At 40.3% G+C, this 547,629-nt stretch overlaps 1 protein-coding gene and 1 long non-coding RNA gene across 2 annotated transcripts; one reads left to right on the forward strand and one right to left on the reverse strand.

Annotated features, from left to right (window-relative positions):
* Positions 1-3,944: 3,944 nt before the first annotated feature.
* LOC142827648 (uncharacterized) lies at positions 3,945-5,378 on the reverse strand. The gene is made up of 2 exons (XR_012902350.2): positions 4,873-5,378; positions 3,945-4,243 (listed from the first exon to the last, which is right to left on the reverse strand). It is a non-coding gene; the product is annotated as an uncharacterized LOC142827648 (long non-coding RNA).
* A 9,341-nt stretch (positions 5,379-14,719) lies between these two features.
* On the forward strand, positions 14,720-483,264 carry CHRM3 (cholinergic receptor muscarinic 3). The gene is made up of 5 exons (XM_014570646.4): positions 14,720-15,170; positions 148,795-149,019; positions 165,796-165,914; positions 299,254-299,358; positions 480,848-483,264. Exon 5 carries the CDS (start codon positions 480,867-480,869, stop codon positions 482,673-482,675), a length of 1,809 nt encoding a protein of 602 aa, XP_014426132.2. The 5' UTR covers positions 14,720-15,170; positions 148,795-149,019; positions 165,796-165,914; positions 299,254-299,358; positions 480,848-480,866; the 3' UTR covers positions 482,676-483,264.
* Positions 483,265-547,629: the final 64,365 nt, after the last annotated feature.

The following is a 547,629-nucleotide window of genomic DNA, read 5'->3' on the forward strand; positions in this document are numbered from 1 at the left end:
TTTCCCATGGTAAGGATATTCCAAAAAATGTATTTCAAACATACAGAATTTATTTTTTTCAAAAAGATAGGGAGCAGCGAGTTATCTTCCACCCCTAGATTTAAAAGAGATCTGTGCTATGGAATGGGAAACTTAAGGCTATTGTCTGAGTATGGATTCTGCTTCACGCTTAAACACAAGTCCCCCTCTTCTGTCCACTCATGCATCTGTCTAACTGGGTTTCCTGCCTAACTCTAATCTCAATCAAACATCTAGCCCTCTCAATGGTAGCCCTTTCTCAAGTTAAGGAAATTACATTTTAAAAAGTAGTATTGATTCTTTGCCCTAGTAACATCGCATGAGTTATATTGCCATATTTCTTCCAATGAATGCCAAAATATTAATCACTAACTGGCGTGGGAAACTATAGTCTTCAAATTCTCAGAAATCATAACTGGTAGACGAAACAGAAGTGCCTCAGCTGCCATTGCAGAGCACTGTGGTAAAATTAATACAATTTAATGATAAAGAACCCTCGAGCAGTAATCCAAGTGGTTCCAAGTATACACTGTGCCTCCTTTCAACGTGATCATTTACACTCAGTTAATATTTACAATGAGTTGCATTCTTCCATAACAGTGCTAACATAAGGAAGTTTGTTTTACTGTGCTCAGATTTCATGAAATAACTCCTGCAAAGATGGCTTCATTATTCTCACTGAAACAAACAGGTTTATGTGTTCCTGTGCTAATGCAGCAATTTGCAGATTCTGAAGAACAACTGATTTTGTTTGTGCTCTAGAAATAAATGACCGCATATATATATATATTTTTACTTTGTATATTATTTAGTACAGTGTACAACAAGTATGCAGCATTTCCTGGAATTTCCTCAGCTAAGACTGAGGGCCCATTACAAATAGATATTGAGGAAAGTATACTGTAAGCTTTGGCAAACGGTCAAGATAAATTATGTCTGTTAACACAGAATTCAGGGCAGAGGAGAGTATGTCTGATGGTTACAGAATGGGAGTGGGTGTCCGATACAACACAAAAGTTTAAAGAAATAATTCAAGGCATGAGAGAACAAAATCTAATGGTTAAAGCAACAGATTGGTGGCTAGTTTCAATTCCAGTTGTGCCCTTGACTAGCTACATGACTTTGAGCAAATCAATTGATTTTTTCCCCCCTGTAAAGATGGTCAAAATTGTGTGGTTTTTTCCTGCAGAAAATATTGGTTTTTTAATTGAAAACCACATAATTTCAGCCAGAAACTTTTGAAAACAATATCTTCCATTTTTTCCAGCAAAAAACAAGTCCCTTTCTGTGAAAATTTTCATTTAGTCAGGAATCGAGTTTTCCATCAAAATTAAATTTCAATTGGATTTTTTGGACCAAATCTGCTTCCGTTTGTTTTCCCATCAATCTCACAGGCTTCTTACTTAAATGTTGTAGGATTTGCATGGTTGGGATTCCTGAGCACTGCAGATAAAAATGATAGTATGTGTATTTCCATACTAAATCCCCATTTAAGCATGCGATTACACTAACCGGAATGAATATTTCATCATTATGCAGGCCTTTGTGCGCCATTGTGGCATATTCATGGATGCCGATATAGGATGCATTGACAGAATGCACGATGCAAGGCTGTTCTGGAGGTCTGGTCTGTCTCAGCATGGGAACACTGGTACTTTATTCCCTCCTAGAAACACAGTTTTCAGTGGGGGACTGTGTTCGCTGAGATCTTAGCCAATCCAGCCTGCCCTTTACTGCCTTTTACTTATCCTGATTTCTGCCATCTGGCGGGTGGCAGTATGCTAATGGCACTGCTTACAAACTTATTTTGGATTGACTGCTTCCTGGAGTGGTCCTTATACACCATCAGCAGTACAGCCCTGGTTTGCCATCATTTGACCCTCAGAATCTGCAGCCTTTGGCTCAGACACAATAGTCTCTTGGACATCCTCACCGAGTCTGTAGTTGGATCAGAAGTGCCTAACAATGAGAAAAATAGTTTATGAACGTTCTTGATTTCCCAAATGAGTTTGTAATGTTTCTACATAAATAAAAATGTGACTTTTAATTCAAATGCCACTCCTTTTGTTATCTTGCTGTGTTTTCTACTGCTGAGTTCTAAGCTTGGTTCAAGTCAGATTCCTTAGAAAAGAATTGAACAGTAACCAGAAAGATTTTCTTTTAAGCAGGGGCAATCCAGTGAAATAGAGTAACATTAATGATTATTTCAAATTTATTTTCACCACAGTTCTCCTGGGTGTTGTGGTTGTTTTGCAAATCCCAGATTGGGAAAGAATAATTATTCCAGGCTTTAGGGCATCAAATTATGGAACTGAAGTCTTTGTGTCTTGTACCTGATGAAATTATAAATTACTCGAGGCGTTTGTGAGTTACAGGGGAGATACTGCGTAAAAATTTGATGATAACATTCCAAGTCAAACCACTAATTGCCTAGCTTCATATTCCCTTCTCTTTTCATTTATAGGGAAAGTAATTTACTCTTACTTATTAAAAGGAATTATCCCACCCATTAAAGAGAAAAGTTACATAATGTAATAGTTTTGCAGATGTCAATGAATACCTTTGCCTTTCTGACACTCTGTACCTCTTACTGATTAAAAGGTAAATTGGGGGGGGGGGGGCAATCCTATCCCCATGGACTCTGGATACTCACCCAAGCTTGTGAAACATCTTTTAATGTGTGGTCACAGCACCACTCTGGTTTGCCAGGTCACCCCTATGATGGAGGGGCAGCCAGGACAAATTCCAGTCACTGGTATTAGATCTGACCTGAGAGTTGCAGCACCTCTCAGGTTTGGCCTTGCAAAGTGGTTGGGTGTTTGTGACCCCCCACAAGGAAATTAACTATGTGATCCCAGTAGCTAATGCTCAGTGAAAATTGTGGCCCTGATTTTGCTCCTCCTTGGTTGTTTCTTTCTCTGGCGGAGGCACTCCATTGGTGTGTAGGGGATTCCCATGAAGCTATTTCTGCAGAAGCACAAGAAATAGAAACATGATTGCTAGTGCACACATAGCATTGACATGCACTCTTTTGACATACAAAACATTTTTTTGCTGTCCCATGGCAAGCAGACACCTCCATGAACACCCCAGGCATGGTGAATTCAGCCTGGGGAGGTGCTCACGGTGGGACAAAGGATCGGTAGTTGTTTTCATTTCTACAGGCAACTAGGGACAATATTGTAAATTCTGCCACCATTTCCAGAGGCAGGGGTCATCGAAGCTGATCTCACTCCTGATGGTAAGCAAGGGCACCTGTCCTGCATTCACAAGATTTCAGACTTGGTCCCTATGCTGCTCACCTGTATGCTGCTTTGGTCCCTGCACAAATGATCACCGATTAGTGCAGGAAAGTTTTCTAATGGGGGGGGAGGATGGGAGCAGTAACAAAGCAGCTCTGCTAAGGAGCAGATAATTGGTGAGTACCCTCAGGAAAATTTCCTAGCGATCTTGTTGGAGAATTTCTGTGAAACCTATGTGCATTAACACTGCTTAGTTGCACAGGGGAATGTGAAGCACATGTAAACACAACTAATCTTGTACATTTCTATTCTGTGCCCACTTCTAGATGAGACAAAGGGAAATATAAATCTGCCATAAAACTGAGTAGCATCAACTCAAAAAGGTCACTTATCAGAGCTCTCTTCTTCCTGATCGTACACTCTGGAGGCTGTTGGGACCAGCTAGACCCTTCTATAGTGCAAAAGTATTGCCGACTCACTGCATCACAGGATGATCCTGCACGTCTTCCACACCACTTCCAACTCAACTTCCTTTTCAACAGCTTTGGCCTCAGGGCTGAGTCATCTGTTCACTGTCTACAGCCCTGCTGAAACATCCATGGGGCTGGCTCTTGGTGGTAGAAGGATGGTATCCATCTCTTTACAGAATCAGCAGATCATCAGCCCAGCACCAGAATGACGGTTTGAATCCCTTGCCTTTTGGTATCCCTGTCTCAACACTTTTATCTTTTTTATGGCACTGAGGAGTGTCTCACTCATAGTCCTTATGCAACATGCCACGAGAAATCTGTCCCCAGGTATCAAAGTTCCTATGACAGGAGTGGAGCTGGGACTGCACAGACTCCTCTTCTCATAGTGCCGGCCGATCCAACAACTGAGGTGCGTTCCGAAAAGGAGAGCATTTGCTGCATGGAGCCAGGAAGATGTGATGTAAGCTCTCTACTCCATGCAAACAGGATATGGAATTTTAAAAATTCCAAGGCCTTTAAAGGGGGAAAGGCAGAAGTCAGTGTACCTGGTTGCAGTCACATTCAAACCTCTGACTAGAGTGATCAGGATGGGAATGGAAGGAAAACCTCCCGCAGGCCATTTACAGTGACCTAACCTAGTGCTGTGTCTACAATGACACTTTGCCTCAAAAAGCTCTGCACCTCTCGTTGAGATGATTTTATTTTGTCAGCAAAGTAGGAGATTTTTGCAGAAGCAGCACTGTAATGTGTACACCTCCACTGTTTTGTGGATAAAAGCTGAATTTTATCGACAAACATCTGTAGTAGAGAAAAGGCCTAAGGCTGTTTCAGACCAACCGAAGTGTCCAAAACCCCTTTTGCAGCAGTTTAACTAAAGCTGATTTTATTCACATCTCTAGTTAAATTGGTACAATTGACTCACATAAACCAAGCCTCAGCTAGTGGGCCAGATTCCCCACTGCATCCTATAGTCATTTACAATGCACAAATGGATGTAAAATGCTACCATTCTGATTTGTTAATGTTTTGTGCACACTTTGCTAAGGCATAAATTACAACACAAAGTAGAATCAGGTACAATGCTTTTAGATAATACAAGAAAAAAACAGCCATTTGATTTGTCAAATCAGATAAATTATCACCTCTTGCAGCTGTGCTTTTTGATTAAAAACAGCATGTTTGCTCAGATAGTTTCCTTAATCATTTCCCCTTCCCTTCTCATCAAAAATGTCCTTTGAGTGTTGGATTAAGGACCTTTAGAGCAATTTATTACAGAAAGCAAGACCAAAAAGAGTTGTCTGAAGAACCTGTGGTTCAGCCAATGGCATCACTACCAATCTAATGCTATTATGTATCTTCATCAGGTGGCTGATAGATTTTTAAAAGCAATCTGGCGAAGAGACCATCAGCACTCTATAATACACAGGTGAACTTAGTCTTGCTGTCTTTGTTAATCTGCTTGTATTATCAAGACCACAAGCATTGCTCATGGTCAGTCTGTTTTCTTCTTAAACCATATATTGAAGGGTTTATTTTTTTGATATTTCTATTCATTCTCACGTTGCAGCTTGGTGCAATCAGAATTGTTTCTGTTACTGTTGTAGTGGACGATGTTTCATAACATTTTACTTGCAGGTCATTATTTAGAGACTGGCAAAAGGAAATAAATGACTTTTTCTGGAGGCAGGTTTATTTATTAAAAAACCCATGTTGTATAAATGAAATTGTACAAGCTGACAATTGGATAACATGAGAACTTTTCATTGTGAAGAGTTTACCCCTGCTAACTGGATATTATCTAATTTTGAGAAGCAGCTCTTGAATATATATTAACTAATTAGCATAGCAGACTACCTGAATGCAGTGATCCATGCTTTTACAATGTCCAATTATATTAGGGTGGAGATTTTTATGTGGAGCTTTCCTTAAAACCTGCTCACAAACTGCTGCTCTTGTAGAATATAATGCATGCTTGCTCCGTGGCCTCCTAGCATGACCAAGACTACTGACAGCAATTACAGGGCAGAATGGACAATGACCATAGGGACAATTGGTTTCTCCCGGTACTCAGATCACTTAAGGAAATTCTTCAAAAGAAAAAATAGTCATTATCTCTCCTATAGAGTGAATGTTAGAATGAAGCGCTTGCACAGCCTGTACCTGGTTTCTGCTGTATCCCTCCCCCCACAGGAGTTCCATATTAAGGGAGCTGATATAATTAGGGTAATCTTCTCCACTCATCCTTAATTAACTGGTCTCTTGCGGGTGTTTCTTTCACACTGACACAGGTATGAATACATGATGATTTACTAAAAGGGATTTTCTAATCAATTGCATTAAACAGTATATATAGTACTATATATTGATATTCTCCAAAATCATATTGATTTTGGCAGCTAGCATGTTAAAATTCACACTACAAGGAGTTGTTTAGAGCTGTCATGAAATCTGCTTCTTTCTGTCATTCCACATAGAAACACAATGCCCAACAGTCTTACTGTGCAAAAGGTCTGTAGAAACAGCAAAACTAGACAAGGAAGTAAACCATAAGGGACTAAATTCTAATATTTATATCTTCAAGAGTGGACATAAAATGACAGGTGTAAAAAGTTAAAGGCTTCTAGGTTGAAACTCCTTTAAAAATCAAGGGATGTATTTATTTAATCCTTGCAATCCTGTAAAACTTAATTTTATAAACAATATCTTTCTTTGAACTTTTGCTATCTATAATCCCTTTCCGAATACTAAAAGACCTACATTTCTGGGTTGGTTTAGCTGGGTTTGGTTGTTTTTCTACAAACCCAAATCACATTAGGAAAGATAATTTCAGGCAAGGTTCTTTTTTTAAGTCTTTCATATATTTGTCAATTCTACTAATTTGTATGCTAAATCACTAAATATGTTTATTTAACTGCATACTGGTACATCACAATCAGCATACATTTTTAAGTACTAGCTTCACATACATATGAAATCAAACACTTCCAAATACAAGCAGTGGAATCCTCTGTTATTGTCATTCATGTCTAACCTTGGTGGATAATATATTCACATCAGTATCAGTATAATCATCTGCTTGCACTCTTAAAACACTAAGGATTCAGAGGAAAAAAAGGACTTGCATATATCTTCGCTCTCTCCTCTCTCAAATGATACAGCTAAGGTAATTCCCCTGCTAATAACTTCTGTCTAGATAATGTTACGTGCACAGCGTTTTGAGAGAAAAGCGCCATGAGCAGATGTGAGAGACGCTAAATAGCAAAATGTAAGGTTATGTTGAGGTTAGGTTAAACTGCAGTTAGAATGCTCTGAGGAACAATAATTGGGTCAAATTTCTGGTTTCCCTTGGCACGTGTGTAAGGTTTGGTGGAAGGATTTATGAATGTTGACCTCCCCCCCCCCCACCACTACCTTCACCCCAACATGTTCACAAAGTACCACAGACCTAAAAATGTCCCTTACTGCATGGATCTTTTCCGAGGTAGAAGCATTATGATAATTTTCCAGGTGGTGAAGAAAAGACATTTATAGGTATACCACAGAACCATGTGCAAGTCTTTCTTACGACATTTAGTGTGTGTAGGTAGCATTGTGAACATAATACTTGGGCACACATGCATAGGGAATCCATTATCTGTTCCATTGTTGTGAATCTGCTTGATGTTAGAGCATATAACAAAGAATCTTGATTTCTGAGTTATTGGAGTACAGGATTCTCATAAAATGCATTGTGCTGACAATGGAAAAATGCAACCTCTGAACTCATAAATAGCACATACTGGGGAGCAGCTTTTTTTCAAGGACCTCAAAGTGCTTCACAAATATTTGTTGATTGTACACCAGGATGATTTTTTATGTATTTCCCCTGCCCATAGCAAGTATTAGAAATAGATGTTCTCCAGACATACAGAACCAACCTCCCCTTGGGGTAATCCCTCCTTAATGTGAAAATCTTGGCAAAGCTGCAAAATCTCTTCTGAGACTGCTAACCAACAGTGATATAGCACCTTCTGTATCTTAAATGAGAATTGTGAGAATTAGTTAAGTGCTTATTATCCTGAAAATAAGGGCTAAGTGTTGTCTTCAACATTAATCTAGTAGTGTTCCAAATTAGGCGTGTCTTTTCTTCTGTTTTCCTGTCTACAGTATTACAATCCCTGTTAACACGGGAGTGGAATATCTGTGTTTTTCCTCTGCACTTGAGAATTGGAAAACAATTTTTGTGAGTTTGTTATAAAAGGATACTATCACCAATTGACATTAGAACATTCTAGCTTTGAATGTTCAGATGCAACTGCTTCCCCCACCCCATGATGAGTTTTAGAAGGCATGATGTGGGCTGGTGAAGGCGTGGGATTTCAATTGTCTGTGTTTAAACCCAATCACTTCCCATTTCCCTTTCCTACTGTTAGGTGGTTGCTAATTAACTCTTGCTGTATTGCTCGTTTCAGGCTTATTACTTAAATTGTTTCAGAGAGGTAGCTGTGTTACTCTGTAACTGAAAAAAAAACCTTTTAAAACAGTGAATAGTCCTGCTTTTTTAAAAGTTTGCTGTTTTTTTAAAGTTTATACTTAAATTGCATTAGTGATAGGTTCCCTGAGATATCTCAGAACACTTGTGGGATAGCAGACAGCTGGAATGCAATCAAAATTCACTCTTCAGGATCTATTCCAATTTATACCGGCCTGGATAATCCAGTCAGCTGTGAGGAGGAGAAAAAAATGTAGAAAACTTACCCAGAAAGCTGTATGTGAGGTGGGAGATGGAAATATCAGAAGACTATTCACCTGCCTCTCTCTATCTCCATGAAATAGTCTGCATAGATATAAAAGGAGCATAGGTTTTCAACGGGGAAGGGAAAGACAAAAGACCTACTTTTCTCTCTCTTATTTAAACTTTGTGATTAGAAATAAGGCATAATTATGATTATAAATACTGACTGAAGCAGTAGTAAATCATCTAAGCTATGTCTACACTGCTTCCCTTTTCCACAAGAGGAAATGCAAATGGAGCACTCATTTGCATAAGTTACGCTCTCATTTGCATTTCCTCCTCAGATCCGTAGAGGTTTTTGCACAAAAAAGCGCTGCATAGACAGCGCCTTTTTGTGCAAAAACCTTCCTCAAAAAGGAAGAATGGCTCTTGCGCAAAAGGGGTTATTTGTTCAAAAAGGCACCATCTACACAGCATTTTTTTGTGAAAAAACCTCTTGCACAAAAGTGATCCGATGAGGAAATGCAAGAGTTCAGCTGCCGTGAATTTCTGTTCAATAATAGTTGTGAATTTACTTTAGAAGGAAAGTGTGATAAGTGCTAAATTGCTAATATTTTTTATTACTCCAAAATTAAACTGTGTATATTTTAGTTGTATAAATACCCAAAGTCTTTAGATAGTGGAAAGTAGTCATGGAGCCTTAAAAATCTGGTTTCAGTATTCAGTTCTGCCATAGACTTTCTGTGTGACCTTAGACACATCACTTAGGCCCAGATCCTCAAAGGTATTTCAATACATAAATACCACTATGTTTTAGTCTTCATATGCAATGCATGTGCATTGAAGCCCTATAATGAAAGTTACCAAATATTTATTATTGCAGCCAGTGGCTGATCACTTTGAAAATAAATTAAAATGTCATCTATTTTAAACACTGCTCTTTACCAGATCTGAATAATTGTGGAAGTTGTGGAGTTAAAATGCTTTGGCCCTCTTAAATGTTTGAGCTTTATGACGAACAATATATTTTCCCTCTCACATTTACTTGGATGATATTGTGAGAGTTACTTCATCTCTGTAACATCATTTATAGCTGGTTGATTGCTTTGCATTTTTTTTCAAACTCTGAGACTGGTGATCAGACTAGAAAATTATCGCCAGTATTTTTGGACAAGGGCTCTCTATTCTTGGTTACCTGGTTTTAAAAAGAGGACTGAGATTTATATTATGGAAGATGAAAGGGGAAAATGTTTTCCAGGAATGTTTGTGGCGATCATTGAAAAGCAATTCTGGAGCATGATAGGTGATTAAAAATGCTTTACTATGAGCTACTGATTCATATGAGAGCCATTGATCTGTCTTTCACTACAGTAATATTCTATTTTTTTGCACTTGTCATAAGGCTTCTTTCTTCAGTATGATAAATTGCACTGAGCATCCATTCCATAGTTTGCAGAAATCTTAGGACATGTTGGAGTTGCATAATGGTGCATTAAATATGTACCCTTTACAGTGTGACTAATGCAGAAGTGTCCTGATGGGAATGAGTCTCTTTCAAACCATGTCAACATTACATGCTAAAAAGAGATGTACCCTACAGCTGAATAGTATGTTGGGTATCTTATTGAATATAACGTTTGTTACCTGAATAGAATATGTATTCACTATAACACTTGTCTTCTTTCTTGGACTTCTAGACTGGCACTTGGAATCCATATAACTCATTAAATTTATTTTGTTCATTTTGTATGCCTCATTGCATTTTTGTACCATATTTGGGTTTAGAATATTCACTTTATAGCCTCTTCCTGGAACTCTTAATGTTGGCCTAGTATTTAGAAGATAAAAAGTCTTTTCTCTGCTTATAGAAACCTCCAAACATCTTTCTGTCTTATGGAGATGGTCCCAGTTTTCCAAGACAAGAAAAAGTATGAACACTTCTGTCCTACAATCATTATACAGCTGAAAAATGTCTGTATTCTATTCTTTGCTCAACAGCAAAATATTTTACTTATGATCTCGTGACAAAAGGGGGAAAAAAACAGCTCCAGCTTCCATAATTAAGTTTCTAGATGTTTAGCAGCTAAAAGTCTTTCACCAACTTTTCAGAAGCATATAATTGCTGTGCCATGCAGCTGATCCACCTTCCTCCACTTTTTTCCCCAATGTGTTTTCAAAATTCCATTTCATTTTCATAGCATCTGGACAATGTTTTTTGACACCAGTTAACGGATTCCACTTATTATCTGAAGAAGGATGACTTGGTAGCAATTTTGTAGTTCAAATTACAGGCATTTTTTTAAAGAAGTTCACAAAGGGAAGGAAAGTGGAAAAACAAAACAAATAGGAAATATGCAACACTCTAAGAAAAGTTGCAGTGAAAGTTGTAGAAAATGCAGAATAAAATATAGGGGCAAGGGAAACATTAGAGAAGATGAGTTAGAAAAGAAATTAAGCTAGAAAGGAAATAATAGCTATTAGAAATATTGAACATTAATTTATGGGATTCCAATATAGGGAAGAACAGTCCGATAACTAGAAGTCAGTAGCTGTAGGCTCTCTGTGTCTCCTACTTGAGTTTGAGCAATGTAACTTCACCTTGCATTACCTCACTGCCCTCATTCATAAAAATGGAAATAATACTTATCTTACAGACATGTTGAAAGGATTGATTAATTAATTGTTTATAAAGGATGCTGAGATCCTTAATTACAATTTTAATACAGAAATAAAAATTATGCATGTTCCCAATCAGCAAGTTCTGTCATTGCAGCACTTATTTCCCAGCCTCATGCTTCCCTAAAAGCTTCTTGACATTTACTTTTTATACAGGACCTGATACAAAAAGTAGTTTCTGCTATTTTTAATTTTTATGTGCATACATTTGCTTTAAAGGCTTAGTTTGCATGGCTAAAGGATAAATATATTTATTTTATGGACTGTATATTAAGTAACATAGCCCTGATATAGAAACTGTACATATCTGATTAAAAGCAGGATCAATATACTGTTGATGTCAAACTAACCTCAGCTTGCTTGAGATGTTAACATTGTTTCATATGATATATGCTACATCATCTACTCTATGCAGAGAGCCATATCTGCACTGCAATTCAGAAATCAGGGTAATATTTCGCCTGATGGCCTAACATTATGCTCTGATCATGTTTAGGGATCCTAAAAATTATTTTGTTTGTGATAGGTTGAAATCCCCATTATATACCATCATGATGCCACCAAGAGATGATGTTAGCTACATCATCATGTGTGTCCAGAGTTATGTAGTCATTATGGAATAACAATGGATGAAATGAAGAACAGTGGTGAAAAGACAGTCAAGTCATCGGGCACTCATTTGATATTTTAAATTAAAGCTGTAGTGGCATCAAAATAAATAGTTATTTTAAATGTAGTCTTAAAAACAGTAATTATCTGTATTAATTACCTCATCCCATTTCACCTAGGGTATGTGTATACAGAAGCATTATTTCAGAATAACTGACATTACCCGAAATAACATAGTGCATGTACACACAGCACGCCATAATTTTGAAATACTGTTGAGCTGGAGGATTTCTGACTCATGGTAACCCTCATTTTACGAAGAATAAGGAAAGTCAAAGGAAGAATCTTTTTCCTTTGATTTCCTGGTGTGCAGACAGTGCCAAAAGCCAAAATAAGCTATTTTGACTTAAGCTACCTAATTGACGTAACTCAAATTGTGTAGCTTATTCCAACTTTAGCCTTGCTGTGTAGACATACCTCCTAGTAAACATGGCTGAGCCATCACAGGGCTTGGATAGTGGAATTTAAAAAGCTACTCCAGGATAGATGGCTCAGTAGGTATTACTGTGAACATGGTCTCACCCCCACTGCTATTTCTGATCCTGTCTTTAGATGGGAGGCAAAAAACAAAGATAAGAGTTTGTCAAAATACAGAATTTGGGGTTTTTAATCAACATTTGTCACTAATTTTAAAAAATGCCAGCCATTCTGTAAACTGTACAACAATAACAAACCCTACAATTTCTTTGAAAATCCATTTTCAAACATTTGTTTTGAAACTTCAAAAATGTTTAACTGTTCTAACTATGATCATCCATCATTAAAGAGTCAATGGTACTTTTTACAAGACTATAAGGATTATTAATCCTGGAATCCTCAACATCTTCCACCTTGAGTAATTAAATACAAACAAGTAATCCTTAATTATTGAGTAGTCCCATTAAAGTTAATGTGTCTGCTTTTGTGAATGAGAATTTCATAAGTGAATCCCATATTAGGAACTTTGGGAATAGGTACTAAATAAATGTTAGTTATTAATAAAGCATTGTCACCCCGTGCTATATTTTTATTTGCTCATTAATACATGTCTCCAGCAGCTGAAGATACTTGGCTTGTGGCGTTGAGCGTTGCATGTACTAATGGAGACATATGTATTAATGAACAAATAAGACACACCCTGTTATATCTTTTGCCATAGCAACTTCAGATTAGGTAATGTATAGAGTCCAGTTAGAGAGTATTTTAATTCTGAGCATCCTGCTTACTGAAACAATTTTAGCATGTAATTTATTTGTCTTTCATGGAAGGGTCAATCAATTACTGGTATCAAAATTGTGAGGCTGAAATATATTACAAAATGTTGGCATGTGTATTTCTAAGGTTTTTTTTTAATGATTTTGTATCTAATGTACTGTATTGGTTCTTTTCAATTTGTTATAACTAGTAATAACTATATGTAAATCCCTATTTGATCCCTCATGACACTATAAGCCATGGTGTTCATCTGAAAGATGATGGAGACTGTTTAAAACACCTTTGACCAAAATAATAAATATTGGATCATTCCACAGTAAGGTATATATAATATATGTAATATGTGAGCAGCTGTTTGTTAAGCATATATGATATAAGATGTGTATTAATTTGCAATAAAAGAATCTACTGTATTTAGAAAGAAAGAAAGAAATTCCCTATGTAATTTAACTTTCCAAAGTGTCTACAACTTAAAATTACTGTAGTAATCAGGATGAAGGTTTCAAAAATTATTCAGATTTCACACTTCAGTAAATGTTCTGACTGATGTTGATGTTTAATTTGTTTTATATGGTGAAAAACCTCAAATCAAATTGTTGGTTTTATTTTTGGGTATTTTTCTACTCTTAAAATGTAAAGATTGAGTGACCATTTGGTAAATGTACTTAATATCCCCTGGAACCAGTGTGGGTGGAGGATGGGTATTGGTGTGAGTGTGCGTTTGTGAATGTTGTACACATACAGAAGAAACCTTCCTCCGGGAACGTTCATTAGAGGAAAACGTTTGTAACGGGGCAGAACCTAATTTTCCCACGAGCATTTTTCATGCTAACTTTTAGGTAGGTCACCCGGTGTAAAGCGAAAGAGCTTTCTAAATGCCCTCAAAATTGTCTTTAAAGCTCACCTCTGTTTACTCCCCTCCCTTATGAACACTTGATTATCAGATAGGGGCTGGCCAGTCGGAAGGCAATAATCACTATGTGCCCTTGCCGCTTCCATCCTTTCTGTTGTATTCGGCTTTGGTCAGTCGTAATACTTGCATTGTAAACTGGGCGGGGGGAGAGAGAGTGTTTTTTTTTACTTAGCCCATTGGGTCGGATCCATTAGTTGGGGCCCCGACTAGCTACTTTGCTAGATACTCAGTAATAGAACTGGAGTGGGTATGGAATCAGCGGACTTGGAATTGAGAGACTTGAAAGGGACAATAGCAAACCAGAGAAGAGAGGAAATGAAACGGCCTGGAAGAAAGGAATATTGCCGCTAGAATGGAGTGCACATGGCATGTAGAATGGCACCGGAAAGTCGGAGTAATTGGAGCAGGTGGCATGCCGTGAATTTGGAATAAATTAGAAGGGGTTGGAACAAGCATTTGGTTAAAACAATGGGGATGCATTCCTGGAAGGAAGACCACGGCCCGGAATGGGGACGAAGGGAATTCGAGGGGGAAAGCAGCCGCGCTGGACATGATTGGAGAGGAGCTGCGCGGGGACGGGGCCCAGCAACTCAGGGGCCTGGCGTGGAGCGCAGCAGGTGAGCGGAAAGGGGAACAAGAGCTGGAGCGCACCGGCTTGGGCTACATTGGAGCCCAAGCGGGAGGCGTGAAGCTGGAACGGCCCCTGCGGGGCTGGGCAGGAGCGCGGGACCCCGCAGCTGTGGCCGCGCGGCGCTAGCGGGCGCCCCTATAATAAAGAATCCCTAGGCGAGGCCGGCGGTGGGCGGGAGCGGCTCCAGTGAGGTCAGCGGCGGGCGGGCCAATGAGCGGCGAGCCTGGGAGCCGGCGGAGCGCTGGGTCCCGGCGCGGCTCGGCGGCGGGGAGGGGGGCAGCTGCTGAAGCGGCAGCCCAAGACATTCCGGCACTAGGCAGAGCGCCGGCGGCGGGCAGGGGCTGCGGCGGGCGCCCGGCTCGCAGAAGAAAGTGCGGGGCGGGAGGCGGCGCTGCCGGGCACAGGTGCTGCTGCGGCTGGCGGCGGGGGACGCAGCTGCCTTGCTCCGGACGGCGGGGTGCGAAGTGCCCCCCGGGCTGCGGGATGGACCTGCCGCTTGGGCTCCCTTCCCCGCGGGGAGCCGGCTCCTAGGGCGCGCCGGATTCAGCCGGGACCAGCAGGAGCGGGGAGCCCCGGCGCTGCGCGGGGACCGCGGGGCAGGAAGAGGAAGGAGGTCGCGCACCGGGGGCACCTGGGCAGCCAGGTAAGGACGGGAGGAGCCCACGCTGTGTGCAGAAGCGGCGGTGGGAGGAAGCCGGGCGCGCCGCGTGGGTTGCCTCCATTCCCCCCTCCCTCCCGGCGAAAGTTTTGGGCGAAGTGACTGGGGGAGGGGAGAGCAGGGAGTAGGGGGCAGGGCAGGTCGAGGTCGCTTTGCCAAGCCCCCTGGCGTTGGGCACGAGGGGGAAAGTGGTGCCGACGGGAGCACTAGAAGGGAGCTCCTGGCTATTCCATCACAGCGCTGACTGCCGGGTGCTTTCTGGGGGGTTGCGGTGGGGGTTGGCTGTTGCGGTCGCTGTTCTTTGCCTTAGAGCTTATCTCCCCCATCGCTTACTCCTGTTGCCCACCCCGTCTGATCCCAGCGGGCAGAGAGTGGGCGCGCCTAGCTCCAGGCACTCGCACGCCTAGGTCAAGGCGCTGGGTCCGTGGGCACTCGGCGCGGGGAGTCAAGTGCGGCGCGGGCGCTTTTCTCTCTCTCCGCTTGGCTCCTGGAGCCCAAAGGTCCGCGGGGTCTGACCTGCATCCCAATCGGACCAGGCACATCTGGCTAGTTGTGCATTCAGAACCGGAACGCTCATGTGGGTGCTTCCCTCTCCCCCCCCCCTCCCGCCTACGCTCAGAGGTGTCTTTCTTTCTCCCCGAAACAATCACGGCAGAGATCTGGCTTGCAGGTTACTCTGATCCTCCCCGGCACGTTTCTGTCGCTTTCCCCTTTTGCAATAGTGCCCGGTCACCAGTGGAATGACCCGCGAATGATGCTCCCTCGCGGGAGAGGTGCCTGTGTGGGGCTGCAAAAGGGCAGCCGCACCCCACTTTCAGATGCCCCCTATGACAGAATACCCTAGCTGCAAAGCGCAACCTGTGCTTACCCTGGCAGTGCCTGGGGGTTAGTGTATAAATCTTTCAGGGATTTATGAAGGGCTCGGACGCACGGATTACTCATGCCGTCTGACACTGTCAGTGGGGAACGGATCTTTAAATCTTGTGCTCTTCGGTAGCGAGGCTTGTTCGACGAACTTACCCACATTCTGCTTTTTATGCCTGTCTTTTTAAGTTTAGGTATTCCGGAAAATTAAGTTCGGGAAGACTAGCGGGCAGCGTGTGTCGTGCTTAATGTAACATCAACACTGCAAGTGTTTTAATATAGAGCCCAAGTATTTACTTCTTAGAAGTGTAGCTCACCCTGAGAGCTGAATAGTGTTTAAATCTGTGAGCACAGAAACCAAAATATGTGAATATACACTGGGTTATATATATCACCTGGCTAGTTTCTTTAATGACCTAAAGAGTTCTAGCTGTCCAAGAACAGTTTCTCATTTTCTGTCTCTCTTTTGTAAAGCACAAATCCAAATCCTTGTCTATATTCTCCATATATAGAGAGGAAGCCATGAACACAGAAAATGCAACCTTAACAATGACAAACTAGGATGACTGTTTGTGGGTGTGTTATGGGGATGTGTTCATTTTAATGGTTTCTATTTTTACATCTTTGCAATCTCATCAAATATCTACCACAATGCTCATGGCTTCTTTAGACATCAAAGACAGTGAATAATGTGCTGGGGTCTGATTTTGTTTGCATCGGTATGTTTAATCTGGCATAATGTTTAGTTTGCTTAAATTGTGTTGGAACTGAACTACGGTATGAAATTCTGATATTTCCATAATGGAAGCCAACACTGTAGCTTTCAAAAATATGCCTCAGAATTCATGCATAATGGTTACTCATACAGTAGCAATTCTTAATGATATGGAAGTGGTGTTTGAGCACAGTACATCAGAAAATCCTGAAACATCTGTTTTTCCTTTTCAAAAGGAATATATAAATATCAATATGATCGGTTACTTAAGTGTTTTTGATTATGGGTGGTTTTGTTGAACAACTTAAAATATAGTTTTTACAGATCTTGATGTCATTCAGTAAAAACGTGTTTGACTTCAGTGTTGTACCATTGTTAAATGAGTAATTTGGATTTTCTTTGAAGAATTTAAGTTGAGTTGAAATACTGAAACTCATCCTCCTAACCTGTTTGAATATTAAAATCTTACTGGATGATATCAGCAAACTAATAGCATAATCCCAATGAATGCAAATTTAACATATTTGGTTTTCTTCCAGTGACTGAGATTTTATCAATGCAGGTGGCAACTTTTATGATTCCCATTTTGGTTATGCTTTTTAAACAAATGCCTTTTGGCACCACACCACATGCTGAAATTAAATGTTATGTTCTTTTATATTGGATCAGGTTTGGGCAATATTTGGCTGGTACCTAGGCAAGTTGGTTTGATTTTTTTTGAAGTAATGTACCCTAATTTATGATAAAATGTGTTGTAATGTACATTTAGAAACATGAATATATTTTCAGACAGATGAATATTAACTCAGATATTTCTAAATGTTAGTTCCTTTCTGTAACAGATAATCCAAATGGAGTCTCTAATACTTCATGAAAGAGAAATTCTGTATTTTTCTATTCTATAAACAGTGTTAGAGGAAGAATATTATATTCCACAGTATTATTCCCAGAACCAATCATGATCATAAAGACTGGAAATGAAATGTAAACATATCTGAAACTGTAGTTCTAAGTATTAATATTAAAGATTTGTTCACAATTTCCAAGCAGATAAACTTTTAATCTATGAACAATAATAACTTTAGAAACATTCTGGCTCCCATTCATTACAATTTAGTATTTTACTGTAGCCAGATATATTATAAGCATTGATGGAACCAATCTTGGGGCCTAATCCTGAAATGCTTATTCAGACAGAATTTTCAGTGATGAAAATCGGAGTTTTACCTAGATAAAAATTATATGGCTGAGACCTTTATACTCAGTGGTTCTCAAGATATGGCATGTGAATATTTGGTGGCTAGTGCACACTTGTTGAATAGAGCTGGCTTGTCATGTGGTGCTTCCCCTACTTCTTTTCCAGCGGATACATTTCAATGCAGTTTGTCTTATTATGCTATATTAAGATGTAGTTGATGCTATAAAAAGAGCTTCAGAAACTCCTTCACTAGCCAAAGTGACCTGATTGTCTTTAAGACCATGACTACTAAGAAATAATGACCCATTTTAAGTAAAGATACCTTGTGCCCTGGGTAGATTATGTAAGGATGAGATAAGTGATCTATGAGGCATACAACCACGATAGAAGCCCTAATCTTTGTATGTACATAAACTGATGCTAGCTTTAATTATATAATCTAATTAAAGTAGTAGCTTACTATTTGTTGTTCTGTTACCAGTGATACTAGTAATCATCTTTTACCCAGTGAATTGTTTGCTGTAAAATATGTAATAATTAGAATAAGAAAAACTGTTCTTGAAGGGAATACTTATACTACCACCACAGGTGTCCCAAAATATAGCCAGCCATGTTTGCATGAATTTCAGCCAGAATAAGACTTTTGAGTATATTATACCTATATACAGCTGTCTTCTAAACATTGTATTCATTATTTGAAATATTAATAGCACTGCCTGTAGTCTATAGCTGTGCAACTTTTCCTAAACATCTCTGCTGATTTTATTCCTGACTTGATCTATCTTTGACAATACTGTTCTGTTCAGTAGTGTTAATTGTGCCACAGTGTATGGTTGCTCTGTGTGCCAGTGTCCAGAGAAGAGTTTAATGACCTTAAAAAGAGGGTTTCAGCACAAGCACAAGAAGGGAGAGGCTAGTCCTACCTCTCTATATGCTGAGTAATTATACTATATAATCAACTCTACATGTTCTTGCTATGTCTAGACTGCAGGTTTCTTGAGCAAGAAACTTTTATCGGAAGAGCTCTTCCACAAAAACTTCTTGTGCAAGATCGCGTCCACACTACAAAAGTGCATCAAAAAAGTTTTGCGAAAGAGAGCGTCCAGAATGCATGGACTTATTGCTATGCACAGAATGGCCACCAGGGCACCTGTGCTTTTTCCTCTTTTTGCACAAAAAACCTTATTTCCCTATCCCCACACACACCTTTTTGCAAAAAAGCTCTTTTGCAAAAAGGCGTTCTTTCTCATAGAATGAGGAATACCTACACCAGAAAAAAAAAACCCGTTTTTGCACAAAAACGCTCTTCAGGTGTGGATGGTTTGCAAGTTTTTTCGGAAAAATGGCAATTTTTAAAAAAAAATCTGTGGCGTAGACATACCTGAGTATTATAGAACGTAAACTGAAATACATAAATTCTAGTAAAAAGGAATAACTTATGCCACACTCACAGAAGCATAGACTCAAGGGTGATTTTTTTTTTATAGGATGAAAAAATAAATGTCAATTTTAATTATTTTTATGAACACAATTGTAGATTCTGTAAGGGGAGTGTGAGACCATTCCCTGAAATTTAAAATCAGTACAACTATTCTCCCAAAGTAGTCAGTGTGCATGAAAATAAGCAGGGGTAAAGATGTCACCCGCCTGTTCTGAGTTTAGAGATGCATGCTGTCAGGGGTCTGGTGCAGATGTGAACAACTACCTTGCTTGTCTTCTGTTTTTGAAAAATTTGAAAAAAAGTAGCTATAGCACTATCAAATATGTGAAACTAGAATAATATATAGTAGAACACTTAAATATTTAATCACAAAGGAACTAAAGGGAGGTTAGTTTTTCTTTAAGTAAAAAATCTCAATGCAATCTTAACTAGAGTCACTATTCTTATTTCCATAACATAGCTGTTTTACATAGGCAACATTTTAATGATAAAAGGAAATTGTCACTAATTTATTATTAAATCAATTTAGCACTCTCTGTCTATTTGATTAATCAAAGGCTCGAGCTTGAGGTGCCAGGAGTAGTTCTAGCAAGCAGGTATAGTTTCACTGAATAGATTAAAGAGATTATGCCTGGGAGCAAGTGTTTCCTGGACTGTGCCCTGATTTTTAAAGGTATTTAGGGTCTGAAAGAGGTAGATAAGCACCTAGTGGGATTTTCAAAAGCACCTCTGTATCTAATTCCTTTTACTTGATCACCTTTACAAATTAGCACCTAAATACTTTACTTAACTAAATGCCTTGCAGATGATTAGCATTACCAAAGGGATTTTCTCCATCTTTAAAAGCAGAAGGAGAGGGAACAAGGTCTTGGGGGAATAATATCATTAAAGAGTCTCTGCTAGTAGTGTTTCTGCCACTTAATTCTTAGGAGGAGGCCAGGTTCCCCAACCTGTCTTCAGAAAACAGTCTAATCTCAGGATCTCTATTAAGATGGGATATTCCCTGCAGAGCCCTGTGTCTATGCTGTCTCTGGCTCCTTGTATAGGCTTCCCACTACTCTGGTACCGGGCATCATAGCTGCACAAGCTAGATAAGGCCTGGAAAACCAGAGAATGGACAATGTGCTATCTCCTCTTCTTGCAATCTTCCTATGTGTATCTCCTGGCTTGTCAAGTCATCACTGCAAACCACGTGGAGGGGGGCTCTCTAAGGTTCTGGTTATGACAGGGAAAGGTACAACAGAAGTGGCAGAATCTTTCCTTAGAATCATAGAGCTGGAAGAGACCTCAGGAGGTCATCAAGTCCAGCCCCCTGCCCAAGGCAGGACCAATCCCAACTAAATCAAACCTCCTTCCATGTGAAAAGCTCAGGAAGGAGAGATCTGTCAGTGCAGACCCTTCCTTTTTTCCCCACATGGACATCTAAGGGAGTGATTCTTATCCAGGATTCTGAGGCTCCTTGAGGAATGATAAGCAGGTTTCGGGGAGTACACAGGGCCAAAGTTAGACTTGCTGAGGGCACAGAATAGAAAGATGAAGCCCCACCATATGGGGTTAAAGCCAGTGGCCCCTGCTATTTATTCAGACCTCAATATTAGTCCCAACTTAGCTTTGGGGGCTCCCTCTGGTGTGGGGTCCTGGGCAATTGCCCTGCATGATACTACCTACTGTTGGCCCTGGCTCTGATGTGCAAAAAAACCCCAACCTCAAAACAAAACACCCAGTTGTGGTATAGGTGGCCTGTGGAGTTATTCCAAGCTTCAGCCTCAGATTCTGAAAGCAATCATGATTAACGTTTTGAAAATCTTACCAACTCCTCTGGGCTTCTTTATTATGTGTTTAAAATACAGGGTTTTACATAAGTGTATGGAGAAATAAACAATTTGGAATCCTTTTATTGTTTATTGAATTACAGGCTTTGAAACATCAGAACAAGCTGTTTGTGGCGGGAGCCTAAAATTCTAAATACTTCAGAGAACTTTTAAAAGAGCTACAACAATAATGATCTTTGTAGTAGTACATGATAGCATGGTACTCACAGTTTTGGTGCATTTAAATACACTAATTCCATGTGCTGCATGTGTTTTTACATTTCATGTGTGTATATAATTTTTTGTAAAACAAAAAGGACCCTATTAGGATTTTGTTTTATCTGACCTTTCAAGAGAGGTATGTGGGTTGAGGTACAATCTTATGTGCAGGGGTGCTAGCTTTTGATTATGTGCTACTGCTTGTTAAAAGGAGTGATCAGAATGTATTGTATTTTGCCTTTGCAATTTTAATTGAATCACAGGGCATTAGAGCTTGTCCATGGGTGCTTATTTTTTATTCTCATTTGTAAGTAAATAACAAGTCACTGCCATCCAATGTTACATCTGAGACATTATGTTTTGAGTTTACAGGTTCTGCAACTTATGTGACCTTGGTTTATAGATGCAAGGACACTTGCTGGACCTTTAATCACTTATATTTGCTCTCTGAGTATTTCTCTTATAATGCACATAGATGGGGTGGATTTTTTTAGCTTGCTAATGGTGTGAGAGTAATAGCTTAAAACTGCAGCCTTGCACACAGTTAAATACGTGCATGAGTGTGTGTAAGATTCCATGGGTAGAACCATTGTGACTATTGGCAAAGTGAACAATCCTTATAGCTATTTCCCAGTTACAACAAAGAGAGGGATGTGAGGATAACCTGAAGTCACATATTATGTATTCTTTAAAAAATATAAAAGCCTATTAGAAACTACAGTGCCCATGTTTCTATACATTTCAAAAATCACCCCCACCCCCCACCTCCAAAAAAAAAAAACAACAACCAGTCAGCAGGATGCTATTATTCTTCTGATAAAGATTAAAGCTTATCCTAAAATATTATGAGACAGCATACAGTTTCTCTGTTCACAGAACATGACAGAGTAGAAGACATGTTTTACATTGCAATCATAATTTTTATCTTTGGCATTAAGGCATCAACAATTTTTTTCCAGCCTGTTGATTAATTGTATCTGATTTTTTTTTTCAATGACACAACCTTGATCCTGCAAATAGATGCCCAAGCATGGACCCACTTCACCTGAGTGCAGTTTCATTGTCATTTTGAGTAAATGCCTTTATCTACTTTTCAATCTACTTCTCATGCTTCTGCATTAAAAAATTCGTTGTTCTGAAACAGTTCTTTTCACATTAACCCTTTATTTGTGTTTTCTATGGGTGAAGTTTTTTAATTTTGTTTTTTTTTTCATCAATATAAACTATTGAAACAGCATAAAAACCAACACTCAGTGGGCAAATCACTTAGGATACAATAAAATATTAAAAATTATTCAAAGGAATATGAAACTTACTATTTTAAACTAAGAGAACTGAGGCAGATACTCAGATTGAAGCCTATAACTTTTTAAGCATTCTCAATCACTATCCCTTCTTGTTAAATGCAGAGCTGTAGCCAAAGGATTAATGTATATTCTTTCCTTGACACAGTTGGGAGGCAGATACTTTCCTGAACCTGTGACATAGATTATGAAGTTTGCCTGCAATCCAGTAGGTTAGTTTGTATTATCACCTTTCTGGGAATCTTGTGCAAGGTTGCCTTGGATGAGCTGTTTCCTTACTTTGCCTTTTCCTCAAGCATTGACTTTGGAGCTGTGCAGTAAAAGTTGGCAGTAACTGAATCTGACATATGGAGTCTGCTGCAGACTCTTTTTATCTCTGTGGCTGGCTGAGGGCCAGCTCCTCACTCTGCTCTTCCCATCTTACTAAACAGCAGAAGGAGGTACTAAGGAACAACATCTTTACACTGCTTCAGTCATGACAGCATCCTTTAGTGTCAGTCAGATGTGTGGGTCACATGCACAAGGAGCGTGAAAGGCAGAATGGCAGGAAGAGGAGTGAATGACTATGGGAATATTGAAAAATTGGGAGATTGTGGTGGACTGAAGATACTTAGATGCTAATTGATTGTGGGGGTGAATTACTATAGGATGCTAGTGAGAGTGGGGAGGTAGAGAGGGATGTGGGCAGAGAGTATAAAGTGCCAAGCAAGACATCCCATGACTAAAAGTGAGATGCCTGTCCAAAGGGTAAGGGGAAGCCCCAAAGGGCATTTGGTAGGGATAGGAGGAGGACAGTACTTCAGGAGAGAGTGATCTCTGTAGATATGGTGTCGGGGAGGAGGAGGGATGGGGAGAGCCGTGAAAGGAGGATGCTTCTGCTGAGGGAGGAAGAAATGGAAAGCTCTAGGTGAGGAAGTGAGAGAAGATGATGATACCGGGGAATGAAAGCTACCACCCTCCCACACAAAGTGATACTTCATCTAATGTAATCTGTATGTTGCACTGGATTCTCTAGCAGTATTGGAGGGGGGGGGGGAATGGCTTCTCCTGGAAGGCCCCCAAGCTTGTGACTGATAATTAGTAGAGACAAACATTTAAAACAGAGAAAATATATTGAGTAATATTTACATAAAAAGTGACACAAACACTTTTGAATGCTTCCTCTCCAATAGTCTACTATTGCCAACTCTGTAACTGCAAGGTTATTGTGTCCCAGCCCTCAAATCTCGGCTATTAGTCAAGATTACCCTCCCTCCTAATAAAGGTGCAGGTTAAGTCTCTCAGGTCTTAAAGAAATAACCTAACCAACTGATTTTATACATAGAGGCCTTCATGGTTAGGAAATTTGTGTCCACATCTGATCTGAGGTTCACAGACCATATTTGTGGATATTTGCAGAGCTCTATCTCTACATTCAGAACACATCACTAAAGGCTGCACTGAAGCTAACCACTGACATCAGGAAGTATAAAATTTCATAATTAGCTTCAGTGATATACCTACTGACAAACTTTTCCAGAAACACTGCAAATGAAAAGAGAGGAGACCAAGTATAATTAACAGTCATCGTATAGTATAGCCTTACTAGTCAGCACCTACCTGGCTTTCATTATAATTTACTTCGGCCTATAAGATTGCAAAGCCATGTATCCATTTTATTGCAAAGGATTACTTCATGGTACAATGTTCACACAATACTTGTACAAGGAAATATCTAATACTTTTGCTTTCAGAATATACTGAGAAGAATTCCTGTGCATTTGAAAGCATGCTGCTAGGGACAAACTCAGCTCTAAGTATGATCATGCTTTTGGATATGCCATATTTTTACTGGCTTGAAAATCATACAACAATGTGAGATCCCTCTTTGTGACATTAGGAAGCATACCTTCATTGAATTTAGCTTATTGTCATGGAATCAAGAAATATCATCTCTTATGATTTGAGAGTTGCAGATAAAGTAATAGCAGCAACCATGTGTTATTTCACAGACTCGCAATGGTCACCTGAGCAGTGCATTTCTTTGCTTCACTTATACTGGTTTAGCAAATAGTAATTCTCCATTAGCCTGATATGATGTGTGCATATTTAGTATGTCACTAAATTTTTACGCATTGTTGCAAGTTTTAATTAGCTATCTGAGAAGCCACAAATAATACTGTGGAACAGCCCAAGACGATCCAAATTTCATTCAGATTTTTTGGGCATATGATCATCATGACAGGGAATATGATCTGCTTAGAAATATTTTACCTTGTTTGGAATTCTTGATAAATGAGAATCATGGAATACATATGGTAACTATATCTCTAAAACTATCACTGAAAGTGGTATGATTTGTTCTGACACCCAAAGGGAAAAGTATCCGAGGGGTAGCTGTGTTAGTCTGAATCTGGAAAAGCGGCAAGGAGTCCTGTGGCACCTTATAGACTAACCACAGTGTTGGAACATAAGCTTTCATGGGCAAAGACCCACTGCGTCAGATGCATGTCTGGGAAAAGACAGCTATTGACTTTAGAAGGGTGAACACTATAACTGTGCAAAGCTTTTATTTGAACAATATGTCAGGTATTGGTAAGGTATATATTTGACACTTTAGGATTCTTGAAATGATCATAAGAGGGGTCAGAAAAGGAGATCCCACCTCTTTATTCATTTAAAAAAATCCTTTTCATACCATGTGAAATAGACTTGACTATATTAGTAAATAGGTACAGGAGGTCCCAGGATTCTCTGCATAAATACCTTTACTAAAATGCTAAGTGTACTGGACGTCTCCCAGCAAAGTCAAGTTTAAAAAAAAAACTCTTAAGGGTATAAAAAAGAGAGGGGGACCTGAGGAAAGAATCCTTGCCTGTCAATCCTCTCCTATTAGAGAGAGGGAGAAAGAACTCTTCCAATCCCTTTTCTGCAGTGTCAAGGGTTTAGCACTATCTAGGAAAAATGTGGGAGTATTATATCTATCTAGTTTTGTACTGTTTAATTTTGGGTTTCTCCATCTTTTTTGTTTGTGATTATTTTATTTAAAATTATCCTGTCTTTTAGACTCTTTCTGGAATCACACACCATAGTCCAGTCTCAGAGATTATGATAATTTCGGTCCTTTGTTGAACAGGAAACTTAAGATACCTGAGCTGGGACACACAGTCCCATAGGTGTTACCAACAGTCTGGCAGACTCTACAAGATACGGAAAGACTGGGACCCCAAGGAGTGAGAAGACTAAGGAAATGGACGAAACAAACATACTGTGTTAAGGAAGAGATCTGCTCCCACTCCACCAAAAAATCCCACGCTTGAAAGCTCTCTTTTCTCATTCAGAAGCACAGCTTTAAAGCAACAGGCATGTCTCTGAGCAATGGCTGGTGAAGAATGGTGGTGGCTGGTGGAAAGGGAATGAGCATGACTAGAGAAAACAAGTTGGGAATTATTTGTAGATACAGTAATGGAGGTTGAAGCTCTGAAGTCAATGGCTGGTAATGGACTTATTCTCTATTCTCCTGTTCTTTCAATGCAATTTTCATTATGTTAGCAGTTGGCAATAGGAGTAAAAAAAGATAAATATTTGACTTGAGTGTTGATGTTGTAGTGGAATCTTTGTGGGTGGGGTTCTCTATCATCTTTTTCTCCTTCAGTGCATCTGCAGTTTTCACTGAATTTACATAGCATAACACAGACTTTAGATTAAAAATTACTACTGCTTCTTAAAAATCTCACAAACTCAATTCAGCAGTTGATGTTAAGTGCTATTTGGAGACAACATTTTTATTAGAAATACATGGAAGATATAGAAGAATCTTTTGGAGATCAACAGGAGTAAGAAGTGATGCTTACTTTGAGAACAAACAGAATGTGCTTTATTGTTCATTGAGTGAGTTACGTTTTGTTCTTTTGATTCCCATCAACACGATAGTGATGGTGCTTATTTGCTTTGATAGGTAAATTGGAGAGAATTTAGAGAAGAGGAAAAAATGTATAAACCGGTTTGGGAACTAAAGCCTATGGGGGAGGGAGAGTGAGAATTAGGCCTATTCAGTCTTGAGGAAAAATTACATATAAGAAACCATAAGACCAGATATAAAAATCTTTCAGTCTGAAGCTCTTAAGGGATGAGTCTCTGTCAGAGAAAGTATTTAGGACTTGAAGCTTTTCTTTGCAAACATTTCAAACCTGAAGACTCCCAGACCAAGCAACACATATTGTTTTCCTTGCCCTCAACCTTCCCAATATCTTACCTTTGTTTCATCTGTAGATAGTCGGTTACATTGAAGCCTGATTAAAAAAAAAAACAAGGTTACTGATCCAGATGGCATAAAGCTATTTCCTAAGGTTCCTTGAGGATCCAATCCAAAATCCACCATGGTTAACTAATCTTGCAATTATGTTAACAGGCTTTGGATAACACCCAAAGGACTAATACTTCCAAGACCTTAAATTAGTTTGACTACTTTTAAATTTGTTCAGATCTATATTTCCAGTACTGTGTGTGTTACAGTAATGAACATCACATAAACTGCATTTATTCAAAACACAACCTACACCATCCATCTATGGGTGTGTCTAGACTACAGGGTTTTGTCAACAAAAGTGGACTTTTGTGGACAAAACTATACCTGCGTCTACACTGCATAACATCACCAGAACTCAGCCACTCGACGGTTGTAAAACTCATTCTATGAGGAATAACACCTTTTGTCGACAGAGTTCTGTTGACAGAAGGCGTTATTGCATCTACACTGTCCTTTGTGTCTTCACTGTCATGTTGACAAAGCGCCTTGCTTTGCCAACAGAACTGGATGTAGTCTAGACGCTTTTTGTGACAAAAGCTTGTAGTCTAGACGTACCCTATTGTCATTCCTGAAGCCGGGGCTGGAAAGAAATAGCTTGTCCTGTATTCAGTACTGGAGGTACGTCTACATTGTGGGCTAAAGTCGAATTATGATATGTGACTTCAGCTATGTTAATTGTGTAGCTGAAGTCAAAGTAGCTTAACTCGGCTTTTGGCGTGCTCTACGCAGCAGGCAGTCAAAGAAAAAACACTCTTCTTTTGACTTCCCTTACTCCTTGTGAAATGAGGGTTACAGAAGTTTGAGTAATAAGCCCATTATTTCAAAATTATTTAATAATAACATAGGTTATTTCAAAATAAGTGTGCAGTGTAGATGTAGCCTCAGAGAGGCAGGCTTTGCAGGGAGGATAGCCCAGGCTGGGCAAAAGCACTATCATTATTTTTAATATCTTGACTAAATTGTAAGTTTGAAGAATAAAATTATGTCCACAAAAAGTCTTGGTATGGCAGTGAATTGTTACCGCGAGTCCTGTCTGCAGGATGGAAAACATAGCCAGCAGCTAGCCTAAAGCCAGACAATGTAAGGCAGCCCTGTTACAAAGTGTTTTCCTGAATCAGGGTCAAAATTGATACACAGTTCAGTGTGGACACTCAATGGTGTTCACTTTGTATATAAATTAAAACTCAAGACATGGGGCAATTAGGGATACATTCAACATGTTTTATATTAAATCTGCCATAAGGAAAAGTGAGAACAAAATTTAACAAAACATCAGAAAAAAAGGTATTTTGTCACATCAAATCTCTGTGCAAAAAGTGACTCATCTGGGGAGACGTTCAGTGGCTGATCATCAGCTGGTGTAAATTTTCATAGTTGCATTGTCTTCAGTGGAGCTGTTACCATTTATATTAGCAGAGAATGTGTTCCTCTAAACTGTGAGCATTTCTGTATCATTGGAATTGATAGTCTATCTGAAAACAAGCCTGGACTTAAACCACTCTTGAATCCTGGACACAGTTGGGTCCACTTTTTATAGCACCTCTGAGAGAAATGAGAGATTCAGGGCTACTAAGGTCCCAGTCCTCAAACTAGATCCATGCTTGCTGACTGGTTTGGTAACTTAAATATTATTTAAAAAAAACCCACCTCTTTTTGCCTTTCCCCAAACATCTTTCCTCCACTCCCAGCTTTTTCATCATAGCTCCAAAATAAGATAAACCAGTTTCAGGTATGAGTTGACTGTGTTTATAAGTTGTGTCCAAGAAGAAAACTTCTTTGAAATGATACAGGTAGCTGAAACAGCCCCATTACACTCATACCTAATGACAAAGCAATATTGGCACACACAAATGTTGAGCTTGTTGTCACGTCAGTGTTTGAAACTTTTATGTGATATATGGTGAGTCATACAGTGACCACTGTGTCTCTTTTTGTCACATTTTATCAGTTCGTCTCGTTCAATACGCTTTGTCATGCTGATGATGATAATAATGGATACCAATGGCGAATCAGTGACATTTATTGCTGCATACATTATTACCTGTCCACCTTTTCTGCCAATAGTATAAATATTTACTACTTGTTCTCCTTCCCCCTCTTCCTTGGGAACAGCATTTATTATTTACAATTAATATTGGACTTAGAAAAAATTCAAATTATTTATTTCTGTACCAGAGTAGTAAAGTCCTTCTTTTTGATAAACATACTCAGGTGGGTCAAATGTTTGTAAAGTGTATGGAATTATATTCTGAAAATGTTTTGTGTGGTTTGCATGACTGAGACTGAATAATCTCTTTCAGTTAAAATGATATGATAAAATTTTGGGTATGCTGAAACACTTAACTTCATAGTTATGTAATTGTGGTGTTCGGAATCTTGATAAGAGACTCCAATTGAAACCTTTCATTCCTTCTCATCTGTTAGTAAATACATTTGTATAAACATTATATATATAGCGTAAAATTCCACTGAGATATTAAGATTTTTAGCATCAGATTCTACTTTCACTAAAGTCCAATGCAAAACTTGTTGTTTTTAGGTGACAGATTGAGCCCATTGAATTAGTGTTATCTCATTCTGCAATTCACTTTGAAACTGCATTGAGGGCTCAAGGTCCAAACTTGTGTTACTGACTCATTACTGGGAACAACTAAAGTACTATACCATTTCTTTTATTGCTTCTGCAATATTCTTTGAACAAAATATCCATAGAAACACTTTCATAAGAAGTTTACAAAATCCATTATTGTTGCTTGAGTTATTTTCTTTATATCTGAATTGGAATATTAGAGATATTAAAATGACTTTTTAAGTGTGTGTGGGGTGGGGGGAGACTAAAATTCTAGATGAAGACGGTATCAGTTTGAAGGTTTTAGGGAAAAATAACTAGATACAAACTTGCATTACTTACAGTTTTCTGGAAATTGACACTCTAAAGGTAAACACAAAGAGAGGCTCTATCCAAATAACATGTGAGTTCTTAAAAAATCTGCCTGTCTTCCATTTTTAAGATAGAAATGATTTTAAAAATCTAAGGTGAAGTCCTGGTCACCATTTAAGTTGATAATGGTAGAACTTTTAACTTTAGCAGTATCAGAATGTCAGCCTTTCTGCTCTTTGCTTTACTTTTAAAATTTCACTTACGCTTGGACCTACAAACCATACTTGTCAAGATCTTTGCATAATATTGCTATGCTTGGGGTTTGCTAATATTGCTCAGGAGAGTTTTTTTTTTTTTTTTTAAACCTGTCAAATCTTTATATGCACACCTATTAAAACACGAATTCAGACTAAGTTTAAGTGAAGTGTTTGGCTTTTATTAATTTTAATGAAACATGAATTAGAGGTTGGCTAAGTGTTTCTAAGTGTTCCTATACAGTATTTTTAAATGTATCGGGGGGTACACATGTACATGCCTACTGAGACTTTTACAAATAGGTCTGTTTAAGATCATAGAACCATAGAGCTGGAAGAGACCTCAGAAGGTCACCAAGTCCAGTCCCCTGCTCTACGCAGGACCAATCCCAACTAAATCAACCCGGCCAGGGCTTTGTCAAGCCGAGACTTAAACACCTCTAGGGATGGAGACTCCACTACTTCCCTAGGTAACCCATTCCAGTGCTTCACTACCCTCCTAGTGAAATAGTTTTTCCTAATATCCAACCTGGACCTTTCCCACCACAACTTGAAACCATAGCTCCCTGTTCTGCCATCTGTTTCTACTGAGAACAGCCTTTCTCCATCCTCTTTGGAACCTCCCTTCAGGAAGTTGAAGGCTGCTATCAAATCCCCCCTCACTCTTCGCCTATGCAGACTAAACAGACCTAACTCCCTCAGCCTCTCCTCATAAGTCATATGCTCCATCCCCCTAATAATTTTGGTTGCCCTCCGCTGGACCATCTCCAATGCGTCCACATCCTTTTTGTAGTGGGGGGCCCAGAGCTGGACACAATACTCCAGATGAGGCCTCACCAAAGCAGAATAAAGGGGAATGATGACATCTCTAGATCTGTTGGCAATGCTCTTCTTAATGCAACCTAATATACCATTAGCCTTCTTGGCTACAAGGGCACACTGTTGACTCATATCCAGCTTCTCATCCACTGTAACCCCCAGGTCCTTTTCTGCAGAACTACTACTTAACTGGTTGGTCCTCAGCTTGTAACTATGCTTGCGATTCTTCCATCCCAAGTGCAGGACTCTGCACTTGTCCTTGTTGAACCTCATCAGATTTCTTGTGGCCCAATCCTCCAATTTGTCTAAGTCACTCTGGACCCTATCTCTGCCCTCAAGCGTATCTACCTCTCCCCCTAGCTTAGTGTCATCTGCAGACTTGCTGAGGTGCAATCCATCCCCTCATTCAGGTCATTAATAAAGATATTGAACAAAACCGGTCCTAGAACCGAACCTTGGGGCACTCTGCTAGAAACCAACCGCCATCCTGACATCAAGCCATTGATCACTACCCACTGGGCCCGACCTTCTAGCCATCTTTCTAGCCATCTTACCGTCCATTTATCCAATCCACATTCCCTTAACTTGCTGGCAAGAATATTGTGGGAGACCGTATCAAAAGCCTTGCTAAAGTCCAGGTATATCACATCCACTGACTTTCCCATGTCCACAGAGCCAGTTACCTCATCATAGAAGCTAATCAGATTCATCAGGCACAACTTGACCTTTGTGAATCCATGCTGACTGTTCCTAATCACTTTCCTATCTTCCAAGTGCCTCAAAATGGATTCCTTAATAATCCTTTCCATGATTTTTCCAGGAACCGAGGTAAGACTGACTAGCCTATAGTTCCCTGGATCGTTCTTCATCCCTTTTTTGAAGATGGGCACTATATTTGCCCTTTTCCAATCATCTGGGATTTCTCCCAATCTCCACGACTCTTCAAAGATAATGGCCAAAGGCTCCTCAATGACATTTGCCAACTCCCTCAGTACCCTCGGATGCATTAAGCCGGACCCATGGATTTGTGTATGTTTAGCTTTTCTAAATAGTTCCTAACCTGTTCTTTACCCACCAAGGGCTGTCCATCTTCATCCCATCTTGCATCACTTAGCGCATTACAGGCAGTCCCCGACTTACTTTGGATCCGCACTTACGAACGGGGCTTTTCTCACCCCGGAGCTCACGGGCGGCGGGTCACTGCCCGTGTCCTCCGGGGCGAGAAAAGCTTCTCCCAGTCTCCCTGGTCTGCTGGGGGGTTCAGCAAAACCGCTAGACTCCCCCAGCAGACCAGGGACACCCGAGCAAAGCTGCCGCCTGGGCAGCTTTGCTCCTGTCCCCCTGGTCTGCTGGGGGGGGGGGGGTCCAGCGGCTTTGCTGGACTCCCCCAGCAGACCAGGGGGACAGGAGCAAAGCCACACGGGCGGCGGGGTCCCTCCGCCTGTGCGGCTTTGTTCGGGTCTCCCTGGGGTGCTGGGGGGGACAGGAGCAAAGCCGCACAGGCGGAGGGACCCCGCCACCCGTGCGGCTTTGCTCGGGTCTCCTTGATCTGCTGGAGGGGAGGGGGCGCAGCTAGTGCGCCCCCTCTTCCCCCAGCAGACCAGGCTTTTGTTGCGGGATGCCTCGGTTAGAGCAGCTGGGTCGCTGCCGGGTTGGTCCTGTGGGAACCTACCGGGCAGTGCCCCAGCTGTTCTGTGCCAGGCTCCAGATTCAGCAGCTGTTGAAACTGATTAGGCTGATTCCAGGAAGCTGGGGGCAGAGCAACTCTGCCTCCGGCTTCCTGTAGTCAGCCCCTGGTCAGTTTCAGTGGCAGCAGCTGATTCTGGAGCCAGTTCCGACTTACATACAAATTCAACTTAAGACTAAACCTATAGTCCCTATCTTGTACGTAACCCGGGGACTGCCTGTAGTCCGGGAGCCCACCTTGTCTTTGAGTACAGAGGCAAAGAAAGCATTGAGTACTTCAGCTTTCCCCACATCATCTGTCACTAGGTTACCTCCTTCGTTCTGTAGGGGCTGCACACCCTCTTTGATCACCTTCTTCTTGTTAACATGCCTGTAGAAGCCTTCCTTGTTATCCTTCACATCATTAACCAGTCGCAATTCCATTTGCGCTTTCGCTTTCCTGATAACCCTCCGGCATTCTCGAGCTATACAATTAAACCCCTCCCTGGTCATTTGTCCAAGTTTCCACTTTTTGTAAGCTTCCTTTTTGTGCTTAAGTTCACCAAGGATTTCCCCTGTAAGCCAATACAGTCTCCTACCATGTTTGCCTCTCTTGCTACTCATCGGCATGGTTTCTTTCTGTGCCTACAATAAGGATTCTTTAAAATACTGCCAGCTGTCCTGGACTCCTTTCCCCTTCATGTTAGCATCCCAGGGGATTCTGCCCATCAGGTCTCTGAGGGAGTCAAAATCTGCTTTTTTTTTGAAGTCCAAGGAGTGTGTTTTACTGCTCTTTTTTTCTTCCTTTGGTCAGGATCCTGAAATCTACCATCTCATGATCACTGCTTCCCAGGTTGTCACCCACCTCTACTTCCCCTATTAGTTCCTCTCTGTTTGTGAGCAGAAGGTCAAGCTGCACACGGCCCCAGGTCGAATCCTTCAGCACTTGTGTCAATAAGTTATCCCCAACATTCTCCATAAACTTCCTGGATTGCCTGTGTACTGCCATATTGGTTTCCCAACAGATGTCAGGGTGATTAAAGTCCCTCACAAGGGGGTTGTAGGAGTTTGCTTTGTTTCTTCTATCTTAGTACTCTTAAAACCATAGAAGTGCTTGCCCGTGGTGGTCTAGGCATGACTTGACTATATGCTTACTTCGGTGCAAAAGGTTGTGTGGATGCTTTGTTCTTTCACTGTAAGGCCTGTTCTTAACTAACTTTTGTACTAGCTTAAATATGTTTTAAACATGAAATAGGTTGATTTCAGTGCAACTTTATTATATAGATAAGCCTAAGTGATAGTTCTCTGTGATCCTAGTTAAGATGAGTGACCAGTCTAGAATTTTCTGAAGATTCACCCAGACCTTCATTTGGAGAATCATGAAATCTCCCTTCTGAATTTCAATTCCCACTTTGATCCTGCATCCCCTTCCTTCTAAAGGTCTATGTGCTGTGATTCTTATTCTGTGAATTTAGGGTATTTCTTTCTAAACTTTCTTGTACCAAGGTTGTTTACACGTCTGGATCAATCAGATTCTAAATGAGCCATGTAGGTCCTAAGCCAAAAGCATGCTGAAGTCAAGGAAGACTTTCATTGACTTCTGAGAGCTTTGGATCAAGGCCAAAGAGGAGTTGAATTTATCCAGGCTGTAGAATGTATTTGTTGTGTTTTGAGCTTTTAACATATAAATAGTTTATCCATGCTTAGGAGATATGCACCTCTTTCATGTCACTGGCAAGATACTTAAATGTATAAAGGCTCATGAAAGCCAAGTTTCTGTTTCCTAAGTGACACTAAATGTATCTAGACTAAGTCTGATCATAGATAATTGTGATAAGATTGATTATTTTTTTACTTATCCCGGGAATAAAACATATAATTAGTCCATTGAAGTTTTTATATGAATAACACTAATGAGACTGAGCTGCATCTTTGTCATTCTGGAAAAAATAAATGTTAACAATTACGAAATTTCAGTTACTACTGGTCTAGCAGAACACATACTGAGTTAGACCTGCCAGTTGAATCCTACAGGCAGTGGCTGCAGAAATTTCTCACCAGGACATCACAACCTCTGTTCTTTACTTTTAGTTCTGCTTAGCATCAGGGGACATCAATCTTGCCTTACCACCATGAAATCCCTCCTCTTCTCTAAAAAAAGGGGCAGTTGAAAGAACTCTGTCACTACCAGCACAGTCTACATGGAGCTATACACAACACTGCTCAGGAATTAGAACATGTCTGCCCCTTCCCTGGTCCTGTACTATCAGCATGGGGGTGACCCGCTCTCTCTTGCATAGCCCTCAGAAGAGCGAATTCTAATAGTTATCTTTGTCAGTATAGGCAGATCTTTCTCTTTCTTTCCCTTCTTGTGCAAAGTACATAAAAGGGGTAGGGTCAGGGTGGCATCCTGGCTCCCCTTCTCCGGCATTAGCCTGTGGAGTGGAGTTGACACCCTAGAGACGCAAGCTGCACTATTGTAGTGGATGATGCAGAACAGAATGTTCTTCCTGTGGCATTCTCATGCCTGTTGTTTCCCAAGGGCAGGACCTTGCTCTACACAGGGCTTCTTACAAATGGCACAACTTAGTAATATACCAGGCAGGACATTTATTACTCCGGTGTTACAGACTAGTGTAATTTACCGTTCTCTTCCGGGGCGAAATGTTAAACTGATGGCAGATTGTTGTAGTTTTGGTTTTTGGATATTTTAGAGCCTGCATCTGTCTTCAAACTTGAGGCCTCTGAGATTTAAACATTGCTGTTGATCTCAATGGAGCTCAGCTTTGATATTTTTGTTTTCTTTCTTCCTTTGCCCAACATAACATGAGGCTGACTTTCTTTCACAAGGTCAGACCTACTAAGTGTCCATGTGCTAAAGGAAATGAGGATAAAACTGGAAAAAGAGCAGTGTTTAAAACTAGGGGGCAGTGTCCTCTGCTTGCTATGCTTACCAACCACCATCTCTGGGAGTAGGCAGCCCCAGCTCCCTTGCCCCCCAGGCCATTGAGGAGGACCAGGCTGAGGTGTGGCAGCTCTGGCCTGCCCAGATTCTCTCCTTTCCCCGTCCAGCCACTGGGCCCCCCGAGGCCAGGACAGCTCTGGCTTTCCCCTCTGGCCACCCGGGGGAGGGGGGAGAAGGGGGTTGGGCTGGGCCCTGAGGCCCCCAGGGTCCCAAGACCACCCCCGCTCTTGCGCACTCCTCCCGTCCTTGTGCTCCCCCGCCCCCCCCACACACCAGCCCCGGCTCTTTTCTTTCCCCAGCTGCCAGGGAGGGGGGTTAGGGCAAGGCTGGCCCACCTCTCCCCCGACCTAGGAGGTGTATGAGGGTATGGGGTGCAGGCAGTGGGTGTGGCTCCCACCTCTCTTGATCACCAGAGAGGAGGAGACCTGGCAGAGGGGCATCCTCCTGGAGCACCAAGGAGCAGAGAGACCGGGTGGCTTATAACTTACAATCCTTTGAGCACTGGAGAGAGTGGAGGAGAAAGGCCACACAGCTCCTGGGACTGCATGGCTCATGGTTTTGGACCCCACTCCCACCTTAAGCACAAGCAAGGGGGACAGGGAAAATGCTGCCTGGATTTGCTCCCCAAAAGCACTGGGAAGGGGGACTGTACTGGGGCCTCCCCAGGCTCCACATGGCAGTCAAGCATTGGAGAAAAAGGAGGGAGGGAGGCTGGAGGCAGGTGGGACAGAGTGATGTGATGATGTCACTCTTGTCCTACAAGAAACTTTTTTTAAAATAAATAAATAAATATACATACATACATACATACATACATACATACATACATACATACATACATACATACAGGCAGTCCCCGACTTACGTGGATCCGACTTACGTCGGATCCCTAGATACGAACGGGTGAGGCAACTCCCGCACATGCGCAGCAGCATTCCCGGGGCTCGCTCACCTGGGTCCTAGGATCCTCCTCCTCCTCGGGCCGGCTCCGACTGGGGTCCCGCAGAGCTGCCGGGCAGAGGAAAAGTGCCTCCCCACGCCCGCTGCCCCCCCACCCCCCTGCCAGCAACAGGCTGCCCCCTCCCCTGAGCAACAGGCTGCCGAACAGACAAAAGCAGCCTCTCTGCCCCTCCTCCCCTCTATACATGCTGGGCTCCCGGCCGGCTCCAACTGGCCTCTGCCTGCAGCAGCTGGCCACAGGGACAGGGATCCCGCAGAGCTGCCGGGCAGAGGAAAAGTGCCTCCCCACGCTCGCTGCCCCCCCCCCCACGGCCTCGCATCCTGCACGCCTCCCCCCTCCCCCCCTGCCAGCAACAGGCTGCCCCCTCCCCTGAGCAACAGGCTGCCGAACAGCAGACAAAAGCAGCCTCTCCGCCCCTCCTCCCCCTATACATGCTGGGCTCCCTGGGCAAACAAAGACTCCACCAAAACAAACAAAGTGCTGGCCTCATTGTGTTAGCAAAAAAAGGACCCTCCTCCTAGAACCCTGGGTGGTGTGTGGAAATAAAGCTATTAGCTCAAAGCATGGTGCAGAGCTGTTTGGTATTTGATGAGTTACTCCTTTAGTCCTGAGTTTGTCACAGGGACAGAAATAGATGTGAAATCTTCTGAACAGGGGAACAGACAGCAAAACAAACATTAGAGGGGAGTTAACCTTTCCCTATGCTATCCAAAACTAAAAAAAATGTTTGGCTAGAGTTTCCTCTACAATATGTACCAGCTCCGACTTACATACAAATTCAACTTAAGAACAAACCTACAGTCCCTATCTTGTACGTAACCCGGGGACTGCCTGTATGTGTGTGTGTGTATATATATATATATATATATATATATATATATATATATATATAAAACTGTGAAGAAAATAAAAAGTATAGGCCAAAAAGGAAAACAAATACATAATGTGCAGTTACCTAATATAGATAAAACCCCACATAATGATGGCAGAAATGTGTATGACTCTCTCCATTTTATTTACAATCGGACGGTTAAGGATCCTGGGCCAAAAAGTTAGGCAAATCTATTTCATACTTCAGAAGGTGAATTCTGCTTACTGGAGATAATGCCAAGGGAGCTTGTGTGGTTTGTGGGTTTGTTTAAAAAAAAAAATCAAGCACTGACCATGCGTGATTGAAAATTCTCCTTCTGTTAAGTCTACAGTGACTTTATACACGTCACACGATATAATATAATATTTTAAAAACTGTCTGGATTTTAATGGTAAAAGAAGTTAAACTTGTCATGGTGTGTAATCTGTTTTATGAAATGTTACCTGTTCCAGTTCAGTATGCTTGTGCTCAAAATTATTGATTGATTTGCAATTGTGGTTTCAAATAAACTAAACATTGCATGTTACGGGTGACCTGCAGAGAGTAAATATTATTTGTGCCCTTTCTTATAATGGAGAAAACTTTCTTTTCTTGTTCTACAAAGAAATCTCCCATTTAGTTGAGGCATTGTGTGTCTGGATTTTCAAGAGCTCTGTTGCCATTTAGGATGCTAATTGAAGTGGTCAGATTTTCTTACTGAGAATAATGGAGGGCTGTTGGGCATTCAAAATATATCTCTATACTTAGTTTCTGAAAGTGCTTGCATTGGAAATTCTGAGATGTTACATTTCTGGAGAATTCCATTAAGAAAGAGGCTTTTCCCTGGTTTGGGCTAGGATTATGATTAGGTGATATTATAAATTGCAAAACTGGAGTTAAATTTAGTATAGTATAACCTTTACTGTTATTTTTTGTTTTTTTTTTTGTTTTGGGTGAAAGCAGAATGATAAAGCGTGTGTGTGTGTGTGTGTGTGTGTGTGTGTGTGTGTGTGTGTGTGTGTGTGTGTTTCTAAGAAGATATGCTCTAAATTGGCCAGAATGAGCAAAAGATCCTTGTTTATAACAGCTTTATAATAGGATTAATTGTCATTGATATGTTGCATCTTTTCACTTGGGTCTCATACCTGGGTTCAGAAGTTCTTTGGCGGTCCTCAGACTATAGCCCCCATCCTGCTGCTCACTGGTACCAACAGGGAGTGTGGCTTGGTGGACACAAGGTCACTAGAAGTGCTGGCCATAAAGCTCCTGACTTAAGATGTCCAACCTTTCCGCATAGATAGCTCCCCAGCCCCTGAATTGAGGATTCATGTGCAGGAACTGACAGAAGTCTATTTCAAGCCAGAAAGAGACACCAGAAGTTATTTCAGGCCACAAGTGAATCCATGACTGGAAGCTACCTTAGGCCCTGCTTTCTCACCTAATTCCTAAGCCCTTCTTATCCACCCTGCCCCTGGTTTCTGCCTTAATATCTTGTTCTAGGTATCTGCTTCTGTGCTCCACCTCTTGCTATTGATTCTGGCTCTGACCTTTGGCATAATTCCGAATCCCGCTCCAACTCTTGGTGTTATGATAGAAAAGATGGAGTAAGAATCAGTTACCCTGCATTCTGCTGTATGGAGTAGAATAGGGGATCATGTAGAGAGCCTTATCAGTGGAAGCATATGGCTTGTAGTTAGAGCCAGGCATAACAACTCTCTGTATAGTTCTCTGCAAAAACTACAGTTTTTTATTGTTACATAAGAAGTCTCCAATACTTTTATGGTATAATAGCAAGTTGGCAATGGTGTCAGAACAAAACTAAAATTAAGAAAAGAGTAAAACAAATCTAAAAAATAACTTAAGAGTAATTAAAGGTTCTGGGAAGCTTAATACTTGGAGGAAATGCCCCAGAAAATGTGACAAAGTGGAAGCAGGAATTTGAGCCTTACGATGAATGGCTGCAAATAGTGTTACTGCCTCTCTTGCTTCTTCACTTGCAAAATGAAGTATTTTAACACATTCCAAATTTATGATGAAGCAGATACAGGGGAAAAAATAAAGGTTTTACAGAATACATTTGAGGCACATAATACACCATTAAGAAACGTGCCTCTTGTGTGACAATTTTTTTCATTGACGTCAGACAGAAAGGGAATGTAGGTAACAATATGGAACTGTAATAAAACTGACAACACAATCTCATGAATTTGGAAAACTGTGTGAGTCCTTCACGAAAGGCCTTCTCCTGAATGCTACTGCATCAGACCTAGAATCATAGGGTTGGAAGGGACCTCAAGAGGTCATCAAGTCCAACCGCTGCCCAAAGCAGGACCAATCCAAAATAAATCATCCCAACCAGGGCTTTGTCAAGCCAGGACTTAAAAACCTCTAGCGATGGAGATTTCACCACCTCCCTAGATAACCCCTTCCAGTGCTTCATCACCCTTCTAATGAAATGGATATTAGGAAAAACTAACTTAGACCTCCCCCACTGCAACTTGAGACCATTGCTCCTCCTTCTGTCATCGGTCACCATTGAGAACAGCCCCTCTCCATCCTCATTGGAACCACCCCTTCAGGTAGCTGAAGGCTGCTGTCAAATCCCCCCTCACTCTTCTCTTCCCTACACTAAATAAGCCCAAACCCACAGCCTCTCCTCATATGCCATATGCTCCAGCCCCCTAATCACTTGTGTTGCCCTCTGCTGGATCTTCCCCAATGAGTCCACATGCTTTCTGTAATGGGAGGGGGGGAGAATTCTTTTGAGTTAGATTGCTGAGGGGAGGGTGATTAATTTCACCCTTTGATATTCTGGAGAAATGGGTCATACAGATGAAATGACTGCAACACAGATGCAACTAAGGACTGGGCGAACTGTAAAAACACAATGCAGTGTAAGCTGGCTTTAGCAAGTACCCAGTCATGTACTGGAGGGTGTTCTGCTGCTAATTAAAGACTTTGGGTATGTCTACACTTGCACCCTAGTTCAAACTAGGGATGCAAATGTAGGTATTTGAAATAGTCAATGAAGCGGGGATTTAAATATCCCGCGCTTCATTAGCATGATCTCACCAGCGTGTTACTCCGATCAACAGCTGTTTCGAAAGTTGGAGTAACATTAGTTTGAACCAAGGGGCTTGGTTCTAACTAATGCGTCCTGGCGAGCACTTTCACTTTCAAATTGATAAAGAGGAGAGAAAAAAGATCAATTGAAAGCAACTAAGAGTTGTTCTTGTTTAGAAATCTTGATGTAACCATGCTGTAAAGAACCATCCAATGTACGAGTAAGAACTCCTTTCCAAAGTTGTACATTTAAGCAATGTCAGTGCAAATAGATGTTTACACTCAAAGTAATAGATGAGCAATCATCATATCTGTTCTTGGGTATTCTGAGAACTGAGCCTTCCAAGGATGAATGCAATATGGATTTGCTCATGAACAATCACAAAACTGTCCATTTTAAAACTGATACCAGGGCATGGGACAATGTTTGTTACTTTTTTTTCCTTACTATACCTATAAAAAAGTTTCTCTTGCAGAATGACAGAGTGACATCATCACGTCACTCTGTCCCACAGCCCTTCCCCCCTCGGCCACCCTGTCTCCTCCCAGCTGCTAACGCCACAATGGGCTCATGAGACATAGGCTTGTGAGAGATCTAAATATGACTCTTTGACTTAACAGCAGCACTCACCTTCCTTGCACCTTGAAGGTAAGATGCTGCTGGGCTTGTGGGAGAAAAACAGGGCAGGGCAGGACCATGGGGCAGGTGGATGGGTGGCAATGAGGCCCATGGGGAGGGGGTCGAAACTGGGGTACACCCCAGCCCCTGAGCTGCCGCGCAGTAGCTGGCTGAAGCTCTGGCAGTCACCACGTAGAGGGTGGCTGCTCGTGCTTTAAAAATGGCTTTTCCATTATGCTGGTGGCAGGACCTGTGCGGTGGGGAGTGCAAAGGGAGAGAAACTACCAGGCTGATGGAGGAGGGGAAGGTCCTAGGCTGGAGGAGGTAAGGGGGGAGGAGAAAGGGGCCCAGGCTGTGCGGGGGGAGAGGAGGAAGGGACCTTGGCTAGCCTGGCTGCAACCTGCCCCTCCCCAGTGGCCGGGGATCAGAGCCAGGGTTGCCTACCCGCTGCGACGGGGGTTGGCGAGTGCAGCGAGCAGGGGGTGCAGCCCCCTAGTAATATTTCAATGGTTGAACCAATTTGCAGATTGATTATTTGGCTGCTAACCTATTCAGAAGACAAACTGCCAGTATGTGAAGAATGTAATTTAAACTATAACAGGCTAAGAAAGCATGGCTCATGTTTGAGAAAATGGAATTTGACTGTCAAGACATATGGGTATTACAGGTTATAGTTAAGAGTCAGGGTATTTTTTAAAAAAAAAAGCTGGAGGTGACTGGTACATATTTAAAGGATACAAGGATGTATTATATAGGTCTAGGGTTCTTGCCAGGTAAATATACCATAAAGATGAACTCACAATTACCATCTGTAATTCTTGCACTTTGTAAAGTTCTAGGGGTGTTTACAGGACAAAATAAAAAAGATAATTGCAGCACACAGAACAACGAGCATAATAACAAGTGCAAACATTTATAAAATGGTTCAAATACACAGTAATTGTAGACCAATAAAAAGTTCAAGAGGAAATGAAAATGTGTGTGTCTGAGACATACAAGAATAAAGCAATATGAAGGAAATGCTTTCAGCTGCCTTGAGTAGAAGAAATAACTGCCAGGTAGCAAAAGTTAGTGGATTTTTTAGATGACGGTACCTGTAGTAGATTTTGGCAATACTGCCAAATGACACAAATTCTATACTCGTAATTCAACACACCCTCTGGCAAACTTCCGTTTGACATTTGTTCAGCTCCAGGAGTATATCAGAGTAACTCCCATCCTGTGGTGGGGAATTTCTGGAAAAGAACATAATCAAAGTCTTGAGAGTTCTACACAGCTATTGTGAAAGGAAATGGTGACTAAAGAGGAACAATTGCAAACTGTCTATGACCAATGAAATATTCAGGCCATCATTAGACAAAGTCTAAAACCATCCAACTTAAAAATTGCAGCAATAACTGGAATTGCCACATTGACCTCTGAGGCTGAATGACAAAGATTTCTTGAAATGGCTATTTATCTTGGGGAAAATTATCCTGAAATATGTCAACAATAGCATCTCTCATGAGACAGCTTTTGGAAAAAAGATGCTGATTTTTTTCTGGATGCCAAGGCATGAGGTGGCATATGAACATTTGCTTATAAGGGAACCCACGCTGAAGTACTTTACTGTCAAAGAACCAAGTGGTGTGTCAGTGGATGCAGGTTCTACTTGACTAGAGTCTGAACTGCTGCAAAATGGGCCTCTTGTTCCTTATACCAGAAATGTTGGAAATAATATTTGATTGTATTCATTTTCATCTGTTTATCTATGGACAAAAAAATAAAGAGCTGTGGAAAAAAGACCAAGAAGTCTGGTGAGGCCATTTTCAGAAAACTTTTGTGCAGTGGTCCACCAAGGATTCAAATATAATTTAGTGCTCCAGCAATATCAACAGGAAGTTGGATACAGACTAGAGAAAGAGGTAGCAAATGCTGATGCCTTATCCTGCGAATACATGTTGCATGATGGAAGAAGCTGATGTTGCTCATTGTGTGTGGTCGTTAGAACACCACAGCCATATTGTATCAGACAAAAGGTCCATTTAGCTCAGCACCCTGTCTTCTGACAGTGGCAAAATGCCAGTTGCCCAAAGAGAGAGAACATAACAGGTAATTATCAAGTGATCCCTCCGTCATCACCCATTTCCAGTTTCTGACAAACGGGCTATGGGCACCATCCCATCCTGCTTAATTCAGAACAGAATTTGAAGGAATTTTCACACTGATACCACAAATCTATATTTGCCAAGGCATGGCATACTTGAACACATAGGTGACAGTAAACCCAAATTTTTCCAGATCCTTAAAGTTACTAAAGTAACAACACTTTATGCACAAAACATCAAGTCCATTCACACAATTGAGTGAAATGGCTGAAAGAGAAGTATAAAGTGTAAAGAAAGGATTCTTACAAGACATCTAACTTGGATAACACATCCTCATTTTTAGCATGATAAGCTGTTGGAATACACTTCCTGGAGATTTAGACTCTCCTACTGCTCAACTCCTCATGGGAAGATATTTAAGGACCAGATTGTATCAGCCTGGACTGCAATACTGATGAAATCAACAGACACAAAAATTAGCCTAAAACTGAGACCAGCAAAGCAAAAGTATTTTTTTTTAACAAGGTGCAAACCTTTTTCTATTGTCAACAAATTAGCATGGAAACGGGCACAAGTGACTAACACATTGTGTCAAGATCTGATCCTCTTCAGACAGAGGAATGTGTACACTACAGCATGTATGGGTATGTCTACACTATAGAGTTTTGTCAGAAAAACAGCTGTTTTTCTGACAAAACTTGAGTTACATCCACATTGCAGCTGTGTTCTTTTGAAAGTAAATCAAAAGAAAGGTTTTTTTTTTTCCCAAAAACGGTGGTACTCTTTCTCGAGGGAAGAAGCCTTTTTATGAAAGAGATCTTTCAAAAAACGGTATGTGTGAATGGGGAGCAGGGTTTTCTTTCTAAGGAAGGGGCCAGCAGGTGGAGGAGGAAGAGATAGACACCATCACCCTGTCCCTAGAGCCAGTGCCTGTCAGCCAGAATGTCTCCCAGGCCTCATATGATACCACGGAGGGATCTTCAGGTGAGTGCTTTCAGTTTCACACACACTGGGTGGGGGAGGTGGGTGCACAGAGGGCAGGGCGCGAGTGTTGCTCGAGTTGGACGTTGTGCTGCAGTTCGTGCATGTGGAACCACATGCAGCATTAGTGTGTGGCACACAGACTCAGCAAACAGCCCCTGAGCCTGGCAGCAGGATGCCACCTGCGCTATGGGGAGGCTACACATGTCTGGCCTTGGGGCCCTCCTAGCAACTGCCACGGCTGGAAGCAGGCTAGCTACAAGGGCGCAGGCATGACCCCAGATACCCTGAGGAGTGCTGCACATATATGCCTGCACGTTTGAGGACCCCCCCACTCCCACGGGCAGCACTGTGAGCTGTGGGTGTGTGTGCAGACCCCAGGGATCCCACTGTGGCCAGACACTTCGCTTGTCTGCTTGTCTGTGGGCTGCGGTAGGTGGGGGAAGTGGGCAGTATGGGCCACTGTGAGGCAGGGCCTGCTGTGCAGGTCGCACATGTCCTTGCTCCCAGGACATCCCCCTCCTCTGGTCAGAGGACTGTTGGTCACTGATCACAGAAGAGGGCAAGACCTTAGGGATAGTGTCTGCATGGATGATTGACCTCCTCTTCCTCTTTGTATTCTCCGCAGTCGGGACTGAGGGGCGAGCCATGCCACCTGTGCCAGCTGCCACTACAATCCTCCTGCCCCCTCCTACTATGCCCATTCCTCCTCCTCCTGCTCCCCATGCAATGCCTCTGCTCCTTCCCCAAGCAATCCCCATACCCCTTCTGCAAGTGATGACAATGCCATTTTCCCACATGCCTGTGCCCCCTTCCCCACTGCCATCACTCTCCAGCACCCCCTCCTGTTCACTCCTCTGTGGTCCCCGGACCCAGCCAACCCCAACTCTGACGAGGTTCCCCGCATCCAAGGTGGCACATCTAGCCTCCCCCTCCAGGTTATGAGCCCTTCTCTCCCTGCCCACCTTTTTTTTTAATGAAAGATAAATACAGACTTTATTTTGTTGGAAACCAAACAGGGGTGTGTTTGTTTTTTGAGAGAGGTCAGGGAAGAGGTAAAGGGAGGGGTTGTGGTGTGAGAGGGATGGGGCAAAATCCAGAAGCCCCTGTTGGGGAGGCCCTGAGGAGACTTACTGGGGTCCTTGAGAGAACCTTTCCATCAGGGCATCCCAGATGTGCTCCCTGGCCTGATGGGCCTGGTGGATGGCAGCTGTCCGTGACCAGCATCTGCCCTTCACCCCAAGAAGAAGGTCTCCCCCTTCCTCTCCACAATGTTGTGGAGAACACAACATTCTGTGACCACCTCGGGGATGTTGTGCTCCCCCATATCCAAGGGGGTCAGCAAGCACCTGAACCACGCTTTGAGGATGCTGAATGCGTACTTGACCTACATCCTGGCCCGGTTCAGGCAGGCATTAAATTGGTCCCTGCTGGGGTCCAGGTGTCCCATATAAGCTTCATAAGCCATGAAATCAGGAGGTAAGCCACATCCCCCATGATGCACAACAGCATCTGCACATCTCCAACTGCTAGTTCACAGCGGGGGAAGAATATGCCTGCCTCGAGCTTTCCGTATAGGCTAAAGTTCTGAAACACACCAGCATGGTGTGCCCTACCCCACCGCCTGACAAAAATGTTCTTCAGGTGTCCACGGTGGCCAACCAGGGCCTGTAGCACCATTGAAAAGTAGCCCTTCCGATTAATATACTGGGCCACTCGATGCTGCAGTGCACAGATAGGGATCTGGGTCCAATCTATGGCTCCAGCACAATTTGGGAACCCCAGGGCAGCAAATCCAGCCATGATCTGGTCCAGGTCTCCCAGATGGATGACCCTCTGCAGCCCTAACAACCTGCAGAAGGAGACAAACAAACACACAAAACAGAGAATGAGAGAGGGAGTGCACGAGCCTTTGGGAGGTGGCCACCCTCTTCTTCTCCCCTCCCCCAAACACCCCAGGAGCCAACCCCTATGAGGCTGCCCCCCAGCAACAGGGTTGTATGAGGGCATGATGGCACTCACTGCTCCATGACCAGCCGATCCCACCAGTCCAAATTGGACTGGAGCCTCCAGAAACGCCTCTCCACAGTGGGGTACGGTTGCCAGAATATAGCTCCCGCACCCAGGGAGAAGGTCCCAAGAATGAGCTCAGGGTCAAGATCCTGCAGGAACAGGAAGGAAGCTGGCACAAAGTGCTCTGGCTCCATGGTATCGAGAGATAAGCTGTGGCTTCCAAAAAAGCAGGGCAACCACAGCAGGCAATGCAAGAGGTAGCAAGCACGCAGGAGAAGTGGAAAAACGGCTGTCATGGGGCATGTCCCTTTAAGTGCATGTTTCTGCAAGTCTCCATCACCAGCACTCGGAAGCAACTGGTGACCTAAAGCCCTGGCTGAAGTGGTTCTGGGTGGCCTTTTAGGCGAAAGAGTGTCCAATCAGTCTGGACGCTCGCTTTCGAAAAAGCAGATCGCTTTTTTGATGCACTTTTGTGTGTGGACGTGCTCTTTTGAAAGAAGTTCTTTCAAACTTGTTTTGAAAGAAGCTTGCCATCTAGACGTAGCCTATAAGAGAGAACGGCGGAATTGGGAGGAAGGATTTGATGAGCACTAAACAAATTGTGCATGTGTTAAGTAAAAACATGGAACTAACAGCATCAACATCCAGAGAAGATATATAAGCAATGCTGGATAGGACTACTCAATCTTAGTATCAAGCGATCAGTTTGATACAAGGGAGGAAAAAATCATGATTATGATACTCTTGTTACCACAACTAAAGACAAAGAGCTAAGAGAATCTGCTAGATATAGAAACCATATTTTAGATTATTTAGGCAATCAGTTTAGTTATGGACACTACGATCTTCTGACACTGTTGAGAAGCTGAAACTTTGTTTAAAATTGCATTCATCTAGACTTTTATTTTTTAAAAATGTAATGATGGGAACTTTGGAGAAGGGTCTAGTTACCTGTAGTGTGGGGTGGGGACAGTTATGCCTTATCAGCAAACGTACATTGCTTGCATTTCGAGCCAGGCAGGCAATCCAGGAACGCCTGTCTGTACCTTTCACAGCATGTTTTGTGCATAAAGTGCCATTACTGTTACTTAATATATTCAGTTTCTTAAATTATAATAGCAACTTGGCAACTGGTATTACCCTTGACTTGACTCTAGCTCTAACCCTTGGCTCGACTCTAACTCTTTGACTCTCAGCTCTGGTTCCCAACCACAGCTGATCTCGCTGCTTATGTTCTGGACTCAGTGACAGCTGGCTTTCATCAGCAGAGACTCTGCAAGTATTGTCTGATCCATGTTTCATTGAAATAGCTGATAATATAATAGGTACATTCTACCTGGATGTAGCTGGAATGTTTTCAATAGTACATTTTATTTAATGATGCAAATGTCACTGACATATTCAGTCTTGTGTACGATGTAGAAAGAAATAGTTTAATCAGTAATCTAGGTTAAACTATGTTTTAAAATGAGTAACAGGTTTAGTCTAACAAGGCTTTAAACAAACGATGCAAAATTGTGTATTATGTAGTATACTAATTTAACGAGTGGGTTTAACAACAATTTATAACATTTATTCCTAAAATTTGTAATTCAGACATTTAAAGTGCAAACTCTTTAAACAGTAGTTGCTCATGAGTCACCAATGTAGTTAATGGAAATATGTATAGCATAGCATGCTTGACTGAAAATCTAAACTGTTTCCTTTGCATGTGGTTGCAAATATCTTGGTATATGACTGTAATTTATCTTTTTTTTATAAACTCTTTAATGTTTAAGAGGGTAATACAAAAATCTTTGGGCCAGATCCTCCATTTATTGATATGTAAATTCACAAAGCTCCACTGGATTCTATGTAGCTATGTGATTTTTGTGACATCTGAGGGTGTGGGCTTTAGCGTTAGTGGTAATCCTGTTCAATATATATCAACTAACTTCTATTGGGTAGTTCTTAGCGATTCAGATACCTTTTTAATTAAATTTTGGTATAGTTGCATTGTTTGAGAGTAATTCCATGATATAAATAACTTTATAAACACATGAATTTAGGTCTCTTGAAAGTGTAGGCAGATGGTATACCAGCTGCTCAGCACGGTTCTGCAGAGATGAAATAGGATACTATATTCCTGCTATTCTAGTTCTGCCCTAAAGAGGTGCAGAGGGTACCCAAAGTGCTAACTGCTGTTGCAGTTTCATGGTGGATTCACATAAGCACTAGGTTGAGACTCTCAGACTAACAGTTTTTTCTTGCAGTTTGGCCAGTGCATTTCTTTACCTAGCTTTGTATTGATACATCTTAGTCCAACTTTTGATGTTGCAGAGTTTCTAAACTCTGTAGTTTAGCCAGTCGCTTTTACAATTTCCTTGACCTACAGTCATTGATCTTTCTACAATGATATAGTCAGATTCAGTGTGTAATACTGCAAATACTCCAGTGTGACTTTACTGTATAAAGACTTCAGTGCAGAAACCTGAGAGGAAGCCTGGATTAAGGAATTTGTGAACTCTTGCTGGTAAAGCCTATAAATAGGCTTGCAAGGATTAGATTTTTATCAGTAAATGCTGGTAAACAATGATTTCCCAGTACACATGCAAACCAGTGGCAAAATAATTCTACTGAAAATAACAAAATGTATAGATAGGCAAAGTAACAAAAAATGCTGTACGTAGAGTTTGATTTAAGGACATTTGCTTTGTCTTTTGATGTATGATGTTGACAATTTGTGTTTTTAATGTTTACGAAGCTTTGATTTCGTGAAATTCAACTTCTGTTGTCATTTAAATAAATAGTGCCTAACACACTTCCTGCCCCACCTGCTTTGCATAACTGGGACAATTTAAAGAGTTAAAACAGGGAAAAAATGCTTAAATTGATATGGTAAAATTATTTTTAAATAGAATTCTGCCAAGTAGGAAAAGGTCAATACATTTACCAATTCTTGAGACCTACACCGTGGATCTCTTCAGTTCATTTACACACTAGACTTCATTGGCTAAATATGCTTTTGGGTATAGGGCCATGGGCTTTGTTCACCCCATGCCATTTGAGGTAGTTGCATCCCACGGGAGATTTATTACCACAGCAGGTGATGATGCTATCTTTCCAGTGGACTCTGCCAGAGGAAGCCTATTGTAAATAGGGGTTATGAGATCACAGGATCAGGAGAGCTGATAGACTTTCTAGGCCCCTGGGCAAGGTGGGGGAGTGGGCATCTCCATGCTCCTGGAAGGGGCAGGGCTAGGGGCAGCCAGCCTTCAGTGCTGCCCAGTACACACTGTACAGGCCTTCTGTCTGCCAGGTAGCCCTCAGAGCTGCCTGCAGCATGCCATGTGGCACTCCAGCAGTGGGGCTCTGGCTGCTACAGGTCCCTACAGTGGGGCTCCTGGTTCCTTTTGAATCACCAAGCCCCGGGGCAACTGTCCTCTTTGCCCCTCCTTGTCAGCAGGCTGCACAGGATATAGCACTCCAGGCACTGTGCTTCCTGGCCATGCTCCTTTTCTTTGAGGCTCGAAACAAATCTCCTTTCCCACCTTTGTGTCACCACAGTCCCCTTCCTGTCTGACTTGTCTCTCACTAGGCTATCACTAGAAGCTGCAATAATCCCAGGCTAAATCCAGGATATTATGCAGAGTGGCTGGGGCACAACTGATCAATATCTTGAGGTGTATGGTCTATGATGTACATGACCATAAAAATAAACTGTACCATTTCCAGTCTTTGTGGGCTAGGCAGATGCAGTAGATTGGGCTTGGTTTGTTTTAAAAGGCATTGGTGGATAATAGAGCACTGTTGTCTGTCACCTGCATGAGTAAAAGATGTAGGATAATCTCAGTCCCTGTGGAGAGCTTTGATGGGGGAGGGGGATAAATCACTCTCTCTCTTTTAGGAATGGAATGTAGAAGGTGAGAGAAGTAACTCTAGCTCAAAAGGATAAGTTCAGTGGAAGAAGGCCTGTGGCTTAGCTTAATGTACAAGGTGAGCTCTCCTATGAAAGTAGGAAAATAAGGGTGGTAGGTTTGGGTGGTATAATGGGTTTTCTATCTAGCTTCTACCGATAGCCAAAAGTTTTGGAGAAGAGGTTGAGGTTGACGTGGGAAGCTTAAAGAATTTCCTCCCTAACAAGCCGTCTCTTAACTCTGTATTAACTGATTATTCTTAGTGAGGAAACACTACCCTGTTGAATAAGAATGTGGACCTGTTGATCTCAAGGAGAAGATAGACTGTCTTTTCATTGCATGGAACTTCCCTTTTAACTTCCAAGTAGCAGCACAGACATCTTCCATTGTTCTCTCTGCAGACTAGAGTAATTTCTTTCCAAACTCTTCCAAAAAATTGAATCCTTTTTTTCTTGGGAAAATCACCTAGTTTTTTAAAATAACCTATCTTCCTTCAGGGAGGATTCTTCTGTGCTACTCCTTCATTAAAGCCCCTCTGCCAAAGAAGCACAATGATTGGCAACATAGCTAAAAAAAAAAGTGGTCGGGAAGTGCTAAATCTTCTCAGTCCATTTACTATACCTGAATTACATTGCTTTTTGTCTGAGGTTAATAATGGTCATGTCTGTCTGACCACATTGTAGATCATATTGGAATATGGCGCAGAGACAAGTTTAACTCTTGAGTCATTGTGCCTTTGTGGTTGAACAATCACCTAGTTAATGAGCATACATTAATCTGTGATTTAGTTTCCAATAGATCCAAAAATATTTTTGGATGGTGATGCAGCAGGAAAGTTTCCCAGTAATCTTTTGCAAAGAATCAGTTTATCTGAACCCCAGAAAAGAGTGCACAAGAGATACAGCAGAAGTATTCTATTTTGTTTGTTCAAGAGGAGGTTAAGAGATGAATTGCTACATGGGGAGAAGATTTGAGTCAAGAGCTCTTAAGACATGATTATTCTTTTCTGTTAAACTAATGGATGAAAGCTGAATATAGACAAATTCCATTCAAAAATAAGGTACAAACAATTATTAGAAATGGTTGACTTGGTCATTTCAGATCTTTAAGTCTGGATGTAGAACTGATGAAAACTAGGGTTTCTTCCCCTAAAGAAAATTTGATGAAAATGGGAGTTGTTGGGAAGGAGGAGGGAATCAAATAATTGTCTTCCAGATTTTCCATGGGAGTTTATTTTGTTCCGGCAGGAATCTGAATACCAAAAAATCTTTGGCCAAAAAGTTGCAAATTTTGCTGTCGGGTCTAATGGGAGTGGTAATTTAGTCTATTTCATGCTGCTTTTCTTGTCTCTTCCTCTTTCTTAGTAGAGCTCCATTTCCCATGGTGCACTGTGGTCTTTCCTTGTAAAAAGAGGGGCATTATATCCTGGGAGTTGACAGCTATGGTGAATCATGAGAGGCGTAGTTTACATGAGAAGCCTGGCAGCAGAGAAACAGAACATAAGGCAACTTAACTATGACTCCATCAGAATCCTGGCAGCCTTTTCAAATGAAATCTGTATATATAATATATATAAAGGCATTTGAGATTTAGATCGAGGAGGGAAGCAGGAAATCCATGAGAAAAAAACCAAGGATTTTGTGCAAACTTGTTTAGTAGAATACGCAATTTTTTCAGCAAAGCTTCAATGGAAAAATTTCAGCCGGCCCTAATTAGATGTCTTTCCGAAAGGTTGTGAACCTGGATGCTGGTGTCACTAAAGTCTGTGGCTTGTGTTACACAGAAAGTCAGACTTGATGGTCACAATGATTCTTTCTAACTCTAAGTTTTGTGATTATAGTAAAATCTTAAGAAGAATTGTGTCTAAATATAATTCTTCTTCACTGTATTAAAATTTGAATATTTCATCACAAATTTACACTTACAAACCTTTGTTTTTAAAGGAATATTATTAATGTATCAGATTTTTGTAAAACGCACAAGACTAATCCTTCCAAGTTTCTCTTATATGTTTATATAAGAAACAATGCAGAGAGGATTTAAAGTTGAGTCACTCCAGGACATACAAAAGCAAATTAAATTCTTTGCTCATGAAATCACAACAGAAAGGAATATAGAAGATAGTCATAATCCTGCCAGTATTTTAATCACAAAGATTGTTTGTATTTGTGGTATTTAAAATGTATGTGTATTTTTTTTTCAAGAGATTATATATTTCTAAATATGCAAACTGTTAGGAAATTTCTGAAATACTAAAAAAAAATTGAAGTAGAAACCTAAATAGTGGTTGTGCTTTTCTTCTGCATTAGATAAGATATAGTGTGTTTCAAAACTTTAAATTCCCTGCTTCCCTTTATAATAATCCTCCTGTAATCCTTGAATCAGCATTAGTGCGCATAGTACCAGAGTGCGCATAGTACCAGATTGTAGCTGAGCCCTGCCAGAATGGACAAGTGGCTTGGAGCCGCCTTTCCTGTTTTTCCCACCATGTGAGAGCTGGTCAAAATTGCAGAAGAGACCTAAAAATGGTGACTTGCACATGTATGCATGTATTCACTTGAACTCCTGTACCATCAGTTTTTCATATATGCCTGGTTAGGAAATAATGCTTGCAAATCTGTATAAGAATACATGTTTTTACCGTCATGTGTTGACTTATTTTATTTTCTGCCAATGGCAAAAAACAATCCCTAACCACATATGAAGGGCTTGAATAATTAGACCATGAAGGCTTTCTAATTTGTCATGCACAAATTATTCCCTGTTTTCATGTGGTAAGGAATTTGCTCTTATTGGAAAGAAAATGGAAAATGTTCCTTGTTTTTGTCTTTTTTTTTTAAAGTAGTGTTTCTGTAAATAAATATGCTGAATGGTACCTAAGCCACAACTAAAATGATATTAAACTTTTGGTCTTTCCTCAGCTTTTGTATAAAACAGCAGTATATCTTCCCTCCCCCCTGCCCCTCTGTCTTATGCTGAATTGCTAGATGAGAGCATTTGTTTCAAAGCAATTTGATATTTAAATTAGGTCAAGAATGGATAGCTGTATCAAGTGGGAAGGGGTGTAAATTGGATGTAGGTATGCTGTGGCTGGGTTTGGAGACTGAGGATACAACCTAAGTAGCTAGAATTTGTGGGTTCCTTCTGCTGAATTTCCAGGTACTCTAATCTTAGTTAAACAATAATGGCTAGACTAGAAGAAAGTTGCAGTTACTACACTGATTGGCTAAGTCTTGTGCATGTTCTACTTCTTTTGACTCTGTTTTCCCCTGCTTTCACTGTGACCCACTTGTTGGTCTCTGCTAGCTGGTACATCTTGGGGCAGTGACTCATTTTTTCTGATATGAATGGCCGTAGGTAGTACATATGATAAACTGGGAGATATATGACTTCACTTTTTATGAATATTTTGTGTGTGTATTGAAAGTTGAGAGACATTGTTTATCATCAGAGAGGTAGTGGTATTAGTCTGAATCTACAAAAGTGGCGAGGCGTCCTGTGGCACCTTATAGACTAACTGAATAGTTAGTCTATAAGGTGCCACAGGACGCCTCGCCACTATTGTTTATCATGTTCTGCAATGCTGCTTTCCAGACTGGATTGCTTGAATAATCTTTAGCTTGGGCTTTCCAAGACTGTAAGACAACAGTAAAGCATTTTAGGTCTTTTTTGCAAGCATCTTGAAACCTAAGTTTTGGATGTCTTGTCTGTCCTTTTTAAGTCTCCATACAAGATGTGTTTAGGAAGTCTTCCATCTTGAATCCTATGCACATGATCTAACCAACAATGATGGTTTTGTTTAGTAATAGCTGTCAGGATGGAGATTTAGTCCCACATTAGCACTTCTTTCTTAGTAATTTTATCTTGCCAAGTGATGTCTATTATGGTGCCTGAGATCCATTTATGGACGCTATTGAGTCTTTCTTGCCTGCTATATGAAGTCTATGTCTTGCTGCTGTAAAGGAATATGTTGACTATGTAGGCTTTATAAATCATGATCTCAGTCTTCGTTGCAAGCTTTTTGTTTTCACACTGGTTTTGTGAGGTGACCAAATTTGATGGCTGCCTTCCCGTATGTACATCTAATTCTTATTCAAAGACAAGTTCTTGTTAATAGTAGCTCTCAGGTAATGAAATGAGTCCACAGTTTGAAGGTTGGTATCACTGACTAATGGAAGGTTGGCATTCTGTGTCTTGCCCCATGATTACTGTCTTTCATGCTAATGGTGAGTGGAAATGTTCAATATACATCTTGGAGGTGATATATGAGCTATTGCAGTTGAAATTCATGATGAGAGACGAGCAAATTTTCACACCTTAATCTTTGCTTTTATTGTAGCAAGATTGAACAGTGTAAATTAGACCCATATGTATAGTCCTCCATATAGTTTTTACTCCATAAGATATGTGCCCTTTACCTTTGGGGGCAGATTTTTTTTTCGGGGGACAAAGAAAAAGAAAATAGAGACACATGTGAGGGTCAAAGGGCTAAAACAAGGGAACTGGATGGGGACACCAAGCAGAGAATCCCTGACAATATCCACTGCCCCTCGAAGGTCTCGAGCCAGCAGATGCAGCCCAGTGGAACTCTGTCTGGATGCATGAATGGATGCAGGAGCAGAAATAGGACCCACACTCACAGGCCCCTCCCTCAGCCAACCTCTGCTCCCTGGTTTTATAAATTGCCCTTTTGGCCATAGCCAGGAGGAGGTTGATAAGGAGGTCCCGCAACTTTGTGGGGCCACAGATGGGGTGTGCATAAATTAACTGGTGAGGAGAGAAGTGCAGCCAGGAAAAGAGGTTCTGGAAGAGCCAAAAGAGGAGCTGTTACCTGGAACGCTCAAGGTAAACATGAGCCAGGGTCTCCTTCTCGCCATAGAAGGGGTAAGTGTCGGGATAGGAGTGAACCACACTAAGTACTCGCCCGTGCTCACAGCCCTATGGAGGATTCTCCAGCTGATGTCTCCACCGGGCTGCGGAACCAAGGTGGAATAGGGACTGGCCTATCAGTGGCAGTTGTTAACAGGTATCAGAGACTTTTTATAAAATGTGAGATTGGATGAGGGAATGGGCAAAGGATTGAAAATTATGACCAGTTATTTGATCTTTTTGCTGCTACTTGGGATAAATCCCCAAAGTGTGCTCGAAGCAAGCAATCTGTCTTGCTAGGTATATGAGTGAGGTAGCCCCTCATTTTCAACTGTCAGAGGGCATACCATAGTTCATATCAGGTCTGACATACTCATTGCCTCAACTCAGTATTGTCATAATCTGTATTCATAAGATGCTAAATAAGGCATGATGCATGTACTGGTGGTAGGTAAGGAATTACAGAATACTGAATAATGTTCTGGAAATAAGGTCCTTAACTATATTTTGGCAGACCGTGCCCAAGCACAGCCAGTCCTAGACAAGGGGATGTTGTTTTGCCGGTTTGACAGTGTGTCCATGGTACATTAGGCAAGATGTGACTTGGATAATGAAAAATACATTTTACATAGAAAGGAAACTGAACCATTGGGCAAGCAGGTGATCACTTAACCATCTTGGCAAGGAAATGAAAATTGCATCTGTGTAAGACTTCTTGCCTCTTGAAACAGGGACAATATATTTGGGAAAACATAAACAGAGGCAAAAAGCCATTTTGTTGTCATTTGCCTGAGGAGACAAAGAAACCAAGCACTTTGATTTTGAAGCTTGGCCAAAGACTGGCCAGCCTTCCTGGAACTTCAGAAGAGTGACTGAGAACTGCATTGAACAAAAGACTATTTGCTCAGTTAGATTTTTAGTCTTAAAAAGCATATTTTGAATTGTTTTCAGCCACTTCTATCCCTAATCCTGGTACTTGGTATCACTTAAATGCAGGTTCTAAATTGTCTGTCTCTTACAAAACCATTTCACTGCTATATATTAAACAAACTAAAAGGTAAAATCTTCAGTTTAACTAGCAGATTGGTGTGTCTTCTGGAGGCAGTGCACTTGGTAATTTTTTTTTTAATTTTAGGATTGGGTGAGAGGGATTAGATGCTATGCAGGAGACCATTTTGGGGAGACTCAGGGCTGGAATGTTGATGCCACCCTTAGGAGTACCAGGCTGGTGCAAACCAGGGGGGAGGCCACAGTGTTTTAAGCAGGCTACCATAGCAGGGCTCAGAGCCAGAGCTGCACACAAGCACTCAGCATTACAAGGCCAGGTGATGACACAACTCCTTACTAGGCTGGATGACTCTCTCCCCCAAAGCATCACAGAAGGAATCAGGGTTTCGGGTTTTTTTAAGACTTTGGTTTTGAATCATTTTTAACCAACTTGTTGGATAGTCACAGGCTTTCGGAGTAAAGAGGCTTACAGGTGCCCAATGAAATTAGGCTTGCTGCATTCATAGCAGGCCTGCTGACAAGGGTCCAGGAAAGGAGGAAATTGCTCCAGAGTCCAGCAATTTTTTTTAAGGGCCTGAGGCTCTCAGCAGTGGCTTCTGCTACTGCAGCAGTGGTGGTGGCCAGAACTCCAGGCCCTTTTAAATCACCACTGGAGATCTGCACAGTGGACTGTGGGCGGCACAGAAGGGCTGGCAGGGGGCTGAAGGGTGGCTGGGAAAAGCCCCGCCTATTCTGCCTGAGGCCGCAGTCCTTCTGGGAGCATTGATCCGGCCCCCTCCCCACCTTCCTCAATCTCCTAGCAATTCCAGTTGTCCCCCTTCCTCTGATTAACAGTGTTGGGAAATATGGAAGTCTGGGCTGTAGGTCCCATCTAAATGACTGGACTATGTGACTCTGCCTTAACTATGGTTTGGGAGGCAAGGGTTATTATCTAAGAGATGGTCATGACTGTTCTGTAATATAAATGTTTCATACCCCTCTTAGAAGTAAAATTGCAAGGTGCTGGCATATTGTGAGTGTTCCTTTGCTCTGTGTAGTCTTGAGACTCTCTTCTTGACTGGAGATGTGGAAGTCAAAATATACAATGTTACGTTCCCCATAATATTATGCCACAAAATTAGCATCTTAGTATAGGTGAGAAGCAGGGCCTTTTTGAATTAATGGCTAATAGACAAGCCACGAAACAGGCAGGTTAGTACATAGTGCATACAGCATTTAGTGATGTTACTGACTTGCCACTTTGGACATTAAACAGCCTGCTATTTCAGCATGGGTATGTGAGAAATAAGATGAGAACTTTTGGTCTTCGAATGCTGAACTGAATGAATGAATCTGAAATGGAATAGAATGCCGTGCCTCCTTTTTGCTCCTAATGCTGACAAAGAGGAGAAACTATGCATGAGAAACTGCTCCCATCAAAGGGAGCAACTAATTATCTTGAGAAGGAAGAGGGTCAATTAAAGCTGCTTTTTCCTGCTGGGATATCCTCCTGTTTATTACCAAAAAGACTACATACAGCAAGTGGTCTCATTGCTGTTAATTATAAATATAGTTAAAACACTGCAACATTTATCCTTGGTATAAGTACATTATGTGTTCTTTCTTAACATGGGTGAATTTTGGGCACTTCTAAATTGATTGGGTATGTTGGGTGATTTTTTTTTATTGCCCTACAGTTTGGCTTTTGTTTCAGTAAGTAAAGTCAGTATAAAAATATTTGGTTGTGCAGCATCTTTTGTCTGAGGATCTGGGCAGAGTGCAAATACCACACCTTTGAAATATGTATGGGTTTGTCTAATCTAAAAGGTGTGGGGGTTTTTTTCGTTGTGCTGCAACTCCGGTTAACTGACTACTAATTAAAGTTACAATATCACTCAACCAGTCGTCATATTTTTTGTTTGTTTGGCTAGGTAGCAATGACTAGATTGTGTAGCCAGCATGTTATCACAGAAAAGCTGATGAATGTCTTTCAGGCTCCTAATGAAAGATGGATGGGAACACTTAGATATGAAGTACTCTATTGTTTGTGCTGGTGACTAGGAATGTAAAATCCCATCAAATCAGTTAAACATCAGGTTTAACTGGCTAACCAATTAAGTGGGAACCCTGGGTGAGAAAAGGTGGGGTGCGGGTGGGCCCACCAAGACTTCAGCAGACCTCTGCCTGGGGTAGGCTATGGACAGGGGGTTGCTCCCAAGCAACGATTAATCATTAAGGGTGATCTTATCACCTTATAAGAGTGATGCTTACTGGGTGACCAGTTACCTGTTCATATCCCTACTGGTGACCACAGTCACATACAGGGATTTGCCTAATTTTCTATTTAAAGAGGGTTTATACAGATCTCCAATGAGATGTCCTGATGTACTTCAATCTGCACCAAATTTTCTGATATAAATCAAAACCAGATGGCTCCTTGGCAGGGACAATGACAAGCTGTTTGTTTTGAGCAGTTGAAAGCCTTCATGAGAATCTCCAATAAGCCTGAGCAACAAAATTGGGTGTAAGGTCTTGATGTGGCTCCATAGAAGGTAGCGGGATTTTAATCATCTTATTGGTGGGTTCTGCAGGTCATCTTGCAGCGGGATCCTTGCATTTGCACAGACAAGAAAGTATGCTAACAGAAGGCTGCACTAGAAAGGCTCTACAGCACGGGTGAGCCATCATTTTTTTGCAGGCAGGGAGCACTCCACAAATTTTGGGAGGTCATCAGGGCCTCCAAAAAGAGCAGGGCTTCAGATGGAAGGGACAGAGCTGGGGGAGAGGTGCCATTTCAGATTTTGGTAGGGGTATGCTATGATAGTGGGGGGAGGGGAAGTGAGGACAGTTGCTTCAGTAGTGTTACTGAGCAGGCTCAGCACAAGCCAAGCAGCAAATAGGGGAGAGGGTGCGCATACCCACACACCCCAGGAGTTACTAAGGCAGTTAAACTGCTAAATTGTCAGCCAAAACATTTTAGATAGCTGATAGGAGCACTATTGCTAATTCCTATATAAAATAAATACAATTTAAATAATGTTTAGATCAGTTCTGCTCTAATACTAACACATTCTGACATCTTGTGTCAGAATGCAAAAAAAATTGCATTTTGAGGTAGTACAGTTGCAGGCAACCATTCATAGAAAACTAGAAATTGACTTCAGGCTTAATGAAGAACCTAAAACACAGTCACCTTCATTAGACTTGGAGTTCTAGATGCTCAGTACAACAAACTTTTTAGTATGTACAGGATATATCAAGCTGCAATTTCATATCTTGAGAGAAAGAGGTGTAAGAAATTACACACACACAAACGAAGTCTACTCCAACATTCTTTCTCATCACAGCAGTTTGGGGTAAGGTGAGAAGTGTCTATTCGTGGCCACTGTAGCTCCAGTGGGCACAGCCAGGAGAAGGGTGCATACATCCAGGATGGGGCAGGACCAAGTTCATCAGCCCCCTGTACTCCTCAGTCAGCGTGAGGAATTCAGTAAACTCTGTACTTTCTCCTGGCTCCCTGATGAAGAGAAAAAGCCGGCAGTGTGTTCATCTGAATTGGGGCTGGAGGGAAGTTTCAGCCCCACACTCTCCCTAAGGTGTGCTTGTGTGGTGAGAGGCTCAAGTGAGGGTGATCCCAGCCAGCCCCTTTCACCTGCCTGGTGATTCTGTCTTTTCCTTTTCTGTATGGTTTTGAGAGGAAATCCCATTCCAGGCACATCTCATTTTCCTGGCACAATCAAACCCTTACCTTGGTTTAAATGAGGGATGGGGAAACTTTTTTGGATCGACGGGCCACTGAGCCACAGAAGAATCAGTTGGGGACTGCACACAAGTGAGAAGTGGGGGGGGGGGGGGGGAGAACACTCACTAATGTGGCCCTCGACTGAGAAGGAGAAAGACACTCCCCACATTCCCCTCCCACACCAGATCCTAGAGGGGCAGCCCAGCCTAGTAGATTTTGTGTGCTTCAGCCAGGTGGTGGGAAGGCTGGAGCACCAATGTGGGCTCCCCAATGCTGGTGGAGCCCTGAGCCTTGGAGGCTGAATCCAGGCAAGCGGGCAGCTACATTTGGCCCCCGGGCCTGAGGTTTCCTATCCCTGGTTTAAGTTATGAGAGGAAGCTGCATACTGAATTTGGCAGTCCTTACTCTTACTGGTTAGAACACACAAACAAACTCTCTCAAATATATAGTAGATATATATGAAAGTGCAAATGAATTCAGGATATTTGTATAGGTGACAGGATACTTTCTTTCATCTAGGTACATAATTCTCATAATGCAGATGGGAGTTAGGTCTATTTGGAAGGGAGAGTGTACATCTAAAAAGTATTAGTATTTCACAACTTTCTTAAATTCTATAAATCTAGTTGTGTGCCTCTTCTGTTTCCTTTTTTCTGACACAATTGTTCTGGGTCTATGACAACAATGCCATATAATGAGTAACTGGCCTGAATTCTGTGGAGTTTTTTGTTTTCCATTCCTGAAGCAATTGCTACTTCAGCTCTCATGTTCTGGTTCAGCTGCATTTTTAAGAACATGAATACAAGTACTGCAGTGCCTTGCCGTTTTGGATTCTTTAAAGCTCCATTTATGTGAATAAATGTGAAATAAAAAGTGGTGTACTAGAGGGGACCAAAATAGTTGGAAAGTATAGGATTATTTCTTTGTCTCCGATGTAGCTGCCTCCTGCCAGAGAGGATTTATCACTGTGACTCATTTAAACGAGCAAACAAACTAAAAAGGCTGAAAAGCAAATGTTCTCCCTGTCTGAAATAGCCAATATCCTCAATCTCATCTATCTGAAAACAATAAATACATGAAGAAGATGATTCCTGGATCTTCCAGCCAAGTCTTTTCACTATGCTACCTAAACTGTTGTGTGTTATATCATTAAAATATAGCCAGCATAATTTTTAGTAACAAAATATAAACACTTCTAGTAATAAGCAAGTGTTTTTACCTCCTCCTTGGGTTGTGAAAGAACACTTATAATAAGAACAAAATAGGAGAGAACCCAAATTAATCTTCCAGTCCTTTATCTTTCTTCTTTGTGAACTCATACAGAATTACTCATTACTCACAAAATTATATGTCTTAAACCATGGACTAGCATTAAAAAGAGGTTATGTTGTTTAGAAAGTGTCTGGAAAAGTTCTTCAGGTGATCTCTGAATCAGAAAGTAATTTTAACTGGCTTGAAAGCTGATGCAGCTTACCTTGAATAATTTTTTAAAAATTGTAACTATTTTCTGGAGTCCATAGATAGAAGAATTGAAATTGTAAGAGTTAGAAGGCATCTAGCGTTATCCCCAACTGCCAGAGATAAGAGGCCACTTTTTTGCTTCGTATGGAAATGATCAGGTTAAACATCTGTGTTTAAAATCTATGAATGATTCTCTGAGCAAGGGATTTGAATTTTGGAAGACTTCAAAGCTGTTTTATTTCCCACATAATTTTCCTCCCTCCCCTCCCACTAATTTTTTTTTTCTCCTTCAGCACTTTCTTTTCTCTTTTTTTTTTAAAGAGGCTGTTGGTAGGAAATATACTATTTACTAAAATGCATCTTACAATGTCCTTGATCTAGAATAGAGCTGGTCAAAAAAAATGGAACAAAACACTTTCCTCTCTGAACATGGACTCTTGTGGAAAATTTTCATAGGAAGAAAATGATTTTAATGAAATTTTCCATCAGTGAAATTGAAATGAAACAGGTCAGTTGGGTTTAAGTTGGCAATCTCTGAATCTGAGTCACCACAGTGCTTTATGAAAGTTGTCATTCTGGGTCCCTCATGCTCCCATCCTCCTGCATGGGCCATGCACCCAGAACAGATTACATTTTCTATAATGCATTATGGTACTGACAGAGTGATATCTGGGGGCTCTCACAGAAATTAACGTTGACCTTAAAGGACATGATTTGACATCTCATTGAAACTTTTCAGAACTTCTTTTTCTACAAAAAATTCAATATATTGATATTTTGTCCTGATTTTTTGGTACGAAAACAATCCTCAAAATGTAATCTGAGACAGAGCATCATTTTTTATCTCTATCCTACTCCAACTGTATAGTATTTCTGTAGTTTAAAATCTACTACAAAATGAAAGGATAATTTTTCATCCATGAAAACATTTTAAAATTTAGTTAGGTATTTTTTTCTTTTTAAGGCAATTGTAATGGTTCTGAAAGAGAGTGACTGAAGGAAGACTAATACGTAAACTATGTCTCCTCCAGAAAACAAGACCGCTGCAAAATTATTCTAGGAGTACATGAACCCAGATCTTGGTATCAATTAGGGCCAATGTAATTGGTCAGAGGAGGATCCTCTCTGTTTTGAGGCTATTGCAGAGGATATGTTTGGGGAAAAGTGTCATAGCTATATTGTCCAGATGATCTGATTGTTCCTATCTGTTGTAGTGGTCCTTGAGCCATTGCTTAAGCTGACTCATGCATACCATGTTACAGACTGCACCAAGCATTTATCATGCACAGCTTAGAATTTAGGCCTTTTAAGTAAGTGCAATCAAATTGTACTCAGTTTTCTCTCTCCAGATGCTCCAATCAATCAAATTTACAGCTGAATTTAAAATTTAAAATATCCCAACATGTGTGGGTATATGGGGAGGGGGAGTTAGCACACCTTTAAAGGCATACAGTGTTGCTTTGTCAACAAAAAATAAGTCAAATGAATAAGATTTCTAATATTTATGGTAGTAATTAAATTAGAGGTTTACTATTGACTGAGTACTAGTTGATACTAAAATCGATGGCTCGCCATTCTGATTTGGTGTGACATCTTATGTTAATTGTGTTTTGGTTGATAAAGGAAACTACATAGAAACAATAGACTTTTCTATGACATTTCACTTAAATAGTGCATGATGATTAAAAACTTATTAACAGACCACACATTAAATAGATTAAGAATCAGCTAACCAATGGATCTCAGAGTAGTTATCCATGGGAAATCATCTAATGGAGAGTGGGGGTTCCAGTGAGGTATTCTCATGGTCATGTTACAAAGCATCAGGACTATCAAAGATCTGCAAGTAAATATTAAATCACTGCTGCTTATAATGTGTAAAGATTGGTGGAATGGTAAATGATGACGATGGCAGAAACAAAGGGGGATGGTTTCTACCTTTCTAGATTACATAGTCACACCAGAACAAACCTTAAAATCCTGTTCACCTTTAATTGACTCTAACAATATGCTGGAGGATTTCTGGTTTTAGTGATTCTGAGTTAGTGCCACCTGTGGCTATCTTCCAAGGTATTGGACATTCCTATTTCAAGATATCTTCATTGCCATCAATTGTTTTGTTCTCCTCAGTTCACTCACTCTTTTTTCTGAATGAACAGCCATCAACAATTATTTTAAAAGGTTAATGTTCATTTTTTTTCTTGATTTTTAAAAGGTGGCACCCATCCAAATGCTTTAGTGGACTATAATTCAAAAGGTCTCTGGAAAGACAGAGCTCTATCATGAGAACCGATCAATATCAGGTGGTTCCCTACTGAAATAATATATTTGAGAGTTTTAACTTGATACAGCCACTTGAGGTCATCCAGGGCTTGCATTCCTGTCTCCAGAGCCTGAATGCTATGCAGCAGGCTGGAATGTAAACTCTGCATAATATAGCATTCTGATCTAATCTTATTCCTGTGCCAGTCCAGACAGGTGGAAAAGCAGGTGGAAAAATGGAGAAGCTAATTGAAGCAGAGCTCTTCGTTCCTAAATATGGAATGTTTTTTTTTTCCACTGCCAAATTCTGTTTTTTCTGCTTTCTCCAGGAGGTTGGTGTTCAGATTACTGGTTTAAAATTTCCTTTCACAAAAATTCTTGTAATGTTCTACTGCTCGCCTCCTTTGGTTCCTTCTATTTAATACCATAGGATATCTATGTCTGGGAATGCTGTCTGATTACACGGTCACTGACAAACATATGTGCATCTTCAAATGGCTGGCTTAGTGTAACTCTTCATAACCAATTTCCACTTCAGTTTGTCTGCATTCGCTGTACTTAATGTTTATATGAGCAAAAGGTAAGTAACAACTCTAGCTTGTCACTAAGACATGTCAGGTGTTTCCCACGATCCATTCAGAAGAAGGAAATACTTACTAACCTACAGAATACTGTTTAACACAATGGAACATTCAGTGGGGACAAAAGGAGAGCCAGAAGACCATGGTCTAGTTTAGCTCCATCCTCTGCTTGGTGTCAATAATTCTAAGCAGTTCACAGTTCCTATTGACTAAAGCCTGGAGCATCCACTATAGTTCTTTACCTATAAGGCAACTGGTTGTCTTAAGTCAGGTAAGTGAGAGCTGGAAATAGGACCCAAATCTTAGCCACTCTTCAATGTGGCCTTCTGTAATAGAATAATAAAACTCTAGAACTGGAAGGGACCTCGAGAGGTAATTAATTCCAGTCCACTGCCCTCACAGCAGGACCAAGCACTGTCAAGATCATCCCTGATAGATGTCTATCCAACTTGCTCTTAAATATCTTCAGCAATGGAGATTCCACTACCTCCCTAGGCAATTGATTCCAGTGTTTAACCACCCTAACAGTTGGGAAGCTTTTCCCAATGTCCAGCCTAAACCCTCTTTTGCTGGAATTTAAGCCCATTGCTTCTTGTCCTATCCAGAAAGGCCAAGGAGAACAATTTTTCTCCCTCCTCTTTGTAACACCCTTTTAGATACTTGAAAACTGCGATCATATCCCTTCTGTCTTCTCTTAAACTAAAAAAGCCCGATTCTTTCAGTCTTCCGTCATAACTCATGTTTTCTAGAACTTTAATCATGTTTGTTTCTCTACTCTGGGCCTTCTCCAATTTCCTCCACATCTTTTTTAGAAAGGTGGTGCCCAGAACTGGACTCAATATTCATAATCAGCACAGAGTAGAGCACAAGAATGACTTCTCATATCACTCCTGTTAATGCATCCCAGAATCATGTTTGTTTTTGGTTTTTTTTCAAGTGTCCCACTGTTGACTCATGTTTAACATATGATCCACTATGACTCCCAAAATCCCTTTCAACAGTACTCCTTCCAAGACCATTACTTCCCATTCTGTATGTGTGAAACTGATTGTTCCTTCCTAAGTGGAATATTTTGCATTTGTCCCATTCATCACCTATCTCATGCACTCAGTCTTGCACATCCTGCTCGTTAAAGGATAGTTCTGATTAATCAGAATAAAAGCAGTAATAATGCAACAGTAAAACAAATATTAACACACTATTCAAATTCACTTTTAAATAGTGTTTTTATTATAACATTTTTACTCCATATTATTATACTAATTAATATGCATGGGTTATTAATAGGAATCAAGTTTAGATGCATAGCCTAGACCTCTTCTAGCTCAGCTATGAGAGCAGCTGACGAAGAAAAGTGTGCTATTCTCCTCTGTGTGAGACAGTCTCTACATGGGTTTGCAACACATGTTGCAAGCAGGTTTACACAAGTATTTGTCAGCAGTGGAATGCTAGGCATCAGGGTCTTGGTTTCTATTTCTAGCTTTGTGAGAAGAGTAAGGACTACTGGTTACACAACATGGTCAGCTGTACCCACCCTGCTTAGACCCCTGGATGTAAAAAGATGAGCCTCTATAGGTTGAAATTACTTAGTATGCATTAGTAACAGAGTCAAAACTATTTTTGTAAGTGATTTAGCAGCTATAGTGTGAATAACAGAAGCACCTAATTCACCACCAGACAAGTTGATGAGATTTTTGGTTTACTTGAGAAGCATGGGTTCTACTTCCAGCCCTGCACAAACTCTCTATTTTGTATGTGAAATAGGTAACTGACTGATTGCAACCACTGGAGGTATCAGCATAATACCATGGATTGCAGTGAGGGTTGTGACATGAATGGAAATATTGATTGCAGTCAGTAGAAGAGCAAGGATTAGAACTGGTCCCTGGCCTTGCAGTTTCATGCACCTTCCCACAGACTATACTGTGTGAGGTGGAGGTGGTTTGCACTGTCTTGTTTTGTGTCTCCTCTCCTCCCCTTTCCCCCCCCCAAAAAAAAATCTTGACAATGGTAGAACTTTCTATGTCCTTCTGAGCCTGTCTGCAGAAGGGCTCAAAATTGCTTTGTTCACAAATTAACCAGACACAGCATCTCCGTCTCAGATTACAATCAGATCCTAACCAATGTTTAGGACCTATAGACACTATTGCAATAATAATTAGTAAAAGAAGAGTGATTTTTTTCTTCTTCTTGGTCTTGCCTTATTCATCATCATAAATGGTTCCTGAACTGCATTCACTTTGAGTAATAACCAATATTGCCAGGTTCTGCCCTTGCATGGAATGACCTGCAAATAAAAAATGTGACTTTGCAAAGTCTGAGTATGAATTAGCGTACCCAGCTCTGGTTCATAGTCATGTCTGAAAAATTTCCCTACTTTCTGTAGAGTGGGCAATAAAAGCCTTAGAATCTGCTATATTTCAAATCATCTTAAAAAGAAAGGAGACCTTTTAAAAAATTGGTATTACATTAGTTATCTTTCAGTCATTTGGTATCAAAGCTGATTTAAATGGTAGGATGCAGACCATAGTAGTTCCGCAATATTGCATGTGTACCCCAAATTAAAAATCAAAAAAGATTTTTTAAAAAGTATCTCCATTGCTAAACAAAGGAAAAGAAGCAATGAGAGACAAGTAGGCAACATTTAAAAAGTGGAAGTTAAATCCTAGTGAGGAAACTCTGGCAAATGAAGTGTGAAAAATATAATTAGGAAGGACATACAAATTTGAAGAACAGCTCACCAAAAAGTCAAAAAAATTATAGCAAAAGAAATTTTTCTAAGTATATCGGAAGCAGGAAGCCTGCTAAACAACTACTGGGATTTGCCACTTAAAAACAATGGCTTAGGTTTGAAATCTCCCTCACATCCTCAGCTGTGAAGACCAATGCAAAGAATTTCATTTAGTTTCTCCATAATTACCTTATCATTCTGAATTGCTCCTTTGGCATCTCAGTAATCGAGTGATCCCGTTAGTTGTTTAGCAGGCTTCCTGCTTCTGATATACTTACACAAATTTCTTTTGCTATAATTTTTTTGAGTTTTTGGTGAGCTGTTCTTCAAATTTGTATGTCCTTCCTAATTATATTTTTCACACTTTATTTGCCAGTTTCCTCACTAGGATTTAACTTCCACTTTTTAAATGTTGCCTACTTGTCTCTCATTGCTTCTTTTCCTTTGTTTAGCAATGGAGATACTTTTAAAAAAAACCATTTTTTTTATTTTTAATTTGGGGTATGCATTTCAGTTGAGCTTCTATCATGCTGTCTTTTAAAAAAGTTTCCATTCACCTTGCAGGAATTTCACTTTTGGCACTGTACCTTTTTTAATTTCTGTTTTAACTAACCTAATTTTTTAATGTAGTTACCCTTTCTAAAATTAAATGCTAGTATTGCGCTGCTGTTGTGTTTTTCCATCCGTACGGGTGTTAAATCTAATACTATTATGGTTACTATTACTAAGTGGTCAAGCTACATTCACCTCTTGGACTAGATCCTGTCCTTCACTTAGGAGTAAATCAAGAATTGCCTCTCTTATGGGTTCTAGAATCAGATGCTCCAAAAGCAGCACTTTAAGTTGTCAAGAAAATTGATCTCTGACACATACCCAGTCCATATGGGGATAATGGAAATCTCTTATTGAGGTTTTAAAAAAAAATTAGCTTTTCTAATCTCCCTGAGCATATCACAATAGCAAATACTATCCTGGTCAGGTGGTCAGTAATAAATACCTACTGCCATATTTTTATTAAAACATAGACTTATTGTTCATAGAGATTTGATGATACAATTTTGTTAATTTAAAATTTTTACCTACTTTGATTCTACACTTTCTTTCACATATAGTACCACTCCCTCACCAGCGCCACCTGTTCTGTCCTTCCAATATATTTTCTACCCTGGTGTTACTGTGTCCCATTGATTATCCTCATTCCACCAAGTTTCTGTGATGCTGTCTAGGCTGCTCCCTACTCTGGCAGTCAATGAAGAAGGTGGGGGTTCTTAAGAAATGTGTAAAATACCTGGCTACTAAAGGTTTCCGTAATTAAAAAATAAAACAAAAACACTCCACAAGGTCACCAATTCCCTGGCCTTAGCTTAGTATTGCTGTCACCACCAAATAGAACCCAAGAAGGCACATATGGGAATTCCACCCTGTGAGGATCCTATAAGTTCTTTAACCCTCCCTTTGAAAAGAGCTTGAAAAAAACTAATTTTTCTTAATAGTTGGCCTCTCAGTGTTAGGCACATACATACACACACAACCTCCTGCCTTCTAAGTCACAGGAATCAGATCATGGTCCTAAAACATATATGTTGAAACATTACCTGGTTGCTAGGTGTTACAAAGCAACTGAAAAAAAGATTAAAACATAGAATTGCTTCCCTGGCATTCAGGTTGGAGAGTTGCAATGTAAGAGGGTAGTCACATGTGCTCAGCACAGATAGGTCCAATAAATCCCAAAATAAAGAAAATAACCTGATTGAATCTGGCTAAATATTCCCTATTCTACTCTCATATCTGTCCTTTCAAGATTTAGTACTTCCCTGGGCATGGATGTTGCTGGATGCTTCATACCCTGCTCCCTAGTTCAATTCCTGCCTTTCCAGCTCTCTGGTCACACAAAGGAACAGGAAGGTCACTGCTACAAATTCAAAGCCCCACACTCTGTTTCCATTGGCTCTCCTGGGTTCCTGCCAACTTCCTTCTTGCTTCCCTAGCATTCTCAGAGACTCTCTAGGACCCATTGTCTATGTTTTAAACCCTTACAGGCAATTTAACTGAATGGCTAGAATGTCCAGAAAAATGTATTACCCATTATCAGAGATGCCTATTTTATTAATATGCTCCTCCATTATGAGACACTCTAGTTCACCCATCTTATTATTTAGACTTCTAGCACTGGTATAGAAGCACTTTAAATAATTGTCACTTTTTATCTGTCTGCCATTATATGATATAATTGAATGGACTCTTTTTTTTTATTTGACTGTTTCTGATCAAATCATATCTGCATTTTATCATTTTCCATCCTCTCCCCTGTGCAAGAACATGGAATCTGTTAATGAAGATTCTTTTCCCTAAGAGAGATCTCTCTAAGCCATGTGTTCTTGTGCACCTGTCGGCTTTTTCCCGGATCTTTCTTTAAAAATCTCTCTGCCTCAGTCTCTCTGTATAAAATTAGGGTAATACATCCGTACCTCAGAGGATAAGTGGCTTAATTCATTAATGTTCATCTGCATAAATACAACTGGCCAGTCAGATCTTTTGACCAGAATCACTGATTGACCTTTTTTTCTGTTGTTCTTCTGATCCAGTTAGTGATGACAAAATAATCAAGCACAGTGAAAGATGTCATAGAATCAGAGCTAATTTCAGTTCCACTACAGTTTGAGGACTTGTCTACTCTTTAAAAACTATAGTGGCACGGCTATAACACTTCAGTATAGACCCATGGTGTCCAACATCCTAGCCGTATGTGGCTATTTGGCCAGTTGAGTGTGGCAACTGCTCTATAGTGGCTACTGCTTCAGAACTAGTTGGACACAACATGTACAGACATTACCTTTGTCAACAGGAGGGGTTCCCTCATAGGTTTGTAATCTACCTCCCTGAGGGTGTGTCTAGACTACAGGGTTTTGTCGACAAGAGTGGAGTTTTGTCGACAAAACTATACCTGCGTCCACACTACCGCTGAGTTCTGTCGACGCTGGTAAACCTCATTTTACGAGGCATAACGCCTTCTGTCGACAGAGTTTCTGTCGACAGAAGGTGTTATTGCATGTAAACTGTCCTTTGCGTCTACACTACCATGTCGACAAAGCAGCTTGCTTTGTCGACAGAACTCAATGTAGTCTAGATGCTCTTTGTCGACAGAAGCCTGTAGTCTAGACGTACCCTGAGAGTCTACACTGGGGGATAGGCTGTTGTGGCTACATCTGTCATGTGGATTTTGTATACTGATTTAAATTCATAATCCAGACAATCAGGTCTCAGATTCCATCTCCAAACAGCTCATGTTGCAATCAACAAGCCTTTTCAACTCTGCCACCCAGACTTTTAAAGATATATTAACAGCTCTCACCTCGTGGATCTTAAAGCCATTACATCTCAGTGTAAGATCTTGTACTGAATAGTCAACATATTCTATGTTTTATACATCAACATCAATAAGGGTTGCTTGCCCTGTCACTAAAAGTGAGTGTATGTGAAAACTGTAGGCACTTTAGCTGACAAAATACTTCCACCCCCTATGAGTGACTTTCACTTTGTTGGCAGGAGAGCACTTCTACCTACAAATCAACATTCACATTTATGCTTGCCAAAGCAAAGCTTTATTGCCTTTTGGGAAGGGGGTGGGAGGATTAAGCACCTGCAAATGCCAAACGTTTTGTTAAACAAGTGCAAGTGTAGACATAGCCCAAATGACAATGTCTCAACATATTGCAGTGTTAGGGCATTGCTTTACAAGGGAAGACCTTTTTTTACACAAGAAACTTTCCATGGTATAAATTACATGGGTTTTAAAAAAAATTAAATGACTGGACCCTTTTGTATTTAGATTGAAGAGTAGCTTGTTTTCTTAAATTGATTTCTAATCTAAAATGAAGTGAGCCTGATTTTTAAATCAAAAGAAGTGTCCACACAGGGGCTTGTGCCAGTTTAATTCAATTAATCCATTGCAATTATATCCTATGCACAATCCCTGTATGATGTGTGTGAATAGCCGTGTTTACCTCTGCGTCTACACAACAAAAGACAGATCATTGCACATTTGAAATGTCAGTGAAGACTTAAAGTAAGACTTAATCCAGGGGTGGCCGACCAGTTAGAGACTAAGAGCCAAAATAGCTGTGGATAGTAGTGCAAAGAGCTATGTATTACATATTTATTTTTATATATCTATAACCCTAATGCACCCCCAGCCTCCTTGCTCTAACCTAATGCCCTCCCTTTACCTCAGAGCCAGGCAGCCGCAGCCCCGCCCCACCACTCTAACCCAATGTACCCACCCCTCCCCCAGAGCAAGGCAGCCCCAGATTCTTTTAACAACACCCTGGTCACCGGAGCCAGCACGACCATGTGCTTTTTTCCTCCATGGCCTGGGCTGTGTGTGCAGTGCAACCGTGAACAATCCAGGCACCTGGCTCTGAAAGAAAATTGAACGTTCCTTTGAAGTCAGGTGCTGTCATCTCCTCCCTGAATCCCGGACATTTTTTGCATGTTAAAAAAGCCGGACAGACATCAGTTTAATATGGGCAAATGAGGACATGTCTGGGAAAAACCAGATGTTTGGTAATCCTAAAGAGCCACATTTCTATGAGCAAAGAGTCGCATGCGGCTCGAGAGCTGCCGGTTGGCCACCCCTGACCTAATCTGTTCTCAGTGAAGTATGGAGATTTTTTGCAATGCATTTACTCCAATGGGGCAGTCTCAGACCTAGTGTATAAATTCCTTGATATGTGAAGAACCTTCTTTTTCCAAAACCAAGATTACTTGTAATTGTGTATGAAAATATTGGTCATTTTAGTATCTTTAACAACTGAGTTTTGATCTCTACCTAGGCTAGAAAAAATACTAGAATCCCCAAAGTGTGTTTCTATAACTGGATGCATCCTGGCAGAGCTATATACAAATTAATGCCCCAGTTCTTCAAACCTAAACCTTCATGCCCAATCCTGTGAGTTCTGAGCACCATCTGATGGATGCTGGTTGCTCTCCGTTCTCATTCAAGACAAGCAGTAAGTGAGGGCACTTAGTACCTCTCAGAATTGGACACCCAAAGCTGGCCTTAAACCATACAGAAAAAATCAGTTTAATCACCCTGCCATCCTCTTAAAAATATTATGGTCCAAAGCATTATTGCATGACACTTTTATGACTGTGCTTTGGGATGAGATAACCATGCTTATTTTATTAAATTTTATGGTAGGTTGCAGAAGTCTGAGGTAATCCTCTATTTAGCTTGTTAAATACACTTTGCAGTACTAGGGTGTTTATGGCTTCTGGTAAAGTCAAACTAAGGAGAGAACGCAGGCAGAAATGCCTTCAAAATTATCTCTTGGTGGCAATAATGTAAATATCCATTATTATATATTAACTGTGAGCAAAAAATACTAAATCTTTTTAAGTTCAAAAATAACAATTGTCTTAAAAAAAATCTATAAAATAGTAGGACCAAATATTTAGTTTTAGAACCCAAAACAAAAGGGGATGAACTATTAAATAGAGATTTGTTTAGCAAATTGCTGACCTACAAAATAAGACTTAATACAACAAGCAGTTTTGGTGTTTGCTTCAGACAAGTCTACAATACAAATTTGTATCAACACACCTCCATTGAAACAGCTGCACTGCTTAGAGACTTTAAGACCAGGTGGGACCATCAATGATCATCTAGTTTGACCTCCTGCATGCTGCAGAACTTCATCCACCCACGTCTGTAATAGACCCCCTAACCTCCGGCAAAGTTACCGAAGTCCTCAAATAATGGTTTAAAGCAGGAGTGGGAAAATCCCAGTCCGCAAGCTGGATCTGGTTCCTCAGGGTTAGCTCCTGGTGGCCTACTGCTGCTATATTTACCTGCACCTTCACAGGTATAGGTGATTGCAGCTCCCGTTGGCTGCAGATCGTCATTCCCGGACAGTGGGAGTAGTGGGAAGTGGAATCCCAGTTCTTGTCACTTCCCACAGCTCCCATTGGTCGAGAACGGTGTTCCATGACCAACAGGATTTGCAATCACCTGCACTTATGGAGGTGCAGGTAAATATAGAGGTGGTGGCCCACCAGGAGCTAACCCTGCTGCTGTTTTATTGCCCAGCCTGCTTTAAAGACTTGAAGGTACAGAGAATCCATCATTTACATTAGTATAAAGTGACCCATGTCCCGTGCTACAGAGGAAGGCTAGCCCCTCCTTCAGGATCTCTGCTAATCTGACCTGAGGGATTTTTTTTTTACCCCAAATATGATGGTCCGTTAGATCCTGAGCATGTGGGCAAGACCCAACTGCCAGACACTTCAGAGAATATTTTTCCAAGGTAACTCAGAGCCCCCTCCATCTAGTATCCCATCATCAGTTGTTGGAGATATTTAATACTAGCGGTCGCAGATCGGCAGAATGCCATTGTACACAGTCTCATTGTAACAGCCTCTCCATAAATGTATCCTGCTCAGCCTTGAAGCCAGTAAAGTTTTTTTTTCTCCCCATTGCTCCACTTGGCAGGCTGTTCCAGAACTTTCACTGTTCTGATGATTAGAAACCTTCATCTGATTTCAAGCCTAAATTTGTTGGTGGCCAGTTTTATATCCACTTGTTCTTGTGTCCATATTGATGCTTAATTTAAATAACTTCTCTCCCTCCCTGATATTTATACCTCTGATTATATTTTAAGAGAGAAATCCTATCTCCTTAAGTTAAACAAGACAGCCTCATTCACTGCCCTAATCAACTGTGGAAAAGGAGTACCTTGTTTTCTTCTATTTTGACCATAGATGGATGAAAAATAATCTTTCTAGTTAAGGCAACATTACTTCTAGTACCCTGATTATTTCCATAAATAATTTGGAAGTATCCCTAAAGTGGTGGCAGGTAACATAGGCACTGAAGTTGTATGATGTCCCTATTGATGTCAGTAGGAGTTTTACCATTTGGTAACAGGAGAAGGGAGGATTTCACCCTGAGAATATTACTTAGTAGCAGAATGGCAACATCTTGTAAGGCAAATACTTTTTAAGAGCCTTCAGAAGATGTTATCCATAAACTAGACATCTTAAAAGTGGTCTGTCTTATTTAACAGTCTGAAAGTGGTCCTCTGTAGAGTTATCCTTGATAATCTGCGACAAGGAGTCGTGTGGCACCTTATATACTAAGGGTATGTCTAGACTACATCCCCCGCTTCATTAGAATAAAAATGGCTGCCGCGTTGTGCCGCCTCAGCTGTTTGTCGGCACAAAGCAGCAGTCAAGACGGGGATCGGTCAGCAAGGAAAGCCTTTGCTGACTGATCCCTTATGCATTGTGCAACGAGGTTTACAGGATCGGTTGGCAAAGGCTTTCCTTGTCAACTGATCCCTGTCTTGACTGCTGCTTTGTGCCGGCAAACAGCTGAGCCGGCACAACGCAGGGACCATTTTTATTCTACTTAAGTGGAGGATATTTAAATCCCCGCTTCATTGACTCTGTCGATACGTTTAATTTGCATTCCTCTGTTAGCAGAGGCACGTAGTCTAGACATACCCTAACAGATGTATTAGAGCACAAGCTTTCATGGGCAAAGACCCCGTTTGTCAGATGCATGTATTGGAAATTTCCAGAGGCAGGCATAAATATGCAGGCCAGAATAAGGCTAGAGATAACAAGGTTAATTCAGTCAGGGAGGGTGAGGCCCACTTCTAGCAGCTGATGTGGGGGTGTGAACACCAAGAGAGGAGAAACTGCTTTTGTAGTTGGCTAGCCATACACAGTCTTTGTTTAATCCTAAACTGATGGTGTCAAATTTGCAGATGAACTGTAGTTCAGCAGTTTCTCTTTAAAGTCTGGTCTTGAGTGGTGTTGAGGTTGTTAAGTACCTGTCTCTTAGGGTATGTCTACACTACCACCCTAGTTCGAACTAGGGTGGTTAATGTAGGCAACCGGAGTTGCAAATGAAGCCCAGGATTTGAATTTCCTGAGATTCATTTGCATATTGCCAGGTGCCACCATTTTTAAATGTCTGCTAGTTCGGACTCCGTGCCCGCAGCTACACGCGGCACAAACTAGGTAATTCGGATTAGGCTTCCTATTCCGAACTACCGTTACTCCTCCTGTTAGTCTATAAGGGTACGTCTAGACTACAGGGTTTTGTCGACAGAAGTTTTGTCGACAGATACTGTTGACAAAACTTCTGTCGACAAAGAGCGTCTAGACTACATCCGGTTCTGTCGACAAAGCATGCCGCTTTGTCGACATAACAGTGTGGATGCAAAGGACAGTGTAGATGCAATAATGCCTTCTATCGACAGAACTCTGTCAACAAAAGGTGTTATTCCTTGTAGAATGAGGTTTACATACGTCGACATAACTCAAAGGCAGTGTGGACGCAGGTATAGTTTTGTCGACAAAAGTCCACTTTTGTCGACAAAACCCTGTAGTCTAGACACACCCTAAGGTGCCACAGGACTCCTGTTGCTTTTGCAGATCCAGACTAACACGGCTACCCCTCTGATACTTGATAATCTGATAACCAATATATCTGGGTATTTATGGATCATTAAGTAAAAGAAGTTAAGATAATCATTCCAATAATAAAATATAAACCTGGCACTGACACTCAGAGCAGCCAGAGATGTGAGCTCTGAAATTACAGTGATATAAAAATGTAGTATAATTGGAATTATTTTTCTGAGGTTAAGTTTTTATTTTCATATTCCTTTGCATTTCCTGCATCTTGACAGGAGAAACCGTAAATGGTGAAATATTGTGAAAGGACAACTGTTTGAAACAATTTGGGTTCTTATTCAAATGGGCTTTCCTCGTTGTGTGAGATTCTCTAATTTTGGGACAGATTAATCTGTATGGCTGTGTCTACATTGGTACCCCTTTCCGGAAAAGGGATGCTAATGAGACCAGTCGGAATTGCAAATTCCGCTGGGGATTTAAATATCCCCCGCGGCATTTGCATGAACATGGCTGCCGCTTTTTTCCGGCTCGGGGCTTTGCCGGAGAAAAGCGCTAGTCTAGATGGGATCTTGCAGAAAATAAGACCTTTTCCGGAAGATCCCTTATCCCTTGAAAGGGCTTATTTTCCGCACGATCCCGTCTAGTCTGACGCTTTTCTCCGGCAAAGCCCCGAACCGGAAAGAAGCGGCAGCCATGTTCATGCAAATGCCGCGGGGGATATTTAAATCCCCCGCGGAATTTGCAATTCCGACTGGTCTCATTAGCATCCCTTTTCCGGAAAGGGGTGCCAGTGTAGACACAGCCTATATGTGTGTGGAGATGGATCACACACAGCCTGTGTAAGGAGTGATGGCTCCTCTACTCTCAGTGCCTGTGGGCAAATGAGGAGGCATGATCAGGGACTGCATCCTTTCTGTGCCAAGGCCCCAACACCATCCCTTGAGAGAGTTTCCTCAAATTTGGGGATTATACAATACATGTAATGTCCTGAACAATTTGCCCTCTGGGATGAAACTTTCTATGCTTTGAGCCCAAAGCTCAATGTTTATGGAAAATTTGAGAATTTTATTTGGGTGTTAGAGGTGGAGAAAGTGTTTTAATGATAAACATTTATTTTGTCAAACTGAATGCCTTGCTCTTTTATTTCTTTTCAGGGAACGCTTTTAGATTAGCATAGCTTGAATTTTAAACTGAATGTCAAATATGATTTAACACAGTGTATGTGCAGTGTGCTGGAGACCTTCGCAAATACCTGACAGTTTGTCTATGTCCAATAATCAGGTCCGACACCAAAATATTTGGTACAATAAGTAAAAATAGTTGACAGGCAATCATGCAATTGTTTGCTTTGTATGATGTAAACACAAATTAATTTGAGTATAAAGATTTTCATTCCTTAAAGATTGTAATTTTAGCAGATTTCTTTTATGGAAGAAGTTGTCAGACCTCTTGCAGAGAGAGGTTATATGGGGTGATATATTTCATTGAGGAATAGGATTGTTCACTTCCTTTTTCTTGGCCAAATCTGGCAAAAATTGAATAAAGTCCCAAAAAGATGGCCTTTCAGAAAAAAATTAAACAGGGCTGAGGGAAGGACTCCTGAGTCCTGAGATGTGGTTCCAGAGCTGATCTCCTTAGCATCTGTCTCACTTTTGAAAATTGAACTTCTTTGTGCTCAAGTTCATGGATCCATTTCAATGGATACTTCTGCTGCTTGGGAGCAGAACCAGACCTATCAGATGCTAGTAACAGGGAACGGCATGTCTCCTGAAGTTCCCTGCAGTTTTTTTAAGGGGGGGAGGAGAGGTTGGGGGGAGGGAATTGTTTGGCTTCCCCATTGCCTAGCAGCATAGTCAGGCTTTCATGCCAAAGATGTTCAATAGTTTATTTGAAATTTTAGATTAAAATGCAGTTTGGTGTGTCTGATTCCCTCCTATTATCTGCATTTTGTGTTTTTGTGTGGAGATTGTCTCCTTAGCTTTTCTCCCCCCCCCCCCCTTGAAGCATTTGAAGAAGCTGGTGCCCCTTTAGACCTTCAGTAGCAAGCAGGGATGAGAGAACCTGAAGGCAGGAAATACTGGAATAGAACTGGCTCCTTATAGAACTACCCTTATAAGGGTAACGAAGCTAGAAGGCAGTGAATCAGATGGAAGAGCACACCAGATAACAGCTGAGTCCCTGTAGCCTGCAGCTATCCCTCTGAATAAAGATCTGAGCTGTTGTCTTCTACCCCTCTGGAATAAGGAGAAAATGACTCCCTTGGTAAACTTTGTATTTTGGAGCCCCTGGCACCACTGCCTCTCCTGGCTATCCATTCATTTCCCCCATTGCTCCAGACTCCCCTCCTTCCATTATGATCTACTAAATGGGTGGAAATGAATACTAACTACTGTCTTCTATCGCTGCTTCTCACTGTCACAGAATGTTGTATGGGGGATAGTTCCATTGCTCACCTTTGTGGAGTAAGAACAATGCCTAAAAACCCATGCAACAGATCTATGTAAATTCCTCTACAAAGGGTTTTTTTTTTTCTTCAGGGGGGAATTCTAGCAGTCAAAACTAGAGTTACAGTGTCAAAACTGTAAACTATATTTATAAAATAAAAAAGAGAGGGTTTTGTTTTCAGGCCAGAGAACACAGAGTATAGTGAAATTAAGCATAGGAGGTCTACAGCTGCCCTAGACAGTCAATAGTTATATGTCCTTCCTTTGCACCCTGTGCACATGTAATGCAGGGAGAGGGTTTTTCTGCCACATCTGAAAGACTGCGAAAGTATCGAGTTGTCATTCCCAGCTGCTACTGTGGGTTGCCATGCTCTAATGTCCAGATTATTGTTCCCAGCTTCTGTTGCAGGTTGCCATGCCTTGCCAACACCTCACCCTTCTCCCTGCAGCAGATGGAGTGAGGAGAGGGACAGCAGCCCAGATATGGCAGGATCAGCAGGCAGTAATGGGTCTCTAGTCCCACTATTTATCTATTTCTGCTCTGACATCTATTTGATAAGACCAGAAGTCACCTCAATGTGCACCAGTCAAAATGTAATCTGGTTTCTCTAACAAAGATAAATGTGCCTATTTTCCCTGGCCTGAGGAACTCAGAATTTGTAACCAGAAGAGTGTTTTCCTCACTGTCCAGGCAGGCACAGCCTCTGCTCCTTCCCCTGGGCATGAACTCAAATGGCAACAGGCCAGTTAAATAAATAAATGTGCTACATGACAGTTCACCCAAAGTGTCCCTTTATGCCTTATCAAACAATAATAGCATGGGTGGACAGTATTGTAAGTAAACTCCCTCAGCCTAAAAATTACATTGCCTAAGGCAATACTACTCAGACTGAGACTTGCGAGCAGCAAGTGGTTCTTTAATATGTTTCCTTTGCACATTGTGTGATATATTTATTAACCAGTCAGGATTTTTTTACTATGTTAGTAAAATTGATAAAATCAAACTACTGTACTTGGTTAGTCATTTTGCTGAGAGAAAACATATATAAAAGCCTAAATGCTTCCCCTGTTGTATTTGTTTAAATATGAATATATAATACTGTAATAAATGAAACAGTGAATTTACTTGACTGTTGCTTTTGTAACATTAGTCACTAATTTGGCTCCTGCACCACTGAGCTCTGACTATCACTGGCCTCTGGGCTTCTCCCGGAAAAGAAGAAAGTGGGATTCCAATCTGTTTCATTTTTGGGAGGTCTGGAATTAGATGCTCACACAAATCTAGTCCGAGATAGTGATATCTTGGGAAACTTCATGGAAAGCTGAAGCTATTTAGATTCATTAGAAAAAAATCAATGTATCATTCTGACTCCTGTATACCTTTATTTATAGTGTCTGGCATGTCATATGGAAAATCGAAGCAATCATGTAATGCAACAGGTAAAAATACCTATTTGCGAGTCATAGCTAGAACAGGTGCATGATCAGTAGTTTCCAACTACAGGTTTTCCAAACATCCCTGTTTGGCATTTGACCTCAGGATGATGCCAGGACTTGTAAATTCAGGAGTAAAAGAGCTACTTGCAGTTAGGCTTTGCAAGAGTGTTCTTACACGTATTTTGTTTTGTTTTTGTAATTTCACTGGATAATATCTGTTTAAAAATAAACATTTTAATCTTTTATTTGAATTTTCACAATTGCTTGCTTGATTTTTTTTTAAAGCTTTTTTTCAATTTTTGATTTAAATTTTCACATTTGAGGGACATTTTTATATATGTGTGTCAGACACTACTGTAATGACATATGTTCAGAGTAAAAAAGTGAACTTTTAAACATTAAAACACATTGTCCGCATCCTATGCCAAAATATACAGAATAAATATCCATAAATCACACTCTCAAGCACCATTTTTCTTTCTTTGTCTATCTGTAAATTCTGATCGCTATGGGTGAAAATATTTTGTCAAGAATGTGGTGAAATCAATCTTTACTGACAGAAGATTGGTGTGTGTGTCGGTGTGTGTGTGTGTGTGTGTGTGTGTTGTGATCCTGCTTATAGATTGACTCATATAACATCACTTTTCAAAGGGGGTCTTATGGAGCTCTGGGAGAATTATAGACAGTTTTGTCCTATTCCCAGTCTCAGAAACCCATGGATATAACACAATATGAATGTGATTCACTGTGTGTTTTCAGATCAGCATTACAACTCCCCCCCCCCCCCCCCCCACACACACTTTGGGGGAAAAAAAGTTAATTTTGTAAAGTAAAGCACTCAAATGTATAGATGCCTCTACAACCTTATAGATGTCCCATTGCCCCTTACTCTGTGCCTTGGTGATAGAGTTGACAAGTAACAAATCACTTACACCAGACTCTTCATAGCAGGCCATTAATGGAACTCATTTTCCAGCTAGAGAAACTTAGTGCTACATTTGTAGAAGTGCTGAGCATTCACAGCTGCAGAGGAAATCAGTGGGGATTGGGCTAAAAAACCAGTCTTGCCTGGGAAATTCAATTTGGGCATCCAAAATGAGTCAACATGTGACAATCTGAGCTTCATGCTGTTTCTCCATTCCTTATCTATAAATTTAGGCCAGGCCTGCACAACTCAGAAAGTGGCGAGGCCAATGTTACTCCAAAGAAAACAGCTGCGGGCTGCAAGTAGGGTTGCCAGATGCTCTCCCAAAAAAATACCAAACATGCGGGCTAAAAAACCCCCATACATGTCAGGAATACAAAAAAAAACCTTCACCGCCCGGCTTCAGGATGCAACCACAGGAGGCACTACCAGGCTTCCGTTCAGTGCCCAGCTGGGCAAAGAGCGCAAATACCAGACTGTCTAGTAGAAAACCAGACACCTGGCAACCCTAGCTGCAAGGGTAGGTTTGGGGAGGCGGGGTTATACTTTATTAAGAATTTTTCAATTAAATCAGGCCTGCACAACATACGGCTCCCAATGCCCTTACCCTCTCCTCTCCCAGCATCATCCTGTCCCCCTCCCACTGACACCTCTCCTCCTGCCCTTTTCCTCATTGTCTCCACTTGGCTCCCTGCCATTTGTCTTTTCTGCACCCTGTCCCCTGGTGCCTTGCTCCTGACCTGCTCCCCTCCTCTCAACACAAGCCCCTTCCCCTCCCCTACCTGGCTACTGCCTTCCAGTTTGCGGAGCTGCTGGAGCCTTTTTTTAATCCAGCGGTTGCCGGCCATGATGTCACGACACCACGTCACGCCAGTGTCCTGGTATCTGCCAGCATCCCGCCCTCTGGCTCTCACCCCGCCTCCTCACACCGGAGCTGCATGCAGGCAGCCCGGCGGTGAGAATCGCCGCACTTCCCCCTCCCCAGTGGCGCTCCACTCCTCTGCCCGGCTGGCAGCTTGGATGGGGCCGCACCGCCCGCAGTTGTCACGGGCCGCAGAGTGAGCCCCTGCGGGCCACATGTTGTGCAGGCCTGATTTAGGCTAATGGTGTCCTCTTACCTTACAAGGGTGTTGTAAAGATAGTTATTTAATGTTTATAAAGCACTCCTATTAAGATGATGAGCCTCACACTAAGGGGGCCACACACATATTAATAATTGTGTATTTGTTGCAGGGCTTGGGAGGCAGTAAATAAGACAGGGGCCACACAGGAAGTGTTGAGTGTAAAAGGACGTATTAGCTCGTGCTCACAGATATTTACTCAATGAGCACTTGCTACTATGTCGTTTCATGAGCTGACTGCGGCAGAGTTCTTGTGAAAAAAATAGCATGTGCACAATTTTAGATTGTATTGCAATGTATAAACATATTAATAAGCCACAGTCATAATTGATTCTAGCATTTTGCATATTCTGATGCAGCTTTAACACAATTTTAAAAATTTTTTGGCTGTGATTATATTTTGTTTTTGCTGTCATTTTTGGGGGGAAGAAGGAGACCTGTATTGTTACTTACAGCTTCAAGCCAGTCAAATTTCACAAATAATCTACTCTCAAATTGGAAGTATTCCATTAGAAAATCTGACACTTGAAATGACGCACATGTTATTGAATTGTTTTTCATTACTTTCAGAAAAGGTAGTATAAATTTTGGGGAAAAAATACCTAAACTCTAGTATCAGGGTTTTCTTTCACTAGTAAAGGGATCAGTATGTGCTAGTTCATATTGGATTTTTACACAAGAGTTCTGTTTATTATAACAGTTTGTTACCATAGAAGTATAAACTGAAAGGTAGCAATGATGAGTTAGTGTAATATATTACATTAAATAAACTTGTCCTGTTAGCGCTGCATGCAAGGATTTGTTTACATTACAGTAAGCTGTTTTCTGCTGCATTTACAATTCTGCTGTACAAATAAATTAAAGGAGCGTATGACAGCATGATTTACTTTCTTCATACAACTGAAAGGCGTTAATTTTTTTTCAGCATATTTGCTTGTAGGTGGCTGTTCTTTAAAGCTGCTGTATGGGCATCATCATCAATCCTATCATCTAAAAAAGAAAACAGATGAAAAGCTGTCTTATCAGCTTGTTCCCATACGTAGAAGAAGGGCAAATATTAAATGTTATATTTAGAATTCAAAGACCTAGCAAACAATATTTGAATAACCTTTTATAAATATATTCCTCTCCTTTTAAAAGGAGGTAACTTTCCATTAAATGAAACAAACTAAAAGATCCAGTTTAATTATATGTAAAGATTTGATTGCACATAGGGAGCAACCAAATTGTGCTGTCACACTGGAGTTAAATATTTTTACAATGCAGCTCCTAATCTGCAATAAATCTTTCATCTAAATAGAGGAGAATAAACCAGGATAATTCCATATTATGTATATTCACAGGTTTGTTTATATGTAGAATCAAAATAAAAACTGAACTTCTACTCTAACAGTCAACTATACATTGTCACACTAGAGTTTACTTCCACAAATTGTATTTTCATGTCCATCCCCTTTGTAAATTCCCTGGTAAACTAGAGATTTCCTATTTATAAAAACTCTATCTTCTGGAAGTCTGAGGCACAGTGTCTTAATTTTGATGAGCAAACACCTTCTTAAATTGAGAAGGCGGACACATTTAAACAGTGGCTTAAAACCTTAGGGTATAAACACAAACATCAAAGGTGTGGCAAGAGGATGAGTGTGGAGACCAAATGAGATCTGCAGACACGGACTTATGTAAAAAAAAACCCCAAACCATCAAATGTCTGTATTCTAATGTATTTGAAATAAACAAACAACTTTTAGTTCATGATTGAAATTCTCTCTGAAAATTTTTTAACTTTCTTTGCCGCCTTCTAAATCTTTATCTATAATTTTTGCCATTATCTTTCCGGGAAAAAAATTCATAACATTTGTACAGTTCTTTTCAATTACATTCAGCTCATAACACTTAAACATTTACGTTTAACTGCCATTTCTATAGTACAAGCCTTCTACTACATACAAACAGGAACAAATTGCTGAAAATGATGATGAATAAAAAGAAGCAGGCCCATTAGGAGGAATCAGAAACTCCCTGAAACTGATTGCTTGTTTTTATGACCTGCTTTATCTGTTAATGTTCAAAATGGGTTTATACTATGTTCCAATATTTCAATGGGAGAGAGGCAGTGGGAACCTGCGCCAGCGGGGACCAAAGTAGTCCCTGCTGGTGCGGGTTCCCATATGCGCCTCTTCCTTTGAAATGTATAAGAGATGTCTGTGGCTCTTGTACATTTCAAAGGGAGAGGAGCAGCAGTCAGGACTGGTGGGAGTGGGACTGTTTTCAATCCACTCTTGTGCTATTTCTCTACTGCCCTGTGCCTCCCCTGCCACCTGCAGAGATAGTGCTGGGGGGAACTGACTTTTATGTCGGCTCCCTCCAGCACCGGCTCCTGTTCCCTCTCCCCTTGCTGCATCTCGCTGATAGAGAGAGCAAGGCTGTTAGAGGCAGCAAGTGGGGGAAACAACTAGTCAAGTTCCTACTCAACTATCTGATAAGATTTGCTTATTAGGTAGTCAACTAGTCACTTACTTCCCTATTCCAGACAGAAATTACTAAGAATGTAGGCACCATGAAGAGCAGATGCTGGCAGAAGAACTCGGTGTGAGTGCCAGAAGAGCCTGAGATGAGTGTAAACTTTTGCTTGCAATGATGAACTTTATTTTTGGGACTTTAAGAACCATGTGGAATTGTTTGTGATCATTAACGCAGCTCCAAATAGCAGGTGGTATTATTCATAAGGGAAACTCTGTAGATCTTGTAAGGATGCTTCAAAAATGAGAACAGAAGGTGGGAACTGCAAGGGAATCTTGTGACCATGAGGATGTGCTCAGTAGGAGTATGTCTACACAACAGGGCTAAAGCCAAAATAAGCTACACAACTTGAGCTATGTCAGTTGTGTAGCTTAAGTCAAAATAGCTTATTTCAGCTTTTGGCTCTGTCCGTGCAGCAGGAACTTCCTCCAACCTCCCTTATTCCTCGTAAAATGAGGGGTACAGGAAACAAGAGTAAGAAGTCCTCCAGCTCAATATTATTTTGACATAATGTCGAAATAACTGCTTGTAGTGTAGACACAGACTATGATATTTCGGAATAATGTCAGTTATTCCAAAATAATACTGTAGTGTAGGGCTACCTACTTAGGGTGTGTCTATCTTAATTGATGAAACATTGACCTAGTCCATTTGCCTTCCGGTACAGGATAGTTTCCTACTGTCTGGTTTTAAATGTGCCAAGTGCTGTGGCTTCCATCACTTACCATGGTCTATATTTATCTAGGTTAAAGATCTTGCTGTTGGGAAGCTTTTCCCTAGTCTCAACCCCCGTTCCCTCCCCTCCCCCATTTCATCACATTATTTCTACTTAGGGCCAGTTGTATAAGTTTACACAAATCTCTGATGGTTGTCAGTTAGTTGTATTTTGTGGGGGTTTTTTTTAAACATTCTTATGTCTTCCCTTAGCCTTCACTGATCCAAACAAGCATATTCAACTTCTTAAAAATCTTTTCTCATCTAAGTAAATCCCCCAAACTCCTCATTCAGGCTTATTCCTTCTCTCTGATTTATTTGCTATTCTCCAGCAACATTCTGATTTTATGGTGCTCAAAACAAAATTTGCTTTTTTGGGTGGAGTCAAAAGATAACCAAATAGAGAGCATATACTATTATGTCTGGGCTTCATGATGTCACCTAAACTTATGGGCTGTGTCTACACTGGGCCACTTATTTTGGAAAAACAGCCGCTTTTCCGGAATAAGCTGCGAGCTGTCTACACTGGCCGCTTGCTTTTCTGGAAAAGCAATGACGATCTACTGTAAAATTGTCAGTGTTTTTCCGGAAAAACTATGCTGCTCCCGTTCGGGCAAAAGTCCTTTTCCGGAAAAACTGTTCCGGGAAAGGGCCAGTGTAGACAGCACAGTAGTCTTTTCCACAAAAAAGCCCCGATCGCGAAAATGACGATCGGGGCTTCTTTCCGGAAAAGCGCGTCTACATTGGCCACAGATGCTTTTCCGGGAAAAGTGCTTTTCCGGAAAAGCATCCTGCCAATGTAGATGCACTTTTTCCGGAAATACTTATAATGGAAAACTGTTCCGTTTTAAGCATTTCTGGAAAAGGGTGCCAGTGTAGACGTAGCCCTGTTGCCTGCTTATATTGTCCTACTGCATAGCAAGCAAATTAGACAGAAATTTTCAGTCATCATCTCTTCTAGTACTAATGCTTCACAGGCTTCTTCAAGGAGAATATTTAGGGCATCAAGAGTAAGGTGTCAGGTAAGACAGTGAAATGGTGGGAGATGAAAGAAAGCAAGGAAGTCAGTCAGATTCCCAATTGGAGGGAGAGAGAGAAAAATAGTTTCATTTCCAAGTTTCCTGCAAGAAATATAGGAATGGAGAGCAAGTCATCGTGTGTGGGGTGGGGGATTTTTTTTTTTTTGCTTTTTTTGTCACCTTACACATTCAAATCATATTTAAAAATAGGGATTCTGAAGTAGTTTAAATATAAATCCATTTCAGTATTTTCTATTAAATGGCTTTTGACAATAAAATACTTGCATCACTTGTTTAATAAGAAATGTATTACATAAGCAAACACTAAGGTATTCAAATTTTTCAGTGTCAAGTAAATAAATATCTATTAAAGCTGTATAATCTTCCAGTGTAAGACATGAAGTGTTAGTATAAGGCCGACACTTGTCACTATTGTGTAACATCTAGAGAAATTGTTCAGTCTTCATAAGATGTTTAGGAATTCCCCTGGTTGCAGCAGCCACCTCTTTGAGTGAAGATTTCATAATCTGATAGAGCTGTGATTATTTAATTAAAATACTTTTTTGCTCTTAAAAATTCTATGATCTCATCTATGCTTACCTGAAGATCGACGCTCTGGAGGTAAATTTTCTGGAGTTTGATTTAGTGGGTCTAGTAAGGATCCACTTAATCAACTGCTGATGTTACCCCCCACAGATTCTGGTACTCCATGGGGTTGTGAGGAGTAAGGGAAATCAACAGGAACGCGTCTTCTGTCAACCACTTGGAGGGGGGGAAGCTGCAGTAAGTCAAACTAAGGTACATGAAATCTAGCTATTTTGTTCATGTAGATGGGGTTGTGTAGCTTGATTCGACTTTCTCCCCCAGAGTGGACCTGGACTACATAATTCTCATAGTTTGCCTGCATTCTTTTCACTTTTTTCAACTTTTGGCTAATTGCTAAGTTTTCAAAATGTCTATTGGTATGAAATGGGAGAAATAGAACATGATTATTGAAATGGTATAATTTTTGCATTTACCCACACTGCTCCCTTGCAGAAAAGAAGGTATTTTATGTTGAATGCTCTAACTAGAATACTGGTAGGCCTAATAAGTTTACTGGTGTATTCTCAGTCACTTGCATAAATTTAGCTAAGCTTTTCCTCCAAGGTTCTCATTTTGATTCCAGACATTTTATAAAATTCTAATTTTAAAAGAGGTACATCTTAATGTAACAATCCTTCTGTTTGAACTGAAGTTAATTTTGCAAATCTTTTGTCATGTTTTGGTTTTCAAGTGCAAAATATGCTTAGAATCTTGGATTCAGAACCTGAAAGATACAGTGAGGAACACCAACCTTTCCTTTCCTAGGCAGGTGCTACAGAGAAGGAAAAGTAGATGTTAGATGTGATTTAAGGCATGAATTAAGCAGAGCGAGGAAACTAAATAACTACAAATATATCAAATACCTGTTAGGTTACTACAGAATTCAAATTAGGGTTTGGTCTTCATTAGCCATCTGGGAGAGGTAGCATATTTACAAGGCATTGCACATACCAGTGAAAAAAGAGACCTCAATATTTATTAATTTTTTTTTTATTGATGACTTTGTGGTACTTCTCTTTCAGTTACATTTGATTATTTAGCTTTTTTGTCATACCATATGACTTGAGTGATGCAAGGCAGTTTTTGTTCATTAAAAGCAGGAGTTCTGGAATGGCCTTGATGTCAGTAACATTGAGAACTTTTTGTAAAATTTCCCCAGAGGAATCAAGACATGAGAGCTTGCCTTGTGTGAATATAATTTTAGCAGCTGCTGACCAGAGCGCTCTGTTGAATTACAGTTGCACTCTCTAATACAATGGGATTTACAGTGCTGTTGAGTTCAGTGGGGGATGAGAGATTTCAGCTCATCACAAGGGTGCTCAATGCTTTTGAGATTTATATACTAAATCAATCCCAAACTTGGACTGTAAATTTGTTTATACATATGGCTTGCTTCAGAATGATCCTGGGATGTTTTTGGTAGCTCAGTAGAAATAAGCTCTGGGTTTATGGAACACTTCTATCCGGAGCTACTGTAATGAGAAGATGAAATTGTGCTTGTATGTCTGAGGGTGATATTGTACCCTATGGACCAAATCCAGTACTCAGACACAATGAGGGGAAGGACGTACAAACCCTCTTGAAGTACTCTTGTGTTGCTGCGTGGTTGTTGACAGGTAAATTTGCATAGGAGTGGAAGTCCTGCCTGTGCTCTGACTCTTATGTTCAGGACCTACCTTCCTCTCAAGCAACATAACCACACTTATTTTGCTTACAGAGAGCTCTGCATCTGCAGAGAAGATCAGGTTTGACCTTTTTTTTTCTTCTAGTTTTTAAAGAAAGGATATTAAAAGGTGCCTCCATTTGTAGGGGTCTGAGCACTTTTGTTTGCTATAAATTGGACTTGAAAGTAAAAATAGACACACATGTATAAAATTAGTAATACTAAGGTTTGAATTTGACCTAAACTACGTCAGTTTCAAACTTTTAAAAATTTCTTTATAGGCTTCTCAGACTACTTCTTGTGTTACACATCAGGATTAAATGTAGTTGTTGGATTTTTCAGTTTTATACATGTTATAGATGATTTAGTGTTATAGAATTTTTTTCAATTTCAGTTTTATAGATATTTAGATATTGGATTTTTCAGTTTTTAGATCTAAATTTCTTGATGGAAACAATCAGTTGTAAATGTATGATAATTTTGTAACAAAGACTATTCTTAATTCAGTTAAGAGCACAAAGCCAATCCTGTGCCATTACTGTAAGCAAATATCCTTATTGAAAAATCAGTGGCACAATGACATTATGATTGCTTTCTACCTCTATTTACAAAAATTGTGGCTTTAGTAGACTGAATGAAAACTGAATTTACCATGCTATTAAAAATTGGGAAGCTTTTTTATCAAACAATTGTTTATACGATCTTTTATTTTAAGAGGGGAGGGGGAGCGAGTGGTGTTAGCTTTCATTTATATAAAATGGTATTTTCACTCTCTTAAATGTATTAATTAAGGGTACGTCTAGACTACAGGTTTCTGTCGACAGAAGTTTTGTCGACAGATACTGTCGACAAAACTTCTGTCGACAAAGCGCGTCCAGACTACACTGAGTTCTGTCGACAAAGCAAGCTGCTTTTGTCGACATGGTAGTCTGGACGCAAAGGACAGTTTCCATTCAATAACACCTTCTGTCGACAGAAACTCTGTCGACAGAAGGTGTTATTCCTCGTAAAATGAGGTTTACATACGTCGACAAAATTGCTGAGTTCTGTCGACGTTATGTCGACAGAACTCAGCGGTAGTGTGGACGCAGGTATAGTTTTGTCTGTAGTCTAGACACACCCTTAGTTACATGATAATCATGGCAGCCTGAAATGTTTAATTGCTGTTAGGGATGTAAATACCCATTACAAAAGTTAACCAGTTAAATGATTAAAATTATATTATTTAACTGAGGGCTGGTACAAAGTCACTGTGGTCCTCAGTCAGGGGCCCAGTGGTTGGAGTCCTGTCAGCCAGCCTGCTGCAGGTTGGGGACTGCTCTAGTCCAGCCAGATCCACCATGTCATGAGTGGGTAGGGAGCTGCTCCCACCGGCCTACTGAGGCTGGGAGGTCCTGCCATCCGGGTCCTCTGCAAATGGGCTGGGGATTGTTTCCTGCACCCGGTTCTCCACTTACCTGGTAAGCATGCTGGTTAACTGGTTAACCTTTTACATCCCTAATTGCTGCTGCTTGTATTTCCTCCATTACCTGGATTGTGCTAAGTACATTGTTAACATACAGCAGTCTATACAGTTATGAAGATTGAGTTCAAAATGAATATGCAACTTAATCCAATTTTTTTCCAGACAACTATATGTGTTAACAAAAGCATACCTTTAAAATATACATAACCAAGTATGAAGCACTCAGAAACAAAGAGTGTAAAACAGTAGTAGAAAGCAAATAAATCAGCTTCAGGAGGAGCTGGTCCCTATTCCGTGAGTATTTGGACAAAGGCTACTCCAGGCTAATACTGGCATTTGATTCCAATTAGCCTGCAAGGAGTCAGTTGAGGATGTTTGGTTGAATGTGCCCGTATTAGCCTATTAGAGCCCTGCCCATACTGTTTAAAAGTACTTTCTTCAGTCAGTCTCCCCCAAAGGAGCTAGAGAGATGAAATGCTACTGAAGGAGTGAGTAATAAAAGACCAAGAAGCCACAAAAGAAGCTCTGGGGTAAGAGTAAAGAAGGGGGATTGAGAGAAGGGAGGGACTGAGTTGCATCCCGCCTTTTCCCTTGACAGGCAGCAGGGGTGCATCTGAGTGTAGAGGAGATCAAATTGTCTGCACCGTGCCTGGAGAGGCAACAGAAACTGTGGCGTATTCCCCTTTCCACCTTCCATCATGGCCTCTGATGAATGTGGCAGGGTAGACTGTGACCCTTGCCTCTAAGCCAAGAAAGGGAGGCCACACTGAGGGTTGTAGGGAGTCTGAGGCTAAAGACCCACCAATACAGAGCTGGAGACCTGTCATACAAAATTTTTTTTTAAATCCTATACATCTTTTAACTTGCCAGGGTGGAAGTTTGGCTATGTGTTTTAACTAAATGCTTTTTATTGGTATCTGTTTTCAGAAAGTCACCCACCACTTCTTTCCTCGAAGCTGATCATGTGAAGCAGTGTGCGAAAGTGCTTTGTGCATGAACTGCTATCACCTATAAAGCTTTTAAGTGGAACCTTAGTAGTGTGCACTAGAAGGATATTGCCTGCCTGTTATTTCCAAGTGGATGCTTTAACTCTGAGAACTGGGACTGAGATTTTTTTGAATGAGACTTGTAGTTAAGTGCTGTGTTAAATACCTATTGAATTTCATTAGGATTCGGTTATAAAAATTGCTTAGGGTTCTTTGAAGTACTAGGCCATGTTTGATTGTTTTATTACTGTGGACTTGGCCCAAATTATAATTTGTTAGCTGATGAAGAAATGTGGACTTCTTGGTGTCCTGACATTTACTATTATGTAAATGTTGACAAAAGGGATTTTTCTAAGTGTATGAGGTATAAATATTTGATGTTTTTAATCTTCTCAAACTAATTACATGAAGTACACGAATCATAAAATATTGTAATACGGAATAAGAATTGTAGTGTGTAAGCAAAGGAAGAAGAAAAGTTATGAGTTTACATGAGTACATATTCTTGTGCCAGATCAGAAGATTTTTTTTTAAAAGTTGCATTTGCTAGAGAGCAATCTTAAAAATATAGGTTCTCACTGACCTATCCCCATAACCTACATCCTTCTCAGAAACTGACAGATAAACATATGTAGCCCTGCACCAAACTATCAGTTGAGACTCCTCTCCTCTTGTCACATTTGGTTGGATCATGGTTTCTTTCTGTGATGTGTCTAAGATGACTCCTCCTTGTGCCCTGAACACAAGGTTGCTATCCTTTAGGAAATTGCTACCACTGCTGGCAAGGAGAATAAAACCCAGTAAAAGAAACAATAAGGTTTGTCATCACAAATGTTGTTCGTCCATCGTATTCGAAGAGGACCTTGACATCTAACGGGTTATGGACTGTCCATGGTGTGTCCGCAAATGGCTGATAAGGCCGATACGGGCACGGAATGTTCTGCCACATGTCGGGCAGACATGTGTGGGCACCACTGTTGCAGCTTTTGCAACTCTGGCTTTACGGAGTGCTCGCTTCTCTTGTGCTATGGTTGTCCTTCTGGCTTCAGATGTTTGACAGCCTTGGTAGATCAACGTGTGCCATGTTGATCCGTCTTGTGCCAGGGTCTCCCAGGAGGTGGTGTCAATATTCAGGGACTTGAGAGAGGCTTTAAGCGTATCTTTGTATCGCTTCTTTTGTCCCCCGTGCAATCGCTTCCCTTGAAACAGCTCACCATAGAAGAGCTGTTTAGGGATGCGATGATCTGGCATCCTTGCAACATGGCCTGCCCAGCGTGTCTGAGCTTTCATCAGCAGGATGTAAACTGACGGCAGACCTGCTCTAGAAAGGACTTCTGTGTCTGGCACCTTATCCTGCCACCGGATCCTCAGAAGTCTGCGGAGGCAAATCGTGTGGAAGTGGTTCAGCTGCCTAGCGTGCCTCCTGTATACAGTCCAAGTCTCACTGGCGTACATCAGGGTAGTTAACACTACTGCTCGATAGACTTTAAGCTTTGTAGCAAGGCTTATTCCACGGCGGTCCCACACTTTGGTCAACAGTCTGCCGAATGCAGAGCTTGCCTTGGCGACTCTGCAGTTGACCTCGATGTCAATTGTCACTGAGCGGGAGAGGGTGCTGCCAAGATATGTAAATTGGTCCACTGCTTGCAGCTTTTGTCCCTTCACTGTGATGGTGGGCACTTGATGTTGAGCTTTCGGAGCTGGCTGGTGCATCACTTCGGTTTTCTTTGTGTTGATGAGAAGGCCGAAGTTGTCGCATGCTGCTGCAAATTTGTCCATGCTGGCTTGCATTTCCTGCTCTGATCCAGCATTCAGGGCGCAGTCATCAGCAAAAAGGAGATCTCGTAGCACAGTCTCCTTTATCTTGGTGACAGCCTGGAGTCTTCGCAGGTTAAACAGTTTCCCATCGGTCCTGTATCTCAGTCTGATTCCCAAGGAACTGTTCTGAAAGGCGTCTGACAGCATGGCTGAAAACATTATGCTGAACAGGGTCGGTGCCAGCACTTGCTTGACGCCGTTTGTGACGGGAAAGGCCTCTGAAGCTTCTCCATCATCCAGAACACGAGCCGTCATGCCGTCGTGGAACTGACGTACCATCAAGATGAATCTGTCAGGGCACCCAAACTTTGACATGATGCGCCACAGACCTTCGCGACTGACAGTGTCAAAAGCCTTGGTGAGATCCACGAAGGTGGTGTACAGTTCACGATTCTGCTCTTGACACTTCTCTTGAAGCTGTCGGGCTGCGAAGATCATATCCACCGTGCCACGCTCTTTGCGGAAGCCGCACTGTGTCTCGGGTAATAAACCCTGTTCCAGGTGGTCAATCAGACGATTCAGCAACACTCGTGCAAGGATCTTACCTGCGATGGAAAGCAGTGATATTCCTCTATGATTATCGCAAACTTGTCGATTTCCTTTCCTCTTGTAGAGGTGTACGACGGACGCGTCTTTCAGTTCCTGAGGAATAGATCCTTGATTCCAGAAGGACTGGAACAGCTGAGTGAGTTTGTCGACAAGCACTGCACCACCACCCTTATAGACTTCCGCTGGAATCGCATCAGATCCTGGGGCCTTGCCACTGGATAGCTGGCTGATGGCCTGTAAGGTTTCAGTCTCTGATGGTGAGACATCCAGGCTGTGGTTGATATCCGCCTGGGGCATTCTATCAATCGCCTCATTATTGATGGAAGATGGGCGGTTCAGTACGGATTGGAAGTGCTCAGCCCAACGCTGTAAAATCAGAGCCTTCTCAGTAATGAGAGTTGCACCATCTGAGTCCAGTAGAGGGGAACTCCCTGAGGGCTGAGGTCCATACAAGGATCTAAGGGCTTCGTAGAACCGTTTGGCATCGTTTCTATCAGAAAACTTCTGGATTTCATCTGCTTTGGCACTCAACCAGGAGTCCTGCATCTTGCGAAGCTTGCTCTGTACGATCCTGTGAATGTTGTTGAAGGCATTTTTCTTAGCTGTTGACGATGGGTCATTCTGGTGAGCACGGTGAAGGCGATGCTTTTCAGCAAGTATGGCCTTGATCTCTTCATCGTTTTCATCAAACCAGTCCTGCTGTTTCCTGTGTGAGGGTCCAAGAACCTGTAGTACAGAAGAGTGCACAATATCCCGGAAGCGTTCCCAGTCCTTCTCAGCATTTTCCTCTAATTGCAGCTCTAAAAGTTGGTTGCCAAGATCTTCTGCTAGTAAAGTTGCTGTGTTGGGGTTCCTCAGTCTACTGACATTGATCTTTTTCATCACAGCTTTGTTTCCCTGCGGACGTCTCTTTGGCTTGATGTGAAAGCTTAATTTGTAGATAAGTCTGTGGTCAGTCCAACAGTCAGCACTCGGCATGGCCTTGGTCACCCTTACATCCTTTCTGTCTTTCCTCCGCACAATGACATAATCAATGAGATGCCAGTGCTTAGAGCGTGGGTGCATCCAGGACGTCTTTTTGCGAGTGGGGAGGCGGAAGATGGTATTGGTGATGATCAAATCATGAGCCGCACATGTCTTCAGTAATAGTAGGCCATTGCTGTTACATTTACCGATTCCATTTTTTCCAATGACGCCATCCCAGGCAGTGTGATCAGATCCTACTCTCGCGTTGAAATCGCCAAGTAGAATCAGCCTGTCAGTGCGCTTCACGGATGAGAGTAGGGCATCGAGATCTTCATAAAACTTGTCCTTTACTTCATCCGGATTCGTCATTGTGGGTGCGTAAGCGCTGATCAGTGTGGCTTGCTTTCCTCTCGGTAGTGGAGGATGCAGTGTCATGAGTCGGTCATTCACGCCCTTGGGAAGACTGGCAAGTTTGCGGACAAGATGATTCTTAACCGCAAAGCCAACTCCAGATTCACGACGTTCGTCACTGCTGCGTCCACGCCAGAAGAATGTGTAACCACCTCCTGTTTCCATGAGCTGACCTTCATTTGCTAGACGAGTTTCACACAGTGCCGCAATATCGATGTTAAATCTTGTGAGCTCTCTGGCGACCAGGGCTGTTCTTCTTTCTGGTCGGTCTGCTGAAGGGTTGTCTTGAAGCGTGCGTACATTCCATGTGCCAATAGTGAGTGGTGTCACCTTGCATTTTGTTCGAAATTTTATTGTTCGACCGCATGAGATGGGATCCCCTCCAGCCGCGGTAAGCTGGCCAGGGTTCTATGAAGCAAACAATGTTTAGGGCACCTTTTCTAGCCCCTTCCTCTTACTACGGAGGTGAGCAGTGCAATCCTAAAGAGGGCTGCTCAGTCACTCAGGTAGACGCCGAATCCAGCTGTTGCTTCAGCCAGCAAGAAGACGACCATTAGACCTGAGCCACCTGTGTGCAGGTCCGCAGCTACAGCTCCCAGTGTATCCACACCTGCTGCTTCGTTGCTCACCCGTCGCCACAGGACTTTAAGGGTTACGGGAATTAGGGGATGTCGAGATGTCAAGACTTGCACGTGAATTGGATTAAAGTGAGGGAGAGGTGTGCATAGTCAGCCTCACTCTCTCTTCCCAGATTCCATCTTGCTCCAATGGCAGGACTTGTGACGAGACGGTTGGAGATGGGCTGGGCGCAGTGGTTGACCAGGGCATCTTTCATGTCTTGCCGTGCTCTTAGCGTACCACATCGCTTGCAGAAAACACCTTCATGACCGTTGGTCCTATTCTAGTAGGTCTCATCCGCTCGATCCGCTGGAGTCTGTCTTCACATGCTCGGGATAGACAAGTCCCTATCTCACCAAAGGTCGATGACCCGACGGCTACTCTCAACCTGGTTTAGCCAGCCTGTCGAAGCTGTTGCCCGGGGTGTGGCCGCTGCACATGCTACAGCTACTAGGAGCCACAGGTGAGAGTTGAGTGACAAGTGGGGACCAAAGGTGGACGAGCTGCCCTAAAAGGACACGACATGCCCGTACATCAGAGGTGCTACCCCTCCCTGAACACCCCATACACCCCACAAATACTAGCAAAATAAATGACAAATCCCAAAATAACAATGTAACAGGGAAGACTTTACTGGGATCTGACAGAGACCCTGTTTCTGGAGCACTCATGGAGGAAAAACTGGTTGGTTAGGGCCAGGAGTGTAGCTTCCAGGAGCAGAAGGGCTGGCATTGATCTTCCCTGGTCCAGCAAATTCCCTGGTTTGGGGTCGATCAGATCCTGAAGGTGCCAGACCAGAGAAGTTCAACCTGTAATAAGTGCTTTCATTTCAACAAATTGCCCAAATTCCCAGCCCTGACAATTTATCTCAGTCCCAGCTCCTGCCTTCCCAGGAAGATGGCACACATAGGGTGAGCCTGTAGGAGATGAGTGCTGCAGTGCAGTGAACTTAAGTGCAAAATGGCACACAGACCAAGACCCCACAGAATTTTGATCCTAGCATTTGATAGGGGAAAGGGGCCCATTACTGGAGAAGAATGGATTTGTGCTCTAGACATGTTCCTGCTTGGATTAGACAGGAAGTATTGGAATTCCTGGGATTATACTGAGAAGAAGCAGTGCCATTTGCACCTTGCATTGCTTTTCATTCTGTCCCCAAGCAATCTGTCCTTGAAGAAACTGTTACATCCCTATTTTTTTGGTACTTTCTGTGCCACTCCAAATACTGGAGGATTGTCCTATGTTTACATCTCTTGTGACAGTCTTGCATAGTTGTATGGGCTCCAGGCTTGTCAGAGGGTTTGGATACTGAGCAGTAGTGTGTGGGTTTGTCAGAATTTTTAAAAAAGGCAGGCACATTATGGGATGAATAAAGTTACATAATGGGAACTTGACCCTTGCTTCCTAGAGTTCCTTGTGTGACTGATTTCTACCACATAGAGTAGGTCAAAATTCCATAAAAGTCTCTGGATATGAGGATTGTTTTGTGGAGTATTAGTATACCTACTTGTGGTGCTCCTTGCTAGCCTTCCCCAGGAGTACACAGTGTGTGGATGAAATTACCAAATATGCACATGCATGAATAATATCCTAACTGTGACAGTTTTATGTCACCCGAAGTTTGTAGTCAGGGCCGGCCCACAACATTTTGGCACCTGAGGCGGGGAGCTCAAATGACGCCCCCATGTTCCCTCGCTGGGCCAAAACTTTGAAAGGTCTCAAATCTGCATTCTTCCGGTTCTACTCCTTTCATGGCACTCCACTGTCTCTGTGCATGTAGAGCAGAGAAAATACATATGCACCAGCAGCAGACACAGTTTTCTACACTCTGGGTCCTAGTGGAGCCTTCCTCCACAGTCTGGCACCTGAGGCGGCCACCTCAGTTGGCCTCATGGTAAGGCCAGCCCTGTTTGTAGTGCAGCATGGGCTGGCTTATTCTGTGTCTAGTTTCAGCAGTCTGTTAATAGAAACAAAATAATATTCACAGCACCTGCAATATGTGAGAAGTTCAGTCCTTAAAAGTACAGTCTCCATTACCACAATTCTTGCCTTTCTGGAGACACTTGTGTACAGAGTCTGATGATGCAGGACTATAAGTAAGCATCTTTTTATTTCTGTACATCTACTCTGTACATCTACTCTAAGAGAGTAAAAGTAACATGGCTAAAAGTTGTCTTGTTTTGGTAGTTTGAGATCAAGATGGATGATAAATACTAAATTATTCAGCAATGTTCATAGGAAGATAAAACATGTTTTATTTGTGGGTCACAGGAGCCACTTAGAGTAATGATATTGGATTAGTTAATATACACAAGAAGTGTTTAGAACTCCTAGTAGCTCTGAGATTGTTTGAAATTAAATTCTTAGTGCTAAGGATTTTTTTTTGTCTTTGCTTGCTGAATATATTTGGGTCACGGGCGTGAGTTTTTTTTGGTGGAGGGTGGGGGGCTCTACAAAATATTCATCCCTAATATGGGCATAGTATTTGAAAAGTTGCCATTGTATAAAACATGCTTCCCTGGCCATATTCTGTCTTCACATATGTTCATGCAATTCTAAGGCTATTCCCCCTGTCAGAATGAAATTTTGTTAATATATACAAATAGATAGATATATAAATTAGCAGTAATGGGCACAAATAGAACAACTTTTTTCAAATCTAGGGTTTGCACCATGGCTGACTTGGCCCACTTAAATGCTGTTAAGTTCTAAGATGCGACTATAATGCACAGAGTTGATAATTTGATTCTTATACCCTTTGAACATAGAACATAGTCCAATGGGAGCATTTGAACAGTGCATTTTGTCAAGAGACATAACCATTTTTAAAAAATATTTTCTTGACATACTTGTTTCCTTAACAGTCAACATTAGTAAAACTTGATTATAAACAATATATCCACAGAACCTAATTCAATTAAACTCCCTGCTATACAAATTAGATCTTTTTATAGATCCTTCCTTGAATCAATTAATATTACCATCAGAGTTATGCCTTCATGAATTATTTCAGAATTTTGACTGTAGGTTTCTTATTGGAAGTTTGAGTACATTTTGTATTACACGTTTCAGGAAATACAGTATGGCTGTGTCTAGACTGGCAAGTTTTTCTGCAAAATCATCTGCTTTTGCGGAAAAACTTGCCAGCTGTCTACACTGGCCGCTTGAATTTCCGGAAAAGCACTGACGATCTCATGTAAAATCATCAGTGCTTTTCCAGAAAAACTATGCTGCTCCCGTTCGGGCAAACGTCTTTTTCCGAAAGACTTTTGCGCAAAAGGGCCAGTGTAGATAGCATAGCACTGTTTTCTGCAAAAAAGCCCTGATCGTGAAAAAGGCGATTGGGGCTTTTTTGCGGAAAAGCATCCTGCCAATCTAGACGCGCTTTTCCGAAAATGCTTTTAACAGAAAACTTTTCCATTAAAAGCATTTTCGAAAATTCATGCCAGTGTAGACGTAGCCTATATGTGCTTTTCAGAGACATTGATACGTTGTGCTGTGGGCAGGTTCCAGTCACAATATACCCAATGCAACTACTACAGAAGTTGGAAATATTCTGCTTGATTTCAAAAAGAGTTTTTGCCTCGAATTTCACCTAATAGAATCTAAAGTTTATACAGGCTTGATAAATGTTGTTAAATTGTTTGTGAGTCTGTTACTGGTGCTTTCTGAGTTCTAGTTGATAAACCAGCTAGAGAGAAGGTTTTTATATAGTTGGTAAACATGGTTATTTTGAGCCTACAATGCCTATTTGATTTGTTCATATTATCATTGTAGTATAAAGGGCAAAGGACACAATGCAACTGCCTGGGACTGAATTTAGCCTGAAAATGATAGCATACAATTATTATACCTCTAGTCTCTGAGATTTTGGGAGTTATTTCCCACTAAACATACAGAAATATTGGTACAATGTGATAGCTGTTTGTAAATGTTAACTTTTTGTAATAAAAAAAGACTATTTCAGAAAGATTTGGTTTAGATATCAGTTTCAATAAGTCACATTGCTGAAGGTTAGGTTTCCTGTCATGCACAAATGCTTTACCACCTTTATCCTGGCATTTAAGCATATGTATATAGAGTCTAAATTATCACACTCACTATGCATAATTCTGCTTGCATAATGTGCTGTACTAGCAATGTCTCCATAGCTAATAGATTCCTTAGAGTATCTTGACTGCATGTTTTTATATGGCGTCTTCCATCCAGTGATCTGAAAATGTGTTATCAGAATTAAGGGTCATATTTGTTCCTAGCATAGAGTAATATGTGGCTAGCACAAAAAGATTCACATTCAAATGTGAATTTCTATAATAAATTTACATTTTAAGGCTGCATGATATAGCACAGCTACAAAGCAGAGTCACAGTGAGCTCCTGCTATGGTCCTTTCAAGTTAATTTTAATTGCTAATGTTTGTCTCCTCAACCAATTAAACTACAGTAAAATCATTTTTGAACATTAAGGCAGATATCCTGGCTAAATTTGGTATCAAACCATGATCCTTTAAAAGGATCAGAAAAACAGTCAAGTGAGTCTTTCAGTTTGTAAATCCCAATAATTTGGCTGCCCAACAATTTGGCTAAGATGATGCAAGAAATCATTTTACCTAAATGTACAATAATAGACATTCAAAGTCACTCACCCAACATATTTAATAATATGGTTTTGATCGTAGTATTTATGTTGATTTATTTGTGACGAACAGCAGAGGAACATGAAAAATTTACTTTACAGATTTTAACTACTATGTTAATTTGTCAAAAGAGACTATTAAGCATTGATATGAACTGAGTATGTTATATGATGCATTACACTTTTCCTTTTAGTTCTTACCTGATTGGCTCTCTCTTACTTCTTGTATCTATTTCTTCTTGTTTATCTTGACTGTGGTAAAGAATACATTTAAACCACTTAAATAATTGTCAGTGAGTATATTGTGGCAGTAGCTTTGATGTTATTGGAATATGTTGATTTAATTTTAATCCATTGTATTGCCTGTTTTAGAAAAAGTCATTGATATAAGCCAACTGAAAAACTGATTCTTTAAAAATGGCCCACTAAGAGGAAAAATGGATTTTATGGCCTTTAGAAGATCTTAGATCAAGAAGTTTGAAAGGGTTAAGTGGGTGGGCTATTTTCTAGGAAAAGAAGGGTTGGACTAAAGTGGTTTTCTACTCTTTGAAATATTGGTGGAATAGTTTGAAAATTTCCAAAACATATTTCGGAATTGTCCAAATCCTTCATGGCTAAGGAGCAAGATGTATTTCTTCCAACAGTGTCAGTGTTAAGAGGAGAAAAATAATTGTACACTGTTTAAATGATATAAATTATTTTCTTCAATTACATTTCACATCCTTGGTTTTGACATCTCTGCTTACTTTCAGTAGCCTATGAGAGGCTATGTCTATATCAGGCTATGTCTAGACTTCAGGCTTCTTTCGGAAGAAGCTTTTCCGGAAGAGATCTTCCAAAAAAAACTTCTTCTGAAAGAGAGCGTCCACATTGCCAAAGCACATCGAAAAAACGATCTGCTTTTTTCGAAAGATAGCGTTCATTCAGTGTGGACACTATCTCGCATGTAAGCTGTGATTACTATGGGTGGAATGGCAGCCAGGGCACCTGTGCTTTTTCCTCTTGTGAAAGAATTCCCTCTTCCCCGTCCCCACACGCCTTTTTTTCCCGAAAGAGCTCTTTCGAAAAAAGGCTTCTTCCTTGTAGAAAGAGGTTTACCAATGTCGGAAAAACCCCTCTGTTCTTTTGATTTTCTTTCGAAAGAAGGCGATTGCAGTGTGGACATAAGTGAAGTGTAGTGTAGACATACCCTCACATATGTAAGCTAACAAACATTTTGGCCTTCTCTATTTATCTTAAAAGGTATAAAAGAAAGAAAAGGCATCCTGTGGATCTGACTCTATATAAGTTGACCTGTCAAGTTTAAAATATAGTGTACCTAAAACTAAGGGAAATAGTAGATTTGTAGATTGAAAGGAGTTGTAAAATGATAGTCTTGCATCTGGGAGCACTGTCATTTAGGAAACAGCTTGGGTGGGTAGGTATGTGGGTAGGAAAAAAGGGAAGAGATGAAGAATGCTGGAGAAATTTGTTTAAATTGAGAGACAAACATGTATAATAAGAACTTAGTAAAATATCTCATTCTGCAAACATTTTATTTAAAATTTAGAATTTTGGTAGAACAGCTGAATACCATGTTTTCATAAAGCAACTACAAATGAGTACCCTATTCAAAATGTTTATTTCCTGCATCATGATACTGATGTTTGTTGGAATGCATTTTGTTATATTTCCAGGTAGTCTTAGGTTGCCTCCTCTACTCACCCCAATTTTGAAATTTAACTTTTGATTCCAGCCAGTTTCATTTCAATGGTCAAAAAAATTTCCAGACAGCTGATGTTCTTTGTGATGAGATATGTTTATTGTTCTCAATTATGCTAAATATATATTTCTTAGAACTGATTTGCCATAGAAAATATTCAGTTTTACAATTGGAATAACTTTACAGTGGAAATAGAGTTGTGCAAAATCAATTTGGTTAATTTTGGATTTTTTTAATTGGGGGAAAATCAATGAAATATTTCATTTGGGGGTTGGTTTGACCTAATTTGGAAAAAAAAATTTAAATGAGCCAAAACATTAAGCTACTTTTTCCTATTGTGTCATATCACCATATGGAACTGTAAGCATCCAGAGAAGATGGCCCATTGGAGAGAATGGGGGTTAGAAAAGTATCACCCATAACAAAAAGCAATGTGAAAACAACAAAGAGTCCAGTGGCACATTAAAGACTAACAATTTTATGATGGCATAAGCTTTTGTGAGTGGCAACTCACTTCATCAGATGCATGAAGCGAAAGAAAAGGGAACAGATAGTAGGGGTGATGTAAAATTTACATATGAATTCCAGCTCAGCAGTTTTACATTGCAGCATGTTTTTGAAGTTTTTAGCCAACTCTGTCCGCACATTTATCCTAATAACACATCATAGGTCTTAACCACATCAGTGATACCATTAAAGTCTCATTCACCTGTATAACTACTAACGTGAGGCATACCATCGTGTGACATCAATGCTCCCCTGCCTTGTATATTGGACAAAACAGACTGTCTCTGCACAACAGAATAAATGGACACAAATCAGACATCAAGAACAGTAGCCTATAAAAACCAGTTGGAGAATATTTTAACCTCTTTTGGCACATAGTTGCAGATTAAAAGTTGCCATCCTCAAGTAAAAAAACTTCAAAAAATAGGCTGCAATGTGAAACTGCTGAACTAGAATTCATACATAAATTTGACACCATCAGAGTGAGTCTGAATTGGGAATGACTCTCATTACAATAAGTAATTTTTCACGTTAGCTATTCTCACTTTTTTTCTACATCCATCCTGATTGAATTAGTGCTGATGTAACACTCCTATCTCTGTATCCGTAATATCCATTTTTTTCTTTCATCTGATTAAGTGAGTTACCGCTCACAAAAGCTTATCCCATAACAAAATTGTTAGTCTTTAAGGTGCCTCTGGAATTTTTGTTGTTGTTGCTGAAACCGACTAACATGACTACCTCTGAAATGTCGTCTAAAGCAATATGCTATGTAATGGGAGTCCCATGGCTCTGGTTGTATTATGGAAGACAGTCTGCCAAGGAGCCTGGCTCATAAGGGAGATTGTGAGGACATCAGGCTGTTCAACTACAACTATCCTAAGATGATGAAACCCCAAAAGAAAATGCAGTTTATGGTGAATATGACTTGAAACAAAGACTTTTGGGGTCATTTTAACAAATCAAATTATACACTTTAGTTTTGGAATTGTTGTAATATTCATTTTGATCAAAATGAAACAAAACATTTCAGAGTTGAGATGAATTTTCTTGAATTTCCATGCCACAGAAAAGTTGGAAATTTCAACCTTTTTAAAAAGTTATTTTATCCTCCAGGATGGAAGTTCCAAATTCCCTAAACTGTACTGCTCCTCCACCACATTAGATTATGGAACAATGAGAATAAGCATTTGGAAATCTTCACTAGATACTTAAATAATTTTGTGATAGAAACCTCTAGAAAATTCATTTTCTTGATGAGCTTTTTATACATGGTTTCTTCAGTGATTTTAACCGCCCTATGCAAGAGAAAATATCTAAACTTTTCTTGAAGTTCTTCACAGTTTTGTATACAAACTCTTTTCTCAACATTAAATCAAAGTACCCATTGCTTGAACTCCACTCTTGTTCTTGTTAATACATAGAATCATAGAATCATAGGACTGGAAGGGACCTCGAGAGGTCATCGAGTCCAGCCCCCCCTTCAAGGCAGGACCAAGCTCCGTCTACACCATCCCTGACAGATGTCTATCTAACCTGTTCTTAAATATCTCCAGAGAGGGAGATTCCACCACCTCCCTTGGCAATTTATTCCAATATTTGACCACCCTGACAGTTAGGAATTTTTTCCTAATGTCCAATCTAAACCTCCCTTGCTGCACTTTAAGACCATTACTCCTTGTCCTGTCCTCAGAAACCAAGAGGAACAAATTTTCTCCTTCCTCCTTGTGACACCTTTTTAGATATTTGAAAACCTCTATCATGTCCCCCCTTAATCTTCTTTTTTCCAAACTAAACAAGCCCAGTTCATGAAGCCTGGCTTCATAGGTCATGTTCTCTAGATCTTTAATCATTCTTGTCGCTCTTCTCTGTACCCTTTCCAATTTCTCCACATCTTTCTTGAAATGTGGCGCCCAGAACTGGACACAGTACTCCAGCTGAGGCCTAACTAGTGCAGAGTAGAGCGGCAGAATGACTTCACGAGTTTTGCTTACAACATACCTGTTGATACAACCTAGAATCATATTTGCTTTTTTTGCAACAGCATCACACTGTTGACTCATATTCAACTTGTGGTCCACTATGACCCCTAAATCCCTTTCCGCCATGCTCCTTCCTAGACAGTCGCTTTCCATCTTGTATGTATGGAACTGATTGTTCCTTCCTAAGTGGAGCACTTTGCATTTCTCTTTATTAAACCTCATCCTGTTTACCTCTGACCATTTCTCTAACTTGCTAAGGTCATTTTGAATTATGTCCCTATCCTCCAAAGAAGTTGCACCCCCACCCAGTTTGGTATCATCTGCAAACTTAATAAGCGTACTCTCTATCCCAATATCTACATCATTGATGAAGATATTGAACAGTACGGGTCCCAAAACAGACCCTTGCGGAACTCCCCTTGTTATCCCTTTCCAGCAGGATTTAGCACCGTTAACAACAACTCTCTGACTACGGTTATCCAGCCAATTATGCACCCACCTTATCGTGGCCCTATCTAAGTTATATTTGCCTAGTTTATCAATAAGAATATCATGCGAGACCGTATCAAATGCCTTACTAAAGTCTAGGTATATGACATCCACCGCTTCTCCCTTATCCACAAGGCTCGTTATCCTATCAAAGAAAGCTATCAGATTAGTTTGGCATGACTTGTTCTTCACAAACCCGTGCTGGCTATTCCCTATCACTTTATTACCTTCCAAGTGTTTGCGTATGATTTCCTTAATTACCTGCTCCATTATCTTCCCTGGGACAGACGTTAAACTGACCGGTCTGTAGTTTCCTGGGTTGTTCTTATTCCCCTTTTTATAGATGGGCACAATATTTGCCCTTTTCCAGTCTTCTGGAATCTCCCCTGTCTTCCATGATTTTTCAAAGATCATAGCTAAAGGTGCAGATACCTCCTCTATCAGCTCCTTGAGTATGCTGGGATGCATTTCATCAGGACCTGGTGACTTGCTGACATCTAACTTTCCTAAGTGATCTTTAACTTGTTCTTTGTGTATCCTATCTTCTAAACTTACCCTCTCTCTGCTTGTATTCACTACGTTAGGCACAGCTCCAGACTTCTCGGTGAAGACCGAAACAAAGAAGTCATTGAGCATCTCCGCCATTTCCAAGTTTCCTGTTACTGCTTCTCCCTCCTCAAAGCCATGGGCCTACCCTGTCCTTGGTCTTCCTCTTGCTTTTAATGTATTTATAAAAGGTCTTCTTGTTTCCCTTTATTCCTGTAGCTAGTTTGATCTCATTTTGTGCCTTTTCCTTTCTAATCTTGCCCCTGCATTCCCGTGTTGCTTGCCTATATTCATCCTTTTTTATTTGTCCTAGTTTCCATTTTTTATATGACTCCTTTTTTATTTTGAGATCATGCAAGATCTCTTTGTTAAGCCAAGCTGGTCTTTTGCCATATTTTCTATCTTTCCTACACAGCGGAATTGTTTGCTTTTGGGCCCTTAACAATGTCCCTTTGAAATACTTCCAACTCTCCTCAGTTGTTTTTCCCTTCAGTCTTGCTTCCCATGGGACCTTACCTACAAGTTCTCTGAGCTTATCAAAATCTGCCTTCCTGAAATCCATTACCTCAATTGTGCTGGTCTCCCTTCTACCTTTCCTTAAGATCATGAACTCTATTATTTCATGATCACTGTCCCCCATACTGTCTTCCACTTTCAAGTTCTCAACTAGTTCCTCCCTATTTGTTAAAATCAAATCCAGAACAGCTTCTCCTCTGGTAGCTTTTTCAACCTTCTGAAACAGAAAGTTGTCTCCAATGCAGTCCAGAAACTTATTGGATAGCATGTGCTCCGCTGTGTTAGTTTCCCAACATATATCTGGATAGTTGAAGTCCCCCATCACCACCAATCTTGGGCTTTGGATAGTTTTGTTAATTGTTTAAAAAAGGCCTCATCCACCTCTTCCACTTGGCTAGGTGGCCTGTAGTAGACTCCTAGCATGACATCACCCTCATTTTTTATCCCTTTTAGATTAACCCAGAGACTCTCTACACAGCTATCTCCTACGTTCATCTCCACTTCAGTCCAAGTGTGTACATTTTTAATATACAAGGCAACCCCTCCTCCCTTTTTTCCCTGTCTGTCCTTCCTGAGCAAGCCGTACCCTTCCATACCAACATTCCAATCGTGCGTCCCATCCCACTAGGTTTCTGTAATACCAATGATATCATAGTTGTATTTATTTGTTAGCAATTCCAGTTCTTCCTGCTTATTACCCATACTTCTTGCATTTGTATATAGGCATCTAAGATACTGATTTGATCTTGCCTCCCTGTTGTGCCCTGACCCTCCTTTCTCCTTGCCATTATAGGCCATAGTCCCCCCCATTTCCAACCCATCTCCCAGTCCCGCACATTCAGCACTTACCTGTGGACTTTGCTCACCTGTCCCCGTCGAACCTAGTTTAAAGCCCTCCTCACAAGGTTAGCCAGTCTGTTTCCAAACAAGGCCTTCCCGCTCCTGGAAAGGTGAACTCCATCTCTGCCAAGCAGTCCTTCCTGGAAGAGCACCCCGTGGTCAAGGAAGCTGAAGCCCTCCTGGTGACACCATCTTCGCAGCCAGGCATTCACCTCCAGGATGCACTTCTCTCTGCCCGGGCCCCTACCTTTGACAGGAAGGATCGAAGAGAATACCACCTGCGCCCCAAACTCCCTCACCTGTACTCCCAAAGCCCTGTAGTCACGCTTGATCCGCTCAGTGTCACACCTGGCAGTATCATTTGTGCCCACATGGATGAGTAGCATGGGGTAGTAGTCAGAGGGCCGGATAATCCTCGACAATGCTTCCGTAACATCTCGGATACGGGCCCCTGGCAGACAGCATACCTCTCGAGATGAACTGTCAGGGCAACAGATGGGCGCCTCCGTTCCCCTCAGAAGAGAGTCTCCAACCACCACTACCCTACGTTTCTTCCTCGCAGTGGTGGCAGGAGACTGCTCAACCTTGGTGGTGCAAGGCTTGGTCTCCTCCACTGTGGGGGGTGACTCCTTGTCTCCTGCAGAAAGTAAAGTGTAACATGCTGAGTAGGTTAGGGTACGTCTACACTACAGCGCTAGTTCGAACTAACTTAGTTCGAATTAGTTAATTCGAACTAAGCTAGTTCGAACTAACGCATCTAGAACTAAAAACTAGTTCGAACTAGCGTTTTGCTAGTTCGAACTAGTAAGTCCACATTGAGTGGACTCTGAACAGGGCTTAAGGATGGCTGGAAGCAGTGCCGGCAAGGCCTAAAAGGAGGACTTAGAGCATGGAGATGCTGTCTCAGGCTAGCCGAGGGCTGCGCTTAAAGGGTCCCGACCCCCACCCCGGACACACAGTTCTAAGGGGTGCCCCGCTTGCAAAGAAGTTCTGGCTTGGAGTGCCCTGAGTGCCCACACTGGGCACATCACACCACTCGGCCATCAGCCCGGCTGCACTTGCCGCAGGCTGCCATCTGGGGAGAGGGAGTAATTGGGGGGCTGCAGGAGAGCTTCCACCCCCAGAAGCCTGCAGAGCCAGCCCAGTCCTCCCCATCGGGGGCTCGTACCCCATTCCTCCCTCATCTCCTTCCACTTACCCTTCCCTAGCCCCCCTTCTTATTGATGTACAAAATAAAGATAACGTTTCTTCCAACATTGACTCTGTCTTTATTGAAAAAAACTGGGGGAGACTGGGAAAAGGAGGTGGGAGAGGGGAAGAGAAAGGCTGGGAGAGGGGAGGGCAACTAACATGATCAGGGGTTGGGAACAGGTCCCAGATGAAGAAAGGCTACAGAGACTGGGACTGTTCAGCTTAGAAAAGAGGAGACGGAGGGGGGACAGGATAGAGGTCTCTAAAAGCAGGGGTTGGGTGGAGAGGGTGCATTCAGAAAAGTTCTTCCTGAGTTCCCATAAAGAAGGACTAGAGGACACCAAAGGAAAGGAATGGGTAGCAGGCTTCAAACTAGTAAGAGAAAGTTGTTCTTGACAAAGCAAATAGTCAACCTGTGGAACTCCTTGCTGCAGGAGGCTGTGAAGGCTACAACTGGAACAGAGTTTAAAGGGAAGTGAGATAAAGTGATGGAGGTTGGGTCCATGGAGTCCTATTAGCCAGAGGGTAGGAGTGGTGTCCCTGCCCAAAGTTTGCGGAAGGCTGGAGAGGGATGGCACGAGACAAATGGCTTGGTCATTGTCTTCGGTCCATCCCCTCCAGGGTCCCTAGGGTTGGCCGCTGTTGGCAGACAGGCTACTGGGCTAGATGGACCTTTGGTCTGACCCAGTACGGCCATTGTAAGCTCAGGGCTCAGTGTCGGGGGTCTCAGTGGACCCCCTTGATTTTCATGCACACCTGCTCCTGGGTGGCCAGGCTGGCAGCTCTCCTGCCCTAGACGGCCACTTTCCTGTGCCTAGTGCGGAGATCGTGGACCAGGTCCACGATGTCCGCACTAGCCCAGGAAGGTGCCCGCCTCTTGCGGTCCAGGGCAAGCTCCCGGGAGCCGCCAGCCTGGTCCCGGCAAGAGGGGGTGGGCTGGGGGGCATCGGGTGGGTGGCTCTGTGCCGTGCCAGGTGCAGGGTCTGCTAGCTGGGTGCTGGCAGGCTTGCACCTGGCACGGGCACCGTAGCCAGCCCGTGCCCCTTTAAGGGGTCCGGGGCCGGGAGGGGGGCATAGAGTTTCCCTGGTGTTGGCCAGAGTGGCCACCAGGGAAACCTGGGGAGGGCTAGCCTCCCACTAGTTCGAACTAAAGGGCTACACAGCCCTTAGTTCGAACTAGCTAGTTCGAACTAGGCGTTAGTCCTCGTAAAATGAGGTTTACCTAGTTCGAACTAAGCGCTCCGCTAGTTCGATTCAAATTCGAACTAGCGGAGCGCTAGTGTAGCACCTATTAAAGTTAGTTCGAACTAACGTCCGTTAGTTCGAACTAACTTTGTAGTGTAGACATACCCTTACTGAATATCCACAGCTGCAGTGTCTCTCTCTCTCTCTTTCTGTGCTCTACTATTTTCCATGTCACTTTCTTTCAGGGCCTGATTCAACAAAGTACTGAAGTATGTGATTAATATTTAGCATGTGAGTAGTTGCATTGAGGCATATCCATTAAGAACTTGCACTTTCATCAGCTTCTTTTTGGTTTTAATCCCAAGGTGTGTCTAAACTACAACGCTCTGCCAACAGAGGGATGTAGATTAGGCACTTTGAAAGTGCAAATGAGCCCGGGATTTAAATATCCCGGGCTTCATCTGCATACGCATGTAAGTGCCTAATCTACATCCCTCTGTCGGAAGAGGGGTGTAGTTTAGACACACCGCCAGTGAACTGCCAGTAAATATTTCTTTTTATTCCACAATTAGCACACTCCACAGCTCGTAATCAGGCTACATGTAGATTTTTGTCATACAGCATTTCACAAATATATTTTCCTTTACATGGGAAAATGTGAGGATATCTCTTCAACAGCTTGTTAAAGGTTGTAAACAATAGAAATGTTAACTGAAGGAACAAAGATTTCACTCATAGGTTATCTAGGTTGTCATTCCTTGAAAGGATCTAATGTTTAAGATGGGTATAATAAGAGTCCCCTCCGTAGGCACTATTCATCACAAGAGCAACAGCAGTCTTGAACAATTCTGCTGGGCTGGTGTAAGCCCAATGGAGTGTCCTCAAGGTTATCTTTTAGCCTAAAAGGGAGATGTTCTTCTGTGCTACGTCAGTTGGGTGTTTGGCTCCAAAGTTTAACCTGAATTCCTTACTCTGTATTATTTTTAGGTCCTATTTTAAAGAAAAAAATCCTTGACTGTGACTACAAAAAAAATTCTATCTAAATATTTTCTTGTTAGCATGTATTAATTGACTCCAGCTACATTTTTTGTGTACTGGCAGGGCCTAGTCATCTTTTTTTCAAAGACTGAATTTGATTAAAATGCAAATAATGTTTGATAGGATACGTTGATATCCATGTTTTTCCTTGAGATACTTTTCTCAGCTAGTTTCAGAGTATTTTATTGAACTGTATTAACACTTTATGAAAACAAAAATCAGGTACAATATTGAATATTAACTCACTGATTTGCTTGAATTTCTTCAGTTTATCCAGTGTTAATATCCAAATCTAATCTATTTAATTAAAATTAATATGTTCAATGTTGTGTATTAGAAAAGGTTGGTTGGAGGCTATTAGCAAGAATAATGTAATCATTTATTAATGATTAGATTCCATTAATTCTGTTATAGTAGATTAATTAGCTAATGCTACATAGCCATGGCATTTGCTATTGGAAAATCTACTCTAGTGTTTTTCTTAGTGAAAACAAAAATATTTGTTTATTCCTTTTATTCATCTAAGATATTTATGTATGCCCCAACAATAAAGCATCTGAGCCTCTGCCAGTCTTTAATATCCTTATTCCGGGAGTCCTACAATTCTATGATTCTGTGAAAGAAAAGAAAGGGCCAGATATTTAAAGGCATTTAGGTACCTAAAGATGCGGATAGCACTCTAGTCAGATATTTAAAATGGGAGTGAGGCAGATGCACCTACTTACATCTGAAAATTCCACAAAGGAAGTATTTGTATCATTAGATATGTAAACACATTTAAAAACTGGCTCCCAATAACTTGCCAAAGTTTGTGGTAGCATAAGAAATTGAAATTGGATCTTCTGAGGGACAGGCTATTATCTTAACTAAAGGATCATCCTTTTTGTACTTTAATTTATGCTTCACCAAAGCTAATGTATTCACCGCAACAAAATAATAATACTATATGGCTACATCAAGACTGGCATGATTTTCCGGAAATGCTTTTAATGGAAAAGTTTTCCGTTAAAAGCATTTTCGGAAAAGCGCGTCTAGATTGGCAGGACGCTTTTCCGCAAAAGCACTTTTTGCGGAAAAGTGTCCATGGCCAATCTAGATGCGCTTTTTCGCAAAAAAGCCCTGATCGCCATTTTCGCAATCGGGGCTTTTTTGCGGAAAAGAAATCTCTGCTGTCTACACTGGCCCTTTTGCAAAAGTCTTTTTCCGAAAGACGGGAGCAGCATAGTATTTCCGCAAAAAGCACTGATTTCTTACAGTAGGAAGTCAGTGCTTTTGTGGAAATTCAAGCGGCCAGTATAGACAGCTGGCGAGTTTTTCCGGAAAAGCGGCTGATTTTCCGGAAAAGCTGGCCAGTCTAGACACAGAGTAATTGTTAGCATTTGGTTTGTCAGTTGGGCCCAGATCTGCACAAACTTATGCATAAAACTTTAAGCCTAAAAATGCTCCCACTGGCTTAAATAAAACTGCTCACTGTTTTAAAGATAAGCATGTGCATACATGTTTGCTGGACCAGGCTTTAGTTTAGGTGCAGTTCCAGTATGCGCTGCCATGTTGTGGGCTGATATGGGACACGTAGGGGTGAACTTAACCCTTGTAAGAAAATTGTTTCTGGGTCATTGAATGGTTAGATGATAGTAATTATTGTGAAGGGAGATTTTAAAAGCCTGATTTCTTCTTATAAAACTTCTGTGGTGGGAGAGATCCAGGTTCTCCTTACAGTTCATTGCAATCTGATTAAGCCTGGTGATTTAGCCTAGCAAATTTGTTAACATCAGAGAACTGGCATCTTTTTTGCTATCAGGTCAGAAATCAATTAATTAATGTACTATGCTCTGCCAGGGACGGATGAGAGTTTTGCGGGGCCCAGGACAGCACAATTTTGTGCCCCCCCCCCCCTTTGGAGACAAAATAGAAAAAAGGTGTCAAATGCGCAAATTGAAGGCTATTTTTTATATTAAATGTGAATTGGGTAAATTTGATAGAAACTTAATTTAGTTGGATAATTTTTATTTTAATTATATTGTAATTCATTCTTAAACACAATTCTGCATTAATAATTAAACATTTTAATTTGTATTTAAGTCTACTATAGCTGTCTAGCTCTTTTGGCAGCACATTCTTCAATTATGTCAGTAAAGTCCATTTCTTTACACAGGTCATTTTCAATCAATATAATCTAAAGACCTACAAAATGCTCCTGGCTCACAGTAGATTCTCTTTGGCTGCCCATGGCTGGTATTTGCCAGGCAGCGTTGGGTGTTCCGCAGCCAGGCAGCATTGGGACTTGAGGGGGCCAGGTGGAGTATGGGTGTTGAGATGGGGGGGGGGCAGGGGACATGTGGGTGTTGAGGCTTGGGGGGGGCAGGCAGTGTTGGGTGTTGGGGCTTGGAGGGCCAGGCAGCATTAGGTGTTGGGATTTGTGGGGGACAGGCAGCGTGTGGGTGCTGGGATTTGGGGGGCAGGCAGCGTGTGGGTGCTGGGATTTGGGGGGCAGGCAGCGTGTGGGTGCTGGGATTTGGGGGGCAGGCAGCATGTGGGTGTTGGGACTTGGGGGGGCAGGCAGCGTGTGGTTACATGAAAGATGGCGCATAGATGGGCCATAGGGAGGACCAGCGGGCAGGGGTATCTGACTCATCAGACAAGCCAAAATAACCATTTCAGCCTCTTGAACAGCTCCTGGCTGGGCGGGGGCAGCTGGCAACTCCCCCTGCTCCCAGGGACGTGTGTGTGTGTGTGTGGGGGGGTGCTGTCTGTGGAGCTGGATCGCACTATGCCCACGAGTGGGGGGAGGTGGGGATTGGCAGGAGGAGATGGGGTCTCCCTGGGAGGCTGGTCGCTCGGAGCCACCCCCAGCCTCTCTCTGGGCGGGGCAGGAGGGTGGAGCAGCAGGATACTTGGGCGCCATGGCCAGGTGTCGCCCTTCACCTCCATGGCAATGAGCCGCCAGCGCGCGCACCGCTAGCTAACAGAGCCGCTTGTGGACTCGCAGCGAAAGGCAGCAGCAGAGGCGGCTCCAGCAGGTAAGGGCAGCAGCGGCAGGTATACGGCAGGGCGAGCGAGGCTGGTGTGGGGCCTATTGAAGCGCGGGGCCTGGGGCAGCCGCCCCGCTCACCCTGCCCTATATCCACCTCTGTGCTCTGCCATTATAGTTTTAATGCAGTGGGCTATAACCATAACTAAATTGGAATCTATGTGCTCATCCAGTATAGGGGATGTTCCATAATTTTCTTGCAGTGCGGATGATGGTCATTTGAAGGGTGTTTTCAGCCTAATCCAGAAAAAAAACATCTATTTTGCCTTCGCATTCTAATAAAGAAAAGATAACAGGGAAAATATTTGGTCAGAAAAGCAGGACAAGAGAAGTCTATAGACCTGAATTTGGGAAAGAGCCATTTAATCTAGGTCACTTGCTCAGATATTGGAGCCATGTTTAAGGGGGAAACACTTTTTAAAACTTACTTTACAAAACCAGAGTTTTATCAAAACTTCCTCAATAGCCTAGCTGCACTTAAACAGCTTGGTTTATGAAGGAAAAATGTGCTTTTGCATTGCCTTTTATTAAGAACATTGGACTGTGTTCCCATTTCATGGTCTTACAATAATTTTATCAGTAGATTGTTATTTTCAGAAGACTCTGGTATATCATTCAGAAGATTTATGAATAGCCCGGCTCATTGGAAGGGGAAAAAAGAAACATCCCACTTCTACTCTGTCTAAACCCCAAGAAGCATGAAAAATCCATTCTGGAGTCCTTGTTGTGCTGGCTGGCTAAGAAACTGAATGTCATGCTAGTGGTTGCAATTACTCACTTTTGTTCTGCAACTCTGGTGTTTTCAGAAAGAAATATTGCCATGTTAATCTACTGAAAGTGGTTTTGTCATGACAACCTCAGTTAAATGCCATCATCATGGGTTATTATGAAACAGTTACCATGTGGTAGCAATTCATTTACTGTTATAGCTTAATTACACAGTACTGTATAAGGAACTAGTTAAAGTTTACAGTCTCTGTGAGCTATGATAAAACAGGTCAGACTGATTTGTATTTGTTAGATAGCAGTCCCTACACTTATAGAGCTAATTTTTAAAGTAGCACTGCATGATTTTTATTAAATATAATCTGCATTTCTCATGTCTGGGGATCTCAAAGCCCTGTGCAAATATTAATCATTATAACCCTCTAACATTTGTAAGGAGGAAGTAAATATCACTACCTTTTTATGGTAGGAGAAAATAAAGAACAGAGGTTCACTGATTATACAAGAATAACTGTGACACCCACTTCTGCATCTTCATTGCTAGAGTTTGTTCTCTTAGTAATCTGCTTTTTTCTGTTGCAAAAAATGTAGTAGTTATAATTTGCATTGAAAGCTTTCCCATTTAAATTACACTGAACAAAACTGACACCTACACAGATGTAAGTGTACTCTGTTTACCTCAAGTTGATGGCACCTAAGGATAGAGCAAGGATAGTCTCTCTTGCATGACTGTGCTCTGTCTCAATGATGGATAGCTGCAAACATTGGGTGCTTAGAGCTGGTCAGAATCTCTTGATTAAATGGTTTTCCACTGTAAAATGCCACTTTGAAACTGAAACTTTGTGGAAAATCTATCTGTTTTGACAACATTTTTGAAGATTTCTTAAGTTTGGGATGAAATTTCAAGAGAGATACAATAATAATCCAGTGGTGAGTGCATTAATCTCCCAATCAAATCAGGGAAAGCAGAAACTTGAACCTGAGTCTGTTATATGAGTAGCCATATTGGCTATTCAGGGGAGAGGGGAATCCTGTGTGTGTTCCTGAAAAAAATCAAAAAGGTTAATATATGCCTACTTTGGAATGAAAACAATTTTAGAAACCCCAGCTTTGTGAAACTGAATTCTTATTTTCTGGACACTCGATTAGTACCTTCCTTAACTCCTTATTCTCAATTTAACATTTATAATTTCAAATTATCTTCTTTGCCATTTATGACAAATGATTGTGTACCCAAATGGAGAAAAATGATCAGAGTATTAATTGCAATGTATTAGCTTTATGTTTATTGCTCTAAAATGTATGTTGGTTTTGTTAGGCAGAGAAAATCAATAATTTTGGGTGCTACAAAATGAGTGAAACCAAATTTTGATGAGGACTGCTCAGATTAAACACTTGTGGTTCCAAGAAAAGCTTGTATAGAGCTTCCTGGAATGTATGAGAATTTGTCATGAATTTGTCCATCCTTAATTGTTTTGGTTTACCAGCATTCTGAGGCTGAGCTGAGAATTCTGTCTGAAAAAGTCTAGATTTTTTTTTCCTATTGAAAAGGTGACTTTGAATTCATAGCCAGATCTCATACAGTTAGTCTTTTCAGATCATCTCTACTGCCAACAGTTGCAAATATTTCTTTACTACTGAAAAGTAAAAAAAAGTATCTGATTTGTTTCACTAATAAGGCTTCAGAGCTTCTGATCACAATTTTGCTCCCAGACATCCTTATGGTGTTCCAAGAGGATTACACACATGCTATTAAACTATATTAAAATCCAGCCTATCAAGAAGCCCCAAAGCCATTTGAACATTTCTATTTTGTCATGGTTCACTATTCAGTGCAGACTTGAGAGTGCAACCCCTCTTTTTAATTCCTTTTTTTAACTTTGAAAATAGTAAACAAATCTGTTTTCTACACATATTGATAGTTACATCTTCTTCCCTCAGTGACTAAGAAAGGATATACAGTCCAGTGTTCAGACAGCTAGTTTGGAGCAAGGATCAGTTCATTGCTTTTTTGCAGACTTCCTGTGGGATCGTGACTAAGTCAGTTACGGTTGGATATTTAAAGGTATTTGAATCTTTTGGTGCTAGATAGCATTTTTTTTGTTAGGTAAGCACCTAGATGCTTATTATCATTAATATTATTAATGAGATTTAAGTTCCAGTGTCTCACTTCCACATCTATAAAACAGGAATAATAACACTTTCTGAGCTCAATGGCATTGTGAGATGTTGACATACAGGTACATAAGGTACATTGTTAGTCTTTAAAGTGCTACATTGTCCTGCATTTTGCTTCAGCTACCCCAGACTAACATGGCTACATTTCTATCACTAGGTACATAAGGTTTATCCTTGCATTGCAAGCAGAGTTCAGGGGATGTCCATCTTAGAGTTCAGGGGATGCCTCTTTTTAAAAAACTAATGTTTTAAGCTAGCAATGATATGTACAAAGCAACTTGATCACATAACACATGTTAAATTACACTTTGAAGTCAAATGTTTTACAGGACTGCCTTTCTGAAGATCTCAAAGCCTGTTATAAAAATTGAGTTGTTATAATTGAGGTTGCCTTATGTTTTGTGTTTAAAACAGGAATTAAACGTCTTAGTTTTCAGGAATTGCATTTATATACACCTTATGCCTCAAACACACATATGAGGTAGCTAAAGTACAATTTACTTTGTCTCCACTACAATTTTAGAATACTGTATGTTCTAGATTTTTACAGACTGAAAATTGCTGAGGGTCTTGAAGGACTACTTAATGGTCTTTCCAAATGTTGTTGCTTGTACTATTAGCTTACCGTTGTAAAGAGCTCTGGATAAAAGTGCCATATTATAAAACAAAAAAGGAACAAATGAAACAAAAAACCCTTGTCTTGATAACTACCTGAACAAAGTATGCAGACATCTGAATGGCACTTGCAGATCATTGGGGATCCATGGACCACAGTTTGAGAACCCCTGTTTTAAAGTGTTAGCTAGAACATTTTATCCTAGCTTAGAGGTACCATGAAAGGGAGTGAACAAGGGTCCTGTATATTCAAAAATAGTTTCTGAATGTCCAATAGGATAAAACATTAACTTTAACAATTTTTCATAGAAGTACTTGGAGGAAGTCTTAAACACCATTTAATATAGAAAATAGGGCTGTCAAGCAACTAAAAATTATTATTTTTATAATATACCATTTGTATAAATATTTTGATTTCATGTTTTCAAATTGATTTCACTTACAACAGAGACCTCAAAGTGTACAGAGCTTACTTTATGTTTATTACAAATACTTGTATTGTAAAAATTCACCTAACAAAAATACTATAGTGACATCTCTTTACTGTGAAAGTTGAACTTACAAATGTAAAAATTACGTTTAACCTCCACCCCTGCATCCCCGCATTAAAAACAAAACAGTATAAAACTTTGGAGCTTACAAGTCCACTCTGTCCTACTTCTTGTTCAGCCAATTACTCAGACAAACAAGTTTGGTTACAATTTGCAGGAAATTGTGCTGCCTGTTTCTTTTTTACAATGTCATTTGAAAGTGAGAATAGACATTTGCCTGGCACTGTTGTATTTGTCACAATCTGAGCCAGATGTAATAAAGAGTCATATTTCCCTTCATGCTTCAACTGCCATTCCAGTGGACATTGATCCATGCTGATGACAGATTCTCTTCATTAATGATCCAAAGCAGAGCAGACTGATGCACGTTCATTTTCATCATCTAAGTCAGTTGCCACCAGGAGAAGAGTGATTTTTCTTTATTGATGGTTCAGAGTCTATAGTTTCTACATCCATGTTGTCCTTTTAAGACATCTGAAAAAAATGCTCCATGCCTCATCCGTCTCATATTTTGGATAGCACTTCATATTCTTAAACCTTGGGTCAGTACAGCTTCTATTTTTAAAAATCTCACATTAATACCTCTTGCGTTTAGTGAAATCTTCAGTGGTAATGTTCATTTTAAGAACATATTCTGAGTCATCATTCAAGGCTGCTATATTTTTACCATATAGGTGAAAATATTGTGTATCCTTTATAAAATGAACCTGTTGATACTTATCTAGAGTAAGTAGTAAAATACCTCCAAATAAATATATCATCACAAAAAAGTAAATACGAAAAAACAGATGACTGTTGATAAAAGAGAACAGGAGACATACAATTCTCCCTCAAAGAGTTCAGTCATATATTTATTTAACAGATTTTTTTTTTTTAACAATCACTATTGGTGTGGAAGTATGCTCTGTGGAATGGTGGTCAAAGTTTGAAGTGGTATATGAATGTTTTGCATATCTGATACACCTTGCAACACTGCCAACAAAAGCACCGTGTGATTGCCTGTTCCCACTTTCAGGTAACATTGTAAACAAGAAGGCAATGTTATCTCTCCTAAGTGTAAACAAACTTGTTTGTCTCAGCAATTAGTTGAATGTGAAATAGGACTGAGTAGCCTTGTAGGCTCTACATTTTGACATTGTTTTGTTTTGAGTGCAATTGTGTAAGAGAAAAAGAAATCTACATTTGTTAGTTATGCTTTCATGATAGTAATTGCATTATAGTATTTGTATCATTTTTACAATGCAAATATTTATAATAATAAAATATAAAGTGAGCACTGTACATTTTTGTATTTTGTGTTGTAACTGAAATCAATATATTTGAAAACATAAGGAAAATATTCAAAATATTTTATACATTTCAATTGGTATTCTATTGTTTAACAGTGCAATTAATCATGATTAATATTTTGAATTAATTGCATGAGTTAACTGCAAAAAATTGAAAGCCATAATGGAAATCCCTTAGAAGCAATGAGATCAGGAATGAGTCACAACTGACAACTTGTACTAGAAAGTAAATGATTTGAGTTAAGGACCTGATCAATACTAGCAAATCTTATAGGTTTTTTTCATATTTGACTTTTTCCACGACTAGTTTATTTGGGGCTATTTTATTGCTCACTGTAGATAAGTACTAGCAGGTTCATTTTAAAAGGAGACACCATATTTACTCCTATTTGGTAGAAATATTGCATTTGGAGAATATTCTTATTCTTTCAAAATTACTCTTGTAATTGACTTTACTCCATTAGCTCTTATTTCTGATTTACACCATGTAATAAACATGAAATCTTTAAGAGTACCAACTTTAACTCATAAACTAATTCAAGTCCAAAAAACTGAAGATCACAAAATAGTAATGAACAGGGCTTCCATTAATAACAAGTGAAAGTATCATGTATGTTGGGATAGTTCTAAGATCTACAAATTCTTACCTACAGAGAGTAGCCTCAAGCAAAAAGCTTACTAGAATTGTGCATTATTCTGCCTTTGATGCTACATTAAAATTCAGAATCCAGTAATACTTGTGCATCATTATCCATTAAACTAGAGAATTCAGCTGTACAGCTTCTATCAGAATCATGAAAATTGCATATAGTGCATTCAATATATTATACACAACTGGCATATTTTTCTTCTGATGAAAAATGCTGCATATATTTATGTATTATTGTTACCAAAAATTATACTGCCATTACAGAAGTAATAGCATCTCTAAAACATGGCATTGGTTTGTTAGAAATGATTAAATCAACATAAGTGCAATTTCTGTCACTTAAAATGATCATACTTTTCCCATTCAAGGAAGATGTTTTATCACTTGTATCTGACATGCGAGAAATTGCACAAACCTCGCAAGGTGACCTAATTCATATAATATAATGTTCTAATAGAAGATCTGTGGACTGTGCTGCCGGTGTCCAAGGGTAAACTTTTAGCATAAGTAAATGAGTATTCTAAGTGGTAACAAAGTCTGCATTCACCATTTTTGCTTGAATTGGGTAATATATGCTGTGTAGAAATGAGTGTAGTTTTGCCATCCTACTTCAGTTTTTAGCCATTCTATGTAATCTCTTTATTTAAAATACATCGACCTCTGTAATACAATATTAATAGATCTCCATCCTGGCACCTGACCACCATGCCACAGAGTTTATCAACCAAAAGGGGCACCTCTCCATGGTGCTGCTGGCCCTCGTGGATTACAAGGGATGCTTCCCCAACATCAATGGGGGATGGTTGAGAAAAGTGCATGATGTCCACATCTTCTGGAACTCCTGCCTCTTCCGAAAGTTGCACACCTGCACGTTTTTCCCCAGCTGCACCATCAGAGATGGAGAGCTGGTCATACCCATAGTGATCCTAGGAAACTCAGCTTATCCCAGGCTCTCCTAGCTCATGAAGCCCTATGAGGACAGCCTAGACCCCAGCATGGAGGAGTCCAATACCAGGCAGGGCAGGAATGTGCATTTGGCCATTTAAAGGGGAGGTTCAGCAGTCTCCTCGCCCATCTAGACCTCAGTGAGTGCAACATCCCCTTTGTGGTGGCGGTGTTTTGTGTACTCCACAACCTGTATGAAAGCAAAGGGGAGACTTTTCTGCCAGGATGGGGAGGGAGGGGGGCTGAGTCTGAACATCTGGCCAGGGAGATCAAGCAGATGGACATCAGTACCCTCAGAAGAGCACAGCAAGGGGCTGTGCTCATCAAAGAGGCCTTGAAGGAGAGTTTAATGCAAGGTCAGTTCTTAGACTCTTCCCCCATGGCTCTCCACAAGGGGCCCCTGCATTCTCTGTGTGTGTCTTTTATCTCCCCACCCCTTGCTTCCCCTGCCTCCCTTCTCCCATCCCTCCCGTTGCTGCCGAGAAAGCAATAAAGACATATTTTTTTGATGGGGGAAATAGGACTCTTTATTCGGGGGACATACAACAGGGGAGGGAATAGGAAAAGAACTTGCAATGGGGGAGGGGACCTCAAGGACAGGGCTGGGACTGGTACCTGCTTCCGGGTATTCTGGAGGCTCTGGTTGCCCTAGAGGTCCCACCACCCTCTGTTCTGGGGCCCCGGCAGCCCCTGAAGAGCCTTAGAGATGAAGCCAGTGCATGGGTAGGGAGATGACTGGTGGCCTGCTCCATGTACAACTCCATCACCAAGATGAGAGTGGAGAACATGGCATCGTGCTGGCATGTCAGCTCTTCCCAGGCAGTGTTTCTCTGCTCCCAGTTGATCTGGCACTCCTCCTAGTTGGTGGCCCACTCGTGGTACTCCTCTCTGGAGGTGCGGGATGTTGGAGGGTGTTATTTTGAAATAATGTCCTAGTCTAAACCAGGGCTAAGGGAACTTCTCCCTCCCTTTACAGACCTATTTTCTTTTAAAGAACAAATGATTTTTTTGTTTCTGGGGCTATTTAAGTTAACATGTCATTTGGAGACAAATGCATTTAAAGGGGTAAGACTGACTGAAGTTATAGTTCTGGCTAAATTTATTATTTACCATTTTGCTAATTGTGCCATAATTTTTATAATTGAACTATATTAGAAGAAAATTTTCTTAATTTTGTCTTGTCAATTGGGTGTATATTCATTTTTCTTCTATATTTACCCACCCCCACTGGTGGGAAATTACAGAACAAACTTTCTAAAAATAAAGGATATGATTGTGAAACTATTAATATCGGCAAGGGAATTTAGAGACAGGTGATGTACCTTTTTAATTTTATTAAAATAGATGTCATTTTGGTGCACAATTCAATTAACCCTAATTATTTTAAAACCCTATGACTATTAGAAGGGGAACGTTTCTGATAGCTGAGCCTTAGTTTAAGATTAGTTTACTTCCTTTTTTTATGAAGAGAGGCACAAATAAAATAGCAGAAAGATGATAGCTGAGAGTTAGAACTAATATTGTGGACAAAAGACAGTACACATGCATGTATGCAGTGTTGTATCCATGCCTGTTCCAGAATATTAGAGGGGCAAGGTGGGAAAGGTAATATCTTTTATTGGACCATCTTATGTTAGTGAAACAGAGAAGCTTTTGAGCTTACAAAGTGTTACAGTTAAATACAAGGTAGACCTAAAGAAGAACCCCGTGTATGTTTGAAAGCTCGCATTCACATTGTGAACATTCATGTTTTAAGAGCTTGTGACCACCAGACATTTAGGATATATTGCTGTTTTGTTAAGAGTAGAAATCTTGCAGTGCTAGAGGATAAACTTAAAGCAAGTCATTATAATCTGTATACTTCTGTTCACCCATTTCACAAAGCTCTAGTACATTTTGTGCAAAATATGCCTTGTAAGGTATCATTTGAAAACTCATAATTTGCTGAACATTATTGTCCTGGTAAAATGTGTGTGTCAACATTGTGTGTAAATTTATGATTCTACGGTATGACTTCACTGACACATGCTCCAATTTTCAAAAAGCTGGCACAAACCAGTTCCTCAGACAAAAGACAGAGACAAATGGCTGCCTTAGCTAGGTGTCAGCATAATAATATGAACTATCACTTGGTTAAGCTTTACTTGACAGGAAGAAGGGTGTTGAGCAAGAAATGTATGTCTTGGCAATGGAATAGCTGGAGGTTCCCATATACAGACTTTGTATCCTGAACTTCAGCTGGCAATCAATATCTGAAGGACAAGGATATTAATATTTAATTGAGGGAGAGATTATTTCTGAAAGGAGGTCAGTCAGTAATACTGTTGACATTAGTTTGCAATTTACCTTTTATTTCTTTGTAACTAGTTCAAATTATGCGTGGACTACATTTATGCATACAGGCAGTCCCCGGGTTACGTACAAGATAGGGACTGTAGGTTTGTTCTTAAGTTGAATTTGTATGTAAGTCGGAACTGATACATATTGTAGGGGAAACTCTAGCCAAACATTTCTCCAGAGTTCAGTTTTATTCTCCCACACCTCACTTCCCTCAGTCCTTTATTCTCAAGCTGAGGTGTCTGCTGAGAAAAGCCGCTCCGCGTCTCCCTGGTCTTCTGGGGGGGGCGCTAGCTTCACGTCTCCCTGGTCTGCTGGGGGGAAGCAGCTAGTGCGGGGTTGCCTCACCCCGTTTGTAAGTAGGGATCCGATGTAAGTCGGATCCATGTAACCCGGGGACTGCCTGTAATTACTTGACATCTATTTTCTGTAGTTAATAAGCTTCCTTTATTTTATCTAAAGCAGTGTGTTTGTTTTGGAGTGTTTCGGACACTGCAGTTGAGATAAGGTTTTTGCTTATCGGTTTCTATTAAAGAAATGACAGACTTTATATGAGCTTTTATTGTCAAGGAGGGTGCTGCGCGATAAAAGCTACATATGTTGGGGACAAGGCTTAGACTGGGAATTTGTTGGTTTTACTCTGTAATATAATTCAGTAGCAGACAGCTAGAGCACTCATAATACTGAGGAGGAAGGGAGGGGTAATTTACATGCTATGGGCTGTGTGTGAGCAGGCCAAAAGTGGATACTGTCTTGGGCCACATCTACACTATGCAGAAGATCGATGCTCCAGAGGTTGATATTTTGGTGTTCAATTTAGCAGGTGAAGTATGGACCCATAAATTGAATGTCGATGGCAGCTCCAGCTGGCGTCCAGTACTCCTCCTTTTGTGAGGAATAAGAGAGGCCAACAGGAGCATTTGTTCCTGTTAGCCTTCAGCTGTGTGGACAGCATGGAAAAGTGATTTAAGATACACTAATTATATCGCTGGAATTGATGTAACTGGAGTTGTATATCTTATTTGACCTTCTGCTGTAGTGTAGACCAGGCCTTAGTGAAGCAGTATAAAAGGCACCCCAACTAGGAGACAGTTGTTCAACAGTCCAAATTATACAGTGGGGAATATCATACAAGTGTGTGTTGGATATACCATATATTATTCTTCAGGACTTGCAGATACTAGTGAATGAACCCAGTGTAGAGTGTGCCCTGACCCAATACATTAACTGTTCGGTATTCACTTGAAGGAGACTAAGTACCAATCATGCTTATGGAGCTATTCACAATGAGCATACAACAGGTAGTGCTTGTAGAAAACTATGTTGTTGTTCATAGTTATTGAGGGTTATTTTTAAGTCTGAAGGAACCATTAGAGTAGAGTATGCTATGAGCCATTAACTTTCACTCAGTTACTTCTGTGCTGAGCTCCATAACTTGTGTTTGGGTGTTTTTTCTGGAAGATTGGCTTTATCCAATCATGTTTTAAAGATATGAAGGAGGAAATTCTTCAACTCCCCTTAGTAGTTTGTTCTACTTTATAATTTGAATTTAAACTGGCTTCACCTTCCAGCCATTATTTCTTTGTGTACCTGTCTCTACTAGATGAAAGAGCTTTTTAGTGCCTGATGTTTTCTCTTGGTTGAGGTCACTATATAATCAAATCCTCTCTCAATCTTCTTTTTGATAAATTAAACAGAGTGAGCTTTATAAGACTCTCATTGTGAGGCACTTTTTCCTGTTCTTGCATCATTTAACAGCCTTTAAAATCTAGCTATCAGAACTGCCCGCAGTGTCCCAGTATCAGTCTTATAAATGCCATAAATGGAGATAAAATCACCTCCCTATTCCTCCTCCACAGCCAAGTATTTCATTCGCTTTTTTTGCCAAAGCAGTGGGCTGGTGGTTCATGTTGAATTGCTTTTTTATCAAGTTCTTTCCAAAGTCACTACATTCTAGGATAAAATCATCAACGTTGTAGCGATGGCCTGCATTCCTTGTTCTTAGATATGTAATCTTATGTTTGGCAGTATTAAAATACATTTCATTTGAATGGGCCCAGCTTATTGAGCCATATTTCTCAGTATGACTGGCTTGTTCTCATCATTCCACCAAAGTGTCATCCACAAGTTTTATCAGAGGTGATTTTTTAAAATTTATTTCCGGATCTCTGATGAAAAAAACTAGTTTTGAGTCAAATATTAGTCCCTGCAGAGTCGCAATAGAAACACTGACACTTGAGACTGATTCCTTATTGACAACTAGATTTGAAGATTTTGATTAGCCAGTTGCTAATTCATTCAATATTTGTATTCTGTGATGTCATCAAGATTTCAAATAATAAGAAAATAGCCATCATTTTACTTGGGTACTAGATTTACCTGGAGTTTGAAATAGAATTGTGATTATATAATAATTTATCTCACAATTACAAACTTAGGGTGGCAGTTTAATTCCATGCAAAGACAAAACTAACCATTTAAGACTAAATGAAGGCCAGGCACTTTTAGAAACAAGAGAATAAATGTGAGAAAAATTAGCACAAAAGTATATAATTGGACAAGCATCGTGTCTTTTAAACAGTCAAAGCAGCAAAAATATTTCATTTTAATTTTGCTGTGAAAATGAGACCACAGGTCTAGAATTGGAATAACCAGGTTTTCTTCTGAGGTTGGGACAAATTCTATTTTTAGTCATCCCAATATTTTTGGTGATATGACAACAGATGAAAGGAAGTACGACTTCACATAATAATCAGTCAACTCATGGATCTCATTGTTAAGGGATGTTGTTGTGAAAGCCAAAACTATAACAGGAGTCAAAAAAAGACCTGGAGAAATTAATGGAGGTCCATCAATAGTTTTAAGATAGGATGAGGAGGACTACAACACCATACTCCCAGTGGCCCTCATCTCTATTTGCTAGAAGACAGGATACTGGGGCAGATGATCTTTGGTCTGACCCAATATGATCGTTCCTATGTTCTTAGGTCATTTTTAAATCCAATTTAAATGTTGATATGGATACAGGAATGTGTTTGGGGAGGATTTGGGTCACAGTTATTGTAACTCATATACCTGAATAAGTTTAGACGAAGTGAAGTAATTGGTTAATTATTTTACTACCCATACATACTATGGACAAGAATGCCATTAATATTTTGTATCAGAAGGCAAAATTGCACTCAGAGAAAATTGATAGAACATATAGGAGTACTTGAGCTGTTGCCTGCTACAGAAATACAAGCTTTACCGGAACCCGACAGAGACTTTGGCTCTGTGTAAGAGGATGTGAGAAGTCAAGCACAAGGAAGTTATGCTTCACCTACAATGATTTAAATGACGTAATCTACAACCTGTTTATCAGCTGGCTCACTTCAGATCATGCTAATTTAAGGATGCTTTTCCAAGATAAATAGTCATTTTATTTGTTTTCTTTTGGCTATATGAGTGGGGTGGCAAGCCATGCATGTTAATTTCCCCTGTTATAATAGATATGTTTTAGCTACTGAGACACCTGCCTAACCTTAATATAAAATAATCAACTATAAGATAATAAAAATCATTCAAGAAAATAAAACCATTTGTCTCTGTAAATATAAAAATAAAGCATCTGCTTCTTGTCACACAAACTGTCCTTTCTTATGTTAATAAAGAGTACTTTCAGTCATAGTCTAAGTTATTAGATGTCAGAGTGTGGATGCTCTCACAAAGACTCTTAGAAACCATGAACATACTGTAGACTACAGGCACCTATTTTGCCTTTCACCAAATACTTTCCATCAGCCCCTGTTGAAGATGCTGGGCAGGAGAATATGTGAGGTTTAACTTGCATTATGCACTTGGCCTCTCTTCTATCTTTTGCAGGATTTGATCTGCTTTAAGGACCTTAATGCAGTAAGTCTACAACACAAACCACTAGAATGGAGGAATATTTACATGCAATGAATACATGTCTTAATTTAGATAGAGGATTTGCAATATTACCCTTTAAAAAACTCATTATTGTTTGTGTTCAAAGGTGCATTGATGTTTGCTGAATAGTATGAAAATATCTTCAAAGCCTGCTGTGTCATGAATACAGCTATTAAAATGCACATTTTCTTTACATAGTACAAACAACAGAATAATGATATAGCAGGTAAACAAACAGCAGTAACTGCTGTAGTATTATATGAATACAGAATCGTGAATATATTTTAGGATATTCCACTATGCGTTAGCAAATTAATAAATGGCTTAAAAGTCTCAGAGGGGCTAGATAGGTACATTTGTTACTTTCACATAATTTTAGTACAGGAGGAAACTATACACACCTTTGGGTAGCACAAAGAATGCTCCATTGTTACAAATTACCCATGGCACATGGTGTTACGTTCTTGATGCCTTTAACACAATTGAGTTTCTCTCTTAAAGCTCATCTAGACTGCGGGGAAGATTCGAAAGAGGATATGCAAATTCTGTGGGAATTTGCATATCTTCTTCCGATCTCACTTTCTAGAGCGGAGCTTTCGGAAGTGAAAGTAATCTAGACATATTTTATTCGGCACCCCCCCCCCCTTTTAAAAAGCCACCTAAACCTCATTTTTTGAGGAAAAGTGGCTTCTCGAAAAAGGTGGGGGTTGCTAAAAAGGTGTCTAGATTACTTTCAGTTTCAAAAGATCTGCTTTTGAAAGCGAGATTGGAAGAAGATATGCAAATTGCTGCACAATTTGCATATACTCTTTAGAATCTTCCCCGTAGTCTAGACATAGTCTCAGAGAAGGTTTGGTGGAGCTGTTAACTGTAATGTGTCCTATTTCATCCCTTCTGAGATTGCCATCTTCTGTTTAGAAAGAAGGTGCAGAGATGACAGAACATCACAGAATCCATGACTATGACCGCCACAACAGACATGGAGCTCTATCTATAGTTTTCCTTCCCCCGAGCTTTTGAATAACACCAGTAGCTCCACTGACTACCAGGGCTGCTAGAACCATTACTATATTGAGGGTGCTGAGATCCATTTAACCAAATTCTAAGACCTGTATACGATGGAAACCATTTCAGAACAGGGGGTACAGCAGCACTCCCTCACCCTAGTTCCAACACCTATGCTTAGTACTGCTGCTGCCTCAAAACATCCTATCATGGAGAATTAAGATGGAGGTGAAGAGGACCTGAATAAATGGGCCTGTGCCAGAACTGTGTGGTAGTTCACTTGGATTTACCTACATGGGTTTTCTTATTTTTTTTTTTTGGATGGGAGAATCCAGGAGAAAACAGACACCTCCACCCCTTTTTTCTGTATGTCTGGAACCTTGGGATCAAGCAGGGCTAAAAGGCTGGAGAAGTATGCCATATAGCTGAATTTCTTCCTCCTAGTCACATGTTTCCTGTCCCAATGTGGACCTGGCACCTCTTCACTTGCAGAAGTGAAGAGCAATGTGTTTACCTGTCTAAGATTTGGTGCCATGTGACACACATGGCATCATCTGTGGCACTTGGACCAAGGCTTAAGATATATAGATCCCTCATGTTGATCCATGCTTATTTTCATCCCTAGCTATGATTTAATTCTACCTTTTTCTTCCTGGCAATCTTTATCTTGATTTTTTATTTGTTAGCAATTTTACTCCAATGACACTCAACTGTATATAATCTCTGATAACTTTTAATGACTTCTGTCTTTTCCAGATAAACTTGTTGCTGCATCTAAAATCTGTATAAAAATGTTTCAGAGACAAAATTCCTTTCTCTGAGCAAGAAAACAGTCTGCAAACTCAGCTGATTATCTAACCTCTCCCTTATGAAATCAGAAGACTTCTTGTTTCTAAGTATGTGATTATCTTTGACTTGGGACACTCACTACTTTTATCTCCGCTAATCCTTCTGCTGCAACTGTGACAACATTTTTGTTCACAGTGCTGCCACAAGTTTACACTCTGCTAAAACACTAATCTGTGCTCTCATCTACTTTCACCTTCTCTTTTTTCATTTCTCAGAAGCCTCTGTAGGTTCTGGTCTTCATTTATAAAGTGTGGCTACCAACCTTCTTCTGAGAAATGTAACAGAAATCCTATTGGTTTTTCATTCATTTCAGGATCAGTTAAAATAACTATAGCTCAAAGCTATTTCAAGTAATTTTTCTCTCCCCTTTCCTTCCTGCAGTTGCCACTACTAAAGCATTGGTTTCATCTACATTCACATAATTTTGCTGCTGTTTGTAGAAGAGTCTTCTGCTCTGCCATTCTTGTTTCCTGGAAAAGGCTTCCCAATATACATCTGTCTTGTGAAATTTCTTTGTTTTCAGCTTAGGTTGGAAACACATTTTTTCCTTGCCTTTCATCATAATTTTTCTCTTTGCTCATTTCTTATTTAATTCTGTTGTAATATTATTTAACACTTTAAATCATACTGGAATACAATTATATATGATAGCCATTACAAAATTGTACTGTATTAGGAGATAATGAGATCTGAAGACAAATTACCATTTCTAGCTCATTGTTCAGTATCCCTCAAAAATAAGGCTAAACTAATCATGGAGGAGAGTGAGACTTCTCATGAAAGCCCATTACACAATAAATAATCACATTATGATTGCACGCCATGGACACTTTACAAGAGAGAGATCAAATAACTGAAAAAATCCAACTTTGTTTCCTGCACAGAATCTGGAACATCAAACAGCAGAACAAAGTGTGTAGTGTTAAAGAAGAATTAGTACTTGGCAGAAAACCCAGTCTCCTGAAAGCAATATTTGTCTGGTCACAGCGGGGATGAATGATAATCACCATCCTAAAGCAGTGGTAAAATATCAACTAATGCATACTCAGGGTAATGTTAACCCCCCATGTAAGCACTTCATGAAGAATTGCATCAGCTTGTGCCATTACTACATTTTGCTCCGTAAGATTTCCTATACCAGGGTAGATCTCTATTCACTAAAGTCAGGTATTGCCCTTCTGATAGGGATTGATAGAAGATGCTTTCAGAAAATGATGAAAAAACATATTGTACCCAGACAATAATACACTCATGTTCAGATGGGAAACCAACTGTCTTGACCTCTTTGGCAAACACAAAGGTAAAAAGAAGGGAAGTGTAAAGTCTCATAACACTATTTACAGAATACAAACAATGTCTGAAAGAGACACCTACCTGTTCTGTTTAAAGGTAGATTAAAACAAGGTTTTTGTTCTTTGCGGCTTCTGCATCAGAAGGAATTTTGTGCAGAACTCTGAGAGCTGCAGGTACCATGTTACAGAACTGATTATTGCCAGTCAGTTACCTGCTCTAATACAGAACACAGGGGAGATGAAATGAGCCTACATCCACAGTAGTACACTCAAACCATTAAGTCAGGAAGGAGAGGAAGGTCAGGTGCTGAGAGTCAAGAGCTAAGTCCTGAAATGCTTATTGTACAAATTACCTTTGTGTAGGACTGTCTCTACAAGTGCTGGTTCCCTCACATTTGGAGGGAGTAGTTGCTCCTTAGGTATTGTGGGGGCAAAAGGTGTTGGGGCCACGAAGTTGCCAGCTTTCCTGAACCGGACAGATTGGTTGCAGTGCAAAGGTTGTGTGTGTGTGTGTGTGTGTGTGTGTGTGTGTGTGTGTGTGTGTATCTATAGCTATATCTAAATCTAAAACTGTGAAGTTGATGAATGAGTGAGCCCTTGTAACTTGGTCTGCAACTTCCAAGAGTTTCGGTGAATATTGGCTCAGTACAGTGTTACTCCAATCCTGGATCTTTGTATAGTTTAAAGTACTTTCTCTGATAGATAATTAATAACTGAAGCAGCAATAAAACACTCTGGTATCAGAAAATCTGGTAATAAATATGTGCAAAATCATATTAGAGGATTTATCAATTGTGGAATAATGCACGCTTGAAATTAGAGTATGGCCCATTAGAATATGCCCAGTTTGCTGCTGCGCTTTTTTTTTTTTTTTTTTTTTTTTTTTTTTTTTTTTTTTTTTTTTTTTTTTTTTTGAGCTTTGGTTTTACTAGCTGTCTCAGGGCCCGCATTGATAAGGGTTATACAGCCAGATACACAGCTATATGTATACTTAAAAATCAGATTACATTCTTTGGCAGTAATGGACTATGATTATTTAAAATAGATATTTTTATTTCTGTTACCTTATTTATACCAAAATAATTAAATCTGTTTCTGTAAACTTGAGTCTCACTTTTATTCTCATATGATCTTTGAAGAACAATTACACCAGGATTACATATCAAATTCCCCTGGGTCATTTCTTTCATATAGCAAATATGTTTAAGCATATATTTTTCATGTTATAGGATGACTTAATGGGTTTTGGGATGTTTCATAGTCTGTTATGTAGCATGTATATGAAAATACAAAGGTTTTTCTTTACAATATAATTGTATGTTACAACATCATTTTATTGTGCTGGTAACACTAGATTTCATAATCTAAGAATTAAAGATTAAGGTACAAAGTTAAAATCTCAAACCCTTGGCTCTGCAAGGGAGCACAAAATCTAGGAAAGATGACTCATTTTATAGTGCTTTGGACTTATTGATAGTTGTCTTTTTAGTATCTAAGTCACATGAAGAAAAGAAATATGCTTGTTTCATTTTTTTTTTTTTTTTTAGTTTCACATTGTTCTTTTAAATGTATATAGATCTTATGAATGGCTCTGAATTTGAAGATTTTACAGAATGTTTTCCGGTTTTTAAGCACTAAGGCCCAGACTCAGCAAAACACTTAATCGGCTTTTTACCTTTAAGCCTGTATTAAATTCCATCCCTATGAGGTAAAGCGCTTAAGTATATGCTTGAGTGCTTTGCTGAGGCAGTGCTCAAAGTTGTAGCACAAGCTACCCTATGTTGTCATTCCAAAGTTCCTCAGCAAGCCATCACATTGTGTGACCAGCTCTAGAAGTTAGGGGCAGCTGTGCTATTGACATCATCAGGAAAACTCAGTCTTTGTTGTTCTGCAGTGATGGCTGTACTGTAGTGTTTTCCCCTGCCATATACAGGAATAAATGACCATTATTTTGGATACATAAAGTGGTACGTACTGTTTTTTACTGTGAGCGCTTTTCAATCAAGAACTATACTGAGACTTCACTTCATGCAGGCCATTGAGGTATATTAGATAGTGATAACTTTAAATCACTATTCACTTGGCTGAGTTTAAACTGATAAGTCAGTGGTAGAAGGCTGTAATCGAAGTCTTAAGCTATCTGATACCTGCAGAATATTTTTATTTATACAGTTATCAAAAGAATAAAAGCTGAAAGAGGAGTTTCAGTGAGGGTCTGAGGTTCATATTAGCTATGATGTATCAGATAATGGGGATCCATATTACACAATTACAAAAAATCAAAGCCTCACAGAATATCAAATTATGCTAGACTCATCATAATGAGTGATAATATGTTAATATTTCCATCAGTTAATTGAGTGGCAAAGTTCATTGGTAATACTCTGTAATTTCTGCACATTTATTTTTGAAAGCTCTTTATGTTAAAATGGAATTTCTTTCTAAAAGAATGTATAATATTAGACTTTCAGAAAGTGCATGGTATGGCTTATGTATTTTAGCGTTGTAAATTCCTTAAGTAATATTATTGTTCTGCTGTTTAAGTCTACTGCTTCTTGAATTATTGTATTTACTCAAGTGATATATGCTATCTTGTGCCAGCAGTGCCCCTGTGTCATGTATATTAGCCAAACTGGACAATCTCTATACCAAAGGATAAATGGACACAAATCAGACGTTGAGAGAAGCAACAGGCAACATACAAAAAAACAGTGGGAGAACACTTTAACCTCTGTGGACACTCAATGATGGATTTTAAAATAGCCATCCTTGTGCAAAAAGACTTTCAAAGTTACACTATAAAGAGAAACAGAAGAGCTGCAATTCATTTGCAATTTTAACACAATCAAATTAGGACTGAATAAGGATTTAGATTTATTATCTCACTACAGTGACATTTCCCTCTCTCTTGGTATTCACACTTCCCCATCAGCTACTGGGAATGAGTCACATCCACCGTGACAGAAATGGCCTTGATAACACTGGTCTGTACACTTGCTAAGTTGCTTACTTCTTTTGAAATACTAGTACATATATAAAACATACCCTACCCCTGTAATTTCTACTCCAGTGCACTTGACTAAGTGGTTTTTACCCAGGAAAGCTTATGCCCAAATAAATCTGTCAGTCTTTAAGGTGCCACAGGACTCCTTGTTTGTGTAATCACTTTGGAAAATAAGATAACCAGGCAATTAGTTGTTTCTATTAAATTACAGTTTGGACAATAATGGATCATACATTTTAATATGGTTGGAGGAACAGTAGAGGAAATTCAGTTGATGGTGATGGAGAAAAATTCTGAAAAGATTTTAACCAATAAATCATCTCATTCTCTATTAAACTTAAGCCATATGATTTCTAAAGAAACTTACACTGAAAGAACATAACTCTTTCATAAGCTATGTAGTTCTTTTCTGTTAATGAATCACAAATAACAGCTTTTTGATAAATGAAAAAGTGAGTTTATCTGACTGATTACAAAATAGTGCTTGGATTGATAATTTATTTGTTTTTATTGAAGTGCTGATCACTATGTGTATTTCACTTCGGGTACAGCCAGAACCTTAAGAATTGTTGCTAGTACTGTCTGCTGGTACGTACCTGCTACCTTTTGCTTCCTCATGCTCAAAACCAATGGTATAGGGGACTCTGTGAATAAGCTGCCTCTTACCTCCTGTGATGGTTTCAGGAATTATCTCACTTATTTATTAAAGTGCTTTTCCCCCCACACTTGTAAATAGCTGCAAATAATGATTTGACTCCCATCTAAGCCATCACATGGGGAGAGAACTATGTACTTCAGCTTCGGTACAAAGTACACCACCAGATGTATCTTCGGCTCCATGGTCCTTATCCCTGTTACCAAAGAACATAAGCATGGCAGACCCAAGAGCCATGTAGCCCAGTATCCTGTCTTCTGACAGTGGTCAATGTCAGGAACCTCAGAAGGAATGAACAGGACAGTCAGTCATCAAGTGATCCATCCCCTCTTGTCCTTTCCCAGCTTCCAACAAACAGACTAAGGACAGCATCCCTGCCCATCCTGGCTAATTCCCAAGACAGAAAACCCTGAAGCAGGAGGGTGAGTGGTAGGGGAGCTCAGGGTGAGATGGTGGGAAGCTCTGAGCTGGGAGATGAGCAGCATGAGCTCAGTCTGAGGGAGGGGGATGAACAGCAAAGGGCTCGGGGTGGGGGGAAGTGCTGAGGTGGGGGAGGGCTGAGGCTACGGCAGGAAATGCTGAGGCAGGAGTGAATTGCAAGGGGCTTGGTTGGGGAAGGGATGACAAGCTGGGGTATCAAGTTGAGGTGGTGGAAACATTAGAATGGCCATACTGCATAACAGAAAAGGTCCATCTACCCTGTATTTTGTCTTCCAAGATTGGCCAATGCCAAGTGCCCCAAGTGTAAGGAACAGAACAGGTAGTCATCAGGGTTCCATTCCCTGTTGCCCATCCCCAGCTTCCTGAAAACAGAGACTAGGGGTATGATCTCTGCCCTTTCTGGGCCTCAAATTCTCATTCTTCCACCTTCCATTCTTCCTGAGGTGAGAGAGGGGCAAGACCAAACAGTGTGACAGAGAGCCACCACAGGATCTTCACTGGTTAAAAGGATTCATTGCCTCTGGAGCTCATGAGAGCTCTGTTGAAGTTTCACCTTAACGGACATGTGTATCTACCCTAGATACTCATGCAGGCTCTAGAGACTTGCTTAGCTTTTCAGTACTGGTTTCACCATAATTGGAAACTGTCTAATCATTTCTTGCCCCTGGGGTTAAATCCTAACCACATTGAGACCCCACCTCCTTCCCCAAATACCACTGCCTAGACCTCTTCTTAAACCAATTTGTTTGAGAGAGAAATCTCCCAACTATCAAATGTCTCTGATACCACCATCCCTGGGTTCAGGTAACATTTCTCGGGTACAACCTGTTTCAGTGCCTCTGCTGTCTTAAACTTCTGACTCCTCATCCTTGGACTCAGAAGTGCTGTCTTCTGTATCCTGGCTGGCCCATAGCACTCTCCTTCAATTCTTCAGGGCCATGGACAATGAATGTAACATTCCTAACATTGGTATTTTCATCAGGGGCAATGATCTGGACAAAAATGGGTTTCAGATCCATGCTAGAGATCACAGTGTGGTGAAGGCAGGATTCTGAGGTAAATTCCTTTCAGCATCATTTGTTCTTTTTCGAAGGACTAGTTTTTTAGAGCCATAATGGTAGTCCTGCTACATCTCGTGGGTTTCTTTGCTTCCATTTGTGTAACCATTTGAACTAGGATAAAACTGATATTTTGGCCAAATAACAGGGAGGGTTGAGCAAGGAAAACCTTGGCTGCTAGACCAATCCCTAAATGTTCAGAATTTCACCAGATTTCACTTTAATTGGAATTGTGTGGCTGAATTTCATGCTACTCTTTGGAAAACACTGTGATTTGTATGTTTGGGTTGCTATTAACGTCTTTTACTCATCAAGTGTGGCATTTTCAGAGACATGCAGTATTGCTGTAACTCAGTCCTCATCAAAGTCGATTGTAAAATTCTCAATGATTTCAGTGGAGACAGAGGTAGGTCCATGCTGAGTAATTTTGAAAATCCTCCCAGAAGTTGTAAGAGTTGTGACTCTCTTAGACCTAATTATGGACCCTTTTTGTTTATAACTCAGAGGAAAGGTTCTTTCATGCAGAAAAGGACCTACTTGGATATGATTTAACTCATATTAGACCTGTGTTTGTTTGAATTTGGAGGTGACATTACCAGCTCACATAGACATATCTGTGAGAGCTGTGCTTAAGTTAGCAAGCTTAAAAATACTATAGTGCAGAGCAATGTAGATAGCAGCTTGAGCTAACCACCCCTTTATGTACCAATCTGATCCCCTAAATATTATTTCTAGCTTAAATATAGACATAACAAAACTATCATGCTGGAATAATTTAGGGTGGGTGTGCTGAGCTCCATCCCTTCCAGCTTACCCCATCCACATCCCTCATCACCATAGGTTGGGACCACAGCAGGGGTTGGCAGTGGAGTTCCAGGTGTGGGGCCTATGGTTGGGACCGCAGGTCCCGCAGCTGAGCTGATGGGACCCTTGGTGGCAGTGTAGCCCCTGGCAACCAGGATGTTGGGACCAAGAGTGGAATCTGTGGGGACAGTAGCTGGGACTCCAAATTGCAGTGGGTCCCCAGGGTGCTAGCTGGTGGTTGGGACCCTGGCACAGGGTGCAAAATCTGGTGATACTGCAGCATCCCCCTACACTCTTAAGCTCCCACATCTATGTAGCCAAAGGCTTCCAAAAACTGCCAAAGACCATTGTCATTGTAAAGCGGAGCCATGTTTGTGAAGTTTCCTTTATACTGTGTTGACTGGTGTGGAAAAAATAACATAGTAGTATGTCAACAATGATTTTGGAATGGTCACTAATGAAGCTGTTTCTAAAGAAATTAAATGTTAACAAACCAAGAGATGAATTTATAACTGCAGGATATTTATATTAATAACTGCTTAATAATGTAAATACTTTTTAAACAATTGAAAAATTTCACTTTTTAAGGATTCTTAAACTACGTGTCTGCACTCCAGGCACACATCTATTTTTTTGAGTCCAGAGAATAGAAGTTCATAAGTTTCTCAGAGATCTACTTGCCCTTTGTTTTTATTATGGTTTGACTTTTTAAATTCTTATTCACATGTCAGTGTGAATGGCTTGGCTCACTTCCAAATGAGACACTGATGGAAAAAATCGGTTATGTTTGTGAAGTGACCTCCAGTGTACTGGTTAATAGGTGTGCTCACAAAAGTGAATTTGCTAATGGAGTTTTTGGGAATAAAGTGATTATTTCAGAGGATGTGCTGAATCGTGGGGAAACCTTGAAGGCTATGAATGTAATAATAGGTAATTTAAACACTTAATGCTAATGTAAATGAAGAATGTTTCTCTTTAATCTGTATAATATTGTTTATTGAGTGGAATAAAAGATTGGCATACTTGGACCTTTTAAATATTTGAATTAAATATAGATAACCAATTATTAGCCTTCTCATGCCTTAAGAAGGCTCACTTACAGCCAAGTAAGATTGGTGATAGGTATAAGAGTGACTTACAGAGGGACAGAGATGCAGCCGTGTTAGTCTGGTGTAGCTGAAACAAAAGACAGAACTATGTAGCACTTTAAAGACTAACAAGATGGTTTATTAGGTGATGAGCTTTCGTGGGCCAGATCTGAGGAAGTGGGTCTGGCCTACAAAAGCTCATCACCTAATAAACCATCTTGTTAGTCTTTAAAGTGCTACATAGTTCTGTCTTTTACAGAGGGACATACTTCTTCCCACCATGAAAAAAATAGCTACAGCTCATTTCTTCACTATTATTCATCAGTTTTTGCATTTTGTTTTGTTAGTTCTTCTTCATTGCAGTTCTTCTTCATAGGCCAGATTTGGCCTTCAGGATGATTTAGTCCAGCCCCTGTCTGTGTCTGGTGCTGGACCATTTTGCTCTATAAAATAGTATCCTCTGCACAATGTGACTTTCATGCACTCTATATTCAAGGCTGTGCCATATGGAAGAGGATGTCAGTTTATTTCTATGTTGCCTGTGTAGGTGCCAAACTACATATATGACCCACACCACAAAAGCTTCAACCTCCTTGAAGGTAATATTTCTACCATGGTGCAATTTCTATTTTAGCACATCTTAGTATAGTTTCAAATCTCTCTTAGTCCTTACATTGGATGGATTTTTTTTTATCCTTGAGACTTGCAAAGCAAATTTAGAACTGCTTGCACATTCAAGTTCTTGTACAATTGTGTTGCATTTTTATTACAGCCTAGATTTTGAAAAGTGCTAAGTGCACACTATTGGGGTCAGATTTTAAGATGAACCCAATTCCTGTTTAGGGGAGCTGACAAATTTTCAAAAATATCTAGTGCCCCTAGTTCCCACCTGATATCCATTGGAACGCCTAGGTACTAAACTTTATGAAGAATCTGGCTCTGTATTTGAGTAACTAAATAGCTATTATTGGCTCCTGTGTTTTGTTTTAATTTGTTTTAATGTATTTTTTTTTTTTGCTAGCCAGAATATGGATTCTTTGATTTTAATTTAACAAATGTTTAATAAAATTCAAAATCTAGAGATGGGCTCAAACTAGAACCTTTTATCTGAGCTTTGATGAGCTTTGGTTTTGGATAAAATAGAACTTTAAATTCGCAGGATTTCTGCATTTGATTTTGCAAGGACAGAACTTCGCCATTGGCAAATCTTCTTACAGTTTTGCCTTCATGTACAAGAGAACATTCAGCTTTGTTTTTTAATATCTTCAGACCTGCAGCATGCAAAAGGAAATGGTTGAGGGCTGGGTGCTCTCAAACCCTGTTTCCAGCTTGGGGGTTGAGACAGCTAATCTGAAGCACTGGTTCTTGATTCTGTATTCTTTTATTCAAGTACTTAAAAAACAAAAGCTATATCCTGTGGGGGGAGGAGGGGAAGGACACACAGATAGAGCATATTCCTTCCTAAAATCTTTCTAGCATATCTAGGTTCTGAAACCCAGATGGTATGTTCACTATGCATTTAAAGGGACGTGGAAAACTCTTCTTTAAAGGCAAACAGAAAAAGGTTGGGTTTTTTGTAGTATAATACTTTTAAACTTAAATAATTTTGTTCTTGAAATCAGTAGGACATAGGGTGAAACTAAGGGAATGTCCATCTGTACAGCGCTGTGTTAGTGCAGCTGCCCTTGTGCAGCTGTGTTGCGGTAGCCCTGACAGGAGAGCTTCTGCTATTGGTGTAGTTAATCCATCTCCAAGGCTGTGTCTATACTAGAATCCTCTTCTGCAAGAGGAAATGCAAATGGAGCACTCATTTGCATATGTTACGCTCTCATTTGCATTTCCTCCTCAGATCCCTTTTGCACAAGAACCATTCTTCCTCATTTTTTTGAGGAAGAACGCCTCTTGCACTAAAGAGGGTTTTTGCACAAAAAGGAGCCATCTGCACTGCTCTTTTTTGTGCAAAAACCTCTTGTGCAAAAGGGGTCTGAAGAGGAAATGCAAATGAGTGTGACATATGCAAATGAGGACTCCATTTGCATTTCCTCTTGCGGAAGACAATCGTAGTATAGTCGTAGTCCAAGAGAGGTTGTAGTGATGTTGATGGGAGAAGCTCTCCCTTTGACTGTTTACATGAGGCAATAGGTCAATATAACTAGGTGGATTTTCCACCCCCTTGAGTGACGCAGTTATGCCAATATAGGTTTGCCTATCCTAAGAGACAATATAACATGAGGAGGCCTTAGAAAAATAGCTTTAAGCAGGGTTAATTAATGGGTTTAATTAATTACAAAAGGAAACACTGAAAAACACAAAGGTGAATGGATTCATGAAATGGAAAAAACTCAGTTCATACATATATAAATATTGTAGTTCACTGGTGGGCAACCTGCAGTCCATGAGCGTCATGCTTCCCATTGGGGTTCTAAGTGTGGTCTGCAAGACATTTTGTTTACCATTGCCCACGTGGAAAGTTGCCAGATTCTGCTTGTTGCCATTTGTGGTGTTTCCGCCCTCCCACCCCCCACTCTACTGGTATTACTAAAGAGACACACACACATAAAACACTGTTATGGTTCAATTGGCACACCCTCCCCTCCACATTTTAGGTATGCAAGCACATTTAGCAAAACTACCATATCCCAGAAGACTCTCTTGGTTATGGCAATCTTATGGCCCACTGAAATGGGTCCACTCATTATCTTAGTTTGCCCATTACAGTTGTAGTGGATGAGTCCTCTTGCCATTTCCTGATTAAAAATATTACTATTACTAATTTTGCATTGTTCCACCTGTGCGATTGACATTGACCTGAAAGGGCGTTGTATCCATGTAGCTGAAAATGGAATTGGGGCTAATTTCTGATTTCCCATGCTTGTCCTGTGCTTTTCTTGTACAGACAGAAGCATTAAAGGGGCAAAGAACATACCAATAACATTGTTCAAAGACTACTTTACTGTCACATATGGTATACTACTTTGAACAATAGGCACTTGATACTTCAAAGGAAGATTCTTAATCGCTCTTTCTCTTTTCTCAGACAGTATGTTAAATGTAATACGTGGAATGCTGTATGTGGAAAAGACAGAGGTGTGTCTATGAATTGTTCCTGTCTCCTGTAACAGATTCTACTGTAAAGCATGAGATTTAGCTAATCTCCTTTCAGTATCTCAGAAGTTAAACAATTAGAGTAAAAAATAAACTTTGAAATTGTAATTTAAAATCTATTTGAAAAAAAAAGCTAAAGCAGTGTTCATGGAAACACCTATCGTTTCATCTCTTTCATCTTTGGAAAATAACATGTTAGAAATTGATCACTTTGGCATGTTTGGCAGTTTTATCTTTTGGAATTTGTTTCCTAACAAAGAGGGCAGAATTCAAAAGACTGCATCCATGCGAAAGTTTTGGCCAGTTTGTGTGGTTATTCCCTACAAATATAATGAGAATCTATAGCAACTTTTACTTTTTAACTAATAAAGTTTTCAGTTACACTCATTGTTATCAGTCACTGTAATAACGTATATAATACTTTTTTTTCCAGAGCAGTTGTAATGGAAAATGTATTTTTTGCTTGTTTATGCAGAGGATAGGAGACCAGCTTTTGCTTTTCATTTAGGTTGGTCCAGATATAACAAATGAAATAGCTTTTATTTAGTATTTGATTAGATGTAAAAGTTAAATGAAAATTAATTGGTGGGTTAATATTCTAAGATCCATAATGCTGCCATAACACAAATCCTTTCATTAAAGAGATCCAGCATCCTTAGTCTTGTTTCCATTTTATTTCAGAAAGTAATTGAAGTGATAATGAAGTGGTTGTCCCAAACATTTATTGTAGCTAAAGGTTCAGTTCATTTTTGCTTATTTAAGGAAGAGGGTGAGGGGACATGAAGAGGGAACTTGAATGCCAAGAATGATTGAGTGAGGATGAATCATCAGCTTGCCGTTTAAAGGGCAAACATCTGTTTTGATCTACAGTGTTCAAATACTTTTACTCGGTTAATGTTCAGGATACATGTTAACAGTGATGTAATGGATTATTACGATGCTTTCATTCTCCTCCAGGATGCAATTTTGAATCCAGTTAAAGCTGGTAATGATTGAAGCCTCTTCATGACTCATCAGTAGAACCCTGCAAATCTGTAGATATCCACTTCATATCCAAGGATGCCCGCAAGTTGTGATTGTGGATCGCATACTAGATGTAAACAGTCCTTTTATCTGTGCAGGACTGTACTCATCGGTGGATTATGTTAAATATTGAGTTGATGTCTGTCTCTTCTAGACTACTAGTAGGCAGATGTCCACACTGCCCCCTGCTCCCCCCCCCCCCCAAAGGATGAAAACATTATCACATGATATGCATACGTATTGGCAGCCTCCAAAGATTGTCAAAGGGCATGAATGGGCATGGAATCTGAGCTCCTCTCATCCTAGAGGCCATCTGTTCAGAACTGAGTTTAGATCAAGCAACACAGTATGGGAATCTGCATTACAACTGTCCAAGCTCCACAGCTGGCTCTCAGATGTTAAAGCACTTAGGGTGGATGGTCCAGTTACTAGACCATTAGCTGGGGGTCTTGAGAGACCTCAGATCAAGTCCCTGTTTCATCACAGGATTCCTGTATCATTTTGACCAAGTCCTGTATGATTTTTGGCTTAATGTCTCCAGGACTCAGTTTCCCATATGATAATAGCACTTCCCCATCACACAGGAGTGTGTAGGGATCAATACATTATATTGTGAGGTAGTCAGATACTGCAGTGTTAGTGGACATATAAGTACCATGGAGAGACAGATAAAACTTGGTGATACCAGTAGGAGGCATGGAAGTGTGTTATAGGGGGAACGGAAACACAGAGATTTAAGATCAGGTTAGAACTCCTGACTTTCTCTCTAGCCCAATGCAGTTTGAGCAACTAAGATGTGTTCTTGTAAGACTATGTTTGAGGTGGGAATTGCTGTGGCCCTCCATACTCCCATCACAGTCTTCTGATGCTTCTCCATCCTCTGTGCTGAGCCATGAACACTTCTTCCCATGACCTGATTGCTCACTGAAACAGTGGTTTTAAAATGTGTAATCACAGACAGAATAAGGAGGATATAGTACATCATTATCAGCTGAATTCTGGGTCTGAATGATCCCACTTAAGTGAATTTTGTGGATGGATGCAAATTTAATATATATACTCAGCAGCTAGGCTGTGTAATGTGATGGTGAATAGCCTTATTGTTTTTTTGGAAGGCAGACTCCACTTCAGTTAAATTCCACTTTTCCATCAGTGCTCTATAGCCTCTCTGCAACAATACTGTCTTCACACTTTGTTTCATTTACCATATGCTGATAGCTGAAATGGTCTCTCTTGGGAGATCATTCTGATTCCTATCCTTCAGGTACCTGTTGGGACAGTAGCATTTGCTGCTTTATGTAGGAACAACATCCCCTTAATGTCTTACACATTAGCTAGCAACAAGGTATCTGTTCTGGCACAAACATACGTGTTGGGGACTTGTACGTGTGAATGGCTTGCACTGGAGGGAAAGAACCGCCTACAGTTTGGTGCATGCTGCATGCTTGTCTATTTCCCAGTCCTTTTGTTAATTTTAAATCAATTCTTGCCAACATAATTGTAGACATACTGTTAACATTTACCTCCAATTGGCTAGCTCAAATGTCATTACCTGTGTGAAATCACACTGGCCTTTCCTATGTCACAGATGTTATGGATACTGCAGTCCTGAATGCAGGCTTTGGTCAGACCCTACTTTTTATTTTGCACAGTTCTTACAACTGTTTCAAGGAAAAGACACATTAAGTCCACAGTGAGTATTCCTTAGTAACAGCAGGAGACTGTATGGCTTGGTGTGATGTTTATAAACCCAGGGATATTTTGTTGGGTTTAGGCACTCTTTAAAGGAAAAAGCTGCTTTACTTCGCACTGTCCACTAATTCAATGCACTATTAATTCTTTAAACATTGTTTGCTGTCTGCAGTATGGGAGTATTTTGTGTCTTGGATTAACAGGCTTTTCCTGGACCTCACTTTGCACCAGGAAAAGCCAATGTAAACAAGAAATAAACTTCAACCGGAAGTTCTAAATTCTTTGGTATTAAAATATTTTTTTTTTTTTTTTTTTTTGCTGCTAGTAACTGAAGAGTCAGGGGTCCTAGTCTCCTATGCACACTTCTGATAAAACTGGTTCTTGTTACAGCAACCAGTGCAAGGAGGTTTTAAAAAACAAATAATAAATAGAACTAAGCATATAAACAAACATAATCTCAGCACATATTCATGGTTTACATCTTTTTATATTCAGGCTACACAGTATGTCATGGCAATGTTTTTCTTTAACAGTGACTGTATGCTTCAGCCTATGCCGGGGGAAAGGAGTATTAGTGTAGGAACATCTTCCTTTGTTAAGAAATGATGCAATATGGTCCAATGGACTGGGCACTAGATTGGGAGGATGGAAAGTTGAGTTCTCTTTGGCTACGTCTAGACTGGCCCCTTCTTCGGAAGAGGCATGCTAATTTCTAACTTTGGAATAGGGAAATCCGAGGGGGATTTAAATATCCCCCACGGGATTTAAATAAACATGGCCGCCGCTTTTTTTCCGGCTTGGGGAAAATCCGGAAAAGAGCGTCCAGACTGGCGTGATCCTCCGGAATAAAGCCCTTTTCCGGAGGCTCTCTTATTCCTACTTCAGGAAAAAAAGCGGCGGCCATGTTTATTTAAATCCCGCGGGGGATATTTAAATCCCCTGCGGATTTCCCTATTCCAAAGTTAGAAATTAGCATGCCTCTTCCGAAGAAGGGGCCAGTCTAGACACAGCCTTTATGTCTTAACAATCAGTGGCAATGTGACCTTAAGTTACTTTACAAGATACTTTATACCTGGATCTTTTCCTATCTGTGAGGCAGGGATAATAAGTCCTAGTCACCTTTGTAAGCTGCACTTATATCTATGAATAAAAAAAAAAAGCATTTTCAGTATTAGGTATTATGGGTTCGTTTACCTTTCAGTGGAGGACTCACTTCTGAGCCCTGAATGTTTAACAGTGTCACATTGTTGATTAGTTAAATATTCAAATAGCATGTTTTGGTAATTGTACCAAAATGGAATAGTACCTGATGAGAGTGCCCGCCAATAGAGTAATTAGAAATTTTCTGGTGGTTTTAAGAAAAATTATCAGAGGAAACTGAATATTTGGCAGCCTTTTCAAAATCTTCCTTCTGCTTATTTACAAAGAGCAATATTTTGTAAGTAAAAACTAAACTATGATCAGAGGAAAAAAGAGTAACTGGAAATACAAGTTTTACTGGCATAGTCCTACACAATCCAGTAATTACAAAAAAAAAAAAAATTCCACCACTATCAATCTTCCTCAAGAAAGCAGAGGATTTAATATATAAAGTAAATCTGAATCATAACATTAAAAAGTAGGAATAAGGAAAGCTCCAACTGTTACCCTCAAGTTCTGAGGCCAAAGCCTCACCCTCATGTGCTGGAGATCACTGTTTTTGATTTTCAAACCATATTGTTAGTCCTGGCTGCTTCCAAGTGCAGAAGGAAACTGATTTGCTCTCTGTCTGAATTTTCAAGAATAATATAATACAATAAATACATGCAAAATGATAATACAGGTAACAAGAGGGGGCAAGATGAAGGATCATTTTCAGCCATCAGAAGAACATTCTTTATTTTATTAGTAGCCAGAAAAGCAGCTTACCTGATCCTGATCATGCTGATGTTAGTCAGGAGGGACCCTACTGAAGTTACCCTGACTTTACACTAGCAGGCGACAACTCAACCAAACTGTTTTTTCAGTTGCAGATTACTTTTGATTGTAAAATAAATTCATTTCCCTAAGTTGCATTTTATAAATTCTTGGGATGTCTATCACCCGGTATGCATTAGTTTTGAGACATGGTTCTACAGAGGCAACATAAGAACTGAAGAGGAAGCACAGAGAATAGCTACTTTCATTCTTGGCTCTCTGTTTCCTAGCAGTGAGTGTTATTCTCTGTAGGCTTCTGGGAAAGTCTGGGAACCACAAAGATGGTTCACTGGTTCATCCTTGGCTTTATAATGGGATAGAAAGAAAAGTATTTCCTCCTTCCTGGCCATCCCTACAGTACTCTGCCCTTCCCCTGCTGCCCCTTCTACTCCCAGCTTCAAAGTAAGGGTGGAAGGCCTTTTACTTCCACAATCCTGGCTTTTTTTTATGGTTGGAAATTAGGAGTAATAAAATGGGGATGAATCATCTGTGCATTTGATAAGATAAAGGCAGTCTTTACACAACTTTTTTATAATTGCCTTTTAGGGAACATGGAACAATTTGAAACAGTCAAATGAGTCTCTCACAGCCCACTGTGATCAGCAAATAGAATAATTCTCATGCAGTGAGAGAGAGGAGAAAATTCACAGTGAAATGTTTTGCCAGATGGAAAAGGAAAACATAGTTTTTTGTATGGTCTCTGGCCCATATGTGCCCAACAACCTCAAATTGTGCAGGATATGTAGAGATGAAGCAATAAAAATATGTAAAAATAACTGACTTTTTAAAGTTTCAGATTTTGTGCAATCTCCTATGGCACAAGCCAGGTATTTTCTTTTAATTACAAGTCCAGTTTGAATAAAACTGCATTTTTCTTTTTAAAAATTATTATAAAAAGTATTTCTGGCTCTTCTGGGATCAGTCTGATCTACTTCGGCACCAAAGTATTTAAGCTTGTTTTAGATATTGCTGTAAAGCTTGCATCTTCAGAAACATCTAGCCCATTTTACAGGTAGGAAATTCAGGTCCAGAGAGGTTCGGTGACTTGCCTAAAGTTACACAAGAAGCAGGTGTGGTTGGTCAATGAATACAACTGAGCACTCCAGAATGACCGTCTAGTGCCAGCATAATAAGACATTTTTTGTGTAAACGCGTTATTTTGAAATATCTTATTTCAAATTAACTATTTTGAAAAATAAGATATTTCGAAATAACGCTGTAGTGTAGACGTACTCTTAGAAAGCTTGGGGATATGCTCATCAGCATATTTTATTTTATCCATTCTGGAATGGATTTTTTGCCATAGGCGAATTGGCAAAGACTGTGTTTTTCCACCTCCCATCAGTTTCCTTCAAGTCAGGTTTAAGGATTTACTCTGCATTTGTTGCAAGTCTGATGGCTTTCAGTGTGGTTGGTGAGTTAAGAATGGGTCTAATGTTAAGTCCCTCTTACCCAAGAAGCTGCTTGGGCATGGGATCTAAGTACACAACAACACAATCAGGAGATACGGCTCCTTGCATGCTATGGAGCTCTTCTCTGTTTAGCTTTCCTACTTCCCAGCTTTGAGGAGGAGAATAGGTTGGGACTCTGGCTTCTGGCCAAGGTCCCTGATCAGGCTTGAGGATATTGAGGGGGCATTATTCTCATTCTCAGGTATGGAGAACTCAAGGTCATAAGTCCTGAGTTAAATTCTGGACTTTGATGGCCTAGCTGGGTGCTTTGGGAAGGGGTTCCTCATTGGCCAATATTTTATAAATTGTGTCTTTCTGTCTTTAACTGTGGCATTGCTCCATTTCCACATCCATGCTCCTTTCCCTGGGAGACTCTCTTGATTTAAAAAAAAATGCCTATTTGCCATTGATCTAAATGTTTATTAAAATAAATTAATGAATAAAAGAATCCAAAGTCACAGTGGATTTGCCAGGTTTTTTTCGAGATGTATGGCAGCAGTGTTTGTGGAATGGCTGTCTATGTCTATTGTGATTTTTGTCAAGGGATATATGCAAGGTGCAGAATTCTTAACCTAATGTGCACCAACACTGTCCTAAAGATTTGTAAGGGTGAGAAATTAAGTGTTCGTGTCTGTTCAGGCTTTGCCCTTTCTGCTGAGACTACCAACCAGAGGGGCACTTAGGACCCAATTCTGAAAGCAGGAATACACATAATGCATATTAACAGTCTTCTGAAGTGAGCTTGACTGCTCATCTGCATACATGTTTTCAGAACAGGCTTCTTCATGTGTTTGTGTTTGGGCCAGTGATTTATGAAATATATTATTCCTCTTTGTAGTTTTTGCTGACAGGTCTGTTATACATTCTCCCCCCCCTCCTCCATTAACCATTAAATTTGATATTTAGTATCCATAGTGCTCAGAACTAACTATTTAAAATTACTGTCTGTCCATGTAAATTAACTTATCTGCTCATTTTAACAGTAATTTGAATACATTTTCTCTGAGGCATATAATGCTATGGATTTTAGCATATAACAAGCATTGGTGCAAATTCATCCCTGCTTTAGTTTCACAACAATCTGATTGAATCTGTCCCATTATCTGGATAATGGGAAATGTAGCAGATATTATTTTTTGCCTATTGGAAGCACAAGGTTTAATATAAATTTTACTGAAACTGGCAACATTGCTTTACTGGCCTATAAGAAACCTATGTACTAACCTGTATGAATTACCTGCTTTCACTATTGTAATAGATTTGAGCTCCTGCATAGATGAAGTCTCAAATGTGATATTTGGAAGTTTTCCTAGAAAGTACAAGTTCTATTTGGGGCCAAATCTTTGTTCTGTTTAAGTCCAATGGTGTCAGGATGGGGATCATTCAGCATCTTGATAACAATACTTCTCAATTCTACTAACACGTTTATCACATTTTGCAATTGTGTATGCCTGATAAAGAGCACATATAAAGGATGTGATGAAATAATGCTTGAAAGTCTGGAGATTTAGCTTTCTTGAATACAGTGTGCACGAGAGTCCCATACTGTCAGTGGCATAATAATGTCTCCATTGGGGCAAGATGGCCCCCACAGTCTAGATACTCAGGTCTGTAATTTAGCATGAGAATAATTCTAAGTTAGAAGTGATGGGTCTGACTGTGCTACCCTTAATCAGAGGAAGGGTTGCATGATTGGGCCATGTGTTTTCAATTGGATTTCTGTTAAAATTCATGATTAGCTAGTATTCATTATTTGAAATTTCAGATTTTTGGAATTTTAAAAAAACTATTTTTACTATTTCAGGTTTATGTACTGGCAGATATAAATAGAGAACACTATAGAAACCCTTTTCTATATGCAATGTCAACCACATTCAACTAAAGAGTTGCCATTCAGAGAGAAGTTCATGGACTGTTTTGTTCATTCATTCAGTCCTCTCCTGCTACTTCCTTAGGTTGTTTTTCCCCAAAAGGAGCAGGAATCTATTTGTGACTGGTGACTCACTGTGAAATTTTATGAGGGATTACACTGAACATGATTGATTCACTTTCTTCCAGCTTTGTCAGTGGTCAATGACCTAGAAGAATTCCTTTGTAAATATTTTACAAGAACTGAGCCATTGAAATCACAAGTTTTCAGCCTTTCATGTCGTGGTTTGTCTCATTCCAGGCTAATACCAATACAGAGAAGGAAGAGTTGACAAATTCCATACCTTCATTAAATGAGGAAATTATCTGGCATTTAGCTATTACAAGGATGTCAACGACCGATCTCCCATCCTTCACTCCAACACTGTATGCAAACTCAAATATAGTATTGCAGTTCATTAAAAATTCAAAGAAATGTCAAGATACATATACAAAGCACCCATTAAACACTTGAGCACCATAGGAGTTCCAGGGTCCTTGTACCTCTTGCCATGAAGCGGAGTTTCTTAACTGGCATCCACTCTGCAGAAGAATTCCACTAAAAAGTACAGGTTCTTTAATACCATTTAGTTGAGTTTCTGCTGTGTACCATATTGGAATGGAATGAAGAGTGACCTCCTGACTTGCCCATCTTGCCCTACATGTAAGGTCTCTGTGGAGTCCGATGGGAGGATATGTGTTCATAGTACCATGGAAACAGCTACACTTACCTCTAAGGAGATGCAACATAGATTCATAGAAAATGTTCTTTCTTTAGTTGAACTTAGGAGGACCAGTCCTTCCTCCATTTTCCTCTTCCCCACAATTGTGTCTTACATTTGCATCTGATATCTTTTCCTAATAAAGGGTCAGAACTCTCCACAAACGATCACACTGTATGTATGTATCTACAGAAAAATAATTTCATCCAGTATTGAAATAGAGTTGTTTATCAACTGTTGACTAAAGCCACATGATGGTATGATTTTATGATCATTTCCTGCATCTGGATGTTCAACTGAGTGAGATTTTCAAAGGGATTCAGCACTCAACATACCGAGTTAGATTGAGACTCAGCCATTTATTTTAGTGCTTAGGTGGAAGCTGGACTCTTCTGAAAATCAAACCCCTGGTTCTGAGTGAGCCCTTATAAAAATGTTGACCACAGTCCGTTAAGTTTAATCATCCAGGAATTAGTAGAAAATGAGAGGGAAATAATAATCAGTTCTTGGAATCTGCACCTTGAAATCCAATTATATTCAGCAATTTTCTGGATAATACACCCACACATAATTGCCTTACTAGTACATGTATCTCCTGATTAGTTGTCCTTGTAAATTAGAAATAAAATGCATTTCTCAGTTCTCTTGTGAAATTAAGCACTTTTCTCTTTCTGTATAGGCATTACTTATTTATAACTCATATTCCAGACTCTCTACCTCCCTATTGCTCCCCGCAAAAAAACTGGGCAAGAAGGTTGCATGAACATTTAAGTGTATATTTCCTTTCCAAAAGCTAAAAAATCTAAAGCTACATCTCCCCAAAATCTGCTAAAATATCAGATAGAGGGAAGTTTGAGAACAGTAACAGGAAAGATATATTGTCAGGAGAAAAGTCTTTGAGTACAAATTAGACCTGGGAAAAAATAAGATAAATGTAATATGAAGAAAGTCTAGCAACTAGGGAAATAACGCACTAAGAATTGTTATGGGTAATCTTTGTATTTATGATAGTTTTCAGATATCTGACCTCAATGAGCCATACTCAGGTTTATTAAGGAAAACTAGTATCTTCTGGGGAATCAAATACTTTCAGGTTATTGGGGAGGAAAATCCTCAGTTTAGATGGATGTACAAAAGTGAACTTCAGCAAAAATGCTTGAATATACTATTAAAGTCGCAAATATTACAGCTGCATCCACAAGAAAGTTTTGGAGAAACAAAATCCATAATATAATCTTTTTTCACTAGGAAAAGGATAATAGAAACATAGCTCACATTTGCCCTGATGTCTGAGGAGTCATTGAATCATCTTCTGCGTAGACTAGTGAAATACTATAGTGTCTCAGATACATGGTAACTGTGAGATAATATTTATATTTTAATTGTTCTCGTAGCAGTTACAGAGGTTGATCTTAATTAGTGTATGTTGATTTTATTGAAAAACCTTGGAACTAAGCTAAAGATAGATAATCAAATTTAAATGTTTCTTTTTACATTCTAGATCATCCACCTGCAGAAGCCAGGCTTCAAAGGAGACAGCTGCCTCTACAATCCCAGTGATTTTGCCTTTTTTTTCCTTCATCCTCCGTTTTTAAGATTGTTGAGCTTCTTTTCCAACATCTACATTTTGTTTTATGCTGTCTATTAGTACATTTTCACCACGGCAATGGCTTCTTCAAAAAGGAATGTGTGCTCTTCAACGCCTTTGTCTCTTCCCTGATGATTGGTAAGTTTCGGTAACCGGGTTTGGTTCTTTAAAGGATTTGAAACCACAGATAGAGGAATACTTCTTTTTAGGGTCAAACAAAGATTTTTTATTTTTTCTATTTACTTTATAATTAATTTTCCATTTGAATCAATTTACTATTTTTGATTCTTTTAAGACAATATAATATACAAAGAAAAAGTAGAAAAACAGTACAGTAAAAAACCAAGAAATAATAACTTCTCCTACAGATATACCCTCCTAATTTACCTTTAAACAATTTATGGAGTTAACAATTATATAATACGTTAAGAAAGATAGAAGCATTGCTTAGATTCAGGAGATATTCTTTTCTTTATGTTTTTCCTTTCTTTGGATTTTTCGTTGCAACTTACGACCGGTGTTCGTTCCCCTTTCGGAGCTTATTCCCCTTTCGGAGCTTACGTGCGGCAGCGAGATTCAGCGCCAGGGAGGGAGCCGTGGTTGATCAGACCTGGCTTTTTGGATTCGCAACCCGTCCGCTCTTGGTCTGTTTCAGCCAACCTTATATACTCTTTTTCGGTATTTTGGTACTCCTCCACTCGCCTGACAATTGCTGACGTTAGATATTTGTTGTCTCATTCTGCCCTTACAAAAAACTTTCGTCTGCTCCATTTTGGGGTAATCAGCACTTCTGTTGCATACTGCTGTCTGAGTTACTTACTTCCCTAAAAGCAGGGTTATTGGTCAGCCAATCAAATTTTGTTTTTATTTTTATCTCCTGTATCTGACAATGCTGCCTTTCCTTTCCACTTACAATTAAACTGGTGCTCATTTGACATATTCTGGGTAGGCCTCAAGACATCCCTTTCACAGTAAGTTGCTTGACTTGCTTGTCAGTGTAGGCAACACACTTGTCAACATCACCTTCAATTAAGAGTAGTTAGAGGAAATTTCCCAAGTGTTTCGTCAGCCAAAAACAAAGTGATGATATTTTCTCCAGTGAAGACAAAAATCATAGTATTATCAGTTTCATTGTGCCTCTCTTTCTCTCCCCTATTCTCATTCACATTCCTCCAGATAAAATTGCTTGAGTTGACATTAAAAACAAAAAGAAAAACCTTCCTAGAAAAAGTGAGAATTACCATGAGGTAAAATTATTTTACCTACTGTTAAACCTAAATAAACAGAATCTAAATTATATGCCTACAAAAGGAGGGAATGGAGTACTTTCTAACTAAATCAGTGCAGTAGTTTATTTACTACTTTGCATTTGTTTTAGTTCAGAATTTTCAATTTTATGCTGATATTTTCATTCTTTGCATGATCCTGGTGTTTATCTGGATTGATAAACTTCTGTATTCAGTAATGAGATGGCATTTAGACACTTGTAGTAATAGACACAATAGAAATGCCTAAGGCAGATCCTTATTTATATTTACATTTCTTAGTTATTGTTCACAGTAGAAAATTCATCTTAATGTAGGGCTAACTTTCTGTGCTTTATTATTATAAAAGGTGTTTTGGGTATATTGTATTTCAGATCTTGCTTTCTGTGATTTTCGCATTGACTTACTTAATTTTCCAGTTTAAAAAATACAATTAGTAGTGACTATGCACGAATGAAAAACAAATAGCCCTTGAGAGAGAAAAACAAATTCTAATAAAAAAGGAAATGCCATTTAATAAAACATGTAAGGCATTTCTTTTTATGAGCTTAGTTTTGGAGAGAGGTGTTCTATTTCTAATACAACACAGTCTTCCTTTCAGCTAAAAACCTCATCTTGTCCTTAAAAACTGACCCCCTCTTTGGAAAACAAACAACTTATTTTAAGATTTCAAATACAATTGTTCATGAATTAAACTAGTTTTGCAAAACTCCAAAATAGTTCAAGAAGTTTGTAAAATGGCAGTGTTTGACTGCTCTTGTTTAAGAGAAAACTCTCAAGTAAAACAGTCTCTTGCCCCTTGAAGTTTGGAGTGTATGAAAATATGTACATTTAGAAGAGATATGCTAAGAACTCACTACCAAACTGTGTCTGAACAACAAAGATGTAAATCTCTTTACTTCCTATTTAATAGTAATAAAATGTATGCTATTTTATACAGTAAGGCTGTGTCTACACTGCACCCCTTTTCCGGAAAAGATGAGACAAGTTGGAATTGCAAATGAAGCGGGGATTTACATTTCCCCCACTCCATTTGCATGAACATGGCTGCTGCTTTTTTCCGGCAAAGTCCCGAGCCAGAAAAAAGCGGCAGCCATGTCCATGCAAATGGAGCAGGGGAGATGTAAATCCCCGCTTCATTTGCAATTCCGACTTGTCTCATCTGCATCCCTTTTCCGGAAAAGGGGTGCAGTGTAGACACAGCCTAACTGTTTTTTTACCAGGAAAAAAAATCATGGCTATTTTTTCGTGCCCTGATTTAAACACTTGAAGATAAAATGTTGCAATTTTGTGTTTTGTTTAGGATGTAGTAGGAACACCGTTTATTATTATTATGTACAAAACACAGTTATGAAGTTACATTGTTTTGTGCATAGTACAACATAACTATCCTGAATAATAATTATAGAGAGATAAAGTTTTGACCTCACGCAGTATTATATTTAAATCAAATTATATTTCTTTGGTTAAGGTTTTATTGAATTATGCTGATTGTTTTGTTAAGAGATTTTTAAATTGATAAGACATAGAGAAAAGAGTGAGGAACTATGTTTTGCATTTTAATGTCACCAGCCTTAAAACTGTTCTCTACCCACATGTTTTTGGATGTGTCAATTCATAGGTGGAATCTGGCATGGAATATTTTTACCCTCAGCAACGGCCATATTTTAAAGGAGGGGAAAGGTGGTCTAGTTATATACAGGCAGTCCCCGGGTTACATGGATCCGACTTACATCAGATCCCTACTTACAAATGGGGTGAGGCAACCCCGCACTAGCTGCTTCCCCCAGCAGACCAGGGAGACGCGAAGCTAGCGCCCCCCCCCCCCCCCCAGCAGACCTGGGAGACACAGAGTGGTTTTTCTCAGCAGACACCTCAGCTTAAAATAAAGGACTGAGGGAAGTGAGGCATGGGAGAATAAAACTGAGCTCTGAAGAAATGTTTGGCTAGAGTTTCCCCTAAAATATGTACCAGTTCCGACTTACATACAAATTCAACTTAAGAACAAACCTACAGTCCCTATCTTGTACGTAACCCGGGGACTGCCTGTAGATTATCCTACAAACAGTGCTTTGGAGGGTCAATTAAAAACTGTTTATTTGCAAGCTGACTAGCAGCCAATATTGAAAACTGGAGCCGGGGGTGCTGAAAATCTCTGAGGGCCTCTGGGCTCTTGTGTTGGGGCTGGCTATGCACTGCCAGAAGTAGTGAGGACCTGAGGAGGAGGAAGCAAGGGCCCCCCAGCCCTTAACACTGCCAGAGTACATGACAAGGTGCTCCAGTGTTGATTTAACCTTTGAATCTCTAGGTTCTTTGAATCTCTAGGTTCTGTGGCAGATGCCTCCTTTGCCTCCCTCCCCTCTACTCCCTCCCCAGTTGGCAGGCCAGACTGGAGCCATTTAACCAGACTGGTAGTTCAGCCCCAGAGCCATGCAGCTGAGTAGATATGACTGTCATGTGGGGGTAAGGTTGGGGCAGAAAGGAATTTCTAATCATGTATCCTCATGCAGCAAAAATTGTATTTGGCATTTGTTTTAGTTCAGAATTTCAGCAAGAAAATATGTTTGCTTTCAGTATTGTTGCCACTGTGCTTGTCTGAAAGCACTTCCCTGCATTTTTTTGTTTTTGGCATTATCATGTCAATGGTCCCCATGATTTTCCTGTTTAGTGTATCTGACTTTCAGATTGCCCTCTGCTTGGCTCCTCTGGGATTCACCACTGGCTAGTGCAGCCAGCAATGCAACAGTGAGTGACAAGTGCCATCAGTAAACCTTTCTCCTCTAGGGAAAACCCCCGTGGTGCCATAGGGTTGGATATTGGAATCCACTGGAAGAAGGAAATGATAAGCCAGAAAGAATCCTGTTGGTTGATGGTACCCACACTACTGGGACCACACCCATTTAGAAAAGGTGCGTTTGCAGACACGATAAGGCAGGTGCTTCCTTCAGCTCAGAATGGTGTTCTGGCTAGGAGCTGCAAGAAACCTATACCAGTCATCTTAGCCTTTGTGTTGCCGTTGCAGTTCTACAGTCCCTGGTGAGACTGGAGGGTCTATGGCAACTCTTTGCTTTTTTGTTTTGCCTAGGCAAATGCATCAAAGGTGTGTGCTTTTGGATAGCTTGGCCATATGGGGGATGACCCAGGCATTCGCCCTAAGTAGGAGTGGCCTGTTTACCCCAATTCATGGAAAGCCATAGAAAAAGTGGGATAAAAACACTTCCTTCAAACTTCCTCTGTCCTGGATCTAAATTAATCATTGCTGGTTGGAATGTTTGCACTGTGTTAACCAGATTTGAACTAATAGACCAAAAACTTTGGAAAACAGCCACGATTTACAGAAAACTACTGCCTGTCCTCCATAAGATGAGTCTTTAGAAAACTGGATCACTAGATGAGGTAAACTGCCACTTCTGCTGGGCTGCCAAACCTGAAAATGAACCAAAGATACACTATGCCAGTTTTTTTTAATCAAGAAGTTTGTCCTCTATGAATGTCCCCCACTGGAATTTATCTATGAGAGGATTATGTGACTGGATATGAATATGAACTCTGAAACCCTGACTTTTCTGTCTGGCTACAGACCGACACTTAACTACTTCAAATAGCAGAAAGATTAGTTCTATTCTCATCTGGAATAAATCATCAAGAATTTCCCCATAAGGAACAGATTTACTGTCCTTGGTGATTTCAGAGTCCATTTGGGAAAGGACTGGGAGCACTGAGGATATATTATTGTCTAATAAAACACAGGTAGCCTCAACGAAAATGGACAATGTGTCCTTGAGCTTTGTCCTCCTGGTGAGCTGATAGTCTCAAATATCCATTTTTCTGGCTGCAACAGGAAGGTCACGGAGGGGCAGCCTTGCTCAGGACACTGACATCAGCTTAACATCATTTTCATCAGTCACAGAAACATTTGCAACATACTGTATGCTTGATGAACGCATAGCACTGATGGCAACACTGATAATGCCCTTGCTGGGGCCAAGCTCCAAATAGTTCATCAAAAGATCTATCAGGTGAAGTCAAATGGCAAATCTCACCTCAACATTACTCGCATGAAGGACTCTGATGCATGTGCAAAGTTTTAGTGTGTGCTTGTCTGTGTTTCTGAAAATGATCAACTTGGTTCCCCTGAGTCTGACAACTTGTGGGAAATAAGAATAAGACTCTGGCAACTGCTAACGATTTCTTTGGAACAACAACGGGAAAAACAACCTGGCTGGTTTGCAGCAAATGAACATCTGCTGCTCCCACTGGTAAAAAAAGGGAAAGCAAGCTTGCCTCACTTTGCTTCGTCAACCAAGGAGATACAGAAGTCTTAATTTCAACTGTATTTGGGACATTCACTCATATCTCCTAAAAGTCTGAGCACTTTGTGGAAACTGTGTAGTGTCAGTGCCTTTTTCTACAAAGCAATAGATCCTGAAACGCTAGTGCCTGCTGCTTAAAAGCTTTGTTAGAAATATCCCCATTAGCACCGGACGTTGCGGCTATGAAGCATCTGCACCATGCAAATGGACTGCACAGGGTGGCTACGTCTAGACTGGCATGATTTTCCGGAAATGCTTTTAACGGAAAAGTTTTCTGTTAAAAGCATTTTTGGAACAGAGTGTCTAGATTGGCACAGACGCTTTTCCGCAAAAGCACTTTTTGCGGAAAAGCGTCTGTGCCAATCTAGACGTGCTTTTCCGCAAAAAAGCCCCGATCGCCATTTTCGCGATCGGGGCTTTTTTGCGGAAAACAAATCTGAGCTGTCTGCACTGGCCCTTTTGCGCAAAAGTTTTGTGCAAAAGGACTTTTGCCTGAACAGGAGCAGCATAGTATTTCCGCAAGAACACTGACAATCTTACATGAGATCATCAGGGCTTTTGCGGAAATTCAAACGGCCAGTGTAGACAGCTGGCAAGTTTTTCCGGAAAAACTGGCCAGTCTAGACACAGCCGGTATGTAATCCTTATGCACATTAAACACTATCAAGAGAGAGTCCACTGCCTTGTGCACAGTATCCTCCGGTGCTTCTGTAGGAGATGTTTTCCCCATGCAAATCATTACACGTGCCTTTGTTCACATTGCACATTCTAACCTTTAACTGGAATTACTCCTGTTTCAATGTGAGATAGGAATCTGTTCCAAAGCATATTGGCAAAGACTACTGCTTTGCTAAGAATCTTAGTGCAGTTGTCTTTCAAAGTCACTAAAAATAAATTTCCAAACTGCTTCAGAAAGGGCATGTTTCAGAGCACAGGGTTTTTTTTGAGTAAGAAATCAATCATATAATATTTTAACATCCATCTCCATGGCCTATATACTCCATCTATAACTCATTCTTTTGTGCCTGGGTATTGCAGATGTCTAAGGAAAGCCCCAAGTAAGTAATGCTACATACTCTTCCACAAGAAGCTTGCCCCATTGTCAAGATAAGGATATCATGGGAATCCCATTTCAGAATTTTTGTTTGTAGTTGTTTCACAAATATGTTGAGAAGGGTGGCTGAGCTTGTTCAGTGATGTGCAAATGATAGGTAAGAAAAGGTTCTGGGAGATAAGAGAACGTTTGGGCCTGTAGGAGATGGAATGTGTTTGACATAGGTAGGAAGCTATCAGGTGTGTGAGTGTGCACATGCGTGTGTGCATGCGCGCATACATTGCATTACCAACTTGCCCTCATCCATCTTCCTCAAGGCCCCTGATTGAACCCTTCCGCATATGTTTTGATTTGTTGCTGCCCCATGAATAGCTTCAGTGAAACCTCCTCTGGCTCTGGACAGCAGTGTTAGTGAGCTGACATGCAGGTCTAATCTACCAGCAAATACCCATCTGTGCTGATGTGGCCACATTTCTCCTTACTTACCTAGCACAAGTAGTAAGAATTGGGTCATAGTAAGACACAAAGGCTGTGTCTAGACTGCAGGGTTTTTTCGAAAAAAGTAGCCTTCTTTCAAAAAAAAAACTTCACCTGCATCTAGACTACAGCCACGTTCTTTCGAAATTGAATCGAAAGAACGTGGCTTTTCTTTCGACGGCGGTACTCCTCATTTCACGAGGAAGAACGCCTTTTTTCGAAAGTGCTCATTCGAAAAAAGGTGTTCTTGAATGCACTTACGAACGGGGCTTTCTCGCCCCGGAGGTCGAGGTGGCGGATTGCTACCTGCGAGCTCCGGGGCAAGAAAGCCCGGTTCGTAAGCTACTCTGGTGCCCCTGGTCTGCTGGAGACCATCTCCAGCAGACCAGGGGCACAGGGCGGGTTCCCGCGCCTCTGAGGCTTTGCCAGAGCAAAGCCTTAGAAGCGCGGGGAACCGCCGCTGCTGCCGCTTCAGTCCTGGTGCCTGTGGTCTGCTGGGGACCGTCCCCAGCAGACCACAGGCACCGGGACTGAAGCGGCAGCAGCGGCGGTTCCCCGCGCCTCTGAGGCTTTGCTCTGGCAAAGCCTCAGAGGCGCGGGAACCCGCCCTGTGCCCCTGGTCTGCTGGAGACGGTCTCCAGCAGACCAGGGGCACCAGAGCAGCTTACGAACAGGGCTTTCTCGCCCCGGAGCTCGCAGGTAGCAATCCGCCACCTCGACCTCCGGGGCGAGAAAGCCCCGTTCATAAGTGCGGATCCGACATAAGTCGGATCCGCGTAAGTCGGGGACTGCCTATACTAACTGAGTGATGTGCCATTGGATATTCAGTCATCAATTGTAAGATTTCAGGTCCTGATTCAGCCACTGCTGGTCAGTTTCAGCAGCGGCTGAATCAGGACGCCTGGGGAAGAGCAGATGGGGTGCTGCTGGGTTGGTCCAGTAGCACCGAGGAGCGGCGCTACTGGAGCAACCCAGCAGCACCCCAGCTGCTCTGCCCCAGGTGTCCCCAAGTCAGCTTCTGCTGAAACTGACCAGCGCTGACTACAGGAAGCCCGAGGCAGAGTTGCTCTGCCCCAGGAAGCCCGAGGCAGAGTTGCTCTGCCCCGGGCTTCCTGGAATCAGCTGCTGATCAGTTTCAGCAGCAGCTGACTTGGGGACACCTGGGGTTCTTAAGTTGATTCTGTATGTAAGTCAGAACTGGCGGTCAGTTTCAGCAGCGGCTGAATCTGGACGCCAGTTCCGACTTACATACAGATTCAACTTAAGAACAAACCTACAGTCCCTATCTTGTATGTAACCCGGGGACTGCCTGAATAAGGTTGTTTTTTTCTGTTGGATTTCCCCCCAGACCTCAGTTTGGGAGGCCTGGTTATAAGGGAACATTGAAAGACTGAGGGAGGCAATACCAGAAAAGTGTTTCATCCTGTCTACTAGCTGAGGCAGGGCTCCTCTGGGAAAAATGAAGTATGTGGTCATGTAACTAAAAATTGCATTATAATGCATACCTGGAGAGAGGTTCTGTTAATACTGCACAGTGCTTTTGAGGGCTTGACTTCACATCTTTCACATTCTCTTTACATAATTTTGAGAGATTTAATGCCTCATTTCCTTTTTTTTCTTTTAAAGCAAATTGTGGAGGGGAAAAAAACAACTCGAAGAAATAGAAATTCAGTCACATAGAACTATATTGACCCGCAGCTTGATTCATCAATAGGGTTTGGATTTTTAGCTGTAAGCACAGAGCTCTCGCCTTTGAGCTGCCAGATAAACTGGTAACAGTGAATAGGCTGAGTATGTGGATGAGGCACTAGACTGTGATCAGATAGTTTGCCAGCAGATTTCACAGTTACTTACTGACAGCAGAGGAATAGCTGAGTCTTAAGGCTCGAATTCCAAGTTCTAGAGGAGGCTATGCTGTTGTGATTATCCTTCTCCCAACCTATTCAAGCACACATAAACTCCCCCCTGCCCATTTCTTTCCCCCTCTTCTCCCTCTGCTGGTATCTGAATCCCCAGAGCTCCTACCCACCAGCACTGTTTCCATCAGCTTCTCCTCTGTTACTCCACTTCTGGACTAATGCTCTTTCCCCTTCTGCTTCTCACCACCTTCTGGCTCCTGCAGTCAATTTCTCAGACATCCCTCTCTCCCAATTCCTGACATCTCAGTGTTTTCAGGCTGCTTTTCCCTCCTTCTAGCTTCAAAGTGGCCAGGAGCAGGAATTGAAGGGAAAAATCCTGCTCACCCATTTCCCCTAGGGTATGTCTAGACTACAGGGTTTTTTCAAAAAAAGTGTCCTCACTCCTCCCCCGATCTCCCCCAGACAGCCCCGCTCCCCTCTCGGCCAGTTCCTCACCCCCACCATTAAGTGTGGCCATTTTGGGGGGGGTTTAGACTACATGGTAACTGTAGCCATGGGGGGCAGGGCGGATGCCCTAGCCATTGTGCATGTGGGGGTGGGGCGAGTCCCGGATGGTGCTTTGGGGCTGCAGGCAGTGGGCACGTGACCTAGGGTTGGTGGGGCTGCCCATGCAGCGCAGCACGGTGGGTTATTTTTTATTTTTACAGGTTGAGATTGGACCCAATCAGGTCCAAAAGTACCTTAAAATCTTTTCCTGAAGGAAAGGTTATTCCATGGAAAGTTTGGTTGCGGTAGGTCTTATAGTGTCCAAGTTATTAGATAACAAACATACAAACAATATCCTTTATTATTAAAAATGTATACTGTTGGATGGAGGTTGAGATGGACCAAGTACACAGACTGTTCAGACTCTCTGGGTAATGTTAAAGGGGATGAAAGACAAGGCTGATGTCATGGCAGGGGTCTACTTCAGACCAACTAACAAGGAAGATGATGTGGGAGAGGTTTTTATAAATAATTAACAAAATTATCCAAAGCACAGGACTTGATGGTGATAAGGGACTTCAACTCTCCAGAGTTCAGTTGGAAAATAACACATCAAGGCAAAGATTATCCAACAAGTTCCTGGTATGCATTGGAGGAATTTTTTAAATTATTCTTTCAGAAGGTGGAGAAGGCTCCAAGGGGGGAGACTATTCTAGATTTGATTTTAAGAAACTGGCTGAGAATTTGAAAAGGGAAGACAGCTCAAGTGAAAGTGATCATGAAATGATCGTTTTCACAATTCTAAGGAAAAATTGGAGGGAGGACAGCAAAACAGTGATTTGCAGATGGCAGACTTTAGTAAATACAGGGAGCCTGGAGGCAAGATCCCATGGCGAGCAAGACTAAGAGGGAAAAATAATTGAAGACTGTTGGCAGTTTTTCAAAGGGACATTGTTAAAGGCACATGAGCAAACTATTGCACTTCTTTCTGATTTTTAGAACCTGGTCTCAAGAATAAAGATTGTTTGTAATTCCAAATAAAACATTAAAGTTATTTCAAAAGATTATAACTGAATGTTGACCTAATACAGCTTTGAAACTTTATTATATAGAAGAAAAATGCTGCTTTTTCTTTTTTTTAAAAATAGTTTCATTTAACAGTGCTACTGCCTGATTATGTACTCCAGTTCCAAATGAAGTGTGTGGTTAACTGGACAGTTCATAACTGTAGTGTTTGTAACTCTGAGGTTCTACTGTAATTGAAATTGTTTCATGCTTAGAAGTATTGGGCAAAACTAATTTTTGAGCTTCTCCATCTTTAGCACCTGTAATACAGACATATGGGATAATGAAAATTTAAAGAAAATTTTCCTACTTCATGGACCATATAGTCACATTTTCTCGTAATACTTATATTATAAGTATAATCTCATATGGAGTATCCTCTTGTTTTTGGAAACTTTCTCAATATTTAGGGCTAATGTGGTTGTTTAAGTATTAGCCTTTGATAGGTTTAGGATAAATCTTTAATCTTACTTTCATTGTTTTACATATAATTTATTTTCATTACTGCGAATATCCTGCTGCATCAGAATCCCTTATCTTATTTATTTTTATCAAATTAACAGGAAAAATTGTTCCAATATCTTGTTATTCCCTGAAGCAGAGCATTATTCGGCCCTATGATAACTAAGTATTTTTGCTGCCAGTAGCTTGGTCAGTGAAGCATTGTGTTAATTTTGTGGGGAGGGAATACTGATTTTTTCTCATTGCCTGTGGTTAAGTTGCAGTGATACCTGCGTTAAAATGTAATAAAATATGTTCTTAAAAATCTAGTTTTACTGGTTCTATAAAATCAGTAATGTGATTTGAGTCTTTTTGTAGGTATGACTTCAGTTTTAATAATTGAGAACATCTGTTAGGTTAATATTTTAGCGATTTTGAAGACTTGCATTTATTGTTAATTAAAAAAAGTTTACTTTCAAATTATTTTAAACTTTAAAGCCACTATTTGCATCTTAATCTTCCTACCAAAATTGCTCTTTTGGCTAGCTAGTTTTCCTAGAAAGAGAAATGTGTTTACATTCAGTGAATAATCCCTTTTTGTTCTCATTCCCTCTGATTTCCATCCTACCTCCAGGATGCCTCTTCCAGATTATTCTTTTGGCAAATAAGTTGCTGACTCTGCCACCAATATTTCCATTGCTCTTTGGGCCATTGGAAAGCATATTCTTATAAATGGGCTAGATGGCTCCCTTTCCCAAGAAACAGAGACATTTTTTTATATTCTCTATCCCCTGTCTTAAATTTGTAATTTCCCCCTCCTCCTCAAAGCTATCTTTCAAAGCTGGCAGATTGTTAGTGCATCACCAACCTAGCTTTAACATTAGAAGAGTTGCACTAAACCATCCCTTATAATGTAGAAGATAAGGATCACTGTATGTTTTAAAGTCAGCGTTGGTCTGAGCTGTGATTTTTTTAAAAAAATGCCTCTACTTTTTTTTTAAATCCTTATCCTTTGTCCAAAACTGTCATCTTTAGTGCTGAGAGAATCCAAATGTTTCTTTTGTTTGTCTGGATATGGATAACAGGAGAGGGATCACATGATGATTACCTGTTATGTTCACTCCCTCTGGGGCATCTGGCATTCGCCATCGTTGGCAGACAGGATACTGGGATAGATGAACCTTTGGTCTGACCCAGTATGGGCATTCTTATGTTCTTATCTTTAACCTCCTCCTTCAAGTCCCCTTAATCTTTTCACTTCTTCCTAGCTAAGGAAGTCCAACAGTGCTGTTCATTCATCAGCTGGTAGAGTTATTTAATGAAGTGAGACATTCAATACCCATAGCAGTTGAGTACATTCCATTCCCTACAGGCCAGACTAGGAAGATAGCTATGTGAGAAGCAGATGTGACTCTTCCGTGTGGCACTGGTCGATGAGCATGAAGGAAGCTGATGTTGCCAGAATGTGTTATGCACTTGTTTTAGTGTTACGTCAGACTTGTGCACCTGGCACACATTTTATAGTTTTTCAACATCCCATTTGCTCTCAGAAGTACAGATTTTTTTAATATTTTTTTTTATTTAGAAGGTACATATGAGATTTAACCTTCTGCTGTCCCGTTGTTGCCATCCAGCAGTATCACTTGCTAATAGATCATGTTTGTATCTGTCAGAATAAAATGATACTAAAGAACAAAGTGGAGGCCCTTTATAAGCTATTATGAGCATAAGGAAAATTATTATTAGGAGACAGTGAACAAACACAGTTTAAGCTACCTCTTAGAATGTCATCTGAGCTCCATGAGCAGAAAAAAAGATAAGATCCAACTATTTATAAGACCATGAGTAATGTCAGTCAACTGCCAGCTTACCTACACTTATATGATAAGATTTTATCTAGTAACTCAAATAGACTGTGAAACTTTTATTTTTGTTGTTGGTGTTCCTGAGAATTCCAGCACCTTTACAAATTTCATCATTCTAATTAGTGTGTGTATTGGGTATTTGCTGCACCAACTTGGGCATCCTACATAGCAGTGAAGAGGAGAATGTATGACCCTAGTGGAAAAAATTAAAAATACAATCTGACTCATCCCTGCACTTCTCAATCCAAGTGCACATAGCTGAAGTTGACAAGTATTAACAAGAATCTGCGAGGATGAAGCTGGCTGTTTTAGCTTTATTTCCCCAGGCAGATATTACAATATAATATAAAAATAATATTTTAAACTCCTTCCTTTTTTTCCAGGAGAGCTGATATTTTCAGATATTTAGACATTTATTATCAAATAACCACAATCCAATAACAATTTACTAGTTGTTCTCTAAGCACATGCTGAGATACTTGTATTGCACTTTGTTCTTGGACCTTTGTAATGAACAGCCTTGGAAGACTAAATGCATCATTTACTAGTTCTCTTCCTTCTTTCACTTTAATAACATAAGTTTATCTGTAATATTAACCTGCTATAGTACAAATTCTGCTTGAGCATTTCACTATTTCCTTCTCTTCTTCGACACTGTGACCCTGCAAATCCATATAGATGTAGGGTGGAAGCACACTTGGAGGGATATTGATTTCGGGTATGTTGCATATTTATTTAAAAAAATTAATTTCAGTAGTTTAGGATATTCTTAAATATCATTCCACCGTAATCAACAGCATGTAGGACGGATGACATATATAGCAGCTGATTTTTTTTTTTGCATACAATAAGTAGAAATGCATGCAACTGCTATTCAACATATGACTGTGTAGTTTGCTAAGCAATAGTAATCATCAGGTTTTTATTATTATTAGTTATTATTATTATTATTTGTTTATTTTTATATTAATATAATATTTGTCTATATTTGTCATATGATATGTGTCTGCTTTCTGTGATCATGTGGTGCAAAGTAGCTATACTCAGCTGGGACATGGCCATCAAAGAATTTCCCTTCCACAGGGAAAATTTGGAATAAACAGCCTCTGGCATGGAGAGGAAATGGAGCATGTTATAAATGAGGAAGAGTGGAATGACAGCTAAATTCAGGTTTCTTGTACTAGGTGTGTCAGTTAGAGCTTGTGCACTGAATAGAACTTGTGCACTGAATAGAAGACAGTGCAGTGCTATAGAACCACTACTCCCTACCTGACATGACTCCCTTATTCATGACAGAAAATGGAGCTTTGGCCCGGTGAAAAAATTACTCCTTTGACTTCACAAAATATCTTTGTAATGGAAAATAACTGGCCTGTTAAGACAAAGTAGAGACATTGACTTATATTGATTCAAGGAGGGAAAAAGATAGTATCCCATCTCAGTGGCAGCCTCTTCCTATATTGTTAGATAAAAGAAAACGGTGACTTGGAGAGCATTGATAGCTATTTCACTGTGGTTAAATATATCTATTGTTTCAAATACATGCTCAGGTACTGGAAATAGCACTGGATGAATGAACGACTGGTTGAACGGATCACATATCTTATTCCCCATGTCTTTTGGATGTGCTTAGAATATAGTTATCGGGTTCTATAACTGAGAGTGAGAGAGCGCAAAGGACTTACCAGTCTGTCTGCATGACCGCTGAATGCTTGAAATGAACTGACCAAATGTCATTTCATTGATTGTGAAATGCATACAAAATGTCCATGGGTTTCTACTTAATTGTCAGTGCAAGATACATATTATCTGTTGTGACATATTGTACCAGATCAAATTGTTGTATAGATTTTTACAGACCTCATTTGCAGGCTACTTTTGTCATTAATGATCCTTTTGCCAGGAAATAACTTCTCTTATTAAAGGAAATAAATCAGCTGCTCTGTCACATTCTATCTACTATACTTGCATTTGGATACCTCAGTTCTTGTTTTGTTTTGTTTTTAATTTTGTATGCGGTTTGCATTAGTGGTGTTATAAGCAGGGTCTGAAATGCGTTTCCCCATTTAAACAAAACCATAAATCGTCCCAACTCTGTCCAAGCCACAGGCGCACCTTTTGGCTTGGAGGTTAACTGAATCACTCTGGATTTCGTTGCTCATGGGGAAACCTGTTGAGCTTGCTGGAGCTCCCCAGAGGTACTAAACTCTACCCATGCAGATCTGATGATGGGATCAGAGACATCATTTTGGTACAGGAATCTCTGCCCTGAGTATCACTTTGGTTTTATACATGTAACATCTGCTGGCAATTTTACATAATAAATTCTGTATTCTTATTTCACCTCTGTGTAGAATAACTATCAGGCTGAACAATGACTATACGTGAGTTTTTGATGAATTAAAATATAGCACTTTTTTAAATTGAATAGTAAGAATTCAATAAAAATATTTTGGGGGGGTTTTAATTGCTTTTCTAGCAGTTACCAGGCTGATGTTGAATAAATTGCCTATTATAAGATAAACAAATTTCCCCCTTAAAGGTTTTTTGTTGGGTGTTTAATACATCCTTCCCTATATTGACATTTATGTTTACATGATTCAGTTTTCATTTCATTTTGTTTGCTTAATGCATCCAGGAGCGGTGAGGTCTTCTCATGGTATTTCAGCTTCTGAACAGTGCAAATACCATGCAAAGACCAGATCTCATATGATTTTTGACCCTGTAAAGATGTCTTTGAGAAATTAAGTAGTATAAAACATTAGCACAAATACTCTTGAATCAGGTTACTGTGACACTCAGATGTAGAAATTGAGAGTCCTGGTCCTAAAAACTTTCATTCTTGTGAGTGACTACTCCTTATTCACATGAGTTATCCTGTTAGCTACTGAGTCATAGTTCACATGGTTGTTTACTTTGTACATATTTCTATTTCTACTGCTGTAAACCAGAAGATGCTTTTGAATGTTTAATATTTAGTGAAAACTATGGCTAAGTTATTTATTACTGCACAGAAGTACATAAGAAAAAGGCAAATCCAAAAATCCTTTAATAGAGTTCATATGAGCTTTTCCTTGTGAAAGACAACATGTACAACATCTGCATATGGTAAAAGCAAATAATTATTATTTTTTATTTTTATTTTTTTGCCACTTGACATTTATTTAATGGACCTTAAATGAGTGTAACCATTTATGGTTCTTTTGTGAAGTCTGTGACATGACCTTGCTTTGTAAACTTAATCGAGTTTCTAATGGATAAGAGTTCAGATTGTAGTGAGTACTTGTTGACACTAACCGTCTCATCCCTTTTCTCAAAATGCCCGAAACATTTTGAAGTATAAAGCCAAATCCTGCTTTCCTTGGGTCTGTTTGTGCAAGGAATTCAGGTTGGTCTGTGATGAATCTTCAGTCTGGCACCTTTCACAAGGCCTGAATTTACTTTAAAATAATGAAAAGCAAATAATATAATGAAACAAAGAACTTTTAAGATGCAAAAGTATGTAATACATGTGTTTGGAGATTAAAGGAAGGGTGGTTACAGAAAGTTCACATACCATTGCTTTTGTGCATATTCTCAGTATTTGAGTTGTTTTGGAACTGGATCCTTGGGTGAGTTGTAGCAATTGTGTACTGCTCTCCCTGTTTCTGTGTACTTGAGGATTCCCCTGGCATGCAACTGTTGACTCTTTTGTTTGGGAATGCTATTCCTCAGCATTAAGTTCTGCTGTTTGTTTCTGAGGAAAAGAACAGAAAGAGCAGGATAAATTTAGTTTAACCTGAAATATATTGTGTATAAAATACTGATTCATTATCAATTATTTTAAAACAAACAAAAAAAGAGGGATTTCAATCCTGAAAGGTCATCTTAAAAGAAAAATTGGAAAGAAGAACTGTAAGTATTTAAGCCTAACACTGGTTGTAAGAGTTTCTTGCCAGACGATGGTAATAATCAAATAGGTTATAGTGTAATTGTTTTGAAAGGTATTTTAAACAACTTGGAGGCTTAGTAGAATACATTGGTTAAGAAACATTTTCTATTGTCTCAATGTCTAAATGTTTTTTGTTTTTTTTGTTTTTGTGTTTGAAGATTTTGGTGATTATGGCAAATTTTACAGCAGTGAGTAGTATAATGGACTACAGGTTTGATGAATTACAGTCTTCTGCAACATGACGCACCATACCTACCTAATTTCTTCCTTGTCAATAGTAAGTTTTTCATTGATTATCATATATTTATTAGATGCTTCTTATTGATTTCATAGAATGAAATTCTTTCTTGGAGAACAAGTATGTTTCTTGAGATGTGAAAGCATGATAACATTTGAAAAAAATTCCCCTTTGAAATATACCTTTACAAAAGTGTAGCCATTTTCAGATGTCTCTACATTAAGCATCTTGGACCTGCGTCTTACACTAAAGGCCCCTTTATGCTTCCAGAGTTTTATATGGAGATCATAAAATGGGATAACTGATTTCTGGTTTAAGGCCCTTTCTACTTGTGTGAAGAGGTCTTAAGGTAAATGAGAAGATTCAAACAGATGCAGTATTTATTATGTATTGTATCAGAGAGATCAGAAAATTTAAAAACCAAGAAGTCAAAACATAAAATACTTAAATGGAAGAAAATATCTGAGGGTAAAAGCTTCCCTGTAAAAATTTTATGGCCTCCATAATCTGTTTACAATATTCAGAAGCAGCATTACATACTGGATGAACAATAATCTCTCTCTCTCTATCTCTAAAAGTTTTTCCTGCCAGGTGACAGAATGATGTCATCCCATTCTCACGCTCTCTGGCTGTGAAAGCAGCCAGAGGAAGGGGGGTTGGAGAGCCTAGCAAACACGGGGTACAGCCCGCTAGTATACATTTTTAAAAATAGGCTCCATGTATAACTCAGACGACATTTCAGTAAGCAGAACTTATTGCTGAGGCTCAACATTCAAACTAAATAGTCAATAGTTGCATGCCCGGGGAATGCACAGGATCTAGATCCACAGCAATAAGATCAAAAGTACTGGTGGTTCATTTGACTTAGCTTCAGATTAAACACTGACAAACCAAAATATGGTACCAAAAAGGTCAGCAGATCTGCATCTAACTCACCTGAAATAGGACAGTCTCATACCCATACTCCAATTTAAATATAAAAAGTCAAGAGTTCCACTGTTTTGTTCTTCCCCTTTTTAGGGATCATAATGTGGGTTCTGTACCAAAAGTTGGAAGTCTCGTTATAAGAATGTGTACACAATAACAATAATTGCTTTTAAGATTTAAGATTTGCCTACTAATGCTTGTTATAATGCTAAGTCTGTGCACTGTCCATGTGGGCTCAGATTAGAAAATAGATTCATTCCTGTGTGAAAAGTACCTTTTCTTTCCTCTTGCTTATCTAGATTTCATGAGCCTAGCTGTAGGAAATATAGCCAGATATATCAACAAAGGAAGGAGACTAACAGTCTCAGAAATGCTTATATCCAGCCTAGAAAGGACAAAACATAATGGCATTAATCACATTTATACTTAAGTTGCGCTCATTTGCAGTAATTAATTATGATTATAACTGAGTTTTCAATATTCTCATCTACACTTGCCATTTCTGATGTGTGGTAACACTCTGTTGAATACAAAGAGATGTAAATTTTTGTCTGGGAACTTTTTTGCTAGAAGTGTGTTCTTTGTGATAGTGAAATATAATGTTTTGTTGTAAAATTACCAGATATGTAAACTGTGCCAATTTTACAATGTATTCGGTCTATTTCATAGCATATAAACAGAATGTGTATTGTGCTAAAATTATATGTATATATTTAATTGTTATGCATAGCTACATAATTTATACATACTAGATGGAAATGGAATGGAAAGGTGAATTTTGGCATTCTGGATCATGCAGGACTTTAATTTATGAATATGTTTAATTAGAAAATATTCTTACAGTAAGGATATAGTTTCGAAATATTTTCTTCCTGTAGGATAGGAGGGTTTTTTTTCTGGAACATTTCACTGTTAAGTGGTAGGACTTATATAATTCATTGTACAACAAACTAACATACAGCTCTCTTTAAATTCCTTTTAATACTAAAATATTCTTTACAAAGTCATATTTCACTAGCTATATTTCTTTGTTGCTGTAGCTTTCAGTAAGGATATTCAAATCAAATCTTGTACCTGTATGTGGATGAGCTAATTTTACTTTTTGTAATCACAAAACCAACTATTTTATATAGATAGGATTTCTGAACAGAGCTTTAAATCCAGTATATTGGCAGAAATTTTGTAGTTGCCTCAATAATCTTTAATTTTATATAAAGTACTCAAAAGTACTTAAACGAATAAAACCACTTCAAAAATTCCTGGAAAGAAAAATGTCACATTAAAATAAATAAACCCTCCGAGGTCCTTTTAGGAGAACTACCACTGGTATTGTTCTTCCATCCCGATAGGCCTGTTCTTCAATAGCACCTGCCTGTTTCTCTTTTTCTAATGATGCAAATGCAGTGTTGTCTCCCACATGTACTGAATGTACTATGAATGAACCAGGGAACTAGTTAAACAGCATTGACAGCCTCACCTCATTTGTCTCCTTTTGGCATATTATTAAGCAAAGTGATATTGTTTGATAAGTTATCTGACACCTGTTGATTCTGTGATGCAGTCCCTTGGACATTCATTGATTTCTGTATTTTTTCCTGACCAGGCTTTTTATTTGCTGCATTAGTAAACTGCTCTAGAGACTTGACCTCATTCTTTCCTTTTTTCCTTATCAGCTAGCGTAACACATATTTTAGTTTCTGGTTTTTGCCTTTCTGATTTATCATGTAATGGAAAGTCTTATGACATCATGGGTAGAAGAATCAACTTCCTGCAATATAGAAACTCCTGTGCATCTTTCTAGTCATTTACACCATGGGACTTGATTATAATCTCTTTTATAGAGGTATGCTGCTTTACTGAGCTGAACTTGACTGAAGTTACTTGTTCTTTACATGCGCATGAGATTAAAATTGAGCCCACGGTGTTTTGTACATGGCCAGACCGAGAGAATCGAGAAATTCTCATCAATTAAAAATATTTTCTCCTACTGATAAACACTCTACAGTTTCTCCAAACACACAGTTTCTGTAAGAGTACGCTTAGGTTGCTATGTTAAATTTGTGACTCTCTTGAATCAAATTTCTCAAGCAGGGAAGCATTTTGTGATGTGTAGAAACGGGTGAAGGTTCTCAATCCCCTAAAACTGATTATCACTTGTGGCCTAAAATATGAAATCAGGGCTACAGTAGTAAAAGCCCAGATCTAATCCACTGCACCAGCCACACTGTAGCCAGATAAAATCTGAAAACAGTTTACAGGAGATTAAATTTGTTGTAGTAGTATATTTGGTTTTTATAGATTTTCCTCTCTTCATTATTGGAAATTGGGATGCCTTTGTTACCAAATCCTAGAGGATGCGAAAGGACACCTCCAATATTTGTTTAAAGATCCCTCACTTGGTCACAGTTCCACCATTCTTAATTCACGAATCATGTCACTGAACTCAATTTGACTCCCAGTGGAGTTTGGGCACATGAAGGTGGTAGAATTATGCTCTTATACTATGTCCACATCATGAGGTAGGAGTGTGATTCCCAGTTTGTGTGTACAGATAGTCATGGTAGTTTGATGACAGCTAGTGAAAGTATAAATAGAAGTACAACCAATTAACCCTGTGGGTACACCCTTGGTACAGCTAAGCCGTTCTGCGGCTGTGTGTGCTACCTTGGCAGCACTACTGTTTATACTGTTGCTAGCTCTCCTTGCGCTAGTACAAGTATTTGTGTGCAAACTATGAACTACACCCTTACTTTGTAGGATAGACAAAGCCTTACTGGCTGTGCTGAGCTTGTAAGGGGGAGGAAAAGATCCTGAGTGAAGGGGGGCAAGGAATGAGAAAATCTAAGGTGCATGCACTGCACCTTAAACCTAGTGCATTTGATACCTAGCTGGGCTCAGCCCTCATCACACTTAACTGTAATTTTGTTTGAAAACTGCATTTAAATTTAGGTCTTCAACTTATTGAGTAACTTCATAAGAATTTTTAAAAGTGGAACACATTTTTTTTAAATAGTAAATGTGTGGAAACATAAGGATGAAACAAAAGCCATAAAGAGAGAATGCCCATGTTTATGAGAATTAAGAGAAAAAGGGAATACTTAGACTTTCCAGAAAGGTAAATTGTTCAGGTCATATGTTAAGTATTAAGATCAAAGAATGAATAAGGAATCTTTATTGTATTTTTATTTTGAAGGTACAGTGACAACAGATATAAAAAGACAGGGGAAAGGTGCTTTACTAGCAAAGTAAGAAAAAAACTATTAAGAAAACATTACACCTTTTTGAAGGGGCGAGAGGTGGAAATAATACAAATGAGTTAACATTTTTTATGCCTAACAAACAGTTTATCCAAAAGTGGAATACTTGCTACTTGTGTTTCTTTAGTACCAACTAAGGTAGCCAGCATCAACAATTATAGGCAAACACTATAGACTCATCCCCAAACCCCATCGCAATGTTGAGGAAGTAGAAATCTGGATTCACATTTGAACTTAACAGTTCATGTCTGTCTCTATAAAGATTCTTTATTAAACCTACCAAACCTAACAACTCTAGGGGTGTGTCTAGACTACAGAGTTTTGTCGACAAAAGTGGACTTTTGTCGACAAAACTATACCTGCGTCTACACTACCACTGAGTTCTGTCGACGTAACGTCGACAGAACTCAGCAGTTTTGTCAACGCTGGTAAACCTCATTTTACAAGGCATAACGCCTTCTGTCAACAGAGTTCTGTCGACAGAAGGTGTTATTGCATCTAGGGTTGTGTCTAGACTACAGGGTTTTGTCGACAAAGCAGCTTACTTTGTCAACAGAACTGAATGTAGTCTAGATGTTCTTTGTCGACAGAAGCTTTGTCGACAGGATCTGTCGACAAAACTTCTGTCGACAAAAGCCTGTAGTCTAGTCATACCCTAAGTTAGAGATTTGGACTTGGCTTTGAACTCTGGCTTGAACCTGTCTACTTTGACACCACGGTGTCTGATTTAAGTGGAATATTTCAATTTTGAAATAAAACACTGGCTGTGTCTACACTGAGTCACTTATTCCGGAAAAGCAGCTGCTTTTCCGGAATAACTTGCCAGCTGTCTACACTGGCCACTTGCTTTTCCGGAAAAGCAATGATGATCAACTGTAAAATTGTCAGTGTTTTTCTGGAAAAACTATGCTGCTCCCGTTCGGGCAAAAGTCCTTTTCCGGAAAAACTGCTCCAGAAAAGGGCCAGTGTAGACAGCACAGTAGTCTTTTCTGCAAAAAAGCCCCGATCACGAAAATGACGATCGGAGCTTTTTTCCGGAAAAGCGCGTCTACATTGGCCACGGACGCTTTTCCGGAAAAAGTGCTTTTCCGGAAAAGCATCCTGCCAATGTAGACGCGCTTTTTCCGGAAATACTTATAATGGAAAACTGTTCCGTTTTAAGCCTTTCTGGAAAAGGGTGCCAGTGTAGACGTAGCCCCAGTGTCAAACAGTAAAATCCTCCATTGTGTTTCCTGCTTTAATGTTTTCAGTGTGAAAGTTCAAAAGTCCTTATCGTGTTCTGTTTAGTCCTTTTCCCACTAGAGCTAGCACTGGGTTTGGCTCATGAATGATACTCGTAGGCAGATTTAATTTGCTGAGCTACTAGGAGGACTATCATGACACATACCTGTCATTGGCAAGTTAGCAGAATAGTAATAGCAGAGAAGGTGAATTGAATGAATGGCAGTAAAACAGATGAATCGATTAGTGCATTATTTATGGAAATAGTGGTAATGCTACTGCCACATGCTGGGTTAATAAGCGCAACAGGATAAATAATTGCTAGTGTTTATCCTTAAATTTCCTGTGTTTGGCTTTAAATTAGGTCTTTAATATTGCCTTAAGCATAAAAATGAGCACAAAAAGCGGGTAATCTAAAAATTGACCAGAAAATTTCCTTTATTTTTACGAGCATCTCTGCACTTCCCGTTCCATACCCTTTTACACTGATCCATTAAAGATTAATGGCTTGCAAAGCTTTACTAGAGAAAAGAAAGCTAGTTGTGAATTACAGGAAGGATACAGAAAAAAAAATATTTTCTCAATCAAAATTGTTAGTTCTTATGGGGGTCTTCTGTCTTTAGAAAAGATGGGTTGTATTATTCAGCAGCTATTTAAGGACCTGCTTGAGCTAGTAACCAATGGCATAGTATCCTGATCAAGTATTTTGGCAAGAGGGTTGAAGATATTTACTGTTATACTATAGTGCTGGCATTTCTGCACATTTCAGTTAGCATATAGAACTCTTCACATGTTTCCTGAGTTGCTAGTATGTTAGTGTAAGAATTCCTGCAAGCTAAAAATTTAAGTGAGTAAAATACATCTTTTATTGCTGCCTATAGAATTGCACTGAACTTGCAAATGTGGATCTGGATCCAAAGCCCACTCAAGTCGGTGGAGTCTTTAGATTGATTTTAGTGGGCAATGGATTAAGAACATAAGAATAGCCTTATTGGGTCAGCCTAATGGCTCATCTAGCCTAGTGTCCTATCTTCCAATACTGGCCAATGTCAGGGAATGTGCTGAACAGGCAATCATTTATTAAAGTGATCTATTCTTTGTCATCTATTTCCAGCTTCTAACATATAGAGGCTAGGGACTCTCAGAGCATGGTGTTACATCCCTGCCCGTTCTGGCTAATAGCCATTGCTGAGCCTGCCCTCCATGAATTTATCTAACTGTTTTTGGAATCCTGTTTATACTTTTGGCTTTCACAACATTCCCTGGCAAGGAATTCCACAAGTTGACTGTGCATTGTGTGAAGAAGTGCTTTCTCCTGTTTGTTTTAAACCTGCTACCTATTCATTTAATTGGGTGACCCCTTGTCCTTGTGTTATGTGAAGGAGTAAATAATATGTCCTCATTAACTTTCTCTGCAACAATCAAGATTTTTATACAGCTTTATCATTTTCCCCCTTATTTAGGCTCTTGATTTGTCCATGCCAGCAAACAAGTAAAAATGGGCAAAGGAACTGTTAACTCAGTTAAGTCAGGATGCATGGAATTATAGATATCTACTGCTGAAACTCAGAGTAAATCCATTACTCTTTAATTTAAAAAAAAGGATTTAGAATTAGACAAGTCCTTGCTGTAAAAATCTCAGTGGAAATGCAAGAAACCTAAGATGAGCCATTATAAATTCAAAACAAAGAAAAACCTCAACCTTAAAGCTGTCCAAGATCTCTTCCAGACTTCACAGAATTGTTTTTTAGCATCTTGGGATGTAGGAAAATACAAACAGGATCACTCGAAGTAATTGCAACAGCGAAATGTGAATGAAAGCACTACCGTTTCACCTCTGGGGAGCTAGGTTCAAATCCCTTAGTAAGTCACAAATGAAAAAGTATTGCTGTTTTTGTCCCTGTCTTTGGTAGGTATTGATTCACATTTCAAAACAACTCCATAACTTGATACAATTTGCAGTCCTGTCATGGAGAAGATTGATGATTTGGTTTCAGATGATTTTTGTGCAAGAGCATGACTGAAGTATATTGGCAGCTTTATAAAGAAATTTGCATGGTCACTTGTCTGTACAAAAGTTAGAGACTAAATTCCAATTTCATACTTAATGATACTCTCTAACATAGGTTGGTTTGGCTTGAGGGGGAGGAGAAGGGCCTTTAGGCTTCTGTAACTTATGATAGCTAGCCGGAAGGGGGGACCATATGTCAAATTTTAATTGGTGAAGCAGAAGAATACCTCTATTGCTTGTCTCCTCCACTACTTTGTGTTACATCCCTTAGACTACAGGGCAGTTGGCATAAGAAACACCAGCTGAGAATTTCTCTCTGGTGGGAATTTTTTTTAAACTGGCCAGCTGCAGCCAGATTCCTTAAGTGGGGTAGCAGAACAGGCAGAGAAACGAGCCCTTGCTTTTTATTAGAATGTCAAAGACAATTTTGAGGTAATAATATGAGCATGTAAAAGTAATAAATATGGGGAAATAAGATGATCCAAAGACTGCAACACTGCATTGTTGATGTCACAGGATGTGAAAGACTATTTTAAAGCTTTTAAGGCAGTTCCAGTAGGTGGAACTAGCAATTGGAGAAAATCATTTAAATGTGTTGTATGGTATTCAGAAATAAAAGTAGCAATTATTTCATGTGCACAGTTTAGTGACTGTTGGCCTAAGGCTTCAGAAGAAGAATAACGAAGAATAACCAAGCCATTTTAGCTTGACTCCACTTTTTTGTGAAACCAGATTCCTATCTTGTACTGTAATATTATAACCAAGAATGCTCTGTAGATCCATTAGATCCATGTAGAACCACTCTGACAGAAGATTAAATTATTCTGTTTCTAGCCAGTGCCCATTTTCAGCTTTTTAAACCATTGCTTTCCTTCTTTTTTTTTTTTTTTTTTTTAAAGCTGGGCCTATATAAAAGGAGGTTTATTATGTATGCTGTGCTCTGTCTTCAATAATATGCATGTTTCATTCTCTGCCCTTGCAGTTTGAAAGCCTGTATATCTTTTTCTTCCTCATATTGGGTATAGAGACAGAGTGCTGAGCATCCACCCACTGAAAATCAGGTTCCTGAAAGAGGTCTCAATTTGATCACTAAAAAAAATGGTGGCACCTCAAATCATAGGTATCTTCTGAAAAAATAGCCCTTTGATCTCTCCAGTATTCTATCCCTTGAATTTTTAATGTGCATGGCAGTTTGATGGAGCATCACTATTTAACTATTTTTTTTTGTCCAAAATAGCCTGGATATGGTTTTTGTGAGGGAACTTATGGTGTGTGTCTCAACAATGATTGCATCCCAGCAAGTTTTGTGGATAAGGGAGAAGCGGTGGACATGGTTTATCTAGACTTTAGTAAGGCATTTGATAGAGTCTCGCATGACCTTCTTATCAATAAACTAGGGAAATGCAACCTAGATGGGGCTATTATAAGGTGGGTGCATAACTGGCTGGATATCTGTTCTCAGAGAGTGGTTATTAATGGTTTACAGTCATGCTGGAAGGGCATAACAAGTGGGGTCTACAGGGGTCTGTTCTGGGATTGGTTCTGTTCACTATCTTCATCAACTATTTAGATATTGGCATAGAGAATACACTTCTTAAGTATGCGGATGAAACCAAGCTGGGAGGGGTTGCAAGTGCTTTGGAAGATAGGGCCATAAATCAAAATGATCTGGACAAACTAGAGAAATGGTCTGAGGTAAATAGGATGAAGCTTAATAAGAACAAATGCAAAGTACAGTACTCCACTTAGGAAGGAACAATCAGCTTCACAGGTACAAAATGGAAAGTGACTGTCTAGGAAGGAGTACTGCAGAAGGGGATCTAGGTATAAAAGTGGACCACAAGCTAAATATAAATTAACAGGGTGATGCTATTGCAAAAAAAAAAAAAAAAAGCAAACATGATTCTCGGATTCATTAACAATAGTGTTGTAAGCAAGACATGAATTAATTCTTCCGCTCTACTCTGCACTGATTAGGCCTCAATGGGAGTATTGTATTCAGTTCTGGGTACCACATTTCAAGAAAGACGTGCAGAAATTGGAGAAGGTCCAGAGAAGAGCAACAAAAATAATTAAAGATCTAGAAAATATGACCTATGAGGGAAGACTGAAAGAAGTGGGTTTGTTCAATTTGGAAAAGAGAAGACTGAGAGGGGACATGATAGCAGTTTTCAAGTACCTAAAAGGGTGTTACAAGCAGGAGGGAGAAAAAGCAATGGGCTTAAATTGCAGCAAGGGAGGTTTAGGTTGGACATCAGGAAAAAAATTTCTAACTGTCAGAGTGGTTAAATACTTGAATAAATATCTAGGAAGGTTGTAGAATCTCCATCATTGGAGACATTTAAGAGCAGTTCAGATAAACATCTATCATGGATGATCTAGATGGTGCTTGTTCTAGCCATGAACACAGGGACTGGACTTGATGACCTCTTGAGGTCCCTTCCAGTTCTAGCATTCTATGATTCTTTGGATGATAAAAGGCTGGAAAGGAGCTTCCTTGTAGGTGGCTGGTGGAAGAGTTCCTAAGTACATGACAGTTTTTATAAATTTGGGGTAATATTACAATATTAATAAAGTGTTAGACCGCTGAGGCTGGGGCTATTCAACATGCAGCCTGCGGGCTGCGTGCCACCTGCAACACATTTGTTTGTGACCCCCCATGTGATTTGGGTTGATATATGTTTTAGTAGTTAAATTCCTTGACTGTTATTGCTCATTAAAAGTGCTGTCATATGGTTGGAAATTGGGTAAATATTGCATTTTAATTAATATCAGCAGAACTGACTTAAATAGGGCCTGCATGTTGTATAGTTTTTCCTTGTTTTGTATTCATGCCTGTCAGTGTGAAAGAAGCTATTTGCATATATTTGCATATATATTTGCACATATGTGCAACCACACATAAGTTGTGTCTCTCGGCATGTGCTGTGAGTATCATTGTGGCCCCCCAGGCTTCCAAAGCTGCGTAGCCCAGACCTAGACCTTTGTATAGGCATCTTTATTGTTGTTTATATTTATATAAAATAATCTTACAGTGAATAGATTCAAAAATATGCAGCCGTGACTGGGAATGAAAGAGGGAGGTGGAACATAGTTCCTGAATAATACAAGTATATAACATCATCTCTGTAGAGTGAATTTTTTTAACTAAACCAGAATAAGCCAAACCTATATTCAACTAAAGTTTAAAACAGTCCTAAAAACCATCAGAAAAGGGGGAGTTCTTTAGAATGTGAGAGATTTTGTACAGAGTGTCAGCACATACATTTTGAAATTGCTGATCATCATGCTTTAGTAAACTAAGGGTACGTCTAAACTACATGGCTCCATCGACGGAGCCATGTAGATTTGTTTGTTTGGCAAAGGGAAATGAAGCCGCAATTTAAATAATCGCGGCTTCATTTAAATTTACATGGCTGCCGCGCTGAGCCGACAAACAGCTGATTAGCTGTTTGTCGGCTCAGCGCGCTAGTCTGGATGCTCCCCTGCCGACATGAAAGCCCTTTATCGACCTCCCTGGTAAACCTCATCCTAGGAGGCATAACGGGGAGGTTGATAAAGGGCTTTCTGATCAGCTGTTTATCGGCTCAACGCGGCAGCCATGTAAATTTAAATGAAGCCGCGATTATTTAAATCGCGGTTTCATTTCCCTTTGCCTACAGCCCTTATCTACATGGCTCCATTGTTGGAGCCATGTAGTTTAGACACAGCCTAAGAAGAAAGGCCATATTGTTTTTGGTATGACCAAGACACTGTCCATGTGAGAAGTCTGAATTATCAACTTTAAGGAAAGGAACAATTTTAGTAAGAAATCTTGTAATTAAATGACACATTTTAAGACCAGTTCACAAAAGGGCTTGTCGAAATAACCTTCCTATAGAATTCAGGAAAACACTAAATTAAATAAATAGATACAGAAATACAGAAATAAAATTGTGATGTAACTACTTTGTAGTTAATCGGCTGGATCTACATCATTTATATCTCCTACTTTGCTTTGCTACTCAAGGAGCACAGTCAGTGAATGTGGAGAAAGCAGTGATGGATGTAAAGAGAAAGATTCTAAAAAGCAATTTACATCTTTTAGCTAAGGAACGCAACATATATAATGTTAAAAGGATTATAAAATATTTTTCAAGGGGAGGAATGAGATTCATAATTCTAATTCACACCATGAAAGCACTCAAGCAAAGCTAAATACTCTTTTATAAATAGGATATAGATTAATAGGATAGCTTATAAGTAGGCTAGGATATAAATTAAAGCTGAGTAAATATTCAAGATTATAGATAAGATATGGTTATTTTTATTGCTTTCAGTAAAGGTGTCTAGATATGGAAAATTTACTTTGATGGAAACCTTTGATAGGAGATTTGTAAGAAAGCTAAGCAAGATTTCTTTGACTCCCCCCCCCCCCCCCTCCCATATCATTTTAGAAGGAAGAGGCTTTTTGAGACTATTTCCTATTTTGGTTCACTGTAACCACCAACATTTTGTTCGGTACCCAAATTTTATTGAACTTGCCAGGTGTTCTTAAAATCTAGCATTATAACAGGCTTGAAAGCAGTGTTAGTGCCTCAAGCCTCTGTGTAAACTAGCTTTTCTTGGGTTCTCATAACAAATGGAAAAGCAAATTTTTCTTAGGTAAAACTTTATATTTTTTGGAGATTAGGTGAACTAAACCATTTTTTCTACAACTGAAAAAGATTTAGTTTGAATTCTGGACAGAGGATACATTTATCTGTGCATGTCTTTACTCAATTGAAAATAATAAGTCTCTCACTTCTCTGTCTATTTGATCTAAATAATACTTGCATTATTAAAATACCATGTAGATTGTTGTGTGCCTTCGTATATTTATTTACTGGAGAGAAGGAATTGCAGGCACAAAATAAACCTTGAGTTTAAGGAGGCAAATTATTTGGATTCTTCTAAATTCTACTTCTTGAAATGCTGAAGAAGCATCTGCAGTTGAGTGCATAATGTAAAATAAGCATAACTATCAAACAACAAGAAGCCACATTAACTGGAAACAGAAGTTTGTAATGCCTCAAGATTCTAATAATTTCTAATGCTACAGAAAGAATATTATGTACCAGTTTGTGTCCTTTGATTCTAATTTCTGTGGGTCAGGAACATTTATTATTTATTCAGCACATTTTACTTAATTTGCTCTTTGTGTATTACATTCAGCACATTCTAATTGAAAATCTAACCCAGAGTAGTTCTGTTCCTGTGATAAAGTCCATGAATTTATTTTTATAGTTTTCATCATTAAGCTTATGCTATGTATATCTAAACTTTTTTTTGCCAGTGTCATGCAAATACTACATAGTTTGAATAACCTGGTAACATTTGGTTCAAGTAATGACAAGCCATATACTAGTTATTCAGACCAATACATTACTAACCCAAAGTATATATAAATTGCTCTGACATTAACTAAGCCAATAGGGCCATGTTTATCTCTCTGTGTCTGTACGTCATGTATATTTGTATACATAATATAGAGAGAGGTGTTGGACTAAATTCACGAAGGGCATTAAGCATGGAATCCTAGAAAATCACTAAGATTTACAAAGTCTGAATTCAGTACCTAAGGCTTCCTATACAATGAAAGGGAAGAGAAAGGTGCCTCAGAATGGGATTTACAAAAGCCAGCAAAGGAGGGAGGCCATCACTAAATCTAGCCAATGGGAGGTGTCAGGGCAGTGGGTGTATCCTAACACCTGCTCCCCCCGAAAGAGATTAGTGCTTAAGTAGAGGCTGGATGGAAACACGTGTGTTACGTGACCATGTTGTTTTGCAAATGGCTACCGAAGGAGGAGGAACACCTCAAAATTTTAGCCCACATGTTAGGGTACCTGGGATGTGGAAGACTTCTGGATCAAGATCCAACTACCTAAGTGGAGGAAGGGATTTAAACTGGATTTGCCACCTCTTAAATGAGTGACTTAACCATTAGGAACTTCAAGGGGTAGCCAAGTTAGTCTGTACAGGATAAACTTAAAAAACAACAAATAGTCTGGTAGCACTTTATAGACTAACAAAACATGTAGATGGTATCATGAGCTTTAGTAGGCATATTCTGATATAGGGCTTCTTCAGTCTATTCTGTTAAAGCTGTTCTACTGTGGATAAATCCTTTTAAAACATCATGAACCAGGGGGACAGGTGAGCACCCTAGGCATCTAGGGAACTTTTACTACAAAAAAAATGTAGGTGCCAAATGAATTAGTCTGTCGGGTCCCAGGGCAGCTGAGGAGGGATTCTGTGAATCGCATTGTGGTCTGATTTGGGGATTTAGTTTCCAAAAGTAGAAGTTAAGCACCCATGTCGTTTGTGAATCTATCTCATCATAGGCCACATGAAAGAGTAGTTAAAGCTAATTATAGATCTAGCTTTTTTTGAAAGAAACAGCTGAGTTGCAGGAGTCACTCTCACAATATGAAAGAGCAAATATGAAAAGAATCTCACTTTCATATCAAAGTGTATGTTGTATGCATCATTTTTCCTTTGAATCTGTTATTGTGTACACTTAATAATTCAAGTCTCTACTCGAGGTGTTGAGCCAGCTAGTAAAAAAAATACCGACTGTAAAGGACAGGGAAATGAATGGAAAGTCACAAATTTGAGCAACTTAAGCTGGCTGCATTAATCATTTGATGAGATATTGACATCTCTATTCTTGCCAGAAACAAAGCAAGGTCAACAATCATTATCTGTTAACTGAAATCCTTTGTACTTCTATACTTGTTTTCACCGAATCTCCTAAAAGCACTTCAAAAATGTTAACTGTCACAAGATACCTATAAATTAGGTAAGTATTGCAATAACCTTTTTAAAAGACAGGCCTGTTTCTACTCTCGCCTTTTTGAAGTTGCAGTCACCTGTATCTGTTTTGAGAGAGATTAATAGTTCCACACATATTCCCTACTTTAAACATACAGAATCTCTCTCACACAGTTTGACTCATTGAAGTTGGAAGAAACTTACATACTTAGGCTACGTCTACACTTCAGGCTTCTTGCGCAAGAACTGTTTTGTGCAAGAGTTCTACTGCAAAAGATCTTCCACAAGAGCACGTCCACGTTGCCATATGCTTTTACACAAGAGATGTGTTTTTGTTCAAGAGCATCCATGGCAGTGTGGACGCTCCCTTGCACAAGAAAGCTCTGATGGCCATTTTAGCCATAGGGGTTTCTTGCGCAAGAAATTCATGTTGCCTGTCTACACTGCCTTCTTGTGGAAGAGCTCTTGCACAAGAGAGTTTATTCCTCGTGGGGAGAGGAATAACTCTTCCAGAAGAAGCCCTGTGTGGAAGAAAACATTGTCTTCACTCTGAGTTTGTAAGCAACAAGTAGCCAGAGGCAGTTTTATTACGAGCTGCAGCAAGGGAAAAACTGGTTCGAACAGGGGGGGAAGCTCCCCCCCGAGGCAGATCTTCGAATACAAGCAATTATGAAGCAGTTTATATACTGTCTATTAAATATAATAACAATAACAATTAGTCTCCTTCCCATTACAAACACCAATGGCTAACAGTTATTTAGTTCCACCCAGATGCTCCTTATCTCAGGGTCAGCATTCTATCCTTATCTCCGTATGGAGGCGAGAGGCGAAGGCAGCGTCTAATTACAGATCTCGCGTTGTCAGGCCACAGACTTAGCCTGCCTCTTGCTCTCTTGTTAACAAGACCAAGATGGCTGCACACAAATTCCCTTATTCCCTTTTCCTGCTTCCACAATCCCCCCTTTTGTGCTTACAGCACAACTACTTTTCTAAACCTTTATTTTCATTAAACATTACATAATTAGTACAAACGTAAAAGCTATTTCTATTACTACATCTTTTACAACAACAATCAAATATGAAACTTTTAATAAGCAAAAGCAATATAATCATTAATATCTTCAATATAATTCTATGATGGGGCTGTTCTATAATTTTAGTAGTATAACACAACATATCATAATTAGTAACCAAATTAGGGAGGGCAGGTACATGCTGATGGTACCTGTCCATAAGCACAGAGTCTAGATCAAAGAGAGAAACTTAAACTACTCTTACAAGTTTCTCCTTGGCAATATACAATACTTCGCTTCTTTCACCAATGTCAGTTCTTAATGTCTTTTTGTAGTCAGAAATCTTTGGGCTTTGGCGGTGTCAGAGGAGTGGACTTTTCTTTTTTTTTTTTTCTTGAAACAGTCGTGGTTCAGCATCATGCAGGGGAGAGGTTACTAGCACATCACTTTGTAATATTTTGGTTCTTCTGGTGTCCAGCAGGTGGGAAAGCAGGACCAGAAGAGAGAGGCTTATCAGCAAGAGAGGCTATCGGTAGGATCATTTCGAGATGGAGAGATCTTTTTGCAGTGAGAAGCATTGGCTAACAGTCAGTTCTTGGCACTTCACAGCGGTGTTGGTGGTTAGCAAAACTTGGTAAAGGTCTTTCTAGAGCAGTCTTTCGCTGATGGACATAAGAGTTTCTATTCTCTGAGCTAAAAGCTAGCTAGCTCTTTTGGAACTAAGGTTATTTCTTAGGAATAAAGCAAATTGTAAAAACAATCCCGCGTGGTTATTTGGTACTAGCTTTATCAAAGTGAGGCTTTTTTGGAATGTGGTTGCTAGGAGAACTAGGGTCACAGTAACTGTTGAACTGTTTTACTTCTTAAGCTGGCTTAATACTTTGAGTTTGTCAGTTCTCAGCAAGATACTATGGTCTGCTTCAGTTTACTCTTATAGTTCCTTTCTCTTGACTTTGGGGTTCTTTTTAACCTACAAGGTTAAATACAATTTAAGGGGTTTTAATTTACTCTGGAAGTACGAGTACAGCACTAGCATTATTATAAATGTTAAAATCAAAACTTCTCACATAATTTGGCAAACACTATTTAAATCCATCTTTAAGATATTTCATCGCTTTACTGGCGCTGCCCATGATTATAGGTTTGACCTCTACTGCCTGGTTGAGTGCTGCAGAGGTAGGTGTTTGGCATGGTCCATGGTGTTTCTTTATCTGTGTGTACCTAAGACGGCTAGCCCCGACATATCTTTGGGCATTGGCTACTAACTCCTCGATCTTCGCTTGCAGCGCCAGTAAACCTTCTTCTAGGTACTTATTTCCGCCGTGCTACTCAGAATCTCATGTTAGGTTACTCATCACTGCTAAAGTGCGATAGAGCTGCATTCTATCAACGGTCAGGATCATCCGGTGAGGGGCTGTTATGCACACAGATGGATATGTAGAGGGGCAGGATGGAGTGATTTGTCTGGGTAGTCAAACACTAGTAGGTACCGTTTATTTGGACTAGCTCGATGTTTTTGTTTCTCTGAGACAACTACATCAAACTTAGGCAGATTCGTCATGATGTTAAATGGGCAGGTACATAAAATTTCTTTATCAAAGTGGGTGCAACAATCCCTGGGTATAGGAAGGCTCTTACACTTTCAGAATAAGCGATGCCTTCGATCTATCTATATGCTCATGCTTTGGTACAGGCAGGGAGGTTACCATTCTGATCTGATCTGAGTGAGGAATTTTCAGAGGGGCTAAAAACAAACTGTTATACTATGCTTTGTCCAGGTGGGCCTTTGGGTCTTCATGGATTCTCTACTTCTTTACTCCTATAGGTAGGCACGGGGGAGATGGGGACTCACCACTATAAGGGCTGGGTGGTTAAAGCTATCTTATTCTTCAATACTGGCTTTCTAATTCCTTTAATTTAGTTCTATTAATTAACAATCTAATTAATCTCTCGTCTAAATATTTCATAACATCCATGCTGCAGCAGTTGATTTATGCTGCTGACTCTGGGGTGGATCACTCGACCATGCTCTGTAAGGAGATTTATGTTGCAGAATGTGTCTCCTTGTTAGGGCAGATTTAGCTTCTAGTGATTACATCTTCAAATTCAATTCCCACTAGTTGGCTTTTAGGGTGGCTTTTAGGTTACGTCTTCTCACGCCCTCAAGCTAATTATAACAGTGTGTGAGGGAAAGGTTTTAACTGTTTATTTTTTTCTGGACGGCCCCCACTTGTGCGTTGAGAAACATCCTTGGGTAGCCTGCGATTCCAGCCAGAGAGGCTGTAGTTATCTATTCGCTAACAAGGGCTTGAGAATCTTTTAAAGTTGCTTGGCAGCCCTTTCCTACTCCTGCGTTGTGTTCTGTGTATATGTTTCCAACCAAAATGCCTAGGGCTAATATGGCTTGATGGTCGGCAGGCATTCCTTCCTTGAGAATTTGGAGGAATACTTCCCACAAGCTGTTAAGTCTCTTCTAAAACTCAGTGTTTTGCTTTGGATCGGACAGATTTGTAACTAGAACCCGTTCTTCCAAAGGGAAGATTTGACACCTTTCAATTATCTTCTGTGCCTCCTCTCTATCTTCAGTAATGTGTGGTAAGGGCCCATATAGGGCTGGGCATAGAGAGGAGTAGAGGGGGTAAAGTTGGGCCAAATTCCCCTTAAGCTTGGGAGAGGCTGTGCACTTGCGTGTAAGTTACATTTCTCACTGCAGGGTGGATTTTTGCTTTTCTGAGCTTCAATCTCATCCCTCAGGGCTTTAATTTCTTTCTCTGTCAATCTGTCAAATGCTTACAGGTTCTTGGACCATGATGCACGTACATGTAGTACGCAGGGGTGCCTTTCAGCGGTCGGGGGGGGGTATGCTTAGACTGATCCCTATCCATTTTAGTCATTCAGGGGAGCATCCTGTTCACTCCCCGTCTGTTCAGTGGCTTATAGGAAACTAAATCTACACACTCCAAAGAAGGGGTCTGCTGGGTCTAGAGTGTCAGACTTTATCAGCAGCTCATGAAATAAGGGGAGTCGTCACTCCCTCACATATCTGCTCGGTCTTGAGGTTTGGCTGATCCCCCTTTCGTTCAGAACTCCCTTGTGGGAGAGCCCTGGTGCGGCTGGAATCAGCTTACTTTTCAGAGACCTGGGCAGCGGTATTCACACTCCACTCATTACATTCACACTCAGCATGCTTTTCGTACAGAAATTTTCCTACTTTTAGATGCATCTCTCATTATGGACCTCATCCATATTTGGGGCAGCAAACAACACTGTTCCCCCCAGGGGGAGCAAACAACACGTTTCCTCCTAGAACCACAGCAGTTCTCAGCACTGCATAAACCTAGGTGCCTTATGTCCGGATGCAATACAACCTTCTTCCCGTACCCGGGGCGGCACCACCAATACCGCAGCAGTTCCCAGCACTACATAAACTTAGGCCTACTCGGGGATAACAAAACAACTTCCCCGGAACCGTTTTGCGTCTGACCTTGTTGCAGATTCAAGAAGTTCGGATGGCGTGAGCCCACAAGAAGCAGACGACCCTACAGGCAGTCCTCCTCCACACCCCAGTAGAGATTTCAAAAGGTCTCTTACCTCTCGTTTGGCGCCATGGGGGCGAAGGGGGACGGTCTGCAGCCTCTGTTGCTGTCTTCAATCGGGCGTTGCCATCCGAGTCATGGCACCAAATTGTGGAGGAAAACATTGTCCTCACTCTGAGTTTTATTTATTTACTCTGAGGCAGTTTTATTACGAGCTGCAGCAAGGGAAAAACTGGTTCGGACAGGGGGGGAAGTTCCCCCCTCCGAGGCAGATCTTCGAATACAAGCAATTATGAAGCAGTTTATATACTGTCTATTAAATATAATAACAATAACAATAACAATTAGTCTCCTTCCCATTACAAACACCAATGGCTAACAGTTATTTAGTTCCACCCAGATGCTCCTTATCTCAGGGTCCCTACCAGAGTCAACATTCTATCCTTATCTCCATATGGAGGCGAGAGGCGAAGGCAGCATCTAATTACAGATCTCGCGTTGTCAGGCCACAGACTTAGCCTGACTCTTGCTCTCTTGTTAACAAGACCAAGATGGCTGCACACAAATTCCCTTATTTCCTTTTCCTGCCTCCACACCTGTTTTCCAACACTGTACTGTAAATTTACTTACACAAGAATGTGCATGCAGTGTAGATGTTCTACAAGTTTTTGCACAAGAACAGCCATTTTTGCATTCTTGTGCAAAAAACCTGTGGTGTAGATGTAGCCCGAGGGTATGTCTACACAGCAGTGTTATTTCGGAATAACTGATGTTATTTCAAAATAAGAAAATGCACATTTACACAGCAAGTCATTATTATGAAATAATGTTGAGATGGAGGACTTCTTACTCTGACTCGTAACTTTCATTTAATGAGGAGTAAGGGATGTCGAAGGAAGAAGACTGTGCCAAAAGCTGAATAAGCTATTTTGACTTCAACTACACAATTGACATAGCTGAAGTTGGGTAGCTTAATTTGACTTTTGCCCTGAAGTATAGACATGCCCTTAGAAACTGCTACCACCTTACAGCAGAATAATTTATGATCTAATCTACTGAAGTCTCACAAGTTTATGAACCGAGTCGGTGTTTGTTTTTTGCAGGGGCTTTTGGTGACTGCAGGCTTGACTGGAAATGGGACTTTTTTTCCCATTATGTATATGTCTACATTGTAATTAGAGCGGCAAGGAGTTCTGTGGCACCTTATAGACTAACTGAAGTGTAGGAGTATAAGACCCACTTCGTCAGATGCATGTCATCTGTGGGTCTTTGCCCACGAAAGCTTATGCTCCTACACTTCAGTTAGTCTATAAGCTGCCACAGGACTCCTCGCTGCTTTTGCAGATTCAGACTAACATGACAACCCCTCTGATACTTGATTGTAATTAGAGGTGTGTTTGCAGAACTTGTAGACATACCCTGGTAACTTTGACCTAACTAACTGGAATAGCAACAGTAGTGAAGCGATCACTGCACAAGCTTGCCTGGGACCCTGAATATAGGGTCGTATGATTAGCCTATGCTGAAGCCCTTGCTGGTGCATTTTCCTTGCTATTGTTGTTTGAGCTATCTAGATAAGCAGTGGGCAATAATTGTTGACTTGGGGAGGGCATTCCAAGAATTTGGAAAGTGGTCAAGGGCCACAGTCTTAATTGATATTAATGGAGGAGGTGCGGGGTCTGGGATGGCGGTTGGGTGCAGAAGGAATCTTGGGGTAAGAGATTGAGTGCAGGAGGGAGTGTGGAGTCTGGGGGAAAGTTTGAGTGAAGGGTTTTGTTACCTGGTGCAGTATCCAAGAGGGGGTATGAGTGCAGGAAAGGATTCTGACCTGCAGGACTGGTGTAGGAGGGGATGCAGGGTCTGAGGAAGAGTTGTGACTGGGGGCAGGAATGCAGAGGGGCTTGTGATCTGTGGCAGGGGTTCAGGAAGAGGTGCAGAGGGTTTGGATTGTGATCTAGGACAAGGGGTTGAAGTGCAGGAGAGGACGGGGTACCAGATGAAGACGCTGGCTGTGAGGCACTTACCCTGGACAGCTCCCGGGCAGAATCTCAGTGGGACCCTCTCACACTGCCAATGCCACAAGCACAGCCCAGGCAGCTCATTTCTGGACAATGGAAGCTATGAGGATTGTGCTGGGGGAAGGGGAGTGTGCAGAGCCCCCCTCCGTGGGGCACACAGTGCAAACACACACATGGCTCCAGCAGCTGCTGCTTTGTGCTTGCCAGGAGGTCTTGCTGGGTCACAGGACATTAGCGCCCAGAGGATTTGTGGTGGGCCAGATAGGAAACTTTGATAGACTGTATTTTGCCTTCCCAGTCTAGATCAAAGCTAGCTTACATATGTTTATATTTGCTTCAGTCACATCTCTGGGTATGTTTAGACTACATGCCTCTGCTGACAGAGGCATGTAAATTAGACTTCCCGACATAGTCAATGAAACAGGGATTTAAATATCTCCCGCGTCATTAAAATAAAAATGGCCACCGTGCAGCACAGCAGTCAAGACATGAATTGGTCGACAGGGAACACCTTTGTCGACCGCTCCTGTAAACCTCATTTCACAAGGGATGAGGGAGCTGTTGACAAAGGCGTTCTCTGTCGACCGAGCTGTGTCTTGACTGCCACGCTGTGTCGACGATCAGCTGAGCCGGCACAGCGTGGCAGCCATTTTTATTTTAACGAAGCGGGGGATATTTAAATCCCCATTTCATTGAATATGTCGGGTAGTCTAATTTATATGTCTCTGTTGGCAGAGACATGTAATCTAGACATACCCTCTGATTGCAGGATAGGCATAGTTTGAATCTGCCTGTTCCATTTTGTGTGCAGGCAGTGTTGCGAGATTTACTAAAAGCAGATTTTTCTTTGCAAGGAGCAGAAGAACATTTGAGATGCCACTGTTATTAGGGTCTTTTCAAATGCCTTCACAGACAGAGCTGGAGAGGGGAAAGTGTCCTTTATGAACCATTTGCTAATTGTTCCACTGCTGACAGGAAAAAAAGAAATGATTATGATAACCCATATTATAAATTCCCTGTAGCAGTAATTTCCACTCACTCAGTTTATCATTGGTATTGAGACTAGGAGTGCTACAGCATCCCCTGGCTTGAAGCAGTTTCCATAATATATAGGGTTTTTCAGTTTGGCTCAATGGTTCACAGCACCCCCACTAAACACTGTTACAGCACCCTTGCTGTTTGCTAGAACTCCTACTCTCCACTGCTGCTCTTCTAGGATATCTTAATCCCTTTTCAGCTGTTTGTTTCTGTTCTAATTTAAGTTGCTGCTGCACATAGTCCTGTCTTATCCAAAGCGCACTTTGGTACTGCTCATGAGGCTGGACTAATTAAAAAGTGAAATCTTTTACATCTGTTGGATTATTCTGCATGAATATTTTACTCCAAGGAAACATTAAAAAGTGAACTAATACTGACCCTCTTTCTCAAAGTATGGTAGCAACACTGTTAAACAAGTCAAGGTCTTCCCTATGCTATCCACAGTCTACCTTGGATAATTGTGTCTTACCTATTAAAAACCTCCACCTGGAGTTTCAGTTGTCAGTCATGTTTCAATTACTGTCTTGATGCAATATGTAGTGTTGAGGTACATTGTTAAACAGTGGTGTTTTACTCCAGTGGAAGTGATGTATGAAGTGATGCCTGCACAAAGAGTACCCAGCATTCACCTGGAATTAAAATTGATATTCAGGGCTTTTTCCAAAGTGGAGTTATTGAAAAGACTTCCATTCTCTTCAGTGGACATTAGATCAGGGTCTCAGTATAAGCAGTGCTCTACTCTGGAGCTTAGTCTACACGACCAGCCGGTAGATATACTTATGTCACTCAGAGATGTGGAAAATCCACGTCCCAGAGTGACACATTGACACTGACCTAACACGTGGTGTAGACAGTGATGTGTCAGGGAAGGGGTCCTCTTGTCAACATACCTACTGCCTCTTGGGGAGCTGGAATCCCTGCGCTGATCAGAGAAACCTTCCTGTTGGCATAGATATTGTCTTCACAGAAGCACGACAGTCATGCAGTTGCATCTGGTAAATCCTGGATTAGCGCTGTTAAATGAATGCCCAAGATTGAAAGTGTGACCTTTCAGATCAGACATGAAACTATGTTGCTGACCACTTGTGCTCATTAGGGAACATGTGATACTGCTTTTGTAAGGAGCAGGGATATTAGAGCAGTTGTTCTGTCCAGAATCCAATCTGTGTTACATTCTGCATAGTAAAGCTCTCCCTGCAATTTCAATTGGATAATCTAGTTGTTACTGCTCTCTGTAAATTGTTTTGTCAGTTTGCAGTTAAACAGTAGCTTTGATCTATCCTCTAGGTAGTTTTGCTTCCGAGATTCCTTTTTATAATGTATGTGTGTATATATGTGTGTGCGTTAATGTGTGTGTGTGTGTGTGTGTGTGTGTGTGTGTGTGTGTGTGTGTGTGTGTGTGTGTATATATATATATATATATATGTGATCTAGACACTGCATGTTCTGGATTTGGAAGAATGAAGAATTATTTATTGGTTAGTTGTGAGAGTCTTAAGAGTAGAAGGCATTTTCCATCTAAAAGACTCAACAGTGCAGTTGTTATGAAGAGTAAGGCTATGTCTACACTACAGAGTATTTGCAGAAAAATGGCTGTTTTTCCAAAAAACCTCACGGAGTGCCCACACTTCAAGCGCGTTTTTCTCAAGTAAATTGAAAGAACAGAGGGGTTTTTGAGAAATTTGTAATCCTCATCCTACGAGGAAGAATGCCTTTTTGTGCAAGAGCTCTTGTGCAAAAAGGCATACGTGGATAGGGAAAAGGGGTTTTTTTGCGCAAGAAGAGGGAAGAGGAAAAAGCACAGGTGTGCTGGGTGGCCATTCTGTCCATAGCAATTACTGCTTACTTGCGAGAGAGCATGCAGGCAGTTTGGATGCTCTCTTTTGCAAAAGCACATCACTTTTTCAAAGTGCTTTGGCGGTGTGGACGCTTTCTTGTGCAAGACGTTTTTGTGGAAGATCTCTTCCGACAAAAGCTTCTTGCACAAAAAGCCTGCAGTCTAGATGTAGCATAAAGGATTATATATTGCCATGAAAGTATGGATTTTGCAGAAGGAATTGTGGATGTGGTAATGCTCTAAGAAGCTGGAAAAGAAATAAGGAGACTGCATCAAATTAGAAAGTCCTGAGAGAATCCAGGCATCAAATAAGCATGATCCCAGAGCAACATTTTAGCTTGTACAGCAGGTGAAGCAAATGAGCCTGAAAAACTTAACAGTAATTGAATGCAAGTGTTGGAATAGCAGGCCTCTAAAGACAAGTGCCAGCTTGTGTCAGAGTTATGTTCTTGCCAAAAGTAGTGTGGAAGCAGGCTTTAACGAGGGTGTAATTTTAAGTACACTGCATTGAATCCAATAAAATAGTCATGAACATAATTTCTTTGTATGTTAGGTAATTATGAGATAAAGATATATTTTTATGGTAGATGATGTATGAATATTGCATGACAACCATCCCTATTCCAGAGAAGTGATAACTAACTATTGAACAAAATATATGGCCATTTTTACTCTTGGATTCTACAACAGCTCCTCTACTTAGATGTATTTTCAGATGGTTAGAAGGTATGTCCATGTCTCTTTCTTTGTTTACATATTGGCAGATAAGCTGTTGCTTTGAGGCAAGATTATGGTGGCCCCCTTGGATTCATGATAGCTGGATTAGTTTATCATTTGCATAAAATACATTGCCTATTTCATCAAAAATCCAAATGTATAATTCATTTTCAAGCTTCAAAGATTCTTTACAGAGTCTACAGCTGTTGTAAGTTGTATTGGTACACGTATAGCTCTTGGTAGCATCGTGTCGCAGATCTTATTCCAAATTTCCCTTAGATGCTACGTGGGGCTCCTGTTTTCTTCCCTAAAGCATGTTCACACTGGGGAGTTTTTTCAAAGTAACTCCCCCTTATTTTGAAATAACAAGGTGGGTGTCCACACTACCAGGCCTGTTGTTTTGAAATAATGGGTTGTTGTTTTGAAATAACTCCTCCTTTTAAAGAGGAATAATCTTATTTTGAAATATTTATTTCAGGATCAATTATTTTGAGATAACCTGTAGTGTAGACATAGCCTAGGAACCTTAAGGAAATAGAAATACAGCTTGGACCTTCCTCATCTAGCAACCTTGGGACCTGATGGGTCCCAAAGAAGAGGATTTTGCTGGACAATGGGAGGTCCTTCCCAATATGATCCGTGCTTCCTTGTTGCCCCCAGCTAAGACTCCACTGCTGCCTGCATGGCTACTGCCACCAGGGCTGGAGCTCTGCAGCTGCCACTGCTGCCTTCCAACCTCCATAGCTGGGGCTGGAGTTTTGCAACTGCCTCTCCTGGACCCTGAGCTCTATGGCTGGGGCCAGACCTTCATGGCCCCCACTACTAGCCCCCAAGTTCCATGGCTGGCGCTTTGTGGCTGCTGCTGTTAACCCCTTGTTACTGTCTAGCTGCAGGAGCTGGAATTCACTGATGCTCTTCTGTCTCCTCTCCCCCCCCCCCTACACACACACATGGGGCTCCTGGCTGAGTTGCCAGCCCCCCCGCTGCCCACATCCTGACCTCCCGATACCTGGGCTTTGTGGTCCAAGAACATCCATGGTCCTTTTGGACCATGGATGTTGCCGGACCAGAGTGTCTTAGTTCAGGGAGGTACAACTTGTACATTATTTGCCCCCAAATGCTTCCTGTTTATGCATAAACATTCTGGAAATGTATTTTCTCTACCATACTGATACATAGCACTTTCCATGTTTCAAAGTGCTTTAAAAGCATACACTGATTAGCCTCATGATAGCCCTGTCAGGTACAGATTTTTTTTTCAGGATTCAGATTAAAATCCACCTTATGTCAATTCTGCACTCTTGCAACTTGTTTTGCTTTTTTATTATTGCAGATCAAGAAAATTTTGAGTTGCTGAAGTATATTTGTGTTGATATTTTTAATTATAAGTGAAACTACAGTAAGAATTCAAAATGCATATGCCTGCCATAAAACACTGTATCTGTCTTTTTCAGAGGTCACCTAAGACTTTTCAGGCAAACATTACCAGCCAGTTACCAGAAAATTTAATTGTAAATATGCAATTGTAACCCACACACCTACTGTGGTTACTGAGCAATGCAAGTGGTACCTAGACCACAGCAACAGTTAAGATGAAGAGACCTCTACAGCATGGGCTGGAAGCCAGCTGGCTTTTAGCTCAGAGGGTACGTCTAGATTACATGCCTCTGCTGACAGAGGCATGTAAAATAGGCTACCCGACATAGTCAATGAAGTGTGGATTTAAATATCCCCTGCTTCATTAAAATAAAAATGGCCACCACACTGTGCTGTCTCAGCTGATCGTAGGCACAGCGCGGGAGTTAAGATGCAGATCGGTCGCCAGGGAATGCCTTTGTCGACCGCTCCCTTATGCCTCATGAAACAAGGTTTACAGGAGTGGTCGACAAAGGCGTTCCCAGTCGACTAATCTTCATCTAGACCAGGGGTCTCCAAACTACGGCCCGGGGGCCGGATGCGGCCCGCGAGGCCCTCTCATCCGGCCCGTGGAGACCTTTTTGGATTCAAAGGCAGAAGAAGTGAGATTGTTTCAAAACCCATTTGAAGCAGATGTGGCCAGTTGCCCAGATGAACTGCAGCTGGAAGTCATTGAGTTGCAAGCAAATGACCTCCTTAGGGACAAGTTCAAAATAGGACTGGTGGGTTTTTACCAGTTTTTGCCCAAGGAAGACTTTCCTAATGTCAAAACTTTTGCATCAAGGTACCTTTCAATCTTTGGAACAACATACCTGTGTGAACAAACATTTTCAAGAATGAAATACGTGAAGAACAATTTTGAGAACAAACTTGTCCGATGATAATCTCAGGTCACTGTTGATGTTAGGGACAACAAATCTAAAGCCAGAAATGTCTGCTATTTTGGCATCCAGGAAACAATTTCACCATTCACACTAATACAGGTGTTCATGTGTAGTGTATGAATGTGTTATTAAATAATAACTGAATAAAATAATATTAAATAATTAAAAACAACATCCATGTTTTGATTGTTTTTTATTTGGACCTCAAGTGTGTAGTCGGCCCCCGAACTGCTGTTTGATAGTTAATGCGGCCCTCGGGCTGAAAAGTTTGGAGACCCCTGATCTAGACATACCCAGAGGGTAGAGGCTCCTATATTCTGCTCCAGAGGTCCCAAGTTCAAATTCGCCTGGTCGTGGTTAAACAATATTGAGATGGTATGCAAAAGAGCTAGAAGAGGTTTCAAGGATAGGGAAAGCTAGAAATGGGATGAGCGGAGGGATAATCAAATCAAGTCAAAATCTTAAACACTTTGGGTGCATCTACATTGCACCCTTAGCCTGAAATAAGTTACACAATTTGAGATATGCAAATTGTCGCTTATTTTGAGTGTATTTCAACATAGCTTATTTCATAATTTGGCACTGTCTACCAAGCGCCAAATTTTGAAATAAACCACTATTCCATAATGTCCCTTAATCCTTGTGGAATGAGGTTTATAGGGACATTGGAATAGTGTGCCCATTATTTCAAAAGATATTTTGAAATAATGGGTTTGCTATCAAGATGCAGAATAGCTATTCTGCAATACCAGAAGTAGCCCAAAATAGCATTGCTGTGTAGAAGTGCCCTTTGAGTGAAAAAACTGAAAGCTGAGTTGCAAGTAGTCGGATGCACACTAGTGGAAGGGTAAATCTAAAAGTTTTGCAATTTGGATTCAATTCAGTTGGCTTTTTTCCAAAAGCCTCTTTGAACAATACAAACATTCAGGTTACGTCTACACTAGCTTGTTAGTTCGAGCTAGGTAGGGTAATGAGGGCAAGCGGAGTTGCAAATGAAGCCCGGGATTTAAATATCCCGGGCTTCATTTGCGTGTTCCCGAGCGCCGCCATTTTTAAATCCCCCTTAGTCTGAACTCCGTGCCCCCGGCTACATGCGGCACGGAGTAGGTAGTTCGAATTAAAGATCCTAATTCAAACTACCATTACTCCTCATTCATTAAAAATGGCGGCGCCCGGGAACACGCAAATGAAGCCCGGGATAGTTAAATCCCGGGCTTCATTTGCAACTCCGCTTGCCCTCATTACCCTACCTAGCTCGAACTAACGAGCTAGTATAGACATACCCTCAGACTCTGCAAGAGTGGGAAACCTTACAGGAACACCTTTTTTGTAGGATTTTTTAATTTCTAGCCCAAAACCTGCATGGACTTGAACTTTGTGGAAAAAGAAGGGAAATTTTCAGAACCTTACAGTTTGGGGACAGAATTCTGATTTTAGAAAAAGAGAACTTAAAAAAGAGGGGACTGGCATGTCATCTAATACAGAAGTTCTTACTACTTACACCTGAAGAGCTGATTTTAAGTTTTGAGTAACCCATTGTCACATTATTATCATTTCACTGAGTATTCTGATTCTTCCATCATGGTCTTTAGCGCTAATTGACTAATTTAAAAGCCAAAAGTTTTGTAGGTTGATTTATTAGTTACTTTTAAAAAATACTTGTGAGATCAGTATCATTATTGATAGACTGTTTGTCATATTTAGTTTTATGTTCATTTTCAAAGCTCTATTACCATTCTTATAAGTTCCTAAATTACTGATAACTACTTACCGTTTGAAGGTTAGAAACAAAGCTGCTTTATTAGGGGGGTTTCTTATCTCCATCATGTAATAAATCAAAAGAAGTAATGTAAGGAAAAGGTAAGGTGTTCGCACTTATGAGAAAATCGTCATCTGAGTATATTTTAGTGGGAATGCTCTAAGTGATATAAAGCATACAATTCCGTACTTGAAAAATCTCTGAGCTCAGTCTTGACTTAGCTAGTGGGATAATTGGAGACTGCTCAAACTTGATAAAATGCATCACTGTATTTTTAAGGAAATATTTATATCCCTCCTTAAAGATTTGAGTTTCTTGAAATAATGGGTGAAAAGCTTCAAAAATATGTTCTATGAAAGTGTGTATAAATGTTCCCTGAAAACCACATAATGGGCCAGCTGCACAAAAAAGGGGATTATAGACTTTTATAAACTCCATGTGCACTGCGGAATTTGAAGAAGTGCAATCCCCCAAATCTCCAGATGAGGTTTTACAATTTCACAGTGTCACCTACTGCTGGCCAAGTTGAATTTGTAGAGTTCTGCCCTCATACAAAATTTGTATCTGAAGCCGATCAACAAACATGGGTTTCTGCATATTCATGGGGTTCTATTAATTTGCACAAATTTATCTTGTGGAATTAGAGATCATCAGAATAATTGGAAATGGAGGTTTTGCAAGCATCACAAAATATTTTTGAAATATTTTTGATACCACACAATGAGATTGATGTTTCTGAAAATTTTCCTTGCCCCCATTAATTGAACCAAAAGTGATTTTCAAAGGAATTAATTTAAAAGGCATTTCTTTCTTGATCGAGGGAGAATTTGTGCTAGGAAAATAATGAGGTAAACTGTAAAAGACCCTGTTTATGCTGATAGTAGTTCTCTCTGCTAAACAATACTTATACCTAATACCTGACCCACGATCAGGTATCTTGGATGTGGTGTAACTGCTACAGTGAGCTACAAATCTACTGAATACTAGATCAGTATAATTAATCCTATTTCCATGCATTTTGTAATCAGCTTACCCAGGTGAGTAGCAATGTGTGATAGTTATATGTGTTGCATATATCACCACTTATGGCACCATTTAGCTGAGTCCTGAGATTTTCATTAGGTATTGCTTCATATTTCACGTTGTACATTCTGTTTGATTTGGTCATCTTGTTACATTTGGTATAACTATATATTACTTATGTAAAGCTGACTCAGAAAACATATCTGTTGAGACGGTCTGAAATGGAATGTGTTACAGCTGGTATGTATCAAATTCAACTGGGGGAGGGTTTTTTTGATCATTCTATAAGCAATATTCCTGTACATTTTTTTCTGTTTATTAGAATGCTCTGACATAAGCAAAGAAGAAGCTAGTCTTGAAACCACATTATTTCTGTTTTGGGCAGTAGGTTTTTTAAGGTACATTGGATATTCATAGCCTTGGTAGAGTGTCTAAATTGACTCTCAAAATTTCTGGCAATTAAAACCAGATTGTGTGCCTACTATTCATTTTCCAGGAAGCCGTCTCTCATTTCTGTAGAAAAATGTATTGTTTCTGTAACCATATTAAATGTGTTAACAATGTGTGTACCATTTTTGACTGTGCACTCTTTCCTCAAACCTTTTGAAGAAGAAAACACTTTCTTCTCTGTAAAGGATGGTCTTCTTGCAATTTTAACATCTAATATAGTTTGCTAAAGGTTTTCAGATACAGCCATGTGCTTTCAATGGACTTGCAATGGATCAATGAGTAGTATTAGACATGTAATCTTGTCCCTGATAGCTTGTTTGTGTGTTGATGATGAACTCTGCCTCTCTGAGTGCATGCAAGCCTAACAACACTTGTACAGTTGCATACATATGCAGAATTTCAGCAGAAGACAAATGATGCTTTGAAGGAATGTTATATTGCATGGTTTGATACAATGACTGCCTAGAAACTCATAAGACAGACTCTGTGCTGTGTTTCCTGACAGCATAGAAGTTGCAGGTCCAGGGGATTGGGTACAAAGGTAACTTTAAGTCAGTGTTGTGCTGCTTGGATTCAGAGCTGCTACACTGGTCCAAACCACTTCCAATGTAAGCTAGAGCAGCCCTAGATGCTGCATTAACTTCAACCACTTCTCCACACCTGCCAGAAGGCTACACTGCAGCCTGGGATCCACATAGCACTGAATGGTTAATGCAAGGACCCCTTCAACCTCTCTGTCCACTGCTCCGCATGGTCTTTATAGTGGTCCTTTTCTGTTCTTGAATAAGAGGGTGCTACAAGGACAAGAGGGGCAGAAAGAGATAAAATGCCCTTTCTCCTGACATATTTGATAACATTTTATCCCCCCCTCCATGGATACAGCTGGTGCTGCTACAGCCTCAGAGGCAGGGTAACACTGAACCAGCTGGTCTCCTCCCTATTAGAGACTGCAACACTGGAGAAGCTAATGCAGCTGCAAGCCAGTAGATGTGGCACAGCTTCTTTGCAGCTCCCTGCACACTGCCTGTGGTGAAGGGGAAATGCCAAGGACCCTGAGATATTGGCTCCAAGGATACTGACTCTAAGGAAATCCACCGCCAGGCCTTTTTGACTGCACAGAATGTGTGGACCCCATTCAATTCTGCTCTAGGATGGCTCAGTCCCAGGTATCTTGCCAGAATGAGAGACCCAGCCTGGCTGCCAGGCGATTCTTGCAGAGTGGCGGATTGGCACACACAAGCATCAGCCCTCCCCAACTGTTCAGCTTGTCAGCTCAGGATAAGATCTGGTAAAGCACATCCCCAGTTAGGCCTTGACCCACTTACCTGCTTCTAAACCCTTCCTCACCTACCTCCCTGGTTGTTTACCCCGCTCTCCTCCCTTTGCTGATGATGCTAATTGGTAAAATTTTGGGAAACCTTCAGTAAGGTGGTTTGGGTTTTTGTTTGTTTGTTTGTTTTTTACTCTTTACGCCCTGCTTGAGAGCCCAAGTTATGCCTCTGTTTCTGTAAAAGCTCAGTTGCAGTTTATGGTGTCCAAACACAAAATGTAATTGTACTTACACCAAGATGCCCCAAATTGTTATGTAACCTAAATGCACATGAGGCTTGGCCCATTTAGTTAGCATTGTTTATTGTCTCTGGGGATGCTGGCACAAATCTCCCTCACCAGTCGAGCCCTTGCCCACTTGCAGTTCTTAAGCAGCCTGGGACTGCATTTCTCCAGTTTTACCAATTGGTGACAGCACCGAGGTTCCTTCTCTCTCAAGCTTCAGACCACAGGGTGTACACTGGGGAAAAGAACCCCCGCCCCCCACATTAATAACAGTTTCTACTTCATTTTATCTTGTGCGGACTTTCTCCCCACCCACACTTTCCTTCATTCCATTCACAGCACTGTTTCAAACATGTTTTGACCCTCTTTTCTACCTTGACCTCTTAATTATAAAAGCTTCCATCTGTGGACTGGCTATTTGTTATGACTTTTTCTCAGTGCTTGCCAAGAGCAAAAGCTTACATACAGATTTCATACTGAAAATGTTGGACAAAATGGTTCACTTTAGCATAGTATGAATTTCTTAAAAATACATAATGATGGCTAAATAATTTTGGCACTAGGCCATTAGTTCTGAGAAACCTTCTTATTTTTATAACAGCTCTCAAAACAACTTCATTGTCACATATTTCAAAGGTTCTCAAAAATGAACTTTGTTAACCTTTCGTCTGCAAGCATGCACCCAGATGCAGCCAATATAGATGATACATAGGTCAACAAAGTAAGCTGTTGAGCTGAACTAATTGACTTATGTCTTAGTATTGATTGAAGGCAGGAAAAAATCAGATAAAACCTCAAAGGAGAGAATCCAGTTCAGTAAAACACAGTGGTCAGTTGTGTTCCGTTGTATGTATTTTCAATAATCTGAACTAAAAATCTAATAGGAATCCACTAATGAATCCCTTCATGATTTACATAACTCTGTTTCTATCACTAATAATGCTAGAGGTGGAGAAATAGGCCAGAAAGAGAAGTTTTTCCAACTCTCTTACTTTTTCTCATACATATATAGTAGCAAGCTACATTTCCTGGCTTTTTTTAAAAAACAAATTAAACATTTATGCAATCACTCGTCTGTTTAATTTACTTATTTGCATATGCCTCTGCACTTTCTGACTCTCTGGAATGGGGACTTTCAGAATAATACAAGAAAATGTGATCTCTTGCAGGGAAGAATTAAAGGTGCACTGAACTTAGATCCCCTACCTGTCCACTTTCTGTGTTCACAGAAAATATTTGTCCTCCTGGCTTCTCTGGGCAGGAGCTGTTTGCACTACTGAATTGGCATTGCACAGTTCGTTTGTTCCCTGCCCCTCGTGTCCTCTCCTAAAGGATCCATCTGTACTCTGAATCCATCACCTGGATGAAAACACGTCACCATTACTATGTCTCAACCACTGATATTAACTATTGAATCAGAGTCCCACCTGGTTCTTGAGACTTGTGCCTTAATCCGCTCATCTTCTCATGAGGTTTTTAGCCAAGTGTACAGATCCAAGAGACTTGGATACACTGTGATTAAGCAACAGAGTTTTGGGTGTTTATGACAAAAAAGCAACTCAAACTCCAAACATTTTCAGGTTCACCCAACACTAGTCAAAACTACTGAGAAATCAGCACCACACAGAGATCAACAGATTTTGAGATTTCTCAGAATGGAGCAGAAGGATGGTCCGTAAAACTCGAAAGATTCAGAATCTGTATTTGCTTTCGATAGCCATCTCAGCAAATTTCAGAAAAGTATTACCTGTACTTTCCATCTTAACAACATTTAGAAAGAGACACAGTCCTACCAACTGCACTATCTGAAGCATTGCAAAGTTACAAATCTGATTTTAATAACATTTGAATGTTGCTTGAGATCAAAAGGGTTTACCAAGATGTATATGAAGCTTAAAGGTCTTCCCCTGCTCTGGGGTTTAAAAATGTACTCAGTGCAACAATTTATACTGACAGGTTATCACAACCGTATATTACAGGGGCTGTCACCTATTTGCAGTATAAAACACTTTTTGAAGCAAAGAATGATTTAATATTTCTACCCTTCCTCCCTTAGCCTGAAATTCAGCAGACTAAAAGAGGGAAGAGAGAGGTTGCCAGAGTATATCTAGATTATGGTGTGTTACAATAATTATTTAAATTGTTTCAGAAGTATTTGAGTAAGAAATCATCAAAAGAATGCAAAATTCTCCATATCTTGAAACACTGATCTGCCAGTCCTGACATTTACAACAGGATTATTGTCAAATCAAATTGGTATATCAGTGAAAGGTAACACTTTTTGAGCAAAAGTGATAGTAGAGCAAAGCAGTAGCCTCAGTGATAATAAGTTTGATTTGTGCTAAAATAAGTTTGATTTCTTAAATCCATCTTCAGTTCGAATTAGTGTGTCTTCACTAGACCCATTAATTCAAACCCTGGAAGACTGACATAGGCAGCTTCGATGTTCTCTGTAGTGCAGATGTACCCATTAGGTCTAAAAGGGAATAATTCTCCACCCTTCTGAGAGGGGTTGAGAAAGATCCTCCATTTCTGCTGCCTTTTTTCTTTTGGAGATGGTGGATAATAGTGACACTGCTGAACTTGTGCCTGAATGACTGCAGAAAACACAATGATACCTTTTTTCTTTTGAGTTGATCTCTTGAGTATCTAAGTTATGAATGGACTTTTCTGGGACAATGTTTAACCTTTTCTACTATACAAAGGTACATCTACACCATGCGGATATTTTGGGATACTGAAGGTATCCTGAAATAGCTACACCGCATCTTAACAAGCTGCACATTACTTTGAAATATTTTTCAAAATAACAGGTGCGCTATTTTGGCATCCTGAAATAACGTATTATTTCAAAATTTGGCACTGTAGAGATGTGCCAAGTTTCAAAATAGTCTATTTCAAAATTCAATTGAAATAAAATACTCAATTTGCACAGCACAAATTGCACATCTTATTTCAAGTTTAGGGTGCTATGTAGATGCACCCCAATAATCTATTCAATCTAGTAAATTGTATAAACTGTACTTTAAAAAAGTAGCCAGTTTTCTTCTGGACATAATATAGCTCTATGTGGACTGTGACTTTATCTCCTGACTTCCACAGGACAGCTCATGCATTTAAACACGTGCTTGGATGGGTCAAGGCAGTCAACATCTTATATGATTGAGATAACTGGTTTCTGCATTATTGCACTGGCCTAGGTCTATCTAGTCCAGATTGTCATGAGTAACTCAGCTGACGCCAGTGAGGTTAAAAATGTACACAAATGTATATGAGAGGCAACACTGGTTCATAATATGTTTATCCTCCCATAGTAGACAAGCCTGTTATACAGCAAAAGAGATTGAAAAATCATTTTTTGAATTGTTTTAAGTTGAATTAGTGGAAGGCATTGGTTTGTTTTAGTTAATGGGTTGTTAATTTTTACATCGTGATATTTTTATTTGGTCCTGCCATGCAAGACTTCTATTTTGCTTTTCACCTTTTTCTGAACACTACATTGCTTTTCTTTTCTCTCCTATGATTAATGTGTTCATGGTCCATAAAGTAGAACAAAAGGTGATTGAACACTTTATAGCCTATATTATTTGAAAGAAGGTGAGGAAGACAGGGAACTGGAAGAAATCTTTCTTCTCCTCCTGTAGAGACACTAAGAACCTAATTAGTAGATGAACAGTTCTTGCACAGCATAGCTTGTGGCTGCTTTATATATAAAATATAACACAGTTGGAGTTTAGTTTTGTATATATTTTGAAAATGAAACAAGTATAATTTTCAGAAATATACTTTTATGTATTGTACAACATGATGAACATAATATCCTGAAATGTCAAGCTGTAAAAGGGGTAGTTTGGGAAATATAGAGCTTGTATGCATTTGAAATACTTTTAAAACATTTTAAATGTTTCATCTTTATAAAATGTAAAGTAATGTGTCTTTTGTAAAGATGAAGATTCCAGAAACTAAAAATGAGTGACCGTCAAACAGCTGAAAAACAAGAAATTTGTTCTAAGTTTGAACTCATTTGCTGATGAATGAATGTTGTGTGGCTGGTTTTTTTTTCTGTTTTTTCAATAAGCTATTTTTATAGGACTGATTATGTTGGTACCATAATATTAAAGCATCCTGAGGAGTTTTGAAAGGGGTTTAAAAAAATATTGGCTACTTTAAAATCCATTAGTGAATGTCCAGGGAGTTAAAGTGTTTTTCTACAGGTTTATGTGAGTTACTTTTCTTGATGTCTGATTTGTGTCCATTTATCCTTTGGTGCAGAAACTGTCCAGTTTGGCCAACACACATGGCAAAGGAGCCTTGCTGGCACATGATGGCATATATCACATTAGTGGATGTGCAGGTGAATGAACCTTTGATGCTGTGACTTATATGTTTAGATCCTGTGATAGTGTCACTTATATAGATATGTGGACAGAGTTGGCAAACACGATACTGAGCTAGATGGACCTTTGGTCTGACCCAATATGGCCGTTCTTATGTTCTTATGTAGTCCAGAATTTGCCAACCCTGTCCACGTGGATTTTAAAGGAAAAAATCTTCTTAAAAAAAACACATACACTTTCAAAACCAGATTACAAAGAGAAACAGAACTACAATTCATTTGCAAATTTAATACAATCGAATTAGGACTGAATAAAGATTTAGGTTGGTTACCTCACTACAAAGGCAATTTCCCTTCTCTTGGTATTCACACCTCCCCATCAGCTGCTGTGAGTGAGCAACATGTAGCCTGACTGAACTGGCTTCATTAACACTGGTGCTATACTCGGTAAGCAACTTCCTTATTTCGTTTTATATATATATACTAGCAGAAATACCTGGTGTCGCCCGGGGAAAATATAGTAAAAGGTGTGATGAAGGAACTACAGCAATTACATTAACATGGCATATTTTATTGGAAATACTTTTCTCTGATATATTACTTTAAGAAATTAACATAGATAGTGATGTGCTTACAAAATGACAAATCCCATAGGGTTTCTTTTCTCAATCCCCACAAATCAGGAAGGCTCATCTTCCCTTAAAGACTCAATGCAAACCAATGCCTGTAGCCTCCTTGCCAGAAGCCCTGAGAAATGGAGGGAATGTCTCCTGGGCTCTGCAGCAACAGCAAATCACTGCTCCCCAAGTAGCTACTCCCCCAAGTGCCTTCAGTGCACACTCCATTGGGCAACCTGAATGGACTTTCTAGCGGCAGCTGGACCAGTTGCATTGATCTAAACATTGCAATTCTGAGGATGACTTACACAGAAGTCAGTATGGCTCTATAGGAGTAAATTTCTGTTTTATTCAGAATGAGTTCAAGAAATTCCACCTAAAAAGGTTGTTCAAAGAAAATACTCTGAAGTTAAGAATTGGTACAATTAATGTTTAAGAAGCTATTTTAATGTGGCTTCTTCCTTTACATGCAGTATGATAGGGCCTTTATTGATCACATGATCACATTCTATTCTTTTTCCAGGGCCTGAGGATCATTCAGTGCACTGAATGGATGGTGCTCACTGAATGGGAGATTTCTGTGTATTATCACCTTACAATGTGTGACCACATGCGTTATTTACTATATAGTATCCAAATCCTGTCCTGAATACTGAAATATTGATTTCCCTATGGGCTCTTTTATGGCTTTCGTCACTATAGTTACTGAGTGCTTCACAACATTAATACATTTATCTTCACAAGACCCATTTGAGATGAAGGGATGACATAATCTCTGTTTTATAAGTAGAGAACAGAGAAACAGAGATTATGTCCAAAATTACCAAGTGTCTACTAATTTTGTAGATGCACACTTCAAGAAATCAAGGGTCTGATTTTTTTTAAATAGTACCTAGCACTTTCTTATCAGTTTATATGTTCCATGTCCCTTTGGCTTGAACTGCAGTTGTGAGTGCATTAAACCCTAATTTCACAAGGTGGGCACAGCTAATGGCCAACTGTGAACTGAATGATTTAAGTTATTTGTCCAAAATTATGCCAGAACTCTGTGTGTATAAAGAGAGAGAGAGAGAGAATCCTATTATCTATAGTGTTATTCAACTGCTTAAATCACAAGTCACCTTTTCCCTTCCCATGATCCCCTGTTTCACTCACCATAGTTTCCAAACTTTTGCAATAAATGACACCAGAGTCCCGCATATAGCAATCTCTTTCGCTATAGAACTGCTGTTCATTTCCAGGGCACTATCTATCCAAAAACTATCTTGCAGAATTATTACCATGATACTAACTGTGTGATTTCATATCTTTTAAGTTTAACCATTATAACTGCAACATTCTGCTAATGATAATGAACCCTAAACTCATGGCACTGACAAACTTCGCAAGGCTCTGAGCAAGGGGGGTGGCTCCAGGCTCCTGGAAGGGACAGGGCCTCATTTGTAAGGGGTGGGGCTGGGGGCTATCCTCCCCCTCAGCTAGCCTTTCAATGCCACCCGGGGCTCTAGTGGAGATTTAAAGGGACTGTGGATTCTGTCCATTGCCATTGCCGCCTAAGCAGCAATGGCCAGAAGCCTTGGGCCCTGCGCCCTTTTCTTCCACATCAGTGGGCCTGCCTAAGCTTCTGATTTGTACTCTCAACCTTAGCTCCATTTTCATTGAATTGTTTATCTAATGCTGTATCACCTCATAGTTCTGGCCAGTGAATCAGTTTTAGAACAACTTACAATTAAGGACCAGAAAAACAATGAGATATAATCCATAGGATGGTAAAGGGTTAGAGGAAGACTAGTAAATACTTGCTGGCTAGCTTTTTTTAAAGTGAATAGCAATTGTTAATATTTGATTAGAGGTATAATTCATGAGAAAGCTTGGAGAAGACTGTTTTGAGAAGAGATTTGGGAGGGGGGGGAAGAATGAAATATAGAAAAAAGAGAGAGATCCAGTTTTAGTTGACAACAAAAAAGAGGGCATGGATGTGGTTGTGGAATAAGAAGGAGGACATCCTGATAAGCTGCTTAGGCTAAATAAAAAGGTTGGATGTGAGTAAGGCCAGGTCTACTGAATATGTAGCTGGAGTCAGTTTACCTTAAGCCTAGCTTGGCAGCATCCCCACAGCAGGAAGCTGATGGAAGCAAAAGCAGGAGAACTGGATGCTGGCAGCGGGTACACTCTGAGTACATTTAGTAAATCTTAACTAGACTCGCTAAATTGAACTCCTGAAGATCAGTCTTGGCTGTGTTAATCTTCTGTGGAGTGAAGACATGGCTAAAGAGGATTAAAAGGCAGAAAGACAATAGGGCAAAAAATTGTGGAGATTTTTGATGGTTGAATGAAAATGGGCAGTGGAAAGGCATTTAACATGGCTCTAGTAAATACATTTTGTAGTAGTTTGCTTATGGAAAAAAAGCACTTGAAACAAAATGAACTTACTTAAAGCCCAGTTATCTTATGTAGATAAGCATTCATAATCATTATTTTAATTGAGAGCTAAAATGTGTTAATTTTGTAAATAATACTGCTTCTGTTGAAATACTAATTTTTGCCTGTAAAATTATATAGGGCAATTTTTAAAAAAATCTTCAAAACAGGTAAAATGGGTTTGTGCTGACTGAACAGTGAGAAATATTTTTCATGATAGTTTTCATCACAAAAATTTGGAATTCGTTTTTTTTTCTTTTAACCAGGTATAGTGCAGAGTTACTGTCGCTTCAAATACTTTCTTTTCATATACTAACTGGATAATTAACTGTAAATGTGTAGTGGCTAAAGCTGGTTCCTTCCAAAGAAATGCTCACTTTTTTGCAGATATACCTAATTCAGTCATATTTAACAGTTTAGTCTTTCTGGATTTAACATCTGATCTATACTTCTAGGTTAGCTAGAGTATACAGAAATAAAAATTTATTGCAAAGGATATAATCAGTTCAGTGTGGTTAGAAAAAGTGCATTCCGATTCTCCTAATTTTACATTTTTTACCCTGCTTACAAATCTAATTCCCTCTTTCTCTCTCTCAAGTACAACCCAATCTCCTGAATATTTGACCTATAGACAGAAAAATGACTTGATTTCTGAGGTTTGTTTTTCTTTGTTGTTGTAATTGATAGATTGTTGTGAAGGGCAAAGATATGCTTTTCCAGTCTTAATAAGGCATGAACCTTCTCAAAAAGGCGTCTTTTCTCCCTATTTCAACCATTTTCCCCCCACAGAGATATTCAATTGCATGTTTCTATTTGGAAAGCCTGTCAAAACCCAATAAATGCAAACTGTATAATGACAAATAAAAGAATGCTCTAAATTGAGCATAATTTTATCCTCTTTTCCTCAGATACTTGAGGTAGTGGAATAACAATTGCTAAGCTATTTTTGTGCTTTTTGTATCCTGTGTGTTTTGTATGTGTCAATCACACCTAATTCTCCCCAGTAATTCTGAAGGCCCATTACTTGTCTTTGATTTTGTCTCAATGATTTCCTCTGTCTCAGAACAGATCTATTCTCCTTCTCTCCACAACCTGCTTTTACAGAATATTTGACATTGCTTTTATACTTAAAATTTTAGTTGATTGTGTTTAAATAGACTGAATGTACCACAGTCAGTCCCGGAGATTTAATATTGAACAATGCTTACTAATTCAGCTCCATGCTTTTAAAATAAAGGAAAACTCAGCTAGACGAAGAAGAAAAATATTAAAATAGAAATCATTGTAGGGGAAGAAAAAAGACAATGAAGACAAAACTGCATTTATTGGTCATCATACTGTTTCATGTAGAAAATCTTACCTGCAATACACCTATTTCCATACCAACTACAGCTTTATGTGAAGGGTATCTAATAAAGCAATTATCACATCCAGTATGATGTTCCTATAGACAGTTCAGTCCGAATAAAACAGTCCTGGATAAAATACTTATTAATACTGAGATCTATGCAATACAACAAAGGAATTTGCCCCAACCACTCCTTTTAGACTTGTTCCTGCCTACTCCACTGAGAGCCTACTCACAAACCAAGCATTACTTACCTGCTGTAGATGTAATATAGCTATAAAGGTGTTAGCCTTTAGCTGAAAGAGCCAACAATTAGCTGCTTTTAAAGCATCTATATATTCGTGCCACTGCACATTTTGTTCATTAGTCAACAATTTGTTGTCTTTAGAGCAATCACTTTTATTAAGACTTACATTCACTACCACTATGAGTGCATAGAAATTGACATTGTTCACATAGGATGGTAGTATGTTGTTCAAAACAAGCAAGCAAGCAAGAAAACAAACCCTGTTGTATTGGGTGAACTGTAATTTATTTCATTTTTAAGAGGGCGCATTTTTTTTTCAAACTGATATGATACCATGGCTTCAAGATACATGGCATCACTATATATGTAGGCTGTCAAGTCAGGCTTAAAGTGAAATGAAAAGTTGTAAAGGTGAGGAAGCCTGTGTCATTTCTGTTGCAGCACTGTAGAAAGTTATGCCCCGGAGGTAGCCTGCATTTAAGGTCAATTCACTTCCATTTAAGCTCAGGTTTCTGAGACTAATCGGGGAATATATAGCTGGCTACAAACACATTTTATTCAATCACTTTATATTTCTTTGACAGCATATAGATGTCTTTTCTTGCTTGGTTGTTTATTTTACATGAGCTAAACTCCAGTGGTGAAAACCGAATTTTGTAAAACAATGTACATAAATAAAAGAAGAGAGATATTACTCATGTAATGATTTTTAACGGATAATAATTTTGCTTTTGATATTAGAATTATCCTTTATATATGTATGAGTTTGACCCCTACTGATAGGTGAGAAAATGGAAGTAAGAACATATGAAGTTCTAAATCTTGTGTTTTGGTGGTGTTGAGGTATTTTTGCTGCAAAAAGTAGAAAAATGTTAACTGTTCCTAATAGGTGAAATTTACTCCAGTACAAAGGACCAGCATAAGGCTTGTGTTGTCATTAAATCCTCAGAAGTACCTGGTTAGGTACACAGGTCCCAGTGAATGTATGAACACTGACATAGTCAGTTCTCGATGAATGCAAGAATATTATTGAAGAGGTCAGAGGGGAAAGCATGGATGTGGAAAAGAGACAATAGAGGCAGAGAGTGAGAAAAATTACTTAATTTGAAAGGACAACAATCAGTAAAGTAGTGACTATTATATATATGAACATGCTAAACGAGCACTTACTCACCTTGAGACATTTACTGATGTTGAATCTCATGCTATCGCTATTAAAAAACAAAATAAAACTAAAACCTCCCTTCTTCAAATTTTCATGCAAAATATTTTCCAGCTAAGAAGTAAAGTTTTTTCTGATTCCATGAGATTTTTCAGATTTTTTTTGCTTCAGCTGGTATGCAAGTATACTATTGCAACATGTATAATAATGCATATCCCTTATGAGCTCTCATCTTAATTATTTATAAAAAAGAAATTTAATAATATTGCAGAATACAATATGGTACAATGAAACCTTTGCAGATCACCTTGATGGGAAATTAGTCAGCCTCTGAAGACCAACCCAAAGTACCTCCACATGTATTGATTACAGCTCCATCGTGGTTAGAAATACATCTTTGTTAAATGGCCTACTTTTGTTGAAAATTCATGGTGGTTCAAAGTGATGTACTATTCTGGTAATGTGATTTAAAAGAATATACAGCAAAGTTACTATTAAAAAGGTCAGACTTACTAATACCACACCACAGTATCTGAGATACTACAATTTAAAAAAATATATTGTTTCTGGCAATATTATGATATCTGACACAACTTAATTTGACAATTAATGGTAAATGTTGGCTTTTCTCAATAGTGGCCACTATGTTATAATTCTGGTTTGAAAATATATAGCATGTGTCATTTCAAACATAACATTCTAATGTTCATTGGTTTAAGAAATGCTGAAGCAAACAGACTTACTATTAAAATTGTCAGGAGTTGTCAGTTATTCATAGCCTGCTTTTTATGGAATATAATAGTAGGCTTTCATTCTCTTCTTTAATGGACCCACCCTAAAAGGATTCAGCAACCCATGGATTAATTATGTCAAAAGGCATGTTTTCTAGTTGACTTGTTTCTTCTGCTTTTTGTTTCTTTACTTAATTTACTTTAAAATCCTTCTGAATGCTTCCATTATTTTACACGCACATCCCAGGCTGTGCTCTCAAACCCGTGGGGAGGCTTGCTTGAAAGAACTTCCGTCTGAATCAGGACCTAAGGAAGCTTCAGCTGATTTATAGTACTTCAGCACACGTTAAGGCATTCTGTGATAAAGGCAGAGAATCTCACAAGGCATTGCATTGTGAAATGTGCCAGAACAACTGAAAAACATTTTCTTGAACTGGGGGAAAATAATTTTCTGAGGATAACTATTATATCTCAAGTAGAATAGTATTGATGAAAGAGAGAGTTAATACAAACTAAAGGTCTATAGTAAAGCTTCAGAGAATGGAAGATTTGGAAGGGAAACCCCCAAACCAACAAAAAGTTTCAATATTTCTTGGTCCTCATGGTAATATCATAGCAATGAGGGTGGGGAGAGGTACTTGAAAGGGAAAGAATGAGAGGCTTTTAGTTTTCATATCTAGAGCTGGTCAGGAATTTTTTGACAAAATATTTTTCGTCATAAGTTGCTTATTTGTCAGAGCTGAAACTTTGTGAAACCATTAATGGTTTTGATAAGATCAAAACCAGACAGAGCAAGTGAGTGTATAATCTACTCCAGAATAGCCAGTAACCCAGAGGCATGTATGAGATCCAGGTTCAAATGCTTATTCTGCCTTATTTGGAGCAGGGATTTGAGTAGGAATCTTCTGCATGCCAGATGAGTGCTGCAACCCATGCGGTTTTGGCTGTTCTGTAGACTCTCTTGTGAAATTGTTCATGGATGAGGAAAGACCTCTGGTTTGGCACATTGCAGAACAAGGGCAAAAGATGAACCATCAGTGCTTTTCATGAAATTGATTAACTGTTTTACAGCCAGCCCTAATCTCATCACCTTTAGGGGGGAAATGACTAAGGAATGGAAAGTTGTATTGGAGAAGATCAAGGTATCTTATGGAGGGATGGGAAGGGAAGGATGAAGCCCAAAAGGTAGAAAAGATGGTGAGAAGGAATAAAGCTCAATACATTCTGGAAATTTGGCGAAAATCAATAATTCTTTTTGTGTGCACTCTTTTTGGTGTGACTGCTTATATTACTGAACTATTTTCAAAGTTTGTGTGCTTTCTGCACTACAGATATTTACAGTTCTGTAAGTTTTGCTTGGTTCATTAATGTGGCACCTGAGGTCTAACAGAAAATCTGCACTCCACAGCACCATTCTAGGCAGCACAGTCAGCCATATGGTAGAGACAACCAACATTATGCAAAGAAGATTGGAGTTTCCTCTTTTTATGTCTGCAGGCCATTGTGTTTTGTTCCTTTCATTACTAAAGCCCTGTCAGTGGAACAGCTGTAACAGTTTTCCAACATATTGCTTTCCTGCATATCTATACAACATAGTCTGTACAGAAGTTGTTGAAAATCATTGGATAAAAGTGAACTGTTGAACTTAATTCACTCTGATTTTCTTCATGGTCAAAAATTAAACTGTTGCCCTGCTCATGACACACCATATTTCTTATGACACATCAAATTAAAGTGATACAGATAAACCCACTGCAATATGTACAAAGCCCAATGAATTGGTTTAATTCTAGATGCTGGATTATTCTCTGCTAGTAAGTCACTAACAATAGAACACATGCTATGGTGTCCCTAGTGTGCCATTTTCATCTGCAGAGCATAAAATATTGATGGAGAATTGCATGTTGACAAATGAGTGTTCAGGGCATGCTTATCCAGCTATCTCAAATATGAGTCACTTTTTCCACACCAAGAATCAGAAGAACGATGTGGAGCCTGAAGATTGAGGTATAAAAACCCTCTGATCCCTTGACAGCAGTGGAAGTTGAGGACTTTTATCACTGTGCAGTATTGGGTTTTACTGAACATTCACTAGGACCCAGAGATGTGGGAAAGCTACAAAATCAGATTAGGCTCTGGATTTTGTTGGAAAAAATATGCATATACATGTGCAGTAGTTGTCCCATTACTTCAGGTCCTATATGAACTGAAATAGGACAGGTAAAAGCAGCAGTGCTTCTTGTAAATTGTGAATAAAGGTTTCGCTCAGTGAGGTCTGTCCCATTTGTGTTCCATACCTATTCCAGTTCTTTGCACCTGATACAGGAAAAGTGTATGATTATGACAAATGGATCATTGTGGTCATGCTACTGTTTATTCCGGGATAAGAGAAAAAGAACAATTTACACTTTCTAATTTGGGGATCTACAGAATGCCCCTACATTCTGTTTATCTTTCAAGCATTTCACTTTTTTCCCCCAACATCAGGCCTGCCTGCCTTTCTTCAGACAGCTCCTCTCTTCTGCTTAGTTTTCAGTTTTTTATCTTGGCCCTGACCTGGATGTAGCTTCCCTTTGTAGCAACACCTAGAATTCCTATGCTCCATGAAAGAAACAGAATACAGCAAATATTGGTAGGAAGCTATTGAGATTATTCCATATTCACATTCGGTTTTCAAATCTGTTTTTGCAGGCTTGGTTTAGTGTTATTGGACAATCACATGATCTGGATGCCAAAGTCCCATTATGTAAAGATGTTCCTAAGAAGTGTGCATTTTCTCCTTTCCCCCATTTCTTCTCTTTTGTTTCCTCTCTTAGTCTTCCAACTTTCTTCCAGAATAGTGATAGAAATGTAGCCGTGTTAGTCTGGTATAGCTGAAGCAAAATACTTCGACTGTATCATCTTCCATTCTTTCAGTTATTTTTAAAAACCCATACAGGCTTTCTTTTTTTGGGTTGTTTGAGGCAAGGTATATCTCAGGTGGCCCATCCAACCCTGGTTGTTAATATAATCATTACAAGATTTCCATGAAGGGGAGGGGGGGCGGGTAGATAGATTGGAGAAGAGACAGTAGGAAAAATGGAGAGAGTCCTAACATGAGGAGAGGACCTTATGAAATGGTAGTCTTCAGATCCCCCCCCCCCCCCCCGAGCAGCAATGTTAAAGACTTAGCTGTTCTTTTTCAAGGTCCAGAGGTTGCTGGTCATCCAGTCCTTTACTTCTGAGATAACGACTCCTGTCTGTGGATGTCCCCAGAGAGTGAGCTGAGAGTTCTACATGTACACTTCTGTTGCCAGGTGCATGAACCAGGGCAAGGTAGTCCAGTTTAGAAGCACCCTGGAGCCCAGTGTAGGTAACCAGGCATTCATTGCAGGCCTAATCTGAAGTGACAGATGAGACAGAGTAGATCCCCAGTATTCTCAATGCAAAGAAGAAGTGTTTTGCTATGAAACCAAAGGATTGACTGTACTCTGATTTTTCAACACCATAGTGTCAGCTTCTGCCACAGGGTGTTTGCTTGCCCAGGCACTCTGGGGGTTGGGAAATGAATTTCCCTGAGGTGTTGCTAGAAAGTTATAGTGGAACATACTGAGTAATGCACAAAAGAAACCAGGAACAATCTTGGCAAGGAGTCATATCTTAGGGTGTCATGAGAGTCATAGTTACGGAGTCATACACTCTTTAATCCAGGGGTGGACAATAACATGGTGGTGGATCACCAGAGTTTGCTCCTGGTGGGCTGCTGCTACCACTACATTTACTGCATAGCCACAAGAGCCAGTGTTAGCAGCTCCCGTTGGCCGTGAATCATCTTTCCTGGACAATGGGAGGGGCAGGAAGCAGCATGGACCAGAACACTGCCGCTTCCTGCAACTTCCATTGGCTGAGACTGGTGATCTGCAGCCAACAGGAGCTGTAATTGCCAGTACCTTGCAGCAGTCCAGCAACATATAGTGTAGAGGCCTGATCCAGCCCACAGGGTAGTATTTTTTCCACCCCTGCTCTAATAACTTGTCCTCATGCTTTCTCAAAGCTTGATTTGGTCAGTCTTTTCTCTGATACTAGCACTGTTTGCTACGTCTTCCCTTCATCACTCCCACTGTGTTCAGTCTCTCCAATGCCAGTAACCCAAGGAGAAAACATTCCTTATTTTGTGTAATAATAGCAGGATCACGTTCCATTGTGCTAGTACCTCATTCCACCAAAGTCAATAGAAGTTGATGGCATCTAACACAATACAAACTACATCTTTCACTTTTTCCTTACTATTTTCTTCCCATCATGGTTATAGTCTTGCATTTATTCATTACAATGTGTGGATTCATTGTTGTTTTATGCTTTTTTATTCAACAAGCTATCCTACACCTAACTCTAAGGCTTGTAAGTATAATAGTTTGAATTTATGTCTTCTAGAAAGAAGCTCTGGCTAGAACCACTATTGAAAGTCAGATTCCTAATTCTTTTTCTTCTTTCAAAAACCCAGCCTGTATAATTTATCAGATACTATCAGACAATAGTGTGTGGGTGTATAGCATTCTGAAAATCAGGCCTTCAATTTGGGCACCTAGAATCTCAGGTCATTTCAGAAAATTTTGATCCTTTGACTAGAGCATATATTTTAGAAAAGTCCTATGGCCTATATTATATAGGCGATCAGACTGAAAGTCACATCTCTTCAAGCTGGCCTTATAATCTAAGAATGATTCACTTGTGCATGTAAGTTACAAATAAGAATATGTTCACAGTGATCATATTTAGCATTTCCTGTTGTTGTATTATATATCTTTAATATGTGGAAAAAGACTTTGAGATAACATCATAGAGGGCCAATTGTAATCAATAAGAATTTTGCCCTTGGACTTCTGTGATGTGAGGATATTACCCCAGTTTTGTTACTCTGCTCATGGTAATAATGTGTCTTGCCTTGAGGAATCTTATGGCAGTAAATGTAAAATTGATATTTACAAAGCTGACTGTGAATGCCACCTATCTGTCTTAGTCATTCACACAATTTTTCATTTAAAATAAGTACCCTTCAGCCTGGCTAAAAACTTTATGGAATGCTAATTATTTCTGATGGTGAGATCCATTCATACATAACTTGTCCCATAGATCTTAATGGGAACGTTAATAGCACTCTGAGATATTTTGCATAATATTAAAGGCCAGTGTCTCTTAAGTAGCATTAATAACCATCTTCAAGTGCAGAGTACATCTGAAAATGTTTCAGAATGATGTAAGTGGATGATGGCCTTTTCCCCTCTTTCATTTTGTGCATAATTATCCCTGAAATAAATTATTAATGTGATCTACCATCTGATATGACTCATCTACTAGTGTAGTTGTTTTGAGACTGAGAGATAAAATACTTTAAACAAGCTAGTGTTTTAATTCACCCCCACTGTGATAGAAATGAGTTTCTGTCTACAGAGAAATACCTTTCATGGCAGAGTTAATTCACGTGGAAATCATCTGTTGTTGGCTAGTGAATAATCCTCAAGGAGCAAAATCAATGCACATGTGTATGACTGAATCTGCAACTGTCACATGATCAGCTGCCATTTCTTTTCAGTGTAAAACACTTAGAATCATAGAACACTAGAACTGGAAGGGACCTCAAGAGATGATGTCCAGTCCCCCTGCCCTCACAGCAGAACCAGGCACCATCTAGATCATCCCTGATAGCTGTCTATCCAAACTGCTCTTAAATCTCTCCAGTGATGAAGATTCCACAACCTCCTTAGGCAGGTTGTGTCAATATTGATATTATTGATAATATAGCATCATCAAGGCTATTAGACTGGCCTCTGCTTGGATCATCCTGATCAGCATAAATGTCAAGCACAAAGCAAAACAATCTGCTGTTATTATCACTTGGAAATGTTTCTAATTGCTACACTCAAACTAGTGAATTCCTTGTTACTGTAATGCACTAAGTAATTAACTAAGGAAGAAGTTAGTGATTGTCACTATCCCATATATGATTGACATTTAGTGATCATGACATTTGGCTTGAAAACAGCTTTTTAACCTACATACAAATACAGAAAATACAATTTTTTAATCTATGTATGAATCCATAGATTTTGTAGACAAGCAAATCTGGATATCAAGGAGTGCAAAATTGCTGGGAAAAAAAGCCTTCAATGTTAGTTTAAAAATATTTACTTTGACACATTTCTAGGGAAAAGTATAAAAGGAAGAAAGTGAAAACCACAGCAAGAGCTATGAGGGCAGTGTTCAGAGAGAGGTTTTTCGGAGGAAGTCTGGGTGTTCCACCAGCAAATGGTCAGATAGGTAAGAGAAAACCCTATAGGCTACTGAGTCACAGAAGACCAGAAAGGAGAAGGTATGGAAGGAAGGTAAAGGAAAGAATCAACTGTTTTCAATGGCTTCTCTTCTGTGACTGTTAAAGAAAGAGCTGCTTTTCAGTTCTAGTGAGAATAGATAGTTGCATAAGAGAGAGAGAATTGGAGGAAAAGAAGTCTAGCACACCTGTGTAGACCACTGATTCTCTAGTAGTTTATGTGGCTGAGAGTAGAAGGAGATAGGGCAGTAGTCAAAGGGACAAGTTTTTTCTTTGTTTGTTTGTTTGTTTGGACAGGGAAAATAACTTTGAATGCAGAAAGAGGTAGGAGAAAAGGACAAATCAAATTTCAGAACAGAAGGTGGATTGGGGGGGGGAGGTAAATGTCTGTGAGCTAATGGTATTAGAGGTGATAATTGGGGAAGCTATCTTTGTAATGGGTAAGATAATCCATGCCCACAAAACGGATATCAGACAGGATCACAAAGAAAAAACAGTTTCTTGCCACTTCAACCAGAAAGGACATTGTCTCAACGACTTGATTACCTGCATCCTGCTTCAAAGACCTTTTAAGACTTCACTTCAAAGAGAATCCTCTGAACTGTCATTCATGCTTAAATTCGACACCCTACACGCAAATTTGAATAAAGACGCTAATTATCTTACCCATTACAAAGATAGCTTCCCCAATTATCACCTCTAATACCATTAGCTCACAGACATTTACCTCTCCCCCTTCCCCCCCACTTCCATCCCCCTTCTGTTCTGAAATTTGATTTGTCCTTTTCATATGTGTTCTTTTTTTTAATTGTATCCTTTGGTATATATGGTTGTGACAATTTCCTTCCACTATTTGATCTGAGGAAGTGGGTCTGGCCCACGAAAGCTCATCATCTAATAAACCATCTTGTTAGTCTTTAAAGTGCTACACAGTCCTGTTTTTTATTTCTAAATAGTTATTTCAAAATAGCAGCAGTGTGGATGCTCCACTGCTGCTATTTTGAAATAACTACACCCCAAGGTGATTCAAAGTAGTTACTCCTCAGTGCTTCCCAGGACTCTAGGTCCACTTTAAGGGAGTCTGCCTCGGACTAATTTTGAGGCTTCCCTGTAGTGTGGACATGCTATTTTGAAATAGCTATTTCAGGAGTTATTATTTCAAAATAAGTTATTTCGAAATAATTTCCTGCTGTAGACTTGCCCGTATTGTCTCCCATAGCTACCCTGACTTTAAAGTGGAAAGAGTCTACTATCTTCACAGCAGTATTGTGGGAATTAATGTTTTTAAAGTGCTCTGAATATACAAAACACGTTATAAGCATTAACATAAGAAAGGACTATGCAGCACTTTAAAGAGTAACAAGATGGTTTATTAGGTGATGAGTTCATCACCTAATAAACCATCTTGTTAGTCTTTAAAGTGCTGCATAGTCTGATCTTGGTGAAACAAAAGAAAGGACTAACACGGCTACATCTCTATTGTTATAAGCATTAAGTAGTCTACTTAAATACATTTCGTAGTGGCTCATGTCTTCAAGAAGGTGATCATTAGACCACTTACTACTGTGATTGCTCTATTTTAAGAAGCAAGTATTGTAACCTTGCAAAACTTAGCTTATTAGTGGTGGTGCATTCTAGCAGTTTGTTTTATAGCCTGAAATTACAGGAAAATATTGGATAAAACCAATAATATAGTAGTATAGTAATAAAGTATATAAGCAGATTTTTACCATACAACAAAAGATCAAATAGCGCTCGTTTGAAATGTGATTGTCAGAATTGGAAACCTTTTGTGTGTGAGTTGCTCTGAAGGGAAGTTTCTAATGCAATATCAGAGATATATAGATAAGAAACAATCCTACTCATTCATTATAAAGTACTGGGACTGAGCTGTACTGTTCTCATTTAATATGAATAGAACTTTCTTGACTAAGGGTACGTCTAGACTACATGCCACATGTCACCAGAGGCATGTAGATTAGGCTACTAGACATAGTAAAATGAAGCGGCGATTTAAATAATCGCCGCTTCATTTAAATTTACATGGCTGCCACGCTGAGCCGATTTGTCGGCTCAGTGCGATAGTCTGGACGCGCGGGTGGCAACATCAAAGGTATTTGTCGACCACCCAGGTATGCCTCCTGGGATGAGGTTTACCTGGGTGGTCGACAAATACCTTTGATGTCGACACCCGCGCGTCCAGACTATCGCGCTGAGCCCACAAACAGCTGATCAGCTGTTTGTCGGCTCAGTGTGGCAGCCATGTAAATTTAAATGAAGCGGCGATTATTTAAATCGCCGCTTCATTTTACTATTTCTGGTAGCCTAATCTACATGCCTCTGGCGACAGAGGCATCTAGTCTAGATGTACCCTAAGTCACTGGAGAGAGTTCTAAAAATATACCCCTAGGTGTTTAACAGGTAGGATCATTGTATAAGAGAGGAGAGACTTTACAATTATTTTGTGGGGGGGAGAGGGGAAAGAAATGATAGAGCTCATGCAAAAGGCCAGCCTTTGTAGCCCTAGGAATATCTTTTTCAAGTCTGCTTGTGAAGAGGAAGAAATGATAATGGATATGTGTAAATGAAATGCATTTATAAATGCAAGCAGTTTATGCCATACTATCTGGTTTAAAACTAGAATGAAACTAGAAAAAAATATGAAACTAGAAAAATATTTAAATGAGCCAGCAGCATATAAAGATATGCATAATGGAAACTTGTAAGGTACAAAGGCTGTAGATCTCCAAAACTCTCTGACTGCTATAATTTGTCCATAATTGTAGAGTATGGTTAAGATAGCTTATCTGTAAACAAAATAGTTATTCACTGAATCGGCTTATCATACATTTTAGTTGGGCAAAAACTGAGTGTAACCATCTTTATTTGGAGGCAGCTGCCTCAGGCTATCAGGGATAGAAGGAGAAGAGCAATTCCATACTGCAATGCTCTTTCAGAGCATGGGTATAGTGCATCATTGACAATCTTCAACCTATCTTAGAAAACAATCGCTCACTCTCACAGGCCTTGAGAGGTAGGCCAATCCTCACTTACAGGCAACCCTCTAATCTGAAGCAAATTATGTCCAGAAGCTACAAATCAGACCTCAGACACACTCAGCCAAGCCACTCAGATACCCCCTGCAATAAATCCCGTTACCAACTCTGTTCATACTCTTAATTAATTAATAAATAACACTGTTATTTGTTCTTGGATCTGGACTCCTAATACTCCTGTCATCTGAAGGAGTGGGTTGTACCCACGAAAGTTCACGATATCATCTACATGTTTTGTTAGTCTTTAAGTTTTTCCTGTTACAGACTAACTTGGCTACTCCTCTGAAGCTTCTGTTTACACAGTTATACAAGTAACACCATCTCAGGACCTAATCACATAAGCTATAACATCAAGGGCTTATGTGACTGCACATCCTCTAATGTGATATATGCCCAATGACCCTCTGCCATGTATCTTGACTAAACTAGGATAACTGGCATCAGAAATAGCAACATACAAACCTGTAGGGAAACATTTTAACCTGCCTACGCATTCCAATTACAGAGAAAGAATGTGGAATTGACCTTCATCTGCAAATTTGACACTGTTTCCCTGGGCTTGAACAAAAAACATTAACTGGATGTTGCCTTATAAAGCAAGCCTTCCCTGCATTTAACACCTCATTTACATAAAAAGCTACGTATGGGGCACTTCCAGCCCACTCAAGTAGCCTCATTAGCACCAAAACTATTATTGACAGGTACTCTTTTTTTCCTGTTATAAATTCTGGGTTCCTGTTATTTCCATCCAATTTCCAGATCGTCTGAAGAAGTGGGTTTTGCCTATGAAAGCATGATACTATATACATATTTGTTAGTCTCTAAGGTGTCAGAGGACTACTTCTTGTTCTTTTAAGTTACAGACCAAGATGGCTACCCCTCTGAGACATTTTAGAGATACAAAGTTTATAGTGAACAAAGGTATGGATGAAAGTCCAAATATATCCTACAGGACTGGATACTTTCTTGCGAGGTAACCATTTACAGAGGTGAGAGCTTCCTTATTATGCTTCTTAATCAGGATTATTGTGAGGAAGAGGAATCTGACTTGGATATCTGCAAGAACTTTTCAGCAAGTATTTAACAAGTTTTTTAAAAAGCAAACCCAAAACCTATTAAAGTACTGTTGACAGGGAAGAGGGGCATAGATGATGTATTTCACTTAGAAATATTCCCCTTTAGGTTTGAGCTGAAGAATTTATGAAATTGTAATATAGCAGAGAGAGAAAATTGCCTTAGGGGAGGCATTATCAGACCTGAGGGAGTAAGAGTCAGGTAATGTTGTAGTTTAACAAGTCTTTTGATGTGTTTATCATTTTAACTTTATTTTAGTTAATTCACTGAAGCATGACATGAGTGAGGGATTATGGGAAGGGTTTAATTAGAAGCATGTTGACTAGATTAAATGCAGTAGGAATACTTGCAAACTCAAGTTTGTGCACTGATCTGTGAGGAACGTAAAGGGCTTGGTATTGTATTCCGTTTCCCTCCTATCTACATAGATGTGAATTTTTCAATACTAGAACTGGGATGCGATCACAAATCAAATTGTGTGTACATTAAGGATTACATCCTGGTGTGGTGTAAAACTTTTTTAGCAGCGTATGTTAAAGATAGTCTGAACTAACCACGTATGCTGATGTTAAGAATATTAGTAAGCTTGGGTCCAAGTTCTTGGGTAGGGCGATACCTAGTACTGCAGTCTGCTTCATTTACAGTGTAATTTCACTGCAGAGTTATCCTGGGCTCTTACCTCCACCTTATGGTCTACACACAGAAACCTTTTGTTGAAGTTTGGACACTGTTTAAAGCCAAAGCTAGTTTACACAGTTAGGAAGTGAATTAGAACCAAGGGTCTCTGTTTTAACTTAGGCCCACTGCAGTGAGAATGCAGGTTAAATTACATGAGTGCTGGTAGTCTTTGAATGCCCTTCCCGCAAGTTCCTCTGAAGGACAGATACATTTTCCCACAGTGGGCATTCAGACATACTGAATATGCCCTCAGACACATACAGGCAAGTGCAGAAATACTGAGGACGGAGTAGCACAAGTAGCATTTTGCCATGAAGGAACTCACACCTAGGGGCAGAATATCTTACTGCCCCTGTATAAAACTATGGTACACCCACATCTTGAATACTGTGTACAGATGTGGTCTCCTCACCTCAAAAAAGATATTTTGGCCTTGGAAAGGGTTCAGAAAAGGGCAACAAAGATGATTAGAGGTTTGGAACGGGTCCCATATGAGGAGAGGTTAAAGCAACTGGGACTTTTCAGTTTAGAAAAAAGGAGACTGAGGGGGGATATGATAGAGGTCTATAAAATCATGAATGGTGTGGAGAGGGCTGATAAAGAAAAGTTATTTATTAGTTCCCTAAATAGAAGAACTAGAGGACACCAAATGAAATTAATGGGTAGCAGGTTTAAAACTAATAAAAGAAAGTTCTTCTTCACACAGCGTGTAGTTAACCTGTGGAACTCCTTGCCAGAGGAGGCTGTGAAGGCTAGGACTATAATAGAGTTTAAAGAGAAGCTAGATAATTTCATGGAGGTTAGGTCCATAAAAGGCTATTAGCCAGGGGATAAAATGGTGTCCTTGGCCTCTGTTTGTCAGAGGCTGGAGAGAGATGGCAGGAGACAAATCGCTTGATCATTGTCTTCGGTCCACCCTCTCTGGGGCACCTGGTGCTGGCCACTGTCGGTAGACAGGATACTGGGCTTGAAGGACCTTTGGTCTGACCCAGTACGGCCGTTCTTATGTTCTTAGGGTAGGCTAACCCTGGTGCTGATTGGTGAAATCTTCACTGAAGATATAGCCTAAGTGGTCAGAGTAAAGAGAAAACCTGGATACCACTCCTCAGTATGCCACTGACTGATATGTAACCTGCTCAAATCACTTTGCTATACTCTGCCTATGTTTCCCATTCTGTAGAGTGAGGCTAATAAAATATATATCCCAATCATCAGAGGTGCAGAACACATTTAGCTCCCATTAAAGTCAATGTTAAAATCAAGCCTCTTCCCCAAACCCCCATAGCACAAGGAAACAAACTGATAGTGATTTTATGTCCAAAACCATACACACTCATTCATGAAGGTTTGGTTCTGTGGAGCTTAGCTGTTCTTAAAAACGTAAGAATGGCCAAAGGTCCAGCTAGCAAAGTGTCCTGTCTGCTGACAGTGGCCAATATCAGATGGCCCAAAGGGAGGGTTCACAACAGGTAATCCTCATCTGATCCATCCCGCCACCCACCTCCAGAGAAACTGAGGCTATGGATACCATTCCTACCAATCCTGGCTAATAGCTATTGATGGATTTAACCTCCATGAATCTATCTAGCTCTGTTTTAAACCGTGTTAAAGTTCCAACCTTCACCACATCCTCTGGCAAAGAGTTCCAATGTGTGATGAGTGAAGAAAAACTTTTTTGTTTGTTTTAAACCAGCTGTCTATTAATTTCATTAGCTGAACCCTAGTTCTTATATTGTGGGAATAAGGAAATAACTTTTCCTTATTCGCTTTTTCCATACCAGTCACGATTTCATAGACATCTATCATATCTTCCCTTAGTGTCCTCTTTTCTAAGCTGAAAAGTCCCAGTCTTTTTAATCTCTCTTCATATGGAACCCGTTCCAAACCCCTAATAATTTTTTTTGCCCTTTTCTGAACCTTTTCCAATGTCAATATATCTTTTTTTGAGATTAGGCGACCACATCTGTACACAGTATTCAAGATATGGGTGTACCATGGTTTTATATAGAGGCAATAAGGTATTTTCTTATTCTTTATCCTTTTTTTAATAACTCCTAACATTCTATTTGCTTTTTTGACTGCCGGTGTACCCTCAGTGGATATTTTCAGAAAACTATCCACAATGACTCTGAGATCTCTCTCTTGAGTAGTTGCAGCCAAATTAGTCCTCATCATATTGTGTATATATATAGTTGGGATTATTTTTTCCAATGTGCATTACTTTACATTCATCAACATTAAATTTCTTTTGCCATTTTGTTGCCCAATCACTTAGTTTGATGTGATCTTTTTGAAGCTCTTCACAATCTACTTTGGTCTTAACTATCTTAAGCAGTTTAATATTGTCTGCAAATTTTGTTACCTCGCTGTTTACCCCTTTCTCTAGATCATTAATAAATAAGTTGAATAGGATGAGTCCCAGGATAAACCCTTGGGGAACCCTGCTAGTTACCTCTCTCCACTCATAAAACTTACCATTTATTCCTCCCCTTTGTTTCCCGTCTTTTAACCAGTTATCAATCTACGAAAGGACCTTCGCTCTTATTCCATGACAACTGACTTTATTTGAGAGCCTTTGGTGAGGGACCTTGTCAAAGGCTTTCTGGAAATCTCAGTATACTATATCCACTGGTTCCCTCTTGTCCACATGTTTGTTGATCCCCTCAAAGAACTATAGCAGATTAGTAAGGCATGATTTCCCTTTACAGAAACCATGTGGACTTCCCCCAACAAATTATGTTCATCCACGTGACTGACAATTTTAGTCTTTACTATAGTTTCAACTAATTTGCCCGGTACTGACGTTAGACTTACCGGTCTGTAATTGCCAGGATCACCTCTAGAGCCTGCTATAAATATTGGCATCACATTAGATATCTTCCAATCATTAGGTACAGAAGCTGGTAGGTTACAAACCACAGTTAATAGTTCTGCAATTTCCTATTTGAGTTCTTTCAGAACTGTTGGGTGAATGCCATCTGGTCCTGGTAACTTGTTACTGTTAAGTTTATCAATTTGTTCCAAAATCACCTCTAATGACATCTGAATCTGGGACAATTCCTCGGATTTGTCACCTAAAAAGAATGACTCATGTTTGGGAATCTCCCCAATATCCTCAACCATTAAGACTGAAGCAAAGAATTCATTTAGTTTCTCCGCTATGACTTTATCATCTTTTAGTGCTCCTTTAGTATCTCAATCATCCAAGGGCACCACTGGTTGTGTAACCGGCTTCCTCCTTCTGATGTACTTAAAAAACATTTTACTATTACTTTTTGAGTTTTTAGCTAACTGTTCTTCAAACTCCTTTTTGGCTTTTCTTATCATATTTTTACACTTAATTTGACAAAGTTTATGGTCCTTTTTATTTTCCTCACAAGGATTTGACTTCCACTTTTTAAAATATATCTTTTTATCTGTCTCTGCTGCTTTTACCTGGTTGTTAAGCCACGGTGGCACTTTTTTGGTTCTCTTACTGTGTTTTTTTTAATTTGGGGTATACATTTAAGTTGGGCCTCTATTATGGTGTCTTTGAAAAGTTTCCATGCAACTTGCAGAGATTTTACTTTTGTCACTGTACCTTTTAATTTCTGTTTGTTTAACTTCCTCATTTTCATGTAGTTCCCCTTTCTGAAATTAAATGCCACAGTATTGGGCTGTTTGCAAATAGCTTCTTTGAGGCCACTTGAATTCAGCAGTGAAATCTACCTAATAGGATCTACCCAAAAGGACTTTCAAAGGAGTAGAAATGATAGGGATTAATATGAAAGTTGAGAGGTGGATAAGCAACTCGTTAAAGGGGAGACTACAGCGGGTCATATTGAAAGGTGAACTGTCAGGTTGGAGGAAGGTTACTAGCGGAGTTCCTCAGAGATCACTTTTGGAGCCAATTTTATTTAATCTTTTTATTGCTGATCTTGGCACCAAAAGTGGAAGTGTCCTAATAAAATTTGCGGATGACACAAAGTTGGGAGCTATTGCCAATTCAGAAAAGGATCGGGATATCATACAGGAAGATCTGGATGATCTTGTAAATTGGAGTGATAGCAATAGGATGAAATTTAATAGTGAGAAGTGTAAAGTTATGCATTTAGGGATTAATAACAAGAATTTTAGTTATAAGCTGGGGACACATCAGTTGGAAGTAATGGAGGAGGAGAAGGACCTCGGAGTCCTGGCTGATTATAGAATGACTATGAGCCGCCATTGTGACATGGCCATGAAAAAGGCTAATACGATCTTGGGATGTATTAGGCCAGGTATTTCCAGTAGGGATAAGGAGGTGTTAGTGCCATTATACAAGGCACTGGTGAGACCCCATTTGGAATACTGTGTGCAGTTCTGGTCTTCCATGTTTAAGCAGGATGAATTCAAACTAGAACAGGTACAAAGAAGGGCCACTAGGATGATCGGAGGAATGGAAAACCTGTCTTATGAAAGGAGACTCAAGGAGCTTGGCTTGTTTACCTTAACCAAAGAAGGCTGAGGGGGGACATGATTGCACATTTTAAATATATTAGAGGGATAAATACCAGGGAGGGAGAGGAATTATTTAAGCTTAATACCATTGTGGACACAAGAACAAATGGATATAAGCTGGCTAGTAGGAAGTTTAAACTTGAGATTAGACAAAGGTTTCTAACCATTAGAGGAGTGAGGTTCTGGAACGGCCTTCCAAGGGAAGTAGTGGGGGCAAAAGATCTATCTGGCTTCAAGATTAAACTAGATGGGTTTATGAAGGGGATTGTTTGATGAGAACATGATCTTGGTAACTAATCGACCATTCATTATCAGTGGGAAATAGGTCACTGGAGGAATGATAGGAATTACTAGAGAACTTTCTGGGTTTCTGACTGATGAGTCTTGCCCACATGCTCAGGGTTTAGCTGATCGCCATATTTGGGGTTGGGAAGGAATTTTCCTCCAGGGTAGATTGGCAGAGGCCCTGGAGGTTTTTCGCCTTCCTCTGTAGCATGGGGTACAGATCACAGCTAAAGGATTCTCTGCATCTTGGAGTCTTCAAAGTATTTGAAGGCTTCAATATCTGAGATATAGGTGAGAGGATTATTCTGGGAGGGGTGGGTGAGATTCTGTGGCCTGCACTGTGCAGGGGGTCAGACTAGATGATCATAATGGTCCCTTCTGACCTTAAAGTCTATGAGTGCCAGATGTTTCAGAAATTATTTTAATTATGAAGTACAAAGATTAAGAGGGCATACATTACTTCATGTCATATGGTCAAGTCCAACAATTAACTAACTGCGGCAAAACTCTCTTAATCTTCCACTTCTTCCCAGCTGATTCAGAATGTGCTGTATATCTCCTCTCATGAAACAATATGCACACGTTTCTAGATACTAAACTCCAGATTGTTGAATCTATTCCTCTAGAGTTCTCAGCTTCAGATTTAGAGATGAGGTCTGAAAAAAGAAAACAGATGAGCACAAGATGCAAGATTGGTTCAGCATGATACCTGAAATTTAAACTACAAAGATGACTCTATTTCCCAAACATAGATCCTTAGTAGAAATCTTGAGCTCCTTATAAACCAAATTCCTCTTAGAAATATTAGAATTCTAAGAGTGCAGGGAGCTCAGAGCCCTGAACGTAGTAGAATATAAAATCTTGTTTTGGCTAGAGCTGGGTATAAACATGATCACTATGGATTAGTGTAGACTACAAAGAAGATCGAAGCTGCTGCTATCAATCTTCCAGGAATCGAATTAGCATGTCTAGTGAGGACACACTTATTCGAACTGAGAGGGGCACTCCGGTCGATGCCGGTCATCCTGCTTCCATGAGGAGTAGGGGAAGTCAAAGGGATATTGTTCTCCCTTTGACTTCCTGCAGTGTGGACAGTATCAAAAGTTGAGTTAAGATACTTCAACTTCAGCTATGTAATTCACATAGCTGAAGTTGCGTATCTTAATTCGACCTTATCCCATAGTGTAGACGTGCCCCCCTCAAACAGGTCAAAAGAAAGTAGTTCTAATTACTGATGGACAAAAGCTATCTAAGAGTTCAGTCTACCAGCAGTATAGCAAAGAATGAAACAAAGTTGAAATAGTTTATTAATGAGGGTGTCCCAGTTCTACTGCACTTGGTTTATGCCTGGTTAAATTCAAAAGGGGTATAGAATTTTTTTTTCCATTTTGGGAGTTGGCTTCTGTGACCTGACTGCTTCACTCGTTTAAAATTAATAATTTTCAGCTTTACCAGTGCTTTTGATCCTAATTCCATGGAGTGGTATTAGGTTTTTCTTTTTCTCCTCAGAGAGCCTAGCTGCATAGTTGTCTGATAAATGTTAATTGCAAATACAGTTTATTTTTCTCTTTGTTTCCCCTCTGTGTTTTAAACATTTAAAATGTGGCTAATGACTTATGCCCCAATATGCCCAACACAACTGCTCATCTTGAAATCTGTGCGCTGCTCACATGCTTAAATTTATGCATTTGCAAATTGAGGGAGCATGTTTCAGTTTAATATTTTGGCCATGAGAATTATGTATCTATCTGCTCTTCTACACCATCTTGATAGTTAACTAACTCCTGCTTGATTGATCAAACTTAGTACTGAGATATCTTTTTTGTCAAGACCAAAGCAGGCTGTGAAGAACTTCAAAAAGATCTCACCAAACTGAGTGATTGGGCAACAAAGTGGTAAATGAAATTTAATGTGGATAAGTGTAAAGTAATGTACATTGGCTAAAATAACCACAACTATACATACAATATGAAGGGGGCTAATTTAGCTACAACTAATCAGGAAAGAGATCTTGGAGTTCTCGTGGATCGTTCTCTAAAAATGTCTACGCAGTGTGCAGCAGCAGTCAAAAAAGCAAATAGGATGCTAGGAATTATTTAAAAAGGGATAGAAAATAAGATGAAGAATATCCTACTGTCCCTATATAAAACTATAGTACGCCCACATCTTGAATACTGCGTACAGATGTGGTCTCCTCACCTCAAGAAAGATATTTTGGCATTAGAAAAGGTTCAGAAAAGAGCAACTAAAATGATTAGGGGTTAGGAACGGGTCCCATATGAGGAGAGGCTAAAGAGACTGGGACTTTTCCGTTTAGAAAAGAGGAGACTGAGGGGGGATATGATAGAGGTATATAAAATCATGACTGGTATGGAAAAAGTAAACAAGGAAGAGTTATTTCCTTATTCCCACAATATAAGAACTAGAGGACGCCAAATGAAATTAACGAGTAGCAGGTTAAAACTAACAAAAGAAAGTTCTTCTTCACACAGCACACAGTCAACCTGTGGAACTCCTTGCCAGAGGAGGCTGTGAAGGCTAGGATTATAACAGAGTTTGAAAAAGAGCTAGATACATTCATGGAGGTTAGGTCCATAAAAGGCTATTAGCCAGGCGGTAAGGAATGGTATCCCTGGCCTCTGATTGTCAAAGGCTGGAGAAGGATGTGTCAGCTGACGGTCAGGGGTGTGTGTGTGTGTGTGTGTGTGTGTGTGTGTGTGTGTGTGTGTGTTACCAAGAAAAGATTTTACGTCCGTGCCTTTACCGCTAGGACCGGGGTCCCGTCGCAGAGGGCAGCCAACAGGCTGACAGACGCCCCAGAGTTTATAGGAAGAGCTTATTACATCTCAGATTTCAGCTGCTAGGATACAGGATCCCTTCGCAGCGGGCAGTCTAGGGAAGACTGAGAGATGCCCCCACGGATCTGTCCCCTGGGAGGGACACGATCCAAAACGCCCAAGCTCTTCCTATACCTGTCCCTTATGACTGGCTGAAGTTCTTTTAAATTGTGCTTGGTTCTGTTACAGCAACTGAAGGAGTCAGGTTAAAACTTAAACAGTTACAGGTTTATTAAAGAAGCTTATAAATCATATGGTTACAATGGCTATTGCTCTATTTCTTAACTGCTAAGCAAATATAGATCTTAAAAATGGTTACAAAGAAAATAAAGATAGAAAATAGAAATAATGGCACCAAGTGACAGCTTAATCTTTAAAGAGCTCTAAGTCTGTGTGTACACTTAAGACAAAGGACCACATCCAGGTACAATTTTTACCCCCTTCTGTGCCTCTCGACTCCAGCGGGTCAAGCCAGGGCCGGTCCCTCAATTCCTAGGAAAGACAAATACGAGGTGGGCGTCCCCGTGGAACCTCAGGAGGTCAAACACCTAACCCGACCAGCAGATAGATGGTAGATTGACACTCAAAGTAAATGTGCTGCTGGACCCATCTTTATACCCATAGGGGCCCGTATCCTCTTTCTTATCTAAGATGCCAAATTGTACTGGTCCATTTTTGTGGAGCCCGTTCTTACAAGCAAGTTTCAACTTAATTTACACTTGCAAGAGAGATAACTAAATTGTGAGTACTAGACATTTTTTTACTGGGCGAGAGATTCCTCCCCCCGCGGACGTCTGTGTGTTCGTATCAATATGGGTTTCAGTCAAGGGCACTCCTCGGCAGCCTCTTGGTCAGCAATTGGCGTATCTCTGTTTACAGCCATTCAGGGTCACAGCAGCCTGGCCTTCTGTTCAAGGCTTTCTGCTCTGCGTGCCCTGCATGCTTCAGGCAAGCAAAAATGGATGTTACAGGGGGGTTCCTGTCTGGCTACAGGACGGCAGGGGACAAATTGCTTGATCATTGTCTTTGGTACACCCCCTCTGGGGCATCTGATACTAGCCACTGTCGGCAGATAGGATACTGGGCTAGATGGACCATTGGTCTGACCAAGTATGGCCATTCTTATTGTCTTCTTAAGTTCTTTAAATCCAAAGCCATCTCTGCTCTTCTTGTAAACTCTGGGTTATTCTCAACTTCTAGTCATGATATGTATGTCACTGAGGGTAGAACGAGGAGTACTGCTAGTTTGGATTAGGAAACCTAATCCGAACTAGCTACTCATTGCCGCGTGTAGCTGCGCGGCACGGGGTTCGAACTAGCTGGCATTTAAAAATGGCGCCGGCCGGCTTCATGCAAATGAAGCCCAGAAAATTCAAATCCCGGGCTTCATTTGCAACTGCGGATGACTACATTACCCCCGCTAGTTCGAACTAGCGGGGTAGTGTAGACATACCCATAGTCTTTTACTTGGATTTGGATTATAATTCATGGGTTATAATTTAATTATTTTTTCTTCTGCTATCATTATTAAAAGCACTGTCATCCATGCTAGGAGGTGCAGTATGGCTCATAGATAGTTTAATGCTATTTCATTCTATAACAAAATATTTAGTAATCATAATGAATAACAAGTACAGTAAAACTCCAATAGTCCGGCATCCAATAGTCTGGCACTCCTGATAGTCCGGCATCAAAATGGCAAGAGCCTAGTGAGTGAGCTTCGGCAAAAAAAGAGTCACAAGGTAACAGCGGCAGCAGCTGAACTGAGCAAAAAGAGTAAAAAAAGCTTAAAAAAACTAAACCATTACAGTATACTGTATACAGTATGTACAATAAAAAGGGTTAAGAACACGTTATATACAGTATATAATGTATACAGTATGGCTACGTCTACACTGGCCCCTTTTCCGGAAGGGGCATGTTAATTTCAGAGATCGTAATAGGGAAATCCGCGGGGGATTTAAATATCCCCCGCGGCATTTAAATAAAAATGTCCGCCGCTTTTTTCCGGCTTTTAGAAAAGCCGGAAAAGAGCGTCTACACTGGCCCAGATCCTCCGGAAAAAGCGCCATTTTCCGGAGGATCTTATTCCTACTTTGAAGTGGGAATAAGATCCTCCGGAAAAGGGCGCTTTTTCCGGAGGATCGGGGCCAGTGTAGACGCTCTTTTCCGGCTTTTCTAAAAGCCGGAAAAAAGCGGCGGGCATTTTTATTTAAATGCCGCGGGGATATTTAAATCCCCCGTGGATTTCCCTATTACGATCTCTGAAATTAACATGCCCCTTCCGGAAAAGGGGCCAATGTAGACGAGCCCTATATGTATATAACCTGCTTATAGTACCTCCTGATAGTCCGGCATATTTGATAATCCGGCACCACCTAAGTCCCATAGGTTCCGGATTATCGGAAGTCTACTGTATATGAATTCATAGCATATTGGATGGTGTGATGTGGTGGATAGGGTTTATCTGCATGAATGACTCAGTGTGACCTTTTTTTTTTTTTTTGAGGGAGTTATGCAGGTCATTCATTCCCAAGTACTAATTATACCTTCTTCCTGTGCCATCATATATTCTCTATATGCCAAAAAACATAAAGGAGAAAATCTATTTTAGAAATGCTTTATAGAGCCTTACAATTATGCTGGCTCTGTTTTCTATATTCCTTCACCTGTATAGCCAAACTCCCCTTAAAGCATGAGTCAAACTATATAAACCTCAGGGAGATAAGAAAATTATGAATACATTTTAGCAATCTCTACAAAGTACCTAACATTTTTACACACAAATATTATAATAATTGGAATAGATCCATAAGATTAGTTTAGATATGGATAAAATGCCATTTCTAAAAATAATCTTGCAATTTTAAGTGTCTCCCTGCGTACATGAACACATTTTGGGGGTGTCAATTATTATTCAGATTGCTTCAAGTCTTACTTGCTTATTCTTGTACTCACTTTCCACTGTTTTTCAAAGAGCTTGTGTCAATGCCAGAGGTGTGTAATTGTAGAGAGTACTGAATTGTTGCTCTATAACTGCCCCATATAGAACCCACTGACATGCTCTACAAAATACCTAGTTCATTTTCATGAAGTACTGTTTGAAAGAGTCCTATGTTAATGCATACTAAAAACCTCTTAGAATGCATTATCAGGGTCTATATGGGACACTTAGAGCACAACAATTTAGAGCAGTCTACAGTTTATGCCTCCGTGGTGCACATTGCCATAGTGTGACAAGTCCTAAATTGGTGTAATTAACATGTTATGGAGTGAGAAGTAGTTTTACAGGTAAGTATAATTTAAAATGGAGTGTGGCCTATTTTAACTTGCACTCTTCTTCTATGAAGTGTAGTTGTAGCTCTCTCAGTCCCAGGATATGAGAGAAACAAGGTGGGTGAGGTAATATATTTTTATGGGATAAATTTCTGTTGTGGAAAGATAAGATTTTGGGGTCACTCAGACCTTTCTTAAGAGCTGAAGAAAGTATTTCCAGCATCACAGCTAAATGCATGATGAAGCAGATTATTTAATATGAGCGGTTAGCTCATACTGTAAGGGGCCATTCAAGGTGGAGTACCCCTTTAAAACCTCTTCAGTCATAAAACAGAGGGATATTAGTGCAGTGTGTCTCAGATTATGGCAATAAGCCATATATCAGGGGTCCTTATTAAGACCATGATTTTTAGTGTCTAGCAAAGTTTGTGAATTTAAGTACCCCAGCTCATCTTCTGTAAGGGTTGTGCAGGTTTCCTTTGAGGATGAGGACTGGTAGGACTGTGAAAAGTGTTCACTCAGAAGTCAAAAGGTGGTTTAATTTTTGATCGTTTTCCTGTATGTGTCCATAGGGAATGTAGTGATTGTCTGATTTCATCCCCCCTAGTTGTTTTGGGGGCTTTTAATGCACTGGTTGGGGACAGGAAGATGTAGGACCCATGGATCTTGTAAAATGTATTGTGGGGGGATGTTGATCATTGTAGTAAGGGAAATATGCCTATAGGTTTCACATCTGTTATTCTGACAGGATTTGATGCTACTTCGATTGGGCATGTCCTGATCTGCAGGAAGCTAATTTCTGAAAGAAACTGCTCAACGCTTCCAGGGCACATCTACACAACAGCATTATTCCAGAATAATGGACATTATTTTGAAATAACATTGAAATAACGGGCATCTTATTCTGGATTCTGTAACCCTCATTGTATGAAGAATAATGCCTATTCCGAAATGGCTATTTTGGAATAGTGTGGGTGTAGACAGGGCAGCTGGAGTTATTTTGAAATAAGTGGCCTCTAAGAAACCCCACAGGTGCCCTCTGGCCACTCTGGCCATACTCATCAGAACTCTACAGCTTCCCTTCCCCTGCAGCTCTTAAAGCTGCAGCCATGCAGCCACAGGGGAAACAGTGTGTGGCACACAGCAGGCTCTGACAGCCCTGAGCCACACAGCAGCTGCCAGACCAGTTCTTTCTGCCACCATGAGCGACCCCATTGCTTCCACTGAGCTCCTTTCCATGGCTGCAAGGGAACCGGCAGCCAGGACCCTGCCCAGGGATAAGTATATCGTCACCATCCTGGAGGGCAGAGGCCAGTAAGGAGGAGAAGGAGGAGGAGCTACCAGATGAGGTCAGCACCAGCTTGGAGCCCGCCAGCCAGGAGGTCATGCTTGCCCTAGAGCCGGTACCCCCTTCCCAGATCATACCCTTTCCTTCTGCTACCAAGTCTCCTCCCCTTACTCCATCAGCTCCCCCGGTGTCTGCTGCCCCCCAACCCCTCACCCTCCTCTTCTGTCCTGACTCGGACTCCTGCCCTTCTCACTGCCCTCAGCCCTCCTGAGACCTGCCCCCCTCCACCAGCCCTTCTCTCCTCCCTGTGCCCACTCCTCCAGTAGCCCCACTCTGATCATGGAAGCTATCCCTCCTCATCCCCTCTCCTAAAACCTTCCTCTACACACCTGCCCTGCCTCTCTCCTCTGATGCTGGTACCTCCCCTGCAGGTGTCTGCCCTTCTGCTTCACCCCCAGAATCCCCTTACCCCTGAACCCTCTTGGTGCCCCCCTTTCCTCATTGCCCCTGCCGCCTTGTCCCCTTTTTCCCTGATGCCCACCCCCTCACCACCCTCTGCCTCCCGTTCCCCTCATGCCCCTGTGCCCTCACACGACTTGCTCCATCCCAGCCTTCCTCATGACCACCCTTTCAAGCCTTCTTCCAGCACCTCCTCTTCCCTCCTCTAGCCCCCAATGCCCTTACACTCTCCTCTCCCAGCATCACCCTGTCCCTCCTCCCACTGACACCTCCCCTCCTGCCCTTTTCCTCAGTCTCCACTTGGCCGTATTGCTTCCCCTGGGTCTTTTGGCTGGCACAAAATGGCCTTGGGGAACCAGGTAAGCATGGAGGCTGGGGTCGGGGGGGGGGGGGGAGGTAGGGTTTGTTGGGGGTTGGGGGGTGGCCAGGTGCTGAGTGTTTGTAGGTTTGCCAGGTGCCCGACATTTTCACCTCCTGGCCGGGGAAAAAATCAGAAGACACCAGACATCTCAGGTGTCCGGTATTCTCTGAATTTTTTTACCAGTCAGGAAGTGAAAATCCCAGACTGTCCGGGTGAATACCGGATACCTGGCAACCATGTCTCTCCTCCACCCTGGCATTTGTCTCTCCACCCTGTCCTTTGGTACCTTACCTTTCTTCTCCTGACCTGCCCTCTTCCCCTTAGCACAAGCCCCTTCCTCTCCCACCACTTCCTCCTATTTTTCCCCCACCCCACCCTACTCTAACTTACCCTACCTTCTTCCGTCCAGTTTTCAACGCTGGAGTCTGTGATCAGGCCCCAGATGCTTACAGGCTCCAGACCACTTGCTGGGCCTGGAACTGGGTCATGCGGTTTTAAAGTCCCGGGCTGTGACGTAACGCCATGCCCGTGCATCTCCCCTCTCAGCTGTTGTGCAGTGTTTCAGCATGCCGTGCATGCACTCCGGGGCTGGGGAGGATACTCTGAGGGCGGGGCCAGCTCCAGGCAGGGCTGGGGGCGAGACCTAGCTCCAAATATTGGTGGAGTAGGGCCCCCAGCTCTGAATATTCCTGGAGCATGGGTACCACAAGCCCATATAACTCGCTGCCTATGTCCCAGATGTGTCCCAGGCATCATCTGAAGCCAGGGAAAGCCCCTTAGATGAGTGCCATTACTTTCCCTAGACATACACAGTTGAGGGAAGTGGGTGGCGAAGGACTGCCACACACTCCTCGCTTGACCTTCTTGGCCTGGGGATCACGTAGCAGCCTGTGCACATGGAGTGCCAGTCTGGGGAACACAGCCCCAGAAGACAGCAACAGTGGACCTTTGTGCTCTGGCTCACAGGGTGTCTGGACAGGCCTGCCTTACTCCTGGCACTGGGTTGGGACACTCAGACACCCTCCCACCATAAGCCACCACTAGAAGGAGGCTGGGGACATTTGGGGACATGGAGACACATCCACATGCATACTCAGAAGTGCCGCACATGGCACACAGGCATGCCTGCGCTCTTGGGGCATGCCTCTGCTCCTGGGGAAGCACAATGAGATGCAGGAGCATTTCCTACTCACACACACCTCTCCTGCAACACCCTGTCCACTCCACTTCAGCTGCCATGGATACAAGTCTTGAAGAGGGCCTCCAGCTGTGCCGCGAAACCTGGAGGGAGCTGCTGCAGCAGGGCCGATTCATCTGCGCAGCCTTCTACTCAGTCATCAACCACCTCGTGGCCGCTCTGGTGCTGACTCCCACCCCCTCAGGCTTCTCCCCCAAGCACCACTCACTTGGCCACTGAGGCACCTCGCACTGGAGGTGGTGGTGGAACCACCCAAAGTAGGACCCAGTCCCAGCCCTGAACCTCTCCTACTTCCCTCCTCCCCCGTCCACTTCCCTCCTTCCATCCCCAGTTACATTCACCCCAATAATAAAACCAGAGTATATTGTTTCCAAATCAAAAGTGGTTTTTATTGTCTGTGCACGGTAGGTTGTGGGAAGTGGGGAAAGGGAGGATAGGGTAAAAGAGGGAGTGTGGGAGAAAAGGCAAAGTGGAACAATGCACAGGCACCTTGTGGGGAGGTCCAGGGGAGAGTGTCACTGAGGTCCCTGTGTGAAACTCTCCATCAGGGCCTCACGGGTACTCATAGCTCCCTGAAGGGCTTGACAAATAGCAGCTGTGATGGCAGCTCAAAAGCTCTGCTGATTAGGTCAACCTCTACTTCCTACCCTGGCAGGAAAGTCTCCCCCTTGCTTTCACAAATATTATGAAGGACACAAAATACCACCACCACCTGGGAAACGTTCTGCTAGCTGAAGTCCAGCCAGAGAAGGAGGCAATGGAACTTCCCCTTGAGACAGCCGAAGGCACACTCCAGAACTATATGGGCCCTGCTGAGCCTAGCATTATAACGTTCCTTGTTGGGGTCAAAGTGTCCGGAGTAGGACTTCATGAGCCAGGGAAGCAGAGGGTATGCTGTATCCCCTAAAATACAGACTGGCATGTTCATGTCCCTGACCCTGATGGTGCGGTTGTGGAAAAAGATGCTGGTGTGCAGCTTCTAGAAGAGGCTGGAGATTTGAAAGACACATGGATCATGCGCCTTTCCCAACCACCTAATATAGATGTCTGTAAACTGGCCACTGTGGTTGACAAGGGCCTGCAGGACCATCGAAAAGTACCCCTTCTGGTTAATGAATTTGGGTTCCTGGTGGTTGGGGGCCTGGATGGGGATGAGGGTGCCATCAGTAGCTTCCCTGCAGTTGGGGAAGCCCTTGGCAGCAAATCCCACGATGATGGGGTCCATGTTGTCAGATTGTTGACCCTATGCAGCTGGATGGTATTGCTGGCCCTCACCACTTGTAGAAGGAGACAAACAAACAGAGAATCACAGAGTTGCCAGGACCCTTGGGAGGCCCCCGAGCCCAACTCTCCTCTGGTTCCCCCACCCCCAACCTCCACCAGGGACAAGCCCAACTTGCCCCATCCCCTATCAGGGCTTTGTGAAAGGGAGTCTGAAAAACCTCCCAGGCAAGAGGCTTCTACTACTGTCACAACCACCACCATCACCCCACTCCAGCAGTTCAGTTGGGATTGCCTTGGGCTTGATGACTCCTGCTAGACTTGATGACCTCCTGAGGTCTCTTCCAGCTCTATGATTCTATAGCACCCTCCTGGGACAATAGCCCGAGAGCACCATTCCTGCATGACTACAGCCCCGACAATCAGTCTGAACTAGTTCCCCATAGAGCAGTAGCTGTCTGGCGTGGTGAGCTTCTGGATGGCAATCATGACCCACTTCGGGGGGGGGGGTCTCATACAGAGGGCTTGCCAGAGGGCAGGGCAAGCCACTCACACAGCTCCAGAAATTGTGTCCTTCCACATACAGAAATTCTGGAGCCACTGCTGGTCATCCCACCGCTCCAGGATGATCTGGTTCCACCAGTTGGAGCTGGTGTCCACTTGCTAAAAGTGGCAGTGCATGATGTCCAGGGGAGAGTGAGTGAGGTCAAGTTGCATGAGCAGTGCCCAGAGAGAGGTGAGGAATTGTCCCACAAGGAACTAGGGGTCCTGTTCCTACAGGGCCATGAAGGCAGCCTGCAGAAACAGCAGCAGGAGGTGCACTACAGCATATAAGAGCCAACGACTGCTCAGAGGCAGATCCAGCTCCATGGCTAGAGTGCTAAGGTGTCCATAAGGGCAACTACAGCAGACAAAGAACAGGCTTTGCTGACCCTTAATGAGGTAAGCAAAGGAGAAGAGCCTGAGACAGGGCTGTTCAGGGGGGTCCCTTTAAGTTCAGATAGCCTCAGGCAGCAGCTCCAGGAAGTGACTGCCGTCCTGATGCTCTGCCTGAAGTTCTTCTGAGTGGCTTTAAATGTGATTCAGCATCTAATGAGTGTGGATACTCTATATCAAAATAGCTCAGTGCTATTTCAATTGGCACTTGATGTGTAGACCCACTATTTCAAAATAAGCCATTTTGGAGTATTTCCTCTGAAATAGCTTATTCTGAAATAAGTGTGTAGTGTAGACATGCCCAAAAGATGATCCTCGGAGCTTAAATTTAAAACTCTGCTAGACAATAAAAATCATGGATAGATTAGACATGCTAAATGTATGGCTTCTGACAACAATCTGAAACCCATTAAAATCCATTTTTTGTCCTATGGCTGCAGTATTCATGGATCACTCCTCCTTGAATGATTCCTTGCAATATGCACTAAGTATTCTTGGTAAACATTCTATTCAAACTTGCATTTAGCTGTGACATTGAACATATCTTTCCCTGACCTGAAGAAAATTTCTATGTGGCAGGCAAGCTTGCTTCTCTCGCCCACAGAAGTTGGTCCAATAAAAGATATTACTTCACCCACCACCTTGTCAATTCTTTCTTCTCACCTGTCTGTGTGAGTTAGAACTCTTACATTCAGACTCAGTGGGACCAATAAAAAGTTAAGTGTACTTGCGTGGGATGGCTTGTAAATTGAGCATTGGTGAGTGAGCGTGAATCTGTGAAGTTTAAAGGAGTGTTAAGTAAGTAAATATGAAGGGATTTAAGCAGGTGTAACATACAAGTTGAGACAGCTAGAAGAATATGTAAGCTGTTCCAGCCTAGGTGTATTCAATGTTTTCATTAACTTTCCTAGGGTATGTCTATATGAACAGTGCTGCCTGTTGAAGATGCCATCTCCCATCAGTATAAAAAACCCATCTCTGTGACGGGAAGAAACTCTATTGGAGAAAGTGCTGTGCACAACAATTATGTCAATGTATTTCTCACTAGGGGGTTGGAATATTCACACCACAAGAGACATATTTTTTGCTGACATAGGCTATAATGTAGACACAGTCTATGACTCAATTAGATTCCCTTCTCAATTTGGTACTAAGAATCACTTAACAAAGAAAGAGGTAATTTTGGGACTCTAATACCATGGAACAATGTATTTAAAATTAACTGAAATCACCAAGCAACATAGATGTGTCCACTATCTTTGATTAATCTAGAAAGAAGATATCTGTGCTCAGAGTAATGCTATGCGATTTGCTGTCCATTTTGCTTTTTGTAGTTAATGGGGTGCAAATGTAATAATTGAAATAATTTTATATGGTAACATAGATGGGACAAGGAACAGACCATTTTGCTAAATACAATACTAGAATATAGCATGGCAGAGTCCAAATGCTTCATTTAGGATATGTCTCCAGTGAGTCCCTTTATAAGAAACTCTAGAAAAAATACAAAAAATAGCAGAATTTCAAACAATGCAATCAAACAAGGACTTTGCAACTTCATTTGATCATCTTGTCTGATCAAAGGAAGAATTCTTTTTAAAGCATTGCATGCCCTTTTGATTAACTGTCTTCTTAAAGAAGAGACAAGAATAAACTACCATCATTTTTGTGTATTTTACAATCCATTAAGAATCACTTTCGAATCCAGTGTTTAAATGATGTGTGTGTGTGTGTGTGTGTGTGTGTGTGTGAGAGAGAGAGAGAGAGAGAGAGAGAGAGTGGCTAAGAGTATTTCAGAAATATTGGTAGATTTTCCAAGTCTTTCACTAGGGTAACATACCTGAGCACTCAGGGTGAAATTCATCCCAGTGCAGAGTGACCGTATAAGGCCTATGAACAATTTGTCCTAGTTAAGCCCTCAGAGCAGGACTTAAGTGGGTTTTAAATGGTATTATGCTTTGTTGTGACTGTTTAGACAGGGGTGAATTTCATTTAAGATTAATCTAAGATGAAACACAACCAACAGCAACCAGCTGATAATGCTAGCAGGTTATGAAACATAATAGAACTGATTCTTCACACAATTAAAGTATTGTTTTATTATAGCAGAGTCAAACCAGTGTAATGGAGTAGAGAATCAAGCCTCTAATGTGGCTGCCTTTCCAGATAATTTTCTGGACCACGGGAGGTCAGTATTGTCTATCAGTACTACCAATACTTCTACTGCTTACTGGGCTCTTAGAAGGCGTTTAGAGGTAAATTAGAGCTGGATAACAGCACACAAGACTGAGAGCCAGGACTGATGACTGTAAACAAACTTTTGGGGACCATGGAAAACTTGGCCACACCCATGATAAATGGACATCCAGATAACTAAAATCATGCCAGTCCACAGATGTTGCCAGAGCAGAGAGTGCTGAACAGGAGAGGTTCAACTTTTATTTGTACCAATCTGCAAATTCCTGATATGTGGATGCAAACTAGATTGTTCACAGTAGAAACATGACATTTCTCTTGTGATCCAGTGATTAAGAAATGCTATCAGAAGGCTTGATCCCGGAGTCCTTATTTGGGCAAAAACTCCCATTGCTCGTGCTGGGGAGTTTGCCAGAGAGGAGACTGCAGGATCAAGTATAGAGAGTTATCTTTATTCATCATTGCCATGCCCACAAGACACAGCTGAGTCATCAAGGGAGAATATTTTTTCTAACCTTCATCTTTATATTTGATTTTAAAAATCTAGATCTTCCTGCTTTGTGTGTCAGGCTTTCTATCTTACTCTGGTAGTGTCAGAATTGATTTGATTCCGTGGTGCACACGTGAAATTAATATTTTTTAAAATTTGCTATGTGTTTCTGAGGGTGAATGAGGTTTAATATTCTGCATTGAGGTTCTCATTAGTAATATGTACAAGTAATCTATTACATGGAAACCATGACAAAAGATAAATGGGTTATTGAATATCATCCGTTAATTAAAAATGTTTCGGGATACTTAGTTAAAATCAGTTCTGTATTTTTATTTGTGAGTGCTGCATGTACAATACTGGTAAGTGTTTCCAGTTGGCACCTGAGGAGCATACAATGGCCCCTTGCCTAAGAATGACATACCTGGGTACCCTATGGCTCCTTGCCTAAAAAAGACATGGTGATCATGTGATCAGCTCCATTTTAAAAAGTGCCATCCCTCAGATGGATGGATTTCCCTCAGCATGGGCAAGATTATAAAAGTATCATGGGGGTGCCTCCATCTTGGTCTTTGCTCCTGCCCTCCTATCCAGCACCTTTGCCAAGGACAGAGGGCCTGGAAGGATTCATTAACCCATCCTAACACAGGATGTACACCAGTGACTTTTAAGCTAGCAGTTTGTTACGTCTCTGCTAAGAGCCTGCATCAAGAACTCGCTGACTGATAGATGTAATGTGCTTTCTTTAACAATCCTAGCAATGTGCTTTTTTTAACATTCCTACTCTCAACCTTTTCTTTCTTTTGTTGGTAAACCTTTAGATTTAGATTCTAAAAGATTGGCACAGCGTTCTCTTTTGGGTAAGATCTGAGGAATACATTGACCTGTGACTGTGGCTGGTCCTTTGGGACTGGGAGAACCTGTTTGGATTTGGTGAGATTGGTTTTTATGCCCTCACATCTGTGTAAGGTGTGGTGCTGGTTGTGGCACAGTAAAGCTGGAGTGTCTAAGGGGATTTGCTTGTGTAACTTCTTGCTGGCCAGAGTGACAGCTGAAGTTCTGTGTGTGTGACTGGTTTTGTGCCTTAGGGTACTAACATTATTCCGAAATAACAAAGAGAGTGTCTACTCTGAAAGCCATTATTTCAAAATAACAGCGAGCTGGAGAACTTCTTGCTCCGACTCCTGTAACTCTCATTTTATGAGTAAGGGAAGTTGAGGGAAGAACGTTCTTCCTTCCACTTCCCGCTGTGTAGACAGCATCCAAAGGTGAATTAAGCTATTTTGACTTAAGCTATACAATTGAAGTTGCAGAAGTTGCGTAGCTTAATTCAGCTTTAGTCCCATTGTGTAGATGTGCCCTTATAGAGGAGGACCCCAGTCTTGGGCTGTAAGTAGTCCTGGTTCTAAGCAGTTCACCCTGATTTGGCTCTCTCAACAGGCACACACTCTATTATATTTCAGGTGCTTAGTCATTTCTTTGCTTCAGTTTTCACCAAAAAAGTTGGTGATTGCAAATGGGGTAGGTTCAGAAGCTAAAATAAAAATGGACAAATTAAAAATTACTTAGACAAGTTAGATATCTTCAAGTCACCAGGGCTTGATGCAATGCTTCCTCCAATACACACGGAAGCATGTATTGAAGAGATATCTTACCCATTAGCTATTATCTTTGAAAAGTCACAGAATATGGGGAAGATTCCAGAAGACTGGTGAAGGGCAAATATAGTGCCCATTTATAAAAAGGGAAACAAGGACAGCCCAGTGAATTACAGAGCAGTCAGTTTAACTTCTGCAAAAGGAAAGAAAACGGAGCACATTATTAAGGAATCCCTTTGCAGACATATAGAAGATAATAAGGTGAGAAGTGGCAGCCAGCATGGATTTGTCAAGAACAAATCTTTTCAAACCAAACTGATAGCTTTCTTTGATAAGATAACAAGGCTTGTGGATAAGGAGGAATTGGTAGCTGTGGTAAATCTAGACTTTAGTAAAGCATTTGATAAAGTCTTGCATGACATTTCCATTAACAAAATGGGGAAATGCAATATAAGTGGAGCTACTCTGCGATGGGTGCATAACCAGCTGGATAACCATTCCGAGAGAGTAGTTATTAATGGTTCACAGTCATGCTGGATGATACCAAGCTGGGAGAGATTGCAATTGCTCTGGAGGATAGATAGGATTAAAATTCAAAGATCAGGACAAGCAGGAGAAATGGTCTGAAGTAAATAGGATGAAATCAAATAAGGACAAATTCAAAGTATTTCTCTGAAACCTGTTAAAATGGATATATTAATTTTGTGTCCTTAGGCAGTGATATCTGTCTATGCAGACCTCAAAGAAAAATCACTTCAGATCACTTAATGAGAGATTTTATTAAGGTTTAATAGTTGAGTTTTTGATGGATTTTATTATACACTTTTAATATGTAGTTTGAAACTAAAGTTTGTTGGCCACTGGGAGGCTCTGGTGTTTATACTTCATTTATTCCCATCTATAGTAAGCAAAACCATCTCATTACAAAATGCTTATTTATATAGTACTTTACAGCAAGATTCCTAGTAAGTCCTAGCTAGTAACTCAGCCCCATATATTGAAAGATATCAGGGCTGGCAGCTAACTCATTGAGCTGAGACATTCACAAACTTCAACTCCATAAATTGATTAATTTCCCATGGTTTATAAGTGAGGCATGGTGAGTAGGTTGCTATATAAATTTTATATCTGAAATTATCAGAAAGAGAAGAGAGAGGTTTTTTGTTTTTATTTTTAAAGCTTTGATCATTATCCTGGTTTTAAAAGATGTGTTGCATTTTTTTCCATAAAGATGAGTTGGTTTTACATTAGTCATGTTGATCATTTTGTTGTTGACTTTATTTTTTGGTATATCTAGTGTTTAGCAAGTGAAGTAAATTTGATTTTAATTGAATGTATGAATAAACCAGATTAGGGAAAAAAGTTGTTTGCTTTAACATTTTAAAAATTCAACTCACAACATTCTGAGAACTTGTTATGGTCTTCTTGATTAACTTTATCTTGCATGAATTCTTTAATGCTATGCTTGGAATTAACTTTTCAAAGAAACGTAAACCGAATTTCTTGCTCTGATTGCCACCACTAAGATTCTAGAGAAAACCTCCATACTGAAATAAATTGTCTCACTTGAGTCATTCATCTTCATGTCAAGAACTATAGATTATTAATTTGAACTGGTCTGTTTATCTTAAAACACGAGTAACCTAATTTCTCTTCGAAGACCAAATGCTTTAAATACAGGGTTTCAGCACAATTTGTTAAAATAAAATTGGAATGTTAATTATAAGTGAGCCTAACTAGTTTGGCAGAAAAGTTAATAGGATGTAAGTTTACCAAACGTTGTAGATAGGAAAAATGGAGGGTGAAATGTTAAAAGTTAAGACTAAATGCTGTATGAAAATTTATTCTGCATTATTTTCATAGTTTTATATTTATATTGTGCACTGTTATTACAGAAAAAAGATAATAAAGATGAAATCTGAATTGTAATAATCTATTACAGGTGTTACAAGCATATAGCATGCCAGTTATAGTCTGACTCTAATGGAGTTCATTAAAACTACAAAAAGTGTCCACATTAATAACATTGTTGTAATTATTCTGCTGATGTTTCAGTATATTATTTATTTTCTTTAAAAAGGTCATGGGTAGTATTTTCAAAGGCATTTATGTACTTTGAGGGTGTAATTCCTATTTACAAAAGTGACATAAGCTCTTAGCTCTAGTTTCATTGAAATTCAATGAGAATTAGGTTGTACCTTTTTGAAAGTGAGATTTAGACTCTTATGTCATAGAGATCCTACTTATCCTCTGGACTTATTTCTAATGTTGTGTAAATGTTCATAGGCCCAAGTATCTCTAGCATCATTTCTTTTTTGGCCCATTAGTTTTAAGAATGTTTTCCTCCATGTGGAGATGTTCTCTTTCAATTGTCTTTCTAAATGTTAAAAATAAAAAGATTTTTTTTGTACTTAAGGAAATATTTTAAGGATTTTTATTTTTGGAAGAAACCAAAATTTCATGAACTGGAAAGTTCACCGAGGTTTTTATAATACGTGAAAATATAGTAGCAGAGGTCAATACAATCAGAAACACAGCCAGAGGGGAGATTTGAAGAAAACAAGAGATGAGGTTTTGTATGAATGGGAACAGGAAATTGGGGTAGAGAGACTGAGACTCTGAGACTGTAAGCCAATGGATCTCAACCTTTTGTTCTTGGAACATCTGTGAGATGGAGTGGTGCAGAAGCATTGCTGCCATATCTCCTCATTCCATAGCCTCCCATAGCTCATACCAACTTTTATTTGCCTGTCCATTTTCTCTTGCTTCTCTTTATCTGTTTTCATCTAATCTTTTATGCTTGATTGTTTGCTTTCAATTTTGTTTTTTATTCCTCCCTGATCTCTGCTTTCCCCTCTTCTCTGATAGTTTTCACCATCCACGCCTCAGAAAACTACACCCTTTATTGCTACCTCAGGCTGAGCAGAATGCTATGGGAGCAGAAATAGGAAGCTTAATTCTGTAAGGATGCTCTCTTATCCTCTATGTTCACAGCTAGTTACACTAGACATCACACCTGAACCAAGGAGAGACAAGTGGGTGCTTTCAAGTCAATTGCTGCTTTGAATTCACTTTTATATAGTATATAATCAGGTGCCTTATAGTTTTCTCCAGCCACATTAAATCTCTACTCTGCAACTCACACAACTTGGACAGGTTCAGTACTTTTCCTCATTTTCAGTTCTCATATATGATATAAGCTTTGTCTGCCTCTCACTCTGGATTTCCCTCATATGGTAAATTCTTGCTTTGATTGTCAGTTTTCAATGTCATCTGTTATTTATAACTGTCTTTTTAATGATTTCATATCCTTTCATCACACTGGACTCTTGTGTGGATTTTGTAATTAAAGTGACTGCAGTGTTCTATTAAAAGTAAGCATGGTTTTTAGATATGTAAGATAATTAGTAATAGTTACAAATAATATTTACCTTTAAGATGTTTTAAATTATTACAGTAATTAACCAGCCCACATAAGCCATGGTTAGTCACAATATTCTTCAGTTAGGATAAATCTAAAAATCTTTTTGTATTCAGCATATACAAAAAGATCCTTTTCTGAGTGGTAAACTTTTTCAGAAGAAAAGTTGACTTGCGGGAAGGACTTTTAACTCTCTTTAAATCTGTCTGTATATCTTTTAGGTTTATCTGCTGAAGAGTTTTTATTGTACACAACGTGGAAACATAATTAAAAGAATACCTATTGTTAGACTGACTCATACCAGTGGTTCTATGTTTTTCAAAAATCTTGAAATAACACTATGAGATAGAAACATGGTCAAAAGCACAGCATCGAATTACTACCCTTTAAAAAGTCAGAAAGAAAAAAAAGATGCTATCTCCCCTACTTTTCATCATTTTTCTTCTCTTATTCTGCCCCATATTGAGAAGAGTTATCAGGCTCAAAAATCTTCACATGTTGTTAGAATTCCCTTTTTATTGTTGCAACATTATATAGCTAATTGTGGACATGGGATTCTGTTTAAAGAAATGATGGTCTCCTTTTACTCTAGCATCCCATGCCATAGAAAACCTTACCAACAATATAAACCATACATGAAAGGCAAAACAAAAACTTTAATATACTGGGGATTTCAGAATTAAATGATTCTTCACTCTGAGAATGTTCCCTTTTCCTTTGCTTATGCTGTGTAAAATCATGTCAAAGGGAAAAAATAATGAAAACAACAAAAGACTCTTGGTAGTAACAAAAATTTTAATTGCAGGATTTAGGCACAATGGCAGTTGCTGTTAATAATATTCCTGCTGTTCAGAGCCACTTGAAAAAAATACACACAAAGGGGAAGAGGGTGGGTAAAAAAGGAAGGTTTGTCGGCGAAGCTTGCTTCACTCATGCTGCAGTCAGGAAACCATAAGAATTCAGCTCACTCACAGACAGATATCCTTTAGCCTCTGGATTCCAGTTTACCTCCCCCATCTGGGATAACATCTGCCTGGCATGCTTTGGTTACAGCCTGGTCATTCTTCCCACTGGGACAAAGTTGCTTATAGCATCTTAGCCTGTCATACTGATTATGTTGATGATACTTTGGAGTTCTTGTATTTGTTGAGCCTTTAAAATGATTTAGGCAGAGAACAAAAAGGAGAACAGGAAAGAGGAGAACATAGAATGAGAATAAAGTGACACATGAGTAGGTGAGTGGAGCAGCAGGAATCTTTATACCTGTATCTAAGAGATTAGTTAGGATTTGGTGCATCCAGTATTAAAGGCTTTGTAGGTTCATTTGTGGCTTACGTATATCAGAATACTTTTTTAGAGTTCCGAGGGAAAACATTGGATTTTGGAGGCTAAACTCTCTACAATGCTCAGACTCTAAAAAGAAGATTGTCCTCTCCGAAATGTTCCCAAGTGTCAATGAAAAATAATTTCTAGTGACACAAGCATTTCTTTCTTCTCCAAGTTTTCCTATTCCATTGTCATGCCAGCATAGGACATAAGAATTTGGGAAATCATGTCACCTAAAGGTGGTTGGGAATTTTTCAACTAACTGTTATGTCAGAAAATACTCATGTTTATAAATAGAAACTTTTTGCAGACGTATCACTTTCGACAAAACTTTAATCGGTAAAGATATCGTAGGTCCAGGATGGAATTTTTGGTCAGAGAAAGAGAGAACATCAGTCTAGCTAATAGCCCAGAAGTTAAGGTGCAAAGTTGTGAATGAAAGACTTCATTTGATACTGGAATCCTTTTCTTTCTTAAGTTTTATCCATCATGCGAGCTTCTACAGAAAGAAATTATATTCATAACAGCACAGAAGCAGCAGCAAAAAAAAAAAAGAGAAGAATAATTCAATGGAGTTAAAAGTAAATATAGTGTTATAAAAATGATAACACTTTCAGAGGCAAATTCTGTGGGTTCACAAGAACAGACTGTAATCCAAAAGTCTAAACCTGTGTCCCTGATGGAAAATAATTACTATTCTAAAGAGTCTGAAGAAACATACTTGAAAATCGCCTGCAGGTTTTCAGATTTTTTTTAATGTGGCAAATTACTCCAGCATTTACTATCCAAACCTTCCAAAACCATCAGTCAGGAATGGAATAAACCACATTTGAGTCAGTAGATCAAACTGTTTCTGAGATCTGTTTTATGTATTTTTAAATGGGAACTGTAAAAGAATGGCACACCTAATTATTACAACTTTTATATTTCACAAATGCTTTGGCTGATTATTTCTAAACTTGCCTATTGACCCACAGTCATCTATTTCTCAGTTCCCACTGCCTTTGGCTTTCAATCTGTGAAGTAACTTATTAGAAAACAGGTTGAATTTGTTCTCAGTCTGTTAGCATGACCTAACATTATTCCACAGTCAAAAGCAACATGATAATGAAGTGTTTTTTGGGTTTTTTTTTTTAAGTATCTGTTCTTGGCAATTTCCATGTGAATGAAGGAGAAAAAACAAATGAGTTGATGGTGTCAGATTTTCCAATTTAAGCTATTTACTTTTTTCTAAAAAGGTTCAAGTTGTGCTTGGTTTTGATTATCAGTTACTTACAGCAGTTTTCTGCTTTGGTAGCTCCACCCTGCTCTGTTGAATGGGTTGCAAAAGGTAAGCTGTGTGTCAGAAAAACAAAGAATAAGAGTAACAGAGTAATTCCTTGATTCAATTTGTTTTTATTCATCTTAATATTATCATTATGAGGCTTTACATTGCAGAAATGGTTTAAAGTTAAGAAATAGGTTAAGTTTTTTCTTCTGGTGTTTTGTGGTAATATTACCTGGTTTTGACCTATAATTTTTGTTTTGATCCTCATGCAAATAGTGCAATGCATGCTATTCTTTGGACAGAGCATTTCCCTTACTTTTGAGTTAGTTCATTCATTTTGGATGCTTTGGCTCCTTGAGTGAAATCAGTGAGAGGATTGCCATAGACCTTAACGGGACCAAGATTTCATACCTTATCTAACATCTTTCCAGCTGGTTGAGTAGGTTTTCAAGTTAAAAGTGTGTTTCTGCTCTGGAAAATGTTATTTTTAGGTTACATGTTCATGGGGTGATAATGATTTCAGCAAGAAATATGCACCATTTCGCCAGTCATACAAAGACCTATGTAGTGTTAGTGGCAGAAAACCTTTCCTGAGTCCATGAAGAGGTTATCTCATTTTTTAAAAAGGCACTAAGATTTACTGAATGAAAAGAAAAATACTTTGCTTTGAATTCTCAAGTTTGTTATAAAAGATGTGTTGTGAATGACAGTATCCCACTGAAATTTGTTACATATCTTGCTTACGCCACAAGCAAAAAAAAAGTATATTTCTCAAGAACAACTGTACCTTATCAATATTTATGCTCATAGAAGTTGACCTTTACAACATTTTAAGGTGGCTAAAATTTTACTAAATGTATTCATACAGACTCATTAGGCTGTCAGCTACGCTTTAAAGATGTCTGAACTGCATTGCTTAAAGTGGCATTTAAAAATATGACTTACTAAATTATCCTTATTACTATTTTTATTGGTAGTCAGTGTGGGAAGATGCTCTTAGCATCTCTGTTCCTGTCATGATGTTATATATTGATGTCAATGGAGTTACTTTGAATTTACACTAGTTTAACATTATCTAGAGCGTATTTTAATCTGTGAAGAAACCCAGGCTAAATTCACTTACACGGGTGGAAATTCATAGTAACTCATTGGGTTCAGTGTAGGGTAAGCATGGTTTTAAACTGATGTGAGAGAGAGCAGAATCTGGACATTTACCTTTCAGAAATACCTATTTTATATTTGAGTATCGCTCCTATGGTTGGAGTATTAATATTCTGTGGAAGTAGCCATTACAGGGAAGTCAAGCAGTATGAACATTTGTGTATCTCACATAATCTTTGAGATTTAGGAGCAGATTCTGCTCTCATTAACACCAGTTTTACACCATTGTAACTCATCTTAATTCAGTGGTGTTACTCCTTATTCAGTCTGGTAGGATACCCGAATCAAGCACCTAACTTGTAATCTTAAGATTACTGAGTAGCTCTGTTCCTGCACACAACTCTATGAGGAGCATGAATGAGTGCTTGCTGTCTCACTTGGCCACGAGGACATTTTGGTTACAAGCAGAGATAGGGATGCTGAGCTTGCTGGAGAGCAAGGCCAATCAAAAAAAGAAGGAAAGGCTGAAGAAACAGAGGTGCAATAGCAGGAGAGAGCTGGAATAAGAGGAGATGGAATATGGGGAAAGGAATGAAAATTGTAGAAGTGAAGAGAATACAGTATGAGAACACAGACAGATGATAAAACAGAGAGGAGTAAAAATGAAGGAAGAAAGAAGAAATAGAGAATATGTTAAAATCATGCTTCTGGAGCAGCACTGCCTATCTGTCAAGCAACTCTGCCTTCAGGAAAGCCAACAGCAGATGTTAAAAAGAGATGGGGGGAGGCCCCAGTATCGTATCACAAAGTTTATATAAAAGTTGAAAAAATAAAGTAGAAATTAGTGTTTTCATGGTGTTCTGTTAAAAGAGGAGAGTGATGGAAATTGCTATAATTGGGATGACGATTTCTTCAAATTTTAAGGAGTGTCTTGAAAGTTCATTAGAAAGCTCAATTATCCAATTTACCATCTACTAGCCTGTATGGTGTATAGCCAAAACATCCTAGTTAATTTTAAAGCTGTTCCTGAAAGTCAGTACTCTGTCCAGCCCGATGCATTAAACTGCTGTGGCTTTCTGAAAGGTCTCAATAGAAGACTTCTAGAATGTCATACAAGTATTTTCACTTGTTCAGTGAACCTGAGGAGGAGACTCAGCAGTTAGCTAGCCTACTCCTAGTAGTGGGGCCACATCAAGCAAGAAACTTGTTTCCTTATTCTTTTGTTCTGCCTGAAGCAGCTTAGGGTTTTCCATGGATCTCACAAAGTATATGAACTGTCCTGGCCAGTTTCAACAGTTCTGGTTTGCTCATTTAAAATCTCTTTACCACTTTGATTGTGTACTGCATTTTTCACTTCCTGGCTGCTGTTGAGGGAGTCTTGTGTATCATGATCAAGAGAAATTGGAGCTGGAAGGCCTATGTTCTTTGGAGAGACTTTGATTAAGAGTACACCAGGTGCAGAAGAAATGGATGGTGTAAGGCTGGAAGCAACTCAGCAACATGGACAGAGCAGTCCACAAGGTTTAATAAAATTCCACTTGTTCACTTTATTTTACATTATTTATCTGTACTTGTTGCTTATGAAGCACTGTGTAGTCATTGCACAAAGAAATATTGAAGCAATGTTGAGAGTCTGACAAGAAATCACAATAGCAAGGAAAGCCAGATCTGAGGCTGAGAACAGAAATGACTGACTGGTTTAAAAATCATGAGGTAATTTTAAATAAATCTTTAAAAAAAATTATTTGCTCTGATTTGTTTTGTATCATTTCATGGGATATCTCCTACCCTGTGTGGGGCCTTTCCCTTCTTCCCTTTTCTCCTCATTTGTGTGATCATTTCAATTTAAAACTCAGTCTCAAAGTACCCACTGTTTCCTTGGCTGCGAGGAAAGAGACATACCGAGAACCAGCTGAATATCTTTGGGAATCTGGGATTTATAGTCTGTCCCCACCTCCCTTCGGATGCTCATTAGAACTGTTAAAAGAGAGAGAGTGTAAAAAAAATGTGCTCTGATTCTGTAATTTTTAATGGAAAGTTCTTCCACTGTCTGCTCCACCTGTCCAACTTCTGTGATCATGTCAGATGGAAAACTACACCTTAAAATGTACCATACATAAACAAGTGTAACCAGGGTTTCTGGAGTATCATATGGAAGCCCACATTTATTTTGTTTTATTTTTAAGAACAAAATTATGTCCTTTACTGTAGCTTTGCAAAATTGAAATGACCATTTAATTACTTAAAATATCATTAGTTTATGTATTCATTGTCTTTTGTATCCATCAAAAATATACCTTCCCCAGGCAAGAGGGTAAACAGGGTTTTTCAAGGCCTTAAATAACCTCACAATTGCACGTTTGTGTAGCATCCTAAGAGTATCTCAGTACATCACTTGAACTTTTCTATACTATACCCAACGTTAGGCTGCGTAAAGTTAAGACAGAAATCACCAGTGACTTAGAACACCACCATTTCTATTTAGCTGAAGGGAGAAATGATAACTGTTAATAATGGCTTTTGCATCTGACTAGATTGTTTTTAATGATGCATTCTAATGTATTGAGTTTAGTGCGTGTACATATGGGGAAACCCAGAGCACGAACAGATTGTATGATAAAAACTTGTTATAGTCATTTTCCTATTGGCTACTTTTGTGTGTACTTAAAAAGAAGCAAACTAAATGTTTTGCTACTATAGAGAATTACCACAGGCATATACTTCATTTTAATTCATGTTAAAGTTTACCTCTCACAGTGTGTGAATGTTACTAGTTATGGCTACAGAAAGCATGTCTTTCACATGCTATCAATGGGGATGTAAGGTAATCGATGAAATATAACAAGACATTTTCCATTTAGCTTTAGCTGCACTTAAAAACAACCCCCAAAGGACTAGATGAGAGGGATTTCCTGAAATAGTAATAAGATCTTTCCCCAAAAAATACAATATTTTAAAAGTTTTCAATCCACAAATTTCATTATTCCTAATTAAACATATACCTTTTCTTTCAGCAGGTAAGTGCTTGCACTATGGTAGGTAATATAATTTTTTCTGAAGGCAAGGTTAAATTAGTTAAATTAATTAATTTAAAACACAATGAAATTTGAATATGGCCTAACTTCAGCTGTTTCCCAATATTCTAATTTAAAAGCTGATTGAGTGTATTTGTGAATCTGATAGGTTAGAGTGAATTTCAACTCTAGAAACTGCCTTGCTACAAAAAACATTGAATAATACATAGAAGTTATACAGGGGCAAAGCCTCAGTTGTGTCTGAACTCTGCTTAGTTCGCTAGACTGTATGCCACTGGCTTTCCCACTCCCTCACCCCACTCGAAGCCAATTCAACTCTTCCTTCATCCTGTCTGAACGATCCTAGTAACCTTTTTGCCAGCTCCAAATCACTGATCCAGCCATAACCTGGCATGCTGCTGCACAGATTTAGTGGTTTCTCCTTGGATAGGAATTCCTAGAGTCTATTGTAATAAGCATGCCAGTATATGGCATGTAAGGACTCTACTCTCCGAGCCCAGGCAGTTCTCTGTAACCTTTGCAGTATGGCACAACAAGGACCATGGTCCAAGAATCTGGCCATGGGGTATATGTTAGAGTCATATAAAAGTTTTGTATTTTATGTTTGAGAGGATTCACATGGCTCATGCACAGTTTTGCCACGTGTAAGTGATGTGTGCAACAAATCTTAGCACATGCCCCTTTTGGCCACCCACTATGACTGTTGTGAAGGGAATCCAAGCTTCTGGGCTACAGTTCCTAAGCCTGAAAAGAGTCCAGTCACTGCCCCACTCTCAGGGTCTCTACCTATTCTCAGGGTAGACATGTCATTCCCTTTCCAGTGCTGGAACCTTCTGTCCAGTCATCTAGCCCCTTGAGGGTACAGCACTGATCCTACAGACTGCCCCACACTAAAACACATCCCTCTTTCTGAAGGTGTCCCTAAAACATGAAGCTTCTGGTTCACTGTTTAACTTTCTCAGGGACACACAGTAGTTGTGATGCAGTCAACACAGATGCATTTTATTCAGTGTGTCAATTGTATGCTCTTTTTATTAAATAGATAAAGTGCAAAAGAGTACAGATGGGTCAAAACGATAAAACTTCTCAAATGCAATATCCAGTTCTAGTTCACCCTTCTAATGGGAGTTCTTAGGGAATCATCTGTGTTCTGACAGGAAGACGGAGTCCTCTGCATTCTTGCCTATCCTGCTTCTTCAGCAGCCTCCTTCATATAACTCACATGCAAAATGTCTCTCAGAGTCCTTCTGTGAGCCTCTCTGTAGATGCTTGCAGGGGTCACCTACTTATTTTTATTCTTCTTTTTGGTAATTTTTCATTAGTCTCTCAAACTCCGCTCCTTTCAAACAAGAGGGGGAAATATCCACCATTGTCCCAAGACATTTAGCCTGGAATAGCTGATCCTAGAGTGCACTCATCATTGGGTAGGAGTCTAAGCTTCAAAAGCTGCATTGGCACAGCTGCAATGCTGTAACACTTTAGTGGACACTCCTACCTCTGAGGGATAGCTGTGCCAGCTGGAGAAGCTGTCCCATCAACATCGCACTGTCAACAGGTTGGGTTAGTTTAGTCAATCTACCGTGCTGAGGGATGTAGTTTTTTCACTCCCCTCAGCAACAGAGTTATACTAAAATAGGTTTGTGTGTAGTCCTGGCTATTATCTCTGGCATGAGAGAGCTATGACATAACCTGCTCACTCATGGGGGATAAACATAAAAATAGGCTTTTCATGACATGGTCATTTCATGATAAAATATTCCAAAATTAAGAAATGATACAGACAGATTCCCCAAACAGAGTATGCATTCCAAGCTCATACTTACAGAACGTAAGAATAAATTGTGGAATATTTTTGTCCCACTGTCTATATAAACAAATGCCTAAGGCTATATATATACTGCAAGAAAAATCCCATGCCAGTGCAGGGGTCTGGGAGCAATTTTTCTAGTGAGGGTGCTGACGTTGGAAACCATGTATTTGGTGTTTATTATACCTCAAGTCAGGGGTATGGTAGCACCTCCCATCACCCCTAGTTCCATCACCACAGTGTCAGAGAGCCTCAGAGCTCAAATCAATCAACTCAGTCTTCTGGGGCTCACACTGAATGGCTAAAAATAGCACTATAGATGTTTCTGCTGGGGATGCAGCCCATGCTCTGAAACTTGAGGAGAAGGGAACTCTTAGAGGCTATGAGCCCAACAGATCCAAGACCCTTTCCTGTGGGTTTCTTTGAATTTACCTAAAATTCTAGCTCATTTTGATCCATTTTAAGGCTAGAAACTGGTACATGCCCACTAGAAAATCTCTCTTCTTTGAAGTAAGCTATTGAATGAAAAAGCATTGAGAATTGTTAGGTGAAGTAATGTTTAGTGATCTCCATAATGTCTCTTTAAGTAAGTCTGAAGTTACTTTGAATGGTTTAGGTACAGTACAAGTGTTCTAAAATAGGGTTTACAGTTAGTTTTCCTTTTTTACATGTACTAACAAAAGCTCTCGTTTCTGTACAAAACACTTATTCATAATATACTTTGGCATGGTAGAATTCACCTTTCATTACAGCCACATACTCACTGTGCAAGTAAGTACCACAGAAAGCAATCATAAACATCACAACAGTCGTTTGGGGTATAAGGTGAACAATATTGTTTAGAATGTTGAATTTATAGTTAGAGTGAAAAAATTAGTGTATACGTATTCAGGCTCAGAGTTGTAGGCCCAAAATGTTCAGATCTTGAATTCTAGAAGTGGTTGCCTAGCAAAAGTCAACTTTAAACAAGTTCCTTTGAGGGAACCAAGAAAGAGTGCTGTATGAAATCTAGATGAGTGAAAAATATTTATTGAATGTTTCTATAGAGGAAAAGCTGGATGGTAGGGCAAGATGTGTCATAGAGCAATGTATTATCCTGTCTACTTTTAATGTTTTGCCATGATACAGTATCTGTGGTATTTGCTTGTTGATCCAACTTCAAAAGCCTGTTATAGTAATGCTTTTCTGAAAGGCCCAGTTGATACTGTTTTCCATAAAAAATTTAGGCATTGCTGCTTGTAGTAATATTTTATGTTCCTTTTCCTCAGAGAGCCAGAGGAAAAGTTAAAGGAACAAGTATTCCACCTTCATAAATTTGTGAGAGGAGAATATAATCTCTTACTAACATGATACAATGAAATATACAGAGATTTGATAGCCAAAATCAAGCATCGATACAGTTGCTAATCCCAACTTTTTAAAATAAATCAGAGTTTAGTAGTCTCCAGTGAACTATGTTTTAATTAGGATGGTAATTGGCTTTAGAGACTCATGAAGGAGAGAGAAAGTGTTTAGTGTTTGGAGAAACTGTTTTAAATACATGCAAAATGTGATGATGGCAGTAAAAGCAAATCATACTGAATTGTAGTCAATCTGTGCTAGTTTTTAATTTTATATACAGTAAGTAGTTTATTGATAATATGTTCAATAAAGAGGCTTGCTTTGTGATGAGTAGTGGATTCAAATGCATTAGAACCCAGTGGAGACAACAAAATATTGGCACCTCTCATTTCAATTCAATATTCCAATTTGCTTCTCAGCATCCTGCATGCTAGCTGCAGTGGTTGTTATGCTTAAAAGAAGTACATGGGATCTTTTTCAGTGGAATAAGGCAACATACTGCATTTATTGATAATATCACACACACAAACACACACACACACACACACACACACACACACACACACACTGTCTCTGTCTCTGTCCCTCTCCCTCTCCCTCTTCTCTGATGAAATAGTTACCAGTGTGTTGCTTGGCCCAATGTCTCTCTGCTGATGAAATAGTTACCAGTGTGTTGCTTGGCCCAATCTATTGGCCAAATTGGTCTGGTGCGAGGAAGGGAGCTGGGTTTGTGTCAGTCTAGACTGATGCTCCTCTTGGTCTTGATCTTAGCAGGACAGAACCCGAAGAACCATACAAGACACTCCTTTTTTTTATAGGATTTTCCTTCCATGCAAGTCTGTGCATTTTGCCTTGTCAGGCCATAAATAGTCATTCAGCATCTCAATCAGTCTTCCTACAACATATGCTCATTGGGAAGAAGTTGTTCTCACAGTCATCTGATATCAGTATGCCGAGGACGCTTCGGAGGTGTTGTCTTTCCGGCGAAAGTTGTGACTGGTTCCCTATCAAGAGGTGCTTGTCACTAGCTTCAGGATTCGTCAGTCTGCCCCGGGAGTCTGCGACTTCAGTGTGCTTTCACTTAGTTGCTTATTGTTTGGTGCTTCTGAGTCTCCAGTCCCTCCTCTGACCATTTGAGCATGCACTGGCCTTCACACTTATCTCTCCTAAAACATTCTCTCTCTCATTCACACACATAGTACATTTACAGAATAGCAGCATGGAACAAAGGATACTAGTAATCACTTTAACAAAGTTACAAAGTCTTTCAACATTAAACTTCTCTGTCTACTACAAGGCCTTACTAACATCACTATGTATCACAATATTCCATCCCTTCACTTTAACATGCTAACATCAAACAGAGCTGGAGCTAAGTTAACAAAGCTGCCTGGCCTGTCTGAGGCCTACATCTTGTATTGAAGTTTAATACAAACCTTTTCTATAACACACATTTATTTAACTGACTTCTTAGCTACAAAATTCCAATTCTAGTGCTACATGGTGCTTCCCAGGGATTCTGCAGTTCATCTTATTCTGTGTCTCTTATGTTGTTCCTTTTCTTTTCCATTTTTCTCTCCTTGGTTTAATTTATTTGTTGGGTTTTCTCCTCTACTGATGGGGCAAAACTGGATTGACAAATCTAACGACCGTTCGAATTTGAGACAGGGTAGTTTTAAACAACTTTGCTTTAGAGCAGTGTTTCTGAAAGTGTACCGTGGAAACACTTTCAGAAACACTTTAACTGGCTGCCCCAGTTTGTTTATGTACCAGTGCCACAGTCACAGAGCCTCACGACTTCAATTGTCTCAGTTTCATCCTTTGCAGCCAAGGGGAGCTGCAGGAAGCAGTGGCCCAGTCCATGCCATTTCCCACAGCTCCCCTTGGCTGCAAAGGACGAAATGGAGCCAATGGGAGCCGTAAGGCTCCGTGACCGTGGCACCGGTACATAAACAAACCGGGGCGGCCAGTTAAAGTGTTTCTGAAAGTGTTTCCACGGTACACTTTCAGAAACACTGCTTTAGAGGATCCAAAATCTGAATTGTTTTGTTTTCCTACTCTGGCTAAATTGTACCTAACATCTGAGATTATCTCAAAGGCAGTGAAATAAGAGCTCATGAGATTTCAGTGAAGATGAATCTGAATTTTTGCCATTTCAGCCTAAACCATAAACTGAGAAGGCTGCCCTGACCCTGGATCCAAACATCATATCAAACATTTCATAATTTTTTCAGACCCCTCTTTTTTTAATTTTATTTGATGGTTTGTGTACTTGTTTGTCTGTTTATTTGGGTGTCTGCAGGACCTTGGGTCATCAATGCATTGGCAAAAAACTTCATTGCTGATGAGTTCATAGAATCATAGAATACTAGGACTAGAAGGGACCTCGAGAGGTCATCAAGTTCAGTCCCCTGCCCTCATGGCAGGACTAAATACTGTCTAGACCATCCCCGATAGACATTTATCTAACCTATTCTTAAATATGTGCACAGATGGAGAGTCCACAACCTCCCTGGGCAATTTATTCCAGTGTTTGACTACCCTGACAGTTAGGAACTTTTTCCTAATGTACAACCTAAACCTCCCTTGCTGCAGTTTAAGCCCATTGCTTCTTGTTCTATCCCCAGAGGCCAAGATGAACAAGTTTTCTCCCTCCTCCTTATGACACTCTTTTAGATATCTGAAAACTGCTATCATGTGCCCCCTCAATCTTCTCTTTTCTAAACTAAACAAACCCAATTCCTTCAGCCTTCCCTCACAGGTCATGTTCTCTAGACCTTTAATCATTCTCGTTGCTTTTCTCTAGACCCTCTCCAATTTCTCCACATCTTTCTTGAAATGCGGTGCCCAGAACTGGACACAATACTCTAACTGAGGCCTAACCAGCGCAGAGTAGAGAGCGGAAGAATGACTTCTCGTGTCTTGCTCACAACACACCTGTTAATGCATCCCAGAATCATGTTTGCTTTCTTTGCAACAGCATCACACTGCTGACTCATATTCAACTCATGGTCCACTATAACCCCTAGATCCCTTTCTGCCGTACTCCTTCCCAGACAGTCGCTTCCCATTCTGAATGTATGAAATATTGTTCCTTCCTAAGTGGAGCACTTTGTATTTGTCTTTATTAAACTTCATCCTGTTTACCTCAGACCATTTCTCCAATTTGTCCAGGTCATTTTGAATTATGACCCTATCCTCCAGATTAGTTGCAACCCCTCCCAGCTTGGTATCATCTGCAAACTTAATAAGCGTACTTTCTATACCAATATCTAAATCATTGATGAAGATATTGAACAGAGCCGGTCCCAAAACAGACCCCTGCAGAACCCCACTTGTTATGCCTTTCCAGCAGGATTGTGAACCATTAATAACCTTCTCTGAGTACGGTTATCCAGCCAGTTAGGCAGCCACCTTATAGTAGCCCCATCTAAGTTGTATTTACCAAGTTTATTGATAAGAATATCATGCGAGACCATATCAAAAGCCTTACTAAAGTCTAAGTGTACCACATCCACCGCTCTCCCTTATCCACAAGACTCATTATCCTATTAAAGAAAGCTATCAGATCGGTTTGACATGATTTGTTCTTTACAAATCCATGCTGGCTGTTCCCTATCATCTTGCCACTTTCCAAGTGTTTACAGATGATTTCCTTAATTACTTGCTCCATTATCTTCCCTGGCACAGAAGTTAACTTAACTGGTCTGTAGTTTCCTGGGTTGTTCTTATTTCCCTTTTTATAGATGGGCACTATATTTGCCCTTCCTTACAAAATGAGGGGTACAGGGTTCTTTCAAAAAAAGGGGGGAGGTTCTTTTGAAAAACTCTGTCTAAAGTGCTTTCACTTTTGAAAAAACTACTTTTGAAAAAGTGATCAGAAGAAGCGATGTGAATTAGTGCCTAATTTGCATATCTCCTTTCAAAAGAAGAACATAGACTACAGGGTTTTGTCGAAAAAAATGGACTTTTGTCAACAATATATGCCTGTGTCTACACTACTGCTGAGTTCTGTCGACAGTAAGTCTACAGAACGCGGCAGTTTTGTCAACAATGGTAAACCTCATTCTACGAGGAATGAGTTCTGTTGACAAAAGGCGCAATTGCATCCACACCATGCTTTTTCAAAAGAGAGCGTCTAGACTCTCTGTCGACAAAGCAGCTTGCTTTGTCGACAGCTTGCTTTGTCTACAGAACTGGCTGTAGTCTAGCTGCTCTTTGTCAACAGAAGCTTTGTCGACAGTATCTGTCTACAAAACCTCTGTCAACAAAAGCCTGTAGTCTAGACGTACACCTGGAGTTAGATTTAAGGTTCCAATGGGTTGAGCTCCCCAGTCTAGGGCTGGGCCCCTATAGATAGGGATCCCCAAATTAGGTTATGCTTCCTGTGTGTAGAGTTAGGGTTTCCACCCTTAGATTAGTGTTCCTATGTGTAGGACTCCTTGCCCTAGGTTTAGAGTTCCCATGGGTACGCTACATGGAGCTATGGTTAGGGTTCCCAGAGTTGGACTCCCTGCCCCAGGATTGTAGTTCCTATGTATATGCCAGTTGGAGCTAAGGTTAGGATTCCTCTCCCTAGGGTTAGGGTTCCTATGGGTAGGGGACTCCACCCTATGGGTAGGAGTTTCCTTCCCTCCCTGATCCTCCCCACCCCCCAAGTGCACTAGAGGAAGTGAGGATGTGAGGCTGACAAGTGCACCTGATCCAATTTTTCTCCTGTCTGACCTCCATGTTCCCCTTCCCCAACTTAGGCCCACAACTGTTCTCCCTTCCCTTAGCTCTCATCCCCATGTATCCTACTTTCCTAAATGCAGGCCTAAGCCCTCCCCACATGATCCTCTGCTCTCTAACTTCCCCTCCCCTCCCTACAAGTGTTTATATGTGGAATTTCTTTTTAAAATTTTTTTAGGGCTTCCTGAATATTCTGCTGGACTCAGATTACTTTCCCCCAAAATATAACCCCCCCCCCCTCCTCCCCAGGAGAGGCAGACTGTAAAAACATGCCTTTCTATTGCAGATGTCTACTCACAGTAGGGCTTGAATTCACAGTTCCTGGGTGGTGATCAGTTTGAATAGACATAAACAACATTGCCACAGAGCAGTAGTTCTCAACCTATTTCCATTGTGAGCCACATCTGCAGCCATGTCCACACAAGATATAAAACACACGCTTCCCATATGGCCCTGAGTTTCACCTGTGTGCTGACTAGGCTGCAAGCAGTCTGTGATCTGCAGATTGAGAACCACTTCCACAGAGCTATACACTTGCTATGAGTAAAGGTGGCTTTCATTCCTCTTTGGCTCTTTCTCTTTAATTATATGTAGTTTACATTCACAATATTTTACATTACAAATCTTCAAGTTTCAGTTTTTACTTCTTGTTAGGTGGAATATATTCACTTCCGGTCTGATGTGATATAACCGTACTGTCTGGGCCTCCCTCATAGGTGGCAAAAATGGATCCTCTTGTTCATGTAAAGCAGTTTCATATTCGATGTATAAACAGAGATTGAGACAACCTCCCCCACACTTATGAAATTAGTCTGTCATGTCAGGTGCACAATTTACAGTAGAAAGTAATTTTTAAAATGCTTCCTAAGAATATACATGCCCTCCTCAAGGGATGGGACAGGTGGCAGTAAGACCGTACCACAATCTGAGTAAAAGTCTCAGCCATGTTAATCTGTAATTGAAAAATCTTAAAAAAAAAACAAATGGTCCCGCAGCACCTTAGAGACTAACTAAGACTTCAAAGTAGGAATAAGAGATCCTCCGGAAAAGGGCTTATTTTCCGGAGAATCACGTCTAGACTGGCGCTTTTCTCCGGCTTATCCCCAAGCTGGAAAAAAGCGGCAGCCATGTTAATGCAAATACCGCGGGGGATATTTAAATCCCCCACGGATTTTGCTATTCCGATGTGTCTAATCTGCATCCCTTTTCCGGAAAAGGGGTGCAGTGTAGACACAGCCAGAGTGTTTTTGAAATTCTTCAAAAGACCACTGTACTCTTGCAGAAACTTAATTCCAAAGTCTTCCTGTCCTTTCTACCCCTCTCTGCTGCAGTAATCTTTCTACTCTCTTTTGTGAGAGCCTTTAAAGGGACAACATCCCTTTTTGTCCAGAGAGCTGGATAAATGAGCTTCCCTTTATTTACTTCTGACTCTTTGATGAACCAGTTTTGAAGAGAATCTTACATCAAAATCAATAACTTAATAAGATATAAGATCCTTTGTTATGCCTAAAAGCTTTTAAAATGTTTTTTTAATATAAACATGTGCTGAAATTTCATAAACTTGTCTATCGTTATTCAGATCATGCAAAATAGTGTTCCTTTTTTCTAAACGCAATGAACTTTGGTATGAACACACTGAACCACTCTGATTAATTTACAATAATGTCTTTGTTTCAGTTCATTAAATATGTAGTAATCTGGAATGATTACTTTATAGAGGCTTAGGAGCACACTTAAAATATAAAATCAGCTTAGAAATACTGATTAGGAAAAGGTAAAACAGACGTTCTGCATCGTGTATTCCATAATATTGAATGTTGTATTCAGCAGTATAGCTCACATGCCCTTACTACAAGGTTTTTGCAAATAAATCTCTGACAAACTTCAGGGTATACAAAAAACAAACAAAAAAAAAACTGTGACTGACATTTTTTTTAGTCAATTTGGCATGCAGTGGAAAACTTATTCCATTTTCTTTAGAAAGAAAATTTAGAAAAGAGGGTTTTTTTTCTTCAAGTGTTATTTGCTTCATTTGTGTTCAGGTATTTGGTTGGAAGGAATGAGGAGGGACGGGGAAGAAAGAGAAGAGGGAGACAGTTGGGAGATTATGGTACTTGGTCAGGGTGGAGCCATGCTGTGAAGGGCGAAATAATCAAAACACGTGGAAGTGGGGTTGATATTTAAGTCAACTCAACGTGGTTTCTACCAAAAAAGAAATGTTGTCAGCTTGAAAGCCATCTTTCAAAATAACTTTCCTTTTAATTAATCAAAACAAAGCTATCTGCTAATAACAGCCACAAAAGCTGGGATGCTTGCTTTCAAAGCAGATTTATAATTCTCTGACTTTTATAACTTCTTTTCATATGAAGATTGCAATGGGTTTTGTGTTCTCATCCTGGTATTTGCTGCTCACATTTATTGGTGTGACATCACCAGGCTCATACACTTCCCCAGATGCTACATGAACTCTCCTTCAAAATTTGATCAAAATTGCAAATGAAGCGCGGATTTTAATTTCCCATGCTTCATTTGCATAATTACATCCAGCCGCTATTTCGAAATACCCTATTTTGAAAACGAAATGCTGTCTAGACATGGTTATTTTAAAAGAACACCCTTCTTTCAAAACTACCCTTACTCCTTATAAAATGAGGTTTAAAGGTAATTTTGAAAGAAGGGTGTTCTTTCGAAAAAACTGCGTCTAGACAGCGTTTCTATTTTTTCAAAATAGCGCCTAGACGTGATTATGCAAATGAAGCATGGGAAATTCAAATCCAGGCTTCATTTTCAATTTTGATCAGCTGCATTTGAATTCCTCTCTCCAGAGAGGAATGCAGTGTAGACATACCCTTCCTCCGTGGGCTAGATTTGTGAAGAGAGGAACTGCTCCAAACTGCATATTAGAGAAGTGAAAGTTAAGGTATTATATTTCCTTGTATTTGGAGCAATGAAAGGGAGCCTTTACACTGCACTAGTATTTTAAGAGGTGGGGCAAGGCTATACAACCATCTGATCTACGATTTTTTTTCTAAGAAAGTTCTACAACTATGTTTCCTTTGCTCTCACCAACCCATGATGGATGGGACCTTCCATATTAGCTGCAGTATTTACAGGGAGAGTTCCTTAAAGCCTGAATGCCTCTTTGCACTATATTATTTTGCCAAGGACAATTTATTTTGTCTTTCTAGGCAAGCCTTGAAAGTGGCAGCAGCTCAGGTTTGGAAATTAAGCACCATCTGCACGGTCTCAGGCTGTTTATAAAAATGTCTTCAAAACACCAGTCAAGTTGAGTCTGTTTTGGCAGGTAAACATTTCAGAGTAAAATTAAAGAAAGAAAAGGTAAAAACAGAGCTAGGCAGACTGTTCACAGGGGAGAAATTCTAAATGCACTGTGCTTTATAAATTTAAGGTGGTGACACTTTAGTGAAGGAGCAGTTAAAATGTGCCAGGCTTAAAAGCAACAGGTGGTGTGAGAAGATAATTAGGAAGACAGGATATACAGTAAAACTCAGGTGGTCCGGCATCCAGTGGTCCAGTACGCCTGATGGTCCGGCACCAACTGCAACCCGGAAGTGCTCCAGCAGCTGCTTCAAGATGTTAATCCATTACACTAACTGCCGCTGGATCTGCAGGCGACAGGCTTGCAATTTATCTTTGCTCTATCTATTGCCTCTGGGGGGAGGGAGGAGAAGAGGACCGAGGTCGGCAGCAGAGGCAGAGGCGGCGGCGCGGGCAGGGACGCGGGCAGGGGCACGGGCGCCAAGCTCTCCGTCATGTTGCAGGGTGGTGGACTAGAACTTCCTGAATGCGGCTGCCTACCTCTCGCCGCCTCTCCCCTTCCGCCGCTCGCAGGCTTTGCCTCCCTGCAACAGGAGGGAGGGTTCGGCACATCCCTACCCCAACGACCCCTCCCCTCCCCCGCCCCTCCCCCCTCCAGGCAGTATAGAGGAAAGGTAGACTGAGAGCCTGTCGGCTGTGGATCGCCGCCTCCCCTTCTGCCGCTCACAAGCTTTGCCTCCCTGCAACAGGAGGGAGGGTTCAGTGTCCCCCCCCCCCGACTGCCAACCCCCTACCCCAGGCAGTAAAGAGGAAAGGTAGACTGAGAGCCTGTCGGCTGTGGATCCAGCCTGGGGCAGTGTAATTGACTAGAAATTTTTAAAACAGCTGCCTGCCTCTCGCTGCCTCTGTGGCTCTGCCGCTCGCAGGCTTTGCCTCCCTGCAACAGGAGGGAGGGTTCAGCACCCCCCCGTCCGCCAACCCCCTATCTGCCGCCCCAGGCAGTAGAGGGGAAAGGTAGATTGAGAGCCTGTTGATCCAGAGGCGGCAGTGTAATTGACTAGAACTTCTTGAAGCTGCTGCCTGCCTCTCTCCTCCTCTCTGCTTCCGCAGGTCGCAGGCTTTGCCTTCTTCTAAAATGGCGGAGGGTTCGGTCCTTGCGGCGCTGTTCCCCTCCGACGAGACCCACCCCTGCCAGAGTACCTCCTGATAGTCCGGCATTTCTGATCATCCGGCACCATCTGGGTCCCAAAGGTGCTGGATTATTGGAAGTCTACTGTAAAATGAGAGAGAGGAGGTCCAGTGGGATGGATTAGAAGATGAGAGAAGATGTGAATATGTGGGGAAAAAGAAGAGAGTAGCAGGAAGATAGACAAAAGAGAGATTGGTGAAGAAAAAGGAGACAGCAGAGACTGAAATGGAGTTGGGAAAGTAGTGAAATGAATTAAGGTGACTCAAGATTCGGGGAACAGGAAAAGGAGAAAGAGAGTGTTGAGTATAGTCAGATTTAATGAATACATGAGAGTGAAGGAGAACAAAGTGACTGAAAGACTATGATTGCATCACCGTGTGAGGAGGGAAAAGTAAAAGAAAAGAGAAAGAATGAAGAAAAGAAAATCAGGAGTCAGAGTCAGTTACTGTGGTAAATCACTGCGTAAATATTATATGATATGGACACCTCCCTTTGTTTAACATATGGCTCAATGAAGTTAGTTGGGGTGGAAGTGATAGCTCTTCTCACATCCCACTTCCCGTTGGCTTCAGTATCATATATGTATATTCTTGCTATGTAAGTCAGGATCAGGTCGCATTCACAATGGGCATGTACACCCTACTGCCAAATATAGGCATGATTAGGTACTTTTTGAAACCTAGGCACACAGACATGCGATCAGCAGGGTGAAGAAGGAAAAGATGGAACTAAAACCACAAGTTCAGGTAGACTAAAGTAACTCCACAGTTTTTCTATGGCAGCAGGTAGAATTGTGCCCTGTAGTACACTAGTCATACTACATTATATGGTCATTAATATTTCTATTGCAGTAGCACATTAGACCAATAAATATATTTATTGCTGTACAAATATATACAGTGATTTTTTTAACTGCAGTCTTCTTTTAAATATTTCCTCATGTTTACATAGTTGCAGTATGATTTTCAACAGCTCCCTTTAAGGAAATTATTTTGAATGTTAACATTTAATATACTAAAAGTAATCCCTTTTCCCTAAAAATCAATGTTGTAACATGCCATTTTATTTAAAAAGTGGTTGTAAGGTTTATTTGAAACTTTTAAAAGAGTTCAGAAATGATTTCCCATATTCTTTCAGTAATCTAATGGAAGAGCGGGTTTTTAAGCGCTTTAAGTAATCTGGCACAAATCCTTAATTTTCCTGGCTGTGCATTGCTAGGTATTGTGAAGAAAATGACATGTTTTTATAGATGTATGTTTGTCTATTTATATGATAAAGACAACAGACAATTTTAAATAACCTTATTTTATTGTATGTGTTTGAGATTGTTTTCTGGGCCTTAAAGGAGCCAGTAGTCTGGATCTAGAGACTGAAATTCTCAGTCCTAATGAACTGCAGGACATGCACAATTAATTTATAATAGAGCAGAGTCAATGCTGGGAGAGGAGCCAGGTCTCTTATTTCCAAAATCGGTGCCTTGGCTGCTAGCTGAAGTAGCAACAATTCTTTCAGTGCAGGCTAGAGCTTCTGGGATGCTTAACTCATACTTCCTTACAAAAGAGTACACTTATCTCACTTGATTCTGTTACATTTAGAATCCTTCTGTAGTAGATTCAGTGCCAGTTTTCATTGGAACTTGCAATAGCTGCAGATATATTCCTGGGTATAAACAAGTGCTAGTTATCCAGAAGAAGAGAGAAAATCGTTAAACTTTTCTGAACCAAAATTAAAACCCTTGTGATGGCAAAGGCAGAAGAAAGAAGGCAGGACTATTATTTTTATCAAAAAAAATTAGCTTTTATGGCATTCTATCTACACAAGTGGAGACTTCCATGGCTCACCAACGGAACTCATGTCTCACCAATAACCTTAACCCTGAATCTTGTCTTGTGAGAACAAAGGAGGGAGAGAGAGAGAGAGACTCTTCGGACTAGCTCAGTTCAGAATGCCTTTGGAACAGGAATGACCTCCTACTTCTCCTGCTGCTCAGCCCTTAAATATTACATCTCCTCTCCCTCTGCTGCCCATCATGGAACATCCCTGTGGCTGCAGCAGAGGTAATGAATGCTTGGCTCTGTGCCTAATGTAGGATCCTTCTGTTCTGGGACTGTTCCCAGGTTGGGTGTTTGTGTATTGCTCCTTAAAAAAACAACCCAAGTTTGTGGAAATGGGTAGCTTGTGTGGTGCACAGTCAGAATATAATTAAAAAGACTGACATTTTTCAGAGACTTCAGGGGGCAGCCAAGGTAGTCTGTACAGGATAAACTTGAACAACAACAAATAGTCTGGTATCACTTTAAAGACTAACAAAGCATGTAGATGGTATCATGAGATTTTGAGGGCATATCCCACATCTGAAGAAGTCATTTTGTTAGTCTTTAAAGTGCTACCAGATTATTTGTTGTTTTTTAAATTTTTCAGAGAGTGAGGTATATTTGTCTGTTGGACAGCTGCCCGAAAGAAACATTTTGAGCTTTGTTGCATGTGCCTGTTAAAACTAGGACCTGAACATATTCTGGGCAACATACTGGTAGGAACAATCCTTCATTGGGTGGGAGATTGACTGCTCATCTTCTCTTCTTCTGTGATTCTAGGCCAGTGTGTTTTAATAGTGCTGTTCATCTGAAGGTTTCAAAGAACTTTTCAAAATTTCCAGAAAATGGAAAATAATAAGTCCTGATGTAGCCTTTTTAACTGAAACAGAAACTAATTAACCTTCTCCAATTAAGCATAGTGTGTGGTAGAGAATTTGTATGCAAATGTGTTTGATAGTAGAGAGGCATATGTATGGGTCACTCACAGTACTTACCAGTCAAGCAACCCTTTCAAGTTCACTTAGAATGTGTCTCACTGAAAAAACAAAACCCACCCTCCCCACACTCACCTTGCAGCAGTGAATCTCAGAGCCTGGATCTACTGTCTTGGGCTTATGGGGCTGATCCTATGGCACTAAAATAACCCATATAGACATCCTGGCTTGTGATAGAGCTCAATTGTGCTACCACCTCTTCCCTGGATTCTAGAGTTCAAGGTCTAGCCCAGTCCACATGTCTGAATAGCCATTTTTAGCACCATAATATGAGCTGAGTCTGTAGACCTAAGATCTGAGACTCACTGCTGCACGATTGCATACTTTTTTCCCACTGAATTGTAGATACAGTAAATTGGATTTTTGACAAGATCAAGGAACAGCAGTCTTTTCTCCTTCAAGACAACTTATGACTGTTAATCTACACAAAGACCCACGGGACCCTTTACCTTTGGATGTCTGTGCAAACAATATAGTAGGCTACTAGATGCCATTAGGTATAGGCTAATTTTATGTGTATATTATACTGCCCAGCTCTCTCCAGGACAATACAAGCACCTGTAAATTCCATCATTTTATTTATAGAAAATATGTACAAATCCTATTATCCAAAACAGTTTCTCAGTCACTTCAATCCAACCACTAGTTTAGCTAAAAAAAACCCCAAATGTATTAATTACAAAAGATATATTTTAAGTGCTTACAAGGAATGAGACTTAAAATCAGAACTGGTTACAAGAAAATAAAAGTAAAGCACAACTAATGTCTATTTTAACAAACTAAATGAATTTAAAGCAAAGTATCTTAGAGTACATCTAGACAGCAGGGTTAAACTCGAAATAAGTTATACAATTTGAGCTACGCTAATTGGTAGCTTAAGTCGAAATAGCTTCTTTTGAAACTGGGTATGTCTATGCAGCACTTATTTCAAAATAAAGCACTCTTCCTCTGACTACTCTTGCTCATCATACAATGAGGTTTACAAAAGTCAGAGTAAGAAGCCCTTTATTTTGAATTTATTTTGAAATAATGGGCTTGCTGTGTAGACGTGCAATACGTTATTTCAGAATAAGTCTGTTGTTCCAAAATAATGCTGCTGTGTAGATGTATCCTCACCTGACTGTTTTTAAATTTCAACATCCTGCTCCTAGTCCAATCCTCCTTCCTTTGTACTTCAAGTGTTGTCGATGCCATGAGTAGAGAGAAAGGGAGAGATAATTGGAATATCTTCTCTCCCTTCGTATAGCTGAACATCAGGAAACAGAATATCTATGTGGATTGGAACCCCACACTGTCTCTTTGTGAAGACATAGATTTTTTATTTATACCCTCTTTCCACTTAACCAAGGGATGGTCCATTTCATTTTGTTGATGTCTGGCTGATGTGCTGTGGCTAGTCTTTTGAATCTGGGGAACTGAGTGCTCTCCAGACTTAGAACGTGTCTTAGCAATACCATAGAATGGGATCTTATATCTTTACATACAATGTTGCCATGCATATCTTGCCCAGACAATAATGCTCAGCAAACTGAGATTTCAGATGATACTTGGCAAGGAATGCTTTATACAAAATGTATCATAATCTTGTAAAAGGGGTGAACACAGGTGTACAAACTGTCACAGATAAATTAGCTTTCTCCTTCAACAAATTTGTTAGATTGGATTGACTGTGAGAACTGATCCAGAGATCTTAGTGAGGATTAGATAAGGAGATAGAAGGTATCTATAGAGGTAGTGGAAACAAAGGACTATGTAAATCCAGGTTTTATAAACAATCCAGGTTTTATAAACCTTCTCCAACCTGGGTGAAGTTCCCAAAGAAAATGCAATTTGAAACTAGTTAATATTTGGGTTGGATTTTCAACAAGCTCAAGAAATAGCAGTCTTTCCTGTTTGTTAGGTTTATGTACATCCTTGTTCACAGCTATATGCATAGTATTGCACAGAGTATGTATCATGAGAAAATGAATGCAGTGGCTGATATTCTCTTTCATCCATTTATTTTTATTGCTCTTTATTGGAATATTACACAGTCCAGCTAACTGCCAAGATGAAAAGCAGCTGTTTAATGTCTTTCACAAACTAATTCTAATACAAGTGTTACAGAGGAAACGTGGGTGAAGTTTTACTGGACGGCTTCTGTTGGTGACAGAGACAAGCTCCTGAGCTTACAGGGTATGTCTACACAGCAACGTTATTTTGAAATAGCTAATGTTATATCAAAATAACAAAGTGTGCGTCTACAGAGCAAGCCGTTATTTCAAAATAATTTCAAGATGGCAGACTTCTTACTCCAAATACTGTAACCCTCATTTCACGAGGAGTAAGGGAAGTCAAAGGAAGAGTGTCCTTCCTTCGACTTCCTGCTGTGTAGACAGCACTAAAAGCCCAATTAAGCTACTTCGACTTCAGCTACACAATTGACATAGCTGAAGTTGAGTAGCTTAATTTTGCCATTAGTGTAGACGTGCCCACAGAGAGCACCTCTTCATCTTGCATCAACAGAAGTTGATCTAATAAAAGGTATTACCTTACCCACCTGGTATGTGTCATATCCTGGGACTAACACAGTTACAACAACATGGAAAACAACATGAGTCACAGACATATATTCTCAGAGTTTAAAGGGAAAGAAATTTTGTTCCTTTTCTAAGTATAGTAGCATAAGGGGATGTTACCATTCCAGATACAGCTCAAAAATTCATCTCCTGATAATTTAGTTATGTCTGGAATCAAACAGCCATGAATTACCATTTTGAGTCAGATTTTATTACTGTATGTGCATTCACAGATCATTTTTGTAAACTGTATTTTCATTGCTAAAATCCATTGACCTGCTTCTAGTGAATATGTTGTCTAACATTTATTACCTGTTTACATTCAGTTCTTACTTCAAACATGCTTATAAATTATTGATCAGAAGAGAGAGAAATGCCAGTTACATTACCACAACACAGGGCCCGTCTAAACAAAAACATTTTCTAAAGAGGATATGCATATTCCCATGAAATTCCCATGCATATCTTCTTCCAATCTCACTTTGGAAAGAGGATCTTTCGAAAGTAAAGTAGTCTGGCCGTGGTTTTTTCAGGTAAAAATCCTTTTTTTGAGAAAACCTCATAAACCTCCTTTTTTAAGGAGGAGCGTTTTTTTCGAAAAAGGGTTTCCCCCCCCAAAAACTGTCTCCAGACTACTTTCACTTTCAAAAGACCCTCTTTTGAAAGTGAGATTGGAAGAAGATATGCAAATTCCCACTGAATTTTCATATCCTCTTTCGAAAATTCTACATAGTCTAGACATAGCCTGTGTTCTGCCACTGTTTTTCTTCTTCTTGAATGGCAGCCACAAGAACTGGATGGAAAGTTCAGCAAGATGTTTTCTAGTGTCTGGTTCCTTTACAAGCTCCTCAAACAAATACAGTGACAACTTTGGAAACACTTCTGAGCTATTCCTCTAATTAGGTTGATGATGGACTGCCTTGGCCTCCTGTAAACTATTTCCTTTTAACTGCTCTTTGTATATTGTATTTTGTTGTGAATAACAATGTTGAGATTAATGGGGTTAATACTGCAAACATACTGTGCAAATCAAGCATGGCTTCTCAGTCCTACTCCATACAAATTCACTCTCAGCTAAATGCCTGAGCATTCTGACTAGCCACACATGAATTACATTTAGGTAACATGTGCAGGCCCTATAGTCCCAGCCTTTTGCCACTAGAAATATGTGTCTTGTACTGCTGAGTACCCTTTTTTTCATCAAAGGAAAATGACACGTGTCATCTCCAATGGAGTTTTCCACACACTTTAATCCAAGCACACAGGGTAAGATAAAACAATAAGATAAGTCTATTAACTACAGAAAGATTTTATATTATTACAACTGATAATGCATAAAAGTCAGTATTATTTACAAAAGACAGTAAAAGAGTAATATGCAAGCTAATTCTCTAATTGAAGAAGGTAAGTGAACTTCAAAGACAAGATTTTGTCTTGCCATACACTACTATACATTTCACAGGCTGGATTTCCTTTCAGCTGGGGACTGTTCCCCATTAGTTCAGTTTTTTGAGAGTCATTGATGCCAGGTATACAAAGATGGGAAGAGGAGAGGTGAAGTCAAGTGTTTTCCTCCGTTATAATTCAGTTCCTTGTTCTTGAAACATTCCCTTATGTCTAACCACTATACTTGCTGTTCATTGTGGTCCTATGGTTTGATTTGTCCCGGTCATTAAATCTAAGGGTATGTCTACACTACCACCCTAGTTCGAACTAGGGTGGCTACTGTAGGCAACCGAAGTTGCAAATGAAGCCCGGGATTTAACTATCCCAGGCTTCATTTGCATCTTGCCGGGCGCTGCCATTTTTAAAGCCCCACTAGTTCGGACTCCGTGCCCGCAGCTACACGCGGCACGGAGTAGGTAGTTCGGATTAGGCTTCCTATTCCAAACTATTGTTACCTGTCTATCGAACAGAATAAGGAAGGTCAAAGGTGTTTAAAGACACTTCCCAAAGAGTTAGTTTAATAACCCGACCAATCCGCAAGGGAATGTTATTTCAGGTTGGGACCCCCTTTCCGTATCTAATCACCAGCAGAGTGTCAGCGCTTAGATTAATAAGGCGCGTAAATAAAAACTGGAGACTTGAATTATACTGACAACCACAAGACTATATTATTAAAAAGGAGGATAAATTTATCAAACAATACCTCAAATCAAAATACAAGGGGGCAGTCCCCTTGACACTACATGGACCAAGAGGGGAAGTCCCTCAAGGTCCCTATACCTACTACAGAGTCTGTGGCGACGGAGACGATTGATGAGTTGCAGGTGACCTTCAACCCTCGGGCTAATTGGAAAGCCTTTGGGGAGGAGCAACCGGGTGTCCCTCGCTGGCTGATCCCGACACTTGGCGACCTACAACCTTCAGGCTAATTGGAAGCCGTCAGGGAGGAACAACCAAAGTGATCCCTCGAAGCGTGAGTAGAGAGCGATGACGGTAGACTCGTCTTCCACGAAGTCTCCTGGTCCCCCCGATCCCTTCTCCGCGCTTCGGTGCGGCAGGATCAGGCGATGGATGCTAGACTCTTTACCTTAGCTACCCTAATCCTAATCTAAAATGAAAACCTTATCTAAACCCAACGTGCCCGACGTACAGACTCGATGACAGCCGACATGCATTGACCGACGCGACCTGACGTACAGACTCGACGACGGAAACTAACCTATCTAGATACTATACTACCTAAACTACCTAATATAGAGGAGGTCTGACCTTCCGTCAACCTATCTCTGTAAAAGACTAAAATAGAATAAATTGAGAATGCATGACCTTCCGTCAGCTTCTCTAAAAGAATACTTTACAAGACCTCACTCATTCTAAAACCTAGGACAAGGGTATCTAGAACCTTGCACTCTCTCTCTCTCTCCTAACCTACACCTAAACCCGATGCAGACAGGTGCCCCGACGCAACAGGTAACTGCTGCATAGCAGAAGCTTTTATACTCAGGGCTCATGAATATTCATGACTGTTCTACTTTTAAAATGATGGGTCGATAGAATTGCTATCATAGCGTGGTTCAAATTGATTGGTTGATGGAAGATGCTAATGAATATTCATAAGTTATTCTTATTCTAACAGGCAGGTGAGTTGCTGGTTTTAAACTCTAACTGCTACCTGTGGACGTGACAGCATGCATTACTCAAATGGATGCAACCAGAAAAGTTCTAAACTCAAAATGGAGTTTCAGACTCCATTTTGGGACATTGTAAAACTTTACATATTTTCAAGGTTACAAACCTTACAAATGAGTGGATTGGTCTATATATATCTATCAATAACATCAGTCCTATAACACTGTACAAGATGACACACATTGGGTTTACATCAAACATTTTGCATGTGCATTTAATTATTTGCATATTACATAGGCATAACCATTTCTGCCTTATACTATCATTGCTCCTCGTGGAACGAGGTGTACTGGTAGTTCGGAATAGGAAGCCTAATCCAAACTACCTACTCCGTGCTGCGTGTAGCCGCAGGCACAGAGTCCGAACTAGTGGGGCTTTAAAAATGGCGGCGCCTGGCAAGATGCAAATGAAGACCGGGATATTTAAATCCTGGGCTTCATTTGCAACTTCAGTTGCCTACATTAACCACCCTAGTTCAAACTAGGGTGGTAGTGTAGACATACCCTAAATATCTTCCTACCAGCTGGAAGGAAGACTGCTTACATAAGTGATGACGCTATAACACTTGTCTAGGATGCTAGTTTGTCTTTTTCTCTAAAAAATTGGTTTGTGACTGTTATCCAGAATTACAACACATTTCAGGATCAGTCCCGCAGCAGAATCTTATAACTTTAACATACAGTGTTGCTAAACATATTTTAATATAATATATTGCAGATTACAACTTTTCAAATGACACCTAACAAGATATATTTTGTAGAAACTGTATCATAGTCTTGTAAAAGTGTTGACCCTAATAGCATAGATTGTCACACTGGCAAATGTCTTTTAAAAAAAATATTGTCAAGCTATCTCTGCACTAAGAAAATGCAACTGGTAAACTGTTAGGCTATGTCTATACTGGCGGATTCTTGTGCCAGAAATATGCAAATGAGGCTAAGCGTGGAATATCGCCAAGCCTCATTTGCATACCTAATGAGTCACCTTTTTTTGCAGAAGAGGCTCTTGCGCTAGAAATAGTGTCTACTCTGCCCCTTCTTGTGCAAGAAAAATCCTCTTGTGCAATGCAGCTATTCCTGAAAATAATCAGCGTAGCGGCATTGCACAGGAGAGTTTTTCTTGCGAAAGAAGGGGCAGTGTAGATGTTCCTTCTAGCGCAAGAGCCTCTTCTGCAAAAAAAATGGCGGCTCATTAGGTATGCAAATAAGGCTCAGTAATATTCCATGCTTAGCCTCATTTGCATATTTCTGACGCAAGAACCCACCAGTGCAGACATAGCCTTAATGTTGTAAAGTACTTTTAAATACCAATGGTGAGCACTGCTACTTAAATGTGACTCAGTTATATACATTATCCCACTGTACTCTTATCTTAAAAAAAGATTGTGATTAATATTCAGGATCCCAGACGAATATACTTAAATGCTTACAAGAAAATTGAAAATAAAGAATGTTTTTTTTTATCTGTCAGTTAAACTGAAATAGCTGTAATTTAGCCATAAGGATATTTTTCCCCATCAAGTAGATTTGATGGTTGTTTATAAAATATTTACATTCCAATTTCCATAATCTATTATTGTGTCTTGTCTAAAGAATAATTACTTAGAAGCAGGAAATTGAAAACTTGAGGGAGTTTTGATATTTCATCAAATATTTATGTTGATGAAGTTTACTGATGGAGAACACTTATGTCAGAGCTCTCTTGAACAAATATGTATTAAAAGTCTAAATTTATCTTCATGCAAAATGAAAAGATGTACCGCTTGCTTTTCCATGAAACTATGTGTACTAACATTGCAATTCTAAGGCTGTATCTTCACTCTGTGGAAGATTGCTGCTTCTGCAATCGATCTTCCAGAATTTGATTTAGCAAATCTAGTTAAGACTCACTAAATTGAACCCCTGAGAGTGCTGTGGGGATGCCACAATACTTGTCTTAGGGTAAGCTGTATCCAGCTGTGGATTGTATGTAGCTGGAGCTGCATACTATAAGCTGAGCTGACCAGTCTAACGTAACAATTTGGAAGTTCAAGTGTGGATAAGTACCCCCAAGACTGAATACTTAGAACTTTTCTTCTGAACTGCTTGGCTACATCTACACTGCGCATTGTTGCACAAGAAGATATGTAAATGAGGTGTGGCGATGAATATCTCCTCTCCTCATTTGCATACCTAATGAACCACTATTTTTGCAGAAGGGGCTTTTGTGCAAGAAGGAGTTGTCTACATTGCTCCTTCTTGCACAAAAAAACCCTCTTGGGCAGGAGCAGTTCTTCCTGAAAATAAGCGGCAGAACGGCTCCTGTGCAAGAGGGTTTTTTTGTGCAAGAAAGAGCAGTGTAGACAGCACCTTCTTGTGCAAAAGCCCACAAAATGGTGGCTCATTAACTATGGAAATGAGGCGTGGCGATATTCATCACCACTCCTCATTTGCATTTCTTCTTGCGCAACAATGTGCAGTGTGGACATAGCCCTTGTGTTTGAAGAATTGGGTTGGAATAATAAGGCAATAAGCATAGGAGCTGATTCTCATTTACATGAAACCTATATTACAATAGTCTAGACTCTAGAGTATAAAGGGACCTTCAAGTGAACATAAATTATATTAGCATCCTGAGTGGCATAAAGGGGCTTTCATGTAAATAAGAATAATTCCCCTTAAGTTTTTATTCAGTTTAGTGTTGAACTAGAAAAAAAAAGAAAAAGGATTACAATCAACGACCAGTTGAACAAATAATATTGTATTATAACAACTAATTTTTGTTGGTGTCACATTGTAATACCTCAAGACATGCCAGCCGTGAGGGAGGAATTCTATGTACTTCTTCTAAACAAAGCAAAGACTTGTAAAATCACAGAAAGCTTTTTAACTTCTGATGTTTAAATGATTACAAGACTCTAGTCGTGATTTTTCCTGCACAGTTAGGCTACGTCTACTCTGCAGTGCTATTTTGGGACACCGGAGGTATCCCGCAATAGCTATTCCACATCTTTTGAGCATGCCCAATATTTTGAAAACTAATTGGCTTGCTGTTTCAGTGTCCTGTAAACTTCATTGCACAAGGAGTAAGGGATCTTTCGGAATAGCAATTTATTTCGTAATAAGAGCTGTGTAGACAGAGCCAAATAAGCTATTTCAAAATAAGATTGAAAGAAGACACACAATTTGCGTAGCTTAAATTGCGTATCTTATTTCAACTTATGGTGCAGTGCAGATGCATTCTTAGGCTCAATTGCCAGCTGAAATTCAGATATACTCAGCTAGGATCCTGACCACTTTGCAGCCTCAGACCTGCTCTAATCTATGTCCAGCTCTGAGGATAATTACCATTTTATCTTGACAATGTGAGAGATTGATACTGAAACTGGGGAAATGGGGATTTCTTTTTACCTGAAAAACATTAATCTTGAGGGAGCTGGTAAATATGAATTTTGGGCTGCCACAGTGTACCCAAGAATTAAATGGGTACTTTTTTTTGTGAGTGCATGCAGGACTGATAAGGAAATATAAGTTATTTACTCAGCTCTTCCGATTTCCTGTGAGAACTCAGGCAAGCAACATCACCTCTCCTCGTTTCAGTTTCTCCATCTGCACAATGAGCTTCTTCACATTGATGTTGTGAGGCAAGTAATGAATATTTGTTAAGGTATGTCTACATGGGTTAAAAAACTGTTGGTTGACCTGGATCAGCTGACTTGGGTTTGTAAGGGTCTGGCTATATGGCTGAAAAATTGCTTGTAGATGTTTGGGCTTAGTCTGCAGCCTGAGGTCTGGGATCCTGGGAGGGAAGAAGGCCAGCCCTAACATACTATTTTATCCTTGTGTAAATGTATGTTGATCCCACAGTGATGAGTGCCTTAGAAATGACTAGAGACAAACACACTGTTTTAGTAACCTCTGTTGATCTTCTTGTCATTCAAATTATGATCAAATGTAACTGGCCAACCCTTGCAAACTGATCTAAAATTAATTCTTTTTTGGTACAGCTGGTGAATTTGTATGGAGTTCTCATATAAGATTTTGAAGGGGAAAGTCTGGGTCCTCCCTCCTGAGTCATGGCAATAAACTCTTTTATTATGGATATTCTTGCTTTTCACCTTGTAACTTCTGGAATGATTTGAACTCTTGTGGAGTCTTCAGTACTAAGTGCCAGGTTTCCTGTTCTGGATGGTGGGAAAATGAAAATTATATAAGGTGGCTAAGCTGGGACACCAGAAATTCTTTACAAAATGGTTACTGGATGGGAAAGAAATGTGTTTTTCTGTTTGTGAACAACTACCAGGCAAACATGTATCCTATTACAGTCCAGATCCCTTAGTATTCTTCAATGGACTTTATAACAAAAATGGTTATCAATTTGTTATGTCACCATCTCACTGGCAGCAGTAGGCAAGCTTGTTCTCTAAAACTATGACATGGCGTAGAGACTGATTAATTCCTGGGTAAGCTCAGGAAACAGGTGTTATAGATTTATTTTCTTTTAATGTCTTGAGCTTATCATTCCTGTATGACTTATATTTACACACAACAGATGTCCTGGGCATTGATTGCACTGTCTTTGGTTCAGATCCAATAGAAGCGATGCAGTCTATGATGTTGTTTTCCTCAGTGTATTGCAGCAGCATTACTCCAACAGGCGCATCCCATAATACAGTGCATTTTGCTTTAGAAATTACCAGCTGCTGGCAACTATGCAGGTCTCTATGGGCTAGGAGTTTCAGAAGTCATAGTCCTAATACTAGTATGGCCATGGTATAAAGAGATGTTGTGTATGAATGTGCCAGCACACTCTTTTAGGAAACAGAAGCTCTGGTTCTCCATTTCCATAGAGCTGCACTCGACTTGGCACTGGAACAGAGGTAGGGGTCAAATAAAACTGTCCCCTTGATACTGATTCATATTCTGAGCCAGGCTTAGTGTAAATTAGAGTAGTTTTAGTGATGCTTTGATTAACATATGGACTTCCAATGGTCCCCTACAGGTTGTGATACACCACGATACTAGGCATGACACTTCAGCCTTAACTTGCTGCATATAAAAAAGTCATGAGAGGAAGAGAGTTAAGGCCCCTTTAGGCCACTGTAATGGTGAAACAGAAATAAGAGACAGAAAAAACAGCCCCATCATAGCTGTATGCAATTGCAAGGACTGGCAAGATGACAAATTATTTCATCTACTTAATGTCCTTGCAACCGTTTCTTCATGGTATAGCCACACCTTAAGAATCAACATACATTTCCACTCAGCAGGATATAGAGTCCTAGAAACAGTACCCTCCCTAAAACAAATAGCCAACGGGATTGTCACTGATTGGTTCAGTGAAAATGCATAGTTGAATTTGCTGGGCCATTTGATTTGTAAGCTGCTTTGATTGAGGATCAGGTAGACATATTTTATTTAACACAAAAATTAAAGGGATGTCCTTTATGAAACAATACTCTGCACGTACTCAAGACAATAATCCAAGTCTTTTTCAGGACACTCAGTTGAAATATCGTTTAGAAATGCATTTTATTTAAATCTTCCAGTAGGTAATACAATCAACAGCCATTCTATTTACCTCACACAGGAAAAAATGTTACACTGATGGGAAAATCTATCGGGGGCAGGGAGTCTTAGTTATTAGGCTACTGCCCCTCCCTTTATTCCACCCTTTATTCCATCCTCTCTTTGCTCTCCTCTTTCTTTCTCGGGGTGTGTCTAGATTACTGAGTTTTGTCGACAAAAGTGGACTTTTGTTGACAAAACTATACCAGCGTCTACACTACCGCTGAGTTCTGTCGACATAACGTCAACAGAACTCAGCAGTTTTGTCGACACTGATAAACCTCATTTTACGAGGCATAACACCTTCTGTCGACAGAGTTCTGTCAACAGAAGGTGTTATTGCCTGTAGGGTTGCATCTAGACTACAGGGTTTTGTCGACAAAGCAGCTTGCTTTGTCGACAGAACTGAATGTGTCTAGACGCTCTATGTCGACAGAAGTTTTGTTGACAGTATCTGTCGACAAAACTTCTGTCGACAAAACCCTGTAGTCTAGACGTACCCTCACATATAGAGTTTGAAGATTTACCTGGCATTCTGCAGGTCCTTAGCTCAATTAATTTCTGTTTTTTTTCCTTTCTTATTACCCCCTGCCCTTTTTCACAGAAGTAGCATGGGGCCAAGTGACAAGTGCCTCTCCATGGCCTCTCTGAGGGCACAGCCAGGGAAGGAGTTCATGTCCCCCGGCTGGGGCTGGTCCAGGTAGTCTGGCCTCTGCCCTTCCCAGCCAGACTGAGGAATGAAGCAAACTGTTCACTTCGCCCTCATTCCCTGATGAAGGAGAACAGCCAGCAATGTTACTGTATACTTGGGGTGGAGGGAGCTGTAACCCTCACTCTCACTAAAAAGGGTACCTGGGTGGGAGGGGAGGCTCAGGGGAGCAGTTCCAGACTGTGGGGAGGGCCCCAAGCCAGTCTCTTTCACATGACTGGTGATTGTCTCTTTTCTGTATTGTTTTATGTATCCCCTTATACATGGGAGGGAGGAGAACTTCAGCCCCTCCCCACATGCATACACGGAACTAAACCCTGACCTTGTTTTAAGTTATAAGCGGAAGCTGCATACCAAATATATATAGTAGATAAGTAAAATTTCACATTTGATGACTCTATGACAGTCCTGGGCAAAATACAGCTTGTAGGGCTGCATCACAATTCCTAAAATGATATTAAAATATTTTAATTTAACTTCTAAGAGATATTAACCCTTACTCTCACTATATTACTGCTAAAGCCAACTCATACTGGATAATTAATGCAGGCCTTGCATTACTAGCATTTTGTTAAAATACAGAAAAAGAGATCGTATAGGAAAAGATATAGCTCGACAGGCTACAAAAGGAAGAGAAATTTCCCCAGCCATTGCATCAAAATACTAGAAGTAGATAATTGTTCTCTAATTCAATTTTGCATCGTATTCAACTCTAGATTTAATAAGTGCCCCTAAATTCTATTGAAACAAGTCTTGCATTGATAGAAATGGAAATGTCACCCTGATTTGGGATTTAGTAACATTCCTGACATCAAAGTTCCAAAAACACCTTACCACAAGATCCACAGACCACAAAGTTATCTTAAAATCAAGAAAGATCAGATTGTTCAGCATGCTGTGAAGCTTGAGGCTGGCATGGATTGTGTAGATGTTGTTATATCACGTTTGTTCTGAGTTTAATATTGTTGGGGCACAAAGGGACTTCCCTTTGAAATCAATGAAAGTAGCTCACCACTCTAATGGGAGTTACGTCTTGTAAAAATAGAGTATAACAGTGATGAATCAGACCCAAGGGAAACTTTGTTATTGATTTTGGTGGAAGTAGCATCAAGTCCTTGCATAATACCTTTCATCAAATGGATCATGCTTTAGAGACTTCGATATATCATTGTGAAAATAACGTACGCAAGACAATAGGGGATCATTTCATTCAAGGAATACCGCTTCTGGGGTGAAACATGACTGTTGTTTAATAGTGCATAGCACTGCTCACACCAATTTAGTAAAGAAACTGAAGAACTGAAACTACAGAGATAATTTTAGATAGGCAAAATGTGATTACTCAAGTTGGAATTTATTTAACTCACCAAGATTAACTTGTGTTCTCTTGCAAAATGTGATTATAACCTTGGTATCTATATCTATTTCTATAGGTTCTGATAATATTTTACAAAAGGAAGCATGTTAATATGCTTTATCTGGCTGAAGCACTTAAATTACCACAATAATCCATAAAATAATATTTTAGCAGTATCATACTGAGAAACAGGGAACAGTACACAAACTAAACTAGCAACACCAGTCCCTGCAGCACATTCACCAATTCATTTTAGCAAGGTCATCTGGAGTTATTGATAATTCTTCCTAGACTTAACTAGCCTAAATAAATGTATGACATCGGTCATTTTTGCTATCTCAGTATTTAGTCCATCTTTCAGATCATTAATGCGTGAAGAATTTTGAACAACATGGATCTGTACAGAACCTGCTTTTAACATCTTTCAACACTCAGGCTATGTCTAGATTGCAGCACTTTTCTGGGATGCTGGCGGTATCCCAGAAAAGCAATGCCGCATCCAAAGAACGCATCTGCTTTTTCAGAAAAATTTCCGAAAAAGCGAATGCGTTTTTTCACCATCCCTGTAAACCTCATTTTAGGAGGAAGAAGGGATGGCTCAAAAGAGCAGGTTTTTCTGAAATTTAGCACTGTGTAGACTCATCAAATTTCAAAAAAAGCCTCTTTCAAAAGAAAAGCGGAAAAAGCTTTTTCCAACTTTTCTTTGTAGTCTAGATGTAGCCTCAGAATTTACAATTAAACCTTACAAATAATGAAGTGATTTTCCTCCTTGTAGTAAACTTACGGGTTTTTTTTAAGAGAAATGCAGGCACATACTTTTATTAAGTAAGCTATGTAAAGTTGTAAAATATTGGTTTAAGTTTAATCATTATTGGTCAGTTTCTCATACCCTTGATCAGACTGCCTAATACCTTATTATGTGAAAGGTTCTATTTTCAGAATAAGACACTGCTTAGTGTGATAGGAGGATTAATTTTAGGCCCATAGCTATTAAAAAAAAACTTAGTGTTTTCCAATACCTCGATACTCAATGTATCAGTGTATTGAATGTAATCAGTACATAATGTGTGTGAAATATGATGCTATATGTTCTCTTTGATTGGATTGAAAATGAAACAGTAATCCAAGTCTTTAAATATACATCAACAATTTGATAGTATTATTCTCAGCCTATCAGGCCAAGGAGTCAGAACTGTTGCCTGCTAGAGCTTCTTCAACAGAATGGTTCCTTCTCGTTCTCTCTTACAAGCAAACCTAAAAGAAGAAGAAACTTAAAAAACAACAAATAATTTAGTAGAACTTTAAAGACTAACAAAACATATAGATGGTATCATGAGCTTTCGTAGGCACAGCCCACTTCTTCAGATGACCAGAGTGTTGGAAGTCCAGAACCAAGAATAAATAAGGGAAGGAGGAGAGGGAGAAGGAAAAAAGAAAAGACAGCGTGAAGATAAGTTTCAAAGGGATAGCCAAGCCAGTCTGTAACAGGAAAAACTTTAAAAATAACGAATAGTCTATTAGCACCTTAAAGACTAAGTAGTTAAAAGAGGCTGATAAAAACCATTAGTTTGCACTAGGAAAGGAAGAGTACTAATACCAGATTTGTTGTTTTTTAAGTTTTTCCTGTTACAGACTGGCTTGGCTATCCCTTTGAAAGTTACCTACTCACTTTCTTTTTTTTCTCTCCCCCCCTCCAATTTTTTTTCCATTTTCCCCTACCTCTCTCCCCCCCCCCCCCCCCCCCCCCCCATCCCCTTCCCTTATTTATTCTTGATTCTGGACTTCCAACACTCTGGTCATCTGAAGAAGTGGGCTGTGCCCGTGAAAGCTCATGATACCATCTATATGTTTTGTTAGTCTTTAAAGTGCTACTAGACTATTTGTTGTTTTTTTAAGTTTTTCCTATTACAGACTAACTAGGCTTCCCCTCTGAAACTAAAAGAAGAAGGTTTTCTTGTGTCTCATTAGGCAACAGAGTAATTTGCAGATGACACATGCCCCCTAGAGATCTAGTAGCATAAAATCACCGCACACAAAAATTGAACTCGATTGCTTCAATACTTTGGCATGTTAAAGGATGAGTGCTCACATTTTTATTATTGTATTTAGTATGTGTTTGATTCTTTCTCAGAAATTTGAAGATAGTTATCCCCATACTCATTTTTCTTTTCTACTTTCCAGCTGTTTCTCTGACACCTACCCAGAAAAAAGAAATTGATAGTGTTCTTTCAGTTAACATACCTGTTTTAACACTAGCAGTATTAGTGGCTAGTTTGAAAATGTTGGGAGTAGTGGTTATTTGACAGCTGCTTTGCAAATTATTTTATGAGTAGTGAATATATAGCACATTTGTTTTGGCTTTCTTCCAATTGACTTGTTTCTAAAAATACTGTTGATATTGCTATCATCCACTTCTAACACATTTTGTGTAAAGTATATCAAATTTTTGTGCTAAGAATGTTTTTTGCAAGTCCCCTGCTCATGTTGATTTATGTCTTAGCTCTCACATTTAAAATATGCTTATGCTTTCTGACAATTTTTCTATGATGGGTAACAGATTGGAAAAATATGCAACACATTTAAATTGTATTATAGCCAATAAGCTAAACTAACCTGTACATCAGGTTCAGCAATTTTTTCGGCTGAGTATTATTATTGCTGGAAAATGATTTAATACATAGATGCTAATAAAACCTTATAGTTTTACTTCATATTTGCCCCCAAAGTGGGGGCAGTTCCTACACAGAGCTCCTGTCTCTATCAATGTTTGTCAGCTCTCATTGGTATTCCCACACAATTGATAAAAATCACCTGCAAACGTGTCTAATAGTAATTATGTCCACAATGATAAATATTACTTGGAAATGAATATCAGCTGCTTTACATACACTGTGTCTCACATTAGTTTAGACCTTCTTGTGATCTGTAACTGTGACAGATAAGGAGACACATTCAGTCCTGGGGCTTAACTGTAACAAAGCTGTACCACAAAAGAATTGCATATGATCTCTTTTATGAATCATGATTTTGTACCAACAAACTGTCCTTTTGAATGTTGTCATCAAAGAGAGCAATGGCTCCTTAAGTCTCACAAACTGCAGTTTCCTGGATAGCAGATCTATTAAAGTAAGTCTGTTTGTGTTCCATGCTGATTAGTCATGAATTTTTATCGTACAGTTCTTTACCATTTCGGAGTTAATTTTTAAGCTAATCCAACCAGAGACCAAGTAATATGAGAGACAATTAAATGAATCAGAATTGCCAGGCTAATGTAAAGCAGGGAAGACAGATAAGCTGAAAGAGTTCATTATGTTCTTTGAAAGAACAGTACTCTGCCTCCATAGTAAAACTCAACCTTTTATGTTGAATATTTTTTAATAAAGTCATTTAATTTTGTCTGACTGAACATTAGGTATGTCCTTTCTCTGCATGGATCCTGCCTTCATTATGCACCACACTGTCAATTCAGAAATAATATTTCCTGGATCAGAATCTCTTTGATGTAACCATAATTCTCCAGCCGATTTTCCTAAAGTTTAGAGACAGTTATATAATAATATAATGAAAGAAAAGAAAAAGACAATCTCTCTCTTTCTCTGTATGTGTGTGTCTCTCACATTTAACTTTTTTTTGCTGAACATACTGGTCCTGGTGCCTCTGGCCCCAATTCAGTAAAGCACAAATATACAAGAAGGCACATTTAATTAAGCATATGATCGAGTCCTTTTGAAGTAATTCATTTTAACAAAAAAAGCTTGAAAGACAAGAAATTGCAAGCTAAGGCTAAAGTTCAAAAGTAAAATTATTTGAATGTTTAGAATTTCATGCTTAAGACAACATAAAAAATTATTCTGACCCAGCATCTCTACCTATCATGCCATACAGCTGTGGTTTTCTTTGAGATTTGAGTAAATGGTACAATATCTGAGGTATTGCAGAGTATTACCTCCACAGTATACTTTGGAATGTGAAGAGGATAAATAGGATTGTGGGACTCATAGTGTAATGATTCTTTTGAGCTAATGTTGTTTCTGAAATATTTATGGAGGATAAAAGAGGAAGATTCACCAGGTCACATACTGTCCTAGTGCAAACAGGGAGGACTGCAAACTCATACTGTAACTCATGCTGTAAACACATTGGACACTATAAAATGAAGTCCAAGACAGGATGGGTAAGAAGCAGGATATTATGGACTATGCTCAGCAGAGTTGTGGCCTAAGGTTGCAAAATCATGTTGACTATAGAAATGTAATTGAAAACACATTTATGATAATTATTTTTTTAAAATTCATATACCCCATAAACTATCATCACACTAGATTTAGAATGCAAGTCACAAAATTATTGGGAAAAAGATGGCCTCTCAGTATTCTCATTGTGTAGGGGTCTAATCTAATGAGGTAATAATCCCACTGGAACAAGAGTTCTGCATCAGTAGGAAATGCTAAATAAGGCCCTTAATTGATTAGGACAAATAAAGACAAAATATTGGAGATGTCGAAAATATTTAAGGATTTCTTTGGTAGCAGCGTTAGCAAATCAATTTCTTACAACTCATTTCTATGCAGCCCCAGTATGGGAACATTGCTGGTTGTTTCCCTTCATCAGGGAGTGATGTAAAAATATAGTTTGCTGCATTCCTCATTCTGCCTGAGGAGTGCAGGGGGCTAATGAACTTGGACCTGCCCGAGTCGGGGCACATGGATCTCTTCCCCCGGCTGTGCCCACTGAAGCCGCAGCAGTCATGGAGCAATGCTGCTGTGAGAAAGGGCAGGAGTAGTCCCTTCTCTCCAAGACAACCTATAAAATGAACTTCTCATCCCCAGCCTTACCCCAAAGCAATGATTCAAATGAAGCTTGTACATTTTCATTTTCCAAGAAACAAAAATTTACTTAAGGAACCAAGCAGCGCTGGGTAAATCCTCTAGTATGATATATATTTGAATTGTTTACTTCTAGTTGGGAGCCTAGCTGCCTCTTAGGATATCCTTTCTTAATGCTTATATTCATATCATGAAATCTAGCCAGTGTTCCATTTGTTATTCTGAACTTTGTTATGATCAGTGAGTTAATGCAAATCTGGCATGGTACCCTAATACTTTAATGTGATTTAGGGCCTTTATTACTGCTATTTATTCTTTGGAAGAGTACAACATTTTTTTCAGAATTTATTTTCTATAGCTGTGATTCGAACTTTAACTGGTCTTATCATGTTTATGGATTAGTTACTTCCAATGGACAATAAATAATTTCCCTCGCATGATTCCCTCAATCATAGAAAACAAAAAAGTTTAAAGTGCACAGATTGGCACTGTTTTTTACAGTAGTTGTGGCGTAGTTTATCTCATTTGTTGGTTTTTCTGCTACCTCAGGATATCACTGGTTATACAAGGGAGTGAGTTTAGCATACTTTAATGTGTGACTGCTAAATAGCAACCCTAAATATTTGAAACATCTTTTTTTTTTCAGATAGCTGTTCTTGATTTATGCCATTTTAAAAACAGCAGTGAGAAGTTTTTGGAATGCTTTGTAGGAAGCTAGAGTCTTTCAAAAATATGTTGGATCTCTAAGCCATTCAGTTTGTTAGAAGTAAAAGAGAAAACTCCAAAAGTGAATATTTTATAAGCTAAGAGTATTTAATTCAAAGCTTTCAGAATTTCAGAAACTTTTTTTCTTTGCTGCTATTTGTGTTTTAGGATTGCTTGCTAGTGCCACCCAATGCTTGTGCCCTCTTCCCTGCTCCCCTCCGTAATATCCTTTAACGATCTTGATTGAGTTTTCCATTTTGTATCAAACAAGCTAATATTCGTGATGACTCACTTGATGATATTTGCATGAGAAAATTATACTGCATATCTTTGCATGCCAAATATGACCCCAACCAGTCATAATTCTAAATTGTCATAGATCACATAATTCTTTCATGAAGGGGACCATATGAATGTTATAGTCATTCTACTTACTGCATTTTTTCATTATCCTGCTTTTCTTTTTTCTAGAGAAATTCTCCTATAATGCATCATATCAGCTATGTGATGGTGCTGTTTGAGGAGACCATGGATAGATGAGCCATTTAGGGGTACTAGCAGTGTATTAGTCAATAGATAGTGATGTAAACCAACATATTCTATGGTAATTTTGCTTATTGCTCTGGATAAAGTCTGATTTCAGCTGTGAGGGGAGTTTTTGGTATTAATTTTGGTATTAATTAAGAATTAGGACTTCCATTTACTAGTATTTATAAACAAGAACAGAAAAACCAGAACATAAGGAGATAAATTGATATTGGGTCTGATTCTCTTTTGAGTCAGTAAAGAACTATTTGACTTCAACGGGGCAGAAATTGACGCCTCGGTTCATAGAGGGGTTTCCCTGTATTGTCTAGGAATGTATTTGATTTATATAAAATGAAAAAAAAATGTATTGTACATGTGCTAAATTAGATGACACACAAGGAACTTTTAACTATTTTTTAAATTAATTGGATTTCTAATTGATGGTGTTCCATTAACAGAAACTGAAAAAGCATAAATATGGAATTTTATCTACCCAGTGAGTTGCTTGCAGAAGTTAAAGGAATATTTTACATCTCACTTTTTCTTAATTTGTTTTTTAATATTTGAGTAGAATGTCAGATATAAGGCCATTTCATGAAAACTTCTGTCCAGAAGAATAGTTTTTACTAATGAATATATTCCCATGGACTTCAGACATTCAATTCACTTTCTCACCCAAGTAGTTCCACTAAAGTAAGAACTATTCACATAGTTAAAGATAGTAAGAGTGAGCCATGATATTTTTTGTGTTAAGTTTACAGGATGCTTTGGTAATACATACACACAAACACACACACAAACTGCTTTTTGTGTCTAATTATAAAAATAATCCACTGTATTTTGGTATGTTTTAGAAAATATTTTTATATTTATTGTTAGGCAGAGAAATGTATCACAAATCTGAGCCAAGGTAAATTTAATAGTTAAGAACAGCAACAACAACAACAAAAAATGGAGTTGATAATTAAACTGGTGACAATGAACAATACAGTGCTAGTGGATGATGGTTTGTGTGTGTTATGTGCAGGGCTTGGCTTTGGTGAGATTTTTGATGATATATAGCAAAGTGGTTCAGTTTTTAAATTCACATTCCATTGCAATACCTTTATTTTGTTTAGCATTAGGGCCGAGTATCTGCAATTTTTCAGCTATCTGTTCCTTTCAGAGCAGAGAACTGTTTTCAAACTGCTGTTTTAATTTTTTAAAAGATATTTCTTCAACTTGCAAAACTGAAAAGATTTACTGTAATTTGTTAGGACAAAGAGGCATTATTCAAGCAACTGCTATTGTAGCTGCTATTGTGTCTCGAAAGGACAGTTTTAATGTTGACTATATACTATGCCACAGACTTTCTTCACTGGCTCAGAGACACAGTTTTGTATGTTTGCATACAAAGGCTGCCATAAAGCCACTGTCTGAGTTCATCCAGGGGACTGTTTAAGATTTACATATACAACACTGCAGTATGAACTTTCTTTTTAAATCATAAGAGAGGATTCTTGCTAGGTTAGTATGGAAGGCTGTTCCAGTTATTGCCTACAACTGACCTATTTGCAATGGAAATAAACTTCCTCATTAACCAAGAATTCCCATGTTAAAGCTTCATCACAATGTTCTTAAGGTTGTAAATAAATATCATCCCATTAACAAAACCTTAATTCCAAAGGAATTAAGGTTTTGTTTAAAAGTGTAACATTATCTCCAGAAATCTTAAAAACCCAGGAGAGGCCAATTTATGGAATATCTCTTAGCTACACCCCACTGAGCACACAGCATGCATCCATTTTCCCTCTATCATTCTAAGGAAGTTCATTTGGCCCACACTTAAGAAATCATACTACACAGAATGTATTAAACTTTCCTCACAGAATGACCCAAATCTTCCCGCTTTTTCCACAATTCAATACACTGTGCATGCACCTTCTGTGCAGTTTCAGCCCAGAATATTTGCTAAGGTGGATATTTTGTGTTGTGTGAGGAAGTATACAAGCTAGCTGGCCCAATGGAAACAATGGGAGGTTGAGGTCACGTTTACTACTCTGCATCCCACTAACTATAGCTATTACTGTATGTTTATCAGGGCTTCATTGGAACGAGTGTAGAGTTTGCAGTTTTGGGATATGAAACATGTTCTATCGCTTACTAAAACGGAAGCCTCTGAGGAATTTTCCATCTTATGTTACCTCTTAAAGTCTTACTAGATTCAGCTCTGTTCTCCACCTTCCAAACCCTAAAAATAAACAAACAAAAACATCTAGCAGAGTAATTAAAAAATTCAGGCAAATTTGTTAAAATATGGCCAGGTTAGAGTGAGAATCCAAAATTGGTCCTAAAAAGAGAAACAAGTCTCAAACTAAACTTTAGCCTTCCTTCTGTTAACGATATATGGTCTTGACTAGGGATGGGCAAAAGAGCCTCTGTGGCCCAGATCCAGCCCACCAAGTGAGTTAATCCGGCCCATGGAGGGGGTGGGGAGAAGCACATGAAATCTCCCCCGCCCTGCAAGGAGTGCGCAGCGCTTCTAAGTACCACATGCTCCTGGCAGGTTGGGAGGAGACTTTGTGTGCTTCCCCATCCCCAAGCTCTGATTAGCCTGGGGGGGGGGGGGGAAGCACTGCGCAGCACTTCTAGGTGCCGCACATTCTTTGCAGGGCTGGGGCAGGGTCGGAGGAGACTCTGTGCACTACCCCTGCCCCCAGGTCACTCAGCGTTTGTGGGCAGTTGACTCTAAGTGTGGCAATCTCTTGTAGGGCAGAGGTAGGGAGCAAGAGACTTCCCGTGATCCCCTCCCCAGGCCTTGATTGACCTGGAGGCAGCAGGGAGGAGCACATGAAGTCTCCTCCCACCACCAGGGGCACTGGTACCTAGGGGCAAAGACTTTGCGCACTCCCTCACCCCCAGGTCAGTCAGGGTCTGAGGGTGGGGAAGCACGGAAGTGTCCTAGTCCCGCCCCTTCTGCCTGCGGCCTCACCCTTTCCGGAGCTGCCCAAGGCCTCTTCAAAAATTTCTGAAGTGGTCCCTCGCCAAAAATTATTGCCCACCCCAGGTCTAGACTATTCTTACATGAATCTAATTGTCCATTTGAAGCATTTACTCTTCAATATTTAAGTTGCAAATCCTGCCCAATGACATAGCCAAGAATCTTTCATACAGTTAAGAACATAAGAACATAAGAACGGCCGTACTGGGTCAGACCAAAGGTCCATCTAGCCCAGTATCCTGTCTACCGACAGTGGCCAGCACCAGGTACCCCAGAGAGGGTTGACCGAAGACAATGATCAAGTGATTTGTCTCCTGCCATCCCTCTCCAGCCTCTGACAAACAGAGGCCAAGAACACCATTTTATCCCCTGGCTAATAGCCTTTTATGGACCTAACCTCCATGAATGTATCCAGCTTCTCTTTAAACTCTATTATAGTCCTAGCCTTCACCGCCTCCTCTGGCGAGGAGTTCCACAGATTGACAACACGCTGTGTGAAGAAGAACTTCCTTTTATTAGTTTTAAACCTGCTACCCATTAATTTCATTTGGTGTCCTCTAGCATCTGGGTGCTATATCTATATCTGGGTTATGTAGCATCTGGGTGCTATATCTTTAATATAAACCTCTATAAATTCGTGATGAATTTGGTTTTCTTTTTTGTCCCTGTTTTAATTGTTTTTAGACGACACATTTTATCTACCATTTGTTTCCCCAGATTCATGAATGGAGTTCTTTTTGTCAGTAAGTGCAATTTAACTCAAAGCTTGAGGTACTTAGCTACAAACCTATATATTTTTAAAGAGCTGAAAAGTTGAAACACTTCTGTCTACCTCTCACCTAAGTTATCTGGAAGATGGGCATACCTTTGGCATTTGGAAAACTGTCATTTTTCTGAGGTTGACATCACAAGAAAACAAATATTTTGTGAACCATTATGTTTAAGGCAACAAAACAAAACAAACACAACTGTAAATTTCAGATCCTGGGCAAGGTATTAGAAGTTCTTCTTCCTTCTCTTGTGGTGTAGAGCTGGTTTTGCAGTCACTAACATTAACTTGGATGTCCTTGTCCAGACTGATCCCTAGCCTCTCCATAATGCACTTCAGTTAAAGAAATGTGTATCAGAGAGATGATTCTCAGGCTACAACGTTTTTTACACCAGAAGCTCAAGAGATAAAAAGGTTTTATGCCCCTCTAGTACAATAGAAAATAGAGGCTTCAGGGCTGCACTTTGTATCACGTATTTCTTTTTTGGTTTTATCAGGTCATTAGATCTATATCCATAAGGCTGTAGAAATGTTCAGTTTTCACTGTCTAAAATTTTAGTTACTTTTTGGCTAGCAACAAGAGAAAATAATGAATATCCTTCTCAATATTTATTAGGGAAGATTCTAGTTTGCATCTTTGTATTTTCTACAATTAGTCAGGAACAAAAACTACTATAAAACTCCTAAATTGCCTCCTGAGTAGTTTGAAAGGCTTATGTTGAGGAGTATGCACATCCCGACCCTTGGGGTGTGCGTACCCAGGGGTGTGGACACTGCCTAGTTGGCTGGGGGGTTGTTCTCAACCTCTATCAGTCTGTAAAGATGGCCCTTTGTCCAGGGCAGTACAGCCTAGGGGCTAAAGTCAATGGCAACAGAAATCCATGGCAACAGCCCTCCATTCCAGGCAGCACAGCCTAATGGCTAGAGTCCTTGAGGGTAGCTCTTTATTCAGGGCAGGACAGCCTAATGTCTGGAATAAATGGGGGTAGCCCTCAGTTCAGGGCAGTGCTGCCTAATGGCTAGAGCCACTGAGAGCCTTGGTTCAGGGCAGCACAGAGTAACGGCCAGAATCAATAAGTGGTAGCCCTTTAATTCAGGTCAGCACAGCCTAATGGGCAGAGTCAATAAGGGGTCAACAGCCCCGGTAGGGGGACCTGGGCCCACCCTGCTCCACCAGGTCCAGACCCAGAGCCCTATGAGTGGCAGAGGGCTCTATCACTCGCTCAGCAGGGAATCCTACCAAAACACATTGAGCTTACCTAAGAGGGAAATAGCAATCCAGCACTCTCCCTGGGTCACTTTCTACCAGCATTGGAGCATGTGTGTTCCATGTGGTCTCTTGATCCTCTGGGTCCCTTGCAGTCGCTTCTCCAGGGGCTCCTCTGGTGCTGGTAGCTCGAAGTGGTCTCTTGGATCTCTGACTCCCGCCATCTGGGTCTCTGGCTAGTGCGTCCCTGCAGCTCCTGCTGGAGGACCTTCTCCTCTGGTGGCCAGTCCAGATGAGCTGAACTACTCTCTTTTATACTGCGCCACCATTTTTAGATAGGAAATCCTAGTTATATGATCAATTGCTTCCCTAGAATTTAAATTGATGCTTACATGTGTGACTGCTAATAAATGGAAAGAAAAGACAACATTTAATGTATATAATTGTCTATCAAGCATACACCTGGGAGATATATATGGATTTTGAAGTCTCTGACAGAAGAAAACCTGCTTTGTGCTATATTAACATGTGAACAAAGACGGTATAGAAATCAGTTTCACAGTGTATAGCCAAAACAGCATCTTACCACAGCAAGTTAAGACAGAAATATTATACATGTAATAATGCTTTCCCTAATAGGAGCACTTCCATTTAAGGACCTTTATATAATTTTTGTCTCAACTAGAAGTTTATCAAAAATGTAATAGGTCATGTTTGCAGCCCTTATATATGCAAAAAATCCCTTTGGTTATAACAACACTTCTTGGGTATGTCTACACTACAGCACTAATTTGAACTAACTTAATTTGAATTAGTTAATTCGAACTAAGCTAATTCGAACTAGTGCATCTAGACCTAAAAACTAGTTTGAATTAGCGTTTTGCTAATTCGAACTGGCATGTCCACATTGAGTGAACCCTGAACCGAGGTTAAGGATGGCCGGAAGCAGTGCCGGCAGGGCATCAGATTGGGACTTAGAGCGTGGAGCTGCTGTCTCAGGCTAGCCGAGGGCTGTGCTTAAAGGGACCCGACCCCCACCCTGGACAGAGAGTTCTCAGGGGTGCCCCGCTCGCTTGTCTAACTCGATGAGGGACAGCAAAGCAGTCCTGACTTGGAGTGCTCTGAATGCCCACACTCGGCACATCACAGCACTCGGCCATCAGCCCGGCTGCACTTGCCGCAGGCTTCCATCTGGGGGGCGGGTCAATCGGGGGGGCTTCAGGAGAGCTTCCACCCCGAGGAGCCCACAGAGCCACCCCAGTCCTCCCCATCGGGGGCTCGTACCCCATTCCTCCCTCACCTCCTTCCACTTACCCATCCCTAGCCCCCCTTCCTGATGTACAAAATAAAGGACACATGTGTTCAAAAATAGAAACTCCCTTTATTGAACAAAACTTGGGGAGACTGGGAAAAGGAGGTGGGAGAGGGGAAGAGAGAGGGTGGGAGAGGGGAGGGCAACTAAAATGATCAGGGGTTTGGAACAGGTCTCATGAAGAGAGGCTAAAGAGACTGGGACTTCTCAGCTTAGAAAAGAGGAGACTGAGGGTGCATAAAGAAAAGTTCTTCATTAGTTCCCATAATAGAAGGACTAGAGGACACCAAATGAAATGAATGGGTAGCAGGCTTCAAACTAGTAACAGAAAGTTGTTCTTCACAAAGCAAATAGTCAGCCTGTGGAACTCCTTGCTGCAGGAGGCTGTGAAGACTAGAACTATAACAGAGTTTAAAGAGAAGTTAGATAAATTCATGGAGGCTGAGTCCATGGAATGGTATTAGCCAGGGGATAGAAATGGTGTCCCTGGCCTCTGTTTTGGAAGGCTCGAGATGGATGGCACGAGACAAATTGCTTGGTAATTTTCTTCGGTCCATCCCCTCTGGGGTAGCTGGTGTTGGCCGCTGTCGACACACAGGCTACTGGCCTAGATGGACCTTTGGTCTAACCCAGTACGGCCGTGATAAGCTCAGGGCTCAGGGTCGGGGGTCTCACTGGACCACCTTGATTTTCATGCACACCTGCTCCTGGGTGGCCAGGCTGGCAGCTATCCTGCCCAAGACGGCCACTTTCCTGTGCCTAGTGTGGAGGTCGTGGATGAGGTCCACGATCTCCGCACTAGACCAGGCGGGCGCCTGCCTCTTGCGGCCCCGAGCAGGATCCTGGGAGCCGCCAGCCTGGTCCCGGGAAGAAGTGGAGGGCTGGGTGGCAGCGGGTGGTTGGTTCGTGCTGTGCCAGGTGCAGGGTCTGCTGGCTGGGTGCAGGCAGGCTTGCACCTGGCACGGGCACTGTAGCCAGACCGTGCCCCTTTTAGGGCTCCGGGGCCGGGAGGGGGGCAGAAGAGTTTCCCGGGTGGTGCCCAGAGTGGCCACCAGGGAACGCTGGGGAGGGCTAGCCTCCCACTAGTTCGAATTAAGTGGCTACACAGCCCTTAATTCGAACTACTTAATTCGAACTAGGCATTAGTCCTCGTAGAATGAGGTTTACCTAGTTCGAATTAAGCGATCCGCTAGTTCGAATTAAGTTCGAACTAGCGGTTTGTATGTGTAGCGCCTATCAAAGTTAATTCGAACAAACGTCTGTTAGAATAAACGTTAGAATTAACTTTGTAGTGTAGACATACCCCTTGAGAATAAGGGGAGTAAATTAGGACCTATTTCAGTCCCAGTCAAAAGGCATCCATCTAGCAAGGTAACAGCATCTTTTTTGTAATGCGTATAATGTTGGGTGCCATTGAAACTGCAGATATAGTAAACTATGAACATTTATCTTTTTATAGTAAAAGAATCATTTTTTAAAAGTGATACCCTCAAGAGATGTGTGTAAGTAATCCAATCAGTTTCTTTCTCTTATTTCTGTAAGCCTTATCTTCCCTTTCCCCCTTTTCTCCCCAGTGTTTGTTACCATTAAACCTTACACTTGGATTACATCTGTGGTCATTCTCCGTAAGTCACTGCTGGTACCAATGCATGGCTTAACAATTTAGGCGTATCTTGACATTTCTTGTGCCTAGTCCCTAAGTTTAAAAAATATCCTGTGAAGCTTTCTTCATGCAATGTTTGTTTCTCAGCTGACCTTTGTGTTTTATTACCCACTCTTAAGCCAAGTCTGCAGTATAAACTGACATTGGTAAGGGGTGTGACAAATCCACACCCATGTGTGATAAAGTTATAACAACCTACTCTCCGGTGTAAACACAGTTACACTGATGAGAGGGCTTCAGCATGGTCACTGCCTTACATGGTAGTGAATTAACACTGCAAAGCTGTAGCGGCACAATGTTTTAAGTATAGCCCTGCCCTAAGCAGTCATTTTCCTTTTGTTTTAGTCTAACCACCATTCTTTTGTATGTTAATAGAGTCAGTAACTGGTTAAAAGACAGAAACCAAAGGGTAGGAATAAATAATCCATTTTTAAGAATGGAATGAGGCAAATTGCAATGCCTTGCCCCCAAAGATCTGAACTGGGACCAGTACTATTCAACATATTCATAGATGATCTGAAAAAGGAATAAGCAGTGAGGTGACGAAATTTGTAGACAAACATAAAAATATTGAAATTATGTAAGTCACAAGCAGACGGCAAAGAGTTGCATGGGGATCTCACAAAACTGGATTACTAAGCAACAACATGGCAGATGAAATTCAATATTGATAAATGCAAAGTAATTGCAGACTGAAAAATATAATCCCAGTTATGCACACAAAATGATGGGATCTAATTTAGCTGTCACCACTCAAGAAAGCAGTCTTGGAGTCACTGTGGATAGTTTTCTGAAAACATCTGCTCAATGTGCAGCAGCAGTCAAAAGAGCTAACAGTGTTAGGAACCGTTAGGAAAGGGAAATAAGACAGTAAATATACTAATGCCACCAGATAAAGCCATGGTACATTCATGTCTTGGATACTGCATGCAGTTCTGGCTACCCCTCTCAAAAAAGAGCTGCATTAGAATTGTAAAAGATACAGAGAAGGGCAACTGAAATTATTAGGTGTATGGACCAGCTTTCGTATGTGGAGAGATTAAAAAGACTAGGACTTTTCAGCTTTTTCAGTGAGGCGGAAACAGAAATCTACAAAATCATGAATATTGTGGAAAATTAATAAGAAAATTTTATTTACTCTTTCTCAAACCACAAGAACTGGGGATCACCCCATGAAATTAATAGGCAGCAGGTTTAAAACAAAGACAAGGAAGTACTTCTTCATACAATGTACAGTCAACCTGTGAAACTCAATGTCAGATGATGTTGTGAAGACTAAAACTATAATGGGGATTCAAACTCATGCTGAAGGTATACTTAACCTCTGCCTGCTAGAAACTGGTGGTGAACAACAGCGGATGGATCACTTGCCTTTTCTGTTGGCCATTGTAAGATGACAGGATATGGCTGTAAATGGACCATTGGTCTGACCCAGCATAGCCATTTTTATGTTCTAATCGTCACTGATTAATTTTCACCATGAATCCAGCTTGGTATTCTTTTAAAGGGACAGGGCTTGATTTTGTTCTGTAGTACTCCTGGGGCTCATCTACATTGGCCCCTTTTCCGGAAGGGGCATGTTAATTTCAAAGGTCGTAATAGGGAAATCCGCGGGGGATTTAAATATCCCCCGCGGCATTTAAATAAAAATGTCCGCCGCTTTTTTCCGGCTTTTAGAAAAGCCAGAAAAGAGCGTCTACACTGGCCCCGATCCGCCGGAAAAAAAGCCCTTTTCCGGAGGATCTTATTCTTACTTCAAAGTTGGAATAAGATCCTCCAGAAAAGGGCTTTTTTTCCGGAGGATCGGGGACAGTGTAGACGCTCTTTTCCGGCTTTTCTAAAAGCCGGAAAAAAGCGGCGGACATTTTTATTTAAATGCCGCGGGGGATATTTAAATCCCCCGCGGAATTCCCTATTACGACCTCTGAAATTAACATGCCCCTTCCGGAAAAGGGGCCAATGTAGACGTAGCCCTGTAGTATATTTCACTCAATGTCAGGTATGAATTATTAACTTATAAAAGCTGATCTGTTATAAGATTTGTTTGTTGTGTTATCTCAAAATGTAGGGCCCAGTTTTGCTATCCTTACTCACTTTTAGTATTTCACTTTGCAGTGCTATCACAGTGGAATACCAGACAGAGTCAGACATGGCTAAATAGGTGAGATTGTGTAACCGTTACTGCTCTTTCTGCATTTGGAACATGCATTTTTTTCTTTACTATGACTCAAATGGATCCAGCCATCTGTTAATTACAGAAATCAAGATGCAAACTGGTTTGAATCAAATAAGATCCAGCCTTCTCTCAGAACTTAGAACCTATTGTTAGATTTAAAGTAATCTTTTCTCCTCGGGTTTTTTTTTCAGTTTTACAGGCCTAGATTTAGTCTGAATCAACTTTTTCAAAAAGGAACTGAAGTCTGTCCAGAAGCAGGAAGTACTGGTAATCTCCTCTGAGAACCAGTTTTACAAATGAAACGGTTTATTAGTTCAGATGGGATGGAAGTTTTAGGTGATTATATGAATCAACCTTATGAATTTTCCAGGTTTATTTATCACTAGCTAATTGATATAGTTATTTAATTTCTAATGGAGTTTATATAATGGCAAACACACCGCAACAGGGTGTTTCTGATCTATTTATAAGTTACAGTAATGCTATTTAGTTCATTATAAATTAGAGATACTCAAGCCAACAACCTGGATTAAAACATACTTGACCTTTGGAACCAAAGTTGGATACTAAGGCCTCATTGCCGCTTTCAGTGAAGTCAAGGCAAAACTTTCAGTTATTTCAGTGGAACTGGAGCAGGGCCTAATTCAAGATCCAGATCCCAATTTTATAGTTCTTTCTGAAAGACTGACCAGGAGAGGTCACAGCAGAGAGGTGGGTGGCAGAAGGTGACATGATTGGAACACAAGGCGGTATGCAGAGTGGAACAGCAGCTGGCAGGTAGCCATCCAGCACAAGTGCTCAGATGGTGGAGATGCCTTTTTCCTTGAGTGGGAGGTGAACTCACACCGATGAAAGGATGCGAGACCAAATCCCCAATATATGCAGTGAGGCTAATCCACCTTTATCTAGCACAACTGAAAGTGAGTTTGAACAGGAAGACACTACCATGGAGTACCCTAGAATAGAGACCAGATTCTAGACTCCATCAGCTGGACCCAGTGAGAGCTCTTTTTTCAGCTCTAAACCCCATTGTAGAAGCAATTTAATTAATTGACTGGTGATCGTTTACAAAGCTATTCTGATAACAAATGTATTAATGACTAATTACTTAATAAAATATTGTTCTTCAATATTTAAATGATCACAAGAATTAAAGTGGGTTAATCTCTTCACTCGCTAAAAACAGGTAATTCTTAATTAAGCACTTTTGTAACAATGTCTAAGGTACATCCAAGAAATGTGATTTATGTAGTGATGCAAAATATTTTCTCTATTATACTGACAAAGTAAATACTTAATAGCATGACCATCAAGTCATGTAAATACCCCTTTGCATGACTTGTCCTGTAAAAGGTCAGGTCTGGCGAAGAATTAATATAGCAAATGATGAATTCCCACTATAGTCTCTTGTTTGTCACTATGTGTAATGTTTGTTTAATATCTTCAGTGTTTTCTGTTTCCAGGAAGTATAAAAATATATACTTTGGCACATCTTAATAAGGTTATAATTGCAATAGCAGGGCTAATTGGCATAATGAAGATGTTATGCCAAGAGCTGTGTGCATAATTGATTTTTCAGTTTACTGGCAAGTCTGGGGGAAAAAACCCCAATTAGGTTGACCCCAAAATAGTTTTTCACTTTCAGTTAATCATAACTTTTTGTTTGTATTTCAAGTGTTTTAATTTTGTGTAACTGAAGTTGAATTTTGAAATAAGCCATAAGTATGTGGACCAGGCACTACAGAGTGGAATTGAATGCCACATCAAAAGAGTGGGCGTTGCACTGGCAGGTGTGAGATCCTAAACCGTATTTTACTTATTTTCTTCTGTCAGCTTAGCTGCAGCATTTGTGTGCAGTTCACTCAGATCTCATAAACAGAGATGGATGCTGTGTCTGAATGTTAGACCATCAAAGAATAAACATCTAGCCGCTTCAGGAAGGGGAGCACCTGATTCAGTAGGTGTCACATTTCCATAGGAGTGTTGACTTAATGCTGAAGTTGTGTTGAAAAAGGTGCCTAATGAAAGTGCTCTCCTGAAAGGAGATGTAACACTGAGGTCCAGACTACAAGTTATCAATGACTCCACAGCATTCGCTGCAAGACAGGAAAAATTGCTTCCTGTTTAAATTCCATGTTCATGTAATTCTATCCTCTTTTCTTAAAATCACCCCTTCTCTTTTAAGTGGATAAGAGGGTTCAGCTTCACTACAATCCCTAATATATTACACTGTGTTGCTGTAGATGGTTAAACAGGAGCTGCATTCCCTCCCAAAGAATGCTGGGCTTGACTGGTAGGTAAAGAGAATCCTGTGATTATCTGTATCTTAGTTTAAAATATGTATGATGGAAGGTTACTGCTATGTATAGTAAATGTGGGCAGGGCTGGCCTTACCATGAGGCAAACTGATGCAGCTGCCTCAGGTGCCAGACTGTGGGGAGGGGATGGTGGGTGCCACTAGGACCCAGAGTGTAGAAAATTGTGTCTGCTGCTGGTGCATATGTATTCTCTCTGCTCTAGATGCACAGAGATAGTGGAGTGCTGTGCTGGAGGAAGGAGGGCACAAAGAACAGGAAGAAGGCAGAATTTAGACCTTTCGAAGTTTTCGCCCAAGTGAGGGGATATAGAGGTGTCATTTGAGCTCCCTGCCTCAGTGCTAAAATGTTGTGGGCTGCCCCTGAATGTGGGACACTATTAGCATCTTCCTCCATCAAGGAAGAGCAGAGTGTCATCTCAGTCACTGTGCACTTGTAATCTGAATTACTGTGCTATCATTCTTCAATAACTTTTCCACAAAGGCTGAATGTCCAATAAACCAATGTTCTCTTTCAGTTGTCTGACTTTTCTCACCTTGCAACAATAAGAACTGAGTTCTGTTGCTGTGCAGAGGGATGGGGGAAGAGGCACTGAGCCAGTTCACAGAGCATCTGATTGGAATCTTATTTTGGTGGAAAATTTACAGATGGGGTTATTGAAATCTTAGTCTGCAATGTTGTGTGATAAATGGGATAATGATGACACATGATTTCAATTTGTATTAATTACACATTATTTAATGGAAGGCGGTAGCCAGTGGATATTCTAGCCACTGTACTGCTCATATGAGAGATTCTTATCTTTCTCAGTTGTGATTTCTATATTATATTTGAGCATTTTTAAACACTGTTGCTTCATTTTTGTAAAAAGATATGAAACTAGATATAAAATATAATGTATGGAGTTAATTGCTTTCTTTCATTTGAGAACAGAAACTTCATAATAAACCCCTGCTTTTTTAAGAAGCAAGTTCCAAAGGGAGTGGAGTGTGGTTTAAAGAAAGAGTCCAAAGTTGGGGACTAAATTCTATCCTTTGAGTCGGGGCAGGATTCCGGGCATGCCACATCAGCTTTCTGTGCTTCTGTAGGAAGATGGTCTTGTTGAGTTTAGATTGTCTTGGGCAGGTAAATTAATCCTTCCTGCCTCAATTCTCCAATGGTTAAATGGGGATAATATTTCTCTGTTTTCAGAATAAATACATTAATGTTTATAAGGTACACAAAGTAGTCTAGTGGTTGTAAACTAGATCGTTTCACCCTCTATAAAATGGGCATACTTTTTTATGTGTCTCATAAGGCCATTGTCTTTTTTATGTGTCTCATAAGGATTAGTTAGCAAATGTTACTAGTTCAAGTCAAACTCAGAGACTTGATTCTGATCAAATTCATACCAGGAGTAATCAATGTGCCAAATCGTCAGCTTGGCCTACTATGCACTGGTGCAGGTTAAACCAATCTGATGGCTCACTCTATACCTATGCCAGCAGGCAGTGACTTGTTATAGCAACCAGACACTTTGGAACATATTTCTCTGGGGCATATCCCATGGCTCTGCCATAGGAAGCTGGGGACTGTTGAGTGTGCTGGTAGCTCTTTGTGAGCCAAGGAACTTGCTATGCTGAGATTGGGTAAACCAGCTGTAGAACAACTTTGTGTTGGTGAAGTAGCTCAAAGCTATCTTCACACACTAGAGCAAGAGTGGCCAAATTGTGACTTGCAAGCTACATTCAGTTCTTTTACCATTAAAGTGTGGTTTGCAGAGTCCTCTCATCCTCTACCTAGAAGAGTGGGGGTGGGGAACTTCAGACCTCTGCCTTGCAGCATGAAGGTAGAGTAGAAACTTCTACCTAGTGGGCAGGGGGCTTCAGCTTTGCCAGGAACACCTGCTGGGGCACAGGGCTTTAGCAGTAGCAGGACTGATGCTCCAAGTCCTGGCAGCTATCTCCTGAGCCCCACAAGATGTGGCCTGGCTCTTCAACTTCTAAAGCTTGTCATATGTGGCTCAGCGTGTCAGTAACCTTGGACACTCCTGCACTAGAGAATCTTGCTCCATGGATGCCTTCGGGTATAAAACTGTTGAAAACGATATTTCAATCAGGTGTACAAACTGCTATTTAAGTGGTAAATAGTAGCAGCTTTAGTGTCACAGCCTAAACTTCACCTATGGAGTTGTTTTCTGCATCTGGTGTGTATTTTATTAATTTCTCCTCCCTGTTTCTGTTTTGTTTTCAGCCCACATGCTGACACAGTGAGGGTTTTGTTTCCATCAGAAGAGTCCAGAATTGCACAGTGCGTGATCCAACCACATACTTTGAGGTTCCTAGCTGGACCATATAGGTAAAAACTCAAGCTATGTGTCTTCATTTTATTTGATTTTCAGTAAACAAATGATTATCCAGAAAATCGATTGTTCTGAGAAGGCTATTTAAAATCCATGGAAACATTTGATCCTTCACCCTAACTTTGAGCCAGGCTTCCTTAGAGCATAGGTCTATGGCTGTCACCTTGAATACATACTTGTGTGTCCTCTTGACCTCCTTTCAGATCTTCTCTGAGACGTTCAAAGCATGATGGTGATGTTAAGTGGGAAAAGCTTATTGCAGCAATTTCCTCTGCTGTATTCTACAAATTCATTTTGAGCTTTGGTGTAAGGCTTGCTAAAGCACTGTACAGGGCTAATTTATAATGCCTTCCTCCAACTTCTATCAGTTTGGAGAGTTTTGCCACATGCTTTGCCTACAGGACAACCTCATAGCATAGCAGATTTGACTATTTAGGTCAGAAGTAGAGGATGGTTGAAAATTCAGCAGATTCAGGCCTTGATACTGAAATAAACTGGATGCAATGATTTTTTTTCATTCAGTCACCCTTCCAAGTCAGGAGCCATAATCTGGTGAGTCAACTCCTAACGTAATGAATACAGGTGGCCAGAGAACTCGACTATCCTGAATAAAGCAGAACAGTATGTCTTAGCATATTTTGTTGGCTTTTTCCCCATGATGTATTTTTCTTTCTGCATCAATAGCAGGAACATTGAATGATCTATTTAGGTGACCCTGAATTGCAGGGTTCATATCTATGGGTACGTCTAGACTACAGGCTTTTGTCAACAGAAGTTTTCTGTCGACAAAGAGTGTCTAGACTACATCCAGTTCTGTTGATAAAGGAAGCCATTTTGTCGACATGAGAGTGTGGACACAAAGGACAGTGTAGATGCAATAACGCCTTCTGTCGACAGAACTCTGTCAACAAAAGGCATTATTCCTCATAGAATGAGGTTTACAGACGTTGAGAAAACTGCTGAGTTCTGTCAACGTTATGTCGACAGAACTCAGCAGCAGTGCAGACGCAGGTATAGTTTTGTCGACAAAACCCGGTAGTCTAGACACACCCTGTATTTCTGGCATTCTTTGTGTTATTGGCCATCACTTTCTGTAAAAATATAGCAGTGTCATTAAAGCCTTTGTGTGGGCACACATGCCTTTCTTTACATGTAAAAAGGCTCCTCCCTTTTGCTTTGAGAACTGTGGCTCTGATGATATGCTGTGTATATTTTGTGAAATGTGTAAGATTCTAGCCATTAGAATTCTAGCTATTCCGTTTGGAGAAAGCACTGGACCAAGCTGTAGTACGAAAGCATGCTGATGGCACATTAGCTAAACCTTGTGGTTTCAGCACTAGCAATAAGCTGTTGAAATGAATCCTAAAGTTAGTCTTATCCATTGCTTCCACATCCTGAAATTTAGGGCATGGTGTCTTGCATATTCTATATAATGCCATGGCTGGCATCCCTAAATTACAATTGTTTTAGGCTGCTAGATGCTTAAATTATATCCATCTAGTCACCAGTACTAGTGAGGTTTTTTTATGTATCAAGTTTCAAAGGCAGCGGCAACTGTATTGTGTGTGTTTACATAAAGCGTGTATCTATATGTGTGAGAGGTGTGTGTGTATTTCTTTATTTTTCTTTCATCTATTCACTGATCGATATTAGTTGTTCTGTGTAGATACTCTTTTTAAACCTACCCCCAAAAACATGTTTTTCTTTTAATGGCTAGACCATAAGCTTATGAGTGAGGAAAGCTCAAATTGTCTCTTGATATCTACAAGCCTCTTATTGACCTTAATAGTATCTGGACGGGATAGTGATCTCAGAAGAAGGTGGGCATGCAAGGAATTCAGAAAAGAGCATGTCTCCCTTTCCTCTGGATTTCAGTAAGATCACTTTCACCCATTTTTGTGGTTAAAAAAATATCTGATGCCTGGGTTCAGAGAACTGTGACTGAAACTATGAACATTTTCAGTGTAATGAGAATGTTACAGATGCAAACTACAGCTGAATGTATATGACATATTTCCGTCAGTTGCATGTAACTCACATGTCTCTCTCTCCTGTCCCTATGAAGATAGTAGAAAAACCCAAATCAAAGCAAAATTTAAAGGACTAAGGCACCAAACCATGTGGTCCAGTTAGTAGAAATTAAGACTGTCAAGTGATTAAAAACTTAATTGTGATTTATTGTTCCATTAACTGCACTCAAACAATAATAGAATACCATTTATATAAATATTGTGGATATTTTACACATTTTCAAATATAATAATTTCAATTACAACATAGAATACAAAGCATACAGTGCTCACTTTGTTTTTTATTATAAATAATTACACTGTAAAAAAAATAAATGGTATTTTTAAGTTCACTTAACACAAGTATTGTTATGAAATCTCTTTATCGTGACAGTCAAACTTACAAATATAGAATTATGTTCAAAATAACTGTATTGAAAATAAGTTAATATAAAACTTTAGAGCTTGCAAGTTCACTCACTCTACTTCTTGTTCAGCCAATTACTCAGACAAACAAGTTTGCTTACATTTGCTAGAGATAGTGCTGCTCTCTTCTTGCTTACATTGTCACCTGAAAATGAGCACAGGCATTCGCTTGGCAGTATTGCAAGATATTTATGTGCCAGATTCACTAAAGATTCATATATTCCTTCATGCTTCGAGTCGTCATTCCAGAGGACATGCATCCATGCTGATGACAAGTTTTGCTCAATAATGATCCAAAAGAGTGAAGGCCAACACATATTAATGTTCATCATCTGAGTCAGATGCCACCAGCAGAAATTTTGATTTTTCTGTATTGGTGGTTTGAATTCTATTGTTTCTGCCCCAGAGTGTTGCTCTTTTAAGACTTCTGAAAGCATGTTCCACCTCCTATCCCTCTCAGATTTTGGAAGACTTCAGAGTCTTAAATCTTGGGTCAAGTGCTGGAGCTTCCTCATGTTTTCTCATGTCTGCAGTGAAAGTGTTCATGCAATGAACAACCTGTGCTGGGTCATCATCCAAGTCCGTTGTAACATGAAATATAAATATATAATGTGCGTAAAACAGAGCAGGGGATATACAATTCTCCCCCAAGAAGTTCAGAAACACATTTAATTACCACTTTTTTTTTAATGAGCATCTTCAGCAGCATGGAAGCAAGTCCTCTGTAATGGTGGTCAAAATATGAAGGGACATATAATCTTTAGTGCATCTGGCACATAAATAGCTTGTAATGTCAGCTACAAAAGTGTCATGTGAATACCTGTTCTCACTTTCAAGTGTCATTATAAATAAGAAGCAGGCAGTATTATCTCCCATAAATGTAAAATAACTTTAGTTCTTTTAGCAATTGGTTGAATAACAAGTAGGATGGAGTGGACATGTAGGCGCTAAAGTTTTACTTTGTTTTTTTTTTAGTTAAGAAAAGTAACAAAAAATCCACATTTGTAAGTAGTACTGACACAATAAAGAGATAACACTACAGTACAGTACACAAAATAACATTTTAGTTCAACATTTTTTCAGTACAAATATTTGTAATAAACGTCATATAACATGAGCATCATACAATTTGAATACTCTGTTTTAACTGTAATCAGTATATGCAGAAAAATATCCAAAATATGTAATAAATTTCAAGTGATATTCTATTATTTAAGAATATGATTAAGCTGTGTTTAATTGATTATTTTTGTAATCACAGTGAATTTGTTTGAGATAATGGCATGACTTGACTGTGATTATTTGACAGTCCTCGTAAAAGTCAGCAAGTCTTTCAGAAATCCAGAAACGTGTAGTAATATGTAAGAATGTAAATTAGATAAAAGGTGCAAATATTAGTACGAAATAAAGGAAAATCTAGTGGGTTTTTTTAGATTTTTTTCTTTCTAATTTATTGTTTTTAATGGATTACATGTATAAGGAAATAATAAAAGAATTTTTGTACTCCTTACAAAATTATAGTACATCAAACAGAATGGCATCTCATCAGCACTCATTATATTTAGTTAAAAGCAAGATAAATAGACTCATTTTGACAAACACAGTTATATCTATTATGCCATTTGGTGTATCTGAATGTCAATTTCTCTCTTCAACTTTAGATGTAATAATTATTTAGACATTTTCATTCTTGTTTATCACACATACTGGCTATATTTTAATAGCTTTGGATGTATCTTTTACGGTTTATTGTACATAATGTATATTATAAACAAGTAAAAGGAAGAATAACAAAAGTGTTGTAACTATTATGATTCCTTGAGATATGGAGGGGATGCACAGAGAAAGACTAGAGCTAAGATGAGTCCTTAGAAAGTTAGTAATATGTTCATGTGATTTTTTAAAAATATTTTAATACTTTTAATATTTATTTTTAATCCCAACTTTATTCCATATAAGTGTAAGAAATCTTTTCCTTTTTTCTTTTTCCAATACATTTAAAATGCATCTATCCAGAATTATAAAAGCCAGCAGCAACATAATTTTTATGTCTTCTCCTAATGATTTCATTCATTATCAACGAATACATTTTACAGAGTTTTAATAATAGGTTAGGTCAAATGAGTTTACAGTATGAAAGAAGAATTATCCAATGTATATTATAATGTAATTTATATATATGACTTTTATGAGTTTATACTGTTATTTGTTGCAGTGAGAGTAGCTGTTTGTTGGACCAAATCCTACAGGAGTTGATTGCTTTTTTTGTTTAGTCCTTACTTGCACAAAACTCCCATATGGCTTCCTTTGATTAGGAACATCAGAACTGGAACCATTATGTTTGCCTGTCTTGAATATAAGGTTTGTGACCCTCTGGAATGTTTTGGAAACCTACTGTGCTTGACAAAGGTGATACTTGACTTGAACTTAATTTCTTTTGGGTATATGTCTGCTTTTGATTATTTAATTTGATTCATGCAGAAGCTATCATTGGTGCGAGGTGTTCAGAGAGCTGGGATATGATTTTATAAAAAACTAATTAAGATGATGGGTTACGTTTGGGGGTAAAATATCACAAAATAGTAACTGATTATTATGGCACATCTTGAGACATACATCTTGAGACATACATCTTGAGACATACATCTTTTTCCGCAGTATCTATACCTTTGTATTCTAAAGAAATTTGTGGATAACATCATCTGCCCAGGTTGATGAAAATCTTGATACATTTGAATTTAAGTAAGCATAACAAATCACCTTCAACTGGAATTTTCCCAGTGATATCTTAACATCCTTACTCTTATTTAAAGTATCATGGAATCTTAAATGGTTGGAACTAGTATCTAAGTAGTCCATTAAATCAGAAAAACTATTGTTTTAGCTGTTCTGTTCAGTTGCATGGGTTCTGTATTTAGAAGGGAGAGTAGTACCACCTTTTTTAAATGACAATTTCAACTTCCTGTAGTTCTTTTGGAAGTTTTAAATTCATGTACTAATTCTGCTTAACCTATGAGGACTTCACAGGAGAATTTGATATTTGAAATACAGTTTGCAGGACCAGCATAGTTTCCATAGCCACTTCAAAGAAAGTACCTTAGAAATAAAATAGGTTTCCTTTGGGGATTACAATACCATTTTCCTTTATAATTTAAATTATCTTATGTTAAATAAAGTAATCGAGAGAGCCCTCTTCACTGCAGGAAATACTTTATTTAAGTTCTAACTGTTATCTATTTAATCATTTAGCTTTCATCTTGCATAGAATTCAGAAATATGGTTATTGCATTAAAGCCCCTTTAAAAAAAACCCATGTCCCTATTTAGTATTCTGGCTCTTCTTTTTCCAGTGCATTGTTACAACTCAAATTTGCATTCTCCATTTCTTATTGTCTTATTCATACTATTGGGACTGAACTTTTAACCATCCCAATACATAACCTCAAGAGGATGCAAGAATGAGTGAGTAGTTGTTGTTAAGAATTCTGGATTCTCTCATTCCAGCTGTTCCAAAATTCATAGATTTCTCCTTTCAGGGTAAAGTAATACTTGTAAATTAATATCTCATCCAGGAATCACAATCAAAATCTGGAGTAAGCATTGCTGTCCCCATTTCATAGAAAGGCAAAAAGAAACGTAGGGTATGTCTGCACAATAGCTGAGAGGCATAAATCCCAGGACAGACATGTGTAACAGTGTGGCATGGCATCATAAGGAAAGGCTCAGGCTACCTTACTGAGTTGGCCTGGATTGTACTCAGGTAGGTAACACATGTTGCCCATGATGCCACAGCCATACTGCTGTTTGTCGCATACTAGATCCATCTCCATTGGGAATCACACCTCTTACTTCCTTTGTAAACGTAACCTAAGTAAAGTTACCTGCTGATGTTCATTGGATGAAAAATAGAAGTGATTTCCAGCTTCCTCTTTTAATCACTACACATCTCTCTCTCTTCCTTAAGGATTCATTATTTTTTAAACTGGACCTGAATTGCCTGCAAAAAAAAGCAGAATGAAATGGTGAATTTTACTTTGCTTTCCAATGCAGAGGCTTGAAAGAGTAGTAAGACCCTCGGAAGATAATGTTAATACACTTCTGGAAGAGGATACTGGATTTTGTAGTGAGAGAATTTTGGCACTCCACGGTAAGATGTAAGAAATTTTTAAAGTCTCCACCCCACCTATTTTTCTCACATTACAAGAGGCTGCGACAGAATGAACCAAAATAGGTTACATTCTTCACAGCATGGAAGGTAATTAATTTATAATACTAAGTCTTATGCAATATTCACAGCCTTGCAATATGGCTATGTTTGGAGATAATGTAAACATGTGAGAAGATCGCAGAAACAGCTTGTATAATACAAGCTGGACAATCCCATGTCCAGCACCTATTCCCAATTCAGAGTCAGATGAATCAGCCACTAGCTCCAAATTAATCCCCTTTGATGTTTTATAACAGCTGTTGGTTTAGTCTGAGGGATACTATTAGGTTGGTTTGAATGTATAATTAGTTAATCCATTTCCTTTTAGGGAAAAACTTCTACAACACAATATTCAGCACAAGCTTAATCTATTGTAGCCACACTTTCCTCTGACTCTGCTATATAATTTCATTATAAATGTTAGTGTTAAGACCAATACTAGTGTTAGTACCAACAAGCAATGGTATCACAGTTTGTCAGCATTATGTAAATTAAATTACTTTGGTTTTTAGGCCTCTATACTGAAATACATTCACTATTTGGCATGCACACAATGTCTTATTTCATGTGGCCATTAAGAGGTTCAACTGACACTGAACACATTGATACATGTTTGCACATCTAAAGAACATCTCTTACTATGAAAAGAATACAACACCTTTTTGAAATCCCCATGTGTTGGTTATTATTATCGATAGAGATTAGCCATTGTGTTGACTGAAAATTACTTATGTTTAGAAGTTCCCCTGTAATTTTGGAGAATTGGGTTGTCCTAAAAATGATCCACTTGATGCTGAAGGGAAAGGAGAGCATTTTTGCATAACCAGACACCCAGGTGGGAAGGGGAGAACAAATCGAAGCGATAAGGGGACTGGAGTGAAGGAGTGGAAGTGAAGGGTCAGAAAGGTAGATGTAGGAAAAGAGGGAGTCAAGAGAATTGAAAACTTGGGACCAAAAAGAGAGAGGGAAATTCTGAGTAGGAGTCAATGTGATAAGGCACTAGAAGGAGACCAGAAATAGTGGGAAAAGGGTGGAAGGAAAATAGTCTCTAGAGAAGGAAAGGAGAGAAGGACAAGTCAGACCTTCAGGATGATAAGAGGAAACTTAAGAAGGGAAAATAGAGGCATGATGATTCCTTCTGAAACAGACCTGCCCCTTGCTCCCACTTCAGAACATCATTTAGCCCTGCCAGAAACCCCTAGAATGGGTAGATGGGCAGGTCATCATGCTTATTTTCCTAAAGGAGAATAAGAGAAGGAGCTAAGATTTCTTGATGGACTGGTCTGGTTTTGTATTGGAGGATCTTAGTGGTCTTCATAGATATGGAAGTGAATCACAACTTTTCCTTTCTGGGGAAGGAGGTGGACTAGTAAATCTGGACTTGTGCTCAGGCCAAGAGATAACATTACTCTTATGCTATTTCTACAGTTGAGGTGTGATTCCCAGCTTGCACAGAATACCCACAATCATGCTGCTCAAGCTGTCAAGCTAAAAATAGCAGTGTAGTCTTGGGTATATACTTGGGCAGCTAGACTGTCTACATTGGCTACAGTATAAGAGGGGTAGCCGTGTTAGGCTAGATCTGCAAAAGCGACAAGGAGTCCTGTAGCACCTTATAGACTAACAGATGTATAGGAGCATAAGCTTTTGTGGGTAAAGACCTACGTTGTCAGATGCATGTGTATTGGCTACAGTGATATTTTTAGTGCTCTAGCTCTACCACAGCTAGTATGTGTCTGTCTACCCAAACTAGGAAGCACACACACAGCTGCAGTGTAGACATACCCCTAGACATTCTTAGAGGGACACATAAATGTGATGGTGACTTGAACTACTCAACAGTTAATTTGTTTCCTTCTTTCTATACGTTTAAGCTTTCCAAATGCTATGACAGATAAAAAAGAGTGGTTATCAATGGTGTACTACCAAACTGGGAGGAGAAAGGTGTGTTATGGTTTCAGTATTATTTTATATTTTCATTAATGACATGGCTAATCGAGGGGAGAGTTTGCATATAAAAGTTGCAGATTATCCCAAGCTTAGAGAGCTTCCAAGCACATTGGAGGACATGATCAGAATTCAAAATGACTAACAAATTGGAAAATTGGTCTGGAATCGACAAGCTGATTTTAATAAAGACAAATGCAAAGTACTAAAATTTGGAAGGAAAAAATCAAATTCACAAATACAAAATGGGGAATAACTCACTAGGCGGCAGTACTGCTGAAAAGGGCCTGGGGCTATAGTGTTGTCATTCACAATATATCATTTTTGAATATGAGTCAGCAAAGTGATATCATTTCAAAAAAAGGCTAATATATTTTTGAGGTATATTAACAGAACTGATGTATATACAACATGGGATTGCCCTACTGCGCTCAGCACCAGTGAGGTTTCAGCTGGGGAGTACAGTGTGCAGTTCTGGGTACCACAGTTTAGGAAAAGTGTCGACAAATAGGAGAGACTACATATGAGAGCAACAAAAATGATAAATGGTTTAGAAAACTAGACCTGTGAAAAGAGGTTAAAAAAATTCAGGCATGTTTGTTCTTGAGAAAAGAAAATTGTGAGGGGACCTTTTACCAGTTTTCAAATATGTTGTGTTATTTTAAAAAGGAATGAAATTAGTTGTTCCATATGTCCACTAAAGGTAGGACAAAAAGTAATAGGCTTAATGTGCAGCAAGAGAGATTTAGGGTAGATATTAGGAAAAGCTTTCTAACTAAAAGGGTAGTTAAGTTCTAGAATAGACTTCCATGCGAGGTTGTGAAATCTCCATCAGTTTTTAAGAAGAGGTTGGACAAATATCTGTTGGAGATGGTCTATATTTATTTGATCCTACTTCAGAATCAAGGTATAGAGTTGATGATGTCTCAAAGTTCCAGTTCTTCATATCTATGATTCTGAATACTACTGTCACTTAATAACGATAGCCAGTTTCTGAAACTTTTTTGTATTGTTTTTAAAATAATATGCATTTTAAATAATTATTGAGAATTTATTTGCATAAGGTATTTTCACATAGAATCTGTAAATCTGCCATTAAATTCTTATTTTCATTGCATCAGAGTTGTCTAAGCAAATTCATTGTGTCTCCAATCTAATTTGGCAAATTAAATTTATTTTAATTCTCTTAAAGTCTGTGGGAAGGGTTTTAGAGACTGAAAAGGCCATTTTCATCAATACAGTTTTATTAAAATGTATACTAGCATACTTTACATGTTCAAAAACCAAATACATCCAAATAATACATTAACTCCTTCTGAAAACAAACTGTTGGGCTACGTCTACACTGGCATGATTTTCCAAAAATGCTTTTAACGGAAAAGTTTTCCGTTAAAAGCATTTTCGGAAAAGCATGTCTAGATTTGCAGGATGCTTTTCCGCAAAAGCACTTCTTGCGGAAAAGCGTCTGTGGCCAATCTAGAGGCGGTTTTCTGCAAAAAAGGCCTGATGGCCATTTTCACGATCGGGGCTTTATTGCGGAAAACAGTACTGTGCTGTTTACACTGGCCCTTTTGCACAAAAGTCTTTCGGAAAAAGACTTTTGCCCGAATGGGAGCAGCATAGTATTTTTGGAAAATCACTGATGATCTTACATGAGATCATCAGTGCTTTTCCGGAAATTCAAGTGGCCAGTGTAGACAGCTGGCAAGTTTTTCCACAAAAGCAGATGATTTTGTGGAAAAACCTGCCAGTGTAGACACAGCCTTAATGTATATCTAAAAATGTTGTGTTTTGTGCCTTCTAAATTTCTCAAATTCCCTCATAGTTTATGATAAAATCTATTCAGGGAACAAACTCATGCAAAGTATAATGAATAATAATAATAATATCATCCTTGATTCAAGAAAGGATGGACAGCTTCCACATTACAGAATTTCATGTTAGGTTGAGGAAACATTTAAAAAAGATCAGATTAGACATATTTTCTATTGATTCAAACCCTAAGAGTTTTACGAGGAAAGTAAGAGGATTTTATAATGGAAGCCTAAAATAATTAATTACAGTTTCAATGTATATCCCAAGAGTTGTATTAAGGCTTAAATAAATATTTATACAGACTACTATGTACCCTTAAAAAGCACTTCCTTTCTCTTCTTGTTTCTTAATATTTTTCTACTCTTCAATTTGTCTTCTTTTAGAAAACTGCATCTGTTCATACTAAGAGTAGATCTTACGTGATTACGTTGCAAAGTGAATAGACTTTGTATAATGGAATGTGTGTTATTGTGGCAAATGGAAATTAATAGCTCTTTTGTGTTGTTGTGATTGTGTTCAAACTTAAGCAAAAATGACATTGTATTACCTGATAAAATAAAAGCAAGGTTAATTGTAATCTTCCAGTCCCTTCCCTCCCCTCCTCTCTGCTTCCCCTACATTTTATAGGATAATAAAGCTGGGAAACTGATTCCATCTTTTGTCTTGGTGAGGGCACTGTTGTTTTCTTGGAGAGGTGAGAGGGAATGGCAAACATCCTTTCTCCAAGGTAGCTTCTACTTCAGCGGTTTCTCCATTGCTTTTATAGTCCATCCTATATCAGCCATATGTTAGGTAGAAACTAGGGTTCTCCTTCTGATTCCTTACTGGGATTTCAGAAGTGCCTTTATACCTTGTCACAGAAATATTATATCAGGGTCTTGTTAAGATGTTTGTATAGTTCTAATCTGAGACATTTCTTATTTATCAAGTTACATCCTGGCCCTTCTTCTTTGCCACCCTTGGTGCCCTCTTCCATTTCCATGCACTTTCCTTGAACCAATCCATAAGTATTCCTCTTTCTGTCCTTCAAATCCCTTGTCAAGAGCATACTGTGATGTATTCAAGAAATTAACCAAATAGTAATGGATAGGTGGAAGATCAGTTCAGGCATATGTGGTCTATATTAATTTTAAGCACAACAAAGGATATATTTAATGTGCATGTGAATGCATCTAATGCTTATTAAATTGATGTATTTTTAACAATATCCCTCTTCTACAGACATAGACTATGAGCTCTTTGAGGCAGGAATGGTCTTCTTAAATGGAAAGTGTCAGAGAGATAGCCAAGTGAGCCTGCTTCAGCAAAATAATAACAAGGGGTCTAGTGGTACTTTAAAGACTAACAAATATATCAGGGTATTACAGCATAAACTTTCATGAGCTTCAGCTCACTTCCTCAGAGGTTGAAGAGAAAAAAAAAAGGAAAAAAACACTCCCATCTCTGTATCTCTCTCCGTCTCTCTTCAGCATCTGAGGAAGTGAGTTGTAGCTCATGAACGCGTATGCTCTAATATCCTGATAAATTTTCTAGTCTTTATCATGCCACCAGACTCCTTGTTGTTTTTGTGACAAGGTAACAAACCTTGTGGATAAGGGGGAAGAGATAGATGTGGTGTGTCTAGATTTTAGTAAAGATTTTTATATAGTTTCACATGACCTTCTCATTAACAAATGAGGGGGAAATGACCTCGTTGGAAATATTATAAAGTGGGTGCATAATTGGTTGGATAACCATTCCCTGAGAGCAGGCCGTCTCAGAGAATAACAGGCCTGAGCCACTTTTGGTTTAAAAGCCCCAGCCCAGCCTTAGCCCCAAACTCCTGATGTATCTAACTTCTCATCCATGGGGTCATACTAAAACCAAAAGAATGTATGAAAATTAACATTTGAGACATTTATTTATTAACAATTAAGTCATTATGCCAATAGCATGTATTGTGAGTTTCCACTGCAAGCAAAACTCTTCATTATAGAAATGTGTTTCTGGCTTTGTTGTGTGCAAACTTGTTTGTAATTGAAGAAAAATCTAAGTAAGTTATGTGCAACATCACTATTAATGTTAAGCATCACAAGCCCATTCAAACACTCTTGTTTCATTGTAGAATGATCATTGTTCTTTACTTGTTTTAACACATTGAATATGCATTCACCTGAAGCCACTGATGCAGGGAGACTAACAAAATTATGTAATGCAATTGTGATATTAGGAAATACAGTCAACAGACTGAGATAAAATATTCCTTGAAGCAGTTCTTTTGGCTTGCAGTCCGATTTAAAGTTGGTGGAATGTATATGTTTCAGGAAGACAATCTTGTTTCAGAGATCTCTTGAAATGTCATTGTTATACCATTGTTGAAACTGTTCAGCGATTGAATATAGATCTTCATCATGAACATGCTTAACATGGCCTGATAAAAGTGGGTCATACTTGCTAAGAAACTCAAGTATACCAAGAAGGTTTCCGTTTGTAGGGTCACCTATATATTGACCAGAACCAAACAAAGCCAATCCCCTTTCAGAAAGAAAAAGAATGACATTCAGTATGCGTTCAGGGAGAGTTTTTTCTAGTTATCAGTTTCTGTGTTTATTTCACTCAGAAGTAAGTTTTCAATTGAACTGTCAGCTAGTGCTGCTCTGCTAGCTGATTTCCATAGTTATTTTTATGCGATACTGACGTTGCAGGTGCAGGTATTTGGTCTTTCAACTTCCTTCAACCTCTATTGATGCTCCAAACGAATGGATCAGACAGCAGTGATGCATTTGAACTATTACCGTTAAAAATGGAACAAGGGACACAGTACAGAGCCTGCTTTTCAATGCTCCAACAGAGCCAGTCTCTCATGTAGATCTCTTCATCTGAAAGAGGTTTTGTCTGTAGAGAGGTGGGGAAAGCATGATTTTCAGCATCTTTTGGTATATAACTTGTAATCTGAAAACAGCTAACTTTAACAAACAACTGCATTTGAGCAACATTGTTCTTATCAAAAAGTCTAATATCAGGTTCTAATGCCAATGTTGTTACACTGTGTCCTGTGCTAGTCATAAGTTCTTACTCTTGCTGAGCATTATCTCCGAGGTCCTCATTTTCTACCTGCACAGTCTCAAGTGTAGATTCTGGCATTTCTGTGTCTTTATTAATGGCCTCCTAATTTTGAGGCAGTGGCATTGAAATGTCACTTGTGGGTACAAAGTTTACATAATCAGAACTGGAAATGCCACTGACAGTATGATCACCGTCTAATGGCTAAGGCATCTTTTCTACAAGAAATGATGATACTGGCTTTAAACGCTTAACTGCTGCTTCACTCTGTTGCTTTCACTGTCTCTTACTTGCACCACTTTCGAATCTTTCAAACTCAGATCTGACTGAAAAATTGGTGAAGGCCCAAGGACCCACAATGATTAAATCAATTTTTTGCAGGTATATGTAGCTTCTTTTGTTGTCTCTCTTATAACTACAATATGTATAATAAATGGAAACGACTTGGTAGAAAGATGTCAGCATTTGAGTCCTCTTTGTCTCCTGAGGCATGGGCCAAATGGCCCTTCTTCCCCCCACACTGTGGGTGTGTCTAGACTACATGGCTCCGTCGATGGAGCCATGTAGATTAGGCAGGATGGCAAAGGGAAATGAAGCTACGATTTAAATAATCGCCACTTCATTTAAATAAAATTGGCTGCCACGCTGTGCTGATCAGCTGATTATCGGCACAGCGCGGCAGTCTAGCCGGGGATTTGCTGACCTCAGAACCCTTCGTCGGCAGATCCTGTAAGCCTCGTTTCAATCAGCTGATCGGCACAGCGCGGCAGCCATTTTTATTTAAATGAAGCGGCGATTATTTAAATTGCAGCTTCATTTCCCTTTTTCGCATAAACTAATCTATATGGCTCCATCGACGGAACCATGTAGTTTAGACATGCCCTGTGATAGGGCCTGTCTGAGAGCAGCCGACAGTCATACTGGAAGGGGATAATGAGCCTGGTTCCGCAGGGATTAATTCTGGGATCAGTTCTGTTCAAAATCTTTAGCAACAATTTAGGTAATGTCATAGAGGGAGTATACTTATAAATAGTGATAGAAATGTAGCCGTGTTAGTCTAGTGTAGCTGAAACAAAATACAGGACTATGTAGCACTTTAAAGACTAACAAGATGATTTATTAGATGATGAGCTTTCGTGGGCCTGACTCACTTCCTCAGATCAAATTGTGGAAGAAAATAGTCACAACCATATATACCAAAGGATACAATTAAAAAAAAGTGAACACATATGAAAAGGACAAATCACATTTCAGAACAGAAGAGGGATGCGGGGGGGAGGGGGGAAGGAAGGTAAATGCCTGTGAGTTAATGATATTAGAGGTGGGGAAAGGTAAATGTCTGTGAGCTAATGGTATTAGAGGTGATAATTGGGGAAGCTATCTTTGTAATAGGTAAGGTAGTTGGTGTCTTTGTTGAGCCCCCACGAAAAGTGTCGAATTTTAGCATGAATGACAGTTCAGAGGATTCAAATCTGCACTTGAAAGGGACATGTTCTATTGTTATACATCAATGCACTTGACCAATATGATCACCATCAGTTCCTCTGACACTGATAGAAATGATAAAGGTCATGTTTTCACATCAGTGGACAATTTGAAAGCAATATGTTCTTTTCACAGGCACCTATTATAAAGTCAGTTCTTCAATATCAGCTTCTCAGGATGACCCTTGGGCTATGTCCAGACTGCAAGCCTCTTTCGAAAGAGGCTTTTTGGAAAGATACTTTCAAAAAAGCCTCTTTCGAATAAGAGCGTTTAAACTGCAAGCAGTACTTTCGAAAAAACAAGCCGCTTTTTCGAAAGAAAGCACCCAGGCAGTCTGGACGCTCTCTTTCAAAAAAGCCCTGTTTGCATTCAAGAACACCTTTCTTCGAAAGAGCACTTTCAAAAAAAGGCGTTCTTCCTCGTGAAATGAGGTTTTCCGCCGTCAAAAGAAAAGCCGCGTTCTTTTGATTTAATTTCGAAAGAACGCGGCTGAAGTCTAGACGCAGGTGAAGTTTTTTCGAAAAAAGGCTACTTTTTTCGAAAAAACCCTTGAGTCTGGACACAGCCTTGGTTTTGATGAGCTCTTCATATTTCATTTGCTTCTATGGAAGATGCCGGTGATCTATGCGTTTTAGGATCACGTCCAGAATTATTGTGAATATTGTGTTGAGAAAATTATTGGCATAAGACTGAAAATGGTTAGAGAAGATTATTTCAAAACAATTTGATTTTTTTTATTCTGCTTCTCAGTTATTTTCTGAGCAACAAATTACATAAATGAAAATATTGAATGGGGCAATTCATGGTTTGAGAACAGATTAAATGGGGCAAATTTGGTCCTAATATACGTTCATGCAAATTCACTGAGCAGAAGAGTTTGGCCAATGCATTTGCTTTCACCTATAATTAGTTTTATCATTGGTGTCTTGATGCCTAACATTGGCTTGTGGATTGTGAAACTTCAGCTATTAATAGTGGTATAATTATATCTATGGAGCACATTCCTTCACTCTGACTTGTAACAATGACTGCTAGTGCCATTTTATACAGTTGATAGAGTAAAATATTGATACCAGAGGAAGCAGACAGATGATTCTTGCCCTGACATGTAAAACTAACAGTGTTCTGTTTCATTTCACTCAATCCTCCATCTAATTAATGGCAGTATTTGCAAAATGTTTTAGAACTAACCTAAGGATTTTTAATTTAATTTAATTAAAATTAAATTAAATTAAATTAAAATATTTTTATTTTATTTTATTTTTACTTACAGCAACTGGGGGACAAGTAGTTCATACAATGGTTGGGAATTAAACTGAAGCTTAATAAAATAGTCACCAAGAAATTCTTGAAGGTTTAGAAATCAAAGATCAAAAGAGGTTTAAGAAATATTCCAGCAAACTGCTGAGTGACATCCTTAGCAAATTCCTGTGAAAGTTGCTATTATATTATTGAAATTACTGACTGCCAATTCAGTTGAAAGTGAACAGGTTTCAACACTGGAGTTTAGGAATTTTTTTCTTAGAATAGATTTAAGTTAAATCAACCCAGGAGCTATATAGCAATATCATGCTCTGCCATACAGAGCACTATTGCTGATTCCATGGCAGGTATTTAGAGTTATAATAAATGGCCATATTGACGTAGACAAATGGTCCATCTAACCCAATATCTTTTCTTTCAAGAGAGGCCAATGCCAGATACTTCAGAGAGAAAGAACAGAATATCATCATCATCATTATCAACAACAACAACCATGGGCTCAGCGCCCATTGGTGTCCAACGCCTCCCCCACTATTTCCTTTCAGCTTTCCCTGTCCAGTGTGGAGTGGCTTAGTTCTGTAGACTAGCTCTGCACCAATCTACCATATCATCTAACCATTCTCTGTGGGGTCTGCCTCTCCTATTCAGACCATCCATTATGCTGAATACCAGGGTCTTAACTTTTTGCTCATTGTTCATTCTGCAGATATTCCCGAATAGCTGTAACTTCCATTGTATAACCTTCTGCAGTAGGTTCTCTTTCGGCTGTATCTTCTTATATAATGCCTCGTTGGTAACCTTCTGCATCCATTCTATTCTCAGGCTACTTCTATAACAACTCCTCTCAAATGCCAATATCCTTCTCTTCAAATTTTTTGTTATTACCCATGTTTTGCATCCATACAACATGCTGATGAATCAATTGATCAGGCCCCTGGCAATCATCAATTGATCAAGCCCCTGTGGTCCACTCTCTGTTTCTGGCAATCAGAGACAATGGACAGAGAGAGCATGGGGTTGAAACTCTGTCCATGTTGGTTAATAATTGTGATGACCCAGGACTGTGTATAATTCTTTTTTGAACCCCATTATAGTTTTGGCAACAAGTTTCACAGATTAACAGTTGTGTAAAGAAGTACTACTGTATATTTGTTTTAAACCTGCTTCATGTTAATTTCATTGGGTGACTCCTGGTCCTTGTGTTATGTGAAGGCATAAATGAATGCTTCCCTTATTCACTTTTTTCACACCATTCACAATTTTATAGCTCTCTGTCATATCTTTTCTAAGGCATTTCTTTTCCAAGCTGAAAAATCTCAGTCTTTTTCATCGCTCCTCATCTGGAAAATGTTCCATATCCCTATGCATTTTGGTTGCCCTTCCCTGTACCTTTTCCAATTCTAATATAGCTTTATTGGAGATTGGGTAATCAGACCTTCACATGGTATCCCAGGTGTGGGTGTACTGTGGATTTATACAGTGGCATTATATTTTCTTTCTTGTTATCTGTCTCTTTCCTAATGGTTCCTAACAGTCTTTTGGCTTTCTTGAATGCCATTACACATTGAGCAGGTGTTTTCAGAGAACTATCCACAATGACGCCATGATTTCTTTTTTGAATGGTAACAGTTAATTTAGTTCCCAACATTTTGTATGAATAGTTGAGATTGTTTTCCAATATACATTAATTTGCATTCACCAACTCTGAATTTCATCTTCCATTTTGTTGCCCAGTCACCCCATTTTTGTGAGATCCCTTTGTAGCTCTTCACAATCTGCTTTGGATTTACTATCTCGGGTAATTTTGCATTGTCTTCAAATTTTGTCATCTTACTGCTTATGCCCTTTTTCTGGACCATTTATGACTATATTGTACAGCACTTGTCTCAGTACAGACTCCTGAGGGACACTATTCTTTTCTTCGTTCAGAAAATGGAGATAATCCACCTTATGAACAGAGAGAACAAATATCAGGGATTCCCTTTCATGGGAGAGGCCAGTGAACTCTTACAATAACGTCGGTACCAGTGGACTCAGGGCAAAAACCAGTAGTATAACCTGACACTTTATCTCAGTTTAAGATTATCTCTATTTTAAAAATGTTGAAATATAATTTCTTTATATTCACAGAACATAATAATTCCTATTTTATTTTATATGTCATCATGTGAAATGTTCCCAAGGATCTAGTTCTAAAATAAAATTGCAGTGTTAAAGCCTAAGGGATGCCCAAGGCAAGGTATTCCAGGGCTCCCCAAAGGCTGTCTGGAAATATCAGTATTAAAGCTATAAGACTAATAATAGCAATTACTGTAGCAGGACAACAAGGAATCTGAAGCAATGACCCAGCTGCTCTCAACTTTAATTAATAATTTGAAGTCTGACATGTTTTTGTAGATTTAGTTTAGTTTGTCTTTGAGGCTGTTTTTGTTTTGTTTTTTTTTGTTTTTGTTTTTTTAAAGCATCTGGCTCCAATATTTTTTCTCTGAATCTAGAAGTCAGTGGTGCTATAAGTGATGTAGGAAGCCTCTTAAACTCACTTCTTCTGCATAGTTCTTAGGCCTTCCCTGTGTGACATTAGACTGTGATGCTTAACACAACACTTGATGAGAATAGCTTTTGGTTTGGTTCTAGACACCATACCAACACTACTACTTCTAGACTACCTCTTCTAGACTATGTCTAGACTATGAAGTTTTTCCGGGATACTTCTGGTATCCCAGAAAAACTCTGTTGCGTCCAGTGAACGCATCTGCTCTTCCGACTTTTTTTGTGGAAGAGCAAACGTGCTCTTCAGGAGGGTTCTTCCGAAAAAGGAGGTTTTTTTTGAAATTTGGCCCAGTTTGGAAGGGCCCAATTTAAAAAAAGCTTCTTCTGAAAAAACAATCAGAAAAAGGTACGCAAATTGCAGAGCTCAATTGTTTACCTTTTTCTGATAAAAACTGGCAGTCTAGACATAGCCTGAGAGAGACTAAGACTGAGAGAGAGGTTGATGTAACTCACTAGCATGGTCTACATTAAATTCTCTCACACCTGAAGATTCATGTGATCCAATTAAAATCTATTAGTCTGATCATCATATGATGTTTACCAGAATATCTCCATGGACTTGTAAAAGGGAGATGTGAACAGCCAGGTCTTGATATACATTTTGTGGTGAATTTTGTGTTTTAAACTGATCTTCTGTCTCACTTTCTCGACAAATCTTCAATCTGTGGCAATATGAAAACTTTTCATGAGTAAAATAATATAACTGCTCCTTTGAACCTTTCAGTGAATACATGGTATAATTTAAAGAAACTAGCTGAACTATATGTCATTGGGCAAACGAATCAGGGATGTAGTTTTCTGTTAAATGTACCTAGCAATGTACTGGGAACATCACACTTCATGTTGGTCATAACATGATATATTGTTACTCCTCTCCCTATAGTAAATAGATGATTATGCTGTTTCTGGACAGGAGATACACTAAGTATATGCAATAGCACACAAGAGAGTGAAAGGATAGTTTTAAAGATGGATGAGGTTTATAAGCATATATATGTGTGTGTGTTAGTAATATACCAGCTTCTTAATGTGTATTGAGATAGAAAGTGACTGTTCCAATTTATTTTTTCCTGTAGACTACATAGAGCATGCATCCTGATCTGTGCTAAGGATGTTAAGAGGCAGGTAATTGACTAATCGTGCAGTCGATAAAATTTGTATCGACCACGCTTAGTCAACAAGGGATGGTTCTCTTTCCAAGCTTGCGCTGGTCCAGGAGTTACTTCTGTAGTTTAAATGTAATAAGAGCCAGGTGTGCAGGCAGCCTGGCTCCTACAACATTTAAACTCCAGAGCCACAGAGGGAGTAGGTCCTGGACTGGCGTGAGCCAGGACAGAGCCAGTACAGATGCAGGTCTGCATTTTAAATGTAGTAAGATGCCCAGCTCTGACTACGTTCAAAACACAGAGCTGCAGCAGTACCAGACTGGTGCAAACTGGGACTGCTTGGTCCTGGCTTGTGCTGGGTCCAGCAGCCCCTGTTCACAGTGGCCTGGGCTGGCAGCGGGCAGAGGCTGCTCCAGCAGCAGTCCTCATCCGCAGTCAGCCCTGGCCACTGTGAACATAGGTTGTTCCAGAAGCCTTCCTAACCCCCCTAGCTTTTAAGCCAGTTTCTCCCAGCACCGGCTCCTACCCCCTCCCACTGCCTCTGATGCCGAGGCAGCAAAGAGGGGAGCAAAAGCAAGTAGTTGACTACTCACTTACATCCCTAATCTGTGCACTGTGTGTTTCCGCATTATACAAGTATCTAATATGTTCTGCATTATAATGTTGCAACCAACAAATTTTAAAAAACTAAATATATGAATGTAATTCTACTGATCATGGTGACTGGGCCACATGTAAAGGATCTTGAGCCAGCTGCATCCTCGGCTAACTGCTGAGTCTTGGAGCTCATAAGGAGGAGACTCAAACATTTAGAACTTGAGGTCTCCAGTTCAATCCCCACTGAAAATGCCTTACACACTGTCATGATGTTACATGAACACTTATATAGCTCTGCTGTTTTGTATTCTTTTCCAACAGAAAGCTGTAGACAGATTTCCTTTGCAAATTCAAGGCCACGTGTAAACTAAAAACTCAGGAGATTAGATGATATTTGTAATTGCTTTGTTCAAAAGATTTAATATAATTTTGAAATTTCATCTGTTTTTCTACAGTATACAAGACACTTGATTTGTGTGTCCATCCTTTGGACTTTGCTAGGTGTTGTAGGAATGAGTCTGTAATAAGGAAGAGATTATGCTTTTCAAAATAATCTCTCAACATTTCAATAGTTTAGAATAATGGCCTAGGTGACTTAAAATATCAGGAGAAAATACCACCTTCCTTCTATGTCCTGACCTCTGCACAGATGTTGGTTACACAGCAGGTCACTTCTAGCAGAAAGAGAGGCTGGTTTGTTATGAATGGTGAAAAAAAATCTACTACATGTTTGTGAGAGACTGTCTGTCTGTCTGTTCAAGAACTCCTCTTAAGCAGTCAGAGCTAGGACCACCAAATCTGGTATACAGCTTCCTCTTATCCTAACTTAAAACAACATAAGGGTTTGGTTGTGCTTGGAATGGGCTTGTTTCGCTTAAAACCAAACAAAAAAGAGACAGAATCACCAATCAAGTAGGCTGTGTCTACACTGGCACCCCTTTCCAGAAAACGGATGCTAATGTAGACTTCGGAATTGCAAATTCCGCGGGGATTTAAATATCCCCTGCAGCATTTGCATTTATATGGCTGCCGCTTTTTTCCGGCTTGGGGATAAGCCGGAGAAAAGCTCCAGTCTAGATGTGATTCTCCAGAAAATAAGCCCTTTTCCAGAGGATTTCTTATTCCTACTTTCAAGTAGCAATCCCCCGCGGAATTTGCAATTCCGAAGTCTACATTAGCATCCCTTTTCCGGAAAGGGGTGCCAATGTAGACACAGCCGTACAGTTCTCAAAATTGACATAACTAAGTAAATGTGGAAAGAGGTCTCAGGGCGGGCTCAGAGAGGACAGAGGCTCAGGATGGACACACAGAATGCCACCTCTGCCAGATAGCCCCAGCATAAGGCTTCTGAAGCTGCTCTGTTCTTGGTTGGTAGGGGGCTGTGTCTCTCCTCCTGCTCTGGCAGCTCTGTGCTGGGGCTGTGGGAGGAGGTGCCTTCTTATGTCTGCTCCATGCTGGGGCCAGAGGGGGGGGGTGCCTCTGAAATGGCAACCAACCCAGAGCTGCCTCAGAACCGCCACAGTCAGGGGACAGGTGATCCTTCTGTGGCTCCTACCAAACCTAACCTGGACCTGCCCCAACCAGGGACATGAATCCCTCCTCTGGTTATGACTGATGGAGCTGAAGCGGCCATGGAGAGGTCCTTCCCACCTAGCTCCACCCTGCTGTGGTGAGAGAGGGCTACTGTAGTCCTATCTCCCTGGGGCAACCTGCATACTGAACTTCTCATTCCCAGCCCCACCCCAGAGCAATGATTTAAATGTTGCACGTATATTTTAATTTATTCCCCCCCCCCCCTCGCAAAAAAAAATAACCCCAAAATTAATTGAATTAAGGACCCGAGCAACACCAGGTGAGTCTTCTAGTAAATAATTAAATAAAACAAGTTCTTACATCTCTGCACAAGGTAGTTGTTGAGCTGTTCTGTGGGATATGCTGCTCATTTGAAATGATCTTAGGATGTGAGAACTTATTCTTAGGAAACAAGATATTGCATGTTTAATATCATGTAGGGTACACCGGGCTTTACTTTTTAAAAAAAATTATATAAAAGACCACTGCATAAAAAGCTACATAGAATTAAATCTACCTCAAAAAGATGAAACGATGAGCTGAATCTGGCAGGACTTAAACCTGTGCTTCCAGAGAGCATAGGTATTTCAGATTCGATGATTCAATCTTAAAATCACCTCCTCTAGCTATATATCCCTCTGAGCATTGCTTTAAAAATCATATCTCAACTGACTGCACTTCTATGGATCAGTGTGGCCTCTGCCTTTCAGTGAGAAAAGCTGGAGGACTGTGAGCATAGTCTTTGATAACAATGCAAACTTGATTTGACACTGGTTTCTACTTGTTCTGTTCTTTTAGGTCTAAGACACTTGAGGCATAAGTAATTATACAGCTTTGAACTTCTGCTAGTACTTTCAAATCAAGGAACTCAAAACTTTAGGTTCCCTATTTCTTCTGTATCAGATTCGGAAAGTTCTCTGTTGGTTGAGTTTAAAGCAATAGAGTTTTATTTGGGGGAGTAGAGCGATGGGGTGGTGCAGGGGCAGTTTCATTTGTCTTTGGGGTACAGAACACAAAGCCAAAGGAATTAAAATATTCAGTGTTTTTCATATACTAATATGCATTAAAATAGTAAGGTAGAAAAATCAGTGAGTCCTCACTTCTGTTGTATTATAAATTTAATAGTATCAATCATCATATTTTGGGACTGATGTACATTTTAATATATAAAAGCAATTTCAAAACATTAATAATGTACACTACTTATGTTAATGAGGCCATCTTTTTAGCCTGTTTGCCTTCGAACCTTAGAAAAGTTGAACTTGCTTAGATATTCTTAAGACTGTTTGAATATGGTAGGACTTTTTAATTTGAAATATAAAATACATAAATAATATTTTAAAATATCTTACCAGTGGTGCTATTTGTGAGTTTTTTATATTTACAATCATGTCAAATGACACTGTAAATTAATCATGCCTAGAAAAATTATTAAAAATCAATATTTCAAAATTCATGAGCATTAACAGCATTAAATTTAGTTGCTACTATGAACTGCAAATTTATTCTGTTTTCAAATCGCAATTAAGCACCTTAAAAAACAATTCTGGATAAAGTGACATTGAGAATTGTGGGCTTTAGCATTGTTTTTCTTTATATTCATTTCTTAAAAAGTCAGGTTAACATTTAATTTTACATATATGTTTACTATTTTTGTATGATTAAAATCTTGTTACAGGGAGAATTCAGGAGAGAAAGAAGATGCAAAGTACAATAACAGGCAAATCTTTACTGAGTTGCGGTTGTGGAATGGGGCAATTCAGAGGCATGCCAGTCAATAAAAGCTCCTGGATGCATTGCACTTAATGTAGGCACACTGCCTTCAGGAGTGCAAAAGGAGAGCAGCAGTCATAAGTCTACTGTTTCATTCCAGGTGGGGACAACTCAGCTGAGTTGTGCTCTGATGGGACTGCCATGGTCCTGTGTTGTTGGGGTTTTTTTTTTCACCCCATTTGGTGAGTCTAGTGCCAGCAACAGAGCAACACCTGCATTCCTTGTCTACAGGCTCTGTGGTTGTGTCCACATTTTGTGCAAACATAGGCAAAAGGTTTCTCAACCTTTCTCCTTCCCCCATCCATATAGTTATTAAAAAATGGACACTGCTGATCCCATTAAGTATATCTTGGTAAAAAGCTGTTAGAATCATAGAACTGGAAGAGACCTCAGGAGGTGATCAAGTCCAGCCTCCTTCCCAAGGCAGGATCAATCCCAACTAAATCATCCCCTCCAGGGTTATCTCAAAGAAATGGAAAACATTTCACAGACTCTGTCGAAAACCCCCAGTTACATGCAATCATCTTTAGGGATAGAAAGGCAACATTCAGCATGCGCCAGGGCTGGCGACAGATTTTGCCAGGTGCTGGCAGTATAGTGGAGGGACTCAGCTCTGGGCCTCAGGCAGCAGGGGTAGGGTTAAAGACAACCAGCTTGGACTGCGCTGTGCCTCCTCCACACAGCCCTCAGCATCACCCAGACCATACTGTGTTGGGTTCTGGTGGTGATTTAAAGGGTTTAGGGCTCTAGCTTCCACTGCTGACATGGTCTAGAATCCCAAGCCCCTTTAAATTGTAGGACCTTGGGGGCAATTGCCTCTTGCCCCAACCCCTGGCAGCAGCCCTGACAAGCACATAATATGATACACCACAGTGAAGTAAGGACAGTTAGCCAAGCGCATACATTGAACCACTACTTTTATGAAGAGTATCATGGGAACTTTAATGTTATCATAAAACTGTTAGTTTTTAATTTCTCATCTGAAAATTTTCCCCGGAATAAACTGACTTGTAGTCAGTGTTTCCTCTAAGCTGCCCAGCAGCACAGTGTCACAGTATGTTGTTTTATAGTAGGGTTTACTGGATTTAACTGTTGCTTTGATAGCCATTGTTACTGTTTGGGTGTTAGACCCATGGAACAGCAATGGGCGCTCCAGTGGACCAAGTATTCAAGCATGGCTTGCTGTGCCTTTCTTGGACAGCTCTCTGACCAAATCAGGTTATTTAGCCTCTGCTAATGGGGAGCAGAACTTCTGCATGATGTCTGCCATTGTGCCTGGCTGGTCATTTAGATACAGCGGTGGATGAGAATGCTCTTTGCCAATTCAGCCACATCACTAGCCATTCCAAGCTGTAATAGTGTTGAAGAACTCAATATAGAGAGAGCAAAACCTCTCACCATGCACCCATGATTTAGAAAAAAAATTCTGTAAAATGTGACATTAAAAAGATTCTATATTGAAAGTAGGACTTTTTTACCGCAGATAATCACTATGTTGTTATAATATACGAACTTGCAAATGTTATGGGTGTTGAGGTGGCTAAACCATAGAGTTTTACATAGTATGAAGTTACAGCCATCTAATACTGAGAAGATTTCATTACTTCATTTGAATCATTGTATAGTAAAAAGTAGTATAAAGTTTTTGAATAGGCGTTGGGGAGAAACCCCTATGAAGTAATACCAGATTTAAGGCTGCTTTCTGATTTTTTTACACTTGGATTCAGTTAATCTAAATGCATGACACATTCTCTTCTTTTTACACTGTCTACTGTCATAGGACCTGAACCAAGAAAACATTAAAGCACATGCTTAAGCTTTTAATCCCAATTTTAGCATGTGATGTTAGGGATGCTTTCCTGAATCAGGCCCATAATCCTTAGTTCTGACCTACGAAGCAATAAAGTGCACAAAAGAAACATTTTACAAATACTTCTGCATTTTTTTAATGGAAGAAAGGACTTGGTTACTTGTCAGATGTTGTTCTATTCTATTTGAGATAATATATTACACTCATCACAATAGTATCTGATCACCTTCTAGAAGTGCAGTAAGCACTACACACAACTAACATCTGGCATATGTTATTTCTTCTCTCATTTTCTCCATAGTGGAGGAGTGTGAACAGTGGGGTATTCTGGTAGACGTTCGTGTTAAATATGCTGACAGTTTGTTACGTGTGGGTATCAGAGATGAGAGGATCAAAGAAATGAGCCTTATGTATGGAGGTGGTGAGGTTCGTGGTTGTCATTATCTCCTGGGAGAGTTCCTTCCACTGTCCTTGAGAAACTTTGTTTCCTGCCCTGATGAGCTCCACTCTTATTTTGCAAAGCTCTATTTAGCAAAAGAAGCAAAGTTTTTTTATCACAGTCCTCATCCCGGGACATTAATTTTATCTTTTAGATATCCTGGATTTAGAACATTGAGTGCCTTGAAGATAAAGATCAATTTGATGTCCTAGGGGGAGGTGGAAGACAGATTACAAGCGTTCAAACCAGCCTGTGTTGCTGAGGGGACACGCTGCAGCATTCTACAATAATGAGGGCTTTCTTAGCATGGAATGCCTAGGAATATCACATCACTATAGTCCATCCAAGCACTGACAAATGTGTGAAGCCAATCATCATCTTTCAGGATGGTACAGAGACTCCTACAGAGATGGTAGAAAACATTATGCATGGATGCTGCTATGTTAGAGTTTAGCCTTAATGAGGAATCCAAGAGAACGGCTAAACTGTGCACTAAATTGGTCAATTATTGGTGTGTCCCCTTAAATCAAAAGACATTTCATGCACCACTACTATACACTCTTCAAAATACTTTCCTGCTCCCACGAGCATCACATCTGTCTTGCTTATGTTCAGCCTTAAACAGCTGTCCCTCATTCATAAGTTCACCTTATCCAAACATTAGGCAATCTTGATGTAGTGGAATGGTCATGAGTAGTGAGGAATAATATCCATCTGTGTATGACTGGCACTTCAGTCCATGTCATATGACCAGTTAACATAGACACTGCTTATAAATGTGAAATAAAACAGGAATGACATTTGAACCTTGCAAAGCTGTGAATAAGCAAAAGGATGGAGTCCTCCATATATGGCATTCCCTGTCCAATACCAGTGTGGATATTACTCTCACCCATAGTTCTGCCAATGGGGAATCCTCACTATGAATTTGCCATACATTGTATGGTTTGAAATTCCAGCTCAGTACATTAAAGCATGAACAATCTCTTCTCTGACCACACATCAGTTTTCCCTCTGAACAATGAGACAGAACATCTGAAAAGACAATTGTATTTCTGCAAAGACCAGTTCTCCTTTGAAATACTACTTCCTGATGGAACATCCTAGACAAGATATATAAATATATAATGATAAGCCAAGTATAATCTAGCATTTATGTGGGATTATTCCTTAAATCATGCTGCCTATAGTCATGAATGTGATTTCTAAACCAAAGCAATAAGGCTGTAGAGCATTTTTATATACAGCTGAAAAATGTCATGAAATATGCCTTTCAATTGCTTGCCACATAATGCTGTGACTTCCTTTTCTCTTCCATATAAGTAATTTCCTCGTTATTGAATTCTTTCTTTGATGTTCATATCATCTACTTAATAGTACAAATAATATTTTAATTTTTATTGGTATAGTTATTTGGGGTTTTTTCTGAATGGGTACCATCATGCTCTGAATTGGCCAAAGATTATCTCTGCTTTTCTATTCTCTGAACTATGATTGTGTCCTAAAAAAGTGTCTTTGTAAAATGGCATTGCTGGGCTCTCTATTCAATGTGACTCACTGATTTCCATACCCTGTGAGTTCAATTTGCAAGTCAAAAGATTTTTATTTTGTTTTTTTATTGTTTTTCTGTAACTACCAGCTCTTGAAGAGCTCACTCAGACATCTCACTGTCAAGAGAAGCTCTTTCTCATGCTTCATCAGCATGAATAGAGGCTCTGCAGGCCAAATGATTTCCTCTTAGATTCCTGTACAATCCATTGTCTTCAGATGATGCCCTCACTTACACCTTTTGCAATCCCATCGACATAGGGCTGGCTCTATACTTGCAAATAGGGACGTGATTCCCAGCTCAAGCACGTATGCTTGAGCTGGCTTTCGCCAAGTTATCCCACTGAAAAATAGTGGTACGGTGGGTAGAAGTGAGTGGCAGTATGAATACGTACCCACAGGGTCCAAGCTGTTCTCTACTCAGAGTCGCTAGCCTGTGTGGCTTCTCACTCCCACCATTGTTAGTGCACCAGCTCTCACTGAGTATGTCTTCTTGAACTAGGAATCACATGTTACTCCCCACCCTCGGCTGGAGGTGTGGACATAACCTTTGTGTGTTTGCACTGGCATTAATGAGGGCATCATCTGGGGATAATAGTATTGTAGAAATGTAGCTGAGTCTGCACCACTTAGAAATACTATGGAAGCTGGAAGAAATTACAGCTCATCAAAAGAAGTCCTTATTTTGCTAAAAATGCTTTACTCGGGAAAATTGCTAAATAAATACCCATTTAGCAAAACTTAAAAGCTAAGGGAGAAAACATTGGGAAATGATTCTGATTATATTTAGAGATGTGCTTGGGAATGCCCTAGCGTTTCTGGAAGCACTCTCACTGTCAGAGAGAACAGCTTCATTTCTTTTCATGGTGCTCCAAATAAAGAGCAAATAAAGTATCATTCCTATTAGCATACTGTCAGAAAACTCCAGGGAGTACACATATTTAACATTTTGTGTAGATTGTTCCTAATAAACTGGAATTCCTACAGTATAATGTTTATTTTATTAGTTAGGGTTCTCATGTCTATCTCTGGTACTTTATATTCATGTTCACATCCTTCTCTCTTATACCTTTTGACAGACTTACTATAGTTACGGTACCTGCTTCTCCGGCAAATTCACAGCCCATTCGTGACAGCTGACAGCAATATAGTATCTCCAGCTTCAGTATTTGCCAGGCTATCTTAATTGCTCATCATAGGCTAAGTATACTGTGCGTTCATAACAGTCATGAGCCCTTTTAATCTGCCAAGGTTTTAGGACTGTACACTTTATTGGGGAAAGGTTCAAAGATAGAACTGGGGTAAAATCAAAATCCATAGAGCTATGTCCATTCAAGGCATATACTGCTCTTTTACACCATTGACTTTTACTGCACTGCACTGGTAAAACCTATGAACAAAATTTGACCAACAGAAATTTCTAAGTAACTTTTTCCATTGTTCCCTTTTCACTCATCTTTTTGTTGTAGGAATGTTAAACAGAATAACAAGTTTTCTATGCAAATTCATGCCTTTCAGGATTTAGACACCACTCAGGTATGCTCTTACAATCCTGCAAGGACATCTGGAGTCTTTGTCTGTGACCTTCTTTCAGCACAGTATATATCTTTCTTCTTTTATCCTCCTATTCAGTAATTATGCATTGGCTTTTATTGTTTTGACATCCGCAGTCGTACCACAAAGAGGTGGGATGGAGAGAAGTAAGATCTGCTATTCTTCCACACTCCTGAAACAATCAGTATAATTTTGCATGCCCAAAGTAATGCTACTGCAACCTCAGATAGATCCATGAACATGTGTCAGAGGTTGCATTTACAGTTGCTTTGTTCTTCAGGGAGGATAGGAAAGACAGGATCATACCTGTGTCAGTCCGGTTGTATGCTGTCATTGTTGGTTGCACATGACTGTCTAAACAAAATATCCATGGCATCAGTGTTGTACTGTCCTTGCCTTTGTATCTTTCAAAAGTGATTTTTTCATACTTTTCTGTACTTGCATCACCCAGTAGCTTTCACATACTAAACCCCAGAATTTCTGTTCTTTCTTCCAATATGTTTTGTCTTTCTACTATATCATTCTACTGTATCATCTTCCCTTGTATCATTTTCTCTCTTACATTGGGGAGCATCAGCCTAATTATTACAATTACTGCAGATATATCACACAAGAGACAGTTATTTAATGTTCTCAGTTTGCCCCTTTGTTTCTTACCCTACACAGTGACTCAGCTTCACCTGAATGAGAGAGAAAGAGAGAGATATGGGGGAAAGGGAAAATGAATGGAAGAAACTTAAAAAAAACCTTTGCTTTACTGTTTCCATTGGAATGAAAGATCAGTGAAAACTTTTAATGTCATTGTTTAAATTTTCCTTGACCACTTGTCACTCTACTCTTGGCCCATTAGATCCATTTTATTTAAAATGGAATTTCTAATAAGTGTGCATCTGAAAAAAAAATCCTATATAAAGTCATCCACAAGTACTTCAAAAGATTTTTGTATGGAGCATAGATAGATTAGAAGAGTTAGATTGGCTGGTAAAAATGAATTTCAATATACACACACAAGCTAAAACATTTCCATTGATAGTAATTGAAATTTACAGATAGGCAAAGCACTTTTTGAATCTCATATTGTCAATAAATGGTTGAACTCTATTGTCAATAAATGGTTGAACTCTGCCATAATTTCCCTTAACAGTGAAAATAGATATTTTATTAGAAAGTGCTTGCAACATAAAATGTTGTGTAAGAGTGAAAAGTTGATAAAATTGAAAAAAACCTGAAAATAACATCAATATCATCTGTTGAAATATATACTAAAGAATTATTCTTCCAAGTCTTGACATCAATTTAAGGGAGGGGAACTGTGCAATAAAGAAGGATACACCAAAATAGTGTACATTCATTTTAGGCTGAAAGTTTTATTAGAATTGTTTACAGAGTTTCACCAGTTTGAAAGATTTGATAGATTTAACTTCTGATACAACCCCTCATTTTAAAGATTATAGTTATCTCTCGAACCAGTAAAATCTTTCAGTTTGGTGGAACATTTTAAGGGCATTCATTATTTTGGCAGCAGCATCCCCAATTTGTTTTAGGTAACATATTGAAACTGTTTATACTTCAGGACAGTGTTGGGATTTCAAGAGAAAATTGATACTCATCAAAACCAAAAAGGAAAATGCATAAACACTGTAGGGTGAACTCAAATGTCTATATTTCCCACTGATTTTATATTAGTCACTGAGTAAAGGAGACTATCGAACTTGATAGGTCAGTGGTCTAATCTGCTACAGCAGGGGTCTCCAAACTACGGCCCGGGGGCCGGATGCGGCCCGCGAGGCCCTCTCATCCGGCCCGTGGAGACCTTTTTGGATTCAAAGGCAGAAGAAGTGAGATTGTTTCAAAACCCATTTGAAGCAGATGTGGCCAGTTGCCCAGATGAACTGCAGCTGGAAGTCATTGAGTTGCAAGCAAATGACCTCCTTAGGGACAAGTTCAAAATAGGACTGGTGGGTTTTTACCAGTTTTTGCCCAAGGAAGACTTTCCTAATGTCAAACCTTTTGCATCAAGGTACCTTTCAATCTTTGGAACAACATACCTGTGTGAACAAACATTTTCAAGAATGAAATACGTGAAGAACAATTTGAGAACAAACTTGTCCGATGATAATCTCAGGTCACTGTTGATGTTAGGGACAACAAATCTAAAGCCAGAAATGTCTGCTATTTTGGCATCCAGGAAACAATTTCACCATTCACACTAATACAGGTGTTCATGTGTAGTGTATGAATGTGTTATTAAATAATAACTGAATAAAATAATATTAAATAAATAATTAAAAACAACATCCATGTTTTGATTGTTTTTTATTTGGACCTCAAGTGTGTAGTCGGCCCCCGAACTGCTGTTTGATAGTTAATGCGGCCCTCGGGCTGAAAAGTTTGGAGACCCCTGTGCTACAGTAAATTTTGTGGTCCCATTGAAGAATAATTATATAATGTAAACTTAAAAAACAACAAATAGTCTGGTAGCACTTTAAAGACTAACAAAACATGTAGATGGTATCATGAGCATTCATGGGTACAGCCCACTTCTTCAGATGACCAGAGTGTAGGATGTTCAGAACCAAAAATAAATAAGGAAGGAGGGGAGAAGAAAGAGGGAAAAATGGGGAGGGAGGAGAAGCAGTGGGAACATAAATATCAAAGGAAAAGCCAAGCAGTATGTAACTGGCAAAACTGATAGTCTATAAGAACTTAAAGACTGGATAGTTAAAAAAAGCAGATAAGAACCATTAGTTAGGGTATGTCTACACTACCCCCCTAGTTTGAACTAGGGTGGGTAATGTAGTCATACGGAGTTGCAAATGAAGCCCGGGATTTGAATTTCCCGGGCTTCATTTGCATAAAGCCGGCCGGCGCCATTTTTAAATGCTGGCTAGGTTGGACCCCGTGCCGAGCGGCTACACGCGGCACGGACTAGCTAGTTCGGATTAGGCTTCCTAATCCGAACTAGCTGTACACCTCGTTCCGGCTGGCTTTATGCAAATGAAGGGCTTCATTTGCAACTCCGTATGACTACATTACCCCCCCTAGTTCGAACTAGGGGGGTAGTGTAGACATACCCTTAGCAATTAGAGAGGAAGAGTACTAACACCAGATTCTATATAGACAAAGAGCCATTGCCACCTTTGTTGTTTGGTTGGTTTGATAATATCCCAGCCATCCCGTATCTTAAATCAGACCATTCACATGAGAATTAAACTTGTGAATGAATTGTTGTTCCAACCCTTCCCTATGTATTTGGCTTGTGGAATTGGTCTGTAATAAAACAGCAAGTTGAAGATCTCTTAATGAGTGACCAGGCAAATTAAAGTGTTCACCAACAGGTTTCTGTATGTTCCCTTCATGGATACGGGAAATTATGTGTTGCCACTGAAGTATAATTGAATACTATGGACAAACAATGTTTATGCAATTTCTATGTATTTAATTGATGAAGATCATGTCTTCACTATGAAGAAGATCAGGGCTGTCATGGTTGATCATCCAGGGTTCTATTTAGCAGGTCTTGTGAAGACACACTAAATAGTACTCAGAGGATGCCCTGTTGGTACTGATATGCCTGTTCCTCAGGAGAATTAAGGGAAGCTGACAGGAGCATTTGTTCCCATTGACCTCTCGCTGTGTGGATAGCGCAGAAATGCAATTTAAGGTACGTTTAGTCAAGCTACGTAATTAAAATAGCTGGAACTGCATATATTAATTCGACCTTCCACTATAGTGTAGACCACACCTCAGAGTCTACATGTATTTGAAGCAAAGTTTAGAATAAACTCCCATAAATATATAGCAATAAACTCTTGCTATAAAAGAACTTGTGCTTATGGATAATGTGTTGTAGTATCATGTTCATATTCTGCCTAACTGCAATGATTTCTATGATCTGTTTTTAAGTTGGACACAAAAAATTACAGAGCTTTGATATATGGGAAAAGCTATTATAGGAGCAATACTTGAGCAGCAGACTTTAATCTTGTGCATTTAGTCCTCAGATTCTGAAGACAGCACAGATTTTCAAATAAGCTTTAAATTCTCCATCTTGGACAACAACAAAATAACAGTAAGGAAGTGACACAAAAGCAAACAGACTGTAGGCTCAGTTCTGCCCTCTGCAACTGCCACTTGTCAGGGCCAGATGCATTATTGCCACAGCAGAATCTGGCAGTGGCTCAAGTGTCTGGCAGGACATTGGTTGTAGTAGCACAAAAGAGTCATAAACCTTCAGGTACGTGGGAGGGGCCTGGGATGCCAGTACTGTCTTCTGGGTAATGTGCTTATTCATCACTTCCCTGCAGTTCTTCTGTCCCTGGGGCTCCTATGGGTGGAGGAGGGAGGGAATAAGAGCTGCTCTCCTATAGTGGGGACTTCAGGGGAAGGTGGCAGAAGAAATAATAGCTATCCTCCAAGGGAGCTGTGCCCTTGGACACAATGGGAGTCATGGCAAAAGGAAATATAGCGTACAGTTCTGTGTGTAATTCGCACCCCATGGATGCAGTGATGGTCAGGGCACAGTTGGGTCCTAATACCGGTATTTAGAGGCAAAATGGATCAATTTTACAAGTTCTCCTGTCACAATGGGGGAAGGATAGCTCAGTGACTTGAGGCTTGGCCTACTAAACCCAGGGTTGTGAGCTCAATCCTTGAGGGGGCCATTCAGGGATCTGTCAGAGATGGCACTTGGTCCTACCATGAGGGCAGGGGACTGAACTCAATGACCTCTCAAGGTCCCTCCAGTTCTATGAGATAGGTCTCTCTCTCTCTCTATATATATATAAAGTATTTAAAGAAAGATGATTTAGTATGTTAGCAAAAGAGTGTATGTGATATGTCCAATAGGTATATCTAATATTTGTTAGATACACTTTTTACCCCCTATGTTGCTTCCAGTCAGTTAGATGAAAAGAAAATGATTCCACCATGAAAAGTCATTCAGAATGTACATAATTCCAAATGTTGATATAGCACTGTTAAAGTCTGTCTCTAAATTTCCAAATTGTGTTATAGAGTTTTGCCTACCAACTTATCCTAAAAGCCAACAGGAGTCTTTGTTGCATTAGCAGCTCATCGTAATACAGTCATGTTGCTACCACCATGAACACCACTTCAGAAATGTAGCTCTGGAAGCTCATGACAGTTCTGGCTGCACAAGGAATATTGAATGGGGCCTGACAGAAATTGTCTCCAGAGGCAAAAATCCTACAGCTACTGAATCTGCATAGGCATATGAGCTGCCTCCCCCCCCCCCCCCCGCCTCCCACCCCCCACACACACACCTTTTTTTGGATGGTACAATTTATTTCTTCATTTATCTAGCCAGATGTGCAGGCTGGGTTGTTGTCTCGCCTCTTTATCACACCCTCACAATCTTATGATGGGCAACATGGTCTCCCTGGATGCAGGAGAAAAGCAAATTTTGTGCTCCCAGGATGTAGGAACAGTCTCTATAGCTGACACTTCAAGTTGGTAGAGGATGTCTCCTTTCATGCTACACTTAGCTGTGCACAGCCATGCTGATGTCAGAGACAATCTGGCTTGTTAATAAAACTCTTCTTGCACTCAGCTTCAGACAGAGTGGAAAAAATGATACAGGGCCCCTGTTAGACCATCATTCTATCTGTTCTTAGTCTTTTAGGCCTTTTTTATGTGTCTATGATTTAAAAAAAAAAAAACCTGTTCCAATCTAACTTTATCTCCTAAATCTCACTTATGTTAGATCCACATTTTGTATAAGAGACCTCCTAGGTTTGATTATTAATAAAACCTGCAAAACCAGGTCATCTTGCAGCTCAAAGTAGCTGACAAAGGGGCATAAACAAATGTCTGTTCCAGGAAGTCAGTCTTTGGGGGATATATGTTTTGGACATTCCAGTTCAACTGCTCTTATTAATTAGAGGGGGAAAAAAAGCTTGTATAATTCCCCTGTGATGCAAATAAGGGAAAGCTGAAGCCTTAAATGGTTATGTAAAATAGCCTTTGCCCTACTGATTCCTGTTGCACTGCTATCCCCAGTTCCAAATTAAAGAGTCGGTAACCCACATGTATTTATACAACATTACTACATTTTATTCTTAAGAAAACAAACAAAAAAATGGAACCAATGTTTTTGTCAAACTGGCCCTGAGTGAAAGCTTGAACTTGGCCCAAGCATTACCTCCTTTTGTTGATTTGATAGTTTCCCTAAAATTTAATATTGTAGTGATGTTGTATAAACATGTCTGGGTTATTGAATTATTTTATTTGTAACTGCAGACAGTGAAGCAGGAGTCAGGAGACAGAAGATATTCCAAGAGCAAAAATACTTTTGAATCCAGCAACAGCAGCAGATGGCCAGTGGGATTCTTAGCATGATCAGATTTTAAGATATTGCTCCCACAATACAGTGTCATTATTTCCAAAATTTGTTGTGCCTATGGATTCTGTAAGGATCTTGCATTTCTTAACTCCCTAAATCCCAGGTATGGGAGGGTTCATAGAGGCTTTTCTATTCAGCAAAGTGGAAGCTTTTTTAATATTTCAAAATTAGAGCTTGCAGAGCCTTGTAATTTGTTCTCTGGGGCCATCATATACCATGCAACTTAAATGGCAGTGTATAGAATTAAGCGAATATTTTTCTCGGTATTGTATATTGACAGAAGCTGTGCGACTTTCCAGTCTATAATGTGTTCTATGATCCATTTATGATACATCTTCCTTGATTTCCATCATAAGTATCTACCTGCCCATTCCTTGAATTTTCAAGAAATAAAGACAGCTTTCTCCTGTGACTGCTAGAGCTGACTGGAGAGCAACAATCCTATTTTGTGGCAACTTTCAAGGATTCAAAGTTTGTTTTCATTCCACATCAGAGCAAAATGAAAATCTTCCAAACATATTTGCAGAAAATGAAATTTTATGATAGAACGTTCATTTTCAAATTGAAATTTAAGCTTTTCATTTTGGGATATGCATGTGATTCACTCAAGAGCCTGATTCTTAATGTATTGTGTTTCAAAAGACTCAGGGTACGTCTAGACTACCGGGTTTTGTCGACAGAAGTTTTGTCGACAGTATAAGTCGACAAAAAGTTCTGTCGACAAAGAGCGTCCAGACACATTGAGTTCTGTCTACAAAGCAAGCTGCTTTGTCGACAGAACCCTGTAGTCTAGACGCAACCCTACAGGCAATAACACCTTCTGTCGACAGAACTCTGTCGACAGAAGGTGTTATGCCTCGTAAAATGAGGTATACCAGCGTCGACAAAACTGCTGAGTTCTGTCGACGTTATGTCGACAGAACTCAGCGGTAGTGTAGACGCTGGTATAGTTTTGTCGACAAAAGTCCACTTTTGTCGACAAAACTCAGTAGTCTAGACACACCCTCAGATACAAGTCCTGGGTCTGTAGGGCAGCAGAGCAGGGTTTTTTCCTCTCTGGTCCAGAAAAAGGAGGGACTCAAATTTAGGTCTCACACATCCCAGTCCCGTGCTCTAGTCAGCAGCTTATAGAGAGCATTTCTCTTACTCTCCTTCCAGAATTGATATATCTCTTTGAAATGTTCCAGCATAGCAAAATGAAAATCTTCCCACCAGCACTAGTAACAATCCCATACATCCCTTGTTCTCCATATGTACCTCATAAGTATCATAATTTCATTTGCCTTCTCGATAAAGTAAACAAATAAAAAGGTAAGAAAATAGAAAGCCAAATTCTCAGCCCATTTTTGAGATTCACTTACATTAACTGATAACAAACCCACTTGTCCTTTAACCTAGACAATTCAGAGCAGAATTAAAGTGGATATATGTAATAAAGGCAATAATCTTCATTGCAATTTAATTAGAAACTCAGATAATGCTTCTGGTTATAAACAAAGATTAGAGTGCTAAAATTAAACATGTATTGCTTTTTATGGGCAAAGAGAAAGCCCAAATCTCAATTTATGAAATGTACATGCTGCCTTTCATATGGGAGATTTAAAACTCTTTAAGCTCGGGCTTTATCAAATGTCATTTAATTTATTCCAGATGCTAAAATTAATGTTCCCAAATGTCAATACCCATACAATAGGTAGTCAGAGAACCTATTGTAAATATAAAGGATTTCTCAGTTATTGAATACAGATTTTTAGCACTTTTTACATTAGATGGGACATTATCTTTCATATGGGAGTGATTTTCTGGCTCCTCCAAATCCATTTATCCAGACTTTTCCAGTTATACCTAAGCCCACTTATGAAGTTGAAATATTTCCCAATTTATTGATGATGCCAATGTCATTCCTATCTTAATTGAACAGGCACAGGAAAATGTGTGAATAAGTAATTCTCAGAGGAAAATGATCACTTATTTTGGAATCTGGTATGATTTTAAAAACAATTAGATGCAAATATAGCATATTTACGCTTTACATATAATATATGGAATGCAAATAAGATTATGCAAAATCAGTTAAGACAGTGTAGTCTACTAAAGAGAACTATAAGGGTATGTCTACACTGCCACCCTAGTTTGAACTAGGGTGGCTAACGTAGGCATTTGGAGTGCAAATGAAGCCCGGGATTTAAATATCCCGGGCTTCATTCGCATCTTGCCGGGCGCCGCCATTTTTAAATCCCCCTTAGTGCGGACTCCGTGCCCGCGGCTACACGCGGCACGGAGTAGGTAGTTCGAATTAGGCTCTCTAGAGAGCCTAATTCGAACTACCATTACTCCTTATGGAACGAGGTGTACCGGTAGTTCAAATTAGAGAGCCTAATTAGAACTACCTACTCCATGCCGCGTGTAGCCGCGGGCACGGAGTCCGCACTAAGGGGGATTTAAAAATGGCAGCGCCCGGCAAGATGCGAATGAATCCTGGGATATTTAAATCCCGGGCTTCATTTGCAACTCCGAATGCCTACGTTAAGCACCCAAGTTCGAACGAGGGTGGCAGTGTAGACATACCCTAATTCTGCAAGTTTGTAAAACAGGGACTTTAACATTTTATTTCTGACTCTGCTATGGACTTGCTTGCTATGTGACTTTTGGCCTACACATTGCAGTTTATTTATGAGGGACCAAAATAGTTGAAATGCAAAGGAGTAACATTTCCATTCTTTTCTAATTATGTTGGATTTCCTTCCTGAGCATTTTAATATGTTTACTGACACTGCAGTCATATAGTTTTCTGGATGTATGTAGTACAGGCACATATCTGTCAAAATAAAAACAGCAATGAGGACTTAGGAACAAATTAAGTACTTACAGGTGCATACTCAGTACAAAATAGCAGCTAGCTAACTTCTGAACATAAGTAAGAAAAAATATTGAGCATACAATGTAAATTTTTGAAAAATAAAGTCAATTGTTTTTTTCTAGCCACCTTTTTAGTATGAAATTTTTGTAGCTCCCTCCAGCCTCAGTCATCTCTGTCCACTGAAGATGAGAATAACATAATTGAAAATAATTTAATAAAATAAATTAAGACAATTATGTGAGCCTCATTTTTATATATGTATGTTTATAAATATGAAATAATACCTCTCTTAGGGACTTTTAGATTTATATATTGCACATACATTAGTCAGATTTTAATGTATTTCTGTGGTATAAAAAATATTCAATAAGTGTTACTCATTCTTTGTGTTCCAAATTGGTTCTTGATAATTACAGTGAATGAGACATGTATGCTTTTGCTAATTCAAATAAAATATTCAAGGGAAATTCTGTGTTCATGTAAACATGAAAATTAATTATTCTTAGTATCCTGTTCTCATTCAACAGCCATTTTACTAGAAATGCTGGAATGTAAAACTCTTGGTGTATCTTGGTATTTTTGAAAACGTACAGACTTTTAATGTTTTTTCATACATTTAGAACTTTTATCAAAATAGGTGTTTAACACAAAGACTTTTCCTTTAAATATTCTGATGTCTGCCTTTACCGATGTATAGAATTGTTCATAAATCAGTTATGCCAAGCCAGAAAAGAAGAATGAATGATAGCAACATGAAAAGTGAAGCAGTAGGGAAATAAAGATGAAAGGAATACATTTACTTTTTAAAGTATCCTTAAAATCAATTATAACTGAAATTTACAAAAGTTCTGGGATTAGTTGCAAAACCAAATATTTGAAACCGTTAGCTACGCTTTAACTCCTTTGAGAATCTGGTAAATGTGATAGATATAGATCCAGAATGTTCATGTGTTTTATTGATGAAAGTTGTCCTGTAAATTAAGTCTCTGTGAGATTATAATGATGCTTGCTACCTTTTCATCTTGATGTAAAAGATGTAGATATTCTACCCTAACCTCCAATGTTTACAGTGCTACCACCTCTTAAGGAGATGGATTAACTGCAATGAAAGGACATCTTGTTCTTTTGTTGTAATGAGTGTTGATACTGATGTATTACAGCTGTGCTGCTTCAAAACTGCAGCTGTGCCATTGTAGTATTTTAACGGTAGACATGCTCTTCAAGAAGAATCATCTGCAGTCCCTTCAAATCATGCAGATCTGCATGCGAAACGTCCATGCAAATCAGTGGCACTTTTTTCTTGAATTAGATCTGGAGTATGAGGGTTTCAATGTTTAAGTTAAAGTGAATTTAGCACCAAAGCCCGAGTTCTAATATCTTTTGCACAATTTGAAAAGTGGAATAGCTCCTTTGAACTAGGGTTACTCCAGTGTCACACTGTTGTAAAAGAGATCAGACTCTCACCTTGTAAAATAAAAGGTTAAAAGCCTTCCACATTCTAGGACTGTAAATCCCAAGTTCTTAAAATGTAATGCCTTCTTGAAAAATAACGACATCAATTTGGCCTTTTTCGTTTAGCAAATCTGGTCCCTGTCCAGTTATGTTAGTGTTAACAAAGTTAGTTTAAAAAATATATATTTTACTTCTGTGTTTTGCTGCACTGATCAGGCTATGGGGAGATTGATGCTGATTCTGGGAGATACTAGGCCAGTCCTGGAGGGCTGGCAACCTTATTCTGAAGTTTCATAATTACATACCACTCCTGAGAAATGCCAGATGGAAGAGTATAGTAATGCACTGCTGTGCTACCATTTCAGTTATTCAGCTTAAAAATAATAATGGGGCATCTGAAGAATTCCTGGCAGTTAAAATCCTAAAATATTTAAAGAATGGGTTGACTTCAAGTTGGTTGTTTGGGGACAGAAGGTTGGTGAATACAATTTCTGCACAGCTTCTAGTGGTGAACATCATTTCATAAAGTGAAGGGACTGAGACCTGCATATGATTTGTTTGAATGTACCATGCTAACACAAACAGTTCAGATGCTTTTCAGAAAGTGTTTAATCTTCCAGTCTCTTCAGTTTGACTTGAAAGCTTGACTTGTTATCGAAGGTTTCCTAATTATCTTTATTTTTTTATTTTAAAAAGCTTGCAGTACCAAACCGGCATTTCATCATTACTGTTTTCTCTCTCTCAAACTTTTTCATGAATATTTACAGAACTAGTCCAAGTTGTAAAATGAATATTTTAATATAAGTTTCCACATAACCTACTGAATTTTAGCTGGATTTCTTAACAAAGATTGTGGAGAGATTTTTCTTTTTTCTGCATTTTGCCTCCTTTCTGCCTGTAAGGGATACAACATAGGTCACCTGTTTATTAGGCAGGCAGTATTGTTGTATCAGCTCCAAGATATGAGACAAAGTGGGTGAAGTAATATCTTTCAGTGATTATTTACAAGTTGTGTGCTGTTTTGTTGACAAAAGACTGGCATAAATATATGCTGTAAAATATCTATACTGAATGCTGGGCATAAGAACGGCCATACTGGGTCAGACCAAAGGTCCATCTAGCCCAATATCTTGCCTTCCAACAGTGGCCAATATCAGATGCCTCAGAGGGAGTGAACAGAACAGGTAATCATCACATGATCCTCTCCTGTCATCCAACCTCTGACAAACAGAGGCTAGGGACACCATTCCTACCCATCCTGGCTAATAGCCATCAATGGACCTAATCTCCATGAATCTATCTAGCTCATTTTTGAACCCTGTTAAAGTCCTAGTCTTCAGAGCATCCTCTGGCAAGGAGTTCTACAGGTAGACTGTGTGCTGAGAAAAGAAAAACTTCCTTTTGTTTGTTTTCAATCTGCTGCCTATTAATTTCATTTGGTGAGCCCTCATTCTTTTATTGTGAGAACATGTACTATGGTTTTATATAGAGACAGTAAGATATTCTCTCTCTTATTTTCTAACCCTTTTTAATGATTCCTAACTTTGTTTGCTTTTTTGACTGCCACTGAACATTGAGTAGATGTTTTCAGAGAACTATCCACAATGACTCCAAGATTTATCTCTTGAGCAGTTGTAGCTAAATTAGTCCCCGTCATATTGTATGTGTAGCTGGGATTATTTTTTCCAACGTGCATTACTTTACATTTATCAACATTAAATTTCATTTGCCATTTTATTGCTCAATCACTTAGTTTGGTGAGATCTTTTTGAAGGTCTTCACTGGCTGATTTGGTCTTGACTATCTTGAGCAGTTTGGTATCACCTGCAAATTTTGCCACCTCACTGTTTATCCCCTTCTCCAGATCATTTATAAATAGGTTGAATAGGATTGGTCCCAGTATGGACCCTTCAGGAACACCTCTAGTTACCTCTCTTCGTTTTGAAAACTTACCATTTATATCTACCCTTTGATTCTCGTCTTTTAGCCAGCAATTAATCCATAAGAGGACCTTCCCTTTTATTCCATGACAACTAACTTTACTTGAGAGCCTTTGGCGAGGGATCTTGTCAAAAGTTTTCTGGAAATCTAAATCCACTATATCCAAGTTAAGTGGCATTGTTGCCTGTATAAAGTATTCAGGATTAAGTCTAGGGAGCCAACTTGCTTATTGCACAAAACCAAATACCCTTGTCCTGCCTCTACCTTCAGGCTCCACTCCCTATCCAACCCTTTCTCCAAGATCCAGTCCTGTGTTCACTCGATCCCCCTTGCCTCCATTGCTCACTCTCCCCTACACTTACTCACTTTTACCGAGCTAGGGCAGGGGCTGGGCTATAGCTGGGGGGGTTCAGGTTCTGGAGTGGGTCTCAGGCTCTGGGTTGGGGCAGTGGTTAGGGTATGGGGGGGGGGTGAGGGCTCTGGCTGTGTGTGCGGGTTCTGGGGTGAGGCTGGGATGAGAAGTTTTGAGTTCAGGAGGGTGCTCAGAGATAAGGTGGAGTTAGGGGGATGTGTGGGCTCTGGGAAGAAGTTTGGGTAGGGGAAAGGACTTTGAGCTGGTGTAGGCATGGAGGTGTGAGATCCCAGTAGTGCATACCTCAACTCCTAGGAAATGGCCACCAGGTCCCTGCAACACCTCAACACAGGGAGGCTGCGTCTGCCTGCTTCACTGTTCTTGCACCTACAGGTATCGTTGTCCCCGCCTCCCCCCTTCTTAGCCCTCGCTGATTGTGGTTCCCGACCAATGGGAGCTGAAGAGCCAACACTCCACGCACTTCTCTGCCCCCAGCTGATGGCTCAATAACTCCCATTGGTCAGGAACCATGACTAATGGAAGCTGTGAGGATGATGCTGTGAGCAAGAAGGACTGAGCCTCTCTGCACGTAGGGCCACAGGAACCTGACAGGGGCTTCTGGGAGCCATACAGAACCAGGACAGGTAGGGGGCCTGTCTTAGCACTGGGGCACCTCTGTGTCACTGACCTGACTTTCAATGTACCAGAGCTGCCAGAGTCCCTTTTCGACCAGGTGTTCAGGTTGAAAACCAGATGCCTGGCACTCTTAATTAAGTCCATAACTAGAAAAGTAGGTTCCTTGATCATACTAATTAGGGACCAAATTGGCATTGACTTTAGTCTGATCCAGATCAGGGCTCAGAAGCCACAACTTGCTAGGCAATAGATTAAGTAATAGTTTAGATAACTAAATATATTACCATGATGATATCCCTGTAATAAGTAAAGAGCATTCCATGTAGTTTGTGCTATTTATTTATATCTAGCCACTGAGTCTAATGTGACTACAAATAATAGTGAGTATCCATATAATCATTTTTGCAGGACTAATCTCTGGTAATATATGCGATTACCCAAAATATTTTGCTAGCTTACTGATAACATCATGGTATTGGTTACATTGGATTTCTGCAACCAAATGGAAAGATTTAGGTGTGCTTTTTGTATATGCTGATTTCTCTGATTTTCCAGGAGTGGATGGGGAAAATGTTTACCCCATTTTTATTCAACCTCAAATGTTGGTATTCAAATGCTATGACCCCGTGTCCAAAATAATTTGTTGAGCTCATGGAATATTAGACATTTTTATTGCTTTTTCATTTTATATTATTTTCCCATACAAAGGAATGAATTAAAGTAAATATAGTAAGTGTACTGTGAAAACTAACCACTACTTCATTGTTGCTAATTGCTATTGTATGCTAGGAAGGTGATAGCAAAATTAGTTTGTCTTTTCCTATTACTTCATTAATAGCTCCTGAAATCATGCGCTTTTAAAAGAACACAACTTTTCCCCAATAATGAAACCAAGAATGAATACAAAACTGTGCATTTCAGGATGAGAAACTTTTTTGCAAGCCAGGTTATGCACTACTCGAAGTGGAAAAGAATTCAGATTGCCTCTCCTACCAGATTTTTAGTGATGGTCAGGAGAAATTGATGGTAACCACTTTTGGAATTAGAATGCACTGGGACTCTTCCCACTATCCCATTCATTATTTCTATGTGGAATCTAAAGAAGATGAAGACACTGACAGCATAATTCTGACAGTTTCTTAATTGTTCAGATTCCCTTAATTGTTCAGTCAGTTGGTTTATAGAGATCAGCAATTGACAAAACCTACAGTCTATGCCTCTCTCTTAGCTGCTTTTGTCCATTAAATTTTGTTTATTCTCTTGGGCCATGTTTACACTGGGAAACTATTTCAAAATTACTAAATTCAATTTAAGAACTCCCAATTTAACAGATTTGAATTAGTATGTCCTCACTATGGGGAAGCATCAAAATTAATCCAAGGCACCCACTATTAATGTGGATGCACCATTTCAGACTTAGAGCCCTGGCAAGCACTCTGGGGAGCTGTGGGAGGCCTCTTAGAGTCCAAAAAATGTGAATTAGTGGTACTTGAGTGTCCACACTACCATTATTTTGAAATTATTATTTTGGAATTAGTGTTACTCCTCTTGAAAAGCAGGAGTCCGGAGTTCAAATTCTGAGGCCCATTATTTTGAAATAACAGGCTTGGTTGTGTTAGAATCATAGAATCATAGAATAATAGGACTGGAAGGGACCTCAAGAGGTCATCGAGTCCAGCCCCCCGCCCTCAAGGCAGGACCAAGCTCCGTCTACACCATCCCTGACAGATGTCTATCTAACCTGTTCTTAAATATCTCCAGAGAGGGAGATTCCACCACCTCCCTTGGCAATTTATTCCAATATTTGAACACCCTGACAGTTAGGAATTTTTTCCTAATGTCCAATCTAAACCTCCCCTGCTGCACTTTAAGCCCATTACTCCTTGTCCTGTCCTCAGAAACCAAGAGGAACAAATTTTCTCCTTCCTCCTTGTGACACCCTTTTAGATATTTGAAAACCGCTATCATGTCCCCCCTTAATCTTCTTTTTTCCAAACTAAACAAGCCCAGTTCATGAAGCCTGGCTTCATAGGTCATGTTCTCTAGACCTTTAATCATTCTTGTCGCTCTTCTCTGTACCCTTTCCAATTTCTCCACATCTTTCTTGAAATGTGGCGCCCAGAACTGGACACAGTACTCCAGCTGAGGCCTAACTAGCACAGAGTAGAGCGGCAGAATGACTTCACGAGTTTTGCTTACAACACACCTGTTGATACAACCTAGAATCATATTTGCTTTTTTTGCAACAGCATCACACTGTTGACTCATATTCAACTTGTGGTCCACTATGACCCCTAGATCCCTTTCCGCCATGCTCCTTCCTAGACAGTCGCTTCCCATCTTGTATGTATGGAACTGATTGTTCCTTCCTAAGTGGAGCACTTTGCATTTCTCTTTATTAAACCTCATCCTGTTTACCTCTGACCATTTCTCTAACTTGCTAAGGTCATTTTGAATTATGTCCCTATCCTCCAAAGAAGTCGCAACCCCACCCAGTTTGGTGTCATCTGCAAACTTACATGTTGGATGCATGACTTAGAAATTCGAACTTGGGTGGGGAGAGGGAATTGTGGAATGAGGTCCTACTGTAGACTAGGGCTTGGTGAACTCTAGCAGGACTGGAAGCTATGTCTTCTGAAACATCCTATTCTTGTTTTTCTAAGAGATACCAGAAATTAGCTGCTGTGGATATTTTGTTCTGCTTTCAGGACTTTGCTGTTGGTTATGGGTTCATTAGATATTGGTGAACCCTGTTGTTCTTTTAAGTCATATTTTTGTTGTGTCTTTTTTACGGACTCTGATTCTGTTGCTTAAAAATCACATACGTAGTACATACCTCCACTGTTGTTAACTTAAACATGCAGGAAAACTGCAAGTTAAAAATTAGCATTTTTTTTCTTAACCCTTTTCTTAAATGTAAATATTAACTAGGCTGCAACCTAAGTGTTCTCAGTTTACTCATCTAGCTATTTTTATCAAGTTAGTTGCACCAACCAACCAGTCATCAAGATAAGTTATGGATCTTGATAGAGTATTGCCATGCAGATACAATATTATCAGGTAGACAGAGTATTTCTGGGCCATCCAAGGACAGAAAGGCAGTAGTGAGAACCAGTTTTCCATTTGTCTCAGATGAGATGAGTTTGTCTTACTCCCGCAGTCAGATTTAGTAGGATGTGATGAATAGGCAAAGACTTGCATCAAGCACTATTTAGTGTACATTGCTGAGCCTGAGAAACACTGTGACCTTATGCTCATTAAGCTGGTCATATCTTAAACCTGTACCTTGGAGCTGAAAATAGAGAAAAAGCAAGAGAAAAGGATAGACCTGTGATTGGCTACATAGTGATAAAATTCCAGGGAGTGTAGGGTATGTGTAACAAAGGCCTGGATTTTCAAAGGGACCTAAGGTATTGCAATGCTAAGTGCATGCCTACCAGATTGTGCCCCACAGGCAAGACAGACACCCTTCTGCACATTCACCATCAATTCACAGATAACACTGGGACTTAAGTACCACAGAACTCCTTATTTTTGTTTGTTTTTCGTTTTTCGCTGAAATAAATGAAAATGGCTACCTCTTTGAAATCTGGGAGGAAGATGCTGAGGGGTAACACTCAGGTAGAAGCAAGGCTGTGTCAGGGAAGCTGAAGAAATGAAGGAATCCTTGTAAAAACTGGGTGAGTTGTGGATGAGCATCTGAATTTTACACAGTAATTTTGTTCAGACTTCTGGATGTTTTCATACCATGCTGTTTAATCTGGAATTACATTGAATTTGTACCTTTATTTTAATTTTAAAATATTTTGTAGAGTTGTGGCTTTGTGATGTTATCCTTTCTTAGTTTTGTTCTGTAATATTTGCAGTTTCTGTAACACACAGCTATCTGCATACTGTCTCCAGATGAGATTTGAAGTAAGCTGATTTTTAGCAAGCCACTGAATAATTCTGAACATTTCATCTGACAATCTTAGTACTGTAAAATGGCAGCTGACCTGTGTAAGTAAAGGATTACTGTATCGTTAACATACCGAAAAAATGTCTTTTATTATGAACAGTCTTTTGACTTGTTCCCATTAAAGGTGAGAGGAAAAAACAGCTGCATTCTCCATATTAAATGAAATTCTTGTTAAAAGAAGTAACTGTTCTGGTTTTGTTGTTTTTAATTCTGTTTATCAAGACTATCAAGGAGCCATGGGGCCTTTGCAGAGACTCTGTTGTGTTATAGTGTTGTTTTTGGTATCACAAACTTAATATGGTAGCTGCAGTGTCCATCCTGTTGTCAGTGGACTAGTTGTGATAGGTGTCTGTTAAAGGGTACTGTAAATATCATACTTATAGGCAGTGGACCTATGTGTTTCATAACTAAAGGGGCTTTGCCTATATAAAGTTGCTGCAGCAGTAGAAATATTATAAATGCTTTTATTTCAACTCAAAGACCAGCAATTTCCCTTTGCATCAATGTTGAAACAGGACACTGTGTTTTCTTTATTATATCTAGTGTTGCATTAGGAGTAGATAATCCTCAATACTAGTAGATAAGCCAGAAAGGGATTTCAGCAGATTGATGTTAATGAGAAATCTCTCCCTCTTCCCCACCCCACATTTTCTTTTTATCATGTTTTCTCTTCTTATTCATATACACAAGTTAATAAATAGTTTGTCCTTCTCTGGAAGAAAGTGACATTTGCTTTGCTCAGTTTGGTGGGCCGTTTGGGTGATTCTGGATTCTGCTGTCTAGTATAAGAATTTATAGATATAATCAGACAAAAAAAAAATAAGGATCTCTTCAATTCATAAACCAGCAGCTGGTCTGAGAAAGAGAGAAATGAGTATGTGACAAAATCAATTACATTTACAGCACTTTCAACAGTTTGACTTTTAGTCCTAAAATAGTCCAATTTGTATTTTCGATAAGAAAAGAAGTTTCAAAATATAAACATGGTGGTAGTGGTGATTTTAAACAAACAAGCAAACAAAAGCTGCTTTAGTAACATCTCTGTTGATATTCAGATTTCTTCAATGTACAGATTATCTCTAAAAACTATAGCCTATGCTGTAAAGTTTAAATGAAAGCAAATGCATGACTATTGATTAGGGTTTAGGGATCATATGATTAATCAAGCTGTTGCCCTAGTGAAATTTGAAAATTTCACTGCCCTAATATTCTAATGCATTTATTAGTCTTTAAAGTACCACAGAACTCCTTATTTTTGTTTGTTTTTCGTTTTTCGCTGAAATAAATGAAAATGGCTACCTCTTTGAAATCTGTCATCACTGCCCTTTGGTTGTTGGCTGAATCCACATTTCAAAATCCAAATAAAAAGAATTCAGATGTACCTCTATACACGTATGTTTACTTCTGCCCTGGCATAAATAAGCCAATGTTTTATCCTGGAATCAGGTTTTCCAGTGAATACTCTTCTGTCATCACTGCCCTTTGGTTGTGGGATATTCATCAGGGATAGTACTTGGTCCTGCTGTGAAGGCAGGGGAGTGGACTTGATGACCTTTCAAGGTCCCTTCCAGTTCTAGGAGATAGGCAGTCTCCATTAATTTATGAGGAGGGATAGCTCAGTGGTTTGAGCATTGGCCTGCTAAACCCAGGGTTGTGAGTTCAATCTTTGCAGAGGCCATTTGGGGCAAAAATTCATCAGGGATGGTACTTGGTCCTGCTGTGAAGGCAGAGGACTGGAATCAATGACATTGTAAGGTCCCTTCCAGTCCTAGGAGATAGGCAATCTCCATTATATTTTTATTTTTATTTTTCTCTTCGTGGCCTATACTGATTAAACCTTGGATCAGAGAAGAGGGCTGTTGAAAAGTCTTTTTTCTTCCTATTAGCTAATTCTATTCCATGGTTCAGCAAGCAGAAAGTGCACGTAATATTGTAATTGTCAGCTGCTATCTTTTTAATATCTCCGTGATTGTATTAAGTACCTGGTGATCTTGATAAGGAGAGATGTTATTGTGTCTCTCCCAACCCCCATGCTATCAAGCTTTGGACCAGTTTTGAACGGTGTGTTTTAGTGCAAATACTCAGAGTAGGCACGTTATATTTTTCCAAGCTTATTTTAACTTTTTCCTGTTCTGAAGATATCTCATATCAAAGGTCTTTTGCAAGGATTTTCAACTAAATCTTCCTTTTGTTAAACCGTAAACAGAAATCTCCAGTGGAAGTAACCTAAGAAAGGCTTTTGGATTGTGAGCATTATGAAGATCATTACATAATGTCATTTGGGCTCATATGTTTTTGTGAAATGAGTAAAAGCGGTGAGAAATGAAGCCAAGATCACTCTGAGTCAGCAATATTCATACTGCATTTCAGATTAAAACAAGAGATAATTTACATACGGAGTATTGCTGCTGTTCCATTTGTTGATCTGAACTGAATTGTGGCAGGCCTGTTACTCTGCTGTATCACACAATGGCCTATTGAGCCAGAATAAACAAAAAATTTATTGCAAGCGCCTCGTTGTCTGAAGAAGAAAGTAGGGAAGGGAGTTTTGAGGTTTTTGGTTTTCATTCCCACTGGAATCATGCAGGCTACATTTGCTCACCTGAACTGGAAAGAGAGATCAGAACTGTAGGACAACAAGTCACCTGAATAGCATCTGAGAACAACTGCTATATCACAAAGATGAGCTATGCGTCTCCCCCTGCATGAGTGTGTGTGCATGCATGCCTATGCTCCTTCCCATAGTACCACTTGACCTGTGGTGCTGCTGTTGCTTGAGTATACACATTTCAAAGCTACATTCCTCTCCCCTGCTTGAATGATTTTCTACCTGTATTCTATAACATTAAAACGTATGCAGAGCACAGTGATGAATATCCTCAGCCCTCCTTAGAATACTATCCATAAGATATACAAATCATGCCTACTGAGGTTCTTGCATGGGACTTTGCTTCACTGAGATGCACCGACTATGCCCCATTGAATCCTGTTTCAGTTCTCTGTACAGTCTAAGATTTTTTGGAAGGGATAGAAAGGGAGTGGAGGGACCAGAACAGCACCGTATCGTCATCCCCTTTTGGCCTGGTAGAATTGAGTTAAAACATTTGTTATGTCTTCAGATTATAGTCCCCCCCCAAAAAACAAACAAACAAACAAACAAACTGGTACTGCTAGTGTGCAAGAAGGCACCAGAAGGCATCGAGGATAAGAACAGTTCTATGCACATTGCTCTGGCCATTCACAGATCCACCAGGCTTGGAAGAAATTCCCTCATATGCAAGGGGACTGCAGTCGTCAACTGGCCTAATGCACAGCTCAGCTGGGAAATATTAAAGAAGTGTAAAGGAGCCCTCCCTCCTTCAGCAATGCTAAACTCTCCTCTGCTGCAGCTGAGCATCTGGCCCTGACAACATACACATCAAGTGACTAGTTTTGTGTTCTCTTTCTCTGCCTTAGGGTACGTCTAGACTACATGGCTCCATCGACGGAGCCATGTAGATTTGTTGTTTTGGAAAAGGGAAATGAAGCCGCGATTTAAATGATCGCGGCTTCATTTACATTTACATGGCTGCCGCGCTGAGCCGACAAACAGCTAATCAGCTGTTTATCGGCTCGCGCACTAGTCTGGACGTTCCCCCTGTCGACATCAAAGCCCTTTGTCGGCAGCCCCGGTAAACCTCATTCCATGAGGAATAACGGGGCTGCCGACAAAGGGCTTTGATGTCGACAGGGGGAACGTCCAGACTAGCGCGCGAGCCGACAAACAGCTGATCAGCTGTTTGTCGGCTCAGCGCGGCAGCCATGTAAATGTAAATGAAGCCGCGATCATTTAAATCGCGGCTTCATTTCCCTTTGCCTACAACCCTAATCTACATGCCTCTGCCGACAGAGGCATGTAGTCTAGACACAGCCTTACTGATGATGGCATTTTTTTCCACCCCTCTTGCATTCATAAGGTTTTTAACAACTAATTTGTAGCTGTTTCTCCAAACTGGAAGTGATTAACAAAGAAAAGTAAAGGAGTCTTCAACTGGCATAATTTAAATTAATCCTGGAAAGATACATGTAATTTTAACTCCTCTTTCATTTTAACTATGGTTGTAACAAAAGAGAAATATAAATGATTGAATGCATTCATGAGCATTTTCCTGCAAATTAAGTAAATATTTTTCAGATTTTGAAATTCAATACCTGTACTCATTTGGAGAATGATATTGTCATCTAGTTGACATGATAATTTTATTGATGTCTGGACAGAGATTGTATTTAATAAAATACATATTTGTATGGCTGCTACCGAGAGCAAGTATGACTATCAGTAAAAGCCCAGGAGTAGGAATCAGAGCATTTAAAAGATTGTATTTCGAGTTCTGTCAATTATTTTCTGACTGCCTTTGGGCAAGTGATCTAGGCCATTGTTTTTAAAATATGATTACCTAAAATGTAGTACCTATATTCATAGTTAGGCACCAAAATGACTGCATTATGTTTCAGAGGTAGTGGCATTCATAATCATCTAAGACTTCTTTTGGAGTTGTGGGTAGTCAGCAGTTCAAAAAATCATACCTTTAAACTTTCTAGGCTAGATCAGCAAAAGGATCTGAGACTCAATGTTTCAATGAATAACTTTAGGTACTCTGCCACCTAGTGGAATCCACAGCCCCATGTTAGGTATCCTGGCTCTCTAGACCAGTGGTTTCAAAATTGAGTCATTGGGCCTGCCTGGGTAAGCCGCTGGCAGGTCCATGATGCTTTGTTTGTCTAACTGTCCACAGAGCCTCGCAGCTCCCATAGCTGTGGTTTGCTGTTTCCAACTGCGAGGCTCAATGGCTACGGACAGTTGGATAAACAAAGCATTGCGGGCCTGCCAATAGCTTACCTGGGCGGGCCCATGACACAGCTTTGAAAATCACTACTCTAGGCAATGCCCTGGGGAGAATTGGGTTCCCCTTACAAATGGGAGTCCCAGTAGAGAGGCTGATGAGAGCAGTATGGCATAAGCCATGCCCCTTTCAGCAATTTAGGTGCTTAACTCCAGACTGGAACTGGGACTGGAGCAAAGATCACCCTGCTCTCAGTTGGGTCTCCAGGCACCATGGTAGAGAGAAATTCTCACACCTTCTCTGGCCCAAGGAACGCTTAATTATTTATGCAGGGTGGAACAGCATCAACAGACATTGAGAGAGACACACCCCACAATACCCAACAGGCTTGTAGTAAAAGCATACTCTTGAGATATGGAAAACCATGGATCAAGTCTTTAGCTCAGGCAAAGGGGGGATTTGAAGCAACATCCTGGGTGAGCACTCTTAACATCTGAGCTCTAACGTGTGAGGGACACCATCGGTGGCACCACCATCACCACCTCCTCCTATGTTTGGCTCAGGACCTGATCCAGTAGATATGCTATTCAGTGGCCCTTGAGCACAACTATCAGAGTGAGCCCCACAGGCACAGGCATATGGTTCTTCCCCCATCCCCACCCTTATATATCTCACAAGGGGCACTATGAAGCGTAAATCATTTTTTATGTTCTTGGTGTTCCTTGGAGGGAAGTGCTATGGGAGCACAATGTCGGATAGTGAAAGTGGGAGTTTCACAATCGCTTTTCATTCTAAAGAAGCAATAACTTGAAATTAGTTTTGTGTCTTTTAATTATGAAAATATTAATATAATGGGATACCAGCATGTTTAAGAATCCACTTCTAATTTGTCTTATTTTAAAAATGACAGTGTTATATATCACCTTCATACCAGATGCTTCTTTCAGTTCATTGATGTATATTCATATTAATGCCATAGAATTTAAAGCAGAATTTCCCCCCTCTCCTTAACAATGGATGTTTTTTTTTGTTATGCTAATTTACTAGTGCCACTCTGAATTCATGCTAACATAACCATTAATCTAAACCTATAGTAGTGAATAGCTCATAGATATCCTACAGATTTATTGAGCCAGCTCCATTTGTACAATCGAGCTGCTTTGTGCCACTCCAGTGATACAAATAAGCCATAAACCTTAACTAACTGGTTAAACTGGATTTACTGCTCCTTTGTGCCACCAGAATAGAGCAAACTAAATGGAACATAATGAGGAATACAGCTGATTTATTATAGTTTCACATTATGAATTTCAATCAATAAAGCAAAATGATTAATTATTAAAATACAACTGTTGTTTATACTTGCATAGAGAATAGCAGTTAGGAATAGATGAAGTGTCTTGTACAAATTAGGTGTTACTCTGAACCTGCACTGACCCTTAGAGTTAAGCAAAGCTTGAATTCTGAATGTGATTATTCATCACTGTCATTTGTCAGGAACCACTTGTGATTTTCCCCAGAGCTGAAGCTACATTGAATTCACAACTATCAAAATAGCAAATAGTATGATGGTTATTTTTTGTATTGCAGTACTATCTAAGGGCCCAGCTTCATTGTGCTAGGCACTGTACAAACACACAAAAAAACAGCCCCTTCCTCAGAGAACATACAGTTTAATTATGAGCCAAGTTGCAACAGGCGGTTACATGATAGACAGATGTAGTGATCACAAGGTAACAATAAAGAAAAAGTGATGACTTCCTGGTAGCTTAAATATGAAGCTTTGGAAGTTATTCTCTTTTACTGAGGCAGATTTATGATGTCTGTGTGTTAACTCAGGCATCCCCTTGCCTAATTCTAAAACACAAATCCTCCCTCTTGGGCTATTTTTTCAGAGGATAACCTCTTCTTTTGTGAGAGCTAATTTGTGCTGGCAGTTCCTTTTGTGTAGATGGCTACACCCCTGACTCACAAAAAGCTGCTATGCTCATGAGATGGCCTATTGATGTAAGGGATCTAAATGTGTGCTGTAAAAATGGAAGCCTGGTTAATACTAGTCTAAAGATATCACATTATCATCAACTGGACTCTTTTTTGATAGCGCCCTGCAAACATTGTTGCAGGATAAAACTTTTCTCATGCTTTAAGTCTAGAGTCTGACTTTTCAGTGACTGAATTCCATAATGCAATCATGGGCTGTAATTGCAGTTTGAACTGACATGTCCAAGACAGCGTGAATGTTGCGCTCTCAGATACTGGAGTAGTGAAGCTGTGATAGGGTGTGCTTCAGCATCGGCTCTACAAGCATGCTTGGAACCTTGAATAATAATGCTCAGAATTAGCCCATCCCGAAGCATGCATTGCCTCAGTTTCACTGTTCCAGGGGTTAAGGTGTCCAGATTAAAATGAAAAATACTAAAGTAAACTAATACTTGTCAATTATAGTCTGGCGCTAATGAAGCTAATTAGTATTAGCATTTAGCATTAGTATTGTTTCCTTTCCAAGAGCCCTTCTTTTTCTTTTATGTAATCTGAGGGTCCCCCTTTTCCCCTCCATTCATGTTCATCTGAGGAAGTGGGGCTTGCCCATGAAAGTTCATCACACACACACACACACACACACACACACACACTGTATATATATATATATATATATATATATATATATATATATATATATATATATATATATATATATTGTTAGTCTCTAAGCCCTGGTCTACACTTTATTTCAAAATAACAAGCGGAGCATCCATACTACCAAGTCTGTTATTTTGAAATAAGGGGATGGTTGTTTTGAAATAATAACTCCTGCTTTCCACAAGGAATAACGCTTATTTCAAAATAGCTGTTTCATAGCGATAGTTTGGACACTGCACTGCTGCTATTTCGAAATTACTCAGAGTCATTCCAAGTAATTACTCCCCAGTGCTTCCTGGGGCTCTGAGTCGAGATAGCATGTCCACATTAAGGGAGCTTGCCTCAGACTAATTTTGCGGCTTGCTTGTAGTGTGGACACGCTATTTCAAAATAGTTATTTCAGGCTTTGTTATTTCAAAATAAGGTATTTTAAAATAATTTCCTAGTGTGGACATGCCCTCACATACCACAGGACCACTCATCATTTTTAGTGATTTTTTTTGTTCATGATGTTTTAATTTACAAGCAATTTATAGCTTTTTGGAGGTTGTTTGTTTTCCTCAATTGCGTTTCCAGAGTTAGGCCATGGGGTTTTTTTCCGCCCTCCCCATCAGATACAAAGCAGAATGATCAGGAATGCAATAATTGAAAATATAATGCTGAAATACAATGCACTTAATTCAAATAAAAATTCCAGTTCTGCATAAAGAACCATTCCCTCTCCCCATCAGAGGTATTCAGATTCCTAATAAAATTCATGGAATGCCCCATATTTTTCCCTTTTTTCGATTTATGGCCAAACATCATAGCCAGCCTCTCTTTAGTGAAGGAGTAGGAGAGCAGCCTACAAGCATTACTTCAAAGCAACACAAGGCATTCTCCCCACCAATGACTAAAACACAATTTACATCTCTCAGCTTCTTCCTGAGGACTGTGCTGCACAGCAGAACTGATCTGCAACATCGGAGTCAAAGTTCTATCCTTGCACAATCAAGCTTTGATTTTAATATGCTGATTTCCAGACATGTGAAATGCCCTCTGACGGTCAGCACATGAAGGGGCTGGATAACAGAGCTGAGATCAGTCATACAGATCAGAGAGCAAAATTTTTCACTTTGAAATAAAATCTTCAGAGTTTCACATCATTTCCTGTATATGGTTCTTCTGGATGGGACGTTAAAATATATTATATTTACCATTGAAATTATGTCAATTGTAGTGTGATATCTCAGTTCTCCTTCTTTCTATGTCTTTGGTTTTCTGCTGAATTGTTCTATGTAATTTCTAATAGGCAACATGCCAGTTATCCATAATAATGATTCCTTTCTCCAATGCCTCATTATGCATATGCTTGCTACTAATGAGTATTCCTTCACATCTAGTATTACTTCTAAATGATTTGAAACAGCTGGAATAAGTAAACAAAAATCATCCAACAAGACCTATACATTTTAAAACCATCTTGAGCACAGAAGCATCTGGAGCAGCCATATTTTCACATTGCATCAAATCATTTCTTCAATTTAATATCAACAGTTATTGCTGCTTGAAGATTACTTATTTGAAGATTTCAAAAGGGCAAGTTATTTGGGGCCTTTTAGGAAATATATCTCATATTACAGCCTTCTTCCTTTTATACCCAATAGACAGCTAGCCTAGCATTGAGAGTTTTTACACACTCTTTTGTTACTTTAAAAGAACAGATACACATTTAGGATTTAGGGAAATACTTGGCTGAAAATTAACTTGGTGTTTTAGGTGAAATCCAGGTTCTGCTGAACTCAGTGAGGGTTTTGTTGTTTATTTCAATGAGGCCACGATCTCACCCTTTGCTTTTAACTGTCGACTGGAAAAGTCATGCTGGAGTCTGACTCAGGCTGCATTTTTTCCATTTCACACATTGCCAGTGATAGGCATTCTGTGGGCCAAATGATGCTGTAAGATAGAAGTGTGCAAGCCACTTGTCTTCAGGCTGTGCCTCTGGAGACACCTGTGCAAAAAACATATAATGGGATTGCACACGTGTAATTTGAGGGCTTGATCTGAAGAAAATGGAGTTTCAAAGATGCTCCACAGAGCATCTATGAGTGGTAGTAATACATGAAAGGGAAAGAAAGCAGCATGCTTGTCAGAATTCAGAGTGAGTTTATGGGTCTGACAGTTAGGAAACAAAGTTGTTAGCTTGTAAATAGAGTAACTTGAATCTGAGAATCAATGACACTACTAGTAGAGGATCCTGCATTATTAATTTTAGAACAGCTTTTCAAGGTACAGCTCCACTTTAAGCTTGTTTTGTAAACTGATTATGAGATGGTAATTTTTCAAACTATGTTAAACAATTGTTTTAGCACAGTCAGTGCCATAATGTAGATGAGGTCCTGAAGGGTCATATGCTCATTCACTGAAGTCATTTTTAAAATAATCCCTCTGCAGCTGCTGATCCTGTCCTTGTCCTGCTGCTACTGCTTCAGGGGCCTGTATTGGAATATGCACTACGCAGGTTCTGGCACTGGTGCAGCTACTTCAGATGGCTCTCCTACCCAGAAGACACAAACACGGTGCTGTTTGTTAAAGTAGCAGCTAGGACAAAGGTACACTGATTTTAATTTTGAGTTCACTTTTGTGCCTGGGGTAGTGTACCAGCCCTGCATATGTAGTATTTGTAGTTGAGTGCCTGTAGTTGAGAAGTATGTCGTGCTACTTCAAGGCCACATATTAGTTTCCTCTTTTAATTGGTAGCAACTTTAAAGAGGCATAGGGTAGTTTATTTAAATAGCAACTGAGATCTCTCGGAATCTGATCCCAAGCTCATCAAAGAGAGTGAAACGACTCCCATTATCTCTAGTCAGCTTTGGATCACACAATACAAGCAGCATGTTCACTTTTCTTTTCCAAAAGAATAAACACCAAAATATAGTCTTAAAAAAATTCCAGAAATCTGTTGAAGAAAGTTGTCTGCCAACCAAATCCTCTAAAGGTCTTTTTTACCTTTTTTGGTATTGTGGATTGTTTAAACATCCTAAGTTAATTTTAAAGAGCTTTTGTGATTTTTGCCTTGATGCTTATTATAGGAGTCAATCCACGAACTATAAAAAGTATTGAGAGGTATGTGCTTTTGTAATGAATTTAATTTAATTAGTTACTCAGACTCTACAGAAGGAATTTTTATTTCTTTTAAGTCCCAATTGTGGCATGTGCTACTATGCCTTATAGCATGGAAACATTGGCAGCAGTTCTGAAGTCTCCATATTCCTACATACATGCAGTAAATGAAACTGAATCAAAAATTAACATACCAGGTGTTCTTATTTTGCTTTAAATTGTCTCTGATCATTATATACAGAACCTTAAATATGCAAAGAATGCTTTTCAGTTGTGACTGCTTCTAAATCTTTTGAACATTGTGGAAGAATGCACCTGCTTTTGGTGATTTTATAAAGGAAAGCAATTGTGGTCTTGAGGTTAGAGGGGAATCAAAGCTCTTGGGTTTTCTACTAATCACTTTTTCCATTAATTTACTGTGATGTTGATGTTGATGTTTCTTTTCTGTGCGTTAGTCCATCTTGAGTATAAGGATAATAGTACCATGGATGTTTCTGTTTAATGTTTGTGAAGTACTTTGAAAGTTTTGGATAATACTGCAAGATAGATACATTAGCTACATAGTACACAATCAGTTTAAGAATATTTCCTCACAAAGTGCATTGAATACCGATTAGAACAAAATGAAAAGGCAGTGGCATAAGAGCGGATGGGGTGCCATCAGCTTTCAATTTAGCGAGTTTTTACTAGACCTGCTAAATTGAACCACCACAGCATTGATCTCCGCGTCAGTGAAAACAGGCTCTTAGAAAATCCTACTCCTATAATTTAGTTAATGGGTTATGTAAACAGATACTGAATTACTTCAGCTGTTGAAATGGGGTGCTGTTTGCCTGTGCTGATTGAGGAACTCACAGCACAGAACCACCATTTCATCATACAGATGATTGGTGGGACAACTAACTGTGAGTGATCTCAGTAAGGATTATTGATCTATATCCCAAAATATGATATCTGTATTGGGCTTCTAACATGTGTAATACCTGCTTTTTTCATTTGTTAACCCCTGGACAATTTTGAATGACGGTACAGACCCATTTGGAAATCCTAGTCTGCAAATTCTGAGACTGAGGGGGGCAACAGGTCTGCTGGGTCACTGAGCTGAGTTACCTCAAGTTAGAGAAATCCTCAGATTCACAGGGCATTTGGGAGTGGCTGGGAAATTGTAAGTGTCTTCTTCTCCTTAAGAGGAAAAACAACTAACTTAGCGTACAGTGAGGTGTAAAATTAGAAATGGGAAAGAGGTGCAGTTTGCCCCTCAGCCATGACAGTTATGTAATGTGTTGTTTGCATATTGTAACAGAATGTTTCACGTGGGACAATTTATCCACGTGGTTTTATATTACAGAACTCTAGATTTCTGATGTTGATGCTCAGGAACCACTATAATAACGAGTATCAAATGTCTATGGCCACATTTTCTGTCTTGTTCCTCTAGCAGCACAAAAAAGTCAAAATTAATTGTGATGCCCTCTGCAGGGAATTTCCATGGGGGATTCCCCAGTGGGTGTACATGATATAGCTGGTCCTATGCCAGCTGTCCTATATCCTGTTGGGATTGGGGGCATGCTGGGAATGAAATGGGAGCATGGTCAGAGTGAAAAGTGCTTTGGCATTGACAGATATTCATAGTAGCAAAAGAGACTAAACAGCACTTTTTGCAAACCCTTTAAAGAACCCTTACAAAAAGTCATGAGCGTCATTTTTAATAAGATAGGTAACTGTCATGCCTTTGATTCTTGTGTGCTGTATCTTCATATCTGTAAGGACCCTGATCTTCTGAGAGTGCCAAACATTCCTGTATTTATATCAAAGCAGGAGAAACACAAACTATGCTTTTTCATTAATATCTTAATTTTCTTTCTTCTCATAGTAAGGACCTATCATTATAAATAAAGGTAATTACTCTGGATGTTATATGGTTTGGTGCCTGTATATGGAAGAACTTGACATGAAGCTTAGTAAATGTTTAAAAAATATATGGTTTAGGGTTTTATGAACTGAAATCCAAAGAATGAAAATCAGAAAAGCAAGAAAATGCCAGTCATTAAAAATAAAACATAAATCTCAACAATCTACAATCTCATTACACATATAATGAACCTTTGCTGTTATTTATTACCTTGTTATACACTGTTCTTTAAAGAAATAATGATGCAGTTAATACAGTGCTGAAGTATGAAAGTCATTGGCAATAAAGGGGTTTCATACATGAAATTTCAGTGTTATTTTTTATCTGATTATACAAAAATCAGTGTTCATTTTATCTTAGATATCTCAGCACAAAGGGAATGCTGCTAACTTGTAGTTTAAAAATCTTTTTATCATTGTCTCCCTAGTGTGAAGCCTGTATTTTTCAAGGATGATACATATTATTGGTAACTGCTCAAATGAGTTAATACAATTTCATTAATAATTCAAGTTCTTGCTCAGTATTTAGCCAGGAATACTTACTTGGATTAATGAAATAATTTTATTTAGATTCTATTACTCATGTGGTGCAGATTTTTGTGTGCATGTTTCATCCTCTCTGCTCCATACAGGCACTGATCCTTATTCCCAAGTCTTATTCTGATATCGCAAGACTCTGCGCATACTCACATACAGAAACCTCCAACTACTAGCATTTCCTATTGCTACACCATAGTCAGGGCCAGACTAAGGGTGGGCGAGCTGGGCAGCTGCCCAGGGCACCAACCGATGGGGGGCGTCTGATGGCAGCTGTAAGGGGCACGCGGCGTCCCTTATAGCTGCCATCAGGCGCTGCGTGCCCAGCTCCTGCAGCGCCGGTCCTGCCCCCCTTCTCCCCACCTTTTTTTAATGACTACACCGAATTATAAAGGGAAACGTATTTATTTTTTTCAATTCCATCAATCTCAAAATAATCAAAATAATTTTGGGTACAAAATTTCAGGAAAATTTCCCTTCTGGAAATATCCAATCTTGAAAAATGTTATCCCCTGAACTGTCATCATCTGAAAATTGCCATTGAGAAAAATCAAGGGATAAAATCCTGGCTCCATTAATATCAATGACAAAACTCTCATTGATTTCAATGGACTAGGACTTCACCCAAAAGGTAACAATGAAACTGTTTAAACAGCATTTACTATATGAGACAATAGGGCTCCAGCTATAATGGGTAGAGAAGGAAAGGGAGATTTTGCATTCATTGTCAATTCCTTAATTGAAAGACATTGTTTTCCTAAGGGACAACGTCAATCATAAATGAAAAAAAATCAGCATTATGTGAACCATGTTAATTTAGAAGATGATAACTTTTGGCACTGCCCTTGTTGCTTTGTGTATGCTTATCAGTATTATAGGGAAAACAAATAGAGACACAAATTTAAGGTTTCCTGACAGTTAACAATATAAGAATCTGTTTGGTGAACATTTACCTTTTGGGCTGAAATTTCCTATGCTAGGTGTCTTCTTCAGGTTGAATATTGTAATTATATTGAGCAAAAGAGGTTGTCATTTCTGAGGAGATTAGGAAAAATATGTTGATTTACCTATGTTAAAAATACATACAGTATTTAAGCTGAGAAACTCTAGCGCCTCCATGCTTTGGAGCAGGGACTTGAAATTTGGCAGAGGTATGAGTTATCTGGGGCCATCCAATAACCTTCTCTTGAAGAGCATCAGTTATGTTCTGAAACTTGGAGTCTTCTCCCCTAGTTTCCGATCTTTGCCAGTCCATTCCTTCCCGCTCCCCTGCCTAAATTTCATATGTGTATTCTATGTCTTTTCCTGACTCTCACAGGCTCTGTTGGCTCGGTGTCTTTGTTCTTGGTATTTTTCCATTCAGTAAACTCCCAGCCCCTTTTGAGGGAATTTGTAGAGGATTGTTTTCCCAACTCAGGTGCCGTATTTTGGATAACTATTGTATGGTCAGAATATGGTTGTTAAAGTTACATGTTTGGATTTGGTCCTGCCTAGAGCAGGGGGCTGGACTTTATGACCTTCTGAGGTCTCTTCCAGTTCTATGGTTCTATGATTCTATTATTCTATTTCCCATTGTCCTTAGTCTGGTGTGTATTGGTTGCAGGTCCAGCCAATAATGGTGTTTTCCACATATAAAGAGGGGCATTCAGTGTTATAACAAGTCTTTGTGGTAACAACTTTTGATAATACTAATCAGAATTCTTTGAATGGATAGATCCCCCAAATCATCACGTGGTTTTTTTTGGGGTTTTTTTAACTATTATTTTGCCAGTATTAAATGCTGACTGTATTTAAAGCTTTGGTTCCAAAATTGATAAGGCCAATTGCCTGTTGTTTTGTTCCACTGAAGCAATGCTGGGGTTTTGGTGATGAAATTTTGTTCTATCAGATCTATTAAGGTACAATAGAATCAAGCTGAAGAAAAAAGAAAAGTGAAAAATGTTTCTACATATTGATCCATTTTAAAATGCATTGAATTAGCTCTTTCAGGAAATCATGTATGGCTGTGTGATCCCTTGTTATTGGGATCTTTTCTCAAAAATAAGCTTTATAGATACTTATTTACAGTGATTGAGTTAACGACAAAATAAATTTAGATTTCATTAGAATAAGAAACAGCTCAGATATCACAAAAAGTAGCAATACTGTCACTTTAATCATTCTGGCTACAATAAGTGCTTTAAGAAAAAACCTTTCATGTTTCAAGCACCAATCATGATCTGTTCTGACAGAGTTCATATTTCATTTCACTCATTTCATGCCTAAAGAAATCCAAGAAATTGAGGCAAGAAATCAGAAAAATTAAATCCAGGACCAAAACCCAAACCTTTAACAGAAGGTCTGACAATTTTGCATGTTATCTTTATTATCCTTAGTAGATATTAAATTGAAAATAGCCCCAAAGAATTTCTACTATAAAACTAAATGTATGGCTTGTTCTCTGTTTGTTATACTTCATGCAAATAAATGTCTTACCTAGCTCTCTTTCCATTCAAATATAAATGTCGGCAATTTTGCATGGTTTTTCTGTATGTACCTTGTAGGACTGAAGAACTTTTTACTAAAAACTAAGAGCCTTACAATTAAAGCCTTTGGACAAATTGGGATTTAAAAAATATATATAGTGTGTGTGTGAGAGTAGGTAGTACTGCAGTGATAGCAAAAGAAGATTACTTCTAATTTAACTAACAAGTTATTTATTGCATATTTCAAGGGCCAAAAGTGGTGCTGAGTGGTCAGCAAATGTGTGTAATATACCACTTGAGTGACCCAGGTCTGAACCAGACTGAACTTTTCCTCTCCTGTCTATCCAACCCAAATCCTAATAATTTCACAGGGCTAAAACTGGTTCAGATAAGAAAGCACACTATGATCATCTCTTGCACTCTTCCAGCTATTTTCTTATCCTTTTCTATTTTTCTTATCCCTTTCAAATGAACCCAAGACTTTCCTTTGCTTTCTTTCCCCTAGATCTTCCTGGATCCATGACATGGAAGAAAATACCTGGAACAAATGCCAATTGCTCTAGTCCATCACCACCTCTTTTACTGTGTGGAATCTCTCCAGTGTAAAGCTATGTTACATGGTTACTCATCGTAGCATACAGTATATTCTGGGGTGCCTCAGACTGCGAGGACCAAATCAGGTCTCTAGATCACAGAGCAATACAGTGGTTTAAGGTGGTGACAGCAGAACTAAGAGCTTTGGCACCCAGGAAATTATCCTTATAGGTAAGGTCACAGAAAGGCAGTGGGAGGTAAAAGCTGAAGAAAAGGGTAGGAGTTCCCTCCACACACATACTCTTTGTAAAGTGTGTGTGTCTGGACTAAAGGGATATGGGATGGATAACTGTGTTGAGGAAGGGGCTTTATTACTGGAATAGGGATAGAGCAACTAGGGTGTACGTAAATAGTTTTGGGGAATTGGATTGGGACAGTTGTGTTTTAGGTGGAATAAATAGATGCCAAACAAAATAAGGTAGAGTTCATGGAAGATTTGAAATGTGTATCTGACCCTGGGCCTTTTATAACTTCAGGAATTCTGAAGGTCGCTTGTAACTAAATTTTATGCTAACATTTTAACATATGACCTTTGGTTATGTGGCTTTCTTGCTATTGAATAAAGCTAACATTTAAATTGCTTTTTTATATAAATCTGTTTAGTGATTTTAATTAGATCAGAGGATTTTATTTTTAAAGCAGAAAGAATCATGTCACAGGGAAGCAGGTGATGTGTTGCTCTAGAAATATTATCAAAGTAAGATACTGGGCAATCTAACTTGCAATTTTTAAAGTGTCTGAAATAAATTGAACTAAGCTTTTTTTTATAGCAGAACTGCACTGCAAATTCTTTACTAATTTGTTCTCTTATGGAAACTAAGAGTAAATACTAAATTTTTAAGAAATAGTTCATATGTTAAATAATTTGCTAATAATAATTAAATTGGCTAATAATAAGAATAATTAAGTTGTAATTTATAATAAAATACTCAACACTTTTTCAGCACTCTATTTTCATAGATTCATAGATGTTAACATCAGAAGGGACCATTAGATCACGTATTGTGACCTGCATGACACAGACCTTAGAATTTCACAGTTCCCCTTGTACTGAACCTGGTAACTTGTGTTTGACTAAAAGAATGTGATTTACTGTAGAATCAGGTCCTCTTGTATTGTAAGGCCTCTTTCTATTGCTTTGGTAGTTTAAAGGGCTTGAAAGCTGCCTTTAAACAAACAGATGGAAATTCCCCTCATATTGGAGAGACCTTGGCTAGTATAGAGCCAAAAGAATTTAGAGGAACACTTTGTTATTTTAACCGGCACTGGGATTGGGGCTGGCTTAAACTCAACCCCAGAACTGCTGAGCCAAGAATTGTTTCCTTTTGAAGACACATTTCTCATCAATATCACCTCAGAGCTGCACCCAACAATCATAGGGACTGGAAATAGGAGTGTGGGCGAGGTTGGGGGGGGGGGGAAGAGGAGGGAAGGGGGCACAGGAGTTGCAGCACCACCTGACTTGAAGTGGTTTCTATTATACACAAGGTTTCCAATTTGCTACAATAGCTGTCAGCACCCCTGCTAACAGTTGCTGAGTACAGCAGGGAATTCAGCCCATAACATCTAATTATCTTTTAAAATTTTATAAGCTATTTGTACCACTAATATCCTCCAGGAGTAGGTTCCACAGGTGTATTATCTACTGCTTATAAAATATTTTATTTGACATGTTATAAAGGTCTGATCTTTTAGGCTAGGATTGACTAAGGACCCCAAAGAATTAGATGAGATTTGGAAAACTAATTCCCTCTCTTGAAAATCCTAGCTATATCCTTTTCAAATGAAAGTAGTACTTACTCATCACAGTAGTTTATGGCACTGTGTTCATTGCCCTTTTGTCTTGCATTATTGGTAAAGGTGAATAGGAATGCTTGGCTCCTCTTTTAAGAAGCACACTTTTACAGCATTCAGTTCTTAAATTACACTGATCTTTGGAAAAGTGAGTAGCAAATGATGTTCTCTTAGACTGAAGTATGACAGCATTACATTCTTGTGCCAGAAGAATTTAAGCGGTGACCTTATTAGAAGTAATAAGTATTCACATTCCTTCATCAGATAACTTTTGAAGAAAATGTGATGACCTGTGAAACTTAAAAAAAATTCTTTAGTTCATATATTGAGATGGACCAAAACCCATTTAAAAAATCCTGCCTTTACTCAGGAACCATAAAATTACCAAGGAGAGTTTATTATTTGTGCTGTATATTATTTGTGTTAGCTCTTCTTTGCATTTCATCCATAGAGCAAAGAATAGTATTTACCCTCCCGTTGAGCTTACGGCCTCATTAACATGACGAGTGTCTCTGAACTTACAGGGAAATTCCTGAAAGGTATACAAAAGCAATGTAAATTCAGTTAAAGCCTCATGAATCTTGAATTGAATCAAATTCTCATTTCTGAGTAACTGGCCTTGGTCAAACTGGTTTTTAAAAATTAAGCCCCAAATCATAGTTCCTAAGCCCCTGAAACTGAACTTAAACCAAGCGCTTTTCTAGGTGACAGATGTTTCGATAATCTTTTTTAAATGTATGCTTATTAGCTGGCCCTGGAACCATGTGTGGGAAATCTCACAAAAGAGCTTGTTCTTATGACATGTGCAGCCCTGTTTCACAGACTCTGCAGGTTCCGTTAGTTTGGCTAAAATTTAGAATAGTCAGCTTTTCAAAGTGAGCTCAAACCCCAGATTTTTGAGGTTTTCTCTTGCTAGTAAGAATGACAGTAAAGAGTGTTTTTTCCCCTGACTGCCAAAAAAAAAAAAAAAAAAAGTGTTATATGTCAATAGTTTCAGCTAGCTGGAATAAAACTTGTATGTTCCCATTGAAGTACAGATATGAGTAGAAACTGTATTAATCTGGGATTATTTAAAAATAACCCAAAGAAACATCTTATCTTTGTTAAAATGTTTCTCCTTTTAAATATATAGCACTACTACCAAATATTCATGCTTTGCGATTGTGTAGTAGCATGATTTTCCTTTATAAAGGCCAAATACTTTATAAACATATGTGTAGCCTCACGGCTTCTCTGTGTGTATGGTATTTTTATGCCTGCTTTTTTTTAAATAGATGACCAATTGGGGCACAGAAGCTAATTGACTGGTCTAAGGTCACACAGGGCTCTGTGGGTAGAAAGTCACACAGAGCTAGGAAGTGAACCCAGGTCTCCTAATGCCCAACCCTCTGTCTTTATCACAAGATTATTATTCATTCCTATATAATTAGAAAATGCATAGTTGTTAAGCAGGGTCAACATGCTCTAGCAGATAAATGGCAGGTGGCATGCTCAGTCATAGTTAAACTGACAATTTTAGTATTTGCCTTGCTGCAAGGTATTCTCAAGTGTTGTTTGTGCCACTATTTCCACATGGGATTATTTAGTCATCTATGATAGCATGCTTCCCTTTTTTCAGAGAGAGAAAGATGTCATGAGAATCACAGGTCCGATGATGAATACCCAAGGGGGGAAGGACAGAACCAGGTGGACAGTTTTTATCAAATAAAAAATATTTATTTATGACAGTGGTGAATTTATAGTATTTATTCTAAGATTTTTAATAGACCTTGTTAATAATGAATTTACAGTATTTATTATATGTATTCTATTATTTCTAGTTAAACGTGTCAGAGATATAAGGATGGGAATGGAAAGGGGAATAGTCTCTAATCTTAAAATATCCAGCTACACTAATTAAATAACAGTGATAACTACAAACTCTATGTACTACCCAAAAACAACTACAACACTAAGCTTATACAACAAGAAAAAATCAAATCATACATACCAACTTACACAGCACACGGAACATTTCACAGATATCGGTTCGGTTGCGAAGGCCTTGGTTACGCCCGAGAGTCGGGGGAAGTGGCTGGTCGGTTGATCAGGCCGGCAGCGCTTTGAAGTATACGAGAAGGCACACGCACGGTGGTACGTGTGTTGCGAAGACCTCCTAGAGCGAACTGTGCAATGGGTATTTATTCCCAAATCTGCACATTGCTTTTCCACGCTTGCATATTACCATATATGGCCCAATGGTCACCAAGTGGGGGGTCTGTGTCCCAGGGGTTGGGCCGAAACTGTGCAGGTTTCATGCAACCAGGTAAGCCCCGCAGTTCTCACGCCAAGGTGACGGCTGGGAGAGTCTGAGGCTGTTTTCCCCTTTTCACTCCTTCCCTTTTTCTAAAGGCAATGGTGTGCAGGAAGGGTGCAGCCGGTTTCTCTCAAGGAGTACTGCAGTCCACTATAGCAAGAGCGGCCTGGCCAAACTTTTTTACTGGGGGGGGCAGTTTCTTTTCTCTAACAAAAGAATAGAAAAAAAGTCTTGTGCAGGGCTGGATATCCAGCTAGACACAGTAGGCCCATGCCTAAGGGTACCAGCATTCTAGGGGCGCCAAACCTCTCTAAAATTGTGTGTGATATAGTTGTGGGGAGGGGAGAATGCTGATGATGCCTAGGAGAATATAAAGTGTAAATTCAGCCCTGATTTTCTGCAGAGATTACTTGTTATTTTCATTCCAGTGTATCAGGTGGTCAGTAAGGATCAGTTTGTAATACTGTTGTCCCTGAGACTGACGACCAGAGGCTTGAGTCTCACATAGTGTTGCCACTTGAGCTCATACACAGTGTGCTGCTCTGTTAGAAGTGTCGCTCTTACCATAATTAAAACTCCCTGCTTATATCTCTGGTGGTTTGTCCAAGGTGACATTGTGTCATATGCAGGCTTACATAGGATCTAGTGAGGGATGAAGTCAGATGTGCTTTATCGTGTGTGTCATACTTTTTTTATGTAAATTTGTGTTGGTGTTCTCCAGAAAATCAGTAGGGGTTTGGGCATCTGGGTCAGAGAGATCAGGGTTTTATCATTTAGGTTTTCTAAGTTCTGGGTGGCCATAGTGAGTGGAATAGCAATGACCAGGACATCTGAAAAGCCATGGAAAGATTGCAGTGACTATTTTTGAAATGCAGAGAGAGAGAGAGAGAGAGAGAGCTAACTATTCCTCTGGCCATAAATTCTTCTCATAATAAAACATGTTATAAAGTCCAAGGCTGAAGGCAAACTATTTCTTATCATGCAAAAGCTACTGGTTTTACCCACAGGACTATGGCACTGCTAATATTCAATTATTTCATTTATATGACACATGAAACAGAGATTCTGACTGTTGACAGTCTCAACACACTTTGGCTACGTCTAGACTGGCATGATTTTCCAGAAATGCTTTTAACGGAAAAGTTTTCTGTTAAAAGCATTTTCGGAACAGAGCGTTTAGATTGGCACAGACGCTTTTCCGCAAAAGCACTTTTTGCGGAAAAGCGTCCGTGCCAATCTAGACACGCTTTTCCACAAAAAAGCCCCGATCGCCATTTTCGCGATCGGGGCTTTTTTGCGGAAAACAAATCTGAGCTGCCTACACTGGCCCTTTTGCGCAAATGTTTTGCGCAAAAGGACTTTTGCCTGGACGGGAGCAGCATAGTATTTCCACAAGAAGCACTGATTTCTTACAGTAGGAAGTCAGTGCTTTTGCGGAAATTCAAGCAGCCAGTGTAGACAGCTGGCAAGTTTTTCTGGAAAAGCAGCTGATTTTCCAGAAAAACTGGCCAGTCTAGACACAGCCTTTGAGTAAGAGTGAACATGTGTTTTGTGGTACCTTTGCCAAACTGGATTTTGGATAAGTACATTTTTTTAATATAAATTCCCTTCAATAATTTCAGTTACATTTTCTATTCTTTGTGCCCTGTAATGGTTGTTCTTGTGGAGTTTTGTCTTGCTAATCTACTACCACATTATTTTAATTCTAATACTGTAATAGTATTCTACAGTTATATAACAATTTTAAATCCAAAAAACTAAAACTGAATAATTAATCCATTGTTTTCCTTATCTAGATGAAGACAAAGCTATAGAGTGGTGAAGTGATTTGCCCAATCTCACAGTTAATTAGTGGTAGAATTAGGTGACCTATGATAATCACTACAGCAATCTGTCTTCTAATATATTATACCCTTATCCCATAAACACTTTTGCACTTGCTTAACCATGACATGTAAGTAATCCTACCAGTTTAAACTTAATCTTCTGTGGAAGTGTCTGCAGCCTATAACTCTAAAATTAATATTTTATACATTTTTATGCTTTAGTTGCTTCAGGATGAGAAGCTTTCCATTAATATTAAATATTATGTTGGTTGTGACTATCTTATTTAATCACTTTGGGCATGTCTACACTAAGAAATTATTTCAGAATAATTTATTTTGAAATATTAACTCCTGAAATAACTATTTTGAAATTATGTGTCATCGCTATAGGGAAGCCTCAAAATTGGTCCAAAGCAGGCTCCCTTAATGTGGATGTGCTACCTTGACTTAGAGCCCAATGAAACACTGGGGTATAATTACTCTGAATGACTCTGGGGAGTAGTTATTTCAAAATAAGAGCAATGGAGCATCCACACTACCACTATTTTGAAATAACTATTTCCACTTATTTCAAAATAACTCCCTAGTGTAGACCAGAGCTTTGTGACACACTAACCACTTAAAAACAAGTCTGTTCTGTTTTGCATACAAAGTATTCTGTTTTAAGGACACTTCATGGGTAATATACACTCGATCTGTAATACTACCTGTTTTGGATTAGGAATAAGGTCCAGAGTGTTAGATCTGTGCTTACAGTTTATGAATATTTTGGCAAACGACACTATTTTATCCAATAAGGTTTCCTGAGAATCAGTCCCTTAGAAGATAGGAAAGAAGAGAAATGGAAAAATGTAAAATGAAATCTTCCATTTTTCCACATGGCCTGCACAGGAATGGAGGGTAGGGAGAGGGCATTTTACTTTGTTTTGGCCTGAAGTTCCTCAGGACTCTGGTGGGACTGAGATGAAAAATATTTCTGAATTTATTTTCCATTACATGAATTATGAAAATAATAGATTGTTTGATATGTTATGGAAAATGTTTGGAATGAAAAATATAGTGTGATGAAAAGCTAGGGACCTAAGACTGCTCATTCCAGCCTGTGGATGTCATTAAAATCTATGGTGCCGCAAACAGACTAGCAAACATCCCTTCAATCACAGCAGGGTGGCAGTTGTGGGAGAACAACATTACGGAGGGTCACAGACATTGTTACACAGTGTACATTTGTTTTAATTGATTGCACTTATAACAGATGCAGTGGTTTTGTAATGTTTGGCAGTCTACAGTTCTTTAGGTTATTTCTGAGACATACTAATTACAATATTAAGAGAGATCTTTCTTTGATAATATTTAGTAATTCTAGGTCACATTCTGTGACAGAGAGGATTAAATTAATATGAGTGAGCACACTGAGGGTATGTCTATACTAGCCACCCTTGTTCGAACTAGGGTGGCTAATGTAGTCATTCGAACTTGCAAATGAAGCCCAGGATTTAAACTCCATTGCAGGAGGAGTAATAGCTGTTCGAATTAGGAGCTTTAATTTGAACTACCTAGCCCATGCCACATGTAGCCGCAGGCAGGTAGTTCGAACTACCGGGCATTTTAAAATGGTGGCACCCGGGAACATGCAAATGAAGCCCGGGATATTTAAATCCCGGACTTCATTTGCAAGTTTGAATGACTACATTAGCCACCCTAGTTTGAACTAGGGTGGCTAGTGTAGACATACCCTGAGAGACTTTGTAATTATGTAAGAACACTGAAATGGTCTGGACAGAAGAGTGCTGCATGGACTATCATTGTTTGCTATGGCTGGCACTATTGAGGCTAGATTTTGGGTTTGGGGAATCTATTTTGAAATTAAAGGACCATCGAGAAAAATTATAACCATGCTAGCTGTCCCAGGAGCTCCCCTTAGAGATAATTAAGGAAAATAACCATTTTTAGTCTAAGATGTCTTCTTGGTACATCATCTGGTATCTTTCCTCTAACAATTACCTCTTCCTGGTACTTGAGAGGAATATAACAATCTTCCATAATGTAACTCCCAATTGTGCAACTGAAAATAGGTGCAGAACAAATTCTTTCTTGCACTCTGAGCTGATCTTTCATTTGTAAGAAATTACAGCTTCTGTTTTTTAATAAACCAAGCATGAACCAAGCATGTGTCTAGCACCTTGAAATGGTGGAAGCTAGAAGCTTTGCTGGTGTGATGCTCAGAACCTCTAAATACAATGAACCTAGTGGCATGCAGTATAGTTTTAAGGATGCTTGTGCTTCTCACAGTGTCAATATCATGATTCCTACAGGTGGGCTGGAATTATAAAAAATACAGTGCAATTTTATGTTAGAATGTAGTTGCTGAAGAATGAAAACAAACCTACTAATATCCTTAACCTTGACTCCCTGTCTTTAGTAGGGAAAGTTCTCTTTGTGTGCATCATGGTTAAGGAAGGGTAAATCTCACTCAGGTTTCAAACATTGTATTCTGTATAATTAAATAACAGGATACTGGAATAATATCTACTCCACCAGGATTCAAAAGAAATCAGAGTCTCTGCTTTATATGTTTTCAATTTGTAAATTATTTTCCCTGCTGCATGTTAAATAGATAATGCTTCATATTCCAGAGCACTTGAATTCAAAACCCTTTCTAATTCAGTCCTAGGGTGAGTCCTTTATAACCACATTATACCCTAAACAATACTTGTGGTACAACAGACTGTCAGTATTTGACTTATTTGACTAATATGTCTGCATATACCGGAAGTATCCCGGAAAAACTCTGCTGCATCCAGGGAATGTGTCTGCTCTTCTGAATTTTTTTTTGGGGGGGGAAGAGCAGATGCACTCTTTTGGAAGCCCTGTATTCCTCATTTTTTTGAGGAATAAAGGCTCTTCCAATAGAGGAGGTTTTTCCAACATTTGGCCCCGTGTATATGGGCCAAATGTTGAAAAGCCTCTTCCGAAAAAACAAGTGGAAAAAGGTACGCAAATTGCGGTTCATAATTTGTGTATCTTTTTCCAAAAAACCCCCCACAGTTTAGACATAGCCTGAGAATAAGAAAAAAATATGAGAAAAAGGAAAGCGAGCTCATTGAATTGTTTTCTCTCCAATATTCTGAGGTCCCCCATGGAAAATGTCAGGGTTTATATCATAAAAAAATTCTTATGAGATTGGTTCCATGCCATCACTAAATTTAATTTACCCTTTTTTAAAAGCAGCTAGCTGCTGAGCAGACTCTTCTCCTTCGCTTCTGAGCCCAAATCATGTCTTCTGTCTGCAATCAACATCAGGTTGAATTCTTTTCTTGTTCCATCACATCACTTTGATGAGATTCTGATTCTCATTATCTTCCGAGGATCAAGCCTATTAATGCAACTCCTTTTCTAAAGTTCAATCTGATCTTCTCAAGAGGCATTGGTTTCTGTCATTCTGGCTGATTATGTTTTCCTGACCATTGCCCACAGTCCTGTCTCACATCAATGGACTTTAATTTGCCGAGAGAGTTAAAAAAAACCAAAGATGTGTCCTACCACAAACAGTTTCCGTATAATTACTTGATTGCAATAGATACTTCTTTTGAAATTAAGACACAGATGCTTCTGCTTCATCCTGAAGTTATAAATTCAGTGTTATGCCCTCAGATTTAACAATTAAATATGGTACAAAGAGCAGATGAGCTGTTAGGGAAAATACCATAATTAAGTTTATATTGTCAATTCTTTGGGTCTGATCCTCTGTTGCCTAGACCACCTTATAGCATTTACACACATTCAAAAGTATATATGAGGACAAGGCAATGGAAAATCAGGTCCCTGTTATGTTTGTGTTTGTACATAGCTTCTATGTGCCATATACAAATGAATATTAAAGGGGAGGTATTTCAGGGGTGTGGATGTGTGGTCAGACTTCCCTGTACTTCAGTCATCTCCAGGGCTGTGTCTAGATTGCATCCCTTTTCCGTAAAAGGGATGCAAATTAGACATATTGCAATTGCAAATGAAGCGGGGATTTAAATCTCCCCTCTTCATTAGCATAAAAATGGCTGCCGCTTTTTTCCAGCTTGGAGCTTTGCTGGAAAAAAGCGCCAGTCTAGACGCGGATCTTTCGGAAAATAAAGCCTTTTCTGAAAGATCCCTTATCCCTTATCATTTTAAGAGGGATAAGGGATCTTTCAGAAAAGGCTTTATTTTCCGAAAGATCCGCGTCTAGACTGGCGCTTTTTTCCAGCAAAGCTCCGAGCCGGAAAAAAGAGGCAGTCATTTTTATGCTAATGAAGCGGGGGAGATTTAAATTCCCGCTTCATTTGCAATTGCGATATGTCTAATTTGCATCCCTTTTACGGAAAAGGGATGCAGTCTAGACACAGCCCAGCTGTTGCAGCTCAGGGAGAACAGGAATTGCTGCTGAGGCTGCTGTAACATACTATAAGGGCTGAACTAGACTCTGGGCTTGCCAGTTTTCTGTAGCTCTAACCAGGCCTGCTGACCGGGGGGCAAAGGGAGCAGTTGCCCTGGGGCCTGGTGATTCAAAAGAGCCCAGAACTCCCAGCCACCACTTTCACAAAAGCAGTGGTGGCAGGAGCTCTGGCTCCTTTAAATTGCCACCAGAACACTGTGCTGATATGCTCCGGACAGCACTGGGGCTGCCTGGGGGCCCATGTGGTATATTCCGGCTGGCACTGAGAACTGGCTGCTCCCAGCCCCCCTCTCTCTTCCCAAGGCCTTGTCCCTCCCAGAAGCGTGAAACCAGACCCTCACTCATCATGCTCAGAGGTCTGGCAAGTCTATTATCTCCCACCCCCAGCTCTATCCATTATGTATGTTCTCTGTCTATTTTCCATTGTAAGGACTCTCTCGTCTTCCTTACCGCTGCTAGTTTTATTTTTAATACCTGAGTCTTATAACCTTGTTGAGGGGTAACACACAGTAAATGCACACCAAAGTTTATATCTGAAATGAAATCTCATTCGATTTGTCACAAAACCTCAAATGAATTTTACACTCACAACATCCTACATACAGTGTATTTCTTTTCCTCTGCTGCTCCTGCCTTACCACAGTTTTACTGAAGTACTCGAGTCTTTCTCTGTTTGCCATACCAGGATAATGCCATCTTTTTCTTACTTACAATAGTGCACTCAGCTCTAGCCCTTGTCTTTTGGTCAGGATAAGAGGTTGCCTGGTTCATGAACTAAGCTAGGAGAGTTTTGGCCTCCACCCATATCTGAGTCTTGCCTTTTAAGTGGGGCTCCAGGCCCTCTTGCCCACCACGTCGTAGCCCTAGGCCCTGTGAGACACAATACTATCAAGGTCCTCACTGAAGAGGGTCTATGTCTGCTGCTCTATTTTCAATTTAAATAGCTTTACCGTGCATCCAGGTTTTCACAGGCATTGCCACTTTTTTTGGATTCTCCCCCTTCTGTCTAGGAAATTTGTTCAAATCACAGGCAATATCAGGGAGGGGGTACTGCACAGCAGTCACTGGCACTCAGAAAGAGTCCTGATAGGTCTGCTTTCTATTCAGTCCCCTCCCTGCAGATGCAGCTGTAGTACCAGCTCCCAGCACTGAGAAGCGATTCTCTCAGGGAAATGTTGACTGATGTTTAGCACTGCGTCCTGGGCTTACAGTGAACGACAGTGTGCCCCCACCTCCAGCAAGTACTCCCCCCCTGCAGGTATCGCTTTTAAAGCCCTCCAAATACCCCTCCCAGTACACACACATACCTCTAGCATTTTTGGGGAACCTGACATATGATAACCCTACATGCGTCTTCAGTTTAGGTCCTGGCCTCTGTGACAGAATGCTAGCTGCAACACCCAGCCTACTGAATTTACCGTGGCACAGGAAAGACTACAGGCTCAGCTATGAGCAATTTAACACTTCCTCTTGGGGGGAAGTATGAGCACCTGAGAGGTAATGACAGGACTAGTGATGTAATTGGGCAGATAGACATAGAAGAAATATAATCCAGTGGAAGCTCAGAAGGGAAAATATGCTGCTGAGCTGAGGAGAGAGGGTGTGTGAAAAGCTCCTGCTACCACATTCCTGTATTATATTCTGTGTATAAAAAAGCAGAGTGGCCCATGTCTATGACTGTGAGATGACAGATGCAGACAAGACAGAGCACACCAGGTAGTTAAGCGAGCACCTTGTGACATCTCCTGCAGGCCACTCAATAGCTTAACAAAATAGTCCAAATGAGTAGGCCCTTGCAAAAGCTGTTGTTTTCCAAGGTAGTGATGGTCCTCTCTTAGGATCAACCTTCTGTCCAGCATTTTGAAGAAGGATTCATCCAGGTGGCAGGAGAGAAGTTACCTGGGCCTAGCATTTCCTTTTAACTTTTTTGAGCCTTTTCTAGAGTGAGTATATTTCACCACATTTTGCTTTAGAAAGATGCTAGAGATTTTTCTACCTTTACTTTTTGAATCTCTTTCACTATCTTTGCTTTTTGAAGTTCATGTATTCTCATGGGCTTGAGTCTATTTTAAGGTCAGGTGACTCCCAAGCAGTTTCTGAGTGATTTGTTAAATGTTAAATTTGTTCTTTATTCATTCAATTTCACCAGTGTGAACTTTGTTATGAGAAAAAAAACTGCTTCTGAAGCCAGTTTCTGCTTTTTGTTTGATATTTTTATAAACATACATCTTGTATAATTCCTGGTGACTTTACATTTTAATTCTTTGTCATCAACTTCATCATTTAAATAGGCATCATGTTAACCCTCAGAACATTCATCCTCTTGACCAATCTAAGCATGACATGAAATACCGATTTTTTTTTCATTTTGTCTTCTATAATAAATAATTTGAATAGTCATCATTGGGAAACTCTAATTAAGGAAATAAACTAATTTGTATAGCTGTTTCTTAGGCAAAATAGGATGGAAATTTACACCTCTTCTTGCCAATTTCCATTCTTAATCTAATTTAATATATTTTCCCATGTAATTTTAAGAATCTAAATACAAGGAAGCAGGTGCAGTTGTTAAAGAATAAGGCTCATGTAGATAGTTAATAAAGCATAAAATTTATTTATGAAATACCTTGAAATGCAAATGTTGTAGACTGCTTCAAAGTCAGATGTAGCTCATCAAATTACAAAGACTGTTTGCATTTAGAAATGTAAGGGACAGGTCCTGCTGTCATTTATACCACCTTTATGGCAGTATCTTCAATAGAGTTATTTTTGATTCTCACTAGTGTGAGAATAGAATTTGATGCAATATTTTATTATGCCAAAAATTCAATATGCCATCAAGTTGTGCTGTGGAGCATTGCCCAAAAATTGTGAATAACCTTGAGTATTTAATATAGTGACATATTTGCACTGATAAAACTATAGTCTACAGAAAGATTGCGTCTGTCTTGCTGTCACATATGGGGCACATGGTTGGCCGAAGTACACAATTGAATAAAAACACAATGTCCCAGCTACTGATTATAATCCTTATGATGGGAAAAAAGGGGAGCTTTATGCCCACTTTTAACATGATTATGTTGTAATCTCCCAGAGTGGAGATTTTTGTTTTAGAGTTAAGTACAATTGTCTCTTCCCACTCCCCCATCAGTGTTCCCTCTAACATTTTCCATCATAGAGTGGGCTGAATTTTCTTTTTTGCAGGTTGAAATTTCTTTTGTGCACCACCAGTATTGAGGTTGTACTGGGACACACTGCACATCCACAGGCAAACAATAAAACCTAGGAATAAACATGTATTTTAAACAATCCATGGGTATGAAAGACAATATATTTAAACAAGGGATAATTAACAAGGAGCAATGCTTAAGATGGTTATTTAATATGAACTCAAATAAAGAAAACTAATACTACCCTTGGAGTACATGTATCTTCCTCATGCTTTCCAACAACTCAAGCTAGTAAACGCCCCTAAAAATATGCACGCTTTTAAGATGCTAAACAAATCTATGAGTCAACCAGAAATAGTCATACTCTCCTTGAAAATACGAATACAATGTTTACTAACACTGGAAAGGTGAGTAAAAGGAAATCACTAGGATTTATACACTTTCTCTGGGGAATGTTTAGGATCCATGCTATGCAAAAGAAACAGAGCTGTAAAACAGATAAAAGTTCTGGGTTGAAACTTTCACCTTGTGTGTGTCCCTAAGTCACAGTAGAAGCCCCCAGAGCACTTGTTAGGAGTCCAACTTCAATTGACAGGCCAAACAAATTAAACAGGATCCATGGTAAAGTTTCTTCAAGTTTTAAAAACATTATCCTGTATTAACTAGTGACACAGGATTAAAAAAAAATTAAGATCAGGGTTTGCAGATATCTACACACTAAAAAGAAATGATTTTGTTAAAAGAATTCTTTACTTTAGCCATTAGCACCTATGTAAACTTTGAAATGTAATCATGCAAATGTCATGAGCTAGGCTTTTTGTTCCAGTATTCAAAAGCAGCAGCCTAAAAGCTTTTAACCCACCTGAAATTTTGGCACTACCCCATACAGCCTGCCCCAGCCCAGGAGAGAATCCTCTGTCTGCAGCCCAAGGAGGGCTGCTGTGCTCAGCACAGATGGAAACAAGTTAAGACACCCCAAACAAACTCCCCTTTGTCCCCACCTCACTGCACAGATGCCAGCACCCACTCACACCCTCTTTTTCCCTCCTACCCCCATATAATTCGCTTCCTCTCCAGCCCAGCCCAGGAGAGAGTCCTCTGTCTATAGCCCAGGTAGGACTGTTGTGCTAAGACAGAGTTTGCCTCTTGCTGCCTACAGGGCAGATGGAAACAATTTAAGACACCCCAAACAAGCTCCCCTCTGTCCCCAACTCGCTGCACAGATGCCAGCACCACCATCCATCTCCCCCACCTACTGCACGCTCCCTATCTCCCAGACTCGGAAGCTAGAAGAGCATGCTGGGTTTCCTCCCAGGAAGCTGCAGGCAAACTCCTCCTCTCCCAGACCTATACTTACTGCACGCTCCAAACTCCCCTCCCCTCTGGGCCCCTCCTATCCCAGCCACATTCTTACTCCCTCCCTCACATCCCCTTCCCTAGTAGTGAACTCTTTATCTGGAGCAGGGAGCTTCTGCTGCTGAGGGAATGCCCCCCTCCCAGCCAGGAAGCTCTCTGGGTAGGGCTCAATTAGCTGCTGCAGGGCCACCCTGCCATGCATCTTCCAGGGAACTTAGCCCCACACCCTTTATTGTAACCAAAAACACACTAAAACTTCAAGAATGAAACATTGAGGAATACTTGTTAAATGAAAAAACCCACCTCTCATTGCTGTGTCAACTAATAGTTAGTTTTTGAAAAAATGTCCTGAATGTGCTGAATATACATAACTTTGTGTCCCTTCCGCATGATCTTGAAATAATGAATTTAGCCCTTAAGGGTGGAGGGAATTTTCATCTGCTTAATTTGCTTCTGTAAATTATGAAAGGTATCCAAAACTTGAGCTTGCTTCCAGCTCTGCAAATTAATCCCTCTCCTGTCTTACAATGTCCTCAGCACGTAAATATTTTCCATCTTTTCAGCCTCATGACTGTCACTCTCAAAATGCCACAAGTTCTGAAACTAGGAGTTTGTCAAACACATCAGTGGAAAAGACATTCTGCTACTACCCAATGTGATGCACTAAGAAACAGCAGGGTGACATAGTCTTGTCAACTAGGGTTACCGAATTTCCCTGTGCACAGGGAGAACTGAAGGCTAAAACGAGTGGTTCTCAAACTTTAGGTCAGGACCTCAAAGTGGGTTGTAACCCTTTTTTAATGGAATCACCGGAGCTGGAGTTAGACTTGCTGGGTCCTGGAGCCAAAACCAAAGACCTAGTCCTGCCACACAGGGCTGAGGCCAAAGCCTGGGGCTGGGAGCAGGAGCTTAGCTTTGACCTGGGCACTGGGGCTCAGGTTACAGATCCACCTCAGTGTTTCAGTTTCCCACACACACACCTGGGCGGTGTCTACACTGGCATGAATTTCCGGAAATACTTAAAACGGAATAGTATTCCGTTTTCAGTTTTTCCAGAAAAGGAGTGTCTACATTGGCAGGCTGCTTTTCCGGAAAGGCCCTTTTTCCGGAAAAGCATCTGTGGCCAATGTAGACGCGCTTTTCCGGAAAAGAGCCCCGATCGCCATTTTCACGATCGGTGCTTTTTTCCGGAAAAGACTACTGGGCTGTCTACACTGGCCCTTTTCCGGAACAGTGTTCCGGAATAAGGACTTATGCCCAAGCGGGAGCAGAATAGTTTTTCTGGAATAGCGGCTGATTTTGTACAGTAGAGCATCGTTGCTTTTCCGGAAATTCAAGGGCCAGTGTAGACAGCTCGCAGCTTATTCCAGAAAAGCGGCTGATTTTCCGGAATAAGTGGCCCAGTGTAGACACAGCCCTGGGATGCAGAGCTTAAGCAGGCTCAGGACTTCTGTTGATGTGGGGTCATGTAGTAATTTTTTTTTTTTTGTCATAAGGGAGTCTCAGTACAATGAAATTTGAGAACCTCTGCTCTAGACAGCCAGAGAGAAGATTCAAATACATCTCTCATCTCCCAGGTAAATGCCTTAATCACCAGGCTACAGCGTTATCTTCTCTTTTGCCCAGTGGAAGTTTATGAATTTATCTTAAGTGGAACATAGTATCAACAGGAGAGAATGAGAGCCGCACACCAGAGAATAACTAATAGCTTGGTGATTAGGGCACACACCTGGTAGTGGGCGGAGAAGTAACCTGGACATGCTTCTGTTACTATTAAATGAGGAGCTGCTTTCATTGATAGCCTACCTCCTCCTTTACATAGAGCTGATGGCTGGGGATATGAAACACCAGTGGAATATTCATTCCAAGCAGCCTTAGCAACAACAACATAATCAAAATACAGTGCCTTGCTAATTGTCTCATTCTGGGGAAGTGCTGCTGATTGCCCTTCCCCATTAGAATGAAACATATTTTTATACTTTTCATTCCCATGGAACAACATATGGCTAAGGTAACATGTAGTTACGGAAAGAATGCTCTTAGAATTGCAGCTATATGTAGAGTTGTCAAACTCAGTCCCATTGTTAATGGTTAACTTTTGACTTACTGTTCTGCCTATAATGCCAGTGGTTGGGGTTTTTTGTGTGTGTGTGTCTGTGTAATTATTTTGGTAACTGCTTCAGTAAATTAGCTCACAACTTTGTGGCTAGATCTTATCCAACAGGAATGGGCAACCATTGGCTTGCCCTGTTCAGTTCCATTTCCCCATCAACACAGGTTCTAACTTCTCCTCCTGCTGCCTAGCTGCAGTTACCTTCCTCAACCATTGGCTTCTTGTTTGGAAGCTTAGAGCCAATCAAGTTTCAAGCACCCCTCCCCCCCAGCAATCTGTGAGGAAGGACACACCTTCACATATGGGAGGAAGTATTTGGAAATTCCCTTTCCTTGCTGGTATGATTTAGGGTTTGCTGGGTCAAATTTCCGTGGCACTGTGGCCCAGTGCATGGGTTCTGCGCTTAGTCCCAGACTTTGCTCCATGTGGCAAAGTCTGTCTGGGGCTGAGCAGAGTGGAGGCAAACATTGGGAGCAGCAGAGAAAAAAACATTAGGAAAGATGTCTTGTCCTTTTAATTTTTTAATACTCTGCTTTTCTGCATGCTGAAAAAGGGTAATGAAATATTTATGTTTAAACTTCTATTTATTTCAAAAGTTGTGATATAATAAGGGTCCTTTATATTTAGGAACAATTTGGTTTTACACTATTAATACATAGTTAATTGTATGATTAGATGCTGTATTGTAGCAAACATTTCTAGCCTCTTAAAAAGAAAGTAACTGCCAATAGGTTTTAGTAGATTAGTGGCATTCTCCTGTGTTAAAGTTGACTATCACCATCTTCTTCTGAGAGTAGAAAGGGAGGAGAGAGAAAGAAACTAAATTAATGAACAGTACACAATGTATAAGTACAGAACAATGAAGAATTTCATTACACAGACACTTTGTTCTTACACATTTTGTTTCCAGCAAATGAGTTCAATTTGCCTTCGTTAATTAAATGAGGTTTGCAAAGAAGAAAAAAACCTAATGTTTCTATTTCATGCCAAAATGATCTATCAATACACACACACAACCTTGTTCTCTCTCTCTCTCTCTCTCTCTCTCTCTCTCACACACACACACACACACACACACACACACACACACACACACACACACACACACACACACACACACACACACACATTTATATATAAGCCCTTCAAGAAAGTGGTATACATTTATGGACACTCCCTTTGTTGCCCCAGAACTTGAGATTCTTACTGCAGTCAGCCACTACTAGCTGAAAACCAAATACCACATAGCTAGAAATAATTTTAGGGCTCTGAAGGCAAGGCCACATATTGCATGCCTGCAGTTTTTTTGCTAATAAAAATGAAAGAATGGAACAAAAAGTTAATGTATCATTAAAAACAAAGCAAGTCAATTTAAAGGCCCCTGACATCTCATTTTACTATGGCTAAATATTTAAAATGTATTAAAAATAAGTAATTTAATAAAGCTAAACATTTGATGTCCCCATTAGCAATTGCTATAAATTATGTGTCTTATACACGTTACTGATAAAAGTAAGTAATAAAAGTAAACACCTTGAAGCAGTCCAAGGAAGCTTCTTTTTTGGGGGCAAGGATCTGAAACCTAAACTCCCCAGCAGCTGGACGGGTTCCTGAGAACCTGGCTGCTAATTACTTAAAACCATTTAAGACTTTTGGTAATTATAAATGCTGGGGATGCTTTAAATCTGCTACCATAGTATATATGTCTGTATATTTAAAACCCAATAAAATAGATTTAGGTAAAAAAAATTGTTTGGACCCGTGACTTATTTACCAAAGCATTTATGTCCCCATTAATTTATTCCTAACACCATCTTACACACTTATCACTGCTCTGGGTTCTAAAACACTGTCACACCTTCTCTTTTCTTGCTTGTCCCATTATCCGTCACTTGCTCTCCTCCTGTGTCATCCAGAATTACTTATCTTCCTCGTGGTCACAGTGAACTCTCATCTGCTGATTCCCGACAGAGGAATTGTCAATATTCTGGTTCACCTAGGTAACTAAAGATCCTCTGCTTCCCCTATTTTGGTCCTTCCCACTCTTCAATGGACCCACTACATATCAATATGTTAGATTGTAAGCTCTTCAGAGAAGACTGAGAATCTTTACATATTTTTGCAGTGCTCGGGGGGGGGGCTTTTATCTGATTGGGGGCTTCAAGGACTACCGCAGCATAAACTTTGTTTTGAATAGGTTCTGTGACCACTCTTGTATTATGCGTGCCTTCCATTAAGTGCATTGAGTGGCATGACTAACCTCTGTCATGTGTTTTGGGGAGAGGAAGATAAACTATTGACTTGGTGGGTGCATCACTCAAATTTGGCATTCTATGTTTTAGCTTCTTGTTGGCTACAGTTTCCACATTTTATACTCAGGGCTTTTTTTTATTTTTGAAGATACTTTGTGCCATTTCTGAAAACTCCTTAGAATTGATTTTGAATAGGTTTGGAATTCTAGCTGAACCTTTCACTTTGCCCTAGTGTGTTGTGTGGTACCTTATTTACACAGAAGGTATGACTGTTGTAAATAACTGAAGAGTGTCATACTTGTGCAGTGATGTTGTTTGGGTTAATACTCATGGTGCCTTGAAAGACAGCACTTTGCTGACAGTGGAGGTTTTATAGACTTTTTACTGTTCCCTATAAAATAAATGTTGACTAAGGGCTTCAGTGTAAAAACTAAAATGGCAGATAGTAAAATTGATGTAAAATGAACTGTCATACACATTAGATAGAAATGTAGAGTACCAGTTTTTCTCCCTTACCAGGAATGTGGAACATACACAACTTTAACAGTTCTAACAGTACAAGATACAATGTTAAATGTCTGAATGGTTTCCCATGCCATTTGTGTTCTACATGAAACTTCATTTCACAGATGGTCAATAAGGTGATACTCCCATAACTCAGCAAGACTTCATTGTCCCCAGATACTGGGTCAATTAAAACAGTGCTGTTGTTTACCAAATGTTCTGGTATACAGGCAGTCCCCGGGTTACGTACAAGATAGGGACTGTAGGTTTGCTCTTAAGTTGAATCTGTATGTAAGTCGGAACTGGCGTCCAGATTCAGCCGCTGCTGAAACTGATTAGTTTCAACAGCGGCTGAATCTGGATGCCAGTTCTGACTTACATACAGATTCAACTTAAGAACCCCAGGCCTCCCCAAGTCAGCTGCTGCTGAAACTGATTAGCGGCTGATTCCAGGAAGCCGGGGGCAGAGCAACTCTGCCTCGGGCTTCCTGTAGTCAGCCGCTGGTCAGTTTCAGCAGCGGCTGACTTGGGGACGCCTGGGGCAGAGCAGCTGAGGTGCTGCTGGGTTGCTCCAGTAGCGCCGCTCCTGGAGCAACCCAGAAGCACCCCAGCTGCTCTGCCCCAGGCGTCCTGATTCAGTCGCTGCTGAAACTGACCAGCAGCGGCTGAATCAGGACGCCTGGGCTGTCCCGCTGCGGGCGTCCTCCGCGGCTTTGCTCCGCGTCTTCCTGGTCTGACCAGCAGACCAGGTAGACTGGGAGAAAAGCCTCGGAGGCCGCCGGCAGCGGGATAGCCGCGGCGCACCTGGGCTGTCCCGCTGCGGGCGTCCTCTGCGGCTTTGCTCCGCATCTCCCTGGTCTGACCAGCAGACCAGGGAGACGGGGAGCAGCTTTTCTCTCCCCGGAGAATGCGGGCGGCGGGACCGCGGCGGGACCGCGGCTCATCTGGGCGTCCCGACGCTCGGATCCTCCGGGGCGAGAAAAGCCCCGTTCATAACTGCGGATCCGACATAAGTCGGATCCGCGTAACTGGGGGACTGCTTGTACTTTAAGTGGAAAGCCATGTAACAAACTGTAACAAATTGCTGACTCACACCTTTTTGCAGTAATAGACATTGCTGAAAGTGATTGGCCAGAGGAAGAATTGATGTCACTTTTAAATATTAGGTCTTTCATTCATTTGGGCTCTGTATTGATGATTTAAGACTAGTTATTTCATTTTTTTCTTGCAGTTTTATTTGAAACACCTATGCTTAGGGGTAGGAGTTTTCATAGCAATTATAATATGAATGAGTGATAGACAAATGTCAAATGGTTCAGATGTTGAGTTCAAATGACACCTGGATAAAGGGACTTACAGTTGGAAGCATAAATACACACAACATGCAAATACATACAGGATGAGATTTATAAACGTGTGTGCACTAGAATCATAACTCAATGATTTTTAAATGAGATTTATGCCTTTAATTCACCTAAATGCTTTTTAAAGTCCCACCCTGGGCTGCCCAAGAATACACTTATATTAGCCTGCTTATACACAATCACAACAGTCACCTATAATGACAAAGGTACATTTTTCAAAACAGTTGAAGTTGGTAGGAGTGAGTAGCTGAAAATCTTCCATTTAGATTGTTTTGTGAAACAGAATATGATTTGACAAAACAGGGGGTTTTTTAGTAAAAATGTTTCCTTTGCCTACAATTTTGATGTTTTTTCACTAAAATATTAAATGCTTGCAAATGGAAAAATTTCTGCTGAAATGGAAATGTTTAGATAGGCTACCGCAGTACCTCCTGGAAGTTGCCGTTCTGTTTCCTGACTCCCCTATTTCCCCCATAGGTCAGGCTTCTTGGGTGTACAATGTAGCCCATGGTGCCTCATGGCCATCACCATACCTCTTCTCACCATGAGGGGAAGGTATGGTGTATCACAGAAGATAAAGTCAAACTAGGGACCCTGTCCTATCGAGGAGAATGGAAGCAAGAGGCATCCAACTCCTATGGGGTAGTGTTTTGTGCTATGCAGTATATAAAAATAAGATAAGTCTGCCCCTAAAAGCATACAAAAGTGTTGTCAACTTCAAATGTTTAAAAGTCAGCTCCCCCACTACCCCCTAAATCAGGAGTTGAATAAAAATCTTGAAAGTTTGAAATATTTTGGGTTCTTTTTCTTTACATTTTAGATATGAATATTTGTCTCACATTTTCAAGATTTTCTTAGCACCCATGAGAGGTAGTAACTTCCTTTTTTTAAAATGAAAGCTGAGCTTCTTGAGGAATTTCTTTCTTCACCAAGTAGGGCTTTTGGGAAAACTCCAGATCTTGTGAGACTCATACAAGTTCACAGCACTGTTTGATTTTGAAGAGATTTAAGCATGGGATCCGTTGTATTAATTTACGTGGCATATATGGGCCTAATTTGTCAGAGGTGCTAACATGACTCTGTCACTGTCCAAGATTCAACAATGTTAAATTAAGTTTGGGACTTGGTGTAGAGTCCTCGGCCTTCATGGTGGTACAGCAAATGCATTATTAAAAATCTTTTAAATCCTTTATTAAAAATAGCAAAGGGGGAGGGAAGAATGCAGTTAAAACATTTAAAATGTAAAGTAATAAATACATAAATATATACATACTCCTTTAGCTGGAAAAATTTTAGAGGGGAAAAAACCCTCTTGTATGATAGTCTTTTAGATGATAACACCTGTCCTTTTACTTAAAGATCACCGGACCTCTTGTTATTGCTGCTGCTGTTGAAATCCATTCCCATTTCGTAAAAACCAAACTCAGAAAAACCCACGAGGGCAGAGAAAAGAACACCAAAGACAGAAAGTAGTGTTAACTGTCTCTCACAACCTCTCTCCTTATGGGGAGGGGTGGCAGGCTAAGCCAGACTTTAATGAACAAAAGGGAAAAAAAGAGGGTTAGGAAAGAGAAATAATAAGGTAGAGGAGGAAGAGAACATAGGAATGGGGTGGGAACAAAGTCTTATGTCCCAGGTGGTATTCAGGATTTAGCTGGAGCTGGTGGAGTTGTCAATGACACCTGGCTCTCTCCCTTTGGCCCCATCTGATCAGAATATCTGGCAGGATTAGGATAAAGAAGGCTCAGGGCAGCCATTCATGAATGTTTCTCTCCAAAGTTTGTTTCTTCAAGAAATCAAAATGAGAGTGATGAGTGGAAGAGCCCCACCCTTCATTATTTTGTTCATCAGTTAGGCCTAATTTTTAGCACACAAAATTTGGTCCTTTGATTTCCAGTTCTACTTTTTTCCTGTTTACTATGCACGAGTTTAACACAATCCTAGAGTTATAACAATAGGCCTTTTTGTTTGAATTAATTCAATCTTTCTGTCTTGCTGTTGTGCAATTTTCTCATCAACATTTCCTGTTCTAAGCTATTGTGACATTTTATGAATTTGCAGTCACTTTTCACAGTTGAGTTAGCAATTAGGATTAATTTGTCGGCCCCATTAGCACAACAGGGCTCAGAGGGATTAGTCACATACTTGGTGTTAAGAGCGTGTGTGAATCTTTGTAGACTGAAGTTCTAACATCATGCACGTTTTGGTACATCCTGCAAAATACACTGCGAGTATGTACCATTACTTCCATATGGTGCTCTGATGACACAATGGGGCTATGCATGAGAGAAAAGGTTTGCACTTTGGCCCAATCCTGCATGGGAATTTGCAAAAGAATGACATCTGGAAGTCAAGATGATACCAAGGAATTATTCGGTGTTCTTCTGGAAGATTCTTAGGAATATAAAGGGACTAGTTAAGGGCAGATGCAATAGACAGTGCATTAAGGCCCTTCTGCCTCTTCACAGCACACTTCAACAGAGAGCTGTCATCGGTTGGTTGGAAGCAGAAGTGCAGAAGGGAGTTTATGACTTCCAGAGTTTGCCGCCCCAAAGGTGTCCTTTTTGGATAGATGTCCAGCCTTCTCCATACCCAAATGCCCTTGTCTACTGCAAAGCACTAATAAAATAGCTCTGGAGGAAAAACAATTCACACCTATTTAAAGATCTAGCAAGCACCATGGCACCCAACATGCACCCCTAGCGCTCTCAGATAAACTATGCTATGCTGTTGTAGTGGGGAGGATTTTACATGGATAAGACCAGATTTTGTTCTAATATACAGTACACCCACACATAAAATGTACTCATGTATTTGTATTAGTGTTGCTATTATTCCAATGTAAAGACTCCAGGAAGAATGTCTCTAATAGTTCTTTCATTGTGTATCTGGCCATTACATTAGCAAATATAGGACTGATTTAAATCTCATTGAAATCAATATGAATCGTTCCATCCATTTTAATAGATTTCAGATCAGGTCCATGAGTACCTAGGAGTTTCAGAAAGCCATTAATGCATATCGGGGGGGGGGGGGGGGGAGGGGAGAGGGGAAGCCACTACCTATGTGGTAGCGGAAGTATCAGAATACATGAGATTCAGAAAGGAAGTATTAGCTATGTTGGATTCACCTCCCAAAATTTTGGTAAACTGGAAAGGAACGATAATCCTATTAATCTTGTTTTCGCTACAGTCAGTTTTCACGATGAGGTTTTCCTTCCCATTCTTGTGTTGTATATTCAATAATCAATCACTTTCTGTCTTACATATACAGAGAACATTTTTCACCTGTCTCTCATGTAAAAAACAAATTAGTATTTCACCAGTTTTCTGTATTACTTTGCACCATAGCACATGTAATAGCTATAGCCAGGAATATAGTATTGAAAATACCTGATCCCTTGTTGGATGCTGCTTATATAGATGTATGTATTATACTTCAAAAAGCACAGTTTGGAGAGTGGCTGTTTTCATTTCCCATTGACTTTTTATCACACTTCATAGTTATTTACATCAAAAAGCATACTATGGAACCAAGTATCAGAGGGGTAGCCGTGTTAGTCTGAATCTGCAAAAGCGACGAGGAGTCCTGTGGCACCTTATAGATGCATCTGACGAAGTGGGTCTTTGCCCACGAAAGCTTATGCTCCTACACTTCTGTTAGTCTATAAGGTGCCACAGGACTCCTCGTCGCTATGGAACCAAGTTTCCTAATGTTCAGTCCTGTGTTCTGTCGCTACCCTTCCCCCAAAGTTATGTCTGTGATGGATTTGCAGCTGCTACAGAATAATAGAACTGTAGTGTTAAAAGGGATTGCATAGGTCATCTAGTTTAGCCCCTGCCAAGATGCAGTATTTGTTATGTCTAAATGTTCCAAGATGTATGGCTATCCAGCCTCCTTTTGAAAACCTTCAGTGAAGGAGCTTCCACAACCTTCCTAGGCAGTCTGTTCCACTGTCCTACTGTTTTTCCTGAGATTTAATCTAAATCTTCTATGCCATAGTTTGAACTCATTGCTTCTTGTCCCGTCCTCTGTGGAATGAGGGAACCACTTTTCTCCATTTTATGGCAGTTTTTCAAGTATTTGAAGACTGCTATCACGTCCCTCCTTAATCTCACCTTTTCCAACAAAATACACCTAGTTCCTTCAGATTTTGTTCATATATCTTGAATTCCAACTCTTTGATTACCTACATCATGCACCTCTGGAGTTCTAGACATTCTTTCTATACATTAGTGGCCAAAACGAAACTCATTATGAGGCCTAGCCAATGCTGAATAGAATGGTATTGTTACCTCCTGAGATTTGCATACTACGTTTTTGTTAATGCAACCTAAAATTCTGTTTGCTTTTTTTGCAACAGCATCACATTATTGCCTCACATTGATGTTGTGATCCACCACCGCTCCCTGAACCTTCTCAACAATATTGTTGCCAAGCCAGTTATTTGTGTATTTGATTTTTCTTCTCTTACATCTGTCTTTGTTGAATTTCCTTCTGTTGCCCGTAACTTAGTTCTCCAGTTTATCAAGTTCCCTTTGAATTTTACCTTTATCCTCCAAAGTGTTTGCAGCCCCTCCAGGTTTGGGTCATCTTTAAATTTGATCAGTGTGCTCCCTATTCCTATATCCAGGTAATAATTAATACAGAAGTTAAATAACATTAGACCCCAAACAAATCCCTGTGGAACTCTCCTCAGGACTTCCTTCCAATGTGACATCATTCCATTAATAGTTACTTTTTGTTTGTGGCTGTTTAACCAATTATTCATCCACTTAACGGTATGTCTGCCAAGCCAACATTTCTTCAGCTTACTTAACAGAATGCCATGTGGAACTGTGTCAAAAACCTTGCTAAAGTTCAGTCATATTATGTCCATCTCAATCCCCCATTCACCGAACCAGTTACACTGTCAAAAAGGGGACTTGATTTGATTTGCTATGATTTGTTTTCAGTCAGTTCATGCTGGCTGCTACTGACTACCCCTTCATCATTCAGATAATAATTTATGAATATTGTTTGTTTACCTGGCTATTGGGATGTTTATTGTTTAACTCAGAGCTGTCCGGAAGAGCAAACAGGAAAGGAAAGAATGGCTCATGATAAGCCACTTTTCAGCCAACAGTTTAGAACTGCTAACAGAAAATGCTAGGACAGAAGAGGGCCCAGGATTATAGGAGATAAAAACAACCCGTGGTGGGTTTAAAAATGAACACACTTTCAAGAGAGAGAGAGGGGTAGGTGTTCAAGAGAGTCAGAGGGAGTTCTTTTCTTCTGTGACTGTTTTGGTCCTACTGTTAAAATAAACTATACTTGGGTTTAAGGAAGACATTTTTTGTCACTCTCTGTACAACTTGTCAGATGTCTGAAGGGAGGAACTGCAGGAGTCCATATTCAGTTAGCCCTACAAAAACCGTGGCTGATACACAAGTTACTGTAGGCCCAAGCCTGGGCTAAGGTGGATGGGAGGAAATTGCAAAGCACCAACATAGGTTAGGTAAAGGCACGAGACCTATGACCTCAGGGGATGCACTTAGACACAAGAAAGTGGACAGAGAGTGCAGATGGCTCGTAACAACAGCTTGCAATTTTTAAAGTGCTCTCATACCTGAAGACACTTTAATTTACACCAGGTCCAAGTGAACACTTTTCTCTATGAACTCAGCCTGGCCCCTGTTGAGGTCAATAAAGACCTTAATCACAGGTTTCAGTCGGAGCCAGAGTAAATTTTAGCAACACTTAAAACTCATGGGAAATTCACCGTTCCTTAGAAATTGTGAACGTTTTAAGTATAGAGGCAGCTTTGCAGTATTCATTTACATAATTGTGTCATAGATCTTAACCAAACATAAATTAATAAAATAAAAGTTGTAAGATCAGTATATTGAAGTTTACATTGGAACTGAGCTATGTAAAGAACAAAAAACCCATGGCTTTCATTCACAGCATTAAGGTGTGATTTTCTTAAAATTTGAAATAAGAAAAAAAATACCACTGAGAGCACATTACTTCATGTCTCCACACCTAAAACAGAAATCCATGGGCATTTGGCCAATAAAAACTCAAATAATCCTGTCAGTAAGAAACTGTTTATTTTAAAGACTTATCCTGAATATTCATACGTATGCTTCTGGATAGAGATGACTGTACATCAATAAAGTCATACATATTTTATTTTACCTTGCTCCCTCAGCTCTTATTGAAAGAAATATTTTCACTCTTTGTGTTGTTAAGTCCTTTGCAGTTTTGGCTGTATTTTCTGCAGATAAGATGTAACAAGTCATTGAAGTGCAATCTCTTTAATAAGTTATCTAGTCAGTTTTACTTAGTTGCAGAGTTTTTGCAGGGTATTACTTTTCAGCAGTAATACAGCACATGGACTGAACTGAAGAGAAATGGTTCATTGCCCCACTGAGAGCCAACTATAACAATGATAGATTTTCTGGTATTACAAATCTAACAATTTCACAACACAGCAGTACACTTAAGGAATTGGTGCTGATTATTAGTTTTCAAATATTACACTTTTAGTTTCAGGAACTGACGAAGCAAATTGCTGACCAGCTATAGATTCCCTTATAAGAAATTTAGGAGTCCCAGGTATTTTACACAAACCCATATCTATAAACATTGCCATTTCAGTAACTAAAGCTCTTATGGAGCCCGCTAAGACTGCCTGGTAAGCCCTACCTACCACACCTCCAAGCTGCAAAAGGATGGATAAAAAATATGATATCCATGCCACAGATTTTGAGTTTATGCTTTCTCACACCGCTGTGAATTCCCTCATTGTAGAAACCATTAATGAATAAGACAGAAATTGTAGCTCAGAGTCTACCTTCAACAGTAGTGATCTCAGAGCTAGGAGAGGGATTTGTGATTCTTGATCGGGAAGCAACATAATTTCATGTCACTATTCACCCTTCATACAAAAGGTTTTTTCTTTAACTAATCAACAATGAGCACTACTAATTCAGGGTGCTTTCCTTCTGTCTATCATCTGTTACAAAGGTGTTCTGAAAGGTTCTGGCAGCAGTTGCTTACCACCTACGCCCATCGTTGGTGGGGAACAAAAAGGGAAGTTGCCGTAGGGCAGGGTTATTCAACATGCTGCTTGCAGTGCGGTTTGGGTGGCTCAATACATGGCCTGCAGGTGGGATCATTTGAACATGGCCTCCACTGGGAATATGCTCCACAACTGCGAGGTGTCTCCCAGGTGGGGTGAGCATTGAAAGACACAAGTGGATGGGCTGGCTGGAACAGACCAGTACTTGGTGTTGGCATTTCTAGCCCCCAGGGAGGAGGTGCCAGGAGTGCGGGGGCATTGTGAGAAGTGGTTTGTATTCATGTCCATCAGTGTGAGAGAAGCTAGTTGCATATATTTGCATATATATTTGCATGTATATGCAACCACACTTAAGTTGTGGCCCTCAGCATGTGCTGTGAATATCATTGTGGCCCCCAGGGGTAGCTCTACTGTAGGATCTGGTAATTCAAAAGGACTGCAGGGCTCACAGCCGCTGCTACCACAGGAGCAGCAGCGGTGACCAGAACTTTGGACTCTTTAAATCATCACTGGAGCACCCTTTGCCCTGCCCCTCTCGGGAGCACGGAGCCCCACACACACTTTGCCCACAGGTCTGGCAAGTCTGTTGGATGCCCTGTGCCCACCTATATCATTTGGATGTAATAATTTCCCCCTCTTCGAATGAATGGGTGATCAGGGCAGATTATATCAGGAAGTGTTTATTGCAATAAAGATGCCCTTCGAATCAACTTTGAAAAGTCTGTTTTTGCTCCATTATAGATTTCATAAGAGCCTCCTTGGCTGCACTGACAGGCAGAAATACCTCCCTTCCAGCAGATTCATTCCACTAACAAATCTCATCTCAAGGTCAGTTCTCAGGTAACAGTAAGTGATGGTCTTCAAATGCAGGGTTGCAAGCAGTTTATACCTTCCAAGTGCAACATTGACAGGTTACTTCTCAGAGACATACAGGGGGATGACTTTGAATGGTTTGCTCACCAACAAAGCACAGCCCCGGCAGATTAGTGCCTGTTTTCCAATGGGTTCTTTTTTAGTTTTCAAGAATACAGAGAGCAAAAAATGTTCACCCCTTGGTATTTTGGATATGATTCAAAACCAGCTCAGTACAAAATCTTGTAAGTCCATCATTAGATCCACACTTGACAGATGCTAGGGTATATTAACTTTAGCCTTTTTTGTTCAGTTGTTCTTTCTGCAGATTGCAAACACCAGCCAGAAACATATTAGATCTTAGACATAAAAAATAGGTCACCAATGATTTCACATCATAAGCTACTTATTGTTGTATATACCAGACTGAAAAATGCAACTATAATCAGATACTGGACTTGTTTCTGTAACTGATAGATTGCTAAGACAAATATGAGAGGGTTACATCTTTCCTTTCTTTTTCTTAAGATTATTCCCTGTCAATTATTTCTTATTCAGTGAGTGGCTGAGACTTCTGACTCATTCTTTTCCCCTCAAGTCATCACTAACGTTTGAGAGTCTTCCTGGTATTTAGTTTTCTTGCTGACCTATTTTTTAAAGGTTTTGGCATTTTCATTACATCATTTCAAAGTTGGCATTAAATTATTTTTCTCCGAATTGGCAATAATTCTATTATGTATACTAGTTGCACAGAATTTCATCAAGACTCACTGGTCATATTGTGCCTTATTTTCAGACATGTCTAGTGCACAAAGAAGTGCTGGGGGGTGTCAGCTATTTCTCTTACATCAGTTTGGTTTTTTCCCTGATAAAAATAATAAAACTGAAATCCAGTGTCAATTTCATGCATAAACACAGATAATTTGAAGCCATCAAACACTAATGAACTCACATATATATAAATTTAGAAGGTTTTCATTTTCATTATATTTGCAAGTGAGGAAGTAATGACAAACATGTAATATTCTTTAAAAATGGTCTGGATGAGGTAAAAGGTGATATATTGGCTAAAACAAATTAGTAATCTTCCACCTTTTAATTTATGTAATTCAGAGCAGATCTGGGTTTTCCCATCCATGAAAAATTTTGAGGAATTGAGAAATTTTCCTCTTCCAAATCAGGACAAAACATTTAAAACTCAAAAAAAAAAAAAAGAATCCAAAATTGAGAAGAAAATTCACTCTGAATCAATAAAAAATATTACTTTCAATTTGGACTTTTTAAAACTTTTTAAATCTTCCTCTCCCCCAATGCAAAATAGCAAATTGGCATAATGAATGTAGCTTATTGCTGTCTTCATAGTTTATAATAGAGATAAAAAGGAAGCCCAAGTTTAAGTTAGATATAATATTCTTTCCTGCTTCTTGTTCTAAATTGTCATTTTGTGTTGCTTTGTGTTGTTAAATGGATCTCCCTAGAAGTGGGTTGAGTTCCATGATCGTGTCTGGCAATTCTTCAGAATGAAAGATACTATTTAAATGGAAGATGGTATCATTATTCTGGCATCTGTGCTGTGAGCTGGGAATATTCAGCCATATGTTGTGGACCTATCTGCATATGTAACCATTTGGGGACAAAATATTTAATTCTAACTCCATTCTTTTTTCATTATGGGATAACTTGGTAGCTACCCCCCAAAATATTTATATGGTCTTATACTGCTGATTGTTTGTAGATAGAATTTTAATGAACTGCATGAATCATTTTTCCCTTTCAGTGTAGAGAACATCTTTGCACCTTGTTTAACCTTAGGAGAACAAAGCAATAGACAGATTCACTCTAAATGGATGATGCATAAATCTGAAGAAGTTTATGATTATCTTGAAGAAGTATACAAATCAGTTAAAGTAAATATAGAAGTGAATAAAGGGAGAGCCAACATATTGAGTCAAATTCTACTCACTAGTCTATGAAAATATATCCATTGGCTACATCTACACTGGCATGATTTTCCGAAAATGCTTTTAACGGAAAAGTTTTCCGTTAAAAGCATTTTCAGAAAAGCGTGTCTAGATTGGCAGGATGCTTTTCCGCAAAAGCAATTTTTGCGGAAAAACGTCCATGGCCAATCTAGATGCGGTTTTCCGCAAAAAAGCTCCGATCGCCATTTTCGCGATCGGCGCTTTTTTCCGGAAAACAGTACTGTGCTGTCTACACTGGACCTTTTGCGCAAAAGTCTTTCGGAAAAAGACTTTTGTCCGAACGGGAGCAGCATAGTATTTCCGGAAAAGCACTGACGATCTTACATAGGATCGTCAGTGCTTTTGTGGAAATTCAAGCGGCCAGTGTAGACAGCTGGCAAGTTTTTCCGCAAAAGCAGATGATTTTGTGGAAAAACTTGCCAGTCTAGACACAGCCATTGTGTAGTTGCATCTTTGGAATGTATAATTTAATATTTTGCACTTATTTTTACTCTTAGGTACAAACACTGTAAATTCTTTGACTTTGGTGGAGTTGCTCCTAACTTACACCACTGTAAGCAGTCGAGTAAAATATAGGAGCAGTTCTTACCACACTAATCTAGGAGAAGAGAGAGCTGTAAAGGAATGCTACTTCTCCAAGCCATATTGACACAAGAGAGCTCTCCCATGATTGTGAGAAGAATAAAACAGGCTCAGCATGCGCTTAAACTTTCTGTTCTGAATACTCTCGTGTGTTGTTCTTTTAGAAAGATTTTCTCTTGTATAATCTGTCCTTGTGCTCTGACGTTAAAGTCAGAGACATGAAAGTCAGGAAATTCTGCCCTATACTACCCTCATCATTGTGATATTTGAAAGTGTTCCAATACTACATCTGTCATATATAGTTTGTTCTTTGTTTTCCTTTCTACAGGGGGAAAGCCGTGTGTGTGAAAGATGTTATCTGATTTGTCTTTTAGAAGTTTTTTTTTTTTTTTAATATGCACATCCAGGTCCCAGGTCTATGTTTATGTTAGGGAAAGGAAGCTCAGAGAAATGACCCTTGCAATTGGAGCAGAAGATAATGAAGTTTGTGATGGTCCTTAATCCCCATAGATGTTCATGCCACAATCTGGGACTGGCCTCTGAGAGAGACTTGTTTTCTGAACTGACAAACTTTATCTTGTTGAAAGTTCCATTGTACCTCAGAAGCAAAGCTATTTTCTATGGTTCTTTCTCTGCATATTTTGTCAGTCTCCTAAGTGTCCCAGGCCCAAATCCTGAATGTCTTGAATGACTGAGTCATAGACTCATAGACTTTAAGGTCAGAAAGGACCATTATGATCATCTAGTCTGACCCCCTGCACAGTGCAGGCCACAGAATCTCGCCCACCCCTCTTAGAATAATCCTCTCACCTATGTCTCAGATATTGAAGCCTTCCAATACTTTGAAGGCCCCAACATGCAGAGAGTCCTTCAGCTGTGATCTGTGCCCAATGCTACAGAGGAAGGCGAAAAACCTCCAGGGCCTCTGCCAATCTACCCTGGAGGAAAATTCCTTCCTGACCCCAAATATGGCGATCAGCTAAACCCTGAGCATGTGGGCAAGACTCACCAGCCAGACACCCAGAAAGTTCCCTATAGCAACTCCTATCATCCCTCCATTGACCTATTTCCAACTGGAAATGAATGGTCAATTAGTTACCAAGATCATGTTATTTCATCCAACCATCCCCTTATCATAGAATCAGAACTGGAAGAGACCTCAGAAGGTCGTCAAGTCCAGCCCTCCGCTCTAGGCAGGACCAATCCCATCTAAATCAACCCGGCCAGGGCTTTGTCAAGCCGAGACTTAAACACCTCTAGGGATGGAGACTCCACTACTTCCCTAGGTAACCCATTCCAATGCTTCACTACCCTCCTAGTAAAATAGTTTTTCCTAATATCCAATCTGGACCTCTCCCACCACAACTTGAGACCATTGCTCCTTGTTCTGCCATCTGTCACTACTGAGAACAGCCTCTCTCCATCCTCTTTGGAACCTCCCTTCAGGAAGTTGAAGGCTGCTATCAAGTCCCCCCTCACTCTTCGCTTCTGCAGACTAAACAGACCCAAGTCCCTCAGCCTCTCCTCGTAGGTCATATGCTCCAGACCCCTAATCATTTTGGTTGCCCTCCGCTGGACCCTCTCCAATGCGTCCGCATCCTTTTTGTAGTGGGGGGCCCAGAACTGGACACAGTACTCCAGATGTGGCCTCACCAAAGCCGAATAAAGGGGAATAATGACATCTCTGGATCTGCTGGCAATGCTCCTCTTAATGCATCCTAATATGCCATTAGCCTTCTTGGCTACAAGGGCACACTGTTGACTCATATCTAGCTTCTCATCCACTGTAACCCCCAGGTCCTTTTCTGCAGAACTACTACTTAACTGGTTGGTCCCCAGCCTGTAACTATGCTTGGGATTCTTCCGTCCCAAGTGCAGGACTCTACACTTGTCTTTGTTGAATCTCATGAGATTTCTAGTGGCCCAATCCTCCAATTTGTCTAAGTCACTCTGGACCCTATCTCTGCCCTTAAGCGTATCTACCTCTCCCCCTAGCTTAGTGTCATCTACAAACTTGCTGAGGGTGCAATCTATCCCCTCATCCAGGTCATTAATAAAGATATTGAACAAAACCGGTCCTAGAACCGAACCTTGGGGCACTCCACTAGAAACCGACCGCCATCCTGACATCGAACCGTTGATCACTACCCGCTGGGCCCGGCCTTCTAGCCATCTTTCTATCCATCTTACCGTCCATTTATCCAATCCGCATTCCCTTAACTTGCTGGCAAGAATATCGTGGGAGACCGTATCAAAAGCCTTGCTAAAGTCAAGGTACACAACATCCACTGACTTTCCCATGTCCACTGAGCCAGTTACCTCATCATAGAAGCCAATCAGATTGGTCAAGCACGACTTGCCCTTTGTGAATCCATGCTGACTATTCCTGATCACTTTCCTCTCATTCAAGTGTCTCAAAATGGATTCCTTTAGGATCCCTTCCATGATTTTTCCAGGAACCGAGGTAAGACTGACTGGTCTGTAGTTCCCTGGATCGTCCTTCTTCCCTTTTTTGAAGATGGGCACTACATTTGCCCTTTTCCAATCATCCGGGATTTCGCCCGATCTCCACGACTTTTCAAAGATAATGGCCAAAGGCTCCTCAATGACATTTGCCAACTCCTTCAGTACCCTTGGGTGCATTAAGTCTGGACCCATGGATTTGTGTACGTTTAGTTTTTCTAAATAGTTCCTAACCTGTTCTTTACCCACCAAGGGCTGTCCATCTTCTTCCCATCTTGCGTCGCTTAGCACAGAAGTCCAGGAGCCGACCTTGTCCGTGAATACAGAGGCAAAGAAAGCATTGAGTACTTCAGCTTTCCCCACATCCTCTGTCACTAGGTTACCTCCTTCATCCATTAGGGACTGCACACCCTCTCTGATCACCTTCTTTTTGTTGACATGCCTGTAGAAACCTTTCTTGTTATCCTTCACATCCTTAGCCAGTCGCAACTCCATTTGCGCTTTCGCCTTCCTGATAACCCCCCGGCATTCTCGAACTATACATTTAAGCTCCTCCCTAGTCATTTGTCCAAGTTTCCACTTTCTGTAAGCTTCCTTTTTGTGCTTAAGTACACCAAGGATTTCCCCTGTAAGCCAATCCGGTCTCCTACCAGGTTTGCCTCTCTTGCTACGTGTCGGGATGGTTTCTTTCTGTGCCTTCAATAAGGCTTCTTTAAAATACTGCCAGCTGTCCTGGACTCCTTTCCCCTTCATGTTAACATCCCAGGGGATTCTTTCCATCAGATCTCTGAGGGAGTCAAAATCTGCTTTTTTGAAGTCCAAGGTGTGTATTTTACTACTCTCTTTCCTTCCTTTGGTCAGGATCCTGAAATCTACCATCTCATGATCACTGCTTCCCAGGTTGTCACCCACCTCTACGTCCCCTATTAGTTCCTCCCTGTTTGTGAGGAGAAGGTCAAGCTGTGCATGGCCCCTGGTCGGATCCTTCAGCACTTGTACCAAGAAGTTATCCCCAACATTCTCCAAAAACTTCCTGGATTGCCTGTGTACTGCTGTATTGGTTTCCCAACAGATGTCAGGGTGATTAAAGTCCCCCATGAGAACCAGGGCCTGCGATCTGGAAGCTTCGCTCAGTTGTTCGAAGAAAGCCTCATCTACCTCATCCACCTGGTTCGGTGGCCTGTAGCAGACACCAACCACAACATCACTGCTGTTTGCTCCTTTAAACCTGACCCATAGACTTTCAACAAGTTTTTCTCCCTCTTTATACTGGAGTTCAGAGCAATCATAGTGCTCTCTTACATATAATACAACTCCTCCTCCTTTTCTCCCCTGCCTATTCTTCCTGAACAATCTATACCCTTCCATGACAGCGCTCCAGTCATGCGAGTCATCCCACCAAGTCTCTGTTATCCCAATTAAATCATATTTCTTGGCCTGGGCCAGGGCCTCCAGTTCTTCCTGCTTGTTGCCCAGGCTTCTCGCATTCGTGTACAAACACTTCAGGTAACCAGTTGATTGCACTATCTTCTCCATTCGAAACTGGGGTCCTCCTTTCTCGCTCCTTGCTCTATGCATTTCTTCCCGGCATCTGACTTTCCCACTCCCCTCAGGGTTTTGGTCACCGTCCCCCGACGAACCTAGTTTAAAGCCCTCCTCACTAGGTTCGCAAGCCTGCCCGCGAAGATGCTCCTTCCTCTCTTCGTTAGGTGGATCCCATCTCTTCCTAACAATCCTTGCGCCCGGAACAGAGTCCCATGGTCGAAGAAACCAAAGCCCTCTCTGCGACACCACCTGCGCAACCACGCATTTACGTCCTCAATTCGACGATCCCTGCCCAGTCCTTTCCCTTCAACAGGGAGGATGGACGAGAACACCACTTGCGCTCCAAAGTCTTGGATCCTTCTTCCCAGTGCTACATAATCCGCAGCAACCCGCTCAAGGTCATTCTTGGCCGTATCATTCGTTCCTACATGGAGAAGCAGGAAGGGGTAGCGATCTGAAGGTTTGATCAGCTTGCTAAGCCTCTCAGTGACATCCCGAATGCGAGCTCCCGGTAAGCAGCACACCTCTCGAGATTCCAGGTCCGGACGGCAGAGGGATGGCTCAGTCCCTCTTAGGAGGGAGTCCCCGACCACCACCACCCGTCGTTTCCTTTTGGGGGTGGTGGCCGTGGAACCCCCATCCCTAGGACTACGCATCCCATGCCTTTCAGTAGATGGTGCTCCCTTCTGGTTTCTACCTTGTGAGGTCCCTTCCAGAGCATTCAGCACTGCAGAGCCTGTGGAGAGAGCTTGAAAGCGATTGCTTACCTCTATAGCATCAGGGGAATCCCGTGCTGGCCTTTTTCCCCTTCTAGAAGTTACATGCTGCCAGTTCTCTTCTTGGTCACGTACTGCCCTCACTGGCTCCTCTGCCTGCCGTGCTTGAAGGATCAATTGCTGCCTTCTATCGAGGAAGTCTTCATTCTCTCTGATCAAGCGTAAGGTCGACACTTGGGCCTCCAGTCCTCTAATTTTTTCTTCCAAAATCTCGACCAGCTTGCACTTGGTGCAGATGAAATCCGTTCTTTCTTCCGGGAGGAAGACAAACATGGCACACGCCGTGCAGGTAACAACAGCAGCAGACGCATCATCAACCATCGCTGCTGTCCTGGAGAAGGGATTTAAAAAGAAAGACAAGAGAACCTCCCGCCCTTCCCTCTCCCCTTCAGAACTCCCTCTCAAAACTCCCTGTTAGCAATCACCTGTTCGCGTTAGCAATCACCTGAGTCTTTAAACTTGACTTAATATTGTCTGTGCATCATGATACAGCAACTTTTGATGTGTAACTTTGTATTCTTAGATTTCCCTATTGTTGCTTTTAAGATGATGGAACCATTCCATATTTAAATGTATTGTACTCTTAGTCAGGACTCTTGGGATAACTGCAGATGAGTTAACTATACTCCAGTCTCATAGCCATGGTTAGATACCTTTTTATCTTCCTATAGAAGTCATTAGAGTTAGAGGTGTGGCTTCTCAAAAGTTCTGAAAAATCAAGCCACTCAGCTGTGCCGGTCTGTTTCAGCTAAAACAACAGGGAGTCCTGTGGCATCTTAAAGATTAAATAATTTTGTTAGTTTTTAAGGTGCCACAGATGTCCTCACTAAAAATTGGACATTGATCTTTTTAGTCTAAACTATGTTTTTTGTCCTGCTATGTATCCTTGACAATCAAATTCCCAAAATACATGTATCTTCCTGTCTCAAGGGCATATTGTTGCCTACTTATGCGCTGGGAGCAAGGGAATAAGAGCATCCTATCTCCTCTGCCTTGGTTACATGTGTCAAGAGAGAAGCAATGAAAGAGCAAGAGTAGCCTCTGGGCACCTACTACTCCCCATCCTGTACAGATGGGTAGGGACTAAGTGGGCAAAATGAGTGAGTGTGAATAGACTCTAGGTACCACCTTCTGTACTAGAGGAAGTGATCTGTAAGCATTACTTCTATCACATACCTTGGCACAAGAGGTAAACTGGTAACTATGTTGTGACTCTCAGTCACAGTCTTCTCCCCATTCTACTCATGGTGCAGTGCCACTCTTTTGTGTATCACTATGGACAAAGCCACAATTAAATTAATAGATTATATAATTGACTAACTAAGGGCTTTTCTATACCTTGATTCAGTCTTTACTAGAGGCATGTAAATCTGAGTCTTTACAAGCCTGATACACAACATGTATTCTGCTCGTGTAAACAAAAAGTTCCCTAATGAGCTTTAATGCAGTGAAACTGGACTATGTTAATACACACTAAGGAATTTTTAGTGAATGCCAGCAGAGTCCCTACTGATCACTTAGGGTATGTCTACACTACAAAGTTAATTCGAACTAACAGACATTAGTTCGAATTAACTTTGATAGGCACTACACTAGCGCTCCGCTAGTTCGAACTTAATTCGAACTAGGGGAGCACTTAGTTCGAACTAGGTAAACCTCATTTTATGAGGACTAAGCCTAGTTCGAACTTACTAGTTCGAATTAAGGGGTGTGTAGCCCCTTAATTCGAAATAGTGGGAGGCTAGCCCTCCCCAGCTTTCCCTGGTGGCCACTCTGGGCACCACCAGGGAAAGTCGTATGCCCACCTCCCGGCCCCGGACCCCTTAAAGGGGCACGGGCTGGCTATGATGCCTGTGCCAGGTGCAAGCCTGCCAGCACCCAGCTAGCAGACCCTGCACCTGGCACGGCTTGAGCCAGTCACCCGATGCCCCCAGCCCTCCCCCTCTTCCCGGGACCAGGCTGGTGGCTCCCGGGAGCTTGCCCAGGACCGCAAGAGGCGGGCACCCGCCTGGTCTAGTGCGGACATCGTGGACCTCGTCCACAACCTCCACACTAGGCACAGGAAAGCGGCCATCTTGGGCAGGAGAGTTGCCAGCCTGGCCACCCAGAAGCAGGTTTGCATGAAAATCAAGGTGGTCCACTGAGACGCCCGACCCTGAGCCCTGAGCTTACAATGGCCGTCCTGGGTCAGACCAAAGGTCCATCTAGCCCAGTAGCCTGTCTGCCGACAGCAGCCAACCCTAGGGACCCTGGAGGGGATGGACCGAAGACAGTGACCAAGCCATTTGTCTTGTGCCATCCCTCTCCAGCCTTCCACAAACTTTGGGCAGGGACACCACTCCTACCCCCGGCAAATACCACTCCATGGACCCAACCTCCATCACTTTATCTCACTTCTCTTTAAACTCTGTTCTAGTTCTAGCCTTCACTGCCTCCTGCAGCAAGGAGTTCCACAGGTTGACTCTTTGCTTTGTGAAGAAGAACTTTCTCTTATTAGTTTGAAGCCTGCTACCCATTCCTTTCCTTTGGTGTCCTCTAGTCCTTCTATTATGGGAACTAATGAAGAACTTTTCTGTATGCACCCTCTCCACCCCACTCATGCTTTTATAGACCTCTATCCTATCCCCCCTCAGTCTCCTCTTTTCTAAACTGAAAAGTCACAGTCTCTTTAGCCTCTCTTCATATGGGACCTGTTCCAAACCTCTGATCATTTTAGTTGCCCTCCCCTCTCCCATCCTCTCTCTTCCCCTCTCCCACCTCCTTTTCCCAGTCTCCCCGAGATTTGTTCAATAAAGAGAGATTCTATTTTTGACCACACATTTTCTTTATTTTGTACATCAGAAAGGGGGGCTAGGGAAGGGTAAGTGGAAGGAGGTGAGGGAGGAATGGGGTATGAGCCCCCGATGGGGAGGACTGGGCTGTCTCTGCGGGATTCTGGGGGTGGAAGTTCTCCTGCAGCCCCCCAATTGCCCTTCTCCCCAGATGGCAGCCTGCGGCAAGTGCAGCCGGTCTGATGGCTGAGTGCTGTGATGTGCCCAGTGTGGGCACTCAGGGCACTCCAAGCCAGGACTGCTTTGCAAGCGGGGCACCCCTGAGAACTGTCTGTCCGGGGTGGGGTCGGGTCCCTTTAAGCACAGCCCTCGGCTAGCCTGAGGCAGCATCTCCACGCTCTAAGTCCTCATCTGATGCCCTGCCGGCACTGCTTCCGGCCATCCTTAAGCCCGATTCAGGGTCTACTTAATGTGGACATGCTAGTTCGAATTAGCAAAACGCTAATTCGAACTAGTTTTTTATTCTGGATGTTAGTTCGAATTAGCTTAGTTCGAATTAACTAATTCGAACTAAGTTAGTTCGAATTAGCGCTGTAGCGTAGACATACCCGAAGTGAGTGACACACTAGTACAGACTAAAATTTGCACCCCTATGGGGCAGACTAAAGTACCGTGTAAACAAGCCCAAAGGGCTTTTTTAAAACACATGGAGAGAATGAAAAATTAGCTCATGGATTTTGTTTTAAAGTCAGTTTTCCTTGTTTCCTCTGCAAAGATCCGTTTTGCTCCCATAGCAAAAGGAAACTCTTTTCTTGCTTTACTTTCTGTCCATGTGATAGGTGCTAACACTATGCACTTCACATGTACATTTAACAGCATCTTTATTTATTGTTAATGTCAGCACAGAGACTTGCAGCATCTGTGGAATGCACTATGAGTAGCTGGAAATAACTCTTGTTGGAAAAACCATGTAGGTTCTTGCCATTTTTTTAAGTGAGTGTAACAATTTGTGGATTTCTCCTGATTTATGTAGTCACAGACAGGGTGTATATATTACTTTCAACAGCTACTTTTTTAAAGTAGTATGATAGGAAATTCTGGAGACAGCACTATACTTAGCCAACTTTAATAGACATTTTCTTTCTATGAAGAACTTCCAGGATCCCTCTTTCATGTTTGTAAAAGAAATAAAAATTACAAAAATTCAAACCACTGAACAAACTTCCCATCCACTTACAGTGTGTTCATCCTGCACAAAAGAGTAACAGGACAAACTTACTATCATGTAATGGCCCCTTAATAGGCAATGAATTGCCTACACACCTTTCATTCAGGCCTAGAGTTGAAAAGTTTCATCAGAAAATAGGGTTTTCACATGAAGCTTTTTTTTTCATTTTAAAATTGTAAGTTTTCTCCTATTTTTCCACACCTTCTTACTGTTTCCCATTGGGTAGCATATCGGAAACGATAAGAAACTATGAGGAAAAAAATCTTAGTGAAAAGTTTTACTTTCTCTCTGAAACAAAGACTTTATCAGGATGTGGGGAGAAGAATCTACAAGAAGGCCTAAAAAGGTTCAAGAAATGCATTGTCTTCATCATATTAGTGATTCTGTTGCAGGAGAAACGTAAAAAGCTGAACTTGTGTCTTGACACATGTGAAACTTTGGTTAGTTTTAAGGAAGAGTCCTATTGACTTCATTTGAGTTTCTTTATGTATTTTCTTCTAATTTATTTAATGCTTCTGGAGTTTTAGAAAGGTTTTCTTGAGTCGTGAATATATATCATATTTAGGACCCGATTGTGGCGTAAAGCCATGCATTTCATTCCATTTGGATAGTTGCATCCAGAGCAAAATTTCTGGAAGTTTATTTTAAGTTATCCTAGAGAGGTGCTTTGTTAACTTTTCCATCTGCTCCACTCCTGGCCAGCTCCACCTAGCCATGTGCGCTTCTTGTCCTAATTGGAGTAGTGGTTAGCATTTATTACAAAACTAGGATTTTCTTTAAAATAGGAAAAGAGGTTGAAGTTATGACTTTTTTTCTACAGTGAAAGCAGATTAACAATACTTCTTATCTGGTCTTACACATGTTCTCCACTAGAGTGTCCCAGACAACTAAATTAAGGAAAAAGTATTGTTAAGCTGTATCTATATAGGGGGAAAGCTGAGGTTAACTAAAATATAATAGTGACTATAAGTATATAATGCAAACACACAACATCCATGCTTTAGTTTCATGCTTGTTACTGTTCAGGTTAACCTAACCTCAGCCTCTTCCAAATCCAGATACACCTTCAGAAATCAAAGTGCTGACTCATGTGCCGGGGCAAAAGCAGAGAAAGGCCCATGTGTTCTTACCCCCTTCTTGCATCACAGAAGGCCAACCACAATCTGTGTATTAGTTTATTTCTTTATAATTTTGGAGTGAAGTCAACAACCTCATGCACTATCTTCCTTAGTAAAACAGATTTTAAAGTAGCAATGCACAGTGGTCTAACCATTTTCTTGGCAGTTTATTTGTTTACTTTTATAACAATGAAAATCATTTTAGAAAATATTTACACATGCTAGAACAAGAGTGGTAGTCTCAGACTACTGACTTAGACCCTTGTTGACATTTATACCTATCAGAAACTCGCTATCTTGTTGCAATTACGAACACATCAGAAAGGCAAAGGATTAGTATAGCAGGAGAATTGTAGGATAAGAATGAAGGTGTGCAGCCCACATTTTGGAGAAAGGTGTACAGTGCCTTACATAGCTGTAGCTAATGCTTTTCATCCTTCACTTGTATCAGCACCAGATTCACACAAATTTCCGAATAAGAAAAATGTTGGAAATTCCATATTGCAAAAGAAGACTTCTTCCCAAAAGAGAATCACTACTGAATTTCCTTAATAAATATCTGCATATATCCTCATAAACATGACTCTTTCTCTCTTCTAATCTAAGTATGGCTCATTAAGTAGAATAGCCCCTCCAAATGAAGGACACAAGAAAACTAATAATAGTGAAGATGATCTACTATATATTTGAGAGTTTGTCTGTCTTTTTGTTTGTTTTTTCAAGAACTCCTCCTAAATTCTAAGAGCTAGGACTACCAGATTTGGTATGCAGCTCCCTCTTATTATAACTTAAACCAACACAAGAGGTTGATTGTGCCAAAGAAATGTGATGTGCCTGGAATGGAATTGCTTCTCATAAAACTATACAGAAAAGACAGAAACACCAGGTAGGTGAAACGGGCAGGCTGGGGGCATATTCTCCCTCAATCCAGGACTGTCCCAACCCTGAGCCTCCCACCTGCCAGGTGCCCTTTAATGGTGAGGTGGCTGAAGCTTCCACCACTCCAGATTCATACGAGGACATTGCTGGCTGTTATCGTTCATTGGGAAGTGAGGGGAAAGTGCAAAGTTACATTCATCCCTCTGGTTGGGGAGTACAGGGGGCAGATAAGCGATGCACTTTACTCTTGCTCCTTGATAGGGACAGAAAGGGGAAGAACAAGCAGCCCTGGTATGAATCTTGGAGGGGGGAGGGGGGGCAGAGCTTTGGCTTCCCTGCTCTCCCTGCCCACTCCCCTACACATACATGCACGCGCACACAAACATACACCCAGCTCCCTACTCAGACACCCTCCTTAAGCACCTGAGCAATGCTGAGTAAACGTGCTAGTTTTAAATATTGTATTACTTTTTTTGGTCTTTCATAAAGTATTCTAAAACACACATTTTATACTGCATCTTGTAACATTTAAATACTTTCCAAAGGAAGGGTAATTAACCCATTCATAGGTTTGTGTAGGACAGGCCTAAAATTTGGTCTCTACTAATACCTGCCTTGTGATAAGGGTATTTGACTGAGATGTTGGTTATCAGTAGAAAATTAGAAACATCTACTACCAATTACTGTTTTAAATCTAAAGAATGCAGGGTTGTTGTTTTTTTCACCACAATCCCAACAGCATACTTTTTTTTACGTCTCCCTACTGATGACAGAAGGGATCCCCTGCAAATTAAAGTCTGTATGATGAAAATACCTGATGTCAAAACTCTAGTCAGATTCCTTTCATCTCAGGGATGTAATTTTAGATATATTAGGAACTGGGGATACTTTTGGGAGAGGGGGAGCCCATACAGGAAGGATGGGCTCCACCCAAACCAGGATGGAACCAGATTGCTGGCACTAAACATTAAAAAGGCCGTAGAGCAGCTTTTAAACTAAGAGATGGGGGGAAGCCGATTGGTGCGAAGAAGCACATAACTCAGATGGAGACTTCTCTTAGAGGTGAATCTATTGATAGAGATACTCTAGGTTGTACAGGCAGTCCCCGGGTTACATGGATCCGACTTACATCAGATCCCTACTTACAAACGGGGTGAGGCAACCCTGCACTAGCTGCTTTCCCCCAGCAGACTAGGGAGATGCGAAGCTAGCGCCCCCACAGCAGACCAGGGAGACGCGGAGCGGCTTTTCTCAGCAGACACCTCAGCTTGAGAATAAAGGACTGAGGGAAGTGAGGTGTGGGAGAATACAACTGAGCTCTGGAGAAATGTTTGGCTAGAGTTTCCCCTACAATATGTACCAGTTCCGACTTACATACAGATTCAACTTAAGAACAAACCTACAGTCCCTATCTTGTATGTAACCCGGGGACTGCCTGTAGTCAGAAAGAGAGGAGGGGAGAGGACAAACCATGAGCTAGAGCAGACAAACAACTGCATATAAAGGAATCCATTGCACTAGGAAAGGGCAGACAAATAAACAGTGGCAATTTTTTAAAGTACTTCTACACAAATGCTAGGAGTCTGATTGATAAGATGGGTAAACTAGAGTACCTCATATTAAAGGAGAAGATTGACATAATAGGAATCACTGAAACCTGGTGGAATGAGGGAAATCTGTGGGACACAGTCATACTGGGATATAAAATATATCGGAAGGCTAGAGCAGGCCGTGTGGGTGGCGGAGTGGCACTGTATGTGAAAGATAATGTAGAATCAAATGAAATAAAAATCTTTAATGAATCAACATATTCAGTAGATTCACCATGGATAGTAATTCCACGCTCCAATAATAAGAAGTTAGCAGTAGGGACATATTATCAACCACCTGACCAGGACAGTGATACTGACATTGAAATGCTGAGGGAGATTAGAGAGGCTACCAAAATAAAAAACTCTATAATAATGGGGGATTTTAATTATCCCCATATTGACTGGGTACATGTGACCTCAGGAAGAGAAGCAGAGATAAAATTTCTCAATGGCTTAAATGACTTCTTCTTGGAGCAGCTGGTGCAGGAACTCACAAGGTGAGAGGCAATTCTCGATTTAGTCCTGAGTGGAGCACAGGATTAAGTCCAAGACATGACCATTACAGGGTCGGTTGGGAATAGTAACCATATTTTGGCCTTAGAAAGGGTTCAGAAAAGGGCAACTAAAATGATTAGGGGTTTGGAACGGGTCCCATATGAAGAGAGGCTGAAACGACTGGGACTTTTCAGTTTAGAAAAGAGGAGACTGAGGGGGGATACAAGAGAGGTATATAAAATCATGAGTGGTGTGGAGAGGGCGAATAAAGAAAAGTTATTTATTAGTTCCCATAATAGAAGAACTAGAGGACACCAAATGAAATTAATGGGTAGCAGGTTTAAAACTAATAAGGAAAAGTTCTTCTTCACACAGCACGTAGTCAACCTATGGAACTCCTTGCCAGAGGAGGCTGTGAAGGCTAGGACTATAACAGAGTTTAAAGAGAAGCTGGATAATTTCATGGAGGTTAGGTCCATAAAAGGCTATTAGCCAGGAGATAGAAATGGTGTCCCTGGCCTCTGTTTGTCAGAGGCTGGAGATGGATGGCAGGAGACAAATCGCTTGATCATTGTCTTCAGTCCACCCCTCTGGAGCACCTGGCTCTGGCCATTGTCGGCAGACAAGATACTGGGCTAGATGGACCTTTGGTCTGACCCAGTACGGCCATTCTTATGTTTTTAATTATAAACTTTATGAGTAAATCCACATTGCAACCGGAGGGTATAACATTTGTGAGCATATCTGATTTAGCTCTGAACTTGGTAGCTTTCTCAAGTAAATAACAGTGAAGCCAGAGCAGCATAACAGCTAACCCCACACTCCTCAGGACTACCAGTATATAATACAAGCATCCAGCATCCATGCTTTAGCTTCATGCTTGTGACTATTCAGGTTAACTTAAATTTAGCTAGATTTACATGGATCGAAGCTAGATCAGACACTCTACATGTACTGAAGCCTTACTGCATTGCAGACATACTCTGTGACATCGAGATTAGTATTATGCTGATGTGATGGGACTGCCAGTGAAACACCTGTCAAATGCATAACTTTTCTGTGGTGCTGAGAACTCTCAATGAAACAGGTTCAGGTCTATATGTATAAAAGAAAATAAAAGCATTTATGTATCTTCAGGCAAATTACCAGGGAAAATTGGGAGAAATGGCTCAGGGGATAGAGGATGGCGAAATAGGCCCAAGGCAAGGTGCAATTAATGATTTCATCACATGAGTAGCAACAATTTCATAGCCTCCTGTAAAACCACAAAGTGCATTTTTCACAAAAATCAATAAGTCTAGGTTCCAAGTGTATCAAGTGGCACATGTCAGAGTAATCAAAAGGCTGAAGTAGAGGATTATTGAAACTGCAAGCTGCAAGGTAATGTGTTGTTAAAATCAAAAGTGGTAAAAGTTGAGGGTTTTTTGAATTAATCTGTTCTTCGAGTCTATCCTGATAAGTTTTCATATGATGGAAGAATGGCTATTTTTGAAAGGAAATGTAAGTCTAAAATAAAAATCTCTTTGGAATGAATTAAGTGGATTTGCTGTGAATTGATGTTGGAGAGATGTAAAAGGCCAATTTTCTTTGCTTTGTATTTTAAAATTAGAATACTTTGAAGAAAGATCAAGATAGGTAGATAAATAGATCAATGGCAAAAGTGACAGAGTATCCCGAGTACAAAGCAAAGTGGTTTCTCAACAAAGAAAATGAATCGTTTTGCTATATCAGTAGTTCAGATCCTGAATTCAGAAGTATATTAACTTAAGGTAGATTTCAAATGTATTTGGTCATCCATATAGATTATAGTTTTGTGATTATTGCAACAAATTATCTTCAAGATGTTCTAATAAAAATTAGTCATTTTTTCACATACAATATTTCAAAGGAACATTAATTTTTCGATACTAGAAAGGAAAAAAATGAGAGGAAATCTGTAGAGTAAACAGAGTGAAATACCAAATAGCAAGGCACAGCATCAATTGCCTACCTAAATTGATAGAGAGAGCTGAATTTTTTTGACAAAATATTTTTTGCCAGAGAATGCTTTCGGAGGGGGGAGGGGGCGGTTACCAGTTTTGATTAACATTTATTCAAACATTTGTGCCAGGTTGGACTGTTTCTGCATCCATCCTCTGAATCATGCAAAACAAGAACTTGAACCTACATCTTCTGCAACACAGGGAAGTATCCTAATTACTAGGCTATTAGCCAGTTCTTTTTTGTGCTCATCTTTTCTCAAGTTATTTCACAAAAATATTAAAAACAGTTTCTATTATGAAAGCAAATTTTGAAAACTTTTTTTTTCAAACACAATTGTTATTTTCTAGCCAGACCTGTGTGCTGTCCCATATTGTCTATAGGTACTGGAATACATCTCTCTCCTTATGGTAATTTTGCCCCTTTTTAAAAAAATGTATTTTACTTGGAGTTATGGGTATTCAGAACTTCTAAAAATCAGGCTCCAGTTATCTCAAGATGGCTATCCAAAATTAGCAGACATTTCTGAAAATGTATTTGGACTTTAACATGTCTTTTACCCACCTATAAAATTATGTCTTTCATAAAATTTCATATTTATCAACCACTTTGAGAGCCTGTAGTCGAAAGTATTGCAGAAATGCAACATATTAATATTATCTGCATTGTACGACATGTTAGCTGTACAGTATGCAATTTAACTTTCAGTATTTTAGCATTAATTTACAAGAATACCTAATAAAGATAATCTGCAAATACTGAATTTTAAATACTTGACTTTTCATTACTATTAACTACCTTCCAAAATTCTCAGACTATGAAAACCTAAAGGATTCTTCCTCCTAACGAAATTATTAAAATGGCACGCATTGGTGAGCTGACACTTATTGAAATTTTAGATGCCAGCTGGTTTACAGCTGCAGGTGTCATTCCTGGAATTGATGTGTGTGGAGTCTGGGAGTTTGCTAATATAACTGAATTTTAAAAGGTGCTGTAATATGTCCAACATCTTTTACCTTTGGCAAGCAAGACTAATAACTGTTGTTTTACAGAAAGTCTTTAATTTTTATTATTCAGTTTGAAAAAAGACAGATGAATCAGGTTCCTTAACATAAAGGTCATCGATAGACACTATTTAGAATTTCATTATAATAAAATATGTTTTTGCTCTTGGGATCTCTGGTGTTTCATTAGGATTGGTTGCTTTCAAGCAAATAATGTATCCTTGGTAGTGTAGGTAGTACACAAAAATGATTACTCCCCTGAGAGCTCTGAACTTCCACCATTTAGATGCTGCCTTCCCTTCTTACAGTGTACAGCATGCACCTACACCTCTACTAGCCCCATGTTGCTACCTTTTACACCTTGGTGGTACTTGTTCAATTTACTGGATGAGAAGCAGTTTGCACTGGATTCTCTGCTCCATCAAGTTTATTGTGCATCACTTGATGCTTACATGCCACAAAGTGAATGTAAATGGCCAGAGCTTGTCTTTGGAGAGTTCTTCCCAGCAGTGGCATTTTCACTACTGTATTGATGGCCAGAATCCCTCCTTCCAGCATAAAGAAGGGCAGAGGCACGTTGGGGTGAGCCAGATAAGGTAGGGTTGTGTTCAGACCCAAGAAGGAAGGGATGTTAATTTATGCTGAAGCTGAGCAGCTGAGAACCAAGGGCCTGCCACTAGCTTCCTGACAGCTTTCCCTCTGGACTGTGCCTGAGCAGAAAGCAATGCAGACTCAAGCCCCTTCAAAGTACAACCTGCCTGCAGGGGTAACACCGCTGATTTTAGGAGGTTCGGGGAGTAGCTGAGTTAGTCTGTTACAGAAAAAACAACAAATGGTCTGGTAGCACTTTATAAACTAATGAAACATGTAGATGGTATCATGAGCTTTCGTGGGAACAGCCCACTTCTTCAGATGCTCCCTTTCTGTATGCAAGATTGCATTTGAGGGCTCCATCATTGTGAATACCTTGTGCCCTAAATAAATCATATGCAAAAATGTTGTTTATTCTAAGGACATGTCAACACTGCAATCAAAGGTGTGACCGAAGCATACGTAGATATACCAACACGGTGAAAGCACAGTGGCATGGGCTTCAGGGAAGTCTGAAAAGCCCACCTACTGCCCCCTGGATATGCACTCACACTGTTAGCTTCTGCTCAAGATGGTACCTCCACAACTTCCCTGCTATTTTAAACTGGACTAGATAGCACTGTTGCTTTTACCCACAGTGCAGTAATACCCCTGATTAATGTAGACATGCCCTCAGTAGTGGAGCATGTACAGAATTCTAAAGTGTATAAATTCATGCAGTTGTATCCCCACAGATTAAAATTTGTTTTGTTCCGTCCAATGGCAGGTCAGCATAAAGGCCTGCTCCTTCCAGCTAGGAGATTAAGGACTTTTAGGCACCCAGTGGGATTTTCAAAAGTGACTATGCCTCTAACTCTGATTGATTTCTTTAGCTCAGGCACTAAATAGTTATGGTTTTAAGCACCCAGGGTGTGTCTAGACTACAGGCTTTTTTTGAAAAAACGTGGCCTTTTTTCGAAAAAACTTCCCCTGCGTCTAGACTGCCGCCGCGTTCTTTCAAAAGTAAATCGAAAGAACGCGGCCGTTTTTTGACCACAGAAAACATCATTTTACGAAGAAGAACACATTTTTTCGAAAGTGCTCTTTCGAAAAAAGGTGCTCTGTAATGCAAACTGTGCTTTTTTGAAAGAGACCATCCAGAATGCCTGGGTGCTCTCTTTCGAAAAAGCTTTCTTTTTCAAAAGTACTAGTTGTAGTCCAGATGCTTTTTTTCGAAAGAGGCTTTTTAAAAAAAAAAAAAAAAAAAAGCCTCTTTCGAAAGAGGCTTGCAGTCTAGATGTAGCCCTAATGACCTATATATAACCACAGCTCTAGGTCCGAGTTGGATTAGTTGCACACTCTTCTCAGGACACTCTGCATGTGTCTAGACTACATGCCTCTGTCGTCAGAGGCATGTAGATTGGACACATAGGCAAAGTCAAATGAAGCCGCGATTTAAATGATCGCGGCTTCATTTAAATTTACATGGCTGCCGCGCTGAGCCGACAAACAGCTGATCAGCTGTTTGTCCGCTCAGCGTGCTAGTCTGGACGCTCCCCTGCCGACATCAAAGCCATTTGTCGGCAGCCCCGTTATTCCTCGTGGGATGAGGTTTACCGGGGCTGCCAACAAAGGGCTTTGATGTCGGCAGGGGAGCGTTCAGACTAGCGCGCTGAGCGGACAAACAGCTGATTAGCTGTTTGTCGGCTCAGCGCGGCAGCCATGGAAATGTAAGTGAAGCTGCGATCATTTAAATCGCGGCTTCATTTACCTTTGCCAAAACAACAAATCCACATGGCTCCATTGACGGAGCCATGTAGTTTAGACGTACCCTCTGTGAATGAGGTACAATTGCATGTATTTTTGAGTTAGAAGCCTTAAAATTTGAATGGTTTGCCTTTGTGGATTTAAGTGAAAGTGATTATTAAGTAGATTTCAGTATCCTCATTGAAGTTGTACCAGACTCCTTTAGATTTGTTTTCTATAAAAGCTATTAGTAGCTTAATTAACATTTCTACACATAAATGAGTTAATATAGAGTTAAGGTTGACAGTATACATTACTAAATTAGAGTAAAATATACTATAAGAATGTTGCAATTATCGTAAATCCATGATTATAAAACCACAAAATTCATAGTTAAGGTTAAACTTAAAAGAAATCCAAACATATTGAGGAATAGAAAAAGGGCCCCAAAACCACCTTTACTCTGCCCTGTAATGACACCAGGGGAAGAATAAATCAGATGTGCCTTAAAAACAGTTAAACTGGATCTAAAAACACTTAAGTGCCTTAATCATAATTAAATTATTTTATAGAGTGTTACCACTGTGCAAATTTCAAGTTGGTTAGGGTTCTTTGCTGTTCATTTTCATGTCTAAATATGTGTGGATTTTTAAAATGTTATCCTTAACCCTGAATAGTGCATTGTTTAATTGTGGAATAGTCGAAGAGGAAAGCTTTGGCTATATTTTCTGAGCCAAATCTTCCAAAAAATTCTTTTAACTTATGCATGTATCTCTGCATATATAGTCAGTTATTTCAGAACATCATGAGACATATAGTAATTGCATGCAAATGCAGTTGCTATGCACATGTAATATATGAGTCTGTCGAAAATGTGTCCCTCGGTGATCTTTAGACTATTAATTCAAAAAAGAGGTTGATCATAATCACCTAAACAAACATTTATGAGGTTTATGTGGTGGAAATCAATGTGCTGTAGCCAATCATTGTAATATCTCCCCAGCCTCCTTTTTTCTCCTGAATGTTACAGGGTTGTGAGGGTAAATTTCACAAGTCACTGCTTTACCCATTGGACAGTTTCAAAAGCAGTTTGTTCATGGATTTAGAGTCTGAGAGAGGTTGTCATGGGAGCGAATGCTATTAAAGAGGTCAGAGCAGCATGGCTACTTGGAAAGATTAAACGAGTCTTTGCAGGGCATTGCTTCTGATTGTAAGTGTGTAACAGGCATATGTGGTCCATTGCAAAATCAAGTAGTATGAAATAAACAGGAATGTGCAAAAATAGAGCTTTTGGTCTCATTCTTTTTTCTTATCCTTGACTGACCTCATCCATAAATACTCATTTATGTCAACAACTCTCATATATGCTTCTTCAATCTGGAATTGCCTTCTTCCCTTCAGAGTCTCATCTCTCATTGTCTCTGTATCATTTCTTCTTGGAGTGTTTCCTCTGATTTTGTTATTGTGATGCTTGTCCTTCTCTTTCCTCTCCCTTGCTCCTCTCTCTACTCTGGGAACTCACTTGCAGTGTCAAATTAAATCAAGATTGTACACCCTCATGGGCATGGCTCAGTCATGTCTTTCTTGATTTGTGAGCTGTCCATCAACTTTACAGAGACTTAGCTATGAAATCAGGTGGATGAGGTAGATGAGGCTTTCTTCGTACAACTGAGAGAAGCTTCTAGATCGCAGGCCCTGGTTCTTGTGGGGGACTTTAATCACCCTGACATCTGTTGGGAAACCGATATGGCAGTACACAGGCAATCTAGGAAGTTTTTGGAGAATGTTAAGGATAACTTCTTGACACAAGTGCTGAAGGATCCAACCAGGAGCTGTGTGCAGCTTGATGTTCTGCTCACAAACAGGGAGGAACTAATAGGGGAAGTGGAGGTGGGTGACAGCCTGGGAAGCAGTGATCATGAGATGGTAGATTTCAGTGTCCTGACCAAAGGAAGAAAAGAGAGTAGTAAAATACACACCTTGGACTTCAAAAAAGCAAATTTTGACTCCCTCAGAGATCTGATGGGCAGAATCCCCTGGGATGCTAACATAAAGGGGAAAGGAGTTCAGGACAGCTGGCAGTATTTTAAAGAAGTCTTATTGAAGGCACAGAAAGAAACCATCCCAACGCATAGCAAGAGAGGAAAACATGGTAGGAGACCGGATTGGCTTATAGGGGAAATCCTTGGTGAACTTAAGCACAGAAAGGAAGCTTATAAAAAGTGGAAACTTGGACAAATGACCAGGGAGGGGTTTAAAAGTATAGCTCGAGAATGCCGGGGGGTTATCAGGAAGGCGAAAGCACAAATGGAATTGCGACTGGCTAAGGATGTGAAGGATAACAAGAAAGGTTTCTACAGGCATGTTAACAAGAAGAAGGTGATCAGAGAGGATGTGCGGCCACTACTGGATGAAGGAGGTAACCTACTGACAGATGATGTGGGGAAAGCTGAAGTACTCAATGCTTTCTTTGCCTCTGTATTCACGGACAAGATCGGCTCCTGGATCTATGCGCTGAGTGATGCAAGATGGGATGAAGATGGACAGCCCTGGGTGGGTAAAGAACAGGTTAGGAATATTTAGAAAAGCTAAATGTACACAAATCCATGGGTCCGGATTTAATGCATCCGAAGGTACTGAGGGAGTTGGCAAATGTCATTGAGGAGCCTTTGGCCATTATCTTTGAAAAGTCGTGGAGATCGGGAGAAATCCCGGATGATTGGAAAAAGGGAAATGTAGTGCCCATCTTCAAAAAAGGGAAGAAGGACGATCCAGGGAACTATAGGCCTGTCAGTCTTACCTCGGTTCCTGGAAAAATCATGGAAGGGATCCTTAAGGAATCCATTTTGAGGCACTTGGAAGAGAGGAAAGTGATTAGGAATAGTCAGCATGGATTCACAAAGGGCAAGTCGTGCCTGACCAATCTGATTAAGCTTCCATGATGAAGTAACTGGCTCTGTGGGCATGGGAAAGTCAGTGGATGTGATATACCTTGACTTTAGCAAGGCTTTTGATATGGTCTCCCACAATATTCTTGCCAGAAAGTTAAGGGAATGTGGATTGGATAAATGGACGGTAAGATGGATAGAAATATGGCTAGAAGGCCGGGCCCAGAGAGTAATGATCAATGGCTCGATGTCAGGTTGGCGGTCAGTTTCTAGCGGAGTGCCCCAAGGTTCGGTTCTAGGACCGGTTTTGTTCAATATCTTTATTAATGACCTGGATGAGGGGATGGATTTCACCCTCAGCAAGTTTGCAGATGACACTAAGTTAGGGGGAGAGGTAAATATGCTTCAGGGCAGAGATAGGGTCCAGAGTGACTTTGACAAATTGGAGGATTGGGCCACAAGAAATCTGATGAGGTTCAACAAGGACAAGTGCAGAGTCCTGCACTTGGGACAGAAGAATCCCAAGCTGGGGACCAACCAGTTAAGTAGCAGTTCTGCAGAAAGGGACCTGGGGGTTACAGTGGATGGGAAGCTGGATATGAGTCAACAGTGTGCTCTTGTAGCCAAGAATGCTAATGGCATATTAGGTTGCATTAAGAGGAGCATTGGCAGCAGATCCAGAGATGTTGTTATTCCCCTTTATTCGGCTTTGGTGAGGCCACATCTGGAGTATTGTGTCCAGTTCTGGGCTCCCCACTACAAAAAGGATGTGGACGCATTGGAGAGGGTCCAGCGGAGGGCAACCAAAATGATTAGGGGGCTGGAGCATATGACTTATGAGGAGAGGCTGACGGAGTTGGGTTTGTTTAGTCTGCAGAAGTGATAGCAGCCTTCAACTTCCTGAAGGGAGGTTCCAAAGAGGATGGAGAGAGTCTGTTCTCAGTAGTGACAGATGGCAGAACAAGGAGCAATGGTCTCAAATTGTGGTGGGAGAGGTCCGGATTGGATATTAGGAAAAAACTATTTCACTAGGAGGGTAGTGAAGCACTGGAATGGGTTACCTAGGGAAGTAGTGGAGTCTCCATCCCTAGAGGTGTTTAAGTCTCGGCTTGACAAAGCCCTGGCCGGATTGATTTTGTTGGGATTGGTCCTGCCTAGAGCAGGGGGCTTGATTTGATGACCTTTGAGGTCTCTTCCAGCTCTATGGTTCTATGATTCTATGAAATAACTCCCATTTAAGCTAACAGGAGTTTTGTCTGACTTAGCTGTGAGTAAAACTAGATTAACGTCAGGATTTGGCCCTTTATTGATAGATGCAAGGCTAGAACATAAAGCCATCCCTCATTTTTCACTTCTGTTCATAACTAGATTCTAATTAAATGTACATGCAATTGAGTATTGATATCTATTGCTTATTTAAAGAAACACTAGGCTATGGTATTTTAGAATAGAAAGGGGATTATTTTAGGATTCTGTGTTCAGGGGCAGGCGGATATGTGTTTGTTCTGTAGTTTCCTGTTTATTTGTCCATATTTTATTTTCTTTTGATTCTGAAGTCCTGGGTTTTGGTCTCAGAGGAGAAATGATTGTTACATTTAGACAGCTTAGTGAGTATAGCTGAAAGCTAAAGGAAGGCAATTTGCAGATGTAGAATAGTAGGCACTCTTCCTTTAATGACTCACTGACGCCTCATGGAAGGCTATTTCAGAGTGATTCTGTTTACCTATGCTCTGGATTTCTGTTTCTTATTTTATTCTTTATCACTGGGGAAAATATGCGCAAACGGGTTTTTAATAGTTGTTTTTATTCCTTATCCTAACCCTTACCTTGCAATCATTAACATTAGACTTTGTGATATGATTTTGATGGCACAAAAAGGACTACATATTTCATGATGTGTTAATGTATGTATTTTCTGGTTTTGTCCTTGTTGTTTTGGAGTTGCAGAGCACCCTACACATCTTAGTTGAATGGGAATGGAGTGAAACTTTAAAACTATGTAATTAAGCATATCAGAATTTGATAAGGGATAAATAGCTGGAACTAGAGAGAGAGAGATGGAGCCATACTGCAAACTTACCTCAGAAGCCTGTCTGGATGAGTCTTCTTAGTACCAAGTTGTCAGTATCAATGGGTCTGAATGTCTTAGGCCAGGGATGTAGTGGTCCTGCAGAGAAAAAATGTAAGACAAGTATAACGGTCATGCTGAGGTTTGTAGTTTTAGGTTTTAAGTAAACAATAAAAAAAATGACAGGAAACGGGTAAATATGAACAATAACCTTTCTACATGTTAGAATCATAGTGGGAATGCCTCCTATTTTCAGAGATTTATCTTTAGATCATCCTACTGAGGGTACATCTACACAGCAGGGCAAAACTTGAATTAAGCTACACAACTTCAATTACGTCAATTGCGTAGCTAAAGTCGAAGTAGCTTAACTTGGCTTTTGGTGCTGTCTACGCAGCAGGAAGTGGAAGGAAGAGCTCTCTTCCTTCAACTTCCCTTATTCCTAATGAAATGAGAGTTACTGTGAGTAAGAATTCCTCCAGTTACACGTAATTTTGAACTAAAGGCTTGTTGTGTAGACACAGTCTTTATTCCAAAATAATGCTGCTGTGTAAACATATCCTAAGAGTACTGACATCTTCTGTTTGTTGTTGTTGTTGTTGTTTTATTTTTTCACATACGGGCACTTGAATTGGTGATCTCAAGATCCATATATGTCTGCTTATAAACTGGTTATTTTTAACTTACATAATGTCATATACTATCCATGAATAAAAAAATGTGTTGCCCAGAAATAAAAGCAAAATATGGGAATTCAAACTGTTCCACAACAAACTGCATCGAAACAGACTTCAAAGAACGAATTAAATCATCAAAAATGTCTCTTATGGGCCAAGTTCAAAAGCAACTGCAAATAGGATCGTGCACAGTTCACGTTTACATTTTGGAATGTTCAGGCTAATGTTTTGCCCATAGGAAAAAATTGTGGAGGGTTTTTTTGTGAGGCCAGGGAGACATTAAATCACTTAAACCAATAACCTGAAAGATGCCCAAGCTGCAACCAACAAATAGAATACATTGCTTAGACTTCTGTGTAGTAGCTGTTTTGTCCTGATGGTGTAGCCAAAGTATATGGTGCAAAGTCTGCAGGTACATGCTTTAATTCTGTTCTTAACTAGTGCAGAGGGCAGCAGCAAAGAAGGATGACTTAATCAAATTTATAATGTATTGTATGCCTTTTATAGTTCATCACTCCTGCTGGGTGCAGTAATTACATGTACTGCCTTTCAATGCTACCCTTTCGTCAGACCTATTTTAAAGATACCATTCTTCTAACTGAGCTCAGTTTAACAAGCACTGAGACAGAAAGCAAATCCTATTCTCCAAAACTCTCTCAGCCCTTGGGACCCCTTTAACTCCTGGGGCTTCTGACAGTAAAACCTCAAAGACCACACAGGGAATACAGAGCACAGCTCAGTTCGGGATTCCCATGGAGATCTAATTCAGGGAGGACTAGGATAGGAAAAGGCTGAAGGTAGAACTGAAGAACTTGATGCTACACAGATCCTCTGTTCCTTCTTTGTCTGCTTCCCCTACATGAAGTGGCAGGCTTAGTAAAGCTACATTGGGTCTTCCAGCCTATGCAGACAACTCTATTTACCTTCTCTTAAGAAATCCCTGCCATCCATTTGTGCTACTCAATCTAGGTGCTGGGAAGAAAATTTATCCGTGAATTTCTAAATTTGTGCATGATGGGGGAGAATAGCTCAGAAATCCAGGAAAAGATAGGCAGTAATGGAAGGAAGGGGGATTCTAGAAGCAGAGGTCAGTGTCTGGTACATATCAGGAGATTACTTTTGAGCTTTGGAGCACGTAAGCTTATAAAACTTTCAGCAGCTATTATATGCTGGTAGGTGACATTTTCCCAGTTGTGGAACTTTGCCACCTGCTTACCATTTTGTTTCTCAGCCTATGCCAAGCAAGCAACACAAGGACATAAAGTATTCAGCACGCAGTAGTTGCTGAAAATAATGACTCTTTCTAAATGTGTTCTTTTGTTTGAGGCAGGTAGAACTAGTGCCAGCTATGAGGTAATTATAGCCCAAAAGGAAACGGGGCTGCAAAAGAATATTGTGGTGTTAAGGGAATGCCAGGAGGCTGAAAGCAGACTCCTTTCTATTAGTGCTGCACTGCAGAAATACTGCAAAAGGAGGGATTTCCCAGGGACAAATGTGGAATGGCAAAAATACCATCCATGTTCCCTCCTGTGCAGTGCAGAAATTATGCTATCCAGTCTATACACAATGGAATCCTTTGAGTTCATGGTGCAGCATCAATTCTAGTGAGCTAGACTGTATAATGAGTCTGTTAGTTTTGATATGATATTGACATGAATATTACGATATATTTTATTTCTTGGTGTAAAGCTGCTGTAGATAATGTATACTATTGTTTTCACATTAAACAATACAAACAATCAAGTATGATAATAATAATAATAATAAGAAGAAGAAGAAAACACCCCTCAGTATGAATAATGCTAATCAGTTAAACTGAGAAATCAGCAATTCATATTTGTTTAGAAAATGACTAAAATGAATTATTAAGAATGGCATATTTGAAGAGCTATCATTACTGTTTAAAATAGTCATAGGATTCAAGAAGCCTGTCAGATATTTTATCAAACAAGTTAATTTGCTCTGTCATTTTAATAACACTTTCTCCAGTCCTGCACGATCAATATAAGCTTTCAATGATGAAGAAACTTCCTTCTCTCAGCAAAGACATTGTTATGTTTCTTTTGCAGAACATCAGAACTATTATAAGTCAAAATTTAAACTCTTACAATCGAAAGATTGACGATAAATTGAAAACGACTGAAATTTTGTGCCAGGAACATTCAACCTATTGTTCATTTTCTCAAAAGGGTAACATTCCTGCTGAGGATTTACATTACTTTTCTGATTAGCAGTCTCTGTCTGAGTGATGCTCTCTAGCGGCACTTCAGGGCAATCAATAAGAAACTTTAAGCCAAATGTCAAATTGGAATATATTTTAATATTATTACTGCTAATCAGAAATCAGCATTCTCAGCCTGTATTTCTTAAAGGCTTATTTAATTTTGTTCAGTTCCTTCCAAATCCTTCATGCTACATTTCCATTTAAAACTGTATTGGTTTTATTATTATGTTAAATTATAATTGTATCTTTTCATCTGGTAGAATATAGCTGAGCATCTTCCATGGAAAATAGACTAATGTATTCAGTTTAAGAGCCACATAGTATATTCATAACATAAATATAAACACATAAATACATGGACAAAATTATCATAGAATCCATAATTTGGAAAGCTTCCTGGAAACAGACCTAGATGTAGAAATTACACACACAAAATCTATGTTAAAAGATCATTAGTAAAGTTGCAAATTCAAGCATTCAAAAAGCAAGGTAACATTAGTAGAAGTTTTATAATGTATTTATAATGTAATTTACATATAGATCTGCCTCTTCCAAAGTGTCTCCTTCTCCAAGGCCCAATCTCATCATCTCACCAGTCCTAATCTCTGCTTGTTACATTTGTAATCCCATCCTAGTCTCCAACACAGCCCGACTCTCACCAACCACTTCCAGTCTCCACATCATGAAAACACACGTACTTCCCCTCATGACCTGTCTCTGTTCTTTGCCCAGGCACTTTCAGTTCCCATCTCTTGATTCCTTGTTCAATCTGGGTCCCTCTCCTTCTAAGCCTCCAGTCACCCAAGTTCCCTGTCTCAGCCTCCCTCCCTTGGCTTCTACTATAGTCTTAGTGTCTCTCCCTCCCAAATGGTTATTTGTCCCAGTCTCTTAGTATGGGTTGTCCCTCCACACCCAGGCTTCTCATCAGACTTTTCTTCCCTTCTCTCCATCCTACTTGTTGCCAATGACATTTTCCTTGTCAAGCCAGTTCCAGTTTTCCTTCAATTGTCTGTCAGGTTTGAGCCTCCTGTCCCACCAACTTGGTCTAGCCCTCTTGTTTCCAGTCTCAGTTCCACTCTCTTCCCATCTGCAAACTCCTAGTTCCAATTTCCTTCTGCCCTTGTCCCACTCTCCTGCCTCCAGTCAGTTCCTCTTCTTGTCCAACCTGCATTCACTACAGATGTCTTCCACATTTAAACTGTGCACATGTAGGGGATCATTGAGAGTACAGCAAAGAGTTACCAGCCTTTAAAAATCACAGTTCACACATATGTTCAGATGGACTGATTCTTCCGGGGATTAGGTTGTAATGTTCTAATTGATCTCTATTGATCATGTGGAAACAGATTTGTTTTCAAAGACTTATAGGTTGGCTAGCTTTTGATGGCTTTCTACAGGGATGATGAAAGCACGTCCTGGACACAGAAGTTTGGCACATCCTTGCCAAATTTCATGTCCCTGTATGATTGGGTTTCTTGGGGAGCCAGCTGAGGTTACTCAATTAGGGCCAAACAGCAAAGAATGGGAGAGACATTCCCAAAGCTGGTGGCTATTCCAATATTGCAATTTACCAAACCAGCACAAAACAACCTCTTACTGGATACCCAGAAAGCAACAACACAGTTCCCTTAAAGCAACCTAGCATTAGGACAGCACCCAGACACCCAAGGCAAATGTGATGAGGATCACTGAAGAGCTCATTCATCACATAAGAAAGTTCTAAAGTCCCAAACGACTGGACAAATTACCTCCCAGGTTAATGAATATTTCAGATCTTATCTCATACACATGCTTAGAGTCAATTCTTATTAACTAATTAAAATTTATTTTAAAAAAAGGGAGAGGCGGTTAAAAGATCAAAATACACATACGTCTGTAAGTACAGTTCTAAGATCAGATTATCATAGTAGAGATGGTGAGCTTTTAGTTGCAAATAAACCTGGACTGAGCTATAAGAACTATCAATTCAGTGTCTATCTGAGGGGCACCAGGGTATCCTGGGACTGAAACCTTATGCCTTAGGTTTCCCCTGCATGAGTCCTTAAGCAGATCTGACATTTAAAAAAAAATCAGGTCTCAAGAGTCTGTATACATTCTTCCAGCAGCCTCTTGATCATTCAGTCCCAAGTGAACAAAAGACAGGACTATGCAGCAGTCAGGGAGCCTTCCAAACCCAAGCATCACCAGTAATTAGCTATATTGATTAGCATAAGAAAATTGTCTCTCATTCACAGACAATTTGCTCTATGCTTCAAAGAGAAATGAATACAGTATAAATAAGAGCTGTTCAATTATATTGCTAGTCCCTAACAATATACATGCAAACACACACAAACAAAAATATTATCTCCTGCTGTATCCTTAAAGTAGAATTTGGGTCATTTATCTTGCAGGATGCTTAACCCTTTTTTGGCCATGCATCACATCATGTTTCAGAGCATTAGATGCACTAGCAATTCTCAAAAGGTCACCTTCATTTTTAACATGTGCCAATCAGTGTTTGTTTCCCTAGCCTTGTTCCCAGACATTTCCAGTCAATTTGTAATTAAAATAACTAAAATAATCAGAGCAAATAGATGCATAACATTTCAGCCCAAATGGTTAAAATCTGGCAAAGTTATATGCAACTGAAAAGAGGAAGGCAACCTTAATAATAGGCACATTATCAGCTCTGCCTTTAATATAAGGCACATTCCTATCTGTAGATCCTGTTTATTTCAGTGGGAGCTATGGGTGCTCAGTATCTCTCAAGATTGGACCCATCGTTCTGCACAAAAATGATACACCATCCCTTGTAATTTTTGCTTCCTTATGAATGGCACTCATATTGTTTTAACATAAACTGTCTAATGGAAATTTGGCTCAAACCTACCAGTGTTTTCTGCAGAACAATTGGCAAGAATCATAGTCATAGAAAAGATGTAATGTTTGTAGCTTGAGTTCACATCATTTTATTTGCAGTATCATTGTTAGCAGTGTGTATTTTAGTGTAATAATATTTTCGGAATCACTGACCTTTAGAGAGTTGTTTTTTAAACAAAGTACTGTACACTTCAAGATGTTACATGGTTGTTCAAGAAGTGTGTGACAGTTATTCAATGAGGTAATGTGGTACTGTTGGAGAGTCTCTTCCTGAAAAAAGCAAACAGAGTCCAAGTCAAAAGGTTTAACTGATGTAACAAAATGTCCTGCACAACAGAGCTGAAGAAGGGCATCAGACTAAACCTATATCTCAGAGCCAGGGTAAACTTCCCTTTTTCTACAATGCTGAGAACCAGAATAAGTGGCAGATTCTTTCTACTGATTCTTTTCTATGCAAAATTTTGGCCGAATTAATGCATGCAAGGCATTTGGTTCATCTGGAATGTATTGCTGCAAGTTTATTCATGAGGGATAAAAGCCTCACTTCACTTGCAGTTTCTAAGCCTCTTCCTTTGCTGTTCTGTACCTTGTGTCACCATTGGCATATGTGCAAAATGGTTGTACAGTGCTACCATTTGCATTCACTTTACATTGGTGTAAATGACTACCGAAAATACAAGACAAGGGGGAAATCAGGTCCTGTATTCTTTTGGACATATTTATGCATGGCCACATTTGCATACATTTTCAAACTACCAAATACTCCATCATTTATTAGTTTCCTTGGACAGGGGGAAGTATTTACTTTTACTAATAAATATCATTTCCCCGCTCAACCCAGAAATAACATGGCATTTAAATATTGCACAATGATTGTGTGAGGTCTGCACAGAGGTTGAACTTCACTCTAAGGAATACAAATTAAAGTGATGTATTTTCTTAATTTTCATATTCTTAAATCAGGCATTGTCAAGTCAAATAGGTTGAAAATTATTGTAATCTGTTGGAGAATTTAAAAATGTTGCCAACAGACATAAAAAAAAAGAAAACAATAGTTGACATTTATGTCAGGACCCTTCAGTGATTTTTCTCTGCTGTTGTAAATTAACTGGAATAATAGAGAAACATATTTCTCCTGTAATCTGAGTGACAGTTTATTTACTTTGTGTATTTTGACTACACTTTGGGTACGTCAGTATAACTTTCATCCTTGTATAATTCATCTGTTTCAGCTATTGTTTGCCTGAGGGTATTTTTATATACATACACACAAACAACAAGTAAAAAAAGAAAGATGTTGTAAAACCGTTTAAAGATTTTGGAATATGATTGGCACAAAAATTGGCAGAGAGTATTAAGTGTTGTATCTGAAACTACCTGGAATGCATTTGTTTTTAGTTATCAAATTTCACGTTGATGGTGTCACTTTAAGCTTCCTAAAGTCCTTAAAAAACAGGTGTGTCTTAGCAAAAATTCTCATAAAAAAAGTTGTCTAAAGTAATCGATGAAGGATTTCTGTCTAATAACAAATGTTTCATTTGCCTTGATAATTCACTGCTTTCTAAAAGTGTTCTTAGGGATACCTTGCATATGGAATCATATGGACTGTGCTGTAGACAAATTGAAGAGAGCTTTAGTATTTCAGCCATGGAAAAGTATAAAAGCGGTATTGAAAATGTTCTCATTTATTAATCTAAGTTAAGATTAAAATGAAGTACTAGATATACATGGATGGGGTAAAAAAGAGGCAGACATCATTAATATTCTGAATATTCAGCCATCTTAATTCAACTGGACAATTTTGGATGGCAGAATATTTTTTCACCAATCTGGACTTCTGAGCATGACAACCCTAAGTTAAAACAGATGCATTGCTTGGTCTGGTGCCGGCTATGCATTGCCTCTCCTGCTGACCATGGAAGAGGATGGGAAGTAGAGAGTAAATCTTATCACTTAAACTGTCATCTCTTTGATTCATGAGAGTGACTTTGCCCAGTGATCTGTCACGTTGACCCTGCCCTCATTAAAAGAAAAAGGGGCGTTCCTTACAAAGACCTCACAACCCTCTTCCAGTACCTAAGACCATGAGGTTGCCCTCTCCCTCTTTCCCAACCCTCCCTCTCTAAAGAGAATATATTCAGTTCAAAAAAGAAAAGAAAGGTGCGCATTAACTAAGCTAAATTAACAGTTTAAAATAACAATGAAGAGATGAAAATTTGGCTTTTAACTCAGTGTAGCAGCTTACATTAATTTCCAGGCTTTCCTGTACGTTTTAACTTGACTTGCTAGCCAAAGTTAAAGTTGAGTTGTCAAATCATCAGTGCTACTTTAACCTGAATCAGTCAACCCGAGATAAGAACATGCCACTCACCTTTTTTTTTTTTTTTAATGAAGACATACTCAAAACCAGCTAAAAGTACACAGAGGAATTAAATGTTTCCTATAACTCTCAAGAGTCAGTTTTGTCCAGCGGAAAGGCACAGATCTTTTGCTAATGTGAAACTATTGATATTTTGTAATTGGTTTGAGAAGAACAAAGGCTTCCTTGACAAGAAGACATTAAATAGGTGAAGAACACTCAGGTGAGGCTATGTCCGCTCATTCTTCTGGAAATAACTGTAAGTCAGAGGAGGTGACAGACTTGCCCCACTAGGTGCAAGGGGCCTGGCTCCATGCTCCTGGAAAGGCTGGGGCTCAAGCAGAAGGGGCGGGGCTCAAGCAGAAGGGGTGGAGCCAGCCCTCAGATCTCTTTGCAGCATACCATGAGGGGCTCCAGTGGCAATTTAAAGGGTCCAGGGCTCCCGCTACTGTCACAGTAGCAGTATGAGCAGCCAAGAATCTGGGTTCTTTGTATCACCAGGCCCTGGGACAACTGCCCCATTTGCTTTCGATCAGCAAGCCTGCTATAAGTAGTTCAGACTGTGTGTATGCATGAGGTTTACTACAGTGACTTCTGAGCTACCATGACAACATTTCATCTTCAGATGCAACATTCCTGCTGAATATACATTTGGATTACCCTTTCTTATATAGTCCGGCATCTTTTCATTTAGAAGGCAAGGTCGAAGGAATAAGATCCATTTTTTCAGCTGCAGCTTTCTCATAGACCTATATACACATCACCTTGTGTAAGCATTGAAGCAAAGCAAGCACCATGTGTCTCAGATTTCTTATATTTTACAATTTAATTTTGTACCATTTGGAAGGGGCCATACTTTAAAGTGCCAACATAGAAAGTCACATGTGCGGTTGCAACACTAAAAGCATACACTTACAATGAGCTAACCAGCAATCAAGCAGTCATGTTCCACTACTGACACTCTGTCATGCTGTGCCATTTGTTTAAAACGTAGCCCCCTAAAACATCTCCAGAAGAATGTCTGATGACAAATTATCTAAGAGCATAGCCCTTTTTGAAAATCTAGTCCTTATTTAGGAGCCTAAATAGAAACTGAGCTCTTCTGAAAATCTAGTGCCAGTTTTGTGTGCTGAGCATTTGAAAATCAACCACCACAAACTGTAACTCCAAAATCAAGTTAATGTTGATAACTAATACAGAGTCACGCCACTGCTAGTAACTTTATTTCTATAGTATCCTTCGGGGTAGAGAGGTGACCCATCCTGGCTACATCTAGACTGGCATGATTTTCCGCAAATGTTTTTAACGGAAAAGTTTTTCCATTAAAAGCATTTGTGGAAAAGAGCGTCTAGATTGGCACTTTTTGCGGAAAAGCATCCGTGCCAATCTAGACACAGTTTTGCACAAGAAAGCCCCGATCACCATTTTTGCCATCGGGGCTTTTTTGCGCAAAACAGTTTTTAGCTGTCTACACTGGCCCTCTTGCACAAAAACATTTCCGGAAAAGGGCTTTTGCCCGAACGGGAACGTCAAAGCATTTGCGCAAGAAGCACTGATTTCGGACAGTAGAACGTCAGTGCTTTTGCGCAAAATCAAGCGGTCAGTGTAGACAGCTGGCAAGTTTTTGCTCAAAAGCAGGCACTTTTGCAGAAAATCTTGCCAGTCTAGACACAGCCTCCGTGTTTTGGACAAAAGCGTGTGTGATCTATTGGAGGCACCATGTCAGTTTCAGATGATGAGAGCAGCATTGCTCAGGTTCAAGTGATATTTCTATGCTGGGATTCAAACACTATCTGAAATTAAAACTCGTTTCTCTCTAAATATCATTCCAATCTCAAAAAGGAGGGACTAGTCATCCACCTACTGTATAGTAAAACAATAATAATAATAATTAATAAATAAGAGAAGTGCTAAACTTTGTTTCAATAGACTGACAATGTACAGTGATTGTTCGATATAACCTGTTCAGCATGACTTCCTAGATCACTTGTCAGTATGTTTACGTTTTTGTAAAATATGCTGCTATTTTCTTCCTTGGTTTGTTCAAATGAATATATTATTTCCATAATAAATATATTATTTTTCAACCTCCCCTGAGGAAGAGTTGGTTGCTCTCCAAGTCTAATTCACTTGGCTGTAAACTTAAATTGAATGTGCACTTGACATTCATATACTGAACTTTCATATTGCATCTTTTGAGAATTTCAAGCTTTTTCTTTATTTCTGTGTGTTTTCCTTAACCCTGATTCTCCCTCAGCCTCTTGTTTACACTCATAGGTTCTTTTATGTAATCCTATGACCCTCATGATCATAGTATTTCAGAATCATTGATGGGGTTTGATGAGGGAGGGGAATATTAAACCCACTTTACTGACTGGGAAACAAAACACAGATAAATCATGCACTGGCTACAGAGAAAGTGTTTGGCTCAGACAGGAATTTAACACAAGTGTCCAACATCGTGGTCTGGTGCTTTATCCACTAAACTATTCTTCTTAACTCTGCAGAAAGAGAGGACAAGTTTTGTGCATTCCCGTCAAATAATTTCCCTTCTTTCCCAAGTATGCAGGAGGTTTGGGTGACAAAGGGGTCAAACAAGTGAAGTGGAAGAGTTGGGTATGCAGGATCAGTGACTATAGAGATCCACCATCTGTTTTTCTCCAGAAAGGACGAATACTGGAGCCAAAAGGACTATGTTATCCTGATGCTGCAGGGGACATAGCCTTACTCCTTTGTCCCCCGCACAGATCACAAATTCATAGCCTGGCGAATGTGGAGATTGTGTGGTGGTTCCAAATGTCATCAGATCCGCCCACAACTTTTCTCATTGGAGCTGCATGAGATCATTGTTTTTGGTCTGCCGGGACATTTTCTATTAAGCCCATAAGGACAAACACGTAACCACTTGATAAAGATAGTTTGTTCACTGTTCTGAAGAAACTATACCCTGTCTATTGGATAGGGTCTATCCTAAAAGTCTAAATTTTAGACATGTATGAAAGAGCATTTACCTGATATGGAAGGCTAAGAATATGTAGAATGTTTTCAGTAGTGTTCCCAAAGTGCTCTAAGGTTATCTACAGAGCAATTCACTGAACGTCATTTTAATCTGCTTGCTTGTATCTGAAGCCCAGAAAACATATTTGTTAATGTGTCTCTGCACTATAAAATGGAAGTTTCTGTTCACTGAAGCATCTTTCTGATTGTACAATTCAATGTCAATACTAGTGGAAGCTGCAATTGCATATGATAAAGTCAAATGCGTTTCTCCCCTGTATTTTAACTGGTAATAGTGCACACCAGTAAGGCTTTTAAATATGTTGAAATGTCTCTTTTTCCAACCAGAAATACTATTGCACTGGGCATCACAATGATGATATTAGTATTCTCGGTGTGGTTGACTCTTTATATGCAATTTTTGCTTTTACTGAAAAACCATTACATAGATGTTCAGGCTGACATTTTCAATTTTGCACATGACTGTTATGGAAATAGGGGAGAATATCAAATTTTCTCCCAGTGATCATGGGGAGAATATAGAACTAGAAGGAGGAAAATAAATGTATGTGAGAATTAATAATGATTCTGTGGCTTCTTTTTATTTTAACATATCCTACCAAAGAAGGTCTTCCTTCACAAACCAGTTACCAGTTGTTATTCTCTTGTTTGCTTATAGCCAAGCTGAAGAAACAGCTGACACATTTTGTGAATGATAAACATAAGGTAATTATTTCTTTTTATAATTGTCTCCCTCAAATGGCTACTAATGCCAACTAGTCTTTCTTTAGCTCAGATTGTAGTGCACAATGTTTCGGGAGCTTCTTAGAATATGCGCAATGCCTAAGGTAGCACACACCCAAAAATTATCGTTGATTTTGGTTTGCTGATTGGATCATTATGGGGAGTGGAACATGAATGCAGATTCATGCCCCCCATTTTGGAGCTGAAGGACCAGATTCCAGATTCAGCTCTAAATCTGTAAGGCTGTGTCTACACTGCACACCTTTTCCGGGAAAAGGATGCAGATTAGACACTTTGGAATAGCAAAATCCGTGGGGGATTTAAATATCCCCCACGGAATTTGCATTAACATGGCTGCCGCTTTTTTCCGGCTTGGGGATAACACGGAGAAAAGCGCCAGTCTAGACATGATTCTCCGGAAAATAAGACGTGATTCTCCTACTTTAAAGAATCTAGACGTGATTCTCCTACTTGAAAGTAGGAATAAGAGATCCTCCGGAAAAGGGCTTATTTTTCCAGAGAATCACGTCTAGACTGGCACTTTTCTCCAGCTTATCCTCAAGCCGGAAAAAAGCGGCAGCCATGTTAATGCAAATTCCGCGGGGGATATTTAAATCCCCCGCGGATTTTGCTATTCCAAAGTGTCTAATCTGCATCCCTTTCCCGGAAAAGGGGTGCAGTGTAGACACAGCCTAATTGTTTATTGTTGATCGTCCATACATTCCTTACAAAATTACATGTAGTGCTCTTTAATTGCTCATGTATGGCATATGAATGCTCACCTATGATATGACATTGCTCATGTTTGACATATGAAAAAAAACAGACCAGAAATATTGTACTATACATATTGTACACTCCAAAAAGAAACACAAGTTGAACATTTTCTCTCCTTAAATGCTCACTTCTGCATAATAACTCAACAGCCCTTACCATCTTTTTATACATAAGTGTGTTTGTGGGCTTATATATAATTCCTTGCCAACATGTGCTCAGAAGTTAGAAAATGAATACATATGGTTGAAAGCTGTATCTTACCTCTGCTTTTTTTGTGTTTGTCTTAAAATAGATTCTTTCTGTAGAGCTCTGTAAATTCTTTGTCCATAGACATAATATAGAATACAATACAACCTAGAAATGTGAGGGTTTTATTTATAATATGAGCTTTTTTTCTTCCTTCTCAAGGTGAAGGTTTTAGAAATGTGTACATGTGAGAAAATAAAATTATAGTGGGAATTATTTTATACCTTTAACTTTTGTGAGTACTACTTGACTCTTGCAAATACTGCTGACCTGACTTTTAGTTAATTCAAATATAATGAAACATTTACGCTATCTTAATGCTCACACTTGACTGTTTATTGGCTATTTTAATTATAATGAACAACAGGTTATACCAATTTTTTCTGTGAAAGAAAAATTGTGAGATTCCACTTCTGCTTGTGTATGAAATGTGGGATGTTTCAAATGGTATGATATATGCTATTCCTTTTTGTAGCTTGAAGGTGCAATATATTTTATTCCTGTAGTTTGAATTTGCTTTGATATGATTTTATCCTTGTACATTAATTTCTAATAGTTTAGGCCCCAATCCTGCAAACTCATACACACTTAATCTTAAGCATGAAATTAGTCTTCTTGACTTCATTTCAGACTACTACATGAGAAAAGTTAAGCATATTAATTGATCATAGCATAAGCTGGGCTTTATTTGTACCAGTGTGAGCCTTATGCTTTGTGTATGTGTGAAGTATATATAAGCACATATGATCCTCATGTCAGTGAGGCAAAATTAGACAAATCAGAACATCCAACTAAACAACTTGTTTTATGAGCTGTACATGATCCAATTTTTAACATGAATCAAAATTGTTTGATTTAGCCCAGAAGGCATTGATTATAATATTTCCTCTTTCTCAGGTTTTGTATTGCTTAGAAAGAGCAAAATTAGATGTCTAAGTCTAGGTCGATGATCCAATTGATTGCTCCAGGTGATGTGGTGTGGATGGCAAACATACCATCCAGTGTAACTGATAATAGATAGTGATATAACAGGCCAAATTCAGACTCAGCATAAGTGGAATCAGCTCAGTTGAAACAATTGACTTTTTCCCACATTCACAGCTGTCCTAAAATATTCAGAATAAATGACACTAGCTAAAGTGTGCATGTAATGATGCTGTAGGTAGAAACTAAGCTGTGCTCATTCACGTTCACTTTGAGACATTCAAAATTGTATTGGAACTCTAATTGTTGGCTGGTATTAAACATACTGAGCTTCTGAATTGCTTCTAGGGAGGGCAGAAAATGAATAGATGCTCCTATACTACTTAAGATAGCAAGTTTGCATAAGCTTTTGATACTATTCTACCCTTGATGTCTCATTTATTTCCTCTGGCTTTCACTAGGCTTTAAGGGACAAATCAAAGGACAGGAAAATTAGTGGGCCATATTCTGCCATCGCTTACACCAGTATCAACATAGAGTGACACTTATTCGAATTAGGTTATGCCAGTTTGGCACTGATATAACAGAGAATAGAAATGTGTGTAGTACTTGAGAAATAAAACTGCAGGGCACAGATTATCCAACAATTTCTTGGAATATATTGGAGACATCTTTTTTTTTCAGAAGGTGGAGAAAGCTACTAGGGGGGACATTGTTCTAGATTTGATTTTAACAAATAGGGAGGAACTGGTTGAAAATTTGATAGTGTGAGGGAGCTTGGATGAAAGTGATCATGAAATCATAGAGTTCTAAGGAATGGTAGAAGGGAGAACAGCAGAATAAAGAAAATGGATTCAAGAAGGCAGACTTAGCAAACTCAGGGATTTGTCAGGTAAGACAACATGCAAAGCAAGTCTAAGAGGAATAACAATTGAAGGAAGTTTTTCAAAGAGATATTATTAAGGATGCAAGAGCAAACTATTCCTCTGTGTAAGAAAGATAGGAAGTATAGCAAGAGACCACCCTAGCTTAACTAAGAGATCTTGGATCTAAAATCAAAAAGAAGTCCTGCAAAAAATGGAAACTAGGTCAAATTACAAAGGATGAATACAAACAAATAACAAAAGTATGCAGGGACAAAATTGGAAAGGCCAACACACAAAACAAGCTCAAGTTATCTAGAGACATAAAGAGTAACAAGCAAACATTCTACAAATATACTAGTAAAAGCCCCAAAGAGATGGCAAGCACAAGTCTTATTAAGGCTTTAGTGGGTCTCAACTGATACATAGACTTTGTGCTGGTCCTCTACAGAGAGATGGATCTTTCTCTACATCAGTATTATGAAGGTGACAACATGCATATCAGTTTGAAATTAATATTTTTATTGTGCATTTGATTTTTTTAATCACTAGATGAGTAGCTTGTTTTCCACTGTAGCACTGTTTATATGGCAATTCTGTAGTATTGATTCAGTTCTTTCAAGAACAGTTGAAGCATCTTCTGAAGCATGGTATCCTTAACTGTTTGCAAAGTAACCTCACATATCTACCATTTTCTGTATAATTTTAACATGGACTCAGAGCTGAAAAAAATAAATTAACAAGTGATAAAAATGCTGTGCCCTGGCATCAGTTATGAACTGAACCATAAAACAGATTTTATGCTTGAGTTCAGGTCTACTTTGGGAGTTCATATGCAAGATGAACTTCAGGCTGAGCCAATCCAACCTGAAGCAAACAAACCAACAGAATTTGCAGGTTTCCATCTGCTAGTTCCTGTCTATGTTTTATGATTCAGTGGACAGTAGTAAGCTAGAGAATGTAAGGTTATGTGTGCATCCAGTCTTGATTTTTAATGGATGTATTTCGTAAGCAAAGATGTTTCACTTCAGTGGTTTTGTTGTTGTGTGTAGGTTTTAGTTTAGTTTTGTTTTGAGTTGGGGGGGTTGGATGAGGATCAGAGAGACACATTGTAAGCTCTTTTTTTTCCCTTCCGTTTTTTTGGTGTATTCTTGAGAAAAGTACCTCAAAGGTTGATAGAATGTATGTATAATGTCAAGAGGTAATTTTCATTGCCCTCTGATTCTGAGCCTCTACAGCCCCATTTCTTGTGTATCCTTCAGTCTTTATTGGTGAGAAAATGGTTAATTTTTCCAAAACGTGGCACCTCTTCTATGCTGCCCCCAGACTCAGTGCTATCTGGGCCAGAGCATTCAGTCAGTGCACACTAGCCCTGTATAAAAGTTTGAAAGTGGGTACAAAATATACATATAATAGCGGACCCAGAAGTTTAGTTCTGTTACTTCTACTTCTTCCCGTGTGCATGTTCCTAAAGCTTTATTGGGGTCAGTGGTTGATGCAATATTTGCCTCCTTTCATTTGCACTGTGGTTGGGTATGGGGAGTTTAAAATAGTGCCCCGATGTTGTGGTGAGTGGTGCCATAGAGCTACCATGGAATTACCACCTAGCGTGTGTGGAATGTGGTGAAATCTGTAGATTCCATGTATTTTTACATAACAGTAGAATTTCTTAGCAGTGGAAGCAAACAACACTTGAGAGTCTATTGCTGGATAAAATATAATAATGCAGAACCTTGTGACTTAAAATATTTAGAATAAAGAAGAGAAGGTGCTAGCATAAGGGAGGACCGTTAGCCTCTAGCAAATCAGTAGGCAACCCTCTTTGAATGCTGATGGCTATTGCTTCCACCTGCTTTTCATACAGACTCTGTAGTATGAAAGGGAACCTGATAAGCAGAAAGACCAGCAGAAAGGGACTACGGGAATATGGTCATTTGTGAGTTCTCAGGATAGGCAACTAAAATTGCTGCAGCATATTCCACTGAGAAGAAACCAGGATTACAACCAAGATTATTTACGTGCCCTGAAAGTTTGGTTATAAGCAGCCTTCTTATTTCAGGTATCCTGTAAACCCCTCTTTGCTACTCTAGGGTTTTGTTTATAAACATATATTATCTCATATTCATTGTTTTGACAAAGCACCAGCCCTTTGCTATGTATGTATTTCCTTTCGGCCTCTTTCATTCAACTTGTTCAGATATGGGGTCTGAACATTTTTTTTTTAAATCGCAGCAATTAAAATCAAGAATAACACTAAATGTGTTCATTTGAATTGAGTTACTGCTAAATTGCACAGGTACAATTGAATAGAATTAAGCCTTGCGTAAAGTGCTTGTGGATTCTTGCTTTTATCTCTGAAGTCTAATAATACAGCTAATATTACTTTGAATGACATTGTAACTCAAATTCATACCCTGTTGCTTTTGAACTTTTAGACAATAAGTGACTGACTTGAGCTGAACAACAATGTTCTCTTCAAGTTTTTCACATTTCATGTATTGGTCGCTCTCTGCTAATAAATATTGTCTCATCACAGGTTTTTCCATTACAGGTTTTGCCACATTATGATAGTGTTAGCATATGTCTTGTATTATCCATTGCTGCTTTTGTTATTGATGAAAAAGGAGGCTCAGGCTTGCCTCTGGGATTTTTATCTCGTGCATATACTTTTTGCCAAAACAAAACATTACCATTGTTATACAGTATTACTTACTTTAACATCTTGGTATAGACATCTTGCAACTCTTTGAAATGTGCCCTGAACTATTGTGTGCAAGCCATTTCACTGCCTATAACAGCCATCCATCAATGCTTTCTTAGTGTGTGGTCTTTGAGTTTATATATTTAAGCTATTTGTAAATAACATTCCATTGGCATTGATTACTGTGGGGAGTTTTTATTGCAAACATTCTATTTAAAATATATTTTCAATGAGGCTGGCATTTTGTTTAATCCGTAGGAAAGCAGAAACATGTTTTGAACAGAGTAGATCAATTTTCTCTGTGTGATGCAAATGTATCAAAAGTGTATGAAATCAAATTCTCTGACTGAACTAGCAACAAGGATTTTTATGAATGACAAAATTACTTTTTCTAGCAAAGAAAACATTGAAGTATTTTGCCGTAAAAATAAAGCCTACAGCCTAAAAAAAAGATGGAGTGTCTTGCAAATTTCTGTTTTCTATATACACTGAAAGTCTCTGTATAGGAAGTAAATATTATTATTCTAAGAAGTCAACTAGTAATAATGTATCTTTTTTTTTTTTTGCCACTGACATGGGCTATTTAGGGCTTGGGTGTTTTTTATTTATTTATTTATTTATTGTAAAAACCTCAGATGCAGGAAGTGTCACATTCTCAGCAAATTCTTTAAGAAAGAAAATATTTTGTTCCGTATGAGTCACTATCACAATTGTCTGCTTCCAGAGAGTATATTTTGCACATACAGAGCACAATGGAGACTTCACCTTGAGATCTAGTATGTTTCCTTCTTGTTTTCTAAGTTTAGCTCTGCAATACTTTGAAACAACGGTTTTAGAAATAAAGGTATCATCAGTGACTAGTTTGCTTTCCAAATTGCATTCATTGTAAACTCAAAAGACCATTTCTATTGTGCTGTACTTAGTAATGCTCTACCAAATGTCAATTAATTCACAACAAAAAGCTAAGATTTATGAAATTTGCACTAATTTAGGAGCCAAACTACTAGTTTTCAGTAGTTTTCTTCAGTGTTAACTGACTTTCATATTACAATTGCCCAGTATTGCACCGAATGGCATATATGCAGTGTTTCAGACTCTCTCTCTAATTATCTTCACTGGGTATAATTATCCTTATTAGGTGAATTTCTCTCCTGAATTTGCAAAGGTTTTTTGAATAATTGCATCCCCCAACATGGAGACCAAGAAGTAATACTTAAAACTGTGTCACAAGCTAAGTCTTTGACCCATCAAAACAATGGGAGTCTGCCCAAACCTCATCCCTTCCGTAAAGTGAGGTCATAGAATCCACCTGCCACAGGTGAGGCTGATGTGAAAGATGCCGTAATACAGGGAACAAATTATTTCTCTGACTGAAATATGATGTGTCTGAATGAGCTCCCTTATAAACTTCCATTTGGCCAAGCTAATCCTAGACTGAAGATTTCATCCCTTGAAGCTTCAAGACAAAGTCCTCCTCCTGACAGTCAAGGGGAACTCCTTTCACAATAGCAGGGGTATGATGAGGCAACAACTTGTACACTCTGTCTTTACCAGTCTGATTTTGCTGCTGCACAGCATAAATTGCCCTCTCCAACTTCGTGCCATGACAGAAGTGGACAGTAGGTTAAACCATGTACACCTTTATGCCCGCCTCATAAGTGAGCTATGGGAGAGACAGTGTTTCAGTAACCCCGCATCTGCCGCCACTTGCTAGCTAGCTGAAATTTATCCTTTGTTCCTTCCTTAGGGTGTGTCTACACAGCAACGTTATTTCAGAATCATGGACATGATTCCAAAATAACTTTGCAAACATCTACACAGCAATTCCATTATTTTGAAATAATATAGAAATAACAGGCAGCTTATTCTAGATTCTGTAAACTCATTCCATGAGGAATAATGCCTCTTCTGAAATAACTCTTTCGGAATAGCGGTAGTATGGTTGTTCCACTGCTGCTATTTCGAAATAACTCCTCTCTCAGGCCATTCAATGCAATTACTCCCCAATGTTTCTTGGGGCTTTAAATCCACATTAGGGTATCCTGTCTTGGACCAATTTAGAGGCTTCATGGTAGCGTAGACACACTATTTCAAAAAAAGTTATTTCGGAATATTTCTTCTGGAATAGCTTGTTTCAAAACAAATGTGCAGTGTAGAGGTAGCCTTAGAGTTCAGTGCACGGTCTAGTCTAGCAGAATGCCTAAAGTAATTCCCATTTGCTGCACAGCTCCAGTTGAGGGGAAAGAATAGGACCAGTGTAAAAAACAGAAATGAGCAGAAGATCAGGAGCCCACTCACCACAGGTCTTAATTCCATCAGTAACTTCCCAACAAAAATCCTAGTATAGGGATGCTTTAATTTATCATCATCATCGCTTCATTTTCAGTTGGTAAGTCTGCTGTGCAGCCAGCATCTTTAGTCTTCTCAGAAGCAAGATATTTCATAGAGTCATGGAATCTTAGGGTGTGTCTAGACTACAGGGTTTTGTCGACAAAACTATACCAGCGTCTACACTGCCACTGAATTCTGTCGACATAACATCAACAAAACTGCTGAGTTTTGTCGATGGCTGTAAACCTCATTCTATGAGGAATAACGCCTTTTGTCGACAGAGTTCTGTTGACAGAAGGCGTTATTGCATCTACACAGTCCTTTGCGTCTACACTGTCATGTCGACAAAGCAGCTTGCTTTGTCGACAGAACTGGATGTAGTCTAGATGCTCTTTATTGACAGAAGCTTTGTCAACAGTATGGGTACGTCTACACTACATGCCTCTGTCGGCAGAGGCATGTAGATTTGTTTATTCAGCAAAGGTAAATGAAGCCGCGATTTAAATGATCGTGGCTTCATTTACATTTACATGGCTGCCGTGCTGAGCCGACAAACAGCTGATCAGCTGTTTGTCGGCTCGCTGCTAGTCTGGACGTTCCCCCTGTCGACATCAAAGACCTTTGTCAGCAGCCCCGGTAAACCTCATTCCACGAGGAATAACGGGGCTGCCGACAAAGGGCTTTGATGTCGACAGGGGGAATGTCCAGACTAGTGGCGAGCCGACAAACAGCTGATCAGCTGTTTGTTGGCTCAGCGCGGCAGCCATGTAAATGGAAATGAAGCCGCGATCATATAAATCGTGGCTTCATTTACCTTTGCCTACAACCCTAATCTACATGCCTCTGCCGACAGAGGCATGTAGTGTAGACACAGCCTATCTGTCGACAGAACATCTGTCGACAAAAGTCTGTAATCTAGATGTACCCTTAGAATCATAGGTTTGGAAGAGACCTCAGGAGGTCATTGAGTCTAGCCCCCTGCCCAAAGCAGAATCAATCCCAACTTAATCATCCCAGCCGGCACTTTGTCAAGTTGGGACTTAAAAACCTCTAAGCATGGACTTTCTACTACCTCCCTAGGATAACCCATTCCAGTGCTTCATCGCCCTCCTAGTGAAATAGTTTTTCCTAATATCCTCCCCTACTGCAGTTAGAGACCATTGCTCCTCGTTCTTCCATCTGTCACTACTGAGAACTTCCTCCCTTCAGGCAGTTAAAGGCTGTTATCAAATCCTCCTTCACTCTTCTGTTCTGCAGACTAAACAAGCCCACAACCCTCAGCCTCTCCTCACAGGTCATGTGCTCCACATGCTCCATATTTAGATGGATAAACCTATAAGCAGGAAGTCAACATTAGTGGGGAGCAGTTATTATGATTTGTGGTGGGTTTTACACGAATACAGACAAATCGTAACTTCAAAAAGGAGAAAAGTATCTTGGTTTTTAACTGGACTGAAAACAGATGACATCCTACAAATACTAAAAAGGCACAAAAGGGGTGGTATTCATATCTGAAAAGATGTTGTAAACCTTTTCATTTTTACCAAAAGATGAGAACTCTAAAGCCTTTAATCCCATTTTTATTGTGCATCAGGTGTCAGTGTTGCAAAGTGAAGCTTTTTCCTCCCACTTGTATCTGGTGCACACACAACATTTATTTGATCTGAAATAATTAATACATTCTAATAGTCTGCAATAACATAATACAACAGTCCTTGTATTTAGCTGATGCTGAATTCTAACAGTCATGCTAAAAATTAGCTGCCAAATATATTTGTTTGTAGGATTAGATCTCAAATCATTATATTTCATAGGTTCATAAAACTGTAGAGGGATAAAACTTATTGGTTTTTTCAGACCATCTCTCTACTAATAAGGGATTATTCTTTAGAGTATCTTTGTAGTATTTTGCTGTGTTAATTTTGACAGTTTCAAGAACTTTCCACAATTTACCACATCCCACAAGTTCACAAATCTTACTGTCAAAAACTTTCCCCACATACTCAGTTTACATTTTTCATTTTTTCCTATGTCCTCTAATACTATAAATAATCCTCCCCTTTGGGAGGAATAGATTGTGGACTAACATTTCTGAAGTACAGAGGAACACACGGTGACTCTTACTCTAATCAGTTATTGTTTCTATGAGTAGTGCTTACAGCTCCAAAGGAATTACTCATCTTACTAATTTAAGTAAGAGCTTTACAATCTGATTCTACATTTCTATCCCCTAAATTTTAGAAGTATTTATTTCCGCCTTAACTGTTCTTTAGCTAGATTCTACACATGTAGCTCCTTCACTCTCTGGTCATATGTCAAAGCTTCTTGCTTCCTCATCTTTTCTGCTCCTGTCCTCTGATCTCCACTGTTTCTTTCTAGGATGTGCATGCTTGGAACAGAACTCTTTATGAACAATGGTTCAATTGGCATATACTTTAAGCCATCAAGTCTATAGAAGCTGGACCTCCCTGGTCCTGCACCCTCAGGACTTGACTGGTCCAGGATGAGGGATTTTGCCGGTCCAGGAGAGATCCAGCCAGTTCCCCACCTCCTGCTGGCCTCCACTGCCCTCCCGACCCACTGGGCAGCCATCTGCTGTAACTCCACTGGGCAGCCCATACCTGAGGTTTGGGGCAGCCACATGCACTACACACTGTGGCTCCAGCCAGCCATGTGCACCAGGGCTCCTTGGGCAGCCCCACATATTGTGTGCTGGGGCTCCTTGAGCAGCTGTGCATGCATTGCGTGCTGGGGCTCCCAGCCCCACTGGGCATCCCCACTGCCATGCGCAGGGCAGCCCTGTTATCAGCTCCCTGCGGGAAGCCCACTGCCCTGCCAGTACTGCAGGGATCTTTACTGCTGGCCCTCCACTGGGATTCTCTCATCCTGCAACATCCATGCCGGACCATGGATGTTGCCGGACCAGAGAATCCCGGTTAAGAAAGTTTCAACCTGTACAGTGAAAGATTTATTATCCGGCACTGTGTTAACCAGAAAACTTTGTTAATTGGCTTTGCCCACAGCCACAATAACGTCGCAGCTTCAGGCACGCGTGTTTACCTCCCACCTGTCCAGCCAGCCGTTGCGTGATATCATCAGCAGATGCCTCCTTCCCCCTCAGTCTACCCTCGATCTTTCGGGAGCCGGATCTGCTAGTAGGAAGTGGGGGCAGACCAATAACCTGTTTTATTCAGCATATTCAATTACCCGGCAGCCCCCATTCTCTGTGAGTGCTGGATAACAAAGTCTGCTCTGTAAATAAATAGCCATTTTGAAGTATATGTAGTGAGAGCCATGAAAAAAATGGGTGTATAGATTAAATGAAATTATCCTAAAATTAATAAATAACCCCCAACTAAAATTATTTAAAAAATTCTTTCATTTTCCTGTCAAGACTTACAGTGACAATTCTGTTTACCCTTTCTTCAGCAGATGCGCAAATAACCTAAGGAATGTGACTCTCTGACCCACAGTAGGTGTTACGGATGTCGATTGCAAAGACATTTCCAAAATTCTGAGGCCTGGAATATATGTTCTGGCTGGTGAATAGGATTCAGTCCACCCACTAAGGAAGAAAGATTGATTAACATTTAAAGTACAAGCACCCAAAGTTGAAGAATTCTCACAAAAATAATTTATTTCTTTGTGTCTAAGGATTGGAAGAAGTTAAATGAATGGGTAGGTTAATATTGGTGGTTAATATTTAAAATGAAAGTGCCCCTGGAGTACAGCAACACTCTCAAGATAATTTATGTAGTAGGCTTATATTTATAATTGCATTTTCAAATTTAATTCAATTTTTTTCTCCTTTGAAATGCAGTTTGAAATTGCAGTCATAGGGTCAAATTCATCCCTGATGTGCCTCCAATAGTAGTTAATGTAAACTTGGTCTTGTCTGAGATGAATCTGTCCCATTATCTTTAATTGTTACCTTGCAGTGTTTATGCATACAGGCAGTCCCCGGGTTACGTACAAGATAGGGACTGTAGGTTTGTTCTTAAGTTGAATCTGTATGTAAGTCGGAACTGGCATCCAGATTCAGCCGCTGCTGAAACTGATCAGTTTCAACAGCGGCTGAATCTGGACGCCAGTTCCGACTTACACACAGATTCAACTTAAGAACCCCAGGCGTCCCCAAGTCAGCTGCTGCTGAAACTGATCAGCAGCTGATTCCAGGAAGCCCGGGGCAGAGCAGCTCTGCCTCTGGCTTCCTGTAGTCAGCCGCTGGTCAGTTTCAGCACCGGCTGACTTGGGGACGCCTGGGGCAGAGCAGCTCAGGTGCTGCTGGGTTGGTCCAGTAGCGCGGCACTCCTCGGCGCTACTGGACCAACCCAGCAGCACCCCAGCTGCTCTTCCCCAGGCGTCCTGATTCAGCCGCTGCTTAAACTGATCAGCAGCAGCTGAATCAGGACTCCTGGGGCAGAGCAGCTGGGGTGCTACCGGGTTGGTCCAGTAGCACCAAGGAGTGGTGCTGCGGGACCAACCAGGAGCGCCCCACCTGCTCTACCACAGGCCCCGGGCTTTGCTCCACGTCTCCCCCCCCAGCAGACCAGGGAGACGCGGAGCAAAGCTGCGGAGGACCTGGGCCGGACCGCGGCGCTTCCAGATCAGCAGACCAGGGAGACGCTGAGCAAAGCGGCAGAGGACCCGGGGCCGGACCCGCGGTGCTGATCTGGAAGCACTGCGGGTCCAGCCCGGGTCCTCCGCCGCTTTGCTCCTCGTCTCCCTGGTCTGCTGGCTCCCCCAGCAGACCAGGGAGACGGGGAGCAGTTTTTCTCACCCCGGAGGGGGCGGGCGGCGGGACCAGGTGTCCCGCCACTCCAGTCCTCCGGGGCGAGAAAATCCCCGTTCGTAACTGCGGATCTGACATAAGTCGGATCTGCGTAACTCGGGGACTGCCTGTATATATTTTCCCACTTAAGTGAGTAGGGATTTTGTGTGTCACTGAATGCAGCATGAGGTTCTTTGTGAGTGAGTTACATTTACCTAGAATGTTCTGTGAATATTTTTTTGAGATGGACACTTATAACTTATTTACTCATGGGTGCAGCTAATACGATAGCATAAATATTATCAAACTCTGCAAACTACTTTGGTCAGGATTCACAAAGGGACACGCGTACTGTGACATTGTGCATTGCAAAGCCAAAGTTTTAGCTCATAAGAACATAAGAATGGCCATACTGAGTCAGAACAAAGGTCCATCTAGCCCAGTATCTTGTCTGCTGACAGTGACCAATACCAGATGCCCCAGAGGGAGGGATCACAACAGGTAATACTTGTGTGATCCCTCCCCTATCACCCACCTCCAGAGAAACAGAGGCTAGGGATACCATTACTACCCATCCTGGCTAATAGCCATTGATGGACCTAACCTCCATGAATCTATCTAGCTCTTTTTTGAATCCTGGTAAAGTTCTAGCCTTCACCTCATCCTCTGGCAAGGAGTTCCACAGGTTGACTCCACATAGTGACAGAATCAACAAACCCTGAGTTAGGTGCTTAACTCCTGAACTAGGGGAGATTGATGCTTGAAAACGGGATCCACAAAAGTCTATTGTGGATCCACTTAAATTAGCCAATGAGAGGTACTGATGAGATGGGTGTACACTAATCCCCACTCCTCTCATGCATTCAGGTGCCTAAATCTGGGCTGCAATGAGGCACTTATCTCTGCTTGTGATCTGCTCTGCCTGTCTTCTGGAGATGGGACATCCTAGGTGCTTAAGATGTTTCCTGTGAGAATGGCACAGGTACTTGCCTAACTCCAAACAAAATAGTGGGGGACTGGGGAAGGCGGCTGTTACCTCAGCACTTAGGGTTGTCACCAGGGATAGGAGAGACCAGTTCAATTTCCCTCTTTGCCTGGGTAGAAGAAGGGATGTGAACAGGGGTCTCCCATGTCTCAGGTAATTGTTTTAATTACTGGACTATTCTGATGCAAAGGCTAGGAAGCTGGAAGTGTGATGGTGAGTGTGATGGCGCATCAGGGTTCCCCCGACTCCTGCACCCCCATAATGGCACGAACAGACTCCACCAGCCAGTAGAATATAGGGAGTTTATTGCTTCTCCAGGATACAGCACAGCATAGATGGAATCTGGTTACAGGGCAGGCCTACGATGCCTCAGCCCCCCTTGAGATGGGGGAGACTGGGCCCCTAAATCCCAGCCCCTTGCTTAGGCTTCTTCCTCCATGATACCAGACAGAAACTAAAAACTCTCTTCCAGCCCTGCCCCAGAGCCAGGTGCTGGTCTCCACCTTCCTCCCTTTGTGTCTCTCCCTGGGAGGCTGAGCCTGGGTGTCTGGGTTAATACATATTTGGGGGAGTCAGGGAGAATCTCACATCACAGCGCAGGAGGACCCCGAGTCACAGAGCAGACAGCACCCCCACTACGCCACAGTGGGCAACCCTGGTGGATCATATAGGGGAAATAAAGTTGCAGTAACCCTGTATTGGGACAGTGAACACCAATTGCATGAAATTGTTTTCTAACTCACAGTAATTATTATCTGAAGATGTCTTCCTTTCCCAAAATAATGCATCCTGTTCATGTGGAATTTCCCTGAAAACCAGATCCTCTAATTCTACTCTGGTAGAATTGTAAATGACAGGCTAAGCAAATTTTAACCTACATTTATAGCATGCAAGTAAATACTTACTCAAAAGCAATTGCTACATTAGCCTACAAAATATAATTTCATTGCTATCTCTGAAAAAGGGAATTACTGGTAATAAAAGGGAAAACCTAACACTTGTTATCAGCTCCCTTTTGCGTCTGGCTAGGAGATCCTGTCAGCAAGCTTGTAGTATTAAATGAGATTTTAGAAGCTTTCGGGGTTCTGCTAGAGAGGCCCTAAGGGATGTGAATCACAGATGTAGAGATACTGGGGATGAGTGAAAGATAAGTTGGCAAAGAACCAAGAGGCATCTTCAAGCAAACGGAGCAGCCCACCACTGGCATTTCTCCATATTTTTTTAAAGAGAATTATGTCATGGATTCTTCGAGTATGGTATTCAGGGAAGAAACATACTTTCGTTAATGAGAGTAAAAAGCTTTTAGCTTTTGCATATGAGAACACCACTGCCATTTAGAAACTCCACACATCGGGAAAGTCAATATCTATGAAATAAAACGCAATGGAAAATGTTAGTGCACCCACCATCAAGTAACCTTCGCTATTACACAAAGCAGCAGGATACAGAGAAAATGAGGACATGCAGGGTTTAGCTAATAAAAGTACTTTATGAAAAATAAAGTTATTTTCCTCATGTAATTATAAGCACATATTTGGAAGGAGCTTTCTTGAATATAATGTGGTACTTCCCCAGGGTTGCCAAAACTATTCAGATCGAAATTTGAACAGACACCGAAGGGTGAGAAGGAAGCGAAAGCAAGAACCATCTGCCTCCTACCTTGTATTCCTAGGCAGTCAGTTACAGTGTTAAGGTATGTCCTGACTACACAGTGACCTAGCCATGTCAACACAGCTGTGTTGCTAAAAGTCAGGCAGTGGCACTTTTGCCATCCAAAAACTTCCAGTCCCGTATGAGCAGCATTGGCTTTATCGCCAGGAGTGCACTAGTACCTGAGAATGCTTAATGGCGTCTGTTCTCACACCCTGTTTCCACTTGCTTATAACTTTGAAACTTTCACCTATTGGGCTAATACTTGGTCTGTCTGGTTTTTGTTTGGTTTTAGATTTTTAATTGTTTTTTTCTTAGTAAAATGGCAAAGGGATAAGCAGTGCAAACACTTTCCCCATTATTAAAACACACCCATGTATCCTGTTTTGCACAGCTCTGCTGCCAAAATATCTTGAGACAAAATTTGGCAGAGAAATAGCCCTTACTTAGGCATGGTGCCTCCATTCTTTGTTTTGGAAGAAACTGGCTTGGACTTGACCAAGTTACAGGCTTTAGAAATCATATAGCAATAATGTGCCATGGTTTATTTCATTAATATGCTGAGCACCTGCAGTTCCTGGAGCTCTCTGGCCAATACCATCAAACTTCAGCACCTAAAGTTAGCTATGACATCCATAAATAGGCACCTGAATAAAGGTGTGGGAAGCTACAACTCACTGCATCTGAGAAAGTCCACTTAATATAGAAATCTCATAAAACGTATGTGTATGTGTACTATAGATGTAACCCCGTACTCTTTCATTCCGTATTTGCTTAGATACAAGTCTAAGTAATTTCAGTTGGAGTTTTACTTGAATTAGTAAAAACTTCAGGAATCATCAATAGCATCATATATTTTCTCCTTTCTCTTCCACCTTGTCAATGCAACTGCCCTTTATCAGTTTGGACCCCCAAGCGAGATAGGCACCTACATAATGGGCTAGCAGTTACACTATCTGGAGGAGACAAAGTGTACAGGGGTATGTCTACACTACAAAGTTCGAATTAAGGCCTGTGTAGCCACTTAATTCGAACTATGGGAGGCTAACCCTTCCCAGCTTGCCCTGGTGGCCACTCTGGCCAACACCAGGGAAACTTGTCTGCCCCCCTCCCGGCCCCGGAGCCCTTAAAGGGCCACGGGCTGGCTACACAGTTTGTGCCAGTTGCAAGGCTGCCAGCACCTAGCCAGCAGACCCTGCACCTGGCACGCCATGAGCCAGCCACCCGATGCTGCCCAGCCCTCCCCCTCTTCCCGGGACCAGCCTGGCGGCTCCCAGGAGCCTGCCCGGGGGAAGCCTCCAATGTCCACGATCTCCGCACTAGCCACAGGAACGCGGCTGTCTACGGCCGCATGGCTGACAGCCTGGCCTCCAGAGGCCACCAGCGGACCCGGGAGCAGGTCCGCTGCAAAATAAAGGACCTGCAGCAGTCCTACTCCCGGGCCTGCCTGCCAGGGGCCGACCCGGAGGCCTGCCCCCACTTTCACGCCTTGGACTGCATCCTGGGGGCTCACGCCGTCCATGCCCCCCGGGTGGTCATTGACCCCGGGGCAGAGGGACCGGTCCTGGACACCGAGGAGGAGGAGCCAGAGGACGCCGCGAGCCAGAAGCCTACCCAGGACCTCCGAGGAACCACACAGACAACATCTCCTGTGTCGTCCGAGGCCGGGGAGGCCTCCATCTGTGAGTACCATCATGCTCCCCTTATGTGTACGGGGAGGTGGGGGGGAAAGGGAGCCCAGGGACCGTGCGCCTGGGCCTTGCCCACCATGGAGCAGCAGCTGGGTGTCATGCAGGGGCCCTGGCGTTGCAGAGGGGGGCTGGGTTTCACCCACCTTGTCCCCAGGCAGAATTGACCACTGCTCTTGTTTCACCACAGCCGCAGGACCTGGGACCTCAGGGCGCACCACCCCGCCTGCAACAGCCACCCGCGCCCGGGCCAGCAGGCGTGCCAGAAACCAGGAGGACTACCAGCGGCAGCACCTCCAGTTCATGGAGCAGCTGCTCCGCAACCAGGAGCACTGGGTCCGGGAGGAACTTAGCAAAACGCTAATTCGAACTAGTTTTTAGTTCTAGATGCGCTAGTTCGAATTATCTTAGTTCGAATTAACTAATTCGAACTAAGTTAGTTCGAATTAGTGCTGTAGTGTAGACATACCCCAGGAGAGTTGCATCTACCAGATAAGGGCATAGTGGTATTTAAGTGGTGAATAAGTCTTGTGCTACTTTCTGCAAAGGGATGAATTCACCCATAGTTTGTAAATGTGTACATTTTCCTTTCAAGACTTGCTGTGGCCCAGTTACTGTGACTTTTCAGCACCCAAATAGAGAAAAGCTTTTACCAAAACCCTGTTACGTCTGGAACAAGTTGGTTGACTAGACAGGAGTTTGCAGTTCTCTTGAAATTTTCAGATAACAGAATTATGGTAGTCTGGGGAGAAGATTCCTCCACACTTCGAAGCAGAGTCCCAGCCAAATTAAGTTGGTATGATTACCAAAAATGGTTAAGCAGGGATTTCAAAGACCTGAAACAATTGACCACAGTAAGAAACATAAATATGGAAATAGCACAGTATCATGGTTTTTGCCTTCTTGATACTTTTGTACTCACAGCCTTCACCTCAAAGATTGCTCAGGATGATTTGAGCTGGGATTTGAGATCTGATATTGAGGCTTGCTTATAGAAGATGTGGCCTGCAGTGTGTGGGTATGTCTACACTATCCCGCTAGTGCGAACTAGTGGGGTAATGTATGCTAGTTCGCACTAGCGGGGTAGTGTAGACATACCCTGTGTGTATGTGTATGTATGAATATATAACCAAATGTGTTAGCCTCTACATACTTTTAGGCATAGTATGTGCCATGTTAATAGATATTTAACACTGTGTGTGTGTGTGTGTGTGTGTGTGTGTGTGTGTGTGTGTGTGTGTGTGTGTGTGTGAGAAAGAGTGAGAGTAAGAGTGAGAGAACACACATGCAAGTGCATACACACTTCAGCTTTGGCATTAGAAAATAGAAAGAAAGCCCGTCAAAGATAGAATGTATTAATATGCTACCCTAGCTACAAGTTTAAGAAGTGCCTACACCACAATACTGGGTGCAATCTTAAATGCTGTATAGAGGCTTTTACTTTCTAAACAACACCGTTATAAATGGAGGTAGTTTTGGGTCATATTTTGAAAGCACACCTTCTATGTTAGATGACTATGCCGTGAGATAGGAAGTGTTTCCCAAAATTGTATGTATGTCTCCATTTCATATGGCACTGTTTTGTCTTTAAATAATTTTGAACATTTAAAATAATGGTCCACAAGTGTATTGAAAACAAATGGCCACGCTTTTATAGTCAATATATGTATTTATATAAAAAAGCTTGAATGCAAAGCAATTAAGACAATAATTAATACAGAAGTACTTTGAGATTGTGAGAGGTGTATCAATTATATAACTACAGAGTACTCTAGAAACATTGATTATGGCTAAAACTAACCTCCTCAGTTAAAAAAAAGTTTCTTAGTCTATCCACAGAACAGATACATAAAGTGATACACAAAAATATTAAAGGCAACTGTTGTTAGATTTGTGGTGCTCAGCTTGAGACAACTCATTCCCAGTTTTGAGAGATGCAGAGTATTTTCAGTTCCCATTGACTTCATTTGGAGTGGAGTTCTTTAGAAGACCACTCTCATAGGATATGTCTACACTACCCCGCTAGTTTGAACTAGCGGGGTAATGTAAGCATACCGCACTTGCAAATGAAGCCCGGGATTTGAATTTCCTGGGCTTCATTTGCATAAGCGGGGCGCCGCCATTTTTAAAACCCCACTCGTTCGAACCCCATGCAGCGCAGCTACACGGGACATGAACTAGGTAGTTCGAACTAGGCTTCCTAGTTCGAACTACCGTTACTCCTCGTGGAATGAGGAGTAACGGTAGTTCGAACTAGGAAGCCTAGTTCGAACTACCTAGTTCGTGCCCCGTGTAGCCGCGCTGCACGGGGTTCGAACAAGCGGGGTTTTAAAAATGGTGGCGCCCCGCTTATGCAAATGAAGCCCGGGAAATTCAAATCCCAGGCTTAATTTGCAAGTGCGGGATGCCTACATTACCCTCCTAGTTCGAACTAGGAGGGTAGTGTAGACATACCCATAGGGTCTCAGGCTGGACATGTTGTAAAACATTGGCTTACGTGACTTGCTAGAGGTCCCAGATTCCACCATTGTCAGAGACAAGAGTGCAGCCCATGGATATTGGCTCCTTACTCTGTGTTCTGACCACTAGACTTCACTTCCATGTACCTAAACAGCTAATATTTATGTGATACACAAATCAATCACAAAGAATAACAGCCAGGACAAATGTAGGCCTCACCAACTCCTTCCCTGCCTGTTTTTGTAAGGCAATTATCACGGATGTCAACCTGGAGCAGTACTCACATAAGAGATTGTGGCTGAATCTCATGCATCAGTGAAGAGGCTTCTAAGGTCTATTGCTGAAACTGATCCCGTTACCTTATTTTATTTAAATAGTGATGAGCCCAAAGTAAACCCAAGATCTGAATACTTCTGTACTTCAGAAAAGTTTCAGATCCAGATGTTCATCCAAGCATTTTGGTTTAGGCCTTCCTCTAATTTTAGTTGTAAGTTTTCATAATAATTAATATTGAATGGAAGTAGTTATTGTGGGACTGATACTCATATCACAACCGGTACTTTATGGATAGCATCTATAAGTATAATTGAATATGAGGTTAAACGCTATCATGGCATAGTATAATGTGCCTATATCATCCCTAATAGTTTGGTCTTGAGTATCAAAACAGAGATCACAGCCCTACTACTTTAATTTCCTTGGCCATTAATCTTTTGTCTTTCCAAACAGAACAAATGTATGAAATAACAAATGGTATTAATCTCTCATATTGATAACATTTCAAAGGGGGTATAATGAACACAGAGGGATGTGAGAGAGACACAGTACTATACCTAGCTATAATTCAGTGTGCAAACAGTTCTTCCATACAGGCTTTTAGTCCAGTACTCTGCCAGTGCTTGATAGGACATTAACCAAAATCTTCTTAGAGTGGGAATCAGTTTAAAAAAAAAAATCTGTTCTAAACACTTGTAATGAGATTCTTTCTGTGACTCGGTTGCTAGCAGAACTACCACCCATTTAAATGTTTCCCAGCAATAAACTAATAATTACAGCTTAGAAAAATATTCAACAGAACAGCTGAAAATGCAGGTTTGTCAAAATCAAAACTTTTCAGAGAATATATCACTTTTGTTCAAGTTTTCAATAGGGAAAAGTCTCAGTTGTCTTCTTTTGATAATATTGAGTATATTATTTCAATTCATTTTGTTTTTATTTACAAAGTATATTAAATATTAAATTTGATATTATTGAATGTATATTGTCGTGAAGTTTTGACATTGGCAAAACAATAATTTTATGGTTAGAAATGTTTCAAAACTTCTTAGTGGGATAGTTAGACATTTGGGCTTTCTTTTCTGATTTGGAAGGAATACAAAATTCTGGTTTAAGACCAACTCTACTTACAAGCTGCTTTCGATATTAAGAAATTAACTGTTCCATCAAGTGGGTATCTTTCAGAACTAATTGGAGCAATTTAGTAGGCTCTTTTGTTTTTATCCTTCCTTTTGACCTGCATAACTTTTGTTAGTTCTGGCCTCAGGTACATCTGAAAGCAAAATCCACTTCCATTGAGCAGAGACAAAAGAGTAACAGTCCCTTGATTCGTTTTCAGGTTTTGTTTCCATAGTCTATACGAATGCATTTCAGATAAAATTCTATCAGGAACTGCAAGTATGACAGTTAATTTTATATTTCCCAAAGCCCTGATGTAAACAAACACTATGAAAGACTTTGAGATTGACAGAGCTAAAACATTTTGAATTGAATGACTAAAATTGTAATATAGGATTCAGGGCAAATTCAGACCTCGTGCAAACAGGTAGAATTTCATGGATTGTTAATTTGTAATCGAAATGGTGTTAGAATGGAGAGACCATGCAAAGCACTCCAGCTGGAGGTGGGCACAAGCTAAACAAACACAGGGAGAGGGAACGATGGCCCCTGCAGTATATCCATGCTGCCCAGTGTGATTCTGAATAGGCCCAAAAGAAAGGACAAGTATAGGCGGGCCAAGAAAGAGGCCCTTACTGATGCACTTACACACATCCACTGGCCCCAAACTCCTGCATAGGGGGAAGACGGATGGTGCTAAGACTGCAGGTGTCACAGTGCAAATTCTGTTCCACCCCCAGGTCTAGAATAAAGACTGTTGTATGGTTGTGCTAGAGAAGCCTGAGGATGGTTGACTGATTTCTTACAATGCCCCTCAGAGTTCACTGCATGTGACTTGCGCATAGAGTAGTCATCCCTCCATTCCATGATTGTTGAGCCTAGGTCAGGACTTAAGCATGCCTCTGAGAATAGAACAAGAAGCAATGGGTTTAAACTGCAGCAAGGGAGGTTTCGAAAAAGTTCCTAACTGTCAGGGTAGTCAAACACTGGAATAAATTGCCCAGGGAGGTTGTGGAATCTCAATCTCTGGAGATATTTAAGAGTAGGTTAGATAAATGTCTATCAGGGATGGTCTAGACAGTATTTGGTCCTGCCATGGAGGCAGGGGACTGGACTGATGACCTCTCGAGGTCCCTTCCAGCCCTAGTATTCTATGATTCTATGTAGTGACATGGTGCCACAACGGCTGTGTTCTTCACTCTGGGTACGTCTAGACTACATGCCTCTGTCACCAGAGGCATGTAGATTAGGCTACCAGACATAGGAAAATGAAGCGGCGATTTAAATAATCGCCGCTTCATTTAAATTTACATGGCTGCCGCGCTAAGCCGACAAACAGCTGATCAGCTGTTTGTCAGCTCAGCACGATAGTCTGGACGCGCGGGTGTCGACATCAAAGGCATTTGTTGACCACCCACGTATGCCTCCTGGGATGAGGTATACCTGGGTGGTCGACAAATGCCTTTGATGTCGACACCCGCGCGTCCAGACTATCGCGCTGAGCCGACAAACAGCTGATCAGCTGTTTGTCGGCTTAGCGCGGCAGCCATGTAAATTTAAATGAAGCGGCGATTATTTAAATCGCCGCTTCATTTTCCTATGTCTGGTAGCCTAATCTACATACCTCTGGCGACAGAGGCATGTAGTCTAGACGTACCCTCTGTGAGCTCAAGGGTCAGGCAGTGCTATTGTCTCACTGTGACCAACGGTTCCAAGAAAAAAATAAAAACACCTGAGGGATTAGTACCTTTACTCCTTGCCTCTGTCAACAGGGATATTGCACCATTTAATCTGTGTTTATGTTTTTATTTCACGGGATCATGTTAATTGCACCTCAGCTCTTAGATAATTAGCAATATTGAAACAGTCTACTCAGATAAAAAGGAGAAGTGTGACCCATAAACCTACCCTGGAACAACATGTATTGCTCACCTTGGGGCTTTTTGTTACCTAGTGCTGTCACTTTCTGCATATAAACGTGAGTCACTAGCCCCTCCAAACTAGGGACTCTGAAAAAAATTGTTTCAGCTAAAAGTTGACCATTGGCCTCATGCTGCTAGCTGCAGTTTCTCAATTTCTTTTTGTCTGAACAGCCACTCTTGAACTTTGAACTGCCGTTTTAGTGGAGAGAAAAAAGTTAGTGGATAGCATTGATCGTATGTAGCTAATGCCGAGCAGCTGGATTTCAAGAGCTGCCTTTTATAATGAGAAATTGTCCAGTGATACAGGATCCTAATCCAGCAAAGAACCTAAGGACAGACTTTTAAAGGTTTTTAAGCACTTGCTGGGATTTTCAGATGTATGTAGGTGCTTAACACCCATTTTAATCAATGAGTTTTAGGCACCTTATGCCTTTAAAACTCTGGTGCCTATTCAAATACTTAAATTGAAGCGCCCATGTAGTCATATTGTAGTCATTCCTCAGTTACTTGAAGTTAAGCATGCACACACTCAAATGCTAGTAGTCTATGTGTTGTCTGCATTTTTGTTTTGTGTATCTGTAAATTTAAAATGGAATTAGTGTATTAATGTATTAATGAAATGCAAAATTTCTGTAACAAGTAAACAGATAATGGTTACAGGGTCTCACACATCATTGGTTGTGAGCTTATTGCACACCTGGAGGCTCCCTACTTTCCTCTGTAAGTGGCCACACTCCTATTCTCCTCTATTTCAGGGAACCCCTATAACTCCCTATCCTCTCCTTCATGTCAGAGGCTCTGTGTGTCCTCCCCATTCCTGCTACCTCCATACAAGGGTCCCGTTGCTTAACATGGCAGGGCTTCTGTGTGTCTCTTCCTCTCAATCATTTCCTCATATCCCCCACCAACACCAGGAAAAAGCTAAGTGCCCCTACCCATGCTGAGAGCACCGTGTGAATCCTCATTCCTCTTCCCCCTCTCCCTAGTGCCTGGGACTCTCTCTCTTGTCCTTTTCAAGCACCTTTCTTCCCTTCCCCCAATATTGGTAGGGACAGGTGGACAGTTGGGGGTGTCTACACAGCAAAGTTATTTCAGAATAATGGCCATTATTCCAAAATAACTATGCGAGCATCTACACAGCAATTCTGTTACTTTGAAACAGTTTTGAAATAACGGATGGCTTATTCTGACTTCTGTAAACCTCATTCTATGAAGAATAATGCCTATTCTGAAATAGCTATTTCAAAATAAGACGTGTGTAGATGCTCCACTTCTGCTATTACAAAATAGCCCCTCACCAGGGCCATTCTCAGTTATTCCTCCTGGGACTCTAAATCGAGATAGAATGTCTACATTAGGGAAGCCTGCCTCAGACTAATTTTGAGGCTTCCCTGCAGTGTAGATGTGCTATTTTGAAATAAGCTATTTTGGAATAACTATTTCGGAACAGCTTATTCTGAAATGACTGTGCAATGTAGACATAGCCCTGATGGCCTTTCTCTTTCTCTCTCACTCTACCTAGAGTAGGCTTTGAGGAAGTAGTTCTCTAAGGGTATGTCTACACTACCCCGCTAGTTCGAACTAGCGGGGTAATGTATGCATACCGAACTTGCTAATGAAGCCCGGGATTTGAATTTCCCGGGCTTCATTAGCATAAAGCCGGCTCCGCCATTTTTAAAAGCCGGCTAGTGCGAACCCTCGTACGTAGTTCGAACTATCTAGCCCATGCCGCGTGTAGCCGCGCGGCACGGGGTTCGCACTAGCCGGCTTTTAAAAATGGCAGAGCCGGCTTTATGCTAACGAAGCCCGGGAAATTCAAATCCCGGGCTTCATTAGCAAGTTCGGTATGCATACATTACCCCGCTAGTTCGAACTAGCGGGGTAGTGTAGACATACCCTAAGAGAGGGGGAACTAGGGTGCCTACTTCATGCTGTTGGCCTTCTGACTCCCCCAGCTGGCAAAGCATCAAAAGAGAAATACCATCAGCTGAACATAGGACCTTATTTTGTTCAGCCAGTAATGTTTTGCATTTCTATAGCACCTTGTGTCAGAGGATCTGCTTATAAAGAAATATGTGTATCTTAAAAGTCTTTACAATTTTTTTAAAATAAATTTTATGACACCACTTTGAGGTATCTCAGATGGGTAGCCTTGTTAATCTGTGACTTTAAAAATTAGCAGTCCTGTGGTACCTTAGAGACTAACCAAAATATATAGAATCATGAGCGTTTGTGGGCAAAATCCACTTCTTCAGATGAATTGGAATGCAAATAACAGAAATCAAAAGATCTATATAACAGCAGAAGAAGTACTTGTCAATTGTAGGGCCCATGTTAATGAGGCTAATGAGGCTTTTGATGTGGAAATGCATAAGAACATAAGAATGGTCGTACTGGGTCAGCCCAAAGGTCCATCTAGCCCAGTAGCCTGTCTGCCGACAGTGGCCAGCACCAGGTGCCCCAGAGGGGGTGGACCGAAGACAATGATCAAGCGATTTATCTCCTGCCATCCATCTCCAGCCTCTGACAAACAGAGGCAAGAGACTCCATTTATATCCCCTGGCTAATAGCCTTTTATGGACTTAACCTCCATGAAATTATCTAGCTTCTCTTTAAACTCTGTTATAGTCCTAGCTTTCACAGCCTCCTCTGGCAAGGAGTTCCACAGATTGACTACGCGCTGTGTGAAGAAGAACTTTCACTTATTAGTTTTAATCCTGCTATCCATTAATTTCCTTTGATGTTCTCTAGTTCTTCTATTATGGGACCTAATGAAGAACTTTTCTTTATTCACCCTCTCCACACCACTCATGATTGTATATACCTCTATCATATCCCCCCTCAGACTCCTGTTTTCTAAACTGAAAAGTCCCAGTCGCTTTAGCCTCTCTTCATATGGGACCCATTCCAAATGCCTAGTCATTTTAGTTGCCCTTTTCTGAACCCTTTCCAACATCTGAACATGCAGATGTTAAAGGCAGGAGAAATTGGCTTTGTAATGCTCCAACCAGCTAATGTCTTTATTTAGACCCAACGTAATGGTGTCAAATCTGTAGATAAATTCCAGTTATTACTGAAGGCCACTATCAAAGCAAGGCACTGATGGAGACATGGGATAGATGATTTACCCACAATAATGAAGTCTGTAGGAAATTGAGGGCGACAAACCAGGAATCCCGGTTCCCTATCCTATGCAGAAACCTATGCTGACTTCCACTGTTTGGTCTGGACTTTCTAAGTTCATTATCTAGTTGATTTTTGTAGCCAACTCTGAAAAGGTGACATTCCAAAAGAGTGTTAAGAAATTGCTGTTATTATTTAATAAACATAACTATTTTCACACCTATTAATGTCCTGTAAAATGTCATTATTATACAGACATAGGTCTAAAAAGCATTACTAGATCTAAATCCCATCATGTTTAAAAACTGCTCAGCTGTGGATCTGAACTCCAGGCTTCATGGCTCTCTCTTTAATTAAGTAGTTTTGATATTCTAATAAAAAAGATAAATGTATATGTCCTGAAATAAAGGATGACCTGATTTTATAGGACCTATGAAATAACAATACCTTAGAATATTAATTTGGTCATACAACATTGGCTTTTTTGGTTTGCACTCTGTAGCTGTGTAGCTGTTTTGGAATTAAACAGTGTTCCATGATGCAGTGTGCCAGGTTTGTAGGTTAAGAACTAAGTAGTTCAATGTTGAATAGAAGGTGCAGCTTTCCTGAGCTGGAGAGAAGAGCCAAAGGCTCACACAACTATAAGTGGACAGTTGCCATCTATTTTTTGAGTTTTTTTTCCATATCAAAGCAAGAGTGGTAGGGTATTTTCATAATAGATGGGGAAAGGTCAAATGCCCAATTGAAAAAAACAAAAAGCAGTTAGGCTTAGAAATGATTTGTATTGAAAGGAAATGAGGGGTCTGATCTCATAATCTTTAGAGCACATTTACACAGCAGGGCAAAAGTCGAATTAAGCTACGCAACTTCAGCTACATTTATTGCATAGCTTAAGTCAAAATAGCTTTATTCAGCTTTTGGTGCTGTGTACAGCAGGAAGTCCAAGGAAGAAAACTTTTCCTTCAACTTTCCTTATACCTCATAAAATGAGGGTTATAGGAGGTGGAGTAAGAAGTCCTCCAGCTTGCCATTATTTTAAAATAATGCCTTGCTGTGTAGACGCTCTCTTTGTTATTTCAGAATAACGTCAGTTATTCCAAAATAACACTGCTGTGCAGACGTACCCTTAAAGTCAATGGCAGCATTTCCAGTGACTTCAGTTGGAGGAAGATACGTCTCTGGATTTCACATCATTTTGCAACACTTGCAGTCTTCATAAGTAGGGTATATTGTTGTTTTTTCTAGTCCACAGAATATCTCATAGAAGAGGTATTCTTCAAGAAAAGAAGAATTTGTCCTGTGTTAGGGAGAAGAGAGGTTTCAAGGACAAATTTGTTCACCTAATTCACATAATGCAGAGATTATTCTTAATGAGGAATAACTATACCATTTAATACTCCTTTCCTAGCTACTGTCTTCTCATAAGGTCATTGGAACTGAATCTGTTGCTTTATGCTGACACTTTACATCAGGGATGTTATTTCCTCTATTTTGTTAATTAAGCTTTTTTTCTCCTTGTCTAAAGCAATTTACCTCCACCTTGTCACTGAAAGAGGCTACCTCCTATGTGTGCTTGCATAGTAAAGGACAGAACTGTATTAGACTCTTTGAAACACTCATCTTTGAGTTATTTCAGCTTTAATATTCTATAGCTGCAGATGTAGAATCTTTCCCTTTAGAGCTTAAGGCAACATTAGCATGATAATATTGGTAGGTTTATTTGAATGCTTAAATATTGCAGTTCATGTGCATTCGTTCAGAAGTTAGATGATGGGTCGTACTGATCACATCAGTACATTTTGAGGGAGAGATGTCCCAGAGTATAAAAACAGGAATAAAGGTAAGCAAGAAGGCTGAGAATGCAATCCCAAATTAGAATTTCAGGCTTCAGTGGTATTTGAGCATCTTTTCTGCTCCTGAAAGCCAAGCAAATATTGATGTATAACAGAGTGATTTTTGTTCAGAAGAACCATCCATAGGTAATTTTAGCTCTGAAAGTATTTGCAACTTCAGTATCTCTCTCCTTTCCTTTGCCCTTCACAATTTAGTTAAACTGTTTTCTTCAGTGCCTGAGTCTGGAATGGTTTCTGCAAAATCTTAGATAAAATAATCAACCCTGGATGATTAAATCCATATAGGAGCATTTAATAAAACTGGCCTGATTTTCAGCAGTGCTGAGTACCCACAATTCACATAGATGTTGCAGGTATTCGGCGCCTCTAAAAATCAAGTGATAGAAATGTAGCCGTGTTAGTCTTCCACTATTTGATCTGAGGAAGTGGGTCTGGCCCACGAAAGCTCATCATCTAATAAACCATCTTATTAGTCTTTAAAGTGCTACATTGTCCTGCATTTTGCTTCTAAAAATCAAGTTACTTGTGGATGGGGAATAGAATTTTCAAGAAGTCGAGTGTTCCATTCCCACTGAATGTGGTTCCTGAAATTCTCCCCTACATATGGACTTGAACTCCCTAACTTTGGCATGCAAGTTTGAGAAATGAACCTTTTGAGAGTAAAATCATCAGTTTAAATCTAAGTCAGTGATGCATTATAAGAAAAATCTAAGAAACTTGTGCATTTTATTGAATATAAATTATGATACAATCAAATCCTTAGTACTCAGAACCATGGCTATAATATGAATAATGAATAATTAACCAGATCCCTTTCTGCAGTACACCTTTCTAAAGGCAGTCATTTCCTATTTTGTATGTGTGCAACTGATCCTTCCTTTCTGAGGCTATGTCTAGACTGCAGGCTTCTTTTGGAAGAAGCTTTTCCAGAAGAGATATTCCAGAAAAACGTCTTTAGAAAGAGAATGTCCACATAGTAAAAGGGCATTGAAAAAACAGATCGAGTGGACTCCATCTCACATTTAAGTTGAGATTACTATGGATAGAGTGGCCACCAGGGCACCTGTATTTTTCCCTGGATGCCTCTTCTTTCAAAAATAAAATCCCTCTTCCACACATGCCTTTTTCTGAAAGAGCTCATAGAAAAGGCTTCTTCCGCATAGAAAGAGGTTTGTCACTGTTGAGAAAACCCCTGCATTCTTTTGACTTTCTGTTAGAAGAACACAATTGCAGTGTGGATGTAAGTGTAGTTTTACCAGAAAAAAATGGATGTTTTTCTGAAAAATTCTGCAGTGTAGATATACCTAGAATGGAGTGCTTTGCATATGTCCTTGGTGAATATCATCCTATTTACCTCATACCATTTTTCCAGTTCGTCCAGATCATTTTGAATTATAACCCTAGCCTTCAAAGCACTTGTAATCCTCCCAGCTTGGTATTATTCATACACTTTAAAAATGTATCTCTATGCGATTATCTAAATCATTGATGAAGATATTGAACAGAACTAGCCCCAGGATTGATCCCTGCAGGATCCTACTTGATATGCCCTTCCAGCTTGACTGTGAACCACTGATGATTACTTTCTGGGAATGGTTTTCTAAACATCCACCTTATAATTGCTCCATGTAGCTTGTGTTTTCCTAATCTTCATTGTCTCTTCCATTGTTTGGGTCACTACCACTGTTGCCTCTCTAGCTGTCACAGCCTTCTTTCCTAAGCTTCTGCCAAGAAAAACACCCATACCTACAAAAATAGCAAAACAAGCTGCCTCCCCCATACTCCCTTTACAAATTCCACTGTCAACTCCCATTTTCAGCTCTGTTTGTGGGCTCCTGTGCCTTTGACCTACCACTTGTCTGCCTTTAAAGGTGCCCTAATCAGAGAAGCCTCACTCATTAATCAGGGAAGTTCATGGCAAGCTAGGGCCCAGTAGATTCCCACTCCATCTTGCCCACTAATCCTTAAATTAACATGTAATTTATGAGATGGAAAGCTTCGGTGTGTTCCTACCATGTTATGTTTCTTGCACCTACTCTCATACAGTTTACAACAGTTCACTACAGTTTGCAGTGAATTAATACGGATTTTTCAGGGGACTTGGCTGTATATTATCGTGGTGTAACAAATATGTGACTTGGCCAGAGCCATATTGTTCAGTGTTTCTTTCTTTCAGCTCAGAATTACTAATGTTTCTTTAGTTACAGAAACCCCAGGAGCTCAGTGTCGAAGCTTCCTGGTACATTCATGTCCAGCCCCTAAACTGCTAAATCTTATGTCTACGGTGACCTTGTCCTCAAACCACTGTGCCAATGTTCTGTAGCTTTTTAATTCTACATTGTATCCACATAATATTTGCTGGGAATACAACATAACAAGGTAGATACTAGCTGTTTTTTATAAGGCAGAGTTGAATTTATTGTTCCAAATCTAAATGGCTATTAATCTGATAAAAGGGAAAGAGGGTTACCAGATGGTAGCAGTGAAAAACTTTCTAGTATGAATGAATTTACCCCAGGTAATTCCATACCATTGAGATCATTTTGAATAGCAGGCAACAAGAAGATTAAATAATTTTTAAAATGGGGACTAGGCAGCACTGGCTTTTAATGGAAATTGGAGAAACTCGTTGTATTTAGCGCCTTTAAAGTCTTCCCAATATTTCTAAAAAATATAATAACAGTACCACCAACCACCAGTCTCATAGCTATAAGTGCATTGAATTGTTTAAATTAAAACTTCACTTTTAAAAAATTGCTTTCTTCCCAAACCACTTCCATCTTGCTTTTTAATTGACCAGTGGGATGGTATTTGCATTATATATCTCTCACTGTTCTGACCCAGCCATGGGGATTCATCAGAAGGAAAAGCTCTCATGTATAAATCAAGATGTTCTGTTGACTCAGAAGCCAATCCAGCTGTTTATCTGTTCTCTCAGCTTGTGTTTGACTAAAAGGTGAGCAACTTTGAGTTTTTGATGCAGTATAAAATGCAGTATAAAAGGAAACAAGCTATACATCCATTAAATATTTTGAACATTGGAATTGTTATTCTAAAAGAGTGGGGAAGGATTGAGAATTGGTGTGTGGAAAGAAATGGAAAAGTATATCACTTTATAACCTACATCTACATCACTCATAAGGACTGACTGGCTCCTGTGAGAGAAAAAAACGAAAAAGAAAAGAAATTGGCTAGTGATTTGAGTGCCTCAATTTTGTGTGACCAATATTAAGGCAGCTTAAAGGAACCTGAATTTCAGAAAAGATGAAATAGTAATAACTGATATGTTGAAACCTAGGAAATCTTGGCCTGCCAGCCTCTTGGGTTTGCCATACACTTAAGGCTGAGATACTTATGTATACATTTAAAACATAATTTGAACCAAAAACATGGCCTTGAGTTTATAGTTATTATAGAATCAGTGAATGACAGATTTGCATTAAAAGGAGTGCTATGAGCAAGAAAAAAGAAGTAAGTCTTCCCCTCTGCATTGATTAGGCCTCAGTTGGAGTAGTGTCCCCAATTCTGGGCACTGTATTTCATGAAAGATGTGGAGAAATTAGAGAAGGTCTAGAGAAGAGCAACAACAGTTATTAAAGATCTGGATAACATGGCTTATGAGGGGAGACTGAAAAAAATTGTTTAGTTCGGAGAAGAGAAGACTGAGAGGGGATATGATAGCAACTTTCCAGAAGCTAAAGGAGTGGGAGAGAAGGAAGAGGGAGAAAAATTATTCCCCTTAATCTCTGATAGGTCAAGGAACAATGGTCTTAAATTGCAGCAACAAAGGTTTAAGTTGGACTACAGGAAAAACTTCCTAACTGTTAGGGTGGCTAAGCACTGGAATAAACTACCTAGGAAGGTTGGGGAATCTCCACTTTTGGAAATATTTAAGATCAGGTTAGATAGGTATCTGTCAAGGATGATCTAGATGGTGCATGGTCTTGCTGTGAGGGCAGTGGACTGGACTGGATGTTCTCTTGAGCTCCCTTCCAGTTTTAGTATTCTATGTTTCTATGATTTACCTTCTGCTGGGCTGTGGAGGATCACCATGAATTTCTTCTATGAGGTTCCAACTGCCCTTTTACATTTATAGTATGCATATATATGATTGGCTGGCATTCTAGCAAAAGCATTTTGTTGTCTTGGTTCTTTGTCTTTAGGCTTATTATTTGACCATTTAATTCAATGGTGGCTGTAATATTTGTGGTTATATTTTCAATTTAATTATAATTGCAGCTATTATAATTTGCAGCTGTTTATGATGTCTTCATTTTAAACAGAAGAGTTTTTTATTCATAACTGAGATTATTGAAGCAGATACCTTTTGGGGGCAGTTGGTTTCCTGATAATGCCATGTATGATCTTTGTCATCAAAATACAAGGAACAAGGATGTATAAATCGGGCTCATCATCATCCTAGGGAGGCAGAGGAGATAGTGTTTCATTAGGGCCTTTATATCCACTTAATCAGTTCCTTAAATTCTTTGTAGTATGAGTGCACTGCCAGTGATCGGGTGTGTTACTCTGTTTTCCATCTTCCCACAGCTGCATATTCTGTTTAGTCAATGCTTTTAGTTACTCTAATGCTGTCACTGGTACTTGACCATGGGCTACAGCCTTCTTTAAGTTTTCTGTCTAATGTTTTTCCTATGATTTTAATCCCCTTTAATTTGCCCTGCTTGCAGAAGGCTATTAAATATAATTCTTCCATACAGCTTCCTGTTTTGTGGGAGTTTTTATACTACTTGTTATTTATAGCATTACTCTAAAAGATTTTTTTGAGTTATGTCCCAAGCTTTGTCTTGGACTAAGACCTGTATCACCAAACATCCCCCATGGAAGACTGAAGATTGCTTAATAATGCACTCTTCACTTTTGTTACCATCTCTTTATGAGGAGTTACAGTTAACACCAAATCCTCCAGATAGACACAATTTTCACTCCTTTCTTATTATGTATTTCTAATTACTTAGAATCAATCTGGATTCTTCCTCATGGGTCACTTTCTCTTATGATGGCAGCAGAGTCAAGGAAACTAGTGCTGTGCACTGATATGTTTCCATAGTTACCTTCAGTTTACACAACTTTTGCTGTCCATGCTATTTTTCATATCATCACTGTTCTTTTCCCGTTGGTTTATTTTCATTGCACTCTGACTACCTTGACTCAATATAGGAACTTTCCTGTTTTTTTCCCAATAGAAGGACTTTTTTGGCAGTACATTATTGTAATGATTAACTTCCTCTTCTGTTCTTCAACAAGAGTATAAGAGTACATTCCATCAACAAAACATCACCTTTGTCCTACACCACAGCTATAAGCTTTATTAAACTAGTCCACATAAGAACAAATGAATAAGGCAACACTCATGTCACATAAACAATTGCCTGAAGTCAATTAGTTTACCATATTTTTACTCAGGTGTGACCAGACTCATGCACTATACATAGGTAGGGTGACCATATCTTTCCAAAGGGAGAAGAGGACAGCAAAGGGGGCTAGCCTGGGCCTACTCTACTGCCGGCCTGCCTGAGGCTGACCTGGCCTGACACACTCTCTTGAGGCCTTCCTCTTATGCAGTGCTAGCCTTGTCATTCCCCTCCATCCCCAAGTCACCACACATTTCTCTGCTCCCCACTATACATCCGCCTAGTTTGTTCCTGCCAACAGTTTTGCAGAAAAAGTTGGGATGGCCAGGAAAGGGCCTATAAAAGGCAAAAAAATGTCCTGGCCAAAATGGGATATATGGTCACTCTATACATGCTTATTGCATTCTCAATAGGCCCTGTGTACACTCTAATATCTACCATGTTTAAAAGCTGTGTTTAAATATGGTAGTATGTTACCACATTTTGTTTAGTCTTGCCTGCATGGACAGAAGCAAACCATGTTATAACAACAGTATTAAGGAACTGTGTTCAAACTCTGCACCCATCTGGGTTAGAGCAGGGTTCTCTCACATGTTCATAACTCAATTTAATCTCAGACACAGCATGATGGCTGGACTGAACAATATGCCTGAGTGGTTCCCAGCTTTAAGAATAGCTTTTATATAAAATTGATAAAGTTAGGACTTTGGTTGATAAAAGAGGAGGTTCTGCACTCTACAACATATTAACTACTAACCAGGTAACATAGATTTTGTTCCACTTTGTATCACAAGCTGCCATGCTTTGTAACTGTCATACATGATATAGGAATGTCTGTATTTATTCTGGGATATTAATCTTTGAGTATTGCTTAGTTTCATGAAAGGAAATCTGTTATCTTAAAGAGCCAGTCTGATCAAAAAGCCACAGCATTATACATCTGACCTGTAAAGAGTCCATTGCTGTTGACTGTTGCATATCAGGTACCCTTCTGTCTATACTGTAACAAATTGCAAAGTAAGCTTAATCTGGGAAACAAACCAATGAATCTTGCATGGACAGTGCTCAGCACTTCATTTTATTAAAAATAAACCAGAAACACTTCCCTTATTATAGACCAGTGTTTTTCAAATTTGGGCTGTGGGGCCACCAGGATACGCTGCTGGCAAACTCATGCTGCTTTGTTTAGTTAATATGTGCATAGCCATGGAGCCTTGCAACTCCCATTGGCTGCAGTTTGCTGTTTCCTGCGAAAGGGCTCCCATTGGCTGGAAACGCTGAACCTCTTGTCTGGAAATAGCAAACCACAGCCAATGGGAGCGGCGAGGCTCTGTGGCAATGGGCATGTTTAGTAAACAAAGTGGTGTGGGCCTGTCAGCAGCTTACTCTGGTGGCCCTGCAACCCAAGTTTGAAAAACGCTATTATAGACCCATCCCTCTGATTTGCATCTAAGAATGTGAAATCAAGAAACTACCAATGGTAAAATTCAGCAATGATGTAGGGGGCTAATACAATATTCCCTGCACCAAGTAAAATGTGGAGTGAGACTTTGCTTGTGGAAGAGCCACAAACACCCCTTATGCACATGAAAAGAGTCCCTATGTTGCCCTCACTTAGGCTGAATGTAAAAGGTCTCAATGAGAGTGGGGCAGGGGATTGACAGCAAATCCACATTCATATGGATCCCCAGCATCTGTGTATGGAGGGACTGCAAGCACTATTCCAAGGCTGGAATCTCTTGGGCTAGGGTTTGAGATGGATTTCATGTGTTTAGCTCCATTATATTCCACCTGTATATAATCTACATCCTCAAATTCTGCCTCAAGCATAGGAGTAAATGTTGTCATTAAATTCAATAAGCTTCTTTACACACACTCAACCTTCCCCCTTGTCCATGCAAAAATTGAAGATAATCACCTCAAAACCTGCCCTTACAAAAAGAGCATCTGTTAGTTAGCTGATCAGAACAGCAGAAGGATGAGGAAGTGGGTTACGTGTAGCAGTCCATGTGCCACGACTGAACTATGTTCAGTTCTCAACACATGGCAACTGATTGACTTAGGGTGGGCTTGGAAACATTTTTTTAGAGATAGAGTTCAACCAAAGTTTTCTTTTCTTGCATCTGTCCTTTTTCTATGTTCCTTCAAATTTGTTTGCCCTTTTTCCTCAGATAATGATGTTAACTGGGTCTGAGAAAAGAATATGTAGGTCATCCCATGATTGTTGTGTTTGAGTTCTAATATTTGGTTAATAAGGCCAATTCTACACTAAGGGGGAAAGATGACATAAGGTATGCAACTACAGACACTTTAATTATGTAGCCGCAGTCAACATATCTTAAATCGTGTTTTCACACCATCCACACAGCAGGAGGTCGATGGGAGGAAACACTGCTATTAGCTTCCCTTACTCCTTACTCTTCAATAGACCGGTTAATTCAAACCCTGAAGATCAGTTGTGGCAGTGTTGATCTGCTGCACAGTGTAGACATGGCCTCAGTGAATTTTGTTCAGGGACTTATTTTGTTAGCAGTAGTGGTGTAGGCAAGGAAATCTGTGACATGCAGAGGCTCTATTGTTTGTATTAACCACCTAAACTCATCTTGCATTCCTGAGTTCCTGCTCCCTCCCAATCTAACTCCCTCTGTCAAACTGACATTTTCCTCCATGTTGTCAATGTATTGAACACCTGTATTCAATCAGTTGCACATGTATAAATCCAAAGAGTCCTGAAGTACTCTCATTGGGTTCTTTTTTTTTTCAAATACAGATAAATTGGGTTTCATGAATGCTGTTAGGAGTGATACTTTTCTCTATGCTCTTCCTATTCAGCTTCCTGCTGAAGATCCATTGTGATTGTCAGACGTACAAGGAATGAGACTTTATTTGTAGTATACACAAAAATAAATTCTGCTCAGGTTGTACACTAGTCTGTGATGTATAAACACCTGATATAATTAATGTTGCCCTTGCTTTTTCTTCCTTATTCTTCTCTGTGTCTTGTCAAACTAACAGGGACAGGTGTACGGTATCTAGCACATTTAAGAATTGTGCAATATTACAATATTCATAACCTCAACCTATTATATGTATACAGACACACAGGCATTTGCAATCTTTGCCTCAGAATTATCGTGCCTACCTGGAAGTTATGAAGTACATTTGTGTGTGAGCATTAATATCTATCTATCTATCTATCTATCTATCTATCTATCTATCTATCTATCTATCTATCTATCTATCTATCTATCTATCTATCTATCTATACCTGATTGAGACTTCATAAACATGACATTTAATATAGCATCTTTACTCACCATATTCAGATCTCTTTATATAATTTGGTAAAGGGCATGTGGTTATTAGGAGCTTGATAATGCTGAAATTTAATCTTTGTAAAATATTCATTGTGATGACTAAAGCTCCTGTAGTATAATTTGACTTTTTTAGGCATGCTTAGATATGTTGGCAGTGCCTTTAAATCTTTTTAGGATACTATATCCCTTTCAGGAGTCTGAATTGTCTTGTATACCCCACATTTCAGTTAACTTACAAATAGTTCCTTAGTACAGTACTCAAAATAAGACATACAATATAAAAGTGCCATAGCACACTGTAAGGGTATGTCTAGACTACATGGCTCTGTCTCCAGAGTCATGTAGATTAGTTTACTAGACATACCCAAACGAAGCGGCAATTTAAATAATCGCCGCTTCATTTAAATTAAAATGGCTGCTGTGCTGAGCCGATCAGCTGTTTGTCGGCTCAGCACGCTAGTCTGGATGCTCCACGATTGACATTAAAGGCATTTGTCAACCACCTCGGTAAACCTCATCCTATGAGGCATAACAGGGCGGTTGACAAATGCCTTTGATGTCGACCGTGGAGCGTCCAGACTAGCGCGCTGAGCCGACAGACAGCTGATTGGCTCAGCGCGGTAGCCATTTTAATTTAAATGAAGCGGCGATTATTTAAATCACCGCTTCATTTGGGTATGTCTAGTAAACTAATCTACATGGCTCTGTCGCCAAAGCCATGTAGTCTAGACATACCCTTACTGAAAAATTACGTACTTTCTCTTTTTTTCCATGTAAGTATAACATACACTAATGGAAATATAAATTTTGTACCTATATTTCAGTGTATGGTATACAGAGAAATATAAATAAGCTGTTGTCTATGTAAAATTTTACTTTGTACTGACTTCGTTAGTTTTTTTTTTTTCTTTTGTAGCTTGTGTAGAACTAGGCAAATATCTAGGTTATGTATCTTCTGGAAGATCTCTAAGTACCCCCAAGGATGCACATACCCCAGGTTGAGAATCACTGGGTTAGGGCAAGGAAAGCTCCGTTAATACTTCTTCTTCTTCACCTTTCTTTGAATAGGCAGAGTATCTCTTGAACATTCTTAAATTACATTTTCTACCTTAATTTTTAATTCACAATGTCTTTACCCTACCACTTCTATCTATTCCACCTCCTAGCTATTGCTAACTGTTAGTAATGACCTTCCTTTCTCTAGTTGGAGTCTGGGGAAAATTGGAGAAGATGAAGGCTATTTCTACTTTTGGTTAATGGAATTGATCCTTTAGTTCAAGTGGTATTGCTGCTGCTGCTTTTGGAGCCAGGAGGACTTGTTTAAACCCATTAGGAATAGATTCCTATCATATTCCTTCTCCTTACAATGTTGACTGTTCAGATCCTTTTAAACAGTTACCAGATTGCCTTAGTTGTCTTTTTACCAAACAATACCCTTTTGTTTTAACCTCTTGTAGGTCATTTATCATTCAGTACTTCCTCTGCATTTATCATCTTTGTTTCCTTTATCTGGATCCTCTCCAAACTGCTGTCTTCCCTATACACACACACTCTAGCCATTCCTCTTTCCCCCCCACTATGCCAGTAATAAGAGAGGGTATAGCAGAATCATTTTTGCACTGGATGATTCTTCATAACCAATAAGACAAGTCTGATGATCAACATGCATCAATAGTACAGCAGAAGCATCCTTCCTGTACTTAATCTCTAAGGAGGATCACAGTAAGAACACTGAACCAAAGTTCCTCTGGATGTCCTCCCCCCCCCCCCCCCAACTCACCTTTAAAAGCTCTTTCTATTTTATTTTAATTTGTTTGTTGTTTCTCATAAACTTTAATGGATTTTCAAAATGAAGATTTTTCAGGCCTGAAAGTGCTAATAGTGATAATCACTAGTCCAATTTATTCTCTTGTTTTAGAAGCAAAACTCCGTTATTTAGCTGGCACTTAAATAGTTCTAATGTAATTACATCTCCATGCATCTTTTTATTTTTTTATGTCACATTGAGTTAAAATCTATGAAAGACACAGCAACAAGGGAAACTGCACAATATCATTAACATGCATGGTGAGGAGTCAAGTATAAATGTCTACATAGATGGGTGGCTGCTGAGGAATATTTTTTCAATTAAACAGAATGATTTTAATATTCCTCCAATGTGTATGTGGATCACACACACTGCACACAATGCATCCTCAGAACAGGTCCATCTTTTTTACTGAATGAACCACGGTCCTGAGGAAGTGTGTGTGTGTGTGTGTGTGTGTGTGTTTGTAATTCTTTCATATTTAAGCAAATAGGATTATATTTTCATAATTCTGTATTGTAAACTTTCAGTTCTCAGGGTACCATTCAAGAAGATAGGTAAAAGACAGTGATTCGGGCAAACAGACATATAGCAACTTCAATATAATCGTGTTGGGAAAGAAGCTCTCTCACAAGGTTTACCAGCGGACATTATATTGAAAAAATTAAAATAAATGCAGCACTTATTCATTAGCACCCCCAACAGGTTTGCTCTGATGATTGTCTCCAGAAGAAGCTATTTTCATTTATGTTGCTTTGAAGTAAAAAAAAACCACCTCTAAAAACATATACAGTAAATAGAATTATTTGGGATTTTTAAAATAACAATTGCTTATTATTTAATAAAATGTACAGTTCCCAGTCACACTGATTTGTGAGTTACATCAGCATTTCCTCACAGTCTGTTTACAAGGAGTAGGGATTTGGATTGTGACGGTTTGCCCAAGTTCCAGAATTCCACTAGAATTTACAGCATTATCTGTCAGCTCACCAACTGATATTTAAGGAAGACACTTCCAGGCAAAACCAGTCCTTAGCACTTGGCCAGATTATCTGTGATTCATCCTTCACTCTGATTCTTACTAATACTTTTATTTTTTAAAAGACGATTTTGATTTTTTTTTTTTGTATTATAGGTATTTATCCTCAGGGCTACTCTTCAGGAATAGCTCTCACATGGTCAAAATTTCCATATACATGATATTTGTAAGTCCACATCATCCCATGCATGCTTTATGAGAGACTTCTAGCACTTACATTGCAGATGCCATTCTTTCCCTACTCTATGGCTTCTGTGCCACCTAGTGGATATTGCATTGAAGTTTTTTAAATAAATATTATTTACTGTTTTCCCATTTCTTAGGGTACATCTAGACTCCACGTCTTTTTTGACAGAGGCTTTGTTGACAGATACTGTTGACAAAGCCTCTGTCAAAAAAGAGTGTCTAGACTATAACCAGTACTGTTGAAAGAAAGTCTAGATGCTTTCCAAAAAGCACAGTTTGTATGCAATAGTGCCTTTTTTCAACAGAGTACTATCGAAAAAGTTGTTATTCCTCATAGAATGAGGTTTACTGCTGTTGACAAAATTGCTGCGTTCTGTCGACTTGCTGTCAACAGAATGCGGCGGTAGTGTAGACGCAGGTAAAGTTTTGTCGACAAAAGCCTACTTCTGTCGACAAAACCCTGTAGTCTAGACACACCCTTAGAGATGGCTGGGAAAACTTTCAACTGAATAGTTTTCTATTAGAAAATGCAGGTTCATCAAAATGAAAAAAAATGCAGGAATATGTCAATGTCAACTATATTTTCAGTGGAAAAAGGCTAAAAATCATTCCTGTTCTCATTTCATTTTGATTGCTAATGAAACGTTTCATTTCAAATTAATTTCAAGTTGGTTTCATTTTATTGTTTCTAAATCAGAACGTCTGTTCTGAGGAAAAATGATATTTCCCCTTTTGTGATGGTTCAGAAATTCCGTTTTCTGGCCATCTCTAGCTATTTCCACTTTAGTATATTACACACACAATGTATTAGGTCACATGAGTCATAACAGAGAATTTTAAAAGGTAAGAGACTGAAAATACATTTTTAAAAAGAAAATATTAGTTGTGAAAACATTAGTTTGACAGAGCAGACAGCTTCCTCATAAATTTTCTTTTTTTCAGCGTGATTAGATTAGGGTAACAGTCCTGCTTGATACAACTTCCATTTTATTTCTATTTTAATCAGATATTACTGATTTGATACTATTCATTATGTGGAACAGAATTGTTTGTATTATAAGTTAAAAGAATACTTATCCGTTTGGAATCCCTGAAACCAATAATTAAGTCCATCCTAGGCATTCATTTTGGAAATATTTATTTGAGCTACTCAAGAAAAGCTGAGCATTTTTTAACTTTACAATCGAGGAGTGTAAAACAGTTATGTTTCAGAGTTTTAACAGTTTAACATTTTATCTCCTATGTGAGTCTATTTTTTATTAGTCTATTTAAATATCCAGTGGGAGAATTAACATTGGGTGTACAACTCAATGGCCTTTCAGTCAAGAGTCAGTTGAATGTATGCCTTCACTCAGTTTCTGTGTTGTGCCTAGGAATAACATGCAGTATTCCATATAGCATTACATTGCTACTCATGATGTTCAAGCCATTATTCCATGGTTCACTTGAAGGCTATTAAGGTGGCAAAGCCACACTGAGAGACTACTGAACTCATTTCTGAAAGTCCTCACTGGGGTTACTTAATCATTTCAGGATTGGATTTTTCTGAAGCTCTAAAAATTATGAGGTGAAAGAGTCACTAAGCAGCTGGAATTAAAAAAAAATAAAACGCTGTACTACTATATTTCTATACAGGAAGTAAAAATATCTTTTTAATCCATATGCTTAAATGAATTGTGATTTATGACTTGGACTTATTACAGGCAGTCCCTGGTTACGTACAAGATAGGGACTGTAGGTTTGTTCTTAAGTTGAATCTGTATGTAAGTCGGAACTGGCGTCAGCCGCTGCTGAAACTGATCAGTTTCAACCGCGGCTGAATCTGGACGCCAGTTCTGACTTACATACAGATTCAACTTAAGAACCCCAGGTGTCCCCAAGTCAGCTGCTGCTGAAACTGATCAGCAGCGGATTCCAGGAAGCCTGGGGCAGAGCAACTCTGCCTCGGGCTTCCTGTAGTCAGCCGCTGGTCAGTTTCAGCAGCGGCTGACTTGGGGACGCCTGGGGCAGAGCAGCTGAGGTGCTGCTGGGTTGCTCCAGTAGCGCGGCTCCTCGGCGCTACTGGAGCAACCCAGCAGCACCGCAGCTGCTCTGCCCCAGGCGTCCCCAAGTCAGCCGCTGCTGAAACTGACCACCAGCGGCTGAATCAGGAATCAGCTGGAATCAGCGGCTGAATCAGGAATCAGCTGGGGTGCTGCCGGGTTGGTCCCCAGGGGTAGGCAAGAAAAGCCTGGTCTGCTGGGGGGGGCACTAGCTGCACCCCCCTTCCAGCAGACCAGGGAGACAGGGGTGGCAGTGATTTTCAAGGAGGAGCTATGGGATGTTTAGCAAAAATGGATTGGCAGGCTGTCCTAAGCAGAGAGCAAGGTAGAACCTACCATATATTTTAAATCAAAATGATTTAAATCTGATCACCCCTTTTTCTCTGCTACAGAAGACTGAATAAATAATAATATTTAGCACTTAATTTAGCACTATTTAGCATTCATGAATCTAAGTGTTTTGAAAGCATCACAATGTCCCAGTGAAGTAAGCATGATTAAAGATCCCATTTTTATGGAAGAAAAGCTGAAAAGATTGAGGCCAGAATGTTTGAAATTGACCAGTGATGTGAATAAGAGTTAAGGGCATTCCACGTATCTCAGGCTGGGTAAAGGAAAAAATGAGGCACTTGATACAATTGTCCACTTTTGAAAAGCTGGCAAATGCAATTAATCCCAAGTCAGGCTGTGGTTGTATTGGAAATACATAAACTAAATTGACCCACATATTTGGTTATGGAAACAGTTTTTATGACTCTTCATCCCTTGTACTCAGGTTCTGCAAACATGTATTCATATACACTTCACGTACTATGTGTAGTACGATTAGTTCTGTTGAAATCACTGGGACTACTCTCCGAGCATAAAGTTAAGTCTGTGCATAAATCTTGGGAGGATTGAGGCTGTCCTCTGTGATCACTAGACCATGCTTCCTGATATCATTTTGAAATAGTGTGAGAAATGTGATTTCCTGCCCTGCTTTAGTGATGTAAGTGTCACTTGTTGCAGGAGAAATGTAAAACCTCAGGGCTGGATTGCAGTTCTTGAAAGTTTCTCCCTTTCAAATATATGTCACTTGTAAATTTAACAGTTTGTGTTGCAAAGTTTACCTACTCATGTATAGAGAAGTACATTTAACATTTTAAAGCCTTTCATTTATTTGTGTTAGAAAACATTTTTATAGTTCACTCTGAAAAGTTCTGTAATATTTAAAACTCAGTGTAGTGTGTAAATAAAACAATGCAGAGTAAAACAAAAAAATAAGCTAAACAGATCGCAATTGGATTTTCAAGTCTGCATTTACAAGTTGTGCTCTTTGTTCGGAACTATGTCTACCCAAACATCAAGAATGGACTCTAACTTCATAAGAAATGCATCTTTTTGAAGATAGCAGAAAATCAGCTTTTAGGGAAAAATAAAGGCAGTGCATTTGTAAAGGTGTGGGTATGAAAGAAAACAGCCTATGGGGAAAGAGAGAATCATCATATAATGGGAAAGCAAGCAAGCAAGCAATTATAATTGTTAAATGTGTAAAGGGGCCACTGAAATCATAAATCCTACCTACCACGCCCAACCAATACAAATGCACTTTCTGTTTTAACCTCTTTCCACTTCACCCCATCCAAAAGAAAACATGTAGGAGGCAAAAGCAGATACAATAGCACCAATGCCATTCTGCTACCATGATTTTCATCAGAGGGCCAAATGGATTCATTTCCTTCTCCTTTTAAGAATCAGCAGTATATCATGAATAAGGAATTTGAGGCATGTAATTCCCTTATGCCACTAAAAAGCCAAGTATTAAACCCTATGTTATAACTATTTAGTAAACTGAGCGACTCTGTCTACAGTTTCACCCTTCTCTCCTTAGAATGTGGTCCAATAAAAATGTGAAATCATAATTGCACCACAACAGGATATGACTGAAGCACAGAGACAAGGAAGTGTGAGGCAGTTTGCACTGCCACTGCCTATCCTGCTCTGAATGTATTAATATAGTGAAGTCATTATGTGTTCCTGTGTCACTTATGCATTTTCCCCCTTAAGTGTAGACTGTAAAATGGTCTGAGTAACAGATTATTTCTATGATTGGTGAAATATATTTTCAAACTTTAATTCTAATACTGAAATGATCATCCCACATTCTGTTTTGTTGGGCTGCAGTTTGACATTGCCACTGGCTGAATTTGAGCTATAGTTTTAGCATAGGCACTTTGGATCCTATCACATTTGGACATTCCTCTCCCCTCACTGAAACTGTGCTGCTCTGCTGGAAAAAGAGTATGGGACTGCTTCATATTTAAAGGGGCTGGCCTGTATATGAGACTTTAAACCATGATCCTTCCTGCTTCTCTGCTGGTCACATGGAAGTTACAGTCCTCAGGGTACTTTTTGAAACAGCAGAGGTAACTCTGGTATCCTGGCCAACATCCCTCAATCTTCATCCCCAACCATCCATGAAACCAATCCGAAAGTCTGAGACTGAACATGAGACTTTCACCCCACCCACAGGAATCACTAATTCACAATACATACAGTAACAAGATGTGTGATTAAGTGGTTTACCATAATATAATACTTCATAGACATACTGAAATGCACTAGATTTATTCATTGTCTCTCTTCCTGTAGCTGGTCAGGATTTTCCAGCGCAATTGACCCTTCAACTATTTGCTGTTTGTGTTGTGCTTTGAAAATGTAAAGTCCAATCAAATGTAAAGTATTTTTTTCTTTTTAGTCTTTAGAGAAGGTCATCATGTTTTTAACTTCTGCCCATGCTTTTAGAGTTCCATTTCCTTCAGTGGGTTTGTCTCTCCTTCCAGGCCAATGTAGATGGGATATTAACTTGTTTTCAGCTTCCAACTAACAACCTGCATTGTTAGATGTCACCTTTATTCAGTTCCCCTTCCTTCCACTTCTCTATCAACTAATATCAATAGAGGAAGCTCTGCTCTGCCCTTCCTTATAATAATCATATCTGACATGTATTTGGCAAGCGTATTCATTTAAAATCTGTCCTTTACAGTTCTTGGTTAACTTCATCTCTTATGAAGAACAATGGACAAGATGTATCAGCCTCCTACATTTCTCATTGTAACAACATGTCCCAACAAAGTATTTTGCATGAAGGTTTCTTGTTCATTGTGGCTAATGCATCCGGACATGTAAATACACAGTTGTAACATTGTCGCTCACATCAAGATGACTCATCTACACATTAGTTTCACCCAATCATGTAAAATAATGTAGATGAACCTGAGGCTAGTCTCAACGACTCCTCCATGACCTTCTTCAAAGCTCCGAGAAGAATGTTATTGTAGATGGGTTTTCCATAAGTGTTCATTCAGTAGGTTTTAGTTATATCAGGTCTCTGCTTGCATATATTTGTGTAAATCAGGACCTCCTTCAGTTAAGGCAATGGAATTTTGTTGGTGTGAAAGTCGTATAAATAAGAAGAGAATACAGCTATTAGAATGCCCCCTTCTGCATGTCTACAAAGCAGTTTCTGCAAAAGAAATTAAATATATGCTAGGTGGAATAAGTCCACCTGGTGTAGGACTTATTGCTTGACTTCTACTGGTATTACAGCATGACAATCTATGTAACTTCTGCTGCCACCATGTTAAAATTCTACACCTTCACAACATGGAGAACATTTGGCCCATAATCAGAGGTGATACAGCCAAAGAAGACACTGAAGGGGAAACAACATGGTAGTCTTGTCCTGCAGCTTTTGTTGTGTAAGGCAACTGCACCATGGGATTGTTTCAGAAATGTCTGTTGATTTGCTTGATAGATCCAGTTTAGTTGGTGACGAGTGCGGCTGTTTCTCATTAAGGCACCCCCGAGCCACTTTAAAGATAAAAGCTGAATAGAGTGCATGCCAATATCTACTTCTGGTTTCATATATGCCCTTATGGTGTTAGAACATTTTTAATAGTGGGGGTGCTGAATGCCATTGAACAAAACTATAAACCCTGGATATAATGGAAATCACTTCAAGCCAGAGAGTGCTGCCTCATGTCTAGTTCCGGCACCCTTGCCCTTCCACTCATTATCCTCATGTCCTCTTTGCCAATGGTCCTCTGAAATACAGAAGATATTGCTCCCATAGAATCACTGACTTAAAAAAAAAGATCATTGAATTGTTTGTATCAATTCATGAACTTCCTTTCATGCCCCAACAACCTTTTTGTGCACTAGCCTGGAGAGGGATGAGCTAATAGGTTAACCTTCATGTTTGAATTATCTAATTGTTCTGAAAATTTGGAGGCAAATGTTGGTACTACTGACCCAGATCTGTATCCATTAGTAGATTAGTGAAATATAATGTGTAATGGATCTTTCTAATAGGACTGAATAGTGAGATCCATTTTTCTTTATATGGACATCAAAGACAAAATGGGGTTCTTTTTATAAGAGTGCCTGGTACCACTCTTTTTATAAAAGTACCAAAAATTTGGTACTTTGACAAAATTTCCCCTTAACCCATTACCATACACTATGTATGGTACTGGTTGGTGGCCACCATCCAATCCAAGAGTGGCTGCATTTCAATGGCTCTGTATTTGTGTAAAGCAGAGGTGGAGAACTTTGTTTTGTTTTGTTTTTTGAGCAGGGGTGGCGCTGACCCACAAGTGAGAAACAAAAGGAAACCAAAACAAACCCTCACTGATATGGCCTCTGAGATGGAGAAAGACATGCCCCATATTCTCGTCACACTGCAGAGCCTTTGGGGGCCCAGGCTAGTAGATTTTGTGTGCTGGAGCATCAACGTGGGCCCCAAACCTTGGGGGGCCAGATCCAGGCAAGCCAAGGGCCACATCCTCTCATTGATTTTAGTAGGACTTTAGAGAGGCAAAACGGATGAGTTCATTAAAAAGTATTCACCCACCATAACTCTGTAATATCCCAGAACTGGAATAGCTACTACTAACTTTGTTCAGGAGAAGTTGTCTCTGTTAATCATCTGCAAACCTCTCTGTCAGAATTTTTTAACTGCTTTACTATAAAAGACACGAGATGACTGTAAACTATCATTGGTTATTATGCAATAAGCAGTTGTGCTTTCTGACTGCCACACTTTGACTTAGTGATAAAAATTCCCCTGCCAATTACAGTGATTTTCTTTTCCACCTGTTTGGCAAGAGTGCTGCTTGTGTCCTTCCATCCCCTTGTCCTTGTTAATCACACACAGTGCTTGCGGGCATTTTGCCCAAGCCATTTTCCCCCACTTTTCATTTCTCCTCAGGCCTCTAACTCCTTTAGTGTTGACATGAAGGTAGGCATAGCAAACAAGTTTAGGGCCCACTCTTCAAGGTATTAAGCACCTTCTACTCCTGTTGAAGCTAACCAGGTGATCAGGGCACTCTCCATTAAATTAGATGTGCTCAGCATCCTGCCAGATGACACCTTTAATAAGACACTTGAACAAGTTAACACATTAATCATCATTAAAATTACAGCAATATTACAACCTAGAGACTTCAGTCCCATTGTGCCAGGCAATGTACACTCACTTAATAGACACACTTTGGCCTGAAGACCTGACAGTTTAGGTATACAGATATAGACAGCAGGTGGATAAAACAAACACTGACAGGGGAAACAATGCCACAGGAGATCTCATTAATAGCACCAGCTGAAGTACAGGTGGTACTTAATGCATTTAGTACAGTGTGCTATATGAGACACCATAATATTTCTGCTTACAAGATGGAATACATGTACATTGTCAACAGTTGATAAGCATTTTTTTTTTTAGTATCACTTGCTATCATGTTGCTGGACAAGAGTACAGTACAGTCATTTCAAAAGTTACATTTAGAAGAGGAGCTGTAAGTCAAGGATAAAGGCATCTAATACATCCTCTAAGATAGCAGGTCTCAAACTAGCAACCCAAGGACTCCCATTTTGATTTTAAAAATTTTCCCAGACCATCTGCTCAGTCCCCACTTCACCCTCCCCATAAGGCCTCACCCAGGCTCCACCTCTACTAGATCCCGTTCCACCCCTGCCCTTCTTCTTTCCTGGTTCTTTCCAGCACCTGTTCTGAAGTGTGCAGGAGCTACTCGGAGGAAGGGGGGAGAATTGGTTAGGGAGGCCAGCAGAACCCCTGGAGTACCCTTGCAGACCCCAGTTTGAGAAACACTGTGGCTGTGTCTAGACTGCATCCCTTTTCCGTAAAAGGGATGCAAATTAGACACATCTCAATTGCAAATGAAGCGGGGATTTAAATCCCCCCCACTTCATTTGCATAAACATGGCTGCCGCTTTTTTCTGGCAAAAAAGCACCAGATTTGATGTGGATCTTTCAGAAAATAAACCCTTTTCCGAAAGATCCCTTATTCCTCTTAAAATAAAGAATAAGGGATCTTTCGGAAAAGGGTTTATTTTCTGAAAGATCCGCGTCTAGACTGGCGCTTTTTTCCGGCAAAGCTCCGAGCCGGAAAAAAGCACCAGTCTACACGCGGATCTTTCAGAAAATCAAAGGGTAGAATTTGGTAAATGTTCTGTTACACTTGTAGATTTCTTCAAAGGCAGGAAATTTGGCTCTTAATCATAAATATTAGGGAATACAATATTGTGTGATTGATTAAAATAGTGAATATTTAGTCTTCTGGGGTGTTAAAACATACCTCCAATAGGGCCAACTGCATCCGCAATTTTTCCCATAGACAGGGCTGCTTCTGCAGTACCTTGCCTGTTTTCTTCTTTCTTTGTCAGTGTTTCGTAAACAAATCCCACACAGTCCAAAGGAAATTAAATATCCTTCATCTGAACTCTTAACAAAGTCCTTCAAAACAGAACAAACTCATCCCATACTCATCTCAACTTCAGCTAGGCAAAGGCCCTCTTCTCTGATTGTCTTCCCTTCTACTTCCAAGCACCTCCAACCTAGAGTTTATCTCTCTCCACATGTCCTTCCCACTACTGCCTTCTTCCCTTCTGGATCCGAGTCTTTCTCCCTCTTGCAGATATATAGCCACAGTTTATTGGACTCCCCTTCTCTGGTGGAGCTCATTTTGTAATTCGTGTTGGCTGGCCCCAGCAAATAAGCAGTGAGCCATACTGGAACATGGTTAGAGCTCTTTCTCTGCTGCTACTGCAATAGACTATTTTATTCCCTTTTGTTTCTCCAGTGTTTTTTTTCTTGTAGAGCTACTTAGTTACACATACTGCATACTCTCTGTATTCTCACATTCTCCCACTCAATTACCTTCCTTATTACAATCAATATTCAGGTAGAGCTGGTCAATTTTCCATCAGAAAATGCCAGTGCGATTAAACATTTTTATATAAAACTACATCAATTTTGATGACATTTCCCATGAACATGTATATGAAATTTTAAAAAAGTGTTTAGAAGAATTTCACAAAATTTAATATTTCATTTTATTGTATTTTCATGTTTATATTACTTTTATTGATTTTAGGTTGTTTCATGACATATCAGTAGTCAAGGTGAATATCATGATATGTCATCATATGTAAAGTCATCTCACAATATATCATGACAGTATATAACAATAGAATGTAATATTCTATTTTATTTTTCAAATAATTAATGTCAGATGCCACTTAATATAGATTAAAACATTTTATATTATTTCATAGATCAAAATATATCCTCCTTATGTTGTAATGAAAGAGTTTGAAACTTTGATCCAGAAAATAAAGTAAGCACTCTGTATACTACTATGAGGACAGCTTTTTTCAAGATATTTGTGTTATCTTGGAAGCATTTTTCAGAATATCTGTGTCTTTTATGAAATGTTATGACTTGACATAATATGACATATCATATTCTACTATATTACTAGTGACTTATTGTGAAATGATAGACTATACAATGAAATTTTGATATAAAATATCATTTTGATATTGTATTTAATTTTTTTCTTAAACAATTTTTGCAATGAATTTTTTCTGAATTTCCCTTTCATTGATTTCCTTTTTCTTGTTTGTAGGCTATAAGTTATAACAATCTAGTTTCATATATGCTTAAATGAATTCTAACATCTCCCCCCCCCCCAAAGAAATTAATAGACCTATACAAAAATGTTCAATTTTTCCAAAGTAAATTAATAACTGAAATAGCACAGAACGTGTTCTGGTTTAGCCACTATGGGGAAAAATCCTTTTCTCTAAGGATCTTTTCTAAAGAATGACCTCGAAACAAGATCACACCATTTATTCAATCCATCGCTGTGATTTAAAAGTGACCAACATGTAGCCTCATTGATATTACCGTGTGTCTGCATAGGTCCAAGGAGCAATATTTATGGATACTGATCATGATAAGAATCCTACGAAGGCATGCCAAAAATTGTAATTTTCCATAATTCCTCATTTATTGTTGTATTCATCACCTAGATCAGGGTGGGAAAATACCAGTCCACAGGCCAGATCTGGTCCACCAGGGTTAGCCTCTGCTGGGCCCCCACACCATTGTATTTACCTGCACCTCTGCAGGTATGTGGGATTGCAGCTCCTATTGGCCGTGGTTCGCTGTTCCAGGCCAATGAGAGCTGCAATTGCAAATGTAGAAATACAGATAAATATAGTGACAGCAGTCCACCAGGTGAACCCTGGTGAACTGCAGCCGTTTTACTGCCTACCTCTAGCCTACATGTTCTAATGATGAGTGAACTAGAAATTGATTTGTTTAGCTCAGATTTAGATAAGGCATCAGAACTGTTACCTTCTTTTTATTAAAGAAACTGGAGTGGCTAACCTTATATTTTCTCTTACTTTGGCTCCCACACTAAGTTTTCATTATTAGCTATGGTGTGTAGTATAAAATGGGCATTTAGTCCATTTAGACTAGGTCAAAGAAATAAGATTATTCTACATGGCATATTCCTCACATTTTTTGCTAATGAAACACACAATGGTTTAAAAAACCCAGAATTCAAGCAATGAAATAACCCTTTTCATGTTTCTTTTAACAGCAAACTGTTTTGATACCTGCTTGAATCATATTAAGTCCTAATGTACCAACTTTGAACTGATATACAGTACAAAGACGTCTTCTTTCATGTAGTAACTATAGGTTATTCTGTGATAAAAATTGACATATAACAATTTATCCAGTGAAATGCCTGGTAAAAGATCCAAGGAACTTGCTAAAATGTTGAGAATGCAGACCGACATTTTGAGAGAGCTGCTGACTCTATGTCAGTTCCTACAATACTTGGGAAAGGGTTAAGATCTAATTATGATGCTGCAGTGTCTTCTTCCTTCCCGTTTTCAGAACACATTTAATGATACCTCTCCAAAGTCAAGTACATTTGCTGAACCCATTAGACCCCCACAATCCTCAGTCCAACTGTGTAAATGAGCTTTTGTGAATGTAGAATGAGAACTTGCATGTGTAAAAGGTCACTTACAGTATTTTCACAACCGGCAAAGTTGAATATGAAAATTCAGGTGGGTAGAGCTGCAATAGGTAGGCATACGGATTGTGGGGTGGGTTAGTGGGTTTTTTTAACTTGGCACTGTATGTCTCTACTCTAAATAATTAAAAGCATGATTTTATACCATAGTGGGAAAGCCCCTGGTTTTGCATGGAGGTAATTAATAAATTCAAGGTAAAAAATGGCCGAGAACTAAAAATGGGATTGCAATGGATCACAAATACCAGAGATAATTGAATCTAGTGACATTATAAACAAAAAGAATCAACCATGCTTTCAGCTATTTCCATCCCTTCACAGTGATTCAGATATTCTTGGCTTCAGAGTGATGTTTGGGGTTGCTTGATATGCCAGTTATACTGATTTGTGTCTCAGACTGACGGATTTCTGATCATTTGTGTAGGTGGTGAATGAGGGGTATATTCTCCAATGAAGGGCTCTAGGTGTTTGGCATTATAGTGTGGACTGGTTATATTGGTTTGTGTCTGTATGTGGGAGACATGTATTGATTTGTGTAGGTGGAAAATGAGGGGTGTGTGCTGTAGTGAGGAGCTATATGTGTATATGCTTATGTTACATGCTGGTTTTGGGGTTGTGTTGATTTGTGTTTGGGTGTGTGTGTGCGGGGAGACTCTCATTGATTTGTGTGGGTACCTGCTAGGCCAAGTAATCTAGTATCTGTGCTGTCTCAATTAACCAATGAAATGATTGCATGCAAAATAGCTGTGATTGATTGCATTCCTTCTGATATCACAATGGTTTAGGATTCTTGGTATGATACAGACATGTGCCTTATTATTAGCTGTACATTGCACAGGGGTACTGTAAATTAGTAAAATCAAAATGGCTGAGAATTTAGAAATTGGATGGTAACAGATAGCAAAACTAGTGATGATTCATCTTAATGATACTTGGATCATAACTAGCTCTCAGCGGTGATTGTAGCTTAATCCATTATAAAGACAGACCTCTGGCCTATCTTGTGGATTCACAATCATATCTGGGAGGGCTCAGCTGGGTTTTAGTTGGGTGACTTATGATTAATTAACAATAACCGATTTTTAAGAAAAGAACACAGAAACATTGAAATGGATCCAAATTAATCCCCGGTGTAATCGAATCACTCCACAAATATATTTAGCCTACTGTGTTTGATAGATATCTTTTCCTTTTGTTTTGAATGAACAGCGATCCAAAAGCCATTTAAAAGAAACAACAATCATCTTTTGATTTACTGTTTTCCTTCTGTTTTTTTTTCTCTGCAGACTATGTCCGAAAGGCACAATGATCCTGCACAATAACACCACAGTCTCCCCCTTGTTCTCAAATGTGAGCTTCTTCTGGAACAGAGATTCCCAAGGAACAGGGCTTCTTGATGATGCCACATCACTCTCTGGCAGCTATGACTCCCCTCACGCAACTGAGATTTTTCCCTTCACTACGGTGGAAACAGCCAATAGGTCATTAAACAGCACGAGCAAAGATCCTCTGGGTGGACACACACTCTGGCAAGTAGTTTTGATTGCCTTCCTGACTGGTATCCTCGCCCTGGTGACCATCATTGGAAACATTCTGGTGATTGTGGCATTTAAAGTTAACAAACAACTTAAAACAGTCAACAATTACTTCCTGCTGAGTCTTGCCTGTGCAGATTTGATCATTGGTGTTATTTCAATGAACCTTTTCACCACCTACATCATCATGGACCGCTGGGCTTTGGGAAGTTTGGCCTGTGATCTCTGGCTCTCCATTGACTATGTAGCCAGCAATGCCTCTGTCATGAATCTTCTGGTCATAAGTTTTGACAGGTATTTTTCCATTACCAGGCCTCTTACATACAGAGCTAAACGAACAACCAAAAGGGCTGGAATGATGATTGGCTTAGCGTGGGTCATCTCATTCATTCTTTGGGCCCCTGCCATCTTGTTTTGGCAGTATTTTGTTGGGGAAAGAACTGTGCCTCCTGATGAATGTTATATCCAGTTTCTAAGTGAACCTGTCATCACTTTTGGCACTGCCATCGCTGCCTTTTATTTGCCAGTCACCATTATGACTATTTTGTACTGGAGGATCTACAAAGAGACAGAGAAACGCACCAAAGAGTTAGCAGGGCTACAGGCCTCAGGCAGCGAAGCTGAGGCAGCACGTTTCCTTCACCAAACGGGTAGCTCCAGAAGCTGCAGCAGCTACGAGCTGCAGCAGCAGAATATGAGGCGCTCCAACAGAAGGAAATATGGCCGATGCCACTTCTGGCTTACAGTAAAGAGCTGGAAACCCAACCAAGATCAGGGGGACCAGGATCACAGCAGCAGTGATAGCTGGAACAACAACGACGCCGCTGCTTCTCTTGAAAACTCCGCCTCCTCAGATGAAGAAGACATCGCCACGGAGACGAGGGCCATTTATTCCATTGTGCTGAAGCTTCCTGGGCACAGCACTATTCTCAACTCCACTAAACTACCATCCTCTGAAGACTTGAATGGATCGGGGGATAACTTGCAGAAATCTGACCTGGGGTCAAAGGAGAGGAAACCTAAAAAGTTGCATTCTCAGAAGAGTGTGGAGGATGGAGGAAACTTTCACAAGAACTGTTCTAAGCTTCCAGTTCAGCCAGGGTCAGCAGTAGAGGCAGACAAGATTTCTGATGGCATTCCATCAGCGGCTAAGACATCCGCAGCTCTGCCTTTATCCTTCAAAGAAGCAACTCTGGCAAAGAAGTTTGCCTTGAAGACCAGAAGTCAGATCACCAAGCGAAAACGAATGTCACTTATCAAAGAAAAGAAAGCGGCACAGACACTCAGTGCTATTTTGTTTGCCTTCATCATCACCTGGACACCATACAACATCATGGTTCTGGTGAACACCTTTTGTAATAGCTGTATCCCCAAAACATTTTGGAACCTGGGGTATTGGCTTTGTTACATCAATAGCACAGTGAACCCTATGTGCTACGCATTGTGTAACAAAACATTCAGAACCACTTTCAAGATGTTACTGCTATGCCAGTGTGACAAACGGAAACGACGCAAACAGCAGTATCAGCAGAGGCAGTCAGTGATTTTTCATAAGCGGATCCCCCAGGAGGCTTCATAGACTAGAATTTTTAACAAATGAAAAACCAACTATCAAAGGGTGTGTGGGAGGAAGTGGGAGGGTGGTTCTAGGATGCTGATTCAAATGTTTCATCATCAAGATGTGAGAGCAGCTACCAGGCTTAGGTATCCTTTGAATAACTCCAGTTTAATATTAAACATCAAATCCACATTAAGCAAAAACAAACTTCAACATTTTTTTATTAAGGAAATGAAGGACTTAATACAGTTTTCCTACAAAATTACAAGAAACTGTAGAGCGATTATGAACCCATTACTGATCAGTCCAGTTTTTTGGTTGTAATCAACTCTGGGATCTCAGGTAAGCACATCTAGCTAGTCCAGTTCCAGCTGTTTCCAAGGAATCAACAGGTTTCAATTCAAGTCGCATGGATACAGCAAGGTAGTTAAACATTGTTCTGAAATTATTTAAAACACTATGTAGGTTACAAAACTGCTTCTTGTTGTTCCAGTAAATTTCTTGTCTCCTCTTTTGGTGCAATGCTCCTTGTAGCCCTGATTCTTGAACCTTACGGAGTATCTATTTGTGCAGCTCATGTTATATGTGTGTGTGTGTGTGTGTGTGTGAATGCACAAGTTACACTCACATTCCACTGAAGAAGTAATCTATCAATCTAGATTGTGGTAAACTAACTGAATGATTTGGCAAATTGGCCTGGACATGTAAATTTATTTTGTTATTTGCAAATTAAAATCCAATTTATATGAGAAAGCATTAAATGTACACCTGTTCAGAAGGAGGTAGATTTGTGCAACCTGTGAGCAAAATGCAATCCACAAAGTATTTCTATGAGACATATGCCAACCTAACTTTTAATATAGAGATGCAGCCAGATAAAATTATGTACGTATACAGTCCAGGTTGGACCTCCCTGGTCTGGCACCCTTGGATCCTGACCAGTCCCGGACAAGAGAGTTTGCCAGACGATGGGATGTCAGAGGGGTCACCAGCCTCTGCACTGGGCTCCTCTCCCCAGCCTCCCACTCCCCACATATTTTCTGGTCCATAATTTCTGGCAACCCCTCCCCACATAATTTCTGGTCCATTGGCTTTGCAGAAGTCCCACCACACCTCCTGACTGCCCCACTAGCTGCAGGCTTCACTATCCTGCCTCTGCCAGCTTCCCTGCACCACTGACTGCGGGCTCTGGTGCCCCATGGGTTCTGCTGCCCCACACTGGCCCAACTGGGGGAAGGCTGGAAACCTCTGCCACTGTGGCTATGTCTAGACTGCAGGCTTCTTTTGGAAGAATCTTTTCTGGAAGAGATCTTCCAGAAAAACTTCTTTCAAAAGAGAACATCCACACAGCAAAACACAACAAAAAAGTGATGTGCTTTTTCGAAAGATAGCATCCACACTGAATGGATGCTATCTCGCATTTCGGTTGTGATTACTGCGGACGAAATGGACAGCAGGGCACCTGTGCTTTTTCCTGGAGGCCATTTCTTCCAAAAAAACCCCATACTCTTCTGCATCCACACACATCTTTTTTGGAAAAAGCTTTTTTTGGAAAAAGGCTTCTTCCTTGTAGAATGAAGTTTACTGCTGTCGGAAAAAAACCTCCGTTCTTTCAACTTTCTGTCGAAAGAACGCAATAGCAGTGTGGATGTAAGTATTGTTTTTCTGGAAAAATGGCCACGGGCTCTGGTGAAAATGGCCATTTTTCCAGAAAAACTCTGCAGTGTAGACATACCCAGCGTCTCTAGTCTAGCAACCTCCGTGGTCAGGTTGGAGTCCCACACAACAGAGGTTCAACTTGTATCATATTTCAGTCCGAGTAATAGTGCCTCACCAGAAGCACTGGCTACTGAGATCATAGAGTTTTGGAATTTGTAGCCTTTGCAAGCTGCATGTTTGTACTAAAAGTGATGGAAGCTGAAAAAAGTCTCTCCATTTCGTGTAAAGGAACATCCACAGACTGTCACTGTGGCCTTCAGTTGCACAGGGCTTGTGCAGAAGAATTCCTTGATTGTTTTGAATCTGAAGGACACTTACTCAAAAGTATTTCTTTTTCACAGTCTGTTAGAAAAGCATAGTGGATATCACCAGCTAGCAACCTGGCACTTTCTGATAAAGAAAACAAAAAGGCGCTTTAATATGTATAGTTTAGATATGGCCAGTGTTCCCTAGGATTTATGATGTGGTATGCACCAAACATAGTGTGCTTTATAAAAGTCAGAGATCCCCTGAGGAAAGTACTGTATTTAAGTATTGTTCCAAAACTGATTTAGTTGCATGTTGAAAGGTAATTTCCTATTATCCTTTGAGCTGACCAAAACCAATTTTTCTGACACTCGTATTTTGTTGAAAATAATAATAAAAGAAAACAAACAAATAAACCCAACAAACTTCTTTATAAAAAGACATCAGTGTTGTGAACACAGAACTGGTATAAAAGCTGCTTTTGTATTCTGTGTGAGATGGTGTTTACAGATGATTTTGACAGCAGTGGAAGTATATTAAATGGTGTCTGTGTATCTGAACTATTTAATTTTGTGTTATGTTTATATGAAGAAATATTTATACAGACTTCACCAAATGTTTTATTTAATGTTGATAAATATTGCTCTTCAGTCTTCAACTGTAGTGTCCTTTTAAAGTGATTCATAAAGGTCCGCTTGAGCAATGAATATAGTATACCTAGCTTTCATGTCACTAAAGCAAATATTCATACTCATGAAAAAATAATAGGTTTTTTATTATTTTTGTGGTATGACTTATATTAAATATCTCTTTCAAACATAATTTGTATCTTGTGCTCTCAGTCTAGTGATGAGAAAAAAAACAGGACTTGAGCTGTAGATCAGTCACATTTCAAGGTGGAGAAAATCATAATTTATTGGTTGGTTTTGTTTGCTACATACAATCAAAGACTTACAGAGAGCCAACAAACGCTTTCCTAAGCTGCACAGAAAATTATATAACTTTATTTTACAGCACTGTGTAGTAAAGTATTGCATATCTGCAGTACATTTCATTACTCAAGTTGACCTTCTGACTAATGTTTGAATAGTTATATATATACATATATTGCCATATTATTATATTCTTATGATTAGAGTAGCAGTTCCCTCTAATTCACAAACTATGAGGGCAAATAAGGAAACCAGAGTACAACAAAAGATTCTATTATATAATGCTATTGATTTTACTATGGAAAATTATTTTTTTTTACCAAAGTTAAGCTTCTTCTGAAAAACAACTATCACAATTGTTTACATGATAAGAAGAGTTAAAGCTCTTGGATTGTTTTTGGAGGAAAAAAAATAAACAACTTGTGTTAACAGGTTTGAAAGTGTTATTTTACAGACATAGTAATGTACATTATGTGTATGTGTACACATACCAGAAAAATTAATCTAGTTATATATTTACATAATGGAATATGCACTATAAAATATTCAAAATTTGGCTACGATGCCAATACAATTCTAAACAAAGGGAAATGAGATTAATTCATATTTTGTGTGTGTCTTTGAGTGTATATATATACACACACACACACACACACACACACACACACAAAGACATGTAACATGTATATATGTAAGAAAGCTGCGATACAAGTAGGTTCATTTTGCCAAAACATAAAAAGGAAGAAATGGCTCACATATGATGAGGGAATGTGGAGTCACAAATTTTAATTTATCAGTATGAGAGCAGATAGTCATATAAACCTTTCTCACATCAACTGGTGACTTTAGTGGCCAACTCATAGAGCTAATCCTGCCTCTTCTAATTCCAGTGGTACAGGGTTGGATCATATTAGGGTAGACTAATGAAGTTTAAGACTAGTGGAGCATCAAGAATAAATTGAGCAGGGTGGGACTAAAATGGTATATGCTGTAAACCCCTTTCTAAGATAGCACACAAAGCATTGTGTGGCTCTTATATGCTAAAATTGCATAAATTGTTTGTGACATGAATTTGATTATTACTATGACCTCAGAGACTATGAAAAAATATACTAATATCTCTCTCAATGGGCTAGTGGCAGGTATAACTGCAGCAAACAGTTACATTTTTCAATGACATGATATAACTTCTCACAGCTATAGGGCAAAATTAAATTGCAGCTCTACTTATCTCTGCCCTTATTTTCAAAGGTGCTAAGTATCTAGTTCCTGTGGACTTTAGTTGGATTTGTGGGATCATAAGTACTCTGAACTAGTGGAGCTAGCCATGTTATCGCAAACTAGCATAGCCAATCAAATGAACTGAAGAAAGTTACTTTCCTCGATCTCTTAGCTTGCTAAAAATTTCAGTTGTCTTTTTTTTTGTTATAAGTATTTTTTTCTTTACTCTAAGTAGGGTGTGATACATTTGTACCATTCTCAATATCGTGCCTATAATAAATGAAGACATTTAGAACTATACACTCAGTTCTCTTGTACAGGATGCAAACATCAAACCAAAAAGGAAATATATTTGTATCTTTTCCCTGGTTGGCAGAGTCAATAAGTTTAAATATGTACCCACGGTTACAGCACATACAGTTATGGTGGGCATCGCCATGCAATATAATGCTGAGCTACATGATAAATTACATTTGACATGCACTCTTGGCACATCACCAAGCATAGATAAATTATACTGTATGATGAAGAGAAATTGAAAAGTGTGACAATACAAGAGGACCTGATAAAAGCATAAAGAAATTTAACTTGATAAAGATGGCAAATCAGACACTTCTGTTCTCTGTATCTCATAACAAAGGGACGCTCCAGGAAAGTGAAAGGGGGCAAATGTAAAAGAAGTAACAGAAAATACTTGTTCATAAAACACTGTTAACATGCGGTGCACATCACCACAAGACACCATTGAGTCTGAAAGTTTAGCAAGGCTTATATCAACATTTACATCTTCCCCATGTGATACATTCCACTTGCTTCTAGCTCTGGAAGGTCTTAAGATACTCAGCTTGGCAGTCAATCTTTGTGTGTGTGTGTGTGTGTGTGTGTGTGTGTGTGTGTGTGTGTGTGTGTGTGTGTGCGCGCGCACGCATGTGTGTATGTGTGTAGAAGAGCTACTGGAATAACTTTTGGTGGTGCTTCAAATCTTGTGGGGGGTTTTGTTTGATAACAGTGAATATTTGAAGTTGCTCAGTGGCTGGACTTTTTAGAATTAGTCCAAGGAGAAATGGATTAGAAGATTGAGTAGAGCAGATAGTTCTGTGGTTCTCCTGAGCCATCTTGAGACCCCTGTGCAAATCTGTTGTAGAGACCATCTTACGAAGCAAGCAATTGCCAATGACAGATGCCACAGTGAAAGGTGTAAGATAAATGCTCTTTATCACACGGCTATCACCAGCAATATGCACACATCTATAGAGTTCATAAATTTCTATGCTGCGGATTTATACTGAATTATACTGAATTATACTGAAAAGTCAATTATACTGAAAAGTCAGCCCCCAAAAGATATCCACTATAACACCTCATGAATTGCAGCCTGACAGCAAATCTGTGTTTACTTAGCACGATAAAGAAGTTTCCAACTCTTTCCACAGCACACGACTCTCAGAATGGATTATCTTTTTCTCTGAAAATGGTATTTTCTCTTTGTTATTCAGGCTTTTGAGGCTTTTCAGATATCTAAAGATAGAGACCATGCCCTAGATTTCACCCATTCAGGTTTCTCACTCATTTTACACTAGGTTTAACCTTATTGATTTTACCAGAGGTATTCCAGATTTCCACCAGAGTGAGATAAGAATCAAGGCACGTATGTTTAAGTGCAGCTTCTGTCAGAGCTGGGATAGGTGAAATAGGAGTTGACTATATATGAGAGTGGCACCCATTAAGCTGTTCTTTGTAACCAAATTCCTACATGCATATGGGTTCCTGTGAGCTTTAACAATATTCCACGTGAATGAGTTCTACTAAACCACTCAAAGCAGCTTGCAAGTTCAGCATCTATTGGGGAGCTGTACATCATTGCATTATTGCTTGTTTTAAATAACAAGTGCAGAGGTCATCTCAGCATTATAGGTTTATAAATGGTCTCAACGTAGGAAAAAAAAATGTGGGTGGTGGGAATCTCCTGATCTGTACACTATGCTGTAGGAAATCACGCTGCCATTTGCTAGTCTCATGAGTAGAGTTATATACACTTTGAAAACGTTGCTTGCCTGTTCAAAATAACATACAGAGTATGTCCAGATCATTCATCATTTCCCGTCCTTTCTGTAACTCAATAAAACCTTCACTGAGTTTACTAGGCTTGTGTGATTCAGGGAGAACTTATGAAAGTGGTGCTAAAAACCATTCAGCGCATTTGCTGTAAGGAGACCTAACATGTTTCTAAACAAGTGAAGTGATACAGTTTATTTAACTTGGTGGAAAGCTTGGAAAATAAACACATGGTTCAAGCTTTTATAGCTGCTCAAATCCTTCTCGTGCATGAGAGTGAATACATGCATGTAAAACAGTGCCCAAATAAGTTCAGTATATGATTGGCTTCGTAAGCCAAGCTCTTCCATCATTAGCTAGACCATATATGTAAGAGATGGATGCACAGGTCAAGCCTTTTTGAACTGGTCCTTGTTTTATCAGCACAGCATTCAATGTGGAATAATTCAGAAGATTTTTTTTCAGGAATTTCACATTAAGTTCATGGTGTTTCATGGTGTGGGTGAAATGAAGCTACCCCTATAAATCTGCAGTAATCGTTAGTCACTTGACTATGTTTAACAATAAAAAATGTTTAACACAAAAGGCTTGATCCAAATCCCAGTGAAGTCAGCATTGGGATCAGGCCAAATGCTGCTTTTGTCTGGTGTAATTAAGCCTCTTAAAGATTTCGTTTCATGAGTGTGGGTCTGTATTTAAATTGCTTGATGAACTCGCCTGTTTCTAGAGTTCTTCAGCCAGCAGCTATACGTCTGAAATAAGTGGCACTAACGGCAGGCGAAAAACAATTCAGGAGACTGTGAAACTGACACACTCCTGTTTCTTTTGCCTATTAGCAGTAGTATTTCCCTATTACGAGGTGCTTTCCCTGCCCCATATATAAAGTGTGTGTGTGTGTGTGTGTGTGTGTGTGTGTGTGTGCGCGCGCGCGCGCGCATATGCTTGTTTGCTTGCTATCATGGCTTAACTGCAGAAGATTTGCTCTGGCAGTTAAATAGAACACTGCCTTACTCTATGTCTAGGGTAAATGTTATAATAAAAAAATCAATCCTAGTTCACACTGAACAAATTTAACGAAGAAACAATAACACATAAGTGTAAGACTATAGATGAGCAAAGATTATTTACAGTTGTTTGCCTCTGTGGTAATGTTTCAGAGGAACTCTGCCTCTTCTAACAACAGCCACAACATGAAAAGGTTCACTGTGCAGGGCCTGGATATTTTCAGATATACTATTATACAAAAGCCTTCCACGTGCCCCTTGAAAGCAGTGAGAGTTCATTAATCTGTGGGGAGAGGTTGAACAGTAAAACAATAACACATGCCCCAAAGATAAGTGCATAACCAGCAATCCACAGTTCCCCAGTGTTTTAAATACCAAGCATATGAAGATCCTCAGCTGATTTGAACAGTGATAGCTCCATCGAATGTGCCCCAAACTGAGAATCAGCCCTCCTCCCCCCGAAGTATGCTTGCTCCTAATTCTCACAAAGGAACATGGCTTTCAAAAGAGACTTTTTTCCTGCCAAATTATTTTAAATTATTGCTACTTTTTAACCCCACAAGGAAATCTGATCAGACGGTACCGTCTCCGGTAGAACTTTTCTAGCTGAAACATTAACATAATCTACAAACTGCATTTACCCTGAATAGCCCTGATAACAATAACGTTATTAAAAGCTGATAATTGCAATTTAGTTTCTGCTCACAGCACTACTTGCTTGTTAAGATAAAAAATGAACAATTTGATATTAAAGTCATATCTGATTGTACTATACATTGTGTGCCATGCAGTTGGTGATGTAAGATTTACATAACTGCTAGGTGTTTTTTCAGCACTTGAAATATATTTCTGCTTTCTCTTTTCTTCTCTAAAGCTGAGAACAGGCACAGAATACAGACTGAGAATTTAGGAACTATGAAACTTTCCATTAAAATAATTTTAGATTAGAGGTTGCGAGAATTGTAAGCAATCTGGAAAAAATCTCTTAGAAATTAACAGTGTCAAAGTTTAAAATCTTCACCATGCTAGAGTTTTCTGTTGCGTATATTTTTGGGAGGAACCTGTTCTGGGGTCCATTTGCATGCTACAAGCATAATTTTACTTGCTAGAACTTTACTTCTTGACACTCTTCTCTCCCCAATGAGTTTCACAGGTTGTTTTGACGCTCTATGCTTGATTTAGAATCCTGACCAGTTTTGGGACTGGATCTAAACTCCTACAAACTACAATGGACCTCTGGAGTCCAATTTTTTCCTGCTGACTCACTTATTGAATGCTGCCAGACATTCTCCTCACCACTTTCCAACTTGCAATCATTAATCTGAAATCCTGTTTATTTTAAGAGCTTGATATTGTCATCTCTCTCTCTTGCTCCTCCCCCAGATTACATAACATACAGCAGAGAGACACTCACATTTGCAAAACAGTCTAGTGAGAAGACAACTAATGGTGGTTTATTTTTAGCCTATCATGTTACAATCATCATTATCCTCACTTGCTCTAGAGGGCAATGTATACCTAGAGCAAAACCTGCATAAAAATCATACTTAATCGAATTATAAATTCTCACATAATCCATTATTCCCACTGAAGTTAGAAAATAATGGAAATAAGAGATTGCCTAACTAACTCAGCTCCTTTGACTTAGCTGCTGTATGTGTGTGCATTTGTTTTAAGGAAGTATTTTTGGATACCTCCATGGTGTTATAAGAGAGGCTAAAATTAACTCATGCAGAAATATTGCTGGCTTTTTTTTCACCACCAATGCCCAATTACATGTTGAATGCTGCCATTTCTGATTGTACAAGAGTCTTCCCATATTTTGGACTTTTGATTTATCTTCCCTCACATGTGCCAGTTTCTTCAAACTTCTTATTTTATAATTATTTCCTCCACAGTGGCTTGTAAATCTATAAGTTTCAGCCCTTTACCTCAGCATATTGAGATTTAGACAGTATTTGCTGCATGTAGGCTCTCATGTCAGATTGAATCCTTAGCTTGTTAAGCTATCACACAGCTACATACTGATTTTTAGCCAGTGCTCTTTCATCTTAATAAAATGCAATTAAAACAAGCACTTGACTAAAATATTGTGACATTAAACATTTCCTATTCATATTATTGCCTGTCATTTAAAGCGGCTTTAAGAAATACGTTTTTCTATTAGGAGCAAATGCTTGAAAATGGATGATCATGACTAGCTATGTAGCTTATAATGAGATCTAATACAAAACAGATACTTGTCAAATACTTTATTAAATAGTGTTATCTAATTCATCTTGGCTGAACAGATTTAAGTTAGCTGTTAATCCACACTCAAAACTCTCATTAATTTCAGTAGGTGTTCAGGCAGGACCAGCTCAATTAGTCTATCTGTAGAGGAAGGGTAAATAATACTTGGATTTTGTATTTCTAGTTTTAAAAAAACGAATCAAGTGTTAATCCTCAAAACCTGTTCTGTGCCCTCAGGGAATCTCCTTTCATTGCTCCAGTGCAGTAAAACAGCATACAGCAGCACAAATTTCACTCATACAGTATATAGATGTATAAGATTAAACAGTGAAAAACATATTGTAAATGATGTGATGGAGTGAAATTGTATATACATATATATACATTTCAAGTCTTCAGAATAGTTGAAGTTTTAACTTATTTCAAGTTTTTAAGTTGAAATATATTCATATTTGGAAATTTTGTACAAGCTTGTAAAGTTAAATAATATGTCACTTGTAATTTATTTTGTTGCCATATATTGACACATGCTCATTTATATATGAAGTGTATTGTTTATCAATGGCTTCTAAGGCAGCAATAAAAACATGAAAATTGTTCTCATTTTCCTGTCACAGATGCACTACCTTCTGTCTTCGGCCAGAATTTGCTGATGGTGGAAGAATATCCATTTTTTTCCTAAGAAAAAAATTGAGTTGGTGTTTTTAAAAAGCATGTTCTCTTAGATAAGATGTCTTCTTACTTCCATTGTAGATACGGGGACATATACCAACAGTTTCAAAGGCAGCATGATTGGGCCCTAGCTCTCTTGTACATTATTCTATTTCCCTATTTAAAAAAAATCAGTGAATTTAGAACTCAAGTCAAAGGTAATACTCCCAACTGGCATGATAAGGGGGTGGCATTTAGTTGTATGTCTCCTACTGATGTGCAAATAATAACTTTTTTCAGCACTGACAAATTTTTAAGAGTGAACTGAAAAATTGAACAGCAATGGTTTCAAAAAGAACAAAATGTTCCAGTTTTGAGTGGTTTTAACCTGATCAATTTCAGTTATTCCTTTCGAAATGGTAAACTCTTTTGACTCCAAAGGTGTATCCAGACTACATCCCTTTTTCGAGAAAGGGATGTAAATTAGGCACGTCGATATTGCAAATGAAGCCGGGAATTGAAAGATCCTGTACTCCTCAAAAAATGAGGTTTACAGGATCTTTCGAAAAAGGGTTTTCTTTTCGAAAGATTCCTATCTAAACTGCTGTTTTTTTCTGAAAAAGCCCCATTTCAAAAAAAAGTGGCAGCCACCATAATGCAAATGACATGCGAGAAATTCAAATCCCAGTTTCATTTGCAATATTGACATGCCTAATTTACATCCCTTTCTCAAAAAAGGGATGTAGTCTAGACACACCCCAAATGATCAAAATATTTCATTTCAAGAATCACAACTACAAAAGCATTTTTGGCTTTTTTTAAGGGGAGGGTTTCTTGGAAGAGTTCCTTTCTGACCACAACAATTCGAACACTTCATAGAATATTTTGGTTGACTCACGTCTACATTTTTTGGTTAAAAAAACTTTCTGCCCAGCTCTCTCCAGGAGCAGGCCAGGGAATGAACTCATACTTTGAAATCACTTCTACACTTGGAGATGGGCAGTGTGAGTCCCACTTTATTTAGATGTTACACATGGCAGTTATATTTCCCAAAGCAGACACAAGTGCTAAATATCAAATCACATTGAAGACTTTCAAACATACTGAGTTAATTTCTAAATTGCTTTTCTGTTGTCATGAGCATATCATGAATCACAGGGATAAGAGGATGGGGAAGCACTTTGATAGGGATAGGAGGATGGGGAGGTATTTGTTTAGTTAATTTAATTACTAATGTTGGAGCACCTCTGCCACTATTCCAGAGCTCATTTTGTGAGGCCTGTAGCATCCTCGCCTCCCTCTGAATTACATAGGATCTTTAGGTGTGTGATACCTCACAGCACTCTAGCTTGCTCCATTGGAAAAAGCAGCTATAGTGGAGACCAGCACCATATACCTTTAAGACTCAAAATTCCTTTTACGTTTGGATGATTCCTCTCCAGGATTAAAGAGACTAGGTAAGAGATGCTGTTCTACATGCTGTTACACAACGGACACGAGTGTAAGCTTTCTTCTGCCATTTTCCAGAATAAGATTGCATCACTTATCCTGTATAGTATCTGACCATGGAGTTACAGCTTGACCAAAAACACCCTCCAACAACCATCTCAGAATGGAATGAAACAGTATTTCTTTATCAAGTATCCATGGACCCAGTGTTCCAGAATGGGAATACTTCACTTACCTAATATAGCTCATATCCCCAAGTCACATGCTGACCAAAAGCCACCATCTCTGTTTTGTTATTTGTAGAATGGAATCCATTAAGTTGTTTTTTTAAACACTAGATTGTCCTGCTTTGTACTAAAAGCTTGGGGGAAGCTCTTCTCATATTCTTTTGTCCACAATTTTCAGTATTCCCCATCCACTGATCCAGATGTTCACTGATGTTCCAACCCGGTTGTATTCCTTCCGAGACACAATGGAAAAGAATTCAGATGTAGACAGCTGAAAATTCTACCAAAATTGTCTTAGTCCAGGGGTGGGCAATAAAATGGGGGTGGTTTGCCAGGCTTAACCTCTGATGGGCTGCCACCGCTATATTTACATGTGCCGTCTCAGGTACAGGTGATTGCAGCTCCCATTGGCCGCAGATCAACATTTCCAGCCAATGGGAGCTGTGGGAAGTGGCGCAGAGTGGGACACCACTCCTGCAGCTCCCATTGACCAGGAATGGCAATCCACAGCCAATGGGAATTGCAATTGCCTGTACCTGAAGAGGCACTAGTAAATATAACAGTGGCCGCCTACCAGTGGCACTAGTAAATATAACCCTAGGGAATGGCCTGTAGGAATAAGAATAAGACAGAGAATATCATATTGTCTTTATATAAATCCATGGTATGCCCAAATCTTGAATAGTGGTCACTTCATCTCAAAAAAGATAGCTTGGCATTGGAAAAATTTCAGAAAAGGGCAACAGAAATGATTAGAGGTTTGAAACAACTCTCATATGAAGAGAGATTAATAAAACTTGGACATTTCATCTTAAAAAAGAGGAAACTATGGGAGGATATGATAGAGGTCTATGCAATCATGACAGGTGTGAAGAAAGTAAATAAGGAAAAGTTATTTACTTATTCCCATAACACAAGAATTAGGGGTCACCAATGAAATAATAGGTAGCAAGTTTAAAACAAAGAAAAAAATATTTTTTCACACAACACACAATCAGTCTGTGGAACTGCCTGCCAGAGGATGTCGTGAAAGCCAAGACTTTAACAGGATTCAAAAAAAGCACTAGATAACTGATAGGTCCATCAATCATTATTGGCCAGGATGGGCAGGAGTAGTGTTCCTCGCCTCTGTCAGCAGATGGGAATGGGTGACAGGGGAGGGATCACAGAACTTGTTTTGTTTATTCCCTCTGAGGCAGCTGGCATTGGCCACTGTCAGAAGACAGAATACTGGGCTAGATGGACCTTTGGTCTGACCCAGTATGGCCATTCTTATGTTGTTATGTATGCACTATTCTGTAGAACCAGTGGCTTCTGATTGATGCAGGTGGTTGCCCTGTGGCATACAGTATTCAGTGCTACGGCAAAACTCAAGAGAGTTACCTTTTGGCCCAAGAACAGATAAGCAACACTAATTGAAACAAGTAATGGTGAAATTTCTGCAGTTTCAGTTCTTTCATAGTCTTTGAAAAATCTGAGAATACATTTCCAGGCAGTGCCAAAGCAAAGCATCCCAAAGAGCAACACTCAGAATCCGATTGTTCTAGAAGTTTTAAAAAGTCTGACGGGATTCTCAATGGCCTACAAAGCTGTTTTCCAGATTAAATCATGTAAAAAGTGAATCCAAATTGCAAAATAAAAACATAATTAGGAATGATAGCGTAACAAATGGAATGGAATGAGGCATCATCAAATACAGACATATTACTGATCTAAAAACAAGTCACCTCTCAGATTGCAATTTGCTTTTGCCAGCAATACTAGTGGAAAGTGTCTGAGAAACCATGGCTACCATGTATCACCTGTATAAAAGTATTGCTTCCAAAGTGAGCAGAGATCATATAATGTATGTTTTAGTATCTATACTGTAAGTTCACCCAAAGCACTTGAAAATTCATATTTAAAATACATCAGATGCATTCTCTAGCCCTGAGAAATCCTCATTCAAAAAGCATCGTTTCCAATCCAGATTTGGTCTTCAGTTAGGCCGTGTCTATACTACACTCCTCTGTTGGCAGAGGGATGTAAATGAAGCACTTCAAAAGTCCAAATGAAGCGGGGATTTAAATATCCCACACTTCATTTGCATAATGGAGATTGTAAAAAGATGTAGGTAATAGCTCACTCAGCTTGTGGGTACCCGCCCATTCTTCCTTCTGATTCCTGAAATTAGGATTAAGTATTGATTTCCCTGGGGAGATAAAGGTAATTTGAACTGGTAAGTTCTCTAACTTCATCGGTATCTTATACTCCTTTGCAGGAAAGAAAACCATTTAGGTTAATCCACGTGCTATTCATTATCCCGGCTCTATATTCTGTGGCCTTCAATCTGACAGACTAAGGCTACGTCCACACTATACTTCTTTTTCGGCAAAAGGTACACAAATTGTGCTCCACAATTTGCGTACCTTTTTCCGATTCTTTTTTTGTAAGAGGCTTTTCCAATATTTAGCCCATCTACATTGGGCCAAATTTCATAAAAACCTGCTCTTTCGGAAGAGCCCGTCTTCCTTGTGAAATTTGGTTTACAGGGCTTCCTAAAGAGCGCATCTGCTCTTCCAAAAAAAATTTGGAAGCGCAGCCGCGTTCCCTGGACACGATGGAGTTTTTCTGTAGTGTAGACATAGCCTAAGAGTTTTAAAGCTATGTATGTAGGGCTGACAAATGATTAAAAAGAATCATTACAATTAATCATGGGAGTAAGAAAAGTCATGATTAATCAGTGTTAATAATAGAATGCCAATTTAAATTTAACTTTATTATAAGTATTTTTGGATTTTTCTACCTTTTCTTATATGCTGATTTCAATTACAACACAGAATAGAACACATATGGTGCTCACGTCATAGTATTTTGGATTACTGTTGTGAGGGGGCATGGCCTCTCTCCTAGATTATTGGGAAGGAACCACTTTGCACGCCCATGGTGGGCAGAGCCAAGCAAACTCCACCCATTCTGCTGGAAGGAAAGGACTGGGCAGGCAGTTTAAAAAACAAACTCTGCATCACTGTTGTGCAAGAGCTAGAGAAGGAAGCAAATGTCCAGAGATGGAGCTCTGCTGTACAGGGGTTCCAAAGGCAGTGCTGGAACTGCTTAGGCTACGTCTAAACTACAGGCCTCTTTTGAAAGAGAGCATCTAGACTGTAACCACTTACTTCAAAAAAGCGAGCCACTTTTTCAAAAGAGAGCGCCCAGGCAGTCGGGATGCTCTCTTTCAAAAAAGCCCTGTTTGCATTCAAGAATGCCTTTTTTTGAAAGAGCACTTTAAAAAAAAAGGTGTAAAATGATGTTTACCATGGTTGAAAAAAACGCCACATTCTTACAATTTACTTTCGAAAGAATGTGGCAGCAGTCTAGATGCAGGGGAAGTTTTTTCGAAAAAAGGCCACATTTTTTGAAAAAACCCTGTAGTCACCCTCACAGACCAGTACATAGAGGAGCTACTGGGACTGCAGTTGGCTGTGTACACCAGGGAGAAAGTGGACTCAAAGGAAACCAGGTTATGCTCCAAAGGGGTAGTAGGATGTATATCAGGGACACCAGACAGTAATGTGGTTGTGTTGCCAGACTTCTGGTCAGCATGTTTCGGCGGGATGCCTTTTGACTCAGGGGCAGAATCATCTGTTGCTGTTAAAGCCTTTGGCTAGGACCCAGTGGAATGGGGTGGGCTAAGGTATCCAACCCCACTGTAATCCTCCTACCACAGTGTAGCCATCTGCCTACCTTAAGCCAAGAGGCCTGCATTTATCCACTGTCTGCTTAAGCCAGGAGGCCCAAGAGGCCACATCTATACTTAATGTGTCAGAGATTGATCTTCTGACATTCTTTTTAGCAGGTACAGTAAGGACCTGCAAAATCGAACACTGAAGGCGCCCCCAGCCGGCACCAGTACTCCTCAATTCATGAGTAAGGGAAGCCAACAAAAGCCTTTGCTTCCATTGACCTCCTACTGTGGAGACAGCGCCAACCTTGGCATAAGGTACATCAACTCCAGCTATGATATTTATGTAGCTGGAGTCGTGTACCTTAAGCTGACATTGCGGGTGGAGTACAGACCTGCAAAGACTGTTTATTGCTCTGCCCTGTCCAGAGGGCCAGAGCCCCTGAGACTGCTAATTCCCCATTAAGCAGTGCCCTGATAGAGAAACAATAGTGAGGGAGTATGGTCTCCCTCTGAAAATGATGATGAGGGACAGCCGCAAGCCCCCACCATTACATGTATTTGCACTGTAGAAAAGATAAACAAAAGAAATAGGTTTTATTTCAATTAACTGCCTACTCATACTGTAGTGTAGCGTGACCATCCATCCCAGTTTTAATGGGACAGTCCCTTATTTAAGTCCTCTGGAAGGCATTCCACCTTTTTTTTAAAAAAATCAGGCAAATTGTCCCATATGTTGCACAGCAAGGGCTGGCTGTTTAAAGAGCTAGCTGGGGCAGGCTCTTTACTTAGAGCCTGCGTGCTGGGCAGCCTATGTGCTGTCCCTGGCATGCATCGTTGCCAGCATCCCCTGGGGAAAAAGCCAGGGGGTCTCACACTGCTGCCAATTTCCCAGCAGATTCCTGAATCCTCCCTCCCACATCTCTAGCTCCCTGCCCAGCCTCCTGGTCCTCCCCCACACCCCCACACCCAGCCCCCTTCCCTGACTACAGCACCCCCACTCCACAACTCTCCCACTCACCCTCCTGCACCTCAACCTCAGCCCCCTGCCCTCCGCCCCCACACACCCTGCCCTGACTCCTGCAGCTCCCCATCACACTACCAGCCATCACACTACTAGCCCACACTGTGGAGGACAGCAAAATGAGGACACTGCAGACACTTCTAAAGAGCAGTAAGTTCTTAATTGTATGTATATATTTTACCTACTTTAGTTATAATAATACAGTATGTCTTTTTAATGGGTGCTCAGTCAACTTAATGCTATTTTGAATGCTTGTACTGCATAGTTCAGACTGATTTCAAAACTAATTTCAAGAATTATCCTGACCAACATTTATAGTGACTCGCTGGCTAAAATGCAGTAGTCAAACGGGAAAATGTCAATTTTTTGGTTTTGGGGAAAAAAAAAACCCTGGCTTTGGTGTTATATAGTTCAAAACTTTTTCATCAGCTCTCATGAAACAGAGGGATTAAAACTGCCTTGCCGATGGACAGTCCTGACTCAGAGCAACAGATGCAATTCTGCTGCAGAAAAAGGAAGCTAGGATATGAGGAGCCTAGCCTCCTGGTTTTGAAAATTTGGGCCTGTTTGTATAAAAATTCACATAAAAACATCTGAATTGAAAGTCTAAATAACTTTTCACCATCACTGAAGCAATTTTGTTTTGTCATGAGAGGTTTTATGCCATTAACAGTTGATAATAAAGATACAGCTTAACCCTGATGCTGCAACCATTGCCATTGGCATGGTTAGGACATGAATAGGACTCTTCATCTCAGTAAACTGTTGTCACTATATTGTTTTTTGCTGATAGCAGTTTAATACAATTGAAATCAAATACAGTACCAGTAGTGGCATTTGAAAAAAAAAACAACCCAGCAGTTGTAATTTAGTTCCTTATAGAATTTAATCTACAGTTGCAGCAGCACATATTTTCAAGTTAGTTGTGTAAAGCCACTGATGGTTGTGATCAAGTGATTGAAGTGGCCGTGATGAAAATCATTCTGAATGAAATGGCTCCAGCCTGATTTCCCCCAGGGAGGCAAAGCTCACATCTGCAGTCCTGGCAATAGAGAGGTCAAAGAGAAAAAAATTTCTCCTTGGCAATGCACAGCACACAACCTGGTAACTGTGGTTGATTGGCTATTCCTGATCCTGAAATCCATCTACTGACATTCCTGCAGAGTTAAATACATCCAGCTATAGTGTATATATGTTGTATTAGTTCTCTGCAGAAAATTGCATAGTGAATATCTCTCTAAGTAGCAAAGCTCTGTGAATCAGTTAATCTAAGCCTTTCATGCACACTAGGCTGATATATGCCTTGTGGAGGGCTCAGTATAGTGCAAGAGAACCTGCTGACTCACAATATGACTTAAGAATATCATTTCAATAGCAACAATTATGCTGGGAAAATACAACTGTTCGTTTGTTCCCTGCTGCTGGATGCGCTTATCACCGCCAGATGTACTGTTTATTGGAATAACACTGGATATTTTGAACATTTGAAATTGTCCAATATTCTCTCAACTGTTCCTAATATTAAAATGTTTGAGTCTTTCATTAAAACTTGAGGCGAAAGTGGCTTTTTCACAACCACCCACTAAAAAGATTCTAACTGCCTTGCTTGCATTCAAATCACTGAAATTTACACCTGCCATCTTTTGGATAACTCTCATCTCTGCTGTCTCCCGCCCACTGGTGTCTGTTTTCATTTAATTCAGCAGCTTCCTAAGCATAATACAGTACTGTTAGTACACTGGTTCGATCATTTTCAATTTGGTACCAAGGGTAATGTTTTTATTAAGCCACGAATTCGTCATTTTTGTGGAGTACTTGTGGCTAAGGCACATCCTTTAAACACAACCTGGATGGACCCATTGGTACTGGTCAATCTTCCAAGGTACACATAAGATTTTACATGTTTGATGACTTCACTGCTGCTGCCTTCAACACTTTTTTTTTCCAAGATGAAACCACTTCATCTTCTTGGCATTCATTGTAAGCCCTCGTGGGCTACACAATGTTTTCCAAAGTAGTAAAAAGTAGCATCATTACTTCAAATAGTCTGCCAGTTGTACAATATAAAGTAAACTAAAGAGTTTAATTCTAGCTCATCCATTGGCACTCCTTCTAACTCATGTAACTTTCCTAATGTCCATTTTATGAACAACATGAAAAGCAATGGAGATCCCAGGTACCTTTTCTTACACCAAAATGTGACTTGAATAAGTTGCTTAATTTTCCATTCATTTTCATGAGTCTTCAAACATAGCATTTATAATTGGAATTACCTTATCTGGGACTTTTATGGGTTTTTTTCTACTTTCTGTACTACTTCTCTCCTACTGAATCAAATGTCTTCATGAAGGTAATGAAAAAAGCAAAAGTCTTTAATCTCTATTCTCGCTAAATCAACAAACACTTGGTACAAACCCTAGGAACAGCCATGGCTCCCTAACATGCCAAGCTCTTGAAGAAAAAGTTATGGACAAATGCAACATGCAACCAATGTTGTGCCTAAGCTACACTGATGATACATCCTTTGGGCAGATGTTAGAAACTCCCTCGTAGATTTCCACAACAATTTCTACAACCAGCATCCATTCATTGTACTCTCTCGAACACTCCCACACTAGAATCATCCTCCTAGATAACCTTGATCATCTTCAACAATGGAATCCTACTAACAACTACTCCAAAAAGCCCCTCCAATCACCACATCTACCTTCACAGATCCAAAAAACACCCCAATAAATTGGTTATTTATAACCAGGCACTCAGCTACCACTTTATATGATCTAAGGAGAAAGTCCAAGATATACAAATTAAGCGATGAGGAGTCCTGTGGCACCTTATAGACTAAAAGATGTATTGGAGCATTAGCTTTCATGGGCAACGACCCACTTCGTCAGATGCATGTAGTGGAAATTCCAGAGGCAGGTATAAATATACAAGCATAAGAAAAGAGTGATTGGTACTCTTTTCTTATGCCTGTATATTTATACCTGTCTCTGGATGTTCCACTATATGCATCTGGCGAAGTGGGTCTTTGCCCATGAAAGCTAATGCTCCAATAAATCTGTTAGACTATAAGGTGCCACAGGACTTCTCATCGCTTTTGCAGATTCAGACAAACACAGTTACCCCTCTGATACTTGATATACAAATGAATACACTCAAAATCATCTTCCACACACAAGGACAGTTCACCCAAGAAGTAGATCAGATCATCGAATGAACCTCCCAAATACAACAAGAAAGCCTGCTTCATAACAGAAATAAACTCCACTATGACTATCCACCCTTATCTGACAACTGCAACCCATATGGGGTACCATCTAGCAGTCACAACCCATACTTGGTTGGTATCCCATCCTGAAATAAATCTTTTTTGTGCCCCTCCCGCTGTTGCTGGCCTTTAAACAATCCCCAGAACCTCTCCAATCTCATTATCAGAAGCCAGCTCCCCACAGATGAGGACACACCAACTCACATGGTCCCAGGGCTGCCAGAACAATAGATGCAAATCCTGCAGACATATTTCCACAGCTACAATGATCAATACCCCGGCACAAGCTATTTCAAAATCCATGGATCCTATATACCTACCTCAGCATGTGGTGTTCTTTATCCAGTGCACCGCTATTTGGGTGAAACCAGACAATCACTACACTCTCAAATGAACTCACACAGGAAAATGATAGAAGACAAAAATACCCTATCACAGGGGTGGGCAAATTCAGGCCCCCAGGCCAGATCTAGTCCATGGTGTTAATCCCTGGCAGGTCCCAACCTCTATTTTTACTAGCACCTCACAGCCAATGGGAGTAGTGAAAAGTGGTGTCCCAGTCCGCACCACTTCCTGCAACTGCCATTGGCAGCAAATAGCAATCTGTGGCCAATGAGAGCTGCAGTCACTCGACACCTGCGGAGATGAAGGTAGATATAACAGCAGTGGTCGTCAAGGAACTAAATCTGGCAGGCCGCCATTTTTTTATTGCCCACCCCAGCCCTATCACCTGTGACTGAAGACTTCACAAAGCACTCACTCGGTGTCAGACCTATCAGTTTTCATCTTCATAGGAAACCTGCAAAACATCATCAAAAGACAAGCCTGGGAGCTTAAATTCATAACTTTGCTAAACAATAACCATCACAGTCTTAATGGAGACAGTGGATTTATGGCTTATTGCAACAACCTGTAATCCACTAACCCTCCTTTTTTGCCATATGACTACAGGGATTTTATCAGGCCACTTGCTCCAACCCTTAATATTTGCAAATTACTTATGCTAAACTATCTGTACAATCTTGTATTGTGCTGTGACACTCTTAGTAGCTTTCCCAGCCCTAGAGAAGAGCTCTGTGCAGCTCTGATGTTTCTCCCTGCAACAGAAGTTGGTCAAATAAAAGATGTTACCTCACTTACATTAGCTATCTAATATCCTGGGACCAATACAGCCGTGGCAGCAGTGCATATAAAAATCACAATCTTGTTAAAATATGTTTTGGGTTAGAATCACAGAATCACAGAGCTGGAAGAGACCTCAGGAGGTCATTGAGTCCAACTCCCTGCTAAAAGCAGGACCAATCCCATCTAAACAATCACACCGAGGTCTTTGTCAAGCCGGGACTTAAAAACCTCTAGGGATGGATATTCATCACCTCCCTAGGGAACCCATTCCAGTGCTTCACCACCCTCCTACTGAGATAGTTTTTCCTAATATTCAACCAAGACCTCCCCCACTGTAACTTGAGCCCATTGCTCCTTGTTCTGCCATCCGTCACTACTGATAACAGCCTCTCTCCATCCTCTTGGAACCTCCCTTCATGTTGGAACCCAAGTCTACTATCAAATCCCCCCTAATCTTCTCTTCTGTAGACTAAATAAGCTCAAATCCCTCAGACTCTCGTCGTAAGTCGTGTGCTCCAATCTCCTAATCATTTTGTTTTCCTCCACTGGACTCTCTTGTCTTACTATCTGCACTCTGATTTTTGGGCCTTTAGGGTTTGTGGTTTTAAGCTTCCCTCTGCCACTAAAAGAGCTCAGCGCGCTAGTCTGGACGCTCCCGCACCGACCTGAAAGCCCTTTATCGACCTCCCCGTTATGCCTCGTAGGATGAGGTTTACAAGGGAGGTCGATAAAGGGCTTTCATGTCGGCAGGGGAGTGTCCCGACTAGCACGCTGAGCCAACAAACAGCTGATTAGCTGTTTGTCGGCTCAGCGTGGCAGCCATTTACATTTAAATGAAGCCACGGTTATTTAAATCGCGGCTTCATTTCCCTTTGCCAAACAAACAAATCTACATGGCTCCGTCGACGGAACCATGTAGTTTAGATGTACCCTTTATGCATGCTACTCATCACTCTACCTTTATTTACTGGAGACATTCCTTATGGCATTTTGTTTAAAAGAAAATCATAAATATTGATGAAATATAGCCCAGTTTTATGTCTTTACATTATTTTTCTCTTACCATCATTTTTAAAAATAGGCCACTTTATACCCTGCTTGAATACGTTATAGTCTACTGACCACATTAATTAATTTAAACACCTTTTGGAAATATCTGAGAATCTAAAGCAAAGTTGTCTACACTTTTAAAACTTAGGGTAACAGATCTGTAAGAGAGAGGCTATGAACTTTTCTTCTGTAGTAAGAACTAGTGAAGCATGTTATTTACTATCAGGTTACAGAAATGCTGGATCCCATTTCAATACGATCATGTTTCTGCAGTGCTATGTGGTAAGTACTAGATGGCAGTATATGATCGTTGTACAGAGATTTTTACAGTGCAAACTGTAAATGTGTGCTCCCCTGTTCTGTGAGCCTATTCACATGCCTTCAGCTGGTGATGACAGAGGTATTCAGTGTGACAAATATGCTGGAATGGAGACATTTGGAGTTTGAATCAGCAGGTTTAGACTAATGAGGGTAGTGGTTGAAAATACAAGCCTATTTCAACTTATTTCTAGAAAAGCAAAAGGCAAATCTGCCTTGCACTGAGCTTTCCTTAAGTTCACATCCATGGGGGGGGGGGGGGGACACAAACATTTCAGATATATGATTTTGAACTGTATTTGTTGCTAACTGGCGTTTTAAAGACAAAAAGAGTCCTCTCTGCCTTTGTAAAACAATTTTGCTTCAGATAACTCAACATGACATTTGTCAAACAGAAAAACCCTTTCATGTTAGTTAAGATCATTATCTTGTACATGAATATTATTTTCTCTGAACCCTGGTAATCTAGCCAATAAACAATTATAGGCATCAACCAAACCTCTTTTTTTCTCTGCCTATGCCAATGTATAATTTATCTCTTAAACATTGCTGTTCTTGCACAATATGTCACTCACACTCAAGACTTTATAGGCTACCATGCACCCTCACCTCCCATATACGTACAAGAAGGACATATATGTTAAAAGTATTAAAGATACGCATTCACTTTTTTAAAGAAAAGCTAGGGGGCTATGCTCCCTCCTCACTACACTCACCAACCCTTTTCTCTCTGGGAATAGGCAGACCCAGCTCTCCGCCCACTCTGGCTGCCAGGCAGGGCAAGGCTGCACCAGCCCCAGCCCTAGCCCCAGCTCTCCTAGCTCCCAGCCACTGGGGGAGAGGGGTCGGGCCAGCCCCGGCTTTCTCCCCCTAGCTGCCAGGGGTGGCCTGGCTGAGGCTGGGCCAGCCCCGACCCTCACCCCCTTCTATGAATTAATGCAGCACTTTCAAATTTACAGTGCTAACTATTGCAATTAGAGTAAATGGTTATTTGGAATTTGACAATTTTTGTACTAGTCACTGCTTAGCAAACAATGCTGTCACATAACAAATGTGGCCCTTTCAAATAGGGGAGGAGAGATTAAAAAATCTGGGGCTTTTCAGGATGGAAAAGTGACAAATGGAGGAGGTATGATAGAGGTCTATAAAATCATGACCAGTGTGAAGAAAGTAAGAACAACGGGTCACCAAATGAAATAAATAGGTATCAGGTTTAAAATAAAGAAAGGGAGGTATTTTTTCACACAAAGCTGGGGATGGGTGATTGGGGATGGATCACTCGATGATTACCTGTTCATTCTCTCTGGTGCCTATGGCATTGATCTCTGTTGGAAGACAGGATACTGGGGTAGATGGACCTTTGGTCTGATCCAATATGGCCATTTTTAAGAGGATGATTGGTCTTGCAGACTTAAGGGAGTAGGAAGTGAATGGAGCAGGCTGATTTGGGGAGACTGTGGAGGGTGCAAATTTCATGCACTCTTTATGAAAACTTCAGACAAAGTATTTTTTTCTTCTGGGGCTCTTTGCTTCACTGGTGTTATCACAGCTGTGGCTATGTATGCAATACTCCATAATGGCTTGCAAATGCACATGCACCAAACTTTCTTTTCGTTTAAGTGCACCACAAAGGAAGAAAGAGACAAGGAAGCAAGTGCTGCACTCAGGAAGCTCCAGACCAGTGGCCCGAGGAGAGACTGAATGAAGGTGAGATGAGCTAAAAAAGAAAGAAGTCAGATGCTGAATAGATGCATATTTATTTAATTTTTTAAATACATTTGTTTGTGCCAATTCAGTGCTCCTGGCACTGTTCCCATAATCTAAAAATCACAAAACACAGACACCTTTAAACATGTCCTCGTCAGAGAAAAACTTGTGTGATCCTAAGCATGTGTTGCTGCTGTAGCAGGGCTGATCCTGTAAATTTCGCCCTGTGCAAAGACTTAATGTGGCTGATTAGTTCTGCTACTCTTTTCCTCAAAATGTAAAACTTCAGAAATTGGGGACGTGTTGGGAAACAACAAGATCACTTCATGATAAAGACATTGAGCTTTTAAAGGGGACAGCCCTGAAAATCAGGACAGCTGGCCACCTGATGTGTGATAGCTACATTTTAAATATATTAAACTAGCAGGTGAGGCCCATTATTGACTGGGAAAAGTTATTTTGCGTGAATTACACTTATAAGAAAGTTCAAGAAATTAAATATATGTAATAGATGTTTTTAAATAATGTGCTTGCAAAAGGGAAGTATAAGAACAGTTTTAAATTTGTAGGATTTCAACTTCAAACATTATTCTTTTTATTGATTAAATACCATACAGAGTAAATTTGAATCAGAAACTCGTAAAGCTTCCATTACTCTTTCCGTAACTAATTTGAATTATTTTGTGATTTGTAACAGGAACATTTTTCATTGTTCTAAAATGACAGTTGAATAGGCGACTCGATTGTAATTTTGTTGGCAAATATTTTTATCAACTCTCATCATAATAGTCATGAGATTTTTTTCGATTAAAAACAAAAATAATTATTTAAACCTTTCACTCAGCATATTCTGGTATAAAAAGTAGTGCAATCACCTAATCTAAGTGGCAGGATTGTTTATGCAAAACTTTTATCTGTAGGTAATCACAAAGTATGACTTTATTTTGCATGAACAAATCCACAGATAAACAATCTCTTCAAAATATATAGTAGATACTTTAAATACCATGGTGAAATCAAGCACTGTGGTGCAGGAAATGTGGTTTGTTTGTTTGGTTTTGTTTAAAATGCTATCTGTTTGCATGCAAAGTCCAAGAAAAATGACTTGTGAGACTGTGGTCTCTTAAAAGGAAATGGATTTAATATCTCAAAAAAACTATAATAAATTGTGTATAGCTGGACAAAATACCCAGCTCTCTATGTAAAGACCATGGTTTATTAAAATGTAGCTGTCTTTCTGTAGCATCCATAATCAGAGCATCTAAGTGCTCACTACTGTAGTATTGGTTGTAAAATGATGTGATTTTTGTTTGTTTTCTTTTTGGGGTTTTTTAGGCTGTTTTTTGGAGGGGAGGAAAAACAAGGGAAAAATTGAACAGCAAACCATGTAGGGCCAGACTGTGATGTACTTAATGACATAAGTGAACAACTAGAAGTCAATAAAAGTTACTCATGGGAGTAATTGCTCACCAGTGTTCAGGAACAGGCTTATAAATGGATCTGTAGTTAAGTTAATAGATTCACTTACTTGTGCTTTACCAATATACACTAATAAAATATGCTTAGAAATCCAAATCCGTTTTATTGCTGAAGTGCATTTAGTGTTACTGTTCATCCTAAAGACAAAACAAATTGAAACATGTTTTGTGTTCAAAGCTGAGTCACACGAATTTTCATAAAGCTTGTCAAAGTTAATTAAAATTTCATTTACACCTGAAAGAATAGCTGGTCATAGAGAACAATGCCCGATAGTTCCAAGCTCAGTGCCTCATTATTTCCCATACAACCCATTTTCCAGCCCCACACCTTTGAGTTAATATGGTCAGTATACCTGGGTAAAGCCTGGAACAGGTATAAGCTGGTCAAGGTTGGTATTGATGGCAGAAAACAAGAGTTACTCCATTCTGAAATCCTGCTGCACAACAGTGGGGTACCATTCGACCATTAGCTGAGTGCGGAAGGAGCACACACTAATAAAAATTTGCAGGAAAATTAATAAGTGATGGTGAGGCAGATAATCACAAGGCGGGGTGCACTCAATACTATATTGAAATATTTGTTTTCACATCAAAAATTCTGACAAAAAAATGAGTGAAAGCAAGAAAAGCAAGTGGGGGGGGGGTTGGTGGAGAGTCAGGGACTACTAGTGAAACAGAAATGCAAAGAGAGCAAGAAGGTGTGAGCATGAGGGAGAACAGAGCCGGAGAGAAGGGTGAAATGAGAAGCAGAGGGAGAGAAGAGAGCTGTGCAAGGGAGAGAAAGACAACAGGCTGTGAGATAGAGGAGACGCTGAGAGACCGAAGAAAGAGATGACCCCGGAGACTTAAGAATTAATGATCTGTGGAAGACTATCAGAAATGGGGTGCTGCCACTAACATCACTTCAAACTGTATGTAACCAGGATTTGAGTGCCCTTAGCCTATTGTGACAGGGATGGTGTGATGTGTGATTTGTCTTGGTATACTGTGTGTGTCAATTATTGGGTGGAGACCCCACGTTCTTTGGGAATTTCACCCTTGCATAGTGAAACTCTTGGGGTAACAGTACCAGCCCCATTCCCCTCCTCTTCACTTGTGCATTCATTCCACTTGGATATATGGGTTACTGAGGTTTTAGCTAAAGGGAGACACTAACAGCATATTTCTCCTGGATGCCAGGAAAAAGTCACTTTTATGGATGAACCAAATTCTTCCTATTGCTTTCACAATTGATTTAAGACTGGAATGTCTGTCCTGTAGGAAATTCCAGTAATTCTGTTCATTTGACTTAATTTTGGATGAAAAGTTGAAATAGCAAAACTTCTTGCAGTAGGAAAAGTTCCAAAAATAAATTTGGGAATGTCCAAACATTCCGTTTGGACATTTGTGAGTAAAATGGAAATAGATATGTTGGTGTGAGGACAAAACTTAATGTCTGCATCTGCCTGAGCTGCTGTGGTGCTCCCTGGGAATTGTAGTTTCAAATTCCTTCTGAATCTGTTAGCCTTGAAAGGCCCTGCTTCCTTACAGGATTATATTTGTCCAGTTAGCTCTACTATCTGCTGCTCTGTCACTAGATTCCGAGGCATATGCTGAAAGAATTATTCTGTCCAAGACCAAACCTCTATTTACCTGAGTGGTGTCAGATTCAATTAAAAGAAAAACTCCATCTTGGTAGCTTAAAGACTCCTCAGATTCAAGAATGAATTAATGTCGATGAAGAGCCTGCTGAATTGTAACTGTACATGGATGAGGCTGCTTTGCTGTTGTGAACAGGCTCTTTATTTAGACTGGAGATGTGTGGTGACTGAGGGTACGTCTAGACTACAGGGTTTTGTCGACGGAAGTTTTGTCGACAAAACTTCTGTCGACATAGAGCGTCTAGACACATTCAGTTCTGTCGACAAAGCAAGCTGCTTTGTCGACAAAACCCTGTAGTCTAGATGCAATCCTACAGGCAATAACACCTTCTGTCGACAGAACTCTGTCGACAGAAGGTGTTATGCCTCGTAAAATGAGGTTTACCAGCGTCGACAAAACTGCTGAGTTCTGTCGACGTTATGTCGACAGAACTCAGTGGTAGTGTAGACGCAAGTATAGTTTTGTCGACAAAAGTCCACTTTTGTCGACAAAACTCAGTAGTCTAGACACACCCTGACAGAAGACTGACATAAGCATCTCTGAATTTGTCAGTTCCTGGACATTTGCATGGATTAGAGAGACTGGCATGGTGAGAACTCAGAATGTCTCCGCTCTGCTGAAATCAGATGCAGAAAAGTTCTGTGACCATCCCCATCACCCAGAGGCCTTTAGATGTAACATGCATTGAGACACAGCATAGTATTAGCAAAGGCCAGCAAGCTATGAAATCCCTCTCCTCTGCACCCAGTTCTGCTATGGTCTTTTCTTCAAGTCATGCTTCAACTTCTTTTGTCATCTCATGTGACATCATCCATCATCTCTTTGCTTCCTTGTCTTCTGCTTATCGGGCTATTTCCTCGTTTGTCACTTCCCCCTTTTCTTCCCCTTGTCTCTCTTAGATCCATTTTTGCTACTTCGTTCTCAATCTGTTCTTCTAGTGATGCTCATTGTATTTACCTGTGCTACTTCCATCTTACTGTTTCTTCTCCATTATTTCCACCCCATTCTTCAACATTCTTCTTCCTTCCTGTAGTGGGGTGGAGTGGCTGCCCACTGAGCCGGAGGAGGAGGAACCCCTCTGGCCACCATGTTGGGCTGAGCCTGATCCTGTCCGGGCACCTGACAGGAAGTCAGGGGGCGGACCCAGGGCTATAAAAGCCCAGCCTAGGGACTCAGTCAGGGCCCTACCTGTGAAAGAACCAGTGCAACCAACCGGGGAAGCTAGGGCAGAGGCTTGGACAGGGCCTCCAACCACCTGTGAGCCGGAGGCCGACTACCTGCTCCCTGCCTGGGAGGCTGAGGCTTGGCCTTGGCGTCCAACCACCTCCAGTCTCCCCGTCACCACCGCTGTAATTGACCTGCACCCCTCCTGACCAAGGAGCCCCCAAACCTGCGGCAGTTGTTTGCTGCCACGCCCTGAACCAGGGCCTGGCCCATCTATAAACTAACTGTGGTTGTTGCTGCTATGCCCTAAACCAAGGGCCTGGCCATTCCTTACCACTAACTGTGTTTGTTACTGCCTGTGTTTGTTCCTGGCCCACCCTGAACCAGGGCCTGGCCTATTTGTAAACTGACTTTCCTTGTTTGCGGCCATGCCTTGAACCAGGGCTTGGCTTCCCACTTATACACAGAGGGTGGTTGTTGCTGCCATTCACTGAACCAGGGCCTGGCCTTGCCTTATGAACTAACTGTGCTCTTGGCCTGCCCTGACCCAGGGCCTGCCTCCCATATGAACAGTTTTTGCTGCCCGGCCTGAAATAGGACTGCTCACTATTTATTTGTTGTCCCACCCTGAACCGGGGCTGGGAACCTGAACTCAAGGTGGTGTTAGCCCACCCTAAACCAGGGCCCGGCTTTGTACTCCCTGTGTGTGCTGCCTTGCCTGAAGAAAGACTGGGCAGGGACTAGTGACTTGGGGAGTGGCTTAAAGGGCCAGTGTAGGGGGTGGAGGGGCCACCCACTGGCCCAGAAGTGGAGGAACCACTCCGGGAAGCCAAACTGGCTACATGTGGTAGAGAACCTGGGTACAGATCCCACCTCTGACATAAGGGGCTGAGGGTGTGCCTCAGTGGACCCAGAAAAAATATATGTATATATAATAATAATTGTTTCCCCCTTTCACTCTCCCGGACTAACATGGAGTGGGATAAAATTCGTAAGTTTCTGGCAGATGGCCAGCAACAGCAGCAGCAGCTACTGGCTCAACAGATGGCTGCTCAACTGCAACAACAGGAGCTGCTGTGGCAGCTGGGCTCCCAGCCCCGACAGCTCCTACAGAAGAGGCCTGCAGCTATGGCCGGGTCTGTACGGTGGAAACCCAGGCTCACCAGGCCCAGCAACACTCAGGACTGTTGGACAAGCAGAGTCACAACAGATGATAGCCCTCCTAGATTCGGGATGCAGCCAGACACGCGTCTGGAAAGACATCCTCCTGGCTGTCATAGTGCCAGAAGGGGAGCTGCATTTGCAGTGCATTCATGGGGACATAAAAGCTTATCCCCGGGCAAGAGTCCTCCTCACCATCCAAAGGGTGATCAAAGAGATGATGGTAGTAGCGGCCCCCACTTTAGCCTACCTCATTGTCTTGTGCCACGATAGACCGGGATTTTCTACCCTCCTTTGAGAGGCCAGTTTCGGGGGACCACCCAGACAGACAGGGCTAGATGGAGACCTCCTTGGTGAAGAGCCACAGGAGGCCCACTCTCAGGAGCCAGCTGATGAGGAGGAGGCATCAGAGACCGAGGCACCTGAGGTACCACCCCGACCCAGGGGTGCTGAAAACGCCACTCGTCCCCTTACCAGTAGTAAGGACTTCGTTTGAGTGGGTTACCCTGGACTTAGTGGGGCCCTTCCCAAGGAGGAAGGCAGGATTACGTTATGTACTGGTGCTCATGGACTACGTGACACAGTTCCCCGAAGCCATTCTGCTACGGAATACCAACGCCCAAACCATCATGACCAAATTCATAAAGATTTTTGCCCGGGTGGGGCTGCCTCGTGAACTGCTTACAGACAAAGGAACTAATTTCACATCCCAGTTGCTGCGTCACGTCTGTACCATATTGGGTATTCATAAATTACAGATGTCGGTATACCATCCCCAGACCGACGGACTCATGGAGCATTTTAACTACACCCTAAAGAGGATGCTCAGGAAATTTCACCTGACTGAGATGAAACAATGGGACTAGTTGATACCCCCTCTCTTAGTGGCAGTCCAAGAGGTGCCGCAAGCATCCACCCAGTTTTCCCCCTTTGAGCTCCTGTATGGCAGACAGCCCTGGGGTATTTTAGACCTGATGAAGGAAACATGGGAACAGACCGCCTCCCATTCGCTAGGGCTCTTGCAGTATGAGCCTCAACTTCAGGAGAGACTTGCTCGAGCTGGTGCCATGGTGCAGGAAAACCTGCACACAGCACAGAGTGTCCAGGAGCAGGGATACAATCGTGGAGCCAGAGAGAGGATTTTTGAACCTGGGGATAGGGTACTGCTATTACTTCCTTCGGAGAAATCAAAGCTGCTGGCCCACTGGCAAGGGCCGTATGAAATCACTCACCACTTGAGCCCTGTAACCTAAGAGGTTTATCAACCGGACTGAAGACAGAAAAAAACAGATTTCCATGTGAATCTATTAAAGCCATGGCACGAACGAGTGGGGCTGCTGATGGCTCCATATCCCTCTGAACCCACGCTAGGTCCCCAGATACCTCAGATCAGTGAGGAAGGAAAACCACAACTGGGGGACACTCTCTCAGAGGCACAGCAGAAACAAGTATGACGGCTCATAGAGGTGTTTGCCAAGATCTTTACCACTAAGCAGGACTGAACATCTGTCATAACCCATAATATCTGCACCGCTCCCGGCCAGGTCGTCTGGGAGGGTAATTGGCCCTTCCCCCAGCAGATGCACTAAGTAGTGGAACAGGAGATCTGAACCATGCTGGAGTTAAGAGTGATAGAGCAGTCCAAGAGTGAGTGGCGGAGCCCAGTCATGCTGGTCCCCAAACCTGATGGGAGCATCAGGTTCTGTATTGATTTTAGAAGAGTCAACGCCATTTCAAAGTTCGACACATACCCAATGCCTTGGACTAATGAACTGTTGGATCGCCTAGGAAAAGCTTTATAACAACTCTAGAACTTACAAAAGGTCACTGGCAGATCCCATTGGACCCTGAGTCATGAGAGAAGATAGCCTTCACCACCCCATCAGGACTGTTTCATTTCGTACGGATGCCTTCGGCCTCCATGGAGTCCCGGACACATTCCCGCAGATGATGGAACACCTGCTCTCCTCCCATCTGGAGTATGCCACAGCCTATCTCAATGATGTTGTCATCTATAGTAGCAATTGGGAGGAGCACCTAGTGTGAGTGGCAGCTGTGTTGCGGACCCTCCGGGATGAGGGTCTCACTGCCAATCCAAAAAAATGTAAAATTGGGTGGCAAGAGACCACCTATCTAGGGTATCATCTAGGGCAGGACTTGGTACGACCCCTGGTGGGGAAAGTAGAGAACATCTGTAATTACCCCATCCCAACGACCAAATGGAAGGTGCAGCGGATCTTGGGGCTAGCGGGGTACTACCACCAATTTGTCCTCCAGTTTGCAACCCTGGCTGCCCCCCTCACCGTGCTTCTTATGAAGGACAACCCACAGAAGGTGAAATGGAATCCGGAATGTGACACCGCGTTCCAACAGCTTAAGGACGCTTTATGTAGTGAGCCAGTGCTGTTCAGCCCCGACTTCGACAGACCCTTTATAGTCCAGACAGATGCTTTGGAGAGTGGGCTGGGAGCTGTACTCTCCCAAGAGGTCGAAGGAGAGGAACATCCTGTTGTGTACATCAGCCATAAGCTATTCCCCTGTGAACACAGGTACTCAGTGATTAAGAAAGAAGCCCTAGCCATTAAATGGGCTGTTGAGGCCTTACGGTATTCCCTCCTTGGGGACGTTTTTATCTTGATCACGGATTATGCACAGCTAAAATGGTTACAGACCATGCGAGACTCCAATAGTCAATTAATGCAGTGGTACTTAACCCTCTAGCCCTATGGATTCTCCATCCACCACAGGGCAGGGAAGGCAAATGCCAATGCCAATGCCCTGTCCCACCTGGGGGAGGATCAAGGGCCCAGTCCCGAGAACCGGGAACTGGACATAAGGGGTGGAGCTTGTAGTTTGGAGGAGTGGCTGACCACTGACCCGGAGGAGAAGGAACCCCTCCAGCCACCATGTTGGGCTGAGCCTGACCCTGTCTGGGCACCTGACAGGAAATCAGGCTCAGCCCAACATGGCGGTCGGAGGGGTTCCACCTCCTCCGGGTCAGTAGGCGGCCACTCTGCCCCACTACACTTCCCCATCTTATCTATTTTTTACTTTTAATTTGTATTGCCTTCAAACTCAGCAGATGTGTATGTTCAGTCACATATATTCATTTTAGGGGAGAATTCATTCCTCTACAAAGAACTAGGCAAAGACTGTGTATTATATAAATTCCACTTTAAAGCCAGTTTATGAGGTTGTTAGTAGAGCATAGGCCTTGTGCAGAGTTGTACAGTGGAATGACTTTCACTCTTTTGACTTAAATACATGTTACTGCTCTTCGTTTTTTGTTCCCCTGGATAGACCTCTGTAACCAGCATAGCTCAGCAAAAGAAAATTATGTTCTTATCCTTTTTGTCTCCATCAGTAGAATGCAGATGTTCAGGTCTGTTATGCTTACACCAAGCCACCAAATAAAATATGGATGTACAGGTGTCTTTTAGGATCGAATTAGCTCTATAGAACTCTGATTACTGTTGATAATACACAAAAAGAGAAGAGGCTACTTTGACTTTCAGTCAGAAGGTTGGGGCTGCAGGAATGGTAGAATTTTTTTTTTATAATCTCATCATTTTTATATAGAAATTGGTGGAAGATGGTAAACATGTGTTTCCATTTTCAGAGTGATTCTGAATCGCAATACTTAAAGGACATGTAGACAGGCATAAAGTTTTTGCTCTGGCATTGGGCGGACAGTTTCCTATGGTTTGCCTGACAGTATAGCCTAAGGCCATATCTGTACTTATTATGCAAGAGATCTATCTTCAGGCATTCAATGTAGTGGGTATAGTAAGGCCCCACTAAATTGAATGCTGAGGGAGCCCCTGGTAAGCACCAGTATTCGTTGACTCGCAAGAAGTAAGGGAAGCCGACGGGAGCATATGCTCTTGTCAGCTTCCCGTTGCGGAAATGATGCCAACTTTGGCTTAAGGTACATTGATTCCAGCTACTTACATAGCTGAAGTTGTGTACCTTAAGCTGACTTTCAGAGTCTAGTATAGACCTGGCCTAATAAAGATAGCGTTACAAATAGAGTGAAAGAAAAAGCTTCCTTTTCCTTTTTTGTAAAGCACTATTATCCAAATGCTTCTTGGCAGTTAGGGATAAAAGCACAGCCTGCAATATTTCTCCTGTTAATTTCAGGCAGGGAGCCAAGCAGTGGTGCCGTTCAATTCACCAAGCCCATAGGAGTGCTGAATTTTGGTATTTTTCTTTTTTGACCACTGCAAAGATGACTAAAGACAGGATTACACTAAGGCTTAATTCAACATCTAAAATACTCTACTGGGGCCCAAATAAAAGACAGATGGAAAGGACCCTACATCAATTATTGTGAAGATAAGTCTTCTGTCAGTCCTGTAAGTACTGAGGAGCTAATGGAAATAAGACACAATCTAGAGAACTATATTGTATTTATATGTGTATATTTACATCAGATTTGTTCTTATTCTTTTGCAACAGAGCTATATAATAAATATAAACAATTACATGATAGATATAATAAGTTTTGGTGTTCTTTATCCAACCCTTCTGTAAGAAGGTTTGCATGATCTAGGAACCACACCCTTTTTATAGTACTTCAGGCAGATATTTTGTCTATGAAGTCTAGGAATGCTTTGACTGTGAAGAAAATGTACCTTTTTAAGTGTCTTTTGCTTTACTCCTAAATGTGAATTATCTTCTAAAGTATGTATGCTTGCTGCTGTGAGGATAATAGTCTTTATGGGCTGAAACTTTTGTTAGTTCTGTGTATGTGGGGAGAGAGGATAAGATCTTATCAGAAAGACCTTAGTTATTGGTAGTTCACAGTACAAGCAAAGGAGCACTTTTGATTCCTAATTGAATTGAGAAAGCTAAATGAACTGTGTGGACAGGGATTGATGAGTAGATATATTAACCATCCATTGAAACACTGTGCATATATCAATAGGAAATTTTCACGATTGTATTTTCTATTTGTAATATGACAGGTTAGTGAAGAGTGCCAGGGAGAGGGGAACAGAAGATGTTGGTCAAACTACTTGCTGCTTTTATTTTAGACAAGGTGTGGGCTGGAAAAACAATTATTTAAAAAATAAAATAAATATAAACAATAGATAAATGCAATGTATTGTTCTTAAGAGCTTCCATTTTGTATCTGATATAAAGGATGACTCACACTAGAAATTTAAAAAATAAAATAAGAGGGAATCAAGCATGTTGAGTCATGTCTTGCAGTTGTCTTTCTGGCCCAAATCCAATTTAAATGATTTACCATCCAACTGAGTGAGGCTTCCAGGACTGAGATCTAAAGGGACCCCTATGTAGAACAAAAATATACACTGTACCACTTTTTTTTAACATAAATTGCTAGTAATAAACATTGAGGCTACGTCTACATTGGCCATTTTAGCCATCAGGCTTTCTTGCGCAAGAAATTTGTGTTGCCTGTCTACACTGGTCTCTTGCGCAAGAACAGTTGCACAAGAGGGCTTATTCCTGAGTGGGAGCATCAGAGTTCTTGCACAAGAAGCATTGATTTCACACATTAGAATGTCAGTGTTCTTGTGCAAGAACTCCCCGCCAGTGTAGACAGGCAGCATGTTTTAGCGCTAAAGTGGCCGCTTTGGCGCAAGATCGCACCAATGTAGACACAGCCTGACTGCTTGGGGGACCAGTTAGCTCAAGGGAATTGATAATAAATGATACCACCCTGGAAAAACACTTCTGTTGGGACACCAAAGGCATTGCTCCAGTCAAAGAACACTGCATCAGAGAAAATAAACAAATCTTCACCCTTAGCTTGGGCACAAATCATAGCTGTTGATTTAACAGCCTACCTCCTTCACATGATGACACTGTAAGGGAAGTGCTCCTGCTGACCACTCCATTGAGTGTGTTTTTAGCTACAGCAGCCCCATACAATGATAGAAGCCTTAGAAATACAAGCGGGAGTCTGCAATCCTGCAAATCCTTATTCACCAGAATAAGGACGTTCAGGTTAGGGGAGACAGAGCAAATAAACAGTATGTACCCTGAAAATGCAATCTGTTTTCCAGGAGGGTGTGTCTGTTTTTCAGAAGCTCAATTTTGCTGCCTTACAAGTAGAACCATAAGGCTTCCAGAGGACAGATAGATGGCGGTCAGCTAAGGGCACCAAAACAGCAGAAGGATTTTGGGGGGAAATGCGCAAAGCATCGGCTTGCAGGGTAGAGTACTGAACTGGGACTCAGGAGGCCTGGATTCTTTGTATTCCTGCCTCTGCTGCTGGTGAGCTGGGTAACCTTGGACAAATCACTGACCCTTCCTATGTCCTAATTTTCCCATCTCTACAATGGGACTAATGAAATTAACTTTGTGATCTACTGATGAAATTTATTATGTAACAGCTAGATATTCTTGCTGGGGCAAAACAGCTGTAGCAGAAGACCATTGTTTCAGGAATATATAAAGTTTGGATTAGAAACACTGCTAGTGGTACCCTTCTCCCCCCCCCCCTCTCCACTCCACGCCCTCCCCCCCCCCACTCTCCTACCATCACTCTCCCCAAAATTCCATATTTATTAAGGTAGAAATTGCACATGTTTGCATTTTTAATTGAATGAAAAAACAAAAATATTCTATTTTACTGCTTCTTAATGACCGTAATGCTGTGTCTAAACTATGTCCCTTTGCTCAAAAGAGGGATGTAAATTAGACACTTAGAAATTGCAAATGAAGCCAGGATTTACATTTCCTGCACTTCATTTACATAATGGTGGCCACAGTTTTTTTCCGAAAAGGGGCTTTTCTAAAGAAAAATGACTGTTTAGACGGGGATCGTTTGAAAATAAAACCTTTTCTTGAAAGATCCTGTACTCCTGAAAAAAATGAGGAGTATAGGATCTTTTGAAAAAGGGTTTTATTTTCAAACGATCCCCGTCTAAACAGCCGTTATTCTTTCGAAAAGCCCCTTTTCGGAAAAAAAATCACAGTTGCCATTATGCAAATGAAGTGTGGGAAATTTAAATCTGGCTTCATTTGCAATTTCAAAGTGTCTAATTTACATCCCTTTATTGAGAAAGGGATGTAGTTTAGACACAGCCTAAATACTTTTTGAAAACAACTCTCCAAATTCTGCCTCTTACAAGCTATAAATGATCAACACTAATTTTCTGATTACTAAATAAAGACCACTGAGGACAGCAGAAATATGTTGCAGTATTTAGTTTCTCTCAGAGTCAATGGTATTTATAGAGCACTGGACTGGAGTCAGGACCCAGGGGTTCTATTCATAGCTCTTGAACTAATCTGATGGGTGTTCTTTGGCAAGTCACTTGGCAGCATTGTAGTTGGCCATTATGGGTGTATCTAGACTACATGCCTCCTTCGACGGAGGCATGTAGATTAGCCAGATCGGAAGAGGGAAATGAAGCCGCGATTAAAATAATCGCGGCTTCATTTAAATTTAAATGGCTGCCCCGATCTGCCGATCAGCTGTTTGTCGGCAGATCGGGGGAGTCTGGACGCGATGCGCCGACAAAGAAGCCTTTCTTCATCGGCACAGGTAAACCTGGTTTCACGAGGCTTACCTGTGCCGATGAAGAAAGGCTTCTTTGTCGGCGCATCGCGTCCAGACTCCCCCGATCTGCCGACAAACAGCTGATCGGCAGATCGGGGCAGCCATTTAAATTTAAATGAAGCCGCGATTATTTTAATCGCGGCTTCATTTCCCTCTTCCGATCTGGCTAATCTACATGCCTCCGTCGAAGGAGGCATGTAGTCTAGACACACCCTATGAGTGTGCAAAATAGCAAAGGTGGGTGCAGGGAATTCTGTCATTCATGGGCTCTTTGATGGGTGTACCAACCCCACACTAAATTGGTAGGGATTAATAAGAGCCTGTGGGTGCAATCTCATCTAGCTACAGCCGCAGCAGTGTCAGTGCTAGAAAGAGGAGTTAAAAGGACTGAGCCCAGCTCAGTTGGAGCCTGACCAGAAGGGAGAGATCTCTGATGCACCCACAGTAAGAGGAACATGGCAGAATCAGGGAACTGGGGGGAATTACTGTTAGAGCCTCCTAGAAGGAAAGTAACCTTGCAACACGGAACCTGAGGAAGTTGGGAAGGTGTAGCAAAAAGTGGCTCTGCCCAGGAATATGTAGTACCAGTAGAGAGGCCTGCAGGAAGCATAAATACTTCTACTGAATCATGAACAGCTCTGCCAAGGTAGTGGAAAAAAATTTCTTCTGCAACAGAACCATTTGGGTGGCAGGACATGTTAAGATGCCTCCCTGAAAGATGGTGCTAAGTGAGCTGTAAGAAGAGGCTTAGAGAGAGTGGGGTTAATATACTGGGAGCCCAGCAAGAGGCTGGGGCTAAGGCCATGGCAAAGGGTAAGGGCTACCAAACTTTCCTAATCCCATGAGGACAAGGACCAGTGTTGAAGAACTACTGGTTGTTGGGGGTTTACCCTGGAAAATATGGGAGTATATATGACACGGCTGGAGAGTCAAGTCACAAGACGAAACAGACCACAGCAGGGCCACCACAGCAGTCAGCACTCAGCAGTCCTGCTATACCTCAGCCAGCCAATAGGGGTGTTAGCTAGGTAGTGAATCGTGGGCTTACGTGTCCCTGCACAGGAGCTGGCCACCAGACAGCCAGAACGGGGGCTGGAGGTGCTTCTCTAGGCTAGCATTCCAGAAGTACTATTCCTCCCAAAGAGTAGGGTGGATGCACATCCTTAGCAGTCAGAAGAGATGAGCAGAAACAGTGGGAAAACAGACTGCACCCATTCAGTGAGTGGCAGAGCTGTGCTCTCCTTACAGTGTCCTCGGAAGAGTCCCAATAATTTATCCAGAATGCTCCTTCCTTTACAACATGAGGCACAGTTTAGAACCCCAATCTATACAGGGGGCTAATTCTACCCATTTCCTAGGGATGTCATAAGTTTAATTCATTCTTTTCATATGGCTACAGGGGGCTCTGAGATCCTCAGATGATAGCTATTAAATATGAATCAGCACAGTTCTGCAAATGACTTGCAATCGGAAAGATCAAATCACACGCTAAACTGTACTCCAGGTCTGTAATCTGGTTTGAAGCTGTGACCAGAAGATAAAGTAGAATAATGGAAAAATCAATGAAGAAAATTCTATTGAGAGATATTATTTCTTTTTCCAGGGGTTCTGGTGCCATAGAGCTGACTCCTACAGAATATAATATATCTTCCAAAAATATGGAAGATGGGCCATTTCTTTAATTTTTTTTGTGTTAACATTTCCAAGTAGTGATAGCAGAACCTGAGACATTCTTGTTCCTACCACTCTTCATGGTCAGCAGTTTTTTCTCAGACCCCAACTGGGTGAAGCTAACACCCAGCAACACCTTTTTTAAATGAGCTCTCTCTTCCTCTTCCCCTTAGTCCAAGTGTTCACAAGTGTTTCTTTTGCTTCCTTTGTGTCTATCAGGCCATATCTACATAGCAGCATTATTTCGGAATAATGTATTGCATGTCTACAGAGCCAGCCCAATGTTTTGAAATAAATTTGAAATAATGGGCTTGATACTCTAACTTCTGTAAATCTTGTTGTATGAAAAGTAGGAGAAGTCTGGGGAAGAGTGCTCTATTTTGAAATAACTGCTGTGTAGATAGTGCGAAAAGTCAAAATAAGCTATTTCAACTTAAGCTACGCAATTAGTGTAGCTCAGATTGCGTAGCTTATTTCAAGTTTAGCCCTGCTTTGTGGACATGTCTGTTTTCATTGTCCCTGAGAACTGTCTCCAGTGGCCAATCCAGTAATGACTTAATTCTACATGTATTTTTAAAGAAAGCAGAATTTAACAATGATATAAACTTGTATCTAGTTAAAGTAACAGCCTCACTTGATAGACTGTAATTATCAGGAGATACTGTAAACTGTTAGACCCTTTGGTCTAGTTCCTGTAAATGTATCTACTTGTGCATATCCCTTCTTCCATTTGTAGGCTCTAGCTCTTGGAATTTGTGAGCCAAATGCAGAATTGATGTGTAAGTCAAATGGCAGGAAACTATCTTAGGTCCCTTTACAAGCAGTTAGTCTCCTTTTAAGCTACTTGCACCCACTTTATTGATGAAAAGGCTTTACGTTTGTGTAACCTACATGTTGGCTGTTACTCTGTTCTACGGTGGCCTGAGTAGATACTACATTTGATGAGAGCCACAACTTCTAAACCTGCAGTGCTATTTTTTTCAGATCTGCTCAGTTAGCATGTGAGCTCTTTTGAGTCTATTGATATGCTAAGTAAATAGTAAAACCTTCTTGTATACAACTGGGTTGGAATAAGGTCCATTTGTATTATATTGCCCTGCCCCAAAGTCACAGTTCTGGCCTGACTGTTTAGACATAACAATTCCTTTCTTATCTGTTAGTCATAATTGTATATTGATTATCTTCACAATAACTCCCATTTATAATGAAATGTTACTTTGGATACAGTCTGGAGCAGACAACTACTAGTATTTAATATGGAAAAACAGCATTCTTTTACTCTTTACTTAAGGCCTTGGGTCTGATGTTTAGCTAGTGTCACCTGGCATAATGGAGCTATGTTCAGCTAAACATGATTAGCAGGTTGATAAAAAAAAATCATGATTAGCAGGTCTGGTAAAAAAAAATATTTGCAAAGTCCCTCAATATGTTTATTTAGTCTGTAATAACTACACTGGAACTGATCAAATCCAGTTGAAGGTTATCATTTTTTTTTACCTCCTGTTGGAAAAAATCATACCCCTGGCTCTGTTCTGGGGATCTCTTATCTACTGTATGGGTCTCTATTATAAATTTTGCACTCAATACATGCATTGAACTCCCACTAATTTGTCACTATGCTTATGAATAAATGAGATAGTTGATCAGCCAGCTAATGACACAGTATCAGATCCCAAGACAGTGGAGCAATCCATGGTGCACTACACCTTCAAGCAATGCAAACAATAAATTATTGGTGACAAAAAAGGGTGTTGTCAAGCAGTGTAGCTGGAAACACAGTTCTAAATAGAAGTGATGTTCCCAAATTAGCAATTTAATTGTTAAGCCTCTGAACTATGACATTTCCCACATTACATCTCCATTTGGGTCACAGAATTATTGTTCTAATTCTACAACTTCCAGAAGTCAAATTAACCATTAGACTCTCAGACTTATGTTCACAGGAGATCAATAACATAGTCACTTTTTACAGTGTATTTTCTTAGTCTCAGAAGTCTCCCAAAGAAGATGAGAATTGATACAATGTGTACCAAACAGAGTAGGGTCCTGGCATATTGTGTCCTCTTCAAAGGTCACTGTGTGATATTTCTTCCTATCCAGAAAGACTTTCAGGTGTTCCTCATATTTACCAACATCTCAGGCACTGAGTCATTTGCACTTGCTCTGCAGTTTGTACTCCTGAATAGCTTACCCAAAGATTAATTTCTGTATGATACAATTGAATGATTTTAAGTAAAATTACTGCCCCTGACCTCCTTCCCTGCCCCAAAATCAGCTCCTCAATGCACATCCTGTTCCAGATATGGTGGACTGAATTCATTCTTGCTTTGATTTTAAAGTGACAGGGTGAGTGAGGTAATATCTTTTATTGGACCAACTTCTGTTGGTGAGAGAGATAAGCTTTCAAGACATACAAATGATCTGAGAAAGAGCTCTGTGTATCTTGAAAGCTTGTTACTAAAGGGCACCTGAGGAGTGGAAGGTTCGAGCTTATGGAAGTCTTGTTTGGGGGTTGCATGCCCCCTGCCAGTCCCTTTCTCCTGCCTGGTGAGTCTGTCTCTTCTCTGCATGATTTTCTGCATCACTGTATAAATGGGAGGGGAGAGGGAAATTCAGCCTTCCCCTCTGTCTCTGAAGAGCACCTGGGGATTGGAAGGCTCAGGGCTGGGGCGGTCCTAGCTCTTTTCTGTATGGTTTTATGAGACGCAATTCCATTCTGGACACATCCTGTTTTCCTGGCACAACCAAAGCACTTACCTTGCTTTAAGTTATAAGCAGAAGTTGCATACCAAGTTTGGTGGTCCTAGCTCTTAGCCAGGTAGGAGGAGTTCTTGAACAAACAGACAGACAAATGCTCTCAAATATACAGTACATTTAAAAGAACCTTTGGAAATTTTTCATAAATATTTTAAACATTACATTTTCTGAAGAAACCTCTGGGTTTTTTAAAAGTTGTTCATGAATTGAAGACAACAGCACAAGATCTTTACCGTGTATTTTGTCAGTCTCATAATGTCAGGGGCTATTACCGTCTAAATCAAGTTATTCCATGTTCACGTGATTGAAAATAATGCCTAAAGCAAACAACACAGACACCCAGCCTTTTGAAAAGAAAATAGTCTGTTGTACAAATGCAGATGTAGCACAATCCACCTTGGGTGGTAGGAAAAACTGGCCAAAATTAAGGTAAGAACTTTCTATTATTTTTTATATTGTATTACCATTTTTTAAAAGGTATTGTTTTGACGATGGTCTGATGGCTTATTAGAAGAGAAAACATGCTGATAAATGGGAAACAGGGATTCAAAGGTTAGCCCACTCACATTTCACGGGCAGTAGCTGAAATTCTCACAGGATGAAACTGTGAGCTGTATAGAAAGAGAGTCACACTCAGGGTGTTGTGTCCAGCCATTCCCACCAGCAGTTTTCAATGTAAGGCTTACATTCTTCTGGAGGCTTTATCTCAGTAGAAGAAATGCCATTTAGCAACCATTGGTGCATGAGGAGGCAGAAAGTGAAAAGGATAAATTAAACCATAAATGCTCTTGAATGAACCCTGTTTTATATTGCCCAGAGAGGCAAAATTCCAATTGGGCTCTTTCTTAGATAGAATCAAAGGACACAAAGAAGATTCCATGCTCAAAAGTATGGGAACAGCAAAAGTAGCAGTATACACAAAAGGATACCCTGCATTTTCAGACTTGTTTTTGTGTATGTAAATGGTGGAGACTCTCACAATAAATGGACTCTAGTTAAAGAAACAAAGCAGCTGTTTCAAAATAGATGTATATTATGTACAAAGAGTATTTTACCTGCATCTTGCTCTGAAGGCTTTCTGAAATATTTAACTATATTAAATTAAAATCCAAGATATGTAGAAGAGTTTGGAATGGTAACAGTATTAGCCTATAGACTATAAAAATAATCTAGTCTAGGAAAGACTAATACTAGAAGAAATCACAGTCCAAAAATCCCTCGACTTTCCACACACACAAAATCAGTCTTAAGAAAAAGTTGATTTTTTTAATGAATTATTCAGAAAAAACTTAAATCCTGCCCACCCTTTAAAAAACACCACCATCACATCTACTCAAAGCTGTGTCCAAACCATAAGGTTTCTTTTTGCCAGTATGGACATATGAAACAAGTTAAACTGTAACCAGTTAGAGAACTATGTTTTAGAGTAGAATCCAACAACTTCCTCCCAGGGGATAATCCTGTAGGCTTCTTCTCTTGAGAGTGAGGAAGTGGTAGCTGGAATAGTAGCGGGGCAAGAGAAGGTTGATTTAAAACCATGTGATATCCGCAGAGTTGTTAGTGTAATTGCAAAATCTAAGCACGGGCGAGGAGAGACATCAGCTTAGGTATTGAAATGAGCCTCAAAAGGAAATACAGGTAAAAACATTGCAAGCAAACCCCCCAAACTGGTGGTAAAATATTATAGGAAGTATTAGTGACTGCATTATGCAAAAATTTTGTGAGATAGGCAGGATGAAAGCCAGGAGTACTATGTACATTTGGGTATGTCTACACTACCCCGCTAGTTCGAACTAGCGAGGTAATGTAGGCATACCGCACTTGCAAATGAAGCCCGGGATTTGAATTTCCCGGGCTTCATTTGCATAAGCGGGGAGCCGCCATTTTTAAAACCCCGCTCGTTCGAACCCCGTGCAGCGCGGCTACACGGGGCACGAACTAGGTAGTTCGAACTAGGCTTCCTAGTTCGAACTACCGTTACTCCTCATTTCACATGAAATGATGAGTAATGGTAGTTCGAACTAGGAAGCCTAGTTTGAACTACCTAGTTCGTGCCCCGTGTAGCCGCGCTGCACGGGGTTCGAACGAGCGGGGTTTTAAAAATGGCGGCTCCCCGCTTATGCAAATGAAGCCCAGGAAATTCAAATCCCGGGCTTCATTTGCAAGTGCGGTATGCCTACATTACCCTCCTAGTTCGAACTAGGAGGGTAGTGTAGACATACCCTTTCAGACAATGAAATAAGGTGGAAGACAATAATCAAATCTGAGATATGAAGATTTGGATCATCCATATTTATATTGTCTCTTTCTTACTCTTTTTCTATCTAGACTTTAAACTCTTCAAGTCAAGGGATGTTTTCTAATATATATTTGTACAGGGCCTAATATAATGGACCTTAATTCCGGTAGGGTATGTTTATGCTGCAGCTGAAAGCAAACCTAGACAGACTCAGCTAGACAGACTCACACTAGCAGGGCTTGGGCTACTGAGCTAAAAACAGCTGTGTGGACTGATACATTGCTGCACTGATGGAGACTTGGGCTGCCACCTGAGCTCAAGACGAGGGGGTTGGACGGACTTGAACTCAGGTGGTTAGTCTGAGTCTCCACCAGAGTAGCACCATCCACACAGCTATTTTGAATGTATTTGCTCAACCCTCGATCACATGAGCCTATTTATCCCGACTGGGAGGCTAGTTCCCAGGGGCAGGGTAGACAGAATACCTACTGGGGCCTATAGACACTATGGCTGTGTCTACATTGGCGCGATCTTGCGCAAAAGCTGCCGCTCTTGCGCAAAAACTTGCTGCCTGTCTACACTGGCCGCGAGTTCTTGCACAAGTACACTGACATTCTAATGTATGAAATCAGTGCTTCTTGCACAAGAATTCTGATGCTCCCGCTCAGGAATAAGCCCTCTTGCACAAAAGTTCTTGCCCAAGAAGCCAGTGTAGACAGGCAAGATGAATTTCTTGTGCAAGAAAGCCCTATGGTTAAAATGGCCATCAGAGCTTTCTTGCGCAAGACAGTGTCTACACTGGCATGGATGCTCTTGCACAAAAGCACATCTCTTGTGCAAACACACATGCCAGTGTAGACGCTCTCTTCTGGAAGAGTTTTTGCACAAGAACTCTTCCGCAAAAGAGTTCTTGAGCAAGATCATGCCAGTGTAGATGTAATCTATGGGTGATATGTTCAAAAGCTACGGTGACCATATTTTCCTATGCCAAATATGGGACACCAGATAAAATTCCTCATAGTCAAGCAAGTCCAATAGCAATCAGAACCACGCAGCACAAACATTCAAATTAACATCACCTTGACTGAGCCTTTGTTAAAAAGAAATGTGTAGCTGGAGTCTTATTTACCTTCGTATCTTTCAGGTTTGCATGGGGAGAGGTGACACACACACTCACTCCCTTGTCCCTTCCTGCTGGTGAACTGAATGATTTGACCAGGGCCTGGTTCTCCACACAGTGTGGGAGCAGGATCCACACTGCAGAGGTGGAGGAGACAGGGGTGGAGAGAGATGGAGGAGCAGCAGGGCAGAGGAGGTGCAGGGTCATAGGCAGAAGACAGTGAGAGGAGAAGTGTGTAAAGGCCTGAGGAGTAGGTAGTAGAGGTCACTTGTAACCAGCCGCTGCCTGTGCACACATTCACCAGCTACCTCATCAAGCAGATAGTGCTGCCTGGAAATGGGATGGGGTGAGAGGAACCTGGTGGCCAAGAGGAGGGGTGCAGCAGGGACTGTACCAATAGACCATAATGGAGAGTGGCTGGTCCCCACATGCTGCAGCTTTGCCCAACCACCAGTCTTGCACACCCACCCCCATCATCAGCACTGGATTCCCAACACTCCCTGCTGCTGGGTGGGCAGCTGGTGAGGGAGGATCCAGCCAGCAGCAATACCCATCAGTACTTGTGGGAAGGGATAATTTGCCCATTTTTAAGAAAAAAAGTAGGGACACCTGCAAAAGGGCTTAAATACAAAGCTGTCCTTTAAAAATGAAACATCACCTACAAAAAACACTTACTTTAGTTAGTCTCATTTGCTTTCTTTGGGTCTTAACTGCCTTAGGAGTCTAGGTGCTTTGGAAATGTTATCCTTGTATAATGTTAATAATGATCACTAATTGCTCTTTAGAAACTAATCTTAGCGTTTACTATTTTTAACTCTTTCTTGCCTTGAACATTGTTCATTGGCAGTCAAAAAACCAAACAATGTTAGGAATCATTAAAAATAGGGATACAGAATAAGAGAATATCTTATTGCCTCCATATAAAACCATGATACACCCACATCTTGAATACTGCATCCTGATATGGTCGCCTCATCTCAAAACAGATATATTGGCACTGGAAGAGGTTCAGAAAAGGGCAACAGAAATTATAAGGGGTTTGGAATGGGTCCCATATGAAGAGAGATTAAAAAGACTTGGACTTTCCGGTTAGAAAAGAGAAGACTAAGGGTGTGGGGGGATATAATAGAGGTCTATAAAATCATGACTACTGTAGAAAAAGTAAATAAGGAAAAGTTATTTCCTTGTTCCCACAATATAAAAACTAAGGGTCAGAAAATGAAATTAATAGGTAACAGGTTTAAAAGAAACAAAATAATGTTTTTCTTCACACAGTGCACAGCCAGCCTGTGGAACTCCTTGCCAGAGGATGTTGTGAAGATTAGGACTTTAACAGGGTTCAAAAAAGAGCTAGATAAATTCATGGAGGTTAGGTGTCCCTAGCCTCTGTTTGTCTGGAAATGGATGACAGGAGAGGGATCACATGATGATTACCTACTGTGTTTATTCCCTCTAGGGCTTCTGACATTGGCCTCTATCAGAAGACAGGAGACTGGACTAGATGGACCTTTGGTCTGACCCAGTATGGCTGTTCTTATGTTCTTATATAACTTCTCTTGATAGAGGCAGTCACTGCTGGTAAATTACATTAATGGAGAAGTTTTTGTTATTTGAAAGTTTAAACTCATGTAGGGACAGGGAACCATGTATATATCTCTAAATAGTTTCCCAAAAAATTTAATAAAGGACAAATTATCCTTTCCCTCAATCACTCATACATCTCTAGAACAACAACTATTTAGGCCAAATAACTGTAATAAATATGGAAAGCCTACTTTTGCCTTTACAACATGTTATCTTTGGAACAATCTGCTTAAGAGCAGAACAATGTGTGGTGGCTTTTTTTAAACTTCTTAATTTTTGTACCAGAAAAAAAAACAACTTAATATTATGAGCCATAACTAAACTAAATTGATTTAGCATTTGCTTTCTTCAGTTATTTTCATTGTTAGTTTTCATTTCTGTGTACATCTGTGGTTGGGCCTGCACTTATTGAACTCCCATTGACACCAGTGGAGAAGAATTGGTTCCCAAGTCTCCTTCTCTTTCAGCTTAAACTAGGTGACACCTTGAGCTGCAAGTGTGTCAAGATGTTATTAAGTAAAAGGAATACAAAAGTTCAAAGCAAGTGGCAGTGTGAATTGAAATATGCCAGAACACTAAACTGCAACTCATTTGATGATGATATGAATAAACCAACCATGGAAGTGAAGCAAAGGAGGTGTGTGTGATGGATTATGCACTTTATATAAAATAATCAAAGAATAAAAAACTCTAACTCATAGGAGGGCAGAAGGATATTAAAATCTCCTAGGGCCAATCCTTGAGGCTGTGTCTACATTGGCACCCTTTTCCGGAAAAGGGATGCTAATGAGACCAGTCGGAATTGCAAATGCCACGGGGGATTTAAATATCCCCCGCGGCATTTGCATGAACATGGCTGCCGCTTTTTTCCGGCTCGGGGCTTTGCCGGAGAAAAGCGCCAGTCTAGACGAGATCTTTCGGAAAATAAAGCCTTTTCCAGAAGATCCCTTATTCCTGATTTTAAGAGGAATAAGGGATCTTCCGGAAAAGGCTTTATTTTCCGAAAGATCCCATCTAGACTGGCGCTTTTCTCCGGCAAAGCCCCGAGCCGGAAAAAAGCGGCAGCCATGTTCATGCAAATGCCGCGGGGGATATTTAAAGCCCCCGCGGCACTTGCAATTCCAACTGGTCTCATTAGCATCCCTTTTCCAGAAAAGGGTGCCAATGCAGACACAGCCTTAGTGTGATGAGTGCTTTGCACTACACTAACGGGAATAGAGCTCAGAAGAGGATTAGGTCTACAGTACAGTAGAGCCATTCTGATTTGCATAGCAGATGGGATAATTTTAGGTTCAATTAAAATAACTTTTTACAAATACACTTGTCTCAGCAGTTATCCCTTCTTCTGATGCTTGCTTGCTTTGGAAAGCTTCTTGCTTTGCTGGAAGGGCTGTCCAAAGAGACAGAGAATTTTCTTCCAATCAAGTACATTAGTTCCACTTTGAACAACTGGGCAAATTCTGCACTCTGCTATCCCACTTTACAGCTGGAGTAACTATATCAACCACAAAAAAGTTGGGTTTATGTCAGTAAAACTGAGAGCAAGGCCGTCCCTAGATGGTTACGGGGCTGATGGGGCTCCCCTTAACATTTTTTATAGAGGCAAACTGGCCCTGATGAAACTCCAACAACCTGCAGACTTCACCAAAAATAGGAACCAGCAGTGCTCCTCTTTCCCCTCCCAACACAGCAATTAATTCCTACCTCCCAACACAGGGAACTTTCCCAGTCCCCTGCTCCCAGAACTATCGAAGGGACCTGCAGAATGTGGTACAGTCTCCCTCCAAAAGCATGCCCCCCCCCATACTGCTCCCTGCCCCAGAAGGATTCACATGTCTAATTTGCCCTTCCCTCACAAAGATTGCTTACATGCTCATCAAAGTCAAATTGCCACCACGCAGGACTCACAAATGGTGGCAAGCTCTAACAGGCATCTGTTTCTAAAGTCCCTCTGTCTAATGGGTTTGTGATGTGATTGATGTATCCTTTAGTTGTGTTAACTGACTGTGGGGTGAGTTTACTTCATCTGTCTCATTGAAAACAATGAGGCCTGTCTGTGATTCATCCAGATGCTGACTACCTCACAGTACATTAACACAGAAGAGAACTCTTTTAGGGGGGTAGCCTGTAACTCAAAGGGTCCCTTGGTCAAATGACACAAAATTTGGATCACTAGGGTTACTCTGCATCTGCAGGGGGAAGATTTCCAAGTAATCAGAATAACTATTCAGATTTTAGAACACTTAGAAAGATTGAGGGAGTCAGTGGAAAACTACTGCTGTTTTCCTGTAATTTGCCAGCCCCTGGTGGGGGTCATGAAGTGGTAGGACTCTAGAACCCCAAAGCTGGAGCCTGCTGCTAGAGAGCTAAAAAAGGAAGAGGACCCGGAGGTACCAGGTGATACAAGTTGCCCCTTCATGGCAAGGAACCCTTGCCCTGTGCTGGGAAAGGGAAGAAAGGGCAGTGGAGGGACATGAGTGCAGGGTGATGGAGACTGGCTGGGTCTATGTGCTGTGGGTCTGTGCTGGTAGAGAATCATACCATGGGAAAACAGAAGGGTCCATCTGTCCCTCCAAGGTGGAAGCCTGAAAAGGCAGGATCAAAGTTAGCTTGCCGGTCACAGGCTGCTGGAGTAGTTTCAGTGGATGGGATGATGGGGAGAAGTAGGACCCTGTGGTGGCCAGCAGGTGACTGACTGGGAGCCCGCAGAGCACACTGAGAAGCCTGTTTAGAAGGGATACGAGTAACAAAAAGAAACAAATGCCTACCCCTGGGTGGCTGGGAGGAGGGTGTGAGTCAGACCTCTGCTGTTGGCACCAGCTCCCCGCTACCAGTCCCCCCACATGCCTCTGAAGTGTAGGGCTCCTTGAAGTATGGGCTCCTCGAAGCATGGGACCCAGGTGGTTGCCCCTGTCCATCCTATGGACAGGAGGGCTCTAACTGAGACCACAGTTTGGCTTGTCATCATCCTCTTTCCATCCTTTTTTTATTCCGTTGAATTGGAGCTTTTCAAAATGCCTGTTACACATCACCCTCTTATTTAAGAACAAGTGGGCAAAAGGACAAATCATTTTTAAATCCCAATTTTGCTATCTTTCCGTATTTAGATAGATTGTTTTGGATGCTTGCCAATACCAGCTGCTTTACAAGAAGGGAAATAAACCCAGGAGGGATGCAGTTATACGTTTGTTTTGAACCATTCTGATGTGTCTATGTTTCATTTATCTAAGTGTATATCGATAAAAGAAAGTTATTCATTTTCCATTCCTGTCCATTGAAACCTAGAAACAAGTGGTTGGTTGGATGTAAGCTACTGCAATGAAAAAAAGCATGAATAATAAAAGGATATATAGACAGTCATTCAAATATTCATGCAGACAGGATGTATATCTAAAGTCAAATACAATGCATTCATTGGGCTATCTGCCAGCAACAATTTCATTGCTTTGATATGCCAATTGCACCAGTGCACTCATTCTCCTCTCTCGTAATTGAGATCACTAATAGAATGGTAGCATTTTATAGACACCTGCATTTAGGCAAACCAGTGCAGGATTAACTATCCTGTGGGCCTGGGGTCATTAATTCTGGAGAGCCTGTAATACAAATCTTTTTCCTAATGTATAACAATGATTACAATTATGGCATATACTAAACTTGCCTTTTAATTAATACAGGCTGAACCTCTCTAATCTGACACTCTGATCTGGCAACATCTGTGGTCCGGCATGATTTTAGTTAGCTGGATGTCTACTTATCAGTGTTCTGTGCTGTTATTTAGCTCTAATTTACCCCTAAATGTCTTCTAAGAGTCTAGTAAGCAGTGGAAGTGCTGGTAATGCTGCTAAACAATATTGACCTCCTGTGGTCCAGCAAACTCTCTGGTTCAGCACTGGTCATGTCCTGAGGGTACCAGACTAGAGAGGTTTAACCTGTATTACTTTTTCTAAAACCAATTTACGACTCCGTATTAACAATTACAGCTGCCAGTCCTGTTCTATGCTGTTGTTTAGCTCTAATTTGCTCCTAAATGACTTATAAGAGCCCAGCAAGCAGTGGAAATGCTCACTATACTGCTAAGCATAAAATGATTTTTATTCTTTATTTACTTATTTCCTTGTGCCAAAACAGTAAAATTCCATAACAATACTAACAATTATTTATGAAAAGAGCTGATAAGCCTTGGGTAGGTGTAGGCTTATTTAGGCTGTATCAGTACAGTCATACTTTATCAAGCAGCATAGCAAGCATTGCTCCTTTTATTTGCCTTGGTGAAATAAAAATAAAAAGAGAACCACTCGCTCCAATGTTGGTTCTCGTCAGTCCCTAGAGTGCTGGACTACAGAGGTACAACCTATACAAAGCCATTCTTTCATTATATTTCAGTCTTTAAAAATGTAGAATACAGTTAAGTTAATTTAAAATACCCTATTTCTTATCTTTGAACACCTCTTCCCCCTGACTACGCCCAGTGGCAGAAGCCATGGGAAAGTGGAGCACACTTGGTGGGTCCATTTGTTTCACTATGCTCTGCGTGCAGGGGCACTTGACTGTCACTGCTGCCCTGCACCAGATGCCCCTCCCCCAGTAATCTTCGAAGCTGAATCCTCAGGGATGGGTAGGGCTTAGGGAAGGAGAATGGAAATGGTTAGTCCTCTCCCCTCTAGAACACCGGGATTACTGGGTTGGATTGCGCAACTGCTTGGGCCTGCAATGGCCCATGGGTGGGGAGTTTGACACCCCATTGCATAGGGTACATCTACACCACAACACTATTCCAAAATAACTTAGTCCGCATCTACACAGCAGGCAGTTATTTTGAAATAGTGTCAAAGTACTGTCAAACTGGGGGACTTCTTACTCCGACTCCTGTAACCCCCAGGCTGTGTCTACATTGGCATCCCTTTCCGGAAAAGGGATGCTAATGAGACACTTCGGAATTGCAAATCCGAGGGGGATTTAAATATCTCCCGCGGCATTTGCATTTACATGGCTGCCGCTTTTTTCTGGCTCGGGGTTTTTGCCGGAGAAAAGGGCCAGTGTAGACGCGATTTTCCGGACAATAAGCCCTTTTCTGGGAGATCCCTTATTCTTAGTATCAAGGAATTCCTATTCAAGTAGGAATAAGGGATCTCCCGGAAAAGGGCTTATTTTCCGGAAAATCGTGTCTACACTGGCGCTTTTCTCCAGCAAAAACCCCGAGCCGGAAAAAAGCGGCAGCCATGTAAATGCAAATGCCGCAGGGGATATTTAAATCCCCCGTGGATTTGCAATTCCGAAGTGTCTCATTAGCATCCCTTTTCCGGAAAGGGATGCCAATGTAGACACAGCCACAGTGTATGAGGAATAAGGGAAGTCAGAGGAAGAGTGCTCTATTTCAAAGTAAGGGCTGTGTAGATGCTCCTATTTCGAAATAAGCTACGCAATTGATGTAGCTCAATTTGCATAGCTTATTTCGAGTTAAGACTTCCAGTGTAGACACACCCTATTAGAGTGAAATAAAGTAAAAATCTTAACAACCGTAAAGTTGTGAGTATAGTGCATACTTTTTTCCCCGTTTTTTTAATGTCAAAGTCGGGGTGCGCATTATCCACAGGAGTTTTTTTCAAAGTTTTCATTTGGCGGTTCCGCGACACTTAATTAATCGCTGAACACCAGAGGTTAAGTTGATTTTTATTAGCATCGACAAGCAACTATATATACAGTTTCAAAAAGGTAAGTTAAACAAATGAAATCAACACTGCAGCACAAACAAGCAAATACCGTATGTTAATTGATCTTCTACTCATCTTCGAAGCCCTCGAATTTGCATTTGTTAGAATTTTCCTCGAATGACTAGCAATATCTTCCGTGGTATAGCCCTCGACATCTTCATCCAGGTAATACAAATCATTGTCATCTTCACATACTGGTAATTCGCCCTCAGATGATTCATCGTCGCTCGGATCCATCCACAGGACATCATCCTCGCTGCCATCCATAGCATTAGAGATGCTGCATTTCAGAAACCCCTTCCCTATGATAGTGGGATCAAGTTCAACCCAGACATCCACTATCCACTGGGTAACATCTTGCAGCGTCGATGTTCGCATTCGTCCACCTGCAGTAAATGTATGTTCACCTTCCAACAACCAGGTGTTCCATTTCCTGCGTAGTGCATCTTTCATTAGCTTGTTAACTGTCACGTCAAGAGGCTGCAACATTTTGGACCAGGAATAATTGCCAAGTCTGTTTTGTCCTGCTGAAGCATTTTCTTGACGGATGGCATGCGATGACACCGAAATGCCTCCAAAACTATTAGATACCACTTTCTCATAAGTCCACCCGGCCACTTTGCCCAAACCATCTGTAGCCAATCAAGCATTAAAACTTCGTCAGTCCAGCCTTTAGGGTGAACACGCATGTAAACGGTGCTCGGGAATATAATGTTATTTGGCATTATCTTGCGCTTGAACACAATATAAGGAGGCAGCTTTGTTCCGTCGGCCATGCAAGCAAGCATTACGGTAAATCTAGACTTTTCATGGCCTGTGGTAGCAATGGAGATGGTCTTGGCACCTTTCACTTCAAGCTTTCTGTTGTAGGGATTATCGAAATTTAATGGTGTTTGATCTGCATTACCAATTAATGAAAGGTCGTAGCAGTGCTGCTTGCGTAGTTTTATGATAAACTTTTGGAACTGTAGTAGCTTGTTGTCTGAGTCCATGGGTAGCTTCTGTGTGATTGCTGTTCGGCGTCGGACCAATAGGCTATGGCGATTCATGAACCGATTGCCCCAGCCATGCGTAGCTTTAAACCCGGCTGTGTTAGCGCATGTTTTGGCATGGTCAAAGCCTTCATTCTAACCTCCACAATGCTAACACCACTGCCTTGCTGTCTACGCTCAGCAATCCATTCAACCAGCTTGGCCTCCAACTCAGGATATGCAGTGCTTTTACCTTGCTCAGCTATCTTCATCCGAGGCAGCGCTTGCAGGCGCTCTTTCTGCCGTCTCCAAAGCTGAATGTTAGACTCTGCTATGCCATCAAATTCACGGCTGGCAGCTCTGTTGCCATGAGCCTTAGCATAGCTAATAACTTTACGTTTTTCAGCAGTCGTATAAGATCGCCGACAACTCATGGCATCCCAAAGAGAGCATGAAAACGTTGTGCACTGTATATTTGTGTGCTCACGCGTGATTACCCGGCAATACGAAAAGGCAAGACAAGACAAGACAAAAAAAATATGGCAAGACGAAATACGGCAAAGTCAGGGTGCACATTATAGATAGGAGCTCAGTTTATGCCGGAATTCTCATGATTAAAAGGTAGGCACGCATTATGCATAGGTGCACATTATAGTCGGGATTTTACAGAAATCAAATGTGCTATAGAATCTCCATGAATAGAAATTCCATGCTTGAACAATAAAAATATAGTAATAGAATACATGTGGCTGATGATTGTGAAATACTGAGGGAAACTAGAGAGATTACAAAGGCAGAAAATGCAATAATAATGGGATATTTCAACTATCCTTCAATTGACTGGGTACACTTCATCTCAGGAGAGGATGCAGACATAACATTTCTAGATACCATCAATGACTGCTTCTGGGAACAACTTGTCTTGGAATCCATAAAGAGAAGGGCAATTTTTTGATTTTGTCTTAAGTGGACCACAGGATCTAAATCAAGAGGAGAAATGTAGTTTAATTGCTTGGAAATTAAATTTAGCATCCTATTAAGGGGGAAATGCCAAAGAAACCCACCACAGTAGCATTGAACTTCAAAAAATGGAACTACGCAAAAATGAGGAAGCTACTTACATGAAAATTAAAAAGAACAGTCACAAGGGTGAAATGCCTGCAACTGCATGGAGACAACCAGCAGGAAAAACTTCTTCATGCAACACACAATCAACTTGTGGAACTTGTTATGAAGGTCAAAAGTGTAACTGGCTTCAAAATAGAATTAGATAAGTTTATGGAGAATGTCTATTAGCCAAGATGGCTAGAAACACAATGCATTCCTTAAGTGTCCCTAAGGTTTGGATCACTTGAAATTTTCCTGTTGGCTACGTCTACACTGGCCCCTTTTCCGGAAGGGGCATGTAAATTTCATGAATCGTCGTAGGGAAATCCGCGGGGGATTTAAATATCCCCCGCGGCATTTAAATAAAAATGTCCGCCGCTTTTTTCCGGCTTTTAAAAAAGCCGGAAAAGAGCGTCTACACTGGCCCCGATCCTCCGGAAAAAGTGCCCTTTTCCGGAGGGTCTTATTCCTACTTTGAAGGAATAAGACCCTCCGGAAAAGGGCACTTTTTCCGGAGGATCGGGGCCAGTGTAGACGCTCTTTTCCGGCTTTTTTAAAAGCCGGAAAAAAGCGGCGGACATTTTTATTTAAATGCCGCGGGGGATATTTAAATCCCCCGCGGATTTCCCTACGACAACTGGTGAAATTTACATGCCCCTTCCGGAAAAGGGGCTAGTGTAGACGTAGCCGTTGTGTTTCTCTGTAAACCACTGTCAGGGATGAGATACTGGGATAGATGGACCATTGATGTGACCCAGTATGACCATTTTATGCTAGGTATTTATAGATTCTATAGCAATGCAAATAATAACCTATTGTCTAGCACAGGGGTCTCCAAACTACGGCCCGCAGGCCGGATGCGGCCCGCGAGGCCCTCTCATCCGGCCCGTTGAGACCTTTTTGTCTACGGAAAAAAATTACGGCCCAGAGTCTAGGCCCAGAATCGCGGCTTTCTTGGCCAATCGCCGCTCAAGGTCTGGCCCCGCCTTCTTCCGCGTGCCGGCGAGATTATCCCTGAGGCGCTCTTGGTTTAAACTACGTTTCCCAGAAGCCCTTTCGATGCCGCCGTTTCAGTCCCTCTCAACCCAGATTGGGCGGGGTCACGCGTTGTGGGCGGCACCAACCGGAGCCAATCAGGTGGAGGGTGGCTGCGGCGGTGGAAGGAGAGAGCTTGAGTCCGAGCATTGGTGTCAGCGGGAGAAACGGATTCGCAGGCGGCTGCGCGAGGCCCCAGCGCGCTCACGGGACAGCAGGTAGCCCAGGTCAGGGATGGCTCCGCGTGCCGCTTGGCCGGGCGGGCGAAAAAGGGGGGTCTCGAAGGCGGGCTCTGGATCAGACCCGGGGACAGAGGATCGCGGGAGGCTGGACGGAGGGGAGGAAACCCGACGGTGGTTTCTCAGGGGCTAGGAGCAAGGGGCTACTTCTCCGGGGGCGGGGCGCTTCTTCAAGCTGCCCCATGGGTGCCAATGGCTTGTTGGTGGCCGTTGCGCTTTATTGCTTGTGAACATCCGGGCTCTGCGCGTCCCCCCACAGCGAGAGGGGTTGGGACTTGGCGTGGACAATTGCTCCCTATTGGCCAGTGCATTCTTATCTGCTATTTTGGCATCCAGGAAACAATTTCACCATTCACACTAATGCAGGTGTTCATGTGTAGTGTATGAATGTGTTATTAAATAATAACTGAATAAAATAATATTAAATAAATAATTAAAAACAACATCCATGTTTTGATTGTTTTTTATTTGGACCTCAAGTGTGTAGTCGGCCCCCGAACTGCTGTTTGATAGTTAATGCGGCCCTCGGGCAGAAAAGTTTGGAGACCCCTGGTCTAGCAGGACAATAGGAAAGACTTTTAAAAGAATTTTAGAAGAGATATAAACCCTCATGTTTTAGGGCATAAACCTCTGATTAGGACAATGGGTCTCAAAGTGTGGTCTTGCTACTGTGCTGCAGGTGGGCCATGGGCTTGGGTTTCACCCCCCACTCTCCTCTGCACTAGGAAGCCTCCACTGATGCTTCATCTCCCTGTGCCCCTCCCTCACAAAGTCGGTGCACCAATGTTGGCTTCCTGCTGTGGTGGTGTGGAGGAGCCTCCTAGGCTGGATCTGGATTGCGGGGGAAGGAAGTGGCTCTACGTGCTGCCACGCCTCCTCTCCCCAGCTTGGGGATTGGCAGCGCAGGAACCACTCAACTGGAGGCTTTCCCCTCAGTTCCCATTGGTCAGAATCATGGCCAATGCGAGCAGCTGTGGGTGGAGAGAGTGGCAGAAGGCATGGAGCCAGGTATGCACTCTGTATCCCCCTCACATCCAGACACCATCCCCCATCCTCCATGCATCCAAACGTCAAGCCTGTTCCTGCTCCCTCCCTCCCACCCAGACCCCTCACTCCACCCCACTCCTGCACTCTCCCTCCCAGCCATTTCCCCTACCTCCCAGATCCTTCTGAACTCGTTTTGTCATTATGGGTGGCTGCCTGGTGATTCATGGAAAGAGCTGCATTGAGCAAGGTAGGCCATGGACCAAAAAGTTTGAGAACTGCTGGATTAAGAAGACACTTTCCCTGTGTACAGGGAATCCTATTGCTAACTACTGGCCATTGTTAGGGATGGGATACTGGACTAGATGGGCCATTGGACCAATTCCTGTGTTACTAAGTAACCATATATTGTTATTACCGTCCTTATGATCCCTTTTTCCTTTTCTTCTTTCCTATTTTTTTTCTTTGCGCTGTTTATATCTAGGTTGATTTTAGGAAAAAAACTATTTCACTAGGAGAGTGGTGAAGCACCGGAATGGGTTACCTAGGGAGGTGGTAGAATCTCCATTGCTAGAGGTTTTTAAGTCCTGGCTTGACAAAGCCCTGGCTGGGATGATTTAGTTGGGATTGGTCCTGCATGTAGCAGGGGGTTGGAGTCGATGACCTCCTGAGGTCTCTTCCAACCCTGTGATTCTATGATATCATGTCAAATGTCTGAATGTAAGCGCCTTACTGCGGGGAACATGTTTTTATTTTGTATTATGTCTACTCGTCATTAGCCACTGTATAAATTATCTCTTATAGTTTATAAATATTAGGCTGAGTTTCATAGGAAATACTTGTCTGGCACTGATCAACTTATTCAACTACATAAGCCCTTCTAATTTCAATTAAAAGAAGGTGAAATATTCCACCATATTTGATCAATGAGTGATGCTAATCAGCCTGTGCTTTTAAAAAACATTTTATTTTTTCCCTATGATGACTAATTTGTATAAGCTCTTAGTCTGATGGAGTTGGCAAGAGTGGATGCTACAGGAAAATAAAAAGCTTTTTTTTTTTAAATCTGCTTTCTAACTGTTGCATAAATCAATGACTTACCATGACGTCATAGTTCCACAACTAATTTCCTAAATTGCTCTAGACTGACATCTTGAAAATAAAAGAGTTGTGGGAGACAATTAAGACCTTGAGATGTGATGCAAGCACTGTGTGAATTATGTCAACCATTCAAAGATCTTTCACATACAGTGATGATATTATAGTTATATTTATTTTCTCATCTTCTCTCCCTCTCTCCTTTACATTGTCTGATTTTCCTATACAATTTTCAGTGGAGGTCTTGTCTAAAAAATGTGGCTAAAAATGGCTAATTCTTTCTGTATTGTTCATCACCAGCTTTCCATTGAATGCAACATGGGAGGATATTGGAAGCTATTTCGAAATAGCGCCATAATGCAAATATGCAAATGAAGTGTGGGATATTTAAATCCCAGCTTCATTTGCAATTTCGAATGTCTTCATTTGCATCCCTCTCTCGAAAGAGGGTGCAAGTATAGACATACCCACAGTAAGCAATTGCATGGAGAATGGCTCCACCAAGGATTACTAGCCTAGATGGTCAGGGACATAGTCCCATGATCCAGGCATTCCTAAACCTCAGATTGCCAGCTGCTGGGAGTGGCTGACAGAGGATGAAACACTTGATAATTACTTTCTACTGTCCATTGCCTTTGAAGCATCTGGCATCGGACATTGTCAGAAGATGGGTGACTGGGTCAGCAAAATCATTGGTCTGATACAGTCCTGCCATTTGTATAGTCTTAATATTCCCCTTATCTCATGAGAGGGGAACTGAAGAGGGCTCATCTGCCACCCAGGTAAATGCCTTAATCATTGGATCACAGGCTACAGTGATGAGGGCCCCACAGTGTTACCCATTGAAGCTGTTCCACTTTAATTAACTAGTACTGGGGTGAGGTGGTATCTGAGGATCCCTCTCTAGGCCAGTGTTGGGGCTTCTCTAGTGTTAGGGAGGCTGCTGGGTCAAATCCTCTTTCCACTCCCTGAAAAGGGTGTGAGGTTACAGGGATGTGCTGCAGTCCATGTACATGCCTGGGTTATACAGCTAGCTGTGGTGATGGAGGCTGGGGACTCCCTGAGCTTGCCTGTTGAAGCTGATACCCATTAGTTAAATATTATTTGGACTGCAGCAGCTCTGTACTTTGTGGTCCAGTGGTTAGATGGCCTGCCTTGCTTAGTGGCACTGAGAATTTCAAACACAGTTGTGCTGCATGTGCCCTGAGTGATGTGGGGTTTGCTTCTCTCATACCTGTGGAAGCTGTTTAATTAAATATTAACTAGGATAAAAGCTGTTTCAGACTTCCTCGGTAGCCTAGAGGTTTGGCTGTGGGCTTGCACTGATACAGGTGTGGGTTTGAGCCTGCCCTGTAACTGTCCCTGCTCTACCATGGGTTGGGACTTGTTGCTTTCCGCTCTGTGGAAGCTGTTCCACTTGTGTTATATGCCGTTTGGGTATCAGGCTCAAAGCTACCCTTGCTCTCTAGTGCAGTTGCTTACACAAAGCAGCTAAAGGCATTTCATATTCATTGTAAACAGCAACTGATGGGAATTTTTGATGGTTTGATTTCTATCAGTAAGAGGGATGTAGTACTGAGAACTGGCCTTGAGAGGCTTGAAGTCCTCATTGGTCACTGCCAGCTGGAACTTTTTGGTTATAAAACCTTTCTGACAGATAAAGTGCCTTCAAAGTGAGCCCTGAAGACTGGACTTAAGGCCCAGAGGAGATGTTGCCCCAGCCATGTCCAGGTGGCAGGGTGTCTTGGGTGTACCAGATCAGTAATAACTTTGTAGAGCTTTTAAGCACCTGGAATCAAGCCATATAATGTGGCCATGTGCTGTAGACCTACGCTGCCAAGCCTAGCGCTGTTTCGAAAGAGCCCTCGGACACACGGACAGAGTCACAAAACTTACAAGAAAGCCTGAGTTGTTTTAAGGCTTCCCATGAGAACCACGTAAAATCCTCTTTTTCCAGACAGTTTCAAACTTTCATCTGTTTTGCTTTGACATTGTAGATTCATTCTAACGTGAAACGTAAGGTAAAATGTGTCTGTACATGTACATGTGTGCATATGTCTTTCCATACTGAACAAGTATTGGCTCTAGTTCTGGCCTGGTTTGAAGATTCTTGCACAATGAGATCACAGATTACAGATGTTCCTATAGTGCCTCTCTAGGGGTGCGTCTAGACTACAGGTTTTTTTCGGAAAAAGTAGCTTTTTTCCGAAAAAACTTCACCTGCATCTAGACTGCAGCTGTGTTCCTTTGAAAGTAAATTGAAAGAGCACAGCAGTTTTTTCGATCACAGTAAACCTCATTTTACGAGGAATACCGCCTTTTTTCGAAAGAGCTTTTTTTGAAAAAATATCTAGACTCTCTTTCAAAAAAGTGAGTTGCTTTTTCAAAAAATCTGCTTGTAGATGCTCTCTTTTGAAAGAGGCTTATAGTCTAGATGTACCCTAGGCGTGCTTGTACAGCGTTTTGCCTTATTTATATAAGCTGAAAAACTCTCCTTAAGTAGATGCTGTGATGCTGGCAGACTGGTCTCCAACTCATGCCAAGGTCTCTGTGTCTCAGAGGGACACTGACAGACACATCACTGCAATCTGTCAGGCTCATTTATGGGTTAATACAGTATTGATACAATAGCATGGGCGTCAGATATTAGGAGGAGGCTAAGCATCCCCAAACAGCCTATTGTGGCCCCTCCCCTAAGCCAGTGTACTTCCTCCAGGGAGTTGGGGTTGGACATGTTGCCTGCCCAGTGAATTAATCTGGGATCGGAAGCCCTTGGTACAGCAGCTGCACCAATGTGGCGCTGAAGCTGTGGCACCCCTGTATATTTTTAGACTAATTGACTTCAGTGGATTTGCCCTAGGCAGTGTTCCTACTGAGTATGAATGCATTACAATCTTGTTTGCTCTAAAGAGACAGGTGAAAGCAATTGAACAGTAGACCAGATCTAAAGGTTCCCCCATTCTTTTTAGCAGCATGGCTGCTTTTGTAATGTTCATGGCACACACATGGAGAAGTTGGATTGAAACATGTAATCTCGCAATTTAATGCAACTTTATTTCTTAGAAGCAATTCTAACGTGCAAGAACTAAAAACAGAAAGAGAAAGCAAGTGGCTCCTTGAGGCAAAGAGGCACAACTTAATGCACCTGTCTCCAGACTGGCTCTTTGCAGACTGGCTATGGAGGCTGCTGAGTGCAAGATTCCCTCAGAATCCCATAGCCTGCAGGTAGGACCAATAAGCCCCTTAGGATTTTAAGGGATAGTTTGTGATTTTAAAAACACAGTTTTCTGTACATCACAACTTTACATCCCAAATTTGCTCACCCAGCTAGTGTTTAATATTTAAATACTACAGTCATTGAAAATACTTGAGATGTTCTCAAGAACTTTGAGTAAAAAAACTTAGCCTGCCTTCAAAACAGTCCATGTGTTGTAGGACATTAAAGGTGACTTCACTGGATGAAATGGGCTTATGTCCTAGGTTCTGTTCATCTGGAAAGATCTGGTTAGTGAGTGGACAATTGACAGAATTAGACTTAAAATATAAAAGAAATTCAGCCATAAGCTGATTAACTGAAAGGGAAAGGAATGGGAGACTTTCTGAGCTGTCAACATTTGCAAGGTCCCACCTGCCATATTTGTCCAGCTGTATCATGGTTGATGTTTTTTGAAATTTGACTTAAAGACAGGGAAAAAAGTTCAGCCAAAAAACTATGAATTTTTTTTTTCTGTTTTTCAGCCAGATCCCATAATATCTATTGAACTCAATCACGTGGGATATTTTATAGGATATTAAAGTAAAGCTTTTTATTAAAAAACAAGTTAATTTAAATGTTCAGGCCTTCAATCAAACAAAAAAACCAAACCCCATTAGCCCAGTCTCCCATTTCCATGCAGTTACTTGGAAATAAATAAGTAAATAAAAAATAGAATTGGCTGCATCATGAAATTAGCACAAGGGAGGGACTGCTAATTCACCCAAACTGGTGCAGACATGGTAAAATGGACACCAGTTGACTGTGATAAGTGAAATTCACCCCACCCAAGAACAAAGCCAAAACAGAGGCTTTTGGAAGGAATGAATGCAAACTATGGAAGGAAGATCCCATTCCTTAACACAAAGGAAATCAGAGGACTGCATTGCTTCATTGCTGCTTCAGTTTGTATGCTGATTCTAAGCTACTGGATAAACATAAACCTGGAGCCAGATGCTGCTCCTATTCAGCACTCCCTCTGCTTGTATTTTGGTAGTTCACCAGTGCTGGAACACAGGTTTTTTTCTGCAGTCATTTAGCCAGTGCCTCCTGCACACAGCAACTGTGGAAGGGTCTGAGGTGCTCATCTTCTGGTGGGTAAATGTCACCATAATGCATTAGTAGGGATATATAAAATGAGGAAAAATAAGCATTGCTCCAGAACCATACTGCTTGCATTTTATCTTGCCGAACGCAGCTATAAATAAACATTGGTGTTTAAAAATCTAGGTGTCTGGGAGTCCATTGATGACTCAGTAGGAAGCACTTTCAGCTGTGAGGGAGACATTTCTGAGGTCATGTACTTCACAAATACTTTGGCTCAAAACCAATGAGGATACTATTAAGTAAGTGCAGGATTGCTAAGGATGAAGAGATGTTGGTCTGAAATTCCAGCATCTGATAGCTGGTAGTGGCAGAGGCAGACACCATGGACCATTTAGAACAGTGAAAGAGTTAATGTAAGGGTCTTTCAAGGTGAACATTTCCCCCTTTTAAGAACATTAGTTCTGATGTCCATAGTTTCATGCTAGCTAAGCTGAGCTCTTAATAAGGGCTCTGCTTGTTTACACAGTGACTTGTCATTAGAATCTAGCTTAGAGGTTTTCAGATCCTGGCTCATGCCCCCTCTCACAGGGAGGATGGAGAAACATTCCGTCAGGGGGAGGGGGCAAAGCCAGGAAGCTCTGGCCAATCCCAATGGGACTGAGGCAGGAACATCACTTCCACCCCCTAACTCACCTCAGCAGGCCACCCAGATGGTGGTAGGTCAGTGTCAACATCCATTGCACCCTCTGTGTCCACTGCTGGCTCTACCCGCAGAGACTTTTCACATGCATATTCCCCAACCCTGGAAACTGGAAGGGTAGCAGTACAGGTATTGGCCCTGCCCTAGACATGTAGGGTGTGTCTACACTGGGCCACTTATTCCGGAAAATCAGCCACTTTTCCGGAATAAGCTGCGAGCTGTCTACACTGGCCCTTGAATTTCCGGAAAAGCAACGACGCTCTACTGTACAAAATCAGCCTCTATTCCGGAAAAGCTACGCTGCTCCCGCTCGGGCATAAGTCCTTATTCCGGAACACTGTTCTGGAAAAGGGCCAGTGTAGACAGCCCAGTAGTCTTTTCCGGAAAAAAGCCCCGATCGCGAAAATGACGATCGGGGCTCTTTTCCGGAAAAGCGCGTCTACATTGGCCACAGATGATTTTCCGGAAAAAGGGCTTTTCCGGAAAAGCATCTGTGGCCAATGTAGACACTCTTTTCTGGAAATACTTATAACGAAAACTATTCTGTTTTAAGCATTTCCGGAAATTCATGCCAGTCTAGACGCAGCCGTAATGTGGCTGTACAGCAGAAGCAGCCCACTGCTGAGGAAGCCTTGGCTGTGGATTGGTAAGTAGCTGTGTATTTGAAACTGCCAGATGTAGGTAATTTAATTTAATTAAAGATAAGGTGTCTGTTGGGTTTATGAATAGGCTATCAAGCATGCCTTTCCATGTGTCTATGTTTGTCTGGGTAGGGAGCAAGGTGCAACCAAAAACTGTAACTCAGCTCAAAAATTAACACCCCTTCCCGTGCAGAGCTAACTCCTGATTTGATAACACTTTCTGGAAGTGTTAGAAGACAGTTTCTCAGCTCATGGGGCACAACACATCAGAGAAAAAGAAAAATCCAGCAAAAGCCCATAGGTAGTAGCAGCTGAGGGAGGGAGGAATACAGCAAGGTCAACTTCCCCCTTTTCAAGTGACTTTCACTACCCAGAACCACTTTCTTCTCCCCTCACTCCTAAACCCAGTCAGTGGGTTTTCACACTCTCCTCTTTCCACCCATCAACTTACCCCACTGCTGCTAATGGTTTTGGAGCTTCCGAAAGAGCCCTTCCTCAAAGCACTGGATACCCCTGCCCCATGACATGGTTCTAGTAGCATAAAGGGGCATTCAGCAGGGAAAACAGAGTTCCCTGACAATATGGTCTGGGGAGAGGGCTTCCCCAACCACTTCAGAACTGGTAGAACAGTTAATGTAAGGGTCTTTCAAGGTGAACACTATATGCTGGCCCTGTTCCCAGATCCTGGAACTGCCCTCCAATGAACATTTCCAGACAAAGCTGAAGTGCATTGCAATACTGCAATTCTCTGCTTCTTAGGATCCATTTGGGAGCTGGAGAACAGAAAAGGTGTTAGAGCAGTAGTGAGCATGCTCCATTTTATGCCCAGGCTTCAGATTACAGTCACCTTTGCTTTCCCATTTTCCTCCTCCTGTGACTGTCTGAAGCACAATAATGGAATAACTGACACTTCGCATGATGTCATGAATGAAAGGTGTGTTTAACAATATTGGTAAGTTCAAGTCTTCTTAAGGATGGGAATTTCCTGGTTTTCTGTAAGTCCAGACTGAAGGACTTAAGTGAGGGAGGAGGTCCATTGAGATCACTGCACCAGTCCCCATGACATAGTGATCTGTGTGGAGCGAGGGTCCTGCCTGCCATCCCAACAGAGCACCCTGGGATCATCTGCTTTTGTGGAAAAACTTGCCAGCTGTCTACACTGGCTGCTTGAATTTCCGGAAAAGCACTGACGATCTCATGTAAAATCATCAGTGCTTTTCCGGAAAAACTATGCTGCTCCCGTTCGAGCAAAAGTCTTTTTCTGAAAGACTTTTGTGCAAAAGGGCCAGTGTAGACAGCATAGTACTGCTTTCCGCAAAAAAGCCCCGATCGTGAAAAAGGCGATCGGGGCTTTTTGCGGAAAAGCGCGTCTAGATTGGCCACGGACGCTTTTCTGCAAAAAGTGCTTTTGTGGAAAAGCATCCTGCCAATCTAGACGCGCTTTTCCAAAAATGCTTTAATGGAAAACTTTTCCGTTAAAAGCATTTTCGGAAATTCATGCCAGTGTAGACGTAGCCAGCGTGTATAGGGTCCTCACCCCTGCTATTTATTTACCGCCGTCACAGAGCTCTTGGCTCTGGGGGAGGTGGCAAGAAGAGCCTTTGTAGTGCATTCCCTGCTGGTGTGTCAGGGGAAGTCTTTTCCTAGAAGGTGCACTGTTTCAGGGAATAAGGGCACTCAACCAGTCAACCTGAAGAGGTGTCCAGATCCTACCACATTTAATTAAAAGTGTCAGTGGTATTTTCTTCACAGCTACCTAACAAGAGGGATCAGGACCCCCTTCCATTGTTGCTAAAGGAAGAATAGTGGACACCTCACTTGCCCACACTTGGACTGGGCAGGTCTCTTTTGGGGCGAACTGGTTGTTTTCAGTTCCTGGTGTAGATGCCAACATGCTGTGTAAAGTCTTCTATTCAGTTTCCAAGCTCTGTGAAATGAAGTT

This window comes from Pelodiscus sinensis, chromosome 3 (assembly GCF_052426305.1).
Source record: "Pelodiscus sinensis isolate ZL-2025 chromosome 3, ASM5242630v1, whole genome shotgun sequence".
Classification (NCBI taxonomy): Eukaryota; Metazoa; Chordata; order Testudines; family Trionychidae; genus Pelodiscus; species Pelodiscus sinensis.

Bases quoted from the DNA above. Each gene is read 5' to 3' on its own strand.
- CHRM3 (XM_014570646.4), top strand. From the start codon at position 480,867: ATGATCCTGCACAATAACACCACAGTCTCCCCCTTGTTCTCAAATGTG.